This window comes from Falco biarmicus, chromosome Z (genome assembly GCF_023638135.1).
Source record: "Falco biarmicus isolate bFalBia1 chromosome Z, bFalBia1.pri, whole genome shotgun sequence".
Lineage (NCBI taxonomy): Eukaryota > Metazoa > Chordata > Aves > Falconiformes > Falconidae > Falco > Falco biarmicus.
Genome location: NC_079311.1, coordinates 23,435,745 through 24,012,460, shown reverse-complemented (window position 1 = coordinate 24,012,460; position 576,716 = coordinate 23,435,745). Strand labels below are relative to the sequence as shown.

The 576,716-nt window shown below is 40.7% G+C and overlaps 6 protein-coding genes and 1 long non-coding RNA gene across 13 annotated transcripts; 5 read left to right on the top strand and 2 right to left on the bottom strand.

Annotated features, from left to right (window-relative positions):
• Nucleotides 1–8,198: 8,198 nt before the first annotated feature.
• Nucleotides 8,199–111,085, top strand: APC (APC regulator of WNT signaling pathway). 2 transcript variants are annotated; one of them, XM_056323799.1, is made up of 16 exons: nt 8,199–8,588; nt 43,299–43,451; nt 61,817–61,901; nt 62,834–63,035; nt 68,381–68,489; nt 70,117–70,230; nt 75,109–75,192; nt 83,734–83,838; nt 87,487–87,585; nt 90,209–90,587; nt 91,835–91,930; nt 92,786–92,925; nt 94,554–94,631; nt 97,057–97,173; nt 97,787–98,001; nt 98,412–111,085. In XM_056323799.1, exons 2-16 carry the CDS (start codon nt 43,317–43,319, stop codon nt 104,971–104,973), a joined length of 8,520 nt encoding a protein of 2,839 aa, XP_056179774.1. In that variant the 5' UTR covers nt 8,199–8,588; nt 43,299–43,316; the 3' UTR covers nt 104,974–111,085. The 2 variants fall into 2 exon arrangements, with proteins under 2 accessions (XP_056179774.1, XP_056179773.1); XM_056323798.1 differs by having other exon boundaries at nt 87,487–87,609.
• An 8,942-nt stretch (nt 111,086–120,027) lies between these two features.
• Nucleotides 120,028–125,687, top strand: SRP19 (signal recognition particle 19). The gene is made up of 5 exons (XM_056323808.1): nt 120,028–120,168; nt 121,648–121,723; nt 122,704–122,775; nt 123,943–124,054; nt 125,023–125,687. The coding sequence occupies exons 1-5, from the start codon at nt 120,125–120,127 to the stop codon at nt 125,154–125,156; spliced, it is 438 nt and encodes a 145-aa protein (XP_056179783.1). The 5' UTR covers nt 120,028–120,124; the 3' UTR covers nt 125,157–125,687.
• Nucleotides 125,688–134,107: 8,420 nt separating this feature from the next.
• On the bottom strand, nt 134,108–155,117 carry REEP5 (receptor accessory protein 5). Its single transcript, XM_056323807.1, has 5 exons — nt 154,882–155,117; nt 154,557–154,650; nt 142,087–142,225; nt 135,829–135,997; nt 134,108–134,455 (listed from the first exon to the last, which is right to left on the bottom strand). Exons 1-5 carry the CDS (start codon nt 154,997–154,999, stop codon nt 134,406–134,408), a joined length of 570 nt encoding a protein of 189 aa, XP_056179782.1. The 5' UTR covers nt 155,000–155,117; the 3' UTR covers nt 134,108–134,405.
• Nucleotides 155,118–155,256: 139 nt separating this feature from the next.
• On the top strand, nt 155,257–160,740 carry LOC130142261 (uncharacterized). Its single transcript, XR_008819338.1, has 3 exons — nt 155,257–155,796; nt 158,293–158,457; nt 158,948–160,740. It is a non-coding gene; the product is annotated as an uncharacterized LOC130142261 (long non-coding RNA).
• An 8,228-nt stretch (nt 160,741–168,968) lies between these two features.
• On the top strand, nt 168,969–191,096 carry DCP2 (decapping mRNA 2). 4 transcript variants are annotated; one of them, XM_056323803.1, is made up of 12 exons: nt 168,985–169,124; nt 170,034–170,072; nt 176,656–176,807; nt 179,138–179,265; nt 179,690–179,788; nt 183,068–183,220; nt 184,888–185,000; nt 185,107–185,214; nt 186,006–186,129; nt 186,685–186,792; nt 188,482–188,533; nt 189,219–191,096. In XM_056323803.1, the coding sequence occupies exons 1-12, from the start codon at nt 169,072–169,074 to the stop codon at nt 189,383–189,385; spliced, it is 1,296 nt and encodes a 431-aa protein (XP_056179778.1). In that variant the 5' UTR covers nt 168,985–169,071; the 3' UTR covers nt 189,386–191,096. The 4 variants fall into 4 exon arrangements, with proteins under 4 accessions (XP_056179781.1, XP_056179780.1, XP_056179778.1 ...); XM_056323804.1 differs by having other exon boundaries at nt 168,987–169,124; nt 189,222–191,096; XM_056323806.1 differs by lacking the exon at nt 170,034–170,072 and having other exon boundaries at nt 168,969–169,124; nt 189,222–191,096.
• A 7,155-nt stretch (nt 191,097–198,251) lies between these two features.
• MCC (MCC regulator of WNT signaling pathway) lies at nt 198,252–426,340 on the bottom strand. Of its 3 annotated transcripts, XM_056323800.1 has the most exons (19): nt 424,798–426,340; nt 398,968–399,215; nt 381,737–381,948; nt 267,043–267,156; nt 260,005–260,147; nt 252,455–252,591; nt 248,710–248,873; nt 243,414–243,620; nt 233,247–233,393; nt 232,850–232,939; nt 231,986–232,134; nt 230,098–230,238; nt 228,897–228,997; nt 226,107–226,290; nt 218,811–219,045; nt 212,459–212,665; nt 211,385–211,482; nt 200,109–200,231; nt 198,252–199,052 (listed from the first exon to the last, which is right to left on the bottom strand). In XM_056323800.1, the coding sequence occupies exons 1-19, from the start codon at nt 424,932–424,934 to the stop codon at nt 198,872–198,874; spliced, it is 3,018 nt and encodes a 1,005-aa protein (XP_056179775.1). In that variant the 5' UTR covers nt 424,935–426,340; the 3' UTR covers nt 198,252–198,871. The 3 variants fall into 3 exon arrangements, with proteins under 3 accessions (XP_056179775.1, XP_056179776.1, XP_056179777.1); XM_056323801.1 differs by lacking the exon at nt 232,850–232,939; XM_056323802.1 differs by lacking the exons at nt 381,737–381,948; nt 398,968–399,215; nt 424,798–426,340 and adding an exon at nt 364,272–364,893.
• Nucleotides 426,341–435,215: 8,875 nt separating this feature from the next.
• YTHDC2 (YTH N6-methyladenosine RNA binding protein C2) lies at nt 435,216–474,684 on the top strand. The gene is made up of 30 exons (XM_056324485.1): nt 435,216–435,592; nt 436,478–436,568; nt 444,788–444,984; nt 446,906–447,105; nt 447,728–447,894; nt 450,904–451,006; nt 452,230–452,386; nt 454,151–454,258; nt 455,337–455,485; nt 455,881–456,016; nt 456,369–456,495; nt 457,527–457,592; nt 458,913–459,091; nt 459,266–459,362; nt 459,448–459,535; nt 459,660–459,740; nt 460,650–460,732; nt 461,771–461,876; nt 462,016–462,135; nt 462,487–462,759; nt 463,276–463,402; nt 463,917–464,122; nt 464,683–464,878; nt 466,022–466,128; nt 467,418–467,710; nt 468,138–468,312; nt 469,402–469,605; nt 471,418–471,600; nt 472,798–472,901; nt 473,062–474,684. Exons 1-29 carry the CDS (start codon nt 435,394–435,396, stop codon nt 472,876–472,878), a joined length of 4,299 nt encoding a protein of 1,432 aa, XP_056180460.1. The 5' UTR covers nt 435,216–435,393; the 3' UTR covers nt 472,879–472,901; nt 473,062–474,684.
• Nucleotides 474,685–576,716: the final 102,032 nt, after the last annotated feature.

Sequence of the window (576,716 nt, the reverse complement as noted above, 5' to 3'; positions counted from 1 at the left end):
CACCACAGGGGGTAATGTCCCAGTGCAGCCTTGACTCACCCCTGTCCTTATGCAAGCGCTGGATCCCCCGGGCTGGGGCTGCTGCTGGCTGCCCCCTGGCCCACCCTGCTCCTTGCCTGTGGGTGGTGAGATGGGCCCTGGCTGGTGATGCCCCTGCTCCACTGGTTCAGGGGTCTCCTTGGCTCCCACAGAGCACTGACCCCCCCCAATGCCCTGACAACACCAGGTGTTTAAGCTGCCATGTGAACTGTAGTAGGTCAGCATTTCCCTTTCAGAGTTTCAAACAATGCCGTGATGCAATGATCAAATCAATGATAATCAGGTAGACTATGCTTCCTAATACACTCCTCTATGATAAATGTCCCCTGTAAATTACTGACTTCAATAAATGATTCACATAAATGACAGAAGTTTGGATTCTACAGAAAATCAGCTTTCAAGGAAGCATCTTGACTCTCTAACCACTTTTTTTTCCTCAAAATTTGGCACTTGTATCAGTGATGTAGTTATATTCATGAGCTTTTTACTTAGTCAGCCTTCAAAGATTTTTGCAGAATACTGTGTGGATAGAGAGACTGATTATTTGAACTTTACAGAAGCATTGCAAATACTGTTGCTGTCAGTGAACTATGGTCATAGACTTTCAAAAAGAAAGAATATCTAGTGTAGCGATGGTGATGAGTGCAGCCGTTTGATCTCACCGATACTGACACATTAGTTCAAATTGAGTTATATAGAATCATATAATCGTTTAGGTTGGAAAAGACCTTTAAGATCACAGACTCCAACCGTAAACCTAGCACTGTTAAGTCCATCACTAAATCATGTCCCTAAGTGCCACATCTACATCTCTTTTGAACACCTCCAGGGATCCTGACTCAACTGGTTCCCTGGGCAGAGCCTGTTCCAATGCTTGACAACCCTTTCAGTGAATTTTTTTTTGCCTAATACCCAATCTAAACCTCTCCTGGTGCAATTTGAGGCTGTTTCCTCTTGTCATATCACTTGTTACTTGGGAGGAGAGACCGACACCTACCTGAAAGAAGCGAGCAATACGGTCTCCCCTCAGCCTCCTTTTCTCCAGGCTAAACAACCCCAGCTCCCTCAGCTACTCCTCATAAGCTCCAGACCCTTCCCCAGCTCCACTGCCTAGATCTGATAACTCAAGCCCCAGAAGGTTTTTTTTCAGGGAAATGGTAGCAGTATCTCAGCTAAAGATCACATGACTTAAGAACAGACCAATGATAGCGACAATCAGAAATGTCAAAATTTACATTTTTTACTCAAATCATCTGTGCGTTTGTTCTTACACAGCTTGCTAAAAGTGCAGTATTTGCATTAATTTCATGGATTATTGTATCTTATTATGCACTGATATATGAGACAAGATTCACATGTTTTCATTTAAGAATATAAATGCTAGACATTTGAATATAAATTGCTCCCTCTAGACTCCATTTATAATCAGCGGCCAGAAACAAGTAACTCTAGCAGGTAATTTATCTTAAACGTCTCAAGTAAGTTAGGTTAATTGCCATGTGTGGTATCTTCAATGCAGCTTCAGATGCCTGAGATGAATCTTACACAGTGCATCCAAAATCATGCCCTATCCAAACAGCACACTGTATTATCTACCATATTTACTCAAATTTCACAGAAATTAAGGTTTAATATGGGAACAATTCTTATAGCATATACTGGAGCATAAGCACGTTGAAATGGAGTATGAAGACTTTCATATAAAATGTCGTGTTCTGAGAACACTGAAATGTACTGCCCCATTCCTCTCCTACAATTTTTAACTTTTTTCTTCCAAGAAAACTGCAAGTGCAGGTACCAGAAGTGTTAGTTTATTTATTCTACATAACAACCAATTGACAAGAAAAGTATTTCAAGCCCACACTTTTGCATAGGTGCTTCCCTGATAAAGAACTGCCAAAAGTTGTATCTGATCATGAGAAAACTTTGAGGAACAGATATTTTTTTCATTTGGAAGAATCCATGAAAAAATTTTCAGTAACAATGCTAATTCTATTTGGTTTAGGACTTATTTGAAATCCATATGATTCCTGCTGTTTGCAGCCATCAGTTACTCCTATACACGGAAGAACAGAGACAGATTTTAACATGACTATATTTTTTCCAGTTTTGGAAATGGCCACACCAGCAAATTCATACATCTTTATAAGTTCAGTTCTAGTATCTTCACCATGTAAACTGTTTACCATTACTCTGTCCTGTGCTGAAGTGTTAGCATGCAGCTGGCTACCTGTATTTACCCATAATACAATTGTTAATATGCTTATAGCAGCTTGGGGTACCATGTATAATTCTTCTGTTGATCATGGGCAATGCTTCAGATGTAATGATCAGATTCTAATTTCCCCAAAGATTCTATCACTTGTGTCCTAACCTTTGGTAGCTATGGCAGACTTTTAACTAAAACTCTCCTCCAGAACTTCCTTTGCCCTCTGTGAGGTATCAGCTTTTCGACTCTTTTCAAGTCTTTTGAGTAATCCAAGAGGAAATTTCTAATGCTGTCTCCTTGTCTATTGACTCCTCCTATTGCAAAGCAAGAAACCTTTCAAAATCTTCTCGGCTTAATAGACTTTGATAGGCAAAGCACGTGAACTCATTTTGGTCTTTAGGATCTCTCTGTCCTTTCGATGTCTCAAGGGAGGTAACAGTGTTATTTAAACATACAGACATCTGACTTTCACAAAAAAATCCACCCTTCTTATAGAGAGCTCAAGATTTAGGGTGCAAGTTCAGACCTCTTCTGATGTCTGGACTTGAGCATAACTCAAAATGACTCATTCTCTGGACTAAACTCAGAGTAATTTTTCATACATATTCAAGACCCTCATATCTCGTTTTCTTTCCCATTTCAATTTTAGCACAGGAAACTTGGACATATTCCATGCAACTAGCACTTTCCTTTACACTGGCAGGATAAAATTAACTAAAAATTATGTGGCTTTAATAGCTGTCTCTATTTTTAATCCTGTAACTCCTAGATGGGATTCCTTTTCTGGCACTAGTGTCTAGTGGCTTTTTCCTTTGCTTTCCTTTAGAAGTGTGAGCCTTAATGTGAACCAGACAACCCACCAATGATTCATAACATGCTTCATTGCTCCGAGTTCTCTGAGCTAATTAATTGATGTAGTGATCCTTAACTACACCCAAAAAAAAAAAAAAAAAAAAAGCTTTTAGTTCTAACTAAACCTCTAGGATTCTGGGGTTACAGAATACCTAGGTTTAGGAGTTTAGGACTATTTCTCCTGAAAAGCATCTTTTTTCCCCTTTGTTGTACTTTGGAACCCTAGGCATAAAGTGTTGTGGGTTCTTGCTTTCCGATTTTTTTCTGTTGATTGCAACCTACCTCTAGCTACTGTTGTCTAGCACAAGACTAAGTACATTAATAAGCAACATTTTAATATTAAACTATTAATTGCTCAAACAAAACATAAAAAAGGGAAGTCATTCTTATTAAGGGTCATTTGTCTTTGTGACTAGCAATCGTTAAATAGAGAAGGCTAGTCCCTCAATAGTAGACATCTCTAAAACTACTGTCTAAATTGTTCTCTCTATAGTTTTGCTTACTGAAGGTCTTCTGGACTGGCCTGAAAGGTAAATGTTGCCAAAATGGCTCCTAAATAATGCTGTTTAAATCCAAAACACCTGCAAACTGCCAACTGTGAGAAATGCTTACCTCTTCAGAGTGTGGAGAATATGATTCTACTCAGTAACGCAGGTAACATCATTGACAAATAATGTATTTTTCATATATCTACTTAACACTTAGGCCAACAGAAAAGCTTTCCACAGTAAGCTGTAGAAGTCCCCCTTTGAAAGCATTTCTGAAAATGGTCCATCTTACAACAAACATCTGAAGATATGGACCAACAGCTAGAGAACTTTTCTTAGTGGGCAAATCTGCCTTAGAACAGGCTATAACTTCACAGAATGTATCTTCAGTATGATCATCTTGTTCATTTGTCAGACTACTGAATAAGAGCTGATGTAATTTTATATTGCCCCCTAGGTTTTGGGGTCTTTCTGGCACACGATCTTATGTTTACTGATTGAGGGCAGAAATTGCCTTGTGTACATGTGTCAGTGCAATGGAACACCTGTCTGATCATCATCTGAATGTGCTCTGAAAAACTAAACTAAATAGTAATAATCTTCAGATAAATGAATGGCCAGCAGGCTGAAAAGACATAAAAAGCAGATTATTTCAAAGCCTGTTAAGAAATATATTCTGGTCAGCTACTTTTATGCCATCATGATATATCATTCACCCTTATTAGGGAACCTCCCAGCAGGCGCACAGGCAAATCCTGTGTTTCCTTCCAGAATAGGTAGTTGCAGCAGCACAAGGCGCAATGGGAGGGAAAGAAGAGGTCATAGCCTGGGCAAATTCCTACAGATTTCTAATAGCATATGCTTCCTTAGGCCACAATTCAGAGCAGCTACAGCCAGGTCTCTTGAGAATCATAACTAGTTATTGTTTTTCTACCTCTCTTCTATCTCCTTATCCTATAGAAGGCAGATTAGCTCTAGAGTCTGATACAGTGAGTTGCTCTCCCTTTCATGGAGGCAGACAATGTACAAGCCGAAGTTTCTTTCTTTGCTAGCAGTGCAGCAGGTGTTCAGCCACAGGGGCCAGGGAGGAGCTATAGCTGCAAAAAAGCACTGCAGCTGCTGCTTGAAATGCTCTCAGCATACCTCTGAGCTGGCGAGGCTCATACTTCTAGGGCAGATACTCTCCCTACATTTTTCCTGTGGACATACTCCTGATTGCAGCACTTCAGCATGAAAGTGCAGCTCGTAGTCAAAAGCATATGTTCACTTTATTACCTCAAGGAACCAATGGACTGGGAATGGTATATGACTACTGCTGTTTCATTTTCTTCAGGTTGTTTCGATTTGGCTTGTTTATGATTTCTTCAACAGAGATGCTTTAGGAAATACTGAATAAGAAAACATATTTCAAAAAGACACTATCTCATATCCTTCTTCTGTTTTCAGTCTTCTTGAATGAGTTGCACTGTAAGATGAATTAATACTTTCAGCATTAGTTGCTTTTATTGTTACGACTCTTTACCTGACACACAAATGAATCAGAATCACAGAATAGTTGGGGTTGAAAAAGACCTTTAAACAAATCCTCTGCCATGGGCATCTTTTAGTAGATCCAGGTGCTGAAAGGCCCATCCAACCTGATCTTGAACACATCTGAGGTGGGGCATCCTCAGCTTCTCTGGGCAGCCTGTTGCAGGGTCTTACAACCCTCATCATAAAAAATACCTTCCTTATATCCAATCTAAAGCTACTCTCTTTCAGGTTAAAACCATTGCCCTTGTCCTGTCACTACAAGCCTTGGTAAAAGGTCTCTCTACATCTTTACTAGAAGCAAGCACCCTTTCTATACTGGAGGGCTGCAGTAAGGTCTCCCCAGAACCATCTCTTCTCCATGCTGAACAATCCCAAGTCTCTTAGCCTTTTGTCATAGGAGAGGTGCTCCAGCACTTTGCTCATTTTTGTGGTCCTCCTCTGGACTAGCTCTAACAGGTCCACATCTTGTGCTGGGGCCCCAGAGCTGGACCCAGTACTCCAGGTCAGGTCTTACCAGAGCAGAGTAAAGGGGGAGGATGCCCTCCCTCGCCTTGCTGGCCACCCTTCTTTCTATGCAGCCCAGGATATGAGCAGCTTTCTGGGTTGCAAGAACATATCACCAGCTCATGTCCAATTTTTCATCTGCCAGGTTCCCCAAGTCCTCTGCTCTCAAACCATTCGACCCCTGGTCCTTAGTGAGAGTGGGGAATGCCCTGACCCAGGTGCAGGACCTTGCACCCAGCCTTGTTGAACCTCATGAGGTATGCATGGGCCCACTCCTCAACCCTGTCAAGGTCCGTCTGGATGGCACCCCTTCCCTCTAGAGTATCAACTGTACTGGTGTCATCTGCACACTTGCTGAGAGTGCACTCAACCTCACTGTCTATTTCATTGATGAAGGTATTAAACTGTATTAGTCCCAGTATAGATCCTTGAGGGATACCACTCGTTACTTGTTTACACTCTTGACACCAAGCCATTGACTGTTACTCTGTGGACACTGCCATCCAGTCAGTTCCATCTCCGTCAAACAGTCCATCCATCAACCCCAAATCTCTCCAATTTAGAGGTAACAGTGATGTGGGGAACTGTACCAAAGGCCCCACAGAAGTCCAGGAAGATGAGATCTCTAGCTGTCCTTTTGTCCACTGATGCAGTTACTCTACCCTAGAAGGCCACTAGGTTAGTCAGGAGGAAATATATTTGAAGACAAACTCTTACAAATTGGATTCAAGAAATTTTGGAGGTTCCTCTCTTTTTGTGAAGAGGAAGGTTACTGTGTGTACCACAGACATTTAAAATTGTTTTTATTTAGACTGCCACAGAGTTGGACATGATCTAACCCAAATGCCTTAGAATATTAAATTATTATGATGGTCATCTTTCAGCTTTTAGGCATTATGCCAGGGAAACTAAAGGTGATTGAATTTACAAAAATATTACCAGGAACTATTTTCTTTCAAAAAGCCACAATCAGTGTCATACATAACATGACTGTGTAAAAATAAACCATTTGGAACAGCTAATATTAGTTCACTACACCCATTTTCATTATATTGGTTAAACTCGTATCAGCTTGTATTTAGCTATTCATGATTACAGTTTGTAGGATACAATTTTATGGCCCTTGAAATGGAGCAGGGGATTATCAGGACAAAGCAATGACAGAAATCACAACTTAAAATTATATTCAAATTACTAAAATAAGCAGTACAAACAATATCAATACACAAAATGCACATTCAGCTATTTATCAGTATGTACCAGACTCCCTAAATATCTGTTTAACACACAAACACTTGCAGTTTGACAGCAGCTTGTGACAGACTCTAGCATGATTTGTCAGAGCGGAGAGGGCTTGGCAAGACAATTCCTTTGATACTAACAAGGGGGCAGGACTTGTCTAGGCCCAAATGAGGAGAACAGAAAGCTGGAAAACAATGCAGGTCAAATCCAAGCAGAAAATGAAGAGGTCTAAAAAAGAATTTGAAGAAATTTGAAAAAATCCACTTGCAAAGGATTCTCAAACTGGTAGTAAAAAGGTCTTTACATACATTAGAAGAAAGAAGGTAGTTACAAAACTGGTGAGGTTGAATAATGACAAGTCTAAAAGGCAGAAGAGTGACAGATGGCAAAGCTAGCACAGAGAAACTCAAGCTGTCTGCCCTAGATTGCAATTGGGGGTGCTGGGGATTCACAACTCCACATCTGCTTTATACTAGGGAGGAACTATGTCAACTTGAAGTAACTTCATAGGAAATACAAGCCTGAATTGGTAATACAGGGTACAAGCCTGTCACCTGGAAGTGGAGAAAATCACCTGAACCCAGTGACCTTCAGCCAGAACTGACAAGGGACCTTGGCTGTCAAACTGCAGAACTACTGTAGGTTGTTGTGTACAACCCACCCTTACACCTGGGAGCCAGCCCAGGGCAGGCCGGGCCAGCCTGGGGAGGTGGGCCGGGGAGACTGACCTCTCTTGCTTTACCACAAACGGACAGAGGGCATGGACAAGGGTGGCCTCGCCAGGAAGAACAAATCTTCTGTGAAGCGAAGCTGCCTGCCTGCCTGCTGGGCGAAGGCCTCAGTAAACACAGGGAGGAAGAGGATACATCCCAGCTTTCCCTCAGCTTCCACACCTGGCTGCACGGGCGCACACAGGCCTTTCTGCCAGGGCGAGCGGCGTTTCTAGCCCGTCCCTCTGACACCCGACAGCCTGCTACCCTCCGCCGCCCAGCCGGGCCACCCCTCACAAAGGACCTCCGTCGGGCTGCAGCCACCCCAGCGCTGCTTCGGGCTCTCGCCGCCCGGCGACTTTGCGCTGCCTGCACAACACAGCCACCCAGGCCTCCGTGCGAGGAAAAGGCACCGGCGCCGCAGCCGAGGCCTCGGAGGCGGCAGGCGGCTGCTACGGTAGCGGGTGGCCGGTGGGGGCCGCCGCCCCCCGCAGCCCGGCCCGCAGCAGGTGTGCGCCACAGGGAGGGGTGGGGGTGGGGTCCCGCCCGCGCGCATGCGCGCCGCCGCCGCTGCGGCCGGGACTCCTTGGGCTGCGCCTGCGCCCTCGGCTTTCCCCTCAGACAAGATGGCGGCGGAGAGATCAGACCGGGGAGGAGAGTGAGGGGGCTGGCCGCGGAGCTGCGCCGGCGGGGAGAGGGTCCCGGTGCCGCGCCTGAGGGAAGCGGCCGCCGGGCGGGGGCTGGGCCCGCGCAGGAGCTGGGGAGGAGGCCAGGGCTGCCGCGGAGCCCGCCGCGGGGATGAGGAGCTGGGCAGACGGGGCAGGGACCGGCCCTCGCCGGTGAGGAGGGTGAGCAGTTGTCCCTGTATGCGCGCCCGCCGGCTGCCCATTCGCGCCGCCCCGGGGAGGAGGCGCAGCTCTAGGCTCGGCGGGTCCGCGCCGGTGGCGGCAGCGGCAAGAGGCGTCGAGAAGCCGCGGCGGCGCTGCCGGGCGCGGAGGGGAAGGCGGAGAGGTGAGTGCCCGTCGGCCCCTGCGCGGTTCACCGGGCCCGTCGCCTTCACCTTCTCGGGCAGCACCTGCTGGCGGCGGCCGCGGGCGGGGCTGAACCGGGTACCCGTCTGTGTCAGGCGTGTGTGCGCTTCTGCCTGAGGGCGCCCGCCCTGGGCCCCGGCGGCCCGGCCGCCTTGCAGCCCGGCCGCCTTGCAGCACTGCGGGGGCCGCCGCGCCGGGACGGGCCGCGCCCCGTGGGTGCTCCCCCCACGCGAGTGGAGCCTGATCTAGTGGGTGTTACTCAGAGCCAGTAGTGGCTTGCTTCTTTTTTTTTTTTTTTTTGGGGGGGGTGGGTGTTGGGTTTTTTTTTGTTTGCTTTTGGTTTGGTTTTTTTGGGGTAGTATAATGCGATTTGGTTTCATTTAGTCGTTTTGTTCTTCAGAATCTGCTTGGAAGTGTTCAGATGTTCGATAGCTGAAACACCACTGGAGCAGGAAGGCAATAGGGTCAAGGCCCAGCACTAGGTCTTAGGAAAAGCTCAGCAGCTGTCTTCTGTGGAAACATGTTTAAAGTTCTTGACCTGCAAAAATTTTCCTCTGACTCTTAGATGAGTCTTTAAGTTAAAAGACTCTGTATTATCAGGGCTTATTTCTTTTGTTAGTGTCCCCTCTGACCTGTTGCAATGAGGGGTGGATCTGTACAGGCGTCTGTGACTGCAGCCTCAGTTTCTGAAGTTGCTCTAGCCTCAGTGGCCATTCGTAGCTTCAGAAGTGATTGAATGTAAAGTAGTTCAGGTTTCTGTAAATTACAGCTTCATTGTGTAACTGCAAAACAATGGAGAAGTGAAGATATAAGTATACTATATAACTGACTTGTTGCCTCACACCTCCCCTCATAGTAACTACAAACAACATGATGGTAGTGACCTGTAAAACTAGGAAGACAAGCCTTTTGGTAAAGCTGTCATAGAAAGCTTTAAGTTTCTGAAAAATGAAATAAGGTTCTACAGAATCTATTTCATGTACTTGCTTCTACCAACCACTGATTGAAGAAGAGGAGATTTTTCTATGTACCAGTGGGGAAGCATAGATTTGAAAGCTTTGCTTCAGGAGTACTGCTAACATTTTGGTAAGTTATGGTTATGGCAAGAGTTAAGTAAGATCAGGTCACTAATTGAAATGCAGAGAAACTGAACCTTTTTCCTATTCAGGTGCTGTAATTTTATGTTTTTAAAATGGGTTTTAAAAAAATTGTGTGCCGAATGGGTTCATCCAATCTTAAGCACTCAAGAAATACTGGCCTTAAAGTGAATAGCGTGAGATAAGTGTTACCCCTCAGCTTCAACTTCCTTGATACGTTTTTTTTTTCCTTTAGTTATAGTGAAGACTATTCATAGAATAGTTCTGCCCAGTGAGAAAGACCTTGCAAGTACTTGCTGTCCTTGGATGCTTTAGCTTTCAAAACAAAAGAAAATTGTAAACCTCCAAAGTGTGGAAATCTAAATAGGTGATATAGTTGATCAGTATATTTTTATTCCTAAGCAGTGCAGTCAGAAACACTGTTGAGCATAAGAATGTGGTTTACCATGTGTCTCACTTCCATGAAATTAAATCCATGCCTAACTATGTCAAGTTTTGATACCTAGGCACCTGTTGCACAAAATGCTCATCAAGTCACTAACATCACAACTACAGCTTCTTTAGAATGTACAGTGAATACCGTCAATGATGTGCTGTGTCGCTGTATGCAGAGTTTGTAAACCCCCGATGAATACCTGCATCTTGTATTTACAGTACCTTTTGTATGCTTTCAAGAAAAAATTGTGTGTATATATGTATTTTCAGTAAAGACTAATAGATTATTTCTAGAATCTTCTCATATGTAGATAATGTTTAGAGCAAGGAAGTTATATCTGTCCATGATTGTGTTTAAAACTAAATAGCACAGTTAACAATAAACCTCTTTAACTCTGTAGTGATCAAGAAAAAAGATTTTGATTTAGCTAACTGTGTTTTGACTAGACTGAATGTTCTTTATTTGAGTAAAAGCAAAATAGTTTGGATTGGTTTATAGTAGTTAGCTTTTGTTTGCTTCAAGCAGCTCAGTAACAACAAACAGAATTATTCACACAGGTATATGCTTTTGGAAATATTTTATGGTAGCAAGATGTTCTGAAATATTGTGAGTGGCAAGTGAAAGCATAGTGGTGATTTAGGATAGTGTGCATCTTGTTTGCACCTTCAAACTATCCTGTAGAAATTGTTTCATAGCATTCTATAGTAGCAATCCATTAGAAGTGATCTTCTCTCACACCAACTGAAACTCAGTGAGAGACTTTTTTTTTTTTTGGTGCCATATGTATTCTCCTTTGAGTTGCCGCAGTTTAATTGGGAAAGTAGAAAGCAATGCATCTTTTTCTTTTCTTTGTATTGAGTTACTATGTTTTCACAGTATGATTTTTAGTAACTCATAGGACAGTGACAGAATAAGCAGTGATTTAATGGACTGAAATTATGTAGTTTACCAGTTTGCTGAATACAACATGCACTGCTAACTTTTCATGTTTTAGTAAGAGTATCAATATTGTGAGTGTTAAAAGAAAAAAAGTATCAAGATTGTATTACGAGCTTAGCTTTCAGTGATGTCTCCGTTATATGTTTAAAAATGCAGTATGACTGTACTAAATGAATGTATTTAGTATTCTCAGCTGGGAAGTAGTTGTAACTGATCTTTAAATGGATCTTCTAGTTGTTTGCTGTTCAAGTTCATACTACTTTCATCATCCATTTGTTACCAGTATTAGCAGAGCAAAACTGCTTTTACTGTAGTCTTAGCTTTGACTCCTCCAGATTCACATACCCAGCTTCTATTATTTTTTATATTTAGTAGCCTCACACTATTGGGATTTTGATCCTAATTAGCTTGAATTATAAGTATGACTTTGTTAAAACAGTGTTAAGATAACCTGTAATAGTGATTTCAACAGCAAGTTATGTTGTGCTGTTGTAGAGCTTGGATTATTGGGTGACTGCTATTCAGTTCTAGTTGAAAGTTTGCATCTTGTTGCAGTGGTTGCTGCTGGACAATAAAGCTACTAGGCAGCAAGCACTTGCACAAAATGTTGGGGATCTGTATTCAGCAGAGATGGTAGGTTTCACTGAAGGTTATGGGAGGTAGGTAGTTATCAAAAAGGTTAAAAAGAATAATACTTTTTTGGTTTTATTTCCACATGATACTGTAACAGTACCTCTGATATAGCTTGCTGGTCATGGTCACAAGGCTAGTATGTGCTCATTTGAATTGACTACCAAAGATTTGAGTTCCATGAGTATGTTAATATGTCTTTATTAGAGGATGATTGCTTCAATGTTAGTCATGACTAGTGGAAACAAGAAATTTTAAACATACGAACACTTTTTGAGATCAGAGAGAATTAAATTTGCTATTACTTCCATGTGGATTTTCAGAAAGTGAGAAATAAAAGTCAGTAGACCAGAGTATCTTTTGAATTAGTAAATATAGTTGTATTAGAGTACAAGTAGTTGGATTTCTCTGTGGAAATCATAAACTAAGACTTTGAAGATCAGTAGCATTTTGAGGTGCCTTTCATAAGTAGTTATTATTCAGGGTGCATTTTAACCACAAATTGATAGAATATTACTCTTTAATGGAGGAAGAGATCTTACTCATGTAGACTTTATAGTTAAAAAATACTGCAGTATTAAGAGAGGCATCACTATACTATTTCACAAAAGCATAAATTCTTCTTATTTTGAAGAGATTAACTTCTGTAATAGAACTGTGGTGACACAGTAAGGCATCACTTTTCACTCGGGATTTTAATCTATGCATGAAAATTTTGTATTTTTCTAGAAATCAAATAAGAATCTTTCTTATTTCTACAGTTAATGGTAAGAGTGCTGGTTGCTTTAAATAGCTTCTAAAAGGTGCTGAGCTTCACAAGACTGAATTTGGCTGTTAGTAGATGGGCCTTTTTGTAGTAACTGGCATGTGGAAGGAACTGGAAGGAAACTAGGACTTCTCATTGTTGTGTGACAAGAGTGCAAAGAAATCATGAAAGCATAAATTGTGTGACTTGGCTCTCCCTTTATTAGTGGAAAAGGGTTCTCAGGATCACATGAGTGTTTCTCCTCTCAAACCCTTGCTATGGAGATTCCACTTTGCTGCTATTCTTCCATGTAAAGGACTTCAGCTAAGAATCTTTTTAGAACTAAGCAATAATATTTCTTATATAATAGTGTTAAAGATGCCAATTAAAAAAAAATATACAGAAATTTAGTTCTATTACTCAAACATGCCTGCTTTGTCTCATTCTGCTTTCACTTTAAGCTAATTGAGTCATATATTGAGTTTTATGACTTGGTTGTGCTTTGCTGCTTGGAGTAAGGTTTCCACTTCTTTTTACATGCTTTAAAATGAAATTCAGTTGATCAATGGGAAGTGTTTCCATCAAGCCTCCTCTGGCTTCTTTTATTACAGGCTCTACCAGAGTTTGTGTTTGGATTGCAAACTCCCTGTTTAGGTAGTGGGGTGACTTCTGACTCAGGCCTGTCAGCCTGACCTCAGTGCTGGGGAAGGTTATGGAGCAGATCATCCTGAGCACCATCTCTTGCCACATGCAGGACAACCTGGGGATCAGGCCCAACCGACAAGGGTTTATGAAAGGCAGGCCCAGCTTAACTAAGCTGATCTCCTTCTACGTCAACGTGAACTGCTTAGTGGATGAGGGAAAGGCTGTGGATGTTATCTGCCTAGACTTTAGTAAAACCTTTGACACTGTCTCCCACAACATTCTTCTGCAGAAACTGGCCGCTCATCACCTGGATGGGTGCAGTGATTGCTGGGTAGAAAACTGGTTGGATGGCTGAGCCCAGATAGTGGTGGTGAATGGAGTTACATCCAGCTGGTGGCCGGTCAAAAGTGGTGTTCCCCAGGGCTCAGTATTGGGTTCAGTCCTGTTTAATATCTTTATTGATGGTCTGGACAAGGGCATCCAGTGCACCTTCAGTGAGTGTGCAGATGACACCAAGGTGCGGGGGAGTGCTGACCTGCCTGAGGGCAGGAGGCTCTGCAGAGGGACCTGGGCAGGCTGGAGCGATGGGCCCAGGCCAGTTGTGTGAGGTTCAGCAGGGCTCAGTGCCGGGTCCTGCCCTTGGGTCACACCAGCCCCACGCAGCGCTACAGGCTGGGGCAGAGCGGCTGGAAAGGGCCTGGTGGGAAAGGGCCTGGGGGTGCTGGGTGACGGCCGGCTGGGCAGGAGCCAGCAGTGTGCCCAGGGGGCCCAGGCGGCCAGCAGCACCCTGGCCTGTGTCCCCAGCAGTGTGGCCAGCAGGACCAGGGCAGTGACCGTCCCCCTGCCCTGGGCACTGCTGAGGCCGCCCCTCGAACCCTGTGTTCAGGTCTGGGCCCCTCACTGCAAGGGGGACATTGTGGTGCTGGAGCGTGTCCAGAGACGGGCAGCGGGGCTGGGGAAGGGGCTGGGGCACAGGGCTGATGAGGAGCAGCTGAGGGGACTGGGGGTGTTTAGCCTGGAGAAAAGGAGGCTGAGGGGGGACCTTATCACTCTTTATACCTCCCTGTAAGGAGGTTGTAGTGAGGTGGGTTTCAGTGTCTTGTCCCAAGTAACAAGTGACGGGACAAAAGGAAATGTCTTCTACTTGCGCCAGGGAAGGTTTAGATTGGTTATTAGGAAAAACTTTTTTGCTGTAAGGATGGCCAAGCATTGGAACAGGCTACCCAGGGAAGTGGTTGAGTTGACATGCCTGGAAGTGTTTAAAAGGTGTCGTGGTTTAACCCTGGACAGCAACAGAGCCCCACACAGCCGCTTGCTCACTCCTTCTCACCCATTGGGATGGGGAGAAGAATCTGAAAGGAATGTAAAACTTGAGGGTTGAGATAAGAACAATTTAATGGGTAAAGCAAAAGCCACACACACAAGTAAACCAAGGAATTAATTCACTACTTCCCATGGGCAAGCAGGTGTTCGGCCATCCCCAGGAAAGCAGGGCTCCATTTTCTGAGTACGCTTCCCAAGTAACGTGTCACAGTTACTCGGGAAGACAAACGCTATAATGCCAAATGTCGCCCCCTCCCTTCTTCCCCCAGCCTATAGATTCAGTATGACGTACCATGGTATGGAATATCCCTTGGGGTAGTTCAGGTCAGCTGTCCCGGCTGTGTCCCCTCTCAGTGCACCCCCAGCCCTCTGGCTGGCAGGGCTGAAAAGTCCTTGATTTAGTATAAACATCACCCAGCAACAACTAAAAACATCAGTGTCCTACCAACATTGCTCTCACATCAGAGCCAAAACACAGCACTGCATCAGCTACTAAGAAGAAAAGTAACTCTATCCCAGCTGAAACCAGAACAAAAGAGATGTAGATGTGGCACTTAGGGACATGGTTTGGTGTTGGACTTGGCAGTGCTAGGTTTACGGTTGGAGTCCATGATCTTAAAAGTCTTTTCCAACCTAAACTATTCTATGATTCTAATAATATTATTTGAATGCCTGAATGAGTATGTCAAAATAGGACTTATAGATGTCACTGTATGTGCCGAGGTGGATTCCTGATCCTTATTTTGGTTTATCTCCTCATAGGTTTTGTTTGGGGTTTGGGTTTGGTTTTGTAGGGGTTTTTTTGTTATACGGGAGTGCATTTCTTAACTGATTTTTGGCAATATGGAAAGGTAAGTATTAGTGTGAATAAAAATATGGTAGAGACTGTTTTTACGTAAACTATAAATGAGGTTGAAATGTGGGGAAAATGAAAAGTACTGTAATATTTAATGTATCCTTATAGCTTTAGTAGGTATTACCCATCAGATCATCTTTCTAAAATATTTTTTTTTTGGACAAATCCTGTGAAAATCTTTGGTACAGACTTTATATTCTGGAATAGGTAGCAGAACAGATCTGAATCTGTGTTGCTACTTATACTGTTGTCTTACAGAGTTCGTTACCCAGTGTGCAAAGAGCCAATTTCACACATAGAGGTGAGATTTATTGCATGTCAGTGCAGAGATGGGTGCTAGGTTGTAAATCCACAAAGCTTGCACGCCTCTTTATCACACAGTATAACATTTTGTACACTTTGAACAACTTCTTACAATTACCTTTAGCCACACTTACTTCTTACAGGTTATTATGAGCCTTGTCTCCATTTAAAGGTACAGCATTCTTTCTTTACACTGAACATGTTTTGTGGGGAGGGGATTTATTAGCAGGGGGCTTTCTTTGCTGGTTTGGATCTTTTAGTATGCTAATCAGGCAAGTTCACACACCATTCCAGTAATTTTCTGTTTGGTCTTATTAACCATTTGGTTCTCCTGGAGCTTACCTTGTTATGCCCCAGCTTGACTTTTATGGTGTCCATTCCTTCTCCCAAGGCCATGCTTTTGTTAACTATTTGTAACATCCTCTGTTTTTCAAATTCTTTTTTTTTTGTTACAGATACTTACATACTTTGACTAAATTTCATGCTTGATCTAATACTGAGATAGTCGACTACAGTAGGAACAAAGTGTTAATATATTGGAGTTATTACAAGGAGTTTGTCCAACCTAGTAGTTTCATGTAATGTAGCTTTGTGTTGGAATTATTTCCTGGAAATTGAGGGTTGTTAATAAAAACAAATAAATACGGCATGTAGTATGCAGAGAGATTCTTGTTGCTGTGAAGAGTGTTTCTTGTTATATTTTTTTACAATTAATAGTTTTTCGTGACTAGTCTTCATAAAAAATCCATGGCCTTCTCTGCTGGGATAGATTTGATTGTTTTTCTTCTCTACAATTCAGTCTTTATGTTGATGGTTCTCCTGTTTGTTACAGGTAGCTGTTACTGCAGTGTAAGTTCTTACTTACCGTGTCTTGCAGCTGATCTCTGTGTTCAGAAATGATTGATTTGCCAACTTGTGGAGTAATGTTGCTTTTCAGGCCAGTTGTGCTTGGGTTTGGGGAATGTTGGAGAATGTGTTGATCGTAGAAGAGTAGTTGTTATCTACATGTTGTAATTAAGAGAAACAAAGAAGTGTGCTGCAGAGCAAGTTAAAATTGACCTGTGTTTCAGAGCTTTTGTTTGGGGGGAGGGCAGGAGAATGTTACTTCTTGTGGTATAGACTGGAAGATTAAACTTACAAAGTCTGTTAAGAAGCAGTAGTATATGCTATTATAAGAAGACTACATATTGAAATGGCTCTTTTCACATGTGTATGGGGTCTGTCTTAAGGAGTAGGGTAATTTTTTTCATAGCTCGTATGTACAAACTACTTACATGCTAAACATACATTCTAGGAAGTCCTGCTGTGTAGTTAATATTAATGTACCTTTGGATGTGCTTGAAAGCATATGAAGGATATAATGGGAAATAGATTTACCATGTTGATGCCTGCTTAGCAGCATTGGAATTTAGTAGTTCGGATATTAAACTCTTTCAGTTCCTAATTTTTTTTTAGAAGTGTTATTTCAGACATGGTAACAGTACTGTCCTGGAATATAGTAGCTCTAGGAGTTAAGCTTTTCATAAGGCTGTGGTGTAAGAATTTGAGCAGCTATGTTCATGTTCTACAAGTTGCAGTCATGCTACTTCTTATCCCAGTAGATGCTTTAATGGTCAAGACTTCTTCTAATAGTGTGATCTGACAGCAGCTTTTATTTTTATTTGAATGATAATGGAAACGTTGAAACATTCAATTATCATTGATAACTGAAACATCTAAAATGTAAATTTTTAAAAAAATCTGGAGTAAAATAATGCCTAATTTGTTTTATTTTAATAATGCAGTCTATTCCTTGGTGGCTTGAACCATCTGAGAAGAGGATGTTAGTGCAAAACAGTTTTGTTTTTTTAACTGCAGCAGTGTAAGTTGTCACTTCAGTCAGCAACAGTTTACCTCCATTGTTTGTGTATGTATAAAATCCTTTGGAATAGGCTAAGATTCATCAAGCTGATATTCCTTTTGAACACAGGACGTTCCTTTTGAAAATAGAGCAAAATAGCGATTCATAGTTCATAATATTACTAAGTTGTATTTGGTGTGTAGTGTCTGAATAAAAGTAGCATGTTCCTCAGCTGTTCTTTTTGGATGCAGGTCATAGAAGTGCAGTCTTTCTAGATCTAAATTCAGATGTCAGTCTTGCAAAGAACTTCCACTTTGTCTCAGGTTGCTGACATCTTAATATAATACTGCAACTGTTTGTCTTGGTTTGTGCTACTCAGATGAAGTATCCTTTTTTTTTCTGTGGTTGTTTTCAGAACACCATCCTAATATTGGCAGTGTATTGAAAATACTTTTTCTTGTTGCAAAGTCTTTTGGTACTCATATTGGTCTCAATGATTGGTCACATTGGTCTTTACTATTCAGTAAAAAATAAATACAGTTAAATTCTGGAATCCTATAAGCTTGTTCTTAAGACCAGCAATTTAGCGTGCCTTCATTTGTAAACTCTTGCGTCCAATTAGATGTTGACATCTAGTTCCAAAAAAAGCTTTGAAACATTAAACATAACAGACAGAAGTCTGCTTAATGCCGTCTAAGGGCCTATGGAAGTGGGCGACCTTCACACTGTTCTTGCATATTTAGTAAAAACCACCTTTCCTGTAGCTGATTTAGTGCCTGGTTTGAATTTCAGCATCTTGTTGGAGCCAGCTTATTTTGGTGAAAATGCTGGCCATCCTGTCATTTTGCTATTCAGTAAAAGCTTCAAATAGTTAGGTAGGCACTTCATTTTGATGACAGAAGTCAGCTTCTGTTCTGAAAGAGAAGCTTGTATTTTGTCAGTCCTGTGCTAGGGCCCTTCCAGTGCCCATAATGCTTGCCCAAAAGAAGAAGTGTCTCTTTTCACCATGTTTAGGCGTTCACATAGAAAATTCATACTTCTGATGTGCAAAGCATAGGTCATAAAGGGCTAAGTAGCTGTGGTTCTTGTATTACAGTAGAAGGAATACAAGACTGAAGTTCTTCTGAACTCAGAACTGTTTTTGTTTGGGTTTTATTTTTTGGTGGGTTTCGGGGTTTTTTTGTGTTGTTGGGTTTTGTGTTGTTTTGTTTTTTTTATTTAGAATTCAGCTCTGTTTTTAGGGGAAGGCAGGGAAGATTCAGATATTTGAATTAGATGTTCCGTGAAGGAAATACTGTACATGCCTTGAATAATGAGATTTCTGCATTTAAATGGCTGCCTTGTCTCACTGAGATTGATTGCAACTTTTGTGTCTTCTGCTCAGAAGGATCAACACTTGAGATGTCTACTTCTTCTAAGTTGTTTCCCATAGAACTTGTGATCCAAGGGCTCATATAAAGTCTCTTTGATTACTCTGTATTAGTCATTAAAGGCTTGGATGTGAATGAAATTTGGGTAAAATTGGCTGTCAGAAGATCCTATACACCAGAATCTAGAGCAACTGAAATAAAATGCTGATTATGTTAGAATTTACTTATTTAACTTCTGGCATTGCAAGCCTCCTTGTCAGCAATTTTGGAGTAAAAGCTTTGGTGGCAGTAACCTTGACACTATAATTGGCATCTATCACTGCTGAGACGACAGTGTCAGTAGGCAATGATGAGATACATGAGATTCTGAGGTTAGCAGAATCTAATATATGACCATATTCCTTCCACATGTTGGTTTTTAACACAAATTTAAGTTGATTTTTTATATTTATATAAATATATGTAATTCATATAAATAAGTATTGCTATTATAACATAATGTAACAAAACTTTGTTTACAGACTTTATCAATACCAGGGTTAAGCGCAACTCTGAATTATTCCCAATTCACTCTTACATCTATTTCTTCAATCTTTTTTTTGTAACAGTCATCCTCCTCCTCTCCATGTCAGCAGAATGACTATTGGATTTTGTTCCCTGGTGTTCAGAATTGTTCAAATACAGCTCTTCATTGTACAGGACTCTAATATTGGCCTGGTCTAGTGGAGTAGTGACTCAAACTTCTGTGAAGTTCCTGTTCCCACAGGAGCAGGAGAAAAAGCCACAGAATCCTGCAATTTGCTCTAGCATTTTTCTACATTTTGTATTTTGTTATTTCAGTGGAAACTGCAGATCTAAATTAGAAATAAAAGCTGAAAAAGAGCATTAGCTGATGTGTTTTTTCTTTTTTGGTTCCAAGTAGCTTGTTTATAGGTATTGTTATTTATGCTCATGACAGTTTTTAAAATTCTGTGTACTGAATATGACTTGGAGTAGAAATGCCAGCATATAATAATGATACTTAATTCCTGTGTGTAAGTATCTAAATATGTTTCAGAATGAGCTCCAGAAAGGTTTAAGCTCAGGCCTCAGTTTGGAATCAATGAAACAGTTTTAATTTCATACAATATTTTTTTTTTAACTTGGATGTCATTATAATTGCACCCAGGCTACCAGGAAGCACGGAATGTGCCCGAGTACCAGTTCATACAGAAAAGTGATTATTATATTTTTGCTTTAGAATATTCGTGCTAGTTTAATGTGTACACTGTCAATTTATGTCCTTGCATTCACTTAGACTCGCTCCACTGTTCTGTTAATGCATGCCAGTGCAATCAAGTAGCCAGCATATTATGAGACCTCTTGTTAGTTAATATAAGACTAATGGGATGCTTGAATTGGCATGGAATTAGGTCTCTGACAAAAGATTTAGATGGCAGTCCAAGTGATGGCTTGCTAATTAAATGTCTAAATGTCATTGCTAAGACCTTGAGAACTAGACTTGGTTATTAAAGCTTTTTCCAAAAAAATGTTTCAAGTGCTAGAAGCCGAAGAGAATGGATTGAATGGAGAAAGAGAGCTTGTATTCCTCTAAAAACAGTGGGTTTGTGTATTGCTTTATTTGCATGAAAAAGTAGTTGTCTGTGCATGATTGTCTTTATACTGTTCCAAGTCTCTCTTTCTCAGTTTTACTTGTGAGCAAGATGCCCAGGTCCTTTTTTTTCCCGACACTCAAAATAGTGCCTTGAATGATAAAAAAGTACTGAAGAGTCTGTGTGACAGCCTAGTATGCATGCAGCAAGGAAGACCTGAAACTAGCTGTTAAGAACAAAGCCTGGTTGTAATTCACTATTTTATATTTTGGAAGTCTCAGGTATTTTAGAACATTTTAACTTGTTCAGAATATAATGGGAAAACATCTACCTTCAACATAATGACGTTACTGTAGTGAAGTTTTACTTTTGCTCTCTGTATATTCATGCATTTAAAGTAAACTTCTCTGAATATGTAGTGTAGGAATGAACAGATTTGTTACTTGCTCAGTGTTTATTGCTTGAAAATTTTCTGACTTGAGACTTATAAGTGGTGGAGTTCTTTACAAAGTCAAGTAATTGTTGTGTGGGCAGTTTGGCAACTAGTTTGCTGTTAGAAGGAGAATTGTCTATTTATTCAGTTCATGTTCTTTTTAGGTTTATTGCACCATTTGTAAACATGGATGGATAGTGCTTTTCATCATTCTTGCCTCTGTTCTGCATTTCCCAAGTTGTTACGTAATTATATTGCAGGAGTCTCTGGAAGCTCTGGAAGTAATCAGAATTGCTTTGTGTTGGGCAAACCTCAGTTCCATAAAAAGACATGATTCCTGTACTGAAGCAATTACACCGCTCATAGTCTCTGGTGTAGAACATTGCCAGGCATTTGAACTGGGGAATAAGGTTTTCATGAGGTTCACTACTAGCACTTGCCAACATTTAGTCTTTGGGAAAGGAAAGGTAATAAACAGTAAATAAAAAAAAATCAGGAAAGTATCAGCCAGGTGTAGGCTAGAAAGCCCCTGCTCTTGTAGCTCACTTGTTTTCAGTGAAGTCATGCTATACAGTCTTTCATGGAAGTGCTTGGACTTTATGGAATGGCCATGCTGTATCACATGACTGAAGCATATGTGTGTTCTTCTATGTGGTGGGTGAAATCTGGGTACACCAGAACAGTCTCAGTCAAGCCACTCATCCAGTTGGCTTTAGTCATATACATGTTTTATCTCATGATGAGTAAGTGCCATAATGTGAAAAATATGTGAAATTTCCAAGTTAAGACATGTCTGGTCACAAGATAGGGCAAAATATATGGGGAGAGTGGAAAAAGAAGTGAGATTGGGGAGCAATACATAATCTTAAGTAAGAAAATTTCAGTTACTACCAGTTGTGTTTCTGGAGAAGAACTTTTCTGTTATGCGACAGAAGAGGTTTTGCCAATGACATGGGCTCTCTGCTATTGTTTCTTCCTTGTTAGGACAAATAATACTGTGAAGATTTGTGTGTTTTCTCTTGTCACCTGGGGTAATCAGCTTGCAAAATTAACCCCTTCAATATTACAGGAAATGCTTAAAATTATTGGGATGTCAGCTTACCTTGAATTGCAGTCACTAAGTTTGCCTGCAAGACTACTTTATTTGGAATCTTTCTTTCTGCAGCAACAATGTCTTAGGTTTGCCAGAGTTTACTCAGGATCACTCAGTACCTGGCCAAGTTTAAACTTGAATGGTTTGAGTTTTAATGTTAAAACAATCTGGTAAGGGATTTGGTACTTCATTAAATATATAAACAGTTATGAAAGAATAATAGATCGATAAAATGCAAATTCACTCTGAGAAGGAAGATCTGTGTCCAGTATGGTTTTCCTTAAATCTCAGCTAATTAAGGCTGGTGTTCTAGCCGACTTGCCTTAGGGAACTTTGGAAATACATGTTTTCATTTAAATATTGGGGTTATGTGTTAGGAGAAAAAAGGAGAATGTTCTTCTAGTGCACTTAACAGTGGAGTACTTTTCTAAATGTAGTTGTGATTATTTAAAGTTTTGCCTTCCCGTGTCTATAGGGATTGAAAGCATAGATGCACAATGTATCTGTAATCTGTAGCATATTTTTCGTTTCAGTGATAGTTTTTAAAACTGTACCTGACCTGAGTGTTTCAAAAGAGTTGCAATGCTGTACACTTTAATTAATACATTTATATAATTAGGTGTAAATAATACAATTGTATCATTAGGTTCTAAGATTTGATGCATGCAACTTAGGTATTTTGATTGTCTTAAGTTGAGTAGCTGGTGGCCGTGGATCCAAACTGGAGAAGAGAAGCTGGCACTCAAATACACATTCTGTCTAGATAAAGGAATTTAAAAACACTCCTGGCTTCTCAGTTTTTGACAAACTCAAGCACATTTTTCTGTTCTGTTACTTGACTGATACTTTATTTGTTCTGGCAATGACTGTCAGCCCTTTTCTTCAATTAAATTTCCCCAGTACTTCCCAGAAGTAACTTGGGTAGCGGTAAATTTTCAGTAGTAGCTGTCTCAGATGCAGGTTTTTTTACTTTGATTTGCATGTTGATTTCCAGGACAAAGGATGGCTCAAAGGCCAGTTTTGTGTGACTCCAGAAAGTATGGATTATAGAGTACTGTTGCTACAAGTGTAGAGTTTGGTACTGGAAGCAGTTTGCCTAGAGATGCAATCTGGGATATGCATCTCTAGGCAAATGCAAAATAAAATATGCAAAAAATGAAAAAGGAGTATCATTCCTTTTCTACTGAGTGGGTATATCAATTTCAAAAAGTATTCATGCCTCTTGAGTACTGGACCAGGCAGCCTATACTTGATATTTTTTTTGTTCCTTACTGACTATTAAGATTTTTATAAAAACAACCCCCACCCCAATGGAAGCAAAAAGTCTTTTTTTCAACCTCACTAGTGTTGCAGAGATTAAGATTTGAAGATGCCATTCATTGAAAACCCCCAAAGAAAAACATAATTGCTAGCACCCACCCCACCAACACAATAAACCCCCATATTTTGAAATGAGGGTGTGGATTTTTAACTCTCAGTAAACCCACTAAATTGTGCCGAAAGAGGAAGAAAAAAAATTTTTAGTATGCCACCAATGTCTAGAGGCTTGTGTAACAGCAAATTCCCTAAGGGAGTGAGGTCCAGATCATCCAAGGAAGTATTTTTATAGTGAGTAAATAAGCTGAGGAGAGCAAGAACACTTTCAAAACAAAAGCTGACCCAAAAATCTGATGTGGATCATTATTCTTGGTGGTTAATATGGCTGTGAGCAGGAAAATTGTGTGTTGGTCAGGTGTTTGTGGGGTTTGTGCTACCTAGGAGCATAAACTGATTCTACAGGAGTGCTGCTCTCATAGCAGCTTATATCTGCATACACAGATGTCAATTAATAGTGAAGTTCGCATTGGTCCTGAGAACAGAGCTGGACAACTTTGTTTCCTACTCTTAACAAGCGATTGGCTAAATCTTAGTAGTGTGAGACTTGGTTATAATTGTTGCAACACATTGTGAGTGTATGCACGTTGCGAGGAATTAAATTCTTGCAGGATTGAATGAATTGTGAACTCTTATGCATTTCAAGCCCGGAATGGATCCCACCACTGTGCAATATGACCCTTGTATCAGAAGCTGCAGAACACTGTCTATATTTCTTAAAGAGGTATCTTGACTCACCTTGTTGGCTCAATTGCTGAGCTCTAGTGATTCGATTAACCACACTGGTGTTAGGAAATTAAATTCTGATTTGTCTAATTCCCAGCTGATGGATCTCTTTAAACTTTTTACAAACTTGGAAAGTTTCTATGTACAGCAATAAAAACCAGCCTACTTTTTGCTAAACCAGCTAATTTGTACTCCTTAAATCGTACAGCATAAATCTTCCATGACAAACTGAGCTGGTTTTTGTGGTACTTTGAACTCCGTAGTAATTACTGTTATGTACTGAAATGTGGATTTTTTTTGAGATTTTAAAGGAAGATACACATATGCTCAGATTCCTTGTCAACACTTTATCTGGTAAAGGACAGTTTTTCTAGATTGCTTTGATACAGTTGTCGTGTTCTAGCCAAGAGCCTCTGAGGCTCAGGCCTTCATTTAAGTGTTCAAAAGATTATAATTATGGTGAGAGAACACACAGCCATGATTTTGCAAGACCTTTGTGTTTCTAGACTTTGTCACAGCCTTTTTTAATGCTGTGGGCTTTAAGAAACTTGGCTGTGCCTGGAACCTTTTTTTCCTGGACTTGGAGAATGGTGATGGTTGACATAACTTTTTGTATAAGGTCGTTGCTTACAGGATTCCACAAAAATTGACCATCCCTTCTTTTCAATATCTTCAGCAAAAAGAACATGTTGATGGTCATTAGCTAAATGTATTTTTAACTGATTTATTACTACTGAAATGTCAGAAAGCTTACAGGAACTCAGCTCGTGCATTAAGAACATCTGGTTCAAACCAAATAAAGGGAAGACTGAAGACTGTGAAGAAGAAAAGTGTATATTCCACTGCATTGATAGAGCTTCCATTTGCCAGAACGGTATTGAATTCTGGGATGCTCCTGGGTTAACTGTTAAGCTTATATAACCATGTAGCATCCACTTCTTTAGCAGTGACCTGTGTCGACAAGAAGCACAAGTTTCTTGCGTAACAAGAAACTGAATCTGATCATCGATTTGCATGTGCAGTCATCCGTTTGTCATGTACAGATGTGGACACTGCAGCTTCTTATGACTGATGCCAAATATCAAGAAGCAGCAAAATAGGGCTTTGTCTTGTAACTCAGGCCACTGTAAGTATTCTAGGTATGTTCATAGTTTCTTCTGTTGAGTCTGACCATTAATCAGTCTCTGAGCAGCTGATGGATGTGCAACCCTGGGTGAAAACATACATCAGAGCCACAGCTAAGGACAAAGTATTTGTTCTAAATGCTCTGATTACAGAAGATAGCTCTAGTGGACAACGCGCAGATCCAGAGCCTTGTACTCTCCAATAAACACTGGAAACCGTCACATTCTTTGTCTTTCTCTAAATGTGTAATATTTTTCTACTGTATGGCTCATATGAGGAAAAGAGGAGAAATCTATATTAATGAACAGAGTCGTCCAAGAAAAGCTTTTCGTCTGAAAAAAATTCCCCAGAGAATCCCTGAGATATGCTAGACAAGGGCTTTTATATAGAAGTTGTTCAGCACTACAGAGGTTCAGTCTTCAATACTGTTAACATACTACTGAAATGGAATTGAGAGGGGTGTGAAGGTGCTATTTCAGGTTTCCAAAAGTGCTGAATAAGCCTTTAGTTTTCTGGAGGTTTGGAATGAGTGGGTAAGCACATGCAAGAATCAGTGGAGTAAATCATACTTGAAAGTTGAGTCTCTGGTTTCTGGTCAAACTCACTTTCTGTACATTACAAACAAATGATGAGTTTTATAGCTGTCCAAATTTCTGTAAAAGTCCACCCCTCTAGTGGGATGAGTGAAGACAATCCATTTCTATTTTCTGCCTTTTTAGCTTTATCTCCTTTTATATTGTTGCAACAGAGTGTTTTGGATAGGATTGTTTTTTGATTTAAGCCAGAAATCTGTGTGAAAATTAACACACAATGTTAATATTGAGTATGATGAAGATATCTGCAGGTAGCTGTGGAAAGCAAGAGCTGATGCATAGGCATGTATTGAACTTTCCTGTTGCCTTTCACCTGAGGTACTGCACAACATTGCCCTGACTTGCTGCCTCCTGATGTCCAGGTGAGGCGCAGATTAAGTAACAACTCAGTTTGTTGATACTTGAACAGAACTATTTCTGATGAAGACTTTTACTCTAAAGTCCATTAGAAATGAGGCCTAAAAACTGGCATGCTTTGCCATTGTATTAGGAGGAGGTGGAAGAGAAGAGTAAAGTAAAGGAAGACTGAAAATGCAATATGCAGCTGGTTAGAAGGAAAAGGAAAAAAAAGTAGGGCATGGCCGCAGTAAAACTGGTAATTACAGTACACAGATACAGTGAACTACCTAACAAGCCTGGAGAAGTTGCAGTAGAGGAAACAGTGATACAATACCAGAATACTGTGATGCTCTTAACTAGAGGGTGAGGAAACTGTAGGTAATGTGACACAAAAGTTGTCACAGATGGGATTTATTATATAGTTGAGATAAAAGAATGAGTAAATGGATGGTGATGTTTACTGTATTAATGGTTTGCTATGCAAACTCTTTTCATTATTGTACTGGTTTTAGAACGTACGTGACCGATACTACAAATAGGGCCGTGGCTCTGCATTAGATCTCACAGATGTAAGGAAGGTAGCAGTCCTTCTCCTTCAATCTTCATTTCTTTTAAGTTGTAGCAAGAAACCTGCATGTGGATGGAAAAACTCAGTGAGAGGGAGGAGAGCATGAGTGGGAGGTGCCCCAGAGAGCACAGTACTTACAGGCAAAAGTAAGGAACTGGCAAGCAATAGAGAGCATTAGCTAGTAAGAGATTTAAAGAGCAGGTGATAGCTTTCTGTTCCTGTGACTTATTTATGAAATAACTAAACGCATGTATTTTTCTGCTTTTCTCATTTAGCTTGTGTAATACAACATTGCAGGAGTCAGTTGACCCCCGTGAAAGATGGATCTTTCAGTGCTTGTGGAAAAATCTTCTAAAGTTCAGGAACTTGTAGCACAGCCTTCTAAAAACATAAAGTTGGAACATTAGTATGTTAGTATAATAGGGAATCAGAAATAAAATCATTCTTGTAAGATTTTTCTATTCTCAGTACAGAAATTTCCTGTTCATTTTTGTAGAACTTGTCAGAAGAGTTGTGCATGTGTTCTGGATGGTGCATTGGGAACAGTGACAGTTTTCTCTGTCCTTTCTGCATCTGCCTGAGAAAGGTGGTCCTTTAGTTTCTTGATCCTCTAGTAACGGGAGGGGTTTTTTTCTGATGATCTTTCTAATGCTCGTAGTTGGAGGTCACCTGTATAAGGAAATAATATGCAACTTTTCTGGGAGAATCCTGATGGACAAAGTAGGAATACAGCTTTTCATGGTCAAAACACTGATACTAATGCTGATGGGAGCAGCCTATGAGTATTCCCGATGTGTGTATATACAGACTACCGCTGATGCTAGTTGCATGGTAAGGGCAAGACTCAGAGAGAACACAGTCTGTCTGTGGTAGTGAGAGGGGTGAAAGCAACTTCACAATTTCCAAGGAAATGAGAAGCAGAGAACATGTTCATCTTTGTTGATTTTTAAAATACAGTTGAAAGGCAAGAGACAATCTTTGGTTATAGCAGCTGCTAAAGTATTTTATGAAGTCCTGTGTTAAGATGAAATTTCCATCTATGTAAAACAGATGTGAAATGTTTTCAGTTTACTTTCTCAATAAAATCTGCTTATACTACATATCTAAAAGATGCAGCCTGATGTAAGTCAATGTGTAAAACTTTGATTAGTAAGTGAAGTTCTGAAGGCAAGATTTCTTCTGTCACTCAACACTGTTTCGTGTTTGCGAGTAATGCCAACCATAGAGCTTGGCAACAGAGAGAGAATCTAACTCATTATCCAACCCACTTGCCGCCCAGAGTTTCAGAGGTAGGTAGTGCTGTGCTTGTACAATGACTAGGAATGAAATACCAATCACTTTAAATATATTAAATAGTGGAAGGCTGCTAGGGAGAAGGGTACTGCTGCAAAGGGTGAGGTTGTAAAGGCACAGACAACTGCTCCATTTATGAGCCATTTATCTAAAACCAGAAAACCTCTTGCACTTTCTGTTGTGATAGTCTTGATTTTTATGAAGCCAACAGATGTTTTGGGGAGTACTTTGTTTTTAAAAATGCAGATCTTAATCTGCTCAGAGGTTCTGTTTAACACCACTTAGCAGTAGGGGAAAACAGGGTTATGGCAATTTTGTTTGGTCTCAAACTGGATTTTATAAATGCAGTAAGAAGTTGGGAAATATTTAGTGCACAGGTTACATCAAACATTCTATGAAAAGATTGCTAATTCCTATTCTGGAGCTAAATTCCCACTTGGCTGTTTCAGAATGCTGTGCTGGGTAGACTGCAGGAATCTTGTCCAAAATAATAAAGTAGTTGTATTTTAAGTACTGAAACTGAGCTGATATTTTTCAATACTAAATTTTGTGTCCCTGGGATTTGATAGCTTACATGCAGAGATTTCATTCTTATAATAGATTTTTAAATGGGGGTGGGGGGGTGGTTTAAATGTAATATGGACCAGGTATTGCTAGGTCTTTCATTTCAAAGAATGAAAAAGCCACTTGTTCCTTCTGCCAGATAGAAAACAACTAATTCCTTTGTGTGTTTTATTTTTTCCTGAGAGCCTGACCCTTTTTATTCAAATACTGTTTCATTAGCATCAGTTCTTTTAGCAGGATCCAGCACATAGAAAGCAGTTTTGAAAGAAAATAAAGAGTATGTATCATGATGCTGTTAACCTGTTTTAGCACCACTGGAAGACAGAGTATGAGAAAAGTCATCTTATTACTAGTAACATGCTGCTTATTAAACTGAATTTCACTTAATACTGGATTTTGTTTCAGTGGTAAGTGCATGTGCCACACAAAACATAGGCTAACATTTTTATGAAATTATTAACAGTATGGACATTACTCTGAGCAGGGAAGGGAAAGCTTTCTGCCTCCACTCAGCTGTCATCTTGGCAGAATGCATTAGAGAATTTGTGCTGCTGCTTATGCTCTGCTTGTTCTGTGAATAGATATGGGACTTCAGGCTATTGAGCAGTGAATGTAAGATCACTCATCAGTACTGAATTTAAGTTAGGCAGCTTGTGATTACTAGGCTCAGAAAGGACTAACCAGTATCGGGACTAACAAGAATCTTCACAGATTAAGAACTATATAGTTAGTTTTTCAGAGGGGCAGAAAATGCAGTATGATGTATGTAAGCAAATGGAATACATTACGTAGTCTTCAATCTTTGATATTCCCATTTTGGATTCTAGAGAATTAACTGTACTTCTCAAGCTTAGTTTTTCACTTAAAGTATGCAGTGTAGCTTTGAAGTAAATAGGATTTCAGTTTCTCTGGCACTTTCTTGGGCATTGATTCTCTGGTATTGTCTTGAAGTACTCATTCCAGACTGCATTGCACTTGCAGCTTCTGAACATGGTTCAAAGCCATAACAGGACCAACCTGATTGGTCTATAAAGCCACATCTCATACTGCAACAACTTGACAGCTGATAATGTAAGTGTTGAGTTAGGTCTGTACTTACTCGTGTATATGCTTATGCTAATGTAAATAATTTTAGGATGGAGAGAGCTGTGCCGTAACAGCTGGAAGCATTTAGGTTTGCTTTTCTGATAGGAGGAACAGCGTTATATATCAGTGATTTATCAGTAAGATACAGAGCAAGATCTAATGCCTAGCTAGGCTCTAAACTAAAGTTTAAGAGTAATGTGATAATTTGTTACAGCTGAGGGAGTATGACTTTAGTCTTTGTGAAATGAAATTGAGTGGATCAAAAAACAGAGGGATGTCAGCTGCTGCCTGTAATTAATAGAAGCTTTGTAACAAAAAATCATACAGCCTGAAACACCCTGAACACTGGCCCACTCTTGTTGAAAATGGTTTACTGTAACAGCTTAAGTGACAGGACCTGTACAGTTAGCCATACTGATGAAGTCAAAGAGGTTTTTGTGTGCTACTGTGCTGAAGGTAGCAGGTAACATAATGTTGCACATCTCCTTAATCATGAAGGTGTTTGAGAGGTTACCTGGTAAAGATCGTTTTTCCTGGGAGTGGAGTATTGCCTTCTGTGACTGAAGAAAGGAGCCATGAGAAAACAGCTAAAATTAAAGTAGTAGTATTTAAGTATCTGCGGTGTCATTGCTCACATGTGTACACAGGCCTGTAGCGCCTTTAATTTTGTCTGGTCCCAGCCACGAGGTATCACAAGCCTGCTTGTTTCATACAAATCAAAGAAAGGATTGCAGGAAGAAGATTTCCTCAGGCATGTAACAATACATGTTTTTAATGAGCTATCTAACTATATGGCCACTTGTGTAAGCATGTAACTCCCTAATTTATGTGAAGTGCCACAGGGAAGGGCATTAATTTGCTTTAGCTGAGAAACCATTGCACTTTTTCAGATGTCCTGCATCCCACACTATTGTGTTGAGATGGAGTGCACTGCCCATAGATATATTCTTGAATACTACATCTGGAGGATTAAAAAGATAAAATTGTGCTGTTTCTGTGAAGCAGCCTTCTATATTAGAGCTGAATTTTTTTAGACAACATGCCCATAGTACCTATTGTCTATATAACCTTTTCTTAAAGTGAAAATACAGACTTGGAACCGCTGAAATACAGCTTGATTTCTGCTGTCTCTTGTATTCAGTGTGCTTCTGTGGGTTTTTAATTGTTACATCCTTATCCTTGGAGAGAGATTGGTTCTGGAAGGAGATTCTAAAATAGTGTCGTAAATTGACTTGTATATTTATCTGTCTTTTGGATTTTTTTCCAACCCATTACTAAACTGATACTTACTGTCCTAATTTGGTGTAGCTATAAGTTTGTACGTATTTGGTCTGATGTCACTAGTACTTGGTAGTTTCTCAACTTTGTATCTCAAAAGCACATGAGAAGTGCACTGCAGATAAGTCTTGAGACCCTTGAAATGATATGCCTATGGCTGCCACCTTAATAAGCAGTCTCTGTGGCATTTAAAAATAGACAAACTGTATTTGCTGTAGTTCTAATCCGTGCAGAACCTAGTTTAATTTTTTTATATAAAGGAAAACACTTTGCTTTTATAGGAATGCAAGAGAGTGTAGTCGTAGACGGCGTGTAGTCCTTGTGTGCTTTTACTGAGAGGAGAACAAGTGATAATCGTCGCAACGGGAGTGGTGCAGGTGCTTGTGAGCTGACTGACCGCTGCAGCGTGTCAAGCGCGGTGCTCCGGCGCTCCGTTACGGAGCGGCGGGTAGTTCCGCATGGAGAAGGGAGTGGTGGCGGCCCTCTCGGTGGCTCAGCCCGCCCGCAGCTGGCACGTCAGCCTGCGTGCGGTGACAGAAATGGTGCTCGGTGTGGTGCGTCATGTGCGCGCAGGAGGTGGTAACGGGTTTCGAACGGCTAGGGCCTTCGGCGGTGTGCGCTGGCGAGGAGGGCCGCGGCGCGGTCCTGCGGGGAGGACGGCGCCGGAGCTTGCCTTGCCTCCTTCCCAGCGGCTTCCCGGCGCAGGCGTGCCCTCTTCCCGGCTCCCAGCCGCGGGCCCCGCCTGCCGCGGGGGGCTGCGGGAGAGCGCCCGGCCCCTCCCCGCGGGCGGCGGTGGGGCGCGGGGCAGCCCGCCGCAGTGACAGCGCCCCGGCGCTGCTCCCAGGCCGCCCCCGGGCCGCGCCGACCCGAGCCGCAGCTCCCGGCCTGGCCGCGGCGCGGCTCCGCCTGCGGCAGCGGGGCGAGGCGGGGTGCAGCTGCTCCCCGCGGAGGGGGCGGGCGCATCCTCCGGCCCACGCCCCCCATTGGCTGCGCCGCCGCGCCGGGCCGCACGTGACCGGCGAGGCAGTATTGGCCGCGGCGCTGGCGCAGCCGGTGGGCGCGGGCGGGGTCGGCCGGGCCGGGTGCTGGCGGCGGGATGGAGGCGCTGCGGCCGCAGCCATGGGGTGAGTGCGGCGGCGGCTCCCCGGGGCCGCCGCGCCCGGTCGGCAGCGGCGGGGGATGCGGGGCGGCGCCCTGCGCCTGTGACAGGGCAGCGGTGGCGCCGCCGGGAATGGAGAAGAAAGCGGCTTTTGTGGCTAAAAAAAATAAAAAAACGACCAAAAAGGGAAAAAAAAAACCCACGGGCTGCCGGAAAGGGCAGCCGGCGCGGAGGGGAGGAAAACCCCGCGCCCGGGGGGCCGGGCGGCCGGGCGCGGCGAGGAGCCTCTGCGGGCGGGACCGAACCCCAGCCCGCCCCGCCGGCGAGAGGCACAAAGCCGCCGCGTAGCCCCGCGGCGTGGGCTCCAGGGGCGGCGGGCAGCCCCTGCCCGGCGAGCAGAGGCGCTGCCCGCGGCCGGCACCGGCTCGGCTTTGTTAGTGACGGGGGCGGCGGGGGCGCCGCTGCCGCAGCGCGCAGCCCGCGCCGGGAAGGGCGAGCGGCGGAGGACGCGGGCGCGGTGGGCGGTGGGCGGCCGGCGGCGAGCGGGCCTGGCGAGCCGCGCTCGGGGGCAGCGCCGCGCGTCCGCTGCGCCCTGGGGTCCGCTGACTTCTTACAAATTTGTTTAACATCACAAAGAGATGCTTGGGTCCACGACTTAACCTGAATGCTGTGGGAAATCTTAATAAATTATGTATGAAGCAGTGGGTCCTTTCTTTCCCTTTGTCAGATATGCAGCTTTTCTTCTAGTAATTAGGTCATTGCCAGCAGAACGCTCCTTGCTTTTGCAAAAACGTGTAGCGATTTTTGGGAGACACGTATGCTGCCAAATTATTTCATCCTTTTCGTTGTTTGGCTCAAGATTTAAAATTCTTCCTGCTGATTTTTGCGGAGGCCCGTGGCTATGAGCTGTAAGGAACATTTTTCATTTGATAGGATTTTCTTCAAGGGATCAGCGGAACCCAGTTTTGACTTGGTTTGGATAGTCACGCACTGAAAGATGCCTTTTAAAGGCGTAGCAAGAAGCATACAGCTTGTTAGTTCACATAGAAGTCTTTTCAGTAAATTACTGTGCATGCAGGAGTAATACAAGCAATATACATCATTTTCAGTCTTTAAATAGTTCTTGCTTCTGCCGTTTGTTCTATTTAAAGTGCTTCTTCATGTTCTTTCTACTGTCTCTTTACTGTTCAGTTCACTTTTCTGTTACTTCTAATGCAGATAATACATTAATGAATATTTTGTCAGAATTACAGTTCTTTCAAAATAACCTGTAAACATATGTACTGAAAGTAGGCTCCTGGAACCAGACTGTTTTTAAGGACACTCAAAGTAGCTGGTAATTTTTTTTTCCTCCTTCTCAGTTCTGTTAAATACAATGATGCGCAAGAAAGGTTTGTTGAAGACAAGTCTAACTTACTGAGCCTAAATTTCTGCTTTATAGTAAACATCCTCTCCAGTCATTTTCTATATATACCATTATTTTTAGAATCATAGATTTCCTGCCTGTTGGCTAGAGAGGCTTTGGATGATACTAAATTTTAAAACATCAGTTGAGGACTTACTGTTTAGAGTAAATGGCTTCAGGAGAAAAATTGGTGATACTAGATGTTTCTCTGGTAACATTGTGAATGTTCATTACAGCTGCTTAAATATTAGAAGATACGGTGGATGCAGAGGTGCTTCCACCATTTTTCTGCAAGGAAAGAGGGTGACAAAAGCACACTAGTGTTTATGATGATTATTAGGATGATGCTTCCTTCAGTGCCTTTTTAGGTCTTAAAAGAAATAGTCTTAGTATTGTTTTGTGTAACAAGCAGAGTAGTTCCTGTAAGAAACTAGTCACACTCTTAAAAATGGCAGGGTGAATAACAGATCAATTTTAAATATTAAATATGCTTTATTTATGAGTGCAGACTTTCCTAAACATCGTCTCTCAAGTGCTATCTTGTTACTTGCCAAAACATTTATACAAAATAGTTGGTTATGATAAATGTTCTAATACATGTTGTGATAGTGTGCTATTAGTATGAATCATCAGCATGGAATAATACAGCGTAAGTTGGAAATGCGTATGGCTAAAATTGATTCCTTTGGTCTCTAAATTCTCATGTTGGATTTCAGTATGTGTCTTAATTCAGTTGGTAAAATGTTTGTCAATGAAATGTCATTATTTTTTTCATCAATATAATGAAATCTGATCTAAAATAGGCTATACTACTTATGATATGCTGTGATAGTAGGTTATTGTCAGTGAAGACAGCATCTCCACTGATGATTTTCCAATATTTGTGCGGGACCTGTGTGGACAGATGCTGATACATTTCCTGCAAGACAAATGGTCTTCTCTTCCCTACAAGTGCTGAAGGGAACCTTGAAGGTGACCCTGATAGGTCACCCAAAATGGGGAAATATTTCTTTATTATAAAACAGTTGTTGTGGGTTTTGTGTTTTGGTTTTTTTTTTTTTTTATTAAAGCTGATGTATTTAATATTAATGGGTTTGGGTTTCATTTGTGTTTTCAGTTAAAATAGGAAAATGAAGACCTGTCTTAAGCTAACTTCTTAATAGCTTAAACTTTCTGGAATTCAATCCTTAAAAGTTTGAGAAATACGAAAGTAAACAAGAGCGAGCCATATGCAGTGAGGGCATACACAATTAGCCATGAATAGCAAAGTTGATCATCACGAAGAATGAGTGTTCAGGCTTGTGAGTCATCCCTGGTCCAATATAAGTTATGATTCAAATGATGTCTGGACTGCTTTGTGTTCAATATAGTATTTAAATGCAAATTATGTGTTGTATTTTCACGTCGTGTTCTGAATGCAGCATGACTAACCAGCTAAGGAACTTCCCAACCCAGAATCATAAAGGAAGAAGTGGGGCTTTTTTTCTGGCAGTGCTATAAAAGCTCAGCTTGACTGTTAATAGCCTGAAATGTATGCCTTCTTGATTTCAATCTTTTTTTTGTATTAATAGAATGTTTTTTTGATTGTTAGCATTCTTCAGTGACATTGTAAACGTGGGGTCATTTCTGTTTCTCACGTACGTGTGCACTTGATCCCCATTGTACTTGACCTGTAATGAGGAATGCAAGCCAGAAGTTCAGACCATCATCTCTTTCCTTCTCCTCATGGTCTTTTAAGGAATGCAGAAAACATGGATCACTTATTTCATCTGCTAACTCAGGTTTTGGTTAGTAAGAACAGCAGCATATGGGTGGTGAGTACAGGCCAAGTATTGAACTTAAGCAGGTATCCTGAAATGTAACAGTGGATTGAAAACTTGCCAAGTTATGAATTTATGGAAGAACAAAACCAAAAAGCGCTTTCCACTCCCTCCAGCTGAAAGGATTTTAGGAGGTCAGGTATAGCAACATCACAGTGTTCTGTCTGCTGTCCACAGAGATAACCTTCATGCAGAAGTGGATAGAAAAACTAAGAAGAAAATCCTCTCAGTGCAGCTGAGGTTTAGAAAAAATTGTGGTCTCCTTTTAAAGGGACTAACCCTTTTCATGCTTTGTCTTAGGGTAACTGATAATAGTAATGGCTCTTCAGCTGGTGCTTGTTTTTTCTGCAAGGCTGAAAAACCCAGGAGTTCAGAGGGTACCTAATCTAGATAGGATCATTTGGTATAGTTTCTTTTGTGTCATTTGTTTTGAAATTTATTAAAACGAATAGTGTTATGTAACTTGCAGTTCACTTTCTGATATCAAAGCCCTTGTTGCTAAAACAAGCTGATGCAGAGCAGTTTTCTGTAATGGCTGTTTTGTACTCCTTCCTGCATCTCATCACCTGAGCATGCTAATATATAATAAAGGAGAACATGAACAGAAGATAACAAATCTGCTGTTGCATTCACAGGCAAGGGCAACTCTCATTTTGTACCAAGTATTTTCTTAGTTCTGCTTAACCACACACAGAGCCTCATGGCACTTTCAGAAGCCTCATTATGTTTGTGTGCCCACTTAGCCCATATGAGGAAAACCCAAGCGAAATAGCCTTCCTTCTGCCTGCTACTGACTAGAAGCTTTGGGGTTTGTTCTTAAATGCGGGTGGGGATAGGAGGATTAAATATGCTGGCAACAAAAGCAGTTTTAATAAACTATGGGTTTATCACTAGGTGGAAATAACATCATTGTTCCGTGTGATGCTGGACAAGGCAGAAATGCAACCTTTATGCTCTGGAAAGAATTGGCATAGTGGGCTTTCATGATGTGAGGCGATGGAGTATTTTTCAGTGAGCAGTAAAGCGTATTGCACTACACCTGTGAAAGATAAATTATTTTAAATCAGTAAGCCTGGAAAACTTGCCCTAAACTGAAATGGCTAGGAGGGCAGTCCCTGGCCCACTGGTACTTCTTTTCAGTAAGTTCTTAAACAAAGCACTTTACTGGTATTTTGCCAGTGTTGAAAAAGGACAAGCCGAAGGATATTTACATATAAACTGTTTAACCTGAAGATGAGCTTCAAACAAAATAATGGAAAATCTGTTACAGGATTCAGTCAACAGAGAAATTGAGTTAATGTAGATTGGCATGGTTCAAAATAAGGGTGGCCAAAAAACCCCCTCACTCTTCTTGTGAGTGTATTGATACAGGTAACTATGAAAATGATCTGTTTAAGGCTCAAGTTAGTAAGTGGAGCTGGCTTACCTTAGAACAGCTGTGCTGGATTTTTTGCCCTTGTCTGTCAGCCTTGCCCCTCTTTTGGAAATAGCTGTGTAACAGCTGCTGGACTGTTGTGGTTAATGGCCAGCATAGTAAATTAAACCAACACCTATTTCAGATTACCTTGCTAGTCAGGCAGTAATCTGCAGTGGTTTTAGACAGCTGCCGCTTGAGCAGCTGAGACCTCCTTTCTTCCCTGGGTGGGGACCATGTGGAGATGGGTAAGGCAGACAGCTGGGGGCAGGCACTGGTACAGTCCTCCCAGCACAACTACTAACTGCTTCCAAGTCAGAACCCCGAGGCCCAGTGCTGCCAAAAAATCTGTTTTAAAATGTATTTAAGGGAAACTAATTGGAAAAATCTCATGACGTTATGGTTTGTTGAGGGTTTTTTTTGGTGAAGTCAGTGTGTTAGGCCCTTGAAACAGTTGTCCATTAGTCACATGGGGATGAATGACAGAATAGTAGAGAATCGTAAGGACAAGTTACTAGGCTCAGCACTGAAGAGTTGAGTAAAATTTGTGGATGTAGAAAGAAATCAGAGTGGATGCCCCTTCTAGCATTACTGAATTACAATCTAGAGTCATGAACTTTAGATACAGTGGTTACAAGTTGTTATATTAAGAAGATAAACTGTTGTTTGAAAAATCTTCAATTACAGAGCACAGGAGCACATCTCTTTACTGGTGGTGATAGTAGGATGCTGAATTCTTTTTGCGTATTAGTTGAACATCTCATTTACTACTCAACAAAGTTCATAATCCAAAATCAGTTACGTGAACAGGAGCCTTCGTTGACATCAGTGGTTTTTTGGATTGGGCCTTATTGAAGAAAGTAGTTTTGCTTTTTTTTTCACTGATTCTGATGTCTAAAGTAGCCTTAAAACTTACTTGCTAACAAAAAAACCCCCAAACCAAACCCAAAAATCACCCTCAGGCAGTTACTGGTGAGTGACAGAATAATTATTCTGTTGATGATTTCTAAAATTGAAACAAATAGGTTGTATTTATCCAAAAATGTTGCCTACATTTACATACTGGCAGTGTGAGATCTCAGTCTCTACTATCAGAAAAATTCGTGGTAGAGTATTATGTCTTAGATTATTCTTAGCCTCTTTTGTGAAAAGACTTAATTGTTTTACAAAATTTGATTTATAAAGATAGGGTTCTCTGTTAACAATGATAGTTTTTATGGATGAAAAAAATAGTAATGGAAGTCTGAAATATTTTCATAAGGAGATTTAATTAATATATCACAAATTGTTGGGGTTCTTAACTAGGCATGTTGAGTATATCTATTTGTTGGTTCCAAAGAAAAAGGATATGATCAATAAAAATTGCAAATTTTCAGAGAATATTGCATTTTTTTTCCTATCTCTTGGGATTTGAGATTAATAAGAGTGCATCTGAATTCCTGATTTCCAAGCAGTTGTTAACTGGTATAGTTTCCTTAATGTAGAAAAATGCATATCTAAATCTTAGCAGTATGTTTGGGTACTGTTAGGCTTCTCATTAATTTTGATTTTAGTGTGTAGAAGAGTTATATCTAGCTTGAAATTATTCTTTGATGTGTATATTCATGCAAAGTGCTGATTCATTAAAGCATGAAATTACTTGTCATAATTTCACCTTACTTTGATAGGAGATGTAGAAGAAACCTCTTAATGATGAGAAATGTGGGTCAGGGAAGTAGGAGACCTAGATTTTTGGTCTTCTTACAATGAGGGAATTAAGTTTCAAAGTTTCTGTATTCAAAGAGGGTTATTTCTTGGAGTAAATCTAGAGAAAGAGCTGTCTCCACTCTTCCCTTTAACTGTGTTTCTTCATCGTTCAGAGTGCAAAAGGGAATTTGACTGAAGCATAATAGTGAACTTTGCAAAGGTGGGCTGTGTTGCATGCATCGCGCGTTTTCTCTTGGTCTGGGTAGAATATGAAACGGGCATTGGAGGCCAGAGTTCTTCCTTTGCCGTTCCCCTTCTCTCCCCTGCATTGTAGCAGTTTTCTAGGGCAAGGGGGAGAAGGCAATTACTGATACAGCTGATTCTGGGTCCAGTAATCTTGAGTGTGTGTGTGTGTGTGTGTGTGCGTGCAGTGGTACAGCTTCAGGCTAGTGGGCCATGTGTAAATTATTTCTTGCTTTCCTTTGGATTAGTCACTTGTCTTCTGAATGCTGTGATATGTGGCTGTGAACCCTGTCTGGCCAAGAGGGTCCAGAGTTTGACTTTTCCCCCAAGGCAAGTGTTTTGATCACTGAGAAGTGTATTGCAGGAAGTGCGTGCAGCAATACAGTCAATTTTTGTTAATGCCAGCAATTCTGTGTTTAAGAAATTTTAAGTAATTTTTTTGTACTGATAGTTTGGAGCATAAATCCAAGGGTTGGTTTTGGGACCTGAACTCTGATCTTATGTGTCTAGTTTGAGGCTATGGGTAAAAAACTGTTTCCAGAAGAGAAGCAGATTTGAATTTTTAGGGTGTTACCTCAGTATACATGGAACAGTGTAAAGGAGCCTTGTGATTGTGCAAACTAAGCGCCTGAGAGGTGTTGCAGTGCTTAGCGTAAGAAAGGCTAAGGTGCTTTGTGGTCATGTGTTACCTATGTCCGTTTCCCCTATTTTAAAGTTAAGTAATGGTGTCTTCTGTGAAATGCTTTGGCATATCCTTATTTCAGCAGAAAAAAATACCAATATCTTGAAAATACAAAAATAAGTACAGTATTATGTTGACATTTAGGAATATAGAATTGATTTGGTTTCTGATCTGCTAAGTCCAGTTCCTTCCTGTGCAGTGATTTAGGCAAGGATGTTGCTAAATTGACAACTTCTAATGGACATTGCCAGGCTGCATTGATAAATAACCAATTTATACCCATTGGTTCTGTGTCAGCGTTATGTTTTAACATAAATATTTTTTTTCTGCGTTGAGTGTTTCCCCCTCCCTAATAATGAAGTATAGCTGTGTTGTTCCAGCCTTTGTTGTGCCAAGACAGTAAAGGCTTGCTTGTCAAGTCTCTTCTCATGTGAGAGACCCTCTAGTCCCCGATCACTTAATGACTTTCTCTGCACCCACTTAAATTAAATTTGCTTTTCTTACCCGTGTCTTTGTAAAATCACTTGATAACACCAGGGACTGTGTTTGCTTTCTTTGTGCCAGTCCTGTGTTGGCAGTGCCCAGGTGCCCTGCAGGCTGGCTGCCAAGAGGCTAGCGTTGCTTCTCCCCACTGCTTCCAGGTGATGAGATTCCTGCATAAGTGACCTTACCTTGTTATGTTATTTAATTCTGCCCTGTTTCTCCTGCTTCATTTCTCAGTTCATCAGATTACTAGCGTATTACGTGTAGTCCTCTGACCTTGTGAACCCTCTTGAATTTATGGGAGTAAGTTTTGATGCAACTCCTTGTGCCAAGGTCGGTAATGAAACATGTAAAAATACCTGTTGCAGACTGGTTTTGGGGGAACTTGCTAGTAACCTGCCTCCAGCCCAACAATTTGGCTTTCAGCACTGCCCAGCATTGCATTGTCTTTGAACTGCTCCTTACCCATGTACAGTTTTTCTGCTCATGTCTGTTATAACTGTGACTGGTTGTACACACGGCACAGTATTGAATGCCTTGGTGTGGTTAAAGTAGGTGAGATCCATTATTTCTAAAAAGTAGTTAACTATTCTCAAATACATGGTAGTCCTTCCTTTACAGGCAGGAAGAAAGAGAAGTATCTCGGAGGGCCAGGGAGATAGGTATACATCTGCATGCCATGCCCCCAAGAAGTCCCAGATGCCTCAGCCAGTGCAGGGGCAGGCATCACTGGAAGCAGATGCCTAGGTGGCACGTCACTGTTGTGAAAATGACTGCCTTCAGTCCAGCTTTCAGTGTGGATGTACTGTGACTGCAAAGACACTTTGCCCAGACCTTGCCATCCTCCTGAAAGATACCACGTATGCACCCTCCAGGAGGTTCTCTTTAAAATTCTTGCCTTATCCTGAGGTGCTGATGTGAATGTTCTGTAGCAGACGGCAGCTGCCAGGCATTGCTGTGATTCCTGCTGGCGCAGGCGCCTCAGGAGCCAGCAGAGCTGCAGTCGGGCAGCGTGGTTCCTGCCACATGCCAAACTGGAGGAGTGGGTTTCTTTCTGCGGTAGTGTCACTTATTGCTCATTTGGGCATCTATTTAACAAAAAAATAAGGTGTTTTGGATTGCCTGGCTTGTGGTAATCAACTAACTTTTTTTTTTTTTTACTGAAAACCCACAAAGTTTGACATTTGAATAAATCAGGAAATGAATCCTAGTCATAGGCAGAAAGATTGCTGTCTCTTAGTGGTGATGTCCCGCTTCTGTGTTATGAAAATAAAATACACAAAGGAGGCTTAGGAACTTAGATCAGGAGTGGGAGAAGACAAACCAAACCGCCCCTTCAGAAACTCACTCCTTACTCATTTAACATAAGCACATTTAAGCTTATTTTGCATTTAAAATTTCAGAGCTATGCAGTTCCTGGTTTTCTGCTGTAGCTTCTCCCCGTGTTCCGTTTTCTTCATTTTCTTTGTTGTGTGTATATATCTTGTTCATGTGGATAATTGTTCTAAATTCCAGATCTGTAAGTAAAAATTCCTTAGCGTGGACAGGAAAAGGAAAAACTTGGTATTTTATCATTACTTGTCCTTTCACACTAATAATGAATTAAAATAATGGGAGAAAAAAGTATGCTAGCTGGAATCAAAATGCATGTCAAATACATAGTACACAACAACTTCTGTAAATCAGGTAAATACATGTGTGATGTACTTGATTCAAGACCAACATATTCAATCAACATTACAATACAGTACTAATTTATGACAACTAATGTGAAAATGTTTCCATTTCTATCTGTGTTTCCTTGGGCTTGTGCAGAATTGTCCATGCAGTGTAGATTCTGAACAGAACAGTGAACTACAGCTGTTGGTTTTGTTAATAAGAATGGAAATTGATGCTTACTTAATAAAAACATACATGAAATGGAACAGAAGCAGTCTGCCTGAAATTATTTTTTTGTTAATTGTTGTTACAACTCTCTTTGACAGCTCTCCACCTTTTACATGAAACAGCCTGATGGTAAAAGCACAGAATTCACAGAACAGAGTAGGTGTTTCAGACTGCCTTCATTTCTCTAAAAATGAGGTCTTCAGAAAAGCATGACCAGATTTTGAAAAATAAAGTTGTTAGGGTTTTTTTTCTTCAGCCTATTAGTAGTGTCATGGAAATTACAGTTCCCTAAGTGGCAGGCTTCTTTCTTCTCCCATCTTGGAAGATGACAGGTGCTTAGGGCATGAGGACTTGCTTCTTGAAAAGGAAATAAACAAGTCATATCAAATGCTCTATAGATTGTGTTATTGTTTCTGTCTTCATTTAGAAAGATTGAACAGTTTTCAAAATCTGTATTGGGAAACAAAAACCTTTTTTAATCACTTTACCTGTTTTTTAGTAGGCTGGGTAATTCAATTAAGGTTGTCTGGAAGAGGGAAGTTGATTTCGTGGGGAGTTACACGAGCAGTAAAGTCAAAGGCTTAGCGAGAGGATACACAGAAAATGCTAAATAAGAGCTTTTAATTGTTTCATATTTTCCAAAGTACTGCAGCAACAATGAAAAGGCATGTTGTCCCATAAGCTTTTAAATTTTTTCCCCTTTGAGTTATAGGCCATATACTTAGGAAACTCCTGTAACGAGGTTGGAAGGGTAACTTGTACGTAGATGAAGTGCTAGGCTTCCTTTTATTCTCTTGAATGGTGGTGAATAAGGAACTTATTCACAGCTTTAACTGTGAAGAGCTTCAAACACGATTAGCCATATTTTGGTTAACCTATGTTGTTAGATCAACAACTTTAATGGTTTTTTGTTTGGAAAGTGGGAAACAATTTTAATTTATAATTTAAATTGGAGTATTTGTTTCTTTCTTCTTTGTAATGACTGAATAATTGTGATGGTGTCCTAGGTCTGTGTTACCGATTACCCAAAATAATAGTGGGTATCTTGGTATCAAGAATAGCCTTCTATCTTTTTGTTCTGCTGTGCAATGTGATCAATTCTTGTGTTGGAATTTTGTAAGTGTATTTGTTTTAATCTTTATGGCTTGGAGGGTATTTTTACAAAAGTTTCAATTACTACTACATTTGATGCTTTTTTCTGGTAAAATTCCTCAGTATTCACTGTTTGCCTTTCATACAACATATCCTTTAGTGTATGCTATGCCTAGGAATTTTGAACATCTGTGACTATCTTTCATTTCATAAAATAAGTAGGCAGTCAGCATCTTTTACATATGGTTGATGGCGCTTGTTGTCTATCAAAAATGATTAAATGTGGTTATTATCTGTGTAGTTTCTCTGTGTTAGAATTGAAACGCAAATAATAAAGATGTTTTTGTATGATGCTGTTTTCTTTCATGTATTCTGCCTTCCCCTCATACCTAATGCAGTTGTTAATGAACTTCTTTCATTTATTTAATCATGTGTATCCAATGGAAGCCCTCTGAAAAAAGTCTTTGAACTAGCATTAGTGCTAGGTATTAATAGTTTGGTTTAATGGATTTAAATTGAATGTTTAGAAAGTTGAATGGTAAATGGGAGGGAGTTTGTTCTATGGTTAGATAACTTTGTGGGTTTTTTTTCTAAAATGTGTAAATCTAATATTTTCTCTTACTTTTTTAAGGGCTGAGGGTAGCCCAGGATGGCTGCAGCTTCATATGATCAGTTGTTAAAGCAAGTTGAGGCATTAAAGATGGAGAACTCCAATCTTCGGCAAGAACTAGAGGATAACTCAAATCACCTAACAAAACTGGAAACTGAGGCGTCTAATATGAAGGTATTGCAAGCTCTGTGTCTTTGCGCATCAGCATTTCTGTTACTGCCTTTTGCATTGTAGGCTGGTAGTTGCTCTACATGTTTTGTGTGCTTTTAGAGTCCTACAGAAGTCCTTTTCCAGTCTGGGTAAAGAAAACTACCAAAGCTGCTTAGTGAAGGATTATTTTTTTAAAATTTGAAAACAAAAAAAGTTTTGAAATATATCTAGAAACAGCTTCCAGTTTTCACAGCTTCCTCTCTGGTGTGTCAGGGTAGGCACTACAATTCTAGCACAGCTGTACTTACCAGGAGGAAGTCCAGTCTGCTGGCATAGTTTAACAAAGCAAGTATTGTTCAGCTCTTGAAAACATGGGAGACACTGGAGATTTTTAGTGTGTTAAGGTAAGTTTAAAAATTTTGGGGGTTACTGCAATTAAACATCCGAGAAATAAAAGCTCATCTTAAAATAAGACCACAAGTTCTCCAGCCTCTCCCAAAGCCTAGATTCACGCTTAGTAATTTCCATGAGATCTGTCCATCTGGTGTCTGTTGGCTAGGTGCAGGACTCCAGAGCCACCTATCCAAGAGGAATACTAGGCTCAGCTGGAATTTAGATGGATTTTGACCAGTAGGAAGATACATACACAGCTGCATCCATGTGATCCATGACACTAAACGAGGCGGAATTTCACAAGTGTTATAGCTGCATTAATGTAGTGCTCTTCCTAACCTGACAAATCCTGCTGCCTTTTGCTAACAGCCAGCAAAACCAGGCTGCTTTTGGTACCTCAGTTAATACGGCTCAGAATTGGTTGGTATCTCTGCATATACCCCTGTACAGGGCAGGCATGTTCTAAATATTAAACAACATTTGTATGTCCATCTCCTCGCTTCCTCATCTTCATATCACGGACTTACTGTTCCTTTATAACTGATCTTTATTTTTTTAATACGGTAATTTGATGAATGTGGCAATTAAAAATACTTTGAACTTAACTTTCTTTTCCTCCAGCATGTAAATTGTGACCTGTATATTTACTGTAAGAAAATTTTCTTGTGTTCTGAAGCACTGCCCCTAGTTACAACACTTGAAAGAAGCACAATTTTTTCAGATATTTATGATACTTGCACCGCACTCTAAAATGAAAACTGTTCTCCTGCCTGAATTGAAATGAAATTATAGTCCTTTACACCAACTACTCAAAACAGTGGTTGGCATTAGCAGCTGTGGGGAAAAATCAGTGTTTGCTCAGTTATGTATCTGAAAGCTAGTTCTGTCATTTATAGTGTTTTTCTTAATGTTATAACAAAATTGTAACTCCCCTGTCATTGCAGTCAAAAGTAAGAGAGGGAAGAACAGGAGAGTGATCTTCCTCATTGTTTGAAAAAGGAAGAGCGAAAATGTCTTTTTTTTCCCCCCCTTTGTCCTCATACAGTTTGTGGGGTTTTTTTTAAGCTTTTGTGCAGATAATTAAATTTCCACTGACCTAGAGACAGACCAGCTGTATAAGCTGGTCTCTAGGGCATTAATTTGTGATGTGGAACAGCTTTCTGTCCTTACTTCAAGCCTGGCAGACCAACAAATGGAAAGTGGCTCTATCACACTCCACAGAGGACTGCTTATGAACACATGCAGAGTAGATGTTGCATTTTTTTCTCTCCCAAAATGCCATTCTAGATCTAAGGAGTTCATGCTAGAAAACCTCCAACTCAAGTATCAAACTGGATATATTTATTTTCATTGTAGGGGATAGATGGGGAGGAGGTTGTTCAGATTAATTTGATACATAAAATCTTTTTTTCCATGTTCTCTCCATCAATCCTAATCAGCTGTAGTCCTAAGGAGTGCTTGCTTCTGCACCTGAACCAAGAAACAGTTTCTTTTCTGCCTTTGTTTCAGATGTGTTTGAAAAGGGTTGAAAGCTTTGACTTGACTCTTAACCTGAAGGATGGTATGGGAATGGTACTGATTTGGAGTCTGTGAGTGAAGCTTGATGGGGATCACTGCAGGATTCTCTTTAGTCAGAGATAATTTTAGTTTTGCAAGCTTTTGGAGAAAGTATGTGGTGGTTTTTTTCCATTGACAGAAACTGCATGATTTGGATGGTTCCAGTGCCATAATTAGGGATAATTACAAGAAAAGTAATAAGAACTAGAACAGTGGAGGTTGAAAGCCCACTACCATATATACACAGTTAAAACTGCAAATATTTTGGAAAAAATGATCCTTTGGGAGCACATAAGTGTGACAGAGCCTTAGCAGCCCCTCCTACCAAGTAAAATCCCACATGTTAGTGGGGGAAGGGGAGTGGCAGTGGGGAAAACAAGGTGTGGTTCTGTGGCAAACATAACTGTTACTTGCACCATGGGTTTTGATCTGTGGGCTGATGCAGAAGCATCTCCCAGTAATTTTTTTGACTGTTTGCTTGTGTCTTCTCTTTTGCCTTACATTCTTTAATCAGTTGTGAAAGGCAGTATTTTAGAAGGGGATTTTTAAAGACAGTATTGTATCATTAAAGAAATTGATTTTGGCAGTAGTAGTGTTAAAATGTTGTGTACGTGTGCCTCGTCTTTTATAATCGTTCCATTTCAGAAATGTAAGGTAATCGTACTGGAATTAAAAGCTTAACATGGGCTCATCTTGCACATGTATTTATCATAAACTACTACTGACCTATATAAGAGCAGTGTCTGAGTGCTTTGTGTTTAAAGTGAAATTGCATATTTAAGAGTGAAAACTCTCCATTTGCTGACCAGAAAACAACATGATAGGTAAACAAAGATAAATGGGATAATGGGGGTGCCAAAATGATTAGTAAAACAAAGTCCACTTTATTTTTTAATTTGTGTTGTCCTAGGGATTAACTGTTCAAACAAAAGAAATCCCTCATGGCTAACTTGGGAAATTCAGTTGTTACTGTTGGCTTACTGTCAGATGAAATACACAAGTTCAGTATGATAAAATTTTCTCTCTAAAATCAAAAAATATGCTGTTTGGTCAATGAAATAATGATGTTGGCCCATGAAGAAAAATGATTTCAGTATCTAGATGTAGAATGTAACAGTAACTGTATCAAACACACACTATGGGCAAATTTAGAAAAAGTAAACATGGCTTTATTAAATTAAAAACTGGTAAAATTCATGAAGGGACAAAAAGCAATCCAACATCAGCTATACTGCATTGTGCATGTGAATTTAGGAAGCTTTGTCAGACTCTCCTGCCTGGTTCTTGTAAAAGACAAGTATTTTTCTGTTAAGGATGGCTTTTTTTGTTGTTGTCATAGCTAACTCATATCGGCATTTTTCCCCATATAAAATTTTGGGGGAAATAGGTATATGTAACTTAACTTCAAGTCCTCATGTAGCGAAAGAATAATGTCATGCTTGATATCCACACTTGTTCTCTTGAGTTTTTTGGATTTTACAGTGAGTAATGGGTGTTACCTTGTGTGAGAAAGCCATCTTTATATGTGATCCTCTGTGGGCAGAACATTCTCTTTCATCTTTATTTGGACAAAATGTTCTCTCTTTCATCTTTATATAGTATACTTAAAATTACTTTCTATGTATGATTTTCCGGGTTATTTAATATCCTCTGTATTTTGTCCACATGTATCAATAGTAAAATAGGAAGACTCAGAGGAACTTAAGTTTCTTAAATTATTCTGAGTTTTTGTAACCAGCTAAATATACACTGTCAAGAAACAAGGCAATGGTTAAACTCTTGTTCTCAGAAAATCATGAGCTGCTTAATTCATGGAGATGTTTACATTTTTTTTGTTTTGTGGAGGGTGGGGTTTGGGCATATTATATAAAAACCTCATATAAAGGTTTTAGTTTTAATAATCTTCTGTGGGTGTATTTGGTGGTTGGTTTGTTTGTTACAAGGAATTCAGGTTTAAAAGAGGGTCCTGGAGAGCTAGTTCCTGTTGTGGCTGGTGCAAGTCCAAAGGGTGGTATATTTTGATATAGATGGTGTTTGGGTTTCTTCAACAAATTAGACAACAGGGTAATAAATAAATCTTGTGATGGTTTTATGTTGGATTGGAATGGATTTTGACTAAAAAAAGCAAGTACTAAGATATTTTGAGGATTTTGATTTTTAATATGTTTGTAATTTAATGTGGTTGCAAATGAAATGTTAAACCTGTAGAATATAATATCCCAGATATATTGCAGTGTCGTGCACACTTCATGAGGTTGGTTATTACTCAAGTTAGCAGAATAAAAGGTAAAAAGTGTACTAAAGAAGATGCCATAGTGCCTGGTTTTTATCTTGTTTGTCATGCTGGATTTGTGAGAATATGAGAAAGCTTTTATCTTAATTGAATGGAGTGTGATTTTATAATTAAATATGATTAAGTTGCATTTTATCTGCAAATATAACTTCCCATAGTATCTTTTTATGGCTATTGAAAGGGATGAATATACAAATCTTTATGAGGAATAGCAGACTGAAAAGCAAGTTTGCAAACTTAACAGTTACTTGGTTGTTTCATTAGTAAGAGGAAATCTGAAAAATATACTGCTTCCAGCTTGGAGTTTGTTGGGATGTGTATAAAAGTAGAAGATCGGATGTTCCAGGAACTAACTGGCATGCAATGTTTTGATGCTTTGTTACACTTTTTGGGCATGAACTCTTGTCAGCCTTGTATGGCAGTAGCATTTTGTGATCTATAAGCCATAAGAGCAAAACAAAAAAAAAAAAAACCCCATACATAGTAAATAGTGCTGATCCTTTACATCATACCAATGGCTGAATCACATCAGGTTTTTTAGAAGTTTACATGTGTGGCAATGTAAGATTTCAGTTACTGTCAGTACCCTTTATCCTCCTTGCCTAAATTTTAAAGGTTTGCTTTAAAATGGCTGCTGAGGGATTCTGTCTTTTGGAATGTATGACTATTCTTATCAGATGTCTACTTGATTAGGTAAGCAGGTGATCCAAGTTTTCTTTTAACTCACCAAACCCCATTTTATGGTCATATAATCTGCTTAGCCACCATTTCTTGATATTTTACCTTGAAAACCTATCTCATTCTGATCAGCTGCCTCTGATCATCAGTGTTTAATGATCCCGTTGTAAAGCACGGAAGGTGCTGGGAGGTATTTTTGTAACTGGCACAAGAATTTTTAGTTCAGTGTATCACAGTAAGCCATGTGCTTGCAAATTGGAATTTGAAGCCTATGTTGACAGAGACCTCTGATACATACAGCTTAACAATTTTGTTGTGCTATATACGTGTGTAGTATGTATCTATCTGTATATAAGGTTCCTCAAGAAGGTGGTAGATAAATACATTTAATGGATACCCGTGCTTGCAATCCCATCTCCAGAAATCTAACAACAGGTTTTGTTCTAAGGTACCAGAAGTTACACATTTTGCTGGGAATACTTACTGTGTCAAATAACAGGTCTTCCCCATCTCTTTCCAAAGGAAGAGTGTTTTTAGCTTTATCTTGCCTTTCCCATTTTTCCTTTCACCTTCGGAGAAAAGGTTTTTAGTTGGCATCACACACAATGAAATGTTTCACCAAGTCATAATGAAAAAAATAATGAAAAATTATATTGTCTCATCAAAACAAAATATTCCATACAGAGAAGAGAAATGCTTGTGTTAAAATAGATAGATTTGATCTGGAATTACTATTACTGAATAGGCTACACATAGTAAGCAAACTGCAGTATAACTTGAAGTTTATATTTGGATCTTGAATTTAGTATGATAGGCATTTCTTTGTGCATCCTGTCACACATTAAAGTATTAGCATCATTTCCAGAACTGGAAATGTCACTGGAAACCTGGTTTCAGAATTATCTGAGTTATCTGGTGTGTTATTATTTTTGCTAGGAAGTCAAGTCATATATAACATAGTGGATTGTAGTTGCTTCATGAACCAAATCCAATGTTTTGGTATCTCCACAGTAATTGCTCATATGGAGCTTAGGGATTCCCCTGCTATGCAAAGAACATCTTAGTGATGCTATCTCAAATTTAAGAGTCAACAATAAAACTTCTAGAACAAAGGGAAGAAAACAGATACAGTGAAATGTCGGTCACCCAAGTGTTCGAAAGCAACTTGAGTATGACATTGCTGACCTGTCAACTGTAAGGTATAACCTGTGCCACCCTTTCCTCTTCAGCAGTTGGGAAGACTGGGGTATGACCCCTTTTGCTTTAAAGAAAGGGCAAGCTACAGCCTAAGAGGAGGAATCATTTACTGGAGTGATTGTGAGATCTGGATACTTTTAGAACTGTAGTCATGTGAATTATTTCCCTTCTGTCAAAAGTCCTCATCAGTTTGTCAGCTGGTAATTTCTTATTTCTTGTTTATTCATGGACCCTGAAGTTCGTCTATGGTAGGTTCCCTCCTGGCAACAATTCAGCAAGTATGACTTCTTTGTCAAAGCTTCTCTTCTGCATAATCCACACTATCAACCTTGCTGCTGAAGAGAGGTCTTCCGTTAGTTAGATATGCCCTAGGCCCTGAAATTCTTCACCAGTGTGTTTCCACTTGGTTTCTTGGGTATCTTCCTTTCCCTTACGTGTCATCTGTGAAATGTAATGATACGTTGTCAAACTATAGAACTCAAATTGAAGTTCAGTAATCTTTTTTTTTCTCTTCCACCAGACAGACATCTGCACTGCTTACCAAATTTGTGTGTACGTATGTAATTTTCCTGCAAGATGTTTTTCATGTTTATGTCCTTTGTGATTGTCAGACAAAGATAAAGATCTTTATTCCGTGCTTAAAATGGCCTCATCATGCAAGTTATGAAGGTGGCAGACATGATGCCACTTTTTAAGAAGGAAGTTTAGGGAAAACTGCTGATCTACAGACCTGTAAGCTTGAGTTTAACGGCCATGTCAGAAACCACAATAAAGAACAGACTACAAGTAAGCAAGGAGTTAACATTTCTTTCTTAGAGAGAACGGTGGCTGTTCACAGCTGTGAGTTCTCTGAAGGAATCATTGAGTAGGAGGTAAGCAATATAGACACTGATAAGTCTGCCTGGATTTCTAAAATGAGGTTAGTAATGTCCCTCATCAACACAGATAATGTTCTGGAGAACCTAAGTTGATTCAGGAAGGTTCTTCGATTACTATCCAACTTAAAGGTAGAAAATAAAAAGCAGAAGGAATAGTTAGGGGCGTGGGTTTTTATTTTACCACTAGCGTCTTAGTGAGATTTCTGCTGTGACCTGTGTTTTTCTCAACATATTCCTAAGTTAACTGGAAAGAGAAAGAGAAAGTCAATCTGATGTTGGGAATTACTGGGCATACATAGGGAGATGAAAAAAGCTGTAATTATCAGGATGGACACAGGTTGCATGCAGAAGCTGAGTAATATATCCTGTTCTGATGAACCTCCTCGGGAAGCATGTAGTAGAATTAGTGTAGGTGAAGAAAAAAAAAAACAGTGATATGAGAAGCTTCCTTCAGTGGCATGATTGGTTAGAATGGGACTTTTCAGTTGGAAAGGGCAGAGACAGAGAGGGACGGGGTTGGCAGAAGATTGTTGAGCTCTAAAAGATCAGTAAAAAGCATGAGAAAAATAAACAGGGAGTGATTAGTTTCCCTCAGTAACAAATCTAATGGACGTCAAATAACATTATCCGATTAGAAAGTGGAAAACAAAACAAGGCTCTTTTCTCATCATAAGTCTTTCCCATGGGAGCATTTGGATGCCAGAGGAATTGATCAGGAGGTGGTACCATGGGAGACATGGTTTCAGGAAGTCTGCATGTCAAGGCCACCTGGAAGCTTGGGAGAGGGCATGCAAGAGAAATGAACAGTAGATTTTCTTTTGTCCAGGTATCCTCACTGGGTTTCTGCTGTTGAAGTTGTGTTGGTGTGGATAGGTGTTTAATCTGCCTCAGTGTGAGAAATAGTGTTTGCTCTTGATTCTGTTGGGTTTTTCCCCCAGCTGGGTTATGCTCCCTTAAGAAGGAGGAAGAGGACATGGAGGAATTGCCCTCCCTTCTCAACGCTTAAAAGCTCTGGAAGGGAGAGGGGCCTTTTGAGGGCAAGGGGAACACAGAGCGGACATGGACTTGGAGATGGGTGAAGGAGGGAAGGTGACCGCAGCAGCCTGGGAGCCCATGGCTGAAGAAGAAATCCAAAGAGCCCATGGCAGAGTAGGAAATGGAGACCTCTGCCCAGCCGGTGATGGAGCCCTTTCTTGGACCTGGTAGCACTCTGCAGTTCATATCTGCCCTGCAAGGGTACAGTAGGCAGTGGTGGAGTTGTACTGAGACTCAAGAGTAACAACTGAAGTGTCTCCAAGTATCTTTTTTTTTTTCAGTGGCATGGTTAATACTTTTTAAAGGTTAGCTAATTATCCTGGTTGGTCGGTTTCCTTTTTGGTTTGTTCAAAAGCTTTTCAGCTGTCTTTGAGAGCTCAGCAGAGAGTGTTGATGTGGTGGATCTGCTTAGACTCCTCAAAGTTCTGGCCACCTGAAAAGCAGCATGGTCCCCAGTGTTTTAGCTTTATTGTTTCTGGAGAACACTTTAGCAAATAATTTCAGGAAAGCATTTTTGATGAAAATTTGTACCTATGTCAGTTGGGACTAAAATGTGTGGTAGTTTGACTTCAAAAGTTCTTTGGGAGGTAACACTAGAATAACTTTGTCACATTAAGAAGTGATAGGTTTTGGTGGTGGGTTTTTGTTTTAGGAAACTGGAGTTGTTAGATACTCTCTAAAGGTCTGGAGAATTTGAGTAATTGAAGTTGTCGACACAATCCCATAGTTTACTCTACAATTTATGAGGCAGTTGCAAACCATCATGATCATCCTCTGATGTGAATACCATACTGCTATGTGGCTGTGGGCACATAACTTTTTTTACTGTATCCTTCAGTTCTGGCATTTGGGTTTTTTTTGCATTATCCTCGTTCTACCTGTGCATACTTGGATTACAGCTTTTTGGAGAAGAATCTGCTTACCTGGGTACAGATGGTAGTGAAAGAAAATTATTTTGCTTGGTACTACTATTAACAGCGGAATATAAACTTTCCCTCCTTGGCCTGTGTGTCACCAACTGATGAGAACCTTCTAGTGTGCTCTTCGTTTGCTCATTGCCATGCAAGTAGTGTACATCTGAAAGTGGTGCCAATGTTGAATTTGCCCTTGTCCTGGCATTGTTTCCATGCATCTTCCAGCCAACTCTAATGAGTCCACTTCATTTTGTCTGACTGATTTTTCAGCATTCTGGCTGATGTGGCCAAAGTTAAGGGTTTTCTTTTATACTTTGTACTCCTGGCTCTGAGGAGTTATTTGTATGGTACTGTGTGCTCTGCTGACTTAACAGAGCTCGTTTTTCTTTTCTAAACTTCCATTATTTTAAAGGTTGTTTTGATACATGCTCTGTCTGGCACACAGTAGGGGCTTTGTCTTGATTCCTTTGGTAGCTCACGGAATTTTGTTGTGGCCCAGCTTTAGGGGAGCTTTAAGCAGGAACATAAATTACAGCAGACAATAAAGGGAAATGTAGTAGGAATTAGAAGTGTTTTAAAGAACAGCTCAAGGTGCAGTAGCAAATGAGTGAGGAGTTTGGGTGATAAGTTTCCTGCTGTTGAGAAGGAAGCTGTGGGAGGGAATCAATGAATCAAAAGCATAAATTAAAAGAAATTTCTGTGCAATTCTTGTTTATATTAGTTTTCAATGGTGGGGATATTGCAGTGTAACTGAATCCCCTGTTCTTTGCTTATAGCACTAACAAATCTTGTGATTGAAATAAACTACAAAAAAGTAGTAATTACACACTAGAGTTTATTTTTACTCTTTTTTTTTGGTGTTTATTTTTCCAACTAAAGAGGAGAAAAACTTAATGCATTTTATTGGAGTTTGCACATTGAAACATTAAGAAAGTGCCAGCTTAAAGTTAGACAACGCCACCCTGATTTTGTCAGCTAGTTTGTATACCCTATACAATTTTACTTATCCTACAAGAAAACATTCCAAAGTTAGCATGCCTAATGCTCACAGTAAGGATGGACATACATTCCTGTATAAATGAGTGCTATTTTCTAATTTACCGTTGCAAATGAAGTCTGTAAAGACAGATTATCATACATACAATGATCTGTAGAGTGTCGGCTATTTCTCTTGAAGGTTATTTATTGACAGAAATGCAATCTGAAGGGAAAAAAAAGAACTTTTTCCAGAAAATATATTTTATTTAAAATATTATTTTATGATACTAAACCTAAACTAAAACTGCATTTTCTTCTGTCAGCTGGATTTCTTAACCAAACCATGTCTCCTTGAATGAGCTGTGGTCTTAGTATGAGTGAATTGCATACATCATGAAAATTCCACAACTGCAGTCGCTGTCAGAAACACTGTCTGCAGGCAGCTGAGCTAGTAGGAGAGAATTCAATGAGAATTGAGATATAGATCTCACATAGCACTGTCCTGGACAGAGTGCTCAAAATCCAATTACACTCAATACAACCTGCCAAAATATTTTGATTCAATAATAATGTGTATTTTGCTTTCAGTATAACCGAATTATGTGTTGTGTTCTGAAATAACATACATTTATGCTTACTTTTTTGTGCACCATAATGAATCAGCTAGCTGTAGAAATTTTACATTGTACCTATTTAATAAAGGAGAACTTTGAAAATAAGAATAGTAGCATAGGATCTGACATTTTGAAAGTCTCTTCCAAATAGTTGGCTGTATGGGCATTTGCACAGCAGGTATGCATATACATACCCCTGCTCTCAGTGAAAGCCTAATTTAGCTTTATATTCATCCCATTCTGCGAAACAGGTGTGATGGAAACAGAATCTGGTGACACCTTGTTTTGTTCTTTGAGTAGCCATACTAGCTTTCTATTTTTTCCCGAAGTCTTCATATTCACTTTATTTATCTGCCTGTATGAACAGTCTTACTGTACATGATAGTAGCTAGCTAGTCTAGTTAGAGAGTGAAGTGAGCTGTGTGTAGTCTTACAAAGGCTGTTCATCTGGAGAATTAATTCTTTAGGGGCAAGTTGGCAGAGTACTAGCTACTATCTTTTTGCTGCCTAGTAGTCTTTCATTGACATTGGCAGTGCCTATTTTGAGGTTAAATTTGTAAAGATTTTAGTTTCTACTCATGAGTATATTATTTTCCAATATTTTTCAACAAATGCGTTGTTTGGTGAACAAGTAGGAAGAAAAGGCATTGGTTTGTCAGTAACATTCCTTGCCTGTATAAATATTTCTGGAATACATGCTAAATTCTGAGTCTCTGGAACTTGTGCTGTGTGAATTCATCCAGTATTTTCTTTCCAGTATATGCTTGGTTTCCATTAAATTTCAATACATCCCTTTCCAATGTGTAAGTGCCTGAACTTCAGAAATCTCTCACGGGGAAATGGTGATCATGGTTAGCATGATTATTTTTTTTTAAGAATTTAGGTGGAATTGAGCTGGTGATACGTACAGTTACTGCCATTACTTCAGACAGCATTCCTTCTGAGCATAAAATCAGATAATGTTAGTTGATCTGGAAGAGGGCTTGCACTAAGGACTTATTACTGACTTTAGTATGTGGTTACAGCAGACGACACAGCTCCTGAGCATGGGGTGACAATTGAAATTTTATTTATTTATTTATTTATTTATTTTAGAAAATGACATTGAAATTGAAATGAAAATGAACAACATCATTTCACATAACAAATGCTTTCCTCTTAATACAAGGTTAAAAGTGGAGCTGCTCCACTGTTTCACCTCGGTCAGCAGTGCTGTCATTACTGTTACCATTTGGACCTGGTTATAGGGTTCAGCAACCAGAGTGACTGCTTGGCACTTCAGGTCATTAGAAGGGCACCCACCAAGCTTGTTTAAGTAGCAGTGTAATTTGCCAAAATTTGTAGGAGAAAGAGTCTCTTCCATGGCGCTTACGTTGCCCCTGTGACCATTGTACCATGTGTGATAGTGTTAAGGCCCTGTCAAGTTACGAAGGGTCATGTAAGACCTTGAACTTAAGTTTATGATATCTATAAATGCACAGAAAATGGTATTCTGAATGTCTGTTCTCCTGCATTGTTTTGACATTTAATGTTTTTGTTGAATTTAAGTGATGGGTGTGCTCTTAGTGTATGTTAACATTTTTCTGCCCTTTTGAACAAATAATAAGTGAAACAGCATCCAACACTGGGTTGAACTTCAATCTAAACTGAAAGTGATTTTTGCAATTCAAGCTTTCAGTATATTGGGCTAAAAAAATGAGTGCAAATGCTGTCAGAAATATTCTCATTTTAAAATACTGCTGATTTGGTTAGAAATAAGTTATCAGCCATTCAGCATGCAGTATTCCCATCCTGTATGGTGCTAAGATAGATGTTCAGTTACTGTCTGAAATGGTAAACACTTTCTATATTGGTGCAGTTAAACCTGTTTTTATACTCAAATGTTGTAAATATATTGATAATCAAGGTAGTCATAACCTAGAACACCTGAGTTACAGGGTAACTCAGTTTGGGGTTTGTTAACAACACTGAAAGAAACACACAGTGAAGTCTATGTGTGTGTGTATATATATGTAGATGACGGGAATGTCTCTTCAAAGGCCCAATTATAGTTATTAGATATAAAGGAGAAACAGGTATGAGCAGTGTCTTACTAAAAATTGTTTGATAGTACAGCTTTTGTTGGAAATCTCTTTAAACAGTTGTGCTTATTTTTTAAAAATCCAGTAAATTTCAAAACGTTTTGTTGGCTTTCTATGTCAGTTGATACTGGCCTGTGAGTATACCTGGCATACTACTACAAGCAACTTCATCTAGATTTGATGACGATTTTCACACATTTGGGCATTCACTGAATACAAAAAACTTGTAGAAAAGTGAATTCAAGTAATGAAGCTTGTTCTGTTTAAAAGGTGAGGAGGAGGGAAGCAAGTAAGGTTTACAGAAGAGCAAATGTACATGATTTGTCTGAATTGTCATCAGTGCTCCTTTACCTGCCAGAGGAGAGGTGTGTATCTAAACCAGTGTGGTGGGCTGACCCTAGCTGGATGTCAGGTGCCCACCAAAGCTGCTCCATCACCCCCTTCATCAGCTGGACAGACGGGAGAAAATATAACAAAAAGCTCATGGATTGAGATGAGGACAGGGAGATCACTTGGCAATTACTGTCGTGAGCAAAACTGACTCAACTTACCAATCAAATCAGAGTAGGATAATGAGAAATAAAACCAAATCTTAAAACACCTTGCTCAACTTTATTCCCAAATTCTCACCCTCCTCCCTCTGAGCAGCACAGGGGGATGGGCAGTGGGGGCTGTGGGCAGTTCATCACACGCTGTCTCTGCTGCTGCTTCCCTCTCACACTATTCCCCTGCTCCAGCGTGGGGTCCCTCCCACGGGAGACAGTTCTCCACAGACTTCTCTGATGTGGGTCCTTCCCACATGCAATTCTTCACAAACTGTTCCAGTGTGGGTCCCTTCCGTGGGGTGCAGTCCCTCAGGAGCAGACTGTGCTAGTGTGGGTCCCCTGTGGGGTCACAGCCTCCTTGGGGCATCCCACTGCCCCACCGTGTGCCTCCACGTGCTGCAGGTGGGTACCTGCCCCACGGTGTGCCTCCATGGGCTGAGGGGCACAGCCTGCCCCACCGTGGGCTTCACCATGGGCTGGGGGGAATCTCTGCTGCAGCCCCTGGAGCCCCCCCTGCCCCTCCTGCGGCGCTGGCCTGGGGGGCTGCAGGGCTGTTCCGCCCACAGAGTCTCACTCCTCTCTCCCACCTGCAGTTTTGTTGCACTGATTCTTTTCCCCCTTAAAGATGCTATCCCAGAGGCACCACCATTGTTAACTGATGGGCTCAGCCTTGGCCAGCGGCAGGTCCGTCTTGGAGCCGTCTGGTGTTGGCTCCATTGGACATGGGGGAAGATTTAGCAGCTTGTCACAGAAGCCACCCTTGTAGCCCCCTGCTACTAAAACCTTGCCATGCAAACCAAATACAACTGGAATATCTTTTTTAATGTCTCCTCTGGAGATACTCAAAACCTGCAGGGGCATGATTCTGTGCAAGCTGCTTTAGATGACCCTCCTTTAGCACGGGGTTGGACTGGATGATCTCCAGAGGTCCCTTCCAACCCTGACCATTCTGTCATTCTGTGAGATACCATCTTTTTGAAGTATTTCTATGTATAAATATTAATATTTATACTTACATTTATCAAAAAATGCATATACTTTTAAATCTGAACTAACCAGGATTTGAAGTCTGGTATTTTTAGTATTGTTTCTCTGTGATTCTTTATTAGGAGCTTGAGTAAATTCACTGCCCTTAAGCAGTTTTATTTACAATCCTTAGCACTTAGCTGGGTGCGTGTACTGATAGTTAAGGTGCTTTTCTTCTCGGTAGTTTTCCAGTTACTTGCTGATGGGTCTGATCTGTTTTATTTAATTATCCATAAAGTAGTTGTAAGGTCAGCACTATATGGAGTCCAAACAACAACATAAAAATCACATTGTTTCTGTACTTCACAGTCCAGAGGCTGTGAAGACAGAAATCTTTTTAAATGATGATGAGTCATAGGGACAGCTCCATTTCCAGAAGCATTCTTTTGTACTTCTACAGAAGGAAAAGATAAACTAGGTTATGTTTAAGTGACCATTAAAAGTAATTTAACTTACATTCTTTAAAAGAACAGAAAAAAACTTCTGCAGCCTTATAGATACTTACGTTTATTTTTTTAGAAAGTCACTACTGAGTACTGCTATAAACCACTAGTAATATATTTATTAAAACTTGCATAACTAAACAGAATAGTAAATTAACTTTTGTTAAATTGATTCAGGTTTATTTGTGGAGAAGATTTTACCCTGTTTAGCAGACATTACCAAATATAAAATGAAATTATTGTGGAAAAGTACTCCTTTAAAGCACTGTAATAATCCTAGGAGGGGAAATGGGAGAACTGTATGTAAACGGCATTAGTGTTGAGTCCTGCAGTTATAAGTAAATAAATTAAAATATGTCCTATCACAGCAATAGATAACTTGCTGTTTTTTCCTCCACATGGATTGTTGCAGAATAATTCTCTGTTCCTTTATTCAAGTAAAATTGTAAATACACTGATTTGTCATTTTAGCACACTGCCTCATTTTCCCACAGTACCTGGCCCAAAGGCTGCATCTCCCTCTCTAGCCTTTGTCTGCTTTGTCAGCTTGGATTTCAGTGTGCTGTGATTGAGGTTGAAATTGATGTCATAGCCTAATGGCATTGTTACTTAAGCAATGGTACTGTAGAAATGTAGGACAGTATAGAAAAGAATGCTTTACCTACTAACTTAAAAAAATGCATGTGCTCTTGGAAAAAAGGGAATAATTTAAAAACTAAAAGTTACAACCTAAATTAATTAATTGTAGCACAGCACATTCAGAAGAGTGATCCAGTATACTAATGTTTAACTGTTGCAGGTATTAAGAAAAAGCAATCCCTAGCTGCCTGGACACCTCAGTTATGTAATTTGGTAGCACAGGAAAGGTGATATTTCTGCTTAGCTGTTCATACTGGCTTTTGGAGCAGGAAGACTCATTATGTAGGAAAGTATCCTGAACATACGATTTATGAAATAGCAGAACTGCCACGCGGGCAATGAGAAAGAGGCTTCTGAGAAGAGAATTGGAGGAGGGCTTGGATGTTGGGTGTGGTTGGGTTTTTTCCCTGCACCAAGGTGCTTTTCCCAGAGGAAGGGGATTAATTAGTTATTTTTAAATTTATCTGAGTTGACAGGTCTTGCAGAAACCTGCAAAACTCCCAAGACTGCTCCACATACCCACATTGCCCTTTTAGGCTTTTAACCTAAGACTGTTGTCTGCAAATGTGATCTGCCCGTAAGTCAGATAATGTAGGAGTCCTTCTTTGAAAAACGCCAGATTACCTGTTTGTCTGATTCTGCTGACAAGGCAGATGCTATGTCTAGAGATGGCTGGGCCATATAGCTAATGAAGATGCCTTTGAATGTACTGAAAAGCACAGGTGCAGTGGAGATGTCTTTCCAAGAGTAACAATTCTGTCACACCAGACTTGATCCTGAAGGCTATGCCAGCATTAACAGGTGGTGCAGTAAGAGTTGATCTGTACATGAATTATGCGGAGGACCTAGCATGCATAATATGGATGTTACAGGGGATTTTGGTTTTGGGCTAGATGCAGTCTGTGTCCCATGGGGTGGATGCCCGTTAGGAGTCTTGAATGTAACTGGTGGCTTGGGTTTTGATCAGAAAATAATTTGGTTCATGTTTAGAGATCACCCTATGATGTGAACAAAAGTACACATCTGGTAGGGCAGATGGGGGTTTGACATCAGACTGTTCCAATCTAAAATGCAAATGTGGGCACACACCTTGACTCCATCAGTCAGGCAGCATGCAAACTGGGAAACTGGGCCTCAACTCCACCTGCAGAATCATTTCCACAAAACAGTCTAAACATAATTAGTGTGTCTGAACTCCAGAATTATTCTTTCTAGAGTACCAGCATCTAATTACATGATGTGTGGCTGCAGTGACTGTGATGCTACTGGTTGCTCTGGGTTGAGTGCTTGGAGATTATGTCCCCAGAACCCTGTGCTGTTCTTTACTCAAAATCCTTTTGTGGTACAGGGAACAACACTTTGCATGTAGAGAAGCTCAGTAGCGTGCTATTTAAAGAATGTCTTAATGTGGATGCCATGTAGGGTAACAAAGCTGGTGAAGGGTCTGGAGCCCAAGTCTTGTGAGGAGCAGCTGAGGGACCTGGGTGGTTCAGTCTGGAGAAAAGGAGCCTGAGGGGAGACCTTATTGCTCCCTATAAGTGCTTGAAAGAAGGTTGTAGGCTGGTGGTGGTAGGTCCACCTGCCACCATCTCCCAGATAAGAAGTAACGAGAGGGAACAGCTCAAGTTGCACGAGGGGAGGTTTAGACTGGATATTGGGGGAAAATTCTTTACCGAGAGGGTTGTGAAGGATGGGAATAGGCTGCTCAGGGAGATGATGGAATCACCACCCCAGAAGTGTTTAAAAAATACATAGATGCAGTGCTTGGGGACATGGTTTGGTGATGGACATAGCAGTCCTGGATTAACAGTTGGACTTGATGACCTCAAAGGTCTTTTCCAACAAAATGATTCTGTGATGTTGTTTCCTTTGAAAAGAGCAAAATGCGTTTAAAAGGTACTTTCTGTACAAGTTGCAAGAACCATTAAAGTTGACAGTAGGGTATGCTAGGCTCTTAAAAGAGCAAAACAGTGATGTCGAGGTAATTTGAAATTATCTAAAATTCATTACTTTTCAGGTCTGAACAGGAGTACAATTCTGGGTGTAAAATCTGTGTATGAAAAGCATGGAGTACCTTTCATTATCCGGAATTGTTTTCGTTTCCTGACTACTGCTGCTTCTAAAAATAGTTGCTGTGCCACAGCAGGAAAAAATGATATTTTAAATTCCAGTAAGGGCTTTTTGCCTTGTGGCCAGTCTTTTCAATTTATTTTTGCTATTGATGTATCTGCCTTCATGATGTAGAAAAGGCATTCACTAACTTGCATTTAATTTTCTACCTGAATTTAGGCCACTGAGCATCAGGGACCTGGGGACTTACATGCCTCTTTTAGTGTAGTAGTTATTGTTTACTATGAATTTTTTTGTGCATCACATACATGTTCCTTCAGCTGTATAATTTTACCATACATAGTTCCAATACCACATAGCAATATTCTTAGCTTTGAAGCTCCAGCTGTATGGAAGAGTCCTAAATCATTCTTGTAGACATGGTCATGGTGATAGTAGTAATAAGCCAAATAATAGGACACCGTGAAGGAATCTTAAGTCTTTTCCTCATAGGTGTGGTGGTAGTAGCAGTACTAGCAATAAGAATAATGTGATTCTCCTTGCTGTTTTACAGCGGTGTTGAGGCCTCATAGAAAATAAAACCTGGGGTTTACTTCTGCTGTGGTTTTGAGGTTTAAAAAGTGTGGTATTCAAGATACTTTTGTAACTTTTACTATGTATCCAAATTTTGTTTTTGCATGACTAATTTTAGGTACACAGATGGAGAAATGTAACTGATTTCTCTGGGCTTCCATTTCTCCATCTGTAAATTCAAGATAAATGGTATTGACTTTGAGAAGAAATTTTAAATAAGCCAATAGTTTGGACTACAGAGAGGATGAGTTATTCTGGATATACTTTACATTGTGACAGTGCTTGGGGAAATACTGTAGAATGTATTTGATGGCAATTAAAGTTATGACACTTGATCACTGCTCCCATGAAATCTAATTTACATCAGTCTCTTAGTAGCTGTTACATAAATGTGCATTTGAGGCCAGGATAAGATTTATGTACCTTGTGATTTTATTATTGTAAGTATTCCTTAACTAAGCTTCATTTCTTACAGGAGGTGCTGAAACAGCTACAAGGAAGTATTGAAGATGAGGCAATGGGGTCTTCTGGACAAATTGACTTACTGGAACGACTTAAAGGTAAATCTAGAATTATGTTTTGAGGAGGGTTCATTTGTTTCTGAGTCGTTTTTAATTTGGCATAAAATTTTCTAACTCGGCTTCATCTTCTTTCCAATGCTGACTTTGATGGTTAGGCTTAGTCTCTGTGCCTGTTATTTTTGCTAAGCGCTTCAAGACACATTCGCAAAAACAAAGAAGTACCTATGCTGCTTTTATACTTTTGCTGCTGTCACCCTAAGGCTTGATATGAATTGCTTTTGGTATAAGATGCATTTCATTCAGTAAAAATACATTTAAGTTAATGATGGATTAGTTCCACCAATTTTCTAAACTTGTTTACATGCCTTGCCCTCTCCGTGTCATATTACTGGAATTGTATCTGTCATTCTGTACTTCGATGCCCCCTCCCCTAAAGGATGTGCTGGAATGTGCATCATCCCATTATATGGGATGTGCAAAGCAAGCCCAGATCCCTGTAGAACATGGATTATCCCTACTGCTGAACCAGAAATATCATAGGGGATGTCTTATGTTCAGAGGGCCTTGTGGTGAATAGAGTTGTTTTCATTTGTGTGACAATGAAGCATCTGTAGGATCTCTTGAGAAAGAAGGTATTATGAAGTGGGCCGCAAGAACAACTTAGAGGACATTTATGCAAAACTGCCCATTTCCTAAGTCCTCTGGGAAAGAGGCAGGCAGGCTCATGTGGGGATACTGTTCCAACTGTCAAGATGGCAGTTTGGCCATCTGCTCAGCTGACTAGTATTCTCGAAGTATGTGATTAAGACTGGGTTTGTTCACACTGTGTTCTTCTGTGGATTTCCATGCAAAATGTTTCCACCAGAAAGTCACAGATTTGTTCAGGAAATAAGAAATTAAGATAGAAGTTATCTTTTAAATTTGTGCCGCTGAACTTCCAACTCTGAAAATGTTTGCTCTTTATTACCCAGAACTGAACTTGGAAAGTACCAACTTCCCTGGGGTGAAGTTAAGGCCAAAGATGTCTGTGCGTTCATATGGGAGCCGGGAAGGGTCTGTGTCAAGCCGTTCAGGAGAGTGTAGTCCTGTTCCTATGGGATCATTTCCAAGAAGAGGATTTATGAATGGAAGCAGAGAAAGCACTGGTTATTTAGAAGAGCTAGAAAAAGAGAGGTAAATTACTTTGTTTATTCATCCAGCATGGATTGACTTCTAACTTTAACATGAAGGTTTACCGATGGACATAGTATTTAGCTGTCATGTATATGATTCTGATCAATGGTATATTTATCTTGACAAGTAAGGAAAACAGGAATCTATATTTAGACGCACACAATAAAAAATGAAGTATCTTAAACACATCATATTGTTTCTACTGCTTCTTCACATGTGTTTCATTGTTACTCATTGGCTGAAGGTTACCTTATTTTGGTTGGGAGATTGTCAGCATCTGAAAATATTTAGAGAGAAGAGGTGGAGCTTCCCAAACACCTGGATGTTTTCTCACCACTGTTAAGTGCTGAAAAAGTAACAATGTGATGAATCTGACTGAAATCCCAGGTATTTTCAGAAGCCTGTCTATAAGACAGGGTTTCCTAAAGAGTTGGTCATTGACAGCTACTTAATGGATGGGGTGCCAAGCTGGGAGCTGCAAAACCAAATAAACAGAATATAGTATTTTTATGCCTAGTAGCCATTACAAACAAAAAAGTCTACTTGAGGCCTAATACAGAAGTTTGGTGGGTAATAGTGGTTTGTAGGCAGCCCTTCAGAAACCCCTCCTCTAAAGGGCCTTTCCTGGTGTTCACTAAAACTTTCGCAGTCAAGAGCTGAAAGGAGTACACTTTTCCTCCAAGGTACTATGTCTAGGTCCCTTTCTTCTGGTCCTGTCAGGGGAATGAAAGTAACTTCCATACTGAGCCTTTTCTAGCAGCCACTCCTTTTTTTTTTTTTTTTTTTTTTTTATTTCCCTAGTCAGGATCACTAATTGTATTTGTTCTGCTGTATAAAATCTAGAATCCTGAGAGGCTGTATAAGAATATTCAGGAATCTGGGAATCTCTTCCCCCTTGCTCATCCCAGTCTTCAAAAATCTGTCTGTCATTTTCCACTTAACAAAACAGTGTACTTGTTTGTGTTCTTCCCGTGCTGATTTTTACTGCATGTGATACTAAAATCTTCAAGTGTACTTAGGACTTTCAGTTACAATTCAAATGAACTCCATGTCACTTGAACAAGGGGTATTAATTTAGACCAGCTGGAGTTCTTCAAGGTGGTTAGCACATCTGATTTACGATCTGTGATCCTTTTCCACTCTTGTCGATTCTAAGGTCATAGTTCTTTGGACATTTTTCTCAGCAATAAAGACAGCTTAGGCAGTGAGAGCTGGTCTTTGTTCCAAATAATGCTGAAAAAAAGGGATAAGGATATTTTAATTTCAGATGAGTTTAGGCAGCGTTACTGTCACAGCGGATGGGGTACAGATTTATGCTGTGGAGAAGGTGATCTGTAGAGGCATGGCCATATCACTTCTGGCTTAATTACTTTTGAAGTGATAGACAGTCTGAACTGCGCTATTCTTTTTTGTTTCAAGGGACATGTAGGAATGTGTAGGGCATTGATGTGGACCCTGGGTAGCCAAATGCATCAGAACCTGGGGATGTAGGACCATGCATCTGAAATCACTGGAATTTCTGAAAGAAAATCAACCGTTTATTTTCCTGTGCTTGTGTCTGAACTCGTTTGGCATACTTACTGAATTTATGTGTTTCTAAACATACATATAAACACATGTTAATTGCTAATAGAATAATTTTTGCACTTAAACAGACTTTCAGAGAACTCATGGAACTTGACAAGCCTCAAAATATTAAAATGATTTAGAAGAAAATAACATTGTTTGGAAACCTGCAGCAGGAGAATATTTCCACTCAGTATCTTAACACACTGCCACAATATATGCTGCTCATGAGCAACAGTGTTTGATCATGGACTAAATCATATGTGTGTTTGAACGTGGCAATTTCAGAAGATGTTTATTAATAAACTAATTCACTAGGTGTTTATTAATATAAACAAGAAAAACAAAAACAATTGCTAAAATTTTGTTTGTATGGAAAAAATTCTTTAGCTTGGCTAAAAGTGGTCTTCTGAGGAAAGAAAATTAATCAAATGATTCACTTACCAGAATGAAAATGAAATTATCTGCCTGTTTCTCATTTACTTAGCTCTCCTCTAATTTCAAAGTCAAAATAAAAGAGGAAAAAAGTGGGAGGGTGTGTGCTTTTACGTTGCCGGTTCAGAACACACTTTCATTAAATATCTCCTGCTTTCTCTCTGGCTGTCTCCAGGTATTTTTGGTAAGAGACTGTATCAGCCACAAAACTTTCCACACTACGTTATTGCATGTTACTTACTGTGTTGGTTTGCCTTCTGCAGTTTAGTAAATCTAATAACCTCGCCTTTGTAAATTCTGTAATTTACTATTAAAGATGACAATCTTATGGTGAATTTTTAAATTAAAGTGTTTGCATGACTTGTTTATTCCTTCTAGTTTCTGCCACTCTTTTTTTTTTTTTTAATTTTCTTAATGTGATTTTGAGCATTTTTTGCGTCTCATGACTTAGTTCTCCCCTGACTTTTATCTCCCTTTGGCTGACTGAATGACTTAAGTCTTTACGGCATCTATCAGCAGTGTTTCATTTTCAAGATTTTTATCACCCATCAATTGAAGTGAAAGTATTAATTATAATTGCAGTCTACATAGTGCAAGTAGAGTAGCATATAGTTTGTTTCCTACTGATAACAACATTGACATAATCATGCAGAGATTTCCAAAAGAAGAAACGAGTTTTCTGTATTCATTCAACTTTTCTTATATTGAGAGCTCAAAAATGTTAGTCTTTCAAAATATCCACCTTTCAGAAAAGCAGTTCAAATTGGAAACTTTATTAACTCATAAAAATAGCGTAAAGTTCCAAAAGCTTGCTTCATTTGCTTTGCTGCATTCTCGCTGAAATTGATGGTGAATGAGAGAGAACAGAATTTTCTCTGGTAACTGTGAAAGTCCTGATGTAAAAAAAAAAAGGGGGGGGGGGGGGATAAAAAAATGGAATAAATACATAGGGCTTTTCCCTTTTTTTTAAATTTTTTTTTTCCATGATCAGTAATAGCTCTTCCATCTAAAGTGCTCTCCTAACCTCAGGAAATTCCAGAAGGCTGAGAAAGAGCTGTACTTCTGCTTGGTGTAGTAGCTGATAGTAATGTTAAGTGCAGGGAGCAACTTATCAGATACATCTACAGAGACTTGCTGCTTATTTTCAAGGGAATTGAAGTGCAACCTACTGTAGTTGTACTAGCCCTTCAGGCTTTGTGCTGAGAGACTTAAAGACATTGTTAAAACCTGAATTCTCATGGAGCCATGATACCAAACTAGTCATCCCAAATAAAGCATTACTCAGAAGCAAAAATGACACTATTAAATTAAAGGAGTTGCCCTCAGGTCACACATTATGTTGGTTCCTAAGTTCTTTTCTTGCTTCTAGCATCCGTTGTGCATGTCAAAACAGATTGAATGACAGTGTCTCACAAACTGAATACCCTACATTTTATGGGAGGAACTTAATCACGTGTTCACTTAGCTGAAAGTAATCCCTCTGGATTCTTCTACCAGTTCTTTGACATCCAGAGGCAGAATTAGTCAGGCCTTTCACATTTGTAAATCCTCATATGGTAAAAATACTTTTTATAAGGCTTGCATTTATTATGCTCTTGATTTCACAAACTGGACACAACCAGTGCATGGGCATCCAAACTGGTAAAAAGGGAAGCCATGCAGAATGCCTTTGTGTGCAGAGATCAGGTGCCAGTGTTAAGAGGATGGGCAGGTTGGAAAGCCAAAAAAAGATTTTCCTCACAGGCTTTCACTGAGAACTATTAGCTGTCCCTTCAGTCTGTCTAAAGGACTTAAGCAATTCATGCCAGCCCCATCCTTGTGGCTGAAGAATTAAGTTACCTGCAACGGCCTGATAGCTGCTCTTTGCTTCTTTTCACTGATTTCAGTAGCAAACCTGTCTGATGTAAAAGCTGCACAGTAAATGACAATGTGTAGTCTTGACATTCTTAAACAATTCTGTTTCAACGTAACTGCTGAATCAAATATGGAAATTTGTCATTCTGTTCATGTTTTAAAACATTCAGCACTCTTAGATGCATGTAGTTTTTCAGTCTTTTGCAGCTGAAGTGAGGGATCCTGTCAGTTTTAATTTTCTATTTGAACACTGGTCAGGTCACTGGCATTTGGTATGGAATATAAATGTTAAGTCATCAAAAGTAGTTGGGAACATTTTTAAACCAGGAACTAATCCTTGAACAAATCCTTTAAAATACATATTTTAAAATTCTTTCTTCTACATGAAGTTCTGTGGTATGGAAGTTACATTATCTTCCTCTCAAATCACAGCTGGGATGCATTATCAGAGTAGTTGGGAAATTTGTATTTTTGTTGTATGCAGTGTTTTTGTTCCTTAACAACTTTGAGTAATTTTGGTAACGTTCTTGTGTGCTTTATAAAGGTTCATATGGCTTTTGCTGAGGAAGACCACAGCCTGAGTTTAGAGAGAAGGGTGCAGAAGTTAAGGGATAGGAAATAGTACTGGGAAAACTTGTGTGCAACTTTCTGTCTCGAGTTAAGTGTTGATTTTAGCATTTCTGTTAATGAGCAATATTAAAATGTCAGGAGGAAGAAGAGTGCTCACAGAAAGCATTTATAAGAAACTAATAACCTTGTATTTAAAAACAAACAAAAAACTCAACCTGAGTCGTTTCGTTGTGTGCTCCTACTAGCCAGATTTTGCCGGAAAATTTTAATACACATTTTGAAAAGTGTTGTAACCATGAACACTACATAACTATATTCATAAAATTTATTGCTGTATAGACATAGTTCATGAAGGATTGATAAAATAGTATATAAAATTTCTCACAGTATTTTTCTTGGTAGTCTGTGTATATTAATCTTAGCTTTCTCGGGGGTTTGTCTCCATTTAAAGGTACCATGTTGTTTTACACTGCCCATGTTGGGGGGGGGGGGGGGGGGGGAGAAGGGAAGCTTTGTTGGGAGGGGGCTTTTTGCTTGAGGGTGGACCTTTTAGTATGCTAATAGGGACAGTTTACAGGAACTTCCAGTAATCTTCTGTATGGTCTCATTAACCATTTGGTTCAACTTGAGTTTACCTTGTTGTGCCCCAGCCTGACATGTTTATGGTGCCTGTGCCTTCTCCCAAGGCCATGTTTTGTTAACTGTAAGGATTTAACTAACATCCTCAGTTTTTCAAATCCTTTGTTTTTCACTATAGTTACGTTTTTCCTTTTTCTTTTTAAAAGTAAATAATTCTTGTATCAATTCTATGAATCTGTAATTAAAACTTTTTTTATAATGGGTATCAATGCCTATTTCTGTACCTACATACGATAATGAAGTCTTAATAGTGATACAGTTCCCACTTCTGGTTTTAATAGATCTCTTCTGCTTGCGGAGCTTGAGAAGGAAGAGAAAGAAAAGGACTGGTATTATGCCCAGCTTCAGAACCTGACTAAAAGGATTGATAGTCTCCCCCTTACTGAAAATGTAAGTGGCTTCAGTATGTTTGGGTCATGTATCTATTGCAATGGTCTTTGTTTAGATGTTGTCTATATTTTATGAATTTGGTGACATTCTCTACTATAATTTTAATCTAAAACATTTTTTTACTCACTCTGTAAAGCGACTTAGCCTAAATAATGCATTTTTTCATATCTAATTTTACACATTGAAACTCATGCCTGTCAATGTCAGTGATAGAGAGAACTGAAAAATTACAACAAATTAATTACATCTCAGTACACTTCTTTAACTCTGTTGCCCAAAGGTCTTTTTATCCATTTTGTTATTTAGTGATTTATTTTAGTTTTGAGAGCAGTGTTAGGCTAAGAGACAGTGTATACAGGAGCTTTTTAATTCCTAACAGCAAGTAAAGTGATGCTGCGGCCTATGCAGGTATTGTTACTCCAAGCTTTTACCTTGGCATCTCCAAACTATTCATAGTGAAGTCACCATTATCAGCGATAATGAAGATGTCTGATATCCCAGAGAATAACAGCTTTTCCTGTTAGAACTAGCAGTTTGGATATATTTGCAGTGCATTCCTTCACGTTAACAGTGTTGGGAAGACCTGATTGCCCACCTTTACAGTCATACCTGATCAGGAATAACAGCCTTCTGGAAGTGGAAACAGACTATGGAAAAATTTCCGTGACTTGAGTTGAAGCAGCTGGACTTTAGCAAATATAACACTGAGTCATGGCTGAGCTTATCAGAGCACCAGAAGCAAGGGGACAGGGTCCAAAAAGGATCTTGAGGAAGTGCAACCCATTCCCAAAGGCACTGTGAGCTGTATCTGTGTCACTCGTACTGTAGGTTTTAAGATTGTCTCCCTGTTTTCGTAGGTAATGAATTGACTTAGCTCTTCTTACGATTATAATGTCTTACTTAACAGCTACGCTAAATCTCTTTTGTTGTAATTTATGTCCATTACTACTTACTCCATACACAACAAAATCACAGATCCCATTCTTTTTAGTAGCATTTTACATATTTGTCAATGATTGTCTCTTTGTGATTCTCTGAATTGACATCAGTGAAGTCTTATGGCAGGGCTGCTCTTGGAGACTCATTTATTTGCAAACTGATTAATTGTCCAAAACCAGTGAAGTGCTTTGCTCTGGCCTTGAAAAATCTATCGGATGGAATGTCTTCCTTTAAGCTATGCTGTTGTTCCTTAATTGAACACTTGCGCTTTTTTCACAGGATAGTTAAAAGTAGGGTAGACAGCAGTAATGTGAATACTGTGACTATGTACGGTAGTTTGATACTTCGGAGTATTTTTCAAAATACAGATTCAGATGGCACGCTAACAGTTTTGTTGCCATGCTGACATACATTAATAGCCAGATGTTCCTGGCTTGTAATGAATGATGCTGTCTCAGTGTTTATCTGTTACATTTAGTTATTTGACAAAACTTGCAGGTAGGCTGCTGGTTAAACATTATGTGTTCTTGTTTTTAATAATGCAGTCATATTTTAAGGATCTGTTACTACGTTTTGCTTGTCTGTCAAGTTTAGTGTGGAAAGGTAGTTGTTCTGCTTTTGTTCAGGGAAATACATGGTTTACATAAACATTACTTACTAAAATGCCTTCTCTGTACTTCAATTTCAGTTCTCCTTGCAAACAGATATGACCAGAAGGCAGCTGGAGTATGAGGCAAGGCAAATCAGAGCTGCGATGGAAGAACAATTAGGTACTTGTCAGGACATGGAGAAACGAGCACAGGTATAGTTTGTCCTTCATTTTTAGAAGAAATAGAAAAAGTTTTCCTGCATTTTTATTAAATTATTGGTGGTCTTTAAACTCTGTGTAAACACAGTGATATCTTAGAGCATTTAGCCTTTCAAATAAAAAAAAAAAGGAATCAGAATATAGGAAGTAACTGCTCAGTAAGAAGTACCATCCTCTGCCAGTTTAAAAGAAGGCTTGTGAATAGGCGGAAGTGGGCAACTTTAAAAGGAAGTATTTTTTAATTATTTGCTTATAATTTATTACCGTTTTACCTTCAAACAAACATGTATTTGTAAATGCTTTATTTTGCATCTGTCAAGCTAGGTTTTTTCATGCTTTTAAGTTTAGAATAAAATCCAGCTACTATTGTTAAGTTCCTTAACCAGAAACCATAGGTCAAGGAATATCTCTGAAAAAAAGGTATTAAAGTAAAATGTAGTTCATATACATGTCTGGAAGTTGTTTGCTGTCACCAAGAGTTGTTTTGTATTCATGATTACAACATGAACAATTCTGTATGCAAATCACATGCACATTTGGAAGTATAGAATGTAATTGTGTGAAAACTGTAAGTGGAATAATCAGTTGCTTGCTGGTTACAAAAACTATTCCCATGCAGTAGTAGAGTGACAATTTGAATTATTTATTACCGTTTATTTCCAGAGATGTTAAATAACCAGCTTGCTAAGGTAATTTGTTGGTGTGTTTTTTGTTTGGCGTTGTGGTTTGTTGTTTTTTTTTATGGTGAATGTTACAAAAATAAGTCCTTTCAATAAAAATAGTTTCTTTAGGTTGTATTTTTCTTGCTAGGTTTACTCAACACAAAATTTTGCTACGTAACAAATTTTGCTACATAACAAATGCTTCTAATAAATTTTTGTTTGTAATTAGAAAGGCAGCTTTACATTTTAAAGTGAATAATTGAGTAGGACTTTTCACAAAATTCATATGGTCGTAAGTATTAGCAAAACAGTTATCCTGCCGTTGTCAGATATGTACATAAAGGCTGTGTAGGGATTCGTCTAATAGATATACTCCGACAGACCCAAATTTAATCTGCCTGGATAGTAACTGGCTCTGATCTGGAAGCTGCATGGCTGTGTTATCAGTGGTGATGCACTGCAGGAATTAGCTGTGCGGCTTGTGTCAGCCAGTCCTGAGTGAAGGCAGAGCAAAGTCAGGATTGTCTGCAGATGTCTGGTTAGCCCTGTTGCAGAAGAAAGTGTGAGGGCATTGACAGTAGAACTTCTGGGAACGTTGCCTTGCTGCTAACAAGCTTAAGCTGGAGTAAGGTAAATTAAACTAAATAGGTAGGCCAGGCTGTTGGCAAAATTCTAAATGCACTCAGGCAGAGAATAAATGAAACTTTCCAGGTGAACAATTTGACTGTAGTTATGAAAGTAATTAAGTTGTCCCTGAAGTAGCTTCTTTCCTGCTTGTTCTTCTGTAATGTTGTGGGGGAAAAATGCTACCAAGATGATGTTGAAATACTGTGTAGTTTTCTGAATTAATGTTTGTCCATGGGTTTATCACAACCGTTTCACTCTATATAGCTATAATACAGAAATTACAGTGTCTATTGTGATTATATAAAGATTATAAAATAGGAAGTAACTAATTCTGCATGTGGTTCTTGTGAGTTTGACTGGTAATTCCCCTTGATTTCATTTTACCAAGGACAGATGCCAAAAATGTGTAGAACTTCATTGGTGTACAAATACCTGAAAGCAAGTTCTGGATAATTTCACACTGATGTTTCAATGTGCAAACTGAAACATTCATGTTTGGCAAGGATAATGAACTTGCTAACTTTTCAACTTTCTGTTCTGTATTTTGCCTCTACCCTAAGTGATTGTGACACACAATAGAATGCAAAATAGAGGTTGAAGGGAGAGAGTGGTTCAGCTGTTAAAGGCTGGTGTACATGTCTGTCTTAAAGAGTCCCAAAAATTATTCTGTGAGAGAGCTGATAACCTGCTGTTGCCCAGATAACTGATGCAGTAGTCACTCTTGTGGACCTCTGAAATAATGGCCTTCTCTCTTTCAACTGTCATGACTAGGCTTTGTTTCCTTTAACCTCCTCTTTTTGAAGCAAGTTAGATCGCAGCAGCTCACTGTTTATGTTATGTTTTATGAAGATTATACCCAAGCACATGTCCAACAGTTATTCAGAAAGATGCATTGGAAGACTGTTAGCAATTTGTTTTAGCTTAATTATTTACTCTAACTTGTACTTTTCCCTGAAATTTATAATTTCAAATGGTAGTTCTTCCTTGAAAAAACAAGAAAGCATACTTATCCAGGTTTTATTTTGATTCTTCAAATGTTATGGCCTATATAGTTAGTGATAAGGAGAAGCAAACTTCTTATTTATATTCTGTAAAATATAAAATATTTCCAATTCCAAGACTGAAATCATGTTCACATAGTTTTTTTCCTTCATGCCAGAACAAAAAGGATTTCTGTCTTTTTGTTTGTTTCTTTGGTTTTTTGTTTAGAGTTCCTTAAAATCTCACAAGAAATCATCATTCTCATAGGAATTTATTCCAAGATCCTTAAAAATTTGCTAAAACAGCAAACCACTAAAGATAAAAGAAAATTTGGATCCTGTAGTCTTGCACTGATGAAGATTTCAGTACTGGTTAGATTCATAGAGTCATCTTATTTGTATATGTAGACCAACACATTAATAACTTTGTTTATTATGTATCTTTATTTGGGGGGAAAAAACCTAGCCTTTTAAAAACAAAACAGTATTCCTTATTTTTACTTTCTAGAAAGTGACTTTTTCTGTCACTGTGAATATGGGGAATTTTTTTCGTTAGAAGTCTTAGTATAGCAGTGACATACAAATAATTTGTAACTCTGAAAGTTAAGTTGCTTTATCCAACAATTTTATGTTAATAAAGGTAATGAGTAAACATTACAATGAATGGGAATATACTGTAAACAAATAGGAATAAAAAGTGATGTTTCTTTCATAGGTTCTAAAGTTAAAACCATTCCTGGTGCTTGTTTGATTGTATACCTCTGTTTTTGTATGTTTGCTGTTAGGCTGTACCCCTTTGTGGCAAGAAATGCATTCTTTGTTCTGCTTGTACAGTGTTAGGTACAAAATATGCTCCTGGATAATGGAACTCCTCAATTTTGCTGTAATATGAATATTGTATTAGCAGAAGGAAGAATGGTCTGATGTTTAAATCTCTGGACTAAAATTGGAAAGGGTGGATTGAATTCCAGTCCCTTTTGAGGACTCCCATCAGTGATACTGGACAAATCATGCAATATTTATTTTCTTGCATCTGCACAAAAGTAATTTCCAATGTTTAGGTGTGTATGTACAGATACTCACATTCTTTTGATGCCCTTTATGGCGTAAATTTCCAGTTACACAGAAAGATTCAGGGGAAATTGAAGTTGTCCTGAAAGACAATGAGGGACATGTTCTGTCAGTTATGCATCACATCACCAACAGTAATTTCCAGGAATATATTTTTATTGTCTTTCTAATACTTAATAATTTCTTGATCCAGAAGCAAACAGGGGGATGAATTTTCTGTTTGCCTCATGTTAACCAGAAGCTTCTGTGTGCAGCTTTCATATTTTTATTGGCATATTTTCTGATAATTTGTTTTATCAATTCAAACCAAATTTATAGTTTAGTGTTGTAGCTTTGCATCTCTACTAAATGCTGATGTTTATGGTACTTTTCCCATAACTGCTTATGATACATGTTTCAGGAATTCATTCTATTTTGTGATTACGTTTTCCTAAAATTTGTAGGTAACAATGTTTCTATTCCATGTGTACCTTGGCATTAGCACCTTTCCCATTTTCAGATTATAAACGTGTTAAATAAGATTGGTTATAATTATGGTCCTTGCAGCATCCACTAGATGCACAAAGCCTTTTCTTTTTTAGCATAGCATTGTAAATGTTAATCAGGTAAAAGAATCAGGATTTTTCTTTCAACTATATGTCCATTTCATTAAGCTTTTCATCACACACACAAAAAGTATTCAATCAGTTTGGCGTTCTCTTCATATCCTGATATGATTGAGCTGATTATTTTATGCCCACTTCTAAAGTCAAATGATGTCACATTATTAAATTATCAAGCTCATATAGGGATTTTTATATATATATATACACACACACTGCTTCACAGTACAACTTGTATTGAGTATATATATCCTGTAGTGTTTATTTTTAACATTCCCTTTACTAAGCACAGGATGGTTGCAGTGGGAAATGAGTAGCAATATGGCTGTTACAGACTCTGATTCAGAAATCCTAGACAGACCAAAGAAGCAGTATGTAGTTGTCTTCATATTTAGACTGTTAAATTCTTTGAGATTTGTAGGAGCAGAAAATATTCAGAGGCTGTGCATAAGCAAAAATCCCAAATCATTGTAATAACTGAATATAATAGAAGTCATTCAGGTTTTCATCCCTTCAAGATGTTCTGCAAATATAAATCTCTCACAAGTCTCTGTAAGGCAAGTAGATTTGTAACATTTGAGATGAAAGTAAAATAAATTGCTAAACATTGCCCAAAATGCCAGTTTTCTGAAACAGGAGAATTGTGCAAGTCAACTGGAGCGGTTTTTTGTACTTCAGTGTGTACTGTGTGATTACCTATTGTATCCAAATGAGTATCAGGTTTTTTAAAAACCCAGCTACTCACAATGTTTTGAATGTTTGCAATCATGCCTGTGTTTTATTATGAAGAATACTTGAATTGCCACATGAATGAAGTAGGTTTGGATTGTATTCGGCAGTATTTGCAAAGAAATCAGTATATTGTCAATCTATACAGTAAGTAAAAGGAGTTTTTTAACAAAATCAAACATGAAAATGCATTCATTTCAGGTGAGGGTGGCAAGAATTCAACAAATAGAGAAGGACATTCTTCGTATACGACAGCTCCTACAATCACAAGCAGCTGAAGCAGAGGTTAGTGAGCGATTACTTGCCTTCTTTCGATTATGGTATGTAGCTTTCTCTAAAAAAATACCCAAATTATTTGAACAAAGTGGTAGGCAGGATTATTTCCATCAGCTAGTGATGTCACAGCTAACCTAGTCAATATATGTAGGCTGTTACTTGTTATTCCTGAAAGCGGAATACTTGGGTTAATATTCATGCTGCTCTTGAACTTTAATCACTAATGACATACCAGTTAAACTTTTAACTTGAAATTTCAGTAAAAATGCCAAAATGCAATTTATTATAAAGACTGAGTCTTGGTTTTGGCAAATAATTACAACAATCAGTTGTACATGCCTTTCTAAATATGAATCTCTGATAAGCATCTTCATGGTTTCCTTATCTTTTAAGGGAGTTAAGATTTAAAAAAGGATGAATACAGCTTCTATCAGACTTCATTATAGAAGTCTAGCATATTTTTAGTGTTTAAGTACTGGGTTCTATATTAAGAAATGCAAGGTAATGTTTCCTGTAAATTATAAAGTCCATGGTAGTAATTGCCATTAGCAAAACCTGCTCTTACAGTGGAAATTCATACAAGGTCAACTCCATTTCTTGTAGTGGTAAGTTAAATATAAATTGTATGTTGGACCTGAATATGTTATGTTTTTTCCTCATCCAAAATAACTACTGTGAAAGCTCAGAACGGCATTTGGATTACTAAGGGATGTATATTTTTCCATTTTGAAAAATAATGGTTTCATAGTTCCAGGATTTGGAGGGAAACTTGTTTTGTAAGTGAAGCAGACAGTAATATGTATAATTAAATCTGCCTGGTCTTTTGACATATTAGCCAGTCCTGGCATTTATACTCATTGATGAGACCCTCCCTGAGGCTTCTGCTCTCCAGGCTGAATAGTCTGAGCTCTCTCAGCCTTTCCTCACAGGAGGGATGCTCCAGTCCTTTAAGCATCATTGTGGTGCTCAAAGTAAGTCATGCTCCAGTAAGTCCTTATCTTTATTGTACTGGAGAGGCAAAGGGGCAAAGTACTCCAGGTACAGCCTCACCAGCTGGGTAGAGAGGAAGGGTCACCTCCTTCAACCTGCTGGCAACATGCTACCTAATGCAGTCCAGAATACTGTTGGGCTTCTTGCCACAAGGGTCAGTTGCTAGCTTGTTCAGCTTGTCCACAAGGACTTCCAGGTCCTATTCTTTCCAGCTGGGTAGCCCCCAGCATGTACTGGTGCCCAGCGTTGTCCCTCCCTGGCGCAGGACTTGGCACTTCCCCTTGTTGAACTACATGAGATTCTCATCAGCCCATTTCTTCAGCCTGTTCAGGTCCGTCTGAAAGGTGACTGAACCATATGGTGTATTGGCTTCTCCCCTGTTTTTTGTCATTGCAAATTTGGTAAGGGTGCACTGTGTCCCAGTATCCAGGTCAAAAATGAAGATGTTGAACAATACTGGTCCCAATATTGACCACTGCGGTACCTCAGTAGTGACTTGCCGCCAACTTTACTTTGTACTAATGGTCACAACCCTCCAGTGCCCAGCTGTTCCACCAGTTTTCAGTCCACATCGCTGTCCTGTTAGCCAACCCACACATTGTCAGCTTGTCTGTGATAATGCTATGGGAGACAGTGTTTGAGGCTTACTGAAGTTGATGCAGAAAACATGCCTCACCCACCAAGTAGTCATCTCATTGTGGAAGTGTCAAGCCTGACTGCCCCTTTCTAAAACCCTGCTGACTGCTCCCAGTCACCACCTTCTCTTTCACATGTTTGGGAATGCTTGCAGGAGGATTTCCTCCATCACCTTCAGTCACCAGGGATGGAGGTGGTGCTGATTAGCCGGTAGTTCGCTTGCTATTCCTGAAGACAGTGACATTTGCTCTCCTCCAGTGTTACGGAATCTCTCCCTGCTGCCATGACCATTCATTAGTGGCCTTGCAATGGCATCATCCCTGTCTGTCAGCACCCATGTGTGCCACCCATTAAACCATTAGGACTTAACCTATGTCCAGTTTGCTTAAGCTCTCCCTAACCTGGTGACTCCCCACCAAGGGTGAATTGTCTTTGCTCCAGACTTTCCTTCTGGTTTTGGGGACCTGGATTCCTGAAGGGTGTTGTTATTGGTAAAGACTGAGGCAAAGAAGGCACTGAGTACTTTGGCCTTTTCTGTGTCCTTTGTTATCAGGTTCCCTTCCTGATTCAGCAGAAGGCCCACATTTTCCCTAGTGTTCCTTTTGCTATTCATGTACTTATGGAGTCCTTGTTGCTCTTCAGATCCTTGCATGATTTGGCAGCAAGTCTTTGTTCCTCAGTCATCTGACCCCACTTCTGCCTCTTGTACTCTTCCTTTTAACGCCCAAGTTCAGTTAGGAGCTTCTTACTTACCCATACAAACTTCCTACTACCCTAGCTGTGTTTCCTACTTGTTGGGGTGGACCTTTCTTTTGCTTAGAGGAGGTGATTCCTGAATGTTAGCCAGCTGTCCTGCACCCCTTTTCTCTGCAGGGCTGTATCCCCTGGGATTCTTCTAAGCAGGTACCTGAAGAGATTGAAATCAGCTCTTCTGCAGTGCAGGTCTGTGGTCCTGGTTTTTTGCCTTTCTCCCTTCTCTTAGGATCCTGAATCCTACTATCTTGTGGTCACTGTAGCCAAGGCTGCTTCAAACTTTCATGTCCTTGACCAGTTCTTCCTTTTTTTTTAAGTATCAGGTCCAGCACAATACCTCTCCTTCTTCACTGCTCAGTCACCTGTGTCAGGAAGTTGTCATCAGAGCCTCAAGAAATCTCCTAGAATATTTCATCCTATTGTTGCCCCTCCAGCAGATACCAGGGAGGCTGAAATTCTCCACGAGGCCTGTGCATATGAGGCTTCCTCCAGTTGTTCGGAAAGGGTCTCATCCGTTTCATTTTCCTGATCAGGAAGTCTTTTAGCAGACATCTACTACAACAGCACCACTGTTGGTCTGCCTGCTAATCTTTACCCATAAGCTCTTGCCTGACTCCAGACTTCTCCTGACCTCAGGGATGGCTCCACACACTCTAGCTGCTGTCTTTTGTAACGGACAACTCCCTCTTCTCGTCTTAAAATTATGGAGTTATTTAGCTTGGAAAAGACCTTTAAGATCAAGTCCAGCTGTAAACCTAATGCTGCCAAGTCCCAGTAAACCATGTCCTGAAGTGCCACATCTAAATCCCTTTTGAACGCCTCCAGGGATGCTGAGTCAGCCACTTCCCTGGGCAGCCTGTTCCAATGCTTGACCGCCCTTTCAGTGGAGAAATTTTTCCTGATACCTGATTTAAACCTCCTCTGGTACAACCTGAGGCCATTTCATCTTGTTCTGTAGCTTGCTACTTGGGAAAAGACTGACACTCACTGTCTACAACCTCCTTTCAGGTAGCTACAGAGAGCAATAAGGTCTCCCCTTAGCCCTTCCCAGCCTGTCCTTCCTAAAATGTCTGTATTCCTCAATTGCAGCCTTCCAGTCACATGAATTATCCCACCACATCTCCACAATCCCAGAGAGGTCATAGCCCTGTGGCTGCACACACTTTTAACTCCTCCTTGTTCCCCATGCAGCGTGCATCAGTGTAGAGGCATGCCAGAGAGACAGCCAAGCACGCCAATTCCCCAGAACATGCTTGAGAGCTTTCCCCACAAGGCTGTTCTGCTTCCCTTATTCCTTATAGGCCTGTGCTCAAGGGGATTCTACTTCGTCTGAATTGTGTGGATTGCCTTTGTGTTCCTACCAACCAGGGTACTCGTCTTGCCTGCCCTATCCCCAGCTTTCTTACTTGGTTGTTGAGGAATTGCTCTGTATACCATCATTTCTAGTTTAAAACACCCCCTACCTAATTGGCCAGCCTCTCAACAGGTATTTTTGCCTCATTTAGTCAGACAGATCACGTCCCTAGTGTGTTTATCTCTGATGAAAAAAAACCTCTGTATTTTGGATTCATGTAAGCTCAAGGACTCAGAACAGCATTGAGGTGCAGCTACAGAATTAAAGAAGTTTTTGGTTTAGTTCTTCACTTCTTTCATCAATTTATTTGGCTGATGGATACTTGGAAATTCTAATAAATCAAAATTTTGTTGTGGTGTGTCTTACTTGTAAAGTGTCTTAATGGCAGGTTGTATAGTTACATATGTGTTTTAAGACAGAGTTACCAGGGTGCTGGTGGTAAAGGAGGCACTCATTACACACTTACTAATACTTCACAGTGTGTTTTAATAATTTCTAAAGGATGGCCATCTCCTATGGAAGACAGCTGGCTCTAATTCTGAAATTGCCTGCTGGCAAGGAGGGAAGGTAGTAGCAGTGAAAATGCAGAGTCCATATAACTGAAAAATACAAACATGAGGCATTCGTTTTATTTTTATACTGTGCCTGGTATAGTGGTAACCAAATTGAATGTGCTTCTTAAGTTTATAGTAGTAACAACAATAATAAATACCATAGCTTGTCTGCTGAATACAGTTGGTCCCTGTGGTGATGCCATTCACTGTGGAATCCAAGTGCAGTATGTCTTGGGGGACAATATCTGGTCTTACTGTGCACCATAAAAATAGCTTTTGGAAATCAGTGAGCACAGAAAATTTTGGCACATGTTTCTAAGGTTTGGCAAATTACTAAGTCTTGTAAATTATACTGGAAAACGTTGGAAGTAGTGTACCTACAGTGATGGTGCCTTCAAATTTTATGGACTTCTGTTAGTTATTTTGCAAGATTTTTCGTAATGAAGTCTGAAATCTACCATCTACTGTAGAGTTAGACCCCTCCAAAGAGAATTTTTCGCTGTCAGGTACAAACATGACATTACATAAAAGGAAAAAGCAAATTCTTGGCACGTGTTTCACCTAGGAGCTTCAATTTGTTATACTGGTACAGGCCTTTCTTTCATAGTATCTGTCATCTGAAATATGTGAAGTATTTTCAATGGGCAGTGTTGCTGTAGATAAAATGTAAGGGGTTCATTTTGTACAGAGATTATGCTCAGCAAGCTTTAAACTTCAAAGTGTGATGGACAGAACTTTTCTCAAGGATTTGACTCACTAGACTTTTTTTTTTCTCTTTGACTCAACCGCAGCAAAATCGTTTCAACCCTACGGTTTCTTATTTTGGTTGTTGTGTTGTTCTTTGTCTTACCTTCTTTCTTATACCAGTATGTGTTATCTGTAGTTTTCAGTATACAGAAAATAATAGAGTAGTTGACTATTGGGGAAAAAAAACCCCAGTGGTTTATGCATAAAAGAGTTTCCTCATAAATACACAAGGAGCTGCTTTGGCAACTCATGTTGACAAAGTATTAGATACATTTTTTTTTTTTAATTTATTGCCATAGCAATAATTAATACAAATTTTAAAAATAATCATAATTATTGTCATAGCAAAAACAATCAAGGCCTACTATGCTTGCAGATGCCATAAAATAGCTAGAGATTTATCATTTGTCTACTAGTAAATACAGGGAAATCAATAATTAACAAGTGATAATTAGTGTTGACTTCAGAAACACTTAAAGAATAGTGGCAAACAAGGTGGGAGCAGCAGCTCTATCTTCCTGTAATAGACGTGTGGCTTTCCACCATTTCGATGCAAAAGCATCAATTTCTCAATTGTCATACTCCATTGGAGTGACTTTTGTAGTGTGATGCCAGAATACATGAATCATAGGGGGCTCTAAAATAAGCCTCTGCAAAAATCACGCTTTAGAATAGATGATGCTGTTGAACCCAGGGGACCTGTTTGCCATTCTCTAGCTGCTGTACCTTGTGGAGGTTGTAGAGTCTGCTGCTGCTTTTGGGCTTTGGTTCTTTGCTGATGTGGTTGTAATTTATGTATTTTCATCCACATGTCCTATGTTCAGTGTTAGAAGGTAATGTGAAGAGGGGGCATACTTGCAGGGGTTATGTTGTATTTACAACCACTGATCCACAGTCTGACAGATGGACACTAATTTATTTACAGTCATGCTATATCTATACAAAACCACATTTTAATCGCACATACGTGTGTTGATACATGTTGGTTTTATATTTTATATAATATGCATATATAATAAATATTTTTTCATACTTGTTCAACATAAATTAATACATCTATAATAAATATCTATTTATATAAAGAATCATTTTTCAGTAAATACCTGCTGTCTGCCACCTGTGTTATTGTTAACTCCTTTGGGCCAGTCTGCATGAAGGGAAAGCTTCTTGCTTCAAATTACTTGAGTAGCTGAAGTGGTAAAAACTGTTCACTGTGGACTTGCAGATTTGACATTCAAGCCCAGCTGATGACTCCTGTGACAGTAACATGTGTGCCTGTTGTGAGTGCGTACTACGTTTAAAGTTAGATAAGTGCTACTAGTAACTGTTAAAAATTGCCTTACGTTTATAAATTCATTTGGGTGTTATGTTGACTACTTTGTGTATTGGGGTATTTTTGAGAGTGCCTGGGGAGAATGGGAAGCCACTTCATTCATAAACAGCACGTAGCAAACAAAATAATGTGAACGGGAGAAGGACAGAGTGTCGAGAAGAGCAGAAGCTTTTCTTGTCAGGGAATGAAATCTCTGTGTTTGTACTCTAGATGCATCAAAACTAATAGATACACCATCATCACCACCCAAAAAAAACTGCTGCAAACCCAGGAGTGTTCTTGGAAGAGTAGTAGTATTCCCCTTCAGGTGACCAAATGGGTCAGAGCCCAGCTAATGAACAGTTCAGCTTTTTGCCTCTAGGTACCTTGAATACTACTTTCTTCATGGGATTGAAAATTACTGTCACTTAATGACTGGAAAATTCTGTCCTGAGTTGTACTGGAGGCTTGAGATCTAGAATTTGTCAAACTCATGATTACACTGTATTTGAGAGTGAAAGTACCATGAGGCAGGGTTTCAGCATATCGTACATTACACTTTATTCAGCGTGTAGTATGGCACAGCCTGGTCTTAAATGAGTCTGCACGCTTATTTGGGAGCCATGATTTCTTTAGTTCTTGTATAATCGTCAATAACAATACCATTTCATACACAATGGCAGAGATGGCGAGTTATAAAATTGCAAATCACATTTGAAAGCATAGTGACACTGTCTCTCCTAAAATATTTTGTGAGTTTTGCTTTATGGGTTATTCAGTTTCCATAACTGAACATATAATATGAAGAAAAATGTTACCCATTGTTTATTTCAGTTGTCTCACGTTACTACTTTGTCCAATACTGCTGTGTTCTTTGATGTATCTTATTGCTAATTAAACTGTATAATTCCATTCTTTAAGTTTATCCCTGAATTACCGCATCACATGTATTTACTTAGTTACTGGTTTCTGAAATACTGTTCGTTAAATACTTTATGGGTTTGAGACTCCAGTGTCTTTATATGAACAAAATAGTAAGCCAGTGATACTTTACGAGTTTGATCACCCAGTAACTAAAGAAGTTTCATTGTACATACATTGATGAAAAGTATGTTTCTGCTCAAAGTTAAAAGAGAAATTTCCATAAAGCAAGGCGAGGCAGACTATGCTGTCATAAGCTGTACTGCTTAAGAACATTGCAGAGCTGCATAGAAACTGAATTGAATATACCAAGTGTTAAACAAATTAATTGAGAGGGATACAAGAGTGTTGTATGTTAAGGTGGCAGCCTCTGAGTCTGAAAATAAGGTTTGGCATCAGAACTAATACTTTGAGAATAACCGTTGTTCAGAGGTAAGGTGATACTCAACTCCAGCCTTCAAGCCCCTTCCATGGACAGGATTATCTATGTCTTTCTGAAAATCTGAAATATTTAAACACATTAATAGATAATATTGGATACTTCGCACAGTTCATTAGCACTGCTTGCTAATTCTATTTGCTTTATGAAAAAACTGTGTAAAGGCCAGATTTTTGTGTTGATCACACTATCCCTGTCAGCAGCAGGGACACCATTTTTAATTTTCGCATACATGTATAGAAAACTGGGTTTCCTGAAGGAACTGAAAAAAGGAACAGCTAACCAGATCAGTTGAGTTTGTTTTGATGAAATATCAGATGGATTAGTATCAGGTTATATAAATTTTACTGCATCCAAGTGGTTATTCCTGCACTGTTTGTCCTTAAAGTTTAGAAGGACTCTTACAGTAGAGATACTCTTCTGTTCATGCAGAAATTATTCATCTTTGAATGCAAAGCTTAATTGACCTGTGCTAGCTGTAGTCTGCAGTAAATGCACAGATCATGTGACAGTGCAGAGAAGACAGTTGTTTGTTCCAATTCTGTTACATTTCTGATAGCGATGTGAGCACAGCTGGTGGAAAATGGTGTTTCTGTGTGTCACAGCAAATCCTTTGTCTTGCAGGGCTATAATCCTCAGAGGACACGCTTCGCTTTCATCTTGCAGTTTTTCGAAGCTACTCAGCCTCAGCTGTTAATTTTTGAGGCTAAGGGTTATGAAATGCGAAGTATTGTTCAATGGCTTTGTGAGGTTGCGGCATTGATGCATTCACAGTCTAGAAAGCTTTCGATGGTAGAATGTACTTCTTTTCTTTATGTAATTTCATAAACTCTTACATTAACAGAGAACACCTCAAAGCAAGCATGATGCAGGTTCCCATGATACAGAAAGGCAGAATGAAGGTCAAGGAGCAGCAGAAATCAGTGTGGCCACTAGCAGTACCGGTCAGGTAAATTGATGATTTTGTTTGTTGATAGTATAATTAAATATTTTAAATGTACAATGGTTATGTATGAGTATAATATACCTTATGGTGTTTGTGTGCTTGCTCATTTTAAAAAGATACGTTTTTCTTCTTTGCATCTATATGTGAGAAATTTCTTGTATTTATTGGAAGGAAATCTTTAGTAAGATGAAGTATAAATATTTGATAATGCAGGGAGCATTTTTCTTTTGTTTGAATGATTAATGAGCCTAATGCTATGAAGGAGATAACTATAGAAAACATATTTTACTGCAGGTGAATTGTAATACTGGAAATATGGTTTAATTACGGGAAATTGTTCAGTTTTTCACCTTAGAAATTATCAATGAAATACCAGTGATTTTTTTTAAAATATAAGAGAACCAAATGGGAGGTTTGTTATTAATGTTACTTTAATATTTTTTTAGATAAAGCTTTGAAACAGTAGTATCTGAGGTAATCTGGAAGTGAGCTGAAATGCTTCTAAATAATCTTCTGTTGCTGTTGCTTTTATCAATGAAATACATTAGTGGAATATTTTGAGGGGTGCAGTACGCTCTTGCCTTTAAAACAAATATTTATCAAAATCTGACTTCTGTTTTTGGCTAAAAATACTCTGATTTATTAGTGATCATTCCTTTCATGATTTCGAACTATATCAGACATTCTCACCAGTAATTTGGGTTCTTAAAACTTCACACTACAAATTTAATATTTGAATTTATATGCAAAGTATTTTTGCTACTCCAGGGAAGTAGAATTATTTAAATATTTCTGAAAGTGTCTTGTACAAGAAGATTTATTAGAAAGATTTGTGGTTTGGCTAGAATATTTCACTTAAATAAACATTAAGCACAGCCCATAATTCTGCTTTTGAAGTATGTTTGATCACCATTTGAAATTAAATTCTATCAGGTGTATCTGAGCAATTGCTTGAGGCTTTGATTCTAATTCTTATGGCAGCTTTATTGTTTGGGAAGAAAATAGTTCAGTGCTGCTTTGAGGCTGAAAGCATAATGTATTTAAATAATTGATGCACTGTGGCTGCATCATCCATCTTTAGTGTATGAATCAGTTTTTTCTGGACAACGTATTTTCCAGGGAAGGAAGGAAGAAGGGTTTGTCATGTCTTGGCAGACCTATGCAAGTGGGAGATTAATTCATACTTCGTTTGAGGTCATGTGTTGAGGATTTGTGCGGTTTTGACTTTTGCCTCTTAAAAATGTGTACATCACATAGATTGCTTCCTCCTGGAGGTGGATAGAACCAGGGTGCTGAATCTGTGTTAAAACGGACATCTGGGCGTTATTTAGATTCAATGCAAGTCCAGACAGAGGAGGTTTAATGGATTAGGCGTAACATTTATTTCTGATAAACCAGCTCAATATACTTCAAGCAATCACTGTTCACTGGAGTGCATAAAGTTTCAACCAAATCATTCCGTTCTAATTGGTTTTGTAGTCATATAATCAATGTTAATTGAAATACTGCCAATTGAATCCAGGATTTTTCAGGATTATGCACAAAAGGTTATGTCCTCTTGTGCACCATCTTTCAGATGTCTTGTCTTTTCCATTATGCTCACTGTCCTGCTGCTAAAGTAAATTTTTTTCATACCTTTGTTATGCAAGTTTTGCAAAGGAATTCAGTGAGATTGAATATTTTGTTACGAAAATGTGCCACAAAATATGAAAATCACCTGACAGTAAATGGCAAGCATAGTAAAACAATGAGTGAAAGACAGTAAAACATAAAAGGAGAAAACAAGATGAAGTAGACAGGTAGGAGAACATTTTGTAAAAGAGGCTTCTACACAAGAAGGGTCCATGGAACATCTTGTCGTTTCCCATCTTCTCAGATGAATGGCTACACACCTGACACCAACTAGTTTGTTCACACCAGTCTTTGGGAGTCAGTAAGAAAACTTATTTACTCTTCATTTGGGCATCCTGGCATCCTCAAAGTAGCAAGGCCACATCATAGCTCTGAAGGAAATAGTTATCTGAATCAAAGCTGATACAGTTCTGGGGAAACAATAGGAAAATTATGCTATTTCTGTCTACACCATGGTGAATTTAATAGGTAGTGCTCCAAACTTAAGTCTTTTTTACTTTCTTGCGTGCAGTAACGTACTGAACTTAATGGAGAATTCTGGTGTGTTACATTGAACCTGTATTTCTTAAAATGTAGTTTGAGGTCAAGATGATACGAAGGGATTGCTTGGTGCAAAAATCTGGGAATTTGTTCCCATATTCTTAGCACTGCAGATCAAGTGACTGAGAAGACCCAATATAATTTTCATTCTAAGCTTTAACATTTTGAGTCATTAATAGAGAAAATAAGGGCTTTTTTTACATAGGAAATATATATTGGAATAAATTGTGTGAATTTAAATCACTCTTGTTATGCTCTTAGCATAATACTTACTCTGGAACATGCGTGAAATGTTCTGGATTCAAATGAGAGATGAGTATAATAATGTGTGTTTAAGTATTGCAGCATAACTAGAATTCTTTTCTGTCTAGACAAACACTACGTGAAGTTATTCCTATCTTTTACTTAGTCACTTTCAACTTCAAATTTAAAATGTTGAACTGTATGAACAGCAAATACTGAAAGAGGAATAGTCTTCTTTCTTCATGGTGCACCTACAAAAAACATAGGAATTATTTTGAAATTTCTTTCATACAGTTTTTTTCAGTGTTACATTTTTTATGGAAAAAAAAAAAAGATACACATTGATCCAGATAGTTTGAAAATGTTGTTTTGCAAATTAAGCTAATAATTTCATGAACAGGTTTTAGCTTTTGTAGAGGATCAACAAAAGACTGGTGACTACCTCAGCAAAACAGTTTTCTGATACTAAAAGTGTTCGCTACTTAAATGTATAGTGAGTGCAAGGGAGGGATGTAGTAAGGGAAACTGCACAGGTAAGAAGCGGAGAAAAAGAAAACAAGAACAAAGAAAGAAAAAAGGCAAAGAGTGGATGAAAGATCATAAAAGGCAAAATGTAAATACATCAAGTGGATTAAAAGAGTACAAAGAGGCTAATAACTGAGTCTTGCTAGTACAGGTAGGATCTTTCTATTTACAATTAATTTCTAGAAAAATACAGCAAATAGTCTCAGCATTATTTTATAGCTTTTCGTTAAAAATTAAATAGATTGATCCACTCATAATTTGGTTTTGATATGGACAAATCAAGTAGGGAGTTACCCCTTGTCTAGATGAATCTCTTTTTATTTGTTAGATCTTGCATACCTGGTTGTGTTCTGAAGAAGTACAGGCTTACTTCTATGCACTCCGTAATCTGACATAAAAGTTGTGGCTGCTTTTTTTCCCTTCTGCAAAAATTATAATTCGTTGTGCAAACCCCACTTCTCCTCCTTCTCGGTGAAAATAGTAATTATAAAATAATCCTATTGAAAATGCAATACTATTGAGACTTAATTTCAGGAAGAGAGGTTAATAAACCCCAGTCTAACAGTAACCTCTAAGTGGTGTCACAGCAGAGGACCTGACTTAGCAAAAGTTAAGTTGACGGTTCATGACTAAGTGTTGAAACTGAATCAGGCAGTAGTTGTTTTTTCACTCAGACTTTGTTTTATACTGAATTGTTGTTTAAATTTGTAGGGTTCTGCTGCTCGAATGGACCACGAGACAGCCAGTGTTATGAGCTCTAGTAACAACTATTCTGTTCCTCGTAGACTGACAAGTCACCTGGGTACCAAGGTAACCGAAGATTGCAAACCACAGGTCGCTAATGCTACATTTTTACTAATACAATAACCTCATTGTTTCTGCTAATAGTACTACTAATAGCTGAACAATCTATCCACGCATAGTAATTTTATGGAGTTAAAATTACAGAATATTTTTTTCACCTTTTAAAATATATGCAGAGAAATCCTTATTTTTTTAACTTGATCAGTTAAGAGTTGTTACGGTAAGGAAAAAATAATTGCTAGAAATTACAAGAGTATCTAAAAAGCTTGTGGTATTGATTTATAATCCATGATGAAAGCTAACGCTTATAAGAGCAGTTCTTTGAATACTTTTCCAGAGTCTAAATCCATGAAACAGATGCAATTGTTAAGGAATTGAATGGATGACAAAAAAACCCCAAAGTTATGTAAGCCCTTCAAGGTGATGAATACCTGTTCACAAAAGACTGTGCTCAAAGTATGTGCAGCGTGAAAAGAGAGGGGGTAGAAAAGGGGAAATCTGTAACACAAAATCGTGTTTATGAACCATTGAAGTTTATACTGCCTCTGGAATCGGCAGCAGTATAGACTATCGGTGTGCTGAGCACAGTCTTTTGGGAAGCAGATCCTGTTAGCTTGACATAGTATTAATTACTTAAAACAGCGTTACAATGTTGTAGTTTTGTACCTGCACTGTATGCAAGTTCCAAGTGGAGATGACATCAGCTAGTCTGTCTGTCTGCAAGTTTTCATTGCAAACTGTACAATTCCCAAAAGCTGCAAACAGGAGAGCCCTGCAGGTAGGGAAAGGGACTAAGTGTGAAAGGATACAGGCAAAGAAACAGGTTGAACTGAGTGTGCTGTGGGTGGGAAAAGCTGAATATTAATGCCAGAGAAGAAGGAAAAAGTGTTAGAGAATCATAATGGAGGAATGCATTTACAAACTTAGAAAGAGATGTGTCTGTGGGCAGTGTGTGTATACAGAGACACAAAGTTATTTTTTTAGGTTTTCCTATACTATTATTTGCTGCAAACTGAAGGCCAGATTTTGGTGGCTTCTTCAGCTTTATTCTCTGACAAAAACTTTAGCTTCCAAATCCAAATAATACTAGATTAAAGGTGCCACTGGAAATATCTGTCAAGAGGCATGCTTAAAGCAGACTCAATTCACTCTCCTTTAAGAATCCAAGTGGTTTGTTTTAATGCTATTATTTGATTTTCCCCAGTCAAGAAGACAGGATCTCCAAACTGGGATGATAGGCTGTCATAAAATTGGCTTCTTTCCAAGACTATTTCAGTGGATTTTGCATGTGATCATACAATTTCACATGTTAAGATTTCTATTGCTTCAGCAATCCCATACTGTTTAGAGAAGTACATGTTAACAAACCTGCTGCTTAGTCTAGCCATTGCTATCCAGTTTTTTTGTAACTTGGTATTTGTACTCATCTTCAGGTGCATTTGAATTGTCTCTGAAGAAACCAAATAAAATCATTCATTGGTCTGGTAACCAGTGCAAATATCTAGTTCCTACTGGAAAACTTTACCTAACAGTCCAAAAACTCATTCCTTCTTAAAAAAAAAAACCCACACACTGCTACTTTACAATTGCCTTTGATAGTTTCTTTATGTTGTGTTTTGATTTTGAATGTTTCTGTTTATCTTGGCTTTAGGAGTTCGGAGTTTCTAGGTAGTATCTAAAATCATCCTCTACATCCTGTTACTCTACTGAAAGTTCACTAGAACCAAATGCATTTCTTGATGTAAAACCATTACTGAAGAAAACAAGAGTGGGAGAGACAAACCAAAAAGTGCATTGACCACTACATTACATGACGGCCAAGGGAATCCCTCAAAAACTGCTGTTTTTTGATGAGAAATTTGGTTACTCCAAATTAAATGTGTAACGCTGAGTTTGCATGCCCTGATTTAATTTTACAGATGCTCAGTATTCTATTTATGTATTAAATGAGCATTTGTTTGCTTTACTGGTTTTATCCCTGTAAACTTGAAAAAGTGTTAATTTAACTCTTCAGTTTTGCATTTGCAATAAATAATCTTGTCCATATGCAAATTAGTCATTGTAACAAAAAAATGTTAATTTGAAGAAGTTTTAAAGGAAAACTTTGAAATACATAGTTGGCAGGTTTTTTAGCTTAATTTAAACTTAAAAATTCATGTAATCGTCCTTATCCTTTGTCTGAATTATTGTATCTAATACCACACAACAAAGAGTTTTTCACTGAAGAGCATCTTTACATGAAAGTGTGATTCATACAGAACGCAGGTTTTTTAAGACAATTAATTTTAAGTATATTTTTAGATTTCTCAAACTGAAACACTTTCATTAGCATGTTTATTTAATCTTCTTGTACAATGGAAATTTGAATGTCTTTGCTATTGGTCGTAAAGATTAATACAGTTACATACAGCTACCACCCACTTCTTCTGGCCATTTAACGACAAAGTAAGATTTTTTAATTATGAAAGCTGAAGTAGTAGTAGTATGTAGTTATTTCTAAATAGCACAGGGGTTTTGTGCCATTAAATAAGGGGGTTTTGCTCATGTGTACCATTCAGATTTCATTTCAGCTTAATTTTATGTGTATTTTTTAAATGTAACTGTATTTTTAAAATCATTTGACCTGCAGGTGGAAATGGTGTATTCATTGTTATCAATGCTTGGTACTCATGATAAAGATGACATGTCAAGAACATTGCTAGCCATGTCTAGCTCCCAAGACAGCTGCATAGCCATGCGTCAGTCTGGATGTCTTCCTCTCCTCATCCAGCTTTTACATGGCAACGATAAAGACTCTGTCTTGTTAGGAAACTCTCGTGGTAGTAAAGAGGCCCGTGCCAGAGCCAGCGCAGCACTGCATAACATCATTCACTCCCAGCCTGATGACAAACGAGGCAGACGGGAAATCCGTGTGCTCCATCTTCTGGAGCAGATCCGTGCTTACTGTGAAACGTGTTGGGAATGGCAGGAAGCACATGAACAAGGCATGGATGAAGACAAAAACCCAAGTAGGTTCTGCAAGCCATATAAAAATTTTTCAAGGATATATTGAAAATAGTGAATTTGCAGAAAGTGCAACTTTAATCTGACTTGTTAAATGTGAGTTTTCCTATATATATGTGTGTGTATGTGTGTATAGATTTGTTGTTTTTTTTTTAGTTGAGGTAGTGTTAGGAAATCTTACCTATTACAGTTATGATACCCAATTTAGAAACTTGTTATTTAAATCATAGACCTTGGTGTGCTTTCCAGATAATAGTTCTAGTGGTTTATATTTATAATGTGTAAATCAATATTGAATATGTACTCCATCTATTTTACGTTTTAATGAATAATGAAGCATTTAGGTAAATAATGCCAAGTTGTTTTTCATACGGGTGTATTCAGGAGATGGCACATTTCATTTAGGACAGGGACAGAGAGCACAAATTAAATAATCTCCGTCTATTCAATATCATATGAACTGTTACTTATAATGCATGTAAGAAAAATTTCAGTATTAAAATATGAAAGTGACACTGTAAGGGAGTTTTCTCAGGGAACAGTCAGGAAAAGGATATAACCTTCTGCATTGCTTAGCTGCTTTTATGAATTGAGGGTATTTTGTAATACTGTCTGTAGGTGTCTCTTGACAGACGTACCACTGAAATCAGTGGGCTTTGTCATGGGTTTTGGAGTTACTGCAAGAGCCATGTAGCAGGAGCAGTGCTCTGAAGATGATGTACTGATGTACCGATACCATTCGAGCATTAGCCAGAATCTAACTCACAAAAATATGGACTTAAAACCTCTCAGTTAGAGAGTCATAGTATACTGTAGGTTGGAAAAGACCTTTGAGATCATCCAGTACCAAAAAAAAAAAAAGTTTAATTAACCATTCATAAGGACATAATACCCAAAGAAACAGCATCACATTAAGTGACATTATTTAATACCATGAGAATATTTAACCTTACTGATTTGTTTCACTAAGATTATTAATTTTTAAAAGTAATATGATAATTTTTGTACTGGGAGTCATATGTCTTAATGCATACGTTCAGGATTCTCCCTAATTTCTTTTTAGCATCAAATATATTTCTACTACACACATTTGTTAGTAACATTCTTAACTAATTGTCTGTTCATGGATTACTGGGAAAATACAAACTCTGAACAAAACTGATTTGTTTTAAAATTAGATTTGCTTTGGGGTACTTAATAATCTAGGCAAAATCGCCTAGGAAATACTAATTGTTATCTATTTCTGGATCAGTGCCTGCTCCAGTGGATCATCAGATCTGTCCTGCAGTGTGTGTTCTGATGAAACTTTCATTTGATGAAGAACACAGACATGCAATGAATGAACTTGGTAAGGCCAAATGTATTTCTCTTGACTTTCTTCGGAAAGCTTTCTGGAAATGCTCACACTTGCCATGTACCTCACTGGTACATTTTTTTACTGCTTTTTTTACTACTAGTTTAAACAGATCATCAGTTTGTTTGTGTCAGTTTTTGCCCTCTAAGTGATGAATGCAGTTTAAATTAACCAGACCATATTGCAGTAGATAAATTTTGTCAGTTACACTTCCTGGGATGAATTGTGAATTTTGGAAGAGCGTAATTATTATGGAAATATGTGCAATTTTAGAAGTATTGGACTTATAATGGAGAATACTTTCAATGGTGGGAGATTTTTTATTGGTGTCTTGCGTTTGTTTTGTTTGTCCTGAGTTGGTTCCTGTTTAACAGCCTGAATTTTTTAGTTCATGTCAGTAAATTCTGTGCATGGAATTTTCCTTAATTTGCCAATTTCGTAATCAATGAAAATATTTTATTTATTTTCCTCAGAAAATAATTTCAGTGGTAATAATTAAATCAGTAATACTCAGATTTACTAAATAGCCTTTTATGTAGCTGGTATGAGTTAATTGGTAAAACATGATTTTGGCTGGGTGGAATTAAAAGATGAGTGTACTGCTAACTTTCTCGTAATTCCTCCTGTTCCCATTTTGCCCTGAAACCTCAATGTCGTGTTATCATACCTTTCAGCTGTTACTAAGTACAAGATTCAAGATCCAGAGTCAGTATTTAACAGTTTATCTCTCTGAGCATTCTGGTTTTCAGTCGTTTGACATTTGTTGTATACATAAAAATGCACTTTGTTCATTGGTATGTATGATAGAGTACAGGTATTATTTATTTTCTTACTTGTTTGTTTTCAAAGGAGGCTTGCAGGCCATTGCTGAACTGTTACAAGTGGATTGTGAAATGTATGGACTTACAAATGATCACTATAGTGTTACCTTAAGGAGGTATGCTGGAATGGCTCTGACAAACTTGACTTTTGGAGATGTGGCAAACAAGGTAAGAGTAGAATTTTAAACACAGTAATTTCAGTTAATGTTTGAATTGTAATTCTCAAGGTGGATGATGAAAGTCTCCAGGATAAGTTACTGAGTTTTGAGCTCAAGACAGAAGTTCAAAATATCTGTCATTACGTCCTGTTTCTGACAGAGAGCACCAGAAACTGAACTTTGTATGATGCAAGTATAGTATCAACTCTCATACTAAATTAAAAAATGTCACTGAAAGTAAGGATTTTATCTATTGGCTTAATTTTTTATGAGCATTAGATTCGTATAGCACATAATGGCTGTGGAACAAAGATTACAGATAGTGGCTGTTTTTTCCGAGAATGTTGAACTAATACTGCTAATTGAGTCAGATTTTGTAAAGTTGTCAGTTACTTAACAATACTACTACTTTCTGAAATCTTGCAAATTTCCTCTTCCTTCAGGCTGGAGCTTGCTTTTAAATATTTGGAATGTATCTGGCTCATAATGGGCACTACTTCAAATTATTATAAGAGAAAGTAGGTTCTATAATTTCTGACAAGGGCCCTGCTTTCAAAAGATGGAAAGTTTCAATTATTTCTTGCCCCAGAGTTTGCCAAGCTATGGAACTTACAAATAACTTTGTACTGAGAAGACTTTTATCCTTCTGCTCTAGAGGAAGACATTTCAGGAGTGAATGGAAATAACAGGCTTATATGACTTGGGTTTTGTTCCAAGTTTTAGCCCAGAGTAAAGCATAAGTCCTTGCTTCAGATTGAATCATAGAACAGTTTGCCTTGGAAGAGACCTTAAAGATCATCTAGTTCCAGCCCCCCTGCCATGGGCAGGGACCCCTTCTTCCAGACCAGGTTGCTCAAAGCCCCATCCAACCTGGCCTCGAACACTTCCAGGGATGGGGAATCCACAGCTGCTCTGGGCAGCCTGTTGCCCAGAAAATGAATTGCTTCACAAAAGATTTGCTCTTTATATCATGCAATTTGTAACCACTACAGGGCTGCAGTTACTGGGTTTATAACATAAACTAAACTACTCGGAGATGTAAATGTACATGCTGTCCAGCTGATGAGTAGTACAGCTTTAACATGTACTTTGGTTTTGAATAATTCTAAAGTGTGCTTTGTCACAATTTCAACATAAGCCTTACATTTTTTTCAATTGCTGTTGTATTCTGAAAATGTTACTCTTCAGATGTCAGAAATGTTGTTACATTTGTGTCAGTTTTAAATACTCATATTACTTTTCATGCTATGTTTATTTGAAAGAAAAAATAGAATTGTGACACTTGATAGATAGTAGGTAATAACACATTGCCAGCTCAAAGGTGATTTTTCTCTGGTGCGTGGTCAAGAAGGCTGCTAAGGTAGTAAAGTTCCCAATGAAGTCCTAGATCTGTTGTCAAAAGTAGGAAATGTAGCACAATTTTGCTGCTTATGTATTGTCCAGAATAGAAACTGATAGTTACACTTAACTTTTTAGTAGTTGTAAACCAGATATTTATTGTTGGCAACATACATTACTAAGTTTTTATTGAACTTCAGATATGATCAGCTTAAGATATCAAAACATTGTGCAGAAGCAAGCCACCTAACCTGTTGTTAAATAGTATTAATTTTATTTTCTTGCTCTGATTCCTAACAGGCTACATTATGTTCTATGAAAGGCTGCATGAGAGCTCTTGTAGCCCAACTAAAATCTGAAAGTGAAGACTTACAGCAGGTACCGTCCTTTTGAGATTAAGTACCTCTTCGGCTTGGGCATTTCCATCACTTTTCATCCTATGAATTTCACTGCATTGTATTAAAATAATGTATTCCTTTTCTAATATTTACCTGCCTTCTATTCACCTAGTCTTGCAACTGGTTATTTTTATACTTTAATTCTATCACATTCATGAAGTTGAAGTAAGTACAACTTCTTGTAATAATGCTTATCTGAGGGTCATACTCTGTTTTTTCACCAAAGCACGCATAGCACATGGATCTGTTAGTGGAAGTCCAGTTCTAAAGATAGATATGAGTGACCTTAGATTCTCTAATTTAGTTTACTAGTGATGGTGCTAATGGACTGGGATTACCCAGAGAGTTAATACAGTATTGCAGTTCCTCCTACTCCTCCTACAAGTTGCAGCAAGTAAACAATAAGGGAATAATAGTAGATGAAGCTGCATTTTGAAAGAGAATGTGCATTTGATTTGACGAGTCATACATAACTACCCTTGACGTCAGCACCTCCCAAAGAAGTTTTCTAAGTACGAGCAAGATGTTCAGTGTGACACCTGAGTGTCTCTTCCAATGGCTCCTGCTGTGTAAAGAAAACAGCCTGAAAATAGGTGTCTTCAGGAGGTGCTTAGGGTGATCCTGAGAGTTGGGACTGCAGAACTGTTCTTCATTGGTATGGAACTTGTTTAATATTATTAAATATTAAATTACAGTTCATTTTAATGAATATATAGTAAACAAACTGGAACAGCTTTTGGGAAGGAAAACCCTGTTTTCCTTGCAATTTGAGTGAATTACCAGATAAAAGAAGAATTTTAAGTAGAATTTACTTCATCTCTTAAAACACAAAAAAATTTCTCCACTAGAGGAGGAACTAGCTAGTTATGATTTACAAAATAATTAGAATTACAGCAAAGGTTATTGGGTAAACTCTGATTTGGTATTGGGGCAGAAACTAAGTATACTTACTATTAGTGACAAGGAAGTCACGGATGCATGGGCCCTTTGACCCGTGGTTTGTCTCCAGCCACTGGTATGTAGACCGTCATACATATGCATGCACACAAAGAAGTCCCTCACTCAGGAAAAGTTAGAAATGGTTTTTAATAAGAATATGGGACAGACTGCTTATTGGGCAAAGGGCCTGGCCATATAAGCGTATCAGCCAGCTGACTGTTTAGGTGCAACTGTGCCTTTCTGTCCTCTTATCCTTGTTCTTTACCCAATATTGTACCACTCCAAATCACCTGGATCCATCCTTTTTCCTGCTTTTGGAACTTTTGGGTCCTCCCATCCCATACCAAGTCTTCTGCAATTCCAGAATGCTCTTCCCTTGAATACCATAAAATGGCCCACATCCCTAGGTCAGGACTTCTGGACTGACCTGCCTTGGTCCAGAAGGTGCAAAGAGCTCTTCCGTTGACTTCCTTGAATGGGTGTCACACCTGGGCCATGGGGCTGCAGACCTGCGGGCAGAGCCCTGGAAAGAGCCTGGACAGGGTGCCCCCCCCTCAGAGCCCTCAGTTTGGGTTCCTGCCTGCCCCTGGGCCCCTGCGCTCCTCTGGGCATGTCGAGATGGGCCCCTGGTGAGATGATTGCTCCTGGAGCCACCACAGGAGCCGCCAGGGAGGGGTATCACTGGGCTCTTCCGTCTGCCACTGCCTCCCTGTGCTCCCTCGTCCGTGTGAGCAGGGGAGCGTTCATCACATAATCTAACAAGCTTATGCACTTCTGTGACAATGAGAACATCCATAGGTAAACGTTTTCTATCAAATACATTTCACAAGGAATAATACATGCTTACTGCAGCCCATAAATGGATGGTGTTTAGTATGTAAGGGTTGTCTGCTATAGTGACAATTCTACCTCAGTCTAGCTGCTGCCGAGGACAAGGACATAGGCTGAACGGCTACTCGTTTTCTGTAGATAACTATTCTGATTGTAAAAGACACAGTGTATTTTTTAAAGGCTTTAAAAAGCTTCATAAACATTAATCAAAGTAATCATACCATCTGAGAGACAAGCAAAATGTTAACTGTTCTATTTTACAAGCAGAATAGCTGAGAAAAAAATTATATAATTAAGTATCTCCTGAGATTACGTAGGTCTACTGCAGACATCAGAATAGAGCACAAATCTGAATTTTTGGACCAGTTTTTCAACCAGCTTGGAAAACAGGGAACCTGATTTTGAATCTTTCTTTTTAGGTACCCACACACAAAAGCCTTTGATCAAACTTCATACTGAAATGTTAGAACAGTCTAGCAGACAACACAACAAAAAGCAGATTTGAGCAAATTTTAGTTTAGATACTGAACGTGACCACTGTTAATCCATAGCATTCCAGAAATCCAGAAGGAAAGTCTGGTAACCTGCTAAAGTAGCTATATTGAAACACATTATTTTTCTTTTATGTGTTGCAGGTCATTGCAAGTGTGTTGAGGAACTTGTCCTGGCGAGCAGATGTAAACAGTAAAAAGACTCTAAGAGAAGTTGGAAGTGTGAAAGCATTGATGGAATGTGCTTTAGAAGTTAAGAAGGTATCGTGTATAACTGATTGAGATAAATTTTGGAAAGATTGCATTTATTTTACACAAAACACAAATACTGTCCTTTTTTTGATAAAAAGTTGGTGAAATATTTGGGATGGTTTAGGTAGAAGTATTTAAGATATTATTTAAGATATAAAGAAGGTTTGAAGAGTAGAGTTGCTCTGACTTAACATAGCAGCAGACCACAGTGCAGCAGTGACATCTCAATACCACTAGTATTTCTGTAATTTTTTATTTACGAGGGTTGACAGCTTTTGCCTTTCAGTTTTATGAGCTGTGCTGTTGAAACAGCTGTTTTTTAAAATTTTGCAATTTAATAAAGCCTCTTTTGAGTTAGTGAATAGATAACTACAGCCAGCAAGTATTGTGGCACACATTTCTGAAAACTTTGAGGAAAGCAATACCAAATCCATAGCTGAAGGAGAGAATCAAACAGAAGTATTTACATGTGCACTGCTGCCTGCATCAGGCTTACCAGCCCAGAAAGTAGAAACTGGAACATAAAATAACTCCTTGAAGCTAACTTAATTTCTGAGAGCTTGTGATCAATAGTTGAAAACTTCTCTAATTTTCTAAATATGTCATTTTGTTATTTTCCTAGGAATCCACCCTAAAAAGTGTTCTGAGTGCCTTATGGAATTTGTCAGCACATTGTACTGAGAACAAAGCTGATATATGTGCTGTTGATGGTGCTCTTGCATTTCTAGTCAGCACACTGACATACCGGAGCCAAACAAACACTTTAGCGATTATAGAAAGTGGAGGAGGAATACTAAGAAATGTTTCTAGCTTAATTGCTACTAATGAGGACCATAGGTAGGTATATTTTTTCTGAAAATCTTCAGCAGTTCCACATGTGTATTAGACAGTTTCTGAGTCTTAATATGAATGCATGTACTAAGTATGGTAGTTAAGTACGGTTAATTTTTAATGCATTTGATAAGGCAAGTATTTCACTTAAATAACAGGAAAGTGCGAAGAGGTTAAGACCTACTGCTTGTTAATGGTGAACTGTACTAAAAGCTAACTATTCGTATTTGTAATAGGATTTGATTAGCATTCAGATGAAAGCTAGAGGAAATACGAGATAAATTTGCACTGGAGAACTCATGATTTTCCTTCTAAGGGCAAAACTTGCCTCTAGCGTAATAGGTTTTTGTTTTGTTTTGTCTCTTACCCTTCTTAAATGCCACTACTGATGTTTATTTTCAATTACTCAACACCAGGCAAATCTTGCGAGAGAACAGCTGCTTACAAACCTTGTTACAACACTTGAAGTCACACAGTTTGACAATAGTCAGTAATGCATGTGGGACCCTGTGGAATCTTTCTGCACGAAATGCAAAGGATCAGGAGGCGTTGTGGGACATGGGAGCAGTCAGCATGCTGAAAAATCTCATTCACTCAAAACACAAAATGATAGCCATGGGTAGTGCTGCAGCTCTAAGAAACCTCATGGCAAACAGGCCAGCAAAATATAAGGATGCTAACATTATGTCTCCAGGATCAAGCTTACCATCTCTTCATGTCCGAAAACAAAAGGCACTGGAAGCAGAATTAGATGCTCAGCATTTATCAGAGACTTTTGACAACATTGATAATTTAAGCCCAAAAGCATCTCACCGTAATAAGCAGAGACATAAGCAAAATATATACAGTGACTATGTCTTGGATTCCAGTCGGCATGATGATGGTATATGCAGATCAGAGAGTTTTAATGCTGGTAATATGACTGTACTTTCGCCATATCTAAATACTACAGTATTGCCTGGCTCCTCCTCTTCCAGTAGAGGAAACATAGAAAATTCTCGATCTGAGAAAGACAGAAGTCTTGATAGGGATCGAGCGGTAGGTTTAAATACCTATCATCCTACTGCAGAGAATACTGGGAACTCCTCTAAGAGAATAGGAATGCAGATTTCTACCGCTGCAGCTCAGATCGCCAAAGTTATGGAAGAAGTAACAAGCATGCATATTCCACAAGAAGACAGAAGTTCTGGTTCCACTTCAGAAATGCACTGTTTGACAGAAGACAGAAATGCCCCAAGGAGATCAGCCACTGCCCACACTCACTCAAACACATACTTTCCTAAACCTGAGAATTCAAACAGGACATGTCCTATCCCGTACACAAAAATGGAATACAAGAGAGCTTCAAATGATAGTTTAAATAGTGTCAGCAGCAGTGATGGCTATGGTAAAAGAGGCCAAATGAAACCTTCCATTGAATCTTACTCTGAAGATGATGAAAGTAAATTTTGTAGTTATGGTCAATATCCAGCAGACTTGGCACATAAGATTCATAGTGCAAATCATATGGATGACAATGACGGAGAGCTAGACACTCCTATTAATTATAGTCTTAAATACTCAGATGAACAGTTAAATTCTGGAAGGCAAAGTCCCTCTCAGAATGAAAGATGGGCAAGGCCTAAGCACATAATAGATGATGAAATGAAACAAAATGAACAAAGGCAGTCAAGGAGCCAGAATGCAACCTACCCCGTGTACACTGAAAGTGGAGAAGATAAACACATGAAATACCAGTCACCTTTTGGACAGCAAGAGTGTGTTTCTTCCTTCAGATCAAGAGGATCCAGTGGTTCAGATCAGAACAGAGTAGGCTCATCTCTTGGAATGAATCAGAAAGTAAACCAGTCCTTGTGCCAGGTTGATGATTATGATGATGATAAGCCAACCAACTATAGTGAACGTTACTCTGAGGAGGAACAACAGGAAGAAGAAGACAGACCAACTAATTACAGCATAAAGTACAATGAAGAGGAACATCATGTCGATCAGCCTATTGATTATAGTTTAAAATACTCAACAGAAGTTCCTCCTTCTCAGAAGCCATCTTTCACTTTTCCGAAGACTTCTTCAGTGCAACACGCTAAAACTGACCATATTTCCGCAAGCAGTGGGAGCACATCGGCCCCCTCAGCTGGTTCAAAGAGACAGAATCAGCTTCACCCAAATTCTGCCCAGAACAGAGGTGGTCATGCACAAAAGACTGCCTCTTGTAAAACTCCCTCTATTAATCAGGAAACTATACAGACTTACTGTGTGGAAGATACCCCAATATGTTTTTCAAGGTGTAGCTCTTTGTCATCTTTGTCATCAGCTGAAGATGAAATAGGACGTGATCAATCCACACGTGTGGCAGATGCTAATAACACGCTACAGATATCAGAACTAAAGGAGAACAGTGGGTCTCTACCTACAGAAGGTGCAGTAAGTGAAATCACATCAACATCACAACACATCAGAACAAAATCCAGTAGACTTCAGACTTCTAGTTTGTCTCCTTCTGATTCCTCTAGACATAAAGCTGTTGAATTTTCTTCAGGTGCCAAATCTCCCTCAAAGAGTGGTGCACAGACTCCTAAAAGCCCACCAGAACATTATGTGCAGGAAACACCACTCATGTTCAGCAGATGCACTTCTGTAAGTTCCCTGGATAGTTTTGAAAGCCGTTCAATTGCTAGTTCAGTTCAAAGTGAGCCTTGCAGTGGAATAGTAAGTGGTATTATAAGTCCCAGTGACCTTCCAGACAGCCCTGGACAAACAATGCCTCCAAGCAGAAGTAAAACTCCGCCGCCTGCTCAGGGAGTTCAAGTAAAAAGAGATGTAGCTAAAGGTAAAGTACCTAGTGCGGAAAAGAGAGAGCCTGGTCCTAGACAGGCAGCTGTAAATGCAGCTGTCCAAAGAGTTCAGGTACTACCAGATGCTGATACACTGTTACATTTTGCTACAGAAAGCACACCAGATGGGTTTTCTTGTTCTTCCAGCCTGAGTGCTCTCAGTCTTGATGAGCCATTTATACAGAAAGATGCAGAGTTAAGAATAATGCCTCCAGTTCATGAAAATGAACATGGAAATGAAGTGGAACCTGAACAGTCAGATGATACAAAGGATAACAAGAAGAAGAAAGCAGAGAAGCCTGCTGAAGCAGAAAAAGACATTCTGGATGATTCTGATGATGATATTGAAATACTGGAAGCATGTATTATTTCTGCAATGCCAACAAAGTCTTCACGTAAAGCCAAAAAGCCTTCTCAAACACCTGCTCCAAAAATACCTCCTCCTGTAGCCAGAAAGCCTAGCCAGTTGCCAGTTTACAAACTTTTGCCTTCACAAAGCAGATTGCAGTCCCAGAAGCATGTGAGTTTTACACCAGGAGATGATATGCCACGGGTATATTGTGTTGAGGGTACACCAATAAATTTTTCAACAGCTACATCTCTGAGTGATCTCACAATAGAATCTCCCCCAAGTGAGTTGGCCAATGTAGACAGTGTGGGAATGGGAGCAGAGTCCAGGGAATTTGAAAAGCGAGACACCATTCCTACGGAAGGTACAAGTACCAATGACTCTCAGAGAGCAAAAAGCTCAACTGTGACTGCCCCAGGCCTGGATGAAGACAAAACAGAAGAGGGTGATATTCTGGCTGAGTGCATCAACTCAGCTATGCCAAAAGGAAAAAGTCACAAACCTTTCAGAGTGAAGAAGATAATGGATCAAATTCAACAAGCATCTTCATCTCTAAGTAATAAAAACCAACCAGAAGGTGAGAAAAAGAAGCCAACGTCACCAGTAAAGCCTGTTCCCCAAAATAATGAATATAGAACACGTATAAGAAAAGCCACAGAGCCTAAAAGCAATGTTAATAATGACAGAAGCTATCCAGAGAACAGAGATGCAAAGAAACAGAATCTTAAAAATAATTCAAGAGATTTTAATGACAAATTGCCAAATAATGAAGAGCGTGTAAGAGGAAGCTTTGCATTTGATTCCCCTCATCATTACACACCTATTGAGGGAACTCCGTATTGTTTTTCACGGAATGATTCCCTAAGTTCTTTAGATTTTGATGATGATGATGTTGACCTTTCAAGGGAGAAGGCAGAATTAAGAAAAGGAAAAGAAACAAAGGAAACAGAAACCAAAGGCTGCACTAATCCAGAACAGTCTTCAAATCAGCAGCCAAGTAACAGGACACAAGTTTGTCAGAAACACCCAACAGGCAGAAGCCAGCCTAAAACTTTCTCTCAGTCAACTAAAGATATTCCAGACAGAGGAGCAGCTACAGATGAAAAAATGCAGAATTTTGCCATCGAAAACACACCGGTTTGTTTTTCTCGCAATTCATCTCTTAGTTCCCTCAGTGATATTGATCAAGAAAACAATAACAACAAAGAAGGGGAACCTGCAAAACATACTGAGGCTCCAGATCCACAGATGGAATCAAACAGACCACAGACTTCTGGTTATGCACCTAAGTCATTTCATGTTGAAGATACTCCTGTATGTTTCTCCAGAAACAGCTCTCTGAGTTCTCTTAGTATCGATTCAGAAGATGATCTTTTGCAGGAATGCATTAGTTCTGCTATGCCTAAGAAGAAAAAGCCCTCAAGAATAAAGAGTGAAAGTGAAAAAAATAATTCCAGAAATACAGGTGGTATATTGGCAGAAGATTTAACGCTGGATTTGAGGGAGATACAGAGGCCAGATTCAGAACATGGTTTCTCACCTGATTCAGAGAACTTTGATTGGAAAGCTATACAAGAAGGTGCAAATTCTATAGTTAGTAGCTTGCATCAAGCTGCGGCTGCTGCGTCACTGTCTAGGCAAGCTTCATCAGACTCTGATTCTATCCTTTCACTGAAATCTGGTATTTCTCTAGGGTCTCCGTTTCATCTTACCCCAGACCAAGAAGAAAAACCTTTCACTAGTAATAAAGGTCCAAGAATTCTTAAGCCAGGAGAGAAGAGTACACTGGAGTCTAAAAAAGTAGAATCTGAAAGCAGGGGAATCAAAGGAGGGAAGAAAGTGTATAAAAGCATAATTACAGGAAAAACTCGCTCCAATTCTGAAGTTTCAAGCCAGCTGAAGCAGCCACAGCAGACAAGCGTGCCTTCAATTTCACGTGGTAGGACAATGATACATATTCCAGGAGTTCGAAATAGTTCTTCAAGTACTAGTCCTGTTTCCAAAAAGGGTCCCCCACTCAAAAACGCAAACTCCAAGAGTCCCAGTGAAGGCCAAAGTCTGACGAGTTCTCCAAGAGGAGTCAAGTCATCAGTGAAACCTGAGCCAGCTCCTGTAACGAGGCAACCATCAGGGTTGAACCAGAGTGTATCAAGTAAAGGACCTTCTAGATCAGGGTCTAGAGACTCCACTCCATCTAGACCTCAACAGCAGCCGTTAAGTAGGCCTCTGCAATCTCCCGGGCGAAACTCCATTTCCCCAGGAAGAAATGGTATCAGTCCTCCCAACAAACTGTCACAGTTGCCAAGGACATCATCTCCTAGCACAGCTTCGACTAAATCTTCGAGTTCAGCTAGAATGTCATATACATCACCAGGCAGGCAGATGAGCCAGCAAAACCTTACAAAGCAAACTGCCTTACCTAAGAGTACCAGTAGTATTCCACGAAGTGAGTCTGCTTCAAAAGGGTTAAACCAAGCTCTCAGCAGTGGTGGATCAAACAAAAAGACTGAACTATCCAGAATGTCATCCACAAAATCTAGCGGAAGTGAATCTGACAGATCGGAGAGACCTGTTCTTGTTCGTCAGTCAACTTTTATTAAAGAAGCTCCAAGCCCAACTCTGAGACGGAAATTAGAAGAGTCAGCTTCGTTTGAATCTCTGTCTCCTTCCAGGTCAGATTCTCCTACAAGGTCGCAACTACAGACCCCAGTTTTAAGTCCGTCTCTTCCAGATATGTCTTTATCCATTCATTCAGCTGCCCAGACTAGTGGTTGGCGAAAATTGCCCTCTAATCTGAGCCCTTCTGTAGAATATGATGGGAGACCAGCAAAACGTCATGATATAGCTCGTTCTCATTCTGAGAGTCCTTCTAGATTGCTGATCAATAGATCGGGAACATGGAAGCGTGAGCATAGTAAGCACTCCTCATCACTTCCTCGTGTAAGCACTTGGCGAAGAACTGGAAGTTCCTCCTCGATTCTGTCAGCTTCCTCAGAATCCAGTGAAAAGGCAAAAAGTGAAGATGAAAAGCAACACGGAAGTTCTCTTTCTGGACACAAGCAAAGTAAAGAAAGCCAAGCACCAGCAAAAGGCACTTGGAGAAAAATAAAAGAAAACGAAATTCCTCAGATAATGAATGATCCTCAGCATTCTTTCTCTGGTGCCACAAATGGCTCCGATTCCAAAACTCTCATCTATCAGATGGCGCCAGCCGTCTCTAAGACAGAGGATGTGTGGGTGCGGATAGAGGACTGCCCAATTAACAATCCTAGATCTGGAAGGTCCCCAACTGGAAATACTCCCCCTGTTATTGACAGTGTTTCAGAGAAGGGAGGTGTGAATGGTAAAGATTCTAAAGAGACACAAGAAAAACAAACCCCGGGGAATGGAGGTGTTCCTGTTCGTACCATTGGTTTAGAAAACCGTCTGAACTCTTTCTTTCAGATAGAGAGTCCAGACAAGAAAGGCACTGAAACAAAGCCTCTGCAGAATAATGCTGTTCCCACACCAGAAAATAACGAAAGTACTGTAAGCGAGCGTACACCATTCAGTTCCAGTAGCTCAAGCAAACATAGCTCCCCTATCGGTGCTGTTGCAGCAAGAGTGACTCCTTTCAACTACAATCCAAGCCGCAGGAAGAGTAGTGTGGACAGTAGTTCTGCTCGGCCATCACAAATACCAACACCAGTAAATAACAGCATGAAGAAACGCGACTCCAAGTCTGAAAATCCAGACTCCAGTGGAACTCAGAGTCCTAAACGTCATTCTGGTTCTTACCTGGTAACTTCTGTTTAAGTGCAACAAAAAATAAACAAAACTGTATTAAATACAGCAGCTATTTAGAAACTGTTTCAGATGAAACTTAAAGATTGGGGATTGAACTTTTTTGTTTTTATTTGTTGTAAATAGGTTTGATTCTTGTTAGAAGGTCCTTGTTCTGGAAGCCATATTTGATAGTATACTTTGTCTTCACTGGTAATATTTTGGAGGAATACCTGATTGAGTTTGGAATAAAATTGTTAATGCAAGTATATTTGTACAGTATGTTTAACATGTATTTAATTAGCATCCCATCCCATAATCCTTTAAATATTGCTTGTCGTTGAAATCATGGAACATTGCAGATAGAGATGATAGTCATATTGCTTTATCAATCATTTCTAGATTACAAACTGACTAAACTACATCAGGGAAGAATTGCTATTATTTATGCAAAAAAGTATACTCTGTTCTAGTACTTGTGAGTCCATCTAACCCAATAATTAATCATGTGGCTGTGAAATTCACAGTAATATGGTTTCTGCTGAACAAGCTTTCCCAGCCTGCTTTTCTGCATGAATGGAACTGATGGTTCATTTTCTGAAGTAATGATTAACATTTCTGTGGTCACATAATGTGCATAGATAGTTCTGGTGTAACGATTTACACTTTCTTTGTGCTCTGCAAAAAAAAGAAAAAAAAAGCTGTGTAACTGTAAAACCTTGAACAAAATTATTTTACCTGAATTAGATTTTATCTTAAAGTAGGTAGAATTTTTTTGCTATGCTGTAACTTGTTGTATATTCTGGTATTTGAGGTGAGATGGCTGCTCTTTTATTAATGAGACATGGGTGATGTCTCAACAGAGACTAAAGTGAACATTTCAGAATAAATTATTACTATATGTAAATTGTGTGTGTTACTTCTGCATTACATAAAAATACAGTATTTTCTTTTGAGATGTCACCATATAATGTGTTGTATAATGCACTTACACTTAGGGCCTGATCTAGCAGAATCTTGCACCTCCAGTATTTGTTCTTCCTTAGCACTACAAATGGCTGTTACAGGATGCTAACGACAGTTGCAGATCAGGGCCTGCGTCTTCTGTAATATATTTGTAATTGGGACAGTTTCACACATCTCAGGTGCATAACAAGGCTAAAGGCAGGGTATTTCCAGTAGTCAAGGAGTATAATTGTTTTCATGACTGCAAGCCTGAAACAATACTGTGTTTATTAAAATAATATTTGTAAAACGAAAGATTTTTTTTTTCATTGGGAGAAATAATATAGAATGTGAAATAGTGACTATAAGATGAAATTTTAATTCTATTTGAAATGTTAATGCATTTTTTAATTTATTTTTTAAAAATTATTAAGGGGAAAATATCGCAAGAATCCCATGGCAGCAAGACATTTGTTGTCATAGTAGAAAAACAGTTTTATACACAAGCCAGGACATTTGCTGCCTTGAGCCTTTTTTCATGCAAATATGGTTTGTGCTAGAACAATGCTGAAAGGACAGATTTGTGCTTTAAAAATATAAATACAGTCTGAATTTAGATGAGAATTGGTTTAACGTAGAAATGTGAGACAACAGGATATTAACCATTCTGTGCATGATTGAACAAACCATGAAACAGTATGTCAAATTTGTTGCTTATCGACTGGACTATTCTAAAGTTAGCTAAGTAATTGGTATTCAGGATTCAAAATGCTCTGATTTCAGGAAGCCCTGAAATAGATCATTTTACCATTATGGTAGCTTTAACACAGTTGCAAAGTGTATCACACCTGTGGCTTTTGTACTCCATCTGATGGTGAAAAGAAACAATTTTTATCTTGAATTCACTGTAGACATGCACTGTTTACAAACAGAATTGAGATACTGTCAGCAGACAGAAGTCAATTCAGATAAAGTTAAAAGCCAATACCAAAAATACCTGTTTGGCAGAAGTGTCTTTCTTGGTCTTTTTCTTTGCTTCCTGTCAGATTTGCTTAGAGAGACGTGCTGTGTTTCTGTAGCATCTGGTGAATTAAGCAGCACTCCTCATGTTAGATTTTGAAATATTTTGTAGATAGTGTCTTCACAAAACTTTTAATGTGAATGTTAGCATCCTTTTAAAGATTAAATAGAGACAGATTATATGATGTGTTCAAAGTCAGGACTTCCTATTGGAGCAGCATACTGAAGTCCATCTTTTGAGTTTAAAATGCAAACCCGCTTCTGCGGTCGTGTCACACCATATGGATGTGATACTTCTTTTATGCTGGGCTTTTAACTACTAATATGAAGATACACCATATAATCCAAGATAGTTGTTTATCACCAGCTTTACATCTGTTTCCTGTCAATTTAAGAATTTAAATGTAAACTGAATCTCAGTAAAGAAATTCTGATTTCAGTTTTCTAACCAAGGGGATCTGAAGTTGTGAAACAATAAGTAGTTGTATGCGTATCAAACACCAGAATGTCTTTGAAAATTGTAGTGGCTTCTTTAGATAGTTTTGGAGGTAGTTCATGACCATTATAATTGGGAAGTCTCTCAATATCCTCATAAGTAACGTATATTTGTAGCAAAGACAGATGAGAAACTTCCCAACTGTAAGGGTAGTGATACACTAAAATATGCTTCCCATGGAAGTTGTTGCATTTCCATTATAGAAGTTTTAAGAAAAGGTTTATGAAACATCTCACAGGGATAGACTATAGTATATTTCACATTGCCTGTGTGCAGAGATGGACTTAAGTGATCTTTCAAAATCCTTTCCAGATCTACATTTCTCTGATTCTTTATCTAAAATGGTTAGTATCCACTAAAAGCCTTTTAGAATATTTAAGGACATCTGTGATGTTTGATTTTTGTTAGTGATGGGGATACAAAGTTATATTCTAAGCTTAACTATAAAAACAGATTCCAGAAATATAATTTTTTTTTAAAAATGGCTGCAATAAGTATATTTGGTCTTGGATTTTGTTAATGATGCCTAGATCCAGGACAGTCAGATTTGATTTATGCTGCTGAAGATTTACAGTTGTTCTTGTTTTTATTTTTATGAAGTTGCCACAGCAGGTGAAAGGACATTATTTATGTCAAGGCAAAACATAAGCAAGGAGCTAAGGAAACCAAGGCTCATTTTACTGTTCTGGGATGTGCTGCCTTTCTTTCCTCAGATTTTGGTAGAACTTCTGTGACTTGTGCTCAGACTTTTATTTGTCCTTGAATTAGCTTATCATATCCAAAACATATCAAACTTGTAATTAAAATTGAGTTTATACTGAAAATACACTCATAAAGCTCACTTCAGACTGACACATCTTTGTCCTCTTGATGTGAAACGCAGAAATTTGACCTTCTCACAAATTGTAATTAGTTCACTTTTCAAAATGTACATTCATTTAGTTTCTTGCAGTGTGTTCCAGTTAAAGTTATTGCTGAAAGTTCTTCTGACTAAATATTGCAAATGTTAAAGGGGAACTAATCTATTTCTGTTTTTCACGCGCAGTTCTCTGTCGAGAGTATTTTCCCCTGAAACCTTAAAGATATTCTCAGAACTCTGTCAGAGATGACAACTTAAAAATTGAAAGCCTTTGCTAGGATTTCCTGATGAGATTGGAATATTATTTCAAGCAGGATTTGGCTGCAGAATACGAGTATAGTTTCTGCTATGAACTTGAGTAAGGAACAGCATCCTTCAGCATAGACTAGTATGTTTAATGGCTTTGAGAAGTTAGTTGCTGTCTTGGGTAAAGGGGGAGGGAAAGAAAAGGGACAGTTTCAGAGACTTTAAGCCATACTATTCTAGAGACATACTTCCCTGTCTTCCCCAGTAAATGGCATAAGATGCACAGGAGACAGAACACTTTGACCGTGAATTAATGAGGGTTTATTTTGAAAGTATACCGGTAGACCATGAAACAGCAAAACTTCTGTTTGATAATGTGACAGCTGAATTTGACAGTTGCTTTGGAGTACTTCCTAACTGTCTGTCCTCTCATCCCCCTTAACAGAAATTGAGATTACCAAGAAGATAGCTGTGTATTATCTTCTTCATTCTTCTTAAGGATGAAGATCCATATTATTTCTAGAATCGAAGAAACAGCCTGCAGTATTGAAAGTTTTCTTCCTTCCATGCTCATGGCTGTGAATCCTGGCTCTCAACTGACCTTTCAGTGGACTAGTTCACATGTTACCTAGCTAGCAGAACTGGTGGGAGGAATAGGGTTAGTGCTGCATTTAGCATTCTGAATTTGCTCGACAAGTGCCACTGGAGCCAGCAGAAAAGAAAATAAAAGCTAGGGCTGGTAGGTAGAGGTTGGGATAGCTTCCTTTATGTGGGCAGTCAGTGGGTTTGGATCAAGCCATAGAGGCAATATTAAGCCAATATGCCAAGTTTTAAACCTGTTCTTCACCCTTTCTGAGAGAGCAAAGGCAAATTAGAGTTGAGGGATTTTTACTCTTGTTCACTCTGACCTTCTGCCTAATGGCCCCTAGTGCTTTGCATTTAAGTATGTCATGTTGGGGTAAGTCCTTTATCCTGGAAATTCTGACAACTAACCAGAAGTATTGCATCAGTCTATAGTTTGCGCTTGTGGAAAATAAATTTTTCCTAAATGAAAAAAATGCAAAGAACACATTTTCCTACCATATGTAAGATTCTAGGTGACAATTTTAAAATTTCTAATGTTAAATTCAATGCAGTAAACCCTTCCAGTAAAAATTTATTGCAGCTAGTTGTTTCTAGAAGAGGCTTGAAGAGGGAGAGAACATCTCCCTTCCCTAATGAAGACAGTACTACTGGTAGGGATGATCTGGAAAATGTTCAGGTGGACTTCTACAAGCTCTTCTATTCTGTCATTACCAGATGCCTCGCAGACTTGGCTTTTCTCATCTAGCTTTCAATAAATAGTATGAACAGCCATAAGAGTGTCACTAACAATCGTGTAGACTTCCACCTAAACATAACCTCATGCATCTACTGTAATTCCTTGCAAAGTTGCATCTGCCTGTCTGACAGCTTTTTTCTTGATGAGATGTGTGATGGATTAAGCTGCAAATCGGAAGTGAAGTGTCAGTTAATATGAAGCATGGCTTCCTCCACATGCTTAAATCTTCAAGGACCTTCTTAATACCAAATTACCCAAATGTATTCACTCTCTGGTTCCACAGCCATGTCCTTTGCACTTTTACATTTAACCAGAAGAGATGCCCATGCTTCTATTTTCATTTCAAATCACATGTAGAAATATGCTTCCTGCTTCATAGTTTCCTATATGCAGAATAATAGATTGTATCTTTAAATGTGTTTATAGAGAATGTTACGTAGTTAAGGTTGAGTTTTTAGTCAGAATGGTAAGTTAACTGGTTACGTGTTGTGTTTTGTTACTTATTGGAAGTGCAAGGGGATTTGTTGTGGTGCAGAAGAGCTTAAGAGCTCACAACAGTAATTAATGCAGGTGTCAATTTTTGATGCCAATGTTAATATAAAATATGTATTTAATACATAGGTTTTCTGTTGTCAACTTTTCAGTTTACCAGATGTGCTGTTTACTTACTGGGTAATGCTTCCCTAGCATAGTTCTGCAAATTACCTTTCTTAGGAAATTTCCACACAGTTACAGGCTTACATATTTATGAATTTCTGCCACTTCAAGATTTCAGGAAATTATTCTAATTTTGCGGTTTGTGAAAGCATCCTTTGCTTGAGTGGCTGTGGAATTGCAGTTAGGATATCAGGAGGATGCAGAGGGAGCTTCTCACTCAGTAAAACGCACTTCTGTCCAGATCTCGAGCCATATGTACAAACAGTATCTCTAATGCCCTACTTTTTGGTGGGATTTAACATGCATAAAGCTTGTGCTGGTTCTTTGCAGGTAATTAAATTGTCATCCTCTGAGATCAGATGCATTTTCCCACCTGTAAGTGTTGTTTCTCTTGAACAATCTCAGCCCACAGTTCCCTTCAGTTTTGTTGTTTGCTTCTGCCTGAGATGCATTACTGTTTATATCCTAACTCTGTAATTCTTTCTTCAACTATTCTAATGTATTTCGTTTCACAGTATACATATTCTGAATTTAGTCTTGCTATGCATAATTTATTTATTCCTTGCAGTGTTATATAAAATTTCCTCCTGGTTGCACCTTGTCAGAGTGGAATTCTTTTCTTGGCTACTACTAAAAGTTAGACGTCTTGTTTTCTGTATCAGAAATATGATTTGATTTTAAAAGAAAGTTGCTGTTAAGACCCTTGAGCAAGGATTCAGCATATCAGAACAAACACTCTCTAAAAAACATGCAGTTTTGTTTAGTGGTACTTGTGTTTCAGATAAAGTAAGTGGAAAAAAGAAGCTCAGAGACACATGGTTCACCAGTAATACGCTCTGTTCTCTTACATGTTTCATTTTAGAACAAACTGCACAAAACAAAATCTAGTTCCAACACGGTGTAATTCTGTAATCTCTATTACTTACAAGAGGTTCACAAGAAGGTTTACTTCAACTCATAAGCACAGCAAAGGCTTAGTTAATTCCAAAGTCTGCCTTTTCCATAAAGAATGCATTCTTTAGTCCCTGATTAGAGACTAGTAAGTGACCTAGATTGATTCATTCCCAACACACACACACACACACACACAAATGGATTTATATATACTTTGCACTCTTACACTTGCTTTAGACTTCGGTATAGTTAGAAGCATCTAAACTAAAAAAAGGCACTGTTGCTGACTTACTAAGATCCTTTGTTTTCTAATATTTGTAGTGCTCTGTTTCATAGTTCAGAAAATGAGTTCTAATTTCAGGACCGATTAGCTGATACCTTATTTTTGAAGTGTTCAAGAGAAAGATGCATTTAAGTCTTGATTTATATGCAGAAAAAGAAATTCCCTTGCTAGTAACTTAAACTTTTCAGAATAAAGAAAAGGTACTAATACTATCACCTGGAGTGATAGTATTTAATCTGTTTATTTAAACATACTTTAAGTCAGCAGGGATTGTGAAAACAAGGAGATTTTGAGTGATTACATTTAATACAAATGAAGGTAGGTCATGCCTAATTCTCTCCCTACTTCCAACAATCCTCTGACAAAAAGCATATTGTCTGGGCTAAATACAGAAGGGAAAAGGCAGTTTGGGTGCGCTGTTAACACAGTTCAGATTTACTTGTGTATATTACCTAGGTCATTGGCAAGGTCTCTGATGGCACACATTTAGAGTGGGCGTAGCTGTGGAAAAGCAGGATGGTAGATGTAAAAGTTAATCTGTAATGAATGGTGAGAAGACTCCCATTATTGTTATTATTGCCATTGTATGATGAAAGGGAGTTGGCATCTTTTTTTCTCACTATAATTGAGCAGTTGAACAACTGTGATGGGTTATTTGACACTTAAAATGTTTTGGGTCTTGTCATTTAACCCCAGCCAGCAACTAAGCCCCACACAGCTGCTCACTCAATCCACTCCCACAGGATAAGGGAGAGAATCGGAAGGATAAAAATAAGAAAGCTCATGTGTTGAGATAAATACATTTTAATGGGACAGGAAAGAAAATAATGATTACAGAAGAATTAGAATACACAAAGCAAATGATGCGCAATGTCATTGCCCGCCACTCACCAAATGAAGCCCAACTGGTTCCTGAGGAGTGGCCCCTGGCCAGCTTCCCCCCAGTTTATACACTGAGCATGATGTCATATGGTATGGAATATCCCTTTGGCCAGTTAGGGGTCAGCTGTCCTCGCTCTGCTCCCTCCTGGCTTCGTGTGGCCCTCCAACCTTCTCACTGGCAGGGCATGAGAAAGTGAGAAGTCCTTAACTTAGTTGTTAAGCGGTGTTTATACTAAAAACATCAGTGTGTTATTAACATTATGTGCATCCTAAATCCAAAACACAGCACTGTACCAGCTACTAGGAAGAAAATTAACTATCTCTGCTGAAACCAGGACATAAATAATTTGAAATTCTTAGAAATAGAAATCCCCTAGTTTAAGTGCAATCTGTTAATTCAGTGCAAATACTGTGTCACATACAGATGATTGATGGTTCCTTTTGATGTTACAAATTGACTGTACGCAGCTGTGAGTTTACACAGCTGTCAGCTGTTCTACAAGGCTAAAAGAGAATGACTGGGTCTAAAATCGAGGTCTGTACTTAAAAGAGACGTAGTCTTTGCAAAAATGAAGGAATGAGAGAGGAGTAGAAATCCCTGGTTTGCTGTTTCCACTTTGTCAGTTCTCCAGTTGCCAGCTAAACAGGGATTTGGATAGAGTCTTGGCCTGACAGTCTCCCTTATATCTCAGTGAAACACCATGTATTGTCTGCTGTACTTCATAAACTAATTCACACAAATCAAGGCTTGGGTCTAGGTGACATAATCCGGAAGACTTTTAGCTCTGAACTGCACTCAAGTCGGGATGACTGTTCCAAGGCCGCTTTGTGATTGTCAGCTGCTCTTGTGGCTCAGCAGTTAAGACAGATTGAAACAGGTAAGCCTAATGTGGTTTAGGACATCCCAAATCCTTTAAAAAGACATGAACATCTTGGGGACATTCATACCTTTTCTAGGATATACAGGCTATCAAAACTTTTTATAGGCCTCTGCCATTGCAATGAACAAGTCATGCTTCTGCTGACTAACAAAAGTTGTGTAGCTGTTGCCTCTGTAGGATAGGCATGAGGTGGTGCCTTTCCAGAAACACTTTACATAATGACAGGATTTTCGATTGTTAATATTAAAAGAACTGGGGTAATCTATGGATTTAAAATAACCACTTCTTTGGGGAAGATTATGTATACAGTCTTTTAAAGTGGCACATGCCAAGAATGGTATGGTTAATTCTGCATGTTGAAGTTTCATGGTAAGTAAATACCAGTTTTATGAAACTTAATGAAGAACAGCATTGTTTTCTCTCCTACGCTGGTTAAAGTTCTCTGTTGGACAGACCTAGTTCATACCTGTCTGTTACTTCCTTAGGAGTCATATTTAATGAAGTATGTTTCCATTTTGAACAGTTCCTTCTTTTTTTTTCACCAGTCCCTACATTTTACTTTAAAAGAGATTTTTGGAATCCTTGCATATAAATATTCTGGAGAAAATCCTAGTCAGCTTGCCCCCTTCCCTTCAGTCTTTACTGAACCAAGATTTCACCCTGCATCGCCTTTCTTTATTCTGTGTTTTATCTGCACTCCGTTACAGAGCTGTTACGCCAATCTAGTTGAAAATATACCTCCTCCTGAATGACTTCACAAGTCCAATTATTATACAGGCATATAGAGCATGCTTAGATTATGCAGTGTAACATCAGGTTAGAGAAAACTTAACATGTAAGCTGAATAAACTGGCACCTGTAAACAACACTTCCAATAAATCACAGAGGAACTGTGTTGCCTCAAACTATCTACTTTTCCTTGGGCTCCCACTTCTAGTCAAGGCATCTGTACTTAGCCCAGGTGAAATGTACCAGCCTTTATCACAACTGCTTTGAATTTCTGTTCCACATTTGTACGGGCGTCGTGTTGCTAGGTTGTTTTGTTTGGGGGGTTGGGTTTGGGTTTTTTCTCTTTTTCTTGCCAAGACACCCTTAACAGAAAAACAGAACCTGACTGAAGACACCTGACTTCCTGCTGACAGTGTATGGAGTAAGAGAATTCTCTGCTTGATGCTTGTAGTGCAGTGTTCACTCCCTGTCACCTCCTCCATTGCAATTACAGCAAATGGAATAACCTCACCAAGTTATACACAGCTTTCAGAGACCAGTATCCCTGCTACTAACCAAAGGCATTATTTGCAATCTTGAAATTTTGCTGCAGATGTACATGAGTTCTATCCTCACCAGCAATTATACCTTCTCCTTATACTGCTTTAAAGAGTTCAAAAGCTGTCAGGTTTCAGTTGCTTCATCACTCAATTTCTGGGGTCAGGACAGCAAATATTTGGGAAGCGCATGCAGCTACAACGTGCCTGAGCTAGTGTGCTTTGTGACCTACTTCTGTCTCTCCATTCCTCAGGCTAGAAATACACAGAATTCAAGTTTGAAATGTATTTCTTATGGCACAAGAACAAATGCAGTGACTGGATGCCATATATTCAATTAGTCATTCTAGAGTGATGATGGGGATTAAACTGACATGTCTGTACCCAGTGCTTCATTTTAGGCATGCTAGTTTCAAGATACTGTGAATTCTAGCACCGATAAAGGAGATTGGTATGTAATAATAGCATCTGCAGAAAAAGACGACATGCTTGCCTTGTTGTGGTCAATTATGTATGCCATATGATCCAAACTACATCCACAAACTCCATTTCAAATTATTCTGTAATTATTTTTCCATCTGGAAAATATGCAGAAAATAATTCATGTCATTGCCACAAAGACTGATACAGGCTATGTAGCTTTTGTTACATTACAGTAACTAAATAGAGAAGCCATTCATCTAGTATGTTGGTATTAAGAAGCTAAGTGGGTTTTTTTCCCTTTGAATTCACAATGCAATTGTCAAATATAACAACAAGAGAAATACACAAAATCTTTCTCAGTGTCTTGAATTAAGTGGTCTGACTGAGAGCAATCTTAATATGCAGCAATGGTACTGTGCCACTCACAAATTGCAGCTGTGTTCAGTGCCACCTTTAATGTAATACCAGCGCAGCACTTCTCAAGGGGATGTCCAATGGGATCCATTACGCACCAAAAGTTGCTTTACAAAGTAAGTGAGAAACTAAAAACATTGCAGAAATCTAAAGGGAAAAAAACAGTGCAAAGAAGTAAATTTTAATATTTGTTCATTAAATTTTACCCTATTGTTTATTTAATTGTGTATGAAGCTGTGGTAATGACAAATAAGTATTTCATAGCATTTTTCCCTAAAAGCATCAGATTGGTCTTCAATTTAAACCGCTAGAGCCCACTGTCCTTCAGAGGGAGATCTATGTTTCTACCTTTTCAGTGGGTTCAAACCTATGTGTCCCAGAAGGAACGGACTAAGCGTGTTGTTTGACGAAATCAAATGGCAATAAGCTTTAATAGTAACGTGGTTTGGTGATAACCGTGTTTCATGCAAAGGTCAAATCATAAGAATGCCCTGCATACTGCATGCCCACACAGAGACACAATGAGTATAATAAAATCTAGTCTGTCCACAGATCGCATTTTATGTATGGTCACAGAGAATTAAACTGTGTAAATGGTCCTTTGTCGTGGTTTAACCCCAGCCGGTAACCAAGCCCCAGGCAGCAGCTTGCTCACTCCCCCTCACCCAGAGGGATGGGGAAGAGAATCAGAAAGGAATGTAAAACTCGAGGGCTGAGATAAGAAAAATATAATGAATGGGTAAAGCAAAAGCCGTGCACACAAGCAAAGCAAAGCAAGGGATTCATTCACCACTCCCCATGGGCAGGCAGGTGCTCAGCCATCCCCAGGGAAGCTGGGCTCCATCACGTGTAACGGTTACTTGGGAAGACAAACACCAAAATGCCACATGTCCCCCCCTTCCTTCTTCTTCCCCCAGCTTATATACTCGGCATGACGTCATATGGTATGGAATATCCCTTGGGGTAGTTCAGGTCACCTGTCCTGGCTGTGTCCCCTCCCAATTCCCCATGTCCCTCCAGCCCTCTGGCTGGCAGGGCCCAAGGAACTGAAAAGTCCTTGATTTAGTATAAACATCACCCAGCAACAACTAAAAACGTCAGTGTCCTACCAACATTGTTCTCACATCAGAGCCAAAACACAGCACTGCACCAGCTACTAAGAAGAAAACTAACTCTATCCCAGGTGAAACCAGGACATCCTTGAAGCCTTTTTTTGGCTTTAAGACCACCTTCTCCCCAGTCAGAGGGACAAGGTCCACAGGTGTTTGAGAAGCACAACCCCACCACTGTGGGGTGGCTGTCATAAAGGCATGCAGACTAAATACTTGCAGGCCAAGGCTTCAAAGGCTGCTGAGCTGCCCACATCCCTCCTTCCCTCCTCTACAGCCCACCTCTGAATGCAAGTGACATCAGTTGACAGAGCACACTTCTGCCAGTGTGGCTGATGCCAGATTTAAGCACTGGCAATCTGGACAATGGGACAACTCCCAAGGTAATGGCAGCTCTAACAATTTTTAGGTGGTGGGGATCTCAATTGAAAATCATTTAATAGCCATATGAGTGTGTGTATGGAATGGTAATTTAAAAGAAAAACACTGTGCAAAGAAAGAACAGTATAGGATATCCATTACCAAGCTAATGTTCTGAAGATGAGAACATTCTGTTGTTAACCCATAAAAAATGTCTAAATAATTACTTCTTATAGATTACCTCTTACAGAGGTATGCCTAACTCTGCATCAGCCAGCTTGATGGTACTCGGGAGATAACCCTTCAAAACTGTCCTGGTTTCGGCTGGGGTGCAGTTAACTTCCTTCTCGGCAGCGGGTGCAGCTGTGCTGTGGCTGTGCTGTGCGAGCAATGCTGACAGCACACGGGTGGGTTTGGCTGTGCCCGGGTGGTGTCTATCCTCAGTCAGGGACTTCTCAGTGTCTCAGGCCCGGCCAGCGAGAGGGCTGGGGGGGCACGGGGAGCTGGGAGGGGACACAGCCGGGACAGCTGGCCCGAACTACCCAAAGGGATATTCCACACCATGGGGCGTCACACTGAGTATATAAACTGGGGGAAGAAGGAAGGCAGGCACATGTAGCATTATGGCGTTTGTCTTCCCAAGTAACCATTACGTGTGACGAAGCCCAGCTGTCCTGGGGATGGCTGAGCACCTGCCTGCCTAAGGGAAGTGGTGAATGAATTCCTTGTTTTGCCTTGCTTGCACACGTGGCTTTTGCTTTACCTATTAAATCTTATCTCAGCCCTTGAGTTTTACATTCCTTTCTGATTCTCCTCCCCATCCCTCTGGGTGAGGGGGGAGTGAGCGAGTAGCTGCGTGCTCCTTCATTGCTGGCCAGGGTTAAACCATGACAAGAACTCTGTCTTTAGCACTGGACATCTAGTGCATCACATAATTTGACACACCTCATTTACATAACCTTTTTTAACTGAGGAGCCTCTTGAGTCACGTTTGCAAGGTGCTGCCAAATAGCTGACTTGCTACTGGACAGCTGCAGTCACATTTTTGAAAGCTGCTGCTGCTGAGGCCACAGTCGTACTGTTTATATTTTCACTTAGTACAGTGTATTCACTTCTGACATAATGAGACACAACAAAACTGCCCATCATTCAAAAGACTGAAAAAACAAATAACTTGTCAACCAGTGCTAAATGCCACCCTGATTCTTTCTGAAGCTTCTCCATAACTCTTAACTCTTCCAGGTTTTCATAAACTGAACTTGCAGTTCTTCCCTGGGAATACCACTGTGTTGCACTGGGTCTCAGCACCCTCCTCTTCAGTATTTTATCGGGGGCAGCTCAGTGCTTTGGTGAAGCAGAAAATAAACATAAGAACACGGGGTCCTGGTACGTAGCTGCTGCATGAAGTTCTAACTGATAAGTGTAACAGGTGTGCCCTGTGTAATTCACATTGGCAGAATGGTGGAGGCTGCCAAGAACCTCTGGATGTCACCTGGCCCAACCCCCTGCTCAAGCAGTGTCACCTAGACCCAGGTGCCCAGGACCATTCCCAGATGGCTTTTGCATATCTCCAAGGATATAGACTCCGCTGCCTCCCTGGGCAACCTGTGCCAGTGCTCAGTCACCTTCACAGTGAAAAAGTGCTCCCTGATGTTCAGGAGGAACTTCCTGTGTTTCTCTGTGTGCCCGTTGCCTCTGGCCCCAACACTGGGCACCACTGGAAAGAGCCTGGCTCTGTCGTTTTTTTTTTATATTCAGGTATGTATATATATTAATGAGATCTCCCCGAGCCTTCTCCAGGCTGAACAGTCCCAGTCCTCTTAGCCTTTTCCTCATAGGAGAGATTATTCAGACCATCATCTTCATGGCCCTTTGCTGGACTCTATTCAGCATATCCATGTCTGTCTTGTACTGGGGAGCCGAGAATTGGACCCAGCACAGCAGGTGTGGCCTCACCAGTGCTGAATAAAGGGCAAGAATCACCTCTCTTGACCTGCTGGCAACACTACTCATAATGCAGCCCGAGACACCACTGGCCTTCTTTGCTGCAAAAGCATGTTCCTGACTCAGGTTCAAGTTGGTGTCTACCAGGTCCCCCAGGGCCTTTTCTGCAAAGATGCTTTCCAGTTGGGCAGCCCCCAGCACCTACCCGTGCCTGGTGATTTTAGTTCCCAGGACTTCACACTCCCCCTTGTTGAACTGCATGAGGTTCCCATCAGCCCATTTCTCCAGCCTGTCCAGGTCCCTCTGGATGGCAGCATGATGCTCTGGTGTCTCAGCCCCTCCTCCCAGTATGGTGTCATCGGCAAACTCGCTAAGGGTGATTCTGCCCCAGATCATTGATGAAGATGTTAAAACAGCACTGGACCCAAAACTGACCCCTGGGGCACACTGATAGTTACCGGCCTCCAACTAGACCTTTGTGCAACCCTCTGGGCTCATCTTTTGTTATCACTTGTAGTCCGCTCCAGGCACCGAATTCATTCAAGATGCCGTGAAGGTACCATTCAAGGCGCACTGCTGCTGCACTCTGCGACAAGCGTGCGGGCGTGCTCCTCACGTGTGAGCGGCAGAGGTGGCTGCAGCCACCAGGCCCCCCACCGCCTGCCCTCTGCCAAGGCTGCACAGGGCAGGGAGAGGCCCTCCCTCAAGGCCGTAATCCAAGCCCGCCCAGGCGGGCAGCCCGCGCCCCCTGACATGCAGCGAGCTACCGCCGCCACTTCTCAGTACCGCACCATTCTCGCGTCACGTTTCCGGCACTGACCGAGGAGATTTCCCCGTGGGACCCCCGACCGCCCTGCGCTCCCTCCCCGCCCGCCTCACAAGGCCCGCCCGCCTCACAAGGCCCGCCCGCGGCCCGGCCCGAGCCCGCCGCGCCCCACCCCCGCCCCGCCCTGCCCTCGCTCCGCCCTCGCCCCGCCGTCCAGGCGCATGCGCAGCGGAAGCTGCGCGCGCAGCCCGCGGGCGCACACGTTGCGCCTCCTTACAGGGTGATGCGCTTTAGAGACAGCACCACCGGCCAATGGGATTCCCGGACCTGGAGGCGGGGACGGGATTTCCTGGCGAAGAGGAAGAGGGGTGAGGCTGGCGCGGGCCGGCGGCGGTAGCGGTGCCGGGGCTGCCGTTGCTATGGCCGCTGCCGCCACTGCCACGTCTCCAGCTGATAAGGAGAGGTAACGCGTGCCGCGCCCTGCAAGGCGGCGACCTGCCCAGCGGGGCCCGCTACGGGAGCCCGCTGGTACCCTGCCTTGGAGCGGGGCGCGGCCGAGGGCGCGCTGGGGACGCGGCCGGCGGTGAGGGGGCGGGTGTCTGCGTGAGGCGGGTCGGGCCCGCAGCTGTAGCGGCGATCCGCAGCCTGGGCGATGACAGCAGTGTGCCGTGTGAGGTGGCCGCCCGCCGAGCGTGCTGTGGTCGCCGTTCGGGGCTGCTCCCGGACGCTCCGTGTGGCGCTGGGGGGGGGCGGCGACGTTGGGGCCTGCGAGCCTCACGCCGGGCCCTGAGGCGGGGCACCGGCCACCCCAAGAGGCGGCAGTGGGGGCTGATCTGGCATCAGGCCGTGCAGGGAGGTGACTGCCGTGCGTGTGGTGAGGCGGGAGGCTGAGATGTGGCCGTGTCAGATTCGGGAGTGCTTGGGGCCGCGCTGCCCTGTTACTCTTTGAGCGTGTCGTGTAAAGCTGAGGCAGAGGCTGTGGGGGTCGGGGCGGTGTGTTGGTGGTTGTGAACGTCAGGAACGAGACCGAAAAGTTCCTGTGCGGCACTCTTGCCAGCTAAGCAAGCAGTACTGGCTGGCTCATAAAGAGGAGTGTAGATAACCAAGTGAAAAGCCACTTAGCAGGGGAGGAGGAGTAGGAGTTCAGATGGCTGAGGCTCGTTTTAGAGACAGCAAGAAATGCACCCAGGAAAGCAGAAAGGATTAGTGATCCTTGTCAGTCTCGGACTAACTGAACATTAGTCTGCTTCAGATTATTTGCTTGCTTTTTGCTTCTCTATTTCCTTATGCTGTCATAGCTTTTTATTCACATATAGGCATTTCTAGCTAGTTGGGGTTTTTTATTGTCTAACAAGAAGTATAGTTGACATTCCATCACTCTTGTTCCCTGTATGTGCTTGATAGGTTTCTAAGCCTAGCTCTTCAGAGGCTTTATAACTTAGGCAAATCTGGGTTGTTCTGTGTGTGAATAGGCAAGGGAAGGCAAATCTATAGCAAAAAAAAATGCTGTTTCTTGCTTCTATCAAGAACTTAATCAGCCATTAATGTACTACAACCTCATCAAGAAACCTTTAATTCTTTTCAGGGAAATGGATATGTTTTTTTCTAGATTGCAGGGGTTTAAGAAATGGGTCAAAACGCTCGCTTTCAGCCTTTTTTTTTTTTTTTCGCAAGATAAGTAGTGCCATCCTTTGTACACACTGTGCCTCAAAAAGTGGTGTCATGCAAGGAACGTTTCAGCCAAATGGTCATGCAGTGTCCTGGGTAACTCAAAATTGGGTTTTACTAATTGGTCTAGGGAAAATAAGTAGTTGTTCTAAGCTTCTGTGGGAACTTTTGTGTTGTAGCAATGAGATTTATTTTTTGTTTTGCTAGGAAAATACTGCATAAACAATTCAGGAGTTGATACTGCTTACTAAAACTCACTGTTTTTTCTTTGTAGATATATCTGCATTTATCCAGCATATTTGAACAACAAGAAGACAATAGCAGAAGGAAGAAGGATACCTATAGACAAAGTAATTTTGTGGGTGGCAGGGAAATACAATGTTTTGTTTTGCTGTGCAGTAGTGTGTAGAGAGTTGGAAAATAAACCTCAAAGCTGTTACCTTTCCAGTCCCCAGTGGCAAGTAGCTCAATAACTGGAAATTACAGTGTATTTGAAGATAACCTAGTGTCAGCATGTGAATTTGGTAGAAGAGCACTGGGTCTAAGTGTCTTGTCTTTCATGTGGGCAGCACCTTTGGCAAGCAGGTGAAGTAATGGGAGGCTAGTGCTCTCAGCCTCCTACATATAAGTAGTTTGCCAAATCTGAAAGCAATATAGAAAAGAATAGCTAGCTAGTGATTGGGTTTTGATGCCTGACTACATATGCCTGTAGTCTGTGACCTGTCCCCTTTGTGGCAGAGTCAGTGGCTGTTGCTTTTTCTGTCCAGAAATAGTGTTTTATCATTTCATTCCTTTGTAATGTTTTTAACAAGCAGCACTTGGAATATAAAGAGCTTTTCTCACTGCTTAGGGTTGGGATTTTTTTTCTGATAATAGCTAAAAATAAAATCATTCTTGAGCATACAAGTTGCCAGTCAAAGATCTATCTACGGGATGCTGCCCTGTGCCTAGAAAGTTTCTACACTTTTCCACTTCAGTTCTTGCTGTGAGTTTGCTGTTGCTGATTCATAGCATCTAGGGGTTTTTATATAATAAATATTATTTCATTTCAATTACTTTTCCTAAGCAATTCTTTTATTTGCTCCCCATCCTAATTAAATCTGTCTTACCTGCTTCTCTGATGTCTTCTTTCTTCTTTTTTTTGAATGGTTTCTAGGCCACAGGTGTGCTCATAGGTGACTTCTACAGTAGTTTTGTCGTTATTTGAAGTACCTTGTCTTTGTCATCTGCTTTTTCTAGTTTTAGAATATAGGGTGAGAAACTGCTAACTCTTGCTGTGTAGGTAGTTAATAACTGAAAAACAGTTAACTGTGACACATTGTTTCAACAGGCTGTTGAAAATCCCACCTCTACAGAAATCCAAGATGTATGTGCAGCAGTTGGATTCAATGTGCTGTTAGAGGTAATTTAAAAAAACAAACAAACAAAAAAAACCCACCACAAAACCCCCACATAACCTTGGTATGTGTCTCTGTTCTTCTTTTGTTAGGTGTTTTCTTACAGATAGGATAAATCACAATTGACAAGGTTTTATTATCAGCCAAGATGCTTGCTTTGAGTAATAACTGACCGTAATTATGAAGTTAATGTTGGAATACTGTATGCAAAACAGGAATAACCCAGATCTCTTGAGACTGCTACTTTTGAAAGATTACTTTTAACTATCCTTCTGAGGAGACTACCGTAGATGCTTAAAAATGTCAGAATAAAAGCTAAACTTGCAAGCTGCAATTCTGCAAATTAAGCTTTTAAAAAGGCATATTTTTAATGTAAGGTGGTTACCTTTTGGAATGAGTGTCCTCTAGGAATAGGATTCTGATGCTTGAAATCTTCAGAGTCCTTTGGAGTTATGTTTTAGCCAAAGAATGTAAATTTTTTACTGCAGTACCTGCTTGCTTGTGAGGTGGTTTAAGTTGGTTACTTTCTTAGGGAATGAGTTTGGGTTTCCAGAGAGGTAACTTTTCACCGTTTGTTTTCTGAATTAATTAGTAATTTAAAGAACTATTGAATTTTCTAAAAAGAGTTTAGGTCCTCATTTAAGAGTGTGACTGGTATCCAAAAACCAGTAAAAAAAAATCTCTTTGCTTTCCAGAAGTCTAATATATTCCTGTTAGTGCACATCAGCCTGTGAAAATAGGCAGTACCACTAAGAAACCTGTAACATTTTACAGAAAATGAAGGCTATGAGTATCCAGAAGCAGTGAGCCTGGGATTGTGAGCTGTGACTTAGTGTCTGTAGGTGTCCAGAAGTGTTTGTGGGTGTGGAGATGAAACAAAAACCTGTGTCACTGCAGTCCAGACTGGTGGGGAAGCAGAACAGTACCTGTAGTAGGCCACTTGCTTAATTGTTCAGTACTAATAACTGGTTGCAGCAGTGCTGCTGAAAAAGTTACACTGTAGGTTTGGATACTACTGTGGTGCCTAAATGGTGGATGATGCTGTTGGAGGGCTGTGGTTATGGGTTACACCTGCTCAGAATTCCAGGCTGCTACGACTTAATTTAATTGCCAGACAAATTTTGCAGAAAATTATTCTAGTTCTTATTATAATTTTCTCTTTTGTATGACAGAAAAATAAGATGTATCCTAGAGAGTGGAACAGAGATGTGCAGTACAGAGGTAGAGTACGAATCCAGCTCAAACAAGATGATGGCAACCCATGTTTACCTCAGTTTCCAACCCGTGAGTAGAGTACCTGCGTTAGATACTTTATTTGTTGATAAAACATAGACAGTCTTTTTTTATGTTACCAGCTTGTTTAATTAGTTTTTGCTAGTGTAAGTTCTACAACTTTAATTAAATCTCTTTGCCTGTATAACTCAACCAAATCAAGTTGGTGTGTGAGTGAGCACTCAGTGGAGTTTGTAAAAATGCTGTTGTCTTTGATCCTGCTGTTTCTTCAGCAGTTGCACTGGAGGGGGTTGTGTTGTGTGATTGCTATGTTGAACGAAGCCACTATTCTACTGTTTTGTTGACAGATAAAACAGGATTTTGTATTAAAGTGGCTAAATTCCACTTTTTCTTGGGTTACAGACATTGGCTAGGCATCACCATGGATGCCAATTGATATAATGCCAAGTTCATTTGAGTTTTCTGCTGGCCATTTTCATAAATCAACAGTGGAGCAGCTCCCTTTAATTAACAAGAATAGTTCATCTTGAATTACAAGTAATTTGGTCTTAAGTGAAGAGCAAGAAGAATGCTGAATCTGAAGTAGCATAAGAATGCTGTTGGTCAGAAGGAGTTGATTTAAAATCATATTCCTGCTGGAAGTGTCTTCTGTCAGCAGTGCTTTTCAAAAAATGCAGCTTTTGCCTGATCATTCTGTCCCAGGTATTTTAGGCCATTAAGAGTTGAAGAGAAAGAGTAACAGGAAGGATGTAGATACTTTGAACATTGTCAGATTATATTCCAGCCTGCGGTGACATTTCAGTCCTGTACTTCTTTAAAACAAAAAAAAACAATTTAAAAAAATAAAGTTGCAAAAATTTTTCACAAACTTCTAGCTATGTAGGGGAAGGAAGCAGAACTCCTAGGCTTTGTATCTAATTTAAGAGAAATCTGAAGTGAGACTGAAGTTTCTGACTTTGAAAATTATGTAAATGTTCTTAACACAGTACGCATGCATTGATCTCTTCCTATATTTTTAGGTAAATCAGTGATGCTATATGCTGCAGAAACCATTCCCAAACTGAAAACAAGAACCCAAAAGATGGGAGGTAGTGATCAAAGCCTTCAGCAAGGAGAGGGAGGCAAGAAAGGTAAAGGGAAGAAAAAGAAATGAGCTCACATCTGGAATAATTGTTACTTCACATAGTTATACTTGCAACAAATGTGGATGGACACATTACTTGCTGCAACTTTGAAGTGAAAGATACAAGCAAGAAATGAAAGATGAAGCTGAATAGAACTGTCTGCTTTTCTCAGAACTGGAATGCATGTAGCTGCCTCACATCTGTAACAATAAATCTGTCTTCACACACGACCTGCAAGTTTGAAGCTAGCACCCACTTCTAAAAGTGGAAGAACATAAGCAAATGGGGTGGGTGGGAGAATTATTCTTTCCAGAAGAAATATGCAGCTTTTGATAAATAAATAAATATTCTTATGCAGACTAGATATCTGAAAACTGGTTGCCTTAGTAAGCCATCTATCGATGCTAGTGAAGTGATTGTCTTAATTCTGGAGGGTCTTTATCACTAACAGAAAAATGTAAATCAGTGAAGTTATGGCTCTAAACTCTTGCTGATAATCTTTCACCACTGTCAAGTGTACTAATAAAGGTGACATGGTAATTTTTAAAAAAATCATGAAATACTTTTGAAAAAGTGTTAATTTTTCCTCCACAGCCTGTATTAAAGTAGTCAGTGACATATGTTGTAAGGATAATATTGTAAAATTTTAAGACAATTTGAAAAAAGTAGCTCACTTTTGTGTGTTGTATAATATGGGATACTGTATTATCCTATTTTGTGTTGTTGTTTGAGAGCTTAGGAAATTTAGCTTTAATTTTTTTAACTGTTAAATACTATTTCAGGTGTCCGAGGCTTGCAATATCTGATAACAAAATATTCGGGGTTTTTTTCGGGTAGGCCACAAACAGGGACAGAAATTTATTTGGAGAAGATGAGTTAGAACAGCTGCAAGGCTCCTTTGAAGTAATCAAGAAATGTACTGTGCAAGTTTAAATGAGGGATACCTTAGTGTAAGGAGACTGAAAAAGAAGCAGCAGCACCTGTTTTGAGTTTAAAAGCAAAAATCTTGCATGAGTTTGCTAATCCTTACTATATGGAAACAAAGTCAGTTGAATGCTTTCACAAATGACTACTGGAAGCACGTTATCAGGTTATTTTTGATAAACTTTTCATGTGGCAACATTCTCTTTTAGGATCTTGCTTGTTTATCTATTGGGTATGCTATTCTATGGCATCACCTTTTTCCTCACTTTAAAAGACAAAGAGCATTAAAAATGTATCTAGATGTTTAATGACTATTCTAAAGTAATGAAAATGGGTAAAGTTCTTGATGGTATCCCTGCTCAAGTTACTTGTGCTTGTAGTTTGAGTTTTCTTATGTTCATGTATTCCTTGTTCCACTCAGCTGCATCTTTTTCAAGTGGATGGTGAGCTACCAGTGCCCCTTGAAGTTGATGCCGATAGGTACTGATAGTGCAACTGCCTAAAGCCCCTGACCTGTGAACAGTTGTACTTCCTGTCTGTAATACCTTGTGTGTTTCTTGTGTTGCGTTGCTTAACAAAGGAGGATGATGTGCTCTTGTTCTCATTGCAGTTGTACCAAATCCAAAACCTGCTGTGACAAAGTTCCTCTGGCCAGGGCCTGTGCCAGTGTGAGTAGTATTATGCAGGGTCTCTAAAACAGTATGCCTTAGGAGAAGAAATCTGTGTTCGAAGGCTGAAATTGACCATGGTCATACACAAGTGTCTTCAGGTTTTTTTCAGCTGATGTAGGTTTATACAAGCTACCTTTGGAGTATCTGGCCTTGAAGACACTCCTGATTTTTGCTTTCTGAAGTTTTTTTTTTTGTTACACAAAACAACTGGACATGGCCAGAGATTGTTGGTTACCCTGTAGAGTTAGGGAAGCACTACAAACTTTGTTGCAGTATGGTGCAAAAAAACCCAAGTGAGATATGCAAGCAAGAGAGGAAGATACACTTGTGATGCAAAAGGCTCTTACCTGCCCACAGATTGTGGGGCTGAAGTTATTCCTGGCTTTTCCTGAGTGCTGAGTAACTTTTCTGAAGCTTGATTTAAAATGAGAACTCTGAAAACTAACTGGTGCAAAATAACTCTGCTCCATGATGTGAAGGGGAATAACACCAGCCAAGTCATGATCATGTTATGCCTGAATATTGTAAATCAGAGCTTTAGACTATTGACAGCTGAAAAATGTGAAGGTTAAGTGTCATGGGATATCTGTTTACAGTGGCCAGAAATTAAATGTCTTAAGTTGTCTGTGCTATGGTGCGTATGTTGGGAAAGAATCTTGGCAGCATTGCTTAACAAAATTTCCCAATCAAAGAATCCAAACTAGTAAAGCTATTTTAAACTGTAACTATCTTACAAAAAAAAAAACACCTGAGAGAGATTTCTGGAAAGAGTAATACTGTTTCAGTAAGAGCTGAAGTATCTAAAACTGTGATGTAATGAAATGAACAAAACAAGCTCTGCGGATACTTTGGGTAAAGCTGACTTTTTTTTTTTTTTTTTTTTTTTAAAAAGCAAATTATGCACTGCTAGGAGATCAGATGATTATTACCATTAGGGAGCTGAAGTATGATTCTCCCAACTCCTGCCTGCTTATCTCCCCATCTCTAAAGTAATTCATTTGGGTTTGCTTTTTTTTTTAATTATTATTTATGGCTTTAGAGTAAGTATACTACGTAAGAAATACTTGTTCCTAAATGAGGCATCACAAAGTTAGACAGTTCCCCCTTTCCTGCCAGAGTTAAGCTTATAAACCAAGTTTCATTTCTGTAATTCCTGTTTTTCTAATGAACTAGATTCCTTAGAAGTTTAAAAGTGAGTCAAGATAGTAAATCAGGTTCTTCTGCAGATCTTTCCCCTTCTTCAGCACCCTTCTCTCCTCTTCACCCCTTCAGTGCCTGGAATAGGGAAGATGGTGAGAGGCCATTGTGGGACCAGGAGTGGAGACAAGGCCACTGTAAAAATGCAGAAACTCTGCCACTGTTGGTCTCAATGCTATCAATTAAAAAATGGGGGTTTTTTAGGGGAGAAACAGGGTGATAATGGATGTACTTTTATTTCACCTGTCTTGCTTCTATAGTTTTCTGTGATCATTTGCTTAGTGTAGCTGCTAAAAAGACACTACGGTCCATGGTTTCCTGCAGGTGGCAATATTGACCGAGACGTGCATTGCTGAGTGGGAATTCACCCTGCACGAGGCAGGAGGGATACGGATATCGAGGTGGTGTCACTCCAGAAGGTACTAGACTAGCTATATGAAAGTATATACTTGTTATTTTGTTATGCTGTTCTTTAGGTACCCAGACAAAGACCAAACGTTTTAAATAGACGTTCAGAGATCAGAATTCTTGTAACAATCCTTGTGACAATTTCTGAGTCAGCAATGGATGGGGACGTTGATGCTGCCAGTAAGCAGATCTAAAGACATTGGCAATCAACAAAGAAATGAGTAAAAATGGAAATGAGGCACTGTTGTGAGATAGATGTTTTATTCTTTCAGATGTATGGAAGAAGGCATGTAGCTGCTGTAGCAGAAGCACAACCATGTTTATTCAGTTTTGATGTAAAGAAGGTCAGTTTCAAAATGTTATTTTGAAATGTGTTTTAACTTGGAAAGTGACAATAATGTATGTGAGCATATGTAGTTCTCCACCTTCAGCCACGAAGTAAATTTACCAAAGACCAGCTCTGCAGAAAATAAAAAACTTGCCTGTGTGTATATACTGTTCCTTGTGTGCACTTAGCAATTAGAGCCGCTTAGCCAGAACTCCCTTTTGGAGCAGCACATACATCTGGGATGACCTCTCGTGCTGTACTGAGAGCATGAAAGATGGTGTGGCTCCCTTGTTCCTTCTCTGTGGCTGCCGGTGTAGCTGTGTTGGAACAGAATGGACTGAACTAGACTATTGCAGTTGGAAGGGACTTACACCTATCACCTAGTCCACCTGCCTGACCACTTAAGGGCTAATCAAAAGTTAAAGCATGTTATTATTTTCCAAATGTCCCTTAAACACTGACAGCCCTGGGGCACCCACCACCTCTCCAGAAAGCCTGTTTCAGCCTTTAACCGCCCTCTCGGCAAAGAAATGCGCCCTCACATCCAGCCCAAACCTCCCCTGGTGCAGCTTTGAGCCGTTCCCACGTGTCCTGCCACTGGATGCCAGTTATTTAGCGTCTTCCTGTTACAGACTGGCCTTTGTGGGGTTATTTTGCCTCTTAGGATAAAACAACCTTGCTTGCCAAAGGGGGGAGGTGGGGCTTCTTCCCCAGAAGAAAAAAAGACACAATACAAATACACCCTCTTCATCTATTGCTTTGTAACTTTTGAGCCTGTCGAGTCATTTGGGGACATGACAAAAAGAGCAGAGATCTCAACGGCGGTCAGTTCCCGTAAGTCGTGAAGCAAAGTGGTCAGATGAGGAGGTAAGGCTGCGCTAATGCGTCACCCAGTGATGAGCGTTTCCCAGAAGGGACAAGGAGAGGCAAGGGGAGTGAGTGTTCAGCCTCTCTGGCTGGCAGTTTGCTCTGGCCAAACTGCATTTGGTGCGTGAAATATTCCACCACACGCACACGCAGCTGCTGCTGAGGCACAGATCGGATGTGGTAAAACAGTTCCCAAATGAGCCGCCTTTTGCTAAAGGCCCTGAAAAGACGGGAGAACGGGATGCACTGTGGGGGCTGGTGTGAGGGAGATGGGGGAAACGAAGCCGCGGGTCGTACGGGAGCTGGGAGAGAGCAGGGGACGCTCCGCGTAGGAACGGAGTAGCCTGCGCTGCAGTGCTGTTTCTCCCCGAACACTGCGTGTGTCTCCTCTCCTCTGGCAGGGCCGGGGGGGGTGGTGGGGGTGGGTGGGTGTTTTGGGTGTGGGATTTCTGAGCTGTGGTGTTTGTTTTCATTTTCCTCCGGATAGCAGAACGTAGATGTATCTAATTGAAGGCTTTAAGAATTCTCCTCCTGCAAGGATGCAATAACACGAAAGGGTAGGTATATGAAGTGTTATTTGTTTTGTGGAATTCCATAACCTCGGCAAAGGCGTCAACTACCTGGCCTTCCAAAAGATGCAAAATTCAGAGAAGCTCAATTCTTTTTACTTGACGAGTTGATGGGTCCATGTGGGCAACCGAGGATTTTTTGCTCTGCGGTATCTTAATGCTTAATGGACCAGTAGGAAACCTGTTCTTCAGAAAGCCATGCCAACGTGGTCATACGACTGAGGACTCCCTTAGTGGTCCCAGGCTGCTGTTCCTCAGGTGCTGTCGCGTTCCATCGCACTGCAGGTAGAAGTTCTCCGGAAAGGTGAGACTCATGTTCACTGTATTTGCACTGTCACCAGACGTGCAGTTCACAGGAGATAGTGACAGTCTCTCATGACCTACAGGAATTTGTGACATCATTTTTTAAAACTGTTCTCCCCTCTTTCCTTGAGAAAGTTATTGTGGGTTGAGTTTGACACGGGGGGTGGGAGGTGACTAAGGAACAGTCGTACTGGTTTTGTGTTGATTCTCAGACTGTTTAAACAGTTGACAAGACCGAGATGCAAACTCAAGACACTGTCATAAATTTGTCAAATTAAAAGAGGTTGTGAGGGTTTGACCTGACAAGCCTTAGTCACATCTTCCTCTGCTTACAAGAATTTCTGTTCTTTGTTAACTATCTGCCTTTGATTTGAAGAGTTCGGTTTCATTTTCACGTCACTCGTGGTGAAGGTATCATTGTGGGATTTTTAAAATGTTTTTTCTGAGCCTTTTTTCCTTTTTGCTGGATTTGGAAATGCGTAGGATAAAGCAGAAATGGTAGCAGAAAGAACTGCCAAGAGCTGTGCAGCGTTACTTCTTTAGGGCTTTCATGGGACAGTAGAAAATCAGCAGGTGAAGAAAAAATGTGGAAATGCCTGTAGCTTGCCATTTTTCCTCTCTGTGTTTCTAAAGATCGCTAAACCTTGATGCTTCCTTACGTGAGCCAGGCTGCAAAGCCTGGGGAGCTGCGCTGCATAGGCAGCTGCTCGTGCTGCTCGCTGGTGAGAGCAGAGCTGTGTGCCAGGCTCTTCTGTCAGGGCCTGATGCTCTAAACCAGCTCGGCTGTCCCCCGAGATCCAGTCAGGAAGCAGAAGTACTGCCTTTGGAGAGGTTTCTGCTAGTTCCACAGTAATGAAGTTTCAGTAAACCCAGTAAAAACCCTGGAAAGACCTTCTGCCTTCTTAAAGTAGCTGGGTTTTCAGCGTTGAGGTTCTTTCTTTTTCTTAAGAAATACTGAGGCATCATAGCAGCCCTCTAAGAATCTCTTTGTGTCCGTTTTTATTCAGCACATTGGAGTGCCAGCACAGACCTGGGGCAGGCGTTCCTACCAGCATTTGCACACAAACGTTGTGAAGAAGAGCTAGAGAAGAGCACGGATCGGTGGGGCCAGCCCAGCACCTGCAGGAAAGGACAACTTGCTGCAGGAATTCAGCCGTTTCTACTTGCGTCAAGGCAAACAAAAAGATCAAGTCAAGTCCTGTTAACAACAGGTGGCAGCTCTACTGCAAGTAGAAACCTGACCAAGGAGCACTGAATTTAGCTGCTGGTCAAGAAACACCAGGTTGTAAAGGCGAGAAGTTGATTTAAAGCCTAACTCTTAAGTTCTGAGAGAGATGTAGGGGAATGTTGTAACACCTAGAAATGTTTTATCCCCATTAGTAACAGTGCAAGAACTGTTGAGTAGTATGAGAAATGAAAACTAAGGTCTGTCTCTACTGCAGACCTCATTAAGACTTTCAAAACCTGAGATTTATCAGCTGCTTTTAGAGAAGCTACGTAGCATTTTGTACCTAAATCAAATAGACTATTAAGTATATTTATTTATTTGTTATCTCAAGAGGTGAAACTAAATTACACTGGCCACATGACTGCCAAGTACACAGCTGCTGGCTTTTAAAACACAGCACTAAGATTTAGTCTGGCTTACAGGATAGTGCAGTGGGTTTAAGACAGAGGAATTGTCCTGGTTTCAGCTGGGGTGCAGTTAAGTTCCTTCTCGGCAGCGGGTGCAGCTGTGCTGTGGCTGTGCTGTGCGAGCAATGCTGACAGCACACGGGTGGGTTTGGCTGTGCCCGGGTGGTGTCTATCCTCAGTCAGGGACTTCTCAGTGTCTCAGGCCCGGCCAGCGAGAGGGCTGGGGGGGCACGGGGAGCTGGGAGGGGACACAGCCGGGACAGCTGGCCCGGGCTGCCCAAAGGGATATTCCACACCATGGGGTGTCACGCTCAACAGATAAAGCTGGGGGAAGAAGGAGGAAGGGAAGAACGTTTGGCATTATGGCGTTTGTCTTCCCAAGTAACCGTTACACGTGACGGAGCCCGGCTTCCCTGGGGATGGCTGAGCACCTGCCTGCCCACGGGAAGTGGTGAATTAATTCCTTGTTTTGCCTTGCTTGTGTGCACGGCTTTTGCTTTAAACTGTCTCTATCTCAACCCACAAGTTTTCCCACTTTGACTCTTCCAACCCTCTCCCCCATCCCACTGGGGGGGGGGGGGGGGGGGGGGGAGTGAGCGGCAACGTGGGGCTTAGTACCACGGCAGGAAAACAAGACAAGAAATTAGACCACTGAAATGGTGAGTCACTTCAAAGATTTTACTCACATCTACAACTTTGCTGTAAACTTCATCCTCTTCAGCACATCCACTCATAACAAAAACTTGTCATGGAATGATTAGCTGTGGTATTTTACATTTTCCCCTGAGAATGACAAACTGCATGCTGTCTTACAGAAAATAATACACAGCGGGTCCCATGCTTCCCTATCCAAGTTGACAGATGTGTTTTCCAACATGAAGCTTCAAATGCTTTCTCTTAAGACACTTACATCTCTCCTTATAAAACAAAAACAAAGTTAAAACTGACCTGCTGAGTTGCACTGTGTGCTCCATTCTTTGGCAGTTCTTGCACCTGAAAGGTTACAGTGAATGTTTATATACCAACTTAATGCAGAAAGCCAGAAGTCTATTTGAAAACTAAATCTTTTGAATTTAAGTTTGTGGACCAGAAATCACTTTTTACTGCATCAAAAGCTTAAACTTACCTTCTCCATGTTCTGTGAGTTAAGAATTGTCATAGCATTACTGCAAGGTTTAAAGAAAGTCAGGAGATAAGAACAGTGTGATTTCAGTAATTCATGCTGAGTTTGTTGAAAATACTTCGGTATGAAAGACTAAATACAGATTCAGATCTAAAAAAAATTTACTCTTTTCCAGTGAGTGCAAAAAGCCTTTATTCTCTTAACAACTTTTGTTGCATTCTTACGGATTGGTCAGGAATATTTCAAGTAAGAACAACAGCATCTCTATTCAAGAAGTTTCAGTGCTCACGCAGACTTGTTCTTGGTACAGTCAGAGGAGACTGCAGATTTTTATGAGCAGAAAAATCTCACAGAGGCTTAGTGCATTCCATTAATGATATCGTTCAGGGACTGACACACAAGGTGGTTGTATTTCAACAGGACTTCAGGAAGAAGTGTTTGTAATGGTATCACCCCTTAGTGAAAGGTGGTTTGTGCTTTTGAGTGTGATCTTAAAAGGCATTTTATTAACAATTTTAGATAACAACTCTATTTAGCAAGATGAGGCAAGGAGTTACACTTTAGTTGTACTGTGCTAATCTTGTGGAATTTAATGCATTCATTTCTGGCAAATAACTTCACACTAATACAAGCTTTATCACTTGAAGGAAGTTAACTCTCCTACATTTAGTATCTATCCATTTAAGAATACATGCAAATTGTGTTTTATGGTGTTACAGCAAAATGTGCAAGAGTGAATAATCTCTATCATCAGGTGCCCAGAACACGTAGTTTCATCATTTACAACTTTATTGGTGGGGAATACATCCATTATGCCATCTTCCACAATAATTCCCTGTATATTCAAGAATATCTGTTCAGACTAGTATTTTCCTCATACAACAGCTTCATGTTACCAGACGCACCACAGTCAAAGTGTTAAAAAGTAATTACATACACAAAGAGACAACTAAAGTGCAGTGCCTGTGGGATATATATTTTTTATTTGTTACTGCAGAAAGAGATTACTAGAAGATTTCTTCTGCATGAAGATGAACAAAGGTATTTTCATTAAGCTTCAGATGCTGCCCACTGCATTGCTTTAAATAAAAACGCTTACTTTCTATCAGACACAGCAAAGTAGTAAGCAAACTTAGAACACATTCCTTTAATATATCAAAATGTGTCCAAGGCAGTATTATTAATATTATACCACAGTTCCCAGCAACATCAAGCTTCATAAAGGAGGTGATAGGGAAACTTCATCCAGTTAATTAAGTGCTCTTCTTTTCTTCACCCAGTAAGTTCACTGTTGCTTTCTTGGCTGCAGGAAAATAAAAGCTAAATTTAATCTTTGAGGCCTACAGACTAAGTGACTTATTTGGTGTTATTAAGCTGCATAAAAAATAGTATTTCCTTTTAGGTTACAAAAGAAACATCACAAAAGAAAATCACGTCTTTTGTATATACATAGACACAGACATAGTATTAACCTGATCATATAAAGATTTTTATAAAAAAAATAAACCACAAGCAAGAAGCAGCACAGTAAACAGCACAGACTGACTTAAAACTACGGTATCAGTAAAACAGAACTGCTCACAGTGTTTAGGACATACATGTTTACAGCAAGAAACGTACTACCAAGCTGATGAAATAGGGCTGGAATAACATATGTGTGTGTGTCTGTGTGCACACATGTGTACATGCATATGTGTATGCATGAGTTCTTAAAAAAAATAATGTATGTACATGGAAATCTTCACATGTAAAAACAGGAAAAAGAAAGAGTAATTGATGGACTGAGGACAGAAAATCCCAGGTGCAACATGGAAGAACATGGTTTAAGATACCTGTCTAACAATAATGATTCAAGAAGGGTCATGCACCAAAATTTCCAAATGTAGTTAAGAAAGGCAGACTATTTAAATATCAACAGGAAAACTGCTTAAGCTGGTAAGAGGAAATGAGACTGCATGCATTGTTTGGGTCAAAGGAGGCTTACGGTGCTTCGAAATATAAATAAATTTCCTTTCAAATGAAATTTATTTTAGCTACTTGATAAATTTCCATCCATTATTCATAAAACTTTCATCAGACATTTTAGAGTACAACGGTCCACTATAGAATGCAAAGAAATAAAAGCAAAAATTAAGCAATCTACAGGCTGTGATAGGTTTTTATTTGGATAGAATAAATGTTAAATAATTTCTTTGAGTGGGGTCAGAATCCTTTATCTCCAGAGGAAGGAAAAGTACAAAAACTTGTAGATGGGAAAACTTCATTTCACGTGTAGCTCCTTATTGGAGTTAAAGGATTTGCTTTACGACTGTACTACCAGGTATTTGAGACAGTATTTCAGGAGATACAAGAACACACTGAAACAATAACTGTATTTATGGAAGGTATCTTCTGAGTATGTTCATACTGATATCTATGCTGGGAAGACACGCAAACTAATTAGCTGTTTCTTCCACTCATTCTAGTGTAACTGCCCTCCTAGAAAGTAAGATCCACCGCAATTCTCTTTTCCTGGCATTGTCACCTGAACCATTATAATTTATGTAGTCATCATGCTTTCCCCCCCCGCCCCCACCCACCCCCCCTCCCCCGAATGACAAACACTAACTGTAATATTACAGCTGCCCAGGGAAGTTCTTCCTACATGATGTGATTAGTGAATGGTCTTTTCCTCACCTTCTTTAGTGATGGTATCTGCAGTCTCTGCAGCCTTGTCTTTCAGGTCCTGAACAACGCTGTCAAGCTGAGCTTCGTGCTTCAGGAAGAAAGGCCGGATAATTCGATGATAGAGGAACTCTGCCCCATTAGAAGGGCTTGGAGCCATGCACCACAACAGGAAGCCACACTACAAGGAACAAGAACATCTGCATAAGTATGAGAAACGAGTAGGAGAACAAAGTATAGCATGCCTTCCTAACTGCCACAGACCTGAGCATGTTCAGAACTGTACACCATCCCCTTCGTTTTGTAACAGTCACAGCCCAGTAAGCACGCACATCAGTATAGTTACATACAGTGAATCTTTACATGGCAATAATTTAATGGATACTAATAAGATAAAGGAGGAGGGCTGTAGCCATAAAGCTAATCTGGTAACAGGTGTATCAAGACTGCATGTACCTTTGTTTTTTTTATTTTTAAAGGCAGAAGTATAAAACCTGATTAGACAAAACATTAGTCTCTCCATCTACTTCTAAACTATGTGGCACAGGCCTGACTGAAGCCTATCACTTAAATCCAGCCAAAGCATACCCCTGTCCTCTCTGCCTTCCTGCTTTGAAAATGCAGCAGAGGAAAGAATGGGATTGTGTACATCCCAGAGCTAAAGTGACAAGGAAGAAAGACATATCCAAGCTACACATACTGCACAGCAAGGGTAATGCTTTTGGATTGCAGTTTAGGTACAGCTTTTACAGCACAATCTGCTCTCTGGGAGGAGAGGAAAAAGAACAAGAAAAAAAAAGGACACCCCAGTGTGGGGGGTAGTATTTCTGCACCTTACAAAGGGGAGCTTTAAGAAAAACAGCTATTACATGTATTACTAAGATCCGTCTTTACTACTGAAGCACCTTTATTTGGCTTCAGTTCACTGTCATACACAAGACAAATAACTAAGCAAAAGAAGATCAAAACATTTGAAGGACAGCAAGCACCATAACTAAGTTTGCTTCAGCTCTGAAAGTATATATAAAAAGGTTTTACAGGATGAAACTGCAACAAAATTAAGCAAATTCTCAGCAACTGTACAATTCTTTCCAGACACTAATACTACTGTGTTACTCAGTGTCAAAAACCTCTCCAGAAAATAAAAGGCAGAATAGCTTTTCACAGACCGCCTTTTCTTAAAACACAATACAAAACCACCCCAGCCTCAGCCAGTGTGCTTGTTTTGATATTAGACATGATCAAATGTTTGAGGATTTCCACAAATTTTTGGGAGGGAGAAAATACAACAACAAAAACTCAGCTCTTCCTTCTGAAAGAAAAAAACCCCAAACCATCACACAATTAACTAAGTTAGGCACAAAAAATAAAATCATTTAAACTACAATAAAACCATATGCAACCTGCACTTAAATACAGCAGCACTTATGTAAATAGTTTAGATTTCAGAAGTTTTCCAGCTTTCACAGCAGTATCTACAGCAGCTGAAGAGATGTTTCAATGCATGTGCGAGAGTTCCTGAAAGTAATTTAAAAATACATCAGTCTTATTTATGAGGTCTCCAGTACACTCCATAGCACAAAAGCATTTCCCAGAAACTAGCTCAGTCACAATACCCTTTCAGAATTCCACTATACCTAGCCAGACATTTCTTTCTCCTCCACGACCCCCCCTACATTTCTTTCTCCTCCGTGCCCCCACCCCCCCCCGCCTCTTGTGACTTCCCACTGTAAAACTGCAAAGACTGAACCACATCCAAATATTTGTTTTGGTATCACACAGGAAACTCCTAAATAACAATTTGACCATTACAAGGTGATTTAAGTGAAGAGGGGTTATTTTAAAAGAAAGGTTCTGATTCAAGTTTAACAAAAAGGAGGGGGGGAAAAGAATTTTCAATTATGAAAACCACAGTCTTCTTCAGGCAAGCATTCCAAATATTTTGGAATATCTATTCTTTCTCAGAACAGGGATATTGAGGTTTAATGTTCTGTAGGTTCTGTTCTTCACACCTGTGAAATTATGGCTTTGTCTTCACTGCAGTGCACACCACAGTAAAACTGATCCCCCTGATGCATATCAGTTGAAGAAAACGCATAGTGTTCTTGGGAGGAGATTGCTACTCCCTTTTTCTTTAGGGCTACTTTTCATCCCCCTCGCCTCAGAGAAAATCAGTTATGATACACTTGGAGCTAGAGAGGTATCTTGACAGGCTGCCAGTCCTTTCAAAAGGATCACTGATTCCTGGGGATAACAACTGCCTTCTACAGAAAGTTTTGCCAAACTGATTTACCATCCTTTTAGGTCAGTTTTAAGCTTTCTTCTTTAAACTATTTGGTTGTGGTGTCAAAGCAGAATGACAAAAAGGGGTGGCTGCCCAGAAGACACAGCAGTGTTTTTCAAAGTAGACTGTCTACCAGTGAGAATGCCCACTAGGATCATTTCAATGAATTAAAAGAATTCAACATGCAATAAAATTTGGCACCAGTAAGTAGCAACTGACACAGTATCATTAAGCATGGTCAGAGAAAAGGAAGCCAAAAAGTGCTGGAATATCAATTTTCAAAAGCTTCTATTATTTGAAACTTATCATAACAGAAAGAATAAATGATACTATCTTATGTTGTTATCTTTCATTAAAACCTGAGAAGTGTATTGATTTTATTTCCTGTTAAAGAATACCTGGCCAATTACTGATAGTTATTCAACTTGTCCCAATATACAAAGATGTTACTTAGTTCTCCTTTGTTTTAGGAAATCCCTCAGCTCGAAGTCCAGCTTCCTCTGAAACTGAAAAACTCTGAAATTCCCCTTTTCTTGCCAAAGAACAAAATAAGTAATTTTGATTTTTACAGCTTTGTCCCAGTCTAGTCAAGAAAAAAAAATACCTATGTTCAAATACCTATTACTTTTGAAATATACTGAAATGGATGTTTATACACATCTTCTAGAGGACACATAACAAAGTTGCCAATCTCAGTCTTCTCAAAGCTTGAGAATGTCAGACTGCTAACTTGGTTTATTTTACCCTTGCCTCTAGCAAATGGAACCAACTGACTGTTAAAAATGAAAGTGGTTTGTAAAAATGTCCCAAAAGCTCAGAGTGACAAAACTGTTAATGGCAACCCCCCCACACCAACTATATCATTCTTGTGACCCTCCAGACCAGCCAAAGGAGGGAATGCAATTCGTGCAACAGAGTGACTTCCTTAGGCAGACACCTGAGCTCGGTCTAACCCACCTGGATCTGGTGCCAGCAGCTATTCTCGCCCTGGCAGCAGGAAACTGAATACAACTGGGTTTGCCACTACAGCAGAGGAAGTAATTGCAGCTGAGAAACACAGCAAGCACACCCACAGCCAGTTCCAAGCTCCTACAGACAGGAGACTACCAAAACCCAAGACACACCTCACAGGACCACGAATACAAACACACTCCTAGTAGACAACTGCAGTCATTAAATCAAGGTGTTAATTTTAATGTAAGTGAAGTAGCTCTTTAGCTGAAATCAGTAATTGCATGGGGTGCATGGGTGAGAGGAGGGAATCTCGTCTTGAAGCAGAGTCGGACTGCCACGCTTGGCACATTGCTACACTCAAAATGACAACTCCTCCTGCCTTGTCTGACTGAGTGCCTTGGAGCAGCAGTTTGCTTAATGTACCCAGTGTGATGTGTCTGCTAGGAATTCTGTTCAGAAATAGTACCCTAATATTTCAAGACAGGACTGTCAGTAGACTCAGGAGTCTCCTCTCCTTCCCGCTACCAACAATACTCCTAGGATGATAACCTCTGCTATTTTCACTGGCTATTTAATACCCGAATGCCAAAGGAATCTTAAAATAATTAACAGAAGTATTGAACATCAGATTACATAAACATGAAATCATGAGTTGCGTGCATGTCTTGTGCTTCAGGGAAAACAAGAAGATAAATTGAAAATAGACATTATAAAAAAAAAAACAAAAAAAACCACCAGACCCAAGAAATCTCACATTTTCAATTGGATAACAAAAGTATATGCAAATACCGTAATGTATTCAAAGCAATTCTTGAACATGCCTTTCTCCCACATATAAAAACACCTGCTGTGCTGAGAACTTTATGGTGACAGAGCCTAGGCTCTCAACTTGGGGGAATACAGGAGCAGCTATAATCAGTGTCTTAGTCCTGCACATCGAGGTATACATAAATACTGAGCAGCTAAAACTCGAGTCTAGAGCAGAAGCTACAAGCTGCATCAAATAAATGTGATATGTAAATTTAGTACATTTAGAAAATGAAAGCAAGCTTGAAATTCGCATGAATGATGTATCTGCGCTTTTATTTCGTAACATCATAAAAGAGACATGGGAGACATCACAAACTACACTACAAGAGGTTTTAGTCATGGATGGACTAAACTGCCTGCTTCCTCCTTTTTCGCACATGGAGTAACTTCCACCCAGTCAGCAATGCTGATTCTCAGCCCACACCTTCTGTCTGCCTTTGTGTAACAAAGTAAACCTCTCCTATTACCCACCACTGAGAGTAAATACTTGATTTCTATGCTCCCTAAGCAGCTACTGTAGAAAACTGTGTATTTACCATAACTGCCTGTGTTTGCTTTGCTCAAATGAGAAAAGTACCTTTCTGTTGATGCCACAACTACATCTGTGTAGCACTTCCGACACTGTATTATCACAGCCATCTGTGGCTGGTCTTTCATTTGCTAGGTCAACCTGAATTTCAGTTGCACGCTCTTCAGAAAGAATACTGTGCTAGCATGAAGAAATCTTTGCCGCACCTTTTACCTCCAAGAAGTTAAAAAGAAGCTCTGAAAACACACTATGTGAGGAGTTCAGACCTGTGAGTATACATCACTGGGTAAAGTAATAATCCTGCTAAACTATATAGTAAAGTCAGGGATGTGAAATAACTACATAAATGGTGAACAAACTCTTCCAGTGCCATAAGCAATGCTTTTGGATCCTATTCAGATCAGATGGATCTTGCACTTTGATCACTATTTGCTTTGTTCTTAATATATTCAAACACTAAAACTTTCACGCGTGTTACCCATACGAAGCTTCAAAATTTGCAGATTCTTCTTAAAAATTCTGCAAAGCCACTAAACTTAACATGGGAAACATATTTTTGGTTTTGATTAAGGGAAGAAAATAAGGAGAGAGTGGACAATTAACTTCGTGGCACAGGCCAGAATATTTTTAGTTTGAAGCAGTAAATTTAATTATGTGCTTTTTCTTAGGGAGCTAGGGAAATAAGTATCCAAATGATTGCACAGTTGATGGCTGTTAATGATTCAAAAGGAACAATGCAGAAGTGTAACTGAGCTGTCCAACTTAATTTTTGTCTCTAAAATACAGCATTTCCTGCAAAAAGCACTTGGCAACATTAGAGCTTACCTTTAAAATTTTAAATGACCCCACCACAATAGCTAGCAAGCAAATCCTTTGAAGAACTTTGGTGGAGCTAAACCAGGCTAACAAAGCAAAAGAGAAGGAATAAAACAGCCCTCTGAAACAGAAAACGGGTAACAGCTCTTTAAGCTAAACAACTGACACTCCAGCAGGCTAGAATGTTTTCTACCTAACAGCATACACAGTAATTGGCTATCTCCTAGAATAATTTAACACGTTAAAGCTGATTGTCAATATAGTCGCATCTTAGTTGACAAACAACGATTGGAACACATTAAGCAAACCACTGTTGGCAGTCACACCACACTAACAAATGCACATTAGCAACAAACTCCTCCCATAGTTGCCTTTTCCTTTCAGGAAAGTAGGCTTAATTAAAAACAAAGTATATGACTCAAACTGTTCTTATGCTGCAGTTTCCTTCTCTGCTCCCAGTAACACAGATGTTCATACTTCCTTTTGCTGCCTTTGTGATTTTACTCTCTACTTTCGCTAATGCACTTAATGCAAAAATAGCGCCACTCTGTAGGGTTTACCATGTGCTGTCATTTTGCCCAAATTTACCTAACACCAAGACAAAGAACTGTCTTTCCATGGTACAACTACATCATGTCCTTTTTCCTAAAACATGGCAGACCTTTCCCTGCCACCCATCCCAACTTCTCCTCTTGCCTCACAAAACCATCAGCCATAAACAGATCAGTTTCATAGTGCCCCATTAGATGTACCCAGCATTTACAAATAAGGCGTGACCCAGGAATGATTCCAAGGAAATCTGTTGTCATCTTGAAGACATTATATCAGTTATATCAAAGGTCTCATTTTAGGAGAGGGTTCACATGAACTAACATACCTTTAGCATGTAGTAGAAAGGGAACCAGGAGAGAAAGATATCAGAGAAGAATTCCACTATGCTGAAAACACCATACACGACCCAGTAAGTCAGCCACTGTGTGTCATCATCTTTGTTGGGACTTTCAATGGCCTTGATTCTGCAAGGAAAACAAGACAAGTGAGCACAATAGTAGCATCAGTTTCATGTATAATGGTGCAGTTTATATGACTCTGATTTTTTGTTACATGTGAATCCTCATAATTTCATTACTCTACGTGCTCTGCAGAAGACAACTAAGTAGTATCCATCATACAGACAATGTGACCAAGACCTTTGAATGGCAAAGCTTTTCCCTAAATGTCGGACTTCAAAAAGGAAAAGTTACTCAAACTATTTCTAGGTCTGTGATTACAAAAAAAAAAACAACAAAAAAACAACCCCAAACAAAAAACATGAGCATCCTGACCTGGTTCATGAGACAGTTCATGGGACAGGGAAGAAAGGGGATAATCTTTGGCCAGTTCTGGTTCTGGATGCACTGCGGTAATCCTGACCAGAAGACTACAGTACATCGAAGCACTGGTGATCCATGTAACAGTTAACCTGAGTCAGCCCAGGCCTATGCTGTGTGTGCTGTACCAATTCTGTGGGCACAGGATAAACGCAGCAAGCTCACTGAAACAGAGGACCACAGGCAGCTCCCACCAAGTGCCAGTGATTACACCACCTGCAAGGTCCTGCTTGTGTCTAACAGTGAACATCCTTCCCTCTTTGACAGTAGGAACGATGAATAAGAGTTGTTTGAAAGAAAAATCCTAGAATAGCTTCCATTATCAAAATGGGGTAACCCTGTCTACAGATGAGGTCTGCAGTATGCTGTGTGTGGAACAGAGGCCCATTCAGTGCTGCACAAGTTGAAGATCACGGCATCTATGGGGATATAAGATTGCCTATACTGTTATCTGTTTCTTTAGAATGTTAGCTCTAATAAACAGTATTTAAAATGAAACTTCACAGAATCTCAATGCCTTTCTCACTGGGACGATACCAGACCAGCACCTCCTGGTGCAAACAGCATCTAGATAAAATTTTTAAATCTAGTTCAGGATTTTGAAGTGAACCTCAAATATCTTTACTCATAATGTATATGTGCTATATTCCTCTCTGAAAAGGTAAACCGTAAGATTTGCTCAAACTATGAACAAGCACTTGGTCTACAGAAGCAGAGGAGATCCAATACCCCCCACCCCATACAGTGAGGACTATGTATCTGCATTGCCAGCTGCTTTGCACCAGAAATCCATTCCTGCAGGACCTGCAAATTTGATGTAGACTACGGTATTAAGAACAGAGTGGAACAACCTCTAGTGCAATCTTAGGCCTCCTGCATAATGACCAACTGGGTTTTTGTTCTCCAACTACTAGGATAATGCAGTTCAAGTTCATACAGTTCTAAAAATAGAAGTTGAAAGAACGATGCACATGTGCTTCCTTCAGAAGAAGTACTCAAGTGGAGACTCTGAACTTGCTAAGTTTCAGATTAGCCCTTGTAAGAAAGTTTAGAAGGAAATGCTAGCAACTGTAAGCCTGATAATGTGAAGCTTAAGAGTATTAAAAAGCATCTGTCCTCTCTACTCATTGCCATAGGATTAAAATCTGCAAACTCAACTGAATGAATTTAGTTTTAATTCTTTATAAATTATTCTTGTAGTATTAGCTAAACAGTTGCTGAAGCAGGATCTGTGGGATATATCAAAGGTACAAAATTTTCTTTTAGTCCATAAAAAAGATTGAGTTAGGGAGGTTTACAAAATAGCAATCAGATACATGGCTGGCTGTGAGTCCATTTCCTTGTTTGTGAATTGAGAAACCCTTTGGATGCCGTCACTTCCTAGTTCCGTAAAGCAAGGGGGGAGGGGGGGGGGGGGAGGGAATCAATCATGTGATATGCCTTATGTCTTAGCAAAAGCACTTGCAAACCCACCACACACAGACAGAATTGGCACAACTACTGGACTGAATTACTTTGAAATGCAATAGGAGGATCTGATACTTTACGCTTTATTTCCATTAGTTTGTGGCTGGCCTGCAGGGTCCTGCAATGGGAAAAGCAACAGCCCTTGCCATACCCCATCACACGCAGTAAGGTGCTGCTACTGAGGTACTGCACCACCACAACCGGACTGGAAGAACAGGCTTTCCACTGGCGGACAGCAGCAGGCCTGCTCACTGCTGCTCCCTAACACCGCCCCGTTAGGAAACAGTAGTCCAGGCAGTGCTCAAGGGCAGCACCAACCTCAGCTGCTCCTGCCCTCCCACTATACACCGCACCTCTTCTTTGCCCACATCTCCCAGACATTCTGTCAGGGGCCCTACAAAAAAAGCCCCACACAACACAGGAAGTAAGGGAGAGGGCTACTGACTTCTGTGTGGAACCGTACTTTTGGAGGGAAAGAAAATGTACAAGTAGGGAAGTTAGAGCCGTGGACAAACAGAGAAGGGAACCATCTGCAACTTCTCTCAGCATTAAGAAAAACTTGATGTAGGGGTTCATTGTGTGAACGTCTCTGGTTCTGCTGACAACCTCCCCATTAGAGGCACACAGGAGAAAGCTTATTTTACCACAATAAGCATGGTAGCTTGGCATTTCATGCTTTGCAGTGAAACCACTAACTATCTTGCTGTTATCCAGTCACCATCTGAAGCCATCCATGGATTTAAGGAAGCATCGTTTAATTTAACATTATTAAAGTATCTGAGTAGTCACAAAAATCAGCTTTCATTAAAAAGCTTAGAATTTCCAATTTTGTAGCAAAGGGCAGATGGCCTATCACTGTGTTAATGAGGCATGCTCAACTATCTTTCCTCCTGTAAAAACGGATGGCCTTTGAGTTCCTGAATGCCGTGCCATGGACGCGCTCCCTTTGAACGTTCACCATCTGCTCCTGTAGTTCCTTAAGGTGACAGCTAAGGGGGACACATGAAGAACAAGACACTTTCACGGTCAGACAGTACAAGCAGCTGTACTACAAGTAGTCAAAACCCCATCTGATTTAACCAGCTCATGTGCAGCATTAAATCCATGTGGCTTTTTCTTGCACACTGTAGGGACAGCACATTTCCCCTCCTTCTACAATCATCTGATCTAGTCAGCCACCACGGACAAGCTCAGGTGGCAGGCACCTACCATCACACCCATTCAGCTAACAGCCACGTCAGCCCTGAAAGAAGGACACAAACAGCATCTGTTAGCAATGACTTCAGTCCTGGTCCCATTTAGTGGGAGGGAAGAAAGAAAAAAGCAGGATACAGCAGGGCCATCAGTGAATGCAAGTTTTTACTGAAGTCATGGAAAGGCAAGTATTTTATAAATATTCTGCTTCTGAATAAGAAATATGTCCCTCAGCTGAGACTGGCAGTGAAAATCCAGTCTAACATGTCCCTGCTGAATAAAAGGTCAAAAGTTATCGCTACCCTTTGCTACTTACTATTTCAATAGTAACTCACAGAAAATACTCCTTATCCAAGAACTAGTAAGTACAGCAAGTTATGTAGAGTATCTGAATGGACTGGGGTTTTATCCATTTATAACTACACTCTTTCTGACATAAGAATCCCACCCTAATTAGACTTATTCTTTCAAGTTATTCTGTAAGTTATTAGGTATTATCCTGGTGTAATGCTTTGTACAAATTAAACTTCAGAGATATATCACACACATTATTTCAAGCCAAGAACTTTATGTTCTTCATGTTAAGTCATAAACAGTCTGATACACAAAACACAATCTCCATCAATAAGTGAAAAGATACAGATCAAGAGGCGCTGGCAGTACAGCCAACTTTAGGATAGCCTTCTTGTAATGGTTATTTTTATCTTGCAAGAGTGAGTAAGTCAGTGTCATGAGCACGTAACATTAGGATTTCCTAACAAAGGTGCATCCAAAGCCTACAGTTTCAAATTTAGAAAGCGATATTGTCAGGTTTTTCTTAAGTTTTCTCATAGTGATTTGACTAAGTTCCATGTTAGCACAAGTAGTAACTACACATCACAAAGAATTTTATATGGTGCTTACACACGAACTGTACAGGACTTCATAAATAAAATGTCAAACAACTACTTACTGCTGTAGCTCTGCACATCAGAGGTAAGAGCAGTCACTAGGAACAGCTTCAGTAGACTGGATGGTAAATACCACAGCTCAGTTACTTTTAAAACAGATGCCTGTCCAGCAGTGAAAATAGCCTACTGTGGGCTAGAACTGCAACTAGTGCAGACAGATGCGAAGCCAAGTAAAAATCTCATTTTTAGCCAGATCTGTTCCCCAACAACCCTGCTAGCTGGTGATGCCAATGGGGAAGCACAGAGGCTGCCATGCTCTCCAGTAGCCCACGGCTTCTATCAGCTATGTAGCTACAGTGCCAGAGCACCAGCTTTATTTTTACTGTGTGCATCCTAGAATCAGTTAAAACTAAACTCTAGATCGTGGATACTTTACCCTGTTACCTGACAGTAACAGATACTGGTCTAATTTCAGTAAGCTGCTGAACTGAGCTCTTTCATTTAAAGCATCAGACTCATTTCAACAAAAAAAAATCTGCTCTCATCCAAGAAGAGACTGTTACACACTCCTGAATTAGCTCTGGCATAACAAATCATTGTTAGAGTTAATTCACACATACAGTACTTACAGCATGAGCATATTATAAGTACACCACATATGAGTTTGGGATGGGTTGGATTTTTTCAGCTGAGTCCAGATGTGGAAGCCAGAAATAAAGAACGAAATGCCAAATTTTATTGCTCTAGTCGTCCCTCTTAGCCAACTTTTTTTCCCTCCATTTAACTTTAAAATAAAAACCCCACACTGAAATTACCTGTACTTCTACAGCTTATACTTACTGGCCTGCTCCAGCTCTTTACAGCAGGTTGTGGTGATTAAAAAAATAATTTACTTCTGGCAGCTATCCAGACACCCCTATGGGATCAACACTCCACTGCACCACAGACGTCCTGTTTGGTGCCTACCTCTCATCCTCATTTTAGACTTGTCTTGGCAGGCTGCCTCCGTGACATCTTGCATCATTTTGGTGAAGCAAGTACCTCCATGCGTGTATTTGCCTTATCATTTTGTCTTCTAAATTTTCATCCATCAGTTAAAAGCTTCTGCCTTCCATCTTTCTTCCTCCACACTGACTCCAAGAGCAGAGCTGTGCATTTCGCATACTGAAAACATCTTCCTCCCAAATGCACTTACACAACTGCCGCAGCGTAAATCTACCATCTCCCATCTCTCAAAATTTTGTGTATCCAGAAGATGGCAGCAAACAGAGTCATGAAGGATAGCAAGCGGGGTGACCGTCCACGCAAGGAGAGATGCTGTCAGAGGACAACAAACAACATGACAGTAGTACAAAAGGTGCTACCTTTTTTTTTTTTTTCAGAGGGAATGGAGACTGAGGCCACAAAAGGAGCACATATCATTCTGCCCACCAGTGAAGTGAGTCCTACAGACTACATGTTAACTCAGCACAAAGCTGAATTCCTGCAAAAAAGAAGCAATCCTCTAATTTCATTGCTCTCTGCTTATTCTTGGCTCACTCTTCTGGAACAAGTATTTGTAGGGCCACACAGTGAGTCAGTTTCCAGTTCTGACTCAGATTAAAACCAGCTTCCCCCAAACACAGGCACAGGCGGGCTTTCTTTGCTGGGATTAACATGCATCAGTGCCTCAGTCCAGCCTGCCAAACCATTTGGTTACTCCTTGTTCTGCCACACAGGCTGCACGATGCAGGCAGTGCTATGCAGCAGGAGCTCCAGCAAGCTTCAGCTCTCCAGTCACAAAGAAGCCATCCACACAGTCTCTCTGGAAAGGGGAGCTCCTCCACTTCCACCCTTAACACAGGCGAGGAAAGTCACTGTGGCCTTCAGCAGGGCTCACTCGTGTATGCAAGTCTCAAGCTAAGCATCACCAGCTCCACTGCTGGCTGTAGTCGTCCACATTAGCACTCAGACCAGTACTGCTACACGGCCTGCTAGAGTCTAAAAGCCCTGCTTTGGAAACATCTGATCCCAGTTTATATTACCGAAGTCTTTCAGGTTGTCTTTTCTGATGGTATTTACAAGAAAGAGAAGCGGCATGCAGTAAGGGAGCTTCAGGAAAAGCCACATTTTACGCGCCCAGTGCAGACACGCCGCATCCCACCAGAGGCAGCCACTTGCTAAAGATCCACAACACTGTGCTTCTCTACTTGTGACAGCCAATTTTGTTAGAAGGGAAAAAAACATTTCACACACTTTGGTTACCTCTCCACAGGTGTTACTGTTTAGGGTGCAGGCACAGTGACCAAACAGTACAGTTGTGACCAAATGGAGAACTGGAATTCTGCTAAATGCTTACAACAATACAGAAAGAATGAAAGTTAGTTTTGCTGTCAACCTGTGCTGCACTGTGGAGACTATAGTTCAAGTGTAATTTTGTTACAGCTCTACTACTGTTTTTCAGTTCTGTTCACTGTGATATTCCAGAAAGAATTACAGTATGGCTTTAATTTATACAAATGTATAATAAAGCATGAAATCATGGTGCAACATTTCCGCACTTGGCTGTTTGTAAAATGTTGCTGTTCTGAGGTACTCACTATGTAAGGAGTTTCTAAACAAGGAAGAAAATCCTACAGTTTTAATTAATGGATGCAAGTTAAAAATTGACCCAACAGTGTGTGGGGAAGGGATTCAAGTTTTAGGCTGAGGACTAACTTCTGGGTTGAGTCTGGTTTGCAGAGGCTTTTATGAGTACAGTGCTAGTTGCTAAGCTGTGTAGCAACAAAATTCTGTAATTCTTTTTAAAAGATTCAAAGTTTTACCTAGTGTTCACATAACCTCACATGAAAGTTTGCATCTCTTTTCCTAACAGCTGAAGACAGCCTCGTTACCCTCATCCAAAAATTGTGTATCTTGCTCATTGTATGTGTAATGAAAAGTACACTTACTTCCTTTTGGGAGAGTAAGATGTTGCCAGCTCTCCTGTGTCAAATAGTCTCATAGCTGTGAAGACTGATTTTCAAATGTAACTTGAGTACTTCATCACAGCAAAACAAACAGGAAAACAGGAAAAGCAACTAATGATAATCCGTAACTTTTTTAATCTCACTTCCTGACTCCAGCTCACTTTTTCAGCATTTAGGATCAGCAATGCCTCACAAAGTTTTAGAAGCGTTGTGACTAACCAGGAGGAAGGGTAGTTTAAAACTATATTCCAGCAAACCCCACTGATGTAAGTCTAACTATTCCTGTAATATCCGTAGGCCTACAACATCCTAGTTGCTAGAGATCAATACAGTAGCAGAGAGGAGTGAATGCAAGGTGCAGTACTGCAGTGCATCGTGGCCAAGAAGGTCTGGTAAAATGCCTTATTTTATGCCTCCAACACATCTGCAGTCCCTAAAAATAGTACCTACATCAATTATAAACTGGAGATCTTTCAGTGAATTTAAATCAGATTGTGGACCCACCCATGTATGAAATACCTTACCTTTTTAACCTAAAATTAAGATATAGAAGATAAACTCAGATTTTCCTACAATTACCGTAACAGGTTCTCTTGCACTTAACCACTTGCTCTTTCTAGAAAGAAAAGCACATCATTTGCCCAACCAACAGATAAAATGGCTTTTATTGTAAACATGGCACTCTACGATCTAAAAGACAAAAAGCAAGTACATTTGGAGGAAGTGATGTGGCAGAACATATACAAAAGTCATCAAAATACCTTTGAAGACACATGAAAAGAGCATCAGCTTGGAGATGAAACAGCATTTAAGCGCAGATGGATTTGGAAACTTTCCACTTACATGTGTTCTGAGTGTTGTGAATCTGGTTAGATACCCCAGCTCTCTCAAATCACTTTTATAAAGCAGCAGCACAGCATTACTTGTGAACATTAGTGCATCATGCAGCCTTTTCCATGAAGGGAAAGAGAAAACATTCTCCTCAAAACTTGTTAACAGAAAGCAAATTTGCTGTCACAGCTCTCAACAAATACAGGAACAATTTTACATTTTCTAAATAAATGTGACCAAAGAAAAGCACTGTTCCTGTTTTAGAGGTATGGAAGAGGCAAAGGAGACTAGCTAAAGACACCATGACAATAAATAAAATTAAGACTTAAATTGCATGTTTATACTTCCACAATCAATCTAGATTGTTTCCAGTCTGTAGAATGCCATGAGCCGCATTTACATAGTAAAAAAAGCTAAACTGAAGTAACAGCATAAAATTAGCCAAAGAGAGACATACAGGCATGATTGTACTATATTGCTTTTCCCTCTGGAAGGCACCTGTAATAGGTTCAGATGTTATACTGCCCAAAGCTATTTTCATCTTTGCAATTTTTAAACCAAACATGACAGCACTTTTGAAATTTCCAATCCTTTGCACGCATTTCTTAGTCATCAGAGGCTCTCTTCCTGCTTGCACTCTAATCTTTTTTAAGCAGTTAACCACTCCTGGCTATGGTGGAACTACATTTAAACAGGCTAGCTCTGGAAAGTTTAGAGAAGCAGTGAAAATACTGGTAATGTTATTTACATACAGCCAACACTCACTTCTTCCATTTCTTAGTCTGAATTATTGCCTACTGCAGTTAAAGTTTATTAGAAGTACAAGAAGTTCCTTCTGCCATCTGTGGTAAACTTTTCACTGCTTTTCAAACACAAAAGCCTCCAAACAAGTATTTGATTTCAACTTAAAATCAATTATTCTATTTCATCACACAGCATTTAATAAGAATTTTAGCGAATAAGACTAGGGTTTTATGACAAACTTCAATCCAGATTGTCTGACTTACCAGGAAACAGCCAGATAGCATTTACTTGGAAAACTACTGCTTAGTTTTTGCCTACATTGAGAGCCTTGGGTGCACCCTTGCTGGTGACATGGCATAAAAGGCTTGCATTTTTGGGAAGATTTTGTGTCCCTTTCTCACTAAACTCCTCCGTGTATAAAACCACTAAGACTTACACAAAGCAAAATTGAAGGTGAATGTGAACAAGGGAGAAGGGAAACAGCTGTGCCCACCTGAAAATGTAACAGGCATTACCTAGAGAGAAGCCCCCTCCACTCGAGTTGGCTCTGAGCCTTGACTGAGGCCAGCACCACCGTGATGTGAAAGAAGGCAGCCGCAAAACTGCAGCTGTACCACACCAACAGCCAGGCAGCACCACCTGCTAGGTCTAACCCTGTGGCTACAGCCTCCAGCGTTTTTCCAACTGAAATTGACACCTGCTGCACAACACAGGCCGACAATGAATATAGGGAACGATGTAAACAAAAGAAAATAAACCGCACAACTATACAGGGCCTGACAGGCAGATACATGCACATTCATAAACTGTCCTGGTTTCATGTGTGAACAACACAAAATCTGAGCTGAGCATCTTTCTCCAGGTTTGGGTTTTTTCCAGTATATCCCCTTTCAGGCAAGCACAGAGATGAACAGTAACTACCATGACTAAAATAACCCTGAACTAAAATCCAAATAAAACAGATTTGGAACATGCCTAATGGGTCACTCACTGGGTAGCCTGTTTGCCATTTTAAACTACTGTAACAGGAGGCAATTCCCCTTGCAGAATACAAACATCTGTCCCACTCCTTCATGGGTGTCTTTACTGCTAACAGAAGACTGACCCAGCACTTCATTGGTTTTCACTTTAAACAATTCAGTCACTGACAATGCAGAAATGATACACTGATCCACTTCACAACAGAAATAAGATAACTGGGGAACAGTAAGCTGCTTTTTCTCTTTCAGTACCTGAGGCATTTCAGGCCCGTATCCATTGCTGAAACACCTACATAAACACCAAACTAATACCCTGCACAACACGTTCCATTTACAGCTCCTGACCTCTTCCACAAGCCGCAGCTTTTACAGCAAAAGCCATAGAGAGTGTTTGCAGCTGATGGAAATAGCTGAAAACTGTTTTCTACCCAATGCTAAGAAGCAAATCCTGCTGTTAGTTCACATAGCAAGCTCTTCAGCTGTCTTTTCAAAGGGGAGAGACCAAACAGAAGAAAGGCATAACCAATACACCCTGGATGAGTGTTCTTTATCCTTTGGGTCTTTATGCTTCATAAGCATAGGGGACAGCACTCAGCAGCACCCTAACTGCAGTACGGGATCCAGAGCAGCAAAAATGAAAGCAGGCATCATTCCAGTAATTCAGCTTTATCTTCTCACAGCTTAGTCCTGCACTGGGATAGAGATCCTACAATAGATAACAGAGAGTGTCATGGTAGCACCAAGAGAAAAAAAAAAAACCATATGGCAGAAGAAGGGCAATCACCAAAGAGGATTCTTGCAGTTTTCCATGGTCAGGAAACCCACACTTGACTCCAGACTGAAAGCAACCTCAGGAGATAGCACTGACATCCCGGTGTGTTACTGTCACACTGACCTCACAACACTGTCCAGGCTAGCGAGGGTAGTAACTGCTTATCCTGAACTCACACACCTCACTTCCGAGAAAAGGGAAACTGAATGGGACCATGAAAACATGTGCAGTAGAGCATGTCCTCCCGCATCTCCTCTGCGCCCACACTGCTGGGTCTGCAGGCTTGCAGGCAGAGCCACACATGGAAAAATGCTAAGCACCAGCTCTGTAACTTGGGAAGGAAGGGGAGGGGATTGAGCCCACCTGTGTGCTCTCTTCAGGATGCTTCATGAGCTGGAACCTGCCTGCTGGCTGCCACTGGAAGACACTGGCATGCGGCACATCACATGCATTTTCAATTTGATTTGTGCCCCCAAGATTACAATTCGTTATGCTGCAGCATTAAAAGGACAGCTAAAGGGAAAGCATTAACTGAACATGAACTGGAAAAAGCAGAACTCGCATTGTATTCACGTGCATGTTATTCGTCACACTTTTTTGGTTAAGTAAAGTTTGTAGCCAAGGACAATGGCATATGCACTCATTACTAAAAGCACACCAACACCCAAAGAAAAATCAAAACAGCTCACAGTACTAACATCCAGGAACTAAGTTTTCAGATTAAGATACATCTGAAACCACTTCCAAACATGAAAAGGGGTAGAAACTCCACGAAAAGATTGGGGAAAAAAATTATTCCAGATTTGGAAGAATAAAAATAGCAAAAGAAAAACTGATTATTCGTACTCGTTTTGTGACTGTCTTACCTGCACAGTTCTAAAAGCTTTTATTATGAAATTATTCATCATAGTTACATAACGGCAGATTTAAAAAATAATCTCAAAATCAGTTTTAAAACAAATATAAAAATTTAAATAGGATTCTACAAATGAATTACATAAAAGTCAGACACATAAAATTACATAAACATAATTCCTACACAACTATTTTAAGGTTCTAAAGCTCTGTTGGCTGGTATTTTCACTTCCAGATTTTAATTAAAAAAATCCTTTAACTAACCTTTTCACTAAAAATTACCTTATAGAAAATAATACCCAAGCTTCTCCAGAGTTCTTGACCTATCATCTCCTAAATTAGTGCTCACTGGAAACGGCATTTAGAAAAGCATCGCTTAGTTTTAAGCATCACAACCGTAAGTTGTTTCACCAGAGTCTAAAACTAAGTCAATCTCCCACATCCCTGAAAAAACCACGAGAGAAGGAACCCATTTTGTACTGCCCAGGAGCTAATCACAGACTATGTGTTTTTAAAAGTTGCTGACTGTATTTAAAGCAGAGTTACGTAAAACGCAGGCACCGTGTTTCAGCAATATAGCTGTACAGCTGGGACAGGCTCCCGCTTTTATGAACGCACGGAAGGTCTTATTCAGCACATTTGTGAAGTCTGGTGGACGTCTTGTGAACATACTCCACCGTGGTTTCACCTAACAGGAATCCATTTTGGTATAGTAAACAATATCATGCCTATGGAAGACACCAGATACTCTGAAACACAAGACATCTGTGGGGGCTTTCGCTTGGAAAGCGAAGTATTTTTAAGTCTTCTGGAGCCAAGAGGAGCTACCGCGGCGTCCCTTCCACCTTCCCACCAGCGCGGCGGGTTCGCAGGGAAAGCGCCCCTCAAGGCGCCTCCCACCGCCCCGCACGGCGCCCCCTGCGCCCCCCTCCGCCCCGGGGGCCGGTGTCCCCCCGCACGGCAGGTCAGGCTCGCACCGGCCCCGCTTCCACCGGAGGTGACAGAGCTGGGAACCCCGACGCGACACGAACCCGCTGCAGGCACCGGCCCCCCAGCCTGGGAGCCCGCCAGCACCCCCAGCCGCCCTCGGCCACGCCGCCCTGGCCAGGCTGAGGAACCTCGTCCCCCCCCCCGCGCCGCGCTCAGGGGAGGGGGCGGGCGGGAAACGCCTTCAGGGGCGTGGGCCCCTACCGCCACCGTGACAGCGCGGACCCGCGACTCTGCGACAGCGGTCCCTCCCCCGCGGGTACCACACGCGACCGCCGCGGTATGAGGGGCGTTAGTCGCGACACTCACGAGACGTAGGCGGGGTAGCCGAAGCCGATGATGTTGCAGAGCAGGGACGCGCCGTAGCCCACCACCAGGTACACGGCCACCGCCCCGACGACGGCTGCGCGGGGAGAGAGCACAGTCGTTAGCGCGGCGACCGCTCGCCCGGCGCTGGCGGGGGACGTGCCCGCGCCCCCCGGGCGGTCCCCGGCGCCGCCGGGGCAGGACGAGGAGCGGCGGGAAGGGCGCGGCCGCCGCCCCGGGCCGCTCCGCCGCCGCCCTCCAGGCCCCGCCGCGGGGCGCCCCTCGGCCCCCCGCGCCTGAGGGGGACCCGGCGGCGGCGGCAGCTCACCGGTGGCGATGTAGGTGCGGTTGACGCCGGTCTTGCTCTCGATCCGCTCGAGCACGGCGGTCATGCAGTTCTTCTCGTGCAGGAACCGGTCAAACCTCTGCCTCATCGCCGCAGCCATGGTGAGGGCGCCGGCCGTTCAGGCTCCGCAGCCCCGGCCCCGCGGCGGCCGAGCAGGAGGCTCCGCCTCTGGCACCGCCCGCCCGCCACGGCAGCGGCCGGAGGCGGCACCGCGCCCGGCACCGCCACCACCCATGCCTGGCGGGGAGCGGCGAGGCGGGGGCGGGGGCGCGGCGTCGCTGTGCCGCGGAGGCGGCGGCAAGCAGCGGGGAGCCATCTTCCGCCGGCCCTCGGGGCTGCGCCCGCGCCGCGAAATGGAGGCCGGGCGCCGCCTGCGGGCTAGGGCCCCCCCCGCCCCTTGCGTGTGAGGGGCCGCGGACAGCGGAGCTGCGGCGCAGGGGGCGGCAATGAGCCTCCCGCGGCCTCCCGCCGGCCCGCTCCCCGCCGCGGCGCCGCCGCCGTAACCTCGGCCATCCGTGCGAGGGAAGCGCTCCGGGGGTGCAGTGATCCCCTGGGTAATGAAGCTGAGGGCCAACATACAGCCAGCTCCAGTCCCCTAAAACTGCTCAAAAGGCTTTTTTTTTAAAAAAAAAGACAGGTATGTGTAACCACTGCTTTCAGATGTGACAAGCAAAAGGCAGAAAGGGATGCTTAGGAATTGGCATGATGTAGAAGAAAGGTTTTGGCCACATCGTTGTGAAAATTATTTACTTTAAAAAAGAAACAGGAAGAAAACCTGTCTATAGTGAAAAACAAGATTGAAGAACAGAGGGTGTGAGTTAAATCCTTACAGTTCGCAAAACACGCCTGGGGAGAAGGAACTGACACTATAAACATGTCAAGCTGGGGCACAACAAGGTAAGCTCAAGACAACCACATGAGACTAAACAGAAAATTACTGGAACTGTATGTGAACTGTCCATTAGCATACTAAAAGATCCACGCTCCAGCAAAAAGGTCCCCTCCCAACAAAGCTCCCCGCCCCCCCCCCCCCCCCCCCCCCCCCCCTCCGCACAACATGGGCAGTGTAAAACACGGTACCTTTAAATGGAGACAAACCTTCTAAGAACCCATGAGAATTAAGCATGGCTAAACCTCATTGTAAACAATTCTTCAAGGTGTATGAGGTGTATGCAAAGTTTGCTGTCTGTGAAGAGGCTGTGAGCTTTGTAGATTTCCCACCTAGCACCCATCTCTGTGCAGATATGCAGTAAGTATTTCAGCTCTGTGTGTGGATCGGCTCTTGCACACCAGGGTGAAGAACCCACATTTGGTATAACAATTGCATGGCTACCCAAAAGGTGTGTGACTAGACTGAGGACAGCAGCTCCTAGCTGTAACTGTGCCCTAGAATTTATGGTGTGCACAATGTGCTTGCCAACTAAATATAATTTATTGGCTGTGACGTGTCCTGGAAACTGCCTTAGCTGGGGTGACCCTTCCCAGCAACTCCTCTGCATCTGACTCAGCTTTACAACTAGTAACATAGACTTTTTATGCCTCCTTGAAATCTCTGTCACTTGTAAGCATGCCAGAAAACACAAAGCAGTCTTCTAAAGATTTTTTTGTGTGTGTCTTATTTTAACCTATATTAAAAAAAATATTTAAATTGTGCTTTAGAGCTGTCATTGTTTTGGGGGAAGGCATCTTGCAATGAATTTAAAACAAATTTTGTTTAACGGCTGAAATGTCTTCTTTCCTTTCAAGTAGCTATCTTATTAAAGGCAGAGGTGAGGAGAAGAGGGAGAACAATGTCTAGTCCATAACCCCAGTTAAGAAATTTGCCCTGTAGTTGCTTTTTTTTGTGATAAAAAGGTTTCCTCTTGTTTAATGGAATCATAGAATACAGTTAAAAATGAGCTCTGGAGGTTATGTAGTCCAGTCTTCTGCTCAAAGCAGGGTTAATGCCAAAGCTAGACCATGATGCTCTGGGTTTGGACCACTGGGGTCTGAAGATCTTCATAGGTGGAAATTCTGCAGCCCCCTTCGATAGCCCATTGCTATGCATAACTGCAATCACAGATTCCCCCACCCACCCCAAAATAAAAATTTTCCTTGATGTCACATGTGACTGTTTCATCTTGTCCTTTGTCCTGGAGTTCTGGACCTCTGAGGAGGGTCTAGTTCTCTTTAACCTCCAAAAAGATAGCTGAAGGTAGCAATCTGATGTCCCCACTTAGCCTTCACTTCTGAGAAGCACAATCCCAGGTCCCTGAGCTTCCTCCTATGCCATGTGTTTCAGCCCCCTTCCTTTCCTTTTCTTTGTCTGCTGTATCCATCTGATGTGTCTTGACCTTTACAGAGAATGTGAGGGACAGTTGGGACAGGCATGTTACGTTGCATGAAGGGGGTGCTGCTTCTTTTAAAATAGTAATTTAAATCTCTTAAAACAATAATGTCTAGTAATGGTGCCAGGTACCCTTAAAAAAATGGTCCTCAACAAGATGTGTGAGAGATTTAATTCTCAGCTGCATGCAGAACAAAGTTCTATGCCTGAACTTAAAATACAGCAAGGTTAAAAATGTTAGTGACAACTGAAATTCCCTTTTTTTGTCAAGTATGAAGACATTGGTGTATAACAATTCCCCATTCTTATAAGAATACTTTGCTATTCAGATGTGCCTAAGAGTTAAAAGTGACATAAGGTAGGCATCACCAAAGGATGCAGAAATCAGTGTGACTTAATTTGCTTATGGGTATGCAGGCATGGGGAGAAATTACAGGACCTGCCAAGTTCTAAATGAGCAATTCTCAAACTGAAAAGGGATCTGCGACTAGCATTAGGTTTTGCAGGAGTGCAAGAATCTCCATGGAAACTCACTGTGGTATTTTGGGATTTGTTTCCTTCTTGTGCTCTCCCTCCTCACACTTAAGAGGGTCCCTCAAAAAAATTGGGTTTTTTTTCATTACACCTTGAAGACTGAAAGACTGAGGAGGAGAGCAGGTAAGTCACAAAACTGTTACAGAAAAGAGCAAAATAAAAATGCTAAAACCAACTGAATTCCATCAGAGTTTTCATAATAACTGTTTGCATTTTTGTTCTTTTATTCAAAAACATACTTTTAAATGTGGCATTAATATCTCCCCCAGATATTTGATCTGTGCTAGTCAAATGTTTCCGGTATACTACAACATGCGGAGTAAATTCCTTTTAGCAGTAACGTGCATAAATGTTTGTTTATCATGCTTTAATTGTTATGGAGCATGAGAAAAATGTGTTAGAAGACAAACTGGAAAGGCAAATAGAAACAAACAAAGGTAGGGTACTGTAACTAGAAAATAATGCTCTTCCAACACAAATTGGAGAACAGTATTGGTACTGCCCCTTCTGTTACATTCTGGTACTGTTCCCAGAAAAGCCTGAAACTAAGAGCAAGGAAGGAATACTGTAACCTGAAGGAACTAGCCTAGAGGGGATTAGATGACCTGCTCAAGGAGCTTCTGCTGAACATGAGGAAAACCAGAAAAATGCAACGGGACTATCCTGTGGAGGACCAGGAGATGATGCCTTTCCACCCTGTAAGTTTTGAAAGCAATGATGTCCCAAATATCAGAACAAAAGCACATGCAGGAGTAGGCAGTTTGTCAAGGCTACTTTGCCTCTGGCTGTAAATTATCATGAAATAACGGAGCTGACATCAACGGTCACAGGCTACAGGACACACCGGGGCTGGGAGAGGAATTCCACCCTTAGACCACATGCAGACTGGCAGGCTGCATATGCTGCCCACTGGGGGTTGCGTTCTGAAAGGAACTAAAAAGAAAACAGCATGTAGCAGGGTTATTTCCCTTCTATTGTCCTCCGTTTTTAATTTTCCGTTTTGTACCTTTTTGTACCATAATTTTTTGTCTACCATTATCTTCCAGTTAATGGAAATTAGTATCTTTGCTTCTCCACTTTGATGTTCCAAGTTATTTACTCTGATTTTAGGATCAGAATGACCTAGGGACTAATGCTTACCAACTTCTGTATGTCTTCTGCACCATCTGCCTTTTTGTTGTCCCATAGGTGGGTTCATAACCAGTACGTTGTGCCAATTCACACACTGAGTCGAGGTATTTCTATTGTTTGCACCCAGTAGGGAGCTAGGTGGTAAACCACAAATGCCTGGCTCCCCAACTGAGGAGACTGAGGCACGGACTCCCGAATCTGACTAGAAGACCCTTCATGAGTCCATACACATCTCTTTCTGGGGACAAAGCCCGATTCCCCATGACGGATTTCCCACAGCTCACCTCAGCTCCGGAGGGATTTCAGGCCGGCCGGCTCCCGCTCCCTTTCAGCGCTCCATTCAAAGTTCTGTGGGATTCGCTGCAAGTCGCTCAGGCGATTCGAGAGCCCTTCATGTCGGATCCTTAACCGGATCACGTTCGGGTCACCAATTTGCGGCGAATAAAGAGACGGGACGTAGCTTGATGCAAGCAAGATGTTGATGTATTGTACACAATCAGGAGTTTATACATGTTTCAGAAGCTGCGCGTTTTAAACAGATTGGTTCTTTAAGCTAAGCATTGCATACTAGGCAATCCCTGATTGGTGGTTAACTACAAACAAAGGGCACTTTCATCAATTAACAGCAAGGTGTTACCTCTCCTTGGCGCCATCCGTTCCTCATTCCCGGCATGACTCATCCCATTGATTGTTATCTATTCACATTCCTTGTCCTCCCAGGGTTTGTGGCCTACAAGCTCGAGCACATTCCTTTCAGCTAACTGATTGCCACTTTATGGTCCTAATTTCCAGGCCCCCTCCTGCACCCAGCTGTCAAAACTTTATATTATACAGTTCAGCAAAAGAAGACAGCCTTCATTGGTTAAAAGTTACGTAACTCCTTCATTACTTAGTTCTCAGTTTCCTATTGTCAAGCAATTCTATTGCTTCTCGTGTTCCTCTGGCTGATGAAACTTCCAGTCAGCTCATTCACCTTGTGGTGGTACTTTCCTCCTTTAAACAACTTATCAGTGCTTAATGAAGCACTTAGCAGGACATACAAAAATGCTTGTATCTTGAATTAACCATTAACAATTCACTTGCTCTGACTGTCTTGAAGTCAAACCTCAAATAATACATTTGGTTTTGTTAATCAATCCCTTAACAATTTGATACCATTTTCACTCTGAGCTATGGTCCATTTCTATCTTCCATCCCAAGTTAAAGGTTACCCTCTGGCTTTAGCACAGGTGCCCACTTCCTCCAATGATCTCCTTAACTTGGAGTTTGAGTGGATCATCATGCCCAAAGGACGTGTAAATGTGTTACTTGGATCAGCTAGTTAAGCCTGTTTGAGTTCAGTGTTGCCTTAAGTAAACCATGCAGTCATGCCCTATAGCATGCGCTGTGCTTTATTGCATGCTTGCCCTGTATGTGTAACAATATACATGTTATTGCCATTAAATTAATGATTGCCTGCAAAGTCTTAAAGGAGAAAATTATATGAGTAAAGTACTGTAATGTTAGGAAAAGCCTAATGCAAATTTTTCTGTACAAGCTTACCACAGCTCTCTGTACATAAAGTATCCATGTGATCACTGACTTTTCCTACAGGTTTCTTGCCTCCTCTGCAGGGTTCAGAGAACCTCCCCAGGGTTTAGTTACCATAGCATATCCAAAACTTCTACTAAATGCATCTTACATATTATAATTTCTTGTGCATCACTACATGCGCAGCCTTTTCGATGGTCCTTCTCATTTAATTAAAAAAGAATAAAATCACAAACCCTGCCAGATTATTTTCAGAAGATCTTTGTGGTTATCTTCCCATAACAATCAGGGAACTGAGACAAACATATATTTAAGCCTAAAGTTTCATTGATTTTGTGTGGCTGATTTGCTTTACCTAAGGCTTGCTTCGCAGGTCAGCTTCTCCAAGCCAAAACTTTCTCCACTCTTGACTGTTGCTTTTCGTGTATAGTCTAGCTCCTCTTCTGAGACTCCTTTTAGACTGTGCAAATGGCTGACCCATGTTTTTGGTTTCTGCTACTTTCTCTCCTTGTCCCAGTGCAAACAGACAACAAACATTATTTTCCAAATATCTTGTTACCTTTCTGACTGACTGCCAAAGTTGACTGATAAGCAAAGATTAAAAACCTGTTTGACTGCCTTGCTGGATGATTACACAGGTTGCTTGGAGCTGTGAGATGCTGGGGGTACTAGGTGAACTTGATGCTATAGCTGGCCCTCCTACTGTTACTGAAAATCATAACCAGAAAAACTCTCCAAACCAAATGGCAGTTTAGAAAGCCAACACTGGTTTATTGCAGCACTGGGTGCACCAGGGATCTTTCCTCCTGACACGCACATCAGGCTACACATTACATGCCTTAGAGGACTGACATATTCATAGGACATTGCATGTTCATTGTCATTCATGTCATGCACAGGACTGGTTACAAGTTTCCCACTTCTAATGCAAACCAGCGTGCATCTCATCCTCAGATGGCTGCTGAAGCTTTTTACCAACTGCACATACTCCCCAAGCGGGGGTTTGCCCTCCTTCAGGAGGGCTGTTTGAGTTGGAGATTGAGATCTCCCATTACCACAGTTCCCTTTGTCCTGCTTTCAACTAGTTTTCTGTGGGTTGCAATACTTTATCAGCTTGTCTTCTCTTGTGGCCAGAAACTTCTCACTTGGACACTTCTTTCTGCATAATTTAGATGATGATTTTTTATCATTATCTGTTGTTTCCCAAAGTTGAGCCCCTTGATTACAAGTCCCTTCATTGATCAGTATTGAGGATTTGAAAGGGTGGGTCATTTGATGACTTGAGAGGATGGGTCAGCTTGACTTAACTTTGTGCACATAGTAGTTTAACATATAGTTAAAGACTAAATCAGGGGTCAGTAATTCGGGAGTTTAGGCAGCAATTTTCCCCTTTGGAACTTATTTGTATATATTCATATATCAAATAAGTCAATTTCTCTGAACTTATCTTAATTGCAGCAATACAACACTTCACCATACATTGTAATATAATGTATAAGCATACACATATAACAATCATGAGTACAGTAATTACAATTAACTTCCTCATCCATAGGTGTAAATCAGGAAACCAGGACATTAGCCAGTTCCAAACTTCTTGAAGTTCATAAAAGGTGTCATATTTCTGGATCTCATGCAACATTTTAGTATGTTTCCACATCTCTTGTAAATTGGTAGGTATTCTCCCACTTTGATCCATATACATGCAACAACTAGTATTAACAATAGTACAAATTCCACCTAGAGATGCCAGCATCATATTTAATACCATTCTATTTCACATAGCTGTACAAGCTACTTCTGCAACTTCTTCCTGCAAAGCCTTTATGGTATCTGCAGTGCCGCTGGCTATCTCTTCCATTACTACAGATATATTTATCATTGCCTTTTCCAGTTGAGCAACCTCCAACCAAGGAATAAACCACCTAGCAAAAGAATGAAATCCAGTGGGTCTTTCTATATAGGGGTTTTGACCCCACCTATATCTCTGCAGGTAAATTCTTAACCACAGATTATTATCTAATTTCTCAAGTACAGCCATATTGGGAAAAGTCACTCCCAATGTACAAGTACCTGACCTTCTCAGTGGTAAAGCTTTTTTGTGCTACACTGCAATATATCCAGTACCACGCAGTCCCAAATGGGACATTACAGTACTTACTTGTAGTTAATTCTGATGGGTTCATCAGTTGCATTGACCAACCACCGCTCAAAAACCTGAGTTCCATAAATGGGTACAGTAATTGGTTTTATTGGCTATCTGTGTGGTTTTTTGGATCATCATGAAGTGTCTGTTTTGAGTCTATGGGTTTCTCCTGATCCCACCGAATTTGAGAATTTATTATACCACATAATAGGCAAAATTTTATACATCTGCAAAACATGTTTAAACAAGTGTATACAAAGAGATCATGTTAACAAATCTCCCTGTATGTAATCCAATTCTATATAGGGTCTTATTTCAGTCCAAGAACAGTTCATTAAAATCTTGATTTGTAGTTTCAGAGGAGCCACTTCGTCTGATTTTCGCTTTACTTCAGGACTCCTTTTAATCCTGGTGTAATGGATCCGAGAATCAATTCCTTTAAGTTTTACTGCAGTATTAGTTATCAGTAATACAAAATATGGTCCTTTCCACCACTCCTTCAAAGGCTTATCCTTTGAAGTTCGAAGGTACACTCGATCTGCAGGTCAGAAAGGATGCACCAGTATGCCCAAAGATACAGGTGCTCCCTGTTGAATATACTTGTGCAATGAGGAAGGATTATTTCCCAAAGATAATAAATATTCAGTTAACACCCAATCACCAGAAATATGCATTTGGTCTTCCTCTCCTGTTAAATTTACAGCATAAGGTCTTCCATATAATATTTAAATGAGTTCACATTTTCTTAAATTTTGAAGTGATTCTGATTCTCATTAAAGTGACAGGTAAAACATCTATCCATTTGCAATTATTTTATTGACACAATTTACTCAATTGTTTCTTCAAAGATCTATTCATCCTTTCTACTTTCTCACTAGACTGGTGTCTCCAAGGTGTACGTAAATCCCATTTTATTCCAAAAAGGGCAGAAATTGCCTGTATTACTTTGCTATAAAGTGTGGGCCTTTCTGATGAGATCCCACTTGGAACTTCAAATCTTGGTATAGTCTCATCTAATAATTCATTTGTTACCTGTCTAGCTTAGTTGGTTTGGCATGGGAAAGCTTCAGGCCATCCTGAAAAGGTATCTACCAATACAAAAGATATTTATAATTATTGCATTTTGGTAATTCAGAAAAATCAGTCCCTGGCATAGCCCCTTTCTTTACCTCTCCAGGTAGAGGTCTTATTTTACAACATATTAGATTGTTTTACTATTTGATCAGCATAGCTTTGCATGTTTGGCCCTATTATATATCTCCTAACACCTGTGATTATAGCATGTGCCCCCATATGAGTTCGTATGTCTGCTGTAGCAACTTCTGCATTGTGGGAGTTGTTACCAAACACTGTCCAGTAGATGTTACCCACCACCTTCTGAAGTCCTTATACATTTTAGCATCTTAGCTAATGCATTCTCCTTGTCATTGAATTTGGGCACTTCAGTTCTCATTATATTTTGAGGAATCAAGACTCCCATTACTGCTTCATTGGCCACTCTCTTTGCTATTTCATCAGGCTTATGATTCCCTGGTATGACTTCAGTATATCCAGGCTGATGAGCCTTACAATGAATTACAGTCACCTCCTTAGGTTTCTGAATTGCTTCTAATAATTTCAGCATTTATGATCCATGCTTAATGAGTGACGTTTGTGAGGTTAAAAGTCCTCTTTCTTTCTATATTGCCCCATGTGCACGTATCACACCAAAGGCATATTTAGTCAGTATATATACTGGTTTGTTTATCCTGTGACAATTCCAAAGCTCTAGGGAAGGCAATTAATTCAGTTTTTTGTGCTGAAGTATTTGATGACAAGGGTTATGATTCAGTCATATCCTCCAAAGTTACCACTGCGTATCTGGATTGTCATACACTATTCAGCATAAAGGGTCCACTCCAGATTTTCCAGTGGAACACCCTTCAAATCTGGCCTAATCGTCCAGTTCCAATAATACTGCTTGACATTGGATCTAGGCAATAACCAGTGGTGTTCTTGTTGTTCCAGCACTGAAGTCAAGCATGTGGTACAATTTCTCTAATCCAATTTTTGCTTCCATTTTCACAGGATGTTGGTTTTGGTTTGGGGTTTTTTTGTTTGTTTTGGCGGGGGGGGGGTCCCTTAGTAGTTTGGAGTTCTGTTTTAATTTTACTTTTATTGATGCAGTGTTAGCTTTCCCTGGTACTTCAGTAGCCTGTATCAGCAGAAATACAGCGTCCACTATTTCTTAGGAGATTTCTGGTTCACTTTGTTGTTCCCCTTGCAGCAGATATATTTGTGCCTTCCAGGCCCTTTCTTTTGGGATATGCAACTGAATGGAGTTCTCAAAAAAACGGTATTTGGGCCTGTAGTTGAGTAAATCCTGACCTAAGAGTGGTATAGGGCATTCCAGCATATAGAAGGACTCATGTATTAACATTTTCCCTCCAATCTGGCATTCCATTGGTTTTAAAAATGGCCTTAATTCTCTCTTTCCAGTAACCCCAACAACCAGCATATTAAATTTACTGAGAAGCCCCTTATAACTAGTTACTATGGAGTAAGCTGCTCTTGTATCTATCAAGAAATCTATAGTTTAATTCCACAGCTTTATTGGCACCAGGGGATCTGCTGGGGATGCCTCTACGCTTACCCCCAGTCCCCATAAATCTGAATCTTCTGTACCACTCATTAGCAGGTCTGCCTCTGGAACAGATGCAGATGGGGGTATCCAATTAGTTGATTGTTTCTTTGGACATTAATTTTTCCAATGCCCTTTTACCTTGCAAATCTTGCACTGATCTTTCCCCAGAGAGATTCTATTCCTTTTATTTCCTCCTATTCTTCATCCTCTTCCACACCCTCATCCTCTCAGGAAACCTCTTCCCTGAGATAAGGTTTGGGCTTGGGTAAATGTGGCTGCCGAAACTGCAGGGTTTTATTATTTTTTTTTACTTTCTCTTTCTTCCTTTTCTTTTTTCCTCTCCAGTTCCCCTCTGTTATTAAACCTTATAACCAATTTCTATCAGCTGAGATATCGACATTCCAGACATATGATCTAGTTTTTGCAACTTTCTTCATATATCTGGAGCTGACTGCCTCACAAACAAAGTAGTAGAAGTCATTTATTGTTGGGGAGAAGGGTTCGCCGGAGTCAAGAAATCGCTCAATATGAGTTATGCATCTTGCTCCACTTTATTAGTTTCTAACACTACTTGTATAGAACCGATACACATGCATATTCGTAAAGCAAAAATATAATTGGTTCTTAGTCTCTAAGCGCGTGCGGTTCTCACACCCCTAATTATCATGACTAAATAAGCATTCTATCCATGTAGCTAATTGTGTTGCTGTGCTTCAGCCTTGTAGTTCGTTACTCCCTATTTTCCCATACGGGTCCCTATCTTTCTTGGCCCTGCACCTGCTTTGCCAGCAGCTGTAGCTTGTTACAGCCACGGCCTGTTGGCACAACATAATTACTTGGTCTCAGGATTCAAGAATAGCTCAAGGCTGCCTTTCTTGTTAACTTCAGTACAATTCTGATTACAGGCCTATTCTAATACCAGGCCTGGATTGTGCAGATCTTCAGAGATTCTAAGGCCACACTTCTGCAGCCATTCTTCTACAATTTATCATCTTATTCTCTTCCCGAGATTTCTCCATCACCATTCTTTTTCCTTAGGCAAAAATCTCTCCCTGTTATTAACAGCACTATCCTGAAACCATCAGTTGCACACCCTCTTCTTTAGGTAGTCTAAGCGTGCATGGCTTACATCACAAAGATAGTATACTCTTCTTTTTGTCTCTACCAAGGCTGACTCCCTTGATTAGAAATCCCTTCATTCGTCATTTTGACAACTCTAAAGGGTCAGCTCGACCTAAAACTCTGTGCACACATAGTTAAGCATTAAATCAGAGTTCAAGAATTTGGGAGTTTTAGACAACATTTTTGTAAGCCAACAATGATGTGAGCCACCCATCATGTCAAATATCATAGCGGTAAAAGTAGCAGGGCAAAAGTCTGTCAAATACCACTGCGTGGAGTTTACAGAAGAGAAGCACAAATATATGTAAATGTGCTGCTTCTGCTAAGATTGTGCTCTAAAGTCTTCTTATGATGTTGTTCCTTCTGCAGGAAGGGTTGAATGCCCTTCTCTTGTACTTCTAGGGCTATCATGGAGTCTCTTGTTCCTTGTTTCAACTTTGGAAAGGAGGCAAAGGATACACTTCTCACTCTCTGTCCCTAACAGTTAAGAAATGAAGTGTGAATATACAAACTTCTTGTGTCTTCAGGGTAACACCAGGCTGGTGTCTTTGTTAGCTCCCTTGATTCAAATGAGCCTGTAAGCACACTGAGTTAACACTAAAGTACTTAATTTCATAGTACACCTAGAGCCAAAATTTCTCAAGATAGTATTTCTCTTCATTGTATTTCTCTAGGTTTTTTTCTTTGCTACTTATCTTTTCTTCTAAAAAGACTTAAATTTGAACTGGAGAGTTGAATTATCTCCATAGAAAGCCTGGTGGAACACCAGAAGTAAGGCAGCGGAGGGAAACATAAAATGTGACATCCTCCTTGCAGTGCTTTCAAAAGCAAGTTATGCTGTGTAAATCCACTACAAACAATTAAGCCACTCCAGGCTGGTGCAGCTATCATTCCATCCTCCTCCCAATCTCCTGTTCTTTTGCTCTCTCCTCTGTCGATACTGACCTAGCTGGTTTTGCTGGTTCTGGTAGCTGTAACATAGAAAACCGCTCACTGCTTTATACATAAATTGTTCTACCGGTTCTGTCCCCCCTGTAGCTCCCTGTGCTCCGGTGCAGAGGAGGAAGGGAATGCCTCGGTGGCAACCACAGCAGAACTGCCGGGGGAGGGCAGTCTGAGGGACCATAGGCACTTCGGCGAGGAAGGGGTGTGGAGAGGAAACGGCCAGAAATGTGGTAAATCTTCACTTCTGATTGAAATCATAGGTGGAGGTGGTTGGCCTGTGGTGGGTGAGGCAGAGCAATGGGGAGAAAAAGCAGCTGTACCTTCTGCCAGCTGCGGCAATTTTCCATAAGGACAAACCCAGAGGCATTTTCATTTGGCACATTTGCCTCATGTTTGTTGCCATTAAAAATGTTTTCTCAACTTGGGTATTCACAGTGCAGCGTTTAGGCATCTCCAAATGTTAATCTTAATGCCTTCAGCCCAAAGCCTCCATGGTAATGAAAATGAACCATGTTGGAGGCTTCGCATTTCTCTCCAAAGCCTGTGAAGTTCGGAACACCCTGTCCAAAATGAATTTAATGCATGAGAGAGGGAGGTGAGGCCAAGCCTGAGCAGGGGCACCTGGCTGCCTCATGTGTGACCGTGGGGCTTGCTGAGGTGCTGTCCAAACTCCCCAGTTACCAATTCTTGTAGCCTCAAAGAGGGGAAATGACATCTAATGATTGAGGGAATGCTTAGTAAAATCAAACGTATTGGTACAAGTTTGACTTTAAGACAATTGAAACAAGCGAGTTAATTCCAAGATATAAGTGGTTTTCTATAACCCGCAAAGCACTTCATTGAGCACTGATAAATCCTTTATCCAGGAGAGTGACTTCACAAGATAGATGAGCTGACTTCACCATGAGGGATATGCTCAGCAAAACTAGGGGAAGGGTTAATTGTGGCAGCGGGAAGGAGGCCTCCAACTCAAACAGCCCCCCAAACGAGGGCAAAGCCCCGCTTGAGGCGCATGGGGAGCATGTGCAGTCGGTAAAAGGCTTCGCGCTGATCTGCATGGGAAGTGGGAAACTAGTACCAGCCCTGAGCATGACAACGCACACGCCATGTACTATGGATATGCCGGTGCTCTATGGTATATAATGCGTGCCCTCGAGCAGCTTGGTGTGCACGCTGGGAGGAAAGATCCCCGGTGCACCCAGCGCTGCGATACACGAGTGTCGGCTTTCTAAACTGCCATTCGGTTTGGAGAGCCTCCCGGTTACGCCTCCCGGCAGCAGAGGAGCTCGGAGCCGCGTGACGGGCCCCACCCCGCGCCGCCCGGCTGTCCCCTCAACGGTCCCCTCAACGGTCCCCTCAACGGCGGCGGCCGGGGGCAGCGCGGCCGGGGTCGTCCCGCGGTAACGGGCCACCCCCCCGGGACCGTGCCGCGGCGCCCCCCGCCTCACCGCGCCGTGACGTGGCGGGACGCGCTGCCAGGCGCCCAGCCCCGCCCCGCCGTGACGGGCCCTGCACACCCCGCCGCCCCAGCTGGCGGCCACCCCCGCGACGGCGCCGATGACGCCCCAGCCCAGCCGCAGCCCCCGTTGCCTGCCCGCCGCGATCATCTGAGCGCCCCGCCCCCGCGGCAGCTGTCCAGCTGATTGGCTCGCAGCGCCAGGCCGCACCGCCGGGCGGGAGAGGCCCGGAGCGGCTGGCAGGAGGCGATTGGCGGAGGAGGCTGTCGTTCCCCGCCGGGCGAGTACCCAGGAGCCCCGCCCCTGCCGCCGCACCGTACTTCGGGATCCGCCGCGTCGGGATGAGCCGCGTTCTCCCATGGAGACCAAACGGGCTGAGATCCCCAGCAGCGTCTTGGACGATCTGTGCAGGTACCCGCGGGGCGGGGCCGTTCCCGGGCTCTCCTCACGCCCGCCGGCGGCGGCCGGCCGGTGCCTCGCCGTTCCTCCTTGCGGCGCCGGTGACACCCCCGTCGGCTCCGCGGCCCATCCGCTGCGGGGGGCGGGGTGAGCGCCGCAACCCCAACCCGCCACGGCCCCGATGCGAGGGGCGCGATCGCGCCGCTGGGCCGGCGGGGCCCGAGTCGCTCGGGGTGCTGCGGGGGCCGGCGGGCCGCCGAGGGGGAAGCGGGGCGGCCCCGGTAGAGGCGGGGGTGTCGGTAGTCCCGCAGCCGCCCGGAAGGGTAGGGAAGGGGCTCGGTGCCACGCTCCCGCGCCGCGCTGGGCACGCTCCCTCGTGACGCGGTGCCCCGAGGCACGGACACGGCGACGGAAGGGCGCCCGCCGGCTCCGCAGCGGCGCGGCCCGGGGCTGCCCGGCGGTGCGGGGGGCTGGCGCTGGCCGCCGGGCTGCGCCCGTGACGTCGTCGGAAGCGTGAGTCTGCCGCGACGGTCGCCGTTCGGAGGCCTGGTTTAATTTCGAAGTGGCGGGGGGGGGCCTTTGTGCCCCTCACCTCTGCGGGGAGAGGGCGTTCCAGTCAGGAGAGGAACGGCCGAGGGAATACCCTTGGGTCTGGGGCTGGCCTCTCCGCTTGCTGGGCCTCTCCGGGTGGAACGGCTAGCTTTCCTTACCCGGAAAGCTACACACTTAAAATTGTCATAAAACGTGGGTTGTTTTTTCCGGGAAGGGGGGAACGTGCTTTTCCCCTTTGCTATCACACCCCCTGGTCATCTGTGGTGTGGCCCTTTGGACCTCTTAATTGATGTGTCACCCCCAGAATTTGATGCCCTAGCTCAATGTGATACTTGACGTGAAATAACCCTTCTATTTTACCACTGCCAGAGGAACCCCCCCTGAAGTATTTGTGTGCGAGAGGGAAAGGTGAGTAGAGACGAAGGACACTAAACCTGGTGGAGCGACTGTTTTGAAATGAGTGAAAATGCTGTGGAGTGATAACGCTACAGGGAGCTAGAACTGCTCCACACAGCGATGTTTTTTTTTGTGTACCTAATGCAAGAGTCAGAGTTTGCAATATGCAAGCAAATTTTTGATTTTCTGAAGTCTGGCCTCTGAAGCGTGTTTGTATTTCCATTGTGTCTTCTTTGGGCTCCCTGCAGAGAGATGGGACTTGTCTTTTAGATCCCTGCTCACATGTGAAGCTGGGTTTAAGACTTTTTCCAGCAAACGCAGAGGGGAATCACACTGCTTACAAAACTGAAATAGCCTATGAGTGTCACTCCTGTGGGGTGACTGATAAAAGGGCACGTGAGCTGCTGTAACTGCCCCGAACACTGGAATTACTATTTACACTAATTGGCTGAATCAGTTGGAACAGCTGCAAGTGATCTGAGTGCCTACACGGGAGGCTCTTTGAGTAGCCTCTGTGTGGCATTTCCCTGAGCTTCTGTCTAGACAGGAGCCCCTGTGAGGAACCTAAGGAAAGTGGTTCAGCTTAAAGTAAAATCCAAATGCATTTGAATTCACCAGTGCATTATGTTGATGGAATTAGCACCAGCTCAGCGTGGTCCTTCTGTCATAAGGAAATGTATCAAGCAGGTAAAGTGGCAGATACAGTAAGAAGTACTGATGATTGCACACACCTGCATACACAAACTTTTAATAACTAAGAGTTTTCTGGAGAGAATCCAGGCCTTTTGCTTCAGGACAAAGAAAAATATCCCTGTCCAGAGACAGAGCGTGGAAGTCTGACAGATATCCCAGCACTCCCAAGATAGAAATAAAACCAATAGTTCTGTTTTGTGGACATCTAAGCTTAAACTTACCTTTTTGGTTTTCAAATACATCAAAAGAAAACTCTCCAAAAAAATCATTAGAAACCCTCCCAAAACCTCAGACTACTGGGTAACCTTGACTTGAAAGTAGATGTATTTAATTGCTTAGCTAGTGAGGGTAATGTGAGTGGTTGCCATCTCTTAAAAATTCACTAACAGTTATTTAGATTTGCAGCTCACACCACTATGGTACATATAAAAAGATACTAGAGAATTCAGATGGGTCCTGTAACTTTCCAAACCTGTTATACTGAAATTATAATTATTTTAGTACTGAAGTTTTATTTGCTGACAGAATTCAGAAAAAGAAAAAAATACAGGTTGTGCTAGAAAATATTTTGAATCTTATCAGTAGCGGAGTATGAAAAAATTGCTTGGCTCTTTCTACCAAAATTTCCAGTAATAACATTTATAGATTGAAGAATGTGGGAAGCAACAGATATTTTAATGACCTATTTACAGCCAGCCACCTGAAGCAAAGCACCACTGATCTTCCACTCATTTGTTTTCTCCCATGAGCCAAGGCTTGTCAGGCTCTGTCACTCTTCCAGTACACAACAGAATTCTTTCTCTCTTTTCCACGGGAAGGCCAGACTCCTCTGCTCCTTTCTGTTCTTTTGTCCATGTCCAAGCAAGGCAATGTGTCTGAAGCAGGGCTGATCTGTTAGCACTAATGAAAGTCAACAAGGTGAATTAGGAAAAGAGGCAGATGGTAACTACAAGCCCCTGATCTTCCATTCCAAGGCTTTTTGTTTTTTAGTTAAAAGCTGCACAACTAAATTCATACAATTACAAGACAAAACAGCATTCCAAAGGTAGAATGTGACAGCAGCTCAGAGGCATACAGTAAGGTAGTGGAATATGTAACAACTTCATATAGGTTATAGCTAAACTTAAATGTAGATTTTTTTTAATGCATGTTACTAAAAATTCTCTTGTATGTTGGCTTTATTAAATCAAGTACATTGGGTGTAGGGCCGTCAGGCCCTGGGCTTTGTTTGACTTGTGGAGCTCAACATACGAAGTTACCTGCTGTAATAGGTGTGTTTGTAGCTGACTTCAGAGAGTGTAATACTGAAATTATACGTCACTGAAGCCTGTAATAGAGAATCAGTATAAGCTAGCTCTTTTTAAAAAAAAAAAAAAAACCAACAAAAAACCACACCAAAAAACCCAACCAAACACATGACTTTTTCTAACAGTGTAAAATAACAAGTAGGCTTTTATATTCAGCCATAGAGATCTGTGTGAGAATTCAGCATAAGTGGTAATCATGGTGGTGATTATTGTTAAATGCTTTCGTTACAAAGCAGTTCTCCTAAGAATAACAAAAATAGGATTACAACCACTAGTCTAATGCACTTAAGAATTAAATTTTTACTTTCCAGGCTGTCACAGTTTTTCCCTGCTGATAAACTAAGAGACTTCTACACTCAGAATTCATGTTCAGAGGGTAAAATGTTACTTGCTAGCAAGTAGAAACAAGTTGAAAGCTAAAGCTAGGTACATAATGTCTTCAAACATTTGTTGAGTTCCCTAGGCTGTTACAGAATCACACAATGCCAGAATACAATTTATTCTAGTTCTTATCAAACAATACAGTAAGTTATTGTGTGTTTGATTTTCAGCAGTAGGACTACTTTGACCCATTCTGTTAAATAATGTGTCACAAGTATGCACGTCACTTTGTTTTATCATGCTGTCTTGTGCTACTGAGTTGTTCTCTACTGAAGAAGTGGTGATACAGAGTCTTAATGAAGGTTTTGGGGCTTCTTGGTGCTGTCTCCTATAAGCAAGTGCTGTTACTCCATCTTCTGACCTCAGGACTGTGGTGGGTTAACTTTGGGCTGCAGCCAGATGCTTACCCAGCCACTCACTCCCCCTCTGTCCACAGGATAGGGAAGAAAATAGGGTGGAAAGCTTGCCACTGTGGATGAGACAGGAGGGTTGCTTACCAGTTACCATCATGGGCAAACCAGACTCAGCTTGGGGAAAATTAATTTAGTTTGTTGCCAATTAAAATAATTTCGATAGAGAGAAACAAAGACAATTTAAACACCACCTTACCCTACATCTCCATTTTTTCCAGGTTCAACTTCCCTCCTCCTCCCCCATGAGCAGTGCAGGGGGATTGGGAATGGGGGCTGCGGTCTGTCCGTAACGCTTTGATTGTGCTGGTCCCTCCTCCTCATGCTCTGCCCCTGCTCCAGTGTGGGTTCAGTCCTGGGGGCTGAAGTTCTTCAGGAAATACCCATCTGCTCCAGCATGGGATCCTCCACAGGCTGCAGTGTGGACACATGCTCTGCCATGGAGCACATACTCTCCCTCCTTCTTCTCTGACCTTGGTTTTTGTGCTGCTGTTTCACACTCATTTTCTCTGTCTGTCTGGCATTTTTGGTCTTAAGTACACTTTCCTAGAGATGCCACCATTTTGGTGCTGGCTTCAGCTGTGCCCTGGGGTGGGTCCACTGGAACCAGCTCTTCTCAATGGAGGCCAACTTCCTGCTGCTGCCAGCTGCACCTCATGCAATATAAGGTGCCTGTTGTTAGCACTTCATTCACTTTAAGTAACTTAACAGTTAACTTTTGTTAATAAATAGTGTTCTAATTGGTCTTGCTATTGTTATTCTAAGCCTAATGCTGAGGTGGTTTTATTCCTTTTTTTGGTACTGCTGCATATTGTATCTTCATATTTATGTTCAGCTACAGTGCTGAGGCAAGAAAACATCAAGTAGTTATAAAACAAAATAGACTTAATCTTTTTTACCTTTAATCTACAGCAGCTTTGTATGTAAGGGCTGTTTTCGGCAGTAATAGAGCCTTCAAAAAGAAAGGAGCAGTTGGGAGGGGTTGTTGGTAATTGAAAATTGGTAAGTAGGAAAATAATTGTTGAGGTGAATGAGGTTATTTATGTAATGGAGAGTGTTTGCTGCTTTAAGGGTATCTGGTCAAGGACCTTTTTCAATGTGAAAACGGGATAATAAGAAAAGGAGGAAGCCATAAATGAACTGTATAGGGATACAAACCTCAGGGAGGAACAATAATGGAGGTGGTGATGAGAAATGAACCTGGCCACTGATTGGTAAGTGTGTGTGAGGGTGTGGAAATGTTAATTCCAGCAAGTTTATCTGAGTGGATACCTGCTCCTGGGAAACCAAGGGAGAAAAGGGTGAAATTAGAACCAAAAATTTACGTAGACCTTAGAAGACTAAACACAAACAAACCAGCCAGTCACAGGAATTGATGGGGTATGAAGAAGCCACAGGTGACTTCCAGGAAGGTCAGCCTGATCTTTGCAACTGATAAGGCTGTAAACCAGGGAGGAACCCACACACCAAGGTGGGACGGGTGCCGAAGGGAAAAGGGAACAGGGGTATAAAAAGGAGCTGGTGTTGTGTGAAACTGGGCTGGTTAGTATGCTTGCCTGAGTGGGTTGTTTGCCTGGTGGCCATAGTTTGTTGTATCTTCTTGCAGCTTATTAGAGCTTTTCTTAATCTTTTTCTCTGCATACTATCACTCCTTACCCCATGGATGTGTGTGCTGCAAGGATGAATGAAGTGCCACGCTGATGAGAACTCTATGTGTGAGTGGATGGGGTGTCAGCTAGCAGAGTGAGGGTGGATATCTCAGTGCCAGCTACTCACATGGGTGGGGGGTCTCTGCTTCCAGCTTCTGGGGTGAGAGTAGTGAGTGTCATGAAAACCAGCTCCTGTGGGGCCAGTGTGTGAGTGAGGAACGGAGTGCCTGCAGCTGGAGCAGGGCTGTGGGTCACAGCCCATGTATCTGGTGCTAGCTGGTGGGAGGGTCAGTGTCTTACCTTTCCCAAACCTGTTGTGCCTGTGTACTCACTAGCAAACTTCAAGCTGGACCAGCTAGTGAGGTAGGGACCTGTGTGATGGGTATGAAAGCCTGGGATCTGGGTAGGGGTGTTACCGAAATCTTGGCATGAAGAACACCATCTTATGGACACCAGTAGGATTCAGATAAGCAGACACTTCTTTATTGATGGCTGGGTGCGTGAGTGAGTCCTCTCACGATCAACGCACACCAAGCTTCAAAATCATACACCATATATAGAACTTGTTCATACATATTCATTAAGTATATATATATATGCATAAACATAATATTTCCCAAAAATCATCAACATAGTCTCCTCCCGTATCTGATTCTGCACAGTAAAGGTTAGAAAGATCTAGAAATGGGTCTGGGGTACTATTTGGGTAGGTGGTACATGAGTCGGTGGTTGTGATCTCCCCCTGCCAGAATTGCCTTTTACGTAAGGTAACTGTTTCTTGGCAGGTATCTATGGGTATGGGTTGTTCCAGTCGACTCTCCCCAGTTCCCATTGATTCTACATTTTGACATCTCAATGTATTCTAGTCTACACATAAAAACTGTATCCAATCATCTTGAACCTTAAGTCTGTTATCTAAGTTCTAATCTTTCCTACTAGGTGATTCTGACCTATTCTTTCAGCCTTGGTACAGGGCTGTACAAAGGATTTCATAGTAGCTGTCTGTTGTTGTGCAAACACAAACTTCACTAAAAAATTTCTTATAATTCTATATTCCTATTAAAATAACTCTATAAGATCAAATGTGTTTCAATATAATCAAATATGGTTGCTAATTCTAACTAATAACAAATTTGTAACATTATGTACTGTGTGTCCCCCCCTGGGGATACGTTCAAGGCTTTGCTACTGGTTGAACCTGCCAAAGGGAAAGCAGCAGCTGTGTCCTCAGCCTGGGCACAGACCCCAGGGCTGGGCTTCAGCAGCCAGGCAGAAGGCAGTCCTTGGCCAGAGTGGTTGGGAGAGGCAATCACTTCTGACATCCCTTAACAATTTATACTTGCCAAATTTTAAAAGATGTCTTAAGTATTTCTGGTTCTGGCAATGATATTACATGCTTTTGGATTTAGCTGGTGGTACTCCAGAGCTGAATGTAAAAGATGTCTGCCGAATTCTTTAAGTTGAATGGGGTGGATGCCCTTCCATTTCCAAAAAGAAAATTATGTTGTTCTTGATCTTACAAATAAATAAGTAAAGCTTATTCTGCTTAAGTAAAACAACCTGTCACACAGTGCTGCTTGCACTTGCATCTCTGGGACTCTGTGTTTGTGTGCCGGTATCTGAGCTGAAGCGTAAAGTAGACTTGAAAAATAAACCAGTTGCCCACATTCTATTTCACACCGTGAAAATTAGTAGGATTGTATTGAACTTTAAAATCTATGTAAATTAATAGTTTATTGTGGTTTTAAGTGAAAATACATAGCTGTGTTTAACTTGTGTTCAGAAGAAAATGTGTTGACGTCTGTTACCAGAGTTTGCAGATGTTCTTTACTGGACATGCAAAAATTCTTTCATTCTTGTAATATAGCCACTTACATGAGATGTCCTTGCTCTCTTTGTTTTCACAACAGTTAGTTTACTTAGTTTATAGTAATTGACTTTTGTGAAAAACGTCGTGATCCGTTCTTCTTGATTTTAAAAAGTTGTATTTTGCTTTGATGTGAAAACCTTTTGCTGTCCAGACCACAAGGAGGTTTGGGTGCTCTGTGCTAATGTATCAGGAGTTCCACTGTTGCAATGCACTTTTGTTGTTGTTAGATTTATTTACATTAATAGATTTGGCTAATCTTACTCTTTTTTTTTTCTCTCCTGGCAGCCGATTCATTTTGCACATTCCAAGTGAGGAGAGAGACAATGCGATCAGAGTGTGCTTTCAAATTGAACTTGCCCATTGGTTTTACTTGGATTTCTACATGCAAAACACACCAGGATTACCTCAGTGTGGGATAAGAGACTTCGCTAAAGCTGATATCTTTTTTTATTATTGTGATTTTTTTTCTTTCTCAGTGGATAAAGTCCAAACTGAATATTGTTAATGAAATTTAATACTTGTAGCAGGTTCATGTTAGCTATTAAAAGTTAGTGTGTGATTTTGTCTGTTCATTGCTTCCATAATTTTGTGGCATCCACAAAAGAGATGTTTCTCAGACTTCTAAAGAGCTATGGAAACAGGTAATTTCAGATCTTTGAGGATTTTTCCTTGTGGTTGCGCTTTGGAAGACTCAGTGGGTATCATGGTTTAACCCTGGCCAGCAATTAAGTAGCTGCTTGCTCACTCCCCCCACAGTGGGATGGGGGAGAGGATTGGAAGAGTGAAAATGAGAAAACTCATGGGTTGAGGTAAAGACAGTTTAATAGGTAACGCAAAAGCCACGCACACAAGCAAAGCAGAACAAGGAATTCATTCACCACTTCCCACAGGCAGGCAGGTGCTCAGCCATCCCCAGGACAGCAGGGCTCCATCCTGTGTAACGGTTACTTGGGAAGACAAATGCCGTAACACCAAACATCCTTCCCTTCCCTCCTTCTTCCCCCAGCTTATATACTCAGCATGACTACCCACAGTATGGAATATCCCTTTGGCTAGCTCAGGTCAGCTGTCCTGGCTGTGTCCCCTCCCAATTGCCCATGTCCCTCCAGCCCTCTGGCTGGCAGGGCCTGAGACACTGAAAAGTGTCCACACCTTATTCCACACCATTTACATCATGTCATACTTCCCTATACAATCTTATTAACCACCCGACCCCCTCCTTTCCCATCCTTTGATGTAATACACAGGTATCGTTCCCCTAGTCTATGGACCACTGCTGTAAAAAATGTCTATAAAATGTCCATTGAGTTCATTTAGTCCATGACTTTGGGCTCTGTCTGTTGTGGTCACTCAGGACAGGTTTATTCGGCAACAGAGAACTCTGTGCCAGAAACAGTGGATTTCAGAGATGAGGTGTTTATGGTGTTTTGTCTCCTTGATCTTAACAGCGATGTAAATGTTAACATACCTGAAGGTGGTATGTGTTCTGCCGTGGGCAGTGGTGTGTGTTTGTTGGAAGCACTGACCGCTGCTCCTAGAAGCAGTTCTGTTGGTAGGGGAGAGGATGCGTTTTAACTAATTTGAGTGGCTGGCCTCTTGCTTTTTTCATTGCTTACGAGGGCTGCTGGAACACATGCTATCTAGTCCTTGCTGGAGAAAACCTCATGGCTTTAATCCAGCAAGTGTTTTAGTTTTAACTGTTTCCCATGTGTTCTTGATGTGGGATTGGAGTGGTGTTTGTTACTTTCTTGATAACATTGGTGTTTTCACTATCCAAAGTACTTAATGATAGTATTATCTGCGGTTTCACTGTATGTACTTGCCAATTTTGATACAAGATTTGAAACACTACGGCCTTTAACAGTAAACTAAAAATATGTTAATTTTCTGTTGCTTGTTATTATGCAGTTACTTTTTATTTATGTTAGATACGTTTTTATTTGTAACTGCATTTTCAGAGCAACAGAGTTCTTCCGGTAATTGAAGGCAGTGCAGGAAAAACACAGTGTAGTGGATGTTATTTGGTCATTACATCTATCCCTCTCAACCTTACATTTGCCAGAAATATTTGTTCTGCTGCAGTGTTGTATATTTAAGTACTCTGCTTTGGAACATTTTTTGTTGGTAGTATAATTTTATATGTAATATGTAATACTTTTTTTAAGGACTTGTAAATTTGCTTTCAAAGGTTTAATTATAAAGGTGGTTCATGTTTTCTCTGCATGGTGGGTTTTGCTAAAGTTACTAGAATTTTGATTTCTAACTTGATGCCATTAAAAGTAATTTTTTGCATAGTAAATACTTCAGTACAGATTTTGTACTGCAGTCTAACAAATGATTGTGGCAAAAATTTATTTCCATTTCAAGCAGGGGATGAAACTGTATTTTTGTCTGTCTTTCTCACTTCAAAATGAAAATACGTGTTTAAGAATAATACGTATTCAAAATAACTGGTATGTGGATACTTTTCCTTCAAAATTAGGGGAGACTTTCATTCAGACAAGCAGCATTGTGACATCTTTTTTTTTCTTGTCTTTTTTTTTTTTCTAAATAATTGGCTTGTATTAGAATTACCAAATTATTTTATGCTTTCCGACATTTAGAGTTTGGCAATGGATTATTCATTTTATTTTTCCAAGAGAATATATCTTGAAAGCACTTAAGGGAGGAAACATGGTTATTTTAGGTGTTGAGTGGCTATCTTTTATATGTCTATGTGATTTGCACCTGGATATCTAAGTTTATCTTCCTTAACATCCGTCTATACTCTTCAATCACTGCCCTTTTTTACTTCCTCAAGGTGAAGATGTACAAAAGGTTTTAGAACAGTGGAAAGAATATAAAATGGGAGTGCCAACGTATGGTGCGATTATTCTTGATGAGACGCTTGAAAATGTAAGTACAGAAATTGTTGTGAAGGGCTAGAGGGAAGGATGGCATGTGCTGGAAGAAGTAATCTTTTTATTGATTAAATTTTTCATTTGGAGGCAAAAATGCTTCAAATTCACAAAAACCTGACAGTTACTTGACACTGAGTGTGTAGAGAACTATAGTATGAGAGGTAGTAAACACACTTCCACTTGCTTTCCTACTCAGGTTTGGTTGTGGGGGGTTTTTTTGTTTGGTTTTTTTTTTGCATTTTGAGTTCCACAGTCCCAGAAAAAAATTCACTGTTTTATCAAAACACAGCAAATCTAGTGGATTCCTTCTTTCAGGCTAAAATGTCTTTTCTGAGAAGCAGGCAACTGAAGGGAACGCATTTAATAGAAGTTGTTAGAATAGTGGGTATTTGACAGTTGTGTTCCCTTGTATTTTGCAGGTTCTTTTGGTTCAGGGCTATTTAGCCAAGTCTGGATGGGGATTTCCAAAAGGGAAAGTAAATAAAGAGGAGGCTCCTCATGATTGTGCCGCTAGAGAGGTAAGTTATGTTTGATTCTCTTAAATTTAAGCTCAAGAAATGAAATTTTGCTGAAAACTGGATATATGCATTAGATGAAAAGACATTTTACTTGGATATATCATTATTGAGGTCAGGTCAATAGTCTATTCTTGTAGAAGTCTTCCATAGCTTTTAGTGCTTTTTCGAGTTCCAGAGTGATAATCAAGAGTGTGGTTATATAATTTAAAAATCACTGTTTGATGTTTTTAATTGTCTTGCACTAATTTGATAGGCTAATTGAGTACCGTTTTTAAAATTCTCTGTTGAACTATCAGTTTACTTTTAAGTGTTATTTTTGGTGCTTGGGAAATCTTACGTACTTTGTGGCTTTTGGAGTAAAATTTCAAGTGCCACAAGTGCCACCATAACTGTAAACAGGTAGAAGAATGGGAATTTAGCTTATGTACACTGGGCTATGTGAAGAGGCTAAAGAGTTGAGTTGGAGGTTGTAGAAGATTTTGTAAAAATTGTGAAGAACTTTATTTTTCTGTTTTTCACTGGCGCAGGAGCAAGCATCAATGCCTGTGGCAAGTAAAACCTGAGAAATAAAATAATCTGTGGGATTTATTGCTGCTGGAGACCTAGCTATATAGTGAAGCTGCATATTAAAAACAGCCTATAAAAGAATATTACTGGTATGAACTCAAATGTTTATGTAACATAATACATCCAGAATTTTTGAGAGAGAAAATTAGGTGAGGGAGAGTAGTAAGATGCATTAGTTGGACCGAATCAGTATCGGGAAATCATGGATTTATTTTTTTAAAATATACCTGTCGAAGGGGCATGAATGAAAACTTCCATATTTCTGATTCCCTGATGCTGCTTTCCATATCACTCATATATTTAATATGGGCTTGGAAAAGCAACATAAGGTGTTAGATCTTAACATTGCAATAATACACAATGGACACACATGAAATAAACACTTTTGTGTTAGCACTTACTGATCTCTGAGTGGAGAACATTATTTATATATTGCCAAAGAGTGCAACGCCTGAGTTACAGAATGCACTGGGCTGTCATTGCAAAACTCAAGGGCTGGGGAAAGATGGGCAGAGACTTAATAAGGTTAACTTGATTATTCAATGCATGTCTCTTGCCCTGACCCCATAAATAGCTTGTTCAGTCAAGCTTTTGCTAGTCAGGTGCTTTTATGATTTATCTAAAGGACTGAACTGAAAGGAGAGGAGACCATAATAATATACGGAACACAACACTGGAGAGGACAAGCTAGGTGGAACTGCTTCAGGAAAGAATGATGTGAAGTACGTCTTCCTCTTTACTTCAAGTTAGCTAGCGAAAGCATTAAATAGGGAAAAAAAATCTTTTGATGGTGTTTTTAATTTGGAGAATTCATTTAGATTACACTAGTGAACAACACTGTTGCTATGATCTTTTTCCATCAAGGTAGATTGCCATTGTGGATTAACTGGCAAGTTCTTCAAGGCTTACATGTGGCTAGGAATCAGGACGTCTGTAGTATTTTTGCATAAATCTTTTAACTGCTTTTACTGGAGTTCAGCACAGGTCTAAAACTATGAACTGCTTCTGCGTAAAGTCTAATTGAAGAGGTCTTCACTGTGCAGTGCCTACACAGTTCAGCAATATTTCAGAAGTTGGTGAGGGCAAAACCATACTAAATGGATGATTCTCTTGGTAAAAGGAGTTTCTACAATGAAAGATTACTTAGGAAGGGAAAACATTGGTGTTAGTATTAAGTATGGAAGAAAAGTATATCATCTGTTAATTGAGACAGTGTGTAGTGGGGTCTTTTTTGTTTGGTTTTCTCCCCCTAAACTCTGCTGTTACTAACGTAGTTGGAAAGACGGCTTTACTTTTGATGTAAGAGGTGTTCTGTGTGCTAATTTGTAAGACTGACTGGTCACTTACTTGCTTTGTGTTAAACACTTCTGTGTTTTTCATATTCGTGCTTTATTTCCTCTGGATTTTCGAAAATGGAACTTAAACCATTTTTCTGATACCAATATCTGCATTGGTATTTTGCTAACGTATTTTGAGTATTTTTTCCTAGTATTATTTTATATGCAGTTATCTTGTTCTATTTTTTGTATTATATTTACCCACGGGAGAGGGGGGGTGAGAAGAGGTTTTACTGAAGATCCTGTCCATCTTTTTAATTCTAAATCTGGTCTTTAAAAAAATTTAACTCAGGACTTCTACCTTTGGATTATTGGCAGTGGTGCTTAATAGCCCTGGGGTTAATATCCACATATACAAGTGATTGCTCACATGAGTGTTTTATTATCTGGGCAGAAATATTTTGGATAGTGGTATCGATTCTGCATGTTTTCTGAGTACTTGTATTTCTTGTGGAGATTTTAAGGACTAGAAAGATTCTAAAAAATGAGTGTTTACTTAGCAAGCTTAGAGGCATGATCTGATTTAAACTATTAGGTGTGTTTGACATGAATCGTTCTATGCTACAAATCTTGTATGTTTGAAAATGTTATCAAAAGTAAATGTTTTGAAGCAAGGCTTTCAACAACCTGATCTAGTGAAAGATGTGCCTGCCCATGGGAGTGAGTTGGACAAGGTGATCTTTGAAGGACCCTAGCAACCCAAACCATTCTGTGAATCTTTTAAGCCTTCATTGCCAGACCATAAAATATACAAAGGAAAATGGTCTTTTAAAATACCATTGTCTTTCCAGTAATCTCAAGCAGGTATAATACTCCTGTTTTTTCCTTTAGGGTACCTGACAGGGCAGTTTTAAGGTTTTTTTCTATGTGAATGTGTAATTTGAGTTTTGTAGTAAGTTTTGCTACTCTGTTGCTGGGTTTTGTTATGATCATAAAAATGATTATGTATTTTGGGGGTAGAAGGTTCGTGGAGTAGCAGGATTGTTGAAAAAGAAAAACTGAAGTGCAAATAAACCTTGCTAGAACTTGAAGATATCTTTACTCCCCAAATCGTAGGTTTTGCTGTGGGTAATATTTCCATGCATCCAGCAGCATGGAGGAGCAGCTAGAGACTCCCCATCCATATTAACAAATTGATACATGAAGGTGTAATAGAGTTCTTTCAACTTTTATAACAGGTGTGTCTTAGAGAAATGTAAAGCACATAGGATCTTAGATACTTTTTTCTATTATTGAGCATGTATGTATGTGTAAAGGCTTGTTTTTCCCAGCAGTAGCCAGCTCTCATGGAGAGATCTGAAAAATAGTCATTCCTTGCCTTGTGTTGATAGGTAAATCTGAATACACACACTGATTTCATCTATATACTTCTCAGGTATTTGAAGAAACTGGGTTTGACATAAAAGATTGTATCTGCAAAGAAGATTACATTGAGTTGCGAATTAATGATCAGTTAGCACGGCTCTACATCATTCCAGGAGTTCCCAAGAACACAAAATTCAACCCCAAAACTAGAAGGGAAATTCGGGTATGTGTTATCTTGTTTGAAACTATAAGGACCTTGTTGTGGAGCTTGATTTCATTTTAAAGCTAATGGTCTGTAAAATAATGAAACTACCACGCCTGATGAATACCTCAAACACTAGGTGCAAATGGCATCTCTGCACTGTAGGGTCTTGTCAACTTCCTGCAACTCTACTGCAAAGATTGATTACTTAACCAGGTGTCTGTCTCCATTCATCGTGAAAACAATGTCAGAGCATACTGCCAAACTATAGTTCTCTCCTTTTCTCTTAGGTGGTGTATGCGTTAATAGTTTCGTGTTATTCCTAGTTATAGCTGTATATATAACTATATATTCTTCTGAAAATGTAATTATTAATTGGTGTGGTACAAAAGCCTGCGTATCAGAAGGAGAAACTAAGGATTGTGTTCTGTCTTTCATGGCTAGTACCATCCAGATTTAGAGTATAGTGTATTTTAAGGAGGAGGTTGGGCAGGTGACACAAAACGGGAACTGTTTTGGATGGTTTGTGTACCATTAGGTTTTGAAAAGGTATTGTGAAAGGGAGAAGCAAAGACTCAGGTAGTAGACTTGTTGGAAACTTTGTTCCTGATATACTGAAACTTCAAAGATTATGTGCCTGTCTTGTATACGGATTCAGTTTCAAACAGCTGTCCCTGTATTCTCATACAGATGGTGCCGCTGAAGAGGGCATCTGGCTTTCTAAATTGGAAAAGATACTTGTAGTTGACTAGGCAGGATTGTCTCAATTTCTTGCATTAGAGACTCGTTTTTCAAAGTAAGAAGTAAAAGAAGATGAATTTCAAAGTTGTTTTTTTTTTTAAAGTACAGTAAATACCCTCCTCTGTATACCAGTGACCATCTGTGTGGGGTGATGAAGAGTTCTTACAATGGCAGATTTTTGCCTTCCTACTGAAGCACTTGTCTTCATCTGATCTAATACCAACTGGGCGTGCATTTTTGTATTCCCTGTAGAACTATATTGAAACCCTGTTCAGTATGTAACTTCTTTCCATAATGTTTGTCTTGTCTGAACCTGAGGCTCTGGGGCTAGGTTCTGCAATAAAAAATGTTGTGTGTGTTCTTCTGTATACTGTATATTCAGAATTCTTGATTTTGTTCCCCATTCTGCAAGTATACAGGTTTAATAGTTAAAACTATAAATGACAAATCCTGCACTTTACCCATTTTTTTTTTGTCTTTTTTAACAAAACCTGAAACTTTGCAAATAAAATCCCCTTCTTTTCTGATAATTGTTGAACTAGTATCGGTGGTCTAGTCTTGATGGCATTTTAAATAAAAATACAAGAATAGTAGTGACTTTTAAAGTTATTTAAAGTCTCTGCCTTTATTTGGTATTCCATGTGCAGTGGTTTGGTTGGTTTTTGAAACCCTTACTCATAATGTAGTTGCTGGATAATACCTTTCATATTTTAGGCATCGTATCTTGCAATGAGTATGTGTTGTACCATCTGTTACTCTGTAGTTGCAGTCAGAGGAATGACCCCATTGTTAATTAACTTTTTGTGAAAAACCCTGTTGTGGTCCATTAATTAAAGTCTTACATTGTAATTTTTTAATTAAAGGAAATAATTGTGGTTGATACACATTTTAGTATTCCGTAAGGCTACAGTAGTGGGTATTTTGATTTTATTTCTTGTCTTTTCTAGAATATTGAGTGGTTTTCCATCGACAAATTACCGTGCCACAGAAATGACATGACCCCAAAGTCCAAGCTGGGTTTGGCACCAAACAAATTTTTTATGGCAATTCCCTTCATCAGGTATGTTTAAGATGAGGCAAATGCTGGGCCACTGTCTTTCAGAGAACTTCAATTTCTTTAGATTTGATTTAGTAAGTAGATTTTGTTGCACTTCCGTTTGTTGCAGGCCATTGAGGGAGTGGATTGCCCAAAGATATGGAGATTCCTCAGACAGCGACCATGGATTTCCATCTACAGGTAGCACACCCTCTAAGCCCAACTTGGAAAAAGCTAGGTAAGAACCAGGTCAGTTTAACATCTCTGTATCTTTTCTATAAAACATTGGTCATACAAAGCAGCTTGTGCTTTCTGTTTCTCTGAGTATTCGTGTTCCAGTAATAGAAAGGGTTGATTAAAAATAATTTTTAAAAATAAATTTAATAATAAAATTAATAAAAAAATATAATAAATATATCATAGAACTTTGAATAGGATGGTAAGTTAGCTGACATCATGATACACTTTCTTGTTAAATTCTTATGTGTCAGAACTGAGGTAATTTTTTGAGTCCTGTCTGTGGGAATCCAAAACCAGAACCTAAAACAAGCAGGTATCTTATTTTGCTTTAAATTCAATGCTTTTGGCACATCCACAGAGGAAAAACAGGACTTTCTAAAGTAGGGTTGTGAAGTGCTATCAGAAGTAGCTAGCTAGATAAAACCTGCGGGATAGGGGAACAAGTGCTGCTGGCTTTTGATTCAGCTGAGCAAAAAGTAGTAGAGCAAACTTCAAAACCTGTAGTCCCAAAGAGAAGGCTGTGCTCCAGTAAGTAGTCAGGTCACTCCTGACACTAATGACAGGACAAATGCGAACATGAACATAGCTGGCTTTCTATGCAGAACGTAGATTTCCCACTAGCAGACAAAACAAAATTTGGTGGATGCAGTGAGCAGCATTACAGTTTCCACACTAGGTTACTTGAGCTTGCCTTCCAGGCTGTTCTTGAAAAGCAGAAAACTCCTTCATATTTCCCTTCTGCTATCCGTAGGTTTGAAGTTGTGTTATACACTCTTTTTCCTGTACTAGATCCAAACTTCGCTGTAGTCAGCAGATGTTTACAGATGGCTTTTCAGGAGAGCAGTGGGTGAAGCCGAAACAGCCACAGAAGCCATATAGTCATCCTGAGATGTCTGAAGCTTTGAAAATAAAGGTAGGTTGTTTCTTAGGGAAACATAGGAATCTGGGCTATGTAAAATGCATGCCTTTGTTCGTAAGGGTTGCTCTCTGAAATAAAAATACTGAATTTTGTCACTATAGCATGCAAAAATAAAAATATGGGGGGAAAAAAGAAATATCCTGGGGATTCTCAGATTTACCACCTGGGTATCAGGTGGTAGTTGTGTTGTTTCAAGTATAGATAGTAATTTCTACTCCCATTTTGGTGTCCTTCATGTACCATTTTGAAATACTTTGGGTACCTCTAGTATATATGAGTCTGTGTATGGGAACTCACTGAACTGGATTTATTGTGTAATACAGTGTCTGTAATAGTGCAGGAGAGACTAACAGCTGATGACTCTCTGTAACTAAATATACACTCAATTTAATTTCAGTGTGCTTCAGTTAGTCTACAAAAAATACCATTTACATGTTTTGAGGTTATTTAGAGGAAAGTTTTAACTAAGAAGTAGGAAGTGTCAGTGCAATGGTGTTCAATGCTGCCATTTAAACTCTTCTTTTTACTACATTTTGGACTTAATGACAGAGTCAGTGCTTGAGGAGCAACGGCAGAAGGCAGTATCAAGATGCTTCCAGCCAAAAGAAGCGGACAAATGGAGTCCACAGTCAACCAGTTAAGCAAAACCATACCTTGGTAAGAAACGTGCAGTGGCTGTCTCATTAATGGTTCCAGTAATGCTTAAAAAATGTTCAGGCCAATGTCCTGCTGAAAGAGAGTGCATATCTATCAAAAGTATTTAATCAGAGTATTTCGTATGTATGTGTAGAAATATGGTGTTTCTTACCTTAGTATATGTATACATCTATAGACAAGCATACCAAGCTTCAAAATCTGCATTTTGGAGGTAAGTCTTATTTTAGCAGTTGAAAATTTGTCAGCTGTTTCAGTAGACAATTCTTCAGGTTTCCAGGTTCCATGTGTAGTACATGCCTTATTTATTCACGTATGATGTATTATTGTAAGCATGGAGTTTTGTTATGCAAAAATTAGATACAAAGTGGTATGCAGATGCTTATTATTTCCCTTCTTTCTAGCAAAAATGTTGAGGTGCAGGCTTGATTTGAATGCTAGATTCTCATACTTTTTTAATCATACAGTACCACTACAGCAGTTTGTAAATTCCAGTATGACATTCTTTGTTTGTAACATTTTCCTTGCACTAACTAATTTTATTTGTCCCCATAGTTCTGCTGGCTGGGAGAAGACTCACTGATACATATATATATATATATATATATATATTTATTTATTTATTTAAATATATATAATGTCTTTTTGACACACCCTCTCCCCCACCCCTCATTCTTTATGGCTCTTTAATTCTGTTTTGTTGGCTGTTGTGTAGCAGTGAGCCCCAGTTCTCCATGCAGCTCAGCTGGCTTGTCCAGGCTTTAGTTTTTCGTGTGTACTGGCTGTAAGACAGATTTTTCCCATTCTGGCTTGTGGTTATTACCTTCTCTCTGTTTTTCCTGTAAAAGTGCAGAAACCATAAACTTTCATCCTGTAAAATCCTCACTGTAGCAAGAAATAGTTAGGTGGGTTTGGATCTGAGAGCAGAAGAACAAAAAGTCCATTGACTGCCTAGAAATTTGGGTGTATAGAAAAAAACTGTAATGGGAATATGTAGGATCTTGGTGGAAACAACTGGAACTGTTAATACTCCACAGTTATTTTGTAGGCTCTTTACAGACTTTGCTAAATACTTAATTTGCACTTTCATAATTTTCAGTGTTTTTGAAGTTTAAATATTTCATGTCCCAGTGATAATTTGCTAACACAATTTGGAAGCCAGGGAACTCTTAATTCACACAGAGTGCAAAGGGCCATACTTTTCTCTGTATACTTACAGCAGCCTACCTGGGGCCAAAACTTCACCCTTCCCTGGAGAGTTCTAAGTTTGTGTCTATAATGAATGCTAATTTAATTGGCAGTATCAGTGTATTTGGAAATATTTCCCCTTGCTTTTTGGGACAAGCTGATCGAAGAACAGGCTTATGTATGTGCAATTTTGTTTCCACACCATCCTATGCAAGACCTTTCTAGCTTAAAACATTTTGAAAGTACTCAAAAAATTTTTCCCTGAAAGCCTGCATTTCAAAAATGGTTTGACTGTTAAAAGGCGGCATGCTTCTGAAAGACTTGTGAACATGAAGCATGCTTACCACATAAAGTAACATGACAGGATTAATGCAAATACAGTGGGAGGCGAGTCTTAGCAAATGTAACCAGCATGCCTTTTAGCTGATGCTTAAGCTATACCCCTAAGAAATAGAATGCCATTTCTTTATGATGTGTGTAATGTATGGTCATTCTTTTAACCAGAAATGTGAAAAAAGGCTTAATCCAAGAAGACTTCAAGATAACTTTGAAACAGGCAAGTGAAGTCTGAATTTTCATCTGTTGTCATGTGTTACAGACTGAAGGTACCTGCATAATGATGGTCAAGGGTTTTTCCTTGTATGCTAACCTACCAAATGTTACAAAGCCATATTACTGTTTATTTTTTTTATTTGGCTAACTTTCTGTGCTGCTTCATATTGCTAGTGCAGTTCTTCTCCTTAATTGTTCAGGCTGTCAGATTATACCAGGTGGCTGAGTAAAAAGTAACTAAAAGCTGTTTTATGAAAATAGCATTTGAGTGAACACAATGTTGGTAATCGGGTGTTGGTTCAAGGGTTTCTGTCCTGCTAGTAATAAGCTGCAGTTGATACTGGACTGCTCTGGAGAGTGCACATAGTTCTTTACTTACTGCTCAGAAAATAGGGCTGTATTTCTTTCCTCCTTATTAAGAAATTACCTGCAAAACAGCACCTGTTGGTAAAACTGGCTATTCAAAGCATCTTCAGATTGCTGTGACACTGAAGATTTGTTCTAGCGAATAGGTGCCTTGTAAATATGGCAGTTTGAGCTACTACCTTCTTCTGTTTATGTCCAGAATAATTTATAATTTGTCATAAATATTAATTGAATTTGCATTTGAGGTATGGCTTTGTATTGTTATTGATACTCTTACTTATCATCTGTTTAAAATTTAATTTTCTTTTTCTTTCTCTTTTAAGCAGATGCAGCATATGAGATGTGTTGCTCCAGTGAAGACCCACTGCCAGAACATGTAGAGGGGCATTCTGTGGCATGCAATGGCCATTACAAATTTGCTTTCTCATCAAGAGCTTTCTTGAGTTTCAAGTTTGACCATGATGCCATAATGAAAAGTTTTGACCTCTGACAACTAACTTAAGAGGAACAAAAATCAGACTTGCCTGTTGCAATTGAGGGGGTTTCTTATCCAGCCTTACTCTTTCTCAGGAGTTTGTTTTGTTTGTTTTTAAATGCAATGCAGGGACTGACTGGTGGTTTGGAAGGGTTTGTTCTCTTTGCAGTATGGGAGTGGCATAGTCAAGTGTTGCACTTTAAATGCAGTATAGCCTTTGTCTACAAAGTACCTTTCCAGTGTTCAGTTCACTTGTTCCTAGCTGTGCATTAGAGGGCATTCTTTCTTGTTTTTAACTTGTGTGTTTTATAGAATGTCATTGACTTTTTTCTTTTACCTGTTGGAGTATACCAGCTTGCTAAACTTTTAACTGCTCTGATGTAAATTAATGGACTTGTTAGTCATTATTGTGTAGTACATTGCAATATTATAGCAGTGGCAATGAAACGTTCTCAGAGGACTCTGTCCTAGTGATTTTTGAAACCAAGTTGCACATTTCAAACCTAGCCTCAGCCTGTCATCCTTTGTCTTGGTTGCTTGCCCAAAATACCTTCCCTCTTTCACACAGGTAGTTTCTGTTGGCTTGCAATCAGTAATACTTGGAGTCAAATCTATTGCATGTTGACTTCTTGTACCTATTCTGCCTCTGTCTTCAGAAAGGATACACAAAACAGGAAGAACTTAGCCATTCAAAGTGTCTAGCTTCAACTCTTATGCACTGTCACCAGCTGGGTAAGAAGAAGTTGCAAAGTTTTGTGTTATCCCAGTTGCAGCTGCTTTCAAAAAAGAAAAGCTTAAACTTTGTCCGTGAGAGGTTCTGTATGAATGTAAGTAAGCCTCTGTAGATCTCACTGAGGAGGAAGGCAGGTGCATACATAAAAGAGTCATTGTGTGACACTAAATGGCTTAATCAGGCTTGCAATAACTATTCTAAGTGTGTCCAGTATTGTATTTTGTGCTGTTGTCCTCAGATCTTGTGTAGTGTGTAATCTGTAGATATCCAGTAGTACTGAATTGCACTTGCAGTTAGCATTTAAATGATGTAGCCTCAGTCATTTTCAGCTACAATGCTTTCTTAGTAAAAATATCAAAGGGGAGGGGGGAGGGGACGGGACACAAAAACCCAGTAAGAGTTGAGGTGACAAACTTAGATCACCTTCATGATTCAAGTTAAGGGGTTTTGAACATGTGCTTTACAGTTGAGAGAAATGCACTGAAGTAATTAGTTATAACAGCTTGTGGTAGCAAGCATGTTGTCCAAGATTTAAAAATGGACTTTTCTCTAAAATAAAAGTAATTGGTAACTTCATAGGTTGAATGAACTATGCCCTTGTCTCATCACAGTGTATGCTCATGCACTGAGCCTTTATGCAACTCGTGTGTCATCCAAAACCAAAATCCTGGTCTTCCTTCAACCACCCTACTTCATCTACCCTACCTGATGTTACCTAGTGGTTTTCCTTAGAAACAGGAAAAGACAGCTTTAAAAACTTTCTCCTGGTTTATTTATCTTCCTGCTATCAGGTGATTTGGGACTCTAATGCTGTAATAATCTTGGTGATAGAACTCTGGTGATAGGATCAGTCAACAGGAATAACAACAGACTGTAGCATTTCCTTCTGGGGGACAAGAGTCCTGAGGGCCTTGCCTTTCAAGACCAAATCCTGAAATGGCTCAATCTAGCTTTTGTCTCACTTTGTTTTAAAAAAAAAACAAAAACAAACAAACCAACAAAACCCAAAACCAACCCAAAAACACAGAGCACCACCAGCCCACCCCAACCCAAGATATCCAAAGACTGTTCAAAACAGTAAATGAACAGTAAATGGCACAGAACAGTAAATGAGAAGGTGGGATAATGCTGGAGGAGGTTATGTTACTCAGCATCAGGTGAAAACTAATACGTAGTTACTTCTTTAGTGCACGTAGTTGATTTCCCAGCAAAAGTGCCTTTACTCATGGTGAGGCAGAAGTTTGTATTCATACCCTGAGGCTGCTACTGCCTGTGGAGTTAAGAAGACTCTCCTAAGGCATGATTAAGTATCGGGCTGTGGAAATCTTTAATAAGTAAGTTGACTTCTCAGATAAGTTAAGAGTTATATTTCATCTAGTGCTGTGTGAAAAAAGGGAGATGTTGACAAAACAGTGAACTTGGAGCTACTGTCAACTGTTAGGGAAATTGTGTCCCAGGCAGAGGAAGTCTTTAGAACAAAGCAAGTGTGTCCTATGAATAGGAGATGCTGACTGCCCTCTATATTCACTGGGTCATTTTTTTCTTAGTGAAAGATTAGTTTGTTGTAAGAGAAATTGGTTGTTTTGTTAAGCAGCCCAAATTGGGGCTTATATGTATGTCATGATTTTAGTAAATCTAGCCTTAATGTGAGTTGCAAATAAATGTGATAAATATGCAATAACTTCTTTGTATGAGGGTACTGTTTCTTGTAGTAACATTGCTTTCAGCTTTCTCAGTAAGGTTTCTAAGAAAAAGATGTAAGCGTGGTGGCATGTGATCTACCTTATGGCTTCCATCATGCCCTGCACTGTGAATATTTTGAATTGTTTACTATTGTTTATGTTCTTATTTTGCCATCCTTTTATAATTAAGTATATTTCTAAGTTTAAAAGTACAGTTTACATTGTCTTCTAATATAACAGTGAAGAAATAACAAGTGAGACAGAGAATTTGGTTCTGTGAGTTTTTATTTTATAGGAGCTAGACACAGGGGAGTAAGTAACTGCATGTCAGACTCAAGAGCTGATGTCAAGATGCTTGAAAAACAAACACTGCTCAGTTTGAGAATGCTTGCGGGTATGGGGTTATTCAGATTATGAATGGTCATTCAATATTCTTGAAATTAAAGAACTCATGGAATAAAAAGACATTTAACAAAAAAAACTACAAATGTGTGTGTGCTGGGAATCTAGTACTAGTTTGCAGTTTCTAGTAGTACATAAACTCTCTGCTTTAGTGTGAAGTTTTTAGCATCTCTTTCACAGAATGCTCTAAACTTTGAACTTGGACTGAAGAGTGATCTGCCTAATTGAATGATGGATGGTCTGTGCTGAAATGCTGTTAACTTCAACTTCTTGATGTACATGCATGCCTTCAAAAGTTGCTGTGAAGTCTGGAAACAGTGGTAGTGGGAAGAAGAGGGGAAATAGCTTTATTTATTGCACATTCAAAGTATTTTTTTAACACAATATAAATTCTTAAGACCAAACTTGCATAAATAGTTCCTAATAATATGTTGGGCCTAGTCACTGTTCCAGGCTTCTGTGCTGTGCTCTAACCTTCCTGATTTACAGTTGGTGATTTGAGGACAATATGGTGTTTCTCCTTCACTGTTACAAATGTAATAGTTCCTTTTAAAAACAAGGCAGGCTTTAAGTTTAGCTGTAGGAATAGTCTGAGATTTGCTCTCAGTCTACAGTTTCAGACAAGAAATAAATTTTTTCTAACTTCTAGCTACTATAGTAGCATTGCTTTTGTTGATCTGCAGTTTATAGCAGCAGTCTTGCCATCCTGGTGTGAAGAGCAAGAATCTACATTAAGGAATCCAAGCTCTACTACCCTGTGGTGCAAGATGGTGGTGCTGCTCCATGGGTGACTGGCTGTTCAGTTGTTGGGTCAGTGGCTGTTTAATCGTCAGCTACCTGTTTTTTTATAAATTCTGAGCAACAGTGTTCTTTTTCAGCAGTAAAGTCAGGTGCCTTCTCTTTTTAAATCGGGAGGTGATGTGACAGGAACCTAAAATGTGACAGGAAGCTCACAATCATTGCGAACTTGTAGAACAGCCTCTCTTGATTTTAAAATCAGTTTATTTACAGAAAATGTCTTGCACTTAGTGGTGCATTTACATGGTAAATGTAAATGGTGCAAAACTGGTACTTATGCATGTCACCATAATTTCAGATTGTTTTTGTTATTACAGTATTTCAGCTTTTGAAGCAACCAAAATTATTTAAGATATGGTAAATTTCTACAAACTAACTGAAGGTGTTTTTACAGTAAATTAGGCTTGGAATGTCACTACTCTAGCGTAATAGGTTTTTGTTCTTACGCATTTATAGCAGTAGTGTAGTTCAAGAATGAAATTAGGCTAAATGCTAGTATTTGCACTGTTCTTAATTCTGTACATAAGCACTGATAGATGCAGTAGGACTTGTGCTGTGTGTGCATTTCACTGCTTCAAGTAGATTGTCAAGATGACATGTAGCAATTACGTTGGCCATATTCAAGATTATACAAGAGAAATTATTCTGGATTAGTAGTAGTACATTAAAAATAAATGCTTGGGGTTTTGCTTGTCTTTTTCTTGAAAGTATTGGTTAAGCTAGACTTAACCTGTTGTATAGATTCAGCTTTACAGAAACCCTTACCTTTAAATTGTTCTCAGTTCTGGGATACTTTTGGGACAAAGTAAAATTCCTCCTTCAACACTTACAGGAAAAAAGGAAGCTTTTAAGTAATTATCAAAAGTTCACAGGGTACAGAATGTTTAAATTTGAATAGGTAAACTATGAAGTTTACTGAAAAGTGTTGAATATTTTGTCATTATTAAATATTGTTGATCAGAAGAACTAGCTTCTAGTTTCCATTATGGGTTACAGCTCAGTGCCTTTAAGAAAGTGGTTATAGCTCATGCAGCATTAATAGTTTTAAAACAAGGCCTTCGCAGCTTTTTAAGAATAGATCCTGGAAAGTTGGTTCTCTACAACACACTTCCCACTATGAGAAACTGCAAAATTTTTTTAAGCATGTTTGAGCAAAATTACTCAACCAGGGAGATGAACCATTTAAACCTTACTGGTCTGGATACATATTCTTGTTATGCAGGAAAGGTATACAAAACTGCATGATAAAGAGCTCTCAACAAATATTTCTCAAGCCTATACTTAAACCAGGATCTTTTAAGTTTTACTATGTCTGCATGGCACTGCAGTTGATCGAAGCTGTACTCCAGCCCTGAGGAGCAGTTTAGCTGGGCTTGCAAAGCACTCTTCACATTAAAACAGCAAAACAGACTCCACAGAAGAAGGTGGGGTCTTGTTCATTAATTGTTACATAATGCTAGATTGCTGTATGTGTTCCAGGATGCAGGCTGACTCAGGTGTTGCTGCCCGAAGATAACACTTACCTGTGCAGCACTGCATGCCTCACAGAAAATAGCCAGCGTTACTGTATAGCTCATGTGTGAAGGGATATACAGTCTTCCTGTTTGTTTAAAACTCAAGAACTTCACCTGTTTCCCTCAGTGATATATAAGTGGCATATTGGTGCTAATTAAGTAGAAAGTACTTAGAGCTAATAGCGTTAAAACCATGTGAAGTTACAGATTTTATTCTATTTCCATTATGTTATCTTGAAGAAAGTTTGCATTAGTCAACTGTTCAGTTTTAGTAAATAAAATCTGTAATTATCTGTTAACATCTGCTGTACTGATGACTGTGATTTTGTTATTCATTGATTCAGGAACTGAAGCACAGCATTTAAGAGGCTATGACTAAACTGACATTTTCTTCTCTACTGTAATTTTTCTCTAAAATTAAATGACTTTATGCTGAACTTCCTGAAGTACTGAAGTATGAATACAAGCATTGCTGATCAGTGTGGAATGTAAAGCCTGTGCTGCAGGTACAGGTTATTCTTTCACTGTAGAATGTTTAAATGTTGCCTTAAGCCAGTCAGCAGCACTGATTACATACAGTGCCACGAAGAAAGTACTATTTTTTGAAGTCAATTGTAAAGGTGGACAAGGGGCCTACTGAACAGAATGGAAAGAAAAAAAAACCACCACCATCAAACTTTCTTAAAAGGTATTATATGTACTGGAGAAAGGAAGAATGTGAACTTCTATCAGTGCTTACAAAGTATTTACTAAACAGCAACTTTTTTTGTATTTTTTTGTCCATATAACTTGTTATTAAAATAACTGGACATGTGGAAACTTTGTGTACCCTTCTGTTTCTATGAAGTGTTCACTGAAGCTGTACTGGCAAGTACTGATGTTCCTGTGCTCAGGTAAAACCTGTGATCAGGTCTCCAGTGAGTTCTTATCAACTTTCCATGTCCCTATTACGGGAACTTGCCTGATGGTGTCATACATTATTGAGGGTTAGATGGTATTTTGGAGAGTGTCTTTGTGGTACCTTCAAGCAGACCCATTCAACAGTAAGATGATTAGGTATGGTAAAGCAGCCGCCAAGGCAAAGAAACAGCATTAGAAATTTATTCAGAATATAAGAACATTTGTAAAATAAGTATTATAAATGCCTCTGTATAAATAAATGCCGTTTTTACAATTCTATATCAAATAAACACAAAACAGCTATATTACAGCAGCTAGGAAACTAAAAAGCAGCAATACATTTAAAGCTAATTCAGTAAGGGGAAAGTTTCTGAAATTACAATGTATGGCAGAGTGTTAAAGGAGGAGAAGATGCTAATAAAACCAGTAGAACAATACTGACATTAATGCAAACAGTCACATGTGCTTTGCAATAGCTAACAGTACATTCAAGCTGGTGAAGATTTATACATTTAAAATACTTTTTTTCTGGACACACTGTGAAATACAAAGTTTCATGCACTCTGGTGACTTAGAAAATAAAAACCCTCAACACTAATAAGTGAACAATTTAGGTTCTGTTGGCAAGAACTGCCTATTTTTCTTGGTTTGCAATGTATTATTTCTGCAACAAGTGTTAAGTGAGCTAGGTTGCTGTGACTCAAGGTGATTTGCACATGTCTATATGCTGATGTGCTGGTACTTCAAACAGTTGCATAAAAGTTTTTTTGGCAATCTCAGGGTTGGTGCCATTTTAACAGATGCACTGAAACTGCAGCTAATTGTTAACATTGAAGAGTTTTCACAGTAACAGTAAACCTTTCACCACTTCCCTACTGGCCTTCTCCAGTATGGCAACAAATGAAGCAGTAGCTGCTTGCTTAGGCAAAGCAACTGGTGGTCTGGCAAACCAGCTACTGCTGAGACTGTATGGTACCAGTGTTGCTTTTTCTTCTGTAAGCCCTTATGGGAAGAAAAGAGGAGTGGCTTACGTTTACTAATGATTTGTAAGTTGCTCTAAAACACTTCTAGAGCACAGCTGGCAGGGAAGATTTCAGTAAATGTAGAAAAACAACATTCACTTCATGCAGAATCAGCAAATCTTTTAGGCTTGAAAAAGGCACTGAGAGACACTACAGCTTTTATGTCTTTAACTCCAGGTGCAACTTATGCTTTCTAGATTTGTAGCTTTATTTTAAAAACAGGTTTCAATGCAGATGTTTTAAGCTTCATTGTATTATGTTTAACAGCTTCTCTACCTACCAAGAAATAGAAAAAAAACTGAACCTAAGAGGAAATCCAATGCAGCAGTGGTTTCTAGTCACCTTAAGTGAAAGGTATTTCACGTGGAGAGTTTGAGATGACCTCAAGTTACATGGGTGTTTCAGGTGCAAGAAAACAAAACTGTAACTGCGTAATTTTGTATTTCTTCAGAAACAGGTGTGATCAACTACCCCAGAAGCTTACAGCAAAACCCCACATTCCTGTTGGTGAGAAACTTGTTGGCCAAAAAAAAAAAAAGGGAAACACTATAGACAGATACTTGGGAAAACCATAATGATAGTAAGAAATCAGTGTGCCTGCCTGCTCCCTCAACAGACTGGTTTGCAAAAATTTCCATTTGCATTATAAATAAAGAAGGGTGATTATCTTGAGAATGAAGACTGATCAAAACCAGTCCCAGGGCATCGCTACCTACAACTTAATTTTGAAATCAGCACTGTTTTAACTTGCTATCACAATCAATCACGTGTGATGTTGGCTTTGTAGCTGATGTATCAGATGCTAGAGAAGCAGGAATCACTACTGTAAGATAAGAAGAAAACAGCAGCTACGGTAATTAGAGATGTTATGAACACCAACCACTACAGTTTCAGATGTAACCAAAACTTAACAATAATGCCGTATTCTGAACATGAATTCCCACAACCATTTTGACTGCCTGGCCTAACCCAAGAGTAGACAAAAACAGTTCAAGTCCTCTAAAAACACTTCCTTAGCACTAGAAATCTGAGGAATAAATGAGAGAAGTTACCATAATTCTAAATACACTAATAAAACTTGAGATGCAATTTGACATGTAAAGCAAAAAGGATAACAACTGAAACCAGACTTGCTTGAAAACGGAGCCTGAAAAATACAAAGCAGAGGTGTAACACAGTTACAGGCTAACAAAGTGAATGGAATCTAGTATGGCATGTTAAACATGGAAGCTGTTTTACCTACTTGGTCAAAAAGAAGCAAATTCTGAATGAAGCAGGTGCAATGGCAGACTCCTGTATTTTGCTCCCTAGAGAAATCAACCTGATTGCCATGCTTTGTTTAATGTTCATTACCATAATAGGCCAACATTTTCAATTCAGTCAGTTTGATAATACAGTAACATCATGTGACTTAAGAGAATGTTAGCAGTTAACAAAAGAAAATCTAAGAAGCTGTATGAAAACTTCACCATTCACATTTTGTTTGTGGCTGTATATCCATACACCTACACATTTATAGTTTTGTGCCTATGTATTTAATATTAAACAGGTACATTCCTAGTAAGTACCTTTTTTGGTCAAAACAAGTATGAAAAGAAGACATTCTACCTCTTGATCACAGAAAGCTGTTATAAGCACTATACATGTGACAAAAATGGCCCAGCTTCTTAAAGAAAACATTGGCTATAATGTATTAGCAAGAAAAAACAAGTGTTTCACAAATTGCAAACACCATGCAATAAAAATACTAGGACGTTTCCTATAATTTCTTACCCAACATTGGCACAGACTACCTATCTGTCATGGTGAAACTCACAGTCTTTAGTCCTCTTACAAACTGTAAGAAAGAAAGATACCATGTAGTTTTCAGAGATGCAACTAGGGTTTCTTTTTTTTTTTTTTTTCTTTCCTCAAAGCAGAAGGAGTTTTCCTACCTGATCTGCATTGTGAGCGACAGTACTGCAAGTACGGTGCAAAAATCCAGGCCAGCCTATCCCCTTTCCACTCTGCAGCTGCCTATTTAGTCGATTTAACCACAGCAGCCAGTCTTGAGGGTACAAGACAGTTGTGCGCAGAGGGAGCTCAAGGAAGACTCAAATGACCTCCAAACTCCCCAAATTAAAACCTATTAACATGAATTATTTCGCTATGTGACACTGTTGCCCATGGGACATAGATAAAATGGAAGAGAAGCTGTATGAGTATAGACATAATGACACAGACAACATACATAATTATAGCATGATAATTCAGGCACTGCCATTTTACATTATGAAACAGTCCTTAAGGTTAACACTTAAATTATCCCCATGGCACCTCTCCGGGATCCCAGAGAAGGTGCTTAAATGTGTCAGTGTTGACAGTCAGAGCTTTTAGTGTTTGAAGCTACCTAGAAGTCAGCCTCCAAAAGAAATCTGTAATGGCACTAAGCATCTTTGAAAGAGATGCACTTAAAGTGAAGTTTCATTGGTGTGTGGTCTAGAGTTCTCTTCCTCTAGTAAAGCTATTCTTTGCTTGAGCATCCTTACTTGTGTTTCATGTCTCTCCACCATGGCCATCATTTGCGATTCCAGTTTCTTCAGCTTGTTTTGATGCTTTTTCTTTGCTTTTTCATAAGCTGCTACCAAGTTGCTGTTAGAAATACAAGGCAATACAAGGTCAATCAAAAAAGCTTGCTCATAGCAAATGCTCCAAAAATTCACCCCAAAACCCCACCTTCAGGGAACTCCGAAGTTTGGGTGCTAATCAATGATCTTCCTAAAACTTACTAGTGCTTTAAAACACATTAGATCCAAATCCAGATCAATGCTAATCTATCTTTTCTAGGGCAAGTACAGACATTTACCAGTAACCTGGTCAGTGAAAGCATTTTTAAACATGGTTCAAAGAGCCAGCTAGAGGTTGCTGGTGATGACCTCGCAGAACACTTATTTGTGATATAATATTAAACATGTTATGATTTACAAAAACATCGCATGGCCAGAATCTGCTTACAAAATCCAGCAGAGATTTTGCATTTTCCATTTGAAAAAAATGAACAGCTATATTCAGAGGATGGCATCTTGTGCTAACGTGTCAGCTGCTGAGTGTCTTCTGTGCCTTCACCTTGACTCAGTAGGAAAGCTTGAGATGGGTACTGCTCCTCACCAGAAGGGCTTTCAAGTATAATTTACTAATGAAAATTACATTGTGAGTGATAAGCTCCTTGCAGGAAGGGCAGCTGCAGTCCACCATGTTCTCAGTCCATCCAAACACAGTGCTAGTAAAATCTATTGAGTGAGCAATAAAATCTGTGTGATTATCAAAGCCAGTTTATTAATAAAGAGGCTGGAGCCAAAGAAAAAGGAGCAATTTTAAACAAAGTAATGGATTCATGAATCTGGCTAAATGGAGGTTTTTGTTTAATAATAAAGCATTTATTAGCAGCTCAGTTAAGATTAACCTGTTTTCCCGCAATTTGTTCTTATCTATGTAGTTTTAGTGTCCTGCATGAGAGGTTTATACCTTTCCCATCTCTACCTACAACCTTAAAGAGTCAACATGTGTGAACACAAAGATCCAGAAACTGCTCATTAAGGTAGGGGGAAGATTACAGTGCATTACCAGAACAAAGCAGAAAAGAGAAAACCCAAAACAAAATAAAACCCCAAAACTAATGGTGCATCCATCTACCGGTAGATCCTGTACCTGTTTGCCCTTTTAAGGTCATTAACAAATTCTGCAGACTGCTGATGTCTGATTTCACTGCTCTTCGTGAGTCTCTCCAAAGCACTCACTAACTCTTGCACTCTAGCTTTCAGTTTCTTCTCCCTAAATCAGGAGAAAAGGAGGGAGAAAACTATTTTCCAAACAGGAACAGTACTTCAGCTTGAAAATGCATGAATGGTTGTCTTGTACTGGGTTGACAGGCTGAAAATATTTTCCTTACTACTACTTGGATAATACAGGAGGTAGTTCTAACATTAACCTTCTCTACAGATTGGTATTTATAACATTCACCATTTTAGGTTACAGGATCAGAGATGCAGCAGACAAAAGAGAGAACAAACCTCTCTGGTGGATCATGGTCTTGTATGTATGTATCAAATCACATTAAGAAATAATTACAAAGATACATTAAAAAAATATTAAGAATACCACACACACGCCACCTACTGTGTGAGATAGCAAAGAAAAACAGATAAAATTTTAATTAAAAATAGCATACCATGATTGCTATTAAAGATCATTGACTAAACAAACTTCTTTTTACTTAGAAATTAATATAGAATCATAGAATAGTTTGGGTTTCAGGGGACCTTTAGGCCCATCTTAGTCCAACCCCCTGCAATGAGCAGGGACATCTTCAACTGGATCAGGTTGCTCAGAGCCCTGTCCAACCTGACCTTGAATGTCTCCAGGGATGGGGCATCTACCACCTCTCTGGGAAACCTGTTCCAGTGTTTCACCACCCTCAGAGCAAGTCCATTGATTGCAGTTACTGCCTCAGATCTACCCGAGTAATTTATACTACAGTCCATATTACAGTAGGTTGCTAGGTTTTTTTAGGAGCCAGCAAATCCAGTCCATGTGGCAGTAGCAAACAGAAAACGTTAAGGAGAGAGGAGTACAGACAGAAAAGGGCAGGCACAAGAAATACAGAATAAGAGAGCGCACAGGCATTTTCTTCTATGATGTACTTTTTTTCTTTTTTTCCAAATAAGCCACAGTAGTAAGGTTTAAAATGTTGATAAAGTTACCAATCTGACCAGTTAAGAAACAAAGACTAACTACATGAAGCATGCCCCATGAAAGTAAGGTACCTTATAATTTGTGTTAGAAATATCTCCATGAGGGAAACAAAAAGCAAATAAGGCAGAAGTTCTGGGGATGGGTAAACATCACAGCTTGGGGTTTAAGCTGGCTTTAAAAAGCATTTCCCACGGCAGGTGAGCATGTGGCGGGTGCTTCTTCGTGGGGAGCTCCCTGCTGCATAGCCCACAGCCCGCTCCTATATGGATATATGACCATCCCACCTCTTGTGCAAGGGTTCCGATGTGGAGACCTGGGAGCCTGTCTCTGTGACCCATCCTCTAAGCACAGACAGCCCAGAGAGAAAAAAATCAGATTTGAAAAAAAAGTGTGGGTAAGAGTGACACGGAGCTGGACTAAACTGGGACAAAGTTAGATCTTGCAGTCTCAAATCTTCGGCACTCTGCCTGTATGGAGGCGTTTGACTGTGTTTTGCTGCCTAGAACTGCTTTGCAGTGATTCCCTTTCCCTCCTGTTTCTGTTGCAGTGCTTCTAGGTGAGTAAATTGGATTTCACTTCAATAACGTGACTACAGGTAGCTCCCACATAAGCTCACCGAGACTGAGCCCCACGGGAATGAATACCCTAAAATTTGTGAAGGCTTCCCCAGCTCTGCACAGACCACACTGGATGCTCCTCAAAACCCATCTCACCAGCCTGCAGTTCCGAGGCTGGTCTGGCAATGGCAGCATTTTATAACCAGAGACGAGGACAGCACATGTGGCACGTTCCACTGTGCTCGGCTTCAGCAACAGAAGGGCTTTCACAAAGTCAGCCGGGGAAATATTCCAAGTTAGCAGTTTATCCCAACACGCTGCAGATGCTGGTTTACTGGCCAAATTAAAAAGGATATAAGAGGGGCCTTGTTGATGAAGAACCGTAAGTATTCTTTAAGTGTCCTTTCATTAAAGTAACACGGTCTCAGTTTTCAAATTGTGCAATCTTTTTCCCTAGCAGCTAAAAGCTCACTGCCATCCACCCCAAATATAATATTATTTTTTTTTTTAATATTCTATCTTAGCAGTCAGAAAGACTCAGCACAGTCTACGGTCAAAATCTGTGTTCTGCAAAGAAAATGGGAACAAAAAACATTCCAGGTTTTACTCGCAATAGAAGATAAGTAAGAACAGATCAGACCTGGCAAAGGCAAGACCCATTCTCTAACATGTGCGTGGCACTATGACATGACAGAAAAGAGTACGGCAAATTTAGTGCTTGTCTGCTCCAAAGGAAGGAGGCTCTGGGGAAAGCTCAGCAGCACTGTGACCTAACATGAACAGCAAGTCCAATGGAATAAACTTTCACAGTATTTGGATGGGGAGAGAAAACCAAAAAATCACATGAGGTTGTTTTAACATGACTTGCAAGAAAAGGTATAGCTGTGAAAACACTGCCTACAGTTCCATGGGAGAGAACCCTGCAGGGCCACAGTTCATTGCAGATGAGGTCCTTAACACAGCTGCTGTAACAAAAGCTGTGTGGAAAAGAAACACTGTGGAAAGACTTGGAGGAACTTGTTGTGCATGGTAAAATCTGGTTGCTGCAGTGACCATTACCTGATAAAACTGTTACATCACCTTTTGTCTGTTTTTACACTCTCACTTTTCAATGAGTCATGTTCAGTCCAAACTCAGCTAAACATCAAGAGGTATTTCTTTACATTTGGCCTACAACATCCTTGTCTTGCTGCTTGCTGAAGCTACAGATCCAGCAGAGTGGTAAGCATCCTGGTCTCCAGGCCAATTAAACAACTTTCAGATGCCATCTATCTATCTATCTATCTAACTAACTAAATATGCAGCTGTGCATAATCCTTCAAAACTATAGAAGCCTCAGATTTATATTTATACCAGTAAAACACAGATATTACCTGAGCTGACATGGTCCACACAGTTCTTTCAGTTTTTCTTGATGCCTTGAAGTCAGTGAAAACAGCACCAGCTACTGCCTACTCCCATCTTAATCTCAGGGAAAGCAATGGACAGTTTGATTGCATGTGCTGAAATGTCCCAAAATCTTACAAAAACACCACACAAGGATCTACTTCCACACTTGCAGTTCCCAACTTAAATCATGCCTATCTAAATATCTTTACATTGAGGCATTTCACAGATCAAGTAACACCTGTGTAGACACACACTGCAGCAACAGTAAAGGCACAGTAAATACCTTGCTTTAGTCTGGGAAACAGGGATGCATATACACTTGGTTAATGACTATTACATGCAAAAAACTTGTAAGGTTTTCCCTGGAGTGTTGCACCTTCTATTTTAGTAGGAGATGAGAGACCTCAGAGCTGTACCTTACTGGCTGACCAGCAAATGCTCTATCCCTTCGTAAAAATAGCATGCCTCATAATGCCAGCTCTTCCCACTTCTCTCCATTTCTGTCACTAATTACCTAATTTTGGACAGAAAGAATTGTCCTTATCTGTGTCTCTCCAAAACCAATTGCTTAGTTGGGCAGTGATAATGAATCCTGAGGTGCTATTTATATTCCTCTAATGCATTACAAGGTTAGCTGTCTTTACAGGATTTCTAGCACCACTTCACTTTCCTGATTGCTGTTATAAATCAGCAGGATATAAAGAATCAGCTAGTACAGGCTTAATATAACAGAATATTTTAAAACAATAGTCATAGTCATATGCAGCATTTTTCCAGGATGAGAATGTGTCAAAGCTGTGAAGCAGGGATGGAACTGCATTTGACATTTGTGACAACCACATGAACATCCTCTCGACAGAGACTGCTGTTTGGCTGTGGCACAGCCTTCTGCTGCCAGTCATTCTTCTAGAGTCTGAAGACCAAACTCGCACAGAAGCTTACATGCCAAACTCACACTGTTGTCATGCCCCAGGGCTGTAATACAGACCAGTATGGATCCTGAGAAAGCCTTGATGTGTGTATTTTGATAGGAAGAGGGAAGAAGCAGGAATTACTTTTAGGAGAACACAATTTTTGTGAGCCCACAAGTCACAAGTCAGTTGGACTGCACAAGTCAGCACAGCTTTTGCTCCCAGCAGTTCCTCTTCCAACCGGCTACTGCCGCTGGAGCTACGGGAAATGCAGCCACAGCACCTTATGCGTGCAGGCAAAATGAGCATGTATTCCTGGAAGCGGGAACAAGCTCACGATCCGAGGGCATGGCTTGCTTCCAACACAAGGGCCCTCTGCCGGGGCACTTCAGAAGTCAGCTGGTGAAATCCTTGACTGCTCCCTTTCCAAGGAAAAGCTCGGTCTAAGTGTATTTGGAATCCTTCCAGCCTGCTCCAACATCTGCTAAAAGCACTTTGCAGTGGGACACCTAATAAGCTGGTAACAAAGACTTTTGATTTGTATTTTCACAACCAGAACACTCAGTGTGCAGTTGCTGAGCAGTTTTCAAGGGCTTTTTGTTTCAGTTACAGGCTGGTTTGAATAGGAAGGCAAGTGGACAGGGACTAACGTTTTCTCTAGTTTCAAGGCTACCACCGCAGAGAGCAGGGAATTCTGCCAGAGCCATAAAGGAAACTATATAACATTGGGCACATTTCTGCAAGCTTCTGTCAATTTGGCCTCCACCCAATGACACCATGTTTGGCCCAGAATAATTTAAGCAAGGTCTTGTGCACCTTGGATTTTCCCCTCCTGTCTGGGCTTTTCCAGACATGTTCAGGTTTCATATGCCAGAAGTCTTCCCAGGCAGGTTTTCCTGCCCTTGGTTATTTCATTGAGAATTCCCCAGTGCTGCACACAGGAAGCTGCTCTTCCCTGGCACATAGAAAGTTGGTTTTTCCGCCCCTGGCTGGGCGTGTATACAGCTAACTCCCCATCTTGTGAAAGCACAAGGTATCGCCCCTCTGTCCGGGGTCAGGAGCACCCACAGCCCTTGCCAAATCTGGAGCAAAAGAGGAGTAATGAGCTTTTTCCACATTGTGGGGTAAGAAAGCTTCCCACAGCCAGACAGAAGAGCCGGGGGCCCTTGCAGCCCGATTATGCTATGTCTTGCCATCCTGAGAAACATCCTTCTAACCACCTGGTAGCTGGGTAGACCCCTTCAGGCTCTGGCTCTCCTCTCACAGTGGTACCATCAGCTTCAGCTCAGCATCTGCCCCTGAGCTTCACATACACAAAGCCCTGAGGCAGCAGTGGGGCAGCCAGCCCAGGGGGACAGAGACCCCAGGTTTCCTGGGCATAGGTACACATGCAGGCTGGCCAGCCTCCCAGCATGTGGGGTTTGGGGAGGGGAGGGGAGGGAGAAGAAGCACCCCCTGCATGGCTCCCGCTTGGAAGGGCAGACACACACCTTCCATCCCACGCTTGCCTCCTAGTCCCTTTCCTAATATCCTCCTGTTGTTTTAAGGCTGACATGTTCCCATCACTCCCCTCTCCACCTTTTCCAGTTCCAGATGAACAGGGTGATGCATGATTGTTTTTTCTAGGCATTTGACTACTCTTCTCTCAGGAGATAACAGCTGGACATTTAAAAGGAATGTGGGTGGATAAATTCTCTTTTCATCAGCAGTTTAAACTAACTTCTTACACCAGACTGGCATGCAGAATCCTCAAGCCAATTCACATCCATGCATGCCTCACTGGTCTGGCTTGGTCTGCTAAGGGAAACAACAAATATATATTAGAATTTTTTGAAGAGGCAACAAAACAGCACTATGCCAATGCCACAAGACCTCCCCAGGCATCAGTGGGCTTGAGAACACCCATGCTGCCTGCTACCCATGCAAAGGCAGCCTTTTCTGATCACAGAGAAGACAGAGGGTGCTTTAAAAAATGCTCTGCTGGTGCAAGATACTGTATCGCTTTTTTGCTGACTGTCAGATGCTTGGAGCAGATCTCAAAAACCAGAGGGTACCACAGGCATGTGCTACTCTGCCAACAGCAGGGAGACAGGCCAGGTGTGGTCCTGGAAACAACAGGCTGGCAGCAAAAAGGGAGAACAGACCTGGAGGGAGGCACCAGCCTGTCTGCCACACTCACTGCTGAAACCTCCCACCCAGCTTTGCCAGCCCAGCCTGGAAGCTCTTCAGACCCAGAGCTACTTGGAGCTCCCTGTGATGATTATATCCAAGTGCACAGCAGGTCAGTGGTTCAGATAACCATGCAGTGGGGTAAGGAGGACTACTTATTCCGTATCAGAAACACAGAAAAAGAAAAAGGATGGTAATCTGTGATGCATGTAGAAAAAAACAGCTACCCGAGGCACTTCTGAGGAATCTGTCCCTTACATCACCATGAGTCATTTCTCTTCTTGCTAGAAGGTTTCTCTCAGTGGGCCTCTCCGGGGGCAGGGAGGGGGGGGAATTTCCAGAGACAGGACATGCCTCCTGAACCCCCTCAGGCAGCCAGGGGAAACCACAGCAGGAGACCGCACAGTCATAAAAAAGACAGACTTCCCTGAAATTCACAATGATTGCAATCCATCCTAGTCTCTGCCTTTCAAATGGATGTAATAATGAGGGAACAGAAATAAGCAAAGGTAATTGACAAAAATTGACAATAGCACTGGAAAAGCTCATCACTAGCTCCTGAATACTAACCCCTGCCTCCTTCCCCCCCCCCCCCCCCCCCCCCCCCACTTTTAACCACTGTTCATCCTGTACTTTGGCCAAACAGAAAGAGGATTTTACTGATTCAATTCTTAAGAGTAATTTTAAATCTGAATTATTTCAATATGATGTGTTTTAGGGGTTTTCTCTTTCCATTTCCAAGACTTGGCTTTACTGATGATCAAGACAGGCCTGAATTTCAGAGATGCTTCTACTGACTCCTGGACCCTGTCATCATGAAACAGTGTGGACCGTGAAAACATGCCAAACTAAGATGTTGACACATGAAGTTTGTGGAAATTTAAAATAAAGAAAGGTGGCTTGATTTATCTCTGGCTGACACTGTGTCAGGGAACAGTCATGGCCCTGCCTCTGCACAGCCTTCTGTTGGAGCGGTTGCTCTCACAGAACGTGAAGTTTGGCACACCACAGGGCTGCGGTCCCTGGGCAGGCGTAAGGACCTAAGACTGCAAGGAACATTACTGCATCTCAACAGACACACGGAAGCTATTGCAATAGGATGAATTTTCTATGTCATACTAGGAACACCTGCAGTTTCCACTTCCAGAGAGGCAGGATCATAGCCCCATGCGAAATGTACTTTTTGTTAAGAGAAGAACAACTGTACCAGTCCTACTAGTTACCATCCTTTTTGCTCTCCATGGTGACTTCCCAATTAGTAGCACCACTTACTAGGCTATCTCTCAGTTTAAAGAGTCATCGGGCAGGGTAAATATATAGCTTCTTTGTTGTGCTGCCAGATGGAAAGTCACCCTCTCGTGAGGGAGATACTGAAACATGTCTAGACTGACATGATTCATGTAACCCATTCACAGCCATCATAATTTTGTGCCAACTGGTGACCTGGCTGAGGTCTCAACAGTCAGTCTTGTCACAAGGTATTTTGTCTGCCATGGCCCTTATCTAGCATTATCGGATCCTTCCTGCCCGAATATTTAATGCTTATAAAGGATTCTCTAAATACATACACAAAATATAACCCTACTCAGAGAGAAGAGCTATCAGCAACTGGAAATAGGATGAGAGTCTGCCAGAGAACCTCAACAATCAATGTGTTTCTAATAAGGCACGGGGAGAGGAGAAGTTTCAGTCTTTGCCAGCTTGCCCATTTTTCACAGAACGAAAGAACTTAGCATAAAAAAAGAAAAACATTATTATCAACCTGCTAAAACAAGAGCATTTCCTATCTGGGATTCTTACTGCTTCCTTGCTGCTGTGCTGTCTTTAATGCATTTATCACCTACTATATACCTACTAAGTTATAAAGTTGTAAGAGTCATCTACAGTGCTCCCTCCCCCTGCCACAGCAGAGCGGAACACACCAGCAAGGAAGATGTCAATTTAGGGTCTCCCTCAGAGACTTTGTAATGTGCCTGATTTTGGGGTATTCAACCAGATCCTGTCTCATAAAACTGGCCACTGGCACAATCACTAAGGTGTCATGCCAGGCCATGAGCTGCTATGAATACCTTTTTGACCTTTGAAGAATAAAGTTATTTCCCACCAACAACCTCATTTATGGATGTGTCAAACTCAAGAGGCTTCAAGTCCATTGAAATGTTCCATCCTTCCATCAAGAAAGGAGAGAGGGGAAAACAAAATTGCTAAAGACTGGCAGAGAGTACTTATGCTTGGCTGGAACAGGATGTGTTTCTAAATTAGTGGCCTTAGCCTCCAATACCAAAAATTTGGTAACCTCGACGTAATTTTTACCACATGGAATCTGCAGATAATTTACATTTCTACTAATTAGCATAGTAGCCATGGAAAACAAAAGCAATTTCTGTGGAAAGCCCACAAGATGGGTTTTAATGCTGAACACTGCTACAGGAAATCCCAAGTCCTACTAGAACAAATATGTTATGAAACAATACATTTTGCTCCTGCCTTGAATATCTGCTGATGGCCGCTACCACTGACAACTCAGGGAACTTCACAACATGCTGCTGGATTCCCGATTTATAAGAAAATCCACATCCACAGAGAGAAGACAGGCTACCTATGTGGATGAGCCTGTTGTATTGCAAAGCCATCTGCAGACTACGAACAAATAAAATGCTTCCAGACCACACCAAAATCCAAACCGTAACTGCATCCTGCGGTTTTATTTGGATTTCCCCCTACTTCAATTAACTCAGAACCACCTGACAGTTCTGTAGCAACAGAAGGACAGAATGGGAAAGCAGCAGAGGGGGGAGCTGCCGGGGCTTTCATGTCTGTGAAGACAGGATGGGGAGGGGGACATCAAGCAGGGCTGCTGATTGATATCACACTCTCTGACAAACAGAAAGACTCATAAGCGAATGTTATTTTGCCCCTACCCTTGCAGCTGCTGTTCCCTTCACCAGTGTCTACTACCTGGAGTAGTAGTAACAGACAGGTCCAACTGCTGGACGTGTGCACTAATCGCAAGCAGCACTGAAATATTCCTGAATGTCGGCATTTATATATTGCCTCCAGACCACAGATTCAGTGTGCGATATTCACTTGTTTCACAACTCTCTCCCGCCCCAGCAAACACAGTTACTGGGCAAAATATTTTTTATTTTGAATTCTGGTCCTACTTCTTTGGTGGGTGAGGAGGGTGCTAGGGGGGACCCACCCAGCATCTCCTGGTTCACACACAGTGCCAGCACTTGTTTTCCCAAACAAGCAGGAAGAGCATGGAGCAATCAGCATGTGCTAAGTGCAAAGAGTTAAATCCACTTTGTCCCTAAAGATATTACAGTCACTTCAGACTATTCTGTACTGTTGTAGCACTGGCAGAAAGAAAAAGGCACTTTGAATATTTTTAATTCGTGGACCCATGATGCTACAAATTACATTGTGATATCTGAGGCTCCATTCATCCAGTACGGCAGTTAGGAACTGCTGGTATTTTTTAGCACAGCTGTGGCTAAACAGGTTGCAGCGAGCTTTCTCCATGTGCTAGACAGACCTTCTACCAACTTTCAGCAAGAAGACTTCAGGATAAGGAGATTAAGCGTTCAGTCTGATTTGGCTGTCTCACTGATTAGGGAGAAAAACACCCTGTCCACACAGCTGTGAGAACCATGCTTGAGCCCCACTGGCAGTAGCAATCACATTTAATACAGTCACATTTCCATTACACAGAGAGTCTTCGCTCCAAAATTTATGTACAGTTTAATCTGATTATTTTTCTTCCCCATTTCTGCCTGACAAACTGTACTTGCTAGGTCCCTGGCTGGAAATCCATGCTAATCAACTTAAGGCCTAGTAGATAAGGCAAAGTTTTTTTCCTCTGTGTTGTCAGCAAACCACATTTCACAACTATACTCAAGTCTCTCCCAGCTAGGGTCACTGGCTTCATCTCAAAATCCAAGAGCAGATAACAAGAACATGAAAAAGGAGCAGCTTGAGTGAAGACAGAAAATGCCAGTGGAGCTGCTCACACCAGGACTGGAGTTGGGGGAGGAGGGGGGTGGGTGTACGGGAGAGGTCAATGGCTCTATGCAATGTTTATGCAAATTGCTTTGTTGAGGAGTTTTATCTGCCCCCCCCACCCCGACAGTTTTGATTATTATAACCATAGAATTTTGTTTCCTGCATCAAGCAAACTAAATACTCAGCAACTGCCAGACTATTAAGCAAATGGTATGAGATGTATTGATCCTGCAGTAGTAACGATCTTACATTTTTACATAATGCCTTTCAGGCTTAAGTGTCCCTCAGCAGACTACAAGTTGCACCTATGAAAAAAGCACTTCAGAAATGAAACACCACAGTTGCCTGAGAGGACATTCCAGCATTAAAGAGGATGCAAACACCAGAAAAGCAAAATACACTCTGCCCAGCCAAAAATCTTAGTAGCATTTTGGACACATTCTAAATACAATAACCAGATTAGATATTAGATAGTCTTAGGTGGAGCAAGTTCTGAAACAACTATTGAAACAAGGAATACCTTTGTCGTGAAGCTTATCACACAGCTGGTGCTGCAAAATCTGCTGCACAAACAAGTATCTAGTCAATGTATAACTGTACTGAAAGCTTTGGCTTAAAACCTGGCTGTTGATAAAAGCAGTTTGTCAAGGCATCAATTTTCTCTCTCGTTGGAAAGCTAATGCTTCACACAACAATGTCATTTGTAATTGAACTGTGGCTCTACTTACATACTCAGGAGGCAAATGCAGCATACGAGTCACCAAAATCACTGCAATTCCCACTCCGGTAACTCCTCCCCAAGTTCTAAGCTGTGACCAACCTTTTTAACCTCAGATGACACTTCAAATCCTGTCTTCACTGAAGGTTTTCTGCGTGCCCTCAAGCAAATCATGTCGCTGCTTTGTGTATCTCATTCTTGCCTGCATATAGACATTCCTGACATTTTGAGGGTTTCTTAGGGATACAATTAATCTGAATTTTAGAGAACCTCAAGGACAATGGAGCTGAGCACATGTGAGGATTTTAATCAGCTGAAGAACAACAGCAAAAGATGGGGAAGGTTAGAAGAACTTTGTCCCTTTTCCTTTCCAGAGGAAAAATCTGTGATTTTAAATCTTAAAATCACTTGAGGGTAAGAGCAAAGGCTCAGAACAAACCTTTGCCCAGGACCTGCAGAACTCTGGCGAAGGAAGCTGCTTACCGCCTAAGTGCGTTTGTCAGTTCAGCAGTCAGTTCACTCTCGTTGTACGGTCTCAGCTCAGCTAGTGTTAACGGTGTTGCGGTGCCATCACTGCATTCCTGAGAAACGAGGAAAGGCCATCTAATTTGAAGTTACTTACAGTCTTAAAGGGAAAACTGAAAACCTCTGGGTTCACAGCTACTTTTAAAACGGAGGTGAAATAAACATCACAATGTTACAACAACATGGCAGTGTATCAACATAGCAAGAAATGGACTAAACCCATTAACACTTCACAAATCCTTCTAAATGTTTCCTAAACCACCATAGGTCACCCATTTGCAGAATTCTGCCACAGTATGCATATCTGCAGGTGCCTTACATTACTTTTGACACCACACTTGAAACAAAGACGCACTGGATCAAACAATTCATATGATGCTTTGCCAGAAACAAATAAGACAGTTGCAGACTAGCTCAGCTCTGGGTTTTGTTTTCAAACACATAACTGAGGTTTTCTGGGGATGCAGCAGTAAAATAACAGGATTAAAGCTTTTCTAGGTATCGCTATTTCTTCATGCAAACCACTAATGCAAATGCAAATATCTGTTTATTTTGCATTATACTAAGGTGGGAAAAGTCTTCATTCTCAAATCACTACAAACTGACTTGGAAAAAGAGACTCATTACAATGTTCTAACAGCTTCATAGAAACGAGCCCTATTTTTTCATATCTTGTGTTTGGAGTAGGGGGGGATGGTGTTTTGCTTAGACTCTTCCACTGTTTCTAGTGGCCAGAGGCAAGACACAACACATGCAACCACAGCAGCTTGTATGCTTGTCAAGAATGGCTTTGTGGTATGCCGCCACCCCCACCCCACCCCAGATGACCACCTCATTTTAGCCCAGGCTTAACAGTAATTCTGCGAAGTCCTCCTAAGTCACAGCACAGCAAGAAACACCTAACAACTGGAGAAGAGAGGAGAGACATACATACAGACAAGAGGAGAATAATTAACTTGCTAAAGGCTGCTGTAGGGAAGGGCACAATAAATTTTGTTTATGTGAGTTTTGGAAACTTGTTTGACTCCTGACCTTGCCCAGTTTGTCTTTGCTTCCACTGCTGGTTGAGCTGAGGGACCTCATTCTCTGCTCTTTTTGCTCTTCCACTTCAGACTTCAAGTGCTCGATATGGACGAGGTAGGCCTGCTCCTGGGCCTCTCGAGTACTCAGTTTCAATTCCAGTGCCTTCTTCTCCTTCTCCAGCAGGTATAGCTGTGCCTTGAGCTCTGCCATCTCCTCCTGTTGAAGAAACATTATCAGCATGCTGCTTCATGGGTTTACACACCTAAAGGAAGGCAAGGTTAAACAAGGTTTTCATCTATTCCTATTACTTGAGTGTTCTTTCCATGGAGAACACTATCAGCATTCAGAAGGCTTTTTATAATCACACAGAATAACTTGCCAAAAGACCAGTATCTCTTGAGACTGAGTAAGATGAGCTGCGCTATCTGTTAATCAGCCTCAGAAATCAGCTCAGAGGCCACACAGCAGCTGATGTGGTCCTGAATCTGTAGTATCAGGGATCTGAGAGGGTTGCCAGGGCTGCTGAAACTTCTTTGGTTCTACCTTGCCCTAAAACAAGGTTAGAGACCACTGCCCTAAAACAGGAATGTCTGATTTTCTTGCCAAACAGTTCCCTAAATGCCAGATTCCAGTTTCTTATTGATACGTAAGAATTACAGTTGGTTTATCTCATTACAGTGGAATAGGTTTGAGGGACGACGAGGACAGCAAACACTACCACATATTCCCGCCTCGTAATACCAGCCTCTGTGGTAGAATGAGTTAGTAAAAAAGGCCGACCGGGTACGGCACCATCAGATGTCCATTTTAAATCTTCCACGAGGGCCAGAATCCCAAACTATAGACAACTGGAGGTTGACGAAATTGCACTCACTTATATACTTCCATAAATATGATCCACAGAAGACGGGCACTAGTACTTTGTGGAAAGAAGGTAAATTCTGAGACGTAGCTCTTGCATGCAATTCTTCTGCAACTCTTAACAGTTATGACAGGGTTGTCAACTATTATAACACAACAACAGCTATTTGGGGACAGACCTCTGCTTTAACAGCGGCTCGGAGAGTGGCTGGACAGAAGCGTACAAACAAGGCATGAGTGCAGTGACCCCCCCCCTTCAGCACTTGCTCCCAGCCTCCCATGAAAAGCAGCTGATGGGTGTCCTGAACCAGAAGGCTCTTCTGTGTTTAACACTTCAGAAGAGTTTCTTCCATTAAATGTCTAGTTATTTTCTGGAATGAGGAGAGACAGTATCCACAAAAAACTGAAAGAAATTGTCCTAAAACATAATTTTATGTTAAAAAACCAACATTAAACAAACTAGAGACCACTAAAACAAATAAAAACCCAACCCAGAATCACGTTCTCACTGTTGAGCGTGCTGTGCCCTAAGTCACATCAAGGGTGAACACTGAGTTTATGCAGCTATTTTCTGTATTACAGTCCAGTTCTAGACTAGTTCACTAGTTACACATCACACAGATGTGCAAATATCTCTGAAAGATAGAGGCTTCTTGTTGTGTGGCCAGCTGAGGAACAAATCACTATTTTTAAATTATTTTTTAAAAAAACCGAATATATTCTAGTCACAAAAATATCAGAGGTATCTTACTTTATCCTTCAAAAACAATGCTCTTTGTATTACATCTTTTATTAACAAAGATTAACAAACACAAATCTTGGCACATATTTAGGCTAACTTTCTGTAGCAGATAATACACATTCCTACCAAAAATTTGCTGTCTGGATTAAGTGTAAGCAGTGCACACAGGTGCAGCACAGTTACAAACAGCATAAAGTAATCACAGGTAATCATTGGCTTATTCAGAATCACCAACCATGCAAAAATAAAATCCGTATCCTAAAACCCTTCAGGCTTGGAAAGGTTTGTATAAGCTTTAAAGCCATTTATTTATTCATCTACTTGTATGTGAAATGAAGGTTAGAAACATAATCCGTTTCATTCAGTGCGGTTTACAGAAATTCAGTTGTTAGGCAAACTTACCATTAATTTCCTTTGTCAACAGTAAAAATGTAAATAATACTGATAAATAATGATGGGCAAATTTAGTTATAGGAGTTGAACTGGATTGTCTGGTATTCTTAAATGTATGCATTTAGCTTCTTAAGCCTCTATTTCTAAAGCCATTAATCTACTTAGCCTGCTTAGTGAAGGCTAAGCAGTAATTTGAGCAGAGTATTTTGGCACTTATGTAAATAAAGATACTCTCCACAGAGGACTATCTGTGTGGGAGGGTCATGACAAGATCTTCCCAGGCTGGAAGCTGAAGTTAGGCAAAATCAGGGACAGTCTGGATGCAAAAGGACAGTTATTTCCTAAAATAAAAAGGTGAATTTAACCACTGCAACAATGAACCTGTGGATCTTTCCTATCACTTACTAGTTTTAACTTGAAGACTGAATGTTTGCTTGTACTACATATCCTAGCTCAAAATAAATTTGAGGATCAACAGTTAACTCCTTTGTTTATGAAGGCAGTAAGCTTGTATCATCATATATGAATTCACAAGTGTGCATCCTGTCCCAGAAGACTTAACTTGGACTCTGAAAGCACCCCTCGTACGTTAGTTTTCTCATGTCAAGACAATGTGACTTTGAAGTACAGAAGCAAAGACAAAGGAGGGGAAAAGTGGAAGAACCATCAGCCGTTGTCTTACAGAGACGCCCAGGGAAGGAACAGGAAGAAATGTAAAGGTTAAAGTTAAAAATTAAAACTAAGTTGAGGATTCTGGTAGGGAGACACACAATCTGTGAGGCAGGGTGGCAAGAGCAACAGTTCATGTGGGAAAACCTAAGTAGCTTGGGTTTACTTATATAGTTAATTAGTCTTTACATATGCAGTTGTTTTTTTCCATGAAAATATTCTTTCTGAAGATAGTGTCTAAATTTTGTTTCAGTGACAACATAACCTTTGTGTATTTACTATCCCTGTTATTTCCTAATTACAGGATGCTGGTGAAAGATTTTGCAGTTTAACATACCCGCTTCTTCAGAATGTGGGCCTAAAGCCCAAGTGTCATTTACAAAATGAAACCCTAAAGGAGGAGGTAGCAAATGGTCACTCTTTCAGTTGATTGCAGTTGACTTACAGAACCCATGCAAATTCACAAGCTTCAAGCACCAAATGTAGCCTATTGAATGAATTCAACATAAAGCATAAATTCCATATTGAGAAGTATTTTATATTACTATGCACACAATATTACAAGTGTATGATTTGCAGTAATTCTGAATTTGGGTGAAAACTTGAATGAAAATTAAACGCTCTTGACTCAATATAATCAGAAACACCACAGCATCCTCAGAATTAAAAGTTGCGTTGGATGTGGTCATGTCAGAAGGATAAAACAGCAAGGACTCATGTGGCAAAAAGTTCTAAGTCATGAAAAGGGACTCCAGGAGGATCACAGCAGACAGCCTTCAGAACTAAAACAAATATCAGAGCAGATAAATGCCATGCTCTAATGTATTCTACTTAAACGTATTCTACTGTACACATCTATAAGAGCATGAAATGCTGTAAACAAAGGTGGACATCAGGATTCTTCACATTTTCTGCTAAGAGACTGTAGTCTCAAGGCACTGTATGAGCAGTATTATCACCACCTGTATACAAGAGAGGAAAAAATATCAGTGTAGAAAGCTGAGAGTTCTTATCTAGATCAAGTCCTTTGAAATGCAGAAAGGCTGTAAACCAAGAATTATTTACACCCATCAGAAGTAATCTCCTTGCTAACTGGGGCATGACAACAACTGACCTCAAAGCAAGACCACTGAATGATGACAAATTGCAGATGAGACTATATTTGGAAACATGGTTAATTATTGCTTGAAGCAAAGAATTGGATTTTAGAGAAATACTGGCAGACCACTATGTCTTACACTCTGGATCAGTGAAAAAAATAAACAGGGCAACAGAGAAACCATCCCTAAACCATCTTTTTAGGGATCATTTTCATCAATAATGAAGAACTTATGGTGTAAAAGCATTTTCAGAACATTATCAGCATAAAACACAGGTGCAAGAAGCAATATGACAGATTTGCTAATCAGTTTTTACAAGGATTCATAAATGAAAGGTGCAAAAGATGCAGCAAAGATTCCAACACAGATGCAAGCACAGGAAGAGAGCAGCAGGTCATGAAGTCCAGCAATGCAGGAAATCCTTGAATAGCTCAATCAAGCTGTATCATCCTTACTAAGAATGTGGAAGGGAGGGAACGAATTCAGAGCTGCTACATGATGGAAGTCCTCTGCAGCATGGGTCAGTCCATCTGCTTCGGGTTAAGTAAAATACTGTAAGGAAATTTAAAATTCTCCAGTTGTCTCAGAAGAAGGCAGATGCATATGCTATCCTGTATGAGGTACACGCAAACAATTCACTCAGAAAGCCAGGACACCCATGAGTCCTGTCCTCAGGTTCAGCTCTGTTATAGTTTGCTGAACATATGAGCAAGGTGTAATGCAGACCTGAACAACAACCATGGATGCTAATAAGGTAGCACATTTTCTTGGGACCAAAGCACGCAGAATGTAGCTGTGCCTTTTGTAATGCTTGATGCATTGAAGAACAGCAGGAATTTTCAATTTCTGTAGCAGGAGAACACTTACCAACAAATCCATTGCAAGCTTTGACAAACAAGTTTTCAACATGTCCCTTTCAGAAGCCTAGGGAATTCTTGCAGCCGTGAATTCCAGCAAAGTACAACAAATTATAATTAAGAGTCCTGTCAGTTTCCCTCTACCAGAAAGGACTGAAGGTGACTCCAGCCACCAGTGCAAAATGTGTGTCCATTCCAGTATGCACTGCACACAAACCAACCAAGAACAGCCTGGGACAATTCTGCAGCGAAAACCCGATGTGCTAGGTCCAGCCAAAAGTTATTAGTGGACACTGCATGTCAAAACCAAGTTCGATGATCAAATAGTGAACAAAAGGATTACTAGCACTCAAAACTGTGCCAGATAGCACTACTAGCACTCAAAACATGCAACTGTTGGTGTTCCTGCCAGGTCATGGAAAGCAAGGGCACTAATCACAAGGGATAGCTCTGCAGTTTGCTTTTACGATCGATTCAAAGACACCAGTAAGAATGGTGTACAAGAGATTTCAGGGGTGGTCTGGATGCAAAAGAGAAGAAGGAAGTGTGATATCTGAAATATACATCTAATTATTTACAAATGTCCTCCAGTACATCTTGCATGCTTTAGTTATGGGGAATATATTGCTGTCGGCCATAACATACTCAAACAATTACAATAACTTTAAATTTTCTGACTAGTAGCACACAATCTTTTTTCCTTGAACTGCAAATATTGAATGCATTAATATAAAATTGTATTTGCCATCATGAAAAGGCAGCACCACTAAGAACATAATTAGCATTACTAAGCTACCAGTTAGCCACCAGTAAAAATCTATAGGTTTAGAAGCTTACGAACCATTAGGATTTGCTGCCCCACACGGTAGTGTCATCTGACATATCGGTCAGTGGCTGACTAAAATATGACTGGCTAATATGCAGAAATTAAACTTATTTAAACTGAACCCAAACCAGACAATATCTAAATGCAGACATATGCTTGTATTGCCTTTAATATGGTCTTATGTTCACCTCTCTCAAAGTCAATACAGAGGCCAGATTGATATTAAGCTCCATTTCTCATCAATAAAGGTCAGTTTTTATAGATTCCATCCTTAGAACCAGACATATAAACCAGGCCTGAGGGATCAGAGTTTTCTTTGAAATCCTCTGTTACTGCAAGTGATTACACACCGCGTTCTTTGCTCAGGCTCTGAACCGAGCAACAAATTGCAACACAGTGCCTCGAACAGCTCTGGACTTGTGACCGACTGTTGGAGAGCATTCAGGGTGATAGCTTCTGACAGACGATTCCTCCTCCCATGGGAATATTAAAAGGAGGAGAATTTATTCTGCTTCAGCTCACAAATATTCAAGATGCACATTTGCAAGCTTGTAAGTAAAGTAATGAACTGTCTCTTGGGAAGTGCTGTATCATGCTTTTGGTCACCCTCAAGCAACTCAGCTGCCATATCTCAGAGAGAGCATCTGGTTTGTCAAGGAGAGCATTCCAAGTTTAGAGCCACGGATGAAGTCCTTGCCTAATTCAAAACACACATAGCTCGTCACTGTTAGTGTACTGCCTTCTGTCACTTTCTGACTACTGGATTTTTAGCCCTGATTATTTGTTTCAACGAAGTTGCCCTTTATTACCCAGTGATCTCCACCAAAGCTTCCCATGTGTGTGACTGGTCATATTTTGTAGCACAGGAGCACGGTCAGCAGTGCAGTCAGCCTGTTGAATATAAATAAAATACCTTCATTGCCATAAGTTCCTGCATCAAGACTGCATTTTCCAGGTCTAGCCTCTGGCTGTCTCCACGAGGTTTAACGTCATAACTAAGGGGATCAATGTGGATGCTTTCCAGCTCCAGCATTGTCAGCTTCACCGCTGCCCTGTCATTTTTCAACTGCTGGATGTAATCCTTCAGCCGCTGCTCATCCTCCTTTGTAAATTCTGTATCACAACTGCTTGCAGTTGAGCTGGTAGTACTGGAAAAAGAAAGAACGGTGTTAAACAAACATTTGGAACAAAAGCTATACTTGTACATCAAACACTCTCCCAATACTTCATCAACACATCTGAGTGTTACTTAAAAGTTCATAGAAAGGACACCTATAGCGTGGACTGGATGTTGCAATGTTCAGAAGATGCAGAGGGGTGTGAAAAATTCAGAAAAGAAATTCTCTAAGCTGCATGAGAAAATTGAATCATGTGACAACTTCTCTGCAAAGCCAGATATTTAGTGGCATGTAACTAAATTACTTTTTCTGGAATGGTGTCCTCTGAAACAAGTCTTGTTTTTTTTAATTAAAAAAAAAAAAAAAGCGCACTTAAGCTTTCTTAGCAATACCCTAGCATTGCAAGCTTCTCACTGCTACTCAGACACTGAGTTTTCATCTTCTTTGGGAAGAAGCATCTGCTAAGAAGAAAGAATCAGCTCAGACCTCATTTATGTCTACTGATGGCAATACCAGTTACCAACTCAGATTATTTTTTAATGGATACTTGTAGGAATCAACCTGAGCAAAATTCCACTGGCAGATGCCAGAAAGTAGCACCTTTAAATTCATGTTAAGGTGTATTCCTCAGTATACCGACATTCCTTCAGGGCTGCTAAGGTTTAAAACCAACCCATAAATTAGCAGGATTTTTAATAAAAAATAATCATCAGACTTGACAGAACTTCTCCTATCTACAGGCATCAAACAAATGACTGCCCATTAGCCTACCCTGCAAATGTTTACACAGAGGTCGCAGAAAGGGAGAACTAATGTCTTAGAGCAGTAGTGGCCCAGTGCTGCCTACCCACTTACACACATGCCAGTGCTGCAGGGGGCTGAGACTGATACAGCTGTAGCATTCCAGGGCTGAATATAGTTGCAATAACACTAAAAGGAAAATAAAATGCCGTGTTGTTTCTATAACCCCACTCAAAGCTGCCTGCTGTCTCCTGAGGTCTTGTAATCAGCTGCTGCGTGAGGGATAAGTCATCCATTAACTGTGCTTGTCTGGAACGCTAGATGATCTCAGTTATCAGCAGGGGAATAAATCACTTTCTGTATCAAATTGCACTGCTGTTCAACATTTTTGTAGGAAGGAAAAAAGCCCCACCCGCTACTTGCTGTGAGAATCAGAATGATGTCCTAAAATATATTATGCATGTGAAAAAGGGGAAGCCCATCACGATAGGCTTGATTCTTCTTTTTTTGGTTTTACTTCAGCTAAAGCTACACTAATTTTTAAGTGCCTCAAATAGTCACCAGTCTTCCCACAAATTCCAAGCACAGCCTTGGAGGAGACTGAGAACTGCAGATCTACAAAGATTTCCAATAGCCCTTCCTCTCATGAAATAGTGTATTACAGTTCTTTACTACATTCTCGGTCAATATCCCATTGTTCTTTCCTTCTCTTAGGAGTAATAGGTGCCATATTTACCACAAGTATAAACTGGTTTTTGCTTTTGTTTTCATGTTTCCATCTCCAGTGAAGCTAAAAACACCCAATACCTACGCTACATAGAAACCCTTTCAGGTTGAAACAAATTTTTGTTAATACTTAGTTCTTCATTAGAGATCACAAAACATTTCAAAAATCTTGCTTTACTGAGTCTAAAAGTACATCTCCGAAGTAGATATTGACATAAAAATCATGGGGATAGACGATGTGGCAAATACTTCACTCTGCACTGAAGTCATGCTGCAAGTTTCCTCAGCACCCAAAGACAGCAACGGCACAGCTTTTCTGGATTAAATGTAAAACAGCTGTTGTTGGAGGAAGGACAGCTTTTAAAGCCTACACAGGCTTCAAATCCTGGGACACAAAGAGCTCATCTCAGTTTTCACTTGCAAAGGAAAGAAAACCTAGCTCTCCTGCTGGGATTGAAACCTGAGCAAAAATGCTGAAAATCTATTGTTATGTTGTGCTGGGCCTCGTACTCACTGGATATTCACAGATATTGGCCCTTAAAGATCCATGGCTATGCACATATATTTTAGGGGAAAGCAGTCCAGACCGAGGAAGGCAGTCTGGGTCGTTGCCAGTGATAATCAGGCTGCTTTTACTTCAGCCCTGGCTGCCTGCCTGCCTGCCTGTCTGCAGCTGAGTTGGCTCCTCTGGTGAATTGCTAGCAAGCTGCTCTTCTGTGGGTTTTGGTTTTTTTTTTTTGGTTTTTTTTTTTTTTTTTTTTTTTTTTTTTTTTAAGGTGAGGGGCTTCATCAAGGAAGCTGTATCAGTCAACAGAAAGGGGCAAGAACCTTCCCTCTCCCCCCACATTTAGCAGCAAGCCCTGCTCCAGAAGAATGGAGGCAGTATGTGTTGCAGAAATCTGGGGTACAAAGCCCACTTCAGACTGTTGTAAGAATGAGGCTGCATGACGAGGGATGAAAACAACACTGCAGTGTTTCTGAACTCCCACAGCACAGCTCTGCCAGGGTGTGTTCTCCCAAAAGCCCACCATACAGCTCTCCACAGCCATAATGCTGGTCCGCTGCTGCTATATTTTAGGGCCCACAGCTGGTAAGCATATGATCCTCAATTTCAGATACTGCTCTCCCTTCTAACAGCAATCAGGACAAAGGAAAACAGACTGACAGAATGCATATGTAGTGTAACTCATCCATCTATCCAAAACCCACATGAAGGTGCAAAAGATGTACAGGTTCTCATTTCACAAGCATGTGGGTAAGGACAGAGAAAGGATCACAATTTCATCACACCTGGAGGCAATACAACATCAATCTGCTCCTTCTCACTGCTGTTGTATTCAAAACAAGCAAAGAGAAATGTTCTTCCCATCACTTCATCCCTCAAGACTTTTACAATGATGTCATGCCTGGATGATGTCAAATTAATTTTCCTGTACAGCCTGTGGAAAATACGTAGGTTGCTATAGTATAATGTGCAGTTTTATTTGCTGGCATGCATGCGTGTGTTCACATGCACATGTGTGTGCATAAAATGCAGTGGATGGACACAAATGAGGCTTACAATAGCACCTCTGCATGAGTAACTTCTGTACACTACAAAATTTTGTCCATAAAACCTGTAGAAGCTCCAGTTCATCTGTTAAAAATGAAGTCAATAAATAAATCTGCAATTCAGCAATGGTGAGGATAATACAAGGGTTGATAGAACGAAAATAACTGTCAGAACTGAATCCACAAAACTTGCTTGAACGCCTGCAAGCAACCTTATACTTTAAAGAAAGCATTTGATACACAGTATACATGGGCCAACCATCTACTAGGTGAACGCTGTGCCTTGAGGTCTGTAACACCACAATGCCAAAATACAGTAACTTCCTGAGAAACTGAAAAATACTCCAACCAGCCAAAAGACAAACAACCATGTATTTCACTAATATCAGAACATCTGGAGAAACTACGCTGCTTCCTTCTGAGACTAGTTCAGTCCATCAATGAAGTGTTACATAGATAACATTACGACAGGTATTGGGATATTTCTAAATAACTTAACTTGCACACTTCAGCCAAGATAATCTTGTCTGTCAGCTACTTATCTGAAATCTGAGGCGATTCTGATGAGTGATACTTGATGCAGTTCAGACATTTTGTGACACTGCATAATACTGAAAAGAATTCCCTTTGTATGTAAAAGACCAGATCCAGATACAAGGTTGGGCTTACTAGCACTGCAGGGAATAAAGTCCACCATTTTCAGTCAGTTACAAGTGCACTGCTTCTCTTTTTTTTTTTTCTCTCCTTCTTTTTAAGGCGCATTCAGTCAAGTCTTATTGACAATATATGCTCTAGTTAGCTTCTGTCAATTAGAATAATTATGACTTCCAACTACAGTGCAGACCTTTTTCTACTTTCAAAAAAATGAATTGACATTATTGTCCTGCTGCCAGCCAAATGAGTTGAGATGCCTGCTATTATTTTTATTCACTTCACCAGTAGCAACCTCTGTGATGCTCTTCCATTGCATTTCATTTTTCATTTCAGTTGCTCCCTTTTACAGTATTTAACCACTTGTCACTAGTGGCTCACCAAGCGTTTATTCTCAGTAATGTGTTCAGTGATTTGACATTCAGAATCTCATTTGAAATGCCAAAGCTAAAGATGGGTCAACAATTCCATTAAAGTCCCTATTCGACAGGATTTTGAACAGCAGGAAAAACTACTCATTTGTCACAAGTCTCAGCAAAGGAGTTTTCATCATCCTACTACCTCTTTACTCAGTCGGTTTCAAAGGGAAAAGGTAGGAATAGATACCTGCAACTAAACCTGCAACACTAGAACAGCTACGGCAAAAGATCGGTCTTGCAGATTCAGAGTCAGTTTGAATCACATAATGTAAAAATGTTTTCATTTCAGTGCAGAGGTCCCCAAGTGGTGGTTCACACAGCACTCACTAGTGATGTGGGCTTGTTTTACTCCCCAGTTTTATAGAGTGCCAAGTTCTTTAAGACAAATAAAAAAACATTAAGCCTGCAGGAACAGCTAGAAAGCTGCTGTCTGCTTTCCTATCTCTGCTTGGACTGCTATTGTAGTGCAAAAGGAGAGGAAATGGAAACCATCAACATCAAGTAGTCACAGAGGGCTGGAGGCCTGTGGCAATGGGACATCTGTCTAGAGCAGTGAGGAGCCAAGTGACAAGTGAGCACACATGAATGGGGTGAGAAAGCTGGCAACAAAAAGCAGGAGCAGGGTCCTGGAGAGAAACAAAAAGGATCCTGAATGATAGGGCTAGGAGAGTTATAGACAAAATCTTCAATTTTTTAAATCCGAGGTAGAACGTTTACTGACATAAATATAGAAAAGCGTGTGCTTTTGAACCAACACAGATTTTCAATCTATGGGCTGGCACAGTGTCATGTGCCTGTAAGGTGAAGAGGGGATGCCTTGATTTTGAGACAGGGTCCACAGAAAGGAGAAATTTGAAAATACCCCTATGACACATCACTTGAACACAACAGAAGGAAAGAAGAGAAGATTTATATTTCATGGAGAAGCTAAATTTTGAGAAATATTTTCATTGATACCTACGTTTAGACAAAGGCACTGGGCATGGGGGAGGGACAACAATATATAACGGATGATCACATCAGGATGCCCATATGACAAGTTCCTGACTTGCTGTGTACTCTTTGAGTGAGTGAGAGAAGCTTTTCTCTCTCATGTCCCACATACATCAAAGCATTATTCAATACAATATCTTGCTCCGTGCAAGACAGAAAAGTCCTACAATGATAATGACTCAAGCGAAAACATCTCTTTTGCATACAGAAGCACTTAAATTTGCATTTCTACACTTCATGACAGTTCATACTAATGAAATTTGAATATTCTGCCAAAACTTTATCTACTCAGCCAACACCTTACGTGCACACATACACACATTGCCAGCTGACCACCCCGGCAAACAATGAGCATGATGGATAATTCTCCTCCCCAAACACACACACCTCCCTCCCTTATCCTCTCCCTCAAAAAAACAAAAATGATGCTCAACAAAGCAAGGACTATAGAGGCTTTATTCCTACGAAACACTTTCGATGAAAGGCCAGGAGAAAACACACTAGCACAGGAACACCTCCCTGCCCCAGTCAATTTCCCCCCTGTCAATACTGGAAAATATCAAGTTGTTTTCAAAGAAAAGAAAAAACAAAAAAAACAGGTGCCTTGACTGCATGCCAGATATCTCACAAGGATGAAAAACACTGAGGTAGTCATGAACAACCAAAAATGACAGTTTCAAATAACAGAATGGAAAACAAGCTGAGTCTACTAGGTACAGGTGTTGTTACGTGTGGCCACTTACAACATGTTAAAATGCAGGTGTAGATATGCTATAAGCGCATACAGTCTGAGGCAAGTCAAGTATCTGAAACAGTTTTGTATAGCTTCTTTCCAAGGCCTGTAAATAATTCTGGTACAATGAGTGCTCAATGTGTTACTAGCGCAGATGCTGCCACATTAATTCTATATAAAGATACAGCTTTCTTGGACTGGAAGCACACCATAAAACTTCTTTGAATAAATCGTTAAAATTTGCCTCACATTTGGACCCTGTTCCCTCAAGTTACCTTTTTGCTCACTTTTTAGCGATTCCATGCTAGTCATATGGCAGGAGATAAGATCTTTTGGAGGAGGCATCAGCAAGAAGAGGAAATGATACAGTACTAAAATAAACTTCTAAAGTGTCAAAAAATGACAGCATTTGAATAAAGAACTGGCTCAAAACTGGAATTAAAATGAAGTTTTAGAGTGAATCTGAGAAACCAAAATAATTTCTAAAGAGAAAAATGTTCATCTATATTTATCCAGGAAGGTTGCCAAATTTGTATCCATACACAAGTGCACATATTCACTGCACAGAGCACAATTAACTGCAGCCAGGCAACAACTCAAAAGGAAGCTGCTAGCAGATGTATTTGAACTGGAACACTTGTGCAATAACAGCTTATTTCAGTTTCATTATTTTAGAAGTCTTCAGAAAAACTGCAATATCCACCCTTCCCTGGAATAACCCATTCTGTCTGTCATGATGTTCATTTGCTACTCCACATATGAAAGAACAGCATGGGAAGGAAGAATTTGGAGGAGGGCAAACAGGAATGAGAAGGGAGAGGAAATGGTTTAAAACAAAATGGTTGGATTTGCAACAATTAGAAAACAATTCTTGAGCACTCCAAAACACCAATGGAAGTATACTTCGGATCTCTAGTTCTCCGTATGTCTGTACTGTCTGCATACAATAGATATGAATAAGGAGTACATTATCTGAGTTCCGTTAAACCAGCAAGACAGTCACTGAAGTAAAAAAAAATAATAATGATCTTTCCCTTTATGAGGGAGATCAAAGTTCAGAGTCACCCATTTGCAACAAATTTATACAAAACCCTTCTTGGCTGGAGTTGCTTCAAGTCTAAAGACAATTAGACCACTGAGGCATGGTAACTTATAAATCAAAGCAAAGAAGCCAGTGCACTGAGGTGAGGGAGGTAGTTCAGCAAATACAACACAATATAACTTTTGGTCTGGAATCAAACACTTGGGGATCAGGACAGCAGATGAGTTGCAGTTACCTTGTGTGGCTGTTGGATGACAGGCTTTCCCAGGGCTGCACGCTACAGCCAGTGATTGCATAGGCTCCCCCGCAGCTCCCATCTAGTTTCATCAGTAAAGCTTTTGCTGCATTCTCAGCTGTCTTCCTGCAGTCGTGAGCTCTCTTAAGCATCTGGGTGATGTTTTCATCACCTGTCTGGTCCCCTAGTTTTCAAGCAAATAATCTGTTTCAGAGCTTTGAGGAGGGTAATAGAAATTAAGGCAAGGGTAGAGATGCTCCTGCGTGTTCTCAGTTTATACTGAGACGATGACAATAAATTACCAATCTGTAATGTGCAAGCAACTTCACTTCTATGTGAGCATCAGTGGTAACCGGACTACTGGTCTGAATGTATGACCCTCCGAGCCACAAGCTCCAGGTACTTATTGCTCCGGGTACATGTCTTAAGTGAGTTTTATCTTAGCTAGCTTCCCTGTTTTTAAGGGTGTGTATTGTGCATTATGATTAGGTTAGGATACTCAAATTAATAACAGACTGGAAAAGCCTCAGCCTAAATTACAACTCTTATTCCAATCAGTCCAGTGCTGTTTCACAGTGTGGTCATTTATAGTGCTTTTTCTCACAAGCATCTTTATCTCAAGCATAATGGTTTACCAGAACACCTTCTTAGAGGTTACCTTTCCAGCTGGAAGAATTGCTTTATGGCTTAGAAGTAGCCTTTCAGAGTTTATAGTCATGCATAGTAAACCAAAAGAAAACAAAAAAAGAAAACTAGCACCGGTGTTCATGAATTTGGTATAATTTCTAGTGGTTATGTAGCATCTTATGCAGCTCGTAAGCCATCCCTTCAGCAGAGGCAGGACACAAACCACCACTGTCACTACTCTTACAGACCTAACTCCTGCTGGAGTCAAGTCATTAAAGTAAGACACATTAGTGAGTACGCTGGAAGTGTGAGTAAAGCTACAATATATTTATACTTCACCAAATATGATGCAAAGATGTCAGAGAGTATAAAAAAAATCCCATTTTGCTCTATGTCAGGTTTTCATTTCATCCTTATTTGAGTCAAAGACCAATTACCCATACTTCACACTTGCTAAGTGATGTGCGTGCACTAGAAATAACATTAATGTGGGAGAAAGGAAGGGAGAATGTCCTGTTAAGAGCAGCTGGATATGCTCAGCAGCAAGTGATGCAGAAGCAACTCCCATGAATTTTCCACTCACAGATGTTGATATTAAACTTGACTGGTCTTTAAACCAAAGATCTGCTGTTTCATCTAGGTGTTTTAATCAGATTTCATGGTGAAGTAAAGGTACGTAAACCAAACACAACTTCCTCCAAGCTGTGTTATGTAACGAGAAATTGGCTCTACCTCTATCACAGGGCGGTAATTGGTAATACCATAATTAAGAGCTGTAGACAGACACCTATATAAAAACGAAACTACACTCTCTTTCATAATATGCATGTGAGATGAAACCCTGCTCAATCCCAAAGTATTTCTCCCCTCTAAGATTTCTTTCTGCCACCTATGTGAACAAAAAAATCCAAGACCAAATTCACTTTTTCTAGCCACTAACCTCTGCCAGCAGGAAAGCTCCCTAGCACACTGTAGAAAGGAATGACCAGAGTCTGTGGCTGAAAATCTCAGAGATCCACTCTCATGTTTACAGTGTATGGTGCATACTGCACAGGCTAAAACAGGTACACAAGCACCTGCTTCTGGCACTGGGAGAGATACAAAATAAGAGGCAAGGTTAAGCAGCACAGTGACTGAGGGCTGACTGCATCTAGTCGTCTGAAACAAGAGGCTGACCATGTCAGTCCTGTGGCTCTAAAGCCAGATGCCCACTTTGTCTCTAAAAGCTTTCCATTTACATTTCAGTGGTCCCTGAGAAGCTATTGCTACCATACTGTCTCAACCAGGTAGTTACTATGCCTCAGCACGGCATGAAAAGTTATTCTGAAGGTTTCCCCTCCTTCTACTTGAACATTACTATGGCTACCTTCTATCAATAGAAGAAATGGGACTATAAAACCTAGATTAATGTTCATTGAGTAAACACCTCTTTCTGTCAGAAAAGCAGAGCCAGCAGCAATGTCAGGCTCCAAACGCTTACAAACTGTACCTATGATAGCACTATATGCACGATATGATATCGTAGGTAACAGCTCATTCCCTTGCTGCTTAGCAAGCAGCATATTAATAAATACCACTTAGCCAGATTAACTACCCATAAAATAAGAACAATCCAGAACACATAGGCTAGTATCTTCAACACCACAGTAAAACATTAAATAGAGTATTTAAAAATTTCAGAGCAAAGAGCCCCCTTTTTTTTTTGCTTTGTGGTAACCACTCAATGCTACCTTTGTATTGTCTTAATCCCAGTTTTTAATAGACGATACTCAACTTCTAGGGGATTCAAACAAAACGTTTACTTGCAGTTGCAAAAACTCTATGGCCCTAAGCCACATATGCTCATCAGTATTGTCTAATAATTCCACTCCGTACAGTTGCACGCCTGTAGCTGCCGCACTCCCATCAGAATAGGCAACCTCATGTGATAGGGTATTTAGGTTAATTTAAATTGCTGGTGAATTTAATGATTTAATTCCAGTCTCTCTTTTTCTTTTCCCCTATTTTTTTGGTGTGTAAAATGATTTAATTAGCTAAAAACAAGAAAAGGCTGGAGAGCATTCTTAAGTGATGGGTCATGACGTGATTCACCATTACAAGTAACTGTAATGCTAAATGACATGCAAGAAAAAAAATACATAAAGTGATTCATTGACATCTTACCAACAGAACCAACACCTGCAGCTCTGAACTGCCCAAGAATGAGACTTTGCTCACTTTCTGCCAATGCCAACAGCAGCTCATATGCTTCTATGCACTGTTCGCTGAAAAAGAAAAGAAACCACAGAAAATAAAAATCGCACAAAACTCTGCAATTTAGAGGGGAAGAATACCTACAACAGCAACAATAAACCAGATGTAGCTGATGAACTGCATGATTGCCTACTACTTGTCTAGCAGCAGGGATACTGAACGATGTAACACACCTAGCTTTTGTCACAAGCATTCAATAGTGTCTCCAATACAAATGGTGGTTGACACGATCCCTTCGAGAAACCTTTTTCAGGCCTTCTTAGTACACAAAATACAGTATACTATACTCTATAACTGTACTATACAAAGTATAGTAAGGAGGAAAGACAAGAAAAATACTTATTGCCTTGTCCTGCATGTCAGATTTTCCTCTCTACAACACAACAGCTTCTAACTACAGTTGTGAGTCACTCAGTCATTCCTGTTGCATTCTGATGTTTTTGAAAATACATACATTAATATACCTATTTGCAATTTACATTTCCTTGTAATTTGCTCAAGGCTGATAGTAACAGAATACATTTTTTAAAAGACACACAATTTGTCTTAAGACCAGAACTGCCTGTTCCAAATTAGTTGCACTTGGAGTTAAATAACATCACTTTATTACATATAGTTTAAAGCAAATTTAGATACTTGTAACTAAACACCAAGCAATTAATCCACAATTCCAACTGATGTAATATAAAGTAACTCTGAATTATGTGCAGTACAATACTATTTTTCGGTCCACTGGTCTTGTGAAAGATGCCAGCATAATACAGAGAATCTGTATGTTAAGACTGGATACAGCACAGACAGTTAGAGCCTACACACAACACCTAATTGAAATATTATTATGGTATTTGAAAATTAAGAGATAAATCTGTATACTTCTATTAGATCAATTTCACTACTGCTGGTGAACTAGGGTTGAAATACACTTGCATCAATAACTTCAGTTCTGTAGTTCGTCAATTAGTTTAACCAAAGGGATGTTTTTTTCAGTGAGAAAACAAAAAGAAACAGTATTACTATATGGCACACCAACAATTTCATTCGCAAAGACTTCTAGCAAGCCTCCCCTCCTCCCTCTCTTTCTGGCTGAGACACCCTCTGCATAGGTACATACCTGTACTGCAGTGCGAGCCTGAGGGCTGTGGCATTGGACTCGTATTTCCCAACAAGCATACTCATCCTCTCGGCATTGCTCTTGCACTCTTCCAGTGTTATTGTCAACAAGTCATTCTGGGATTTCAAGTGCTCAATACGGCTGTAGAAAAGGAAGTAATGTGCAACCTTCAAGCTTAGCTTGCAAACACTGTCCTGAAAACTCTAGAACAATCATAATTTAAAACAACAAATACCATTTGGTCTACACAATGCTTTTAATGAAGATGCCAAAAATCTATCAGTCTTGTGTCCCATATAAAGAGCCAAGAGGATAGTAATTTCTCTTAGGACCGCCTCTTCTCCTTCTCCTCTCCTTCCCATAAAATGGCATTGTTATGCTGTCAAAAGCAGCAAGCAGAAAGCTCTACTCTTATTAGCCACCAGATTGTGTAGGACCATTGAGTATTAACTTTTTGCTTAATAGTAATGTATAAATGTAAAATAAAATAAAATACAGTACATAAAATGTATCTGCCTCCATTCCTCACTTCATCCTTCAACATTTGCTTCTTGTTTTAAGTGGCATATTCATTAGTGCAATGTGTGTGTGTGTGTGTAGGGATCACACAGCTGCACAAATGACCCCTTTCTTTGGAACATCCAGAAAAACCACTTCACTTGAACTAGTATTTTGGTTATGATTAGAGAGGTAATCTCCAAAATACAAATGAAGTTTCAATGAGACAATGAAATCTTCCAAAGTTCTAGCAACAGTCAAACAGAAGCTCATATAAAAACTTAAATGTAATGTTCTTCTCAGTGAGGTTAACTGAATCTGAAAACGGGGCTTCAGAATATCAGCATTACTGTTTATTTTCACTGCTAATTGCACTACACATCAATGTACAATGCCTAATCATGAAAGTTGAACATACACTGAAAACAAACAGGCAAATGATTTCAGAATTTGAGTAGGTAGGATAATGGAGAAATCAGTGCCATTCAGAACTCTAAAATAACTGACAAACACAAAAAGAAGGGTTAGTATACATCTATTCGATGATCAGAACGAACACAGCCCTGTATTTCCTAGATGCTAGATCTTCTCACGTGCTTAACCTCCTGTATCTTCTTTGACACCTCCTATAAAGACACATGTAGTCAAAGCATAATTGTGCAGTGCATGGGAAAAAAAGAAAAAAAAAGATGAAGAAAAGGATCACATTTTGCAGCACTACAAAAACATGAGCTACAAATAAAAGAGATATTGTACTAATCAGACTAAATTTGAGATAGCTGTGGGGAAGAGAGAACCTGGAAGGAAACATGCTGAGACATGATTCTCATGTTCCTGATCCACAGTTTTGATTCTATGTGCCAAAGACAACATGGTTTTGATAAAGCTTTATTGAAGGATAACACCAGCAGCATTCTGACTGCAACCAGAAAGCTGCAATCTTTCTTTTGCAGACAGACGTCTATTTGCTGGTACATATGCCACATCATCACACATCAGTACCTTTTTTGATACAATTAATGCTACAATTCTGTTTTTCCAGGACAAAACAAAGCAAGATAATTCCAAAATGATAGGGAGAAAGTTACGGGAAGTCTTATTTCTAGCAGTGATACCTCTCATGAAAAAAAGACGCCATGTCTGCTTGGTCAGCCATAGAGAAGGATACTCTACAGTGCAAACCATCACAGGTGAAGGTGCCATGCTGATCTCATAATACATGACCAAACTGTCATACTAATGGTAAGAATCCTTAGTATACAATCCCATCTTCTCATCAGCAACTATACTCCATGTTTATCTGCAGCTGCCACAGCTGAGCTGGGAATGAACTAAGAAATGTTCAAAAAGGAGAAACAAGTTTAATAAAGCTAATAGCAGAAAACCTTACCTATTTAATCTCTCTGTCTCCACTTCAAACTCTCGGATTTTACTTTCAGAGATAGCAGATCCATGTGAATAAAGAGTCTGGAAGATTTCCTGGATGTTTGAGCAGTCTTGGAGGGAATGTGCCAAATGTTCAGCCACAGTACTAGACACCTGCACAGGGCAGTTAATAGATCATTGTGAACAGACAACCACTGGATTCCTCCCACAGGCGGTCTGCACCGAGAGCTTCACTTGCTTGCATGCACTCACTTCAAGGCATTCATCAATCAGTTTTTACTGTGAATTTTACATTGCATAGAACATTTACAAGCTTCCACTTTAAGAAGCTATTTTGATTAAAAATTCTACTAACCAAATGGTAAAGCCCACTATTTCATCATATATTTAAAAGCCTAATATGCAAATTCTTAGTTTTCTTGAAAGCTTAGCAAAAGGTCAGTGGTAAGTGAAACGCAAACTCCTCAGTGAAACAAATATTCACACACAGTACCAACAGTGTTACAAATTTACATTGGCATTACAAAGCAACCTGTTGTCTGTTGACTGGAAGTTGTGAAATGCAACTGAAGAGTCTTCTCTTGAAGAGCAGGATCTTGGAAGAACTGACTCCAAATTTATCCTCTTGAAGTCACTCAGAGAATGACTTCTAGCCACCAGTTATGATAAAATGAGATCTTAATATTATGAGAAAATGAGATCTTAATACAGGTTTAAATATGTTCTGTCGCCACATTTTTCTCAAAAGAACTTTTGAAATTTTTCAGTTCATTCATACATTCATTTAGTAAGAAAACAATGCTGCTTTTAATGGAATATGAGTCATCTTCAGACAGCATCATGCATGCACATAATTATTAGTCCTTACCCCTATGCTGCTGATTTCTGATCCTAAGACAGGTCTATCAGATGATGAAGACTCTGATCTTGTCTTTGACAACTTCACCCTTTCAGCAATCTGTAAGTCAGAATGCTGAACAGGTTACACAGGAACCCACACTCCATAAAGGTTACACAAAATGCACTTGTTCGCTAGCTCCACTTGCAAACTTGAACTACTGTAAAAGTGATACGTGAGAGAATTACAGTCATTAGCGCATAATTCCCTTCTGCAGCTCAAGTTCACGAGCCTGCTTAGGACTCCAGAAAACTCTGGGGAGTCTAGGTATCTCCCAGTTAATCACATGCTTGCACAGCAGCTGTGCAAAATGAAGCCTGCTTTTCCCAGAAAATGGCAAGTGTTACTGCAACACAAAAGAGCTCACCTTGGCTATGGGAATATCATTGCTACTGCTGCTTGTGCTCAGCTCTCCCGTGCTGGGGTTAATGGGTCGATTGGCAGAAGTGAGACGACTTGGGCTTGCGGGGCCTGTTGCCTGCACACTTTGCAAACGTGTTTGCAGTTCCCGAACCTACAATAAAACATAACATTCTGGTTTTTCCACTTTCATGGTTTAAATAGTTTGGAGATTTTCTCATTGTCTGGCAAACCCTAATTGCTTCTGGCTTGAGCACAGAAGTTGTATTTTGTCCTGTGGTGGCCACGAAGTTTTCACATAGGGAGAAGATGAAGGGAGGTTGTTTTAAAATTCCATTGTCGTCAGTTTTTTAAACTATTTGCAATGTGCAAATATGTAAATGTAATACTGTAGAGTAATTATTGAAAGTTTCAGCTTGTTTTATGTAACCCTTTCAGTGCAGCTCCACTATATGTATAGAAGTTACTCTCTCTGAGATGGAGCTAAGCCTCTAGACAAGATTATGATCCTAACAAATCACACGAAGAACCTGTTGTTAATGGAAAGCTCTAGTGTTGAAAAAACTTTACATAAATGTATCACAGGATGGCTTTCTCATATTTAAAGGTCAAAGAAATTCAAAGAATAAACACGCTTTCAAATGTACAGTTAATTAAAGCTATCATATAGCGTGTATGTACAGACAAGAAAATACCAGCAAAGTACCCAAACAACAGTTTGCAGAAGCTCTCTGCAGACATACACCACAAACACTGCATGATTTTCATAACACATAACTTGTAGAACTGACACTGAATGGTTTTCAGGACTAAAATGTTTAAAAAACCAATAGCCTGCAGAAGCCAAACTAGACCTAAGCTGAAGATTATAGTGCTTACTTTGGAATAATACTTAGCAAAGAAAAAATGGTCTGCTTAACACAACAACTATGCCACAAGGTAAAGTGACAGAGCTCATTTCTCCCACAGAACCTCAGAGTGTGAGATGAGAGGAGAGGGAAGAAATCATCTGAAAAGGAAATTTCCCCAAATATAAAGTGTTTACTTTAATACGCAAGTTTCTATGCTGATTTTGTTGGAACAGTCCATCTGCAAAACAAACTGGTGCAATTTTACTAGTGAAATAGAAGTTCAGTCGATTTGATACACACCTGTAGCATGGAATGCAACTGTGATTCCTATTCTCTAAAATAAGGTAGGATTTTATACTAAATATAATACATTTACACAAAGAACTGATTAAGCAAGCTGAAATGCCTTAATCAAAAAAATATCAAAATTAAAGCTGCATTAAAGCCTAGCTTTCTTTCACTATAGGGTCACCAGCGCTTTAGCAACCTCTGCTTGAAGAAGCAGCAGCATGTCCTCTGCGCAAACATATACAGATCTCTTCAATCTACTGCACTGAGGAAACAGTTCAAGCTGTAACCGCCTCCAGTCACCAGAGCAGTATAATTTATGCCTGCTATGATCCCCTACACTCTGATTCTACTTCCCTGAAGAATGCCCCTGTCTCTCCCTCAGCTGTATGCAAACTGAAGGCCAGGTTGCCTGAGTTGCTGTCAAAATAACAGAATTTTTAGGTATGTGCAAATTACAAAAAAAGAAAGAAAACCCTGTGTGTTTTATGTAACGGAGCAGAACAATTGTGTGTTACTAATAGAAAGCTGTTAAGTGGCAATAAGAAGAGCACATAAAGGCTAACTACGCTCATAACTTCCCTGTTGCATCGTGGGGGCATGCTACACCTTAAACAAAATGAACCCAAACTCCTCCATTGGTCTCTCTGTTAAAAAAAAAAAAAAAAAAAAAAAAGTACACAAAACTTCAAATCAAATCTCCATTGTTTAAAGTAAGTTGCTAAAAAATGGACATGGGTACTTGCCTCAGAATTAGACATCTTAACTCTAATTACATCATGAAGGTAACTGAGCAGAGTGCATAAAGTGCACATTCATAGCATGTGTCTTCTACATATTTGCATCTGAGGCCTCCTTTGTTCAAATAGACATATATAATTTCAACATGGGTACAGCTGCACTAATGCAAACCTTAAGGACAGAAGTGCTCTACTGATACAAACCAATCACTTGAGCTTGTTGATATGCATAAAATGAAATAAACCATGTATGCATGTTTCTGCTTGCAGATGTGGAATGCCAGTGCAGACAGAATTAATACTGTGGCATTTACATCGAAAAAAAGAGCAACCCCAAAACTTCATTAAATCAAAATCACATTTATTACTGTTTCTTTTAACCCAAGCTGTTCCAAACTAAACGCCCCAAGTGCTTAAGCTGCAGCATTGTTTAAAAGCAAACAAACAGCCAAACCACTAGGGATGTATTTTTCATAAAAACAAATCCCTGCCTCAACGCCTGTCTTAAAAACTGCTAAAATATTCACCTATGCCCAGAAGCTAGTCCTGGCAGATTTCAGTCCAAAAGCAAGTAACATTCTAAATTTAAGGGCAAGCAGGAAACAGAGTGTTAAAGTTGCTTAAAATGCTAAGCATTCATTTACTCCAAAGTTTAAAACCACTTTATGTAAGGACAATATTATATAAAACTTTAATGCAGACAGGTTTCCTTTAGTCTGTGTTTTATTACTGAGCAGCCACCATTGGCCATAATTACAAAGCCAATAATTCTTAAGGATTTGTAAAACAACATTAGCAACAGAAAGAAAAATGAACACGGCTAAGACTGCAGCTAGGCAAAGCTTTGCTCAGGAAAGCATTTATAAAAGAAAACTCAGAGCACAGCACAGTTATAAATCTGTTGAAGTCATTACTTTAATACTGTATCATAGGAGCAACCACAACTTAAAAGAAACTGCCTGCTTATTCATGCTTCTTGATGTGTTTACTGATTCAGGCCTTCATTTCTGAAATTACATGCTGAATTAATTGCTATAAATAACTGCTCTAACTTTAGCAATGCTGAGTACTGGATGGTAATTCTGAGCAGGATAACAGGGCAAGTTTGTCTGACCTGTAAAATCACCAATCTCACAAGTCACACATTCACCAGGTCAGAATCTCATGTCTGGGTCGCCCACCCACCAGACTGCCCAGGGACAGTTTAGGTAACTATTTCTGGTCACCAAAACCTCCACCGTAAATAGAGCAGTATGCACCATCTCCTCAGAAAGTACTTTTCCACACTAGTAGTAATTCTAAGGAAAAATAAAGGAAGACCAAAGAACAAGAATAAAGAAAAAAAAAGTTCACAAGAGCAAGTTTCTTCTCTGAATTGGTGAAGGCATGGATGATGAATAGACTAGCTCAAAAAGTATGATTAAAAATTGTCTGACCACACCAGCTCAATACTTCTACCAGCTTTAAGAGTCATTACTAATGTAATATAAATTATTTTGAAGGTTACATTTATTACTAGAATGAAAGCAACTGCAGTACTGCACATGAGACAAAATAAACAATTTGAGAAGGGAGAGAAAGGAAGGGCAGATCTTATAGCAAATAGATGACAACATTGGCAGAATCCAATGAGGGAAGAGAAGGAATGAAACAAAACCAAAAAAGTTCCACTGAAAGACAAGGAAGTATGGATTTGTGAGCTGGGGAAGAAATTAAAGAAAGATTTCTTTAGCCCTTGCAACATACTCTTTTAAAGATGGAAATATCCAGCATGCAAAAATTGCCATAAAATCCTAAACCTCTAAACTGAGATGGAAAGTGGCCGAGAGGCAGATTTAATTATATGATCAGAAAAAAAAAGGAGGAGGCGAGAACAGAGGAAAAAAGAAGAAATCCAGGGAAACATCTATGAAATCCACAACTGCAAAAAGGAAAGACCAAAGATCTTCTGAACAGCTGGAAGAAGTCCAAAGAATTATGGAAGTATAGAAGTGCAGAAACCTTGACAAGAGCAGGAGCAGGGACATTAAGTGAGACACAAAGCAACAGAGCCATTAGAATTCAGACCAATAGATAGCCTAGGTACCAAGGTTAGTCAGGTGCAGGCATACATTCTCAAGTTATTAATATAAACTGAAATAACTGAAAATATTATCTATTAATATTTGATATTTAGCAATATGAACCAATTGTTTAGCTGCATTTCTAACTTTTATCTTAGAATGCCAAAATTGAAGTAGGAAATAGGGAAAAATAAAGCATAATTTCTCACGTGTACTTTAAGATCTAAGCAAAGAGAGCAAGGGCAGAAGAGAAAAAGGGGCTGGCACACTACAGTAATGTTTGACATATGAAGAGTTCATAAGTGATTAATAGACATCATAGACATGTTTGCAGAAATGCATGTTGGGTTACAGAAAATACTTTGGTGGAATATACTCATTATCTGTAATCACGAATCTAAGAAGTATGTTCTTACTCTTTTCACACATGCATACTCACAGCTAGCTACGTGGTTTGTTAACATATCCTAAATAAAACCACACAGCTGCAAACTGCCTGTTTTTTTCCACTGATTTCCACATTCAATGGATACTTGCTGCTTTTGTTCCTAAACCAGTTTCAAATAAGGGGCATGCCTTTGATTCTTTTCTTTCTACCCTACTTGTCACCTGTTTCATCATGCAGTATCTTCAAGCACTTCAAATAATAACATTTTTTTACCCCAGCATTTCAATACTGCTTCAGTTTTTTCCCCTGTTATACAGAGGAGGAAGATGGAGTACAACAAACCACAGGAAGCTGAATCTACCTCTTATACGTCCCAATTTATTCATGCATAGTGCAAATCTGTGGAGGGGAAGATGGAAAACGAAATACCGGTGTGACAATTCAGGCTGCTCCGAGTGGCAAGGGCCCTTCCCAGACTAAAGCACCCCTAACCTTTCAGTCAGGCTTAGCGGAGATTATTTTCAGCCAGATAATTTTCAGTCCTCTTTAAACTGTGAGTACCAGACCTAACAAGGTCTAATTTCCTACAGGTTGTCTGTTGTGGTTGACCGAGTATGGTAACGTTGTCTCTGCTGGTATTTATAAGGGCCATCTCCACAATGAATTCTCTGGAGCTGAATGAGCTTGGACCTGCACTCATCAGTTCAAAGGAGGCACTTACAGAACATCTCTCCTCTGCAAAGATGTTTACTTTCAAGAAATAAGTAAGAACTGAATTGTCACTAGAAGCGCTACTTCTCTGGCAGACCTGAAAATCAATCTGCAAAACAATTATTTTGAGAAAGAGAACAACACGCAGACACAAGCAGCTATGGGAAAACCAGTGTGCTACTCGGGTTTATATATACAGCTTTTTTAAGTAGCAGGAAAGGCTACAGTGCACTGGGTGATACAAATATGTTACCAAGCAACCCCTCCTCTGCTTTTGACACATTTCGGACAAAAGTCCCTCAACGCAGTGCTCCATGAGGAATGATACGGGCTCTGCACCTCTATAAAGGATGCAAAGCAATAAAAACCAAGGATGTGGCAGGACATGACATGGGAGGTGAAGGGTGGATTCCCTAAAAGCTCTGAGCACAACTGTGTTCTGATCCAGGCTAGCACATGGCAGAAACACACACAAGCAAGGGCAGTAAGCCTATCTCAGGTACCTTTTTCTCATTTAGTTTCAGTGCAATCACTGAGCATTTGCATACAAGCCTGGAAACAGCAGCACAGCTCTAGTTCATTAACAGCTAAGCAGAGATACTGCTGCACAAGCAAATACCGTGCAACTGCAGGAGGTGGAGACTGGAAAGGGCTTTTGGCTGCTACCTCAAGTTCCTGGTGCACACGAGAGACAAGGAGACATAACAGTTCCAGGATCACTTCAAACTGTGCAAGCTGATAATAATCTCTAAAGGCCCAGAACGTATCAGTGTTCCCAAGCAATCTGAATGATACCTACTGATCCCAACATGAATGATGGCAAAACAAGGACAGTCAAGCAGCTCCTGCCAGCTTTGTGTCATCTGAGAACAGCTGGGCTCAGGAATGCCTGTGAGGCCAAGGACCGGACTCCTGCTGTGGTCTGGGTAGCTTTCAACTCCTTGCAAAAACAAGGTCTTTTGGGAGAGCCCTGATGCTAAAACAAAGCTTCTTGGACTGGGGGCAACCAGGCAGCTGGAGGGATCATGCATTAAAATGCACTCCTCTGCAGATTATGTTTTCATGAAGGTCTTAAGTCGAAGATAGCTAAAATACTAAAGCTGTTCTTGTTCTGGTCAGTTTGGTGAATTCAGCCAAGTTTGGAGCAGATACAGAATAATCCTCACAAGTAAAAGCATTTGATTAACCGAAGATGTTGACATATGGTTTGTGCAGGGAACAGACATAAGAGACTTACAGAGCTGGAACCACCTTTCCACTTAAGACTTAGTTCTTCAGAACAGCTTCAGGGAAGCCTGAACACTGTGTCCACACCCAGTGCTTCTTATGTCAATGGGCTGGCTGGGGCTGTGCTGAGGCATTACTCCTCTGGCAACTTTCATAGGCAGTAATTAAAAAAACCCACAACACTTACTTTGGAGCCATAATGGAGTTTACATGCTCTATCAGTGCTGCTCATCTGACTCCCCCGGTACAAGAGATTTTGTGTAAGAACACAAATATTACTCCTTCTGCTACTGTTTAAGCCTGTTACTACATACAGCAGTTGTAAATAGTGCTGACCTGATTACAACCTTATTCTCATGTATCAATAATATTAATCCCATGAACTCATACAGGGATTCAAGATTATGGTCAGCTGTGTGTAAGCAGTTTCTATGGCATTGACTGGTTCAAACTTAAGGAGATTCTATTTTTAATATGGCAATATCATACAGAGGTAAAATAAACCTCTGCATTATGAAATTAGCTGCTACACTGCAGGCACCCTACAGAAATAAGCAATTACCTCATTTACTAATGACCCACCAGAAACAAAGTCCCTATGTATGTTGTTTCTTAGCTACTGTTCTAGAAAGCTGCTCAATCTGTTAACTGAGCGCAGTAAATACCTAATGAAATTAAATCTCCAACAAGCCTGAGAAAAATGTATTGAAAGCACTCTGCTTGATTACAGGCACTGGTCTAAAGTAACAGACCCATTGATCTGGTCAACTTCAAGCTTGTTCACTTCACCCAATTTAATTTGAGAAGAACAATAACTAAATTTTAGTTGGATCTACTTTCCCACTCTCCAGGGAAATAACCTGAAGTGATTTTGAGTTCAGGTGGCATACAGAAAATTTAATAGGTCAAAGAAAACATTTATTATGTTGCAACTATGGACACAAAGTTACATTAAAAATGCAAAAACCTGTTTCCAGTGCAACAATTACATAGTGCTGCTGACAGGGTCATATACCAAGAACAAACTTCTCTGGTGGGGGCAACAGACCAGTTGTTCTGCAAGTTCAGTATGATACTAAAAACATGTTTCAATAAAGTCTGCTACAGGTGCGAACAAATGAAACAACTGAAACAAAAAACCCTGTCAGCTGTGCCTGAATATAGAGGCTGCTTGATTTTGTTATGCCCTGTGCCAATCCAACCTTAACCCTTTGTCTACCAGGCAAGACATCTATCCAATCTGTCGAAGAAAAATCCCCTTAATTAAAGAAGAATGAATATTTAAACTGCCTTGCTGTATATGAAAGGCAGCTCACAATCTCTCCAGAGCAATTCATCATTCACCCTCTCCAGGGTCAGTGGCCTGAACACAATTCGGGTCGGTAACTTCCCACTGCTGCTATTATCCAACAATTGCTCTAGCCACTTATATGAAACAAGTTGATGACCTCAATTCTGTCTCCACCAGAGATGCTTCCGTAACAGAGAGACATCAGTAACACATGCCGTGTCCCTGCTAACAGTTCCAATAGACAGACCAGCAACTACTGGATCAGCATGATTAATACTACCCTTTTAGTCCTGGGCCCTGCCTATACTAAGGAAACTGAAAAATTCAATAATACAGCCAGTACTTGTGTGGCTCCACAAATGCTTGGTTAACTAGGGACTCCAATACAGACCGACCAAGTCAAGCGGTGTCTGCATACACAGAACTAAACAGGATTTTCCTTATTATCCTGTCCAACCCTCTGTTACTGCCGGCATCCAGACAAAACATCACGGTTTTGTGCAGAGATACTAAGGCTAGCTCTAGAATTAACACAGCTGTATTAACTGGGCCAGTTAAGTATGCTTTTTTGCTTTCCTTCGGATACAATCCTAATGAAACAATCCTGGTTCTAATAGGTATACCTGTGTAGTCGTACACTTCATTATACAAATTTTAATATTTTAAAACTCCATTTTCAAAATACTTAAGTCAGTAGCCTTACTCCTTACTGCTTCTTCAGAAACACAACCCCCTTGTCTGTTAGACACCTCTGATTTCTGGCCTAATACAGCCATGACTGGTTTATATTACTCTGTTCTTGATCCAGTTTTGTCCCTAAGTTTGAACAGCTATTAGCTCCCATTCTTACTTGCTTTCTCCAGCACACGTTAAGAGAAACTGAACTCAGATTTTGCTTTGCCAAGTTGAACAGGACAATCTCATTAAGTCACTTCTCCAAGTAAGCTGCCCATTTCTCTGACGATCTTCTACATCTTTTTTTGCCGATTTAAACTGAAACTTTTCAAAGGTAAGAAATAAGAACTACATATGACATTCCAGATCAGATCTCACCACTCTTTAGAAAGACTTTCCAATCTCTACTAGAAATAACTTACCTGCTACGTTATAGGACTGAATTTGCCACCATGCATCAACAGTTCAGCCATGCTGGTCCCTAAGGGTACAATCACCAATTCTTTCCCCTTTTCAGTTTTTTAACTGAGGAGCCCCTGGCTGTCAGCATAAATTCTTGCTACCAATCTTTTATGCACCTTAACTTGCATTCCGTACTTCTCAAAACCTACTTTTTTTTCCTATTAATTTTATCCTCAAGGCCATCTGGTTTTTTTGTCTCGTTTGATATCCCAACATTGATGTGGATCATCTGTAGCGTCATTATCTGCATCTGTGTAAGCAAATTTCACAGGCGCACGCTTCTATTCTCTGCTCGCTTGCCCACCCCCCACAATCCTGCAATAATTTACCAGCTACATAAATGCTCCTTCTGTAGCTCAAAGGGTAGTACTGCCACTGTTTAAAAAGAAGTGTCACTATAAAAACAGTCCAAAAACTTCAAGACTGAAAATGACTTACACTCATGATATATAAACCCCCCTAAATTCTACAAAGGAAAAGCTGAAGTGGTCTTGTTTTATATGATAACAGATTAGTATCCTTCCTTCATCACTCATACCTGTTTTTAGTGTTAAGAAAGGCTAGGCAGTTTCTCAAAGGTAATTTGTGGCTCAGTAGCTGAAGACTGGAAGTTTCACACAATGCAGCTTCATGATAAAATGTACAGTCACTACATAACAATGTTGTTTTAGAAACACAGTATTTGCATAACAGGTTGATCTGCTGCCAGTAAGCAAAGAGCAACACTTCCAATAATTTTGCCGAGATACAGTGGTCTAACTTGTCACTCAAATTCAACATGAACTTGAAACTACCTGTTTTTAAAACAAATTTATTTCCTATCCAGCCAAAACTCTGCAGCTTTAACAGGGACAAAGTCAACTCATTTTAAAAGTAACAGAGATTGAGGTCACATTCTCTTGGATCTTTCATCTTTTTTTTTAACAAAATTCCAGGTTTTTTTTACTTTAGACTCCATAGAAAGCACAAGGCCTTTGCCTGACCTTGCAGCATCATAAAACATGGACAGGGAAGCAGGACATGGCTGTGACTACCCATTGTTCAGTTCTGAGAATTATTACCCACTGACAGGAGTCCTGCTCTTTTTCTTTCTCCTAATCACAAATTGAATTCCCACCAAAAAACAAAGAAATATTTGTTGTTCACAGGGAAAAAAATGCCTCACAGCAAAATTCGCTACATCAACATCTGCTTTCTCTATTGACAAGTTACACATGCTTCCTTGGAGATTAGTATCAGGTTTTCTGTTAACACATGATTTCTGACATCAGGTTGTTGCACACCTTGGCGGTTCATCACCCACTGTTTTTCAATTATGTTCAGTTTTGTCCTAGTTCTGCAATTTGTATAGCTCAGCTTTAAAAAAAAAAAAGCTCTACAGTCAGTACAGGAAGTGAGATTAAAGAGAATCGTGTTCTGCTGACAAAATTACACAGGCTAGGAGGAACAAGAAGCCACCATCTATGTAGCAGCCTTACCCTTCTACGCAGTCTGTCCCTTTCTTCACGAATAGCATTCATGGTGGCCTTGGTCCTGTTGAGCTCCTCCTCTTTGCTACACAGCATGGCTGTGAGGCTCTCATTTTCTTCCCGCAAGCCAGCTAGCTCCTTTTCCCATCGAGATCTCTCCTCAGACAGACTCGGATAAAGGTCACGTCCCAGTACACCCTCAATCTCTTCAACGGTCTGCAAAAATACAGTCGTCAAAAAACCAGAAAGCAGCAGAGAAAGATGACTGAACAACACTAATTAATGGTAGACAGGACAGAAGTCTGTAACAGGCAACTGTATATACTTACATGTATACACTCAGCCCTGCAACACCATCAGTTTGCTTCTTTTGTTTGTTAAGTTATATCAAACAAAATTATTGCTCATTTTGACAGTTTGGCCATTTTATTAAAATATTTCATATTAACCAACACCAAAGTAGATGGACATTTTATATGCAAATAAAACCTACGTTACCTGTGACTGATAGCAAACCCAGTAGTTTCATCTCAGATCACTTTAAAACAGATTAATGGCTCCTTGCCATGGGCAAGCAAGGATGAGCACTGTGCTTATTCTCTCCCTGAATGAGTAACAGGCAGAAAGTAGCAGCCTGTGAATGTGCATGGCATGGGGCCTTTCTTCGTTCTAGTCCAGCTCCACAAAAGGGCAAGGAAAAGAGTGGGACAGTAAAAAAAGGAGGACTCCTCTTTCCCACATCTCTGAGCATGTTCTTTCCAAGAAAGAAAATTGGCCTTGGCTAGGCTCACCTTATACCAGATGATGTTACAGCCCTTCCAGTGCCTAAGAAAGGCTGGGTTTCCCAGGACCATATCACGCCATTCAGCATGTCCTCCCCCATCCCCTTGTTCAGAACTATGGCTTGGAGGCACCATTCAGCATCTTCCACTGGGTGAAACTAAACTACAAAACCACACCACCAGCAAGGGAATACTGCCATACCTAAACTTACCATCAGACTGGTCATTCAACATGTTAAAACACAGTGTAACACTCTACGTGTTGGGTAACCACATGCAGTTCTGATTCTATTACACAGCATATGCCACTTGTGTTAAATTTTTTCACTTATGGAAGACCTTTGCAACAAGCAAAACCCCTCCAAATGTTGTTTATAAGCTTCTGAATCTCTCTGAAAGCAGTCTGCATTAAAATGGTAGGAAGAAACATGGAAAATAAATTAGTATATGATATAACTAGCAACCTAGAAAGTTTCATTTCATTGGATAATGCAAGAACAAACTACTGCTAAAGCCTATACTTTTAAGTTTAATATGGAAGATAAATAACTCATGTACCAAGGTTAAAAATAGTCTATTTGGTTGTTTTATTCAGAAGGACTTAATTTCTATATAGAACAAAAATTACTAACTGAAGTTTATGTCCTTAATCGGGGAGGGTCTAAAAGAACCAACTACAGTACAGCTGAAAATGAAGAACCAGTTTGAAAATACAACTCCACTTTCTTCCTGCAAGAAATCTTCCCAGTGTTGTCAGCACTGTCTGACACTGAGGTATCAGTGAAATTGTATTATTTGTCCATTAAAAACAAAAGTTGGTTATTTACTGTTACCAACTCAATCTTAAAAAATAAATCTTGGCTACAGAAAGACTCCTTAGTGAGGAGGAAAAGACCCTCATACAAGAGGAAAAAACCCTAGTTTTAACTAGTTCAAGATGCCTCCATGGAAGAAACAGGGACAAAACATTTGCAATCAGGTTGATGTCATACTTTTAAATCTTATTTCATGTCTCCCCCAAATAAAACTGCAATTATGTTTAGAGTCGTAAGTATAAAACTCTGTAATTCCATTGACAGAGTATCTACAGTATAGTTCTGCTTACATATTTAGTAAGGAAGCTTAAACTGCTTTTCTAAAAGAGCAATGCCTTGCAACATCTCTGTAAGATCAAAGAAGCCACAGCTCTCCCTTACATTAGTTCATGTGGACCTGTAGGTCTCAAACTATGAGAAGTTAGGTTATTTCAACACAACATGAGGATGAATTCAAGCTCTAAATAAGCATAGGGTGGTTCATCTTACAATGCGAACAAAAGCTCTGTAATGGCAGGGAGTACTGACTCTTGATGATGCCAGCTTTATTTTAAACAGTGCTTCTTTGTTGCGGTCTTCTCCTCTCCTTTCTTCCCCCAAACCCCTTCTTCTCTCTCATGCACTCCCCTGTTGTTTCCTCAGCTCTCTAATGCCAAGTTCTGCTACTGCCTCCTTCCTCCCCATGCTCCTAGTGCTGCTATTTTTCCAACATCCCCCACCCCCCCCGGTCCCCTTCTTTCCCAAGCCTCTTCTCCTCAAAGCACCACTGGGGATGATAAGCCTGGAGCAACACTGAAAGAGGAAGGACTGCCATGAGGAAGCAGCAGCAGTGGCTCAGCACCACGGAGGTATCTTCAGAGAGGCTTCTTCTGTTTCTCCAGACTCCATTGCTACTATCTGTCCACTCAAATACAAAGTTCAGGCAGTAACAGCATCAGCACAGGTCTGACAGTTGTACTAAGGGCTTCCCTACAGTCCCTGACATAAAGCGACCTTTCTGCTTACTTCTATCCTTCACTTTGACGTGTTCAATATCCTTTTGCTGACTAAACTATTACAAAAATTCTCTGGTTTGATGACCAACATGCTACCATCCTCCACAGTAAATAAAGCATAGATATTGTACATGGATGTGTGTATGTAACTACCAGGCAGTTTATTTTTCTTCAAAGGAGCGTATTACAGAGCAGTTTTGTCTGGCAGGCTGCTGCACAGCAGGTAAATTCAGGTATAATTTCACAGATTATAGGATCGCATTACAATGTAATGTTCTGAGCACAGGGCAGGATGTCATATCATAGTAATTCCAGTCGTGTCTCTGATACCGCCAGCAGCAATCTGCCTTAGTTTACTTACAAGAGGTGTTGTGTTACAGACATGATAACCGATGAAATCAGCAAGTATCAGGTTTAAAAGAAGCAAAGAGTACTTTTTCACAAGGCATAACTCAGTGGTAGAATTTACTCCTACCAGAATGTATGGAGGCCAAAAATCTAAACAGCTTAAAAAACACATTAAACATAAACATGGAATAAAATTCTATTAAACACAGAGACATCATCTCTGGCTCAGGAAGTTCCTAAACCCACCTTGCTGGAAGCATCGTTGAAGGCAGGAGAAAAAGGACATACTATGCATGTCCTTTTTGATGCAGTCTTTCCATAGGCATCTGCCACTAGACAGACTTTTGGTGCAACCCAGTGCAGCTGTTTTCATGTTCTAAATGGTTCATGTTTGGAAATTTTTTTTATTTTTTATTGGTAGACATTTAGTGGTAGATACCCGTTGCTGATAGTTACTCTTCAAAATACATGAAGTATTAACAAGCCTACTCTGTGGAAATTTTCTTAAACAAAGGACAGTTTTGTAGCCAGTTTATCAGACAATCTGATAAATCTCATTTTAAGGTCTTTTCATTCTTTGTGGGACAGAAACAATTGAGCTAGCTAGGGGTCACATGATTTATATAAAAGAAGTAAAACAACCAAAAATTATCTGCAACAGCTTTAAAAGAAACCAGTGAAATTTAACCATCAAAACAGAAGGATTCAAAACATTTAACTGTGTTAGTCCACTGGTGAAGAAAAAAAGTCAACAGTCAAAGCAAAAGACAGTCAGCATACTTCAGGTTTCTGTTCATGATTCCACCTGTTATAAAAATCTCTGTTCTCTGGGGAAGCGAGAAAGAAGAAATGACCTGCAGCTGTGGGTGGAATTGTGGAGAGGGGCTCTACATGTAGGTTTTGCTATATTAAACACATTGGTGACACACTTGCCTGGCATATAATCAGAGCATGTCAGAGAGGTTCCTGTCTTCCTGAGAGGTTAATAACCTTCACAAGCTGTCACTTGTCAAACATAAACAATCCCAGGCTCTACAGCACAGGCAGTGGGGAAATGCTTTCCCCAAAATGGCTATGCCTGTTGAGATTACATGAAAATAAAAGGCCTGCATCTTGGACCAGGAAAAAGCTGCTGACAGTTATCATTACAAAAGTTTGACTGCAAGTGATTTGAATCAACAGTAAACAATGGGGTCAAAACAAAAAAGCTTGAGCATTAAACTTATGACAGCTATATTGACATTTTGTTGAAAGTACCCCCCACAGAAATTCTCATCTCATTTCACTTCAGAGACCTTTGCGGGCTTTTCACAGACTTATCTACCTGATTTCCAGGATCCACGATCTCTCTCGGTGAATACTGACTTCTGAGAGCACTTAATCCTAAAACTCTAGATAATTCTGGGTAACATTCAAAGTATCAATCCTAACCCTCTGAGACACTTATTAAGACCATTCCCAACAGACACAGAAGTCAGTCTCTCTCTCAGATATACCCACATTCCTTGAAATACTGCCTAACATTAATTTCTTTATAGGTCATTACATTCCTCATGTACTACCAGGGACAAAGGGGACCTTTCCCAGTAGTATGGCAAAGGGCCATCTAAGCCATCTAGAATGGTCACAGATCCACTCCAGCGGCAAACTGTCAATATATTTGTTCTTATATAAATGAGTCACCGATACCTTTATCTGACACAAAAAAAATTTGTTCAGCTCTGTCCCTGCATATAGTAAGATACTCTACACCTCCCTTGCTTTCAGGTTCTGAATTGAAATCCCTTCACTACCCATGCTAGCAGTTGTCCCTCTTCTTGTCCTGCTACATGCACAATAAAACCAAGGCATGCAAGTATCAGCTCAATTATTGTTACTGTGTCTGGCTTGTCTTATTAGAATTAATATATCACACATGCTTTGTGTTAAATACTAGCTTAATATTTTAAGACAACCAAGTCACAATTTACACACAGTTTATGGCATTTTACCTTCACATTTCAGTAGGAGTTATATATAGTGTTTCAGTTACCAGTATATGACTAGCTGTGTGACCTTGGGCAAGTAACATGTTTGCTGGATAACCTTCAGAAAGTAAATAAACTGCAGAGTGTCCCCACTTCTGTTATCTCTGAAACGAGCATAAGACAAATACATTTCTGATTTGAAATCAAATAGCTCCTCCCGTGCCTTGGAGAATTCAATGAAAAACAGGTGTACTGCTTAACCAACACACACTGTGAGATGGACTTGATTTCTGTAAAGTACTTTGACACCTTTGGAAGTAAAGTGCTACTGCTGCAGAACGTGATCAGGTGTCTCAGGCAATGCACATGCTGGATTTGGAGCCAAATGTTACCATTACCTTAATGGCTAAATCACAGTGTTCGCTGGCGGTAGTGAGTTGTTCAATGTGTCTGTCCACTTCGGCTACTGATAAACTGCAGCTGCTTTTCTTCCTCCCACAGACAACATTTTCCAGACCTGTCAGCACTCTCTGCAGTTCTGAATTCAAGTCACTACAGTTATCTACAAGAAAGCAAAACAAAACAAAACAATTATCACAACAACTAGCATCTCGGTGAAAAAACATACTCTCACCCAGGAAGCACCTGCTGCTGGACGGCTCAGGGCTTACTGTTCAGGGAATGTCTTTGCCACCTCTCACTTTTTCCTCACCAACTGACAGGCTTAAATACCACAACCACACCAACATCAAGCTCTACCTCCCACCTGATAAGTAACGCTCTCCCTACTTACGTGAAGTGTTCATTCTTCCTTCAAAAATCTCTCTTTTCTGAAGGACAACGTTTTAAGACACCACATGCTCACATACTATGCCACTTCTGTTTTGTCATTCTATTTGCCAGTCAGGGCCTATTATCCTGATTTTATTACCCTCAAAGATTTTTCTCTGTATATTAAACTTTTTTTCTGCTTGGTACATTCATACATCCACTGACATTATGACTTGATGTTTTTCAGAAGAATTTTTGTGATTGTACTTAACCATAATCAGCAGCAGATACAGAAGTGCTACTTCAATTATAAAATGCGGCGGAGAATAATTTCCTTTTCTGTCTTTAGGCAAAGCTCTTCTAGCGCCTTGGACACTGTGACAGCATCCTCTATTTCGGCAAAATGGGTCTCAATACCTGCCCAGCTCACTTCATAAATTATTTTCATTTTTCCTAGGTTCAATCTGGAGACCTAGGTTCCTAAGGCAGACACGTGGTAGAATTCACCTGGTGCTGTCTCTCAGTTTAGTGCGCTAGTTTAGTATTCCTGACTAACTAGTTAAGGGTTTGCATTAACTGCCAACTGTACAGCACACAAGTGGAGCACTATGAGACAGCAGTGCACCAGCAGTTTCTATACCTTACTAAAAACAGTGGCAGGCACTCTTGCTGGAGGGTGTTCTTTCTACACTACTGCTGCAAGCATTTCGCCATGGTCAGAATTCCTTAATAGCCTCATAGCTGTGGTTCTTACAGGGGACTAAAGTCTGAAATTCAACAGACATGAGACATCAGATTATTGTAGACTACCTTGAAATGCCTCTGTGCAAGAGAAGCCTAAAAGCAGCTGGATGAAAGGATGAGATGATCAGAAAGTACAAAATGGTAAACTTGTTAGCCCAAATCTAACTCCACAGCCTAATTTACATAAACACGAACCTACTGCTGACCAAAAAGAAGAGTTTAGAATGATCTCACATGTATCGTATGAAAAATGTGAATGGGCCATACATACATAACTTTGCTCTCGGAAGTCATACTCACTAGTTCCTGACTAGCAGCCACGCATCTGTTGTGATAATACCGAAATTTCCTTTACAGCACTCGTTTAGGAGCAGCATGCTTTTAAGCCGGATGCTTAATTGTAAAAAGGTCTATTTAGTTCACTTGAATTTATTTGCTTCCTTAACATCCTCTGTAACAGACATTTTCTCCATTTAAACAACCTTCACAAGACCTTGCATGCTGAGTTTTGTTCCTACAATAATATTTTTGCCCAGAAAAATAAGAGTTTACAATAATGAGAAGCCCATTTCCCACAGAAAACCAGTACAACCTAATCACAAGCTCTGCAAGACACACTGGAGAGTACTCATCATTTTAGTTCTTGGTGTTTTATTGCCTGTAACAATAGAGTAGCATATCCACATGCATTAGTGTATCATGACGTATTTTACTGTTTGTAGTAAGTTCCTGATGTTCATTCCATTAGGGCAGTAAGCAAGGTCATGCACATGATTATATATCCTATATCTAGAAGGATAAAACAATATGTATGTATTTGTGTATATATGTGTCACACAAAGATTTCTTTTCCAGGAATATAGAAACAAAACCCAAAAAGGACAGAGGCTATGTGTAGAAGGAAAACATGGAAAAAAAGCAAGAATCCCTAGAGTTAACATGCTTATTTTGCCCGTTGCTATACTTCATTTTATTGCCGTATTTCCCACTGTTAGCAGAAACTTCAGCGGGTAACTTGCTGTTAATGTACACAAACCCTGCTTTAGCTCCACCTCATGAAGAAAATAAATCAAAGCCCTATCCCTCCCCTCCCCTTCTCCCCAAATGCTGAAAAGTAAATTGGTTTGAAATTTTTTGTCAAAAGAATGTTAAAAAAAGAGGAAAGAACATTAAGGGAAAAAAAGTCCTTATGTTAGGATCTGTTTGAGTAGGAACTTAATAGTAAGCATTAACTTTTGAAAGTAAAAACATTAAAGTTTTAAGAATATAAAAACTTTTACTAAAATCTCTTGACTTCATTATATACTTTGTTAAGCACACTCCAAACTTCGTACGTCAGACACTTTGCAATTACATTATTAATACTCTTCTATCAAAGTTTCTAGAAATTAAAGACACTGAAATACAAATGTGCTGTAGCAGGTCTTGCATTTATAAACAAATACAGCTCCAGAGCTGGTGTATTCATTTCAATTTAAGAAATCATAGAGAAAATCTTTTTTATATGGTTGCTTACAATATCAACATGTTTTCTACATTATTAAACTCCATTTAAGGGCACTGAACACTATGTCCACAAGTCAGCCTGGTCTCGGGTCCATTCCTCTAAAGGCACTGTACTAGAAAAAACAGCAAAAAGTTCTCAATAGAAAGAGCACTGCCCAAAAAAGTGGAAACTGTCTTAGTACAGTTTCTTATGTATGGAAGTAAATATTGCATGTTGCAATGTAACCATAAAAACCTAATATACAGTTACTAGCTTCATATTCAAGGATTACAAATTCTGCAACAGGGCTTAAAACTGCTATTTAAATGGTTTCCTAGAACACTGCTTGCGTACAGTATCACCCACAGAAGCTCCTAGGCACCTAGCTAGTTTACCTAGGGAAGAAAATGAAAACCAACTAGTTGGTTTAAATATAAATTAAGAGAAACAGTGTTGCGATGAGAATTCTGGAAATCAGTCACAGTGAGGATTACACCAGACTTTTGCCAGTCTGCAGCTATGGTGCTCAGCAATTGTGCTCAAATGCTTAAAACATTATCATACCGAAGGCCTAAAACATGCCTGCCCTCTTAGTTTTTAATGAGAAAAGAATAGTTACAGACAGTATGGAGATGCTCCCTCCTTGCACTATATTTGAACGGCTTGTGTCAGATTTATCCTTGTCTAAACCAATTTCAATAAGCTATCCAATTCCATACTTTAGAAAGGCTCTCAAATTTCAAATAGTGTAGACAACCTTTATAATTAGGCTGTAAAAGAACTAGATAGACAGTTCCATTCCCATCCTTTTTCCTCCGACATCTATTCTGTTTGTAATTCTTCTCTAGACTACTCTGTAGGCACATGTAAGGCATGTGAATAGCCTCCCCGCCTGCTTCTTCCCCAAAATTCATAAGCTCTCCTGAGCAATCCCTCCATTTTGGACTCCATAGCTATTCTACATCAAGGCACAGAGGTTACTTTGCATCTAAGTTCATACTGGCGGAGAAGTTCAGCATTTGTTGTGATTAATACAGCCTAGATTCATTTATTTCCTCAGCAATCATATGGATTTGATTTTCAAAGGCTATAATGCATTTCTGGTGCAAGAAGGCATCATGTCTATAAGAAGAATAACTCACCCATGTCTGCAGTAACCATGGTAGACTGATTCTCTGGTACCGAAACAGAATTCTGGTCCATGCTGCGTGAGTCTTCATTAACCTCATGCTGGCTTTGGCTGAGCTCTGACCGTAGCTCCGAATACTCATCTTCCTCCCTGGGAGACAGAGCAAAGGCAGAAATAAAATCCCGAGGAGATACATATCTCCATGACACTTATTTCAGACCTGTAAGCCTAGTCACAGGACACAATCCACACAAGTGTAAGTGTTTTTGTCCAGCCAGTAGAGAAGGGTTTATTGCCTTTACCACAAAGCAGCTGTGCTATACCCAGAACACCCACTTGCAGCAGCCAGTGCCTGGTTTCCATTTCTTTATTCCCAAGTTCATCACTACTCCAGACCACTGTACAAGGAAACAACAGGTGGAACTGAGTGCAAGCAAGGGTGTGCGCAAGAAGGACATACAGCGCTCTGCAGTAACTCCCCAACTGATAATTCCTCATCAGCACAAGTGGCTTTTGATCCCAAAGTGGATTAGCAACAATCGATTTTGGTCTCTCTCAGTTCAAGGATGGCATCGGCTGGTGTGCAAAAGCAAGCACGCACATGCATGCGCCTGCATATATGTATCAAAACGCTCCTGGGGACAGGTAGGGTTTTCTTTTTCTCTTACCAAAAGGAAGAGAACAGTAAAGTGAGTATAGCACTGAACTAATGGAGTTAGTGGAAAATAAAAAGCTTTAATTACCTAGGTTTTAACTTATTTGTCAAGCTGGTTCTACTAAAATAATTTTAGACACAAAATACTTTAGCTAAAGCTAATGAGCTTAAAAAATCAGAGCTTTTCCCTCCTGTCTCCGTACTATGAGTTCAAAGCACTGGGGAAGAAGATAAGTAAATGAGTAACAGCTTTGCTTGAGAACATTTGTAAATATTTTTTCTTTTGATCAACTTGTTGATTCAACTCAGGGTTGGGTTTTTTTTTTCAGTTCATGACTGTTTTGACATTAAATTACATATTTTAAACATGAGAAGAACACCAGCTTATCCAGGTGCAGAGCCTCTCTGATAAGTAAGCAAACAGCCATCATTTTGTTACACGCTCAATTAAATGCAGGGAATCCTTCTGCTGCAGATTCAGCAGAAAAGTGTGAGAATGGAACTGTCTGGATTTGGAAACAATAAGAAACAGCAAAGAGCTATCTGGGGATCTGCATCCGGGAGGGGCATTTGTACTGTTAAGTCTGCTGCATGTTACATGGTGATGAGCGTTTCTTGCAGAAATATTACAGGATTTAGCTTGGAGGTGTGTCTGGATTTGCCAGGCAAAATAGCAGAGAAGATGGCCCATACATACACAGAACAAGGACAGAAGGAAAGTCTGCTCTCAAAGTTGCAGAGGTGACAATTTATAAATCAGGCCAACTCAAAAAAGGAATTTCAGCTTGCTTGCCAAGCACTGTTTCCCAAGGTACTGAAATGTAATTTCTACAGGAACTAGTACGCTCTTCTACCCCTTACATTTGCTTCAGTGCAAAGGAAGTCTGACTTTATCAGAAGCACTTTGGGACAAACAATGCAGGTCAGCTGGTTAAAACTGAAACTTAGATCAAAGAAAGGGCTTTGAGGTATCAGGCAATACAGGTTTAAGAAAGTGTGAGAACTAAATAATGAATAGGATGAATTAAAACAGTGTAATGAAGACACATAAGCGTGAGTTAATGTTCCATGAACTCTATTATTAGCCACAGCACAAGCCAGTTGTAATTAGCTTTAGACAAAAACAATTACCAAGCACTCAAACAGTTGCATTTTTTTGAACTGAAGGTAATTCATTTTTTCATTTATGCAGCAATTAGTCCTACATTTTTAAAACCTGAATTACCTCTACAAATGGACAAGAGGCTGTACTGATCATAAAACAATGCCACACACAATAATAATTTCTCACCGCTCTTCTTTTGGTTCTTGCTGCATAGATTTTCTGTTTAAAATTCCAACACAGCTTCATCTAACTGTAGCACAACTGTTGCTTTTTCCTTTTAAACACTCTCACTATCCTGGGGCAGTTGAAAAGTATGTCATGTGGCAGGACTCACACCCTTCCAATGGCTCAAGCCAGAGGTCAGCTTCTGAATGAATGAATGCTTCTAAGATCTGACCAGACAGATCAGAAATCCATTTCTGGTAAAGTGACGGCAAGGTCAATCAGCCTTTCTACCACCAGCCTCACAGGGGCAGACCAAGGGATAAAACACAAGGGGCAGTTCAAGGGGAGTGATGCATCACAAACATAAACTCTGCCTTCAAAACTGAAGTTGGCAGTAACAGAAGGTACTGTACGTGACTCCCCTTCCCCTAACGCAGAAGAGTCCTCCGTGGCACTGGAAATGCAAGGCGCTCAACAGATAACAGCAGCCACTGAATGCCTGCCACACCACCCAGAAGGTGGAGGCACTACAACTTCCTTGTTGCTGCCATCGTCCAGGGCCTGGCTGGAAAAAAGTAGGTATTTGTTGTCCTATGGGCTCTAACGGTTCCTAGTTGCTGGAATGTCAAGGCAAGTTGAAAACAATTAGGATCAGATCAAGCTGGTCTAAACACAGAGCAACCTGGGACCAATGCTGGAGCAAAACTGTGCATTTTACAGGTCCGTCTGCACTTACTGCTTTCCTCATGTTCAGGTGCAACCAAGGGTCTTGACCGCTGCACAGACACTGAGAAAAACCTGATCAAATAGTGAGAAAACGGCACATTTTCAACACCCTTCCATACCACTAATAAGTTCTGCCAGGACAATGGCAAGGTGCACGTTCTCTTCATGGCTGCAAACAGTGCATAGCTGCACACTTCAGGTGCCAGCAGTTTTTCAACAACCATTTTACTCAAACAAGTATTTTTAAGGCATTCTAAGACCCTCAGATAGAAAACACTAGAGGTGTACGTGCATGGCAGCCCAGAGATTGACTGCTCCCTGTGCATCCCACTTGAGGTCCCTCCCAACTAACTCACTCATGAACAAATAGCGACACGCTGGAGATGACGCATCACTGAAGGCAGGTGGGGCTGGGCATTCTGTGCTGAAGCCACCACCATCACACCCACAATGCCATTTGAATTGAGCTGAAGTAGCTTCCACCAAGCACATATTTAAAAGCTAGAATCAGAGATCCAGGTCATTGTGTAAACACGACTACAAGTGTTACCTGTGATGCTGTAGTCTATTCTCTCTTCTTCTTCCTCATTAACTCCAACACAACCTATTTTCTGAATATATTTCAGATTAAAAGCTGTAAATCTGAACAAATGGTTTTATAGAAATGGGTTACAAGCTTCTTGACAACTGTTTCAAATAATCCTTAGCAGGCACCTATATTCAACAGAGTATATTTCTGTTTGGTATTGTTAAAGTTCCTTAATATTTTTAAGAGTTGCAGAGATGTACCCAAACAGACACTAGTTTAGAAATAATTTGTTCTCTTCCTTTTTCCTTTTGCTTAACCTCAATCTGACATCTGAGAGACTGTCACTCATAGACCAATGTTGTTTCTACACAACCAAGTTACAGATGATTTTGCCAGCCAAAGACATGATCAAGAAAAAACAGCTGAGTTTGACTGAATCTAAGGCAATACTAAAAACATTTGAAGTCAGAAATATTCACTTTTAATGTAGACAATTCCCTTTTAGCACACTACCATGTAATTTGTAAATCCTTTCTGTCCTTCAGAGTTATCAGGTGTATCCTTTATGTCCAAGCATTCACAATATGACTCTACAATTGGGAAAATCCATTTGATTGGCTTTTCCATCTTCTTAGTTGTACACACTTTTGAGAGAAAATGGGGAGTAGGCATCCACCTTGTCAAAGGACAGAGAACCTTTGCAATGCAAAAAACTTGTGTTCTACAAATTGAAACAGCAGAAGTAGGAGTAACACTGCCACTGGCATCTATTTGACATGTTAAAGATAACGCCACTTAGTGAAAGCTGTTCAGTCTAAAAGAAGCTGACAAAATGTGCTCTGCATGGGTCATCACAGGCTCTTCTGCCCAACAGTCTTCCAGGGTTCGATGAAAGCCTGTTTCTTGAGTTTTACAATAAACTTAAAACATAAGCCATCTCCTGCCACTCTCACCCAAATAATGTAGATGCGAACAGTGAGACACTGTCACACAATTATAATTTTTCAAGAAAAACCCCAAGATTTATGTCTCCAGACTGCTCAAATGAAAAAAAGCATCCTCATCCTAGTGGACCACTTCTTTAGTGTCTTTTTGCTCCCAAATTGCTACCTTCTTAATTGGTAGTGGGTAAATTCTGCACCATCACACATTAAGTACCAGGCAAGCAGGAGGCTCATGTACTTGCACAGCATGAGTACAGGCAACTGTCTTTTTAGCCTTAATATCAAGTCAGTTACAGCTGTATTTCAGCTTTTTTTTGGTGAGGTCAGGCTTCCAAACCAGCTGGGCTGTACAGAGCAGCACCAGGGAGATGAGACAATTGCAGATGAATGTTGGCTTGCTCCCGCAACAATGGTGACCTCATTTTCCTTAGGGAATGCTGGAAGAATGTAGCGCAAGAGCAGCAGCTAACTTCATGTGGCCACACACATGGAACTTGTTGTACTCAAGAAATGGCTAGCAAACCTAGAACAATCCTGGAAACTTCTAAAAACACTCCTGTAAGATTACTGTTACTAAGATCAGCATATCAGATATACCTGGGAGGAGGCACAGGCATTGACATGTGTCTTCAGCTCTCTTCTAGAGCTGGCATTACTAAACCACATGAGCAAAAGCCATTACACAAGCTGTGTAAAACCTCTGACACTGCAAAAAGAAAAAGAAACCAAACCAAAAAACCCCACCAAAACCCAGAGAGAAAAATCCTTGGAATGGGGAACATTAAACTAGCTTACATAGCTTGCTGACACTCCTCAGACTGCTGCAATGACCTTATTCAGATTTAAACACTCTTTCTGCTTACTTTCTGCCCTACTTTCTGAGGGTACTACTCACATTCAAACAAAGAGCTACAAATTTAAAGATAATACAGCTTAAGGATAGTCAAATAATCTCCAAGAAACTCTGGCTTCTTCTAATTGTTTCCATAACATTTTTAGGTTTTGTAAGGAACCATGAAGAGTGTCATAAAAGCAGCAGTATATCAAGCTACATGTTATTTTTACAGCGTAAGAACGACACATGGAAAGACCAAACAATCCCTGTGTCAGCACTGAGTAAACATTTATCTGTTATGCAATTAATGTATACTCAAGAAAACTGTTTCCAGAAAGACAGCCTAAATTTTGTGACAGCACAAGTAAAGCCTGCACTCAGTATTACTCGCAGCTACCCAAGGGTCAAATCAAAATTAAAATCCCTCCTTTCTTCTGGTTCAGAGGAAACCATGAATGCTGAGGCCGAGCAGGGCCGTGCTCCCAGAACTCTTCCTCCCAGGACACTTTTGTTCCAGCTCCCCCGCTCCCGGTCCCCATGGCCAAGGGTGGAGCACTGTGAGTCACACCTGTCCCAGCAAGGACAGCAATCACACCACCCTTGCTCTGTGGGGTGGAACACTTCTGACTAACGCAACCAGATCGCAGAGCAGATTTGCAGAAAGCCACAGCAGGAAGTATCAGTTTTCGTTTCTTTCAGTTGTCTTTATAAAACCTTATGGAATCCCTCCAGTTCTTCCTCTGCTGGCTGTTTTTCGAGGGAATATTACTCCTCTGTTCCCCAGACACCAAATTATTGGCCTGCCAAAGAAAACAAGCTATCCCAATCATTAAAGGAAATTAAAAAAAAAAATCCACTAACTTAGTAAACATTTTTATTCCTACTAATAAAACCAGAACAAATAAAAACAGAGGAGGCATCCTAGCTCTCTGAGGAAAACAAGCTCTCATGCAATAGGACCAAAGAGGTGGGGCATGACAGCGATGCCCTGTTGCAGCAGTATTGCTCTGATGCCTCCAAACACCTGCACCCCACCAAACGGGCAGCAAAACTGCACTCTGCGCGAGAAGCAGCATGTGCTTCCCATCAAGTTTGTTTCTTACACCTCACTTTTCTGCATATGCTACAGCTGGCTTGTTTATGGACATGGTTGAACATTGACAGTATCCACCCAATTCCAGTATTTTGTAATTGAACACCACTTGTCACTTAGCTTGCCACAGGGACTCCAAACAAACAATTTTAATGGATTCTATGTAATATTTTTCTTAAGTGTCGGAGGACTTCTGCAATTCAAGAAAAAGGTACGAATGCAGCTCTCATGCTTCTCAGATATTGCTCTTCAACCAGTCTTTTCAATTGGTAGAGCTTTACCAGAGAGATGAGCGGGATGGGCAGCCAGTATCACACTGCAAAGAAAGGTGACTCGAAACAAGACAAATGGGAATTCTGTCTGCAGACGTGTCAAGCATGAATCAACAAGGGAGTCACGGGGATTTTTTTCATAGTATTTCCAGTTTTAGAAGATACTTACCTGAAAAATCTCACCATGACCACTGCTAGTTATGATCATCTCAGTTGGCAAAATTAATCTTCTTGAATATATTAACATAATGTGATTCTATCGCTGCTTTTATAGTGTTACATACACACAATGATACTTCCTCTTATTTATGGTACACCAAACCTTTTTATTTTTGCAAAGAAATATTTGCATGAGAGGTTAAGTGTGTAGTAACAACGTGGCCTTGTGCTAGTAGAAACATTTACAAGGAAGAATAAATGAAGCAGTTATCAAAAAACTTGCAGCTAATGGGCAAGGAAAACTGAAAATTTGTGACATGGGTAGAGCACCATGTCAGCATTACCTAAAAAGTATCATATCTAATCTGATGTTCTCAGAAAATCCATAGATTCTAGCAGTTTAGCTGCATCCTCACAAGCTAAACTAAGTTTCTTCCTCGTTCTAGTCCAGCTTTCTCTAGGTTGAGAATAATGGGCAAAAGCAAGTGAACAAATGTGTTTTCCTGTAGTCAAATGTTAAGTTTATTTTAACACAGTAACGAGTAATGACCTAGTGTAATACCCCAAGCTTTGCTGCTCCAAGGACAGGCAACAATGTAGTACGTACCATTGTGTTCTGTCACAAACACCAGTACAAGCAGAGGCAAAACCTAGTGAAATCCATTTGAGCCATGCTTCTCACCACAAGTGATTTCGCTTAGGTGATCTATAGGATGCCACAAAATAAAGCTAAAAGCAGAGGTGCAGGCTGGGTGGCTACATCTTCCTTTATCCACCATTACTATCACTTACCTGGTATCCTGGCACGTATGTCACGCTAAAGGAATATTTAGATGGCACAGTGTAGCTCTTTGCAGTGCTCATTAGGCTTTGCAAAGTATGATTTTGCCAGAGAGAATATAGCACTTTTGAGCCTGGGGATGATACTCTGCAGAACACATACCTTAATTATGGGCAGCTACTCAGTACCAGTCATAACAAGCCTAACCACCTTAAAGACAGCACCTACTTAGAGTGTAATTCACATCATCTTTTGCACCATTCTTGGACCGGCCCAGAATTTCCAGGAAGTTGTTGTACCTTATTGTTGTTCCCTGTAGTCGATCAATCTTCTTATTTAATTCAGCAATAATACTGTGCAGCTCCGTGATTCGTTCCTCGTAGCGTAGTGTTGTTCGCTCCTGTACATCTTCGTGCTCTCTCATCAGGTGGGACTGTTCACACTAAAGCAGAGAAGCAAGGAACAGAAATGGTCTTATGAATAACTGCACAGAGATACAAGGAGATACTGAGATACAAGGAGAAAGTGTACACCATTAATGGTCTTCTTGCTCATCAAACCAACACTGCCTTAGCAAGAGAAAAGGACAGATGCAAAATACTGACAGGTACACAAGATTTTAAGTATAATGCAGTGTACTTGTATTAATTTTTTTCCTAAAGGGCAGAAACTACCCTTCCTGCTTGAACAAAAAACACCATTTGCAACTCAAAATAGCTATAAATAACTGATCTTTGAATCCACGATGCATCATAAACCTTCAGAGATCTACCCAACGTGGTCTGAATTCGAACAAGTCCTAAGGCAGAAACCACATTATTACAAAGAAAAGTAACCACACTTCAAGTTTATGATTTCTTCCCTAGTATGAGTATTTGTTTTCATTAGGCTTTAAAGATAACGTAGCATATTTTTTATTATTTTATTCCTCTATAATGAAATGCTTATTATTTGAACAATCAAAAGGCTACATGGCTGCTTGTTTTTCACATGTATTACAAAATCCTCCTTTTTCTTTCCCATAGAATTTTAAATCCAGCCTCTCTAGCTCATTCCTCATGCCAGCAAACACTACACTTCAGTTACAGCAAACAATTACAATCTACTGCAATTACAATCCAACAGTACATGCTGATTGAAATTACTCCTGGTAGTGGCTGGAAAGAGCAAGACTTCTAACATTTTGCTTCTGACCCCCTGTAGGAAACAGGCAAGCCTCCTTGCAACCACAGAATGGTATGTACTATGCTGTCAGTAAAAGAAAATTCACAAGCCAACTGACAGTATAAAACCCACACTCATTAACTGAAGATGTGCAATGTAAGATCCTAGTAGCATTTCTAAAGGCTACAATTTATAGTAATGTATAATGTTCTCCAACATTCCTGCATCAAAACTTATTTTTTCAAATCCAGTTATACAGAGATAAATCCCTCAACTCTTTGTATCAAAAATATGAAAATTATACACAAACTAGCAAGTGTGACAGAACTTTCATACTTTTGGCCACTCATATTCACAGGTTAAGAACATAATTTACATAAAAGGCTACCTGAGAACTAAAATCTACATTAAGCTTCAATAAAATTTTTCTTTAAAATTTTAAATAAAACTTATTTCAGTATTTTAAAGTTCCAGGAATATTCACACTGAAAAGTAGCCCAGACAGTACAGCACCCTTCCACAGACTACAACAAAATAGTTCCTTACTCCAGCTGGAGTCAAAAGCACTTTCACCTATGCCAAGACAGATTGTATCTTCACACTGAAGAGGAGAGCAAAGGGTCACATTTTAGGAGACTGATAATGTTCACATGGCTTTAGAGGCTTCATGTGTGCAACTGACATGATTATACATGTATATTATAATGACTCTTTATTGTAGGATCATTACACAACTTCTCATGTTTTCATATCTTAACTGGCTGAAGAACTGCCACGGTTTTCAAAGTGCAGAAATAACACAGAGAAAATGTTTAACAAAAGCTTTAGAACAGATTTAAGTGCAATAAAGAGTTGCTTATTCTGCCTTTCTAAACCTAAATTTCCTCTGACACACATTGATACCCATGAACGCTACCTAAGCATTATCCCTATCTATCAATTATATGCACTGCTTTTTCCTTTCAGACGAAGAGGATGTTTCAGATGGAGTGTGTAATAATTATTTTCAGACAATAAATAAAAACCCTATCACAAGAACTCTTGACTTTCTAAGCCATGCACTGAAAAGCAGAATTTGTTTATCTTGACTGAAAATATATGGACTCTAGCTAATGGACCTCAGCTACATTACCAGACTTGCTTTCTATTTTCCCCAGCCATTTCTCAGTCACCATTTTTCAGGATAACCATCATTTAGTGACAGACATACTTTGTGCACAACCAGCAGTCTGGCAATATAAGACAACAGCTTAACATTTGATTTTTTTAAAAGGGTTCTTGGATTACCTTGAGCAAAAGTAACTGCAAAAGGCAGAAAGGAAACCTCTGTGCCAGACAGGACATGATGCTAAGAAGGACTGCTGTACCTTGGAGGTGGGTACAGTTACATCTCATAAGTTCTGGTCATGGATGATCCATGACAAGTTTCAACTGAAAAAGGCAAAAGCATCCAAACAGTGGAAACATAGTTCGGTATGAATCTCAAAATGCAGCAATGGAAAATTCTCCTGGTTACACAGGATTGCTCCTTATTATGGCACATTCATCTCAAAGCTTAAAAGGGAAAAGAAACAAATACATGTTCTGGTACCCATTGCTAAAGGTTTGGGGGTTTTTTTCTGGGAGACTGAACCTGTTCATCATCCTCTAGAGTTTCTGTGTCCTTTGAGTCTCAGAACAATAATCTGCCATCAGTTCCTGTTTCTTCCCAAGGTGTACACATTCAGCTCTTGCAATTTATTTGCATGGCAGTCACACAAACTTTTTAAGATAAATACCTCTTTCCCTCATCCTTCTTCCAGCTTCATACTTAAGTTCTGATCAAAATCATTATCTAATGATAATTATTATCTAATGATAATTATCTAATGAGCTCTAATTCTCTGAGAAAGCGAACTGGGATAATCCACTGAGAGACTGCAAAAGATGAGCAACTGCTGAAGTCAGGAGAGAAGTTTCCAGCACAGTTCTCTGTGTAAGTGACCCTTGGCTGGTTTCTGATACAAACTAAAAAGGTTATTTCAATTACAGTATAAATTAACAATGCCTGGAAACACTTTTGTCTGACCTCTGGATGCTAGGAAACCACCACGGGAGCAAGAATAATATGAGGGAGAAGGAGGATGAGAAAATATTTTAACCCAAGAAGAATAGTCTCGCAACACATGATTCTACTGCCTATCAATGTACAAAAATTCCTAGTGCAAGAAACACTGCCAGTGCAACCTCTGTGTTCAATTTGCCATGTTCAGTCAGAGGACAACAAAAGAACCACCACCAGCAGTGCTTGGTAAGAGATCCCTCGCTGCCTCAGGCCCTGCAGAGAGGAACACGGCTGTGGCATTGCTCACCCAGAATACAAGTCATCACCTGAATGAGCCACAAGGACAAACCTGTCTAACAGGCTCACAGGAGCTAAAAAGCCTTTGCTCAACTAATACAGTATTTTAATTTAAGATGAGTGGCAGATTTTAAAGTGGCAATCCATTCAACTAATTTTAAGTATAAACACAAGTCCATCGTGCCAAATCCTCTATCACAGAAACACACACAGTCAGAATGAATTTGGTGGTATATTCTATATATACTTGATGTGGAAGAAGTATATAAATACACAGGACTAATCCATGTGAGAGAAAGAAGTCACACAGCAGAATGAGTAATTCCTATGTTCATCAGAACACCATGCATTTCTGTTTCAAGTTACTTTGTTAAATGAGAAACTGAAACCTTCCTTTGAAGTTCACACCTTCTTAGACAGCTACAGACTGTTAGTTTTATTTTTAAACTGAAATTCTGCTGCTCCTCCCCACATTGTGAATAACCAAGAGGATGGTAAAGAATTATTACTGCAGTAATGGGACTTACTGCTGTGTGATACAGGGCACAGAATGATGCAGCACAATCTATGACCCTGAGTCCAGAGCTATTATAAAACTAAAATAACAAGAACTAAGCACAAAGAATGAGAGAGCAGGACTAGCTTGTGAGAGGAAACTATAAGAAAGATGTAGTAATAAGTGAATTACCTATTCTTGTTGTATTTGCTGAAACGCTCAGCATGTTATTAAATTCCATGTTCTATCATAAGACTGAAGAACTCAATGTCACAGGATGCAGGAAATGCCAAGAATGTAGATAGATTAGAAAGAAGATTAGATAAATCCAAGGAGGATAGAACCATAGAGGAATATTAAATGTGTTGCAGCCGCCTGCTCATGCACGTTGGCTGAAAGGTGGGGGCGTATGAAGGAGGACAACTCTCTATATGCATTTCTTATGCTCTCCTTTCAGACATCCACTATTTATCACTATCTAAGCCAGGATAATGTGCCAGACAGAGCTAGTAGAAAGCACTACTTTTCTTCTCATAACCACAGAAAGATTTTTGGAAGACGACATTAGTTGTGGCTGACCAGTACTTTACAGCAAATTTCATTCAAGAGATCACTCTCTTGCCAATCTGTACACAGACAAAAACACAGCGACAAGGAGGAGATCTGCTGTTTTAGTGAAATAATAGAAGGGTGTAGGCAAATGCTCTAGCAGGTCTCCACAGACTGCAGTTTTGGAAATGAGCATGCTACAGCAACCAGTAATCAATTACGTCATTTTACAAGATTTTAAGCACAGACTATCCAACTATTTTTCTTCACCATTTGTCATCTATTACTTGAATTGTGGTTCCCCAAATCACCTCAGCTCTGCAAATCACTAATCCTTTCTTCCAAAGTGTCTCACATGACTGATGAAATGATGGGAAAGGTACTACCAAAAATGTGTTTTAAGAGCTGTTTGTTCCAGGGAGCATTTACCACGCCAGCTGAAATGAAACATGTGCTGCCTTTTTTAGTCCAGATGCAGAATAGAGATTTAATACTGACCCACTAGCATCTGAATATGTTTATGCAGAACCTCAAACATCTCTTATTTAATTTATGCCTTCTGAACCTCTGATTTGCATTAGTAAGGAAGAAACGCATTAGACAGAGGTTGTAGAGGAAAAAATGATATGACACATGATACCATTTTGGATGAATCTCTCTGGAGTGGGAGGAAAAGTTCAAAAAATTATGTTAAGTGGAGCATCTACTCAGAAGTGATGCAGTTAGAAAAAGAAGAATCAGTAAAGTGGTTTCACCAGATTCTGTCTCTGTACTCAAACATAGCCAATATATTGAATATATGAGCTGTGCTTGTTTAATGGCGTAATCCTTAAAAAAGATTGTATTTTATTTACTACATGCCCTAAGACATTTCTATCCACTTGAGGGCTTTTTAAAAAAAAAAAACAACAACCTGAGAAGAGCGAAAACATTAAAACTTTATAGAAATTGTTCATTAAAAAGTAATTTATTTTTTGTTATCTGAAAGCTAGCTAGCACGCTAGCTTTCAATTATTCTGCGCTATTTACAGTTCAGGTAGCAGCTGCCACCACACTTGTGTTTGCAAGTACACAGCCGAAAATCAGGTAAAACTCCTCAGGTTTACAAATGAGCACTATATACACATGCGTAATTGGTAACCCATCAAAGAAAACACCAAACAGTCTCGTGCCAACAGAGCACATGCTAAATGGGATTAAGGCCTGATCCTTAGTCCCAGTCACCATCCATGGGGACACATTACTATATGGGAGAACCGACAAGGCAGTCTTCATTAAAAATACATATATAATCTCTCAGTTAAACAAAGATCTGGAATTAAAAACAAAACACTAACAAAACCCCTGTGGTTAGGACTAGATGCTGCAGAGTTGTACGTTACAAAAAAGTCAGTGTAGCCATGCAGAATGGTGTGGATCATTTGGATACAGTGGATCCATCAGACTGCTTAATGATTGTCCAATGCAGCCTCATATCAAATTGCACGTCAGAAAGAGGACTCCATCTCTCTGACTGCAGTCGAAATTAGAAAAGGGTCTCAGGTTTACAGCTGATGAGCAATGTTAACTACCAGCATGGCTCTGGCTCACGTATCAAGAGAAATAAAAATATTAAATTGTTTTTTATTTCTGGACATTGCATTGATGGTTTGCAATAAGAGTATCACAAGTCTGAAAACCTTAAAGGTAGCTGAAAAAACATCAGAGAATATGAGCAAGAGCCAAAATATTGTTGGAAGACTGACATAAGAGCCTTAAAATCTAGATTGCTTTAACATTTCTACATTTGGCTTGTGTTTAAGTAACACACAGATACAAGCCCTTATCAAAATGCTGAATACCGAATACTCTAAATTTGCAAAAATCACAGAATGGCTGAGATTGACATAGACCTCTGGAAGTCAATCATCCAATCCCCTGTCCAACTCAACAAAGAACACCTACAGCAGGTTGCCCAAGACCTGATCCAGGTGGGTTGAGTACTTCCAGGGTTGGAGATTCTACAGGCTCTCCAGGCAACAAATAAGATGCTATACTTTACAGGACAAAATGCTTTGACTGTCTCTATGCAAGTATAAAAGAGTATATATTTGGAATTAGTTTTGAAATGTAAAGTACTTGTAAAACAGGTTTGTCAGAATGACAGTATCTGAAAACAAAGGTTTTGTTTAGAGAAGAGAGAAATATTAAGAACAACAGTTTTCCCTGTTTGCATTTGCCTCTCTACATCTATCTTTATCTGAAAAGATACTTTTTTAAGAACTGTGAAAGCATTAGAGTTCAGACCTTATTCTTATTTAATCCCTTGGCTTTCCACCGACTGTGTTTTCCACAACAGATACACGAAGTGGCTTACTAAAGCCAGGCTGGGATCACAAATCATTTCTCACATACCACCAAAGCACTGCCAATTTGCAACAGCTTTTGATCAGCATAAATCCGTGATGTGCTTGAATCTGGCCCAGGAGTGGAAGGCTCTGCAATCAGTTACCTAATCTATGGAGTATGCTGCAATTTTTATATTCTAAAATATTTCAAAGCAGTCACTGTTTATATTGGCTTCAAAACAAAACCAATCTAATTCTTTCTTGGTATTTTTCAGAAGAATGTAATCAGCATACAAAACTTGAAACCCACGGCAGCTATGTTTCTTGCAGTCTTCAAATTCTTTCCACTTGTGACACTGTTCAGAGATTTTACCCTCTCCCCACATATCCTATTTCTCTCTGAAGAACAAGGAGCACACAAAACCAAGGACCATCTTTAGAATCTTGAACTATTGCTCACCTGTGCTTTCGCCAATTTCTTTTCCAACAGGTCACGCTCCCTTTCTGTTTGTTGTAGACGTTTATTAAGCTCCACTATGTCTCCCTTTAATGAAGCCAGGGCTGCTAAATGAAGCTAGAAGGCAAAAGGAAAAAAAAATAATTAGCCCATTCAGAAGCCATGTGGCAGCAGTATTTGAAAGAAGATACAGTATTACACAGCACCTACAGTGTCTGTGGATTTGGGTAGTAAGCAATAGGAACCTTAGTGTAACAAAAGTCTAAAAGAAATCCACATGCAGCTAAACACGTTTTAAATGGAAATGTCCCCTCCAGGCAGCCTACACATCCCTTCATCAGAAAACACATTATAAGGCTAAATACAGTGAAGTATAATTCAGCTGGAAATGTGTAGGTTAGTTCTAATGTTAGTTTAATAGGAAATAGCTTGAGTCTTGTGTTATAAAACCTTATATTAAATGTTGACTCAGATTTGTATCGTAAAAGAAGGTGTATCATGTTTTGATGCCTTCAGACATGCAGACGTTATCAGTTTGGTGAAGGGAATAACTCCACACATAGGATTCAGTTTTATTTCGCAACTAAAGCTTACTCCACTTTGGGCTACTGCTCTGCAGTTGTTTTTCTCCTTGGTCCCACGTCAGTGAGTTTCAGTGATTCTAATCTACTGAAGCCACACATGAAGAACCTGAACTGTTTTTCTTTCTGCACCAGATCCTTTTGAGGACAGACATGTTCTACCTTTAAGTGATAGCATGTGGAAATATAGAGCACACTAGGGTAACTAAAGTAATCTATATTATATTAAGTACACAACTTAGAAATTAAGAACAATTCTTAAAAGAACCCTATACTTGTAACTCATCCACACTCTCTTCCTGTCCTTAAATATCTCATTCCTCATTACACCAAAGGCACCAGCTAGAATTCAACACTCTGTACTGACAACTACAACCGAAAAGTCCAGGAGGAAAACTAGCCACTAATACTGAAGTCTTTCTTTGTAGTAGTAAAGAAACAACTCCACGTTATACTGGGTGACTTGACAAAAGCTTCACACCGGACCAAGCAACGCAGCAAACATCGTTCTGCAGCCAAGACTCAGACTGAAACACGCACCCCATTTCTAGTCCTCCAGCCAGCTTCAATCCTTCAAGCTGACATTTTATTGGGAGAGTCACTTTTATTTTTCATCTTTCACTTCCAGTCAATCTGCTAATGTGTTCTGCTTTTGGTAGCAGTTTTACCTTTACAATACCAGAAGCCAACAAAACCATAAGTGTGTTCACATACTGATGTGTGAAAGTACCTGTTCAACAGCAGAGCGACCAGATGATTTGGCAACAGCTCCTTCACTTAAAAGTATTCCATTGTTATAGAAAAGGCCACCCATGGCTTCATAACAGAAAACATAATTTTATAAAGATTTTTAAATGTGAATTGTGCAGTTTCAAGTGCAGTGTAACCAGTTGCGCTAGAAGATCCAGACATCCTCGTTTGTGAGTTCAATTGAAAGCATTTTTATTATGTTGGCTACAGAAATGTCTTACACAGGTGCAGTTACTAATTTCAGTACAAATATACACATACACAATTTGATGTTGCAGTAGGTTTAAGGTTCTTGATGCAGCCTCATTTTTCAAGTGAAAACACAGTAATTCAGGCCTGCCATGGACATATGCTACGTAGCTTCTTTGAAGTACGTATGCTGAAACCTCTTAATAAACTCAAAACCGCCCTGAATAAATATCCTTGGCCTTCAGCAGAAGGCCTTCCTTCCTACCACAGGAAACTATGCACTAGTTTTACAGTGTGGAGAAACAAGAACAAGTCTAATTGAACCAATCTGTTCATAATTGACTTCCAATTTTCAGTAAAGCTAGTGAATTTATAAGCCTCTCTTTCATCTTATTCCCTTTACAGAGCAGAAGTGTTGCAATGAAGCTCACCGCTTTGTTCATCAGATCTTGCATCCTTCACCACGGCTTTCATATAATACACGAAAAAATGGCTACAATTCTCTAAACTGAATAAACCAAAGCTACATAGTCAAGTAAGTATCATCCCTTTTTGTACACTGTAATTACATGAACACCAGTAATGGTTTGAATTAAATACCAGACCATTAATGTCCATACACTTGGTGCTGTAATATAAATGAACACCACTGATCTAAAAATCCCAATGAAAAACAACTTTGCCTCTGAGCAGTGGAACTAATGATGTGGACTTCTTATGGATTTGTCTTTGTCCTCTTCCCACAGTGCAGTCAGCTCAGCTCTTCTTCACACCTCCTAGCACACCCCAAACTGGCTAAGAGACAGCATGAGTTGTGTCTATAGTTTTATAGCAATGCTGCTTCCTGGCCTGGCAGCTCCGGCCACACAAGGGTATCCAACACATGAATTACAACAGCCTCCCTGTTAAACATAGGACCCCTCTTCCCCAAGCAACCAAGGATATCTTTACTAATTACAAGAAAATTTTGCTTCATCTTTTACTATCCAGAGTTATCCTTTCCTTTCACTAACTGGAGCGGTCCAGTTTCCAAGTACTACTACTAATAACAATAATTAAAAAAAAAACCCACCCCCCAAAAAAAACCCCAGAGTTACTGAAAGGGCAGACTAGACAACAGGATATTATCATAGAAGAGGGCTGCTTGGGATACTCCTTGGTTTCATGTATATCCCCAGTGCACACAGTAGTAAGTCATACGCAAGTGGTGCCTCCAGCTACTACTACAATATGTAATAAGGTTACACAGCTAGCGTAGCTGTGTATTCTTGGCAGAGCCAAGCTCTCCTCCCCAGTTCCTCATAAAAGGTGTACAAAGTATTGCTGCATCTTCCCTTAGGTGTGAGCATTCCCACAGTGCTTCCCAGTGTTGTTTTATAGCACACAGCAGGGTGGGAACTAGAACACAGATCTTTGGATGTTGCTGTAACACAAACAAGGAAACATCTGAGCAAAGAGCTACAGAAGTCACTCTGGGAAAAAAAGCTCACGTTTAGAATTCAAATTCAATCATCCAAACTATACTGGAGTTGGAAAGATTCCATTTAAAAATCTTAATTGGAAGGCAGTAGGTCAGTCACAACTGTAACTCTGCAGCATTCAATCACTATGGAATACGACAACTGTGAGAGAGAGAAGCATGCAGCTAGCCATATGGCATACCCCTTTTTTTTCCTCTCCTCAGCAAACAGTGATACACACGGCAGAGTTACTATCACTAACATCCATAACAGACATTTACAGTTCAAGGTGGGCTGCCTCTTAATGACACAAAATTATGAAACAGATAAAAACCTCATTAGTTTGTAAAAATTAACACAGACACCACAAAGCTCCATTTGTACAACATACTGGTCTGCACCTTTAAGCAACAGCTCCCACAAAGAACTACTCCATACAAAGAAAACAGTTAATTGATAAAGTCCGTATTGTTCATAAACTTTATACTGATCTGACACAGCTACTATTGAATTCCATCAGGAAAATAACCCTGTGATGCTGATGCACCCAAACTGTCCAACAGGATAGGCAAGGTCAAGACATGCAAGAGCAATGACTGAAAAGGGATTAGGCAACCAAACAACTTGCCTCTCTACCATCATCCAAGCAAATAAGAATACTTTCAGAAAAGAAATTGGATTCATAATATTAATAAAAAAATGCATCACCTATCTTAACTTAGAAGCTACAATTTATATGAATTTTCTGCAATGACAATAGCAGGTTGTTTACTGAAGCATATATACACCACATTTTATACCCAATACTATCCTGCCAGGTTTTTATATGGTAAATATATTATAACAATTATTATTTATTATATTATTAATATTATAAAATAACAAACCATGCATGGCATGCTATCTTTAAAATACAAAACACTGTACAGCTAAGTTTTGAAAAATAGAATAATAAAAAAAGAATAAGCACGAGCTTAGGAAAAGCAACCACTTGACCAATCTTCCAGCCTCCTTTATGACTACAGTCTCTTCACCATTATGCCTGCTTTTACAAACATCTCATACAACGCTCTAGACATGATTTAATGATGTATATTTTGCACTGTGCTTTAAACACTGCTTTTGGTGCTGGGCTTTGTGAAATATTCTATGCAGGTACAATTAAAACCAGTATTTGCTGTTGGTCAGGTTTTTTAAGAATTTTGTGGGGAAAATAATACAAGAAGTGGATGGAATAGTAGTAATAACTGAATCCAAGGAAGCAGGGGACTGCTGACATGGTAGGAAGTACATATTGCTGCAAGTGTTCCAAGACCATTAACCAAACAAGAGAAAGATACAAAGGGCAATGAAGGAGGCTGCTGAAAAAAATGATAAAGTTAAAGCACTGCAAAACAGTACAATTATTCTTATACTCATCATTTTCCCCTGCCATTGTGAACTGTGATCCTCACCACTAAGTTCAGCCCACATTTTTCCTTCCCTCAGCCTGGAACTAGACTAATTAAACCATATTGCTAAATCCAGTTGTACCCACTGCATATGGTTGTTATTTTCAAGAGAGAAGTCACAAAAAGGACCTAAGCACATCCCTCTCTGCAAAATTAAAGAACTGATCTTAACCTTTCCTCTTGTTTCCTGCCTTCCTTGGCTACAGTACAGCCACACATCAGCTTGGGAACAGATGTTCAGAAACATAACCTCTGACATAACAGGGAAGCCATAAAAGCATCAAGATCATGGTAAGGAGACACCAACCCATATAGCAATACAAAGCAGGCAAACACAAGAAGACCAATTTATTCGTTCTATGTGTGTCCTCTGTGACTGACTGGATGCCTACCATGTAAGAAGGCTCTGAGGAGATGTGCCAGAACGAGATGCCCACAAAGCTCTGGAATAATGCAGGCTGGGACTGATCACAGCTGTTGCAAAGCAGCTGACTTGATCTCAACACCAAGGGGTCCTAGGTGTGGTCTTCGTTTTAGATGAACAGCTATCAACAGCTGAGCACATCAGCTGGCAAAGGTTTCTCCCTATGTTCATTAAAAGAGTGTGAATGTTGCTGAGTTTGCCAGGCCAACAAGCAGGAGGTGTATATGCGGCTCAGCACAACATCGCATATAAACCCCAGAAAGCTAGCAAAAGAATTTCAAAGAGAGCAACGGGCTTGGACTGGCTTCAACGCACATACGTCTTCCTGGCGAGTCGGGGGGTGCCCAGTGTTGTTACAGTAAGCGTATTACAGAGAGTGGTAAAGAATCACATCGGTATCATGACCGAACCATGTAACTTACATTTGTGTTGGGTTTTCAGTATGTTTTGTATCACCCAGCTAAATCAGAAATCCTGGGTAACATCAACTGTCTTCAAATAAGTAAATCTGATGTTAAACATGACACCCTCTCCATGCACAGAGCATCTAAAAGAACCTTGTCAGAGAGTACTGGTCTCCAACATCCTCTCCTCTATTTTGTTCCCCACTTGTATTTTGCATGGTTTAGTGCAAACAGCCCACAACATGGACATTTTCTGTGTATTGCTACTACTTATTTTAATGACAGGCAGTATACACAAAAACACCTGAATCAAATATTCACAACACTGCCTCATCTCTGAAAACTTCCTCAGTTTTCCTGTTATGAAATGACACTGAACACTACAGTGGATGTGAAAACCCAAGCTGCTTTGTAAGACGAGAGATGGAAGGTGTAGAGGATAGCATGGAAAATACAGTCGGAATCCCAGATAAAACTGCAGAAAGGGCAAAACAATAACAAATGCCTACAACACATTGTATTTTCTCACACCCTTCCTCTTCAAGAAAAAGAGGGAAACATCACTAAAACCTACAGTTCCTGTCAGGGAAATGAAAAGGTTGGTAATGTAAGTTCATAATGAAAAACACATTTTAAGACAGAACAATGAAACCTTGCCTGGATTTTGACTTCAGCAATCTTAGGGCTGTGATTGTGCTGTGCATTGTGAACTTTCATTAATGGCAGCAGAGCACAATGACAGTGTTAGCCCAGGAAAAGCTTAGATAACGCTGGCACTCATACTTAAGACATGTAATAAATGTACAAGAGAAAAACTTACACAGAATAAAAAAGATGAAAGATATTATAGCACAGGTACACACAACAAGGAAACAAAAATTTTCTAAACACTGGAAAATCTAGGCAAAGCTTAAAAAAATTTCTAAGAGAGAAGTTAAAGATACAAAACTTGTGTTACAGACATTTGCTGTACACACAAAGTCAAAGGTGTTGTCAAATGCACATTTTATCAGGACCACAGAGTAGCACTACTTGCCAATAATACACTTAAAGTGATTGTTACAGGAATGTGTACTCTAAAACATTTTTCTTCTCAGTCCTACACAATTTTCAGGCCACCTTTTCCTGGTGGCATGAAAGCTGCTTTTTTAGGGTCCAAGAGATGAAATAAATATAATCAAAGTCCATTTCTGTGAATGTACTGTCAAGTACATGGAAAACTTAAAAGAACCACCATCTCCCAGAAGCTGCGACAGGACAGCTCAGTATTCCCCAGACTATTTCAGTTGTACGATCTCTAAAGCATAGCCCTGAAACACCACAGCCAACAGCTCTTTAAGTAATTACCTAAGGTAAAGACAAAATGACTAAAAAAGCAGTATTACTGAATTGTTGGATGTGCCTACGAAGATGCCCTGACACTATGTTTGAAACAACTTTTATATGCTAACAAAAAGCCTACAAAAAACACATTTTGTGACTATGCTGCTGAAGCAATTATTGTCATACTAGACATTAGACAGTTACTTCATAAGCTTGTGCAATACTAAACAAACAATGTGCCAACACAAGCCAGGATGGAGCCATCCAAGTTCTAGAAAAACAAAGACCAAGTGTTTGTAAGACATACTTTGTTTTAATTTGAAAAATCTGTGGAAGATGTGTTCAATCTGTTTGCATTATTTGTAAACAATTCCAATTGAGGATTGGTGCGGGGTTTTTTATGGAAATTAACATTTGCAGGCATATGTGAATATTTCAAACCATTTCTTAAATACAGAAAAAACCTCCCACCTTAATCACAGTAAAAAGTGTTCAATAAAGAAAATATGCTACAGGATTGTTCAAAAAATGTTCCTGGAACAGGTAATCTAATGATATTCCAGTGAGTAGCATCAGTTTTACAACACATTAAAAAAAAAAAAGAAAGAAGAATATAATCATGGAAAAGATTTTCCTTTGAAAAATGAATCTGACAATTCACACTTGATGAATGGAGCATGGTGCTAATTTGTACTTCTGAGTGTGCCTGAAGGCTAGACTAATGGTTCTACTTCTATTACAACAGATGTTTATACCTTCATGTAAAAGAAAATTTTAGGTGACCTGAGAAGGAAAGCCTGAGAATGAGACTTAGAAGTAACCAAATGAGATAACCATCTGAATCTGGAGATGGTAAAGTTGCAAAGTTGACCCTTTGGGGATTCTTAAGAACCCTAACTGTCCCATTGTAGGGCAGCCCACATGTCCACACCTTTAGCCACTTCCCTGGCTTTTGCACTATCTATGAATGCTCAGCCTTGCTTCTGCTCTCCAAAAGAGGAACCTGTTGCCAGCTCCACTCTCAGTAAGGGAGTGAAGTAACAGTAATGCAGGGGATGGATAATGGGGTGGTGGGGACACCACGCTTAGTACAAACCTGTCTTCATTTCAACTCAGTCTCAACACACTGTCTGCAACCACAGCCTTTCATTAAGTAAAAAAAAAAATAAAATTATATTAATACACCAGTATGAGCAAGGGAGGGCTTCAGATGTCCCACTTGAGTTAACTTTTTAGCATTCCTACCCTCCTTACAAATACTCTCAATATAATTCAAGTCAAATTATCTCTTTGCTTTTATCACTGAATTGACTGAAAGAAGAAACAGCCCTAATTTTTTTTCTATCTCCCCTTCTGCCCAGCAAAACTGGAGAAAATTAACTGAGAAGAGGAAAAAAAACCCAGTAAGGTTCATTGCAGGTCCTTATCCCTTGTGAATCTCAGGATGCCAAAGGCCTTTTCTCTATTCCTTTCCCATTTGCAAGGACAACTGCTGAGGTGATAGGCACACCATTCTCCCCTCAGGAAAGAAAGGAGCGGAAAACTAATCGCCAAAATGCAATCCTCACTCAATCCTCACTCAATCCTCTGCATTTAGCATTAAGGTGACCACTTTCTAGCACTGGACAAAACAACATCACAGCCAAGGTGTAAGCTCACACACATCATCTTGGATCATCAACAGCCCCACCACATTTATATCACCTTAACTTCAGTCTCTTCTGACTGACAACAATCCAGATCTTTTGAAACAGAGCTCGCCATTCAAGAGCCACTAAAAATTAGGTACTACTTATTATGCTAATTTAATAATAATTTTAAAAAGCATTCCATGGTTCTTGTGTTCTTTTCAAAACTTCTGGACCAGTAAATTATTTCTGATTTCCAAAGGTAAAACTACGGACTTGCAACAAAGCTATACTTTCAGTGATACAAGGATCTTTGTCTCCAGTATGACCCACATCATCTGCTGATCTGAGAAACAAAATTTGTATTGCAGGTCACATCACTGATCCATGACGTACGGTTTTCCACCATAAGCCAAAATCTGATGCTTCAGCAAGGGGAGGTGGGGGAAGACACCACCAAACCCATCAGCAGAAGCCCCTAGAATGTACTTGTCCAACTGTCTGAAATCCATAGAAAGCAAACATCTTTCCAGCTTTTCCTGGTCAGCTCACGCCCTGTAGTGCTTTACTAGAACATCCATTATGTCGCTTCCAAAGTTACAGCTCTAAAACAATTTTTAAAAGCAGCTAAACAACTTTAGAGCCCTGAGTCCCTGGATGAGCATGTGCTTGCTTAACAAAATACGTTCAGCTCAGTTCTTAATTACTTCGTCATTCCAAAGTTAGCTGCATCTCTGAGACCTCTATATTCCCCTCCCTGTTTCTTTAACGTCAGGCCACCAGCCACCCCCTCTGCATCAGACTTCTGATGGCTGCTTCTCCCAGACACCCCCGCCCCCCCCCCCCCCCCCCCGAAACTGCACCCACCAGTTAAGTGTTCTCCAGGATGTGTAGTACAGGCAGAGGAACGAGCTGAGGTCTCCAGTGACCTCCTGGCTTACAAGAAAGTAGTGTTTCTAAAACCTTTTTTAGAAAGGCAACATACTATAAACAACACTCAAGTTGTGTATGGCTTACCTACCTGGTATCACCTTTACACTCCTGGCTGTACGTCTCGGACCTGTCTGTGCTACATTCCCAGGTCAGTGTCTCACTATTGCAGGTCAATTCCTAGCACAAGTGACTGTTCCCTAGTCAGACTTGCCAATTCAGGCAGATCTCAGTTCTTTTGCTTAACAATCCTTACCAGCCAACCAGTGCAAAACTGGCTATGCAATTTCCCCAAGGGGAGTTAACTTCTTAAAACTTATTAGACATCAAAACTTATTATAAATACCTAGGCAGGGAAATTACTTGTGCTACTGTAACTTCAGTTCCTGCAGGAAGCTTCCACAACTTCCCTCTAGCTACATGCCATAAACCTTGGTAAACCTTGTAAGAGCATTTCACTCATAAGCAACATCCAGCGTATTTTTGCATTTCTAGATGTCAAGTCCTGCATCTTTCACTGCCTCCTTCTTATTACCTGGTCAATACACCAGGGAAAATTTGACTGATTTTACTGAAAGCTTTGCAAATGGATGGCAAACTGCAGGAGACTGCATTATTCCTTGTTGAGTTCTCCCACTGCACTGGATGGTATTACCAAAACTATAATTATAACAAATTGGATAGGAAACAATCACTATTGCAAAATACAGCCCTGATAAAGCTCCATGATGAATCACCTTTAAAAATGACTACCTTACAAAGAAAAGGTTAAAAAAGAGAGTTACTACAACATTGTTGGAGTTTGGTTGCATCAGAAAAAGCTAAAAAAGCATCTGCTTAGCTGGGTTTTAGCACATCAGTAAACTAGTATCTGGTTGTTGGGTATTTTTATTATTTTATTTAGATAAACAATCAACCTCCATTCTTGATGAAAGCATGTAAGTAAAGAAAAAATCTCAAGCACAATTTTTATGTTCTATCCTAACAAAATCCCTTCCTTCTAAAAGCAGTCCATAGGTCTATCCACGTAAGTTCTTTCTCTCTATGCTGAAGTTCATTTGAAATAAAGCTTATTGCAGAATTCCACTTAAAACCCCTTCCTTTTTCTTGAAAAGCAGGAAAAAAAAATTGCACTAGTGAAAACCAGGTCTTTTTCTGAGAGACCAAAGCAGTGAGTTCGAGACTGAGAAACCAAAAATGCCCTCCACAACCATGACGTCCTCCAAGTGATACCAGTTATATGTATGCTCACATCTGGTGCTAACCACCAGAAAAACCTCATGCAAGATTTCTGCATGATGCCTCAAACTCCTTCCTGATGTCAACCACCTTTCAAAAGTACCAGACAGCGCAGAGATGTACCATTCATGAACAAGGCTTTTTGAAAGAAATTCAATTGCATGAATGTATTTTTCTTTTCGAGTCACTATATGGCTCATATTTTAAGCAAGGGAATCTCCAGTGCACAAACATCTGAAAAGATCAAAATAAATATTGACAAATGTTTATTATCAGTTGCATTAGTACAGACAAGTCGGCACAGCTGGCACACTTCAATCTGCTTACTGAACAGGAATTTATGTAAATAGGCTTTTTCAGTATTTCTGTAACACCTGGATCTACTATCCCATTCAGGGGAATTATTTTCTTTTGTTGTGCACTGGACTAATAATCCAACATAGTATCTTTGCCATCAGCATCAGGCATAGCACATTGTTCAAGTGGTTTTGTACTTTTTCAGCCATTTTTTTAGCAGGCTTCTCCAAATACAAAAGCAAGTAGCTGTAAAATTTGCAGAGAATCAAGTGCCTGTAGCATGACAAAACCATACGAGAACATTTGAGTCAACTGGTGATGGCAATTTGTAAAGATAGCATCAAAAATAATTGAAAGGTACAAGTAGCCAGTGATTACAAACCTGAAACTAATCAATCTAAGTGTCATTCACGAATGTAATGGTTAGAATTTCAGTGCAGTTCACAATTGTCTGCACAACTCATGAGTGGGAAAAGATGTCTGGTAAATGCCAGCACAAGATTAAATCTGTTTCTCATAACCTCTCCTCCCACACTGAGTTCATTTTTGTTCTTTTGTATCAAAACTGCAGATGCAAAGACTTGACAGATGAGCTTCAATTCTTCTTCAAGTGAGGATGCCTCTATTTTCTTTTTCAATTGACATTAAAAAAAATGCCTTGTTTGTCAGGAAAAAAGTGTATAACAAAACAGCTAAATGTAAGAAAATTCTGCAAATAGAAAAGGCATTTTCTAACCAGACTACTATGTATTTTGGTAATGACTACCCATTTTATATGACCTTTTCACTGCAATTTCTTTGAAAAAGAATGCAAGTTAAGATTTAAATGTTTTACAGTGTCTATTGGACAATTAGTCTTCTCTGGTATATACACATGCTCAAAATTTAATTGCACTTAATGAAATTACAGATGCTTATAATTAGCAAAGTTGAACACTTCAGTCAAAGACTAAAAATAGCAATTGCTCTAACATTTTGAGATTAATTTACACAGTATTTCCACCATTACATGCCTGTGTCTACCAAGTCGAAGGCAGGTTCACTCCTTATCTTGGACTCTGAATGCCAAATCTGACCCCGTATTTCACCCATGCAATCCTATTAAATAAACAGGAGTTGCATAGATATTTATGAGTCCAGAGCACAGTTCCATGGAAAGTGCACATCCCATGAGACTGTCGTTCTCTCCTTGAGTGTAGTTTTTTTTGCTTTAAATCATCAAATAATAACACAAAAAACATTACTAATTCTCTAAGGAAGTCAGGACAGCACAGGAAGTAACTTCTAAAGCATTTAACAAAATACATTTTTTATTTTTATATCATACAAATGCATGCCCACATATGCACATACATAAAAGAAAATCAGGGGTCATGACAAGGCAAAATTTATAATTTAAAGGCATTGTACGAGTCACACATGCCATTTAACACTTCAAAATGTCTCCATCATTCTTATGACCACTTTCACTTTACATACACAAAAAAAAAAAGAGTCTCTGTGAACATGGCTCATAAAGAGCTTTCAAGCAGTAACTAGCACAGCTATAAATTTGCATAAGGTTCAGGAAATAAATCTTGTGCTCTCTGCTGCCCACAGAGGAACATTAGTCTTAAGAGGTACACAATACAGTTATTGTGTTTATCTTATCTGTTTAAATTAGGGTAAATATTTTACTCATGTTAATTGTCCTGACAGAAAAGGATCAACGCTGCATTAATCCATTTAACACCTGGCTTATTTTTCACCCCTGCACATTACATAGGATCCAAACGCTTGCTGCTACCAAAGCTAAAGCTATTCTGTGTTAATTCTTCATAGAGCACATTTCTCACTCATATAGCATTCTTGTTTGTATCTTTATATAGCATATGGTTTATTACCCACATAATTTGGCAGAGTGAAAGTGGAAGTTACTTTTTTCATATTCCACTGCTTCACCATTTGGGTAACATGACACTTAACAATTCAAGTGAAGAGTTACATTGCTGTCTTTTTTTATTTACATTCTCAAAAATAGTTACCGTGGGCTCCAAAATCTTGACATATTAAAAAGTATTATCTTAACATGATTTTAATAATGAAACAGTAAGCCACTCCAAACCAACTGAAGAAACATCAGTGAAAAAATATAGGACCATATTACTCCCCATCTTAAAGTGAGTTTTCTCATTCAAAGAGCATACTTAAGGAGTGCTGTATTAGGCCACACCACAGGCTGGAAGTCCAGCATCCTGCCTCCGAGAGTGGTGGATCACAGAATCTGAAGACAAAGTGTAAGAACTGGGTGCTGCAGTGCTTCCCTGGTGGTGTTCTGCACCTCAAGGGTAACTTTTGTCCCTTCTGATCTTCTTTGCATCACTTATTAATTTATAATGCTCTCTTTAAACATATACCCTCTTTCCTCCCTCATCATCTGAGGTGGACATGCCCTAATCTATTTAACAGAAGGTGTTCTTTCACTTTTGATCTTCCCTTTTGTCTTTCTTTGGAGCACTCTAGTTTTACAGTTCTGGTGCTCGACACATTACAGCCCTGTGGGACAGTGCTTGGCTGCGGAGCTGACAAGGCTAACCACTTTTTGCTATCAGCAACCAAAATCTATGCATCTATTACATCACTGGCCTCTGCTACATTAACATTTGGGTCAATCTAGCCTGTCTTCTCAAGTATACCTCTGGGGTATGTTCCATGGTTCTTTGTGCTGAGAAGTTTGACATGGTTTCCTCCCCCTCCTCAGTTAACTGATCAACTGCAGGAAAAAATGTTCGTCTTTAGGAGAAAGGGGTGGGAAAGGCATTCACAGTTTTACCTCTGTGAAGTGGGTAGGCTCTGGCTTAAGCTAAAGCATTTCTGGGGCTTTAACAACTACCCTTAGCAACAGAAGCAGGCACCAATTCAAAAAGCAGACCCAGGCATCTGCTGAAAGTTTTGTGCATGAATGCTAGTAACAGCTACTGGTATGTAAGCAATAGACAAGACATGTCTATGCACATGACAGGTGTAGGAAGAGAAAGAAGCCAACTTTCAGGTGACAACACCATGGTATGTACCAAAAATGACAATTAACAGAATTATTCATATCCTACAGAGCTGTGGATAATTTCACTTTTGTGTTGCTGACATCAATGAACCAGACTCCTATCCTCATTCATATTTTGACAAATGCCATCAGAAATATGCAGTTCTGGTGAATCACTGTCACGTATATCCAGCATCTGTCCTAAGCAACATGCCCCCCCGCCCCCCTTTTCTAACAGAGCCAGCTAGCTCAGCTAAGCATGCCATTAACACAGCTGTGCTGTTTCAATATCTAAGCTGCACCTACACTATAGCATGTTGACTTAACTGCAAGCCTTAATGTTCACACAGCGAGGTGAAGGGCATGCCAGTGGCTGCCCCCCCCCCTCCAGTCTGCAATTCCAGCCTGAACTCTCCCTTCCTTCCCTCCTGCCTATTAAGATTCTCCTCTGTCAGGGACACAGGCCTAGGATACATTTCTAAGTCCTTTCTTTGCTGTATTGTTTATTATCTTGCCTACATACCATTCTTCTCTTGTTCCCTCTCTTCACCCAAGCTGCCAGGCTCACCACAGCATCGCCCTGTGCAGCCCAGAGCCTGCAGTACAGCAGCTGTTTCCAATCAGCCCTGTGGTCCCTCTGAGGATAGAATTAGCCCCTCATTAACCCTCTCCCTCCTGCTGTTATGCACCGATGCAGCTATTTATTTAATTGCAGGGAGCAATTAATATTGCCTCTGTCTGCAGGCACCATTTTTGCCTATTTCAGCTGCAATACTGAGTATGCGGCAGAAGCAGCACTCTCAGCTGCCACAATACCTAAGCCCCAGAGAGCATAAAATCTCAAAGCCTCTTGCTAGAAAATCTGTTGATAAACAGATGTTTTAAAAAAAGACTTTGTGACAAGGATCAGATTTACAACAGCAAGGGCCAAATCTAAAATGTGTTATTCCTGGAAAAGAGCAGAACACTAAAAAGTAACCTGTCTTCTTTTTTTTTTTTTTTTAACCTGCTCAAAATTGTGGAGCACTTCATGATTTAACTTAGCTGAAATGCACCTAACTGCTAAATCATGTGCCAAAGTATTTTAGAATATATGCTGAAAAAAAAACCACCCCACTTTTAAAACCTTGCTGAGACAAATCAGCTTTTTTAAAAAAGGTCATAGTTGTAGGAAACAAACATTAATTAAGCTGTCACTAATTCTTTGCAAGGATATTCTTACTCTGCAATAAGAAAGTACTCGTCCCTCCTCCTCCCAATCCCCTTCTTTCTCAGTCCACTTCAAGTAACATAAAAGCATTTTGTCTGATTGAAGAACCTACACAAGAAGGTACTGCTGGCTGCAGTATACACAGTATACACAGCTGCGCCTCAGGTGTCTCAGCCAGTTCTTGGAAGTTGAATTTGCCATTAGATGGACCCACAGTGAACTTCACACAAAACTATTATTAAAAGATAGGCAAGCTTGAAAAAAGTTGCACAGCTCTCGCAGAAGCACACGTGGCAAAGCTGCAAGTGACTATGTGGGCACAAGCAGCAAAAGTGACTATCCAGTGCCTGCAAACTGAACCCTGACCAGCCAAACATCCCTCCTCCCACTCTCCCTGCGCTCCTGGGAGCCATCACAGGATAGCATTCTGTGCTTGGAACAAGGCCTGCTGCCCTACAAACAGGCTTTCACCATCACTGGTTCTTCTACTCTTCCTCTAATCCCATCAGAGGCCATACTGTTTCCATGTTGGAGGAAATCTCACTGCAGAACCTGAGACCCACCAAGCAAACTCATGGCATCACACAACTGATTCTGAAACATAAGCTTATTTTTCTTATACGCAATTATCACTCAGTTTCCCTAAGTGAACTTGACTGTATTTCGGACTCTTTCTTCTAGCCATGCAGATGCTGGAATTTCTGAGGGGGTTAAGACTGGGGAACAAACCTGAAACAAGCCAACACTTTCCTCCTGAAGGAAGAATTCTTACCTTGTGATCTCGGCGTAATGCTCCAGACACAGTTCAGTTTCAGTCACTGGATGTATCTCAAAGCACTCTTGCAGTCTCAACAACTGGAACGGGGAAAGAGCTACAGATGCTATTGTGAATCTGCATCACACAATGGCGTACCTTCCTGCCAGTTTATTTGCTCTAACATCACTGCTAGGCAATCTAATCAGCACAAGTCCAAATGTCCACTATAACAAAGGGGAAAAAATAAAATTGGATGTGACCCAGCAAATGGGGGAAAGTAATCAATTGTCTTGTTCTAAGGTTCCAGAACCAGACAGTGTATTTGTAAATCTGTGCCACTCTAAGTAAAAACCTAACGATATACATGATATATTGCTAGTGTAAGGAGGTGTCCACCTGTCAGGACACACTTTGAAAGAGCTATTTCTAAGGCCTGGACTGAAACAGAAAGTTTATAAAAAACATATTCCACTAAACTTCGATCGCGGAGATAAACCTCAGTCCTGTTCTGCTCCCACTTCAAAGAAATTGTAATCACAAAAGTGTAATTACATGTACAGTGTGGGTTAGCTGTCAAGGTTATCTATATTTCAGTGCAATTTTTCATGTTCCTAACATACCATGTACCTACATCCAGTCAAATTTAAGTGCAGGTATTTCCTGAAGGAAGGGAGGTGAGGGGCACGAAGGGAAGAAACATTTCCTCAGATTGTTTCCACCAACTACATGAGATTCTTGAATTTATCTTCTCAAATAACTCCCGCAGAGTATTTCTGTAAATGTAATTTGTAGTGCTCCTTAATCCTGTTACTAAGATTTCCTATTTGTCCAATCTCAATAGCACAGAACCAGAAAAATTTATAATCTTCTTCTCTCAGCTCTGATCACGCACAGTTCACATACCCTCAAAACCTCCACTGAAGCTCCATTTATATATATGCATTATATATGTAAGTGAAACAGTCAGTTCCCTGCACTAGCAGAACAGTACACAGTCTCCTCAAGGTGCTGTGGGTCAAAATTGGATTCACATTAACCTGGTAAAAACTTTTTGCTAAGGTCAGTTCCACCACCTGGCAAAAGCACGAAATTAAGTCTACAAACCTGCAACATGTGGGATACCACAGCAGCCGTAATCTCCCCAGTCTTTCCCCTCTTCCACATTTGGGTAAGAACAAGTGCCAGTTTGGGCTGCTGTTAGAGCAGGAATGCTTATGTGTTGCGACTAGCAAAGCTTTTTCTAAGCTGCAGTGGTCCAAACTCTTCAGTGTTGACAGAAGGTTCCTAACACCTATTTTATGGCCCTCCTTGCAGGTAGAAGCAGCTGGCTATATGATCCAGTGCTGCCCACCAGCCATACTCTGGAGCCGTCAATTCTCTTCTCTTCCTTTTTGTATGAGGATGCAGCAACAGCAGCTCACAGCTTCCTCATCAGGCTGTGCACAAGCACCTAGGGAGACATTCAGTTGTAGCACTTACATATGCTTCCCCTGCAGTCACCCCCCCCTTTCCCCAAAGGTTGCGATGACAGACTGTGTGGACTTGGTCTGTAAATGGTGCTGTGAATTAGACCACCCTGCTCTGAATTAATATACTTGAGTTTCCTGAGATTTAAGTTAGCTGCTTTTCTTGAGTAAGGAGATTAAGGGCTTTTCGTTTCTAATTAATAGCAAATGTTCCATTACATTACAAAATCAGAAAATAAGACAGAGATCTGGAAAAGAGTTTGAGGACAGTATAAACCAGATGGCTCTAGGCAAGAACATGACATTTAAACATAAACATCTTTCTGCACAACTCATGCACATTTTTGCAGTGTTACCAACTTGACGGTTCTAGTGTTATCCCACATCCCAGAACTATATACTGCAGGAGATACAAATACAGCACAATCAGCCAAGGGAAAATTAGGTTTTGTTTTACATCCTCAGCTATCTCACAATCAATGGACAGATTTTGTCCGCCAAGAAAAATTATGGGAACTGTGAGAATCAACCACTCTATCTGCTCAACCCACTCCTCAGCCACAAGCAGAATGTACGTACACAGATAGAAATGTCCCGGCGCTCTGAAATCCCAGCAGGCCTTACACATTGTAGCTCAATTTCCATCGGAGCTCATTTTAGGTTTCTAGTCCTTACACGTGGGATAGAGTTGTTTCTCCCACCAGTCTGAATCATCCACTCTGAAACTATTACATCCTCCTTCACACTCCCCACAGACCATGGGAAGACTGGAGACTCTTCTATGCCCAGTGTGACAGAATTACACTACGATCTTTCAAACAATTAAAAAAAATTATTACATGGGCAGAGATTTAAGAAAAGTCCTCAATTGCTCTTCAATTAAGTCTCTCAGCAGGTAAAAACAAAATAGCATTGTGGCATGTAACTGATGCAGTTTACATGTTACACTCAAAAAAACCATACCAACAAACCAAACTCCACCACCCCAATCTCCCCAAAACAACAACAAAACCGCTCAGATTAACTTCATATTCTTGGAGTCCAAGTAATTTAGTCTGATCTTCCCAACAACACTGACAATAACATTACAACCAGAAACTCCTGTATCGCATTTAAAGACAGAGTTGTGAGGTTCATTATGGTCAACTCTTCTGAATTAAAGCCTGCAAACACCACATGCTACTGGCTAAGGATCCTTAGGATTTCCTAAGATGAGCCAGAAAGTAAAATGAATAATACTTCAAAACATTGGAGTGAGAAGTACCATATAAACACTTCACAGGAGTGGGTAATGGTATTTCTCTCCATAGACAAGAATAAATGAGATTGCTTTTCTTTTGCAAACATCAGACAGGGAATGGCAGACCTGGCACTGGAAGCCAGGTGTTTCATTTCCCAGACGAGTGCTCTAATCATTCAACCATCTTGGCCCCCAATGAATTTTATGAATATATTTTGGCAGGCACAACATAGTGTTAACACTGCTTACTATGCTAGTCTACTGTGCATGAATTATACACTACAGTACTGGTATAAAAATGGCCAGTTCTTAGAAACCAAGAAAACTCTAAAGTCAATACCCTTTTTTTAAAAAATGAAATGTGAGGTGACATTGCCAGTTTTTTTGTGACAAATAATGTTTTTTTCAGATTAGGACAATGGGAATGTAAAGGCTTGTTTAAAAATAGTAATTGAGAAGAGACATTTCATTCACATGAAACCACAAATGCACCAGTGATTTTATCTGTCTGAAGCAAAAACATGGAGGGAATGAAAGAAAAGCTTTATTGTTGTAGTACAATGAATATGGAAATGAGGTTTTTTTCCACTGTAGACATTAAAATTCGGCAACACTTTTTCGAAAATTGTGTAGTAGATACTAAAGTCAAGATATTTCAATCTATCCTTGCTGAACAGAGAAAATTAAAAAGCTTGTGCAGCTCCCTCGTACCAGCAACAAACAAAAAGGACCTTATAGATCATCATCCTGTGCCTTAAAGTATTTTAATGCAGCAGCTATAACGCAGAGGGGACAGTAAACTAAAAGGAACAGAGATATACGCAAGCTACAGTGAGGACCAGTGTCCAGAACAAACTATGAAAAGGAGCTGTACATTATTTATAGTTAGGAAAGCAGGACCTCAAATGGGGACTGAAATAATAGATACAGCTTATGTTAGTTCCAACTTGACCACGTTTCATGGAAGCCTTGTGGTCATTTCAGAATCCCCTGCTTTCTTTTACGAATTAATCATAGTAATGTGCTCTGCTCTCAGACACTATGGAAATACAGGAACAGCTGACAAAGACAGTTCATACCCTCATTTTAAAAGATGACCAAGTCAGTTCCTTACAAAGCACGTATCAGCAGATAAAAATACCATCTGTTAGTGTACCTAAAAGGCATGTTTGAAAATACAACCTGCATTTCAAAAGACCTATGAAACTAGAGGTAACCACAGAATCACAGAATCATGGAATGGTTTGGATTGGAAGGGACCTTAAATATCATCCAGTTCTCAACCCCCTGCCATGGGCAGGGACACCTTTCACCAGACCAGGCTGTTCAGAGTCCCACCCAGCCTGACCTTGAACATCTCCAGGGATGGGGCATCCAGGCTTTTCTGGGCAACCTGTTCCAGCGCCTCACGACTCTGACCGTAAAGAATGTCCTCCTAATATCTAATCTAAATCTACCCTCTCGTAGTTTAAAATCATTACGCTTTGTATCCACCACTACAGGTTCTACTGGCAGGCTGGTGTAAGTTCTCCCTGGAGCCTTCTCTTCTCCAGGCTAAACAACCCCAAACTCTTCCAGCCTGTCCTCACAGGAGAGGTACTGCAGCCCTCTGACCATCTCTGTGGCCCTCCTTTGACCTCTTTCCAACAGGCCCGTGCCTTATGTTGGGGGTCCCAAAGCTGGATGCAGTACTCCAGGTGGGGTCTTACGACAGCAGAACAGAGTGGGAGAATCACCTGTGACCTGCTGGCCATGCTTCTTCTGATGCAGCCCAGGATCTGGTTGGCTTTCTGGGCTGCAAGTATACATTCCTGGGTCACGCTGAGCTTCTTGTCACCCACACACCCCAAATCTTTGTCCTCAGGGCTCCTCCCAATCCACTATCCACCCAGCCTGTATTTGTGCTTGGGATTGCCCTGGCCCAGGTGCAGGACCTTGCACCTGGCCTTGCTGAACTTCATGAGGTTCACACGTGCCCATGTCTCAAGCCTGTCAGGGTCCCTCTGGACAGCATCCCTACCTTCCAGTGTGTTGACCACACCACACGGCTTGGTGTCATTGGCAAACTTGCTGAGGTTGCACTCAATCCCACTGTCCATGTCGCCGACAAAGATGTTAAACAGCGCCAGTTCCAGTAGTGATCCCAGAGGAACGTCACTTGACACTGGCCTCCACTTGGACATTGAACCATTCGCCACAACTCTTTGACTGCAACCATCCAGCCAATTCCTTACCCACTGAGTGGTCCATCCATCACATCCATGTGTCTCCAGTTTAGACACGAGGATGCTGTGCAGGACAGTGTCAAAAGCTTTGCACAAGTCCAGGTAGATGACAGAAGAAGTCCCTCTTCCCCCATCTGTCAACCCTCATTGGAACCTCATTGTAGAAGGCCACCAGATTTGTCAGGCACAATTTGCCCTCAGTTAAGCCATGTTGGCTGTCACCTATCACCGCCTTATTTTCCATGTGCCTTAGCACAGTTTCCAGGAGGATCTGCTGCATGATCCTACCGGGCACAGAGGGGAGACTGACCGTCCTATAATTCCCCAGGTCTTCCTTTTTCCCTTTCCTAAAAATCGGGGGGTTTTCCCCTTTTCCAGTCGATGAGAACTTCACTGGACTATCATGATTTCTCAAATACAACAGATAGTGGCTTAGCCACTTCATCCACTACCTCCCTCCACACCCGTGGATGCATCTCATCAGGTCAGTGATGTACTTACTGTTATTCAAACAGGGAAACAAACCTGAGACATGAACAGTCTAGAGGATCAGCAGTGGTACAAGGCTGATGAATAGTACAGAACTGTAAAATCATTCACATTGGATGGTAGGTCTCTAGCCCAGCCTCCTGCTCACAGCAGAGTCAAGGTTGCTCAGGACTTTTTGCACAGTTGGGTCTTGAAAACCTTCATGGATGGAGACTGCACAGCCCCTCTGAGTAACCAGTTCTCTTGCTTGACTCTCCTCACAGGGAAGTTTTTATCCCATATATTGTGAACTCTCACCTCAATTTATTTGTCTCTGCATGCTCCCACTGTGCACCTCAGCAAAAGCCTGACTCCTCCATGGTAACGACCTTGCAGATACAGGGGGCTTATGTTACATCAGCCTGAAGCCATCCTTTCTTCAGACTGAACAAGCCCAGATCACTCAACCTTTCCTCTCACAGCAAGTGCTCCAGCCCCTGATCATTTTGGTAGCCCTCCACTGGAGTTGCTTACATTTATGGTACTGGCAGGCCCCAAACTGGATGCATAGCCATAATGGGCATAGAAAATAATGGATCTAGAGCACAAGGCACGATGGATTTAAAAACACAGTGGCTTGTATTTGTTAGCTAAACAGCTTCACCAATAATGCCCAGCTGCTAAGAGGCAGAAAAAAAAAAATTGGAAGTAATAATGAAAAACTATTCCCAAACACCCTTATAGAAATGCAATAAGGCTACAGCAGGAAGCACCTTCACTTCCGTTCTGCCACCGCGATCTTTGTCAAAAAACAAAACAAAAATCACCAGTCACACACACAAACAAAAAAGCCCTAGATGTTGCAACCACAGAATACATTCCATTTAATTTAAAACTTCAAGTGTCTCAGGAATACTTATTTTCAAATTAACTTACACCTGGACATAAAAAAAGCCACAAAACAGTAAACAAACAAGGTTTCAGCTGTGCAGAGGTATTAGCTGGTGAGTCACATCTCATCTAACTTCAATACCTGTAAGAGGGGACTAAACATGAGCTAATGACATCTGCAAATGACAGTAAATGGGGGGGGGGGGGGGGGGGGGGGAGAGCTGGTGGTGGTGGTGGGAACATTAGTGAAGACTGAGAAACAATACAGAACACCTACAAAGATGGTTTGGAAATTAAAGTGAATTTGGAAGAAGGCCAGGTAATACAAGATGAGGGGATATCACACTAAGAGCGAGTTAATGTGTAGGAGGGCCCTGAGGGAGGCATAGAAGGAAAGTGAAGCAGCAGGAGTAAGAACTGTGTCTTTCTATGAAAGAGGTCTTGTTAGGGAGTTACGAAGATGACAGCTCTTGTCTGTGCAGCGAAGGTAGGAAGCCATCTGGAATAATCCATGCAGTCCTGAGAAACTGAATACCAAGCAGAGACTGAGGTACTGAGGGAAATTCAGTGAAAGAAATAACAATGAGAAGCATAAAGCCACTGACTTGATTGCCCTGTGTGTTCATCTACATACTCGACTTCCATCTCCATCACAACAGACCTGTATGTCTGTGAGGCATGTGAAACTGAGATGCATCATCTGGGTAAATGGCAATAAGCAGGAGCAACTAATTCCAGCACATGAACTCAACAACAAAATGCATTTTTATCCACAAGAATTTAGATATGGAAGAATAAGAAAAGGATGTACATAATGATTTCCTGCAATTTGAACAATCTCCCAAGAGTAATTTTTGAGTTTCCATTACTTAAAACATGTAGAAGAGTTGGAAAAGGTTCTAAAACACTACATAGTACATGACATACATGTACACAAGGTACACTGAGCACTAGAGAGAAATCTTGCACTAACTGGAATAGCCGAGCAAGTAATGAGGCCTTTGCCACAGCTAGTCTTATATGATGCCTTTAAAAATGGTGCTTGCATTTAGTCTTCTTCATCTCTTGTCTTCAGAATATAGAATTTTATGTGAAAACAAAAAAAAGGAAAAAAGCCCAAGAAAAAACCAAAAGTATAGAATTATTCTTTCCTTAAAAGCCTTTAAAAATGTATCTTACATTTAGAACAAAGAAAATTTACCAGCACAACTAGATTTATACCAACAGATCGTTATTACTGTACTACCACCTCTTGTGCATAAGCTATTAGCTTCTCTTAAAATGTATCTCTGGCAAGAATAAAAAGAATCATCCCTGAATTCTTTAAAAGAGTCATACTTGTCATAAATGAGCAGCACTGTGGGAAAGGATGTAAATCCATTAAGTGGATAACCTAGTATAGTTTTGACTGGCATTCCTCTAATCTTGCTTTTGGTTGGTGTTATTTCTGACTCGCACAGAAGACACCCTCAGAACACCTGCCCTTCTGATTCTCTTCCCCATCCTGCTGGGGGGCACTGAGCAAGCAACTGGCCAGGGGCTTGGCTGCCAGAGGTGGTCACCCACCACAGTGCCCCATAGCAAGCACTAAGTGACCCAGCATGTCCCCAGGTGAGAGAATCCTCATCACTTGACCCTCTCCTTTCTTTCAAATACACTCCAAAGACTGATTTTGTTTCAGTACACACTTACAACAATGACGACAAAGAGGACAGATGAGTAAGTCAAAGCAGTAACTAAGTCTAGCAATGGTTTTTGTAAATATACCTGAAGTTAAGAACTGAAAAGATGCTCTAATCCACCCTGTTGAAACAAACTTTCCAAAGTTACGTAACTCAGCCCAACAGAGAGAAAACATACTCTGACAGAGGAGACTTGAACAATCGCCTAAAAATAGCTTTTACAAAATGAGGGAGTTCACTTACAGATGAGTGATTCTGGCTCTGCTACTTTGATGTTGGCTGTAATCCAAGTCAGCAAGAAAGAGATTTGCCTTTGCAGGTCTAAGGCTCAACTGATTTCAGAGAGAAGCAACCTGAAGAATCATCAAATACCAGTCTGTTCCTTACTCTGTAACGGCCAGAACACGGTGTGAATTACAGGTATAGCCCATGGGGGGTCACACACACTGTAGCTTTTCAGAGCTTATCTGAAATGAGTTTTACCACATCCAGAAGGTTCCTTCTATTGGAGTGAAAACTGACAAAAGGCCATGCCCATAAAACTTCTTCCAGTTTTTTTTACAATTAAACCTCTGGGTTTTATGGAAGCTCTAACTGAATTAAAAACTGGACAAAAGTGACAGCAAAGCTGATTGTCAAATCATAGAGAAAGCCAAGCAAACTGTGCTTAAAAAGCAAGCCTAGGAGATCCTATGACCATGAACCTTTGTTCTTATTCAAGAGCACAGAATTACCCTCCAACAGTGGAACAAGCCCCAGAAAAAAGATCTAGGGGGCAAACGCTGTCTCCATTGTCAGGGAATGGTATCTCTTTCTCCTTCTCAAAGGCTTCTCCAGAAAGAACAAGACTCTCTCAGCTGGGATAGTTCAAGGAAACACCTGTTTTCTCGGTCCTCGTGACCATCCTTCATGAGTCACTTGGAAACTCAATGGGTCACAATTTAAGCTGAGACCCTAGTTACCACCGTCTTTTCAGTGTGTACCTGCACCTTCATACTCCCCACAGGTCTATGCTGCTGCCTCCTTCCTGCAGTGTGCCTAGAGTCAGCCACACACCGCACTGCATACTTGTGCCTTCTGTCCACATCACTAGTAAAGAACATGCCAGTAATCTCTCTCTTTGCCTGATCTTTCCCCTTGCAGTGGGAAAGCTAGCACCATCCTTTTGGCAACACTCATCAGCAAGACAGAAGGGCTTGCTTCACAGTCAAGATTCTTCCTGAAGCTTGTAATTTCTTCCTCTGCAGTGCCTTTCTGTACCATTAAAGGCCTGCTTTGTGCTTTGGTCATCTTGACTGTTCCCATAATTCCCCCAGGATACTTAAAACAGCATGGGAAAACGCTATTGTCTTCATATCCTTGCCTGTACCACCTCTCAAAACACCTTCACTGTCTCCGTGGTGAATTTTTTTGACCCTGTTTCACCAGTGTTTTATTCTGATGTTTATAGAGTTTTGCAGGGAAAGTCTCACTTTTGCCTGTTTTTTGAATTACTGAAGCCATCCCCTAGAGAACGAATAAAAACTGCCAGATCAGCAGAACTATGACAGATTTCTGACAATTTAAATCTGAAAATTAACAGTGTAAAAATATGTACAGTATACCTAAATTCTGAAAAGCAGACTGCTGACCCTCATGAGCAATGAACAAGTCTGCTGCCGGGTGTGATCTCTCACTCTTGGCATCTAGACGCCTGCTGATGCTTCCCAAAGCATCCTGTCCATAGGGCACTGAAATTCACCCCCTCTGAGTGACAGACTGTGTGAACAACTGAGTTGGGGGTCTTAATGAAAGACAGTCAGAGAGTATGTGAGCAAGCAAGAGTGTCAAGCCATGCACGCCTGCCTCTCCAGGCATGGACCAGTGTCCCAGTGACAGCTGTAAAGCATATGATGAGTTCAAAAAAGGAAGGGGAAGAATGCACAAGAGGGAGACCTGTGGACATGGCTGAACATTTACACTGCACATACTAGCTCTCATTGTTCACTTTGCTATAGTGCTACACAAAGACAAAGGGATGGGAATGGAGGTCTCTAACAATAACAATAATGTGTGTATTTTGACTGGGAAGAGAGGGGATTTACCATACTGGATCAGAAAAGCAACCTATCTCAAGTGCTGTCTTTAGTATCGATTAAAATTCTGCATTTCAGAGGAAACAAGGACAATGAAATTTACACAGTTAAAATATTCTGCATGGAAGATTAGAATTATTCCTTATTGTATTTGGGCTGAGGTAATCTGTACCACGTCATCCTCTAATACTGAGCAGGATTAGACAATGTACTGGTAAAAATAAAAACACTCAAGTCCTGTCTATGCAACAGCTTCCCTTGTGATAGCAATGAAGGAAGTGAATAATGCATTTGAACTTCTGTCACCGCTGGAGCAAGGTGGAGAACGGACTTAGTAATAGAGTGGTAAATGGTGAAATGTGACTTCTCTTAAGTCCAGAGTGGCAAAAGGTACTGTGTATCCATCATACCTCCCATTCATACTCAAAAGTTCGGAAAGGCCTTCCTTTAACAGGTAAAAAAAAAAAAAACAGCAGAAAGAAAAGCGGTGGCTTCTTCTTTAGGTGTGAACTTTTGGTGTGTACTGATTCATACTGGATGGTACAAGTACTAATATAAACCAGCGCAAGCACCTCCAAAAGGAAGCAGAAAAACAGAAAACAAACAAACAAGGTCAGGCACTTTGAAAGGCCTGCACCAACAAAACAGTAAATGAGAAATAAAATAAAGCAAGATTTGTCTGCAAAGTTACTTAAGACAATGCCAAAGAAACATACAGGGAAAGGGCAGGGTGCTGTACACCTTTTTCTTATCACAATTGTTAAAACCCCTTCAAACTTGAGAACCAGCTGGAAAAACAGTATTTTTTTAAAAAAGCACAGATATCTTTGGAAAAGAAAAGATTATTTGGATTTCCCAAGAGCATGTTTCGGAACACAGCTCCCTCCCAACTTCCTCAACAACAGGAAAGTAGCTAAACCACAGGGAAGTAAACGGAGAAGAGGATCCTGTACTATATAAAACGCTTCTGCCTTATCTCAGCCTCCCAAAGCACATAACAACTATTTAGCAAAGCAGAGGCAGTGTTTGCAGCATTCTTCAGAAGTGCTGGTCACCTCAAAGCGAAAACCAAGGTTTAGAAGCAATCATGGACGTAGCACAGGCACGTTCGTTACTCCTAACAGACAGATGGAAGGAAAGGGTGAAACAGACTGCCCTTTTCTGCCTTTATCGTGGACTCTGTGGCAAGTTTTCCAGTTTGAGCAAACTATGCACAGTCCCTCCCCTTCCCACAAGCTCTGTGGCTGTCACAGCTGCACTAAGTTAGAGAGGGTCCTAGGAGTCTTCACCATTGCTCTTTATGCCCTTTCACATAAGATGGAGATAAAGCAAATGCACTGCAGGCTGCTGGGGCATACCTGTACTAGCATGCAGAAGAGCTGGCTGGTGAAGTTTGGTTTGGTTTCTATTAAAGGAATGTAACGTATGCAAAGATGTGGATGTCGGTTAAGGCAGTAACAATAGCTGTTATACAATGATTGAGATTAAAGTGGAAATGCTTATTGAAAAAAAATTACGTGCTTTTCTGCTTTTCATCAGAAAACTTTATTACCATTATCTGTTGCAACAGACTATTTTGTGTAGGCCCTGCCACATACAAAACACCTATGTAGTCTGGTCCAAATGAGTTTAGGCTTTAGATAAGAATGCACAGAAATTAAATTTCCCTCAAATACAGTGTATTCAGATGTGTGGTCTAGATGCTAATGATTATTGTAATTATGTATTATCTCATAGTTTTTATTTGTCTTTAGCTCTTCTGTACTGCCAGGTAGGTTCACATCAAAACACCATTTACTATCAACCTGTATCTGGCATTATAATGAAGGTACTGATGTGAATTAAAAGGACTGATAACTGAAAATAGGTCCATTCTTGCAGATGACCTCTGCCATGTTTCCAGTCAGCAATGCAACATAATTCCCATCAAAATATAATGGTATAAATTCTTCATATTCTGGTAAAATTTAGTAAAAAGCCATTTTAAAATGTTGTCAACACTACATTCACTGCAATCACTACTTTAACACAAGTGCAGACAGAATCTGTTAAACAATTACTTTTTTAAAAAAGGACATTTTTAGTTCAGGAGTTCAAGACGCTGTATTTATTTCCACTACATAACCACTGCAAAAATTTTCTGAACACTTTATATAAAATAAGCTTGTTAATTGTTTTCCTTGTATTACCTGTGGGGATGGAGGTGATTAAAAGCTATGGAGAAGCTTTCAGATCAAAGGAAAGAACAGATTTGCAATGACATGAGGTTTTGTTTGGTTTATTTTTTAAGAGTACAAAGTCTCCCTGTAACTCTTTAGATTCTAGATACTCTTTAGATTCTAGATACTTACTTCCTCATTAGTAAAAATTATTCCTAGTTTTTAAAGTTTCAATGGTAAGCTCAATCATGTAATTCATCTCACCTGTATGTCCAATATGTGATCCCCTTCTGTTCTTTCACTGGAGCTCCCATTCCCAGTATCTCCCATGTCTGAAATCCTTACATCCAGGCCACTGACCTACCACGGAGCACCACCAGCACTTCCCCTCCACACCTCCACCTCTGAAATACAGCACAGCAGCCCCAGCGCACAGCTGAGACAGCGGGTTTATGAGACTGCTCCCAATCCTGCCTGTGACACTCGGTGTTCATATAAACGTAAAGGTATTTACAGTGAAGAGAAAAAAACCCCACAGACCCCAACAACCAGCCGAATCACGTTTTAAGCTGCTGCTCCTCCCAGTTACGATCACGCAGAGGTTACACACGCAGGATGGGAGCGCTAACTATGCACAGCCCAACGCTCTTACGTTAAAACTTAGATTAAAAAGCAAAGTGGTGTTTTGTTTGCACGGGATGGCACCTGTCTGAGGTCCCCCTAGGTACTTGCCCCGTTATAAACCAGGGGGAAAGCTTTAGTTGCAGCAAACGGGGAGGACACAAAACCCGCAGCCTGTCACCAACCACCTGCTTTCCTGCTGCCTTACCTGGGTCTCTCATCTCCGCACTGCCAACACCCACGGCCGGTGCCACGGGCCGCCCGAGCACGCCGCCCCGTGCAGAGAAACAAGCCGCCCGCCCGTGGCAGCCCTCCGGGTTCCTCTCCGCTAACTTGTCCCTCCCTGCCCCCACCTCCTTCCCCGCCTCGCCCTTCCGCCCTCCCCCCAGCCTGGCCCGGCGCCCCGGGGCCACAAAGGAAAAGCTGCCGGTCGGGAGTCGCGCCGCCGCGGTGTGACTGTAGCGGCGCTGGGGCCAACGAAGTGGTGGGAGTAACGGGGGGGCGGGGGTCGCAGCGCGGCGGGAATAGAGTGCCCTAATGTCCTGTCTCCCTGCCCGCGGGGCTGCAGCGGGACACAAGGACGGCTCCATCTTGCCCTTGGAAGAAAAAGAAATCAATAAATTCACCTAGAACATACCGTGTGGGTTGGTTTGGTTTTTGTTTGTTTGTTTGTTTGTGGTTTTTTTTGTTTGGGTTTTTTTTGTTGTTGTTGTTGGTTGTTTGTTTGTTTTGTTGGTTGGTTGGTTGGTGTGGTTTTTAACCCCGAGGTGTGTTTCTGGCTGCGGGTTTTCCGCTGCCCCCTGCGCGAAGGGGAGGCGAGCGGCGGGCGGCCCGCTGCCCTGCTGAGCTCGCTCCCCCTACAAGCCCCCGCAGACCAAACCCGACGCGCAGCCAGGAGCTGTTCCAGCAGCCGTATGCTTCCCCTGGAAAGCCCGTCTTGCTTACGAGCGTGTGCACGTCGTGTGTGTATACACGCGTGGGGCAGAGGAAGGGGCGAGAGCTGAATGCCCTGGGTGCGGGGAGCGGCCGGTCCAGCAACTAGTCCTTCAGGTACACTCTGAGTAAGTGCCATGCTTCCCAAACAGCAGTAAAGCTGTCTTCAAACAGGAGGAAAGCCTCCTCCCACTCTACCCCTTCCTTCTTCACCTACGAACCCCGGGCTGTCCTGTATCCCCTGCAGGGACCAGCACGAAACCCCAACGCATCACTCACCGAGGACCTCCAAGCAGCCAAGTCCCATACTGGAGAGGCACTTGGCATAATGCTGCATTTTTTTGCCATTCTTTTTTCTCAGTACCTTCCACACAGCCCTCCGTATTCTGCAGACACTTATTTGTGCTTCATTTACAATTTGTACAGAATGTCACAGTATACAGCAGAATACTGATTATTTGTGAGAATTTCGGTTTTCCTGTTTCTTTACAAAAGCTCCTTATGCACATGAACAGGAAACCTTGTGGTAATCAGCCTCCTCCCTTTTGTTAAAAACACTGATGCTGACTGCCTGGGAAGCAAAAACAAATCCATCCTGAGTTCAAAGGCATTTCTGCATTCCAGTTGTTTCTCTGACAATGCTATGTTACAGAGCAGCCAATTTTTTTTTTTTTTTTTTTTGCAATAGCAATGCAGCAAACTGCCCTTTAAAACAACCCTCATACACAATAAACAAAGCTTCTCCTATCTGCTTCTGAAGAACAATGCCCTTACCTTAATAAACTGCTTTCTTGTCCATTAGCAGTGAACAGAGCACCTAACATCTAAGAAACTCTGCAATTTTTTAATCAGTGCAGCTTAATGAAGCATTAGCTTCTTTCACACCCTCAGTCTCTGCAGCACAGGAAATATCTCAGGTTCAGCCTCCTCGGAGTTGATCCCCCTGCTTTCAATCGGTATGTGATGAACATGTGACAGCAGGACTCCATCGAGACTCCTATCAGTAAGAGCTTTCAGGATGACCCAAACCACGGATTACTTTACATCTTAATGGTACTTTATGACCTTATCTAGAGGCTGGAGGGTGTTTCCTTTGCATATCACATTTCCAGATTAGCAAAGGACTTATTTGCTGATGCTCACATTTGTAGTGAATTTCCAAGTAACAAACCTTCAATCCTAAACATGCATATATAACAACAGAGGACAAAACACTCTACAGTTCAACATGTTAGAAGTCACAGGCTGGAAACAAGAGGAGAAAGGGAAACTATTATTTTAATCTGAACACATGCACATTCATCTGTTTTTGCAGTGCTAAATATCACTTTGGCAAAACAGTCCTACATTATTTAATAAGGCAAATTACAACACATGATTTTTCCATTCAAGGGGCATCCAGAACTTACTATAGGAAGTGTAAAAGCACACAGGAAGATAATCTCCTTTTCTGTGAAGTATTTGAGTTCTTAAACCTAAATCTACAGTTGTCATCATCATCAATGAAAAAATAAGAAACCATTAATACATACACAAGGAGAACCTAAAGCTTAGCAGAATACCAATAAAATGAACATAATCATCATCAATATTCAATGTCACTATGCTAAACTCCACTACAAATGAAGTTCTGGGTTGCATATCCTAAAAACAGAAACAACTTCAGTATGTCACAATGTAGACTGTCATATTACTATCCACACATAGAGCTACAGAATCAAAGAATCGTTTAGGTTGGAAAAGACTTTTAAGATCATTGAGGCCAATCATTAACCCAGGACTGCCAAGTGCCACATTTACATGTTTTTTCAATACCTTCAGGGATGCTGACTCAACCACTTCTCTGGGTAGCCTGTTCCAATGCTTGACAACGCTTCCAGTGAAGACAATTTTCCTAATATCCAACCTAACCTCCCCTGGTGCAGCTGGAGGACATTTCCTCTTGTCCTGTCACTTGTTTCTTGGGACAAGACACTGAAACCCACCTCACTACAACCTTCTTTCAGGTAGTTGCAGAGAGCAATAAGGTCCCCCCTCAGCCTCCTCTTCTCCAGGCTAAACACCCCCAGTCCCCTCAGCCGCTCCTCATCAGCCCTGTGCCCCAGCCCCTTCCCCAGCCCCGCTGCCCGTCTCTGGACACGCTCCAGCACCTCTTTGTTCCTCCTGCAGAGACGGGCCCAAACCTGAACACAGGGTTCGAGGGGCGGCCTCACCAGTGCCCAGTGCAGGGGGACGGTCACTGCCCTGGTCCTGCTGGCCACACTGCTGGGGACACAGGCCAGGGTGCTGCTGGCCGCCTGGGCCCCCTGGGCACACTGCTGGCTCCTGCCCAGCCGGCCGTCACCCAGCACCCCCAGGCCCTTTCCCACCAGGCCCTTTCCAGCCGCTCTGCCCCAGCCTGTAGCGCTGCGTGGGGCTGGTGTGACCCAAGGGCAGGACCCGGCACTGAGCCCTGCTGAACCTCATACAACTGGCCTGGGCCCATCGCTCCAGCCTGCCCAGGTCCCTCTGCAGAGCCTCCTGCCCTCAGGCAGGTCAGCACTCCCACCCAACTTGGTGTCATCTGCACACTCACTGAGGGTGCACCGGATGCCCTTGTCCAAACCATCAATAAAGATATTAAACAGGACTGAAGCCAATACTGAGCCCTGGGGAACACCACTTGTGACCGGCCACCAGCTGGATGTAACTCCATTCACCACCACTATCTGGGCTCAGCCATCCAGCCAGCTTTGTACCCAGCAACGTAAATCCTTGCCATGAGCAGCCAGTTTCTCCAGGAGAATGCTGTGGGAGACGGTGTGAAAGGCTTTACTAAGGTCCAGGTAGACAACACCCACAGCCTTTCCCTCATCCACTAGGCAGGTCATCTTGTCATAGAAGGAGATCAGGTTAGTGATCCTTTATATTTGAAAAGCTATGTGTTATTCATCAATGCTGCTTGCAAGCCTTTGTCTAGAAAGGCCACTAACTAGGCGTCAGAATAGTATTTTTTTCTCTTTCCCTATGGTTTAGTACAAAACCATTACTAAGTCCTTTCTTACGGAATGAAGCCACTTCGAGTCAATAATGTGCAAGAGAATGCCCACGTCTTGCACAAATTGCCATTAAACCCCCTGCACTAATTGGTACTATGTTGCTGGATGATAAATTTCATCACAAGCTTGGTTTCAATATGAACAGCAAATTCCAGTTTTGAGCTATTTTACTGAAAATTGAATTCCCTAAAAATACACAATTGCACAAATGGAGTTAAATGCTAGAATTCATGAATACTTTTGTATAGATACATGTTCCTGTTATAAGCAGTAATTTGGAAATGTAATTGAATACCATAAAAGAATATTAAATTTTGTTCATTACTTCAAGGTTAGCAAAATATTTAAACAGAAGTTATTTATTTGACAGAACTTCCATAAATAACGGCTGTTAGCTGTCTTAAGTGACATCAAGCTTCCTTGGACAGACTGTTCTCAGAGATCCTAATCTCGCCCACCAGGTGAATGGCACTAGTAGTCATTTTAGGTCTCTCTCTCTAAGTCATTGTCTCTGTATACATTCTACAACAGTCCTGCCTTGTAAGCCTTTACCATTGCATGATTTAAAAGAAGCCAACCATCCCATGTTATGGACATAGTCCTGCTGTTCTACTAGGCCAGTATTAAGCACTGGTATCTGCAGTCTATTCTTCATAATTTCTCTATAATTGCTCTGTTCCAAAGGTGTTTCAGGCTGTGCCCCTACCCCAAGTGCCATATCACCACTGAGCTGTGCATTTGTGATGCATGCCAGATTGTGCTTTCTACTCCCTTTTCATAACTGATACCAGCATGCCTCTGTAACCCTGAGGAGCTCTTCTGGGTTCATCATCAAACTGTGTTATTTTAAAAGGCGGTTTAGATGATGTGCAACTTCTCAGGGTTTATTTGCTTTAGACACTTGCAAAAGCTTCCTTCTGTGGTTTGTTCCCCCTGCCCCCTTTTGTGCTATAAATAAATAACAAACCAACTGAAATCAGCTGAAAGTCAAGTTGCTGAAACTGCTTCCTAGTAACTAAGGTGAAAAAGTCTCTCTGATACTCTCATTTAAATGTATGCTCAAAGACACAAGGTTCTGACCAGCATGTTGACATAATCAAAGCACTTTAAACTCTTGGAAAAATCACAACAGAGGTAGCTGCTTTTGACAATGGTTTATGCCACCATGAACAACCAATTCTCGTAGTATCACAAGGAACTTCTGAAGGAAAGTTTATATTTATGAAAAAAACTTCATATTTATAGTACAACGAAATGGCCAAAGCCAATAAGCATGCAAGCGTGTGGGTTATGGCAGACCAGCCTCTGAAGCACTCACATTTGGGAATTATTTGACATGGGACATCCTGTCAACCAGTAATGATAACGCTAAAGTTGTAAGTAGCTATAACCACCTCTCCATTACCCAAAATATATCTGTTTACAGCTAACAAATAACAAAAATAGTAATGCCAAAGTAATCTTTGGGCACCTTGCACAAACGGTAAGGTCAAAACCAGCCTCTGTAGCAAGTCTTCTGTTTTACTTTCAGCCTTTAAACCTTCTTCCTGTTCTTCTAACAGCAAACTGGATTTTAAAAATATTTTTAAAACCATTTATTTTTAAATCTGTATTTTTGTTTCAGAGCAACTAAATTAATATCCAGCCAAACTACCCCAAATATCCAGCCAAAACCTGCAAGGGGTGTCAGAGAAAAAGACAATAAAAGCAACAGCTCTGTACACAAATTTCCTTGGACAGTTTGTAACATATTCCTCAGATAACAGTCAGAAAGATACATTGTTGGACCAAAAGCCTGTGTTATGCCCAGTGCTCCTGAATTACATTAGAACAGTTAGCAGCTTCATCTGACCTATTTATGTTCCCTCTTTTAATGGCCATAGCTGATACCAGAGAAGAGCTATGCAGACCATCTGTTAGAAAGACATTTAAAAAATGTTTGGAACATATCGACGATAACAGTGAATACAGTATTTATTCATTTTTCCATTGAAAAGAAATCTTTGCAGTAATTTGTTAATGAGTTTTGTTGAGTAAAATTTCTATACCATCTCAAATGCAGTATTTCTTTGACTGAGGAAAACACTAAACAGATTCATCATCCTATCCCTATTTGCAAAGAAAGGAGGGAAATCTACAGTTACCAGCAAACTAATTAATATTACATGACAATCACTCTATCCATAGCAACTCTACCATTTGAACTGCTCCAAATAAAACTAAGTATTCTAACAAGCAGATAAATTGGGGCAGGGCAGTAAGTGCATAAAGTGGTGTTGACTGACACCTTATTAAAATGGGAGCAGTGCTCTGACGTGCATCCCAGTCTTGTCCTTCTTTGAAAATCATGTCTTCCCTTCCCTTGTTCAAAAAACGATGTGCCTTGCAAAACAATTATTTCTGGGAAGCAATGAATTCAGGGAGAGGAGAGCTTTATATCTCACAAACAGAGCAGACAGCACTGCAGTAACACTAACCAGTTCAATATGAACAATAAATTTCAATCTGCTGAACTAAAAATTGTCATGTTTATGTAAGCTGAAAAAAACCCACCACCAAACTTAATTCAACAGTTTCTTCTCCTGTATTTTTATACATGTACATTTATGTAGCAGCTTTTACATATTTCATGCATACAAACTCTGTCTGAAAAATAGCCTTTTACCTCTATTTCAGTAATTCTCATGCAAACTGGGTTAAACTTTTGCTACTCAGGCCTTCAGATTTGTTCTAAAATTTCATGCACAAGTAAATTCATGCCTGTAACCAGCACTTGTGAAAATAAAGGGAGATGAAGATTTAGCAGTATAGGGCTGCTTACACATACCTGAGCTGCAAAAAGGCATTATTTTCAAGAATACCAAATACATCTGATTGAACCAATCTTTTGGCCAAATCCTGACCTGTATTCTGAAATCCCAGTGATGGAAACAGACTAAATGTTCATTTGAATGCAGTAAATATCACACAAAAAGGCTTTCAAGCAACAGCATTTAGTCCAAGCTGACCGATCTACTTTGTCCTTAATTCTGTATTAAGAACATAATAATATACAATAACAACATGTTATATGTTACAATATACATAATATATAATAACAGATACAATACATAATAATAACATAATTCTGCATAACACACAATTCTGCATTATGTGCTTTTATTATTTCTGTTTCTAAACCTAAGTACTGCCTCAGTTTAAAACAGGTTCTACCGATTTAGCTTAAGTTAGTCAAGAATACCTGAATTTATAATTCAGAATTCCCTAACTTTCAATTACCTTCTCTCCCCTTGAATTAACTCCATGTCACACAAGTATAATTTTAAAAATTCTATTTTGCTTACCACATTTACCTATGGGAAAGCTCTTCATGCCCTGGAAAACAGGCAGCTCTATTACAGTGTGAGCCACATACGGATGCAAGCCGCTTTGGGTGTGTCGGTCATGAGCAAGTATGGACAGTGATTGCGTGGAACAACTGGTTGCATTAAGAGTCACAGAATTTAAAACCAGAAGAAACAGTGATGATCTAATCTGACCTCCTGCATAACACAGGTTGTATAACCCCGCCTAGCAATTACCTGCCTCTGTGACAACTTTGACAACAGGAACTCACCAACACTGGTTTTGCCAGACCCATTTTGAAACATTCACCTACAATGATAATTTGATACATGCTGCATCAGGTAGATTCTGCACCTCCCAAACGCACATCCCATGAGATGGAGGGATGTCCTCTTCTGGATCCAGCGATTACTGCCCCATGTTACCACCCTACGGTTGTGCTGACAGAGGAGTCCCTCACTGACTTGCACAAAGCAGCTGAATGAGCTCACCCTCCAGCAGAGCAAATGTCTGCCTAGTGCCTCACGGAGTGCACGCACTGGATGCAACACTCAGGCTTTAGCACCAACAGTTGCAACTGTCAAGCCAGCAGCTCTCAGTCAGCAGATAAAGCCAAAAGCGCTGTTTTAGCTCAAGGATTTGCAGACTGCCATAGGATGAACACCTGGGGATGAGACAAAGCAGTTCTCTTGCATGACTTCAGTGAGCTGCCACAAGACTTGTGTGAGCAAGGTAACCCACAGCTGTAATGCCTACATGAAACAACCCAAGCAAAAATTCAACTTCTAATTGTTTTTTGTATTACCAAATACATTATTCATATATACTAACGGATACCTACCCTTTCAATAAAACATTTTAGTAAGATTTACATTACAGGTCTGTTTTGTAAGTAGAAAGACATTTTTGTGTCACAGAGACAAAACCAGACTGACAAGATAAAATTATTTCAGGTTTTCATATTCTTCATTAAATTAAGCTTTGTACATACCTAATCTCTTACACGATTATTTTAACCAATTTGTTTGATAGCCTGAGCTGATACACAGAGAGAAATATATTTAAAATTGAGTTTTAAACTCTTTCTCTCCTTAGAACACAGGATTTTCCAATGAATTAATTTAATTGCTGTACAAATCTACAAGCTTACTTTTTAATTATGTTTTTAAAATTCTATACATTCCTTATACCCATGGGCATTCGAATATTGAGAAAACTCTCCCAGAAAAACATTTGCCTTCTGACTGCAACGTGCACATGTTCTCTACTCAGGATTCACTCCTTCAGTATTTATCATGAGTCAAAACAAAAGAAGATAACCACAGTGGTCTACCTCAGAAATCTATCTTCAAGTTAACGATCTCTGCTACCCTTTCAAGTGCAGTAGTAATCGGCACATCCAGCATTAGACAGAAATCTTTCGCATACTGTACGTATCTTCCCAGTCATTTCACACAATAAAAAGTGTTTGGAAGAGCTGCAGCACTACAAATTGCTTGGCATGTGGAGGCGAAACAGCTGAGGTGCAATTAGACTTAGAAAACCTACAGTGCTGTAACTGCACCATTCGGTTCTGTGCACCTTCTCCTTCTGCCTCCTCAGGTAAGAACAGCATAACCATACAGTTAAACAAAAGGGAGTTTTCCGATTTTTTTTCCCCTGTTGCTAGAGGAACTAATAAGTTAGCTACTGTATTCAGTTCTGCTTCATCTCTCACTAACAAAACCACCGGTCAAGTTCTAAAAGCATAAGTATTTCCGCAAAATATGGGCCAAACCCACCATCTGCCTTCAACATTCCAGGTTTTCTTTTTGAGTTCCACATATGGCCTAGATGTTTAATACTGATAAAAAAGTGCAAATCCAAAATCTTTAATAAAATACAAGGACTCTTCTACTTTACTGATGTGTAGGTATGTTTTTTTGGCAGCTTCTAACCTGACCCATCATACTGAGGGACACCGTATTCCAGGTCTCTGTATTCTGGAGACAGACTCAGTCCACTGTAACTTTTTGAAGAACATTTTCAGCATTTATCACAGACACGGTCAGCTCATAAGTGTATAACAATTACAAGTGTATAAACTAAAAGCAACTGCTGTGTCTGTTCTTTTCAAATACAGTAATCCTTTAGGGAGAACACTGTCAGCATAAAACATTTTATGCAGGAATACTATTTTCAGGCTTTTAATTTTGTATAAGAATATAGAGACAGAGAGCACGAGAGCATGTAATCTTTAGGCAAACAAAGATGTGGTTTTATGGACCAACAGGCAATATGGTTTGAGGGAGAAGTTTCCAGCAGAATGCTCTGATCACAGGTCACTGATTTAGTTGTGAAAAGTTGTCCAAGTATTCTTTCAGCTTCTCATTTTTTAATGTACAACTATTGTAGTTGTACAGAGTCCATAGTTCCATGATATCACACTGTTTTCCACATTTCAGATGGGGAAATACTTTAAATAGATGGACGGCTGAAAAAGCAAGGTTTTATGGATGTCAGTATCACCACTTTTTCCACCAAAATATGAGGTTTTTGGTGTACAGAAAACTTGGCATTTAACAATGCTTGCACTGAAGTCTTTAAACACTGGATAAACCAGGTAAGGTGGATTATAGCAGATGATTGCAGGAGTGTAGCTCAGCTGTTGTGATAACAACCTGATCTCTTCTCCATGAGGAATTTATAATGAAATACAAAAACATTTCTTCTTGTAACAAAAACTGCAGCTGTATCCTTTCCGAACTGTGAAAGGAGGGCAGGAGGCATGGCCAATGATGCTGACTCACATTGCCAGGAAGAGTTAGATGGTGCAGCTGAAGCAGTTCTTCCTCCTAGCCAGCCTCTCTGATTACCTCCAGAACACATAACTCTTCCTGAGCCATTGCAGCTCACAGCCATTGATACTGAGTATGAATCATTCCTGTTTTCTGGGTGCATCACCATACAACAATGCAAATGATGTGGCTGAGAAGCCCAACTGATGTCCAGCTGAGCCAGACCTCTTACAAACAGCAGCCTCAGAAAAGTGGTAACAGCAGCTGGACAGTCTCAACCATAAAAACTCACTCTGCCTGACAGCATGACTGTGAGCTCAAAAATAACCTCTTTTTAAAACGGTTTTGACTTTCGCCCAAGAGGTTCACATAGTCCATCTGCAGATATATATTCATTATATGCATATATATTAAGAACAGATCACATGGTCTACTCAAAAGTGAGATAATAAAACAGTAATTAAGTAAATTTTAGGCTTGCATTTTTCAGTATCAGGTGTGATTCTTACACTCCTCATTTACTACAGTCACTGAAAAATGTGATCCTCATAGCTTCTGTACCTTTTTCAGATCAGTTAGACTCCTGGTTGTATAAACATCACAGAGGTAACAGATTCTAGTTTAAATTCAAGCCTAAATCAAAGCCATTAATTTGTCATCCATAACTTTTATTGCAAAAATATTTTCCCATTAGAAATAGCCCCATTTTAGAGCTAATTTCTCACTGGTGTCACAAAATTATTGCCTTTTACACTGTTGCATGAGTACAGCTATCTTTACTGAGAGATCTCCTCATCAGTCTTCCTCTTACAGTGTCCCAAAACTTTTCCCAGAATTATTTCAGTACTTCCATCCATGTAAAACAGATTTATCTGCACATACACTGAACTTAACACGTAGACGTGCCCTGGCTCCTAAACAGTTTTCCTCCAATCAGCAGTCATGTTAACCTTGCTTCAGCATATTTTAATAAACCAGTTTTTGCAGAATCATGTCTCTCTCCTGTCACTATCCTTCATCTGAACAACTTTACATCTTGCATTTGGAAAGTAAATGATTTTTCTAAAACCCCTATTGCTCTTTTCTTTCATTGCTAGGCAGTTCTCAGTTACAACATTCCTAGCAATGTCTGGTAAAATCTTTGTTAATGGTAAAAGCAGCTCCTCTGATTAATATGCTTCCAAAGTAATATTTCATCATAATATCAGCCCTTTAAAAACGTATCACAGAATGACTGAATGGTTGAGGATGAAGGAGACCCCCGAATGTCATCTGGTCCAACGACCTACTCAAGCTGGGTCACCTGGAACTGTTTGCCAGGACTGTGTCCAGACAGCTTTTGGAATCTCCAAGGATGGAGACTCCACAGCCTCTCTGGGCAACCAGTGCCAGTGCTCGGTCACCCTGTGGTGGGCTGACCCTGGCTGGATGCCAGATGCCCACCAAGCCATGCTATCACTCCCCCTCATCAGCTCGACAGGGGGAGAAAAATATGATGAAAGGCTGTTGGGTCAAGATAAGGACGGGGAGATGACTCAACAATTACCATCACAGGCAAAACAGATGTGGCTTGGGGAAATTAATTTATTACTGATCAAAAGTCTGAGTAGGATAATAAGAAACAAAAATAAATCTAAAAACCACCCTCCTCCCACTTCCTGGGCTCACCTTCACTCCTGGTTTCTTTACCTCCTTCCCCCGAGCGGTGCAGAGGGATGGGGAATGGGGGTTGTGGTCAGTTCATTATGTACTGTCTCTGCTGCTCCCTCCTCCTCATGCTTTTCCCCTGCTCCAACACGGGGTGCCTCTCACAGGATACAGTCCTTCACAACCTTCTCCAACATGGGTCCTTCCCACAGGCTGCAGTTCTTCACACACTGCCCCAGCGTGGGTCCCTTCTGTGGGGTGCAGTCCTTCAGGAATGCACTGTTGCCGTGTGGTCCCCCGCAGGGTCACAGGCCCTGCCAGCAAACCTGCTCCAGCCTGGGCTCCTCTCTCCATGGGGCCACAGGCCCTGCAGGAACCTACACCAGAGAGATCACAGCCTCCTTTGGGCATCCCCCTGCTCCAGCATGGGGTCCTCCATGGGCTGCAGGTGGGTATCTGCTCCACCATGGGCCTCCACGTGCTGCAGGTGGGTACCTGCCCCACGGTGTGCCTCCATGGGCTGAGGGGCACAGCCTGCCCCACCGTGGGCTTCACCACGGGCTGGGGGGAATCTCTGCTGTGGCCCCTGGAGCCCCCCCTGCCCCTCCTGCGGCGCTGGCCTGGGGGGCTGCAGGGCTGTTCCGCTCATATATTACCACTCCTCTCTCACAGCTGCTGTTGTGTGCAGTTTTCCCCCCGTCTTAAATACTGTATCCCAGAGGCTCTACCACCGTTGCTGACAGGCTTGGTCTTGGCTGGCAGTGGGTCCATCTTGGAGCCAGCTGGTGTTGGCTCCATTGGACATGGGGGAAGCTTCTGGCACCTTCTCACAGAAGCCACCCCTGTAACACACTGGGCCACTGTCAAAACCTTGGCACACAAACGCAATACACACCCTCACTGGGAAGACGTCTTTCCTGATATTCGGGAGGAACCTCCAGTGTTTCAGTGTGTGCCAAAGCTGTTAGGAAGAATGCTGAGGTGATGTGGTATGATCTCCAGTGAACTAGACATGCGATATTGCAAAGCTGTATCTGAGCAGTATCATGGCTTACTAAAATTCAAGGAATTAACATTAAAAACTCAAATGCTAATTACTGGTTTTGGTTATAAGTTTTTGGCCACCATCATATATTACAGCTGATGCAGTAAAAATGTTCTTTTTTTTCTGTTTTACTGAAAATGACCATGAAGCACTTGCAAGTCCAACCCATAACTCCTTTTAGTTCCTGTTTCTGTAGAGTCAGAACATAGATACGCTCTTATTCCCCAGGAAGGTGGAACCAAACACATTATTAAACAAGAAAATATCTACTGAGTTGTGGTTTAACCCAGTAGGCAGCAAAGCACCACACAAGTGCTCACTCTTGGGACAGGGTAAGAGGAAAGGAAGAGTACAAGCAAGAAAATTTATAGGCGGAAGATAAAAATTGTTTAATTAGTGAAGAAGTGGAAGAAGAGAGGAAAAAAGAACCTAACCAAGTGATGCAAAGGCATTTGCTCACCACCTCCCACAGGCAGACTAACGCCCAGCCAGTTCCTTAGTAAAAGATGGCTAAGCCACTCAAATCCCCTTCTCTTCCTTCTTATTGTTGAGCACGATGTTATATGACATGAAATACCTCTTTGGTTAGTTCATGTCACCTGCCTGGTTGTGTCCTCCCCTAATCTCCCGCGCACCCCCCCGTAGTCTTGGGGTGGGCCAAGTGAGAAACAGAAAAATCCTTGATCCTGTGCAAGCACTGTTCAGCAACAGCTGAAACACTAGTTTGTTTTCTGAACTGTTTTGGTGAAAAATCTAAAACATAGCACCCTATGTGCTGCTATGAAGAAAATTAACTCCATCCCAGCCAGGCCCAGTACAAGAATGAAAAATTAATGTGGACAAATTACATGCTAAAAGAAGAAAAAATGCCTGTAACTGTAAAATAAGATTAAGGAGGAAGTGTAAGTAAATGTTTCAAAAATGTTTCTGGGAAAAGGATTGAGCAAACACAAAACCCAATGCGCTAATCTAGGTAAGGCTATTAAATGATAACTAACTCAGGTATGCAAAGAAATTAGTGAGCTAAAAATAAAACAAAGATGGAAGGCAAGGACAATCCAAGGCTGCTGACTGTTAAGGAAATCCTGACTGTTAAGGAAAAGAAAATCAAGGAGTTACTCTTTATTGTTTCATAATACAAAAAATAAAGTTGTGACACTGGAAACAATCAGTGCCAGCTTCAATACAAACAGAAAGGTACCTTCACACAGTATGGCACCAGGCTCTGACACCACTGCCTAGACACATTGTTCATATTATCAGTTTACATGGATTCAAAGAACTAACATTTCCAGTAATGCAAGAAAAATCCCTCAAAACCCATTAAGCAGAATGGCCTACCCCAAAAAACGTTCTAGCTCAGAAAGTCCCCTGCCAAACATGGTTGGCAGGGCACAGCAGTACCACACTGACCTACTTTTGCACAAGCATCTATTCTCAGCAACCACCTGAAACTGAACTGTGGGGTAGTTGGACTTCTGGTCTGATGTCATATGGGCTTAACTCTTCCATACAGCTTAAGAAATTATCTTCTCATTTATCAATTTAAATTTACCGTTCCCAAAAGCTTGTTTTCCTTATTAAAGATTTTCCATTTCAACATGGAGCGATCTGGTCCCACTCCCACAGGTTTGTTTCCAGACTCTCACAGTGTGTGCAGCCAACTGATTCAGCCCAAAGAGGACATGGTGCCTCGCAGGCAGAAGAGCGTAAGCCTCTAGAAGCACAGCAACCACTAGTGAAACAGAAACTCTCCTCTCAGGACAGGGAAGCGCCAACCCTGCTCCTGCTTTGTGCCCAGAGCATTCCACCTCCTCACCCATGCCAAATCATTTGGCTCATACGCCAGCTTGTTTGGCTGCTGCTTGAGCGGGCAAGAACATTCTCTTACCTCATTTCCCCTCAAATTCAGTGCTGCTTGTTTTCACTGACATCAACAAACTGCAGGGGGATATTGACTGGAAAGGAAAAGAATCTGGAAGAGCACAAAGTATTAAGAGGAAAAGGAAAGGAACACAGATGGAAAAAAGTCCTTTAGGAAATTGAAGCTGAGGAATGCAAGTGCAAATCCAACACAGTACAGCAGAAGAAGCAGGTGATGAGATCAGTGATCCATCAGCGAGGGAAGCACTTTAAACATATGCACTGAGGTTTTACCAGGGTATCTTGGGGGTTTAGGTTGCTTAACATAGCACGTGAGTTTAGTAGTAAACACTAAGGAAATGGGAAGAGTAATTTTAAAAGGAATATTTTCCTTGGGAGAATGGAATACAGAGTGGTTAACAGACCCTGCAAAACACGGAGAACAAGATTAGGATTTCTGAGGAACATAAAATCCTTGAAGCTGGGATCACATCATCGTACAGAATTCATACATCCAATCAGCCAAGAAAGCATCTTGTGAAGGAAAGGCAGGCAGCTTGGTTCTAAATAACCTTCTTTTGAGAGAGTACAAAAAACAGTGTGGGGGCAAAAAGAGGGGAGATGAGCAGCAGAGGTATTTCCATCCAGCTGCAGACTCAGCTACCACTTTGATGATACTATCAGATGAAACCACCCAGCAAACATTACATGAGAGAGAGGTTTGTGCCTATGAAAAGAAAATGTTCACTGACATGCTAAGAATGGTACTGTTTCTTTCCACTGTCAAAGACACAGGGCTGCAAGGGAGAATCTAATCTAAAGAGGTAAATCACAAATGCTGCACTGGGCTTTCTTCGGAGCAGCTCAGCAGCACAAACATAGGTATGAAGACTACTGAGCAAGAGTGGAATGCCCTTCTCTCCTGGCTATTGAAGGAGGCCCCAAGGACTCCTGCTATCAGGAACATTTTGTTGTTCTCCATTTATATCATGCCCTGATGAGATTAGTACTGTTAGAAGTACTTCTGGAAGAAAGGATTGCATCTGAAACCTGAGACTTGATTAGCATGGACAGTTAAGCTGTTAACAGCACTGTGAATCTCTACCCGAAGCCTGTGAACTGAAAGCTAAATCTCTACTCTTAAACATAGCTAGAGAAAGTACGTCAAACATACAAACAAAACCAAAAACATACCAAAAAAACCCAAACAAACAAAAGCAAAATTTTCTTCATGTGTGTATACTGCATCAATAACAGTTTAAATATCACATGAACTCTGTGTCATTAAAAGAGTTTTCACCCTGTGACAGCAGCAATGATCCACTACCACTAAACAACGGCTTTCAAGTGAGAACAGAAGCAGAAGGATCCTTTCATCAATGGCTGGCAGCATGAGACACCAGAAGTGTGACTATCTTTGTTTCCATTTATTTACTTACCCATTTCTGTCTGCATCTCTCTTCCCAAAATAAAGCAATGGACAATGTCTCAATATCACCCAAATAAGACAATATGCTACCAACTTTTATTCAGAAACATTCAAAATATGGGGAGGGATTGAACCAGACATGCTGGCAGAAACCTCCGTTGGCAGTGATGGTTTTCAAGCAGAAACAGAACGAAGTCTGTTTCAAAAGAAGGAAATACTCATCCATAACAACAGTCTGTAAAGCTCAAGGGGAAAAAAAAGCTAGCGCATTTTTCTGATGTTCTCTTACGATAACTCAAGATCACAGACACACTTTCATAAGCCTTAATATAACTAAGAATTCAAAGGCATTTTGTGTATGAAACACCATCACCTGTTGTCACCTGACACTGAGGAGACAGGTCCTTGCAGGGATCTTTGGCAGAATGATGATGGCACTAAATTGTAACAGAGTATTATTATTAGTATAGCACAGAATTTATTATTAGAATAGCACAGGATTTCTATAAGCAGAATCAATATAGTACAATTTGTAAGTAGCATAATACAGAATTTATAATACAACTTAACTTACAGTTTCTCACCACCCAAATCCTAACTTAATTTATGATTTCTAATCACCTGGGCCCTCTGCAGGTCTGGTTTGCTGTATCAGTACAACAATCATAATCTGGACTCAGAAATCATATACAAGAATACAAGTCACTCAGTCCGTGGAGGAAGCAGAGGACGGTGGAGGTGTCCCTGGCTGCCAGAGGGACCCGGGTCTCGCTGTCCAGCAGCAGCTCAGCTCCAGGTTCCCGCTTAGAACTCATAACTGCTTCATTTTATAGACAGTGTTCTGGGTGGTTACGCCTCCTGGTCTGTGATGGGGCCATCACCACCACTGGCTTGGCCCGGTGCCTGGGGCCTTCAAGGCTGTTAGGGAAGGGGTAACATCTCTGGTGCCCAGGAGCCTTGAGGGAGGGGAAAAAGAAATCTGTTTGGTTTTTCTGCTTTGTTCACAGGACATTCAGGGCCTGATAATGAGGGAAAGCAAACGAGTATGTGGCCCCTTGGTCAGAAAGAATACCTGCTTGCCTTATAAAATGGCATTAGTTACACCAACCACACTACCAGGGGTCAGGAACAGGGGGTGCTGGTCAGACCTGTGCACTGAGATGTCAGCAGACAAATGATGCTACATTTGAGCATTTGAGCACATTTCTGAATAGAATTCAAGTGTAACCAAGCGTCATGATCTTTCCCTTAACAAAGCCAAAGAAATCACTTTGAAGTTTCCTGGAGTATTCAGGAGCCCAGCACTCCCTGTGAATACTAAACAGAGGGCAATACCCATCAGAGCAACCCTGCAACAGCAGAGAACAGTCCTGACTCCCACAAAGTCATGATGAAACTGTATGCTGCCAAAGCACTGATGTGCACCCAGGCGCAGCACAGGCCCTCTGGACCTGTTCACTGGATTGAACCAAGCTCAGAAGAGGTTTTCAGTGCATATACCTAGATTTCCTGACCACTTCCCAGCATCAAAAATTGGACTGACACAAGAGCAATTCACACAGTTTGCTTCTAGCTACCGTTCTTCCTACAGACATCTAAATGTGCGCTGCGAGGAAAATGAGATTAACTGTTCTGCTGGGGGATGCAACAGTCCCCAGGAGCCTATGATACCAGCCTCTCATCAACAGTGAGATGCACAGCTGTTCAGCAACAGGGATGTCTGCATTTCACTCATGCAAAAGGAAAGGATGATTCACATGCAGATCACAAAATATGATGACCAATACAAGTACAATTTTGAATATCAATGAATAAACCACTATAAAATAAAAATAAAATAAAATTTATACCAATATTCCATCACTAAACATTGTGTGCAAATGGCAGCTATATGAATTTGGCTAAACTCAGGAGAGAGGGGTTTTTTTGTTGTTTTTTTAAATAACTAGGTTTATTACTAAGGTCATTTTCAGTGACTGAAGCTATGCACACTACCATATGCATGTATAAAACAACTACATGAAGAGGAACAAATCAGTAAATGTGCAAGCTTTGTGAAATCTACCCATGTATTTGCATTTTGCAACTACCAGGGAAATCATCTGATGACAAAACATCACAAGAAGGTGTAGAAAGAATAGCAGAAGCATTCTTTTGAATGCTGAGCAATCCTCCATCATTGTGTCAGGTATGCTTTAAACCTTTCAAACGTGTAGCAAGCCCTCCTTCAACCAGGCTCACCTTAGCCTTACACATCAGCCATTCCAAATAATGCACATTTTGAATACAAAATACCTAACCATTCCAAAACCAAGCCAGCATGCAAATCACCAGTAAACTGAAATACGCAACACAGTATTACTCCTTAATTTTATTCAGGTACTTTCAAAGTTTAAAGTGTCAGGAGGAGAAGGATATTACACAAGTGGAAATAGAGAAGACATACTGTCACTGATTTTCCACAGTAAACATTTCGAAAGAAAAAAGACCTTTCCTAATAGCAAGTATTAACTATCAGATTTCTGCTTAAATGTTGCTTGGGGTTTTTTGTTCCAAAACCCAGCTTGTTGTCCCAGCTCCCAATCTCCATTTAAAATAAAACTATGAAGACAGGAGGACTTGGCAGTGTATCTGACAAACTTTTAACATTACTTAAATTTTCATCTGTGAGAGCATCTATTCTCTTTGCAGTTTAAGGAGAAGGTCTATTTGTTACATTGGCAGTGTTCAGACAGCAACCATCTAAAGCAGGCATTTCTTCAGCCTTTAGATTTGTACATGAGTGAGTAAGCACGCATGCACATACACATATACAACAGGTAATGCACAATAATGCACAGCCAGCAGTTCTTGTATTACGGCAGGATCAAGAGCCTAAAATGTTTCCGTAATCCAGTGCAACACTCCTGCATTATTAAACTTCAACCTCAGTGTTAGTTGAACCCACGATTAATTACTGTTTTTGATTAATTCTCCTTTCCTTTATGCAAAGTTTTTCGACATATGAATGGAATCAAAGAAAGAGTAAAAGTAGAAAACCAATCTATAAACACAACAGTACCACTGTCATCACACTCCACAAGTAAGTGGCTCTACAACTGTGCATGTGTTTGAACAGTATCATGAGGTAAGTGTTCTGTTTGATGTAGTCTCTAATTTTAAGACAAAATGTTTAGTCAAAATAGTCTTTAAGACAAAAAAAAGTCCCAGCTGAAACTGGAGGCAATTGTGGGTACTAATGATGTTGCAACAAAAAGCCTAAGGTTGACCAAAAGAGGTTTCAGAGCCCAAAGAAGAATGGTAAAAAAATTCAGGAGCACAAGTAGTGTTTTCCTCGATCCTCCCTGTAATAGGGAGAGACTTCAGAAGAAATAGGAGAGTCCAAGATATCAGTATCTGGCTCAGGACTGGTGCCTCTGCCAAAACTTTGTGGTTTTAAACCATGGAAGAGCCTCTGAGGCAGAAGGCGTGCTGGGGCTTGACAGGATCATCCTGTCCAGATGGGGAAAACACATCTTTGGACATAAGCTGGCAGGACTGATCGAGAGGGCTTTAAACTAGAATTGATGGGGGAAGGGGTACCATCAGGATTGCCAAAGGTAAGCCAAGGATTGGCATGGCATCGCCTGAGGGTGGCAATGCTAGCAGGAACATTTACACTGCTCCCGGGAGCACGGAGGGCTCAGGAGCATTGTACACCAGTGCACACAGTATGAGAAACAAACAACTGGAAGCATTAATTAGTTCCTAGAACTAAAATATCAGTGGTTGTAATGAGACTTGGTGGAATGAGTCCCACGACTGAAATGCTGGGATGGTGGGCTGGCTACAGGCTGTTCAGGAGGGACAGGCAGGGTGGAGATGTCACACTGTATATAAGGGAGAGGTTTGATTGTACAGCCCTTACAGTTAGCGGTGATGTGGCTGAGAGCCGCTGGGTGAGGATTAGGGGGATGAAAACCAAAGGAGTAGTGGGTGTCTACTACTGATCACCCAGCCAGGATGTAAGCACTGATGAGTTATTCTATAGGCAATTAGGAGAAAATTCTGCACTGGTAGCCCTTGTACATATGGGAGATTTCAACTTTCCAGACATCAACTGGGATTATCACACTGCTGTGACAAGCAGGTCTTGGAAATGTTTGAAGTTTGTGGGAGATAACTTCTTGTCACAAATACTCATTGAGTCAACTAGGAAAGATGCCATCATGTGGGATGTAATGGCAGGTGGCTGTCTTGGCCACAGTGATCATGAAATGGTTGAGTTTAAAATTTTCAGTGTAATGAGTAAAAAGGACAGAAAATTGCTATGCTGGACTTCAACAGAGCAAACTTTAAGCTATTCAGGGAGCTACTTAGCAGAATACCCTGGCAATCTGCATCTGCTTTTGAGGGCTTAGGAGTCTATAAGCACTGGTCAGGTTTTAAGAACCATCTTTTAGAAGCACAGGAGCAGGCAATTTCACTGTGTCATAAGCCAAGCGAGTGGGACCAACTCCTCATGGAGCTCAAGGGGAAACCCAAATTGTACCATCTCTGGAAGCAAGGTCAGGGTTCACAGGAAGATTACAGAGCTGTGATTCATATATGCAGGGAGAAGACACGGAAGGCCAAAGCTCAATTAGAGTTGAAACTGGACAGTGTTCTGTCAGAGAAGAAAGGCTTTTTAAAGTATGTTAATACCAAGAGGAGGTCTGAAGAAAACATCAGACCAATACTTGTTGAAGACAGTCAGCCAACTAATATAAATGAATGAAAAGCAGAGGCATTCAATGCTTTTTTTGCTCCAGTTAATATGGATACCTTGGGCTGCCTGGTCCTCTGAGTTAGAGGACCATGAGTATGGGAACAGTGACTTTCCATTCATGGACACTGAAATTGTAAAGGACCAACTGTATTCAGCAGAATGTTCCTAAGTCCATGCGGCCTGCATGGGATTCATCGCAGGGCACTGAAGGGGCTAGTGGATCTTATGGCAGCATCCCTCTTGATCATCTACCAAAGGTCTTGGTGTTCAGGGAGGCCCTTGCTGACTGGAAGCTAGCCAGTGTTATTCCAGGTTATAAGAAAGACAAGGGGGATGACCCAGGAAAATACAGACCATTTAGTCCAACCTCAGTTCCAGGAAAAACTATGGAGATCATACTGGGTACTATTGAAAGGCATTTAAAAGACAATTCAATCATCACACACAGTCAACAAGGGTTCACAAAGGGAAGTCCTGTTTAAGTAATTTTATATCCTTCTACAATAAAGTCACCCACCTAGTGGATGAAGGGAATGCGGTGAATGTAGTTTTTCTGGATTTGAGTAAGGCTCCTGATGCTGTTCCTCACAGCATCCTTCTGGACAAGTTGTCCAGCTGTGGGATAAGCAGGTTCATGGTGCGCTGGGCAGAGCTCAAAGGGTTGCAGTAAATGGAGCTACATCTGGCTGGTGAGTGCTCATGAGCAGTGTTCCTCTGGGCTCAGTTCTAGGGCCAGTTCTGTTCCATATATTCATCAAGGATCTGGATGCAGGAGTTGAACGCACCATTAGTGAGTTTGCTGATGATACCAAACTGGGAGGTGCTGTTACTACCACAGTTTTGGAAGATGAGAGCAACTGACCTCTGCTAGGATGTAGCTTGGGTGCCAGTGACAGCAGTGATTTGTACAGTGTGAATCACTCACTCCTGCACTGTTTGTTTGGTTGGAGGGTGATCAACAATCTTCCTGGCACACTGCGAATGGCAATTGATCGGGGCAGCAGAAAACAAGCAGCATCAGATAGCAACTTTTATTTTTATTGTCTGTTTGAAAGGGAAAGGAGACTATTTCCCTTTTTGCTACAGAACGTGATATTATTTTGATTTCACTGAGATGGAGAGAGCACAAAGGGACCCAGCAGAGTGTACACAGACATACTGCTGGCGTTATTTCTCTTTTATTATTTTTATTATCTTTTGTTTATTTTTAAGAAGACTCATCTGAGGGTCCCATTTAGAAGCATACTTTATCTCTCCTTGTGATACAGATTAGCAATATTGTCCTATTATGATTAAGTGTACTCAAGATCACGGCCTAAAGAGTATGGCCTGCATAGCCTGGTTTGGTTCTGATCTGCAGAATCCTACTCAATTCTAAATAATTTGTGAATCAATCTTCTCACAAAACCCAAAATTGAAAAAGAACAATGGTAACAGAAACAAGATCTATAAAAGGTACATAAATATTATGACAACAGCATGATTCTCAGAAAAACATAAAACCTGGTTTTAATCCAAAGGTGTATTTTTCCCTTCATAAACCATGCTTCCCTTGGAGATAGCTGATGTTGGTTTTATTACCAGCCTTATATATTACCCCTTATATTTTACCCACAACTTCTAAGGCAAATAGACTTCAGTTCACAAAAAGCTACTCTAGCCAGCAACCTCCTAAAATCCCCAATCCAGAAAAGGCATCAGCTTCGCAACTTGCAAAGGCCAGGGAAGCCAGTCACCTTCTACTTCCTGGGAGAGAATGCCTTTGTTGGGTCTTCTTCCCATGGAAAATTTTTAGCATTCAACCTGGCTGTGCTCTGAGAGACTGCGGGGAACTGACAATGAAGTAGGTTGACTTTTTCCGGTTGCCTATGCCATTTGTGTGCAGTGGCACAAGCACACAGAACTAAATGCCACAGGGTTCCAGTATATGCCTGTGTTATGAGAGAAGAAATCTGGCTTTGCTGCAGTAGCTAAGAGTAAATAAACCAATTAAGAGCAACCAGGAGTTACAAAATCAAAAGGTTTATTGTTTACTCTGTGTAAATTTGTATTAGATGCATCCATCTGATGTATTCAGGATATGAAAGTGTCCATCAGTATAGTACTTGCTCTTTAAAATTAAATTTGGAATGAACTTCATTCTAACTTTATTCTAAGTTAACTAATTTAACTTCTAACCCAACTTCCAAGAGATGTTTTCTATTCATATATGAGGTTTCTGAAATATCTTTATTTTCAAGGGAAAAAAGAGTGAAGGGAAAATCACTGGATTTACCTTGTCAAAACAAACAAAATATTGTCCCCTGAAGCAAGACACTGAGATTTTCCTTTTTTTTTTTTTCCCTTCTTAAAGTAATACTGATTAAACCCAGTAAGTTCTGTACATCCAAAAGGGAAAGATAGTAAAAGATGACTTTCTCTCACACAAAGCATCAGGAAAACACCACCACACACTTACCTCCTATATCTTTCCAGTGGGTCATAAAGGGCATAGTTTGGGGAGTGAGTGGGTGTATCAGTCTACACATTTTTTCACCAAGCAGATCCACTCATTATGGGGAGGTTCTGTTGTACAGCAGGTCCAGAGAAATTCAATAGTTGTGCAGATTCTCTTGACTGTGACAATTCTGCAGCACTGCTGTCCAAGATGAGATTTTCATTATCTTACAAACACAGGAAATATCCTGGATTGCTATAGTGTCTTCCAGGTCATGCTAATATTTGCTTATATCCTGTCTCGTTTTCTGTAAGAAGCAAAAAACTGTCTGACCTGCCCATGTTTAATGCTCAAACTATGTGATGCAACCAAGACCGGCGCTATTTTTCTAGTCCTGAGAGACGAAAAGTCTTCATGCCTCCATATTCTAGTGCAAGATTTCTAAATGTTTCTCTGTAAGCACTACAGAATTCAATTAATCAGCTAAAATCTCCTCTTGAAATTCCACATTCAACCACATTGCATGCTATATCTGGTTACAGTTTGTTAACTACTGGCATGGGAGAAATGAGAGCTTCGTTTACAGGATATGACCTTTTACCTGTTACATTCCTTCTGTGCAGCCAAGTCCATTACAACACATCATTTAACCACTTTTGCTACTTCCTTGTTAGTCTGATTTCCAGAAGGAAATCCTGCTCAAATTCAGGCAAATTTTCTTGACAGTCATGAAACTTTAAACAGCGTAGTACAGCCTATCCTTGCCAACTTGTCAGTAACTCTGAAAGGAATGGCTTGAGAGGTTGTGATTTAGACATGGAGTTTAACCAGTAATCAGGAAGGTTTTAGTGTATGTTCTGATCTAAATTTGCTTTGACATGATTTAACCTGGTCAGCATACCTTAAAATGTCCAAGCTACATCTGACTACACTACGTCAACTCTATTTGCACTAACATCTGGCCTCTTCTATTATGAACAACTCATTAATTGGCTCTATGTTTTGCAAAGCTTGTTCAAATTTGAAATTTAAAGAGGAGAACTCTTCATTCATTTTAAGTGGCTTAATAAGCTGTAGTTGTCTTGATATTATATTTTCACTGGTAACACCAGGAACCACGTCATTTTCAGCCTCTTTCATTCTTCAGAAAACAAAAAAAACCCCTCCCCTTCTTCTGCCACATAAATCACACAGGAAAAACTATGATGCCCTGTAAAACTGACAACATTTAAAAAGGGATCCATGCATGAAAAACCATAGCCACGCTTCGTCATTCTGCGATATTCTCCTTCACATCAACAAACACTGTATCCAATTCTTCAATTGCTCTGGCAAACTCCAGGTGACTACTGTAGCTTCAAAATTAGTCCCTAATCTGACATAAAGTTAACATGGCTAGAACTGCAATAGTGAAAAAGCATTCAGTCATCCAATTTCAAATGACACTCAGATTACTTTCTTTTCAGTGAGGTTCAACTTCAGTATTTTTCCCTGTAATTTAAAAAACCAGGGATTTTGATTTGATTATGAATCCGACCTCTGCCATCAGCGGACTTTTAAAATTGAGTTGTTCCCTATGTGTACATGAATACCTCTGTGATGTACTCAAAACCACCAGAAAATAAAGTCTCAGAAAAGCTGGCATTACTCACTTATTTGGGCAAAACCTTTACCAAATTAAACCTGAAATGACAGAAATTCAGTTGACCCAACCTAGTTTATTCTGTAAAAGGTATTTCACATAGTGATTTCTGAAAATAATTTCTGGACACGGCATCTTCCAATCAAAGGTAAAAATAGTACCTGGAAAATAGGTACTCTACCACGAACAATCTAGAGTGGTCACCGAAAAGCAAGAAAGTTATAAGAGTAGTTCTAGTAAAAGCAGTTTTCTGCTACTCTGGAAATTCCCCAGACCAGAAGATTCCCTCCCCATTTGAATAAAACATTCTTTATTATTTAATAACAATAGTCAACTACACAACATTTACAACTTACACAGTGCTTGACACTGGGACTTGCTTATTTCTACAGTCATATTTCTATTAGTGGGTAAACTAAAATAAGAGGTAAGCAAGCCATTTCAAAGCTAGTTAACCAAGGCAGCATACCATAACAGCCAAGTAATGCTACATGATGAAAAACTGAGAATTTAAAACGAAATTGAAAGTTTTGCTGAAACAATCTGTGAAGAAAAACATTCATTACAGCAGGTCACAAAGAAAACCTTACAACACATCTCTGGACTCTACACAAAACTGATCCCTCCATGCACCACTAATGCATTCCCTGCACAAAAGAATTCAGTTCCTGTGCATTTCACAGAAGGTATCACAAAAAGAGGCAAATATGACAGGGAAAAATTACAGAAGGAATATAGACCATAGGAAAGGAGGAAAGAGGTTTTATGCAAAAAGATCCACATAATCAAAAATTTAAAAAATCCCTTCCAAAAGAAGTAACAGCAACAACAAAAGCCTCCTAACCCATTTCACCCCCACTTAAATACATATCGGTAACTTGGATATAACTCAGGCACTCACTGAGGACCATTATTAACTTTGATCTTCCTGGCACTCTTTATTTTTTCAGAATTACTTTGAACTATTCTTGAACCATACTTTATCCATAACAAAGTTTTAATTTATCTTTAAGTATGCCTTTGTTTCTTAGAAATCATTATAAACACCCAGTCCACATGCATAAAAGAAAGCTGCTTCTTAAAGGCTATTTTTTGTTTTAATCTTTGGTTCCTAGTGGCACAAGTAATTCCTCTTTTGTAGAAGTATTCCCAGAAATATTTCCCATTATCTATAAACATTTATCAGATCTTTGACTCCAGACAAGTGTCTTGAAAATATACTTCACAGTACTTTGTAACAAAGCCATGTATTTCTGACAGTTAAGTTTATTATTTAGTGCCAACACGGGACATTTCTCTGGAAGCTTTATGTAGCCCATTAAAGGTTTTTTCATTCTTTCTACTTTTCTCAGTTTTTCATTATATTTTGTGACTTCCTATTTCAGACAGCGAAAGTAGACATTAAATAAAACTTTGATGCCACATACACACATAAATACTTATCACAGTGGGAATTAAAAAACAGGCTTATCTTCCAGCCTATGCCATTAAGAATAATGTAGGAACCCACACTCAATTTCTCCTACATAACAGTGTACTTTATGTATATGAACTGATCATCGAAAATAAAACCATTAACTGACAGAAGCCAACAGCAAAGTATGTTCAGTGCTAACACAGAAGCTATGTGACAATGGATAAGTATCTATGTACCTCAATATAACCATGTTTTTTCTCTTAGTAGAGAAATAGAGGTGTATTCACTTCCCTCCAATTTACCATTCACAGCTGCTTGCTGCATTGTAGCAGTGCCTTAAAATGGATGTATCTTAATGGAGAAGGTATCACACAAAGATTATGGTATCTTTTGTTCCTCTTTGATTAAACTTTCGTTATCATTATTAACGATCTCTGTCAGCCTCCATTTCAGTGATACACTCAAGGGCAGGTTTGCCATTGAGAGGGACATAAACAGGCTGGAGAAGTGGGCCAGCAGCAACATCATTAAATTCAACAAGCACAAATGCAACGTCTGGCAGATGAGATGAACTGAACCCTGCAATGGGGTATGCTGTGAACTGACTGACTGCTGAAAAGGGGCTGGGGGTCCTGGCGGAGAGGTGGCTGAACAGGAGCCAGCAGTGCATGATGGCAGCTATGAAGGCTAACAGCATCCTGGACTGAACCAACAAGAATGCAGAAGGGAGATTAAGCTAGGTGAATACTCCCACTTAGTCTGCACTCTTTAGACCACATCTGGAAGCGTGTGTTTGGGTTCGGGCCCCACACTACAAATATTAATGAGCTTGAATAAACCTAGCCAAGGGCCAACAAGATTGGCAGGGGGCTGGAGCACCTGAGGAAAGGCTGTAAGAACTCATCTTGTTCAGATCCGACATGGCACAGCTTTGGGGAACCTCAGGCATCCTGCCACTACCTATACAGAGGTTATCAAGAAGATATAGCCATGGCCTCTACTGAGGTGCATGGCAGGAGGACAAGAGAGGCTAGAAACAAGTTAAAAGAGAGGAGGTTCCAGCTGGATGTATGCAACAACCTTTTCCCTGTCAGGACTGCCAGGCAGCAGAAGGGGTTGCCAAGAGATGCTGTTAGAGGAAATCTTAGAGGTTTCCAGACCTAACTGACTAAAGCCTTGAGCTGCCTGGTCTGAATTCAGTGTTGACTCTGCTGCAAGGAATAAGTCAGTTTACAGGTAACCTGAGGTCCCTCCCAGCTTGAATAATTCTGATACACAACTTCTGCTCCGTGAAACAGAACCTAGCAGAAATCACTCAGAGACAAGTCATCAGCTATCACAGGCTTAGTATTAAAACACCATTAAAAATTAGCCTGTATCTGTAACTACTTGTCTCTTCATTGTTCAAGCAAGTATTCAAAACCTTGAGTGGCACTGAAGAGTCAAAAAGGAGAGCTATTTACTTTGTCTTCTCTCTTGTTTGAAAGTATGGGGTAAGCAGAAGCCCGTTCCAGCCTCACCTCAGACTGGAGTCACAACAGCCTATGAGCCCTTGTGGAAGCCATGGTTGAGAACATGGCAGTTCCAAATCAGAACATGGCCTGAACGCCAGGCCAGGAATCTAATATTCCCAATTATCTGTAATCCGGCTCCCATACAGATGCATTGTTGAATCCTTGGTTCAGATACTTGCTTCAGCTGTACAGATTGCAACAGTGTTATACAAGTCTCAGAGAAACCACTTCAGTAAATGAAGTCCCCAAAAGCTCCCTTTGTGTGAAGTTTCTCTGCACACTGCAGATCTGACCCACTAGCAGTGGTGGCCAATGCTCCATCTTCACCTAATTCCAGAAGAGCATCTGTCACTGACTCTGAAGCTGCTCAACAGAAACATTATCTTCTGCAAAACACAAATTATTTATCATTGTGAACAGCTGAACTGAACATGAGAAATGCTTTCAGGTAGTTCTATTTGCATAAGTAGATTTTATTAAACATTCTCCAACATGTATGGACTGCCAGAATAAGCTTTATTTACTGCTCCCACTGTGTACTATTTGTAAAACAATTAAAAATAATTTTTGCTAAGATTTTTTATCTTACAGAAAGGTCCAGCTTCTACTCAAGAAAGCCAGACAAAAGGAGAAGAAAGAGCAGAATCCTTACCAGAGTGAAATAGCTTTAGGTCCCTGGATTACTGGAAAGGAACATAAACTGATTTTAAGGTCTATATATATGACTGCATTAGGGTTATTTTACTGAAGACTATGATGTCAAAATAGGAGATCAGAGGCTGTATAAAATAATCTAGATTCAGACCTGTCATTGAGACGAAGCAACAACTATATTACACATACAAATACGGCCACATTTGAGCACCACATAATTTGGGAAAACCATTTCCCTCACTGACCTCTCCTTTTTCATGAAGTATACTGATTTAGGAAAGCTAAATAAAAGATGTAGATGTAAGCAAGAAAAAAACTGGCACGTGCCTCATTTGTCCTATGGGGGATAAAGAAAAACCTGAAAATTTCTTGGACTGTTAAACAGAACGGAAATCTTATTGCAGTTGCCCTGCATCCTATACCAATACCTGAATTTCATTCAGCAGTAATGGCAGCAAAATCATATGAACTAGGAAAATAAGAGTTTCTTTTATTATTTCCTGTTCTTCTAGTTGACTGCCATCAGCACTAAACTAATTTTGGCTAGATTAATATCAGAAATCAAGAAATAAAAATTCTGCTCAAATCACCACTTGGAATTATCATAAGCCAAGGCAATATAATGTGTGTGCGCACCCTGAGCAGTGAGATAAAAAAAAATAAAAATCCGCATATATATGATAGCATATTCTATTATCCATCCAGGATTTTGCATTTTAACAATGATACAAAAATAAAGAAGAAATATAGTAAGTTATGTTCCTCAAAAAAAGACAGTTTGCCCACAGGTAGTAGTAGCTGTATATATTCTCTTAGTCCAGAAAACTTGCCTCAGAATGACAACTTTTTAAGTTTCAGTGTTAGAATTCTCTACCAGCTTTCTTTTGTCTGTTTGGGTTTTTTTCCTTTGTTTTTTAAAAGCAGTATTAAGCACAATAACAATTAGAATTAAACTCTCATATACCTGTTGATAATTTTCAGTAATGATGATGGAAGGTCCAGCTTCCTCTAACAGGTCAGAATTGGGACTAGAGAGCAAAATAAATAAATAGGCTTACTTTTGAAACATGGAATTAGCATCTATGAAGATAAACAAGCATGGGTTTATGAAAGGCAGGTGGTCCTGCTTGACAAGCCTTATCTCCTATGACAAGATGACCTGACTAGTGGATGAGGGAAAGGCTGTGGGTGTTGTCTACCTGGACCTTAGTAAAGCCTTTCACACCATCTCCCACAACATTCTCCTGGAGGAACTGGCTGCTCATGGCAAGGATTTACCTTGCTGGGTAAAAAGCTGGCTGGATGGCTGAGCCCAGATAGTGGTGGTGAATGGAGTTACATCCAGCTGGTGGCCGGTCACAAGTGGTGTTCCCCAGGGCTCAGTATTGGCTTCAGTCCTGTTTAATATCTTTATTGATGGTCTGGACAAGGGCATCCAGTGCACCCTCAGTGAGTGTGCAGATGACACCAAGGTGGGTGGGAGTGCTGACCTGCCTGAGGGCAGGAGGCTCTGCAGAGGGACCTGGGCAGGCTGGAGCGATGGGCCCAGGCCAGTTGTATGAGGTTCAGCAGGGCTCAGTGCCGGGTCCTGCCCTTGGGTCACACCAGCCCCACGCAGCGCTGCAGGCTGGGGCAGAGCGGCTGGAAAGGGCCTGGTGGGAAAGGGCCTGGGGGTGCTGGGTGACGGCCGGCTGGGCAGGAGCCAGCAGTGTGCCCAGGGGGCCCAGGCGGCCAGCAGCACCCTGGCTGGTGTCCCCGGCAGTGTGGCCAGCAGGACCAGGGCAGTGACCGTCCCCCTGCACTGGGCACTGCTGAGGCCGCCCCTCGAACCCTGTGTTCAGGTCTGGGCCCCTCTCTGCAAGGGGGACATCGAGGTGCTGGAGCCCAAGTCTTCTAAGGAGTGTCTGAGGGAACTGGGGCTGTTTAGCCTGGAGAAAAGGAGCCTGAGGGGGGACCTTAGCACTTTCTGTAACTCCCTGAAGGGAGGCTGTACCAAGGTGGGTTTCAGTGTCTTGTCCAAAGTAACAATTGACAGGACAAGAGGAAATGTCCTCCAGCTGCACCAGGGTGGGTTAGGTTGGATATTGGGAAAATTATCTTCACTGGTTGTCAAGCATTGGAACAGGCTGCCCAGAGAAGTGGTTGAGTCAGCACCCCTGGAGGTATTGAAAAAACATGTAAATGTGGCACTGAGGGACATGGTTTAGTGGTGGAGTTGGCAGTGCTAGGTTAATGGTTGGCCTCAATGATCTTAAAGGTCTTTTCCAACCTACAAAATTCTATGATTCTACAAATTTTCTCCTTCAAACAATGTAAACATGTCAAAAATAGTTTTCAGACTGGTCTCAAGAAAATAATGAAGAAAATGTACTGTGATTCACAAAGTTAATGCATCAGTTATCATCTATTTTTCTACCCTTTAAATAAACAACTCTTCAAACCAGCACTAACCAGTAATAAATTAAAGGATTTGCACTTTCACCTAATTGGAAGATTACATAAATGCTGATGACAGTGCAACCTACCAATCAACTCTGCTGCCCTGATCTTTAGTCTGAAAGTCCCATAGGGTCAGGATGAGATTATGGGGTGTAACTGGTATGGTGAGGTGGGAAGATTCCTAAATGCTATGTTTCTGATGAGAACTGCTTGCTTACATAATTCTCCATGACACATTTTTGACATCTTTTCTCTTGTGTCTGCATTGGTGGCTACGCAAGGATATTTGTTGAAAGGACCAGAAATATTACAGAATCACAGAAAGGTCAGGGTTAGAAGGGACCACCTGGAGATCACCTAGTCCAACCTCTTTGCTAAAGCAGGTTCACCTACAGCAGGCTGCACAGAATCATGTCCAGGAAGGTTCTGAATATCTCCAGAGAAGGACACTACACAGCCTCTCTGGGCAGCCTGTTCCAGGGCTCTGTTGCCCTCAAAGTAATGAAGTTTTTCCTCATATTCAGAAGGAACTTCCTGTGTTACAGGTTGTGCCCGTTGCCCCTTGTCCTGTCGCCGGGCACCACTGAAAAGAGCCTGGCCCCATCCTCCTGACACCCACCATTAAGGTATTTGTAGACGTTGATGAGATTCCCTCTCAGTCTTCTTCAGGCCAAATAGGCCCAGCTCTCTTGGCCTTTCCTCATCAGGGAGATGCTCCAGACACCTCATCATCTTCATAACCCTCTGCTGGGCCCTCTCCAGTAGTTCCCTGTCCCTCTTGAACTGGGGACCCCAGAAATGGGCACAGCACTCCAGATGCGGCCCCACCAGGGCAGAGCAGAGGGGGAGGATCACCTCCCTCGGCCTGCTGGCCACGCTTCTCCTGATGCCCCCCAGGATCCCACCGGCCTTCGTGGCCACCAGGGCACACTGCTGGCCCACGGGCACCTTGCTGCCCACCAGCGCTCCCAGGTCCTTCTCCGCAGAGCTGCCTTCCAGCAGGTCACCCCAGCCTGTGCTGGTGCCTGGGGCTGTCCCTCCCCAGGGGCAGGACCCTGCACTTGCCTTTGTTGAGCTCCATGAGGTCCCTCTGCCCCAGCTCTCCTGACCAGGTCTCCCTGAATGGCAGCGCAGCCTCTGGTGCATCAGCCGCTCCTCCCGGTTCTGCACCATCAGCAACGTGCTGAGGGGACACCCTGCCCCTTCACCCAGGTCACTGGTGAACAAGCTGAACAGGACTGGGCCCAGCACTGACCCCTGGGGAGCACCGTGAGCCACAGGCCTCCAGCCAGGCTCTGCAGCGCTGATCACAACCCTCTGAGCTCTGCCACCAGCCAGTTCTCGGTCCACCCCCCATCCACTCACCTGACCCACACTGCCTGAGCTCACCTGTGAGGGAGTTACGGGAGACAGTGTCAAAAGCCTTGCAGAAGTCCAGGTAGACAACATCCACTGCTCTCCCTTCATCTACTCGGCCAGTTACTCGCTCACAGAAGACATGATGGTCAGAAGACTGGTCAGGCATGATTTTTCCTTGGTGAATCCATGTTAACTATTCCCAATAACCTTCTTTTCCTCCCCATGTGTTGACATGACCTCCAGGATGAGCTGTTCCATCACCTTCCCAGGGATGGAGGTGAGACTGACTGGCCTGTAGTTTCCCAGTCAGTCCTTCTTGCCCTTTGTGAAGACTGGAGTGACACTGGTTTTCCTCCAGCCCTCAGGCACCTCTTCGGTCCTCCATGACCTTTCAAAGATGATGGAGAGTGGCTTAGCAATAACATTTACTATCTCCCTCAGTACTTGGGGGTACATCCCATTGGGGCCCATGGATTTGTGGCCATCAAGTGTGCCTAAATGATCTCTAATTTGATCCTCCTTGACCAAGAGAAAGTTTTCCTTTTTCCAGACTCTTTGCAGCCTTATGTTGGAAGCCATCACCAATGGGCCAGACACAACAGAGAAGAAACTGATGAATTAGTAACAAGCCAAGTGCTGACACACAGCTGCAAACATGTGTGCTAACAGAGATTTTAGTTCACCATTAAAAAACGCCCAAAAAACGTAGATGTAAGAATGCTGGAGTAAAACAAAGAATACTTAGAAAAAGTTTAAATAAAGGGGTTCCTGACAATAAAATTCAGAAAAGTTGTATAATGACCTCCCAAGGGAAACGCTAAAGACTCGTGACTTGGGAAGTGTACACCCAGAACGGGTAACAAAATATACATTAAGAAGCACTCTTACACTGACAGAGATGTGGAACAGATGATTTTATGGATCTTTCCATCTGTAATTTGTACAGTTTTCCAGTTGACATAATTTCCAAGGTCATCAAGAAACCATAAAGAAAAAATAAAGAAATTATCTGCATCTTCTATAAAAAAGCAAAAGCAAAAATACCAGCTATACTAAATTGCAAAGAAGAACATTTGAAGCCACTTAACTTAGCTGTATGACAAAAATACCCAAAGGGATAATTAAAAAAAAAAGAATCAAGATTAATTCCTGCTGCATTTAGTGGCTTGTCCTTTTCTATGTTTTTTTCCCAGTTCTGCATCATCAGCAAGAATTAGCTTGCTGTCTGCAATAGGCTTTTTAGTTTCCTGAGAGTGGGTTTGACTTATCAGGTTGGACTTGAGTTGAGGAGCTTGCCACATATATATATTTAATTTCAGCTAAATGTTAATAGGATTGTATTTAACATCCAACATTGATACAAATAAACATTTCCCACCCTGTAATAAAGGTGACATAGGTCAGAATACTGCCCTTACGTGTGCTTTTGCACTACTGTTGTACATATGAACTCTTCTGCAAAAGAAGCCCTCTAGACCAAACAAAAGATCTACAATGTAAGTGGAAATGATACAGAGAGAATCAGCAGACACAAGGAAACAGTAATACAGTATTAACAAGCAGAACGAACAGTGACACAAGCACATTACTAACCTATTCAAGGCTCGTCTAGCCAGGAAAGCTACACAGGATGAGGGAAATGTTTAAAAAACCATAGTTACTGAGTATAACTTACTGTGTACTTGGTCTTATTTTGTATTCAGCCAAAAAGCTGGGGTTGTTTTTCCTTTTTTGGCTCAGTTCAAATTGGTTCCACAGCAGTACACCTCAAACCAGAAAAGGGCATGTTTCTACTCAGAGGAGAGTCTCACTTAGGGAATTCTACCAGTATAATTACAGCTGTTTAAATACAGCAGTGCACTGGCTAACAGCACAACTGCAGAACAGCCCTGTGTAGACAAGCCCTTACTGTTTTCTCACATGTAGTATGGCAATAACTCTACTTCCTTTCATCACAAGGGTGTTAATTAATTACAGCACTCTAGATAACAGAGCATGCATCTTTTTGCACACTCACATTACATCTCACCAACTGTTTTTTTTTCAGATGGGATGTTTTCTTAAGCTTTTTTCCAAAAATTACTGGCTTTAGCAGTCTCACAGTATGGTATCTCTTCCTTTAGCTAAGGGCAACGTGTCTTGCATGGAAATATTTTTGATGATGCTGTTCACCTAAGTCTTCTGGAAGGATCATTAAAAAAAGTAACTTGGCACTAACCAGAACTGAAATTGCTGCTGTGGCTGCTGCCGCCACTGGAACATTCCCAGCTTCAGACATGCCAGGCACACTGAAGACAGGCTGGCACACAATGAGTAACCAGTAACTAGCTAATGCACCACACACAGAGGAGACTATGGAAAACCAAGACTGCTGTGTTTATTCTTTAAATGACACAGAAAGCAAAGCTCTAAGGTGAAAATGCTTGACACAGACTTAAAAAAAAAATACATTTAAAGGATTCTTCAATGCCAGCCAAAGGTGTACTTTGTTACGTTACCTCTTTGGTCACCATCTGAAAGACGATACTGAGGGAATCTACAGAAATCTTTTTAAAATTATGAAGAAATTCAAACATTTGGTTATGTCTACCACTACTGCTTCTGGAAGAAGATAAAAACTTGGGCCAGTATAAGGATGGCCACCTCAGGTGTCAAACAGTATCATTTTGAACCATCTAATGGCTCAAAAGTTAAAATATCTTTTATGTGAACATACAAACAAAACCAAAACAGATCTGGGAGGACTGAGGAATGTCTGAAAAAATACAGAGGACCATTGTAAACATCTCTCCTAGTAAGTGCTGGGATAGGCTGCTTTTTAAAGAAATAAATAAAGAAAAGGAGAGAAGTTGACTTGATTTACTGTTTTTCGTTACTTTATTAGACACATACATTAAAAGTGTACTTAGCGTTCTAACTTCAGGTATTTCAGGCCACCAAATTAGCACCCTGGCTATTTTAGTAGCTATATATTGCTACGTGGAGAAAAGTAGAGCACATACCTCCCAATACCTCTCCTGTTTGTTTATATATGGAGGCTAATATTGGACTGTATTGGTACCTCCCTTTAATGCCACAAGGAAACTTAACCACATTTTTCTGAACTGAAAAGATATGAGTAAAGAAAGCTCACTTGAAACAGGGTTAGAGCCTTACACAGATTTTGAGAGACAACCTTGGAACCTGCCTCCAGAAATACAAATCAGAGTTTTCCAAGGAGTCTATTTCAGAGTACAAACTGATTTCCCTGGGATTTAGGTATTTAGCTTCCACAGACTCTTTCAAAAAAACTCAGCTGTAATGGAATACCACATTTATTTCAAATTACAATAGGGACTACTACAGCATCCAGAGATTCCTGTCTGGAAGGCCCCTGCTAGTGCTTCTTGGCATATGAAGTACATTTTACAGATGAGGTACAAGTACTTCCAAGAAATCCACAATTAATTTCATGGTCTAAATACCTGAAAGTCACAGTAGCAAGCCAGCTCACTGATGTGAGCTTTGGGACTTTGCTTAGCAGGGGGCTGGGAGGTGAGCTGTAACAGGAGGTGTGGAGGTGTGTCATTTTGTAACTGAAATCCATAAGGGTAAGGTAGGAGAACTACACATGACAAGTAAGAAAACCTGACACATGGTATACTTCTTACCCAAGATCAAGTAATAGAGGAAGATTTATAGGAATAGTCAATGTAACTATATAGTCTGTAGGTAAAGCACTACAGTTTTGTCAGCGTAGGTCCTTATGTAAGCGTACTTCTAATGGGAATGCCTCTTCCCCGTTTTTGCTACACTTCTGTTTTGACAGTATATTCTCATTCACAATTGTGTTGGACCCCTGGCTATGGACTAAATAGATTCAAGTCTAAGAGCATAGATTGGTTCTTAGTTGAATCTAAGTAATCTCCTACTCTTTCGCTGCTTCATCAGCAGAAGACTCAGGGACATTATGAAGCATAAGACCATGACAGTGTATTCATGTACACTGTAGTCTCAAGATTTTTCTCTCCTACTTCCAACTGCAGATTTCTTTTTCCTTAGAAGTGCTATACCTCTTACTGCTGCTCTTGATGCACTGCAAATCGCAGTCACAGGCAACACACAAGCAACCTCACTACCTACAATTACAGGTTAGTATCACATTGGTCTGTTTTGGTTGAAGGTCATACATACTTGACTGCATGAACAGTTGCTTGAACTGGCAAAGTACTTGAAAGTTCAGCTCTATGAACTGTACACAACCTTGAACTAAATGCTAGATATAAAGGATGAAATTTCCCTTCCATCTGTCCTGTCCTTCCTTTTCTCCCCTTGTTTTTGATTACACTGTATCTGATGATATGCTTCCCTGAGCAACAAATTAAAAAACCGAGAATGACAGACATCCATAAGCTTTCTTATAAGCTTCATGTGACCACAGATCAAGTTAATGGTGTTTTTTCTTGTACTCACTTTGCATATTCAGTGGCATTTTACTAACAGGAAAAAACAAATAATAACAACAAAAAAATGAACAACCCCACCACCACCTCAAAATCCCAAAACCAGAGAACACCCTACACCTAAATGGAGACAGTAATTTTAACTTCATTCTACACTACTGCTTTTAACCTGTTCTCCTCCCTTGCTTTTTAAAATTAAGTTTTGGTTTTTTAAATAATCACACCTGGATGCTTGCACTTAAATATAAGAGGTAAGTATCTCCAGAAAAATACCAACTGTAAAAAAACATTATGTCCATGAAAAAAGGAGGGAATGCAGAAGCAGACATTAAGCAATTTGACTAAAACTATTTGCAGAATCAATGGCAGTTCTCTGGTGAGAATGGGGCAATGGCATATCACTGGCAGCAGTGTTTCACTTCAGAATAGCAAAAATCAGAAGAGTAGGAACAATTTTATAATTGACATGTCATTGCTCAGCTTCACTATTTGCAAAACAGGGAATTCCTCAGGGTTTATCCAAGAAGGAAATATATATTCATAATTGCAAAAATAGATTTTATGATGAATAAAATATACAGTATTATTTTTACTTAGATAAATTAAATCAATTCTAAGCCTAAACAAGTCTTTTTAGCCATATAAATGTGCAACAAACTCCCTTCCAAGCCAGAAAATAATTCCTAATATTTGTTTTAAAATTAAAATGCTAAATGGATAAATGAGTTGACAGCACTATTTTTATCATGTGGCTCTGTTGCACTTTTGGTTTCCTTATAATGTTATAAACTCAAGACACAGGAAAATTAAGAAGCAGTCCCTATGTGCAATCCCAGATTATCAACTCAGGGCAGCAACTGTTAAGCATGCACTTTTTTAATGATCCTTTAAGTGAAATTTGTATTTCAGTAATTAGGACAACTGGGAATTGATATTCAGGAGTAAACAAGTACATGTACATAGGAGTCTCGATAATAAACCGAGATGGTGAAAAGTTAATTTAAGGAAGAAATGACCCAGAGAAGTGCCCAAAACTAGGTGACCTCAGGACTTTTTTTTATTGGAAGGATACTGAACATGTACAAGGAGCATAGTATTTAACTCCTGAGGATATTTCTAACGTGATTGGAAGCCTTTAGAACATCTCATGAACTTCATGATGAGTTTCTGGCAAAACACATAAGGGAAAAACAGTCCCTGCAAATCCTCCCCCCCCCGCCCCCCCCCCCCTTTTTTTTTTTGCCAAAGAGCAAGCCACAGAATAATGTTAATAGACCAGTCAGAAGATGCTCTGAAATTAATGTATCAATGGAATAAGCTACTCGACCCTTCTGCTACCTTCAGAAAGTGAAAATAGTAACACTATTCTGAAAAGAATTAAGCTATTCATGCCATTAAGTTCTAACCCTCAGGAATCTATCTGCTATAGACAGGGATTAGTTTAGTGCAATAAGCCACCCCGCTTCTGACTGGCAGATGTTATAACCACATCAGAGTAGTCTGAAGTAGGTCCGTTGGAGTCTAGAAGAACTTATTTTCAGAAATGCTGCATATTTGCAAAGGGAATGTCTGGACTGTAAAAAGTAAGTACATAAAAGCTACAGACTTAACTTTTTCTACTGGAATAGAATGTAAATAACTGAAGCTATTGCTGTTTTTACAAAAAAACCCCAAACAACATGATTTATTAAATGTTAGTATAATAAAGTTATGCCATGTAGGAAACGGCTTACTTAAAGCAGATGGTTTTACGTTTTAGAAATTATTTCTCTACAATAATTTTGCAAGTTCTATTATCTATGTTTTATTTAATAAAGTGAGCTAAATAATGGATTTCCTTTTTGTCTATTTAAATAGATCTGAGAAATTTCTGGTGACAAGGGTAAAACGGCACAAGAAAAGATCCGTAAGTTAACACAGAGGCAAAAAATCCACCTGGTTGAGACACTCCAGAGATTAGTTTGAGGACTTCCATCTGGAACAGAGCTTGCTTGCATCAAAGTACTAAGTACTTTGTGTCAGCACTTAACTCTGCAGAGAAAGATCTGAAGAGGGTTTTACTCTCCAGAGTAAGACCACAAACCCCATCAGCCATACGTACTACCTGGTCTGTAATCTCGTTCACAGACTCTTTCTGCCTGGTATTGCAGAAGTATCCTTATGGTGCAAGGGTTGTGGTATGGAGGGTGTCACAAAGTAGTAAAAGCACTGGGAATACTTTACTGCTTTTTCTTCTGCTACCGACAGAGGCTGGCTGGAAAAACACTAATTTAAGTGAACAAGAAAGGTTTCTATTCTTATTTTTGGCGACTATGATAAAAAAATAGATGCCAGGTGATATGAGATGAATTCTGAAGCAAGTGACAAAATATTATGTGCAAAATGTAGCCAATAGTTTTGGGATGTTAAGTTAAAGTAGCCATGCTGGTACCTATGGTATCAGTTCATAGTTTCTCTAATAGCTCTTACTTTAAGCACATTCAGTTTGTGTTTGCAAGGCATTTTGCGTAACCCTCCCTAAGGTGTCTGCTTCATTCTGATTTAAAGAAGTTTTCTGTCCTCATAGTAAGGTGCTGGGCATACCAATATGCACAAAAAGAAGGGCAAAAAGCACCTACACCTTCGCTACTTTAAGTCTGTTTGTAATCAGTCTCCTCAAACATATTATCAAGCTTCCTTCACATACTTGTCTAGGTGCTGGAAGGTACTGTAAACATAAAACTTCAAAGAGCAAGAGAGACCTGTGTTTGGCACAGAATAAGCTTTCACAAAATATCCAATCTCCATGAAAATATTTCCAGAGAATCTGGCACAATTTACATGTGAGGGAAAAAGGGGAAGAAATAAAAAAAAGAAGGGAAAAATATTTTCTTGAAACTGAATTCTTGAAACTGATGGATGCTGCTTTGAGGGGGTTCTTCCAGTGGTATCAATGTATTTTTCTGCACTGTCAAGTACAGTTAGAGCATAACCTTGCATTCCTTACTCAGGTAGAGGAAACAAATGGCAATTCCGCATCAGATCTATACTTTGGGAGTTTTGATAGCACACATACCTTAACCAACAGCAAAAAGAAAGCATGTTTCTAGCTATCCTAACTGAGCTGAAAAAACTTAAAATATAGACGCAGTTAAACTGGCAAGAAGAATAACTATTCTGGACACACAGTACGAGTAACGCATCCACTCTGAAGTCAGCAAACCCACTGACACACACAAGATCCAAAAGGATGCAAGCCTACCAGGACTGAACCTTTCATAGCAAGAGTAACAGCTAGAAGACTTACACCTGAGAGCACTTCACTTGTGTCAGTAACCACAGCATCCCTGCACGTGTGCACATGAACAGAGTGTGCAAGTCCCTCAGTATGATATTTGCACAGTTCTGAGCCACACACATTTGAAGAGAGACATTAGAGTGAACTTGGTTTCACAGCACTTAGACAAGATGTTTGTGGAAGCCATTTGCAAAGCTATCACTCTCCAGCTGTCCCTTCTGGCCTAGGTTGCCATTCTTAGAGGAGAGTCAGCAGAAAACACTGCCAGAACCTCAGGGACTTCCTTACAAACCATGGTGTCTTACATGATCTCATGTTTATCTGTGCTCAAACACCATTGATAGCTTTTACACTACAGTGGTATTAAGATACACTAATTTCAGTACAGTAGGCAGGTGGACTGACCAAAACATCAAGCATTTTGCTAAGCTTTAACTTCAGCAACTGCCACAATACCACATCCTTAAAGTCTCAGATTAGTCTAGCAGTGAAATAAATAGGATGCATAAATATGAAAATTTCACTTCATCTATCACAACCTTTAATGCATTAAAATAAATTTATAGCATTTTGTCTTACCAAGACTTCAAAAATCTCAGACAATAGAGCATTTTATTTGTGTGTGTTATAAAAATCTGTGTAACAGTTTACAGAGCCTCAAAGCAACACTCAAACTGTGACCAACAAAAAGAACTGAATGGTATTTTTCCCCTGAATTTAGGGAAAGGGTTTAGTTGCCATATCTCTATCATCCTTAAACACCACTACACCACTGACTATTGGAAAACCATTGTTAAAAGAGCTGGTCAAGTAGGTACTTAGAAGAGGAAAGAAACGGACATTTATCAAGATCCAAGTTCATAGCAAGCAATACCAACATAATATACTGCTACTAGAAATGTTGCAAGATCCAATCATTGATAGAAGATTTAAACAATACAACAAAGTACTGTTTCATGTCTCACCTGAAAGTATTTACAAATATACTTACAGACACAGAAACCAATATAAACATTCAAAATACATTTCTTGAAAAAATCCAAAGATTGTTTCTGGGATTTTTTTCAAAGATACATTTAAAAGTGTTTTCAGGGACTGAGTAAAATACCAGATGTATTTCTAAAGATCACTTTTGTTTAACGAATTTTTCATGGCATCAATATCAGCTGCTATAGTGATATTCAAAAAATGCAACTGAAAGTTTGTTCCATCCTGCAGGGAAAGTTTGCTCCCAATTTCCTTGCAGTTAGTGGTGGGATACTGCTTTTCCCAGAACACGAGTCAGCATCTGAATTTATGCATAAATGGCCACACTTTTCAAATACAAAAGAATATAGCAGTGTGGCAAGAGCTCACAGCACCTGAGCTCTTTCTGCAGAGCACAGCTAGGACTTCGAGGACATCAGTGGGAACAACTGGTGAGTCTATACGTTCATGTATCCATGGCATATATAGCTAACAGGCACTACAGGAAAACAATGAGTGGAACACAGATATTGAAGGACACACGCTGTTCTTGAAGGAGGAAAGAAAGCAAAGGAGAGCATAAGCATGAGTTGTAAACAATCTGCCAGGCTACAAGGGAAAGCATGGATGAAATAGAACCTGAGGATCACTTCAGAAAGAACAAGAGCCCAAGATTCAGTTGTGAATTTGTGGTAGACCAGCCAGGCTGCATTTAAGCAAGAACAAAAATAATTCTATTACCTATAGGGTGTCATGGGAAACTAACTTCTCAGACACCAATGGCAGAACAAGCATTCCCAGCAGTGGTGAGCCTAAATGCTTCTGGATGTCCTACTTGGATTCTTCACTGGTCACTGAAGGGAGGGCAATACTTTAAAGAAGAGGGATTTCACATAAAAGGAGGTGGGCTTCAGACTGACCAGAGTTAAAGCGGAGGCATCTGTTGGAACAGCAGCTTCCAACAAAGGGGGTGCAGGCAGCTGGCAAATGGCAGCCTCTCGGACTGCTGCAGCAAGATGTGCGGGAGCTTGCCTGTCAGGTCCTTACGACTGTACACTTGAAACTGAAGTTTCAGCTAGCTAGTGAATGTAGTTTGTAGTATGTTAATCTAGAATCTGAACACTGAGAAGGTTCAGAAGTTCCTTAAAGTAAAAAAAAAAAAAAAAAAAAAAAAATTACTAAGGGCACAAAACCAGATCTATCAAGATTAGTTATTACTTGGGGAAAATTGTTAACTATGTGTTTTGCATTTTGCATACTTTATAAAGCTTGTTATTCACTAATGGATTTTCTTATTGTCTGCTGAAAAGAAAAACACCTTGAAAAAAGCTAAAAGCAGAGTGGCCATGAAATCACGATGATGGCAAGGGAACTGGTATAGTCTCTGAGGCTCCTCTGAACTGAGAAAATAAAATAAAAAAATGACTGTTTCAGGTCGACAGCATCCCTTTAAACGAAGTATTTATTACTGCACTTACTCAAAGCACACAAGACAAAGCTCCAGCAATAATAATAAAAAAAAAAGTTTACTTTGAATATATACCATAAACCCAAACTCCCCTGATGATTAATTGCATTGCATAATTGTGGCTCTTAAAAGATACAGTCAATAAGAGCAAAAAGACATGATTTGTGCAAATTATGATTCCTCATGACTTGCACAGACCTCTGACCCCTGAAAGCCATGCTGATTATACCAGGACAGTTTTTATGAAATGAGCTTGACATTCTTGTTTTACTTCAGCCATGGTTTTCATCTCTATCAAGACCAATCACTGCCTGTTAAAGAATAATTTATTCCTGTGTTAAGCCCCTTTGTTATTCTTTAGGAGATGTGCCACCAAGGGAGACTAGCTCTCTTAAATCTTTGCTTTATCAAGACAGTGAACTTGCAGTAGTCAAGAAAGCATGATATAACCATGAGGCACAGATAAAACCTGGAAAAATTCAATGCAAAATAAATTCTTAATTAATTACAGACTAAACATATAACAAACTTGTCAAGAGAACCAAGCGCCAAGGAGAGACATTAGATCATGTGCCCTGAAGACTCTCTTCCTAAGAACCTCAGCCAAAGCTACATGAGTACACTATTATAAAATATAATTTACATCAGAGAGAAACATGGAAACACTGAGTTTATGAAAGAGCTAGCTCTTAAAACAGAAAATCTAAGATCTACTAAAATCTACTATGAGACTGGAATGAAAACTGTACTGCCATAAAAACATGATGCATAAATGGGTGCATTAATATGAGTACATTTATTTCCCCCAACCTTTATTGTTAGCTACATATCAGAGCAGAGGTAACGCCTTGGTCTAATGACTGCCATCTCTCTTGCTTCGCTGACAGCAATGCCCGGTTCAGAAGATGCCAGACAGAACATTAGTTTGGAACACTGCGCAGCCTGGAGTTTCAACAACAGCCAACTCTCCACCCCGATTCATAGCAGAAAAGGTTTTCCAAATACCAGAGCCCTTTGGACAGCTGCCCAAGTAATTGCTTTTAGATTATTATTACTATGCAGTAAACCATTGTATTCATTTAATAAGTAAAATGATCAGTCTACAAAAAGGACCAAAACTCATCAGGATGAGAACTGGTAGAAAGCAAAGAGAGGCCTTTTTTAAAAAAAATAATCTTACCTACTTTCATGCTGACTGTAGAACTTTAGACATGCCTCTCAGACATGTTCTGTAGCATGCTCAGTGTAACAAAGACCAGTATTTTGATATAAAGAGACAGACCTTGAGACTGTCAGGTTTTAATTTTTATCTATAATTCAAGTAAACCTTTGGGGAAACAACATCCTTTTCTCTGGAACACTGCCAGAGAAATCATGGCTCAAAGGAATAGGAAAACATGAAGAAAAACATGGGAAAACACATATTTAATATCACACTGTTAACAAAGGAAAACGTATCAGTACGACAGCAACAGAAAAAGTGCATGGCACTGCTCACAAAGTCTGGATTTCTCATATAATCAAGACTGGAGGCACGGGGAAAGGGGTGAGGGAGAAACATTTTAGAGAGGCTGATAAAGCCCTAAATTAAAATATTCCAAGAGCCCCAAAAGATAGTACAACAGTCCATTTAGACTACAACAAGGTGGGGACAAAGCTAGAATATTACTGACCTACCGTTTATGAGAAACAAATGGCCGCACTCTGGAGGTTCAAATCAATTGCGCAAAGAAGGAAAAAATGAAATCCAGATACTTACAGAGCAGAATGTGTTACCCTCACCTCCCCAAACATGATTCTGCACATAATTTAGCTAAAAAAAGAGAAAAAAAAGAAAAAAAAAAAGAATATCCAAACAATGACTGATTCTTTCCATCAGCAACTATTTTTCCCACAGAAGACCTTCTTCTAACTTAAATAAGAACCAGCTGTCCTTTCTTCCAATACAAGTGATGTTTTAAAGTGGTAAGTAATATATAGTAGATACATAATATTTTATGCTTTCAAAACAATGTATGGACACTGAATAATGCTCAGAATAACCCTGTAAAGGTAGACAAATAGAAACAAATAACGGTAATCTCTTTTCTGATTAAATTAAGCATGAGAAGGGAGGGATCACCAAGTTTCCCCTTGCCCTGGGACAAATACACTACTTGCACTTACTGCTCTTTTAAAATAATTAGCCATTTGGAATCTCTGCTCTTTCTAATGGCTTTCCGTTCCACCTCAACTGAAATTCATGCCAAAAACCTTACACATTAAAAAAGGTCCAAATAATCCTGCTGTAATTCTTGAAAGCTACAACTTTACTTGTTGTGAAACCAGAAACAACTGTTGACTAGATTACAGCTTTTGAATGCTCAAGGTTATTAAATTCCCATGTGTTTTTGCTCATGTCCTGCAGTTACCCCAGCGTAAAGCTCTGTAATAGAGCATATACATTGTAATTTGGGACCCAAAAGGAAAGGACTTTATCTTTTACTTATGTTCAGCTTCAATATACTCATTTGCCTTTTCCTAAAGGAATTTTAAATACATTTTTTTCTCTGTGTATGGAATCCACCCATTGCTAATCAGTTTACAAGGTTTAATTAAGTGGAAAATGGTACCTTATTTATTTATTTATTTATCTTCACCAAATTACAAACAACATTTATTTTCTGAACAGTTAAAAAAACCCTGTACAATGTTTCCCAACACTTGTAAAAACTTTTCAACAGAATCTCATGATACTAGTCCATGTTCTCATTCAACCACAGAACACTTGGAAAATGCTGGTCCAAAATCTGGACTGAGCTTTTAAATTCACACTGCTTTTTTGAATTTAATTTTAAATTAAATTCACACTGCTAACTTCAGCTTTCATACAAAAAATCACTAAGAACATGTATAGGCCTACCTCAGCAAACATTGATTATTTGCAAGTTTAGTTATATCCTCAAATGTTAGTTTGTTTTAATGTTTTACTGTGTTAACATGTGAGCCCCAATATGTAAAAAAACCCAAACAACCACCACCGTCTTTAATTACTGCTTCTCTTTGAAGCTTGCCTTCTGCATCTCGCTATATCCTCCAGTATTCTGTGAAAAAATAGCAAAACAATTTCAAATTATTTGTAGGAAGAGCTCCTTCTGCTCTGATTTTCATCACTTCCATACTTAGTTCTTACAGCAGTGCAGCACTGGAAGCTGAGTACTGAGCTTGAGCATCTCTATGCCCCTCCCTATCTGTACTTCAAAAATCTCTGAAACCTACTGCTTTGACTGTGGTACCACAATTACTAAAATTGTATCTCGACACCACCCAGACGCCTAGTAGAACAAATTCCATCTGCACTGGGCAAGGACCCATGTCTGTACTTCCAATAAATAATCCAGAAGGAATGATAATGGCATTTATACTGCTTTGTACCTTTATAGTGACTACTGGAGGAGCACTGACAACAGATAATAAGCATAAAACTAAGGTAGCTGAGGCATTACCTGATCTGGTGTGAAGAGTGCTGGCAAAAAATGTGCATGTCAAAATATTGTTTTGAACAGCTCCAAACAATGAGTACAATTTTTTTCTTCTGTTTCCTTCCTCTCCTTCTTTCTCTCCCTCCTTCTCCTCTTCTCTCCCTTCCACACGCTGCAGGGCTCCTGAAGTTGAATTTACCGTATCGCTGAACTGCAGTCTAGGACCCAACTGAATGTTCACTGGAATAATAAAATCCGGCTATTGCCTATTAAGGTTCCTAATTGCAATGACAGCTTTATAAATGCATGGTATTTATCAGCAAACCAGAAGGCATTGTGAGCCCTATTGTTTGCGTGGCTCTGATCATTTACTTTGTAGGTTATATTAGTACGACACAGAGCTTAAAAAATGCTAGTATTGGCACTGCCTTATTTGGTAAAAAAAACCCAGGTTCTGATATACAAGAAATAACTTCCCTTTCAAATGTAACAACATGAATCCAGGAAAAGCTTAAGAATTCAAATAAAACTAAGAAATAAAGGAGGAAAGATAAAATTGTTCCAAAGAAAAATTATTATAAATCTTCATCTAGTCATCTAACATAAAAACATGTAATCTTTATTAGGCTACTTCTATAATCAATATTTTTTGCCAGCGACTATTGATCAAGCAACACCATCAATTAATTACTTTTTTCATGTCACCCAATCTTAGATAGAAATATTCTATCGACTAAAACCAAACAGAACCCTTTCAGCAGTACTATAGAAAATGTAGCTTTCAGATGCCTTAGGACTGCACATTATTTTTTTTAAAAGCACTTCGACAGAAACAGAGTCACCAAAAAAAGTGAACACAAGGATATTACTTTTATGTTTGGCAAATTATAAATTGATATGTTTTAATTAAAATTTGAACATACTGCCAGGCTTGCAAGAAGTATGTCTTGGAACATGACCTGCTGTACTCTGTCCTCTGTATTCTCTTTTTATGACATCGCTCATTTTATTTCAGCCCAATGAGAACCAATGTTTTTATGTGGCTTATAAAAATTTTCACTAAATGAGGAAGATTTTGATTTATATTGACAAATTACATTATTATATTGCAATGACTTCATAATCATAATCAATACGCTTGGTGCATAACCATAAATTGTGTACCACTTATCAGATTTGCTAATTAGGAGGTTGCAAGGTCTTTATCTTTCTGCATATAAAATTTTATGCATGAAAAGCAGCAGCAATGAAAGCAAAACACCTGGGTTAGTACCACTAACAAGTGTAGCAATGCTAAAATGTCCATGACTTCACTCTGGCCACAAAGGTCTCGGTTTATGTAGATTTTCATAATTCCTATTAAAAAGTTAAAGATAAGTTAGTAGACCACCAGACTGAACAGAACTAAGCTAAATTTCAAAGCCATTTATTCTCTTACAAGGAAACAAGAGTAGTTGGTAGAATAACATCAAAACTTCTAAGTTTTGTTTTCCTGTCTGCTTAAAATATTTTGTTTTCCCTTTTAAGTTGTCATAAGAAGCAACAGTAGTGAGGGCTCAGGAGCTAGTACACACGTGACTTTTGCAAATAGCTACTGGGAATCTACTTCAAAATGACCAGAACTAACTACATTCCGACAGCTCTCGAATCCTACAGCAGGAAAATTTATTGAGGAGGAGGATATTTCAGGGGATTGCAGGAGGGCTCACAGGGAAAAGGTAAAGTTATGCAATCTATTATCACTTGTGGTTAGCAAAGTAGTAATCCAACATAAAATCTGAAGAAAAAGCTATTTGCAAAATAGTAATCTGACACACTAGAATTTCAGCAAAACTCAACCTGGCCATCAGCACTTCTGAGTTCTCCAGGAAAACCACTCCTCACAATGTCAAAATATGACAAGGAAGCTTGACTGAATTTTCAGAGTACTCTGCAGCAAAAAAAGCAACTCCTAAGGCAAATCACTTAACCATAAGTTCTCCAGAAATGTACCTTCTGTTGTTAGGATTTTAAGTACTGTGTAATCCCTAGGAACTCTAAGTCAGAACCAGGAATGGTTTTGAGTTAAAGCACAGCACTGCATTATGACTGGACCAACGTCACCTGGGATCATCACGCCCATGTCTGTGCTAGCCTTGGCACTATTGCTCATTGGATTTAGTTACTACACTGGTTTAATTGTGACTGTTCATTTGCTAAAAAGTAATGCTAATTAATCACAGGGCAGAAACATGGCCTTGGACCAAGAGAACTGGCCCCTTTCCCCAAGCAGTTGCAGGCCCATACAGCCAACCCAGCAAGAGGCAGGATTTCTTCCTTTACTGAGGGCTACCAGTGAGAACTCTGGAGGACCATGTGCAATTCTGGAGTGTAACATAAATAAAAAGACAGAGGCAGAGAGGAGGGAGACGGGCACATGTCAAAAAGGGATCAAGGGCAGTGACAACAAATAAGCAGCTGCAAAGGGGGTGAAAGAAAGGGGTAACGAAAGCTGAGAATACATATGGCATTTAGTAAAGCTCTAAGAAAGACAGAATAGAATGAGTTGTGGGCACAGAAAACTCAGAAGCAGAAAAGCCTACCCACAGGCAAACTATAAAATCCAATAAACATCTGCTGATTGAGCATCCAGGCTCTAAATACAACTATTACAGGTAGGAATATTATGTAGACTGCCAACAGTTTTGCTCACAATTTATCTTTAAATATGTAAATGGAAGACACCATAGTCTAAAAATCCCATGTTTCACCGTCACCTTTTTTTAATCTCTCAAAATTACTAAATCATGTCTTTTCAAGCAATGCCATCAAATCTGCTTACAAGCTGCAACACTGTCATTCTTAAAAAGTAAAACTGTCCCAACACAGCTCACCATTAAAATCCTCTTAGAACCTTTTCTATAAAATGTTTTTTAAAGTGTAATTTCATAACCATGCCCCAAAAAGACACATTCCTCTCTGCAAGATCAAATCAAGCAACTGGAATTGAGTTACCAGTTTGACTAACAAGACTTCTGATAAAGCACGTAATATAAAGTAATTAACACATTGAAATGTAGGTTCTCATGCACTACAATGACAGAATTGCATCAACAATGGTGTACAGCTGATTTCAGCTCCTCAAATGAAATGCACTATAAAGTACAAAGCATCACTGTCATTGCAATGGTGCTGTATATTGCCAGCCTTTCAAGTTTAACACAGAGAGCTTACTCTATCAGTTCTGATTTTCTGTACACAAGACAGGGGTTTACACTTCGGCCTAAATAATACCTACTAAATCTTGGCAACTTGGTCCTTTAACCTTTTCAGCATAAGTCAGATAATTTAAGGTTACCAACTGTTCACAATTCCCATTCAGTCAAGTAAAAAGTGTAGCTTTAGACATAGACAAACTGGATGGGGGGGAAAAGTTGTCTAGAAAATACTGAAAAACAGAACTACAACTGGACTGTAAATTACTTCATCGACTCCAAAAGACCACATAAATTCATCAATTTAACTTCTCAGTAACTCAATGGCAAATGTGGGTTTGATCATGTTGTTTTCAGTTGTAGAAGAAAGGAAGTGGATATCCACAGGTGGTACGAAATAGCTAATAAACTCCTTTCAAAAATAGTTCTAGAATTCCTGAGTGTCCTTTTATGTCTTTATCTAAATTCTTATATGTAGGAAATATACATATTTGTAAAAATTGTAAGTATTATACATTATTGTAACTTTCCACATATATAGCGTGTTTTACCATTGATACTGTGTTGTTCTGCAGCAACTTAATATTGCTTGTTTGTGTGTTTGCAATTTTTTTCACACTAAAAGTCATTAAGCTCTCGTGATGACACATCAAAAACGAAGAGACCACATGAATATAAGAGCATAGATTGAGTTTAAACAATCAAGAGGTCGGGGAAGAAAATCTCTGTTAGATTTATAACACGAACACTCAGTTGTCAGAATGATGACTTGAAACCCCTTTGAAGTCACAAATCAGCAATAATAGCAAATGTTCACAAATGAGAAACTGAACTTCTTATGATAAGTTTGAGGTTCATTTCCTCTAGCCATCTTTCCACTTCTTCCTCCCTCTTTCCCAATGGATGCTCCTGTTCTCTGCTCTTCCGACGCTGTAGATTACTTCCATCCTGATTGTGCTAAGAAACAAATGGAGTGATACAACACTGGTATTAAGAGACAGTCCCTTCCATGGGAAAGGAAAAGAGGATTACTAATTTTCAGCTTTGTTTCAAACCATTAGGAGCTGTGCTTGTAAACTGTGAATTAACCAGAGTATGTATGGATTATGACTACTGTAGAATTTCCTGCTTCTCAGAAATGGTGCCCGATTAGTCACTGGTAGTAACACATAGATATGCCAGATAGGACTGTCAACTCCAGGGAACTTGGTATTAGGCAGTACTAAACAACCAAGACACCTATACCCGCATCAGGAGTTATTCAGATTCTTCTTAGATTATATGTACTGTGAATATGTTTTTGAAATGGAAGTTTAATTTCGAAGCTGATTTAGGTGAACTGAGCTGGATTCTGGGTTAACAGTGAACTCATTATCACTACGAATTCCCACATTACTGCATTTCAAAAACAAAATTAAATTTAAACTTTCTTACTGTGATTTTTCATACTGCTTTTCCAGATCATTATGAAGACAGCAATACACGTGACAGAATATTCATAATGACAACATCTGGTAAGAACTAAAACTGCAAAATTCTTCCTTTCTTCTCTTGGAAGGAAAACTTCTTATGTGAAAAGCCACTATAACTTAGTCTATAAGTAAGCGGCAAGGGCACAAAGAGGAACAGTGAAAGGTTTTCGTCTCTTCTTTTTTAGCAGTATAGGTCATCCTTTGTAGTAGTTTGCTGTTTATTTTTTGCTGTTTCTTACAGCAAAACCATGCAAAATCTACTAGATTCTAATAATGTAATTCTGCAGAATGAAATGAAACATTTAAATAAGTTATGTATATTTCCTGTAAGGAATTAACTCATCATAAGATACCACTCTCCCTTGCCACTCCAACACAGCAAAGTTTTTGACAGAATTAACTTACTAAATGTTCTTGCAAGTGAGTATTTTGTTTATTCACAAAAAGTTCCCTAGAGTGGGTTTTTTTTTTTTGTTTGTTTGTTTTTTCCTTTTGATTTCCAATATACATGATACTCCTATTATCTTCAAAGGCACAATAGTTCATGCACTTACAGAAATATTATTTGACCACTCTGCTGACCACAAGATGGTGGAGTTCAGGATCCTGAGAGGAGAGACGAGGGCAAAAATCAAGATCATAACCCTAGATTTCAGGAGAGTTTACTTTGCCTTCCTTGAACATCTCCTTAGAAAAGCCCCATCGGGCAAGGTCCTGGAGAGAAAGAGGCCCAAAAATGCTGGTTAATATTCCAGGGTCACCTCCTCCAAGTTCAAGAGAAATCCATCCCAGTGAGTGACCTCATAGTTAGGCTAAAATGCCAGAAGGACTGCATGAATGAACAAGTAGCTTCTGGCAAAAGTCAAACACAAAAAGGAAGTATGCAGAAGGTAGAAGCAGGGCAGGTACTATGGCAGGAATATAGAGACATGGTGTGAGCATGTAGGGATGAGGTTAAGAAAACCAAAGCCCAAATGGAATTGAACCTGGCCATGGATGTCGCGGACACACTGCTGAATGAGGCAGGGGACGTGGTGACACAGGACATGGAAAAGGCTGAGGTACTGGATGCCTTCTTCACCTCAGTCTTCACTAGCATGACCTGCCTTCAGGAATCCTAGGCCCCAGACACCAGGGGGGAATGCTGGAGCAAGATGTACCCTTGGTGGAAGACAACCAGCTCAGGGAAGACTTAAGGAAACTGGACACATGGAAGAGTATATCCTGATGGGATGCACTCACAAGTGCTGAGGGAGCTGGCAAATGTCATTGTGAGGCCACTTTTGATAATCTTTGATCGATCACCGTGACTTGGAGAAGTGCCTAAACACTGAAGGAAAGCAAATGTCACTCCTATCTTCAAGAAGGGCAAGATGAAGCAGCTGGGGGACTACAGGCTGGTCAGCCTCACCTCAATCCCTGGCAGAGTGATGGAGCAGCTAATCCTTGAAATAATTTCCAGGCACATTAAGGAAAAAAAAAATAATCATCAGGAGTTAGCAGCATGGCTTCACCAAGGACAAGACACGCTTGACCAACACAATTAGCTTCTACAGTGGCACGCTAAATGAGAGGACAGCAGTGGATATTGTCTGCCTGGACTTCAGGAACGCTGCTGGCAGCATCTCTCGTGAGATCTGCCTAGATGATGTGTGGGTTGGATGAGCAAACAGTGAAGTAGACGGAAACCTAACTGAATGGCCAGGCCTACAGAGTGGTAACCAGTAGAACAAAGTCTGGCTGGAGGGCAGTAACTAGCTGTGTAGCTCAGGGGTCATTATTGGGTCCAATACTATTTCATATCTTCACTAATGAGCTGGATGCTGGGGCAGAAGGCACCCCCAGAAAGTTTGCTGATGACACCAAACTGGGAAGAGAGGCTGATACACCAGCAGATCATGCTGCCATCCAGAGGGACCTGTACAGGCTGGAGAAACGGGTCAACAGGAACCTCATGAAGTTTAGCCAGGGGAAGTGCAAACTCCTGCACCTGGGGAGGGAGGAACAACCCCAGACACTAGTATGTGCTGGGGGCTGCCCAACTGGAAAGCAGCTCAGCAGAAAAGGACCTGGGAGTCCTAGTGGACACCAAGTTGAACATGAGCCAGCAACATACTCTTGCAGCAAAGGAGGTCCATGGTATTCTGGGTGGCATTAGACAAAGTATTGCCAGCAGGTCGAGAGAGTTGATCCTTCTGTTCTACTCAACACTGGCGAAGCCACAGCTGGAGTGGTGGGCTCCCCAGTACAAGACAGATTTGGACATACTGGAGACAGTCCCACAAAGGGCCACCAAGATGATGAAGGGACTGGAGCAACTCTCACATGTGGAAAGGCTGAGAGAGCTGCGACTGTTCAGCCTGCAGAAGAGAAGGCTCAGGGGTATCTCATCAATGTATATAAATACCTGCAAGGAGGGTACAAAGAGGACACAGCCAGGCTCTTCTGAGTGGTGCCCAGTGACAGGACCAGAGGCAATGGGCACACACTGAAATACAGGAGGCTTCCTCTGAACATCAGGAAACACTTCTTCACTGTGAAGCGTGACCAAGCACTGGAACAGGTTGCCCGGAGAGGTGGTGGAGCCTCCATCCTTAGAGATATTCAATAGCCATATGGGCATAGTTCTGTGCAACTGGCTCTAGGTGACCCCACTTGAGCAGGGGGATAGAGTAGAAGACCCTGTCAGCCTGAACTATTCTGTGATTCTGTAACGGAAACTGAAATCTCATTATTTAAGAATATGATCATGTAACATTCTGAATGAGATATGACACTTACCATACGCCATTGGCATCAATTATGAGGTTTAAAACTGTTTAAATAAGATATATAAAGAGATTCATCATAACAGACAACACAGAAATAGAGGAAGTTATAGAAATTCTCACAGGAAAGGAGAAAAACTACCTTCAAGAAAAAGAATCAGGATATTTATTTCCATTTTAGAAGGGGTAGGTATTGAAATTCAACCACATGGAGTTTCACAAAGAAAGATAATTACAGGTGTTCACAGGTATTCAGCCCTGCAGAATGCAAGACAGAACCTGTAGATTTTAAAAAGCATGAAAAAAAAAAAAGTTCTGCGTTTTGCAGAGATCTCTCACAGAGTAACATAATTAATACAGATCTCCATGGCATCATGGCTTGACTGTTATGAATCAATACACTTTTTTCCACTTTGCACCACAGGGAAGATATCCATCAACAGAGGAGGAGAAATAAAGAGATTCTGTCTATTCTTAAAAGTAGCTTCTCCTAAGACAGAAGTAAAGCATCATTGGAAATATTGTAGCAATTTTTTTCCTTCACATATACCAGTCACCTCAATATTGCTGTCATACTGGTACTATTCACAGCAGTTAACACATCATGCTACAGGTAGAGATATATTTTCTCTTGAAGATTTAATGTATTTACCGATTTCATTGAAAGAAACTGCATGCTTATTTAGCATGGGCCAGACCTTCCACCACATCAGTTATACCTGGCAGAACACTGAATTCTGGTATACCAAGCATCATGAAAGAATCATTTATTCCTACAGGAATCAGATTACCATACCCAAAAAGAAAGAAACAGCTGATGAACAGGCAGACCACTATGAGTTTAAATGAAAAGAATCAAGTTCATCTGCACACCAGTTTAAATAAAAAGAACCACCTAAGTCAGTAAATCAGACAACAGCAGCATCAGTAACTTGCAAAAGTTATGCCGTACTGTGCTATGCAAGCAAAAGTGAAAAAGAGATGAAGGGGCAGAAAAATGCACTTATCTCATGCAGATTTAGCAACAGCAAAGGACAGTCCTCAAGTACCCCCATTCCTGAGTTGGTACCTGGTATTTTCTACAGATGACAATAACCACTCTGGTTTCTGTACGTGGGCTGTAAAACCTATCTCAAGCACACTAGCCTGGGCAGTCCAAGAACGGATGGTACAGCTGATGTGCCACTTGAAGAATGGTAGGATCAACCCCAACAACTGCTAACAACAAGCTAGATTCTACTACTTAATACCTGCCTACAGTTTAAGAGTAAGCAACCTGTGCAATTTAGATAGGATGCAAAGTGCAAAAGATTATCAAACTAGATGTTTTCAGCCCTCTGAAAGATAACTCTGAGTAACAAACGAGACCAGTTTGGGGTAGGGTTATCTCAACCTCTTGTAGATGAAGGTCAGGTAACGTAATGCCTTTGCAAGTAAATGGTACACTTTGGCTTACGGTTGGCAAAGGATAGACTGCAAGATAGGCACCTGTCCTGTTTTGTGGGAGCACCAGCTTCACCCAAACCTCTGTACACATGGTTCGGAACGGTACTGGGTCACCAATGAAACAATTTTGGACTTAGCACATAGCACAGTCACGATTCTGCAGTTCTCTGTCATCACAATCACATATCATAGTTCTGTGTTGACAATTATAATTCCATCACTGCAACTAAATAATTTAGTTTTTTGAAAATGTTTCAAAACAGTGCTCTGGCAGATCAGAAGCCAGAGGTGCTGTTATGATTCTAGCAAACACTGAGATATCCTCACATTTTAAAATATACAAGTGACTATTTTTAAAACAGTTTCTTATTTCAGTTTTAAGCAGATGGCCATTTTCAATAAGCCTGATGCAAATTTCTAATTGGTGATATATTACATTCTAGTGGCGTCCTGGTAATCTGCAATAAAATCCAGCAACCACTTGCTGAAGCATTTCCAAAATTGTACAAAGGTTAGTGATGGTAACCTAGAAAAACTAGCATGGAGTCAATACTACTACAGCCAGTTTTTTAAAAGAGAAGCATGATTACGGTTCAAAAGCCAACAGCTGAAACTTAGAAGTGCTGGATTTACAATGTTAATACAAACATAATTCAAAGCCTTTGCACTACTATATTAAAATGGATACTACAACTGCACCATGTTTTTCCTCTGCACAGATGGGAAGCTTGCATGTATTTCCTATACCCGCTTATATTCAGGTCTAGTCTCTCTGGGCTTCTCTTCCATTCTCCTTTATCCCCAAATCATTATTCCATGGCTCACAGCTAGGCCTCACCCATACCCTTCTCAGCTGTCCTCCCTCCATGAAATCACAGATCCCTATTCTCATCTCCCAGCACAGACACCTTGTAACACACCCAGCTTCTTGCCCAAGGAGTCCTCCCAGTGACCCTTGCTACCCTGTCCCTCTACGCCACCTCCTCACTTCAACTCCTGGGTTCTCCTTCCAGCCTCCGTTGTACTGGTCAGCCAGAATCTACTCTCCTTTGTGCCTTTTCCCGATTTCCAAGTCCAGTTTCAGTCCTTTACAACTTTTAATCAGGAAGTATGATCTTCAGAAATTGACATGGCTGGACTGGATGGGTAAGAGTAGGAATTGCCTGGAGCCAGAAAAAGCAGGTATCTTCACACCTTGTCACAGTGACTGTAGGCTAACCCAAAACCCGAGGGAAGAATTGCAGAAGATATCCACTAAACTCCGAGATAAAGCAAGCTCAGTGGAAATTTTCACTGAGGAAGCTTTTGTTGCAGTGATCTAGACAAATCTTGTACCGAGCACTTGGAAACATCCTTGCCTCCTTCCCTGAATACCTTCACAAGATCAATTAAAAAAACCCAAAAAAACCCAATCACAGAAATGCTAATACCCTGGCAAATTCCAGCTTCTATTGCAAACCTATGTGGCAGCAGAAAGAATCATCAGATGTTCTTGCATTTGTAACATGAGGAAGGAATTTTCACTAGCTTCATTTGTGGAAACAAATGTTAACATTTCATCTAATAATCTTCTCCAGAAATTCAGCTTATGAAAGACCAATTTCAATGGTCAAAGTATTGCAAGGGTGGAATGCAACCAGAGTTTACATTAGGAGACATCATTAATAGATGTCAGTATCAGTTCCACATAAAAATATTAACTCTGTCATTGTATTACAAATTTTAAAAAAGCTTTATCATAAAGGCAAGGCCAACCAAAATTTTGGAATGTAATGACTATATTCATTTAACATGCAAAGAGAAACCTAGTATTTTAACAGGGGTAAACTATGTCTTTCCATCTTACTTTGTCCAATGTTCTATACTTTAATTAAAAAAAAAAAATTGCTTGTTATTATGGTAGCAGCCACTAATAATTAACTGTTCTTCACATCACCTCATTTAGCTGAAAACAGTGTAAGAACACAAGCACAATGACACACTCAAAGCAAGAAGCTCTTAAGATAGTAAGTAATGACAGTAATTCTTCATTCATTGAACAGTGATCACGTTTTTATTTGCATTTAGAAATATTTAAAGCAGAGACAGCTGAATATTGCAGAAACAAACATCTGAACAAAGTTAAGCCATGTTTAAAAACACAAATTTAAACACCACAAGCCCTTCTGCTTCAAATTTAGGTTCACTTCCTAAACCTAAATATTTACATGCATATTGTTTTAAAAAAAATTCTTTATAATACAGGCTTGTACTGAGAGAAGTAGCTTTTTCAATGTGCATATCAAGGCAGCAGTTCAACAGCACAGAACAACACTCCAAATGGAATTTCAGACCATGAAATGGAGAAGTGGACTGTGGATGAGTTAATGCCACTGTGGAAACTGTTACCCGTTACCATGACTGCTTTCAGCTCATGTAACAGTAATGTCAGATTCTGAATTCTACCATAACTCTTTGCTGACATCTGACTTTTTACTATCAGTATGTTGGATCTTCAGGTGACTCAAACTGTTATTAATATGCACATACAAGTAATGACTAGCAGTCTCACCATACTAACAATAAGAAACAATCCTTATCAAAATCAAGGCAGGCAAGACACAGAGAAGCAGGTGGTTTTACTCAAGAGTCAACATAAGGAGACACCACCTAAGTCCCAAATAGCTCTGGTGCCATCACTGTTCTACAACTAAGGACCCTCTTCAACCAAGAGGCTGATTTAATGTCTTACCTGGGGGGGGGGGGGGGGAAGTCATCACAAATAGCAATACCGAAAAACTGAGGGAAAGTAAAACCAATTCATATTCCCTCTAGAATTTTAGATACCAACTACATGCTTTCATAAGCTTTCACTTGTGAAAAAACCCCAATACTCTCCAAGCAACTTTACAATCCAGGACAGAAATTTTTACATAGGCAGGGTATATCTAAACATACTGAAAAAATACTTCTTTATGTATTTCTTTCAATTTGGCAGGACTGAAAAGACTTCTGTCAATATTTTATTTCAATGAGAAATCTTCATGTATAATTACAACAACAGAACTGGAATATGTAAGACAACTTCCAGAGTCTTAATGAATATTTCTATTCATTAGAGATGGTAGAAATCTAAATATTCAGAAAATACAAATAATTCATGCAGAATGTTAATTTCTATGGCAAATCCTGACATGGGACTGACTAATACAGACTGCCATCACTGTCAAAAGACTATCTTTACCAGCACCAGATCCCCACACCAAACCTCCATCCTTCCATCACCAAGAATCTTTGAATTCAGAGATCATCACATTTCCCCACTGAGTATATACATTGCACGGTACATTGCACAAATTACACTACATGTAACAGAAAAGCTCAAATGGGCTTTTCCATACTACTTAGGAAGCAGACATTCCCAGCACAAGTAAAATCTGCAACTAGAAACACCATACAATGTCATAAAGACAAAAAAAACTTAAACATGAGGAAAACCAAAAGCAACAGAAACGCATTTTCTTTTCAATTAGATATCAAACTACTCAGAGTTCCAGAACAAGAACACCTCACTACACCCCACCATAGCTGTCCAAACCCACTACAAAGCCATCCATGTACCCCCTTTTCATACATATAAAGAGCATAGACACTTCTGCCTTTGTAAACATTAACTCTGCAATCTATGGATTCTTCTTTCAGAAACTTTTGTCTATGTGCTCCTTTATGGACTAAAAACCCATAGATTGCAGAGAAACACATGAAAATACCTTCTGAAAGGAGAATCTTGCAATTTTTCTCATACAGAGCCATGTCCTGCTATGTCCAAGCTTGATCAAAGACAAAAATATATTCTACTTTTCCAACACAGGTTGGAAGGAGAGGAGGGAAAGGGTGATGATATTTATCTCCAAAAATCTCCCAGGAATGAACTCTGGCTTTTTTATCTAGTATTTCATTAATAAAAACATCAAGTCTCTAAAAGCATTTAGAGGATCCAATACATTGTTAATGTTACTTTCACAGCATACATTTGTCTTAACTGATTTTTCAGCCCATAAGCATTTTTCAAATGTGATTTTGTAGGAGCAAGGAATATTAAAATCTCAGGCAGATAAGTTACATAATATTTGTCTTTTTTTCATTAGGAGGCTGCAGAAGAGCATTATCTGTGCTGACAGTGTCTGGGCATTTTGACTAATCTTTTTACAGTGCTTCAATTTAATAACGTCCAAGCCTGGAACACACTCTGTGCCCGATAAGCAGCTCACGCAAATCCAGAAAACAATTTTTCTTTTAAGTCACTATGTTTTTTACACAGGAAATACCAGGCTTTGGTCACACTGTAAATTACATACGTTGATCACGCCAGAGCTCCCTCAGCTTGACAATGGATTCACATCCATGTTCTAACCCATGTTCCTAAAATGAGCAGTACAGCTCACCGATAACATACCAGCAAACCTGTCTCTTAAACAACTGTAGATGTCCAAACGGCCCCAGAAAAGCTGACTTTGCCCCTTCAAAGTATGTTTTCACTGATAAGTAATCAGTAGTAGATTTATGAAAAAGAGCAGAAGCGTATCCAGTCTAAAAGTTGCATTCAGACTTCATGGTCACTGTCCAGGAGCACCGTCCACTACAGTTTCCCCACTGAAATCTTTTCTTTACATTAGGATACATATATCAGTGTGACCAAGACATGTAGTAACTCTTTAAATTGTGTAATTATATTTCACATTCAACATCTCAGCACCCCTCAGGACAACAGTATGGGAAAATGTCGGGTTTGCAAGGTTGACTAGTACTTCATGAACCCTATTTGAACCAGGAAAGACGAGAGAGTTTACCCTAAGATTTGTAAACTCTACCCCAGCACCTCTGCAGCAATAAAACTGAGAACACTCTTGTGAGGCTCCAGGTGTTGCTTCTACTACCAGATCAAATTTTTATCCAGATCTCCACTAAAATCCATTTAAGAAAGTTTCTCCTTAAGATCCTTTGATCTAAGCCTAATGGTTGCTGTGCCCACTTTTCTTAGAATTTAGCAGTTCACAAACACTGTTCACCTTTCTGGTTTGTCTACTATTACTAAAGAAATCAGTTTTGCAACTTTTTCGAAGTTAATTCAAAAACACGCCATGTTTAATATTTGATAACCACATTCCACTCGGTTCTACTGTAAGGCTGCAGTATTTTAAATGATTAACAATAAAGATCTATCACACTTCTCAAAACAGCTTCTGACCAGGAAAAAAACATATACCTTCTCTGGCGGCAAGATGCAGTACACTCTTCTAAGTTACAAGTTGCATATGCCTTTCACCCTGAGAGCCACGGCCATGCCCAGTAGCAGAACTGCAGTAGGAAATGGTATTGACCTGCTCACGAGAAGTCCTGGAAGCATACTGGCATGCTTGTTGTACAGCCAGAGACCATTCAGGAATCAGATGCAATATTAGGGTGACATTTGTCTGGTACGACCCTCTGATTAGCCATTACAGGTGTGCCAACTGGGTAATGATGAAGTCCAAACTACAAGATCTGAGGGCAATGAAAAGAGACGTATGGGCCTTGGGGCAGCTGGCTGAGGGATCAGGAGCACAAGTAGGGTTTTCTTCTATCCTGCCAGATGCAGGGAATGGTGGAGCGTGTAATTGGAAGATCACACAGATCAATAGCTGGCTCTGGGCCTGGTGTCACCAGCTAAATTTAAAGTTTTTTGATCATGGCTCAATTTACATGTCACCAGGTGACTGATGGGGTTTCACCTGTCTCAAAGGAGAAAAAGGATCCCAGGTCAGAAGCTCACAGGGCTAATGGAGACAGCTTTAAACTAAGGGTGAAGGGAATGAAACCAAGCTCCTTAGAGATGAGCCCTGGGGCCAGCGTGCCAGGGTTGGAGGCAAGATTGAGATGGACAGTACAGCTGAAGTGCCTCTATGCCAATGCCCAAAGCATGAGCAACAAACAGGAGGAGCTGGAAGCCACCATGCAGCAGGGAGACTGACATAGTCACCATCACAGAAACATGGTGAGATGACCTGCATGACTGGAGTGCTGTGATGGATGGCTACAAACTCTTCAGAAGGGATAGGCAAGGATGAGAGGCAGTGGGGTATCTCTGTATGTCAGGGAGTGTTCCGACTGCCTAGAGCCGAATGATGGTGACAAGGTGAGTGTTTCTGGGTAAGAACCAGAGGGAGGGCCAACAGGGCAGATATCCTGGTGGGTCTGTTACAGACCACCCAACCAGCATGAAGAGGCAGATGAAACATCTACAAGCAGCTGGGATAAGTCTCAAGGTCACTAGCCTTGTTCTCATGGGGGACTTCAGCCAGCTGGAAATACAACACAGCGGAGAGAAAACAGTCCAGGAGGTCTCTGGAGTGTGTGGAAGATACCTACCTGACACAGCACAGCTGGTCAGTGAGCCATCGAGGGGAGATGCCCCACTGGGCCTGGTGTTTACAAACGGGGAAAGACTGGTGGGTGATGTGCTGGTTGGAGGACATCTTGGGCACAGCGATCATGAGATGATAAGATGTTTCAATTCTCAGAGAAATAAGGAAGGGGGGTCAGAAGAAACACTGCCTTGGACTTCTGGAGGGCCGACTTTGGCCTGTTTAGGAGCCTGGTTGACAGAGCCCCTTGGCAGACAGCCCTGAAGGGCCAAGGGTCCAGGAAAGCTGGACACTGCTCAAGAAGGCAGTCTTAAAGTGCAGGAGCAGGCCGTCCCCATGCGCCAAAAGATGAGCCAGTGGGGGAGAAGACTGGCCTGGCTGAACAGAGAGCTTTGGCTGGAACTTAGGGAGAAAAGGAGAGTTTCCCACCTTTGGAAGAAGGGGCAGGCAGCTCTGGGGGACTATAAGGGTGTCACAGGGTTACGCAGGGTGAAGATCAGAGAGGCTAAAGCCCAGCTAGAACTCAGCCTGGCCGCTGTCATAAAAGACAACAAAAAATGTTTTTACAAATACACTAGAAACAAAAGGAGGGCCAAGGAGAGTCTTCATGCTTTATTGGATGCGGTGGGGAACATTGCCACAAAAGATAAGGAGAAAGCTGAGATATTTAATGCCTTCTTTGCCTCGGTCTTTAATAGTCAGACCAGTAATCTTCAGGGTACTTGGCCCCCTGATCTGGAAGACAGGGATTAGGGGGAGCAGAATGAAGTCCCCACGGTCCAGGAGGAAACAGTTAGTGACCTGCTGCTCCACTTAGATGTGCACAAGTCTATGGGGCAGGATGGGAACCACCCAAGTTACTGAAGGAGCTGGCAGAGGAGCTCACCAAGACATTCTCCATCATTTACCAACAGTCCTGGCTAACCAGGGAGGTCCCAGAAGACTGGAGGTTAGCCAGTGTGATGCCCATCTACATGAAAGGTGGCAAGTAGGATCCAGGAAACTACAGGCCTGCCAGCCTGACCTCAGTGCCAAGGAAAATTATGAAACAGATCGTCGTAAGCACCATCACGCAGCATGTGCGGGACAACCAGGGGATCAGGCCCAGCCAGCAGGGGGTTATGACAGGCAGGTCCTGCTTAACTGATCTCCTTCTATGACAAGATGACCTGCCTAGTGGATGTTGTCTACCTGGACCTTAGTAAATCCTTTGATACCATCTCCCACAGCATTCTTCTGCAGAAACTGGCTGCTCATGGCCTGGATGGGTGTACTTTACACTGAGTGAAAACTGGCTGGACAGCTGAGCCCAAAGAGTGGCAGCAAATGGAGTTACATCCAGCTGGTGGCTGGTCACAAGTGGTGTTCCCCAGGGCTCAGTATTGGCTTCAGTCCTGTTTAATATCTTTATTGACGGTCTGGACAAGGGCATCCAGTGCACCCTCAGTGAGTGTGCAGATGACACCAAGTTGGGTGGGAGTGCTGACCTGCCTGAGGGCAGGAGGCTCTGCAGAGGGACCTGGGCAGGCTGGAGCGATGGGCCCAGGCCAGTTGTGTGAGGTTCAGCAGGGCTCAGTGCCGGGTCCTGCCCTTGGGTCACACCAGCCCCACGCAGCGCTACAGGCTGGGGCAGAGCGGCTGGAAAGGGCCTGGTGGGAAAGGGCCTGGGGGTGCTGGGTGACGGCCGGCTGGGCAGGAGCCAGCAGTGTGCCCAGGGGGCCCAGGCGGCCAGCAGCACCCTGGCCTGTGTCCCCAGCAGTGTGGCCAGCAGGACCAGGGCAGTGACCGTCCCCCTGCACTGGGCACTGCTGAGGCCGCCCCTCGAACCCTGTGTTCAGGTCTGGGCCCCTCACTGCAAGGGGGACATTGAGGGGCTGGAGCGTGTCCAGAGACGGGCAGCGGGGCTGGGGAAGGGACTGGGGCACAGGTCTGATGAGGAGTGGCTGAGGGGACTGGGGGTGTTTAGTCTGGAGAGGAGCAGCCTTGGGGGATACCTTGTTATTTTCTACAGCTATCTGAAGGGAGGTTGTAGGCAGGCAGAATAGGTCTCTTCTAGATAACAAGTGACAGGACATGAGGAAATGTCCTCTAGTTGCACCAGGAAAGGTTTGGACTGGATATTAGGAAAAAAGTTTTCACTGAATGTCTGGGTGGTGAAGCACTGGAACAGGCTGCCCAGGGAGGTGGTGGAATCACCATCCCTGGAGGTATTAAAAGAGTGCATAGATGTAGGTCTTAGTGACAAGGTTTAGTGACGGGCTTGGCCGTCCCAGGTTAATGGTTGGACTTGATGACCTCAAAGGTCTTTTAAATCCTAAATGATTCTATGATTTACTTGCTGACTGTCTTAATGCAAACCCAGGAAGACAAAACAAGTGTCTGATATTTAATCCTAATGCAAAACCTGTTCCCTGTTCCATCAGTGGTATTTCCTCACAGGTATGTGCAGTGTGAGTGTGAGCTGATGCTTGTTCGAAAAGAACAAGATCACACATAGGAAAGTACCTCAGGGTGGGGATTGCCACTGTTGAACTTTTCCCTTGCCAGAGGAGCTTGGCCCAGTATCCTATTTTTCTGCTGATTACCCACCTTGCCCTGCAGATTTACTCAGTGGCTTCGTGTACACAACTTAAAGCCATGTAGCCCTTCTTTTTTCCTGTAATTATTCTTCCACATAATTGTTTTCCTCAATGTGTCATTTCTAAGTATAGCAGTAGTGAGACACAAATCTTAAAAGAAATGCAATATTATCCTACTGTGAAATTATTTTTAAATTTCACAATTTAACCCCTTCACATTTGGCTCTCTCTTTACTTGCTCACATCTGGTATTACATATAAGATTTTGGTGCAACACTTCTAACTGAACTCACAATTCTGCTTCCTACACAAATACAAACTTTGAATCCTACCTTCTCTTCCCCCAAATTTTAAATACCCCATTGTTAAAATCAACAAATTACTCATTTTTCCAAGACAAATAGCCCCATCTGCTTATTTCAGTCAATGCAAAGGGTTAAAATATATGTAGATACATCTAATGCTGCAAGCCACAACATTCGCATCCTAAACACTTGACTTCCAGCACAAAGGAAGAACCAGGCGGTATAAGGTATGCACCTAAGGCAGCATTGTATCTTCCAGTTTTGCTGTGTAGAAAAGAACATATCCTTTTTAGAAGTTCTACACCATCAATTTATACAGCAAGTGCTAAAAGAACAAAATAAACAATCACATTATACAAATCATCTGCATCTAAAGTGCTGAATGTATTGGAACACTATAATACCAGCCCTGATTCCACCACAAAATCTCTTAGGCACAGTTTTACCATCAGCAAATTCACAAGGCTCACTTTAATGAAAATTATATCTGAGAACATAATTTAGCTCTTAATCCAAAGATATAATTTAGCCCTTAAGTATACAACTGAGAAAAACATCATAAACCTCAGTACTTCTATTTCCTTCATGTTCCTACAGTACTAATTTAAACTGTCTCAGAATTAGGCATGGGCATTAACTGCTGACCACATTCAACCCAGTAAGCGTACTAGGTCAGACCACAGATCTCCCTACCTAAGCACACCATCTCAACAATAGGTGGCCAGGGGAGTGTATAAGAAGCTATTATGTAGTCATACCTTCCCAGAATGCTGAGGCTTAAAGCTAGGTAGTGTCTTTGAATTTAGAAGAAGAAAAAAATATAGATGAGACAATCCAGCTCCTTCTAGATAAACACCTCTTTCTGCAAAAAACCCTGAATGAATATTTACAAAGCATGTAAATTCCAATTTAAAGTTTCATTTTTAACTAAGTAAAAAACAGTCTGTAACTGCAGTTTCTGTGCACTGAACTGTTTACCTGTACATGTTTTCAGTAAAGCCAGTTTTAAAGCCATGATGTTGGCTTTAAAAAATATGCCTTGTGATTCAATTAAAGTTTTACAGTATTGTATGACTAAAACTCAAAGGGATCCAAAGGGCACTTACCTAATTTGGGTGTCATGTATTGCATACAAATTACATCCTTCCTTGACCAAGACTTAAAAAGCAAAGTCTAAAAATCACGTTAAGCCGTAACATTTACAGGTGAAAGCTCATTTCACAATGGTTGAACAGAGCTTGGTTGGACACTGTTACTTATTTACACAGGTACCAAAGGCTGTTGTACATTCTTGTGCAGTTCAGCAACAGTCATCTGCAAATTCCATATATTTTAATTTGCCTGTCATATATTAAAAAAAAAACCCAAATCTAACATTACCACCAAGAAAACCCTGCTGTGTAAGAACAATGCTTCTTATATCTCCCCATGCAGTTACAACACACTGGATCTACCATGCGAAGAGCACATTGGCTAATCCTTCTTCGAAAAGAAGAGCAAGTTGAAGGGAGAGAGCACCAGAAGAAATAGGGCAGTATGTATTGATACATGTATCATCAATAAACAACACCTTGAACTCTGGAGCCAGGGAACCACAGAGCTTGATTTTTGTAGAAGTCTGACTGACCTATGACACAAATCTGTTTTCTTTTTCTGCCTTCTGCATGACCTTTGGATGGGGGTAGGAGGAGTAAATAAAGCCTATTAAGATCTCTGTTTACCTGGACAAAAGTTTAGGAAGAGCAAATATCAATCACACATAAGTTTCTGCAATCACACCATGTCTTGAAAAAAGAGATGCCTTAATTTTTGCCTGTTTCCCAAAGAGAGTTGTAAATCTCAAGTAGAAAGTTTCAACACAAATGGAACGCGTTGCAGTAATTTCATTTTCTATTTTGTCTAATGTATCCATTCAAGAATGCATTTATTGTATCTTCAGGGCTTTGTAGTTTTCATGTTTCTTTTAAATAACAGTGGTTTCATGCCTGGAGCTCCATGTACTGAGATAAAGAGATCAAGGCACCTACACCAAAACCCACTGTGCATCATGATGAAATCACAAAATCACAGAATGGGTTGGGTTGGAAGGGACCTCAAAGATCATCCCGTTCCAGCCCCCCTGCCATGGGCAGGGACACCTTCTACCAGACCAGGTTGCTCAAAGCCCCATCCAACCTGGCCTTCAACACTTCCAGGGATGGGGCATCCACAACTGCTTTGGGAAACCTGTTCCAGTGCCTCAACACTCTCATAATGAAGAGTTTCTTCCTTATATGTAAACTAAATCTACCCTTTTTTAAGCCATTACCCCTTGTCCCATCACTACATACCCCTGTAAAAAGTCTGTTATATTTGCCACTCAGGCATATACACTGGTAGCATCCCACTGTAATGTGAAAAATCGAGCTGACTGTAGAGATAGAGGTGCAGGTGAAAACACACTAAGACAGCAGTCATTTAATCAAATTCCTTTTGTAGCCAGTTCCAAATTTTTCCATTGTTTAAATGAACACCATTTGATCAAAAATAAACATGGCATACAGAAGATGCAGCCAGAAAGGAAGGAAAAACGGGAGAGCAAGACAAAGAGGTGAGAAACAGATAGATAAACCATAGGCACAGCCTCTACCCAGGGCTCTCTATCTTCAGTCACAGCAAGCAAAACGGTGCTGGACACCAATAGGAAAAGGCTAATATGAGCATACAAATTACAGGGAGTTAGTTGAGTAATTAACAGTAAGCGGTGAGTAACTAACTGCATCTCAGAGTACTTGCATATCTGCTCCCCTATGGCAAGTGGAATATGATGCTCCTGTAAGGCCCCCATGTTTCATTCAGAACAGACTGTTTCATCCAAAAGCATCACTGAAGCTCACCTGGCCCTCTGAGTGGCTCAGGCTAAAGCACGTTCACACAAGCAGCTCAGATGACAACAACGAAGACCAGCAGCAAAAAAATGATGATTAGTAGCTGGGGAAAGCTGGGAGTGTAAGATCTTCCCTGGTGTGCCTGTAGCCGGAATGGGGCCTATTTCTAACTCACTTGTAGTGCCAGAGTACAAATGTGAATTCAGCATTAAAATAAGTTTGTTGGAAAAATCAAACAAAAACCCCTGCAAAAATGTTGCACAGTGCATAGTCACAGACTTCTTTTAATATTTCCCATTTTAAAATATCAGAAGGAAAAGGTATTTCTTACAACAAAATTCTTGCTTTGTGGATGTGTGAAGTAAACTTCAACAAACTTCAAGGTAGCGGTGCTACCAGTCAGTACTGCCTGCTCCAAACAGCAACACAAGTATCAGATCCCTGCAACACTCCATAGCTCACGTGATCCTGCACAGTCTCAAAAATTAAATGTTGAGGGAATAGAAAGCAGTGATCAGTGGGCCATCAATACAACCGCTGCCAGCAACACTGTAGTGGACTCCTAGCAAAAGTAACCTGGGCTTTTAGCTGAGTTTATGAACTTCACTTTTGCTGCATTGCCATTACACAGTTCATAAGCAATCATTTGAAAAAGTAACAGAGCTAATGAAATTGAAGTCTTTTGTACTTGAAGAAGGACACATACGAAATTTCTTTCACAAGAACAGCTCAGTCACAAACCTACTGTTCCTTTTGCAAGGCAGCGTACTGCACTTGCTGAGGTCTCACACATATACTCAGCTTCTCCCTACACTGTTGTCCCCCTCCCTAGCCAACCGATTTATTTTCTATTCTCTTTACTCGGTACAATTAACTCCAGAAATTAAGACTTTCATTCTGTCAATCATGTCCTATCCAATATTCCTAAAAACTCAAACACATAAAGTAAACAAAGGGTATGTTACAGTAAAAGGTGTATCAAAGAAATGGGCAAAAGGGAAAGAGAAGCATTTCAGTTAAACTGGGACAATAGACTGCAGATTCAATTTTCTACAAAATGACCTTAATCAAATGCTTGGAATTTCATAGCATAACTAAATTAGTAGCTCTCAGTAAAGCCATAAGGATGATATGTCTAAGACATTTCAGTAACTGACAAAATACGTCACTTCTAAAATATTTATTAAGCATTTGCATAACATCTGATACAGCTTTAATTTCAGATTTATTAAAAACACCCACACAATTCATGTTATAAAAAAAACAGGCATACCCATAACTATAAGAAATAACAGCTTACTATGGTTTCCAATTGAAAAGCAGAAAGTTTCCCATGGCTTGTTTTCTTTTAGGCAAGGAAGGAAAGTAACCTAATTCATCTAACCTAAAGAAACAACATCACCTGGGTGAATTACAAGCAAACACAACTTCTGCCAATGTTGTTGTCTTACCAATAAATATTTGCCATCTTCCACTCACCCCACTTTCCTCCTAAATTAGTCACCATCTGCTTAATCTCCACTGAGATCTCCATATTTCACCTACTGCAAAGATGAATGTTGGGTATAAACATAGCTCTTGGGAGGCAAGGCAATCTCCGCTGCAGGATAACAGGAAAAATGTCTCTACATGGTTTACAATCGTTTGCTTTTCACCACTTATTCGGAGTAAAGCAGCAAAAAAGTTCAGGTCATTTCCTGACTGGCACAGCAAGTTATAGCAAGATACACATCCTATTAATTTTTAATTGCATTGCTTGTGGACTGAAAGCCCAAAAGGGGAGCGTTTCTTTTTAAAGCATAAAGAAGGGCACTGAAACTGCTTACCTCACTCAGCTCTGCAGGGGAGTCATTTCCATATTTCATAGCAACTCCAGAATTCATGATTAGACTTCTCAGGGCTTGATGATTTCTGCAGATTTTAATGCTTCAAAGCTTTGTTCAACTGATTCAATACTTTCTTCTCCAAATTTTTTCTGTGTTACACATTTTGCTCTAGACAGCCATTTTTATTCCACATTGATAGTTGAAATTAATGATGCAAGATCTTCTAAAAGAGCCAAACTGGTTTTGACTTCACAGACAATCCATTGCTGGGAGAGACTTGTTAATACTGTGAAGTGCTCAGAGAATGCAGGGAAGGAACTGCTTGCCAGGATCCCAGGGCTGTCTTAGTCCATCTGCAAGGCGTGCTTCATCTCTGCTGTCTGTTTTATGCTGCTCTTTTCCACAACTCTGTTTAAGGGCATCTCCCAATGCCGCCGAATGTACTCAGAAAAATTTGATAAGCTTCATGCAAATTCACAGAGAAATTAAAAGGAGAGGGCAGCTACAATCTTCAGTGTTCAGGGAGGCAGAAGGAAAAAGAGAAGAAAGCTCCCCTTCGCGAGACAAACCAATGCTGCACTTCACGCTAAAGTTTCCCCTGCCAGTGAGCCTGGAGTTTAAGTGGTTTATGATCAAACACAGCTGTCTTGCTGCTGGCTAAAGGGTGCATGGAAGGGGCGGTACTAAAAGGAGAGTGCAAGTGGGAGGGAGTAAGCTACAGCGAGTACATTTTGGAATTACAGGCATCTTTCCAGCTTTCTGCATACTAATTACTATACACAAAACTATAAAGTTAAGTAACAGGAAATGCCACCTGGATAACAACAAATTGGATTCCTATTTCCCTATTCCCATGTGCAATTAAGTACAGAGAGATGGGGGGCTTTAGGGGTGGGTGTTGCAATGATTTCAAAGGTCACAGTAAACCCAAAAGTACCATGAGAAAGCTGCAGATTTTATGTAACACACTGACATTTTACAAAGACTTTGGGGAGATGCTACTGGAAGAAGGGAAGAGAAAAACATTTCCTTTCAACATGCAGCTAATAATCTAGAAAAATCCTTAACAAGCTTTGTGGACACGCTGCACCCATTGCAGGAACCGACAGCCTCACTTCCCCTTTCCTCTATCCTCTAAAACATAGTGACAGCCCCACACACTTCATGATGCTGGATTTTGATGTACTTTTGGAGTTAGAAGTAGGAAATACCATACTCTGCAGCTGAAAGTTACCTGATCATGTTAATACAATATATTATTACATTACCAAATGAGTTCAGGAAAAAAATAAACATGAGAAAGAGGAATAAATGCTATACAAGCTGTGGCATAATTCTTGCACCCTGGCAAAAACATTTACATGGAAACAATGCTCTCCAAGAGCAACATTTGAAAAATCACCTTGTGGTATTTTTTCCCCCTCTGTTAATCACAGATTAATATCAGTATGCAGAGACAGGGATAATTCATCCAAATGGCAATACCGAAAGTGCATCAAGAAAAGAACCAAGATAAACATGTAAGTATCATTCTATGATACTAAAAAACAGCAGCACTTTCTGGGTCACTGCCCTTCCTCCATGCCCATCATCAGAACCGCAACTCTTCTCTGGCTAAGGGGAATGCCGCAGTCTCTTTACGAGACTTTTTACTTTCATCCTCCAGGTTTATTTTCCAGCCTTTCCTTTTTCTTTTCTGTATTTTTCCTGTTCTCCTGTTTGCTTTCTAGCAGTCTGGTTTTCTGGGGTTTCCCTTCCTCTTTTCATGCCCACCTTACACTGCCTCCATTCTTCATTATTTTCCTCCTTGAGAGCACTCTCCCTGTCTCACCTTTACATTCAGCCCTGTCTCTACGTTTAGTGCTTCTCTGTATATTCCTCCTTACTCATCTGCTTTGTTCCCGTCATGTTTCCATTTATCGCCCTTCAGATACCGGCAACGGGCTGCACTGCTCTCTGCTGGCGGGTGGCTGTTGTCTCAGCCACAGCAGAGCACCGTGCCACACTGGGCCACCTGTACTTTCCCCCTCCAGTGGGTAGGGAGGGATGTCAGGGAGGTGCAGAGTCCTCCAGGCTACAGACTGCAGTACGGAACAGCACATCGGCAGCAGTTCTGTACGCTTGATTTCCTGTGCGTTAAAATGGGATTAACAGTGGTTTATACACAGAAGAAAGGTACAGTATAATGACTTCCCTCATTTCTCATACATGAGAAAAAAACCCAACCTCAGTTCAAAAATTGCTGCAGCTGACACAGTATGTTTAAAAATGTTTTATCTTTCCCAAGTTATGCCTTCAGAAATGGGAGGGTGGAAAAGTTTTTGTATTTTTCATCACTACCCCTATCCACTTTTATAATTGGCTCTGATCCGATCTTTGTCCAATTCTGTCACATGTCTCACAGGTTCACTAACAGGGAATGAGTCTCAGAATTGCTTAAGAATAAAGTTCTAATTTTTTTCTTTTCTAAAGGAAAGGCTGTATTAATTATGGCTTCAACATACTGCATATCCCGTATTATATCTCTATACTGCTAAATACTTCCCAGCTGACTATAAACAGGCATTCAGACATTAAGTTTTTATTTGCTTTCCTCATTCACCATTGTTGTCCATTCCTGGCAGACTAACAATCAGGCAGATCAGAGGACATACAGATGCATCCAAGCATAATGGTGCAGGACAGTTGAGGATCTAAACTAGATCCAGTCCATACTGTACCCCATAAAAAAATGCTGCATGGGATTTTTTTCTGCCTCTTTCTTGCTCCATACAGTAACATGGTGGAAAAAGACAGAGATACTGACCAAAAATTAACAGCAGAATTCACAGTTTCAGATGTGCACAAAAACATGGGAGATACATGAAGGTACTTTCAGAATAAAGATTATTTAAAACTTAAATTTAAAATTTTAAAAATAATTGTAACTCATGCAAATTAATGAAACAGTTAAACCAAACTGATGAAAAATTATTTTACTTTAACCCCACTGACTTCCATTGCAATCTCTGCATGCCTGCACCGAGTGGTATGGAATTACACATTTCTTAGTTGGAAAGCATCAACTGTCACTTTTAACTAACCTGTGAGTACTGGTACTGCTTGTTTCAAAGTCTTTATAAACCTTGCAGGCATTTCTTTATTGTGGAGGGCTAGCTAAGACTAAATGTAATCATTCTTCTAAAATAGTTACTATTATATCACATTTTTTTAAATACTTAGCAGCATCAAGAACATATTCTGAATAGCTGAAGATGTAGAATTTGTTCGTTTGTGAAATGTCGTATTATCTAGCATTACTCTGAGTCCATTTACTAACTGAATGAAAACATTACATCACAAAATTAAATTTCCAGATAGACCTGACCAATTGTCTCCAGGCAGTTTCACTGTTTTAAAATACATGTAAGCGATCTGATACAGTAGCAGGGTACTATGAACTCTGTTGAAGCTGGAGTGTATTTTCCTATTGGCTTGTGCCAAAGGCAGCCTTCAAAGAAAACAAAGGAAAATCCCAAGTATGCCAATTTTGTGTTGCCAGGAAAAGAAAAAAGCACCCTGTCACCTAATGAGAGAGAGGTGCCTGTTGGACTCAGTCCCTCTCTGGCAGCTGACTGTTCATTCTCTTTTCTCCCAGACTAAGTTCCTTGCCGAGGATAGTGATGCTCCCTTGCCCTCAAACTTGTGCCTGTCTTCTTTTTTAGCCTCTATAGTCAGGGAGGGGGTCAGCATGGGAATGGGAAGAACTATCTCTTAACCTACATATACATAGATTTCTTAGCCCAAGAGGACACGGGTGTCAGTGCATGCTTCAGTATGTACTATGACACAAACAAGAACAGGGAAACAAGAAGCTGGATGAACCTGACTGTCACCAAGGCTTTCAGAAACAACATCCACTAAATGCTTTCTGTCAAGACAGAGACACTGGCCTGGGCTCCCACTCAGTCTCAGCACATTCTGATCAATTACTACTTTCTGTATCTCTAAAGCACTCGTGATGCATACAGCTTATAGCTAAGTACATTTGCACTGCCCAGATTCTTCCCAAGATGATTTCAGAATTATCCAGTAACAGCCATTACTGTGGCCAGTTTGCTGACCGTTGATCTAATAATCCTATGGCCACTCAATTCCATTTGTTTACTCTTACTAAACTGTAGTAAAAGAATCATTGACATGTACCCAAGATTCACTGAGGAGTCTACCATTTGATTGTATCTGAATAATCTTTCAGGAAGATTGACTGTATCTCTGGGTGTAAAAGGATTGTTTTGGGACAAGATACAACTCTCTTGCCCTTCTCCCCTTTACTTTTGAAACCGCCACAGAATATGGGAAAAATAGCACTGTAGCTATTTTACAAGGCTTCTCCCTTATGTCTTGGTAATTACAAAACTCTGTTTCTTAACTGTTATTGGAACAGGTGTGGCAATTGCCACACATGAATGTTCCTGCCTTGTATTGACAGATGCAGAGTGGAAATGACAGCATAAAAGCAATTATCTATTAAATATGTATGTATCACGTATTCTTCAGCACAGTGTGTAGCACTTTCTGAGAAGCAGTTTCACTCTGCATACAACATACACAATTAAGCTGATCACAATTCCAGGATGTATGAAATAGGCCTTCTTGGTTGGTTCTGTTTAGTTAGCTCTGTAATGGAAATGCAGCTAATTGATGTCCACTGAGCATTTAGTTCATATTTGTTTATTTCAGTATCATTTCTACAGTTAGAGCAGCACCCTGCACAACCCTATACACAAATAAATTACACCTTCAAACACTGCAAATCTGCTACACACTGTTTAAGGGCAACATGGTTTTGTTCTAACTGTGGCACACTGGTGTAGTGCCAAAGTCTAAATTTCCATGGACAAAACAGTAGAACTCAGAAGGTTAGCATGAAAGCTAAATTTGGAAGCAGAAATTCAAAACAGTAGTTGGATAATGTTTCCAGAAAATTCTTTATTCAATAGCTCTAATGCATTACAATTTAAAAGGGAGAGGCTGAAAGGGATGGTTAGGTTCTTCTTGATGCGGACTGTTCTAATTAATGCTAGTGAAGGTTATACACCTAGGTTTGAAAGGAAAAAATCCAACTCATTTGAAACAATTGCAAGTAACCTTATACTGAAGAATGAAGCACTCTATGAAGAAAACACAAGCAAACTTACCTTCTTTCCTTCAGTCACACCATCTTGATTAGTCTAAACCAGATAACATGTCTACAATAATATAATTTCCAAATAGCACTTCAATCAGCTACTCTCACCTGTTCACACTTCCTGAAATACTTAATCCACTTAAAAAGTCATGTCCTTGACCCAACCAGTCTCCTTGGGGAGTTCACATTTGATCCCTTTTTCCATCTTCCAGTATTTCATGCCATGAAGCTACTCACCAATCTGTCAAACAGCTCCTTTCATTTTCTGTCATTTAACCCAAAGCCATCACATTCATCCTGATTCCCTCTGACCCCCCCGAGCCTTAGCATCAGGTCAGGACAGGAAAAGGACCAGGAAGTCAATGTGTGCCTGTTATTCATGTCAGAGACTTGTCTGTCAGGACAACAGGGAGAGACAGTATCAATTTCTATGCTTCTTTCATGTTGCAGCCACCTAATTATCATGACTGTTCATTTGCTCCTTGCCTAAAAACACAAACCAGACCACTGTAGGCTACAATTCATGCCATCATACTTCCGGTTAGCTTCCCTTCATTGCCCAGCATTCCCGCAGTTCAGTAATGCATTCCTCCAGTTATTAGACACAAGGTAAATCCACTCATTTCACCGCCAGTCCCTACAATCTTGGAAGCCATTCTGATTCAGTGCATATATGCACTAAAATATGACCACTCTTAGTAAAATGCCTGTAGAATAATCCTACCTTTAATATACCTACCTTTTACTTTATCAGAACCTGTATTCCCTCATGTTTATCCCTCATGATTATGAACTGAATTTCTTTCCAAAATTCTCACTTGCACAAGAAACATTTGTCAGGACTCCCCTGATAAGTCTCTCCTATTTTTCCTGATCCCCAACAGTGAGATTTCCTTATTTACATTCTCTCTTAATTCCTAAACTTTCCTGGTTTTGTATCTTATACTTCACACATGTTTATTTCCAGTTCCAGTCCCCACTCTACAGCCATAATCTCATCTCTGCAAACATTCATCAACCCAATTCCCCAGCTTCCTGCTTCAATTTTACTCCTGAACTCTTCCAAGACAACTATGTGTGGTCATTCTGTAATTATTCTCCTTAATTATAATGTTTCTCTCCACTCTGACTTCCATTACCACTGGCACATGGAACACACAACTCCCCCACTTGGATCAGTGACCGTGTAAGTGCCCACAGTGACACAAAGAAGGTGGAGGGATCCTGGCACCTGGCACACTTCACCCTCCACCTAGCCAAGCATCCCATTTCACCATCTATGGTCAAGATCTCTTACGAACATTTAACAGATGAACTGACAGATACCTTCTAAGTACATGTACATACGTACAAACACATATCTGTGTATATGCAGTGTGTGTGACTTATATATACTATCCATACTTACACAAAAAACTATACACATATAGATACACTCATATTATATACATGTATGTACACACACCTATCTTCATAAATGTACTTATATAGGTATGTATGTATAAGCATTTGAAAGTTTGTATTCACTGAAATGTTCCATTTGAAAGATTTTCAGTCAGATGAATTCTGGCAAATGCAAGGAGAGTGTCTGACAGATCCCTGCTTGAAGCTCTACATGGCTTTTTGGCTGGCATGAGCATTTAAATAACAAGAACATCAAATTCACTGACCACTTATGGGGTTTGGGGAGCTTTATTTTGGCAGAAATTATAAGAAAAATTACTTCAAAAAATGGTGTGAACTGAAAAGATATATATAAAACCTCTGGTGAATCAAACCCCCTAGTTTTCAACCAGACCTATTTTACTATCAATAAATTTAAGATTATTTTAATTGAATTCCTACAGCCCTCATCTGAAGTTTATTTTACTTGCTGTCTCCTTTGGCTGCACAGTTTAGTGGCTGTTCATGAATATCAGCAAGTTAGTCTACAGATTTCCTCAACTCCCTAACCAGTTACTATCCACTAAGTATGAGTATTTCTTTATTTTCTTAAGGTCTGTGAGTTTTATTTTTCTTCTCTCCCTGGATAGTTAAACATAAAATCCAAGCTCTCAATTCTAACACGCTGTCTGGTTTGTTTTCTTGCCCTTCTAACTGCTTTGACATGCACCTTTTAAATCTCCTCAGTGACCTTTTTCCTATACATCTTTCTACATTTAAGCTTCTCATCATAACCTGCAATGAAGACTGCCCTACCTCTGCTTCACCCATTTCTACTTCAGACTTCATATCTGTCAATTTCATTTCACATTGGGAAGGACAGCAAACAACACTGCTTCAGCATTAATGCACCCACAAGTCTATGGGGCAGGATGGGATCCACCCAAGGGTGCTGAGGGATCTGGTGGAGGAGCTCACCAAACCACTCTCCATCATTTACCAACAGTCCTGGCTAACCAGGGAGGTCCCAGAAGACTGGAGGTTAGCCAGTGTGATGCCCATCTACATGAAAGGTGGCAAGTAGGATCCAGGAAACTACAGGCCTGCCAGCCTGACCTCAGTGCCAAGGAAAATTATGAAACAGATCGTCGTAGGCACCATCACGCAGCATGTGCGGGACAACCAGGGGATCAGGCCCAGCCAGCAGGGGGTTATGACAGGCAGGTCCTGCTTAACTGATCTCCTTCTATGACAAGATGACCTGCCTAGTGGATGAGGGAAAGGCTGTGGGTGTTGTCTACCTGGACCTTAGTAAAGCCTTTCACACCATCTCCCACAACATTCTCCTGGAGGAACTGGCTGCTCATGGCAAGGATTTACCTTGCTGGGTACAAAGCTGGCTGGATGGCCGAGCCCAGAGAGTGGTGGTGAATGGAGTTACATCCTGCTGGTGGCCGGTCACAAGTGGTGTTCCCCAGGGCTCAGTATTGGCTTCAGTCCTGTTTAATATCTTTATTGACGGTCTGGACAAGGGCATCCAGTGCACCCTCAGTGAGTGTGCAGATGACACCAAGTTGGGTGGGAGTGCTGACCTGCCTGAGGGCAGGAGGCTCTGCAGAGGGACCTGGGCAGGCTGGAGCGATGGGCCCAGGCCAGTTGTGTGAGGTTCAGCAGGGCTCAGTGCCGGGTCCTGCCCTTGGGTCACACCAGCCCCACGCAGCGCTACAGGCTGGGGCAGAGCGGCTGGAAAGGGCCTGGTGGGAAAGGGCCTGGGGGTGCTGGGTGACGGCCGGCTGGGCAGGAGCCAGCAGTGTGCCCAGGGGGCCCAGGCGGCCAGCAGCACCCTGGCCTGTGTCCCCAGCAGTGTGGCCAGCAGGACCAGGGCAGTGACCGTCCCCCTGCACTGGGCACTGCTGAGGCCGCCCCTCGAACCCTGTGTTCAGGTCTGGGCCCCTCACTGCAAGGGGGACATCGAGGGGCTGCAGCGTGTCCAGAGACGGGCAGCGGGGCTGGGGAAGGGGCTGGGGCACAGGGCTGATGAGGAGCGGCTGAGGGGACTGGGGGTGTTTAGTCTGGAGGAGACTCAGGCGGGACCTTACTGCTCTCTGCAGCTCCCTGACAGGAGGCTGTGGGCAAGTGGGGGTCGGTCTCTTCTCCCAGATAACAAGCGACAGGACAAGAAGAAATGGCCTCAAGTTATGCCGAGGGAGATTTAGACTGGATATAAGGAAAAATTTCTTCTTCACTGAACAGGTGGTGAAGCACTGGAACAGGCTGCCCAGGGAGGTGGTGGAATCATGGTTTAGTGATGGACTTGGCAGTCCTGGGTTAATGACTGGACTTGATGATCTTAAAGGTCTTTTCCAACCTAAATGATTTTATGTTTCTATGATATCTCTGACTTTCTTGTATGGTCTCTTTGGTTCTACAATTCAAGACCTGTTTACACTTTTCTGAAATCACTTTCACTTTCTTCAGGTTCATGAAACATGAGCTAAAATGTTCTTTTCTTTCAGGCTTCATCTGGATAGCCTCTTACTTCATTAAGTTCAGAAACGAGTTGCTAAATATTTCTACTGTTTACTCTCAGATAAGGGTCTATCAACCAACTAAACCAAAGCAAATAAACAAAGTAATCTCTAAAAAAAAAAAAGTCTCAATTTTTCTGTCCTTACAATTTAGAATCCTGGCAGAAGCCATTTCATCATTATGAAGAAACCCCTGACATCACCACAGGTGCTACAGAAAAAAAACCATTTCCCTCCTTTTTCATAATGCATACCAGACAATCAATATTCATGTAAAAATTAGATTCGGCCAATAATACACACTTATAATCTCTTCAAAAATTCATAGGGTAGAAAGATAAAAAGTCTTTTTCTCCAGTTACTTGCCTAAAATTATACATTCAAGATGGTAAAGTAATACAAAACTCAGTATAAGATATTAGAGATGGCTATTTAGCTTAAAGGCACAAACCTTGCTTGGGGTCCTTATTTCATTATGAACTTTTCACAGAACAGACACTGCCCTTTCTGAAACTCCAAGTGTACTTTGATTGCTTCCTACTGTGATAAAAAGTGGAGTTTACCAATATACTGGCAACATAGCTATTATGATAATCTGTCTCCCACCTGAGAAATGATAATGTGGTTTTCTAGCCCAAAATGAAGCAATCACACTGAAACAGTTCTTCACAAAAAGCAGAAATAGTAAGTGCAAGAGAGCACCTGTGCAGAAGTACTCACCTCCCATTTTCTCTGCACTGGCACCAAAAATAGTTCCAAAACAGCTATGCTGACAACCATATATTCATTTAAAAAAAAAACAACCAACCAACCCAGAACATAGAAAGAAGCAGAGAGGTTGAACAGTGGCAGCATCCTGCACCGCCTCAGGTCAGTGTCCCAGACCTGACAGTGACAAAGAACCTGCTCCAGGGAGCAGGAGCATCTTGATGAATTCAACCGTGGCACTGACAGACTTCTATGGAAACCCTGCCTTGTCTCACTTCATTGGCAGGGTAATGAATGGCTGATTACTCCATTACAAGTGAACTAGCACTGAACTGCAAAATCACTTTTTTTAGAGTCCATTTTCAACTGAGCACTGTGGTTAAGGTTTGCACTTTAATTTCTAAATTCCTATATATCATGTAACCAAGACAAAAGGGTTTCGTATGTGTGTAGAAGGGGAGGGGGAATAAGTCTTCTCATATTTTTAATAAATGAGGATTCGCAGAAGCTCAGCATTGCCAACTGTAACTACATCAGGTCAACCGTTCACACTCAAGAGAGCAGGCAGAAAAGCTGGTAAGGCAGAAGACCCTGTGACAAGAGCTACAGGGTAATCTTTCTGGCACACAGAATCCAGGAGGTTAATGTTGCTTCAACAGACTAATCCTGGGCCTCAGGCTCAGCCTATCCACTGCCAAGCAAGGTAATAATATTAATACTATATTCTGTATAGCTATGTGCTATGGTGCTGACCCAACGTACCAGGTGAATTGCTCTTCATTTCAGACAACTTGGGAAAAAAGTAAGTTTGGAAAAGTAAAAAGATCTGAACACCTGCACTGGAGCTTGAGCTCCTTTAACTACAGCAAACAAAACAGGATGCATAAAGACAGTTCCTAAGCGGCGACAGAGGGGAAGATACAAAGTCCTTGCAACTAAGTTAAATTAGAAGTTTTGAAACTTTATCTGTAGACCTTCAAAACATCTACTCACACACACTTGTTAAGACGCCTCTTTTCTATAGCACCTGATTGCCACATGCCAGTTCCCATCATCCAATTACAGCTGCAGAGCTGGGTCAAAAAACATCATTCTGTGCAGCTCACCTTTGCTATACGCTTGTAAGAGGTATTGTTCAACTGTCACATAAAAGATCCAATTAAAAGCCTAAGTCAAAAGAATATATTAAAAGGCTGCCTGGACAAATGTGCCCTGCGCTGACACCGATCACGTTGTGATAGTCTGCAGATGGAAACAGTAACAGAATTAAAAAATAATAATAAAAAAATAATAAAAAAAGAACCTGAGCATATATGCTTCTGAATGGAATTCTCAAGAAACTTTGTAATTTGCCTTTTGCTCCCCTCTATGTCTGTTACAATCTAGCAAGTTCAAATGACAGAAAAACTACATTTCATATAAAACAGATGAGTCCTGGCAGACCTAATCCATAACGTCCATTTTAACCTGGGAAAATTAATAACAGAGCACTATTAAGAGGGCTATGGAAGCCAGGACTGTATAAACACAATGAATAACGCTATTACACCTGATGCCTGCTTCAGACAAACAAACTCCATTACAATACTGGCTGGAAATCAAAGACAAACAGCAAACAGCTTCCCACATTCCTAAACATAAAAAATGTCTGTCAGACAAAACTGCTTTTATGTCTGCTTTCTGACAAGCTAAGCCTACTGAATCTATATTCCAATAACCAGTTCTTGCTTTAATGGAATTCTTGGATTCTATTTTTAGCCTGGCAGAATGGAAATTATGCCTAGTTTGGAAGCAAAGGTACAAAAGGCAAGGTTATCTTGGGCACAAATCTTTTTATAAAGAGTAGGCTGTACTGTCCACACCACCATAATCTTCTTCAGCTTCAGGCCCTCCTACCTACTAGGGTTCCAGCTGAAGGAACCGTTAGGCTACATTTTTACTGCAATAGCTTTTATTGGCATAAAAAATAAATTGTAATGCAAGTTGCATGTAGGACATAGAAAACAAATGGTTGCAAGGTGGGGAGAGGAAGAAACTCTGCTCCCACAGTTTACTGTACATATTGGTTCCCGAATATAGAACAGATTCCCCAACAAAATAACTTAAGAAAAATCAATCTGTACTCAAGTAACTGAATTCCGACATATCCCACAAAGGATATAGACATCACTGCCTCCCACCCAAAAAGTTGTGCCTTGAGAGCATGACATACCCGATGCTTTGCGGCCAAGTTTCACTGTCTATAAGGGAAGAAGTGGGAAACCTGAAGGAGCCCAGCTTCCCAAACCACGGAACAAACAGTTTAAAAACAGAGAAGATTTGGAAATAGGGGTGAGAAGAAAAAGGGGCAGACTTTGCTAGAAAAGAACATACCAATACAACTGAGTCTTAAAACCAAAGCCATAAAAACTTTAGAAATTAAATGAGTCACTTTACAGTTGGTTCTCATTAACAAGGACACCAAACAGTCTACAAACCAACCATGGAATTACCTTTCACAATACAGTTCTGTCTTCAGATTTCCTTTATATTTTCCCTTAAAATTTCATTTCCCAAAAGAAATACCTCTGCAATTTCAATAAAATTCAAATTTAATTTACAGCTGATGGCTATAAATGAAACAATAGAGAAAGTGGTTCATATTTAGGGTGGCTGTAAGACTATACCTTGACTGCCACAAATCTCTACAAAGCCCTTTCTTTCTGCATGCCCTACAAAAGTATTTTTGCTTTCTTTGGCAACCAGACAATCCTTGCTGGTTTTAAGGAGTCTGTTTTAAAACCTACGTTTACTAGCTTAGTTAAAATGAGCCAAAAATGTAGCTTTAAAAAATTATAGTACACATATGAAGTTTACAGCTTTTAGGGAGCGTAAGTGCTATGGGGTTTTTCAACAGTACAGTTTTTACCCTCTAAACACGCTAACATTACGGTGACTTGTGCCAAATAAAAACCTACATATGTAAGATGGACAAGCAGACATCTGTCATCAGTGGATAATCTGACCACATCAGTCTTTGTAAGAAAAGATTGTTAGTTACATAGGCACATCCCCTGCTAGTCACACAGCAAAAGACACTAGAAGTATCAGCTGGCTGTTTTACAGCAAAACTGGGAGGTAAGGTAGTAAGTAACAGAATAATTGATGTATTGTCAATTGGCCTGTAGTGCTCGAGAAAGAGCTGGAGGAGATTAAATTCAACATTTTGAATTTCATCACAGAATGTCATTTGTGAATATACGCCAAATGCCAAGCACCTCTGTAACATTCTCTTGCTAAAATACTAAGTACATTTTATAACATCAAGGCATTGTAAGAAATCATTAGAAGCTCAGTAACATGACAGCAGTACAGAATTTACATGCGGATCACTTTATTCACATTTACATGCATCTCAGAGCACACAAATGGTTATTGTGACTCAGGATGAAAAAGCCCATTAATGCTGTTTCAAGCAGTTATCCAGAACCAGCTGCACTACAGTCTGACATAAACGTAAACACAGTAATGATACTAAGTGTGCTCTTTTCTAACAAAAAGCTATTCATATAAATAGGCCACAGCAAGTTATGTTTGCCTGATTATGGATTCCCATCTAGGTGAGAAAGGAAAAGCCACTTGTCCCTGAGAAATGTAGTACTGACTTTTGGAATATTATCACTCAGTACAAACTACGTCAACTAAAAAGAATAGCTTTCTCAAAACAGTAGTTCCATCTGTCATAACTTGCAGCTAAACGCTCTTAAGGAGGAAAAATTAGCAATGCAAACATTCACCAAGTCTGACTAACAAAGAGGTGTAACAGTAAGAATTATTTTCAGAGAACATGACACTTCCTAGGACAAAGACATTAAGTTCTTATCTGCTAGTGATCACGCTGAGAAACTAATGCTAATACAACTACATATTGCTTTGCTATGAATATTTCCATATTTCTTTATAAACTTTTGGGTTGTGTACCCAACAGAGATGATATCTACATTTGGCACAGAGAGTCCACAGTCAGAACTAAATTAGGTTTAGTCACCTTAATTCTACAGGAATACAGGAAGCACAGGCTGTCACACAGATGCAGGACCAGAACAGTCCATTCCCAAACTCAACAAGTCTTTAGTACCTGCAAATGAGGTACACACACATGCAAATCAGACAGGAATTGCTGAGGAAGGTACAGAGTCATTACAAGATGCATTAAGAATCTTGCTGCATTAGCTTTCTCTTTATTTCTTGGTGGAGACATTCCAAAACCAGCTCCCTTTCAGATGAGAAGTGCAATTTGGCAGGTGGAGCAATCTGCACCAATGCTCTCCTACCTAGACATCCATCTTGCGTTGACAGCTGTGCACAAGATAAAGCATCCTGGCAACTCTGTAAATCTGCCCTTCTCTCTGACTTAGTGACAACCATATCTGTGGTACTTGCACAGCTGCTTTGAGGAGGAAATAGCAACACAGACTTCTAAAAGCAAGTGGTCACAAAGAAATGCTACCACATTCTGTTCTCCAAAATATAGCTGTATTCTTCCCCTCTGCAAGGCAACCATACCCTCATCAAATCTTTTTAAATGTTTTCAACCAAAATTGCTCTGGTGAGGAAGGTGCAAGCAAAAAGCTACCAATATAGCTGGAGTATCTTTGGGAGGAAACCCCAGAGATTAAAGGATCCTGGATCACACCAGTCCAGGTACTGGATAGTTAAAAAAAGTCCCATATCTCAATATACTTGTAGTCATATTTTAAAAATGTAAGATCTTTGTGCAGAGACTTTTTCAGCAAACTAGTTATTTACAGCTAAAAGAACAGAGGTATGAGATCATATCATCATGGCAAATGAAAGAATCCCAATTAGTTTTACTTGTCCAAATGTAGCTACTTGTGACAACAACTACATTCATCTTAAAACAACAAGAATTAAGGCAACAGGAACTAACAGTAAGCACACAGACATGTATTAGCATTTATATGCACACATCCTACTAAAAAAATTTTTTTTTCAAGTTAATCTAGTCTATTTTAATCATGTGTAAGGAGAATATGAAAAGGGAATTAAACATATCCAGATCTTACCACTTCAGCTTATTAAATTCACTGGAATTCTAATGTGAAATATGCCTATCACACTGAGATGCTGCCCTGTGTGATGTTTTCTGAGAACACCAACACTTCAGCTCCTACAACAGAGTGCCATCCCTCCTGATAGCACTGCAGGGAACACAAGATCACATAGCTTCCTGGGAAGTGAACAGATATGAGACCACGCAAATCAGCTGTTTCACCACATTTATATGACTACTCACATTAGTGATCCTTGTTCATCTTTGAAGATTAAAGTACAAATAAAAAACGACTCCCAAACATGCACACGCACAAAGAAATCCTTTGAAATGCTTGAATTCTTTTCCATCCATGAAGAATATTTAAATTACTTACATCCCAATGCAATACAAACCAAGCTCAGAAATAATCACATTTGGAACACATACAAGGATTCCTATCAGAGATACTTGTTGTAGTATTTAACCTACTGGCATGAACAGGTACATCATCTGTAAGTGGTGACAGCTCACATTAAAGGTTAATGTTAATCATAAATAGTGTTACCAAGGCGAAAAGCTATAAAAAGAAATCCGTTCTTAATACTTAGGTGTAAAAATGTGAATCTGAAAAACATGGAAAGAATTACACACCCTATAAAGACTACAGAATAAATTTATCCAGGTAAAACAAAAGCTGAAACTGAACATGTGTTAATAAACTAGAACATAGCAAAATGATGTGAAATGAACAGGTAAAAACATATGGAATCAGTATGAATGGTTACATTTCAAACAGCAATTATTTTAAAATTGCATTGCTCCTGTGAAGGAAGAGGAATAACGCTTCAAAGCAGGTATTATATTTTCATAAAGCTCCGTAGAGCTACAAATAATGGGCAGGATTTCAAAAAGGCATTAAAAAAATTGACTTTACAAAAACTAAGCAAAGTGATAGCGAACTGATGTTCATTTAGTTTTTGCAAAAGGCCAACTCAAATCTTAGGGTCAGCATAGAAACCCTCTGTATTGACTGAGGAGTATAATCTGTGCTGTAGAAGTACACAATCATCACAGGGATGTCTTTAGCCTGACTGCACAGTTTAAAATCAAAAGAAGGCTGTCAGAAATACAAACAGGAAATAAAATAACAAGAATTGACGTACCAATAGGGAAAAGCACTTTGAGGTACTGAGAGAAAAACAGTCACATGACTACAACCAGAAAGCACCGATCTGGTTTATGTTCACCATACAATAGTTACTTTGTTAGACCTCTGAGCCTAAAGTCCAAACATCTACAAAGAAATGTAAAAAACATTGCTTTCAAGGGGTCCATACAGCCTGTGTAGATGCATTTGGGAGAAGCTGCCAGAACTGTTCATCCAGCAGCAGGATGACACAGAAAGGCTCTGCTCGGCTTTTTAAAATGGATTCTAAAGAAGATAAACCTCTCTGGTTACACTTTAGCAGCATTTAGAGTTCCAGAGAGAAATGTCCATGTAAGAGTCTGTTTTTAAATCTTTGTCCTGCTATTACATAGAAATGCAATCAACTCCTGAAGGGAAGAAATGCAGTTATTAAACCTCCATCAGTTTTTTTTTTTTTTTGAGGTAATCCTGGTTGCAGTACAATGGAGTCTGGTCAGCTCCTTATGTACAACTGGAAGAGTTCCCTGGACTGAACCTATCAAAATGTGAAAGCTGAGATCTGCCATTTCTGAGAATGAATGCGAGGGAGCGGCTTGGCTTGTCATTGTGGCAAATGCAGTTAGGTAAAACAATCTGAGAAAGAGACAGAGAAGGAAGTACCCATATTAAGTCATAGCTCTAAGGCAGCTATGTTATCTCTTTAAAGAGTCTAAATTTAGACTGCAGTAAGCATGCCCCTCAGTTTTAAAAACTGTGTAAAGGGAATAAACATAAACAGTTACCGTTCTGTCATTTTCTCCCATTCCTTTCTCTCTACAATTTAAGCCAAAACAAAAATTTACATATGACCCATGACATCAATGCTCAGCAGGAGTTATATGGAGGTGTTATTGTATTCATCTACATATAAATGAGAGACTGCTAAATCTGCTATGGTTTGAAAGAACATAGAACATTTAAAAGCAGAAATATAACAGATGCTTGTTAAAACAAAGATCAGGCATTTTTTGTAAGAGTAAGCATAGAAGGAATTTAGAGATGTGAATAAAAAGAACCCCCAAATATCTGGGGATTTTTATTTCTTATGAGCCTTCAGCATTTTCAAAGATTTCTACATGTCAATGCAATGCAGTAGCTTTCACGCTCTGCATTCTGTAATAACACTGCACCCTGTGTCTTTGTATTGCAACTGTAAAACATGTTACGAAAGCCCATCATTTCTGAATCATCATCAGCCAGGAGCATAGACAGAGGACATATTAGTACATATCCACCTTCAAACCTGAGTGAACTCCAAATCCAAAAAGGTGTCCTCACAGTTTCTATCCAGAAACAGATGTGTGCAAGCCACTCTTTTTGCACAGCTATATTGCTCTAAAGCAGCTCTACTTAAACTTCTGTTAAGTGCATTCTACATCCTTTAATATAATCAAATGTGAAACCGCTCCTACCTTTCCAAAATGGTATTTTTTAAGCAAGTCAAAATGCACTTACAGTGTTGGCAAGTTCTAAGTAGCTTCCTCCAACTGAGTTGCTAAAATTTGAGGTCTGAGCCAGAAGTCTTTGCAGAGCAGCCTGTTGAGTCACATTGCTTCTACCATACTCCAACACCTTTTGTAGTGTAAAATGACTCTGGAGGTCTGGACTCTGAAGGTCTCTTGCTCCTGAATCATACTCCCAGCTTTCTCTGGCTCCTGATAAGGCACCTAAAATGCAGAAATAAAAAAAAAATTCTAGTATGGACTGTGTATAAAGAACACACAACCATGGAATATCCCAAGTTGGAAGAGACCCATAAGGATCATAAAGTCTAACTCCTTGCTCCTTGCACGATTGCCTACAATTAAACCCTATGATTTAAAGCATCTTCCAGACACTCCTTGAACTCTGACTGGCTTGGTGCTGTGACCACTTCCCTGGGCAGCCTGTTCCAGCAACGAACCACCCTCTCAGTGAAGAACCTTTTCCTAATGTCCAGTCTGAACTTCCCCTGACAGCTTCCTTCCACTTCCCCATGTCCCGTTGCTGGTCACCAGAGAGAGGAGATCAGTGCCTCCCCTCTGCTGTCCCCGTGAGGAGGATGGTAGGCTGCAATGAGGTTGCCCCTCAGCTTTCCCTTCTCCAAGCTGAACATCCAAGTGGCCTTTGTTGCTCCTTGTAAGTCTGGCCCTTGAGGCCTTTCACCACCTTGGTCGCCCTTCTCTGGACACAGTCCCATAGCTGATGTCCTTCTTATACTGAGGCACCCAGAACTGACACAGTACTTGAGGTGGGGCCCCACTAGTGCAGTGTAGAGCGGGACAACCACCTCCTCAACCAGCTAGCTATTCTGGCTTGATGCACCTCAGGACATGGCTTGACCTTTTGGCTGCCAGGCCATACTATTGACCCATAAATAAGCCTGCTTCTCCTTCCAGAAAGAAAAAAAGTGAACAGCTCCACCACTGTTTTTCCCCATCTTGCACATACAGACCATGCCAGGAAAAAAAGCAGTAGTAACATTTTCAATGGACACATCATTTACTAAATTACAAGATCCATGTCCTGGTTTCAGCTGGGATACGAGTTAATTTTCCTCAGATTTGTTGTGAGAACAATGCTGACAGCACACCAATGCTTTTTGATTGCTGCTATAAAATGTTTATACTAAGCCAAGGGCTTTTCAGTTTCTTGGCCACTGCCAGTGAGAGGGCTGGGGGGGCACGGGGAGCTGGGAGGGGACACAGCCGGGACAGCTGGCCTGGGCTGCCCAAAGGGATATTCCACACCATGTGGCGTCACGCTGAGTATATAAACTGGGGGAAGAAGGAGGGAAGGGGTGGGACATGCGACATTATGGTGTTTGTCTTCTCAAGTAACCATTACGTGTGATGGAGCCCGGCTTCCCTGGGGATGGCTGAGCACCTGCCTGCCCATGGGAAGTGGTGAATGAATTCCTTGCTCTGCTTTCCTTGTGTGCGTGGCTTTTGCTTTACCTGTTAAACTGTCTTTATCTCAATCTCCAGTTTTCTCACTTTCACTCTTCTGATCCTCTCCCCCATCCCACTGTGGGGGGAGTGAATGAGTGGCTGCATGGGGCTTAGTCATCATCTGACAAACCAGAATGAAAATGAAAGCATCTGCATACATTATTTAGTATAGAGTAAAAAGTGTAATTTACAATAGCTGAGGAACAGCGAATGAGTGTCTGTTACTATATCAGATTGAAAAGCAGCACTGATAGAAGAACTAAAGAGGAAAGCCATTATTCACCTCTTTTTGTTTACTGAATACCAACACAATAAGTGAATCTTTCAGCTGTATAGACCATCACTTCTTATGTTAGCACTGCCTTTATTATTATCTCAGGGCTGCTTGTTTCAGTTCAAGTTTCAGAGACAAATCAATCATAATGTGTTTCATTACAAATCAATCCAAGAATATGATCATGTAGCTAGTGAGAAACAATGAATGTTTCACAGAAAGTTTCCTGAACCTTCACAAACCCTACATGAAGCTGCAGCGTTGCTGTTTCTCCATGTACTATCTTTCCAATTCCCCACAGCCAGAGACAGGCTTAAACCCCTAACACAAATCTAACAAAATTTTCTTGGTTTATCAGTAACTGTTTCATCCATGGGTGTTCTGCTTCCCATACAACTGTCCCACTCTTTCAAAATCCTGTTATGCTGTAGGGTCAATTTCCTATGGCAAAACATTCCACAGTAGACACTGGATTATTTAATAACCCTGGGCACCACTGTAAAATTTAAGATGTGGCATAATCAAGATTAAAAACAATTAAGTGAATTGTCCGAGCATACACTCTAAGTTAATAGAAAAGTCAGAATAGAATTAAGAGCTACAGACTAATGCAAAACTCTAAATCCACCATGCAATCATCAAACCATAAGTAATTGTCTGTAATGCCATCCTATTAGTTTGAAAGCTTTTCCTTTTTATGAGCTAGTTGCCTCTCTCAAATATTCATTAGCATTCTAAGTGAGTGTTTACTAATCAGTGGTTATTACTTATTCAATACAATGCCAGGGAGAAGCAATAAACTACATAATAAAGTACCAGGAGAGTGCCTCCCCCTTGCCAAGTAAGTTGAAGATGCAAAAGTGCAGAGAAAACCTGCCAGAAGGGAAGCAAGACAGCAACTAATATTTAGCTTTAGGTCAACTCCCTAACACCCTGTAAAGCAGTTACACATGACAAAACAATTTAGGTGGCTTCCCTGCCTTACTGTAATGCGTATCTGCTAGTCTCTAAATATGTAAGTAGAAAATAAAACAAAAAATATTTACATTTTATACTAATATCATTACCATGACTGATTACCACAGGTACAAGTAACAGTTAAGGATCCATTCAATTACTTTTACACCAAGAGCATGCACCACCGTGCTTATCTATCTACGTGCTGCAAGCTCTCCAACAAGCTGAACAAAGATGCTGCCACCAGCAATATTTTACACCGTGTGGCACGAACTACGACAGCGTTAGGTACCTCTGCCCTCTTGTGGCTACAGCATTACCGTAGAGCAAAAAAATCAGCAGCCCACAGCTGCAGCTGCAGCAATGTCTCAGGAGCTTTAGGAAGACAGGGCATCAGTTCTGCCAACTCCCAGGCTTGACAAGAACATGGGAAACAACTCTGCACAAGTATAGCCACAGAACTAAGAGAGCTGTTATACACTATAGACACTCCTCTTTTTACAGAGCTAAATAAGGCACAACAGAGTACGTGCACTAAATTTCTATTACTCAAACAACATTGTTCTGCAAAAAGACCTTTCACATTCATTCAATTAACAACAGTAGCTGTGTTGAAGACCCAAGTGGCCTTCATAGATTGCACCACCTGCTAACAGACTGGAAGCACTTACAACACACAGCTGGCTCAGAAGTCACCTGTCAGTCACAAAGACATCCAGGAAAAACTGGTTTTTTATGGCTGTATTGTGACTGTATAGTTAACCTTAAAATAAAAGAATAAAGTTTTCTTACAAGCTCAGCTGTGTTTTCCTGTTCCAAAACATACATACTAAAAATGCAAGGACATATGACTGTTACAACAGAAAGCATATCCATTATTTTATTTTGGGCTTAACCCTAATCTCTAAATTTGCCCACTATTCTCCCAAAAGATTCCAAAACTCTGGCTGTTAAGATGCTGACCTCCTGGATCATGCACCTTTCAAGTCTCAGCTCTGCAGGGAAAGTATAGAGTTGTCACAACTGAGATTTCAGTCATAACTGAAAATTCAGTCAGGAATTAACTCGTTTGCTGCTGTAATTAACATAAAAGTGTTGCTCTTACAATAGTAATCAGAAAGAAAGAATCATTAGGTATGATGGCACACCAAAAGCTGAGAGCCAACCTGATAACTAGGAATCTATAGGTCCTAAATCTGTGTTTAAGAATTAGTCTTTACAGAACTACATACATTCCACAGTAGTTTTCCCTGTTGCTTTACACTTAAAATCATATGAAATTTCTGTATTACATGAAACAAAATTATTCTCATGAAAATTCCCAGGTAATAAGCATGCCAGAAAATTAATGTTGTTACAACTACCAAGCGGGGTGGGTGTGTGTGTAATTAGTTACACAATATAGACAAGTAATACAAGAGCATATAATTGTTTTCAAAGCAACATTTCAATTCCTGAATAAGAGAGTTAAATCAATCCTTTTTGGTCTGAATGGATACATCAGACTTTACTAAAACTGCAGGATAAAAGCTTCTGATTATACACAAGCTTCCACACATGTATTTCTTTAATCGCCTTCCTAGTACTACTAGCACTTGCCTGTCTTGACCTGTAATTAATTCCGGGTAAAATTCATGTTATAGCAAATATTAAGTACCTAATGGGAACTGTTTGTTTCTAGCGTTTTGTAGGGTAGATGAGTAGAGCATCTTAGTGTTATGTAGATCCACCAGCAGCAGGACAGCCTAAATCTTGCCTGTAACATTTATTTAAACCTTTTGTCTTCTGCGGGTTTTCCTGTTCATTTAGTTAGTCCTAGATCTTACTTATTTCCTTACAATTATTTAAACTTTGATACATTTTACATTTAAGTAAAACAAAGGACAGTTTAATTTGGTAACACATACACATACAAGATTCCATAACCACAGATAAAATGTCACTTGATGAATTGTAACAAAGCTGTTTAAAGTAACTTTATAAATAATTTCCTTGACAAGTATCACTATGATAGGATACCTTGCCCAGGCGCACTGAGACTTCTTGCTAGTTTAACTTTCCTTTATCACCTACAAAGCTCTCAGTAACAGCACAGAGCTCTGTGTTCTGGTACTGGTGTCATCCCATTATGGTGACCTGAAAGAAAAGAGCATTTCATCTTCTCTACTAACAGTTAACCTTCTGCCTAGAAGGCTTGTACTCTGCAACATGGAAGCAGGTACCCACTGTAACTACAAGCCTACCCATACAGCCAGGCTTTTTGCTTTGGTAAAGGTCAACTTCACCAGGCTATGCTGATGGACCAAGCATTATGTGACTTCATCTTTGCTATCAAAGTAGGAAAGATGGCAGGGCACTAAAGATGTATTAGTTGCTGAAAGGATTTGGGATATGAGGAAAAGTGAGGCACTAAAAGATTAGCCCTGCGTCAGCTTCTCAAATGAGTCTGGCATACGAATGACAAACATGAAGACAGTTGACAATGTAAGACACTATGAGCACAACCAACCTCTAGGTCACATATCTACACCTCACCCAACAAGGAAAGTCTTAACAGCAGAGATCCAAAGTCTGATCACAGTTTTCCATGAGGAATCAGTGACATTTTGTTACTTAAACTTATTTGGGGAACTCTGACATTTAACACTATAATTTATGTACACCGGCCACAGCTTGCAGCTTCTAGGAGAAACTTAATTCTAGAATATGATTTTACAGCTGAGTGGGCAGAGTTAAGTTCTCTCAGTCAAATATTAGCCTCTAGTCTCAAAACCTATTTCAATCAGCCATAATCTTGTAATCAGAAGTTGCATACTTATTGTAGCACATTTTCTTCATGCCTTACTACATGTATACAACAATTCCTGGAGATACAGCCCATCTGCTTCTACCATCTTCACACACCAGATCAATCAATAGGCATAAAAAGGTTATAAACCCAGGCAGTTGGTGACTTTGCAGTGTTCTAAGGTGAGCCAGACATCTCCTCTCATTTCCACTTCCATTTTGTTCAGCTTTCAAGGTTCAGATTCTGACTGACTGAAGACAGAACCCTTCTCTAATCCAAAAGCATTATCTTACCAGAAGAACAGCTATTTTTCAACATTTTGTTTGCTAACCTTTCATTCAGCAGTTAATATGTGACAACCTATCAAAAGAGTGGGAACTTTGAATACCTATTCTATTACTCAATAAAGGCAACAGGGAGATTTGTGAAAAGCACTAGTTATTTCCAAGCTCCATACTAACATCACTAGTAATAGTTGTGGAGGTAAGAGAACCATTGAATGAAGGTGAAAATGTACAAAATTAACAAAATTTGCTCTTAGTGGTCAGCTGAATAAGATGTCAAAGAGTAGGTCTAGCTATAAGAAAAAAAAAAAGGGCGGGGGGGGGGGGGGCGGGGCGGGGGCAGAAAACCCAGAGGAATGGAAGGTAAGTCTCTAGGCATTCAAACATCCAGCTCCCAGAAGCTCATGCAAAAACTACAAGGGCCAAATGCACTTTAAAGAAAATTCAGAAGTGTGAAGACAGTTCTGATTGCTCAAGAACGTATGAAGTACAGTAAGACAAAACAGAAGCTATGCTCCAGAGAGGAATCAACTTTATACTAAGCTAACCTGACTAGAGAAGTGAAAATTATAAAGCCGTATTTGGAGCTTATTGAAAGTATTTCCGTCGTTTTATACATAATATCATGTGACTCTGTAACACCATTGTTCTCCACAGCACAAAACAAAAAACAAGTGCTTTCCCTCACATCCTGCTGTCTGTGATACTTCTCAAGAGTTATAGGAAACTAATGAGGAAGTGGGGATAGCTTTTTTGTTCAGTTACCAGAAGGTAAACTGTTTATATCTGGAATGGAACCTACTGAAAACCACAAGATAACCACATAAGGCACTATGCAAGTCAGGGAACCTCTCGAATACAGGAATCAAAGACCAAAGGCTCCAGCTTCACTGTCCATGGTTGTCACCACCTGGTACATGCCCCAAACCTGTCAGCTAGAGTAACTCTTTCCCATTTAACAGGAAACACACTTTTAAACCTATTTATTCTTTTGCATTAGATGACAAAACAATATGAATGACAGCAAGGCAATAGAGTGATTATAATAACTGATCGTCTGATGCACAGGTGGGTGAGAATGTTTATTTAAAAATATAGAAAGCTCTCTGTTAAACATCCACTGGAATTTCCGGAAGAATTCAGAATAAAAGAGTTTGTTGATTTTTGTTTGTTGGTTGGGGTTTTTTTTACAAAAGAGCAGTCTGCAGAGGCATAAGTTTTAAGTGCATTCTCAACTCAGCATTCAGTCCTAGAGAAAGTTCTCATTAGCACTTCTTTCAGCTCTTCTCTAGTGACCTAGAAGGAAGTATTTTGCTATGGGAGAAGCAGTTAAGGGAAATGAGGAATCTTTAAGACAAGGGTTTCTGGAATCACACTATCTAGGTCACGTTCCTCCCTCCATTCTCTGGTTTGATGAACACTGCATAGAAGACATTATGTTAGGCTATGCTATTTCAGTCATTTTCTCATTAGGATTGGAAATGAGGATAAGAAACTCTAAGGCAAGGAAGCCACAGCTACACCCCACACTGACTAAGGCAGGCAATTTACTCCATGAGAGAAATACTCTATTTCATGAAATCAGATCTAAGAAGAAAATTGAATTGCATGAATAAATTTTGCTCTAAAAAAGAAAAATTGGATTTCTCAGAAAAAGACATCTGACACCTTTGATAATTTTTGTTTAGATTTAGTGTTTTCTAAACTCCTCAAAGAACAAAAAGCTCCATAACACTTCAATATTATGCCAAGACAAGCAAGTACACTTTGAAAGAATATGAGCAGCATTTTACATTGGAATTACTAGGAACATAAAATACAATGCACACACCTGACAGCATTACAGAGATCATAAAAGCACTCATCAGCATCACACAAATGACCTAATAGGGATAATGGTTTTGGCATGAAAATATGACAAAGAACAAATGGAAAGAGAAGTCAAGAATTGACTGAAAGAGTAAAATTACTGGCCTTTGAGAACACACAAAGTGAATACTTGTAATAGACAAGATTTCTCTTGTAGACATCAGTAAAATAAATGTTCTCTGGTTACATTTCTCAGTGCCCACTGAAGGCTCATGTACAGTTTTAGGTGCATATGACAACGGTAGCATGTATACCAAGTACAGTCAGCTGATGCTTCGTCTCCCCTGTGCCCCTGAACTACAGTTAAAACATTTTCATTTTCTACGTGTATGTTTATTCAAATCATCACAAAACCTCAACTGTATTTCCGGTTCACTGAAGTATACTCAATATTCAGATATTCAGAATTCAGGAGATCTGGAATTTTGTGCTCCCAGACTCACTATAGGGTATAACTATAGATTAAATCTGGGAAACAGGTAAATGCACTTTTAAAGAAATTAGAACAGTTTGAAACTTAATGAGCACTCCCAATTACTGAAGTAATGCTAACATCTCTTTTTTTAGGCTTTTAGGTTTTGATTTTTTACACTCCATAACATATTTTTCTAAGTAGATTTTTACCAAGTATAAAAACTTCCTGAAATCTTAAGACAAATAAACGAAATGCCTATGTGAAAATTAGGACAGATGAAAGGAGCTTGCCAAGATCAAACCCATAAAGTAGACAATCCAAGTTTGTATCAGGTAACTCATTCTTTATAAAGTTTTGAGAAAGTAAAAAATGTAGTGATGCTTCCAGTGGCAGACAGTTTCTCTCAATACAATTTCCCAGTCATGCAACACAGCTTTGTGTTAAACCAGTAGCCCAAGCCATGCATATTAACAAATGTGTGTGGAATTTCAGTCACGTAAGCTTCTTCAATTTATTTCAATTACTGTAGAAATGTATATCTGCAAACTATCATGGTTTCATTACTTGTCAGTAGACTGGCATTGGCCATATATGAAATGATGAAACAGAAAAAAATCACACTATCCACGACACCTTCATAGACTTCTCCTTGAATCTGAAATGATTTAAGATAATCATTGAGACATGACAACCATTTCCTCTACTCAGACACAAGCAACAGATGATGAGGATGACTTATCAACAGCCCAGAAACCAATATATTCTAGAACTCGGTGTTGTTTAATTACCATACTCCATTTTGCCAGAACATTGATGGCTAAGAACTGCACCATACTCAGGAATTCAACCCAATATTTCATTCGAAGTTTACAGTAAGGGAGACAATAATCCTTTTTTTCCTGGAAATTGATAATCTCTAGTAAAGAGGGGTGTATACAGTAATAGGAAAAAGGGCACAAAACCTGAAATCATGCAGAGGCTAGGTAAAGTTGCAACATACCATCCAGGTACAGTATTTGTACTGTATGCATTGCATTTTTTGGGGGGAAAAAACCAAACCACACCCCCACATGGCAATTTTCTCTGTATGTGAACAATCAGCTTCTCCCCAGGTTATTTTCCACTCAAGACAATCTCAGTTTGGATCTGACTTCAATTCATAGGTACCAAAGCAAACAAACAAAACATCCTGAGATTGTTGTCTGTCACTGTCATTTTGCTGCCTGCTGTTTTATGAACCGTAGTATGTCAGATCTACACTGGTGATACTAGAAGTGAGTAGGCGAAGAGCATGCCATCACGTAAGTCAGGAGAGAGTAAGCAGAAATGTGCTGAGAGGCAACCCTTGTTTTGCAAAAGCTAGAGCAGGATGTATCACACTGCCCATCCCTGAGCCAAATGAAGCATGGCCTCTATGAAAATCCCAGCTGCACCCTTTTGGTTTCTCAAGATTATCACAGTTCGTGTAGAAAGCATAAACTGGGACAAAAGTGATGCTGTAATCCAGTTCCATATGGTAAACCACAGCTCCATGTCTTCTCATTGAAGTTGACCAAGAAGCATGGAAAACAGCAATGTCACTCTGGAATAAGCCAACTTGTGGTGCTCTGCAGAGCTGTGTGGTGCTGAGGTGGCCAAGGTCTGGGCCAGCCATTCTGTTGGCTCTTGGTGGCAGCAGCTATCAAGAAGGGCAGCTTCCTGCCTTTCCTTGTAGGTATGCTATGCTCTGCCCACTAGCCTGTCTGTCTTCCCCCTTCCCTCCCATTTTCAAAGCTACTTGGCAATTTGAAAGACATATGCTAGTCAAAGTCTCAAATATACTAAATTCCCGTAAGCTTTATGGAAGCACAGAGATGACAGATTCTGTTAGTTCTCCTGATGAGAAAAATAATGACATGTGATGCAATGCTCAACTGTGATTACTCACACAAAAGTGAAAACAAAAAGTAAAAGGGGGGGGGGGGCAAAGAGAGAGAGAGAGAGAACCAACCCACACACATGGAAGGAGGAGGTTAGGAAATTGAGGCAAAACAAAAAGTGCTTCCTCCTCATACCACAAAAAGAGTACGCTGTGCTACTCTTGGCTGCAGGACATGGTGAATGCTGAAGACCAGCGTGGGTTCAGAGACTCAGCTCTGTAAGACAGTATTACAGAGGGAGATAGGCAAGCAATGCATGTGTGAACAAGTGCAACTATCAGTAGTTCAAAGTCCCTGAACTGAATAGAGAAGCATCATTAAATGTTCACCCAATTCCTATTATCTTCTCTAACGATTTGCTTTTCACCACTCTAAGAGACAGGATACTGTTTCAGAATAACCTCTGGTCTAATGCAAATTAGCTGTTCTTATATTTTACAAATATTCAAATAATAAGAAAGCTTCAACCAAATGTTGCCCTATTAGACACCAGAGAACCCATTCTGCAGGAATGCCTTCCATCCTTTGTAGATTCACTAGTGTTTAACATATACTACACATTGCAGTTTTAATAAGATTAGTTAGCTGTCAATTAGAAATCCCTTGGAAATCTAGGTTCATTTGTTTGGCTGCTCATAGATCTTAGCACTCCAAGTCTCTAAAAAAAATATTAAAATAATAACTACCTATATTCTGCTGCTTCGCACAAATATACTGGTATTAAAAGAATATTTAAAAGTAATAAACTGAACCATTTACAGTTAATGGAAGGTCATATGTAGTTAAATTTAGCACAGCAGATATTCACAGCTTTTACCAGTCAAACAAATATAAGGTGAAACTTCGTGCTTCTAGTTCTCAAGAAAATCTGCAGCACATCCGATTCCATATGAGCTCTATAGTTTTTAATTAAATATAGCATAAATAAATTTAATCACTGCATCAGTTTCTTGGAAGCAATTTATTTGTGGTAAAATCAAACACTGAATTAATGCAAAGGAAAAATAGTGATTTTTCAGCCCCAACTGGCCTGCCTCTCATGTTTACCCACAAGCTTAATTTGAGGCTGAATTTCTACCATTCCTTTGATCAATTCTCACGCTTGATCCACAATGCAAATAAATTATCATATCAAATTTTCAAGAGATGTATTTTTACTAAAGAGAACGGGGGACTTGGCTATGAATTAATTACTAACTACTAACCTACAGCTCACTCCCCCGCTACCCCAAAGGACAGGGAGGAGAACTGGGAAGGAATGTAAAACTCAAGAGTTGAGATAAGAATAATTAAATAATTGAAACAAAACCAATAATAAAAATTATAACAATTATAATGAAAAGGAGGGAGAAGTGGAGATGAATGAAATCCAGTGGGAAGGGAGAAAAGAAGCAATGCACAGTACAACTGCTCACCACCTGCTGATGGATGCCCAGCCACTCCCTGAGCAGTGATTCCCAGGCCCTGGCCAACCCCCCCAGTTTATATACTCAGCGTGACGCCCCATGGTGTGGAATATCCCTTTGGGCAGCCTGGGCCAGCTGTCCCGGCTGTGTCCCCTCCCAGCTCCCCGTGCCCCCCCAGCCCTCTCGCTGGCCGGGCCCGAGACTCTGAGAAGTCCCTGACTGAGGATAGACACCACCCGGGCGCAGCCAAACCCACCCGTGTGCTGTCAGCATTGCTCGCACAGCACAGCCACAGCACAGCTGCACCCGCTGCCGAGAAGGAAGTTAACTGCACCCCAGCTGGAACCAGCACACAAGCCAAAGATTGCTTATGGACTCTAGTATTCATAACTACTTATCTATAATATGAAATAAGATCAATAAGTACATGCAGCTTTCAGCAGGACAGGAAATCATTCACCTGTCTAAACAAAGAATTTACTAATAAACAGTACCATTTTTTGTTCCCCCTCAAAAACAACAGGTAGGAGAAATTGTCATTTTTTCCCCATGATAAAGAATAGTCTGTTTGCCAACTACCTGTAAAAAGCTAGACAAATCTATACAACATCTAAATAATTCTAATTCTAGCTTTTATATGAGACATATAAAACTATATAACACTGAAAAACCTGACAGAAGCCACAAATGTTCAGGCAGCTTCCTGCTTTACACCATTGGAGGTGTAGTTCTGCTGTACTACAGGCTCTCATTCGCCCAGCAATCCACTTCCATTACTCGCTAGATGATTCACACAGATTTATGGTACCCATCATGGTTTTCAGTCTCCATAACTGGAAATAAAACCCACAGATTTGACCAGTACCTGACCTTCTTCCCGTATTTCCTACTGAAATAATATATTAAAGGTCAGGTAGCATACAGTCACTGCATGACTTCAGCAACATTTTCAAAAGTAATTTTATTAATTTTTATTGTATTTTAAACAATGTCTAAAGAACATTAACAGAGTTCACGTTCCACTTCACTCATAGAAAAAACTGTGGTTATTGCCTGCAAATTACTGTTAAAGCTCCCATTGACATGAATGGTGTAGGGTAAGAACTACAATATATAATAGGTTTGAGTTGCTGATATCCAAGCAGCAAAAAGTATCATTATAGTAACTTAAAAAATGTCCTTTTTCATGCATTTGAACAAAAGATTAAACTTAAATCTATGCATCCATTTGATTGTCTAAATGGTAGGTGTGGATGCAAGTCTGGCTTACCGAGCACACGTATGACTGAGTATTAATATACCTGAGTCCTGTACTTGACTAAAACAGTCAACCAGTTTCCTTCTGTCTATATCTCACCTAGAAATACAGTAGAAACATTTGTTGGGCAAAATTACTAGAATAACCTTATTAGTGATAAAAAATGATGGGTGAGCTGAAGTTCAATAGTCATTTAGTTGTAATTTTTTCTTAGGACATTTTTTCCCAGTTATTTCCTTTATAATGAAATGCAAAAATTATAGGTAGCTGTCATGGTTTAATCCCAGCTGGCAACTAAGTACCATGCAGCTGTTCACTCACTCCTCCCACACACAGTGGGATGGGGAAGAGAATTGGGAAAAAGATAAAAGTCGTGGGCTGACATAAGAACAATTTAATAATTGAAATAAAATATAGTAATAATAACAATAACAGTAACAAAAGAGAGAGAGAGGGAGAGTGGAATAAAACTCAGAAGAAAAACAAAACAAAACAAAAAACAAGAGATGCACAATACAATTGCTAGCCCCCAAGCAGCAATTGGTGGCCCACAGCCAACACCCCTCAGTTTATATACAGAGCATGATGTTCTATCGTATCCCCTTGGCTAGTTCAGGCAGCTGTCCTGGCTCTGCTCCCTCCCAGCTTCTTGTGCCCCTGCTCACTGGCAGAGCACGGGAAACTGAAAAGTTTTGTCTTAGGCTAAGCACTACTTAGCAACAACTAACACATCAGTGTGTTATCAACATTATTCTCATACTAAATCCAAAACTAAATCCACAGCGCTGTACCAGCTACTCTGGTACTAACTCTACCCTAGCCAAAATCAGGACAGTAGCAAAGACAATCTTTTCTTTAGATATATGCAAACATTTTTGTACCCTTTGTTAAGAAATCATGAACAGCTACAAGAAAATCCTGCACAAAATGCTGTGTCACTGGTAATCTGTACAATTACATACAAACTTGCAGTGTGAAAAGTCAGGGCAGAGGCTGGATTCCTTTGCTTCAGATCACCTGGACCCCTGCTACTCAGTGACAATCAAATGAGTTTTGAAATTTTGTAAATTTATGCATCCCACATGGATACATGGTAACAGCTTTCAAGGATTATCAGCTGACACATTATGTAGAAATTGGTCTTGAAAAAAGCCCTGTACACTATCTTTGAAAATAATGTTTATTAAAAAGTGTTCTTTATAAAATAAAAAAGATACACAAAAAGAAAAGAACACCCACCAAGTTTACATGTTGTATGTTTGAATTTGCACATGATGATGTCTCCTGTTTTAAACAATGTTTAGAAAGCAATAGCAGTCAGTCAGTGTAACACAATCAACTCTTTGATCACTAATACATATGTGAGCCCTCAAAGACATGAAAGGCATGGAACCATATGCAGATCATAATTCAAGCTTGACTGCAACTGCAGCTCACATGTTGATACTCTGTGCAGCGTTTATATCACAGAAATACATTACAGTGGTGTTTCCTTGCCTCTTTAAAAAAAGATCGGTAGAACACCTTGAACGATACTGCCACAACGGTTTTCTTTTACAACCAAATAAAAACCAATTGCTTTCTAAACGCTTATTATTATTATACCCTTTCATTATGGGCATTTTTGTTTACATGGGGAAGCATCTCATTATGTCCTCTAATTATTAAAAAGTCTTACAGAATCTGCAAAGAGTCAAGGCAGGACAAGTACAAAACCCATAAATTCCCTATAGGTTTAAAAACAAAATACTGTAAAATAGGCTTCACCAGTACAGAGCAAAATACAACAAATATAGCAAAGGTGTTCTGGACTTAAACTAACTTTTGAAAAAAAAAATATTAGAAGAAATATGAGTTCACTCACGAACTTTAAAAATGCATTAAATTACTCTCATAAAATGGAAAAAGAGTTAAAAAGAGTAGGGATTGAATTGTATATGTTAAAAAAATTGCATATTCATCTATGGTTATTTTTTGGAAGCACTTAATAAGATTTCTTTGTGGGACACATTTTGAGACTGCAATGCAGACCTTCCTCTGATAAAGCATAGGATGTATCTTTCACCCCTGATTTAATAAAATACACCATAATTATTAGGCTGGTTTGTTTAAGGAAGAAGATTTTATAATCCAACCTGCCAGAAATCCAGTCAGCTAACTGAAACTTTGTACAGCAGTCTGAGGGCAGAAGTATATTTCTGTTTTGCAGGAAAATACAATAGTGGTAGCATTGAGAAAACAGCCAACAGAGCCAGAAGATAATTATATCACCTAAGGAACACACACCATCCTTAATCCAATTAAAAAACAGATTAAGCATGATCTTGGTTTTTAACTATTGTCTGATAGAGCTCCTAAAAGAGATTCATGGGCTAGAAATGCAATGAGCCCAAGGATTATGAAGATTCAGTACAGACAATGATGGGCATAGAAACTGTGGAGTTATTCATCTTGCAATTCAAGAATATATATGGAAGAAGCATAAGCAGAGGCAATATTAACAACAAAATAAGACTATGAAGCAGTAAAAGAAATGAAATGGAGAATAAATAGAGCTACAAAACAGATTTGCGATACTGAGAAGCCAAAATGAAAAGCGAATGAGCATCAGATGATAAGATGGTGAGGGAAAAGTACAGTCAATCTAAAAAGCAAGAGGGTAAGAAATTCACCAAGGATATAAAGCAGACAAGAAAAGTCTGAGTGCCTGAGATGACCAGCCAAAAATATGTGCAGAATTACTAGAAGACAGAAATACATGCTAAACCCATCCGGTCCTGTCCCCCAAATAAATAAACACAAACACAAAAACAAAGCCCAAAACTAACAGATACCCAGTTTTCACATGCCCAGTTTTACATTCTAGGAGACTGAACACTGAAAAAATAAGACAGGTGTGACTGGCCAGGAAACCCCTACCATGGAAGAAGGCTCAGAGGAGATGGGCCAGGGCAATGTGTCTATGGAGCTCAGGGAATAATGCAGGGTTTTACTGATCACAGCTGTTGCAAAAAAGCTGATTTGATCTCAACACCCAAGTGGACCTGAGGGTGGTCTTTTGCTTTAGATAAACAGCTATCAACAGCTGAGTGAATCAACTGGTGGGTTATTTCTCCCCGAGTTCATTAAAAGTGTGTGAATGTCTCCCTGAGTCAGTCAGGCCAACGTGGGGGAGGTGTATACATGACTCAGCCCAACATAAAGACTATAAAAACGTAAAAAACTAACAAAAGAATTTATGAGAGCAATGGGTTTGAGCTGGCTTCAACCCACCTATGTCTTCCCGGTGAGATGGGGGACGCCCAGTGTTGTGATGGTGAGCATGTTAACAGACACTGGGAATCACATTGGTATCATGATTGAACCATGCACTGCAATTGCTATATTCTGCTGTCTGTAACGTATTTGTACTGTGTTTGCAGTATGTTTTGTATCACCCTGCTAAATCAGAAATCCCATGTAACATAAACTCTCTTCAAATAAGTAAATCTAATGGTAAGCATGGCACCCTCCACATATTCAATATCTAAAAGAACCTGGTCAGAGAGAACTGGTCTCTGACAACAGGCCATTTACATGAGGAGCCACAACACAGACAAGCAAACTCTCTAGGAAGACGTATGAAGTATATCCAACTGTAAAAAATACTCCCAACTTAATTCATGACATATGCAAAGAAAGACTATTGGGATGACTAATGGTGTATCTCTTGTTAGAAAAGTATTTAAAAAAAATCTAGGTGTATTATCTAGCCTAAACAAAAGGTCAAGGTGACACAGCTCTAACTAAATACAATCAGAGGTTGATAGCTGCCTTCTGATGGATGTAGGTCAGTTCCAGATCATGGGCCAGCACTCCTGTTTAGCTAGCTTGCAGCTGCTGTAGGGAGCTAGAGCACTGACAACACCCACAGCTTTTTACACAGTACCTTGCATTTTTGGAATTTTGACCACAGAAGCTGTGTCCTCTGGTCTCTTGCAGCTGTTACAGGGTGAAAGGAGGCATTTTGTAGGTGTTAACATTTCTGGTTTAATGCTGATTGACCCTAGTGCTATCAAGGACTAGACTCAATGACACAGACAATCCCTTCCTACATCCAATGTTCCAGATGGCATAGCAAGGTTTTTTCCTTTTTTCATCACCCCGGGTAGAGGGCAAAAGGCAAGGGTAATTTTTGTATTCTCTAAATCACAAGACACTTCCAGCACTCAGATCTCCGACTAAGTGGAATGATTTTTAAAGCATCCAAGAAACATCCACATTCCTACAGTTCTCTCCTCATGTTTAGTATTTCTACCTACCTACCTGTCTGGGGTTTACAGACAAAGAGTTCACTGGATCCTCAGTTACCACCCAAGCTCTGCAGCTCTAGTGCTTTCAAGAAAGGTCGTTGTCTTGTGCAACTATGTTTTTTAGAAGAGGCTGTTCTGCACACATTCTGGTCTACGTACCAATGACCAGACTCCACCCATTACAACAGCACTCTAATCAGAGGAAATCTTGATGCCAGTAAAATTGGTAACAAAACCTGTGGAGTTTATCTTTTGTTAAATTACACCAACAGGACATTTAAAAGTCATACCTACCTAAACTGTTATTGCTGCTAGTTGGCCAGGAAGCTATCCTATCCCTTAACTTTTTCTTTTTACAAGAGTCATCCGATTTCACAGAAAGCTCCACTTCTTCCTTCCTGATTTCTCGTACCAGTTCCATGCGGCACTGACTAAAATCCTGGAAGGAAATTTTTCCATTTTCATCTGCTCCCAGCTGGTGCATGATCTCTGCGACAGACTCCTCCATATTCAGCTGGCGGCACATCATCAGCAAGTCATTCCTAAGGATATTTTTAGATGGAAAATAGGGGCAGGGGAAGGATAGAAGTGGAAGAAAGATTGGAGAAGTGGGAAAAGAGAAGAAAAAAAAACAATTTTAGAAGAAAAGGAATACTAATTCTGTCTGATCTGGAAATGCATTAATGCACACATTTAAAACCAATAAGCCAACTACTGTTTTTGTTAATCCAACAAAAGCACTATGAGACTGGCAAGAAATTACAACACAGAAAAATGATGGAAAAGAAGGGAACATTTCTCTTAAAGTGCTAACCTCTATTTTCATGGTGTTATTAACACTTCTGCTAGCAGCAATAGACACAAGGGAGAGCTGAATCCTGCTGTTGATTTTCACAGTATCTTCTGAAAAGGTGACATAATAGGAATTTAAATAATTACCTTCTGACTAGATCAAGGGCTACCTACATTTCTATTTTACTCAGGACAGGCCAAGGAAATTTCTTTTGCCACAACAGTGGTAAGCTAAGGAGGAAAAACATAACAAGGACAAAGAAAACAGCAGAAAAGAGAAATGCTATTTTGATTAATTGGCTTCAAGCCTGTCTCCAAACATTCTGACTACAAAACCCTCTGAAGAAGCTTGCTTGGTCCAATTGCCCTTAGGAAAAATGTGTGCATATAACCATAAACATACTATCCAGGAAAAAAAAAAAAACACAACCACAAACCAGCAACACTATGACCACTGCCATTTTCTATTTTACGTGAAGACAAGAACCTCAAGAACATACCTTAGGCTTAATTTGGGGTATAACATTAGTTTCAGGAGAAAATATTCTGAGGGGTTTGTTCCCCACCACTCTAACTTCTTTAAGTTATCAAAACTTTTTTTTATTAAAACTCTTTAAGTTATTAGAAGATTAAGTATTTTGAAAGAATTCTCAACAGTAGCAGCTGATACAAAAAAATAAATAAATCATTAACCAGAAGTTGATAAAGACAGGTTGAATAACCATTATCAAGTTCAGTCAGGGAACAACAGGAAAGAAGGTATTGGTTGTTAACTGGATACGAATGTAAGCGGACTATTAGACAAACACCTGATATTCGCCAACAGTGGCAGATGCGCAACCCAGTGAAATTCCTGTCACTTGTTTCATCAGAGACTAAATCAACCTCCCAGAAAAGGGAGGGGTTTTTTTTTGAGGATATTGTCATACTTTTTTCAAAATGTAAATCATTAAAAGACCCACTGCTGTTCTCAGGCAAACACAACTCTGCAACTGTAAACCCAAACCAAATAATCTTCCTGAGCATACAGAGAAAGCGCCTCTGCTCCCTTCCAGATGCTCATAGTCTTCATAAACAGCAGGAGACAAAGTTGATAGACTCAGGCCTGCCTCATTCTGCTGCTACTCAGAGAAACTCAACCACCAAAGAAAATGGAGAGCCAAAAGACCTTCTTTCATCTTATTCCTCTTCCACCTACGCTATCTCACTTTAGAGAGGAAGAGGCACAGGGAGAGAGGAGGAAATAAAATCTTGAAACAACTTCTCCGGCCACTGAAGGATGACAGATACATACTTGTCAAATGGCAACTAACATAATCTAAATAAAATGTGGGTAACCCAATTCAGTCAGATCCGAAGCAACAGCTATTCCACATTATCAAGATCTTTTTGTTGCCCCATTCTCTCTGATTTCAAAGTTAAAAAAAATCACCACTGCCTTGCTACTCTCACATTTACTATTTCTTTCCTGACATCCTTTCCTTAAATACTTTTCGAGTTGGATTGCATGATAGTACCACATTGATTCACACCACAGATAGCATGAATAAGTCATGGCTTCTTTTAAGTGTTGATTATTTTTATGTACAAAACCTTTCTGTAAGAGGAAGGTAAAGAAAATGTGTAATGATATTACTATTATGTGAATCATTAGTATTATTATTTCATTACTAATATCTGAACATCATTCAGGTTTCTATGAAAACATAGTATGGTGAAATATCCAAAGTTCTTGGATGAAGAGTTTTCACTAAGGTAATTTATTATCAGTCCAGGCCCATCTGTTCTACAGAAATTGTCCACTGGGTGGAGCTTTATGCCTGTTCCATGCAGGCATCCAGAGCTGCCCAACAGAATTCCTGGCAGAGATGTTTACAGTAAAACGGGAGTGTAATAATAATAAATCATGATGATGATGATAATAATAATAAAAACATTATGAAAATGTACTTTATAAAAAAATATTAAAATCTCCACTTATGACAAGAAATAACTTTATTACAAGAGAATTAAATTACATTACATAGGTCAAAAGTAAGAGATTGATACTTTAATTTTAATTAGTTAAAACTTTGGTCAGAGTTTTGCTTTTAGCTTTGAATATGATCAATGAATAAATAAGTAAATAAATAATCTTAGCATGGCTCAGTTCCCAGTTTTTAAAAAATTAAAAAACAACACAGACCAATCTCACAAGGGCGATCCAAAGAAAACTAAGAATGACAAAGCATTCCAATTTTTACAAGGGCAATGACAGACACAATTAAGAAACGCCTAGATGTGTTCTCTTATAACAGATCAGATACAGCATCGCAGACTGAGGCACTCCCCAGAGGACAGCTAATTTTGAAATAAGTATTAGGAGAAGCAGTGCACAGTGACTGCAAGGGGCTTCCAAGACAAGGGTCTGTTGCCCTAGCCTCAGAAGAGCCACACTGGGGCAGGAGGAGACTGCGGCACTGGCAGCAGGCTTACACAGCCCTCTAGGTAACAACCGTACCCTTCATCTCAACACAGCCCACCAAGGACATCTCCAAGGGGATCCTGACAGCTGAACTTTATCTCCTGTTAGGCAAATACAAACTGAGTATCATTTGTAGCATCTACAGCTTGAGGACATTGCCTGAAGCAATTTACAGAAGCGTAAGAAAGAAAAGATGTAACGAATTACAAAAAAACAATAAATTAGAGACTACTCTGTAGTCTCTTGCTGTAACCAAGGATTACAAACACTACTGAAACCAGATTTCACTTACTTGGAGTGCATCATGCAATCTGAAACAACAAGCATTTTCCTAATCTCCATCTACAAACATTATCAAAAGGATTTTTATTTTTAAGTAAAGAAGAAGATTTCTGTTCCAAATTCTACAAACATTTTTCATGTAGAATTGCAGGAGTTTCTGTGTAAATATCTACAGGTTGTAATTGGAACTTCTAGTCACTTTAAAAGAAAATTGTCTCAAAAGCATTCTGAAATGTAATAAAGATAAAATATTCGGGAACATAGAATTCTACAACCAGTGATTATGACACCAGAGTGTTCGGTTCCACTGCAGGTATGTCCCTGCTGATTAATAACAAAAGCAAAGAACTTTTTTTTTAAAGAAAATAACTTCATAAAATAATCCAGCCACCTACTCTGATTCAACTTTTAAAATCAAGGTAACTATAGAAGTATTTCCTAAGACATCAGTTCAACACAGAGGAAAGCTTATCTTTGGCAGACAGATGTACATAATTCCAGTACATCTGCTTTTAAACCCAAATGTTCTCTATTCTTTGGGTATTGCGACATCTTCCTACTAACTACTACAAAATCTGGGTCTTCTGTTTTGGTGACAAACACACAGAAGACAGTTGGGAACAGGAAGTCTCTATGTTGGAGAACCCACTCCACACATGTAAACATATCTCAAATGAATTCTCACCTGTATATCAAAGGTAGGAATTTTTCAAAGCCCAAAGAGTTGGGCATTTAAAAGTATTTCCAGAGCATTCGAGTAGCAACTAACACGTAACATGAACACCTGCCATTCTGTTACAGAACTGTTTTATTGAACACTGTTTTATGACACATCAGTCTTGCTTACCTTAAGTGATAAGCACTGGAAAAAAACCCCAAAAAACTAGAAGACACAGAATAGATAGAGTTTTGAAAAAAACTGACAGGATTAGAGTAGATACGAGTTAGAGGAGTACTTAGGTTTATGAACACTGCAATTTGTAATATTTTAAAATATTTAGAACATTTTTAGCCTTGGTAATACTAATTTCCATTTCTGTGGTCCATTTTCTCTTCAGTAACTCTCCTGGGTTTTGCCCAAGGTACCTAACTGGAAATCAGAATCTAGACAGTCAGCTTTGTTACTTCAATTGTGGTTAAAGTGTAGCTCTTCAGACAACAAGGGAACCAACACATAAACTACAAACAAAATGTAAACTGTAATAGTTCCCATAAAAAAAAAAACAACCAACATGGACTTTCCAATTCCATAGTATCACTTTCTATTAACAGTCTCAATGGACCATATGCCAAACGTAAAAAACTCAACACAAACATACATACTAACTGACATCAGTGCAAGAATACAGCCCCTACAAAATTTTTCATCCCACAAATCAGAAACATATTTTGGATTCAGCAAGCTTGCTACATAATACTAAAACCTTTCTCCAAAATAAATCATCTGGAGTATTTTTAGACAAAGGAGCCCAACACTAGGAGAAAAGAACCCCTACTTAAGTAGAATCTTCTAATTTAACCTTGAATTAATTCAATTTTCATTGGAAAAACATACTCAAAAAAAAAAAAAGGTACCATTGAACAAATTTTATGGACATGTTAACTATCAGATCAATGGTACCTAAGTTTTGAAAACCACCAGAAAGCAAGCTAAGAAACCTATAAAACTGAATTCCTGCCATCACAAGAAACTTCTTTTAACAGAAAAACATCAGGTTATTCTGTCACAATCTGTTCTAATTATTTAATCATCACCTACTGCACCAATCCTTCAAGAATTGTTACACATTCCATCTTCTTAACTAACACAGTTTAAAAACACAGGATTTCTCTAACATTAAGAAATGACCCTAACTTCATATAAATTTGAAACATTCAAATCTTCTCCCTCAAGAGAACTTAAATACAAAAATACAGTCATACATACTGCATGCTATAATAATATTGGGCAGTTAAACATATATATTAAGCGTACATGTGCATATCCTAAAAACTACAACATAAAAGCATTCAGGGGTTGGCAGGGGTTGGGGTTTTTTGTTTGTTTGGTTGGTTTTTTTTTAATTGTGGGGTTTTTTGTTTGTGGTTTTTTTTGTGGAAAATCAAACTTAAAAGGAATGAAACTTTTGTTAGATGCCCAAACAGGATCAGTAACATAGTCTTTTTTTTTTTTTTTTTCCTAGAACAGCATATATCCTGTTGTACTGACTTTTACCTTGCTCCAATTATTGCTTTGGTAAGCTTGAGGAACTACCTAGGAAAGCATACATGAAAGCATACATGCACACTGCACAATACCTGCAAGGGATTCACTCTGAGACTGAACAGAACCAGTGGCATAATTTTCCTGTTCTTTTCCCATCTTATATTCTAGCAAATTTATAAAGGATAGCTAGTAAAGATGGTTCTACAGCCACTATGTAACACCAAAAGCAACCATATATTTTTGAATTTAATTTTTCAGCTACTAAAAAGGTGGGGTCATTTTGCCAGGAAACATTTAATCTTCACTTATGCAACTTGCAGTCTAGGTCAAATACCTTTGAAGAAGAAAAGTCAAAATTAAAGATGCACCCAGGTTCCCTAGAGGGAAGTAGGGTCAAACAAACTGTAAAAAAACCCTGTTCCACGCAGTTGCGTTGAGTCACCTCTAGACCAACACTGTAGATAAAGAGTGACCTATTTGAAACATTAATTTAAAAAGGACTAACCTGGAGATGCCTATCTAATGGAGCATTCTGTAGCATCCCAGGAAACAAAGCAAAGTTGCAAATACAAAATACATACTGGACTCACTGGAGCTAGATCACTTTTATCCTTCCTCCCTAGTGTAGTCACCAAGCTCCAGCTGCCAGACAATTACTCGACCGCTGTGTTTCTGGGCCCCATGCAGCTCTGCTCACCCATCTGCTCTGACTCTCACAGTAAGCCAAGCCCCTGACTGCTTAAATCACAGAATTACACCAGTTCCCTAGCTTTGACTTTTCTATGAGCCACGCAGGCAAACAATCCTGGCAACGATCTCGGAATTGTCTTTTTCCGCAAACAACTCACATTCACTATTCATACTAAAAGAGTACTTTCCTAAAATACCTTATTTTGCTTTCTTGTTAAGAAGCTGTGGGCCCGTGCAAAAGAAAAAGAGAAACTTGGTCTGAATGAGGGCTGCCATGTCACAGAAGATGCTAACAGAACTCCCTCCCTCCAGCTGAGCATTCTCCAGACTTCTGTGTCTGGGTTTCAACTACACGGCCGCTGCAGGTTTCAGTTGGTGTCACTGCCTTCATGCAGCTTCAAGACAAAGCAAGTAAGACCAAGATTTCCACATAACTTAAGCACAACCACCCCTGGGAATCTCACCATGTGGGATTTGATCTAGGGACGACAGCCTAAACTCACAAGATACACGCTGTAGAAGAATTCTGAAGCTGCTCTCAGCTGAGACAGCCCATAGCAGCGGGATGCAACCAAACCAAAACCATACTTTTTGCCTCTATTTCTTCACCAGTCTTTGATTTAGACCTAGGTCAAATAAAATCCTGCAAGAAGTACCTCACTTCTTTCTGCCAATCCAAGATTTCCTGCAAATCACCAGTATTTTCTGCCCTGCCAGTCTACTTCCCTCCAGATAAGAAGTAGCTTTCTACTCTGAAAATCCATCCTTCTGGTCCTCTTTCCTGCCTACCATGGCAGGCTTCCAGAAGTGGTCTGTCTCCAGCTTCCTTTGCTCTGTTTTCTACTTCTTCATACGAACAAGCAAAAATCTGGGATACAGTAGGTCAGCTTGCTGCTGTCAAAAATGACAATCCCACTCTCCCACCTGTCTCCCCACATTGCCCTCCACTAGGGCTGTCTCAGCAGGCACTTAAGCAGCACAAAACTGATCAATAATAAAGGCAACAGGTTTTGTTTACTTAGCTCTGCACACCAGTTCACTATAAAGGAAGATAAGCCAGCACCAGGCCAGTGACAGCACCATTCCTTTCAGAGGCAAACTACCCTCTGGTTTACCTCTGCTCATGTTTGTCACTTTCTACAACTCACTGTCCTACGACGACAGGCACTCACCGCTTCACCTTGGTGACACAAGACCTATGGCAACTCTCGTACATGTGGAGACCTTCAAATGACAGAGAAATACTATTGCATTGACCAGCAGCCTAACCTCACATGAATTCATCCATAAGCAAACCTTATACAAAAAGCTGTCCTCCAGCTCACTTGGTTTTTTAGCCACCAATGAAAAAACCTTCAGGTAAAAGCTTATCATCTCATTCTTAGAACTTGAAGTAAGTACAACAGCTGATATACTGTAGCATCACACAAAGACTACAAGGACCAATACTTCATGTAAAGACTCGGGAGGAAAGTTGAGAAAAAGGCCAACAACAACTGCAAAACAAAGTACAGGTAGGTTTCCACTGAACTTAATCTTCAGTCAGAACTTCCAGAAGGCTCAAAGTGTAGAGGATAACCTCTATCAGAATTTTATATGGGAAAAGAAATTACTAGATAACATGCCTTAAGCATCACATGAAGTAGGTTGTACAAAATGCTTTTCTCAGTATGTACCAACAGGGGTAACTCACTACGATTCCAAACCCATCTGATACACCCAGAATGCATTACCAATAGAGAATATATATTACAGAAGCCCTCTAATACAGTGTAATACAACACTATGATCTTTGGCAACCAAAGCATCTCAGGGTAAGCACCCAAATATACAGATCACTTTTGAAGGTTACCAGACTAGAAGACTATGTCTACTGCTCAGTCTGTAAAACATGATTAAAATAACCTACATGTGGTGCTGGAGGGAGAATTTATGTAGTTTTGCATTCCACCTAAGGCCTGATAGACATTTTGTCTTTACAGTCAAAAACTGAACTGAAAAACAGTTCAGGAAAGTTCACTAACAGATAGAGCAATCTGGCAGACTAGGAAAGGAGAAAAATCATAGAATCATATAATGGTTTGGGATGGAAGGGACCTCAAAGATCATTAGTTCTAACACCTCTGCCATGGGCAGGGACATCTCCCACTAGCCCAGGTTGCCACATCCAGCCTGGACGTAAACACTTCCAGGGATGGGGCGTCCACAACTGCTTCGGGAAACCTGTTCCAGTGCCTCAACACTCATAGTGAAGAATTGCTTCCCTACATCTAATCTAAATCTACCCTCTTTCAGTTTAAAGCCATTACCCCTTATCCTGTCGCTACATACCCTTGTAAATAGTCCCTCTCCAGCTAACTTCCAGAAATAGAAATGGCCACACGAAACTTCTGATCCTTTAATCCGTTTAAACTTAGAAACATAAAATTTCATTACCTTTATCACAACCTCAACCGTTACCAATTTCCACAGACAATTTCACACACAAGTACTTTAATAGGCATTGTTTGATTCTCTGATTCCCTTAATCGTTACAAATTTTGATGGTTTAATGACACAAGGAGCTATTACTGTCTCAGGTGTAGATCATCCTGATAGAATCACTCAGCATTTCCACGTTATGTTTTAAAGGAAGAGGTAAAGCAAGACCAAAGTTACAGCTTTTGAATTAATCACAGAATCATAGAATCACTTAGGCTAGAAAAGACCTCTGAGATCACCAGATCCAACCATTAATCCAGGACTGCCAAGTCCATCACTAAACCATGTCCCTAAATGCAACAACTATAAATTTTTTAAACACCTCCAGAGATGTTGATTCCACTACCCTCCTGGGCAGCCTGTTCCCATGCTTCACTACCCTTCAGAAGAAGAAATTTTTCCTAATACCCAATCTAAACCTCCCCTGGTGCAACTGGAGGCCATTTCCTCTTGTCCTGTCACTTGTTATCTGGGAGAAGAGACCGACCCCCACCTGCCTACAGCCTCCTGTCAGGGAGCTGCAGAGAGCAGTAAGGTCCCGCCTGAGCATCCTCCGGGCTAAACACCCCCAGTTCCCTCAGCCGCTCCTCATCAGCCCTGTGCCCCAGCCCCTTCCCCAGCCCCGCTGCCCGTCTCTGGACACGCTCCAGCCCCTCGATGTCCCCCTTGCAGTGAGGGGCCCAGACCTGAACACAGGGTTCGAGGGGCGGCCTCAGCAGTGCCCAGGGCAGGGGGACGGTCACTGCCCTGGTCCTGCTGGCCACACTGCTGGGGACACAGGCCAGGGTGCTGCTGGCCGCCTGGGCCCCCTGGGCACACTGCTGGCTCATGTTCAGCTGGCCACCAACTCAGGCCATCCTTCCAATTTCAATGTGATACATTATATTATTTGTAAAACAAATTATTGATATGTAATGATCTTTAAGTATGGCTTGAAACAAAACCCAACCCCAATTCCCTCACTCACTCTGTTTCCCTGGCTTGCCTACAGGTGTCAGAAAACAACATCAAAGCCTTAATAAAGAGAAGACAGCATCTACTGTTTCACTTCCACCACTAACTGTTCTTACTAGAGTTGAGAAAGATCAAATGGGTTTAACACAACTTTTTCTTAACAAGTCCATATTCAGCCAGTTATAGGCTGTCTCAAACTGATTTAAATCTCATCGTAATTTTAAAGAAAAGAAGTATATTTTATCTTTCCCCATTTTCTGTTACTTCTGTCCTTTGGAAGATCTCAGGGAAAAACCTGCAAAATAGTTCTGAGGATGACTTTAAGAATCTTAGATTCAGACTTTCAAGTACAACTAACTGAAACAAATCCAAGGACTCTGTAACTTCTTTCTTCCCCCTTCCTTCCAAGTTATTTGTTAGCAGTCCTCTTCACAGGAACCATCTCATTATATTTCACGTTTTCAGTGTCAGAAATTAAAAAAAGAGAAAACACCCCGTATGTCTCCTCATCAGCCATCAACAGCTCGCTGGCTCCCTCTCTTGGCTACCTTTTCCCTGATTTTCCTGTTAACTTTTTCGATACTCGGAGATAATTTTTGTCACATTTGAAACTCCTTGCTAGTTTCATTTTCTGCCTTGCATGTTCCAATCACTGTTCTATCAGTCCACAATTAACTTGCAAGCTGACTCAGTTCCATTACACTGAGCAGCAGCAGGAAAAAGACAGGGTTAACAGTCAACCAGCCACAAAATTCTTCATGCTTTATTCATAATCCAACCAGCTAAGCTTTTACTTCACAGTTCTGTCCTGGCCTGGCTACCTCTCACAGTATTACTCCAGGCACGTAGCCCACACCACGACCCCTTCTTCCAGGAAAGCAGGGGTAAGGTTCCTTTGACAGTCAATATTTTCCACTCTGGGGTGTGGGTGTCTCCCTCCCACTTCATACTAGGTATGTGCAAGACTGCCAGTCTGCTGCGGGAAGTTCCAGAATGGAAATGTGTGTTTTATAGATGGCAAAAAAATGTACATTCTACTGAACAGAAATAACTCAGATAGTACACTCTGAACATCTATGTCAAACTGTTAATATAAAATGCATCTTGTGACCTGTGAGAACAGTGTGTCCATTTTTCGCTAAAGCTGTCACCTCTGGAGACAGAACTGTTGCAGGCAAACAAAGGTCCATTTATCAATAGAGAAGCAGAACATGTCAATACAATCTCTGCCATTCTGTGATTTCCTTTGTGCTGTGTACTAGTCTCAAATTTTACTAAAACACAGTATCAATCCAACCTACAGACTCAACCACACAATAGGAACTACCAGGAGCACGGTTTTTGTTCAGAGGTAGCCTGGCCTTTGTTACTGTTGTGGTCTGAGGGAGCGTGATATAGCCAACCTGCCGGGGCTCCCCATAGTTACATTTTACACATCATCCTCCAAACCAAAGACGCTTTAACTGCTTCGCTTGCTTAATTGCAGCGCATGTTTCACATCCATGGATAACGTGTGCAATAATGTCCATGGTCAAGTCCACCCCTCAATCCCATGCCCATCTGTTGCATCTCTTCCTTGATGGCCTGAAGTGTCATGGGCCCACCGAGCTAGAAATAATTCACCTTTATGTTGCCAGTCCAAATCTACCTGAGCCACTTGAGTCGTGGATGCCTGATCTACCTGCTGGTCGTTTAGATGTTCTTCAGTGGCCCAACTCTTTGGTATGTGAGCAGCTGCATGATTTACTTTTACAACCAAGTTCTCCACCCAGGCAGCGGTATCTTGCCACAATGTGGCAGCCCAGATGGGTTTACCTCTGCGCTGCCAACTGCTCTGCTTCCATTGCCGCCACCACCCCCACAGGGCATTTGCCACCATCCATGAGTCAGTACAGAGGTAAAGCGTTGGCCACCTTTCTCATTCAGCGATGTCTAAAGCCAGCTGGATAGCTTTCACCTCTGCAAACTGATTTGACACACCTTCTCCTTCCGCAGGTTCTGTGACTTGTCATAGGGTCTCCATACGGCCACCTTCCACCTCTGATGATTTCCTACAATATGGCGGGTCCCATCAGCAGACAAGGCATATTGCTTCTCATGTTCCGGCAGTTTATTATACCGTGGGGCTTCTTCAGCACGTGTCGCCTCTTCTTCTGGTGACATCCTGAAATCTTTACCTTCTGGCAGGCATAATCACTTCCCAGATTCCTGGATGACTGGGATTTCCTGTTTGAGCTCGTTGTGTAATTGGCATGATCCACTTACTCCATGTAGCATCAGTTGTGTGATGTGTAGAAGAAACCCTCCCCTGAAACATCCAGCCCAGCACCAGCAAGCCGGGAGCCAGGAGGAGCTGTGCTTCAGTACCAGTGACTTCCAAAGCAGCTCAGAACCCCTTCATAAGCTTCCAGGAACTGTTTTTCAGTTGGAGCAGAGCGGGCCTCGGATCCCTGTATCCCCGACTCCGAAAGCCCCGGGGTTGACCTCGAGTCTGCCCTGGTGCTTTGTGCCAGAGGCTCCAGTAGGGCCGTTCTCCCCGGCTGCGGTGTAGAGCACATCCTTTACATCTTTCCCAATCCAAACTGGCCCAAGAGCTACTGCTTGAACTATCTCCCATTTAATTAGTTCAAAGGCTTGTTGTTGCTCAGGGCCCCATTTCAAATCATTCTTCTTCAGTGTCACATGATAAGGAGGGCTTACAATCAGACTGTGCGTTCTCCAAAAGTCCATAAACCTAAGAAAGTTTGTGTTTCTTTCTTGGTTGGTGGAGACACAGCTTCTATTTGTTTATCGCATCTACTGGGATCTGACACTATCCATCGTGTCATTTTATTCCCAAAAACTGGATCTCCTGTGTGGGTGCCTTGACCGTGTTTTATGGCAAAACCAGCTTTCAGAAGGACGTGGATTATTTTCTCCCTTTTCTCAAAACTTCTGTTGCTGCATTGCCCCATATGATGATGTCATCAATGTACAGCAGGTGTTCTGGAGCCTCACCCTTCTTCAGTGCAGCCTGAAGCAGTCCATGGCAGGCAGATGGTAGGTTGTGTTTCCACCCCTGGGACAGTCGACTCCAGATACCCTCTCCTGAAGTAATCTATGCCAAGGATGCATGGATCCTCTGGGCCAGTCACAATAGAATGATTTTGCTACTCATTCACAGTCAAGCTTATTTCAGTCTCCAATACAGTTACCTGTTGAGATCCTTGTCACGCCAGAAACACTAACAGGTTATGCCCCCTCATAGGCTGATTTTATTAAGAGTACACTGTGCAACAGTATCTACTAGAGCTTTATGTTCCTGTGGATCTGATGTGCCAGGCCGTTGGATCCACGCAGACCAGTAAATCCAGTTGTCCCTGTCCTCCCCCTGGCTGGAGACAGTGCCCTCCTAATGTCGCTCATAGGATTCTCCACCAGGGCAGCCAGTGGTACGAAGCAGATGTAGTGTGGAGCAGTTCTGCTTACTTACATCTTATCAGAATGGATTAGAATACCATTTCGTAGGATTGAGAGTAAAGCTGGGAAAACTATCCTCTGGAAACTGAAGCATCAGCCTTCCTAGAAGACTCCCTATTTGTGATCATTTTTCCTTGTAATTCACACCCCTGTGCCTCCAGGATTGAGGTAGGTTTTCCATCCCACCTCCTCATGTCCCCTCTATGGTCCTGCAGGTAAAACCACAGGGTACCCTGTGGTGTGTATCTTCTATACTCTCCCTCCCAAACTGAAGGGTGTCTACGGTTGATAGCTGAGATGTGGGTCTGTCTAGGTGGAGAGTGGGATATATCCTCATCAAGTGGCTGGACCAGCCTCTCCACAGCTGAGATAATGGAGGCAGAGACACTATCTTCATAGTCCTGGAGACAGTGAACCACTTCATTCACCACTGGTGGCGCATTGTCTCTCCATCCCAATACTGCCTGAGTTGGCACATGATGATGGTGCACTCCATACAAACTTCTGCCACATGGGTTGTGGGCATATGACTTTGTCAGGATCTATAGGTGACTGTGCATCATCCTGGTCATAACAAGTCATCTCTTTCATGGCTAATACCCTGAGTTACCGGACACCTTTCTCTATTGCAGTCCACCTGCTTGGGCGACACGTAACATCCTCCTAGAAGGGATGGATACCTTTCCTTAACACTTGACAGGAGTCACCTCCAGAAGCTGAGGACTCACATTCCTTTTCCAATTGCCTTGTCAATGGCCCCTTCTTTAGAAAGTCATCCCAGGTGCTCGTTTTCCCTACCCTCTAGTTCTGAACTATTAGCCCCATTATCCCAGTATTGAAGCCACCAGGTGACATGCTCACCTGGCTGATGGGCATAGTTTTTCCACATATCCTGCAGTTTATCTAGTGACAGGGATCAAGAGGTTACTTTTTGTTCAGCTTCTTCATTCTGATCCTGTGATGGCCCTGCTTCATCCTCCTTTAATAAAAAAGCTGGTTTCCATTTCCATTTCTTCTGTATAGAGGCAACTGATACTGACATGGGTTGGTCTTTTGCATGGTGTGCCACAGGGGCTGGACTAGCCGCAGGGGCTGGAACAGTTGCTGTTTCTGTCAAGGGGGCTAGAGTAGTTATAGTTAGTCACTTAATTCTCAACCAGGTCCTGGAGGTGAAAACCACATTCAGTATTCCTAGAAATAGGGTCAGGGTGTCCTGGTTCCAGCTGGGGTGCAGTTAAGTTCCTTCTCGGCAGCGGGTGCAGCTGTGCTGTGGCTGTGCTGTGCGAGCAATGCTGACAGCACACGGGTGGGTTTGGCTGTGCCCGGGTGGTGTCTATCCTCAGTCAGGGACTTCTCAGTGTCTCAGGCCCGGCCAGCGAGAGGGCTGGGGGGGCACGGGGAGCTGGGAGGGGACACAGCCGGGACAGCTGGCCCGGGCTGCCCAAAGGGATATTCCACACCATAGGACATCACGCTCAACAGATAAAGCTGGGGGAAGAAGGAGGAAGGGAAGAACGTTTGGCATTATGGCGTTTGTCTTCCCAAGTAACCGATACGTGTGATGGAGCCCGGCTTCCCTGGGGATGGCTGAGCACCTGCCTGCCTAAGGGAAGTGGTGAATGAATTCCCTGTTCTGTTTTGCTTGTGTGCACGGCTTTTGCTTTACCTATTAAATTGTCTTTATCTCAGCCCTTGAGTTTTACATTCCTTTCTGATTCTCCTCCCCATCCCTCTGGGTGAGGAGGAGTGAGCAAGCGGCTGCCTGGGGCTTGGTTACTGGCCGGGGTTAAACCACGACACAGGGCCTGTGCTATCATGCTTCCAACGGACCAAAGATATTCAGAATTTCCAAAAATCCTAAATGCTTCTGTAATTAGCCGTGTGGAGAAGGGGAAGGTGCAGGACCCCACTCATTGGCTGACAGTCCAGGAAAACAAAGCCAAAGGTGCAGATATTGGCATTCCTGGCCAGGGACCATGCAGCACACAGGGGTAACACCACCACCAAGTACACAGATCAGGTTAGTTTTATAACCAGCCAGTCTATCATATCATAAGCCAGTACTATATAGTACAACATTTTGATAACTTTAGCGCAGGTCCCAAGGAGAACAAACGGCACAACAGGGAACACAAACTGCAAGTAAAGTAAATAACACAGCTCTGAGACCATGGGTAGCAACTTTAAGAGAGAGAAACCAGTATTGTGGCCAATTATTATTAAGCCAATACAATTAATACTGACAACAATTTCATTCTAACACACTCTAGTTAGACCTGTCATTATCTCAGCCCTTCGTGTCCCATGTTGGGTACAAAAAGGGACTGTCATGGTTTAACACCAGCTGCTAACTACATACCGTGCAGCTGCTCACTCACTCCCCCTGCCCCCGACCCAGAGGGACGGGGAGGAGAATTGGAAAGGAATGTAAAACTTGAGGGTTGAGGTAAGAACAATTTAATAATTTAAATAAAATAAACCAAACCCAGTAATAATAGTAACATATAATGAAAAGGAGGGAGAAGTGGAGAGGAATGAAATCCAGTCGGAATGGACAAAACAAGTGATGCACGGTACAATTGCTCACCACCAGCTCACCAATGCCCAACCAGTCCCTGAGGAGCAATGCCCAGGCCCTGGCCAACTCCCCCCAGTTTATACACTGAGCATGACATCCCATGGTATGGGATGCCTCTTTGGCTACTTCAGGTCAGCTGTCCCGGCTGTGTCCCCACCCAGCTTCTTGTGCCTGTACAGCCCTCTCACTGGCAAGGCCTAAACACTGAAAAGCTCTTCACTTAGTATAAATATCACCTAGCAATAACTAAAAGCATCAGTGTGTTATCAGCACTGTTCTCACAGCAAGTCCAAAACACAGCACTGCACCAGCTACTAAGAAGAAAATTAACTCTATCGCAGATAAAACCAGGACAGTTACCTAACTTACCCTTAAAAATGACATAAGGGATTTCATTGAGTAACTGCTAATACTATATAAATACTGTTTTGTTCTATTAAATGTAAGAAAACACTGTTGCAGAAAAACTCTCAGAAGAAAGGAGACATTAAATGTGCTGATTATGATTATGTTAATTAACATACAAGGTCACGCATACAAACAGTCACTATGCTAGGATGAATTCCAGGTATGTGCTGTTTATTCTAAAAGATGTATGTGAACATTCACAGAAAAAATACGGTGGATTTGAAAGGCCCTGTATCCACATCTTAACTTTTTCCCCAAATGCCATTTGAAGCCTATCCTTTGGACGACACATAATTAGGCACAACACTAGTCTTGTTGATCTCTTTCATTCACCAGCTGAGATACCAAGGGTCTAAATAAAACCTCTGCTGTAGTTTTATACCTCCTAAAACAACACCATTTTTATGGTCATGAATTAACTTCTAGAGACATTTCTCAGTTCAGAGCATCTGGGGTGAATTGTGTTCAAAAATCAAGCAGATATAACCAGAAGGGACCACAACTAAACCCCAAGCTTGAGTTACTTGCTCCATCTTGTGCCAACACTAAAAGTCACAGTCATGTAACAAACCAGAACCATGAGCCGACTGTGCTACAAAGAATTTTTTCTTATTGAGCTGCTTTTCAACCAAGGCAGCTCTTTGGTTGAACAAATTCTAGCATAGAGTGAAACTTGAGGACTGCACACGGTGGAACAATTCATTCAGCTGTATAGGCTGACTTCAAAAAAACATGAAACCTCCACTTAGCTTTTCCAGTTCATTTCATAAGCAGTGCAGGCACCTAGCTTAGGGCTGTATATTTGCCAGAAAAGCCAGGTGCCTGAGCATCTTGTGAGGCTCCTTGCTCCCCATCAAAACGTGCATGACCTGTTGCTTGAACCAATTTCAGACACTAACTACTCTAACCCAGCAAACTAAGGCAAAGAAGGGTTTTTTAATTGTTTTAGAATCCATTCACAATGGCCAGCAAAATGCATGCATGTGGCATCCTCAAACCAGACAAATAATGGGAGACAAAGAGTTAACCACTCACTGCCAAAATTCTTCTTTCATCCAAGTGCCTCCCAAAACAGTCAACCCATCCATTAATTTCAAACTATGGGTTTGAAAGAAAAGCTGTTCCTTAGAAATGTGAGCTAACCAATGTGGTCAAGGAGGATGCTAACTCCTTTGTCTGCCATAAGCAGAAGAACATGCAATCCCACATCAATGAGACAACTTCAAACATTTACTGTAATCCCAGTCATACTGCTAGAACAGCCACCAGTGATTTCTATGTTACAGACCTGGGCTATGGATTTGTTAGAAAGGCCAGGTACCAAAGCATCTTGTGAGGTCCCCTGCTCCCCATTACCCTTGGGAGGAGAATAATATAGTATATTAGTGATGTTATCATCTTCCAGAATTGCCACCAAGAAATCCAGAAGAACACAAGGCAAAAAAATCCGACTTAACAACTACTTTTTTTTCCCCTCCAGGGCCACAGAAGGGAAATTACTGACTTTAAAGAGAAGTTCAATTCTCTGTCAGTAATAACCCAAATAATATGCCATTAGCAACCTCATTAAAAATTAATAACGATAAGAAACAACTCAGGACTTACAAGGCAACTGGTTGGTAACTTTCAAATGGTTCAAAACGATTGACAATTGTATTCTCAAGTGACTCACTGCTCAGTTTTTCCACATTACAATCTACCTGGACATCAAGCTCCCAAGAAAAAGAACACAATTAACACCATGTAACAACAAGCCCGAGATATATACTTAAGTCACTTTTCCCAGATTACTAATGCCAATGAGGAAAGAAAAATGCAATAACCTGTGTAAAATACACCAACTAACTTTATTAACTTAAAGATACTGATAGCTCTAAGATGTTATATTATAAACCTTCACGTGACTTCACGTTTACCTAAGAACTGGAGCGTTAACATTCAAAACCATGAAAAGTTCAGAAAATTCAAGTTTGAGTATACTCCTCCGACTTGTATTAGCTGTAACAAATACAGACTTTGAAATACATAAGCCTTTATTGAATATTGATTCTTGATATGTTTTCTAGACACAATATTTAACAAACAATACTTTTTTCTTCATCCTCGAATAATGCAGGTATCTGGCTTTTCATCTGTATCTGTCCATCTTCCTTCCCCCAGAACCTGCTTCTTTTTTTCATTATGAATCTCTGAGAGGACCTGTGGAGGACAAAGTTAGACTGAAACCCCAGAAGATTCTGTATAACTGTGGAACCACTGACTAAGGCAAGTCCCAAGAGAAACCGAGAAAACAGACTACAATCATGTAAAACACAGCACAGTGCTTCTACTCACTATCTTATTTGGCATACAGTAAGTATTGTGCTCTATCTATATAAAAGCACTCTTTCAGTTACATGGATCACAGACCCTGTGACAGCTTCCTAATGGAGATGGATGAAAGATAAAATTAAGGAACAGAACCTGGGAGCTAAAACTGTTTTCAAGACACACTAAAAAACTAGTGCAAGGACAAAGCCAGTTTTATCAAGGTTCAGGCATTTTGTTGCTGGAATTCCTAGAACAGAGTTGAGTGAAGATTTCAGGTGGTTAAATAAAGCACAGAGTGAATAGTCCGGGTCTCAAGTGAGAATAAAATCTTGTACTGGGGTCTAACAACATTTCCAGTGCTCCATGGGAAGAACAGTGCAGCAATATGAAGAGCCAGACTGAACACAGGAACTAAGCAAAGCCTTGTCCCCATCTTGGTGACATTCTGACATTCTGCAGACTGCTTCTAAACGATGTTCCCTTGTCAGACAGCTGGATTAAGGCCAGATTTAGGACTGTACAGTACTGGGACCAAACTGCTTTTGAAATTTGAAGCCCCAGTACCTGCAAAAGTTGCAGAATAATACTACTTCTCTCGTAAGCCTTCAAAGGCAGTTTCTTATTTCCACCAGATCTGTTACAGAACTGATTTTTTTTAAACCCTTTGCTTGTAGGATATGTGGCTTTATCATTCCCTAGTCTGCTGATATCTGAGCACTCACAGCAGCTTCTGCTTACAACTACTTTGTTCCTGATGCTGCTTCCAACTAGCACAGAATAGCCTGCAGGGACTAGAAAGCATCTGCATGCAGAATATTAACTCAGACTCAAATTAAGTTTTCAGAGATGGTGAGTGAATGTATTTGCATAAGCTCATAAACGATCATCTTATGGGTAAAACCCACGTTTTACCACTATGGCGCTACAGAACTGCATGTACAGCACATAAAACTTTATGTCTGCAACAGCAAAAGAGGATGATAAAATCTTTTACAAACCTGCCTGTGTACGTTTGTACAGTTACAGAGTTTAGTATCATTTTAGAAGCAATTACCAAGTTAAAACAGTCTCCAGGAGATTACTAGCATATATGTGAACCAAACGATAAAAAAGCTCCTTGTTCAGATCTTTTTTGCAAAGTCTATATATTGGGCTTATTTCAGAACAGGAGCAATTTTAACATTACACTCTTAAGTCCGCATTACTATACACATACAGGTGTCTCTGCTCAGCTTTCCTCCAGTTGTCCCAAGACTATCTACGAAAGGAAAACAATTCAACTACAGCAGAGCATAACCAGAAGTCAAAGAAAAAATAGTGACAGGAAGAGCCTGCTCATGTTTTTTTTCCTTGTATGTTTTCTTGAGGCTACTACTGTCACAAACTGCTTTGGTAAGTATAGTCTTTGAGAAAAAAAGGCCTTTTTCTCATGTCAACAGAGTTTTTTGTACTCTGCTTGACAACTCCTGCCAACCCTGGGAAATTATTAATTGCTAAATACAGAGATAGCAGAAAGGAGAAGATTGAGAACCTCATGGCCACGCAGTAGGTATATTCTTTACATGGTTGAAGACCCTGACGTAACACAGTCAGCTGCTCCCTTGTGAACAAGGAATGTTTCACCTCAACATTAACACAGAGCACCTCTGCACACTGAAAGCAGCAAGTGATAGGCTGGCAACAACACAAGGCCAAACAGCAAACAGTTACCCTATTGATGAATTTGGAACTTGGTATCTATCCATTCAGTTCTCACTAAATATCCATGTTAAATACTACACGCTTGCTTCACTTACCTGTTTTATTTACAGGACCTTTCACAAGTTCATCACAATTTACCCCACTCCAGTAGCTTCTTTGCATCGGTCCCCACACCCCGTAACAATGAACAGTGCAGTTCTGAGCTCATAGTTTGCTCATCTTCTATGACATTCAGATCACTACCTCCAATTTATGTATGAATTTTAAAACATATGATGCTTGGACAAAATCTCTGACAATGCTTTGTACGAACCTGATTTGTGGTTTCATATGGAGCTACAGTCTAAAGTATACTGTATACCCTACATACAGCTGCAAGAAGGAAAGTTGGATTAGTCATAGGCAACATCTATATCCACTCCAAAGACTTTGTAGTCATTACCTATTGTTAAAGGAGAAAGTAAAAAAGGAATAGCAAAAGATTGTTTTAGGGGAAAATTAACTGTTATACTACATTTCAAAAACAAAAATCACAGACACTTTTGTAATTTCATAGTTCTGTTTCATATACATTCTCTCCTGAAGACCCATCAAGTCAAACTCAACAGGACTAATTCTGTGCTGCTATACTACAATCAGTTAAAAGTCTGGCCCACATTCAGGCAACAAAGAATAAAATATCTCATGTTTTACATAAGGTTCATATGTTTTAAATAACTAAAGGATTATTTTTATTCCAAAACTCTCCAGTTATAAGGCCACTCTCTACCCATTTATTTAAGAAGATTCCAAGGCAATCAGTTTGGCCACTTAACATTTCTCAGGGATACTTATTTTACTTATAGAAAACTGCAAGAAAAAAAATCAAAAATCCCATAAACGGATCTAGTTCAACCAAGTTCATAAATTAATTTACATGAACTATTTTGCTACCTGGCTTACAGCAGTAATATTTTCACAGTTTCTTCCACAGCTATAAAACCCAGCTTATGATACACCAAAAATTGTTAGCTGGATGTCAGCCTGAATTACTAACTTGCTATGACGCGGCATATGTATTTCAAGTCTTATATACTCCAAATAACAACAGCACAACAGCCAACTTGGCTGGTCACAGACAACCCACATTGATTTTGTTCCTTCCATTCAATTGGTCCCTTTGTGCTTCAACAGGTGTCTCTTTAAATGGTGAGCTCAGAAGTTCAAGCACATTAGCAAAAGCAACCACCTAAAAAAAAAGTTCAGTGGTAATGGCTGTGGTGTGTAGTAACAGAGAGCCTAGAAGCATAAATTCCTTCCTTTAAAAACACACTTAATTGATACATACTTTTCTTGAAAATATTTTTTTTTCTTTTCTAATAGCATGTGGCCACTAGATGCAGAAACACTTGCCAAGATGTACTCAGCAAGAAAGCTGAGAATGCCCCACTACTGCAGCCCATTGAAAAGGGAACTATCAGCAAAGGTTTTAAGTTCCCAGAGCTACATACCACTCAAATCACTCAGATAACAGATCAAATCCAACAAGTTCCTTTCAACTGACTCTGTGAAGGGCTAGCGAAGTATACAGTCTTTCACCATGTCCTTTTGATGGGCTGTATAAGCTCGATACAAAATCAGTAGGTTTATGGGTTTTAAACACCTTACTCTACTTTTACCAGAAATTTTCTGTAATTGACCTCAGCGTAAAAAAAAAACATCTGGGTACACAGAAGAAAATACCTTCAAACAGACTCTACAAACAGAATTTTATTCCATTACTGTTAATATAACAATTCTTTCTCAGAATTAAAGAGTAGCTTTCTCAGAATTAAACAGTAGCTTCATCTCTTTACTTCAAAACCCTAGAAATTACTTAACAATGCTTAAAATTTAAAATCAGAAAACTAGCACATTTGTAACTTAATAATGAAATTAATTTTTTTCTTCACCCATTAAATCCACAGCTCATAGCTTCCTTTTTTTAAGCAGAAGTATTTCCTGAAGATTCAACCTTATTTAGACCTTGCAGTGTCAGAACAGAATAATCTGGAAACCCATTTAGTGACTTCTGCAGTAAAGATGAAATCCATTATGTGCTAAATGGAACATCGGTACAATCCACATATAATAAAGCTACAAGGCAATTAAGTTTCTAAAGAAGACATTAATCTTGCCGGCCACCTGTAAAAACCCAGCATGTTCTCACTTTCCTTGCTGACATCAACCAAAGCCACATATACTGACATTAAAAAAAAAAGAAGGTAGCAGGTGTCCTCCCCCAATGCATCAACCATCTGAAGCTGAATATATTTTTAACTGTAACATCAGATTCTGAAGTTTTTCAAAGCAAACAGAATAAAAAGCAAAAAAACCCTGTAATTAGTGTTTTTTCAGTTAACAGCTTTTTGTTAACAACACAATCCAGCTACAGCTGTGAAAACACAGTTCTGTTGTAAACAGTGTTTAAGGCCTTTTGCTCTCAGCAAGGCTGACCCCGCTCATCTCAAGCGACCAGCATCCAGCCTTCATCATGGACTGCTTTGCGTTTTTTGTTGTTGAACGGTTACCTCTCGTTGTAGTATCAGAAGAATGCCAAGCACTTGCAAGATGTTAAAATCACTGAATAACTAGTATTAATCCCAAAAGAACAGAAAGCCATTTCAGTATAAACCAACAAGTTAAAACTCTTGTGTTTTCTTAGGACATTTGTCTAGCTAGATGTTGCAAAATTTCAATATGCACACATCAAACACAATGCTCAGAGACACAGGCTGAGCACTTCATACCCCATCATTCAGCTTCTTCTGGATTAAAACACACACTTAGTTATGCTTTATCATTTTGATATCATCCTAACTATTTAGAGCCAGAAAACTAACCAGGACCTCAGGCGAGAGCCTGAAAATTAATAAGTATCTCAGGTCATGTTCCTCCCCTCCATCTGTGCCTTCCCTGCTGTTACTTGAAGAGGTTTACTGTTTGATACAGAACAAAGCATTTCCACAGCAGAGGTACAATGTTACTTCATTAGGAATGCCAATGGCTCTTTTCCCCATGCAATATGAACTAAATAAACATGTATAGAAAATGCCTGCCTTTGCTGCAAGAATAAAGACCTTCTCTTCCGTAACAGCTCAGGAGCTGGAAAGAATCAACAAACTGCTGCCTGTGCTACAAAAACTACTGACATCCCTGCAAGCAGAAGAGAAGGGATACTCACTTGGAAAGATATGACAACTTATGCTGAGTAACAGTTGCAAAACTGCAAATTTCCACCACACTGCACTGAAAGTAAGTTCTGAAAAAACAGTTCAAACTATTAAAAGGCTATAGATCAGTTCTAGTGCACAATGAAGCAGCTGGTTTTACAGCGCTGGCTTCTCTGGTTTTAGCTCTTTATATAGATGCCCAGCCATCTATTGCAAGGTTTAACCTGCTCTAAAAGGCACAGTAACACGCAGAAGTCAGCCCACCATCTCCACTGGCGCTACAGGGAAGGAAACAAAGAAATTGTTGCCCCCAAGGATAAGCAAAGGAAAGTTCAAGGAAGCAGGGCAAGAGGGAACAGGAAAACTAAGCAACTTGCCTGTATGAAAAAAAGAAAAAGCAGAAGCAAGACAATCAGTAAGCACAGAATGGCAAGATTAAGTTCAGCATAAAAGCAGGTGTAACTTTGTCTTTATTTTAATCCATTACATTAAAAAATATGGAATTACCTAAACGCTAAGTCTGTAAACCACAGAAAAACTCTAGTTGCTATACTTTTAACAGGGATGCTGTGTGTCCATGGCTGTCTGTAAGACTATGGTGGCAGATACCACCAATACATCCAAAAACCACTGAACCAGTCTGCTCCTGCACAAGCCATCACCATAAAATGGATCATGAGGGAAACTGAGACACTACACAAAGGAAGGATCACATTCCATTTACAAGACTGATTACCCAGGCTAGCTAACAACGTTGAGAAAACCGACTCCCTCTCATGTCAAAGATCATTTGTTAAACATTAATTCACTACTTCCTTATAAATATGGAAATTTAAGGGAAGACAGTAATTTATAACACTATGTTCTCTGATCAGGATCATACCAGTTATGCCTTGAAGGCACAGGTCCCTTCTGAAGCAAGGCATCAGCATCCTTCAACAATGGACACACCACCACCTGAAGGACTTTCAGTCACTGTCCTCTGGGCTTTATTTCTACTTACGGCTGAAATCCAATGTCCCTCCTCAGACATGCCCTGGAGTTTTCAACAGTGTAGCTCAAGCAAAGTTCAGAAACGCCCATTATGAAATACACACATGAAAAATTGGCAACAAAACTGAGGCAACGTAGAAAAGTCATCAGAAATGAAGGGCTTGTGTCATGGTAGAATCTCTCAGCTGTCCATGTGCTATAAAGCACTAGAACATTAACATTCCCTCAGTAATGTCTTTGAATTATAAACATACAGAAGTTTATTGAGTGTACGTTGCAGAAAAGCATCACAGCACAGACCAGCAAGCACGAACTGAGGAGGCAGCACATGCTTTAAAGTGAACATCCTAAGTTTTCAGACATCAAAATAATTTCCATGAAGACAGTAAGCAAATGGAGAGAGAAGCAATCTTGGCACACTGGTTGGAAAGCATACATTTTCAAAGTTTACATTTCAGAACCACAACTGTCAAAATAATCATTAGGCCAGGGAGAAAAAGAGTGTTGGGGGAGCTGTTTAGATAAGAAATATCATGACCCTTACATTTTATTTTTAAAGTGACTGCCAGCTGTTACAGATTTTCAACAACTTTCTGGCTCCAAAGAGATGACAGTGGGGATTGACGTTTACTTAACCTTTCTGCAGGGTCATATTCTTAGGTTTCAGGTTATATAAGACAGAAATTCCCTCACTCTTGACTCAGCTCTCTAGAGGCGATCACTAACTGCACAGGTTTCATTTTGAAAATACAAGTTCCCAGCATCTCTGGCAAATCTCGCCTTTAGCAGCTCAGTGGTTTTTAAGTTACGGTGTGAGAGCAGAGGACTAGCTCCAGAAGCACCCTTCAAACAAAATCCAGTCCTGACCAAAACACACTGCCGGTGCTTCCAGATACATGCACATTTCATCACTGCTCGCTCCAGGTAACCGCAAATGTACAAGCCCGCCGCTTCCCCCCACCCCCACCCCCGAAACCCATCAGCCAGGGTCACAACCCCCAAACCAACCGGGGACTAGCAGCAGAGTCTAAACGGGACTGTGCAACAAGGATATTGATAAAACCGTATTAAAAAAAGTAGAATCAGACGAACTGGGAGATCAGCACGATTTTTCTCTTAGATTACCTGTGACCAGGTTTGTTTAGGTGCCACCCCCCCCAGCGCCTCATGTGGTCACACCCAGGCGGGTCAGAGGCGTCACCTTCCCGACCCGTTGGGGTGGAGGCACTCCCGTTCACCCCCGCCCCGCTCCCGCAAAGCTGCCTGCGGCGGCCAGAGCCCGGCTCGCAAAGCCCCGGCCCGGGGAGCGGGGGGTCCCGGGGAGCGGGGTGGGGGGGGGGGGGGCGGGGAGCGGGGGCGCCCTGGGCTGGCCGGCCGCCGCGCCCCGTGAGGGACCGGCCGCGGCAGGAGCGGGCGGCAGCGGGCAGTGGAGGCGGGCGGCCCCCCGGCACAAGGCGGCGGCGCGGAGGGTCCGGCCTGTGGCGGCTGCGCTCTGCGAACTACGCCAACTCGCCCAGAAGTTGAGACGCCGCTTCACGGGCGGCCGGGGAGCTGGGGGGAAAGGACGGCAGAGCTCCGTACCACGGCGCAAGGAGCCACCTCCCCCTGTCGCTACCTGCTGATGAAGCCATCCCCATCGCCGTCGCAGGTCTGGAAGAGGCGCCTCATCCTCTCCTCCTCGCCCGTGCTCGAGGTATCGCTGCTGCTACTCCCGGCGCTGCTCGCCTCCGCTACGGCGGCTGCCGCCATCATGCGCCCAGCTCCGGAGGAGGAGGAGGAGGAGGCGAGGCTGCCTCAGGCGCCCGGGATTCCCGGTCCCGCCGCGCCTGCAAAGTGCGAGCGGCAGCACAATGCCGGGGCGGGGGCGGGAAGCCCCGCCGCGCGCGGCCCCGTCGAGCCCAGGCGCGGCCCCGCGGGGGCCGGAGCGCCCTGGCCCGGAGCGCTGCAGGCCCGGGCCGGCCGGGGGCCGCGCTGCCACCGCCGGGCGCCCGGGCTCGGGGCGGGGGGAGGAGGCGGCAGAGGCTCCCGCTCCCTCCCTGCGCACGCCATCACCCTGCGCCCCCCTCGGCCCATCTCCCCGCCGGCTCTCCCGCTGCCGGGAAGCACAGCGGCGCCGGAGCGAGCGGCCCGGCCGGGTGGGCGCTGGCTACCCCCCGGTCACGGTGCGCACCCCGCCAGCGGCCGCCGAGTGCTGGGCAAAGCCTCGCTCGGTCTGGCGGCCCGGGGGTCACCTGCTGCCCCTTCCGCGGTGCTGCGGCCGGTTGGACCCGGGCTGTCCGGTGGAAACCAAGCTGGGGCAAACTTCAACAAACCCAGTGTTTTCTGTAGCTTTCTGCTTACGCTTAGGCGGTTTGACGGGGTGCTGGGCCGGTGACAGCGTTCTGGGGCACAGCACCAGCTCCTCTTGACACATCCAGTTCCTTTCCACTGATCAAACTTTACCTGAAAACTACATCATTGGTTTTTCTGCGCCAACAATTCATCACCAGATAGTGCTCTGATTTTGTTCATGGCTTATACTTCTCCCTGGCTTCTTTGTCTCCTTGGCATTTGGAGTAAAGGTGTTTCCTTTGCAGTCTACATGTTGCCAGATGAAAAAACGTTTTCATCTTGCATGTATAGAACAGCTTCATTTCCTTTAGTATTTTTGGCACCCTTTTCAACACCTACTTAAGTTTTAATCAGTCCTTTTTTTCTTACTCATGTGAAAAGAACTGATACACCAATGGCAGCAATGGCAGTATCTTTTATGTCTGCTGGAAATAACGTATTTTGAAACAGCCTAGAACAGCTTTTTCCTGTTTCACAGTAGCATGTTTCTTACTCCCATCATCCTGAGATTAATTAGGTCAGCTAAGTTTCTTCCTAACCTACTTCTGTTTATGAAAAAAATACCTTGTTATTAAGGGCATGCATTTCTCTCATAGTATCAGATATTATCCTTCTCCTATGACTTCAGTCTTTGAAGACACCTGGTACTTCCCACATAACAACTTGGTCTTCCTTGTTGTTGACAGTGGCTCATGGATATGTAAAGTCAGCAAAGTTATCACACTTCTCTTGTTGCACAGTCCCTTTCAAGTATAATAACTGATGGGAATAGTTCTGTTAATATGTATTGTATCTTGATGAAGTAAGTCATTACAAAGTAGCCTCTGTAGTGTTTTTTTTTTATTAACTAAAACTACTTGCAGGTACAAGCATGCATACACTCATATTCTGTCAGTCTCTGCAGTTTTCCAAATCGGGTTGCTCACACTGGTTCTTGCTGGATGACCAGAGCACTGGGGTATGGAGCCAATGCACTTCCATACCCTTTCAAGACAATGACAGCAGAGAATAATGCAAAGTACCCTTTCAGACTGTAGTGTGTAAGCTTGGAAGATTTACATCATGTCCCATCTTTTGACCTACAAAGATCTTACTCTTAGTCTTAGCACGTGCTGCTTCTCAGTCCTGTATAGGATGTTGCTTGTGTGTGAGACTTAAGTTTACTGCAGCTGTTTGTTTACATTGAGTGTTGGATGAGCTGGGCAGCCACAAGACCATTTTCTTCAGCCAGATGCCATAGACACCCATACACAAGAACTCTTGCACACATTCTGCAAATATATCACATGTTTCTTCTCATTAAGTATATTCTTAACACACAGAGCCCTAGAACAGCATTTCCTGACAAAGCCACCAATACCAATGGAGCAAGATTGGATCCAAAATACAGCAATGAGAACCAAGAACGACCTCCCTCCACCCTGATGCTATCTACCAAGGCCACCAAGCTCTTAACCTTTTTTTCTTTTTTTAAACTAATAACCCACACCTTCTGTAATCTAGCTAAATATCCCAGTTGGCACTTTTTATCTTTTGTTCTTATCTGCATGTTCCATGCAGTTGCTTTCTTTGCAGATCAGGAATTCATCCAGTCCTTACATTCTCTCTGCTCCTTGCTAATGACCTTTCTGAGTGTTTTTTTTTTAATTATTATTATATATTGAGTATCTCCTGCTAGCTTTTCCCCTTCTGTGGGATCAGTTGCAGTTAATTTTTGCATCTTCAAGGTTATGTCCCAAGAAAACCTAGTGCAGTAGTTTCTGACTATTCCTAATGAGAAATCACTCACAGTAGCTCCTCCTAGCTGATAGGAATGGCTGATACCCTAGCTGTGGTATGGCATGCAAGACAGTAAAACCAGCTGAGCTTGCTGGCTTGTATTGTGATCCACATCTAACTTTTAAAAAGATGTATCACACTGGTTGGGAAGCAGCACTCTTAAGCTGTAGTTCCCAATATTCTGGTACCCGCAACCAAAAATTTGAGTTTCAGATGGCAAAAAAACATGTTTAAAACCGAGAACATGCGGTGCAGTAGAAGGTACAACCCTTCCTGAAGTACATTTTCGCTGTCCCTCTTAGGAAGGGTGTGTGATGCCCAGAAAGTTACAAAAGGAGAACGAGGAAGGAGACCTCCATACTGCTGCAGATGGTAGCTCTTGGAAAATAGGCTTGATATTACTCAAAAGAAGAGTGTTTGTGGTTTTCCTTTTCGAAACTGGGATCTCAGATGTCAATCTGGTTTTTGTTTCTTTTTTCATCTAAGTTAAATGAATCTATAATTTTTCAGTATTAGATTATTTTCTATAATCAACTTTCACAATAACCTGATTTCCAAATGCAAACAGGCAGTCATTGTGAAAATTAATAACAATGCTGTAGTAGCAGCTGCATTTATTCTCCAATATTTATACACACCAAATCTGAGATCTCTGAAAGATAAGCATGAGACACCTAATTTCCACAGCTGCTAGACTGCTGAGACTTCCCACCAGATTAACAGGAGTTTTAAGCTCACGTGATCTCTGAAAGTCAAGACTATCTCAAGTTAGGTGTTGAACAATAGAAAATGAAAACCATTGTGCGCCTCTCAAAATTTAACTACAGATGGTTTTGCAGAATAAAACTGCTAAAGTGACTCTATGTAGAAAGCTGCCAAATAACCAAAAGTAATTGCCCAAAAGAGAGAAAAATTCCCTGCTACACAGCTTTCAGCTGTAGCACTCTAATATTAACCTCCTTCAAAACCAACACACAAAACAACCAGCAACTTAGGATTTCAAGCATTAAGTTTTAATTTAGTAATATTCCATTAAACAAGGTAGCCAGGGTATGCAACACAGAACTTTCACAGCATCAGGAGTCCAATTCCCCAGAATACCACCCCTTCTCATTGCCAAATATTGCATCCAACCATTTTCCAGCTGTGACAAATACACCTTCTAGAGTTCCCTGTTTCTCGGAGAGGTTCTGTGGTAACAGATATTTCCCTGTAAACTGACACACTGTCATCCCACACTGAGAGGAAAGCCAGGTTCTTTTAGGGGTCAGTTAAAGCTTTATTTTCTTAACAGGATATTATTAGTACAGCACAGAATTTGTGATTAGAGTGACACGGGATTTCTACAAGCAGAATCAATATAATACAATCTGTAAGTAAACATAATATGGAATTTATAATACATCTTAACAGTTTATCATCATGCAGATCCTAACTTTACTTAGGACTTCTAATCACCTGGACCCTCTGTAGATCAGGTCAGATCTTAATACCTGGTTTGCTGTATCAGTATAACAATTATAATCTAGACTCAAAAGTCATGTAAAAGAATACATGTCAGTCTGTGGAGGAAGCAGAGGACGGTGGAGGTGTCCCTGGCTGCCAGAGGGACCCGGGTCTCGCTGTCCAGCAGCAGCTCAGCTCCAGGTTCCCGCTTAGGACTCATAACTGCTTGATTTTATAGACAGTGTTCTGGGTGGTTACGCCTCCTGGTCTGTGATGGGGCCATCACCACCACTGGCTTGGCCCGGTGTCTGGGGCCTTCAAGGCTGTTAGGGAAGGGGTAACATCTCTGGTGCCCAGGGACCTTGAGGCTGGTGGAGAGAGGGAAGAAGAAATCTGTTTGGTTTTTCTGCTTTGTTCACAGGACTTTCAGGGCCTGATAACGAGGGAAAGCAAACGAATACGTGACCCCCTTGGTCAGAAAGAATACCTGCTTGCCTTATAAAATGGCATTAGTTACACCAACCACACTACCAGGGGTCAGGAACAGGGGGTGCTGGTCACATAGCCCTGTAAAGACTGTGCAGTCTGGCAGGCTGTTTCGCTGATTTAAACCAATTTGCTACTCTTTCCTTTTTTTTAGCTGTATTTGGTAGTTAGGCCCTGGACCATACTTCAGTGGTAGGACAGCAATGTTCTGCCCTTGCCTCAGCCAATAAATAGAAATGTGGCAAGAACAAGTAGCTTCTTTTTCTTTTTTCTAAATACATGCCAGCACCTCCAGCCACATTTATAAACACAGCACATTTTAAGAGTTACTAATTACCCATTATTCAGACACCGATAGAGTGATGACAGAAAAATGAGACTATAGCAGGAACAGCTGGGAGGTAGTGCCAAGTCTGGCACGCTTGGATCTGATTTCTCAGAAACCTCAATATACCTGAATTCTTTGTATTTGATGCACACTTGTGTCTGCCAAATGAAGAAATGACTGTATTCCAAGAGAATCGTACATATCAGGCATTAGGAGAATGTTACAAATATTACAGAAAAACAGTCTGGTTTCAACCCAGTTAATAAAGTGCAACCATTTAATGTCCCAAGAGGTTTTTGTTTGTTTTGTTTTGTTGGGTTTTGGTTTTTTTGGCTTTGTGGAAACATCACTTTCTGTGGAAGTTTTGCATATGTATTTTGCAGGCATATGATTTGTCAAAACGAAACAAGGATGTGCTGCCATCAGTCATGTATTTGAAAACTGCTTGGCTGACTGATCTGTCCTACATCTCAAGCTGTTTTTCCCAGACGTGATCCTTGACGCCTCTGGAGCCCAACACATCTTTGCATGCCAGCTGAGGTACAGCTGGGAGCAATGACGGCTGCTCCCTAGGGGCTGGGGGAGCCAGGGGCGGCGGAGACTGCCCAGGGAGGCATGGCAGCACCTGGCAGCCAGGGCTGGACCCCTGCCCGAGCCAGTGAGCAGGGCAGGTCAGCAGCCCACAGCTCGGGCACCTCCCTCGGGACAGCCAGGGCCAGGCTGGGCCCTGGGCACATGGGTGGGCCTGGCTTGGCCACCAGGCACTTGGGTACCATATGACTTTGCACAGGTACTCCACACTAGTAAGATTCAGATGATATGCCCATGTCTGTACACTTTAGATAACTCTGTGTCTAGCCTATGTAATCTGTGCCCAACCTGTATAATAGCTAAGTAAAAATTATTTCCTGTGTAAACAGGGTTTTAATTAGGCAAGTGAAATTAATATAAATATTTTGTTTTCTATCACATAACTTACAAATGCATATTTTGGATGTTACTGTAATGTAGATCAGAGGGGTGTCCTGGTTCCAGCTGGGGTGCAGTTAACTTCCTTCTCGGCAGCGGGTGCAGCTGTGCTGTGGCTGTGCTGTGCGAGCAATGCTGACAGCACACGGGTGGGTTTGGCTGTGCCCGGGTGGTGTCTATCCTCAGTCAGGGACTTCTCAGTGTCTCAGGCCCGGCCAGCGAGAGGGCTGGGGGGATACGGGGAGCTGGGAGGGGACACAGCCGGGACACCTGGCCCGAACTACCCAAAGGGATATTCCACACCATGGGACGTCATGCTGAGTCTATATAAGCTGGGGGAAGCAGGAAGAGGGGGGATGTTTGTGTTACGCCCAAGTAACCGTTACGTGTGATGGAGCCCGGCTTCCCTGGGGATGGCTGAGCACCTGCCTGCCCATGGGAAGCGGTGAATGAATTCCTTGCTCTGCTTTCCTTGTGTGCGTGGCTTTTGCTTTACCTATTAAACTGTCTTTATCTCAACGCACGAGTTTTCTAACTTCTGCTCTTCCGATCCCCTTCCTTATCCCACTGTGGGGGGAGTGGGCAAGTGGCTGTGGGGTGCCTGGTCGCCAGCCAGGGTTAAACCACGACAGTGGGTTAGTTAGCTGTTTAAATTGCCCCAACTGCTTAGGTATTCAGACTGAAGATTTTGACGCACAGAAGGATTGAAAGCAATGCCTGGTGGTATCAAATGATTGATTATCCTTCATTTCAGTAGGGTTCAGATAAAGACTGTCTTTGTTGATTGGTCTCCACTGTAACAAAATTTAAAGTAAATGACAAATAATGTGAATGTAAAGAAATATTATTTAAAATGTCTTCATATACAGCAAAGTGCATTGCTTCCAACAGAGATGTGGTTTAGCTTGGATGTTGCCATATGATATTGCCCTGTCTCTGAGGCCTCCTACCACTCTCGTTCTGAAGCCCTTCATGAAGGCATGTTTTGGCAGTGAATGAGGGCAGAGAAAAAATTAGTGTCACTTGTAAAGGAGTGGCAATGAATAAAAGAATTGGTTCCATTCATCCCTAACAGAGGTGCATAGTTGGTTGAATTTTGATTAGAACTTATTCTGGACTTGATGCATTTTTTAAGTCTTTCCTATGTAATAAGGACTGTGAGCTCACGCTGCAGCCTTTCTGTTCAGAAGAACAGGATTTGGATTTCTATCTTCTACTCTGCAAAGTTTTCATTAAACTTTGAGAAATTTAGCATTTGAGACTTTTACGCCTTCCTTAATGTTTGGTTTAAACTCTGCAAAAGGTTTAAACATTATTTAAGGAAGGACTGAGAGCAGACAGATAGAAGCACATGTGAATATTTATCTACACATACACTGATACACCATTGATTAAACTGATCAATAGACTTTTTCCCTTATGCTTCAAAAAGAAATAAAAATTGAAGTAAATAAGGGCAGTAGAAGAGACAGATGAACAAGAAATCGTGTATCAATACATGATACAAGAGGTAATGTAAATAGTGAGGAGGCAGTTATCCATATAGAGCCCACATCAGCGGCAGAAGTTCTGGGGAATTATCAGTGTCTACACTTGTGTGCAGTAAAGCAACAGATGACCATTTTCACCACAGGTAATTTATTAAACAAATATCTCCCATTATAATTTCATAGCACTCATAGTTCCCTAAATATCTGTAAGTATGTAACTCATGTTATGGGAACATCAATAACTGTAACAGCCAATAGTACAAATTTACTATAATGCCTAGAATAAAAGCATATCAGAATGTCTTTTTTGTAATCAAGGAACTGAAAAAAAATATAAATCTTGTATACTTTCACTGATTTGATCTTGCAGAATAATATTAGCTTATCAGTGATTCATGCTTCGTATTTCAGGAGATAACAAGTCTTACAACACTAAAATCTTACAAAATCACAAAAAGACTATTTTGTAGTCAAATCTGACACAATGCACACATATTAGTACATGTACATAATGACACAATTAGTACATATAGGATAATTTTGTTTCATAAACTTACTTTACATTCTTTTTCTCTCAGTAGTGTCATCTTTTGCAGAATTTTATGGTATTCACAAGAAAAAAAGTATTCTGCAATGTAAAAAGAGGCCAGCAAAAACTGCTACATACTAAAAGTGCCTCTGAAGAGGGTGAAATAAGAATGCATAATTGTATTTGAACATGCAAATGTACTTCACCGTAAGACTGCTGCTTCTTAATGATTCTCATAAAAAAACATATATGGACATTTGGATATACGATGATAGAAGGAAACAGTTCTTTCTCCATGAGCTATTTGTTTTGTGTAAGCCTTAGCCAGAGGCTTCAAGGTAGAAGGTATTTCTGAGGCCAACCATGAAAAGGATTTTAAAAAGTCTTACAAGTTTTTAATTCTAAGAAGAAAATCTGCAGCTAGTAACTTTTATTGAAAGAAAATGTATAAAGGATATTTATAAACCACTATGTCTAAGATCTTGGATAGAAACAAAGACAAAAACTGTTTTGTATGTTAAGTTTTTCAGAATGATCTGTTTTATGTTCCTTTTGTGCTTCTACATTTAATATGGACCTGAACTGGAGCTAGAATGCTAGACTGGGTGAAGATCTGGCTGAATGCAGAAGAGCGCTTCCTTTGCTTGAGGGTCTGTCTGTAAAAGTCTTTTCTGAAGAGCCTGCTAGAAGATATAATTAATGGGAAGCTGGACCTGTGTCATACCACCATGGGGCATTCCCTGTCCCATGCTAGTATGGGCGTGTTTGGATCCCATGTGCTCCAGAGAATATTCATGTTGCTTCCCGGGGCTGTCGCCTGCACACAGGCCAGCAGGAGCAGGAGGGCAACTTCAAAGGCGGTCCAGAATCACCCTTAGTGTTTTTGGAAGTAAATTCAACAAAACAGGCTATCACTTTGCACAGAGACCCAAGCCACGAGCTTAAGGCACAATTCTGTCTTCGTTCTTTTGTCATACACGCAGTGCAGATTGCCATCGTTAGTTACCAGGGCATGGGACACCTTGCAGCATGCAGTATATGGGTGACAACTCCTTATCAGGAATATCTTCCTTCAATGTAACTGTAGCGTGGAACTACTCTGTGTTCAGTAAATTTTGTCACCTAAATGCTGAATCCTCTGTTTTGTATCAGCTCTTTGGGAAGAATGGTTTATTGGCTGTTTTTTTTAGGTATATTTATAGTGAAAATCTATAGCAAGCAGATAGTTTAATTCATGCTCTGTATGCCAGCACTCTGCTCATCTTTACAATGTGTTAAATTCAAATGCTCACTGAGTCAGGCTTCCTTTCATTTCATTAGAATTTTATGAATTTCTGTGTTAAACTCCTGGAGATGGATTAACCTTTAGTGTAATGCTACCAACAGACTTACATTAGCTGTGAATTCAGGCTGCGACTTTATTTTCCAGCAGGAGTATATAAAAACGATTCTCTCTTTCTCCATGTGTATATACCCTCAGTGTGTGCTTTGATTCATGTCTTTTTATTTGAGCAACTACACTTACTAGCATCGGAGAGTCAACACAGCAATGAAAGAAGCAAACTATGTGTTAAGGAATTTGTTATGCAGGATGCACTTAGGCTTCATCATGCTCCAAACTGTATAGATGAGATCTAACATAATGGCCGGTTATTATCTCTGGGAGCTATTGTGTACACAAGATTGAAAATTGAGATGATAATAGAGTCTGAGGAATGATTTTTGTGGAATCACATGCTTTTTTGTAGGAAGGCAAGATGATGCTGTCACAGGAATTGGTAACATCTGGGTTCATTATTAAAGATTTCTGATCATTCTCAGATGAATTATGATCTCTCATTTGTTACTAAGGAAGATAAGATGAATTCTTATCTTGTTCAGTTAAAAGAGTTTAATTTTTCATCATAAATGTGATATGCTTTAACACAACAGTGAATGTTATGGAAAAAGCATTAAGTACTTCAGTTGAAGATGTACAGGAAGGTACCTTGATTAAAACCTTGAGAAAATTTTAAAAGTAACCTTACAATAGTGAAAAACATCCCACAGAACAATGTTCTTCCATTTTATATTGCAATTTCATATCTAGCTGACATTGATTTTGAGCATACACCACTACACCGTTCATCATACTTCAGACACGAGCAGAGGGCGCTTTTGCCACCTCCCAGTCGAGCGAGGAAGGCCGGCTTCACCCTTCCCCTTCCACGTCCACTGAAGACTGTGACAACACGTCACACCTCCCACCCCACCGACTTGTGGCACGTGCCCCGAGGGCGTTCGTGACTGGGAACAGCCCTGCGGCGCCCCGGGCCGGGAGCTCGGCGCCTGCCCCACGGGGACCCGCACCTCTGAGTCCGAGGAGGGCCCACGCCGCAGCCCCCCCCGGGGCCTTGACAGCCGCTGCTGCAGGCCGGCGCTGAGGAGCGGCGGCAGGCGGCAGGCGGCTACCAGCAGACGGCTAACGGCCGCGGGCGGCGCGGGGCGCGGCGGCGCGGGGCGGGGGCGCACTGCCCCCTCCCGCCGCCGAGCGGCCACTGGGGACGCGCCACCGCTGCCTCGCCCCGCCCCTGCCACCTCCACCGGTTCCCGCCGCGGCCCCAGCGCCCTGGGGGCGGAGCCTCCGCCGAGAGGGCGCCGGCGCAGCTCCTCTCGCCCCGCCCCGCCCCGCCTACTGGCGTCACGACGCTGCGCTGGCCTGGCCCCGTAGTGCCGCTGTCCCGTCGAGCCAGCAGCGCTGGGTTTCCCCCCGGGTTCCCTCGCTACCGGCGCTCGCCGCGTCGCCGTTCCACCTGCAGTCCCTGGTCTGCCTTCCGGGCGTCACCCTGGGCTGTCGGCTGAGGTCGTGGAGCCATGTCGCGGCCTAGTAGCGTCTCCCTGCGGCAGCCCGTCGGGCGCTCGGGGGGCTCTGGTACCCCCGCCGCGGCCGCCTTCGCCGGCCCTGTGGCGGGCCGCGGCCGCGGGAAGGGGCTAAAGGATATTTGCGTCGACGAGGAGGTGGAGATCGCAGTGAACCTTGCCCTGGACCGGTTCCGGTACGGGGAAGAGAAAGGTGTGTAGCGGCAGCCCGGCCGCGGGGGTGGCGGAGGGGCGCCCCGCCGGGCAGGTGCGCCTGGGCGGGCCGGCGGCGGGGCGGGCGCTGGGCCGCGGGGGGCCGGGGCGGCTGTGAGCGCCTGGCCTCGACAGGGGAGGGGAGGCGAGGCGTGGAGTGCGGGTGACAGACGTGTAGGCCCGGAGGCGCTTAATCGGTTCAGTGGTAGAAGCCATTCCTGAGCTCCTTTCGGCCTGAATGAGATGCTTGCTTGCCAGCTGCTGGAGAGGGCCCAGCGGAGGGCTACGAAGGTGATGAGGGGACTGGAGCATCTCCCTGATGAGGAGAGGCTGAGGGAGCTGGGGCTGTTTGGCCTGGAGCAGAGCAGACTGAGAGGGGATCTTACCAGTGCACACAAACACCTTAAGGGTGGGTGTCAGGAGGATGGGGCTGGGCTCTTCAGTAGTGCCAAGGAACAGAACAAGGGGCAACAGGCACAAACTGCAACACAAGAAGTTCCTTCTGAATGTGAAGAAAAACTTGTTTACTTTGAGGGTGACAGAGCCCTGGAACAGGCTGCCCAGAGAGGTTGTGAAATCCCCTTCCCTGGAGATTCTTGGAACCCACCTGGATGTGATTCTGTGCAACCTGCCTTAGGAGAACCTTCTTTAGCAGGGGGTTAGACTAGATGATCTCCAGAGGTCCCTTCCAACCCTGACCATTCTGTGATTCTGTGAACCCTGAATTGTGTACAGGTGTGAAAATACAGCACTGCCGTTAGTCCCCATTGTTCACAGGAAAGGGTATAAGTTTAAGGATTGAAAAACTTGTAACATTGAGATAATATGTCAAGAATACTGCGTGTTTTGCATTGTTATGTTTGGTTTTTTTCTATTATCTTTCTAGAAATGGAATTTCCTTCTTCTTTTACAAGTACTGAAAGAGCATTTGTTCACCGGCTCTGTCAGTCCCTCGGACTGATATCTAAAAGTAAAGGGTAAGACGGAGTCTGATTTTCATTTATTATTTTCTAGTTTTGGTGCAAATGTATGAAACTTCATGACTAGCATTAAAACTATCTGTGTTTCTAGCATATCCTGCAGTGTTGCAGGGAATAGTACTAGAGAAAAAAATGTAAAAAGTAAGATTAAAATGTATATTTGCGCTTTGCTTTATGTCTCCTTAAAAAAACTTGTGACATGCTTAGTGTGAGATAGCTTGCCCTTATACTGTTTTGTGGATTTCATGCGTGCATAAAAAAACCCTTTTCATCAAGATCTGTTCTGTTTTTCATACACTGTTGTGTGCCCAAGGGTTTTGCACAGAAGCTTATACCTTGACAGATAAGGTATAACCTAGAGTAGCACGTCCAAAAGAGTGCTTCTGTTGAGAAGTGCAGAAGAGGGTTCATGTGCAGGTATGACGATGTTTTCTGTTACCCTGCTCTTATCTTTGGTAGAGAAAGTCTGTGTTCATTGAGCTGCTGAGCTTTCATGAAAGCTGAGAATCTGGTTCCCTTGGGAATTGTCGTGGTTTAACCTGGGCTGGCAACCAGGCACCACACAGCCACTTGCCCACTGCCCCCACAGTGGGCTGGTGGAGGAGGTCATAAGAGTAGAAGTAAGAAAACTCGTGAGTTGATATGAAGACGGTTTATAGGTAAAGCAAAAGCTGTGCATGCAAGGAAAGCAGAGCAAGGAATTTATTCACCACTTCCCACGGGCAGGCAGGTGTCCAGCCATCCCCAGGAAAGCCGGGCTCCATCACGCGTAACGGTTACTTGGGAAGATAAACACCACAACACCGAACATCCCCCCCCTCTTCCATCTTCCCCCAATTTATATAGACTCACCATGGTGTCATATGTATGGAATATCCCTTTGGGTAGTTTGTGTCAGCTGTCCCGGCTCTGTACCCTCCCAGCTTATTGTGGGCCCCTCCCCCCCAACCCTCTCACTGGCAAGGCTTGAGAAACTGAAGAGTACTCAGCTTAGTATAAACATTACTTAGCAATAACCAAACCCATCAGTGTCTTATCAACATTGTTCTCACAGCAAATCCAAAGCACAGCACTGCACCAGCTAGTAAGAAGAAAACTGACTCTATCCAGGCTGAAACTGGGACAGGGTGCAGGTGGCAAAGAAACAGGAGAGGGGAAATTCCAGGAAAAATCCAGAAAGATGGAGTGTAATGTATAACCTCTGTGTGGGTAGACAGTTGTAAAACCATAGCAGCATTTGCTGTACTTCATTTTTGGTGGGACTTCATGGTTCTTGCAAAACTATTGTAAAATGCTAGTTCCCTGATCTGTACTTAATTAGGCTGAAGAGATGACACAAAGCTGAACATGTCGCTTTGTGTTGTGGCTTAAACCCCCCTGAGAGGCAGCTGCTCACTCACTCCCTGCCTGCCCAGATGGATGGGGAGGCAAATCTGGAGGCAATGTAAAACTGAAGAGTTGAGATAAGAACAATTTAATAATTGAAATAAAATCAAACAAAACCAAAATAATAATAACAACAACAGTTATAACGAAAAGGAGGGAGAAGGGGAGATGAATGAAATCCTCTCACAGTGGGAGGAGAGGAAAGAAAAGAACGATGCACAGTACAATTGCTCCCCACCTGCTGACCGATGCTCAGACAGTCCCCAAGCAGCAGTTGGCAGGCCCCAGCCAACCTCTCCCAGTTTATATACCGGGCATGATGTTCCATGGTATGGAATACCTTTTTGGCTACTTCAGGTCAGCTGTCCTGGCTGTATTGCCTCCCAGTTTCTTGTGCCCCTCCAGCCTTCTTGCTGTTGAGGCCTGAGAAACTGAAAAGTCCATGACTTAGTATAAATATCACATAGGAACAACTGAAAACATCAGTGTGCTGTCAGCATTGCTCTCACACCAAATCCAAAGCATAGCACTGCAGCAGCTACTAAGAAGAAAATTAACTCTATCACAGATGAAACCAGGACAGTATTCACCCCTTACTTCATACTATTTACGTCATGATACATCTTCCAGTATATCACCACCTTTCCTGTCTTTTAACAGAAATACACAGATTGAATTTCCTTTGTCTATGGACCATCTCTCTAAAGTCCATTGAATTAATTTAGTCCATGATGCTGGGCTCCATCTGTTGTAACAGTCTTTCAAGGCAGGGAAGATGGTATGAGGTGTTGGATTGTTTCAATTTGAAGCCAGTTCTGGTTCTATTATGGCTGCACTGATCTGGTTTCACCAAAGTCATTCTTTGTTGGTGTGGCTATTGAAAAGGAGTCAGGTTCAGCTCTTCAAATCCAAAGTGGTAAAGATGGGCACCACAAGGCAGCCAGTGTACTAGTCGGCATATAGAAGTGACAATATATAATATTAAGTAACAATTAACATCACACAATTCATTCATTGGCTGTTTTCACCTGAAATCAAGTCCCCTTGAGGCACATATTAAACTTCCTTAACCTTCCACATCACCCACCAGGTATTCCCAGGTCCTTGGGCAAAAGCAATCCCATAATGGGTTTGCCTTTGCCAGAGGCAGGAATGACCCAGACTGTTTTCCCAAGCATATTTTTTAAGGTGTACTACAGGCACTCTGTCCCCTTCTACAGTATGTACAGGCTCTGATTGAGCAGGGCCAGCTCCACTGGCAGATCATCTGGTGTTGACTAACCAGATGGCTTTTCTAAATGTGTTTTGCAGTGTCTGCTTCCAGTGTAGTCTTCAACAGTACGTTACATTGTTCAGTTTTCCCAGAGGCTGCTGTTTGATAGGGAATGGGATACACCCACTCAGTGCCACGCTTTTGGGCCCAAGTGTCTATGGGATTGTTTTAGATATGAGTTCTGTTGTCTGTATCAATTCTTTCTGGGGTGCCATGTTGCCACAAGACTTCTCTTTCAAGGCCTAGGATAGTTTTTTGGACTGTGGCTTGAGGAACAGTTTCCAGCCATTCGGAGGTTGCTTCCACAATTGTAAGGACATGGTGCTTCCCTTGGCAGGTCTGAGGGAGCGTGATATAGCCAACCTGCTGGGGCTCCCCATAGTTACATTTTACACATCATCCTCCAAACCAAAGACGCTTTAACTGCTTCGCTTGCTTAATTGCAGCGCATGTTTCACATCCGTGGATAACGTGTGCAATAATGTCCATGGTCAAGTCCACCCCTCAATCCCATGCCCATCTGTTGCATCTCTTCCTTGATGGCCTGAAGTGTCATGGGCCCACCGAGCTAGAAATAATTCACCTTTATGTTGCCAGTCCAAATCTACCTGAGCCACTTGAGTCGTGGATGCCTGATCTACCTGCTGGTCGTTTAGATGTTCTTCAGTGGCCCAACTCTTTGGTATGTGAGCAGCTGCATGATTTACTTTTACAACCAAGTTCTCCACCCAGGCAGCGGTATCTTGCCACAATGTGGCAGCCCAGATGGGTTTACCTCTGCGCTGCCAACTGCTCTGCTTCCATTGCCGCCACCACCCCCACAGGGCATTTGCCACCATCCATGAGTCAGTACAGAGGTAAAGCGTTGGCCACCTTTCTCATTCAGCGATGTCTAAAGCCAGCTGGATAGCTTTCACCTCTGCAAACTGATTTGACACCCCTTCTCCTTCCGCAGGTTCTGTGACTTGTCATAGGGTCTCCATACGGCCACCTTCCACCTCTGATGATTTCCTACAATATGGCGGGTCCCATCAGCAGACAAGGCATATTGCTTCTCATGTTCCGGCAGTTTATTATACCGTGGGGCTTCTTCAGCACGTGTCGCCTCTTCTTGGGGTGACATCCTGAAATCTTTACCTTCTGGCAGGCATAATCACTTCCCAGATTCCTGGATGACTGGGATTTCCTGTTTGAGCTCGTTGTGTAATTGGCATGATCCACTTACTCCATGTAGCATCAGTTGTGTGATGTGTAGAGGAAACCCTCCCTTGAAACATCCAGCCCAGCACCAGCAAGCCGGGAGCCAGGAGGAGCTGTGCTTCAGTACCAGTGACTTCCAAAGCAGCTCAGAACCCCTTCATAAGCTTCCAGGAACTGTTTTTCAGTTGGAGCAGAGCGGGCCTCGGATCCCTGTATCCCCGACTCCGAAAGCCCCGGGGTTGACCTCGAGTCTGCCCTGGTGCTTTGTGCCAGAGGCTCCAGTAGGGCCGTTCTCCCCGGCTGCGGTGTAGAGCACATCCTTTACATCTTTCCCAATCCAAACTGGCCCAAGAGCTGCTTGAACTATCTCCCATTTAATTAGTTCAAAGGCTTGTTGTTGCTCAGGGCCCCATTTCAAATCATTCTTCTTCAGTGTCACATGATAAGGAGGGCTTACAATCAGACTGTGCGTTCTCCAAAAGTCCATAAACCTAAGAAAGTTTGTGTTTCTTTCTTGGTTGGTGGAGACACAGCTTCTATTTGTTTATTGCATCTACTGGGATCTGACACTATCCATCGTGTCATTTTATTCCCAAAAACTGGATCTCCTGTGTGGGTGCCTTGACCTTGTTTTATGGCAAAACCAGCTTTCAGAAGGACTTGGATTATTTTCTCCCTTTTCTCAAAACTTCTGTTGCTGCATTGCCCCATATGATGATGTCATCAATGTACAGCAGGTGTTCTGGAGCCTCACCCTTCTTCAGTGCAGCCTGGAGCAATCCATGGCGGATGGTAGGTTGTGTTTCCACCAGGAAACCAGAACACTTGATATCAGATCTTATTCGAGTGTAGTGCTATTTAAGTGCAGTTCTGCTTACAATGTGATGGCAGTCTCCAGAGTGGTATAGCTGATTTTTGCCGTAGATGCCTGGGGCAATAAATTTGGCTGACCTTGAGTATTTTTGCATGCTATTTGGGGAACGTGAAGTGTTAGAAACCCATGCAGGAACATGCTTGGGTTGAATGGTACCCATGCTTAACAGTAACTGGTAAACCCTCCTTGAATCCTTGTTGATTCTTTGTAGAATTTTGTTAAGTGTCTCTGAGTGGCTTCCTAGTAAATTCTGTGGTATTTTTCTTGGTTGTTTTCATAGAATATCTCGAGTTGGAAGGGACCCATCAGGATCATCAAGTCTAACTCCCTGCTCCTTGCAGGATTGCAGGCAGGATTGCCTACAACTAAACCCTATGATTTAAAGCATCTTCCAGACACTCCTTGAACTCTGACTGGCTTGGTGCTGTGACCACTTCCCTCTCAGTGAAGAACCTTTTCCTAATGTCCAGTCTGAACTTCCCCTGACAGCTTCCTTCCACTTCCCCATGTCCCGTTGCTGGTCACCAGAGAGAGGAGATCAGCGCCTCCCCTCTGCTGTCCCCGTGAGGAGGATGGTAGGCTGCAATGAGGTTGCCCCTCAGCTTTCCCTTCTCCAAGCTGAACATCCAAGTGGCCTTTGTTGCTCCTCCTAAGTCTGGCCCTTGAGGCCTTTCACCACCTTGGTCGCCCTTCTCTGGACACAGTCCCATAGCTGATGTCCTTCTTATACTGAGGCACCCAGAACTGACACAGTACTTGAGGTGGGGCCCCACTAGTGCAGTGTAGAGTGGGACAACCGCTCCCTGTTTTTGTTTTGTGGGTTTGTTGTTTGTGGTTTTTTTTTTAATGTGTAGTATTCAGGGTGACTTGAAGGTTGAACAGTAGTTGAACTGAAATTTCAACAGCTGAGGAAAAGCAAATACTTACCTGGGAAGGCAGATACTGTATTTTTTTCTTTTGGACTATAGTAATACATTGCACACTTAGGAAACGTAGTTTTCCTTTTGAAAAAAACTTAAGTGTTCTACTCATGCTTAGTCTCCCCAGATTTCCTCAGTATTTATGCTTGCAATAACTTTTGAGTTGGTCAGACTCGAAAAGCTTGATCATGATTGGCTTTCATCGCTGAATTTCTACATAGAGTACAATTTGGTTGTTAATATTCATTACTGTATCTGTACTTGTTGCACAGAGGGGATAAAGAAGGGAAGCTGTTGCGTGGGAACCATAGGACAATATTTTGTTTCCTTATTTTTTTCCCTTGAGTTAAGCAAGCATATGTTAAATACTTACAGAAAACTGACTATAAACTCTTCATAGCTAGTATATTTTTCTGTAGACTGTTAGCAGTGTACTATGTTGCATCTGGCTGGGATGGAGTGTTCCCCATAGCAGCCTTTGTAGTGTGATGTTTTGTATTTGTAGTCAGAACAGTTTTGATGGCACACCAGTGTTTTTGACTACTGCTGAGCAGTGCTGGCAGAGCCTCAGGGCTCTCTCCAGCTACCCCCTATTCCTCCAGTGAGGAGGAGGGTTGCCAGCAGGTTGAGGGAGCTGATCCTTCCCTTACTCAGCACTGGTGAGGATACACCTGGAGTACTGTGTACAGTGCTGGGATCACCATTAGGAGAGAGATGCGGACATACTAGAGAGAGTTCAGTGGAGACCCAACAGGATCATGAAGGGACTGGAGCATCTGTACTAGGAGGAAAGGCTGAGAGAGCTGGGACTGTTCAGCCTGGAGAAGACTCAAGGGGATCTAATCAATGTACATATATATATATATATATATATATATATATATATGAAAGGAGGGTGCAAGTTGATGTAGCCAGGCTCTTGTGAGTGGTGCCCAGTGACAGGACAAAAGGCAGTGGCACAAAATGAATCTGTTCTTTCTCAACATCAGGAAACACTTTTTCACTGTGAGGGTGACTGAGAACTGGCACAGGGAGATGGTAGAGTCTCCACCCTTAGAGATACTCAGAAGCCATCTAGACATGGTCCTGGGTACCTGGCTTTAGGTGGTCCTGCTTGAGGAGGGGGTTGGAGCGGATGACCTCCAGAGATCCCTGCCAACCTCAGTGATTCTGTGATTCTGTGCTTCTAAGATGCTGAGATACATACTGAAGACTGGGAGCATAGTCATGGGAAGCATTGCAGTTTGTTTTTCTAATTCTGCTAATCTTTCCCTGGACACGGACATTCAAGTACTGTTCCAGCTTCAGTATTTTTGCTACTCTGAAATGTCTTGCATTGACCAGGAGCTGAACCTGAACTGAGAACTCAGAAAGCAGTTGGCCAACTGCCAGATGCCCAGCCAGCTTGGTCTGTCAATCCCCCTCCTCAACAGGATGTGGGGAGAAAATAGCATGGTGTCTCTCCCACAGGCTGAAGTTCCTTCAGGATAAGCCTGCTCTACTGAGGCCTCTTCCATGGGCTTCAGAGGAATCTCTTCTCCAGCACCTGGAGCACCTCCCTGTCTCTGTCGTCATTGACCATAGTGTCTGCAGGGCAGTTTCTCCCAAATTTTGCTCACTGCTTTCTCTCACAGTTGCTGTGCAGCATTTTTTCCCTTTCTTAAATGTTACCGCAGAGTTACCACCATTGTGCCTGAGGGGCTCAGCTGTGCCCTGTGGTGGGTCTGTTGGAGCCTCCTCACAGAGGCCACCCCTGCCAGGACCTGGGTACCTGCACCCCATACACACACATCACTAAACCATCCCAGCTAGGGATATGGAGCACCAGACTCTTGGTGTGACTTTCTGTTCTTCTCCTAGAAGCCATTTTCAGAGTGTTGGTAGATCATTGTAGCCCAGGCACCAGATAGTTCAGTTTCAAACATACCTACAACAGTTCGTTGCATTTCAGTGTCAGAGCAGTCTGAGAACAATTGCATTCTTATGATAAAGTGTTTTTTCGCTCTCATTCTACATTGTAAATATTTGGTAATGGACTTTGTGGGAATCTAATTTGTTTTACTGGATTTTGTTAAGGCTTAGAATATCACTAGAAGGCTGCTTGTTTGTCTGTCTATTTGTTGATTTTTAACCTCTAAATCTCTTAAATTGGTCTAGAAATGAGTTTTGTGTAATACCTCTCAGTATTAATAGAGGATTGATGGAGCTGTCTGTCTTTTGGGAAGCAAATGCAGTGATAGACGTTTAACAGAAAGGTAACAGAACAGTGTTATATTACAGAGCCCTAATTGTGAGGTTATGCTGGGCATAGTCATCTGCCAGTGCAAATGTCTGTGCTGCACTACCTTGTGTGAATTGAGGGTGGTTTTGATGGTGGATATTGTGAATGATTCTGTCATTTTGGTGTGCGTTATGCCACACAGGACATTATTTGGAAGTTTCTAGTTATTATATTTGAAAATAATCTTAACAGCCATCTTGAAAGAATTATGGCCAAAGATCATTATTTAAAGATAAGTAGATTACTTATTCCTAAAATAGTTTTTTTGTTCTCCCCTCCCAGAAAAGGAGCAAATCGATATCTGACTGTAAGGAAGAAGGATGGATCAGAACGAACACATGCAGTAATGACTTGTTTCTTGGCTCCCAAAACAAAACATAGCATTTGGAGTTTAATTCAGAGATTTCCAGTCACAAATAAAGAACGAACAGAACTTCTGCCAAAAACAGAGCGAGGAAATGCATTTGCTGTTGAATCTGGTATGTTCAGTGTGTCTTCTGATACGGACTTGTGAATCAACACTGTTTAAAAAAAAACAAAACTACCCACAACCCAATCACAACCCCCCCCCCTTTCTTTTCTGTCTCCTCTCCTGTCCCAAACTGACACCTCCCCCTCAAACCCATTAATTTTCTTGACTTTAAATTGTGCATATAGGTTCTTTTAAAACTGATGTCCTGAGGAACTTAGGCAGTCAGGTTACCCATGTTCCAGTGTCTCCCTTGTGCCAAATTACTTTTGAATCTTTGAGCCAAGTCCAAACAAATATATTTAGAAGTACGTTTCCGAAGTGTGAGTTCCTACAAGTTCCATGAGGTGAGGTTGAAGAGAGAAGTGTTACCATGACTGCCATATAAGAACACCCTTATGAGAAAATGAGAGACTGGCTGTTCTCCTTATAGAATTCTTGATAAAATGAGAAGGGTTTTTTTTGTTTCATCATCTTCTAAAATAGATTTGGTTCATAAGAGACTGCTATCTAGACTTCTTGATTTCTGGAATATGAAAGAGTTCACTGGAAGACAAACTTCTGATATATTGTGAATTTTTTAAAGCAATGCTTTTAATAAGGTTATTGCTTTAACAGTTATGAGTGTAAGAGCTATGTTTCTGTGCACAAAGCTGGGTATAGTGCATAGAAAACATACCAGTATGCTGTGTTTCATTGGATATTTCTGATTTATGAGTTCATTCTTCAAGTGCTTCCTTTGCTAGTTTTCTTTTTCAGTTGTTTAATAGGATTGTTTAATGAACAGGGGGAAACTGTAATATAAATACTGAAAAGCAATTCCTTAGAAATCTAAAGCATAAACCAGGGGTCCTCACACTTTTTAACCAGGGGCCGGCGTGGATGCAGTGGCAGGCAGTCATCTGCGGCTGCTTGGTTTCCCCCCCCAACCCCCGGCGGGGGGGGCGGGGGGTTCTGTAAATACCGGGGGCCGGATTTAGGACCCTGGGGGACCATATCCAGCCTGCGGGCTCTAGTTTGAGGACCCCTGGCGTAAACTAATGAATAGTGTAAAATTTGTCTTTACTTCCCCAGAATTGTTTTTGGCTTTATTAATCTGTTAGCCTGTGTCTGTCTTTGTAAGACAGTGCTTGTAATGTAATATATTAATCTGATAATCACATTAAACATGTATAATTAAGTTTACAACAAGCTTTTCATTCTTCTGGAAGATAATTATTAAGGAATTCTAGAACAGCAGTTACAATACTGAATTTGAAGTAGTTTCCTCTGAAGACATGCAGGTTCTTTGGCTGCTTGTGCATTACTTTCTAATACATCACACACTGCTGCCATGGGTCCAGGGGTCTAGATAGAGCATGGTTCAATTTGTATGATTTAAGACAAATCTTATGAACTGGAGCATTAGGTTATGTAAGACTGCTGAAAGGTGGTGGTAAAAGACCAGGGAGGATGTGAAAGAAGCCATTTGTATCACAGTAGTTAACTTTTTCTCAGAAGATAGGCTTGTCAGTTTGGAGTAACTTGAGGGTTTAACTGTATAGTGAGGCAAACCGTGGAGGTGTGAAAGTTTAAACATGATACTAAGGTCAAGAAAATACACGAGGCTGCTTTACTTGTTTTAGTTTCTATTTCTCATCTTGCTCTTCATGACCTTTTTTTGACTTGAGCAATGCACTTAGGGTAGTCTGTTTTTGTTCAAAATACCTAAGAATGTAATAACGCCTTTGAACAAATACTTATTTCAAGCACTGTAACAGGATGGGGTAGGTTACCATGAATATCTCTTTTAAATGTGTGATGGGTTTGTCACTTGATCTATAAGGATGCATATAAAGTCAGGAATGTTCACTTTTATGTACAATTTTTAGCAATGTTTTAGTGACCACCTTTTGTATCTGTCCAAGTAAATTGTTAACTTCTCTTCACAGAAAATAGAGAAGTGAGCAAGACAAGCGGGCGACTTAACAACGGTATCCCTCAGGTTCCAGTGAAAAGAGGGGAATCAGAGTTTGATTCCTTAAGGCAATCACTACCAGTTTTTGAAAAACAGGAAGAAATTGTCAAAATAATAAAGGAAAATAAAGTTGTTTTGGTTGTAGGAGAGACTGGATCAGGAAAAACTACTCAAGTATGTTTCTTTAATGAAATAAAAAAGATAATAGTATTTATACAAAACTGATGTCGATTTTGTAATATTTCCATAATAACACATTTCTTTATGCTAGTTTTAAGGCTTTTGTTTTCCTGTATAGTCAAAAGTCTTGTGTTCTAATTGACTTTCTTGCTTTTGAAATACTAAGCCAGCAGATACTTACTAAAAGCATAAAGTTCTGCACAATTTTCTGATAGCAGTTTTTCTTTAAAATAATATAAAATATTGAAGGGAAAGTAGTTACGATTTTGTATAGTCCTTTGCCTTCTAAAGCTAGTTCTGTTCTTAGTATCTAAAGTAGACTATTACTGAGTTAAAATGATAGATTACCTACAGGTATTTTTTTTATAGATTTTGCTCAAGCAGGGGAGAGAAGCTTCAACTTTCTTTTCCTTTTTTAAAAAAAACAGATTAAATTTTAAATCAGAAATTTATTTTTGCTGCATTTCTGCCTGTTCAAGTATGTTTGCAATGATAATCCTATTATGAATTGTTTTGCAACCTGTGTAATATTAAGACACACTTAAATTGTTTCACCGTGATAAAAAATCTATGACTTTATCAAAATAAAAATTAAATTTTAACTACTTCTTTACAGATCCCTCAGTTCATTCTGGATGATTGTTACAAAAATGGAACTCCCTGCCGTATATTTTGCACTCAGCCAAGACGTTTGGCAGCTATTGCTGTGGCTGAAAGAGTGGCAGCAGAAAGAAGAGAAAAGATTGGCCAGACAGTTGGTTATCAGATCCGATTAGAAAGCAGGTACTAACGATATTTCTTAAAGTCAATTGGTCTTGTGTTGGTATCTTCAGTCTTGTGTACTTTTAAACTACAGTGTGTTTGGGGTACAGCACAGTAAAAGCTCAGTATGTGATGTATAGGTAGGATATGTTGTTTCAGGTAATGGAATATTTAAGAGTGAAAAGGACAGTTTCCCTCCTGTATTTTGCAGTTTCATGTAGTAAGTTGTCTTACATACGTGAATTGCAGGTACTGTCTCTTGATTTCTTCTTGAGGGTGTGTGTGTGTGGTGTGGAATTCGTTGTCTTATTTTCAGATCAAGTCTACACTTTCTTTTTTTCCCCTCCCTGTTTTAACGTGTAAATCTAGAAGTTCTGCAAGTTTTGAGGATAGGTAGGAAGACCAGCATGCTGTAACAAATGCTATATCATGATTGTTGATAAGGGACAGAGAAGTTAAAAAAGCAAAACTTGAAAGTAAAGTATGTTGAATATTATACTCTGTTTCAACTTTTATGTTTAATAGTTGAAGTGGTACAGAAGTAGAGATTTTGGGGTCACCTGAGGTCTTTGTTCCTAAACCAGAACAGGAGTGAATTAAAGTCTGAAGATTGTGTGCAATTTCTAGATTCTTTGAACTTTGTAGACAGTGGTATTTCCAGGAATGGTCAACAGACGGGATATGGGTGAAGATGGCAAAGGGTATACCTGATTATGTTGCTTATGTGGATGAACATACCACATAGCTAATGAGAATGAATGCACTTGAACAACAAAGCCAAATGAAAGAATTTGAATATGTGTACAGAAGCTCACAAGACTATTAAGATACTAAAAGAGCTAGTAAAGATGAATTACAAATAAGGTGGGTGATTAATGTGTGGAAGTATTAAGCTGGCTGAAGAAGAGCAAAATATAGGGCAGATCAAAATGGAGGGATTACTGGAAGCAGTGCAGAAAATCCTGCTTAAGAAGAATCAGTAGATTCACTCAAGAGAAAGACCAAAAGGCAGAGATGGCAGTATTTCCAACTCGGCAAAAAAGGTTGTGGGGTGAAGGTGTTTAAAGTAACACAGGAGTCTTAATTTTTTGTTTTATTAACTATTAGACAGCAATGATGATTTCTAAAAGGCTGCTGAAGAAGAGAGATGAGTAAAATAAAGCATTTCCATCTTGTATGTGTTCCTTGAATTTAATATGTAGGAGGATTTTTGGATGGAGGAATGAATTCCAAACTTGGAAGGAAATGTGCGTATGTATGATAACTAGTGAGCTCATGTCTTCCAGAAAAGAACTGCAGAATATAGTACAAAGGAACTTTACCACGCTTAAGGTGGCAGTGCTGGAGATAGTAGTGGCAATTGCTGTTTTTCCTTGTGTAGCTAATTATGCCACAACTACTATAATAGTAACTTTTAAAGACTTTGTGGTTACTGAAAACTTAAAGCATTTGAAAAAGGTGAGACAATTACTTTGGCTGTATACTGTGTTGGGTTTGTATGGTGAGGTTTTGGTAGCAGGGGGGCTACAGGGGTGGCTTCTGTGAGAAGCTTCTAAAATCTTCTGCTGTGTCTGATGGAGCCAATGCCAGCCAGCTCCAAGATGGACCCACCGCTGGCCAAGGTTGAGCCCATCCGTGATGGTGGTAGCACCTCTGGGATAGCATATTAAGAAGGGGCAAAAAACCCCTGCGCAACAATGACTGTAGCCAGAGAGAGGAGTGAGGCTCTGTGGGCGGAACAGCCCTGCAGCCCCCCAGGCCAGCGCCGCAGGAGGGGCAGGGGGGCTCCAGGGGCTGCAGCAGAGATTCCCCCCAGCCCGTGGTGAAGCCCACGGTGGGGCAGGCTGTGCCCCTCAGCCCATGGAGGCACACCGTGGGGCAGGTACCCACCTGCAGCCTGTGGAGGCCCATGGTGGAGCAGATACCACCTGCAGCCTGTGGAGGATCCCACACCAGAGCAGGTGGATGCCCAAAGGAGGCTGTGAGCCCATGGGAAGCCCGTGCTGGAACAGGACTCCTGGCAGGAGTTGTGGCCCTGTGGAGAGAGGAGCCCAGGCTGGAGCAGGTTTGCTTGGCAGGACCCGTGACCCTGTGGGGGACCCACACTGGAGCTGCCTGTTCCTGAAGGGCCATGGAAGGGACCCACGCTGGAATAGTGAGTGAAGAACTGCAGGCTGTGGGAAGGACCTATGTTCATGGAAGCCTGTCTCCCTTGGTGGGGACCCCATGCTGGAGCCGGGGAAGAGCATGAGAAGTCCCGCTCCTGAGGAGGAAGGAGCGGCAGAAACAACATGTGATGGACTGTCTGCAATCTTCGTTCCCTGTCCCCCTGTACTGCTGCAGGGGAGGAGATAGACAATTCAAGAGTAAAATTAAGCCCAGATGGAAGAGAGGGATGGAGGTGTTTTGAGACTTGGTTTTATTTCTCATTATCCTACTCTGATTTGATTGGTAGTAAATTAAACTAAGTTCCCCAAGTCTGTTCTGTCCATGACAGTAATGGGTGAGTGAACTTTCCCTGTCCTTATCGTCACCCACAAGCCTTTTGTTATATTTTCTCTCCCCTGTCCAACTGAGGAGGGGGATGATAAAGCGACTCAGTGGGCACCTGACGTCCAGCCACCATCAACCTACCACATACAGGCAAATGCTAAGACTGTATTGAAGCATGTACTGAAGATTTGTTTTTCCAAAGGCACACACACTGAATTTTCCAGTAAATTAAACAATGTGGAGAGGTTCTCAAGGTTCTGTTTCACTTGCTTATTTATTTATAGAAATTTGAATCTCACTTTGTTAATTAATCCATTGTCTGAAATTTTGGACCATAAGCACTAAGATTGCTTAGAAACTCTCTGGGATTTGGCATAGTTTAAAAACAAGTAGTATGCATGAATTCTTTGGTGAGAGAACTGTAATTCCACTTCTGGTGAGTAGCTGTTTAGTCCTTAAATTTTCAGTTAACAGTGGAAAGTTAGCAGCATTTAAATGGTGCAAAAAACTGAATTACCTTGGTGAACTGTTTAATAGGGTTTCTCCAAAGACGCTGTTAACATTTTGCACGAATGGCATACTACTTCGCACGCTAATGGCAGGAGACAGCACTCTATCAACTGTGACACATGTTATTGTGGTAAGAATCCTGTTGTATTTCATGTGAGATGGAATAGCGTACATTACTTGTTAATTGGAAGATGAGATCTTAATTTTGTTTATTAATTTTCTGAGCATTTAAGGTCCTTCTGTTTGGCTAGCATTTGAATTAACATTAAAGACTTACTGAGTATTTATTGTAGTTTGTATGTTTTTGGTTTTGTTTTTTTTCTTGTAAAAGTATCTTATTTTAGGCTCATGCCAATAATTAATTTTGGAATCATGATGCATTTATGGAGGACAGAGCTGTAAATTTTCCCAGACCTCCTCTGTCAGAAAGCCTTAGGGAGGCTTATGTAGATAGGACTTAATGTGAGTGTCAGAATTCCTGGTATCATTACTTCTTTTAGCAATACCAGCTTTGCAGTCTGTTTGCCAAAATATTTTCAAGATAATGAGTAGTCTAATTTTCAGCAAATTATTTAAGTGTGTTCATTTATGATTATGTGAATATTCTTATGGTAGAGTTTGATAAGTCAGTAGAACTGGAATGTTTACCACAAGATAAATTTCTCCACTGCTGAAGACAGAGAGATTAATTATTATTTTAGGTGCCTACGTGTTTGTAAAAATGGAAAAAAGTGTGAGAATGATTTGCACATTCTTGACTTCAGCCTAAAAATGTATTTGGATCCCTGCTTTATAAGTTCGTAATATAAAACAAAACAGAAGAACACACTAACAAAGGTGATTAATTAATCATATGCCTTAATTGATTATAAGCTTTGTGCACAACTTAATGGATCTAAGCAATCTAACTTTTTTTCTGATTACATGGTATTGTACATATCTTTAAGTGTTGGTCAGTTGTGAAGTGAGAATTTATTAAAATAAGATTTGTAGGATTTGCGGTTTGTGTCATTATCTTGAAAATGAGATTCAAATATAAGAACTGGAGAAGTTTCAGAAGTTCACTTTTAACCTCTGAAATCAAGGTATATGTAGCTTGTGCATTACCAGTGCGGTCCACTTGGATAACTTTGTAAAACTTTTTGAAGTATTTTTTTACTTTTGGATAGTTTGTAGGGTTTTTTTTAAACCCTTACTTAAACTAGACTTACAATTATAATGTACCTGTAATATACTAGCAAATTATATATTTTAGTGTTTAAAAAAGTATATAATTGTGAAAAGTTATGAGCTTAGATCTGTGATATTTGTCTGTTGTTCTCCACCCCCCCCCCTTTTCTTTTTTTGCTATAGGATGAAGTGCATGAGAGGGATAGGTTCAGTGACTTCTTGTTAATAAAACTAAGAGATGTGTTGCAAAACCAGACTAATTTAAGACTAATTATTTCTAGTGCTGCTCTAGATGCAGATCTCTTTATTAGATATTTTGGAAGTTGCCCCGTAATACACAGTAAGTGTTTATGTAAACTCCTAAATCTGACTATACCTGCCCTAGGACTTACAGATCTTGTTAAACTGTAGGAAACCATTCTGAGTATGAAGAAACAGGATAAATACACTGAGAGTTACAACAGTGTTTGTTCTTTGTTAATTTTTGTCGTTTCCTAACTATTTGCACCGTGTTCAGAGTGAAGTGTTTTTGTCACAGGGAGTTCTGTAAGTGCAGGGATGTCCTGGCCCCTGCCATGTTCAATTCAAGAAGCAGGAAAAGGTTCGTAAAGTGCTGATCTCCATGGGGATACTGACCCTAGGATCTACAAGAGTGTGATATGTATTAATTCATTTCAGTAGATTCTAGTTCTTCAGGTGTCACAGAGGTTGCTACTGGTTACTATATGAAACACAGATAATTGCACCTCATTATTTCAGGAATACAGTCTTAGGCAAATTGGGTTTTCGTGTTTAAATCACATGATTCTTTATTTTAAATGAAATTATTAGCTGGTCATCTCAGTAACCATTGAGAAAAGAAATGACAGTTTATGTTCAGACTCAGTAGTTGCAGTTAGATTACATTCAAATGGAAATAAAAGTTATGATTATTGCTGTTTTAATTTCATTTGACTGATCTTTAGTAGAGGTAAAACATAGGTGTGTGGGAGATGCTTTTTTTTTTTTCAGGTCACCCTCCTGGCTGCTTGCAAGTTTTCTGCATGGGTGACCTCCTCTGGTACCTTGTAGTCCTCTTCCTTTTTCAGCGATGATATCTAAGTATAAGGTGTTTTGAAACAAAGCTTTTAAGAGAAACGCTTTCTTTTCAAAATGATCAGGTAGACTGTCTGCATGTCAACATTTTTTTTTTTTTTTTAATAAAACTGAGCAGTCCTGGGGCATGAGTAGATCACTTTCGCTATAGTCTTTCCTACAAATCATTGTTTTATTTCAGTGAATGTTCCTGAAAAAAGAGGTTTTTTGCAGATAGAAGTGTTGCAGTTTATTCTTTCTGAAGAAGAGAGAAGTCCTAGGTGATTTAAACTCGGCTATGGCAAATGTCAGCTAAGGGCCCAGAAATTAAAATCTAGAGATTTTAATCCCTCCTGTGGAAAAGGATCCTTTAATGTCCATAAATAAGGTCTAGAATAGTGTTATATTGAAAAGCAAACCAGGGTAAATTACTAAGAGATAAATTAGCCTTTAGAATGCTTCATTTATCAGGAAGCATTCAGTAAAGAAAGGCAAATTTGGCTGAAGTGGTTAAGGAATTTGAGAGAAGTCCATCTTCTCATACACTTCTCATGAGAACATGTAGTTGAGTACAAAGGTGGCAATCTTTTTGTGGGATCTACTACTAAAGCTATATTAGTTGCTGTTAGGTTTTGTAATTCAGGTGACAATCTTACACAGTGAATTCTTTTTTGTAACCCTAAACAAAAATGGCTATTTTCTGTTTCCCATTTTGATAAAATTGTAATCAATAAATGTCAATCTTACGAGCATCTCTTGCTATATCACTTAATACAATTGAAGAGGTTAATGAGAAGCAAGGTACCCAGCTGGCATTTCCCTTTTGGAATGTTGTGGCCCGGTAATTTTAAAGAAAATAAACTCCAGTGAAGATACTCTTCCAAGACTTTTCAAGGAAAGTAATAATTCCTTAAATCAGGCCCTAGTATGTTTTAATTAACTTTCTGTCTATAAAGGTGCTTTTTAAAAATTAAGATTATAAATGAAGCTAGGGAATAGCTAATATTTTATGAATTATTTATACTTTCAGTACAAGGAAGACCTTTTGAAGTTAAAGAGATGTTTTTGGAGGATATTTTAAGAAGCACTGGGTATACAAGCAAAGAGATGGTGAAGTACAAAAAACAGAAGCAGCAAGGTTAGTGGACTTCTTAGTTGTTAGGGTTGGCAATGACCGTCATTGATTGATTGAACAACTAAATAGGATGGTTCTCTGTTGAAATTCCCAAGTCAGAGTATTAACCAGACATGGTTAGATGACAGCAGCTATCTTTAAGCTCTCGATGCTTACATTCTTGAGGTAGATTATGTAACTTAAAAAAAATATTTTCACTTTCTTTCAATCATTGCATTCTTTTTGCTTTCAATTGATAAATGTTACGTTCCACAGAACTGGGGCCTTTGCCCACATAAAAACTGTAGAAGCAGAAGATATTATATACTGACTTCTGGGTGGAAATTAAATTGCAGCCATTAAAGAAGGCAAAATTTTGTTCATCTTGCACAGAAGTGATTCCTATTAGTAACATTTTTTGCTGTGCTCTTCAAACAAGGATATATTTAATACATACAGCTCAAAAGCATAAACACACTTGAACTTAATGTAGTTGTTTTTCAATTGATTAAGTAGATATATTATTTGAGAAGGTTTCCTGACAACTGAAAGTAATGATCCTAGTGTGTACTTAAAAAAAAAAAAAGGGTGTGAGAGGGGCAAAACCAAAGCTGTAACATACAATCCTAACTCTATCTTGGTGCTCAGTTCTGATCACTGTGGAAAGAAGAGTTCAGTTAAGCCTCTGGTGTCTTCTACTGTTTATTCTACCTGTACACATAAGTTAGTTGTTACATGCAGGAGCTATAGCACTTTTCTTCGGTATTTCACTTCTGGAGGAAGACCTAGACTGGGAAATGTACAGAAAACACTTACTTAGGAAGCTTATTTGAATGCTGTAGGTTGGAATACCGGAGACTTACGGGGTTAAGCACACAAATGGTGTTTTTTACCTTGTTCATAGAGCAGGCATTTGCTGTGTTGCACTCTGGGTGCCCTTAATCATGGAATTTATATTGGGTGGTAACAGCATTCCAGACTAAATAGAAGAGATTGAATAGATAAAACTTTGGGACTTGATACAGCTATTTTTTGTAACTGAAAATGTTGAATAATTAAGACAACTGTAAAAATTTTTTTGGAAATACTTTATGCATTCTAGAAGAAAAACAGCAAAGTGCTCTTACTGAGTGGTGTTCTGCTCAAGAAAATAACAGCAAAATGGAATCTCGGAGACAAAGATCTGTCCCAAGTGCAACTAAAGACTGTAATCTGTTGGCTGATGGTAGTGACACAGTATTTAATCAACTGGTAAGTTTTTCCTTTTGTTGGAAGGGATGTTTAAATCTGTGTTACATTGTTACTACCCATTTAAAAACTGTTTCTGAAGATATTACCGCTATAGTTTCTAGAAGCATTTTAACGTATATTAAAACATGATTATTTTTTTTATTAGCATGAACTACCTTAGCTAAAGTGTGTTTTTCAGTTGCGATGGTTGTACATAACTTGTTTAGCTGAAATGGCTAGACTTGTCATTTAAAGTAATTGCATATGACACAGTAAGTGCTTTAACTGGTACCTGAATGCTGTATTTCTGCTTGTTACTTGGAAAACTAACCGTTCAAATTCTTTGTGTCTAATATATGGGAATAAAGACAACCCTTGGAAGAGATTAATCTTTCAGTGCTGTGTTTTCTCTTCAGACTGAAAAAGATGCGAATTGCCTTGACCCGTGGCTAATAAAAGAAATGGATTCTTGTCTCTCTGACATCTGGTTGCATAAAGATATTGATTCCTTTGCTCAGGTGTTCCATCTCATTTTAGCTGAAAATGTCAGCGGTAAGCTTTTATCTTACTGCCTCAGAAAAAAACAACCACAAAATGACTTGAATTTCTGTGGCTACTTTATCTCCAGTTTTAGATATTATCTTTGAATTCTGATGCCTATTGAAAAAATGAATAGGGTTAGCAGAATTAATGGGTTTTGTAGTTACTGCTTGCTCTACTTGTTCTGAAGTATTGACAGTTAATTGTGTTTCAATAATAGTATTAAATTCACATGAACTGAGTGGTGGGATGACGTGAGGAAACAAATTCACTCAGGGCTGGATTTTGGAAGTCATATACTACATTTATATGAAAAAAATAATTATTTTTGTAGTGGGTTTGCTGATGTTTTTGTACTTCTTAGTTGATTATAGGCACAGTGAAACAAGTGCTACTCCACTGATGATTGCTTCAGGGAGAGGCTTTCTGAGTCAAGTGGAACAACTGATCAGCATGGGAGCAAGTATCCACTGCAAATCATCCAATGGCTGGTAAAACAAAACAGATAAGCTGAAGGATGGATTTATTTGCCAATACACAAATGAGAAATTTCTGTAACATGTAAACCGATTTGCTAACCTACCAGACTGCCATAAAGCACTAATAGGTTTTGACAGTCCAAGCAATTTATAACTTCCGTTTCTTACATTGTTTTCTCTAAATTCTAAATCGAATTCTTAAACAGTGTTGAATATAGGACATACACTCTTAGTTTCAATAAGTCTGATTTAACACAATGATTAGAAGAAGAATTGGAATCTTTCATGCTGCGTTGATTGAATTAGACCCAAAATGTTTGGTGATTCTTATTTTGAGTAACCTATATATATATTGGATTTAAAAATGGTGTATTAGACATGCAAATATCTTTGCTGTGTTAATACCTGTAAATATGTTGTGTCGTGAAAAAATATTCGTGAATCTGTAAAAACTCAGATTTTTGTGGCCATGAATTGTGTATTCATGTGGACAGGACTATTATAAATGATTGTAATATGGAAAAAAAAAAATAGTATTCCAGGGGTCTGATATTTGGCACTACCACTTGAAAAACTTTGGAAGGAATGCAGTTTAAAAGGAGAACAGTGTGAACTGCATTGTGAGGAGGGCAACTTCTGTAAGATGTCAAAACCCCCAACATTTTCACAGATTTTGGAGAAAAACGTCTTGGGTGTGATTTCTGATTTAAAGGAGCTAGTAAATCATGCTTATCTTTGCACATCGGTGTGCGGTTTGTGGAGGAATGGCACATTCTTCCTCCTCATTTCCTTCTGCATGTTACTTCTGTGTAAAACTGGGATTCTTTCTTGGTAAAGAATTGCAGTTACCTAAAAATCATATAGCTGTTACACCTGTTTAAGCACTTTAAAAAGGGAAGTTACAGTTTCAGCCATAACAGCACTGATTAAACAGTGCCAAAATCGATAGAAATGTGCAGTCAGCTGTCTCCTCTTATAATGTATTATTCATATGTATCTTTTGAAGTGAGAAATTAATAAGGATTTTTATGCAACTGTTTCAGGATGGCTTTGGACTGGGCTAAGCGCTTTGGACAGACAGAGGTTATTGACCTGTTGGAGTCCTACAGGTAGGCTATAACAACACTGCAGAAACAGTTGTTTAACATGGTGAAGGGAAAACTATGTTTTGTCATTTTTTAATCAGAACAGTTTTTAGCTTTTTATGCTTTAAAATCTGGCCTAAATAGCAAGTTTTATTTGAGAATAAGAATATTTTGAAAACCTAGTCATTTTAAAAAAAGTTGGTATTCAGTATCATAGTGATTACACAACTCCTAGCATAAATATAGTTCTGGTCATGCAGGACTTCTTTTATATTATTAGTATTTCTCCTCTTGATATGGGCATTTCTATCATGATTATAAATCTAGGCAGGATGTGATTATAGTAACTTAAATAGATATGCAGAGGAGACGATGATTTTATACCATGTACCATTTTAATTTCAGATGCTTATTTTAGAAATAAATCTGTTTTGTATTTTTATCTGTATATTGTTGATACATGGTAGCCATATTAAAGAAACTTTATATGAGCAACTGTTGTGGTTTAACCCCAGCTGGCAACTAAATACCGCGCAGCTGCTTGCTCACCCACCCACATACCCACTCCAACCCCTGCCTGCCCCTGGTGGGAAGGGGAGGAGAATCAGAAAAAGGTAAAACTCATGGGTTGAGATAAGAACAGTTTAATAATCGAAATAAAGTAAAACATAATAATGACAATAACAATAGTAGTGAAAAGGGGAGAGGGGGAGAGAGAGAGGAATAAAACCCAAGAAAAAAGCCCAAGTGATGCACAATACAATTGCTCACCACTTCTTGACGGATGCCCAGCCAGTCCCCTAACAGTGATACCCTCTTCCATGCCAGAGAAGAAAATTAACTCTATCCTGGGCAAAACCAGGACAGTAACATGTATACTATGCCATTCAACTTGTTTTTTGACTAACTTAAATTATCATAGTTTACTTACAGTTTTGTAGAGATATACATTATTGTAATTTCTCTTAGAGTAGTTTCTGTTAGTGTAGTACCTGCTTAACTCTTATGGTAGGGAAGTTTTTGGAAATTATTTCTTAAATATTTTTCCTTTAATGGATAAACAAACCGTGTCTTTATACTTCCAGTTCTGCAACATTTGCTTATGGTTGTGTTTCAATAAAGTATAATCAAAGTAGAGTTAATGCTAATATTTGAAGTTGCATACGTTGCTGGACGAACACTTAAATCAGTGGACAGTAGTAGTATTGTGGAGGTGCTGTTGTGCTACACTTTAAAATTCGAGACGAGTAGTCTCATTAGTCTTGGTCTGAATTTGAACTGATGGCTGAATGCAGACCTGAAGCAAACAGCACTGACTCTGGCCTGTGTATTTGTATATTTTAGTGCTTCAGTGGAATTTGGAAATATGGATGAAAGTTCCCTGGTCCAAACAAGTGGTAATGACCTTAGTGCAGAGGACAGAGAACTGTTGAAAGCTTATCATCACAGTTTTGACAATGAAAAAGTGGATCTGGACCTGATTATGCACTTACTTTATAACATCTGTCATAGTTGTGATGTGGGTAGGTATATACACACACTCCCAATAAATTGCTGTGGATCAAGCTTCTGATGGATTGTGCTCTTTTTGCAGTAATACTAAATAGGTAAAATCTTCCAAGCGGTAGCATACACAGTACTGACATGTATTTGAAGTGATTTTTCTGTTTAAATCTGCAAACCAACTTCTTTTTTAGGAGCTATTTTAATATTCCTTCCTGGATATGATGAGATAGTTAGCCTGAAGGACCGTATTCTTTTTGACGACAAGAGATTTGCTGATAATGCTCACAGGTAAAACCTATAATTTTTATGGTTGTCTTGAGTTTTTATTGTTTCTTTTAAAGATCCTTAAAATGTGCTCTTTGTCTTGCATTAGATACCAAGTTTTCATGCTTCATTCAAATATGCAGACTTTGGATCAGAAGAAGGTGCTTAAAAGTCCACCTGCTGGCGTCCGCAAAATAGCAAGTATCAGAGGACTTCATCAGATGTTATATTGATCTATTTTGTCTTTGCTTTTACAGTTACTATAGTTTGGTTTTGTGGTTTTGTTTCTGTTTTTTGTTTGTTTGTTTTTTCAAATTGCAGATTCTTTCTACTAATATTGCAGAAACCAGCATAACAGTCAATGATGTTGTATACGTTATTGACTCAGGCAAGATGAAAGAGGTATGATTGGCTTAAACTTTCTTTGGGAAGTAAACTTCCTAGTGTTGTTTTAAAATACATAATACAAACATTTTTAAGAACAATTTTTTTGTAGTGGGCTGAGAGCTAGTGCATGACAAACAACAAAACTCACTGAGAAGTTTTGACATCCGTTTGTTTTATGACAAATACTGTAAATAGCTAGCTGTTTAAAAACCCTGTAAAAGTTATTGCAGGCTGATATATTGATATATCTATTTTTTAAAAATGAAGTTATTATTTCTGTTGATTTTTAAAACAAGCTCATCTGTTTAGACCACCATGTTCCTGAGAGAGCACTGGGAGTTTCCTTTATCCTACTATTATATCTATCCCAAGTCTAATCTATTAAGTTTTTAAGCATTGTTTTTGATGTGTTGAATGCCCGTTCCCTAATTACTTTTCAAGGAAAGTGCGATAACATAATGAGGCAGTTTAAGACCTACTGTATGGCTTGGAAAACAAAATTGGATTTCATAGGAGATAATTTCTGAATTTCTCATGGTAATACGATTTTTTTGTCATTTTATATCAAATGTAGGAAAATAAGGACATAATTTCCAAGTGAGACAAAGAGGAAAACTTTATTAAATATAATAGCATATTTTTGCTTGGTTTGTGATACTACAAAACACACTCCATAACTTTTATTGACTTACAATTACTTCTTGACTAGAAAACTTTAATTAAGAAAACGCACAAAGATACGGCAAAGAAGGTAGCATAAATTCACTTGAAACTAAGTACTTCAGAATATAACTTTGTGCCAGAAGCTGCTGTTGCTTAGTTATTTTTTTTTTAGAGAACTTATGTTGATGATCTAAATCATCAGTAGCTTTTATTTCATGTACCCTATTCAATCTTTTTATGTTCCTTGCTTTGCTTTTGTAGAAGTCTTTTGATGCACTGAGTTCTGTTACAATGCTAAAAATGGTGTGGATTTCAAAAGCCAGTGCTATCCAGAGAAGGGGCAGGTAATGAATGCTTCATACTGAATTTTATTTCGCAAATATCCACTATCCTGTACGTTAAGGATTAAGTACACAATGTAATAGCAGCCACACTGAGTAATGTTACTAGTCTAGTCCAGTGTTGTGTTGGACAGTGGCCAATACTAATTCTTTGCAGAAGAATAAGGGTCAGCATGTATTTCCTTGGAGTCATTTCCCAACTTGTAGTAAAGTGACACTCAGGATTTTCCCAAAGCTTACATTAGGTCTAGGTTGTTTTCTCCCCATGAACTTGTTCTCCTTCTTCTTTCTCCCATGTAGCATCAGCAGCCACAGTGTCCAATAAAGTGTTTCACAACTTAATCTGTGGGCAAAGGGCTGCCTATTGCTAGTTTTTAATTGATGCCCCTTCATAGCTATCATAGAAGAGACATTGAGCAGTGATTCCTTATTCACCTTCTCCAAATTATTCATGACTTAGCAGGCCTTTATCATATTATTCCCAACACTGGGTGAGGGCTAAAAGGTTATGTAGCCACAAATGCCTGTGTTTGGTGATATGATACTGGCTTTAACCTGCCAGTTTGAGTGTTGGTGTGAGCATTTGCTGTCTCTGTCCCCTCACTCACAGGCTGTTTGGTCTTCATTCTGCCTTTTACTTATAGAGCAGCTTTCAACTGTTTGGGGGATGTGAAGAGGAAGAGAAACAAAGTTTATGACTTATGTTCCTTATGGCAAAGGCCAGTTGAGATTTGGATTGATCTTAGGTTAGCAAAACCCACACATCACTTTATTTTTAGACAGGCCTTATTTTTGTTTCTCCAGATCTTTCAGTATTGGGATAAAATTATAATAACAAATTTCTGTACTATCAAAAGCAATCCATGTACTGGAAAACTCTGACCTTATGTATGAGACCTACACTTAATGACAAAATTATCTTTTTCTTAGACATGCTTTGTATTTCTGTTGTAAGTTTGTGTGTGTGTGTTGGTTTGTTTATTTAGTTATTTTTAGAAAGGTATTCTGATTTTCAACAACTTACCGTATTTTGTGTTCAAGGGCTGGACGCTGTAAGCCTGGAGTCTGTTTTCGTCTCTTCAGCAGGCTTCGATTTCAGAATATGTTGGAATATCAGACTCCAGAACTTCTAAGAATGCCACTTCAGGTGCATGTTCAGTTAGAAATTATAACTTTAAAAAAAAAGTATTATCATCAAAACATAGTCTTTACTCAAAAAAAAGCTTTTGTTTTTGTTTTTTATTTTTTCCTCCTGTCTTAATCTTTTTTTGCTTTTAAAATTGCAGGAGCTTTGTTTACACACAAAACTTCTGGCTCCAGTTAATTGTCCAATTGTTGACTTTCTTATGAAAGCTCCTGATCCTCCACCAGCTTTAATTGTGAGAAACGCTGTGCAAATGCTTAAGGTCAGCAGAGGAATAGAATTAGATGGGAATTGTATTTGTTTTTACATTTGTGGTGTGGCAACATATGGAGTTTTATTTGTACTGAGACTGTTTATTTACTTAAGGATGCTTTGACTTTTTGTGTCTTGTCTATTTTCATTTTGTGTGTGTGTATGTATTTTTCCATGTTAAGGGAAGAAAGTGCTTAAAAATCTCGTCTCAAACTGTTAAGAGTTCAACTTGCTTTTTGAGTGTTTAGGACCAAGTGTAGTTAATGTCCAATATTCACATCCTTTTTGCTTTTACTGTAAATTATTTCTGTCCGCTTCCCTGCCCTCCTGCCTCTTTTTTTTTTTTTTTTTTTTAAAATAGACGATAGATGCCATGGACCCTTGGGAAGATCTTACTGAACTTGGTTATCATCTCACTGATCTACCAGTGGAGCCACACCTTGGTAAAATGGTGTTGTGTGCTGTTGTTTTGAAGTGCCTGGATCCTATTCTTACTATTGCTTGCAGTCTTGCATATCGAGACCCTTTTGTCCTACCTACACTGGCCTCTCAAAAGCGTGCAGCCATGCTGTGTAGAAAACGTTTTGCTGCAGGAACATTTAGTGACCATATGGCGCTTCTCAGGGCTTTCCAGGTACTATTTCATCTTCAAAAAGAGTACTAATCACAATAGATCACATGCCAAACTAAATGATGGACCAATCAAGTTAGTTGTAGAATGATAGATAAAGTTTCTCCTTTAAGGACATAATTTTTGTCTACTAGTTTCCTGTATATTGGACTCATAAATCTGTGAGGGAACACTTTTGGTCGTATTTTTTGTTCATATTTGCAAACCTGGTTAAATTCTGAATGTTCTTTATAAAGGTGCCACTTTATATCCTGCTACACCGATAACTTAAAATCATGATCTTTGTAATAACTTAATATAATGATCTTATAATAACATAGTGATCACTGTGCTGATTTAGGGAATGGGTAAAGAGAATCTAGTACGTAACCAGGAAAAAAATAATCTAGTTTGATACATTTCTTTCAGAATGGTTTCTGCTTTTGTTCTGTTGATGTAAATGCCATTTTTAAAAAAAATGCATTTCTTTATATTAGCTAATCAAATTAATAGGCAAATGTAAACCAATGTTCTTTACAGGCGTGGCAGAAGGCGCGCAGTGGTGGCTGGGAGAAAGCCTTCTGTGAAAAGAACTTTCTGTCTGAAGCCACGATGGAAATCATCATAGGAATGAGAACACAGTTGCTTGGCCAGCTTAGAGCCTCAGGTAGATTTCTTGGAAAAGATTTTACATAGTTTTGGAATCAAGTGTATACCTAGTATAAGTGTATACAAATTGTAACAAGAATAGTGTTCACTGGTGTCATTTTCATGCCTTGATTTGACATCGACCGGTACACATTTATGCTGGGCATGGTGCAGATGCTGGAGTGAGGAAGGTTGGCTGGGCAACAGCTGATCTAACTGAAAGTGCCCTGATTGTTCCTGGTGCCACACTGGCTTTCCGTGTGAGATATGTTTCCTTGGGTTTTTGCATTCTAATAAATTATTTCCTTAGGAAATGTCTTTGTGTTGTAATTCTATTCTATGTTAGCATAAACCCCCTTATGAGGAAGGATTTCAGTGTAATGGTTTCTTCTTTGTGCTGTTAAGGTTGGCAGTGGTGAAAAGTGAAAGAAATTTGTACTTTATTTCACTTTTTTTTTCTCCCAAATTCTTTTTGATAAGCAAAAAAGTAGATCTTAAATACAAGCAAGTATTTTGTCCTCTTCTTTCTTCAGGTTTTGTTAGAACCAGAGGAGGAGCCGATATTAGAGATGTTAATACTAACTCTGAAAACTGGGCTGTAATTAAAGCTGCCTTAGTGGCTGGGATGTATCCCAATCTAGTGCATGTAGACAGAGAAAGCCTGGTTTTGACTGGACCAAAGGAGAAGAAAGTGCGATTTCATCCTACCTCTGTTCTTAGTCAACCTCAGTATAAAAAGGTAAAATCACTTTGACTTTATAGTTCACAAAAAAGAGCACTGTACTCTTATCACATGTTTAGAAATGTCTCTTCATAGTAGCCAGTACTTTGAAAGCAGCATGTGCATTAAACACTACATTTTTAGAAATTCTTTTTCCTAGCAGTTGATAAAATAAAGAACTGGAGTTATTTATTTTTCCAATATTTTTTCATCAAAACTTACTTCAGTTAGGCCTTCTAGATGGAATAAGACACAATGGTAAAAAAAAAACCTAGTTAGGAAACTCTTTTAAAGATGTAACTATCCCTGCTTATAATAGCAGGAGGAAGTTCTGCTCTGAAACTGTTTTTTTTTTTTTTGATCATTTTTTAAAGCAAAGTATTTTTGTTTCAAGATGGTAGGATAATTTGTGAGTCTGGTTGAATTCTCTCTTGCTTTTTTTTTTTATTTGGTATCTTAAGTTTATGTGTGTATAAAAATTTATTTATTTCTACATATATAAAATAGGAAATACATTAAAATTTATTTTAATTACAAATAGAGGGTAAAATATCCTAGTCTTATTTGCTCCTACGCAGATTCCTCCAGAAAACGGGCAAGCTGCAGCCATTCGGGCACTCCCTACAGACTGGCTTATATATGATGAAATGACGAGAGCTCACAGGATAGCTAATATCAGATGCTGTTCAGTTGTAACACCTGTCACTGTGTCACTCTTCTGTGGACCAGCTAGATTACCAAGTAATGCTTTGCAGGAACTTTCATCCTTTCGAGGTATAAAGGGGTTTGGATTTGTAATGTTTCCATTGGTATATACTAGTATGGCATATGGAAGTCTTATTTGTCAAGAATATATGTAATAATTATATTGCCTAATTCTTAAAATGACAAAGCTACAGTTCATGTGGTTATTTAAGAATAGTTTATAAGCTCTGTAATAAATGTCTCAGTTCTGCAAATCCTTTTAGATTTCGTATCCATAAATTACAGTTGCACAGTTCTGGAGTCTCACAAATTACAGTACAGTTTGTTACGAAATAAAAAATGCAAACAAAATGTCCGATGACAGTATTAATGCTGAAAAGTGTAGTATATATGTTTTATTCTACAGACTAGTTCAAGTGATACTTTGAACCAGATTTTTCAAATTGAATAATAATTAGAAACTGTCAGTGTGGCAAATAGTCATTTCCAGCTGAAACATGTGTTTTAAGGATTATTTTCTCCTGATAACTTTTAATAACAATTATTTGTAATATTTACTATAAGTAAATGGGAATATATAGAAATGTCCATATTTATTTTTTTTTAATTTAAATGGAGTGCTGTAGGAAGAGAAGCAAAAATATTCTGTCCTGCTGCCAGTTCTCTAGAGGTATTAGATGGAATCAAAGTAAGAGTCCAAGTTATTTTTGAAGTTTTTCTGTCTTGCTCTTAAACTGTTGCCCTTAGATTAGTGTTTATGCAGATTGAATTGCACCTGAAAAAAAAAAAGGATCCTACAAAATAGCCATATGTATTTATAATTAATTTCTTTCTTAATATGTCTTTAAATCTGCTGGTTTACTAGGAAATAAAGAATAGAGCAATGTATAGTTTTGCAAACAGCTCCAGGCAAAAGTTTGAACATGGCTTGTTGATATTGATGAAGGTACATGAGTGAGTCAGATCACATCAATACAGGTGCTTACATAGCAGAGACCTCAGCAGATCTGGATTTTGGAGTTTTGCTCAGTGAAGCAAAGACTTATCAGGGAGGTGTATTTACAGAAAATAGTGGTTTTACAAACATTTACATTTTAAAATAAAATCTAGAAGGAAAATGGTTTTATTGCTGGTAGTACAGTAGTGTTCAGGTTTTTGGATGTAGGTGGAAATAATACAGAAATGTTAATACACCTTTTATATTTAATTCAGGGGACAGTGTATCTAATGATAACAGTGATAGTGAGATAGAGGACAAAACTGCTGATTTGGCGCTACTGAAGGTAGATGAATGGCTGCATCTCAAACTGGACCCTGAAGTAAGTAATGTATCACTTCAATGTTTCTTTCTTGTAGAAGCATGTTTATGTCATATTTTATTAAGAAGAGTTCTGAAACGTTTGGGTAACCAAGACTTTTCTGTAAAAATGGCTGTCACAGTCTGATTGAGTCTCTCAAATTTACAGGACAATGTACTCTGTCATTTAATCTTTATTTCATGAGCTGATTAGAAATACAGCAAAAATCCAGGGGCTCGATCCCTTTTGCCCAGACTAAGTCTGTCGCATGAATTCACTTATTCACCATTCAAGTTGTAAGCTTTCATAACTTAAAACCTGTAACTCTCAATTCATACACCTATGAGCAAAAAGAAAAAAAAACCCTGGCTGCATAATGGCCCCTCTTTCTGGCCACGTGTCCTGCCTATGTGGTGCTCTTGCTTTGACCTACTGGCACTCCTCCCAGTACACATTGAGCCTTAGCATGGACTGAGTTAACCAAAACCTGAGCAGCAGCTGACTGAACAGTCACAATGGCATATTGTGTATTTCCTTCTATGAGAGGGTGACTAAATTTGGATCAAAATGGAACACTTGGAGTTGTTGAAAGAAAGTTCTATCAGATTTTAGAGAACAACAAAAAAACACTTTTTGAAGGCAGAAGTATTCAGGTCATTGAGAAGCTCTGGCTGTGGTAAGAGGTAGTGTACTTTATGAATTAGGGAACACTTGGACTTACCAGATCTAATAATAATACTGTCTCTTCTAGAGCTGTTCAAAAGTATGATTATTTTAGAAATGGAAGCATTTCTGATAACATGGGGATTAACTATAGTCTTATAAATTCAGTCATCTCATTGAGCAGAAGTCTGTGTAAGGAAAATACGTTACTTACAGCTCTTTTCCCTCTGGTATGAATTAAGAGTGCATGAATACAGACAGTATTGATTGAGATGAGGGCACATGAATTGACAGGAATGGCATAGAGCATTAAAATATTTTTGTTTTCTCTTTTAAAGGTAACATTTTAAAGTGAAAAATAAAAAGTTTTTTGTGGGTTTACAATCTGATTTTAAGTTCGGTGCAAAGCTAAATGAAATAAAACATTCTAAAAGTGATCTTGCACCTGAGGGAAGAAAAGATTAACTTAACAGCTTTAGTTTAGATGTGGGATTTTCTTCCTTTCCCCAGCACTTTAATCTTGCCTTTCAGTTTGGACCATGTTCATTTTAGAATGCCAAAGGCTGCCTGATAGGAAAGAGGTAGAGTACCCTTACCTGTCTGATCTAATTTTTGTTAGTCTTTAACAGAATTGAAATTTGTTACAGGCTGCTTGTTTGCTGTTCCAACTCAGACAGAAGTGGCATAACTTATTTCTGCGTCGTATGCGAGCTCCTTCTAAACCATGGTCTCAAGTTGATGAAACAACTGTAAGAGCAATTATAGCTGTTTTAAGTACTGAAGAACAGTCTGCAGGTTTGCAGCAGCCTTCAGGTATTGGTCAGAGACCAAGGCCTATGACTTCTGAAGAACTTCCTTTAGCGTCTACGAGGGGGTCAACCAACAGTAGAAAAAGCTCAGCAGACACTGTATTCTCTGATGACTCCTCTAACCCTGAAAAGTAAGCTTTTGAGATCTTCTAGAGACTGTAGGTTGTAACTTACTTAGCTATAAAAAGCATTGCTTGGATTTCTGCTAGTAATAACAAGGAAGAAACAACAGAAATACAGTTGAAGGAATTGATACCGTCCTGTGCTGTGTTATAGTTCTGATTTCATTGAGAAGTATTTTATATGTGTGCCTGTTGTTTGAGAGAGCAGTCAGGAATACTGTCCATGAGTTGTCACCTCTGGGAAGAAGTAGCAGAAAAGGTTTAACTGCAGCATTCAAAACCAATGCATAATCGGTACCTTTTTAGTTAATATTGAATATGTTTTGGAATCAGTGTAATACATATAGTCATGCTATAGGCTGATATGTAGATACAAATTATTCTATGACCACTTACGAAAATCCTGGTGTGTCCTGTATCTACCTTTACTTTTTAGAGTTTTAATGAAATCTATGCCTCCTGCACCTCACCAGCTAAAGAAGTACAAAGAAAAAACCTCTTTGCGCTCCAAACGAACTTCAGATGACAGATCAGATCAATCATCAGCAAAGTCTACAGATAGCAGTAGCTATCCTAGCCCCTCTGCTAGTCCTTCTCCAGTATCTGTAAAGGTAGAGTCCTCCTGAACAAGTTACCCAATTCTTCAAAATTAATAGAATTTCAGAAATAAATTTGCTGATACCTTTCAGCAGCTATCAGGTATTATACTGATACATTAGGAAGCTAACTTAGAATTTCATTTTTAACAGCTGCATAATAGTTTTTCTTTCTGGAACTTAAAAGCTAGACTAAATATCCTTGTTACACTAGTAATACAGTAAAAATACTATTCTTTGCAGACTGCTGAGCTAAAGATATCCAAAGTTGAAAAAAATCAGATTAAATTGATATAATAACCACTGAAGGGGATTTAATTTCTTTTCCTAAATCAGTGTACAGTACATGTACTTCTGAATTCTTTGAAGTCTGCCTTCCTCTGCTTCTGTAAATGGCATACATTGGTATTGATTCTTTGTAAGTTTTGTGCTATCTGCCTTATGACTGCTTGCTTTCTTTACGACAGTTATTTTAACAAAGCATGCATTTTTAATGAGGTTATTGGCAGAGTTTTTCCTGTGTACTTGAAACAGTAAACTGCAGTACTTTTAAACAGATCATTGAGAGGAAACCCCATTGTTCCTGTAGCCACAGACGTGTTGGAGGATTTAGTGATTCCTCTTAGTCTTTCAGTTTTTAAATTCAGCCAATGTAAAAGGAAGAAAAATTGTTTCCTGAAGGTGGAAATGTGGGTAGTATGCTTCAGGCTACAGTCTGATGTATATTATAGTATTTTTTATTATTATAATATATTAATATATATAATAATTCTAATGATTAATTTTGTGTCATTTGAAGGTGTGTCAGACTTCAAAGAATTGTAATTAATCACTAGACTGTTTAGGTCTGTTCTGCTACACTTGTTTGCTGCCCCTTGTGAATTAATTATTATTCTGGAAAGTGCTTAAATATAATAGATGTGAAATAATTTTTAAGACCAGTTCAGGCAGTACTGGCTGATAGATTCTGTGTTTCTTGTAGAGTCTGGGGGAGGAGGGTGGGAGCACAGTCAAGGGATTTCTGTCTTAACAAGGGATTTCTAAAACTTCAGAACTAAAGTATGGTTTATTTTATTGTAGCTTAATTTAATTTAATTTTTCCAGGGTTCCAAACCTCCTTCACCAAGACCAAATATGTCAGTTCGGTACTTTATCATGAAAAGTAGCAACTTGCAAAACATTGATATTTCTCAACAGAAGGGTATATGGTCTACTATGCCAAATAATGAACATAAACTAAATAGAGCCTTTTGGGAGAGCAGCATGGTTTACTTAATATTTTCTGTTCAAGGGTCTGGACACTTTCAGGTGAGCACTTAATACTAAATATTAGCTTTGGCTGATGACTTAGGACTATGTATAGTATGAATATTTTTGCTTATGACTTCTGATCTTCTAATAAGTAAAGTAGTAAGCAAGTGTCTCTGGTTGCTGAGGAAAGAGTACTTCATTCTCTGAAATATGCCCTTTTAGCTAACTGAATTTGTCACTCAAAGGCCAAGGCTGAATTGCCTCCAAACGTCTTGAGTCAGAATAATGTTTTTCCCCTTCATTAATCCTTTAAAACAACAACAAAACAAACAAACAAATCCCAACAAAGCAGAACGTTGCTACTCTTTTCTCTGCATGCCAAAATAAATATTGTAATTGAACTAACAGTTACTATCAAGTTGCAGCTTTCTAAAGCCAGGAAACCCACAGTTGTCTTTATTACAAATTTTAGTAAAATCTGTTTTGACTGAGATGTAGTTTCTAAAACTTAGGAAGCTGGAAGGTCATGGCTATGATTCTTCTGGAGCTCTGCCTGAACTTCAAGTTTCACATGGTGTTTGTCAACGTGTTGACAAATGTGTAGCCAATTTGAAGTTAAAGACTTGACCTGGTAGTGCGAAGTTGCAGGTTAGCTGTGTTGTAGAGCAGGCTAAACTCAGTTGTTCCAGGTAATGAATGTTCACCTTACTTTTTTATATATGAACTATTAATAAAAGTCACCTAAACTTGAAATCTAATGAACTAGCCAAAATACAGCTGTCTTGGTGATACCACTGAAGGAGATATATGAAGGTGAGATATACATACAATGATTTGACAAATGCAAATGTAGTGTTGGAAAGTAACTTTGAGCATGCCAGTTTGTACTGAAAATGGGCTGTTGTGTTGGCGATCTTAGATGAGGAAGCTGGGAGGGGAAGAAGTGCTGAAGTCAGGAGTGTAGGTGGTTGTGGTTGCCTTCCCCTTCCGGTTTTCACAATGCACTGGACGTTCATGGAAGTGTGAGATTAACATTCCTATTAATATCCTCTTGTACCAAGTGTCTCTTTACTTTCCACTTCTATTTCTTTTCTGTTCCTTTTAGTAATCTCCATTTCAGTCTGGGCTGAGCTATCTAGGACTGCATGTCTTACAACAGTAGTGTGTGCTGGTAACTTTCATAGTGCGCTGCTTCTCTTGGACTCCTGAGTCATAACTGGCATAAATTTGGGTGTGTGGTTGGTTTGTTGTTTGTTGTTTTGTTTTGTTTGGTAGTGTGGGCAAGTAGGGGTGTCCTTTAAGTTAGAAGCAATCTTAGATTTGGTTCTTTCTGAATACTTTTGGAAACTCCTTCCTGTGGCATTGAAGAAGGAAATAAAAGCAACTTTGACTTATTTCTTTGAAGAACAGCTATACTCTTAATTCTATGTGAAAATTTGTTAACATACAGGGACATGGGAAGGAGGGATTGGATTTCTGCAAAAAATACTGACAACTAACAAGGAGTAGCTAATGGATTGTTATGTAGTAGAACATTGATCTTGAGGCCTTACACCTCAAATGTTTTTACCACACCTTTTCAACCTCTGTTATAAAGCTTAAAAAGACATTAATGGTAATTGGACAGATTGAGAGACGTTCTCTGTGGTCAAACACTAGAAGATATATTTGAAGTGGAAAACCAGATTACATTTTTTAACTTTCTAGATATAAACATTTTAAAAGATCCAGCTTTATAGGGGAGTATGTGGGGATCACTTTGAAACTAATATGAAAGTTTCATATGAAGTCCAGTGATTTATTTAATTCCAGCATAAGCAGATACACTCTAATTACGTCTTTCCTTTCATATTGTGGTTTTTGTTCCAGGGCTTTGCTAGAATGGCTTCAGAGATAGGGTGTGAGAAAAGTCAAGACTGGGGATCTGCTGGTTTTGGAGGTGTATTTAAGGTGGAGTGGATCCGAAAAGAAAGCATTGCTTTTCAGTTTGCACACCATTTGCTCAACCCTTGGAATGACAATAAGAAAGTGCAAGTAAGCAGGGATGGCCAGGTAATGTTATCTGCTAAAGCCTTCTTTACTTGGTAGAACTGTGTATTGTTTCTTAGCTTTCTTAGTCTTGATATTTATCTCAACTGCCCTCATGTATCTGTTACTCTGAATCACAGTTCATTGATGCATTGTACATTCTGCTAATGCATTACTGTTGAAGTAATGGAAACTGTAAGAGAGTGGTTTCTTTCTTAAGAATCATTTTAAAAAACATATTAAAGCTGCATGCTTCCAAAAATAAAAGCTTTTTGGAATTTATAATTTTGGTTCTGGAGATTTGAACCCTGTTTGGTTCCTGTTTGTTCCCTGAGATAGTCTGTCACACCCAAGTAACTGTTCATAATTATAGCTTTGAGTTTCCTGTAAAGCATGAAGAGAATCTTGAGATTTGACATAAAGCTTTAGGACAGTTCTCAAATCCATTAAAGCCAAATATAGCTACAAAAAGCTGAAAGAGAATTGGCACAAGAGTTTTCTGTGGCAGTTTCTGTGTTCTCCCCAGTCCCCTCCCAAAATATTGCCTTGATAACAAGATTCTAGAACTAAACTTCATATCACCTTCTCACTACTTTCCCCAAACCTCTCCAGTTTTAACAGTGAGGAAAGGAACATAGTGTAAGAACAGGGAAAGGAAAGTAGCACATGATGGAGCTAACAGTGCTTCTGTTATAAGTGGCTCTTAAGACCTAAACAGTCTTAATGATCTGAAAACCAACTGATTTATAAACATTAATATCCGTGATTCCACAAAGAGCCGCTGTATTACTTGTGACCCGCCTTTCCACATTCTCCACCACACTTGATGAAATTAAACTTAAAAGATGTGGAGAATAATGATCTTTTGTTAATAAGTGACCTGTGGAAGGTACAAAGTATATGGTGCATGTGTTCTTATATATGGTGATGGTGTGTTCACTGGGAACTCTTAAGTACTGACGTCTTACTGTAAATGAAAAAAACCCAACAAACAACCTGTAGACCAGGGTTGCTTATAAAAGCTTTTATCTCCTCTTGAGCCCTAGTAAAAAAACTATGTGTATGTGTCAACAGCAAAAGGAATGAGCTCTTTTCGAAAGACTGAAAGCAATCACCAGTAACTTCATCTAACACTTCTGTTATACACAGTTTCTGTATGTTCTGTAGCATACAGTATAGTAGCAGTGCAAATAACTTCTTTTATTTCCTGCTTATTTCTAGGAGCTGGAGCCACAAGTTGGAGAGCAGTTGCTACAGCTTTGGGACCGTACTCCTTTGGCAGGAAAAAGCTCAACTGATTGAGCATGTCCAGTAATGTGGTAGAGGTAGTTATTTCATGCATTACTTGCTGATTTCATGATAAAGGAAAAATTATCTATATACAATGTATCATTACAGTACTGTTTTTCCTTTGTAGTTTGTGGAAGAACAGGTACACTTAATACTAAATGCTCTCTTCCTTTTGATTTTTTTCTTTTTTTTTAGCTGTGGTTGTTGAAATATCGGCTATAACCACTAGAACCAGCAGCATGCCTACAATACAAAGATGAAGAAGAAGGCGGCGCAACAAGCTCCTGCAGTTGTTAGTCATGCTGTGCAGCTAGCAGTGGAAAAATAAGGGGGGATATGTTAGTTTCAGTATTCCTTTGTCTTAACAAATATCATAATGTTATTCACTAGCTTTTTTTTGACTGAATTATTTTTTTACAGTAGTTGCAGTTGATATTTGAAAACACAGTCAAGTTCCAAACTGAAACAACGGACCACATAATTTAGTTTTGGGTTTAAAATAGCACAGCAGACAGTTTAAATATACAGTTTACACTGAAAGCTTTCTCAACACTGTAAAATGTATGAGTGAAACCAGTGTAATATTAATTAATCATTCTTGCAGTTTGTGTAAAATAAATAAATTGAGAATAGATGTCTCCAAAGATATTGGAAGGTTCCATAAGTATCCATGTTGAACTTCTGTATGCATGGTGCGAGAGAGAAGGACATATTCATACAAACAACGGGGCAGCTGGAGAATGTTAAGTTTTAATTTAAATAGGTAAGTGAAAGGAGCATGAGAATTTTGAGAATGGGTTGGTCCAGCAGCGTTTCCAGTTTCAGTTTTCACCTTTAGAAGGTACACACTTCGTCAAGCTGTAACAGTCTTTCAGAGGCCTACTGCCAAATGGTACTTTTAATAGCTCACTAATTTGGTTTTATTTCTTTCAAAAAAAAAAAGAAAAAAAGGAAAAATTGCCAGTATGAATTTCATCTTCGGTGTAGTCTTCATGCTTGCTTTCTGTACCTCTTTCAATTTCTTCTTCTGTGCTACTGTTGGTTTGTTTTATTGGACTTTTCCTTAGTTGTCAGCATACTGTACTATGAGGCTGGTATAAATTCAGTCTGCTCACTGTAAGCACTATGGTTTTGGTCATTCTTTGATTAAACAGAGGTTTTTCTGCTTCTGAGCCTGTACTTAGATTTTTCATGTCTGCTAAGAATATTCACACAGTTCAGAGTGCCCTGTGTATTCCTTCTTGCATTCTGTGTAGCGACTTCCATGCACAAACAGTCAGTTTTGCCTTTGCAAGACTAAATGGGTCCTTGTAAGACTGGTATTGACTAATAAGGTATTTCTGGACACAGTGCATACCACAGAGCTGTGAGGCTCATATTGCCTTATGTGATACTCCCAGGCCTGTGGCCACAAAGGAGTGGGGGGTGGTATTGCCTCGTGCAGGGCTCCTGGGCCCCGCGCACACCGAGGGCAGAGCTGGCACAGAGCGGGAGCAGTGGTGGGGTGTAATGTTTGGTGAACAAGCCCACACAGTGCTTCTGCAGCTTGCTGATAAGAAGAGCGGTCCAGCCAAGGAATTCACATTCCCCAAGGTCATAGTCTGGTCTGGGTCACTTGCCTGGAGAAGAGCCAGCCCTGCTGCCTGCCTGACAGCCATGGTCATGTAGGTCTTCACATGCCTGAATGTTAGGTCTCACCCAGTCTTGGTGAATTACTTGACTTGCTTTTGTTATGAACTAGATAGTTGTACCAGATAATTGTACTGCTGATAAATATATTTTCCTGTACTGTTACTTAAACTGTTTTTTATCCCTGAAGTTGTTGGTCTGGAGTCTGTTACCATCTCATGAACCTGTAACATGGCAGAGCTGCCTTAAGTCCTTACACTGTTGTCAGAAGTTGGATATGGTGCACTGCATCATCTCTGACCTGCAGTGGCTGCCTTAGTTGATTATTTTGGGATCTTGCCCCTGCACATGGATGTCAGATTCTGCTTTGACTGCAGAAAGTCAGAAAGACAGAAACATGAAGAGAGATTTACCCTGCTTACATCTCTTCGCTCTTTGCTTAGAGATACTGAGCAGTGTTTGGAAGCAGCCCAAGCCCAAGTTGACTACCTACAAAAAGAACCAGCCCACACCCAGCAGGACACTGGGGCAGCAATAGAGGAGAATGCTAGCTCCTGCCTATGTTAGAAGCCATCAGGCTAGTGTGGAGAAACGACAGCAACGCACGGTCCCCCTGTAGCAATATTGAAAAACTTGACCATCATCTGGAAGCTGCGGAAGAGGGAATGTATAGAGACCCAGAAGACAGGGAGCATACTTGAACTGATTCAGATTCAGACAATGTTGTGCCCAAATCCTGCCTCCCTGAAGACTTAGTAATCCGACCTGTTGTTAAAACAGAGTATGATGCTACTGGAGGTATGACAAGTGCCTCCACATGCTCTTTCATGAGCACAGACCTAGCCAAACTAAGCACATGCTATCAGAAGTCTGGGGATTATTTAACTTGGCTTGCAGATACGTTATGTGACTATCTGAGTTTTGGACTAGAAAGCCTGGAGGCTCACTTTGGGGTCTGGGGTCCAACTACAGGTTCCAGCAGGAAGTGTAGATGTAGCCGTGTCTTTGGGTTAATACCTAGGTTGTAGTGATCGACAGCTTCACTGTGCTAGCAGGCTACTTTGTATAAACAGTGCATGCCACAGTAACGGCTATGCCTGCCCTTGAAGAGGAACTAAAAGACTGGTAAGAGGGGAACATCCTGCTCCAGAAGGCCCCAGAGGCTAGATGATTGCCAAAGAAACATGAAGTCAGCAAAACTGCAGTAACCAGGGGAAAGGTAAAGGTCGCAGGGGGAGATTGCAACCACCAACTCAATTTTAGAGCAGGAACTGTCACCGTCTTGACACCTGCAAGGAGCATGTGTGCTAATCTGCATGGCAAGGGAGGGTGATTTGAATATAAGTAACCAGTCAGCATGGGCTTAGGTGGGTTTTGCTAATCACGTAACAAGATGAATACACTGTAGTTCTTCAGTGTGGTGTGCTAGTTTCATGGAATCGCCAACTACCGCCCGTCTCTCTGCAGACACAAAATCCCTATCTTGGCTCAGTGTGTAAAACTGACTTACTGTGCACCAGGTGTGGGACCCTGCTTGGGAGAAAACATAGTCGCTGTCTTCCAAGCAGCACTAGCATATATTGTGAAGTACCTGAGATGACTTGAGGTCCCCTGGCTATTCCCTGGGCCAGTCCCACAGATTTGGAATTGGGCATCACTAGGCTGTTTATCAATCATGCTCTAGAAGTAGCCCCTGTGGCAGAGGAAGACCTATGTGGACATTGTGACATGTGGCCCACTGGTGGCCACTAACCAAAAACGGTCCTGGTTTGCTCAGAGCCCATTTAAAGTCAATAGGCACGGGCCTTACAGGCACATCACCCAGATCCACGTGGCCCAGCTCTTACAAAAGGTATTTTCTGCTGTGCCCATCCATACTTTGTGTCCAGGTAGTTAAAAAAGCCCCTAAGCACATGCAAAAGAAGAGGTGTGTGCAGGAACTAATTATGCATTGAGATGCTTTTAAGTACACTTGAAACTACTTTCCTCTTCCATGATTTGTCAGTTTTCATGGTGACCAGATTTCATACAATTGGTTTCATTTTAGTAGATACTTTAGCAAGTATTTTAAAACAAGGTTCACATGATTTTGCTTGTTGCGCATGTCTTTGTTTTAATGATTTTAGTACTGACAAAACTAGGATAAATCCGTGTGGCCCATGTGGACAGTTAGTTAATGTGATATTTTTAGTTCTTTTAGATCTTTGAAGTTCTAATAAGCTGAAAATTTGTTGTTCAGTTGTACTCTGTCTTCTTCTTTTGTTCGTATCTTCTGCTTTTTCTCCTTTTGCATATAACTTCATGGACATGCATTCCAATCACTGAATTCAGAAAAGACAGTATCAGAGATAAGTAGTGTCTAGTGCACAGATCTAGGGGACTTCTCTTGAAGCTGCTGAAGCATTGAAAGTTCATCTGTAAGGACATAACGGTGCTGGGTTTTATATGATTATTCTTCAAAAAAAGAATCTTATCTCTGATCTCTTTAATTGTGCACTGAGTGCCACAGTGTATAAGTGCTTCCTAGTGACTTCTGAGGCCACCTTTACCAGACAGTCAACCAGTAATTGCTTCTGTCCACGCTTTGAACTTCTGTCATTCAGCAACAATAACAGATAGTCTGTAAAACTGAAGGCTTTTTCCGCAAACAGCAATAGTGCAGCTTGTCTATGCCACAGTCTGCAAGGAGCATCATATCGTGTAGTTTGTATCTATAGTAGATTTAAGCATTGTCATAATTGACCTACATTACTAGAAGAGGTTATTGTGAATGAACACTGAAAATGTGATGCATAGTAATCTTGTTTTGTTCTGCAAAATCATTTGCAGAAATATTTTCTTTCTAAATAAAAATATACGTGCTGTCATCCCTTTTTCAGTGTGCTGTCATTCCCTTTTTCATTTGAAATGAACAACTGTTTCTTGGTAATACCATAGTAATACACATTTCTGACTTGTAACTTTCAATAAATCAGTATAAATTATTTTTGAGTGAGTCTGTCTGAATGTCTACAATAAAATACTCCACTCTTGAAAGTCAGAGGAAAGTGACCTCATTTTCTTAGGTAAACTACTTTTATTTTCTGCATTGCAATCCATACAAATTTTGCTAGGTTTCGTCTGTGGAAATAATGGTATTTTTATGGCCAGGCATTAATTTAGTTAAATCCATGTAAAATGTCTATCCAGTTACTTCACTGTGCAGCGGTGAATTTTCTGATGCTTCTATCCGCAGAATCCTCTGCTCTGGTTTCGTGTTAGGTCTGTAAAACCACCACTTTGAATGTTTTGAAAAGCAGTCTTTTGAGCCAGTGAGCACGTTCCGGTTTCCTGACCCTCTGTATTGACATTCAGTTTTTTCACTCTGTTCTTTGTATCACCCTGGTCACCAAAGAGAGCGTTGTCTTGGCAGCCGTGCATGTGATGATACCAGCAATATCATCAGTCTGTGGGAGAGCTCCAGCACTGAGGCTCCGTACTGGGATTCTTAGACAGCCAGCCTGCCTGGTAATAACTGAACGTGACTATACCTGAAGTGAAAACTAAAGCATCATGAAGGGCAAGGATGTGAATCTATGTGAAAAATACCAGGGTAGCAACAGCATGGCATTTGTGGGATCCTTGTATTTGTGATGGGAAATAGGACAAATGGCCCATCACCATCTTCTGTGGAACAGTAGAAATCACAGCTTGGAGGCTGTCAGGCGGGAGTTGATTTGCTCTGCTTTAGAGTAAATGAAGGTCTTGCAATCTAGCCAGTTGTCAGTGAACACCAAGGTGAAGAGGAAGGGAACAGAAATAGAATTAAGGACTGTTGTGGTTTAACCCCAGCCTGCAGGCCCCACACAGCTGCTTGGATTGTGGGCTGAATTAAAGACAGTTTAATAGGTAAAGCAAAAGCTGCACACGCAAGCAAAGCAGAGCAAGGAATCCATTCACCACTTCCCACGGGCAGGCAGGTGCTCAGCCATCCCCAGGGAAGCCGGGCTCCGTCACGCATAACAGTTACTTGGGAAGACAAACTCCACCACCCTGAACGTCCCCCCCCCCCCCTTCCTTCTTCTTCCCCCAGTTTATATACTCACCGTGACGCCCCATGGTGTGGAATATCCCTTTGGGTAGTTCGGGCCAGCTGTCCCGGCTGTGTCCCCTCCCAGCTCCCCGTGCCCCCCCAGCCCTCTCGCTGGCCGGGCCCGAGACTCTGAGAAGTCCCTGACTCAATAATCACTACTTAGCAACAAGTAACACATCAGTGTCTTAACATTGTTCTCGCAGAAAATCCAAAACACAGCACTGTAACAGCTACTGAGAAGGAAATAAACTACCCCAGCCAAACCCAGGACACAGCCACATGTTTGCAAAGGTTGTTCACCCGTGAGCAAAGCGTACGGGAGCAGTGCTGACTCAGGGCAGCTCCAGCCACGTTCCTCAAGACAGCAGGTGACAGCTATGCTAGTGGCTCGTGTGAGAAAATGCTGAGGTGTGCTGCCTCCTCCGGAACCTACTTCTGAAAATAAGTTAAAGGTGGCAAGCTGATTTGCCACAATGAGAATTTACTTCCTTTCTCTAGAAACTAAAGGAAGTTTGTTAAATATTTTGCAGCCTAAAATAGCTTATTTGTTGCAACTATCACTTTCAACATTTGCTTCCCCCACACCCTCCTCCCCTCCCTGAACTGATATAATTTCTGCTCCATCATCACAACATCTACAAAGACATCTCCTCCAGTGCTTGCAGGTAAAATTTCTACAGTGGAATTCTTTGCAGCTTTCATTTTAAATGCTTGGCTGTTGTCAAAATGAAATCGTATCTCACACCTGACAGGCCATTTTCTCTGGGTTGTGGTTGCATCCATTCACAGTTACCCCTAGGTGCTTTGTCTTTAAAGTGTATTAGAGTGGTTTCTACAACTACTCAATTATTATTTTTTCTTTTTTTCTTTTTTTTTTTCTTTTTCCGAGGAGCTAAAGGGATTTCTCCAGAGCAGCCACTTTCTGAATGTATTCAGTCACAACTTTTACTGTCTGAAGAATATTAGCGGTTGCTCTGCGTCTTTCTACTCACACTTAGCTGCACTGTTACCACGGATTATGCTATGTTGCTTTCAGCCGTCATTGCTGCTATCTTTGTTGCACCTTCTAACAGGTACCACAGTGCAGAAAGTAGGTGATGCTGCTCTGGATTAAAAGCTTTATTTGTTGTTATGATTCTTTTGGCAGATGTTGAAAGGAAGTTGCCTAAAATAAAAGTATAAACCTGGGTTTAAGACAAATAAGTTCTCAGGAAAGCAGACTGAGGGAATAACTTGCATCACTTTAGAGAATATAAAGTTAGAGTCCTGAAAAAACTAAAAAGCATGGCACATAATTGAATATGGCAATTCATAAAGGAGGCTGTATTTTATTTGTGTCAACCCCAGAAGGAGTTTTAAAGTTAATTCCATACCATGTGGGTGTGAAATTACTATTTTTTGCCTTGTGTTGTATAATGCACAGCTCTGAGATTCACAGCCTGATCTTGTAACTTTGCCTATGTGAATGGGTGTTTTACATTTGGTACTGTTGATGTATGAGCAAAGGTTGTAGCCTGAGGCTCTTAAATAATGCACCACTTTGTACCTCCCTCTAGGGAATATCTGGTGAAGCCCAGCAGCAGTCAAACAAGATTAAGGAACAAAACACAATTGTCAAAATTGCTTTTAAGTGAGGATGTTCTGGACACTGACAGAAACTGAAAGTGAAATTGTGTGACCATGTGAAATAGATTTAATATCTTCTGCTCTTGTAAAACATCTGAAGAATCTTTTTAAAACGAAGCTGTGCAGAAAAGGGTACCGACTCCCTGTGGGCTGACAAGCTTGCTGTGACTTTCAGCTTATAGTGTGTCCTATCAAAATGAGAGCACAAACCTTCCTTTTTTGATTGCTTTCATGCCTCTGTTCAGATTAAGGAACTTTTTCTGTACTCATGCTTTATAATACTAATACTCTGTATTAGTTTTAGTGCAGTTAGTAATGAAGAAATCTGTCTTGCAACTTGACAAGGGTAGCATTTCACAGGCTGCTGCTTTCAGCAGCTTAGCCACTGCTAGGTTTTAACATGCCCTAAAACCATATTAAATGAGGCGTCACCACTGTAAGACAATTACAGTGCTCTATTCACAGCTTTTATATGAAAGAGGCATCTAGCTTTTATTCTAAGATAGGCTTAGGGACTAGATAAGTACTAATCTAGGAGGGAGAGAAAAGAGAAAAGAAGGGCCACAGGGCACCTTAAAACAGGCTGTGAAGCTTCCAAGAGACTCATGAACTGAAGCTCTGCCTTATTTTCCTGGTTACCTACACAGACTGAATTGAACAGATTAAAATAAAGTACATGTGGCATGCATTCCATGTGTGAATTTCTCTGGCGCTTCTGTCTTCAGAGTCACAGTGCAAATAAATTACAAAGGATGGTAGCCCAGCTTGACGTTAGAGGACTGCAGTAGCCGTATTTGTCTTGCTCTTTAGTCTGACATTGACGTATAGCTGAGCTACTTTGTTCTGCTTTCATTCCTCTTTAGAGCATTGAAGCTGGATGAGGTCAGAAAGTAATTACAAAGCATGCCATGGTGCATTTACCCAAGGGAGGGTAACTTCCCCAGATGCAGTCTGCTGTTTTGTTTCCCACTACTCAAGTTCAAAACTAGCAGAAAACATGCTTTTCTCAGAAATGAGACTTAAAATTTTCATTTAAAAGTCAGTAGTATTTTGATTGAAACCAAAGATCACAGGCACCCTGTTTTAACACTCCTAGAAAAGAAAATGTTGCTGGAAATGGGACCAAGGGAGCTTTTAAATTGCCAGCCACAGAATCAGTAAGTAGTGGAGCTGATACACACTGAATTTTGTTTTAATCAATGGCACTCCACTCAGTAATGAACGAAACCAACAACAGATGCTGTCAGGCTTTGGTAAATGGGGACAAAAGGGTTATAGGCAGTATCTGTGGGCTGAAAGGTCACACCAGTCTATGTAATATAGAAGAATGGAAGGGTAAACAAAGTAGCTCTGTTACACACATGTGAACATCAATACCACTTTTTTTTTAATGTGAGAAGTTTCTTGAACTCTGAACATGTCAAAGCTGTTGAATTGTTTGTAATACCAGTGATAAGACACCAGATGAGTAGGGGTGACACTGGAAGAAGCATTCATTCACCCTGTAGGAACAGAAGCACTGGTGTCACAAAAAATAGGACTCTGAAGATCCTTCAGAGCGAAGCTAGGTGGTGCAGTTGGCTAGCATATAAGCTCTTATTTGCTAGGGACTGTTTAAAACAAAACCTAGGTTTATTATCAGGTGCAAATGAAATGGCCTCTCCCCAGGAACAAGGACAAGCAGTGAATTATGGTAAGGAATTTGTATATTAGTCTTTTGCTTTATATCTGACATGCTTATCCATGAGTTTTCACTTCTCTGAAAAGGAAAAGAGGTACTAGGCTGCACAGAGATATTAGAAGATATGCCTTAAAAATTGTTTTTAAGTACTTTTCATGTTTTCCTCCTGTGCAAAGCAGACAGTATGAAGCCAGGGAAATAAGGCTATGTTAGTTATTAAAGGCTTTAAATCATAGTATTCTTGTGTAAACATTACTTCTCTGCAACGCTACTTACCTGCAAGAAATGGTAGTGTTGAGGGTGTTTATCCAAAGTAAAACCATCAGGTCAGGGTTCAGGATCAAGCTCCTAGGCCTGGTGTGGCTTCTTTCCATGATCTTGTATAACTTGTCAAAGTGCTTAACTTGCTTATAACTCCTCAGCCTTTTAGTGTTTACCTGCATTGCTTGTCAGGAGTTTTCTAGAGAACGGTTGTGGAGTGCCTCTTACTGAAATGCTGTGTATAAAAATAGTTTAAGTTTTGTTCTTTAGCTCTTAATCCCTCAGCACGCGGAAAATGCAACTCCTTGCCCAGCAGAAGTACAGACATCAGTAGGCCACTCTGTAACACCGAGCTCTGCCCCTTGCTCTTTCTGATGTCGTAGGTTGCCAGCCACAGATTTTTTCTATGGTTATTTTGTTTTACTCTGCTGGAGCCGTAAACTGAAGAGCCATTTCTTAAGAGAGCAGGAGCAGGTGATTCCAAAGTGTCAGAAGTCAAGCAAAGGGGCAGAGGGATGGCTGAGCTGAGCCGGGATCATCTCCTAGGTCTCAGGCAGAATAGGAAAGTGTATGGATGTTGGAAGCAAGGCCAAGCAACGTGGAAGGACTACCGAGATGCTGTTTGCTGCTGCAGGGGGAAAATTCATTTTGCCAAAGCTTGTTTAGAGTTGAGGCTGGCCAGCACTGTGAAGGACAGCAAAAAGGGCTTTTTAAGATATGTTAACAGCAAAAGGAGGATCAAAGATAACCTTGGTCTGTTGCTTGATGATGTTGGTCACCTCACAAATAGGGTCATAGACAAAGTGGAGGTGTTTAATGCCTTCTTCGCCTCTGCCTTTAACACCGATGATGTGCCCTGGGACCCCCGGAGCCCCGTGCTGGAAGACCATGACTGAGGGAATGACAGACTCCCAGCCAACCCTGAACGTGGTTGGGGCTTGCTGCTGCAGCTGTGTGTGTGTAAATCTATGTGCCCCAATAGGATCCATGCCAGGGTCCTGGAAGAGCTGGCCAATGCTATTGTGGGACCTCTCTCCTTTATTTTTCAATGGCCTTGAGAGTCTGGAGAGGTCTCAGTTGCCTGGAAGCTGGCAAGTGTTGTCCCAGTTTTACAGAAGGGTAAGAAGGATGACCCTGGCAATTACAAGCCCGTCAGTCTCACTGCGGTGCCTGGTGAATTATTCTGGGAGACACTGAAAGTCACTTGAGAGACAATGTGATCACTGGTCATAGCCAGCATGCGTACATGCGCAAAAAGTCATGCTTAACTAACTTAATTCCCTTTGATGACAAGATCATCCACATAGTTGACCAAGGAAAGAGAGAAGATATGGAGCTTTTTTTTTTATTTTAGCAAAGCTTTTGATACTGTCTCTTGCAGTATCCTTTCCGACAAAATATCCAGCTTACAGTTGGACAAGTCTGTATGATGGGTGAGCAGTGGGCTGGTGGGTTGGGTTCAAAGGGATATAAGTGGGGTGACATCAGGCTGGTGGTCAGTCACTAGTGGGGTTCTCCAGGGCTCCATTTCAGGGCCAGCGCTCTAATGTTTTTATAAACGAACTGGATGTAGGAATCAAATGTACATTAAGTAAGTTTGCCAATGATAATGAACTAATAGGAGCTGAGGACTCTTTTGAGGGTAAAGAAGCCTTCCAGTGAGATCTGGGTAGACTAGAGAGCTGGGCAATCACCAACTGTATGAAGTTTAAGATGAGCAAGTGCCAGATTCTCCACCAGCGATGGGGTAATCCTGGTTATACATACGAAGTGGTGAATGGGAGGCTGGAGAGCAGCCCCATGGAAAAAGACCTGGGGGTCTGGGTTGACGGCAAGTTGAATATGAGTCTACAGCGAGCCCTGGCAGCCAACAAGGGCCAACTGTGTCTTGGGGTGCATCAAGCACAGCATAGCCAGGTGGTCAAAAGAGGTGGTTGTCCCACACTGCAGTGCACTGGTGTGCCCCACCTCGAGCACTGTGTGCAGTTTTGGGTGTCTCAATGTATTAGAAGGACATAAAATTATTAGAGCATGTCCAGAGGAGGGCAGCTAAAATGGTGAAAGGTCTCAGGGGCAAGACTTAGGAGGAGCAACAAAGGCCACTTGGATGTTCAGCTTGGAGAAGGGAAAGCTGAGGGGCAACCTCATTGCAGCCTACCATCCTCCTCACGGGGACAGCAGAGGGGAGGCGCTGATCTCCTCTCTCTGGTGACCAGCAACGGGACATGGGGAAGTGGAATGAAGCTGTCAGCGGAAGTTCAGACTGGACATTAGGAAAAGGTTCTTCACTGAGAGGGCGGTTCGTCGCTGGAACAGGCTGCCCAGGGAAGTGGTCTGGACAATGCTCCTAGTCATATGGTTTAGTTTTCAGCAATCCTGAAAGGAGCAGGGAGCTGGACTATGATGATCTTATGGGTCCCTTCCAACCTGAGATATTCCATGGCTCTATGATTTTCTTTCTTCTCTTTTTTTCTGCTACTCCTGTAAAGGAGCTTGTAACAGATTTTCAAGAGGAGGTAAGATAAGTTCTGCGTGCATTGGGAAGGTATCTGCATTTCTGCTCTCAGTGACAGCTATAAACAAGCAGAGGAGAGACAAGAAAGTTTAACAATCTTGTGCTTGCTTGAGATTTGCAATAGTATGCACTACTACTATTTGCATTAATGTTGAAACAAGAACAACAAAAAAGTGAAGTGCACAACTCTAAAGGCTCCAGACCGGTGCCGCTGAATGTTTCTTTTTGGGCCTAAACTCTGACACAGCATCATTAGAAAATTATGTTAGACCTGAAACAGGCTACTGCGGGACCTGGTGCAGTTACTACAAAGGGTACCCAAGATATGAATGGCTCACTGGATCAGAAAGAAGGAGAGGAAAAAGATATCTAAAGATTTAAAAGAAAAGGAAACTTTGAGGATTGAGGGAAAAAAAAAAAAGTTTTAAAAACATGTATTTGTGTTTTAATCTTGAGTCCAGAACTGAATTCTGATTTGCACCAAGTAGTGCTGTTTAAAATCCATCCTTGCCTCCTTTATTTTTTTTCCTTGGGATAGATTTATTACTACTTTAACACTCAATTTGTATAAAAATGATGAAGGTGGCCTACAAGAACCCTATACCTGGACAACAATAAAATTCTTGGCATGTTACCACTTCTCTCTGGCAATCAAAGTGCAATCCTTTCAGAAACAGGCCTTCCTGAGGACGAGCTGTGCCCTGCAGGTTCTGCTGGAATCCACTGTCTGGTTGAGGCAGCAGACAGTTTCTAGCTGTACTGCAACCGTTCTTTCTCAAAATCAGCCACAGGAAAACTGTCTCTCTCTGTGGGAATATCTCCTGTCAGTTTTCTTTAACAGTTTTACGTGACTGAGTTGTTGACAACGCTGGAAGTAAAAACTGGAGAGTGTCTAACCGGCATAAGAAATGAAATGAAGACACACTCACACACAGATCAAGAAGGGGAAAAGAATCCATTTACTTAGTAGAAAACTCCAGCATAGCAGGCTAAAAAAAAATATGTAGGTTTAATTGGTTGTTTACAAAATCTCTGTAGGAAAAATAAAAATGAATTAGCCAAGTTAGGTACCTGACCTGCTATTCTGGCCCCAAATTTTGCAGGAAGTACTAAGTATATGTTATATTTATATTTATTTATATATAAATAAATATATATATGAAGTATATATTATTAGTTTCTAGCATAAGCGAGAGTGCAAAAAGACTTTGTGATTTTCGAAAATATAGAGGAAACCAACTTAACCCATTTTGTGATGCTTACCATACGAAATATTTCTGAACTTTGTGCACAAGTGAAGACATATGGGTTTTCCACTGCCAAAGTCTTGCAAGGACTGCTCATGACCTCTTCATTATTTTGACTCACACTTGAACTATGTTCAATGCGAGCCACAGAGGACACCTGAAGGTGTGCAATTTATGGAATTATTGGAAGCTTTGTTTTCCAGTTCTAGAATGTTCCTATGAATTCTGAAAGCTAGAAGTGTTCAGCCTTTCTCTATTTCCAGTCTTTGGGTGTGGAAGTGTTTGCAAAGTAGACAGTTTCTAGTGTTCAAGCCTTTCTCTTCAGGTGAAGAAAACAGCTACTACACAATGAAGGGAAACGACAAGCAAACATCTCCATTGAGGACTCCTGATTTGACCTCTTCTCCTGCTGCTTCTGAAGACTCAGAAGCCTTGACCTCCATCACCCATTTTGCCACTTCACTGGAAATGCAATCACTTTTGGCTTTTGATGAATATTCAAAATGATACCATCTGTCACCCTGTCATCTCTGAGGGCAGAAGCGGTTTGACTCTCCAAAGATTTCCTCTTCTTTTTTTTTCAAAGAAAAGTTGAATAATGATCCCTATCATCAGGGAAAACCACAAAGTGACATATGCAGAACAGTAATTAAGAAAAACCATACCAGGTATTGAACTGGGGAGGCACTGGAGCTGTTTCTGTCTGGCATTTCAGAAGACTTCCTATTCCCTGAAGTTGGATGGGAAAGAAACGGAAGCCCATGATATGGAGAGTGGGTTTTGGCATTTATTTTGAAAAGGGCTGTGCTGTTACTATTGTTTCTGCTAATATGTGATTTGCCTCCATCACTTCTTTACCTTGGGTAACTTGCGATTTTGTCTGGATCTGACTGCAGGAATATGGTGAGGAGGATCTTCCCCCTGAAGTGGGGAAGGAGGGTTGTAACTCTTCCCTATGATTTTCTGAAGTGCAACAGGCCTAATATCGAATTCAGAGGAAGGAATTGGTAACCTTCTTAAAAACATTCACTTTATATACCGTAAGCCAGAAGACTAAGCTTATGTTGGACAGGTAGTTTGGTTGTGAAAAATTAAGGTGCTCGTTGTGTTCCCTCTGACTGCAACCCTTTCCCTCCGTGTGATCAAAGTGGTCATTCCTGTTCATTAACATGGCATTTTGAGGGAGCCTGCTTACCAGGACTCTATGCCCTAAGAAATAAATGTCTTTCTTTGTAAGAGCGGAAGTTGGAATCTGTCTTTTTCTTCCCAGGTCTGAAACTAGCTGATGTATTGAAAGGAGAAATAAAATTTGTACTAAGCTTTCAGCCTCTGAGTGTTCCCATTGCACCATGTACTCTGTGCCTGGCATAAAGTGCAGGTTTTGTGAACTGGTGTCTTTCTCTAACCTCCAGCCTTTTTTTTTTTTTTTTTTTTTTTTTTTTTTTTTCCTTTTTGCTCTTTTGTGCTGTCAAAGTGGAAGCATTGTGTAATGTAACAATAGAGAAAAGCTTTTGTATTGATCTGGCCTGAGATGGCTCTGCAGTGAATTGTTCTGTACTGTCCTGGAGTGTTCTCTCAGTGGTCTGTGGGGCAACTAGGATGTACCTATTTACTGTTTAAGGGAATCACAAAAGTTTGGATTTGGTTTGCATTTACCAATGGAGAAAAGATGCTGAGTAGCAGAGGTAGAACAAAATAGAATCTCTGAATTCAGAGGCACTACCAGTAGGTTCCCCATCACCTCATCACCTGCACCTGTTTTAAGGTCAGGTGAAGACAAGTATGGATGGCACGGAGCTAAGCTCCAACTCTGTGCTGAAGAGGTAGCAAGTTTCATAGTGCTTTCTGCTTTGCTGTGTTCATTAAAATAGATGCCTCTGTCTTTTCTTCACTTACACATAGTCCGTGAATCCTGCTGCAGCTGGGCCTCTTTCATGCTCTGCAGGGGAATGCTGTTTGGATCGCATTTGGATAGCAAATACAGGCAGGGGTGGATCTGGCTGAGGCACTGCTTCTGGAGGAGCCTAAATCAGGGGGATAAATGAGCTGTTTAACCTGGCTCCTTTGGTAGTGATCCTAGACCCAACTGAAGTGTAACATGGGAAGAAGCCTATTGTGGCAGGAAAAACAAACAGACCTTCCTAGAGAAGTGTGATGACAGTGTAGTGAGTATCTGGTTGAAGTTCCTCAGACTTGTGCCAGGAGAAGAAAAGGTTGCATGTACCAAGATACAGCTGGGGAGTGATGTCTAGGAGTTAATCCAGTTAGGTCCTGGTTGTTGTTTGCCAGGATTAATTTGTGTTTTCCACATATTTTGTAATATAATATATAAATTATATAGTTATAAATCTTGTGCATTGCTTTTTCCATTTGCAAAGAAGTAATTTTTTTTCCTCATTGACAGAAGCTTCTAGCTTCTGTTTTGTTTGTTCTGCTGTGACAGGTTATCACATACTCTTAACCATAATCCAAAGACTTCAAAAGCCAATTTACAATATCTGATTGTGTACGTATTAAGCAAGGTGAGTTGGCGGAAATTTTGAGGCTAGTGAAAAAAATGTTAAGGTAGGGAAAGCAGAGGAAGTCGTACATCACTACCTCTACCTGACCTTCTTCCTTTCTCTGGATCTGAGCTGAGGCTCAAACTCCTGGTTCTTCACAGAGCTGCTTTCTCTCTGCTGTTTCCTGTAGGAGGCTGCCAGTTTCATTTGCTTAGGATGCTTCCAGACTTCACACAATCTTTAAAGACAGAAACAGCCATTAAATTATGCAGTTTGATCTCCTGTACAACATAGACCATTAAATCTGACCTAGCACAGAATATGTGTATAAACCGACCTTGTACCTGAAGGCTTAGCATGCTGTTAGAGATAGTTGTTGGGTTTCCTCTAGACTCCAATACAAGGCGTTTTTCCATAAAGACTGTGTTTTGGAAGCTGGAGTCAATTTGCAGATTTTTTTGGTTCAAGGCAAAAGAAGACACAGAAAAAGAAGCCCCTTCCCGCTGCCCCTTCAGCCGGTGGTGTGCAGCTGGCAGCACTGTGGGAGGCAGGTCTACATCTGTAAAAGTTGGTCCAAAGAGAACGATATTGTCTCAGCATTGCCAAGAGAGACCTGGAGGTGGAATGTGGTCCTCATGGACACCAAGACACAAAGACCCTGGGAAAGAGAACTGCCTGGTACGAGGAGTACTATGCCGTTCCCTGCTACCTGGGGAAAGGAACAACTATGATAAGGCTGCATAACTGCTGTCCAGAAGATGGATCACAACCACAGATGCAGCAAGGAACCAGAAAACTTGAACTTCAGGTGAACTTTCTTCATAATAATATCATTATAACACAAAACCACACCTCCTGGTCTGAAGCCACCCGCCTCTAAGGCAAACCACGCCTCGGGCACTCACTCCTCTTTGGATGTGCTGGTAACCTTGCTGGAGAAGGTGGAGACTGGCAACAATCTATGGGCCAGAGGAGGAGTGAGGTGTGTTGCTTAGCATGAAAGATGGGTCCTTAGCAACTGAACTTTGGAGATCTTCCCCACCAAGGATCACGAGGATTGGAAGGACTGGCGGGATGCTGCCTGGACCTGGGACCATAGGGACGCCTTGGACCCATGGTGGTAGCTGTAATCCTCTTTCCTTTTCTTTTTACTTTACCTTTCCTTCCCTTCCTGTCACTCTATCACATGCCACTTTAAGGGCAAACAATAAAGTTGTGCTGTTTGATCAAAGCATAACCCCTTGGCGTGGTCGCCTTGATTTTTTGTGCTTCAAGATCATAGTAAACGAAACATCATGAGTGCACTGAGTGGACTGTGACAGCATCTCCGCAGGCACACTGATGGCTCAGACAGCTCTGAACCAGGCATGCGGGGGAAAAAGGGGACCAGGTTACTACAGGGTGTTTCTCGTGGCAGACAGTCAATTCCTTGCCTCCAGTCACTTCACTCTTCTCCTGACTGATTGTTCACACATATTTAAGGACGCTCATAAAGGGCTTGCTACTGAACTTTCTAACTATGTATGAAACGCCCGTATCATTATTGAGAAGAAAATAGCTACATTTATGTTAAGGGTTTATTCTGAAAGCAAAATGCTAATGTCTAAGAATAATTTTAGCAGTTTAAATATGCGCCTCTTAAATATACAAAATTGAGTTACTGGTCTGAGTTAAATTCATGGTGAAAAGTTTGTACGCTTGCAAACAGCAAGAAAAAAGAGATTAATTTGAATTAATTCCATCTTTAAAAGTTAAGAGAGATAAGGATAAAGCTAGATATTGTAACATAGATTTGACCTCATTTTAACTGACATCTATAGCTAAAGAATTGTTGGTTCAATGGGCCTGTACTCAGGTCTTTGTTTGTAACTTTCTTCATAAAGCATCTAAGTGGCATTTTTATTTCTTACCCTGTTTCGTTTCTTGTTAACTTCTGCTGACATTATTTTTAATCAGAGTGATACATGTGCAATTACCCCAAAAGGATTCCCCCTGGCAGCTGTACGAAAAATCATTGACAAAGCTTTGGAACAGGGCCAGGAACTGAACTTTATTAGCAGGAAATGCATACATTTGATCCTTTCAATGTACTTCTAAGCAATGAAATGATCGGGGAGAAAATGCATTAGCAAGCATTTTAAAAGGCAAAGCACTCCACCAATATGCTGGAGTGAACCCCCTTAAAGAAGCCATTTCTGTCGAGGTCGTTATTCCCAGGTTAAACTGATTGTGAGGTAATTTAATTGTCTGGCTACTCTTTTGCTTTTGGCAGAGACTTCTGAGGCTGCTCAGCCAAAGTTACAACTGTTTCAGCATCTGATCAAGCTGAAAACTCCAGGTACGTCCACCTTGATGAAACACTGTTTGGAACAACATTGTTTGACTGGTTTTAAATGGGTCTTTCTTCTGCTTACATTCAGCACAAGGTAATAATGATATTTAATTTTATGGGTCTATGTTCACATCTTCAAAAACCTGGTTTGTTTGTTTGGTTTTTTTTTTTCCCTCAATACTTGGAAAAGGTAAAATATGTATTGAGTTAGTTTTTATTTTCTATTTCTGTCTTGTAAAATTACTCTGAATGTGAACACAATGTAACTGTTGTGGTCTCACAGTGACACTTCAATAATAGTTGCAATAATATGTGATTTATCTGGGAGAACCTTACCTACAAGTAAGATCTCTACTTTGATTCTTAGGTATCTCAGAGCCAAACAAAATCTGAGAAAGAAAATATTGGACTACATGCAGTGGTGGTAAACATGGGCTTGAATTCCATGGTATGTACAGCTTAGTTTTAAAAAATGACAAGGAATCAAGGCACTGTTGTCTCCAGTGAACAGGTGTCACTGCTGGGAAGGTTTTCCTGAAATTGTTTGCATTTCCTGCTTCTTAACATTTTACATTTTAATTTACTTCTAATTATATCTGATATTGCTGAACTAAACTGATCTAAGATAGTGTGAGCTAAAAGCCTGGCTTTTCTTATCTAAAATGACAAATATTGTTATTTAATTGTTAACCATTTAACCAACCTGTATAAATCTTCTTGCATTTCTTAGAATTCCTGTCTTCTTTTCAGCTTGCTTAGGAAATTTGTCCAATGTAAATAACAAAAAGGATTATTCTCCACTCTGTTTTTTTTCTTCCTATCAGCCTTCTCTTTTCAATGTCTGCTAATCAGGTTTCTGGTAGCTCCCTTAAGCATTCCGTCACTAGGTGGTGATGTTCTGTCAAGGAAAGCTTAAAAAGTAGGAAATACAGATTCATGAATAAAGGATGAAAAAGGACACAGAATACAGAGATTACAATTCTTTAATTATTGTAGCACTTTCTGGACATTGTCAAAAGAAACTGCAAGTTTGGAAAAAAACCCTTGCTGGTCAATTTAATTCAATCTGATGAATGATTTGTTATGGACCTTAATTTAACGGGGGGGTGAGGAGAAAGTGTATGTGACTAATTTACCTCTTCCATCATCAGGCAGTTAGCACTATTGCTGTGAAGACCTTGGGAAGGTTGGTGGCATCTGACATGGCATTTTCAAAGCTAGTGTTTAAAAATGTGCTTGGAGCCAGTTTACAGAAGGGGGTAAAGAAACTGCTGAGCTTGATGTGTGGTTATGCTAAGTTTCTGTTTTGATAAATACATTTACTCTCTTATGCTTCTGTGATCCATAAGGAGGTACTGAAGTGTTCTTCAAAACTAGGTCCTCTCCCTTAAATAACAGGATAGTTGTTGTTTATATCACAGGGAATAGTGTGCAGGGGACTTGGACTTCCAGAAGAACCAGCTCTTCATAATTTTCAATCAGTTGTTAAAACCCCTTCAATTTTATCACAATTACTGCATTTCCAGTTGTCTCCCAAAATTTTGATCAGAAACCCCAGCCTTAACAAGTATTACAAAAGACTTGGTCTTTGCTTATTTATTAAAAAGAAGCTGAAAACACATGCTCAATTCTTTTTTTCTTTGGCAGTTGCTGCTTGCAGCTTGTTACGAAACTTTCAAGGGAATGCAGAGCACCTGTGTGCTAAAATAACCAAATTTAGTCCTGTCTGCCCCTTGACATGTGCTTCTCCATAGCCTGCTTCTCCTTTTTCAGCAAACAAAATTCTCCGTAGGCTACTTACCATTTCTACCTACATCTGCAAAGTAATTTTTCTTTCAATCTTCTTATTACAGATTAAGAGGGAGCAGAAGAACATTGGAAGCAATGAAATAATGTAAGAAGCTTCTGGATAGTCATCCTTGATCTTGTGGGTTATCAGAATTTTAATCTATGAGCACCAGGTTTTGGCCTAGACAGACTGGGGGAAAGAAACATTATCCCAAGTCCACAGCAACCTGTCCAGAACTTCCTACATAGAAACACAGGATCATAGAATGGTTTAGGTTTGGAAGAGACCTCAAAGATCATCGAGCTCAAATCCCCTGCCATGGGCAGGGACAACTTCCACTAGATCAGGTAGCTGAAAGCCCCATCCAATCTGGCCTTCAACACTTCCAGGGATGGGGCACCCACAGCTTCTCTGGGCAACCTGTTCCAGTGTTTCGCCACCATCGTAGTAAAGAATTTTTTCCTAATAACTAATCTAAATCTACTCTCTTTTTAGTTTAAAACCATTCCCTCTTGTCCTATTGCTACAGGCCCTTGTAAAAACTCTGTTCCCATCTTCCTCATAAACCCCTTTAGGTACTGAAAGCTGCTATAAGGTCTCCCCAGAGCCATCTCTTCCCCAGAGCTATCTCTTCTCCAGGCTGAACAACCACGACTCTCTCAAGCCTGTCTTCACAGCAGAGATACTGCAGCTCTCTGGTCATCTTTGTGGTCCTCCTCTGAACTTTCTCCACCAGGTCCAAGTCCTTCTTATGTTGGGGGCCTCAGAGCTGAACACAGTAGTCCAGGTGGGGTCTCATGAGAGTGCAGTACAAGGGGGAGAATCATCTCCCTTGACCTGCTGGCCATGCTTCTTCTGATGCAGCCCAGGATCTGGTTGGCTTTCTGGGCTGCAAGTATACATTCCTGGGTCATGCTGAGCTTCTTGTCACCCACACACCCCAAATCTTTGTCCTCAGGGCTCCTCCCAATCCACTATCCACCCAGCCTGTATTTGTGCTTGGGATTGCCCTGGCCCAGGTGCAGGACCTTGCACCTGGCCTTGCTGAACTTCATGAGGTTCACACGTGCCCATGTCTCAAGCCTGTCAGGGTCCCTCTGGACAGCATCCCTACCTTCCAGTGTGTTGACCACACCACACGGCTTGGTGTCATTGGCAAACTTGCTGAGGTTGCACTCAATCCCACTGTCCATGTCGCCGACAAAGATGTTAAACAGCGCCAGTTCCAGTAGTGATCCCAGAGGAACGTCACTTGTCACTGGCCTCCACTTGGACATTGAACCGTTCGCCACAACTCTTTGACTGCAACCATCCAGCCAATTCCTTACCCACTGAGTGGTCCATCCATCACATCCATGTGTCTCCAGTTTAGACACGAGGATGCTGTGCAGGACAGTGTCAAAAGCTTTGCACAAGTCCAGGTAGATGACATCAGTCCCTCTTCCCTCATCTGTCAACCCTCATTGGAACCTCATTGTAGAAGGCCACCAGATTTGTCAGGCACAATTTGCCCTCAGTTAAGCCATGTTGGCTGTCACCTATCACCTCCTTATTTTCCATGTGCCTTAGCACAGTTTCCAGGAGGATCTGCTGCATGATCCTACCGGGCACAGAGGGGAGACTGACCATCCTGTAATTCCCCAGATCTTTCTTTTTCCCTTTATAAAAATGGGTGTTATTTGTCCCCTTTTCCAGTCCATGGAAACTTCACCGGACTGCTACAACTTCTCAAATATGATGGATAATGGCTTAGCCACTTCATCCACCAGTACCATCAGCACTCGTGGATGCTTCACACCAGGTCCCATGGACTTGTGCACCTTCAGGTTCCTTCGATATTCTCAAACCTGAGAACATGTCTTAAACATATCTTTTGGGAATTGTGCATGTGCCAAATTGTACCACCAAAATTTTCCACCCAGAACATGTTCCTGAGAATTGCACTCTAAAATTAATTTCTGGGGTCTCATTAAATAACTCTCTACACCCTCACTTCTGCCCCCAAAAAATGCTTCCTAAGAAAGCATTATTAAGGGCAGGAAACAACAAATGCTTAAGGATTTACACAGACAGGCGACTACCCACCTGCCTTACAAATAGTAGAATCAATTTCTTAAATGTAAACAATAGAGAAAGGAGAGGGAAAGGCATTGGAACAAGTTGGTGCAAAGAGCTTTTTCAAATCTAATGATGTCTGTCAGTGCTGTGGGGTAAAAAATAAAACCATCAGCGTTTTTATACCAGCAGAGCAAATACCCAGTGCAAATGCAACTCATTTCGACAAACAAGTCAATATAGGTTATTTCATTTGTGGCAGTAGTAATAAGCTGTGTCAGCGCAAGCAGTCTTGCTGCGTAAGCTGCATCTGTCCTGTAAGGGTTTGTTAACCTTCTCTGCTGTAGACCAGGCCTTTTAAGTAGCTTCTTGCTTACTTACCAGCAACAGTCAAGAAATTAAGAGCGATAATGACTTAAAATCTTAATCTGATGAACTTTTAAATTCTGCTTTTCTCCCTTTTTGCATGACATGGCTACTTCAGCATCACCATGCCAGCATTGCTGTAGGTACTGATGATGCCCCCTGATATGGAGATGGTTTCTAGGTAAAAATTAAACCACACCATGTTAGTTTGCTTTTTCACACCAGGGAAGTGCACCCTGTGAGTAACTCTGCAGCTCTTACTGCCCCAGATGAAGGCTTTTGTCTCTCGCTTATGCCATGTCAAATCAGGCTGCAAAGGGAAGGTTTTTCTGGAGTCAGATATTACTGACTGTATCTGGAAGACAAGAGGGCTGTAAGAAAGGCAAAAACGTTCCATCACTATAATACTGAAATAAACTGCTGGAGAACTGGCCGGGCACTGTGGAATCAGACTACGGCACTCCTATAAAGATGCCCCCATTCATTACACTTGTTTCTAATTCCATGCTCTCATTTTAAAGCCAAGTACAGAGTTGTATCGAAAAGGAGAGGAGTAAGCTTGTCTCTTAGCTTTTTCACTTCCAGTGGATGAGGCCCTAGTGTTGCTGGTGAGAGGAGCATTTAGCAGGAGCCTGTGGCTATCCAGCTAATATTTTTTTTTTTTATTTAACCAGAAATCATATTAATAAGAAAGTGAAACAGCATTTTCTAGCACATCTGCCTTGCAAGTAAACATTTAAATCCACAGGCTGTTGGCATTAAGTCCTTTCAAAAATTCTAATAACCTTTGAATTGTCCTCATTCATAAGGAAAAACTGTTCTATATTCTGAAAAAAATAGGCTTTCAGCTATGCTTTCTGTATTGAAACGTAGGCTTTGGTTGAGAGAACATGATTCATATTTATATATGAAAATTGAGCTGCCTTTGTAAGTGGCTGAATTATGTAATAACCATTTAGTTTTACAGCTTTTTAATGCTGCCACTTAGTAACCCTGCAGATTCCACAACTGAAATGAATGCAGATCAGCAGTAATTAAGGGTAATATTTTAGGTTCATTTTGTTTACTGTTGATAGAAAGCTCATTTTTAATGTATTTAATTATGGCATGCTTTTTTCCTTTATTGTGAAGCATTAGGAATGCACCCCCTCTCCCTCAATTTAAGATTTGAGGTTCCTGCTCATACCTTTGGTAAAGCAGCTCTGCTTCTCTCATACGCTAGCAGGGTAGGCACCAATAATACCAATATTGCTTGGGTTTTATGGCAAAGTAATAGAACGCTGAAGCCTGTTAACTGTGTTGGTGATGTATGCAGAATGGCATCCAAGCTCTCAAAATTTAACATCCTATTTTAGAGGGAAAGGAGAATTTGGCCATTCAGTTAACTTCAGGGCTGGAAATGGCCATTAACAGCACTCTAATGCCAGGGTTGTGCACAGGTAACTGCTTTTGGTTTGGTCTCTTCAGGCTATACTGAGTAAAACTACTGCTGAAAAATCAGTCATAAAGCTCTTTTTCTGCTGCTGCTGGAATGATGGGATTATCATAACAGTTATTTTATTTACTTTTTCTAATTTGGAAGTCTTTCATTCATAAAAACCCTGGGAGATGTCTTTGCAGCTAAGCTGTTTTGGTGGTGCCAATCACAGTGAAGCCGCTGTGGTAGCCTGTGGCTGTGGGGTTGTCCCAGGCCACCTGCTTGCAGGAGGCAAACCTCTGCTTACAGCAGAGCTCTCTGCCCACAGCAGGGTGGTGAAACCAGCAGCAAGTACTTTAACTTGGCAAAAATCACAAATAAAATGAGAGGATAGCATAGTCTCTTTGCTTACTGGGAACAGAAACTTTGTAATACAGCTCACAGCTGCTGAGTTTTGGATTTGAGGAGGGCTTTCTCTTTGGGTCCAGGGTGGAAACACCCATTAATTTCATGCCGTTTTGTATAATTTCTGCCAGATGGTGGTACCTCTCCATCTTTTGATACTGGCCAGCTTTGAACTGGTGATACAAAGGTAAAGGGTTCTGCACATCAAAAACTGTCTGCTGCTGCACCCATGAGCCACTTGCTTGGTCCTTCCTTGGACTTCTCAATCATCTGTTCTGTTTTGCACATCTAATCAAGGTTATTAATAGAGGGATTTTAAGGATTATGGCCATCTGTATATACAGGAAAACTATTTGAAGAAGATTTAAGATTACTCAACTGTAATGAGATAATGTTTTGTAAGTGTTTTTAATAAGCTAACAAAACATTTCACAAGGGGAGAGTGATCATGGGCTGCATCTCAGTATTTTTTCCCTCATTTTCTTGAGGACAAAGAGTTTTGATTTCCTCAGCTGTGAGTCTAATTTAGTCTAAGCACTGTATTACCCAGCAGCCAGTAGGTAACAGTGAAGCGAGGTGCCAGTGGAGGGCTTTAATCCAGGAGAGCTATGGCCTGCCTGCATGGTGACAAGTACCGTTGGAGGAAAACATAAAGAAACTGGAGTAAGAGTTGGAGGCTTTTCCTAAAAGTTCCCAAATGTCTTCTCGCCACTAACTTATTTTGTGTGTATTGTTATAAAATTGAAAAATGACAGTGGTGTGCTGCCCTCCATAGCCATGTCATGTAAGGGAGCCTTTATCAGGTCACGTGGAGCTTTTGCTTCCTGACAGTGGCAGGGTATTGGTGCTGGTGAGGCTTCTTTCATCACAGAAGTACTCATGTGAAGGTGATGTTTTGCAATTAGAAGTGGTGCCTGTGATACTGAAGTGATTTAACTCGCACCGACCATATACCCTCTCTTTTCCATTTAGCATTTTACCTCTGCGGGGAGCTGGCCGGCTGACCTGTCACAGGCTAAGCAGTAGGTGAAGGAGTTCTTGCAGGATGCTTTTCCATCCAGAAGCATTGTTCTGCAATAAAAACTGGTCAGGGTCTGGATTTGTTAGCTGTCTTGTGAAGTGGATTAAATGTTTCAGAGTAAGTTTTATGAATTAGCAGTGCTGGGTAATCTCCCCCTCCCCCCGGCTCTTCTAGATGCGAGTTAACAGATTCTTTGTCTTCTGCTTCAATGTACTTGCAAAACATTAATTATCTGTGTGTGTTCTGATGTTTACTTACAGCCAACAAAAATAAACAATTAGACTAAATCACCTTTTGTAATTGTTTAACTACTGTTACTAGGTTTTACTTTGGAAGTGTCGAAAGCTCTGTCTCACTCAGTTGTAAACTATTACTGGTGCATGTTCTGCTTTACCTGCTCTGTGTCAGTTGTTACCATTACCAAAGCTGGGTCACGTTTCCTTTCTGTCCAGTGTTTTAGCCTCGTGACTTAACTGTAAAATTTGGAATCAAGCTGCAGTAAAAATATGGAAGTGTAATTGAACATGTCCAGGTGGTGCTTGCCTGTTTAGTCTTCAAAGTACAGGGTCAGCTTTTGACCTTTTCATTTTATTGGCATCAGTTCCACACACACACACACACACCCCGCCCCCCCCCCCCCCCCCCCCCCCCCAATATTAGTGATCTGCAGGTTCCTGACCACGTGTTTCCCTGTAATTCCAATCTAAATTACATTAGGGATGAATCCAGAAAGTGGTGTGCCCATGATGACAGGCTGTAGTGGTTTTCCCATACGAGGAGACAATAAAGAAAAAGCAAGGATTTGTTTCCTTCTGTGTGCATGTGCTGAGATGCAGGTTGGTTTTTCATTGTTGTCTCAAGGGAGCATTCAGGGAGAAAAAGGCAACACAATTTTCCTTCTCTTTGTAGCTGAAGAACTGGAGTGGCTAGTGCAGCAGGATGGGGCGTGAAAGGTGGTTCCTGAAATATGCTCATGGTCTCTCAGTGACTACATGGATGTTGGGTTACTAGCTCATCCCCTTTTCGCACCCTGGCAGGACTGACTCAAATGGCAGTTTTTCATGCAGACGAGTAGACAGAAAAGGGCAGGGAAACTGAACTGATCTGGAGGGGAAGATGAAGGGGAGATGTGGTTGCTGCAGGAACTCACAAGATAAATTTTACTGGAACTTGTTTGGCAGCGAGGAGGGAAAGCTGATGGCTGGCAGTATTCTCGCTACCTGAAAAGCCTTTGGGTTTAGTGATTGGAGGCTTTGGTTTGTTTCTTCAGCACAGGTAGGCACCTCTGTGACATGTAAATACTCTCCCAAAACATAAGCTTTCAGCTCCGTCGGGTCTTGCAGTCCTCTGTTATAACACCAGGCAAAGCCGGCAGGTGAGAACACAGCCCCCAGCATCTTCCTGTGCCCTTCATCTTGGAGAATTTAAAAACAAAGCAACCTACGTGGAGAGAAGAGGCTGATGGTATCTCAGTGTTGCTTTCCCTGATGCCTAGCTCTTCAAGGCAGTTTCCAATTCAAAGTGATTATTTATGTGTGAGTCTGCAGTGTGGTTGGCATTTCTTCTTGTGAAACCTCAGGAGATGGGTTCATACTAAATGTGAGTGACACAACTGAGTTACGAAAGATGCCAGGAAACATTTTTTTTTTTTTTAATGCTAGATACATTTTGTGTAGGGAGACTGAATTTTTAATATATAGGATAATAAGTTCCTTTCATGCTTAAATGCACTGCTTTACAACCAGCATTTGCAGGCAGGTAGCTAAAAAATATTCTTAGGAATCAAAATAATCATATAGCATTCATATGTTCAGTGAATGAACTTCTTGTTGGGGTGATTCCCTCTGCCTCCTCCTGCTTCTTTCAGTCTGCAACAGATGAGGCTTTTCAAGGTTTTATAGTGCAGTAAGCAGTGTCACTGAGAAACAGACAATTGATAAGAGGTTGCCTGGGAAACCCCGTGCCTGTAGATTTTCATTTTGCTGCATTATGCACTTCTAGGTGCAATTATTTACAATTAAAAAAAAAAAAAAGTCTCCTGTGGAATCAGTGAAGTGACGGGGAAATGACATTATATTATCTGGAAAAGCTAATCCTGGTTTCTCATTAGATTTTTGATCACCTCTAACAGCTTGGGGGTGTGTGTGTGGGGGGGAGTGGAATTTTTTTTTTTTTTTTTTTTTTTTTAATACTTGCAGCAATGGAAATTCTGCTTGAGAAGGCAATATGGAAATACGCTGGTGAGTGCTTTAAATGCAGCTCACGTATGATGTAGTCTGCCTGCCAGTGGAAAAACCCCACCAGTTCTCGAGAAAGCCCTGCTCTGATCAGTCTGAGTAGATTATTCTTTCAGCTTTAATAATTCAAACTCCCTGTCTGCCTTACAGGGAGATTTCCTCTTGCCTGGAAGACACATGATGCTGACTGGGGAGATCCCCAGTCTGCTGCTTGTATTTTTAATGATAGGTTTGCTCTTGACACTATCTTCTCAAGGAAAAAAAAATATTTTTATGCTTTTCTTTTTAAAAAGAAAATCCACGTGGGATCTAAAAGATTTATGTGGACATCCACTCTCCAGTCACTTGGGATTTTTTTCCCCAAGTAAGAGAAAAAATTTAGATCTGACTATTTAACTTGTGCTAACAGTGAAAGATTAACCAAAATCATGATTCGCTTGTTTCACCTGAGTTGGTACCCTGAGCTTCCTTATATATATTGTGTGCCTAAAGTATTTTCTTGATATAGGATTTTATGCTAGAGTGTCTAGAATGAAAGAAATGAAAACCCAGTTCCATGTTCTGGGTTTTTTTTGTGTGCAAATTTGCAAATCTGTGCCATTTGCAAATTTTTGTGTGTATCTGCATAGTGGTGGTGGGAATATTTTGCTGAGCTTAATGCTGCAGGGTTTCAGCTCTTACACCCAAAGTATGAATGATCAAACCCCAGCAAGCCCTTCAGTTTATCAGCAGCTTCTGTCCTTGTGCCAGGGTGGGGGTCCCAGGTGGCTGCCTGATCTGAAACCAGCTGAGATGGGGAAGGTCAGTTGATGTGTCCATGAGAAGAGGGAGTCTTAGTCACAGCCACAACATCCTTCCTCCTGGATTAGAATTAAGTCTGTGACACAAATAGGATAGAAGTAGGAAAAAAGGTGGTGGTGGAGAAGGCTTCCATTCAGTCTAACTGACTTTGGAAGGTCAGTGCACTGCTGGGACAGCAATAGAGGGAAAGAAGTTTCCCTTTCAGGACCTGAGCATGGTTTTGGTGTGCTGCCTCCAGTTGCAGTCCATGCATGCTTTGTGGGAGCAGTTGCCACCTGGCCACAGGAGGGGTGTGTCTGTGTGCTGTGGGGCTGAATCCATGCACAGCCCCTCTGTGTTAACTGTGGGGCTTGAACGTGTGGGGCAGGAGGCAACAATGCACTCTGTGCTAAATACACCGAATTTATTTGCCCCCCTCACTCGTGGAGCAGCAGGAGAGCAATCCAGCCCACAAGTCTCTGGTGGTGGGGCAGGCAGATGTGGTAAGCCGTTCGAGCAGCAGCTCGTTTCTGCAGATTCCCACGCTTCTACATTCTGCTCTGCAACTGCAATGCTCTCTCATGCCAGTCAGGGCTGTGATACAGCATTCTCCTGACAGCACACCCTTGAAAATTTTCCATCTGAGGTGAGGACAGAAGTCAAGTGAATTCAGAGCAATGGATTGCTTTTCTTGGTTGCTTTTCACATATGCAACAGGAGGGGTACTCAGACCTCCAAGTGACCACGGGCCACTGCAGTGGTTGAAAGGTGCTGCAACGCAGTGTAATGGGGAGGCCACTCCAGAAATGAGGACAGTTATCTTGGTCCTCTTTGCAGAGATGACCTACAAACGGACTCAAACAGTACACTGGTAGGTGCAGTGAGTCAAAAGGAGAACAGGGAGTATTTCTTTCTCATCCACTTCTCTTTTTCTGTGAAACCTGATTTCTGCTCCTGAGACTCAAGCCCTCTCTTTCCTTGCTGTCTAAAGGTGATGAGTATCAACCCCCAACTTTTCTCATATAAAAGTTAATTTTATATTAGGTGAGTGGTAAAAGCAAGACATTTATGTTTTAAACAGCTAATAGCAGGGAGTCTATATACTTACAGCTGACTGTCAAATTAACTTCTGTTGCTATGCACAAATTTAGACTCAAGGTTATGCAGCTCCAAGTGCTTCACTGAAAGAAGTGACACTTCAAGTTTATTGAAATCCTTGTTTGCACACAGACATTATTTTAATTTATTCATTTTTTACATGCATTTTATGCACTTTATGTATATTTTGTTTCTTCTTGGCAATGATGTAATGCAAAGATTTGGTTTCCATATAAATATATTACATATTCTGGGGAAATGCAAATTGCTAGAACATTGCTTAAGCACAGAAATTCATTTAGTAAGACGGATTTATTGGGGAACTACTTCAAGTTCACATAATATATATACCCCGCAGCTCGATATTGCTTTCTGCCCTCTCAGCTTTACAAATATTAAGCAGATTAGCTTGACCATGCAGTGAGCTGTGCCTGCAATTTCCTCTTTTATAGAGAGGTTAAATGAAACACAACAAAATAGTTGTGCTGACTGTGGTCATAGAGCAAATCCGTGACTGGACAAGAAAGAAATCTCTTAATTCCCATGCCTGTGCTCTACTTCAGTAATGACACTCTTTTGTTAGGTGTCACACCTGTCATTCTATATGCTGTTTTTTATGAAAGAGACAGAAGCTATAGGACACTTTTTAATAAGAAGCCTTTTCTAATTATCCTTTGCCATTTATATGGCATATACATGTTTATATACATAAACATTTATATGTTTAGCCTGAATCCAGTTCTTCCAGTCTCTATGAGAGACTGAAAATGTGAATCATAGTAATTCAAAATCTCTTCGATGACGATTTCACCACTGCCTGTGATGCTGTTGTCCCCAACCAGCCATTACAATTGGTGATCACGATGCAGAGGTGAGTTCAACCGTTCAGTGCTATGCACCACAAGAGGTCACCTTAAAATCTGTTCTACGGCTCAGGCAACATCACTTGAGGAATGAGGGAGAAGAAACGCATGGCAGCCCCTTGCAACAGCAAAATTCCCTTTTCCTGGGTAGGGGGGAGAGTCAGTATAGTTAACCGTATGTGTGTATATATACCCATACATAAGTTTTCAAATCGAATTTACAGTTGAACATGTATACTGCTTAGCATATTACTAGTTAAAATGTAATTAGATAATGACACTCTGGTTTTATCTAAATTTTGGAGTTTACAGCTTTCTCGTACTAAGATGTGTCTGTGTGTTTAGGTTTCATTTTATTTAGTACTTGTGTGGTGTGATTCCTTGAGTGGAATGTCACCTTCACTTTCATATCTCTTGTCAGAATTGAGTGACAATACACTGCTATGGTTAAAAAATGTTAACCAAGCACCCAAATGGTAGAAAAAAGTAGGAGACTTTAAAATACTGAGCTTTAAAAGACACATAAAAGAGTAGGAGTTGAGACATATGGGGACACAAAAAATAGGATAAAAGCATTGGGATGTTACTTCTTCAGTGCTCAGTAGTTTTTCCTCAGTGTAAGAGCTGAACCACATCCACTGTTCCTGAGATAGACAGTGGCTTAGACATTTCAGCAGGTCACGCTATTTTACCCTACATTAATAGTCTGTATTGGATTCAGGGCCCGGCAACCCAGGTTCTCCTTGCCTATGGAAGAATCCAGTGCCAATATATACATACACTACGATAGCCCAGCTCAGGGTAACTTGGACATATGTTTATGTGTCTGAAATGGAGATGAAGGTCTTGGCTGCTGCTGTTGAAGTTAGACCAGAAATTTAAGTGAAGTCTTTAACAGATCCAAAAATAAGTCATTGGGATACCAGGAAACCAGCTTCACCTATCTAGTGGGGATTACTATCTAGTAATCCTCTCTGCCTGTGAACAGTATGCAAATATATTTTGTGCTAAGATTTGGGGTTGAAGACTGATGGAAATAATTTACATCTAATAAAAACAGATGGCAAACATTTGTACAAGTTGACTACTGCCACCTTCTACCTCTTATGTATATACCCCCTTATTTTGTTTCCCTTCCATCACTCTGAAGCACAGTTTGACATTAGTGAAAACAAGCAAACAGTTGCCCAAAGTCTAATGGAGGTGTCTTTCTCTTATCATAGGTCCCACCATCCTGGGCAACCTCCCACTCCAAGCAGCTGGTGTCAAAGCTTCCTCAAGGTGCAGCTTATCAAAGGCTGGTCCTGCCACTTCATCTCCCTTACATCTCTGCTTTTGCATGCCTCTGTGGTAGGTGTTCTTATCAGGGCTTTCACACTGCTGTTGTGAAGACCCCTCTCCTTCTGCAGTCCACTCTTCCCCTGTTGAGATTACTTTCCATCTCTTGTCCTGGCCTCCATCTTTACCTGTTTATGTTCTTCATGTTCAAACAGTCCTCCCTTTCATCCACAGCCCTCAGCAGTGGGACCAGGGATTCATCCCTTCTCCCAGGAAGCTAAGTGAATTTTCTCAAGAGGGCTATTTGGTCTAAGGCCCTTAAATGACAAGCTAGTCCACAGCAATAAACTTTGTGAAACCTGGAAGATTAATGATCCAGCAGCTTTTCCTGTTAGCTGACTGTGAAGCCAGTCAAGCCTCAGTACTCTTTAGCTACTCTCTCTTTTGAAAAGAATTATAGCAGTGTGCCAGCTCAGCTACAGCTAAGATGGTAGATGCTGTCTGTTTAAAAGGTTAGCTACTATAAGATCTTGAAAATCCACATGGTAATTCAGACTGTCTTGAAATTTCCTGTTTCTCTGGGCACACAGTGTAAGGCAGCAGCTGAGATCTGGGCACTCTGAAGCTTGCAGCCTGCCCATAACACAAGCTCTGCAACCTCCCAGCTCCTCTTGCTTTGTGTGCATGATGGAGCCTAAAACTGCTGTTTAGCTTCGCCTCAAGTGGATCTGAGTTACTGGAGATTCACCTGGTGTCCTCGGGCAGAAGCAGCACAGTGTTAAATGTAATTAAGAATGAAATTTGTAACACCAAAACAGGATAGGAAAAACAGTGGGCAGGGAGACTAGCGTGCAGCAAAATGAAGTCCACGTAAGTGCTTCTTGGCAGCATCTTGCTGCAGACCTGAGCATCTCTAGGCAACCTACCATAATCACAAAATCTCAGCTGCATTTGTGTTTTGTGAATTTAAACCTTACATTGACAACTTTCTGTTAATGTGCATAGTGAACTGTCCCAACTGGGACCAGTGCTTCTGGGTTGACAGTAATACTCTAACATACTCTACAAACCACAGGCTCTCCCTGTTTACATGTTAGAAGGAAATGGGCAGTGTCAGTAACTTCACACTTGAATAGTGCAGATAGTTGTTGTGGCCCCTGCTTTTCTTATTGCATATGGCACAAATATCTCAGAATCAATGAGTCATTCAGGTTGGAAAGGACCTTTGAGATCCTCAAGTTCAATCATTAACCCAGGATTGACAAGTCCATCACTAAACCATGTCACTAAGCACCACATATACAAATTTTTTAAATGCCTTAAGAGATGGTCATTCCACCACCTCCCTGGGCAGCCTGCTCCAATGCTTCACTGCCCTTTCAGTGAAATTTTTTTCCTAATATCCAAATTAAACCTCCCCTGGTGTAACTTGAAGCCATTTCCTCTTGTTCTGTTGCTAGTTCTCTGCAAGAAAAAAGCCACCCCCACCTGCCTGCAACATCCTTTCAGGGAGTTGTAGAGAGCAATAAGGTCCCCCCTTGAGTATCCTTTTATCCAGATGAAGCAACTGCAGTTCCCTCAGCCACTTCTCAGAAGGCTTGTTCTTTAGACCCATTACCAACTTTGTTGCACACCTTTGGACACGCTCCAGCACCTCAACGTCCCTCTTGTAGTGAGGGGCCCAGACCTGAACACAGGGTTCGAGGGGCGGCCTCAGCAGTGCCCAGGGCAGGGGGACGGTCACTGCCCTGGTCCTGCTGGCCACACTGCTGGGGACACAGGCCAGGGTGCTGCTGGCCGCCTGGGCCCCCTGGGCACACTGCTGGCTCCTGCCCAGCCGGCCGTCACCCAGCACCCCCAGGCCCTTTCCCACCAGGCCCTTTCCAGCCGCTCTGCCCCAGCCTGTAGCGCTGCGTGGGGCTGGTGTGACCCAAGGGCAGGACCCGGCACTGAGCCCTGCTGAACCTCATACAGTTGGTCTCAGCCCATCAGTCCACCTGCCCGGATCCTCCCTGCCCTCAAGCAGATCAATACACCCACCCAATTTGCTGACTGCACGTTCACTGAAGGTGCACTTGATACCCTTGTCCAGACCATCAATAGAGATATTAAACAGGCCTGGCCCCAATACTGACCCCTGGAGAATACCACTTGTGACTGGCCACCAGTGGGATGTAACTCCCATTTCTCAGAGCTCTGCGACTCAGTGAAGAAGAAATTACGCCAAGTATGGTTATGTACAGGTCTTCCAACTAGTTCCATCCCACTTTCCACTGCTGTTCCTAGGAGTTTTTCTTTTAATGTGACAAACAGGTGGGAGGGAGCAGGTGTGGCTGGGTGAAATTCTCTTTCATGTCTTTCTCTTGTTTAAGTAGGCCAGCTGGCGTCTTTATTATTTCTTTCATCAGTGAAGGAACCTCCTGTGTCATGATAGTGACAAATAAAAGGAAGACATCTTTTCTCCATTACTATCATTCTCATAAGAGTAGATAAAAGAAATAGTATTCATTTTAATGCATTCCTTAATCTAAGCAGGGACATCAAAGAGACTGTATCTGTTACTGATATAAAAATCAGGTAATAGTATTAATTGGTTATATCTCACCCTGCAACTGCTGCAACATCATACTGAAGTTGGGAAAGGACTGTAAAATAGTAAGTATTTGCCCCAAATACAAAGCACCAGTCAGTCTGGATATCACAGCTTTTTCTGTTGTGATCATAACCATAGGTTTTTTTTTCCTCTTTCACCTCATGTGAACTGCAATAGTAGCAAAACCAAAGAAACAGCTGAATTGTTGAAGGAAAGCCACCGACTCCAGTCATCCAGAGGAAGAGACCACACGATTGATAATATTCTTGTGCTGATGGAGGCAATGCAAGCACGTTTGCCATGAAGAACAAAAACCTGAATAAGAGGTGGTGCATCCTCCGTGTTGTCTGAACAGCTTGCTGCCAGGGAAATTATACAAGAACAACAGGCCACATGAAGAAAAAATAATTTGGGGCTTGGGGACAGCTGTTACTGTCATTTTAGTTGGTAATACATATCTTGGCTTATTAGTGGTATTTAGGTTTAAAAAAGGAAAAAGATACTTTCCTGGAGCCCTGCACAGAGAATTGACCTCTGGAACCTCAACTAAGTTATGAGATCTGTAAAAAAAAAACTAAAAATGTCTTTTTCTTTCCTTTCAAGTACTGCTGTACTTTGGGGTTTGAGTTATGTTAATGTTCAGGTAATGGCCAGCTTTCATATAAACAGTTCATATCATATTGACATGTGATCAGATGTTATGATATTTGATTCCTAGAGTGTGTAGAAGACACCTTTCTGACACAGCTGGTCAGTGAGCCAACCAGCAGCGTTGCCCCACTGGGTCCGCTGTTTGCAAACAGGGAAGGACTGGTGGGTGATGTGGTAGTTGGAGGACGTTTTGGGCACAGTGATCATGAGATGATAGAGTTTTTGATTCTCAGAGAAGTAAGGAGGGAAGTCAGCAGAAACACTGCCTTGGACTTCTGGAGGGCTGACTTTGGCCTGTTTAGGAGCCTGGTTGACAGAGCCCCTTGGCAGACAGTCCTGAAGGGCCAAAGGTCCAGGAAGGCTGGACACTGCTCAAGAAGGCAGTCTTAAGGTGCAGGAGCAGGCCGTCCCCATGCGCCAAAAGATGAGCCGGTGGGGCAGAAGACTGGCCTGGCTGAACAGAGAGCTTTGGCTGGAACTCAGGGGGAAAAGGAGAGTTTCCCACTTTTGGAAGAAGGGGCAGGCAGCTCTGGGGGACTATAAGGATGCCATGAGGTTATGCAGGGTGAAGATCAGAGAGGCAAAAGCCCATCTAGGACTCGGGTTTGGCCACTGCCATAACAGACAACAAAAAATGTTTTTACAAATACATTAGAAACGAAAGGAAGGCCAAGGAGAATCTTCATGCTTTATTGGATGCAGTGGGGAACACTGTCACAAAGGATGCTGCTTAATGCTTTCTTTGCTTCAGTCTTTAATAGAAGACCAGCTTCCCTCTGGGTACTCGGCCCCCTGATCTGGAAGACAGGGATGAGGAGGAGCAGAATGAAGTCTCCATGGTACAGGAGGAAACTGTCACCAGCTTCGCCACTTAGATGTGCACAAATCTGTGGGGCCAGATGGGATCCACCTAAGGGTGCTGAGGGAGCTGGTGGAGGCACTTGCAAAGATGCTCTCCATCATTTATCAACAGTTCTGGCTAAGGGGGGAGGTCTCAGAAGACTGGACTTCAGCCAGTGTGATGTCCATCTACATGAAGGGCAGGAAGGAGGATCCAGGAAACTACAGATGTGTCAGCCTGACCTCAGTGCTGGGGAAGGTGATGGAGCAGATCATCCTGCATGTGCATCCAGCATGTGCAGGACAACCAGGGGATCAGGCCCAGCCAGCAGGGGGTTATGACAGGCAGGTCCTGCTTGACAAACCTGATCTCCTTCTATGACAAGATGACCTGCCTAGTGGATGAGGGAAAGGCTGTGGGTGTTGTCTACCTGGACCTTAGTAAAGCCTTTCACACCATCACCCACAGCATTCTCCTGGAGAAACTGGCTGCTCATGGCTTGGATGGGTGTACTATACACTGGGTAAAAAGCTGGCTGGACAACTGAACCCAAAGGGTGGCAGTAAATGGAGTTACATCCTGCTGGTGGCCGGTCACAAGTGGTCCCCAGGGCTTGGTATTGGGGCCAGGCCTGTTTAATATCTTTATCTATGGTCTGGATGAGGGGAACAAGTGCACCCTCAGTGAGCGTGCAGTCAGCAAATTGGGTGGGGAGCATTGATCTGCTTGAGGGCAGGGAGGATCCGGGCAGGCTGGACCGATGGGCTGAGGCCAACTGTATGAGGTTCAGCAGGGCTCAGTGCCGGGTCCTGCCCTTGGGTCACACCAGCCCCACGCAGCGCTACAGGCTGGGGCAGAGCGGCTGGAAAGGGCCTGGTGGGAAAGGGCCTGGGGGTGCTGGGTGACGGCCGGCTGGGCAGGAGCCAGCAGTGTGCCCAGGGGGCCCAGGCGGCCAGCAGCACCCTGGCCTGTGTCCCCAGCAGTGTGGCCAGCAGGACCAGGGCAGTGACCGTCCCCCTGCACTGGGCACTGCTGAGGCCGCCCCTCGAACCCTGTGTTCAGGTCTGGGCCCCTCACTGCAAGGGGGATGCAGAGTAGTGAAAATGGAACCACCACATGAGAAGTCACAGCAGCCTTACAGATTCACCAGCTGTGTTCAGGACTGATGATGCACCGATTGAATACAGAAGGAGAAAAAGGAGGAGGAAAAATGAGGAGGAGAAGGAAGAGGAAGATGAAGAGAAAAAGAAGGAACAGGAGGATCAGGAGAAGGAACAGGAAGAAAAAGAAGAGGAAGAGCAGAAGGAAAGGAAGAAACAGGAGGAAGAACTTGCAAGAAAAACGAAGAAGCGGAGGAAAAGAAAGAGAAGGTAAAGGAAGAGGAGGAAGAGGAGAAAGAGGAGAAGGAAGAAACAGGAGGAGGAGAAGGATCAGAAGAAGGAGGAACAAGATGAGGAGGAACTGGAGAAGCAGCAGGAGGAGGAAAAAGAGAAGGAGCAGAAACAGGATGAAAAACAGGGTAAGAGACATAAGAAGGAGAAGGAGAAAGGAAGAACAGTATGAAAAAGCAGAACAGATAAAGGAGGAGAGGTTAAAGAGGAGGAGTAGAAGGAGGAAAAGGAGGAAGGAAAGAAGAAACAGGAGAAGTAGGATAAAGAAGACAATGGTACAGGAAGAGGAGGACCAGGAAGAGGAAGAGTAGTAGGAGGTGGAACAGGAAAAAGACAAAGAGCAGGAGCACCAGCCACATTTGTTGTCTTTGGGGAACCACAAAATCCAAGTCTACTGGTGAAGCTGTTACTCACAGGGGTTGGTCCATGTGGCAGCCATTGCTCCTTTCTGGAACAGAGGGGAAAGCTCTGGTTGACAAAGGATGTCAGGACATGCTTCAGAGAGAGAGAAACAGTGCAAATACTGTCACTGAATAGTAAAGAGATAATTCTAGCTGAATTAAGTGGTTAAAAACCCCCAACAAATGAAACATACAGGACACCTCCCATCAAAACTGTACTGGTAGTACTTTTAACTGCTGCAAAATTGCAGGCTGAATGACCTGACTCACTGTCACAGGACTCCAATTCACAGCAATTACAATGGTCTTTTTTGAAAGCACATACCAGCTTCTCTGAAGAGGATCTGTTGCTAACCTGTGGCATGTATTAGCTGCAGAGCCCTCTGACTCCCAAGCCCATCCTTTCCCACACTGTATGCGGGAGTTGCCAGCTTTCAGCTGCTACTTTAGTGGCTGTCTTTGCCATGTTCCTTTTCTGTCTCATTACTTACCATATCAGACATGCCGGTCTTCTTGTCATTCTAGACTGCATTCTACTTCTCAGCAGGAGGACTAAGGACTACACTGCTATTGTCATGCTTACCTTTGTTAGGCTATAATAATGAAATAACTAGTAAACAGTAAGTATACCCACAGCCCCAGTCTGTCTAGTCTATAAAGGTGTAACAGCTCAACCTGCAGCTTTGAAGGTATAGACCAGCTTATACTTACATACTGTGTCTGCCTGCTCTATGATCTGTCCAGAAAGTCACATCATAATTACTTCAGAACAAGGATGGGAGAAGGGGGAAGGAAAAAAATCAGCCGGGGGAAGGAAAACTGTACACATGTGATTAAAAAAAAAAGAGCACAGTTACCCCACCGAAGACATACTCAGCCTACCTCACTTTTGCTGGCATGATTGAAAGCCCTCAGGATGGGTTCACAAGCACAAGGCAAGGGCCTAGGCATTGCCCTTTGGTGACACAGGGCACACAGGGACATGTCTACTCATTTGACTTTCTCATTTCCCTGCACTGAAGTCCTCCCAGACTAACCAGGAACAGCCCCCATGGAGAGCGCATGGAGAGGCCTCTATCCTCCTGTTTGGTGGAAGGAGGATGCCCCGGGCCAGGCCAGGCCAGGCCAGGCCTGACCTGGGTGTCTCTCTGGCCTCTCCGCCTGGGATAAGGGACCAGGGACAGACCACAGCCTCCTGCCAGGTGCTGGCCTGGCAGACACGCGTGTTTCTGGCCACACAGCTCCTTCTGCCCACAAATCGGGCAGCAATGCCAGTAAGTGCAGAGCCCCGGGGGCGAGGTGCAGGCAGCAGGGACAGAGGCCACGGGCTGCCCGGTGTGGCTCCTTCCGCCCAGCTCAGCAACAGCAGCACCATTGGCCAAGGCTGAGCCAATCAGCGAAGCTGGTGGCAGGGCATGACACCGGGCCCAGGGCGGGGCAAGAGGCAGCGCAGGCCAAGTGTGGTGCGGCAGGTGTGAGGGAGGGGTGGCCGTGGCGGAGGAGCGGGGCTGCGGGCACCCGAGCAGGAACCTGCCAGCTCAGAGGGGCCTCAGGGCGGGCCTGGAGACCTCTTGGCCTGCAGGGCCCCAACACAGCCCAGCTCACCAGCCCCGGAGCCAAGGACTCAGCCCGGGGAATAGTAGGTGAAATGAGAGTCAGGGTAGTGTGTGGCACATTAGGGACACCACTGGTAAAATCGGCTACAAATCCTTTGACCTTTTCTCCAGAAATCTGTGCTCTTGGGTACTCACTGGGAAACGCAGACTTTTGCAGCCTGAGCGTCCTGCCTGCTGGTCAGCTTTGTAACCAGGGCTAGCTGAAAGCTTAAGCAGCAGGACACAGCTGTTTGTCGGCAAGCTTTCTTTGCATACCATACGAGCTGGATGATGATAACAATGCTATTTCTAGCCTTGCCTGGGATCCAAAGCCCCAGGCTCTTGGGAAATGGGCATACAGAATGTGGATGGTTTTACCAAAACTTGGGAGTTCCAGTCAACCAGTCAGGGATTTCTTCTGCCTGGTTCTCGCAGTGACATGTTTTAAAGCAAATGAGCAAGATGTTTTTCTAAGGCAACTTGACCAAGGAACTGTCTGCGTGGGTTATATCAGTCCTCAGCCAGAACACAGAACCCTTCGTATGAGGAATGGGACTATTCCAGGGTGAAGTGAGCAGCTGAGATTCTAAGCCTGTGTTGGTTTTTTGTTTGGTGTTTTTTTGTTTTTTTTTTTTTTTTTTTTAAACAAAATACAATTAAATTGTACTGTTAGAGCTGTCTGCGTTGATTCCAGATTCAGTGGTCTTCTGTAGTCTTAACGTTTTGATGGTTTTGCGAAGCTTTGAAAATTGGAAAGCCTATCTTCCTTAAAAACACCCCCCAACACACACCCCAAGGCCCCCCAGCTCAAGGGGAAGGAAAAAAATTGAGGCATACAGCGTATTATTCAACTTGTATCAATATTTGTTAGCAGAGTTGTATGCAGCTGTATTGGGTCTGGCAGAGATGGAGTTAACTTCCTCACAGCAATCCATATGGAGCTCTGCTTTGTGTTTGTAGCTGAGTGGTGTTGATAATGTACCAGTCTTTGGGCTATTGCTGATAAGTGCTCACACAGCCTAAACTGTCTCCACAGCCTCTCTCCCACCAAAAGCCAGTGGGCTGTGGGTGGGCAAGAGGTTGGAAGTGGACATAAGGAAGTTGTGACAGATGACCCAAACTTTGGGGTTTTTCTTTTTTTTTTTCTTTCTTTCTTTCCTATTTGTTTCCCTGTGTGGCCTTTGTTTCCTGTCACTAAACTGCCTTTATCTGAGCCCATGAGTTTTTAATCTTGTTTTCTCTCTTGTCCTATGTAGGAGGGGAAGTGAGAGAGCAGCTTCACAAGCACCACTGGGATTGGTGGACTCCAAAAGTGGCTGCAGGTGCCTGGAGCTTGATGAGTATCACCTGGAAGAGGAAAGGGAAAGCAGGTGACCATGGGGACTCCTTAGTCTTGGTCCCTATTTTCCTCCTCTTCTGCCACTTCCTCCACTACATCCTTCTCCTATTTCTCCTCTTCCACCTCATATTATTGCCCCTGTTCCTCCTTCTTCTCTTACCCCTCCGGCTTCTTTTCTTCCTGATTGTCCTGCCTCTGTTCTTACTTCTCTTTCCCCTCCTGCTCCTTCTCCTGGTCTCCTACTCCTCTTTTTCCTCCTCACTTCTCTTCTATTTCTGGTGTTACTCACCCTCCTGCTGATCCAGCTCAGCTTCCTTTCTTTCTTACTGCCTCCTCATTCTCCTGTCTTCAGTTTCTCCTAGTCTTCCTCACCTCTTTCTCTTAATATTCTTATTCCTCCTATTCATAATTTTTGTTTTTCTCCACTCCTCCTCCTCCTTTTACTGCTCCCCGTTTCCCCCTTTCTTCCCCTGTTTCTCATGGTCCTCCTCCTAGTTCTTCTCCTTCTCATTGAATTGTTCCTTCTGTTTCTCCTGTTCCTCCTTCTCCTCCTACTGTTCTTTCTTTCTTCTTATTCCTCTACTTCATCTTTTTTCTTCTGTTCATCCTTGTCAGCTGTCCTGTTCCTCTGTTCCTCCTTCTCTTGCTGTTACTGTTTTTATTTCCTATTCCTTCTCCTCCTCTTGTTCTTTCTAGTTTTCTTGTTCCTCCTCTTGTTCTCCTATTTCTCTCCTTACTTTTTGTCCTCTTTATTCTTCTCCAGTTCTTTGTCTTCTCTCACAAGTTCTTCCTAGTCTTCCTTCTTTTTATCATCTTGTTTTGTTCATTCTGCTCCACTTGTTTCTTGCTGTTACTCCTGTTCCTCTACTTCTATGTTCTCCCCCCCCTCCTCCTCCTCCTCCTCTTCCTGTGGCTTCTGTTGTTTCTCACTTGCATCCTGCTTGCTCCTCTTTATGGTTCTTACTTTCCTTCTGCTCTCCCTGTTCTGCCTCCTGTTACTCCTTGCCATCCTCTGCCCACTCCCCCCTCCCCCATTCTTTTCCCTCCTCTTCTTGCTGCTGCTTCTCCTCTTCACCCTGTTCACTCTCCCCATCCTCTCTTCCTTTGCCAGCTCCTCTCCCTGTTCCTTCTTATGGTCTTCCTCTTCCTCCTTCTCATCCTCTTCCTGTCTTCTTCTTAGCTCTTTGTCCTATTCCTCCTTTCTTTCCTATTTCTGTTCCTCCTGTTTCTTCCTCCTGTCATATCCTTCTCCTTGTCCTGTTCCAGCTGCTTCTCCTCCTCCTCTTCTTCCTGTCCATCCCCCGTCTTTCAGCCTCATTCTCCTGTTTTTGTCCTCCTGTTCCTCTGTTTCCCGGTGTTCCTCCTCTTCCTACTTCTCTCCTTAATACTGTTTGTTCTCTTAATCCCTTATCTGTTTTTAATTTTCCTCCTTCTCCTCTTCCACTTGCTCCTCCTGTTTCTCCTCTTCATCTTCCCCCTGTTCCTCCTCTTCTTTCATTCTTTTCCTCTTGGCTTCCTCCTCCTATTCCTGACTTTCCACCTGGTCCTCCTCCTCTTCATTCATCCTCATTCTTCTTATCCACACCCTCTGCTTCCTACTGTTCATCCCCTTTCTCCTCCTTTCCCTGTTGATCATCTTCCTGATCCTCTTTATCCTATTTCTTCTTTCCTTCCTCTTCCTCCTCCTCTTGTTCCTCCCATTTTTCCTATTCCTTGTCCTCCTCTTTCTCTTCTTCCTCTTACTCCTTGTCTTCCTGCTTTTCTCATCTTGTTACTTATCCTTCTTTCATTTGTCATCCACTTCTGTCTCATTTTCCTCCTGTTTCTCTTAACTTCCTGTTAAAGCAGGCTTTATTTTCTAGATTTCTTCATTACACTTTTATATAAATTACCACTAACAAGACAAGTCTACTTTTGATTAGTAAAGCAACTGTATCAGTTGTACTTTCAACCGCTGCAGAGCTGCAGGCTAGTGGCCTCACTGTCACTGTTGCAGGACTCCATGGCAATTACAGGGGCCTTTTTTCCTTTATACCCCCACCTCCTTCTTCACAGGTTTAACTTCACAGGTTTAACTTCACTCCTGACTTCGATCTCCTCTCAAAGCAAGTGGTGCAGGGCAATGGGGAATTTGGGTTGTGGTCAGTCCCTAACAGTTCTTGTCTGCTACTCCTTCCTCCTCACCCTTTTCCTTGCTCCAGTGTGTGGTGCCTCCCAGGGGGTACAGTCCTTCATGAACTGCTCCATCATGGGTGTTCTGCATGGGCTGCAGTTCTTCAAGAACTGCTCCCGCATGGATCCTTTCCATTGGGTACATTCTTTAAGGAACAGACTGCTCCGCTGTGGGTCCCCCAGGGCCACAGGTCCTGATGAGTGATGCTCCTGCATGGGCTTTCCAAAGACTGCATCTGTTTTCCAGTAGATTATCTGAGAAAGTCTTACTTGAGAGTCTTCACTGTTCAGGTGTTTAAAAACAGGTTGGAAACCCCCCTGTTAGGAGTGTGAATATACTTGACCCTGTCTTGGGACAAAAAGTGGACTAGATAATCTCTTGGCATCCCTTTTTGGATCTGTTTTTCAGAATTACACCTTGAACCCTAGAATGCAACCACTGATGAAGAAATTCTGTTCCACTGGTGTATTTCCTCTAAAAAAATGTAATTGAGGATGTATAAAACTGTAGACCTTCTATTGTGGTCTGATGTTATTCAGTCAGCTTGGCAATAATTGAAGTCTTAACTCGTTACTGTGTTTCATGCTGCTATAAACTCTCTAATAGTTCAAGGTCATTGCCTTAAGGCTGCACAAAGGGAAGGTAAGCCTGAGTTCAGCCTTGAGCTGACTCACACAAGTAGCCCATGAGTAGAAGGAGACTGGAGCCTTGTTTCTGCTCAGGGCAGAAGGAAGAACCCTACCACTTCCTTAACGTACCCCTATGTAGCAGATACAGTGCTCTTGGGGTGGAGAATGAAAAGCATGTGAGTAAAGGACAGAAAAAGCAGAAGCCCACCATACAAAACTCATCCAGCCACCTACCTTCATTAGAACCACTGCCAGCAGGCAAGCATGTAAAGTATTGGTAATTGGAGATGCCTTACTGAGAGGCACTGATGCACCCATTTCCCGTCCGGACAGTTTCTGTAGAGAAGCTGGTTGCCTACCAGGAGCTCACCTTCATGATGTCACTGAGAGGCTGCCAAGCCTGGTGAACCCTACAGATTACCATCCACTTCTACTGTTCTGCATAGGTTCCAGTGAGTCAGTGTTAGGGAGGTACTATGATCTTCCATCCTTCACTTCAGAAAAAGTTATTTGCAAACATCTCCATTAGTTGGAGATCTTACCAGTGAAGAGAGCAGGGGAAATGTGGGACTCCTTGTACTGAAACACTTCTTTGTGGCACCCTTGCTTTTCTGCTCAGAAATGGCTAACACAGGAAGGAAAGCACAGAAGATGTGATTCTGAGAATATGTTTTACAATTGTGAAGTGTTGGTCTGCCTGGTAAAGTGTTCTAGAGATGCAGTGTCGCAAGGTGCAAGAAGTTCTTTGAGCCAGCAACACCCATGTCTTCCCTTAAGCCATCCTATCTGCAATGGTGGCTTGTGTGAGTGTGACAGTGCCGAAGTAAGTCTGCATCACTTGTGTTGATACGGTCTACAAGGCCAGAAAAGACTGAAGATTCAAGGGTGGGAAACTACCTTGCTGTGGTTTTGTCCTTCAGTTGGTTAGAGAGGCCTGACTAGCATACCAAAGACATTTCACACACAAGCTGATTTTAATCCTAGATCTGATACATAAAGACAGGCCAAAACCCGTGTCCTGCAGGTGCCTGTCCCTGCCAGCCCTTACTTCTCCCAGACCTGAGTGGTAATTTTTTTTAGTTATATGTGGGAGGGTGACCTCTCAGCTAACCTGCTTTCTGCTCTGACAGCATGCAGTCTTGCTGTTTCCTGGTCAAACAGAAAAATGGGCCAGCGTTCTATTAGTAACACAACACTGTCTCTGCTCAGTGCATACAAATAATAGACTGGAAACTACATAATTCTGCAATCAGTACTTAAGTTTCCAAGTCTTAGCCAGATGCTCTTCATTCCCTTTTGCTGTTGCCTACTGCTCCTTGTGCAACTGCTGCTTTGTGAGCACTAACCTCCTGCAGCTCAGAGGGGATGGGTGTGCGTGTCCTGAGAACAAGCATTGTGTTTTGCTGGTTTTAAATACAACTGACAGGTTGAAACACATTAGTCCTACTAGTATAATTAGAATGAGGAACTGCCTTGTCTGATGCACGCATCCGTAATCAAACCCTTCCTTTGCTCATCTCTTCTCCCGTTTGTGTTCACTTGTCTTCAGAAATCACCGAGTCCCTTGCAACTGCTTTTGAAACTATGCAGTCTGTAGGCACTTGTTCTTCAAAGCCTTTAATACTAACTTTAGAGCGCTAACTCATAAAGGCATATGTAGTTGAAAGGAAGTTCCTTTTTTTTGAGTATTCACACACATCAATGCATTCTCCTATGGAAAATATGTAAATGTTTTTCTGTGAGGCAGATAGATTCATCTTCACTGTAATGTTGTACAACTTTCATCCAGAGAATTTCCTTCCTATAACTTCTATGTCACTTTTCTATAGCATCTTCCATTCAGGTATCTTAGAGAAGTTCACAGATAGCAATAATATCCCAGCACTGCTGAAAGATGAAAAAGATTGAGTCTTAAGTTACAGGTGTTTAATGTAAGGTACAAGAGAAATAATTTACCATGTATTTACCAACAAACAGTCACTATATGGCAGGACTTAGTTCATACCCAGGAGGGGCAAGAACCTCCTACTGTCCTCCATCCATCCAAATGTCCAGGGCCAACTTTCTGTATCTGCATAATCAGTTTGACAATACAAGTTAAAAATTAAAATCTCTGGCTGTGCTGTGTATTTTTCAGTTTCTGCAGGATAAAGAAGCAACCAAAATGTGTCATAGCTTGGAGTCTTGAAACATACAGCATTGCTAAGCTTTAAATACAGGGCTGGACTCTGCAGCAGAAGAAAGGCTTTGATGTGAAAGGATATTGGCAATAGATACTGTTTAAATAAAACTATTTGGCTAGTGCTGAGAAGTAGCATAAAGAATCCTCCTGGTCACCTCACCTTCTCTATGGACAGGTTGCAGGATGAGAAGCATGAAAGTAAATGCTGAAACTTTGGGAAAGGGCCTTGCAAAATAATCTGTAATGAACGATCCACTGAACTATGTTAAAGCCACCTATGATTAGTTTCAGAGTCAGCTTTGGCTGCTGTAGCTTGCAATTGGTTATTAAAAGAATATTTCTCTTGCACTCCCCCAAATAATTGCGTAAAGTGTTTTTGGTTTTGGATATGTCATTTCATCCCTATTGTGAAATCCAACAACCAGAGATAACTTTGCAGACAGCAGAGAAAAGGAGAGCAAGCCAAGTTCCTGCTGGACTGAACAGCAGCTTGAGAAAACTAAGATCCAGGTTTCTCTCTGGCTCCTTGCTAGTAGCAAGGACTGGAGCAAGAAAGAAACCCCAGGTCCCCTTCTTCTTTGTGCTGATGCATGCCAGTCACTAGTGTGAGTGGACTGATTGCTCAGCCCTATTGCCTTGCAGCCAGATTTTGTTCAAAGTTGTCCAAAATTTTGTCTAAAATGTCTAATTTTGACTGCCAAAGTGGTCTGTGGCCCATTCAGGTGACTGAAGTCTGAAACCCACCACTTTTATGGAAGATTGGTCAAAGGTAAGACCTGGTTGAACTGCTGCAGGCAAAAATAGTGCTCACCAGGAGTGACAGCTATTGGCTCCTAAACCTCCTGAAATATTTTCTATAGTCTTTCTCCCTCCTGTTACATCTCTTGGCTTGTTTTGCATTGTTAAAACCCTTCTTGCTTTACACAGTGACTACCATTTTAACTTTAAGTTATAGTTGGGTTAAAAAGCTCTTCGAGTCACATACAGACTCAAACATTTGCATAAGGTCTCACTGGGAAATTTTTAAAGTTTAGTAAACTTCAAAACTGAATGTGAACCTCAACAGCAGCTTCTGACTGAAAGACGTGAATGATAAATCTCTAATGTGCTTTGTGTTGATGTGAGATCCTCTGAGAAATCATGGCACAGAATGGGAACACTTTAGAACTTGTTTACTCTTGTACATGTTTACCTTCATACTCATAGGGGTGGAAGTTGTTTCTGTGATTCACCGGGGAAATTATCTTCAAAATCAATCAAAGGTGGAAATATTTGACAGAAACTGGAGTGAATTCCGCTCTGATGCTAATGTACAGAACTGAGAAAAAAACCCAATGCAGATAGATGATACCTGTTGCATCGTGAACTTATTTGACAAGTATATATGAAATTAAAATGCCCTGAAAATGTGAATTCAGCAGGGAACAAGAAAATTAAGTTTATGTTTAAATTTGTGTTGAAGTTTCGTGGTAAGGTTAACAAATCCATTTTAAATTTTCTTGGGGGAGAGAGAAAGAGGCTGCCCCTCCACCAGCAGCAAGGTTAAAAAGGAAACCTGTGCCATGTAAGTATGGCAGAACGCAGAACACAACTATAACGAGTATATGATCCTTCTTACTTTCTCAAAATTTGATGAAGTACATTTGCTGCACTTTATAAGCCAAAAGTTTTGGTGACATAAACTGGGATGCTTCTGGATAATGGGAAGTTTTTACAGATGTCAGTCACAGCGGAATGTTGTTAGCCCTCGTTCTGAATATTGTTGTTCAAAAGCGTTTTCATCAATGGGGACAAGATTGGAATTACATGATGCTTCTGTCCTGTTCATGTAGTAACTGTATGGGCTGGATTCCTGTATTTATGCAGGAAATCTCTGAGCTTAGCATCCCAGTGGTCTGCTTTTGCTCTTATCAGGATAGGGACTTTTTGAAACCTTAGAACAAGTGGTATAAAAGCTGTATCAGGATAAGCATGAGATTTCTGCATGACTCAGCAATGGTGATGCTCAACAAATAACTCTCAAATTGCAGTTAATAAACTTGATAATATATCATTGGAATAAGTGATAAAGAAAACACACACAGATACAATCTTTTGCAGATGCCATATATATTCTAACTATTTAATGTGGTAACTGCTTTCTTGGAATTTATTATTTCTTTGATCTAATGGAAAACTTCTAGTACAGTTGAGTTTCCAGGTGGTTTTTTTTTTTCCTACATGCTATTATTGACATTCCTTGTAATTTCTTAGAATCTAAAATACATTTTTGATGCAAAAACAGACCAGTGAATGCAAATATTTTGCCCAGTTTCCAGGGAGACTTGCTTTCCCTGATCAGTACCAGTAGTATTAGACTTTTGAACTTGAGAAGTTTATTTTTAGATAACCTCACAAAATACAAAGATAACTTGTAACAATATTTGCTATTGTATTCTAGTAGTCTTTGTTTTCTGAAATTATAAAGGCACCCAGCTAGGTTTTACGTATTGAAATGCACAATTTAAGTGTGAGCATACTTGTGAGGATGTGTGGTCGCACTGATATGAATGATTTTGTTCTTGCAGCTTATAGAGAGACTGGGATGGGTTTCTGAAATGTGCTAACCTGGAGTGAGTCAGCTGATGGAAGTCAGGCTGTGCAGGGAGCCTCTCAAAGGGCACAGTTCTAGCTCATATATGACTTCAGTAACCAAGGCGATTTTTTTTTATGGTAATATAATCTTCATTTAGGCAACACTGGTTTATTTCTTTTAATTTCTTTTAAGTATTGAAAGTTATAGATTTTTTTTAACCATTTCTGATTTCAGTGTAGATGGCATCCACTTGCAATATCTTCATTCTCTCAACACTAAACTGTTTTTTTTTCCCCCTGACATTTTTCAGTACTCTTGAGTACCTACGTTGCCCTTCTACAGTTTGTCCAAGATGCCAGGAAAGAATCTTAAAAAAAGTTAGTAATTTGAGCAACAATAAGTATGGGCATACGTTGTTCATAATAGTATTGTCATTTTGTTCCTGGCATTGCAGGGATACATGGCATGTGTGTAATGACTGGCTGTTTCCCATCTCCTTTTCTCCATGCACATATATCTGTTTTTTTCTGTTCCTCCCTATTTTTCATCTTTTTTAGAGAAAGCAGAATTTTATTCTGACTTAGCCTACTGTACAGTCTGGGACTATAAAAGCCTATTGCTGTAGTTAATCAGAAATCATCTATTGAATTAAGTGGGACCAGGACTGGGCTCTAATAGAATTTTCTGCAGTGGTGCAAAGAGCACAGCCCAGACAGCAGCCAAAAGATTTCATTATCATGAGAAGTGCTGCTACAGTAGAAACAGATAAAAGTCCTTAATGACTATGCAACAAGTACAAACCTCAGAGGTGAGGTGTTGGTAATATGTTGTGCTAATAAGAGCAATACATTGACCAGGAGAGCTGGAAAATGTAGCAATGTAGCAGCTATCAGACTGCTACAAGCCTTTCACCTATGTTTTTCTTCTCTAATGTGTTAGAATGTAAGAAATACTATTAAAATACTATTAAGCTACAATGTACACTTTTTTTTTTTTTTTTTTTTTCCGTTTGAAAGATGGGTGATCTGAGAAACGGTGATACAGCTAATATAACTCAATTTGGCCTACCAGAACTAAGCCTGATGGTGCTTTTTGCAGCATGTTGGTAACACATATGCAAATAAGACTGTTATCTCCATTTGGGAATGGAGGGGCAAGAGAATAATAATAGTAGTAATGACAGTAATGTAGAATCTTATGAAATAAGCCTGGCACATAATTTCCTTTGGGGACACACTTCTCTCCTCTTAGCTTCACATAACTCCTTTGAATATAAACTGCATGACTTGATCACTTTTTCTTTTGCCATGTAACTGAAGGAACTGTGAACAGCATTTGAAATCTCTACATTTGAAAAGGAATGCAAATATAATAGCATACTTTTTGCAAAAAATGATCCAATATTTAATTTCATTACAATACGTGTTGAATTGTAGTTTGTTTCCACATGAAAAAGTAGCTTGCAGAAGAGCATGCTCAGAGACAGAGAGTGCTTCTGAGGTGATGTTTCATGGGTATTGTGTTACTAATTAATTTTTTTAAAGAATCCTAGAATACACTGAGTTGAAAAGGACCCATGAGGAACATTGAGTCAAACTCCTGATGCCACACAGTGCAAATATATCTAAGAGTGCTGTCCAACCACTTCAAGAACACTGACAGGCTTAGGGCCACAACCATTTCCAGGGCCTGACCACCCTTTCAGCAAGGAAGATTTTCCCAATATCTGATCTAAACTTCCCTGATGCAGCTTTAAGCCATTCCCTCAGGTCCTGTCACTGGACATGAGAGAGAAGGAATTTGTATCTCATTCTTTGCTTCCTTTCATGATATCGGTATAGATAACAGCAAGGTAACCCCTCAGTCTGCTCTTCTTTAAGCTGAACAAACCTAGCATTCTCAGCTGCTCCTCATAAGTCATGTCCTCTAGTCCTTTCACCATCTTCATTGCCCTCCTTTAGACACATTCTAATATTTTTATATCTTTCTTGTAAGGATATAAGCCCAAACCTGCACACAGTACTCAAGGTGCAGCTGCACCAGTGCTGAGTAAATTGGGACAACCACTTCTTTTGACTGGCCAGATATACTGGCACCCCAGGGTATGGTTGGCCCTTTTGGCTGCCAGGGCACATTGTTGACTCACATCAACATCAACTATCAACCAAAACTCACAGATCCCTTTCTGCAGGGCTGCACTCCAGCGTTTTGTCCCCCAGTCTTCAGGACATTCAGGACTACACTCTCCCAGGTGCAGAATCTGGCATTTGTTCTTGTCAAATTTCATATGGCTGGTGATTGCCCAGCACTGGGGGGACGTTATTGCTCTCTACAACCACCCAAAAAGAGGCTGTAGGCACGTGGGTGTTGGTCTCTTCTCACAGGTAACAAGTGAAAGGTAACAAGAGTAAATGGCCTCAAGTTGCACCAAGGGAGGTTGAGATTGGATATTGGGAAAATTTCTTCACTGGGTGAAGCATTGGAAGAGGCTGCCCAGGGAGGTGGTGGAACCACCATCCCTGGAAGTGTTCAAAGAATGTGTAGACATGGCACTTAGAGACATGGTTGAGTGATGGACTTGGCAGTCCTGGGTTAAGGGTTGGACTTGATGATCTCCAAGGTGATTTCCAACCTAAATGATTCTATGATTAGTAAGAATAATGCTAGTGTTCTGGTAAAAACATTCAGGCCAGGTCTGCTAACCTGACAGCTGGATCCCTTGACACAACTGGCTCAGGGACCCTGATTTTCACCTGTGTCATGGTTGAACCCATCTGGCAACTGAGTACCACACAGCTGCCTGCTTGCTGCCCCAGCCCTACCCCTAGTAGGACGGGGAGGAGAATCAGGAAAAAGGTAAAAGTTGTGGGTTGAGATAAGAACAATTTAATAACTGAAATAAAATGTAATATAATAATAAAAACAGCAACAATAACAGCAAGAACAACAATAGTAATGAAAATGAAGGAGAGAGAGAGGAATGAAACCCAGAAGGAAAAAAACTCAAGTGATGCACAATACAGTTGCTCACCACCTGCTGAGTCCCCAAGCAGCAATCGGCAGGCCCTGGCCGACTCCACCTCATTTTATATACTGACCATTACATTCTATTGTATAGAGTGTTCCTTCGGGTAGTTTGGAACAGCTCTCCTGGCTGTGTCCCCTCCCAATTTCCTGTGCCCCTCCAGCCCTCTGGCTGGCAGGGGCTGAGGAACTGAAAAGTCCTTGGCTTAGTGTAAACGTTACATAGCAACAACAAAAACCATCAGTGTCCAATCAACCCTGTTCTCACACAAAATCTAAAACACTGCATTATACCAGATACTGAAAAGAAAATTAATTCTATCCCAGCTGAAACCAGGACAACCTGTCAGAGGAATGGTAGCACTCCCATTTCATATGACTGACAAATAGTAGTTCATATTCGCGTGTGTTTACAAATTAGTGATCTCCGCAGCTAGCATCCAGTTTCGGGATTAGATTCCATTCAATCAGGAAATCCAGAAGGAGCTGAGGGAGGAATGTTTTTTTCCCTTTCAGCAGGCCAGCAAATCCTGTAAGTGTTCTGTTGCTTCAGGTGAACTCTGCAGTACTGGAGAGTAAGATCAGCAAACACAGCTGCTGTGGATCAAACTAGCAGTTTCCCTAGCCTTACCCCCCAGAAACACAAAAGTTTGCTTGAGTAGAGGAATCACAGAATAACAAAATGATTGCCCATGACTATGTCTAGACATTTTTTTAGTATCTCCAAGGGTGGAGACTCCACCACCTCCCTGGGCAACCTGCACCAATGCTCAGTCACCCTCACAGTGAAAAAGTGTTTCCTGATGTTCAGGGGGAACCTCCAGTGTCTCCCTGTGTGCCCATTGTCTCTGGTCCCGTCATTGGGCACCACTCAAGAGCCTGGCTCTGTCCTCTTTGCACCATCCATTCAGGTATGTATATACATTGATGAGATGCCCCCTGAGTCTTCTCCAGGCTGAACAGTCCCAGCTCTCTCAGCCTTTCCTCCTAGAAAAGATGCTTCAGTCCCTTCATTATGCTGGTAACCTTTTGTGGGACTCTGTCCAGTATGTCCATGTCTGTCTTGTATTGATGATACCAGCACTGGACACAGTACTCCAGGTGTAGCCCCACCAGTGCTGAGTAGAGGAAACAGATCACCTCCCCTGACCTGCTGGCAATACTACTCCTAATGCAGCACATGGGACCATTGACCTTTGCTACAAGAACACATTGCTGGCTCATGTTCAGCTTGGTGTTCACCGGGACCCCAGGGACTTTTCTGCTGAGCTGCCTTCCAGTTGGGCAGCCCCCAGCATGTACTGGTGCCGGGGGCTGTTCCTCCCCAGGTGCTGGACTTTGCACTTCTGCCTGTTGAGTTTCCTGAGGCTCCTGTCGGCCCATTTCTCATGCCTATCCACGTCCCTCTGGATGGCACCACAGTCGTCTAGTGTATCAGCCCCTCCTCTCAGTTTGGTATCATCAGAAAATTTGCTGGGGGCGCAATGTGCCCTAGAATCCACATCACTAATGAAGATATTAAGCAGCACTGGACCCAATATTGACCCGTGGGCTACACTAGCCTCCAACTAGACTTTGTTCCACTAATAACCACGCTCTGGGTCTGTCTGTTCAGCCAATTTTCAACCTACTTCACTGCCTGCTTATTCAGCACATACTTATCAGCTTCTCTGCAAGGACCTTACTGGAGAAGTTGTTCCCTGCAACATTCCCTGCTCTCCCCTCATCTACCAAGCCAATCATTTCATCATAGAAGTTTCTTAAGTTGATCAAGCATGACTTCCCCTTGGTGAATCCATGCTGACTACTCCTGATAGATTTCTTGTCCTTCATGCCCCTGAAAGAAGTTTCCAGGATTAGGTCCATCACCTTCCTGTTACCGAAATCTCAGAATGAAAAACTTATTGACACCAATGAGATGTAGATAAGCAGACACTTCTTTATTAATGGCCGGGTGCATGAGCGAGTCCTCTCACGATCAACGCACACCAGGTCCCAAAATCAGATTCCATATATAAAACTTATTCATACATATTCATTAAATATTCATGCGTAATCATGGTATTTCCCATAAATCATTAACATATTCTCCTCCTATATCTGATTCTGCGCAGTAAAGCTTAGAAAGGTCTAGAAATGGGTCTGGGGTACGATTTGGGTAGGTGGTACATGAGTCGGTGGTCGCGATCTCCCCCTGCCAGAATTACCTTTTACTAAAGTTCACGGTTTCTTGGCAGGTAACTACAAGCTGTTCCAGTCGACTCTCCCCAGTTTCCATTAATCTCATATTCTGACATTTCAATACACTTCTACATACAGAAGACTGGTCAGATACAAAGAAACCTTTCAAACCCTAAAGTTATTACCTAAGTTTTAACAATGGTTCCAGCCCCTTCTTCCAGCCTTGGTACGGGATGTACAGAAGATCTCATAGCAGCTTTTACTGTGCAACTATAAGTTTCATTAAAAATATTTCTTATCCTTCTATTTTTCAATTTTATAAAATGATTTTATAAAATCAATTAATCAATCAAATAAAGTCAATCAATCTTAACTTATTAACAAATCAATAACATTCCCAGGCTTTATACATGTGAAGTGAAGCGTGTTAATCAAACCTGGCTCTAGCACTGTGTCTCTGCCTGCCACAAGCACCTGCTATGTTTAAGCTCTTCCTTCCCTCCTCCCTTCCTTCCTTCCTTCCTTCCTTCCTTCCTCCCTTCCTCCCTCCCTCCCTCCCTCCCTCCCTCCCTCCTTCCTTCCTTCCCTCCCTCCTTCCTTCCCTCCTTCCTTCCCTCCTTCCTTCCTTCCTTCGACGCACCTGGCCAACACTCAGTGTCTCTGGAGCAAGGGGTGGTACAAGATAGGGATGAAACATGCTCACTCTGAATAGTTCTTTCATACCTGCCCAAAATGGAATTGTAATTTTGGGGTCAGTGAATAACATAATGATAAAACAGAAGCCCCCCCACAGCTGCTCACAGTCTTTGCCTTGTACTAATCACACTGTAAAAAGTACTGTTTACCTTATGCTGTATCCTTATCTGTAATTAGAATATGAAAAGCTGTATAATAATTAATTTGTTTTTTCTATTCATATCCCCTTAGGGCTCCTGCAAAAATACTGGCTTGCATTATTGCAGAGCCTGGCCTGTCTAAAAACAGCAAGGCCAAAGCCAGGACACCTGCTCTTGTCAAGGGAAGACAGTCAAGGTAACAGTCCAAAGTCTTTGCCAATTGTGAAGTCAATTACAATGCTCTTCCCATTGCCACAGCAGTCATGAGAAGCAGCTTTCCTCTCTTATGAAAGCTGTTATTATGCTGGCAATAGTTTCCCCTCTTGTTTCTTTGTCTGGCCATTATTTTCAGCAAAGCAAGTTTTTCCTATTATTTTCAGACAATTATTCCTAAAGTCTTGTTAATTACAACACGCAGTAACATCTCCTCACTTGGTGGCACTGTTTTCTGTATCAGGTGTTGGCTGAATATAGAAGTGCAGCCTGAGATCTGTATGATGACTGATTAACCTGGGACACAGACAGCACGCTAGCTCTTCAACACAAGGTTCGTTAAGCGACAAAAAGCAATAGGGACTTTAAAGCTTTGCTGCTGAAAAAGTCCCTGCTGTGTTGCCTGCTTCTTATCTTTTGCAAGGAGCACCACAAAAACCTTCCAGATTTTCTGCTTATCGATACACTGATCACATTTTTCATCATAAATAAATATGTAAAATATATTCAGCACCAAAGATTTTTTATTTAATTCAACCCATAATTTGTAAAGTGTATGAAACAGATTGTGTGACTGGCAATATTAGTAATATTTGAGTAAGAAAAATTATATCCAATTACTCATCCGTACTATATTCTTTATTTTTCTCAAAAGCCCAGAGGTTACAGATTTCTTTGCACTCCTTGCTTACAGGAATAATAAGTGATGTTTTGTGAGCTGCTTTGGGAAGCTGTTAATAATGCTTTTATCTTGCACACAGCATACCTACAGAACAAATGTATTAAAGATTATGATGTTACATGGTGGATCTGAAGCCTGACTTATGCAGATAAGTGATCCAGCATAAGAATGCATTTTTGTCTCCATTTCTGCAGATGGAAGAACACAGATTTATAAATGAAAAAACCTGCTCGTATAATTTTAGCTTTAAATGCATCTTCTTGAAGCTGGTTTTTTGGAAACTTTTTCCATTAACATTTGGTAGAAATCCAGTAGCTATTGTGTAGAAGTTCTGCTCTGCTTGTTGTTTGATTTAAGCATATGAACATATTGACAAGAATGGATTGCTTCCTAAAAATGAACTATGTACCTCACTCAGGCTGTTTGCTGTATTTCATGAAGCCTAAGTTTTCATAGCCCATTCTAGGATTTCCCAACCCATTCTGTATGTATTTGATATTCCTTAAAAGCAAACAGAACATTCTTAATGTTTCCAAAAAACAAGCAGTGAGACTCTCTTGGACCTGCTAGAGAACAAGCAGAGAGGTTTAGAATTGTTTTTGTGTCCATAAATTACTCTCTGCTGAACAGTAAATCCCACAGAATTCAATAGTATTTTATTGCAAAGTTATCTACCACAAAGCAGGATCTACTTTAGTAATTCTGCAGATTTTCTAAAACAAATTTATAAAGAATCCTTTTGATTTTATCCTGATTATAATTTCATAAAAAGTAAAAAAGATAAAGCTTTCAGTATGAAAGGCTGAGTTGGTTCATTCAGTCTGGAAATGAAATTTTCCAGGAGCTCCCTGTGTCATTTGTACATCATGTTGGTACTCCATTGCCTCTGGTGGGCTGTGTCGTCCATTCTTCTGTTACAAAGAGCCCAACTGTCCGTGATTGTGCAGACCCTTGCCTTCTTCCTTGTTTTCCCATTCCCCCTCTCCCTTCCCCACACTGTTGAGGAGAGGTGGACCCTCTGTGACTGCCCTCCACAGCCATAGCAGCTCTAAGAGAAGCAACATACCGGCTTTTGGGACTGGAGTCAAGTAGTAAAGGTTTATTGAATGTTGAGGCTGCGATGGCAGAGCAAATGTGGTGACTGAACACACTGATTTCCTATAGGACTGGCACAATCTGCTGGGTTTGTGTGTGTCAGACAGATATCGGTCAAGTGGCATTCACTGCCACTCCCCCAGACTCCCATCCATGCAAGCACTCCCTAGAGTGGTTTAAAGTTTGTAGATTCTGATTTGTTTGTTTTTTTCAGTAAGGATGGGAGATTAATGAAAGCCTTGGTAGGATAGCTGTTACTGTTGGAGATGCCTGCATTAAGAATATCTTTGGGATAGTATGCGCTCTGCAGTGATGTCCTGGAGGTGCCCGATCTGTGCAGCAGTAGTCATAATGGTGGCCAGAGAGCTAAAGCAACTTATACTTTCAGGATGCTGTGTGCAGAAAATTTTAATTGACTACATCAGTGAACGAGGGAAAAGCTATGGATATAATCTACCTGAACTTCTGTAAGGTCTTTGATATGGTCCTTCACAACATTCTTACCTCTAAGTTGCAGAGATACAGGTTTGATGGAGGAGAAATTGGCTGATGGCTGCATTCAGAGAGTTACAGGCAAGGCTCAATGTCCAAATGGAAAACGGTAGTGAATGTGTCCTTCAGGGATCCATACTAGGATCAATACTACCTAACATCTTCATCAGTGATGTAAGACAGTGGGATTTAGTGCACCCTCAGCCAAAGCACCCTTACCTTTGCAGGTGACATGTAGCTGGGTATAGTCACTTCACTAGAGGAAAGGGATTCCATGTGTGTTGGTTTTGTCTGGGATAGTTTTTTCATAGTAGCTAGCATGGGGCTGTGTTTTCAATTTGTGCTGGAAACAGGGTTGATAACACAGGGATGTGTTAGTTACTGTTGGGCAGTGCTTACACAGAGCCAGGGTTTTTTCTGCTCTTCACCCCACCTCACCAGCGAGAGGGCTGTGGGTACACAAGAAATTGGGAGGAGACACAGCCGGGACAGCTGACCCCAACTGACCTGAGGGATATTCCATACCATATGGCATGCTCAGCAGATAAAACTGTGGGAAGAAGAAGGAAGGAGGGGACTTTGGGAGTTATGGCGTTTGTCTTCCCAAGTAACTGTTATGCACAATGGACCCCGGCTTCCCTGGGGATGGCTGAGCACCTGCCTGCCCATGGGAACTGGTGAATGAATTCCTTGTTCTGCTTTGCTTGTGTGTGTGGCTTTTTCTTTACTTATTAAACTGCCTTCGTCTCAGCGCATGAGTTTTCTCACGGTTATTTTTCCAGTCCTCTCCCCTGTCCCACCATGGAGGGGGAGTGAGTGAACAGCCGCACGGGGCTTAGTTCCGGCCAGGGTTAAACCACAACACCAGACAGAGAGGTCTTGATAGACTTGAGGAGTGGGCCTGTGTGAACTTCATGAGGTTCAACAAGGCCAAGTGCAAGGTCCTGCACATTGGTTGGAGCAACCTCTGGTGTCGTTAGAGACTGGAGGATGAACAGGTTGAGAGCAGCCCTGCAGAAAAGGACTTGTGGGTCCTGGAGGCTGAAAAACTGGACATGGACAGGGAATGTGCTTGCAGACCAGAAAGCAAGTCATATCCTGGGCTGTGTACAAAGAAGGGTGGCCAGCAGGTCAAGGGAGGGGATTCTGCCCCTCTACTCTGCTCTGGTGAGACCCCACCTGGAGTGCTGTGTCCAGCTCTGGAGTCCTCAGCACAACAAAGACATGGACCTGTTGGAGCAGGTCCAGAGGAGGGCCATGAAAATGATCAGTGGGATGGAACACCTCTCCTGTGGGGAAAGGCTGAGAGAGTTGACGTTGTTTAGCCTGGAGAAGAGAAGGTTCTGGGGAGACTTTATTACGGCCTTTCAATACTTACAGGGGGCTTATCAGAAAGATGGAGAGAGACATTTTACCAGGCCTTGTAGAGACTGGACAAGGGGAAACACTTTTAAATTGCAAGAGGGTAGGTTTAGTTTGGATGTGAGGAAGAAATCTTTTATGATGAGTGTGGTGAGACACTGGAACAGGTTCCTTAGAGCAGCTGTGGATGCCCCACCCCTGGAAACTTTCAAGGTCAGGTTGGACAGAGCTTTTGAGCAGTCTGATCTAGTGAAAGCTGTCCCTGCTTGTTGCAGGGGAGTTGGTCTAGATGATCTTTCAAGGTCCTTTCCAACCCAAACTATCCTGTGATTTGATGTTTCTGTATTCAATATATATGCCATTTAGGAGTGTGGTAAGGAAGAAGAACAGGACCTAGGGTAAGCCTGTCTGTAAAATATTAGACTACTGGTGTATGGAGGACTCTTCATCTCTGTAACTAGCGAGTCTATAATTGAGAACCTTCTGCCTCCCAGTGTAAATGTAGGGTAGTGCCTTGCAAGCTAATGGTGTTACTCTGAATTTACATCATTGCACAGAGAGCAGGATTCAACTCCTTTTACTTAATCATCCCAATAAGAATGGTTTATATTATAAATTCTATCACAGTTTGCACAGAGACAAATGATCAGCGATGGATGCCTTTGGATATTAGATGAGGAATGGATATTTATCATACCAAAATCTGGACATTTTTATATTAAATATATGGCAGTAAAGCATTGCACAGTTTATAATCCTAATTAAATTGTTGTATTTTTAGTATGGAAACCTTGAAAACTACAATCCATGGTGATCTATGATGAATGATGTAGTCATTTTTGTACTGTAGAGTCCATGTCTTGTCTTGCTGTGCAGTACTAATTTAAGGAAGATTCACCCCAGATGGTCTAAGATTCTACTTCTTTCTACTGCAGAAATACAGTACCAATAAGACAGTTTTGCCAAGTACTTTAATCTTTTCCTTGTAAGTAATACAGTGACAGTATTTGTTGTGCGTGATTGTGGGTGAAGTTTTTCTGTCTTTCAGGTGGAAGAAAAATAAATTTTCTAGATAAAGAATACTTATGAAGTATTTTCTCTCAAATATTTGACCCTATCTGTCTATCAGTGAAAAAAATTTTGCACTTGGAAATCAACAAAGGCAATGAGCCATTATTGTTACATGAAACCACGTGTCAGACCAAAAGAAAGGCTTGAATCACCTATATAGGATACAGGGAAGCACAAGACTTCTGATGAGTACTCAGCCACTACTGGAAAGGCCTAAACACATTACTGCATCTTCCTATGATATGAAAGCTCCCCAGGCATCTGCTACTCTGTGATACACCTTTTGCCAGGACATTTGTCTGAGCACTTTGGTGCCTAGCTCTAACATAAGCCCTAAGAAGTCCAGATACGGGATGGGGAAGTCCTTAGATTTTCTGAGCCTTACTATCTTGTGCTCGTGCTTAGAATATGACTCACACACACAGGCATGCTGAAGTCACCATGGCCATACCTGCTTTCTTTAAAAACTGCACATGAAATTGACCCCATTGTAGAGGAAAGAAAAAAATATTTTTTTTTTAAATATACAATTTCATTGACTTTAGGACCAGTATGAAAAAGTACAGGAACTGGAAACCTGGTCAGATGAGTAAGTGTGAGACAGAAGTACAGCATAAGCTTAAGAAAAAACAAACTACAAAACAACCACAAAACTACCAAGGAAGAACTGAAAACCAATTACCATTATTTTCAGTTCCCAGGGAGAAAATCTGTAGAAAATGACCAAAGAAAATATTTGAGTCTGGAGGAAACCAAGGAAAACAGTCAACAGGAGTTTGCTAAGAATGAACAAAAATGCTTTTTAGTAGGTAAGAAGCAGTAGGTGTCATATTGGTAACAATATAGTGGTGCCGTCCTCTGATACCTTTAAAAAGTCTGTAGGCATAGTCCAGATCAAACTTTTTAATTTCTGTGCTCCTGTGTTTGTGAAGCTATCCTTTGGCTGTTACTGTAGCATTCACTGTCAAAGTGGAGAGAGACCAAGTGCAGGGACACAGTGCAGGCACTAAACTGGAGTTCAGTGCTGTTCAATATCCTCTGTGAACTGGATGGTGAGCTGGAACATAAGAGCTGTGCTTGAATTCCTGCCAGTGCCATCTCCTACAACAGTAGCCACTGAGTGGATGCCCAGGGAGAATAACAACAGGGCAAATGTACTTTGTACTTTTCCCAGGTACTCTCCCAAACCTCCTACTTTTTTTTTTTTTTTTTTAATCTGAGGGGCACTTTGTGAATCTGATGTGGTTTGTTGTGTATCTGGAAGATTTTAAAGGGTCTCTCTTTAAAGTACCTACTCACTTTTCCATGGAACCCAATACATTTTGCATGACAGTGTACATTGGTAAGGACTTCCAGAATGCTACTACCTCTGGCAGCAAAGTGACCTCTTTTTGTTTGTTTTGAGTCTGGTTCCTCCTAGCTTCACTTGACGGTGTTACACTCTGCACTGGAAGAATAGCAAATAGGTACTTTTAAGGAAGCAGTTACATACTTTTGATCCTCCTTAGAAGCAGATGGAGGTGAAATAATCATTCAGTTTCTATTGAATCCATGTTTATTTACCTAGTTCTAGAGGTGGGCAAAAGAGGCATTCTACATAATGGTATCCTTGCAGCAGACTGAGCTACTCCATGGATTGTCTCCTGGAATTATGAGAGCATGAGCATTCACTCACCCCTTTCTAAGATGTGGGATTGTTACAAGGTTTAAGGCCATACTATGGTCTTGTTAACGGTAACTTGTGCATCAGCTTGTGGATTGCTGACAAGGCAACCACCTTGAGGGGGAGAAAGCACGTTATGTTTTAGTTCAGTGTTTTTGATCACAAATGGCATTAAAGCAAAGAGGATACTTAAATTCCCTGTGAAAAAAATTCTACACAGCCAGGGAAATCCTTTTCAGGGATCTATCAGGTTCATTGCCTGACTTGTTTTAATTTCCTGGAAGGTGGTAGATAACTGTGCAGTTTGTTGTCAGCAATGGGAAGCTTTAATTATCAGTAAACTAAGAGAGTATATGTTAAAAAATGGGCTAATTGGGTAAAACAGCCTGAGAAAGGCAATTGTGCATAAAATCTGTAAATAAAATTAAATGCAATTTAATAAAACAAGAAGCAATAGTACCGATCACAGCATTTAATACATGACCTGTTACAATGAAAATACATGAAGTGGTGGTTTGTGAGTTGTTGGGGGGTTTTTTTGTTTGTTTGTTTGTTTTTTTTTTTAGAGAATGTAATTTAAATATTCATGTAAAATATTTACTGACATTCTCATGGCTACTGGTACTAGTCTTTACATCCATTAACTTAGATACTTATGGGGACTAAAATACCAAAAGAATCGTCCATACAAGACTTCTGAATCCTAGGAGATATGAAGCTTTCAACAGCAATTTGTCTTGCAGGTTTCTTAATACAAGAGACAAATAATTCTACGGTATGAACACTAAAGAGTTCAGAAGGACTGACTGTTGCCCATTGCAAGCAGCTTTTGGTAGACACTGTGCATTCCTGAGAATTATTTTTCCTCTAATTATTTAGAGTCAGAGCACATTTGGTGTGGGAAACAACATGGACTTTAGACTCCGTAAGAAGGTCAACTGTCTGACTCCTGGGAGTCCAAATGACTTACTTATATGGCAGTTTGTACTGCATTTGGAACTCATGTTGTATCAAACCTAAATTCTATTTACTCAGTGACAGCCTAGGCATGTTGAGGGTCTTGGTGTGTATCAGTGAAACCAAAAGTACTGTAAAAGGATTATTTGAATTCTGCTTACTGTAATTTTCATACAGGACCTTAAACGTGTTACTTCATCAGTATGTCAGTCCCCATCATGTTCTTGTAGACAGGGAAATCCTTTGATTAGCAGCAGAAGCTTCCATTACACTAAAGAGATGTTCGGAAGCAGATGAAGAGATGCAGCTGGAGAACTTGCCTAGCAAACAGGGCTTGTGCCTGTCCCTTCCTGTTTGGCAGGTCAGCAGGTCAGGAGCCATTTAAGATGACTTAATGTCACAGTCCAATAAAATAAGCCCCAGAGTTTAACCTTGTCTATCTCATATTTCTTCTTGAAACTATGACAAGTTGAGGAAATTCCTTTGTATTTGATATCTACGTGTTCTAAAGCCTTTTCAGAGACCCATCAGCATCTGTTTAAAGGTAAGCAGTAATGGCTCTGCTGCCCTGCATTTCCCCTGATGGTCACTTTTCTGATGATTTCACTACAGAGAGCTAGTCAAATACAATAAATCCATGCTGTCTCTTTCTGTTATGTATCTCTTGACATCAGATAGGGTAACAATATCTTCTAATTGTTACTTTGCAATTCACATTATCTTACTGTCCTATAAATGGTTATGTGATCAGTCATGTGTCATTTGCTTAATACAATTTGGGGGACTTTGGTAGTGAAGAACATCACTTGCTTGGAGAAAGAAGGGAGGTCACTAAACATGTCTTCATATGTCTTGGAACGGCTAGTTTTGCAAAAAGATCCACACACTGGAGAATTTTTCACTGGGTGTTCCTTCAGATTTATCTGTATTACGAGGTCACCATAATCCTCCAATAGGTATGTAACCTGCCTGGCTGTTAGTGATGCAGATGGAAGCAAGTTATACTTAACATGACACTATGTCATGTTAGTCACATGTTTTAGTGTTGTCTCTAGAAAAAAGAGCAAAGCAAATAAGCTCATTTTCAGCTTCGATATTGTACTGTTTTTTTGACACCAGACTTTGCGACTGATTAAAATCAAATGACTGAATTTAACACTACTGTGAATTTGTTGCAGTGACAGTTGAACACCTTAGCATGAATGATAGGAGAGGACAGCCCCGTAGTCCTTCACTTACAATTGTTTCTGCAGTCCTGAATATTTAGGGAATGAAGATTAAATTATCTCAGAATAACATTAAGTCTTTAAAAAATTATTTGAGACAGCATTTTCAGGGCTTTCTACATAATCATGGCATAAACTCTCTATGTGTATTGCAGTCTGCTTAAGCAATTGAAGAGTTTAATTTTTATCCTTATTAATGAATAAATTAGTACAGAATGGAGTACAACTGAGTGGCTGCCATGATCTCCATGGGAATTTCAACTTGAGGTCAAGAAGAGAGACCACACCGAGGAAACTCCCGTGCATATAACTCCTAACCAGTATTATAACTGATTAGAGCTAAATTTCTTTTCTGAGTCAAGAGCTAATCCCTTAATTAGTCTGTTCTCTGGAAATTATGTGTGAAATACTCCTTCCTAATCTTCTAACAGAAATCTCTTAGAACCAATAAAGGCAGTTAGACATCAGGGAAGTCAGTGTTTATACAGCTAGGGGTGGTAGCTCTTAGACCAATCAATGTAGCTAGGAAAAAAAGGTAATATTTTAGGCACAGAATCCCTAGAAACACACCCACATGCATACAGAAATAAAAGATACAGAATATATCCATATGTACATACATAAAAAAACCCATACAGAAACAGCTATCTGCAAAGCTAGCTGTAGGTTGAGACCTTGAGTTTAGCTTGTATTAAAAAACTAGATAATTGGAAGAGAAAGATGTCTTGTAGAAGTGACATATGGGAGGTGTTAGCACATGGACAGCCAAGGAGCTCATTTAGCAACTAAGACAGAGAGATGGGTGAGTAACACTTGCATCTTGTCACAAAAATTAAGCATATGTGGTGTCTGAGGAAGATTATGATGACTGATAAAACCAATGCTTGACTGTTATGATGATCCATGAAACTGATTTTGAATCTGTGATTTTTAGTGTGTAGTCAGTTTACTAACTTTAGAAATAGAAGTAGAGTAATTCCAGTTGGAAGGGACCTACAATGATCATCTAGTCCAACTGCCTGACCACTTCAGGGCTGACCAAAAGCTAAATAAATAAAGGGCATTATCCAAACAATGACAGGCTTGGGACATTGACCACCTTGCTAGGAAGCCTGTTCCAGCATTTGGCCACTCTTGGTAAAGAGATTCTTCCTCATGTCCAGTCTGAACCTCCCCTGGCGCAGCTTTGAGCCCTTCCCAGGTGACCTGTCACTGGTCCCCGGGGGAAGAGCTCGGCACCTCCCTCTCCCCTTCCCCTCCCCAGGCAGCTGCAGAGAGCAACAGGGTGGCCCCTCGGCCTCCTGGTCTCCAAACCAGACCAACCCAAAGCCCTCAGCCGCTCCTCACAGGACATGCCTTCCAGCCCTCCCCCCAGCAACGTTTCCCCTCTCTGGGCACATTCAAGGACCCTCACGTCCTTCTTACATGGTGGGGCCCAGCCCTGCACACAGTGCTCCAGGTGAGGCCGCAGCAGCGCCGGACACAGCGGGACAATCCCCTCTCCTGCCCGGCTGGCCGTGCTGTGCTGGGGGCACCCCAGGGTGCGGGCTGCCCTCCTGGCTGCCAGGGCTCACTGCTGACCCACGCTGAGCCTGCTGCCCACCAGCACCGCCAGCGCCCTCCCTGCAGGGATGCTCTCCAGGCACCCCTCTCCCGGTTTACACTTGTGCCGGTGTTGCTCCATCCCAGGTGGTCTGGCGTTTGTTCTTGTTAGATTTCATGGCACTGATGATTGCCCAATACTCCAATCTATCTAGTTCCCTCTGCAAGGCCTCTAGTCCCTTGAGAGAAAGCCAACAGCACCTCCCAGCGTGGCATCATCAGGAAGCTTGCTAATGGTGTGTTCAGCTCCTGCATCCAAATCCATGATGAATATAATGAACAGATCTGGGCCTAGAATTGAGCCCTGAAGAACACCGCTTGTAGCTGTTCACCAGCCAGATGTAGCTCCATTCACAACTCTTTGAGCTCTGCTCTTCAGCCAGCTCTTCACCCAGTGCAATGGGAGCCTGCTCATCCCAGCTTGACAACTTGTCCAGAAGAATGCTGTGAGGAACAGCATCAGAAGCCTTACTCAAATCCAGAAAAACTAGCCTTCTCTTCATCCGCTAGTTAGATTAAGATTCCAAGGTCTGTCTTCTGAGGATATTTGTAAGCGCAGACTAAGACATCAGAATGTCTCCCCATTTGCCACTGTCCTTCTCTGTTCTTTTTAGTCTATGCAAAGTGATTTTAGTGCTTATTGTCTGCTCTGTTTCACTCAACTTGTTTCTGCCAGGGTGCAGAGAGAGCCAGCTGCTCTGTAAGAGAAGGTGGGCTGGGAGCTGAGCATGGTTACAAGTCAGATGGGAACAAGGTTCTCACTGAAAAGGAGATGGGATGTAGAGCAGCAGGTCCAGGCCAGGATCAGTGCCAGAGGCATTTATCAGAGTCAAACACAGCCCAGTGTATATTATATTCTGCATGTGGACTCATGGATTTTGATGTTTCTGTTTTGGATAGGCATGTACTGTTGCTGAGTGAATGCACTGGCAAACTTTGGTAAATTGCTTGTTCTTGGCCTTTGTTGCTTTTAGTGTCTGTAGATAAAGGCTATCACTACCATTATGGGACAGTATGGCAAACCATGGTATGACTCTTAAATGAGGGGAATCAGTAAGAACTTTCTGAGGACAAGTGATGTTTTGAGAGATAATATTGTTTCAAACAGTATTCTCCATCAGACCATGAGTAGATATCAGTTAACCAATAAATCTCAACAGCTTAAACCACTCACTCTCACCTGTCAGAAAGGCTGTCGAATGAGGGTTTTCTGATAGGTCTTGGGAAAAACTTGCCTTCAGGCAGTTACTGTTCCTGTTGGGGTTTCTTTTCTCAACTTTCTGTCATTCAAGGCAAGCAGCATTGCCTTGCAGCACTGTCTACCCTACCTGGGGCAACGTGCAGTGGGCACGCCCAAGACACAGGGTTGTAAGCCATCTCTGTGGCATATGGAAAGCTTGCTTAGTAAAAGCAATGTTTCCCTGCGAGGTGTGAACAGTGTCTTTCTGAAAGTGAAGGGCAATTCCATGCTCACCTCATGACAACGTTTTTCCTCTAAAGCTGGAGGATACCACAAACTTACAAATTCATTTCTTACTTTATAGCCCTTCTGCTTGGTTGTAAGGAAAAGCCCAATAATAAAATGCTTCAGTAATCACACAGACGATTCTATTTTATGGATGGTTGAACTGAAAAATAAAAAGTCATTATCTGTGAAATATCCCGATAGAATTCTTGATGGCAGGGTCAAATGCATTATTTTAAGTAATGTTTAAAAGAGATTATAGTTTCAAAGGTGTGTTTGTTTTTGGTTTTTTTTTTATAATTTTCATAATTTCCAAATATACTTTTCAGTGGTAGCATCATGGGAAGGTTAATGTGCAGTTTTCATGTTTAACAGGCAATGGACATGTGTGTGGAGCATGTAGATTGCAAGAGAACACATGAAGGTTTTATCTTCTATGCAGGAGAAGCATAGAAAGCTGAACCTTGAATAAGGCAGATCTGGAGATAACAGTTTCTGAAATGCTGGGTTTTAAAAGTAGACCTATGTAATGTTTGAAAGGATGCTCTTGTTTGGCTTTGAAAAGTGCATGTAAATCTGGCATTTTTGCTTAAAAGGTTACTTTCTTGAAGCTATTCAGTAATTTTTTTGTGATTTTAGAAACGTTTTTTTGTTGTTGCTACTTTATTCTTGTTAGCAATAGAAATACAGAGAGAGTTGAGTATTGTATCTCTTCCCATGTATTGCAATGAGCAGGGACACCTTCTGCTAGGTTAGGTTGCTCAGAGCCCCATCCAGCCTGACCTTGAATGTTTCCAGGAACTGGGTATATACCATCTCTCTGGGCAACATGTTCCAGTGTTTTGCCATGCTCTAAATTTGTCTAAATATACTCTCTTTCAGGTCAAAACAATTACCCCTTCTCCTGTTGCAACAAGTCGTAATAAAAAGTCTGTCCTTATTTTTCTTAGAAAACCCTATAAGTACTGAAAGGATGCAGTAAGGTTTCCCTGGAGCCTTCTCTTCTCCAGGCTAAACAACGTCAACTCTCTCAGCCTTTCCCCACAGGAGAGGTGTTCCATCCCACTGATCATTTTCATGGCCCTCCTCTGGACCTGCTCCAACAGGTCCATGTCTTTGTTGTGCTGAGGACTCCAGAGCTGGACACAGCACTCCAGGTGGGGTCTCACCAGAGCAGAGTAGAGGGGCAGAATCCCCTCCCTTGACCTGCTGGCCACCCTTCTTTGTACACAGCCCAGGATATGACTTGCTTTCTGGTCTGCAAGCACATTCCCTGTCCATGTCCAGTTTTTCAGCTTCCAGGATCCTCAAGTCCTCTGCAGGGCTGCTCCCAATACGTACATCCCTGAGACTGTATTGATTCTGGGCATTGCCCCAACCAATGTGCAGGACCTTGCACTTGGCCTTGTTGAACCTTTTGAGATTCACATGGGCCCACTCCTTGAGCTTGTCCAGGTACTTCTAGATGACATCTCCTTCCTCAGGTATGTCAACTGCACCACAGAGGTTTTGGCTGCAAATTTGCTGAAGCTGCATTTGAACCCACTGTCTATGTTGCTGATGATGATATGCCTCCTTCCTCTGCAAAAGGACATCCCTTCTGGCCATTCCATGCCACCTCAGGCAACTAGGTTGTTTTCTTGTATACCCCATTTTTTGGCCTTAGATAGGAAATCTTTTAGTTAGAGCAGCTAGTCCATGCATATTGCTAAATTAATATTAATTTAATAGCAGCTAAATCTCTTCAATTTTGCTTTCAGTTTATGGCATTCTTTAAATTTAAGTCAGTAAGTTTAAATCAATTTTGTCAAAATTTATTACAACTATGTGTCTTCTATTTAACTGATAACCTGCTGTATTCCCTCAATAATTTGATATTTAAGCTTAAGAAAATTATTTTCTTTTTGCAGTTTCTCCCGTTTGCTCTGTGACATTATTTGTAAAAGAAGGAATGACTCTGCGTGTGTCATCTGGAATGCTTCTGCACTTATTAATTCTACTTATTCTGCTCCTATCCTTATGAATAATTGGTCTCTTTTTACACACAGATAGAATCTAATACATGCTATTGTGAGCAGATGCCAAGAGCTCAGTTCCACACTCCTTTGCTCTTGGAATTTCAGTGAGGTCACTGGAGATATTTGTGATTTATACTGTCATAACTGAGAAGAAAAGCAAATTTTGAAGTCTGGAAGGGTGTTACCTTTAACATATTATTTGAGAAAAATGGTACCTATGTGTTGGGAGTTCAAATCTGGCAAAATTAAGGCTTTTTTTTTGTTTTTTGTTTAAAAACAGTGCCCTGTTTGAGGCTTTTGTTTATTTTTGCTAAGTAGGCTTATTCTAATTTAAAGTGGTATGAACTTTAGGGGCAGAGTTTTTAAAACATCTGGTGCTTAAAGTTACAGGCAGATACTTAACCAGCCTTTGAAAACTGCTTTGGAGTTTCTCTTCCATCAAAATCAAGGATGCTGGTATACAACTTTGGAGTTTTTTTGCTTTTTCCTGGGAACTATCTTCATCTTTAAGAACCTGAGCATTTTTGAAATGGTCCATTACGATACCTTTGCAATACTTTGATAGTGTTCTAATGTCATAGGATGAAATGTATCACAATCTCAGATTTCATGTTCTGGAAAAAGATTTGACATTTCTCATCTTTTAAATATTCTCACATCCAGACAATACTGTTTTTCTGGAAGTTTAGGAATATACTTTTGGTAAGTTTAGTAACCATCTCTTGTTCTTGTCTGTCCAGTGTCAATGGGATGAATGATTAATTTTATATGAGGTGGAAGATGACACCATAGGTAATTTTTAAGGAGAACATGGTTAGTGAGTTTGTGGTAGGAATGTGGAAAGACTGTATTGGAAATTGACTGCAATACTCAATTTGAAACCCTTCTCTTTACCATGTTAGCTCTTTGGTTCAGGGACAGTAATTTTTCCTTTGTCTTTGTGTGCTATAGCTTGTGTGGCATTGCATGCAATGGTACAAAAAAAATAAATTGCAATAATAGTCTGTAAAATTACAGATGGTGTTTGCCAGCCTTCCTTTGTGATTGGACTAAAAAAGCTGCAATGTCCACACTGGCTGGAGTGTGTACCTTTGACTTCAGGAGGTACTGAGATCTTGTGCAAAAGTACTATAAACATATTTTTAAAAGAGAGATAAGCAAATAATGTAAGCCCTGCATTATGTTTTTCTGGAATGTAGCAAGGTCAAAACATCACATAAATCTAATAATTTTTGACTGACAATGCTTTCTTACTTATAATTTATAAACACACATTTAGCTACTGATATTTTCTCAATGTAATTTCAAGCTTTGCTACCACTATATTGAATTTCAGACAGTAACAGGGCCAAAGGGGTAAATGTGAAGATTTCAAAAAAATTGTTTGGTACATTACAAACTTTCCATGAAACAGGCAAGCCTCTTCTTCAGTGTCAAATGTGTTGTGACCTACATGAGTGCAAATGGAATGCAAAGATGACTAAAATACTGCTATTGGAGAATTTTGTATAAGCTTGGCCATGAGGTGAATCACTTGCAAGGTGCTGGGTACCAGGAATCAGTATCAGGGCTGGTGCTCCTGTCAGGTTCAGTTTCTGTACATAGACGTCAGTAGAAAGATCTTTTCCTGACAGCATTGTAATGACTCTGTAGCTCTGCTAGTACTGTTATGCTAAGATGTATCCTAACCAAGCAAAGAAGAAAAATTAAACTGTCAGAGAGAGAAAGAGAGAAAATTCTTTAAGATTCGAAGGAGGTTTTGAGCTCTTGTTCCACATCATCCTAATGAAGTCTGAATAAGACCAACTGAAATCAAGCACTGGATCTACAGGTACAAAGCAACTTAGTGATGCCTCCAAATTCATCTAAGAAATTCACAAGGGCCTTTTAGGCTTACGGACATATTCCTTAATACAAAATTCTTTGTGTCTGCAGGGACTATACCCTGGAGAAATCTGGAGAAAGGCTCCAGGAGAGAAGAGGTCACAGCTGGCTGACTGTGAATGTGAGCACTGTCACTTCCCGAAGGAAGTGCAGAAAAAATGCATTGGGAGAAATGTTCTCTAATAGAACCATGGCCCGACAGCCTAAGTCTGTCAGTATGTGACAGCAACAGGGGTGAGGGGGCATACTGTTGCTGTGGCGAAACACAGGGAGAAAAGCAATTTATGACATGTGAAAAATAGTGAAAATGAAAACTGCAGACAGTGTGTAATGGAGATCAGCAAATATGGTGAGATAAGAGAAGCTGGAGTGCAAAATGACCAAAGCCTGAGTGACCTGGTCAGCTTGGATGCTTCTTGGCAGCTTTGCTTCTTTGCTCTTTCCAGGAACTTGATTTTTGGTTGCCTTTTTGTTTGTTTGTTTGTTTTTTTCTTACCTGTCTCCTCTGCAGCTATACTTTTGAGATCTGCTTCCTTCCAGTCCTGGACAGTGAAATGCATGCTGTCTTTGACATATTCAGGCCAGGGATGAGGTCTCCATTGGTGGGTATTTATGATATTTATGTTGGAGATACCTCCACTAGCTGAGCCTTTGGTGGTGTGAAAGGTCTGTTAATATCTGCCAGGAAATATCTTTTTGAGGGAGATATTTATATTACAGTGCTACCCTTGCAGTGTTGAGGGAACAAACATATTCACAGTTTAACCATTACATCTCCAAAGCCATGCAGTGGCTCTAGTAATTTGTTTTGTATTACAAGGATTGGTAGCATACCTGTGGACAGCACTGCGAAGAGGGGATGGCCCCTGAGCTTTCAGTGAGTGCACATCAGGGTAAGCATCATGAATCCTCCCTCAGCACACAAATGAGCAAACACAGCTGGTTCCAGTCCCAGGTCTTCACTTGCTGTAGTCTCAGTCAGTTCCTGGAGAAAAGGAGAAGCGTGGCAGTCACATGAATACAAACTGGCATAAATTTAAGTGTTAAACCTCTCTCCCAGCTCTGAGGTCCTGTGCCAACTTTTCTCAAATTTTCTGAGTCTTGCTTCCACATGAGGGATGTCCCATCCAAAAGCTGCTGACCTCAGCAGCTGGAAGAGGTGGAAGCTCCCACCAACTTCCACTCTGCTCAGACCTGGGGGGATACTGCCTTCCACACAGTGTTTATACCCCTCATCATTCACTTTTCACTTTAAATGCTTTTCTTGTTATTTTATTGAGAAATATTAATGTAGTGTAATTTAATGTTATTGCTACTTTTCCTACTGACTCCCCAGCTGCCCTCAAATTCTCAGATTTCTTAAGTAAAAATCCTGTTCTCTGAGGGAAGCTTGAAGAAGGCTTAGGTTTAAAGTAAATAGAGGCTTCAGAAGTAAATAAGGCTTTCAAGATCCAGCCTTATATTTACCATCATTTTACCAACTTTTTTTTGACATATTTTTCTATCAATTTGGTCTAAGAGTGAGATGTGGCTCTTAGAAGCTTCCAGTAGTGATTTCCAGTCTACAGTCTAAAACTCAAATAACTAACTCCTGTAAAACATGGAAATTAGTACATATCTTCCCAAACTTTATTCCACATTGAAGTCATTTTGAAAGAAAATGGTGCATAGCTAAAGCTCACATGTGAAACTTTCATAGTTGGCTTTAAGGTAACTGACAGCACATCACAGTTTTGACTTGGACCATTTCTTCCCATTAATAGACCTTCAAGATAAAAATACGTACAGCATGTGAGTTTCAGCTTAGCGCACAGCTGTATTTGACAGAGTCTTTTCAAACTTTGTATCTTCTACCTGTGGAAGGGAAATCCATACACTGATTGTGTGAGTTTAATTTGAAAACCAATTACTTCTAAAATCGGTTCTGCTGCTGCCTTTTACTGTGGATTGTGCTAGAGGTTTAGTTTGAAATAGAAAGGTACAGCATATGCCAGGCACATATTTCACAATCAGCTTTCTCTATATATGTTCTCACACAGCCTTACCACTTTCTAATTCTTCAGCTCAGAAAGTGCAAATTATGTTATTGAAATCCCGTCTCTTTTGAAATATCCCCAGTTGAGCAATTTTCACCAAAATCCAAAAAGAGTTTCTGAAGGAACCTGCCTTAAATACGCAGCAGATTTTTCTTCTTTTCCCAGCCCTGTGAAAATCTATCTTGTAGCTTTACTTCTGAGCTGAAGAGGCAGGTGCCATGGCTTTGGGACAGTCAGCCAAGCCAAGCTTTCCTGGCTTTTTGTTTAGGTGAGGCTTTGAAGCCTCAAGAGCTGAATCCCTGCCACCACTTGGGTGCTGGGGTTCCTGCTGGGTTGCAGTAGCTGTGAGAGCTATTGTTGATGCTGGATCCAGGACATCTGAGCCAGGGAAACCTGACATGCCACCCTGAAGACCCAGATACAGTTTCCAAGGAAATTCGCATGACTATTGATCAGAACAGCAGCGGGGTCAAGGTGTTCCTGAAAGGAGATAGCTTCTTATTTCAGCATTTCCCAAGCAATTTTTATGTTTGTTGAAATGCTGAAAATTTCCTCTTGTCTGGAAATTCAGATTTTTTAGAAAGATATATTCTGCATCTACAGTTAAGTATGCTGCTAAATGTTCCTATCTCTTCACAATCCTGGACTCACAGAGCTGAAAAGGATGTTGGGAGGACTTTCCTCTGTGTGATGCATTTTCAAAGACAGAAAAGGAAACTGGCCTCTTTACATTTTTCTCTGAATGTCACTTACTTAATCCTTCACAGCAATATATTTGCAATATCTAAGGAAATTAAAAAGGATTAAGTGCTTTACATCAGTATTGATCAAGTGTATTTTCACAATAAACCCCTTCCACATAAATTGTGTTTTCTAAAATGTTTTTGATGTATTTATTTACTATTTCTGCATTGTTATGGGCTGTTGTGGGTTTGCTTTTGCTTAGCATCAGAAGTGTTAATTGAAAGTAATTTTGGAAGTCAGAGAGTGTATTCATTGCTCTGAGACAAGGACAAGTAAACTAAGATCATCTGACCTCAAGATATTTAGGAAACAATTTCTCAGAAATGGAACAGTCTCTCTGAGGAACGTCTCTTGCTGGAGGTTTTTAATAATTAGGTCTTTATAATTAGGAAGCTTTCTCAAATATCTATCTTAAGTCTGAAAATAAGTGTTTTTCTGAGTCACATCATGCATTGGACATGGGGAACTTTTGATCGTTATTCTCTTCTCTGCAGCCTTCTGTGTATTTGCAGACTGCTTTGATGATTAGTCTCCATATTTTTTGTAGACTAATTAAGCCCATTTCTTTCAGCTTTTTTTCTTGTCTGCTGTTTTTCCTGCTTCTTATAATTTTTGTTGCTCTCCTCTGAATGGTCTCTAAATAATCTTTCTCTAAGTGTGTGTTGAAAACAGGACAAAATACTCCAGCTAATGCCTTGCCACCACTAAATTAAGCAGAATATCAGCTGTCTTGTCTTGCATACAATATTGCAAAATGAGATTTGCCTTTTTTATCATACTGTTACCTTGTTCACTCATCTTCAGTTTGTGGTACATTCTAGATCCCTTCCTTGATTTTGCGTGTAGATGCTTAATTATTTCTCCATGTATTTGCTACTTTCCACCTTACTCTGCAATTTAATCTTACTGATTTCAGATAATTTCTCCAGTTTATCAAGATCATTTTGAATTTATTCCTTTTCTGCACAGTTCTTGTAACACCTTAAGCTGTGAGTTGTTCATAGATTTGTCTGTAGCATGCACCCTTCTATGTACAGCTGATGTTTCTACACAGTAATTGCACTCAAGACAGCTTTTTGCGGGGTCATGTTTGAAGCATCCTCCCTGTTTGACAGTGAACCACTGGTCAGTTGCTCCGAGTTCACTTTTCACCTCTGATCACCCTTTTCAGTAAATTTACCTTGACCACATTTCCCTTCTCAGTTTGGCTGATAATATCATGTAAGTCTATGTTAAAGCCTATCTAAGGTTAAGGTGTGTCATACGTAAACCTACTTGTGAAGATAAAACGATGATGGAGTGTAAGTTTGACAGAGTTTGTTTTGAATAAAGTAAGGCTTGAATACTGTTCAGCAGTATTCTGACTTAAGGAGTACCAGGTGCCCTTGTACTTGCTCAGTGCTGACAGCTTGCAGGAAGGAAGGCCATGCCTGAGCAGGCAGGAGGTCCTGGCTCCATGACTTGGACGGGGCAGCCTCCATGTGCACTTGAGGTGGTACTTCTAAGCCTGCAGTATGCACCACCAGCTTTGAGTATGCCCTTAGCAGACCCATTAGATTAAGCTTTTCGATCCTTTTCAGGTTGCAGTCAAGCAGTCAAGAGGTGTGCTGGCTTGTGCATAATGAATTTAAGCTTTGTAGCATAAGGCTTGTTTCTCCTAGTGTAGCCAATCTTTTGGAAGTAGGACCACTGCTTTAGAGAATCCTATGACATCTACCAAGGGTGAGGTTAGTCCACAATTTACTTGTAACGCCTCTTCTTTAAATCTTATCTTCAGCCATTTAGTAGTGTTAATCACTTTGATCTGGATTCTGAAATAATAAAAGATAATTACACTTTAAAAAAATTCTTTTTTTATTTTACATGTCAGAGAAGTTTTTCTGACTGCTTATTAACTTTTAAATGCAAAGGTTTTGCTGTTGGGGAAAAAAAGCACCTTTTAGAGACTTCTGTTGTGACATTTTTCTTGATTCACTCCCATTTATAAGTGACAACAGTTCTTAATCAGAATTGCCAACAGAGGGAAGCACAGTGTTGGATATCACATAGCGAAAAGTAATGACTTGGTAGGTTAGTCACTTTCAAAATATGAATTAGTGTTTCTCCCTGAAATAAACTAGCTAACATTTATATTTGTATTATTTTATAGTATTTATTATTTTATAATGTTCTTTGTAAAGCTGAGAATCAGGTTAGGTTTTCTCTGAGGAATTAGTGGTAAGTGCCTTAAAGCTGACTTTGTAGGCTGTAACTTCCACCTGTTCATCTACCTGCTAGAGGGAAAAAGATGAAAGTTAGATGCCTAGGGTCTCTATGGGGTAAAAGAAGTGAGTTGGGTAGCTAAGAGTAGGATATAACACCCTGTTACCTCTAAGAAGAATCCTTCATTTTGTGTCTTACTTACAGAAAATCAGAAAAAGATTCTTTCTCTGCTGAAATCCTCTGCATAGCTGCAGACCATTTTCAGCTCTATTTCCATTTTTTTTCTGAATTTCAGCAAACCAATTCATTACATATTTTGATCCTGTCTTCCATATGTATTCAAATCTCTAATCACCTTTTTTTTGGACTCCTCCGGCTTCTCAGCTGAGCCACATTACTGTTAAAGTGTTGTGTTCCCAATGAACACGTGACTGGATGCTGAGCAGCAAACGGTGTCAATATGATGCAGTATGACTCTGGGTTTTCTGCAAAGCTTCTTCTGGTAAATGGTGCAAGACATGGCCCTGTTTGCTCCAGCCGAGTGCTATTACTGTTTAGCCCACTCAGATGCTATGGGGAATGTTTGTGTAAGACTTGTCATATATTTCTAGAAGCCCTAGAACATTAAGTAGCCTCTTCTGCTGGTGTCTAACATTGAGTGATTTTAACTATTCAAGGAAATAAAAGAAGTATCTGATATGAAAGCAAGGGCTAACACCCTGCAAAAATGCTATTGGATATTTACAAAGTTTATTAGGAAATACGGAAATAAAAAGAAGAGAAAATTATTAAATCCATTTTGATTTCCACATATTAAATAGATTTTCTCTAGAAGTGAAAGGAGTTTTCAATTGCTTCTAGAGATTAAAAGGTAGGCTATATCATATGGTCATTGACTTTGAATTACATTCAGGTTTTGGAAAATAGAAAACACTGCCCTGTACCCATAGCTCTGTAGCTGCAGACTATTTGTTCCAGTTTTCTACTGTAAATTATGAGGAGACAGGTTTGAGCCCAGGTGAATCTTCAAGCTCTGTGTTTTTTTTAAATTTGCTCTCAATACAGAAACAGAAAGATTACTTCCCCCCCCCCGCCCAACCTCTACCAAAGAACTGATCCAGTGGATGCTTAGATGCCACTGTGCTGTGCCTAGCAATGAAGTGATGCAAGGCTGAGCCAATGTGCCTTTAGTGAATATAGCCCAGGGTCCCCAGTGTTCTGAATGGCCCCACGCTCCAGGGCAGTACATGTGATATAGGCAGAAACTTGAAAGAATATGTCTTCTGATGTTGCACCCAAAATCTTAGGAAATGTGAAAAAGTTCCTAGGACTTTGTAAAAAAGTAACATAAACCACAGTGAGTTCCTCATGAATATAGTGGAAGTGGATCTCCTTCCTCTCTTTATTTTAAATTATCCTGTATAGTTGCATAGTTCAAGGACCATGGTAAAAGCATCTAATTCCAAAGGGAAGCAAGGGGCACATACTTCAAGAGCATGCAGTTGCTGTTGAAGAGTCCTCTGGTTCCCTGGTACAGTTTTGCTAAATTCTTTAAGATTTTCTCAGAATGAGATAAAACTTACTATGGCAGCAGGCTAATGCATTTATAGCAATTTTGGGATCTTTCAGTCTATTTTGCAGGAAGAATTAATCTTTACATGTGAAAACAATATCCTTTTATTTTTCTAATGAACTGCTCTCCAGTTCACTAGTTCTGCTAGTTGATAAAGGAAGCCTCTTGCAGAAATTTCCCATATACCTCAGCCTGGGCAGATGATGAACTGCTCAGCCAGGATTCTGAGGTGATTGAAAAGCACAGTGTGTTGAGCCTGAACAAATATGTCCTGCCTTTCAAGCAGGGCTCATTGCTGTACCAGCTGTAGTCATGTAGCTTTTGGATGGTTTGGGCAGAATAGCTCAAAGTGTGGGAGGGTAGAGTTTCACAGATTATACGATGTAAATTATACCCTCACTGGATCCAATTTGGGAAGAAAAACCCCTTCTTGTTGGCTCTGGTTTGCTATAATTGAATAACAGTTGCTGTTCTATTTTACATTACACACCCAACTGCATGCAAAATCAGTGTGTTGCTATAGAAATGAATATGAAAGCTGAAGTCTCAACATATCCATATGTGATGGTTACTTGCAAATTTCAATTAAAAATAGTCAGGGAAAGCAAAAACCTTCTCCTTCACAATACTTGTACACAGCAGATGGGGAAGGCAGTCTTGCTTTGGAAGAAGAGAACTATCAAAACCACAAATATATGTGGCATGAGCAATCACAGACTCGAAAGCACGAGGCTCTGAAAATAGCTACAGCACATATGGTTTATGGGTGCACCAGGAGCATTACCAAGCGCATCCCAGCAGATGCTGTTGTGGCTCCATGGGAGCACTTTTCCAGCCCCTTTGTGGCCAGGAAGGCCTGGGGTGTGTGTCACTGCAGAGGCACATGTGGCTGCTCTTCTCCTCCCTCATGCCTTCATCTGTCTGTCTGCTGGGAACAGAGGGATCCTTTCGGCATTAGGCCCTACTTTTTTTCCACCCTCTGCCCTCTCTTACTGTATCATAGCCATCCACCACAGAGATGTCCCCCTGACAGCCCAGCCCCCTTGTCAGCCATGAAGGCTGCCTAACTGCAGGGTGGCCACAGAAACCCAGCCAGGAGAGCCCTCCTGGCCCTAAGCTTTTTTTCCTTCTTCCTCCTCCTTTTCCCGTCATCTAGAGTAGTGAGAATGGTGAAAGTCTGCAGATGTACTAGGGTGGCATGGTGCTTGCACTGGGCACACTCCTGTGCTGTTACCCAGTGTGCATAGGCTAATTGCACTACTTTGTTCACACCTGCAAATCCTCCTTACCCTGACAGCTTTGCAGATTGCAAATTTTTCTGCTAGAACCCTTTTCTCATGTTTCTGTGGAATGTGCTGTGCCATAGGCCATTTCTGAACTTCTGAAGTTCTGCTTGTCCCTCAGGAGGGGGTTGTCTGTGTGGCATTTATTTGCCCTACAGGACTCCTAGATGCAGAAGTCCTGATGGGGAGGTGCCTGGGTGAGGTGTATTTTCTCAATTTACTTTTAACCCTCTGTGCACCAGCATTACTATTGCATGTTGCTTGCAGAAAACCTGAGTGCCCCCTGATTACAGGCAAAGAATTCCTTTGTGGAAACTTCTGGTAGCACAATTAATTTACAAGTGTTTTAGTGGTGATAAAACCCTGGTATGAAAATTTTGTCTCATAATTGCTTTTTTGTCATATGGCAAATATGCTGAGCCATAGATGTTTTATACCCCAAAAAACCCCACAAAACAAAACCACCCCCCCACACACACAAAGAGAAAAAAAAAAAAAAGAAAACAAGCAGAAGAAGTGCTGCAGTGCTGCAAACTGCTTTTTACTTCCTTTCAAGGGCAAACTGTTCTTACTGCTTCAAATTTCACTGTGACTGTGACTTTTTGGAAATGTATATTTATGGCTGTTGTTCTTCAAAGACTGCATAGAATGTAAGGTTTGTTTTTAAGGTATGGTGTTTAAGTCATACCTAGGTGAACTAATGAGAGAGGTAAATGCTTTAACTAGTTTTTGTCTGATATGCCAGATGTTTCGAACCTAGAGCTAATAGGCAGTCTAATGCTGGCTTTGCCACTAGCTTTGGGTTACTTAGCTAAATTATTTATTCTGATCTATGCCTATTTTATGTTCCTTTAAATTAGGATAATGATACAGAGCTGCTGTAAAGATAAATTATTTGCATATCAACAAGGTAATACTTCAGTAATGTGTCAAGATCTTATTCAAAACTGAAACGAACACTAAGGACTCAGTATTTTTTTCGTCTGTGATCTACTCCAAGCTGGGCTGAGTGGCTGTGGCTGGAACGTGCAACTTTTCTGTGCTTTGTTCCAGCCAGCAGCTGGCATTTGATTGACAGATAATGTGTCATTTTTAAACTTGCTGTCTTCCAGAAACTTCCCTATGCCCTCCTGCTCCCTACCACCCCTACATCTAGACATCTAGGTGCTTTCACTTGCTGCAGTGGCGCTTGCTCCCTTTCATTCAAAGTGTAGGTTGTTTATCCAGTAATGTTCTACTTATACACATCTGTTTTGATTAAAAAAACATTTTCAAGTTACAATCCCACAGAGGAATTTGAAATATTTGTGTAAGACTGTGGGCTTTGACCTTTAACATCCAAATGCCCTTTGCTTTTCATACACTTGCTTTGTATTCTGTTGTGAAATAGCTTTACTTCTGGTATCCAAGGGCAAAATGAAAATTTCTTCTAGCACGTAGGCTTCTTATTAAACATTTCACAGGACCCTCTTTTCCCAAAAAGACTGATCCCACAAGAAAAAAATATAATTGAATCTGTTAAATTTTAGTGGTAAAATATGAATGTCTGTAGGGCAGTTTAGTCATAGATTTTTGTTATAACTGACTGAATGACACTGCTGTTGAATGTGATGCTTTGCACCCTGTAACATATCTTGTGCTTTCTGGAAAGGATCTCACCTATGCTAGTGATTTTGAGTTTTGAGACCAGTTAGGGAGACTTAGTGTTATTGACTGATGAACTTGAAAGGTGACATCAGTCAGGACTTCTAGAAATGTCTGCTTTGCCCACGTGACAAGGGACCGTGAAGATTTCCTGCGTAAAACACTCTAATTTCTCCCCCATAGATTTATTAGTTTTGTTTATCTTTGTTTTGATTAATAATTTCTCAGTGCAATGAAAAACTGAATTTTCAGCTTGGTGGCTTTCTCCTTCTGATTCTCTTTTTTATTCTATTTATTGATTTACTGCTAATTGGCAGTGATAATTCTCAGTGACATATTGATCTCTTTCGTGGTAGATCCAGTATGACAGAAACAGTCCCAGGTAGCTTTTCTCTATGCCTTATTATGCTAAAAGTGCCCTTATGGCTGCAGAACATGGGATCTGGAAGATGCTGGTGGGTGGGTGTTGTATTTGTGTAAAGCAAACTGCAGGGAATGGAAAGTGGGCATTTCAGGTCAGAAGTATGCAGTGTGAGAGCAGCAGTGGGTGGGGGATGTGCCTTTTCGGGTTCCTCAACACTGTGAGATTGTCATGTCAATGAAAAATCCCAGTTCTTGCTCATCACACCCATCCATGCCTACTGCAAGCTGATGAGAGAGCATTGCTGCAATACCGCTTCTGGGAAACTGGCTGAAGGCTTATAACTATGTTAAACTAAAAGCAGTGACAGTTTGCACTTCCCTCAATGAAAATTTCAGGGGCTGGATGCATCTAGGAGAGGACACATCAAGAGGGCTCCCTTGGCAAAGGGTTCCATGTTGTCAGTGCTGCTGATTGAAATTGGAGATGTGGCAGCTGTGATGGCCACCATCTTCATCAATGTATGGTGGAGTGAACTGGAAAATACTCAAAGCTAAAACAGTCTGCTCTTGCTTGAGCAAACAACATGATGACCGGGCTGTAACAGATTCCTGTTCTCTGAGCTGCAGGCAAGGAAAGGATCTGTGAAATACATTCACCTGGATTAAAAGCATCATCCGCTCAAGGATAACATAACATCAGCATCCTCAGCCTCTCTCTGTCTGAATCCTGATCAAACTCTTATTTATGCATTGGTCTGATGATTCTTGGAGGACATCACAAACAGCAGATACAGATTCAAAGAGGCAACTGGGTCCTTGTGCACTAGTGGCGGCTTTCCACTGCACAACAGGTTCTCTTTCCTAGCTCAAGAGGAATTTGCTAGCTTTCCCTGTATTCCTTCTCATGCTGAAGGCTCTGCTCTGAACTCTGGAAATCCAAAAGAGCTTGGTTTCCCCAGACTTTCACTACAGTCACGAGGGAGAGAAAGGCCCATCCTAGGAATCAGTTTACAGTGCATTTTGTTTTCACATGAAATTTCCTGAAAATTAGCTTTTTCAAACTGTTCCTTATGAGGAGGAAGGTTAAGGATATTCATCTTTCCTTTCTAGTCTAGGACGGCAATGAGTTTGTTTTCTATTTATGTATGTTTACAGATTTGAAAATATCTAGAAATTGTGGTTGGACCCAAAATTTTCACAGAAGTTGACTTAAGAGTTCAAAGCAAAATGAAGATCTGGACTTGCTTGAAGTTTAGGGATACGTAAGGATTTTTTCAGGCCTGAAGTTTCACCCCTAATTGCAGTTCATTTGGAACTTCACTTAAGATAAAGAAGGAAGGGATGTGTTTAACTACAAAATATTTTTGTCATTGGAGTTTAAAAGCAAGCAAAGACTGAAGATTCATTGGAGAATCCACTGGGAGGAGAGCCAAGAAGAAGCCATGTGTTTTATTTTAAAATCTTACATTTATTTGTTTTGTATATGGTAGATTTCTTCCCAAAAAGAGCATGACAACAAGTTAAATCAGCACCAGAAGGACTGCATTTTTTCTGCAGTGTGATGGAATAAGAAACTCATGAAGGAGAAATAACTGAGTAAATTATGAGTAAGAGATTGTAGGAGAAAGAACTTGTTCCCAGTTTGTTTTGTCAAGCTTTTATAACCGTGGCACCATGCATAAAATGCTTCTAGGATATTTATTTTTAAATGGTCTTGCATGCTGAGTTCATAACATAGATGTCGTGAGGTTAGGTTTAATTCCTGCCCTAAGCAGCTCTCAGAAAACTGGGGCCTATGTATAATAGAGGACAACCTAAATGAAATGAATTAATTATTTATAAAAAAAAATTATTAGTGTGAGAATAATGTAATATGTACTAAAAGCTGTTGTCATGAAACAGTCATGGTGTCTGCAAGACTGATGATCTCAGGATGATGGAGAACAATTTATAACAGGTTGGAAGAGGACAAAAAAAGTCTGGAAATTCTAACTTCTGGAAGCTGGAAGTTAAATTTAGAAATAAGACATTTTATTGCATATGGAGTTGTGTTTCTGATAAAAAGTAAAATCTGTACAACATTCTGTCTTCTGCTTCACATACCACAGTTACAGAGGTATAATGTGGACTTCTTGTAACCATGATAATAATAATAAAATACAAATTTTAGGAAATTTGAAATTTGGATACTATCTTATCCAAATGTCACTATACAGACCTGTTTCTGGTAATTAGGAAACTCAAATTCAAACCTCTCCACTATAACAAAAAAACTTCTGTGTGGTTCATTTCCATACAGAGTGAGAACCTCAGATTTTTCTAAAGGAAGTTTTCAAAACAGAGGCCAGAATTCAGCTATGAATAGATTAGCACCTTAAAGATTAGGAAGTGCCCAGTGGTGTCAGCTGTAACAATTTTCTGTCCTTCAGCACTGGAACTTCATTCAGACTAAACTTCTTATGCTTCATGTGTATATGATTTCCTGGATTTATATATATTTAACTTCTGCCTCCAGACTCAGTAAGGTACAACAGGGAGAGTTTGAATCCTTAATTTGGGGGTAAGACATGTCAGAAGAATGACATTGTATATATATTTTCATCAAAAGCAAGAGCAGACATTAATTTATCTGGACTTGGAAGCATGAAATGTTCTTCAAGGTTAATTGTTTAGCCTATTAAAACTAACTTGCTTCCTGGTTTGTAAAGCAGCAATCCATTAATGTGCTAAACAGTCTCACACAGTCTGTTGTAAAGAGTAGCTACTGAGAAGAAAAAACCCAGCAGTATGCTATATGAAGGTCTCTTGAACTACTTTTTTCCTAGTTTGTCTTCTAGTTTGTATTTTATATATGAACTTCAGGTCTTATGTCTCTTTTTTCCACCCTTCCATTATATTTCCTTTTATTTCATTTTAGAAGTGGAGAGAAAGCTACTAAATTTGGAGATTGTACTGAACTAGCTTTAGCTACAGTTAAGATGGTCAGTTGCCTACGGCTGTAGATTGCCTGGATCAGGCATGGTCTTGAGGTTTGCTTAATTTGTGCTGGAAGAGGAGAGGAAGGACATAGTGTGCTGCCATAACAGTTGATGTCTGCTGCTGCTTTTGTCCTCCAGATATCAAGGAATATGTTGGTGAATATCTGCATGACACAAGACACCACAACTCCTCTTTCTGTCCCATTGCTTGCAGCAGAAACTGCTAGTGTTTAACTCAGTGTCTGATCCCGGGATTCCTGACCTGGTCTCTTTCCTGTCCATGGCAGGAGGACCCCAACTTTAGCCCAAGCTCTCTGCATCTCAGTGATACAGCATCAGACTGGGGATGCAGACATTGTGTAGTGTTTGTCCAGGGAATGAGAATGTGGTTGAATGTGTGAAAGTGGAGCTTCTGAAGAAAGGCTGCAGAGGTACGAGGTAGGTCCTTTTTCCTCATGCCCTTATGCTTTTCTTGGCCCTCAATACTGTTAGGTCTGGCTCTGCTGGTCCAAGAGTAAAAACAGTATCGAGCTTAAGCTTACTGTAACATTGCAGAGACTCAAGACATTGAAAGGGAAAAAGATTGCATTAATCTTCATGAAAATACTGTTTATGTAGAAAAAATTGACTTGCAGTGTGGGAAGCTGACTCTTAAATTCACCACCTTTGCTTTCTCAGTTAATGACAGAGAAAGCTCACAGTTATGGGATTTGATTCTTTGTGTAACACCATGAACAGCATTTAATATGAATTGACATTGCTTGTGCTTCTGAAATAATGAAGACGGTCTTTTACTATTCTACTTAAAACAAGTATATATATGATCTTTTAGATCCATCTATATTTAAAGGGTAAGACCTTTACTCCTTCCCTTTCCTTTTACTTTAACTACAGTGTCAGAAGATAGAAAAATTCACTGCAATATTTTGAATCCTTATTTCAAGCTATGTCACGTTGCAGGCTATTTACTGGGTTTTAAAATTTGGGTCTATCTTTAGATTTTTAAAATTGCTTCATTTTATTTATCATATTTTAAATCTAGTTGTAGTGTTTGAAGCAGAGCTCCTTCATTATTAGAATTTAGTTCAATAACCTGAAATATATTCTAAAGTTTTTGCAGTAAAAGTGATATCATATTGTTCAAGTTTAATTCAAAATTAACAGAGCGTATGGGAGTCTATTACATTTTAAAATTAAAGTCACATTCTACCAGTTGTCTTGTGAAGAAAGGTCATTTTTTTTTCTTCCAGTTAATGTTTTTCTATTCTGTGTAGCACTTCTGTTGCTAAAGTTTTATCCTCTGTCCACTTTACATAGCTCCACTAAGTGTCCTTTTTAAAATAAAGTAATTGCATCACTGAAATCAACAGGATGGTAGGAGTGTAAAGTGTCAGCTCAATAATTAACTAAAAGCTACTAACAGTATTAAACTTGACAGATCTCAAACAAACAAAAAGGGTTTCCAGAATTAGTCAAAAGCACTTCTCCTGAGGAACTCCATACTAAGAAGAGAGGACAGGATATTTTGCAAAGCAGAGAAAGAAACCACAGAAAATTGTTGCCTTCCAGAAATTAAAAAAAAAAAAAAAGAAGAAAAAAAGACAATCTCCTCAAAAAAAGAGATAACATTCTGATGATGGCAGGAAGTGTTGCTTTAGGTTCAGCTTCTCTGAGACCTCATCAAGTAGTATTCCAGAGGTTCTGGAAGATTACACAGGATGGGACTAAAAGGGAAAAACAGCCAGATGATCTTGAAAATTTGGCCTGGCCACCTGGAAAAACCAACAGAGAAAGAAGAAGGAAGACCTAGAAACCACTGTAGACAAATAGTGTTTTTTGTTGTCTTTTTGCAGCAAGAAATCTTGTTTTGCAGGAATATGAGGACCTTTGTGACATACAAAGGGCTGCTTGTGTGCTCTGGTAACCTCCACCACAGCAGCAAGGAATTCAGTCCCTACTTGATTCGAGTGGGCTTTCAATGAACCCTGAAAGTCAATGGGAGTAACTGGCATTTGAGGTATCATAATATTTAAAACCATTTGAAGCAGAGCTCCTTTATTATTAGAATTTAGTTCAATAACCTGAAATATATTCTATTCTTCCTGGAAGGCAACAATTTTCTGTGGTTTCTTTCTCTGCTTTGCAAAATATCCTGTCCTCTCTTCTTAGTATGGAGTTCCTCAGGAGAAGTGCCTTTGACTAATTCTGGAAACCCTTTTTGTTTGTTTGAGATCTGTCAATGTATTTATATAAGATGTATTTATATAAGAAATATAAAGAAAAAGATCTGTATAATGAAAAAGTTGTAAAGCTAGTGATGCTGCTTTTTGAGGAAATATGGTTGATTTTACTGAAAGGTGGTTGTTTGGCTCTTACTGACAGGATATTTAAAAGCATTAGTTAAACTATGTTGCATTAGGATACATAAACAAAAAAAGAGGGCATTGCTGCCTGTATCAAAGATACTATTACATGTAATTAAGAATTAAGTTTGCATGGGTAGCTCTTATATATCATCAGATTCAACTGACAACAGCAAATCACTTCTAGCACATCTATTTATAATATATAGGAAGAATGATTGTCATCATGTTTGATTTCAACATGGATGAAAATCTCAGATAACCAGAAACTTCTTCAGAGTTCCTAAAAATGACAAGGTGGTCTTATTTCCTTAAAACCGTTCCAGCCAAATTGTAGGTCAGATATAGGCCACTGTTAGATGCAGATGGCAAAATTACAGGGTTTTTTGTTGTTGGTGTTGGTTTTTTTCTTTTTTTTTTTCAATGGGGCAACCAGACGCAGTGGGTATTTCCAATTTTTGTTTGGAATGAAAGAACTGGGTGTTTCCTTCCTAGCTGGTGATCTTGAGTAAAATGGAACTTTTGTCATCTGTAACAAAGGAAAGATGAGAAGATGCATCTGCTAAAGACAGAAGTATGAAATCATGGGATTAATTTAGGGTGGAACAGATCTCAGGAAGTTGTGTAGTCCAGCCTCCTTCTTAAAGTGGGACATATCTCAAAGCTGGATCAGGTTGCTCAGGGTCTGGCTCAGTTGAGGTTTGGGAATCTCCAAGGCTATGATGACAAGTTCTTTCAGCCTTGCTGAGAAAGGCTTGACAAGCCCCAAGACTGGAACCTGAGTTAGGAATCAGGTTCAACCTCCAGATAAGACATACTGAGGAAAGAAGCATCTGACAGTGTATGAAGGGCTCATTGCAGCTTTGAGGCTTCTCAATCAGAGATGCTTTTAATCAGCCTCTGTAATCAAAGATGCTCTGATTTGTGCAAATGGGGCTGAGGAGGAAAACAGCAGATTGAAGAACTTGTTGATCCATGGCCTTTTTGTATCTCATACTCTTAAAACCATGAATCCCACAGTCATTCCCTTAGAGGATTGTGAAGAGAGCAGGATTACATCTGTTGCTCCTGACGCTGACAGCTTTTTATTAGGTTGATAATCAAATCTTGTGTTTCAGCATAGTATGTAGAAGTCGCTTTTAACTCCTCCATACACAACTAGTAAAATATAGTGTAGTGAAGGTAGTAATGGTTACAAATAGGAAAGCAAACACTTTCCTGGAGGCTGGACACCATTTGAGGAGAATGACTGTTCTGCAGTTCTGAGGGGAACCATCTTTCTGAGATGCTGGAGGGATGTATCTTGCTACCAAGTTACCAGACTGAGTGAAAGGAAGATTTGGTTGGAAAAGAGACATATCTTACAATTGTGGGGACAGACAGAGGAGCAGGGATGGGTAGAAAAGGCTTTCCTTTGCACCATTTGTTCAGGGAGTGGGTATGTGATAGTGTGTGGTTTTGGTAATGTGCCTCGGACTGCATATAGCTGGACAAGCCCTGACGCAGAGCTGTGCCTGCAAGATACAGTTCAGTCTGATCTGTGCTGAAACTCTTTTTGCTGGCAAGATTATGTTACTGAATATCTTCTCTTCCTTCTAGCTAAAAGGAAAATCTCTAGCTATAAGGAAAATCTTCTCTTCCTTCTAGCTATAAGGGAAAATAAGAGCTCGCTTAAGTGTGGGGCTGTGAGTTGGCAGGGAAAGTTTGCTCTGAATTTATTCAGGATGGCAGGATGAGAAAGCACTGAAAAGTAAGTGATATGTAAACAGGAGGTCATTTACACCTCTTGTGTATTTAAAGATGCTTGTATGTTTTTTTGCTCACAGTTGTTTCAGAGTGCTGCCTGCCTTAGAGTACATTGTCCATCCCCACAGATGCCTGCTGGAGATTAAAGTTACATTTAAAGTCAGGGAAAATTATTTGGTGAAGACTGGAAGTGCTTATCTGGAATTTATTGTATTATATTTTGTCACTGTACATTTAAAGGGCTCAAGAAGCTTGGATCAATTCACTTTTACAAGGTGTTAGTTAATACATGGGTATCTTTGAGTCCCAAATGGGCTTAGTTAGGCACTAGTTAATTCTTTGAAATGTGTACTACAGAGGGTTTGTTTGTCCCATATTAACCAATGCAATGAACTGTAGAGCATCTTTATATAATGTCAAACCTTCTACCTTTACTTCTAAAGGCAAGTGCTCTTTTATTTTTCCCTTTTTCTCTCACACAGAGAATAAATATTCCCCACAGCATCAGGAACATTCATGGAGAGAAAACCTGCTTTTTAGACATCTGTCCAAATTTGGACTCTTCTGTGGGGTTTCTTGTCTTTATTTCTGATTTTAATGTCGGGTGAACTTAGCTTTTTGTGTAGCAATTTTAAAACACCTGTTACATACTAAAAAAAAAAAAAAAAAGAGTTTCTGTGTCAGCTACCTCTGTTTGTCCAGCATATTCAGAACTGCACCAACAGTGCAAAACTAAGGTAGAGATAGAGTGGTTCAGTCTAGCACAGTGGTCTGTAATTGCCATGCTCAGTCAATGAGGACAACACAGGTGTAATTACATAGTAGAGTGCAGGCTGTTATCAGTATTCAGCACAAGGTAGGATCAAAGGGCTCAGAGAAAAACATGTTGACAGGAAATGAAATTTACTTTTTATCTTTCCTTATCTGTACCTTAGTGTTGGCATTTGGCCCTGTCTTTCCTCAAGGTGAGGGCAACCTGCATTTGTTAGATTTGTTGTAATCAAAAATGTGAACTGGAAAGGCACTGTAAGATCTGATAGGAAGGTTGGGCATGACAAACATGGACTTAGATGAAGTAGTCTGACTTTGTATCAAAAATGTTAATTCTTTTATACGAGCCTTGAGGAGTGCGTGGGCATCTACTGTGCGTGAAATGAATCTCATTGAGAAACATGATCCTACTGACCAGACTGCTATGGTATAATTAGTTGTTTCTTGCCAGTTGGTTCTAAATTTTTGTTTCTTACTCACTCTGCTATGGTATAATTAGTTGTTTCTTGCCAGTTGGTTCTAAATTTTTGTTTCTTACTCACTAAAAGAATATTTTTGATGTTGCAAAATCAGGTGCTCAATACACGTTTTACTGCTTCTCCATTTTTCCCATGCTTTTGTGTTAAGAGGGAATATCTGTCTATAGGCTAGTCTGTCCTGTTCTCCTTTCTTTCCTCAGCCCTCTACCAGGTGAACCAGATCAATGTTGCATGCTTTATGAGCAGCTATTCAGTATTTTTCTCTCTGTTTCTTTTTTTTTTTTCCCCAGGGTGTATGCTTTAATTAATTATTGAGTAATATTAAAATGCCAGTTTGATGATAGATGATGCATTTCTTTGTAGTACTTAAGTGCATCTCAAGCATCAGTAAATCTTCTTGAAATTCCTGAAAGCTGAGGGGAAATTATCACCCATGTTTTATAAAACTGAGGCACAGAGGCAGTTGAGAGTTTGTGGTCTTCAGTAACTGAAGGTTTTTAGAGTACTTGGGATTATGTATCACTTACTGTATATAAACTGCAATTAAATACTGCCTTCAGTTGCAGGCTGGAGTACTTGGGTCTTCTTTAGATCAAACCTCAAAGAAAGACACCTCTAGAAAATGCAAAGTTTACAAGAAGTGTTCAACTAGGCAATAAATAGCTTGTGTAATTGCAACTACCCTGTAGAAACTCCATGTCAGAGCAGGGAGAAGTTTTACAGTCTTGAAGTCACCTAACATTCTAATCTGATTTTCTAGTTAGAATCTCATTTTGTAATTTTACATGCAATTTTCAAGGACACTGTATAGTTGTTTTTGTGTTTCTCTTGCTGAGATGATCAGTCTGGTTCACAGAATCATGGAAAAATGTAGGTAGGAGACTGCTGGAAATCGTGTAGCCTAACCTGTTCAGAGCCAGGTCAACATCAAGCAGTCTAGGTTTTTTGGGGCATCGTTCAGTTGAGTTTGGAAAATCTTCAAGGATGAAGACCCCAGAACTTCTCTTGGACCACCTGTTCCAGTGCCTAACAACTGTTACAGAGAAGAATTTTTCCTTATTTCCATCTAGAGCATCCTTTCATCCAATTTGTGGCCATCTCCTGGTTTTCTTTCAGTGTCTCTGAGAACAGTCTGACTTGCCTGTAGGTAGCAGGAGAGACTGCTTAGATCCTCAGTCAGATTCCTGCCCTCACGGATGATGTGCCCCAAACCCGGACTTACAGTAGTGACCTTCTGCTGGACTCTTAAAAGTTTTTTGCTATTTCTCTTGTGCTGAGGGCCCCTTAACTGGGCACAGAACTCTAGATCTGGCATCTTGTATGCCACAGAGAAGGGACTAACATCTTTGCTGGCTACACTCTTGTCAATGCAGTGCAGTATGCAGTGGATTTTCACTGCTGCAAGGACATGTTGCTGGTGCATATTTAACTTCTTGTTTGCCAGGCCCCTCAAGGTTTTTCTCTGCAAAGCTTCTTCCCATCTGTGCTCAGTCTGTAGTGAAGCATGGAGCTCTTCTATCCCAGATGAAGGGCTTTTTATTTATCCTTGTTGAACATTGTGGGATTCCTGTCAGCTCATTTCTCCAACTTGAAGTCTGTTAATAGCAACCCTGTGCTTCAACTTAGTAACCATTGTGTCCCATGTTGAGTCATGCAGGCCCTTGGGGTTCGCCGCCTCCCATTGTCCATACTTTAAGTGGAATTGGCCCCAGTATTAATTCCTCACAAAACGCTTCTTGTAGCTGTTAGACCTTACATTAGAGTAACACTAAACTAGATTAACTGGTAAAGAGTAGGCTTTGAATCCTTCGCCACTGCCCTTTGACCCCAGCATTGAGCCAGTCTTTTGTTTAGTTATGTTACAATCCTCCTATCCTCATTATTTTTTAAGGAATGATGGGAGTCCATGCCCAAAGCTCAGGATGCTATTTATATCCACTGCTCTCCCTTTGTCAACAGACCAAGTCTTCTCATCGCAGAAGGCAGTCAGGATGGTCAAGCATGATTTGCATATGGTGAATATAGGCTGGCTATTCCCTGTCACTTTTGTGCCTTTCTTTTGTGTCCTCCTGGAAATGGCTTCATAATCCAACTAGGGAAGGGAATGCTTTCTGTTCTTCTGAGGGACTAACTTTAGGCTGATTGGCCAGTAGTTCCCCAGATCTCCCTTCTTCCCTTTTTCTGAAAATGGGTGTAATATTTGACTTTCTGCAGTCACTGGCAACCTCTCACAACTGCCATAACCTTTCAGGGGTGATAGACTGGCCTTGTAGTGACATCTGCGAGGTCTTGCCTCTCACAGCTTTCTGTGCAATGTCCAGTGAGTCTAAGGGAGAAAATGCATTATAGACAGGAATCTCTATAGCACAAAAGTGGTTCTTTCACACAAGTACTGAATCAGGGAGAGATTTATTGCAAAAATAAAATACAACATGCAACTATTGTATTGTGTCTTTCCAATTTGTCAGAATATCTGGGGGAGAGAAGGGTCGAGACAGCACAGATAAAGTGAAAATACAGATTATATAACAATTCTGTAAATTAAGCTGTAAAAGCATACCTAGTATGTTTGTAAGTTTAGAAAACTCATGAACTGTAGCCTGGAGACAGCAAGGACAGCTGGAAAGAGCAAGGGGAAGTGGGGGTGATCTGAGAACTGTGTGCTCCACACATATCCCTGATGCTGACACTGTGCCACAGACCGGTCGGTGGGCTTAAGGGAGGGATACCTGCCTACATCACTGAGTCACCGAATTGCTGAGAGTGTCTAACCAATAATGCATGTGGGCCGAGTGGACCAGAAAATTCCACTTTACCAATTTTGCTAGTTTCTGTGGAATTACACCTGAATGTCTAAAGCACCATCTGTGAAGAGCTGGATTTCTCTTGACACGTTACCAACTAAAAAAGCTTTCTTAAAGCTAAGCGCTCTGATAGCCTTGCACTAGTCAGTAACCTACTCTTCACTCTTCACCAGGACTGTGAATACCTACATGATTGGGCTGTTCCAGGTTTAAAAAGCAGTAAATGTATGACATGGTTCTTAAAATGCAAGTTTGCTCTGACTTAAAAGTGTCAAACTTGCTTCTGGATACATGGAGGCTAAATGTATCTTCCCCACCCCCCAACCCCTCCGCCCCCACAAATGCTTGTTTTCCAAATGCACAGTTTGCTCGTTCCCTATTCTTTCTCCCAATCTTTCAAATCAGTAGCATCTCCTTTATGTAGAGCTCTGTGCTGGTTTATGCTGGGATAGAGTTAATTTTCTTCACAGTAGCTACTATGGGGATATAGTTTGGATTTATGCTGGAAATCAGGGATGTTTTTGTTATTGCTGAGCAGTGCCTACACAGAGTCAAGGCCTTTTCTTCTCATGCCACCCCACCAGCAAGTGGGCTGGTGGGTGCACAAAGGGACTGGGAGGGGGACACAGCTGGGACAGCTGATCCCAATTGACTAGAGGGATATTCCATACCATATGGCATCATGCTCAGCAGGTAAAGCTGCGGGAAGAATAAGGAAAGTAGGCATATTTTGTGTTATGGCGTTTGTCTTCCCAAGTAACGGTTACACCTGATGGAGCCCGGCTTCCCTGGGGATGGCTGAGCACCTGCCTGCCCATGGGAAGTGGTGAATGAATTTCTTGTTCTGCTTTGCTTGCATACGTGTTTTTTGCTTTACCTATTAAACTGTCTTTATCTCAGCCCAAGAGTTTTCTCACTGTTACTCTTCTGATCCTTTCCCTGATCCCATTGTGGCAGGGGAGTGAGTAAGCAGCTGTGCGGGGCTTAGTTGCCAGCTGGGGTTAAACCATGGCAAGCTTCAACAGCTCAGTGTGCTCCAGATACGTACTTTGAACACGTCCTCTCTGTCCGTAGTTTCTTAGCCTATGCTGGTTTTATAATCAGTTTAGCTGAATTTTAGAACTATGGCAAGCCTTCCAAATGGATCTCTGCTATGTGGGCTTCTTCCTCTTTTATTTTGTGAATGCTCTAAGATTCATTAAAGCCTCATTTCTGAAAATGCTGTTGCTTCATTGGAGCATAGTACAAACAGAGCAGTAGGATCCAAAAGAATGATGAGAGAAGCAGAATGATAGTACCATTCAGAATTTGGCTCCAGTTTTGAACATCCAGAATCAAGAAGTCTACCAATAATACATGGCATTTATCTGGGGCATTGCAGAAATCAGTCCTCCCAGGATTGTTAAGAGGATAGCCATGTAATAAGATCTTTATTTTTAGACATGAAGAACCTTATAAAATATCCGTGTAGGGTGAAAGGCAGAGCTGCCCTTACCATACTTCTGGAATCAGTAGACCAGTCATATTAGCCCAAAGCTGTGCCTAAGTTATTAAACCCTAAATCACAGCCAAGGAAATTTACATGGGTGCAGCACCGTGCTTTCCTAGCTGGTCTGCTTTCAGGACCCAAAAAGCTGATACGTCTGCCTACAGCAGTACCAACTAAGGTCAGGCATGCTTGGGAATCATGAGTTATCCCAGTGGAAATCAGTGAGACGTGCTCAGGCTGAGCACAAATTTTCTGATCCCTGGACTTTGGCTTCTAACCCAGACCAAACTGCCCTCTTGAGGAAAGACATGTTCATTCCAACAATTCAAAATTGTTTTGAAAGCTTTTTCTGTTACACTGCCCACGTTTTAAAAAGAAAAAGGTATTTTTTCTTTTTGCTACTTTTTCAATCCTTTGTAAAGTGAACATTTAACCAGCCATCAGAACTAATCCGGTCTTTTGTGAACTGCTTGTGTAACTGCTGAATGCAATCTACACTCTTTTACAAGGAAGGGATGAGAGCTAGTCCCATGAGGAAATGTAGGTGAATGCACTCCTGAAGCCGTACAATAAGTTGTACAGACTTCAGTCAGCAGAGCTCAATGTGTGTATAGATTTGCCTGAGTTTTCTCAGGCATGGAATCTTTATCTCTTCCTTTACTCTTTTCAGTGCTTTGCTTTTCCTTAATGAAGGCTTGCTTTGTTTGTTAAACACGAGGTGATCCACTGTCATTTGGGTCAAGTAAAGGTTAATATCTCACTATGTCTTAGAACTTGGGATCAACTATTACTGTATTTTTTTAATTTAATTTTATTTTTTAAACTGTGAAAACATTACTTCCATATTCAAACTTCCAAAAAAGATTTCCAAAACAATGAACAGCAAGTGAGTGCCTAGCCAACTGAAAGTGTTCTCCTAGAGTCCATCTTTAACAATTAAACACTTCCCTTTTTCTCTGTTTTTTTCACTTGGAAACTAATGAATCATGTCTAAGTATGTGACTTCTGTGAGGTAGAATTAAAGCAAATACTGAGGCAGGAATGAAACTGTTGGCCTGGAGTTGAAAAAATGTGGCACAAGTATATTTTTGTGTTACACTGTGATTGGCTCTAATCTCATCTAATGTAAATAGGAAATTGTTTCACTAACTTAGAAGTATTAATGTGCTTAAAAGTTTTCAGAAGTGTTGATCAGGCTCTGTGTCTTTATCCTATACGGAGCGCCTGTTACATTAGAGTTAATGTATTTGAATGTTTAAAAGTTTTTGTGAATGTCACTTCACCATAATATGAGGAGCCTCTCTTTTGTAAGATGTGTTTCTGCACGCAAGGAAGCTCAGTTGTGACTGCTGTGATTTGGCAGTTTGTGCATCTCCCTCTGTACACTGATGCCTGGGATGAGGGTACAAGGCATTGGAGACCATCTCAGCATTTATCTGTTCAGAAATGCCTCACATTATGTTGCAAATGTGCACTTCCATCTTATTAACTATTTACACTTGGGTTACTCAATTATTTAGGACAATAAACATTTTAGTATGTAAATACTAAGTATGTTTTTATGTAGTAGCTGTTAATTCGGTAATGCAGAAATGTGTACAGTTGTGTTTTGTTTTCCACCTGTGTTGCTGAGTTGTGTATTCCTTTTTGCATAAGAGACATGTAATCTAGCAGAGATTCTGGACCTGGTTGTGGCTAGTAAGAGAGTTTGTTTTATTTCAGACATGAAGAGTACACTGAATACTAACACACAAGTGAAGTCCCTGTACTGCAAACACTACACTCACAGAACTCCTGCTGAAGTTAAAGCAATTTTGAATTCAAGTGGTTGGTTTGAGGGCTGCTATTTAATCATTCTCTAACTTCTTGAAGTCAAGAAATGTAAGTACTTGTCCTGATTTTGAAACTTACATTCTGTTGCAGGTGGACTGATGCTGCAAAATGTAGTGCTTTTGGAACAGCCTCACATTTAAAGGTGTTGCACTTTAGATCATAACTTAATCTGTAATTAAGTCAGGCCTGTTTGCAAAACCAACTGGAATTATAATGCTGCCTCATAATTTTTTAGGGTTTGTTGGTGGGAAGCTTTGACTCTAATACATAGCTATAAAAGAGAAAAGCGGAAACTGAATGAAAAATTTAAGGCAAGGCACTGAGTAAAGCACTTTATTTTTGTGTACTAAACAGCATATAACAAAGTGAGGAAGCTTGTACTAAAAGATGTAACATGGAAGTGCTAAATGAAGAGTGCGCTGAGTGTTAAATTATATCGCAGATTAAATGATTCATTTACCATATATTTACCATATAGGTACAATAATGGCAAGTCTGTTAATTTTTAAGGCCCACAGCTGGAGTTCTTGGCAAAGTATTACTGTGGGGGTGGGATGTGGGGGTGTAGAAGTCTGAATGGGGTTGGAATACTTCTAACTGCAAGCCTCAAAAGAAAAAGAAAATTAAGGACTCCTTACATGTAGGTCTCTCTCAGTAGTTTTTCTTGATCCCAATATCAAATAGCAGCAAATGCTCAAGGTCTCGTGTACACTACAACAGTGAGGTACCACTGTTGATGTAGCAAGCGGGACCTGGTTGTTCTTTTATCTACATAGCTGTCACTTGACATGGCTTCTAATCATGGAGTAAAGTCCTCACTCTCAGGTGGGGAAGAAAAGATGTGGTAATAGTCTTAGTTAAGGTAAGTTTAGCTTCTGTGACAAGTTTTAAGGTTATTTATACTGTAAATTTTTCAGATTGCAAATGGTATATAAATTATTTGTCCATCTTTTAAGAACTCTTAATTTAATTAATTTACAATTATGCCAGTTGACAGCTTTTTCCCTCCAGTGGGCTGACTAAATTCCCTTACATTGCAGATTTTGTAAGACTGATTGTTAGGGAGCTGTTCTAGTTGTTTAAAGCAACTGCTTTCTCCTTCACCCACCCCATAGTGTGCCCTGCGTAAGGCTACCTCATAAGCAGGTAGAATCTGACTGCTTAAAATGAGCTGTTTGGAGAATGCTGCTATGACACAAAAGCTGAAGTAGCATCGGCATCCGATACAACTGTCTTCCTGTAAGGACTTTGTCAGCTAGGGCATGTGCAATGGGCTTTTCCTTGTGAACTTTTTTTTTAGTCAATCCATGTTTGCCTCAAAGGTGAAAGCTGGCCAGACAGGTCTGTGCTGAGCATGTGTTACAGGTCTTCCCACAGGGGGTCTGTCTGCCTTAGTTCCTTGGGCAATCAGAGAAGTCGCTCTGATTTCATTAACTGTCTTGACCTTAGTAAGAAATAGGAATGAGTCACTAGGCTGAAGCAGGTGATGCTGGTGACCTTATAACTGCTCTGAACGTGATTTGGGCATTTTGCTTTGAATCAGGTTTAGCCTGTGTCCCTTGATCATCTGTCACCATTTTATCTGTGGTTTGAGGTTCTCCAGACGAAACTTACGTCATTTTTGATTGACTGCCTGCTGTCCCCTTAAGTGGGCTGCTTTAATGAATGACACACTGTCCTGTCTTACATAGGTGATCCATGCCATAGCCCTTGCTACTATTATCCCTATAAAACCTTGCACGTGGAAGCAAGGACAGTAACATTTACAGTATTCATGTGCCTTCCTGCATTACAGGTTATGCTGTGCCTGCATTGTTGACACTGCAAAGGAGCCCATGTCCCATTTTGCCATCTTCACCACATCACACCTGGAAGTGTCAGTGGCTGGCTGACAGACAGGCAGACAGCAGACAGGCGCTGCCTTACAGACCAGATTCCCTGAATCCTGTGCCCTGGGAGGGCCTGCCATTCTCTGAGCAACCGCTGTGAGAAAGCAGATAAGCTCACTTTTCCATTGTACCAAAATAACAAGGAGCAACGCCTTCAACATTCGCATGCTCAGCCCTCTGCCAATGATTTGTGTTTCCTGAGCAATGCTTTTATAGGGTGTCATCTGTTTCTTCATGGAAGCAGTGGAGGGGCACAATGAACACCTAGGAACATGTCAAATTGAGTAGAAGAAAAGTGTTTACCTGTGAATGCCATTTACCATTGTGGTAAGTGTAATGGAAAAGGGATTGATTTCCAGTTTTCCTCTGAGTCATCCTCCCCCTTTTCTCCAACAGCCATAGGTATCTTTGTAGCTGGTGACTTCCCTTCTTCACCTGGTGCCTCCTTGGTCACACTCGTCCACCATCACTTTTGTGCAGACAAGGTTTTTCTGATCATGTCATCCTGTGTCTTTTACATATTTGACCCTTCCTGGTTGTCGGTGTGCACCTGATGCCTCCGCAGAAAACCTTGTAGGCCTGTACCTGAGTGCTTTCCTGGGGGAAATGCAGCACTCAGTGACTGGCACTGCTTAGGAGAAATGTGAAGTGCCAGATACCTTCAAGCACTTAATAAGTTATTGGAGAATGCTCGGTGTGCACACTGAGTGGAAATTCTGGTCTTGCTTTCTCTGAGAAGAAGGCACTTTGTATGCACCCAGCCTGCTTTGTGGTCTGCCTAGTACCTGGAGACAGTGGGGGACTTGCTCTGAAACTGCACCCCAAGCCAGAACACATGTGCAGGTGCAGCTGTAGTGCTTCTGGCTCTGATGCTGGGCCAGAGGTGGGTGGTGGGAGAGGCAGGCGGGGTGGTTTACCTGCCAAAGTCATGTAATGAATAAGTTGCATCATGTCTGAATTGCTGTTAGGGAATTAATTATCAATAGTTTAGATTCAGATTTAATTGCAGGTTGGTCAAATAGCATTTCTAGTTCCTTCTTTGTGGTATAGTAATGTGTGTGTTCTGCAGCATAAAAAAACAGGTGATTTTTCTTTCTGCACAGTGTAGCAGAATGATTAGGAAAGGAGCCAGCACTCTCTTTGATGTTACTAAGAAGAAGAAACGAAGACAATTTTACAAGCTTATATGTTCAGAGTTAAACCACTTTTGTTTTGAGACCCATAGGAAACAAAATATATTTTTTTTCCTAGAATTGTGTGCTGTAATACAGACTAGCATTTTTCTTTCCAGTGGATGTGTTTTTAGGGTCCTGTTGACCCTGTGGGTGCAGAAGCAAAGTAGCTAACTAAGCATCTTGATGTGGGTCCAAAACTGAGTTTGCATCTCCCTTGCACCAAAAGCTGCCTTCACTTAACCCAACTGTTAAGGAATACTGGGCTGCCCAGGCTGGGTTCTTAAAGAAACAAGGTAGCCTGTTTACTGCAGTTCTTCCTAGTGATTAGGGGAGCACCAAGGAATAGAGGGCTGGGGGCTGATGAGCTACGTGTTAATTTGGTGTGCTGTTAAAAGTTAGAGTACTTGCTTTTCATACGTAAAAAAAAGTACAGTTCTATGGTAGTATTAAATTGTGTTTTTTATGCTCTGTGCAGAGAGGTATAAGCAGGCATGTCCATAAACCCTTGTTGTTCAGAGTCTCTGAGATTCTATAAAACTTGACAAGTAAAAAGTAGTGTAAATTTTATAGTCTAGTAGTAAACCTGTTTTAAAATTAACTGGAGTCATATTGTCATGTGGTGAAACTAGACTTCTTACTTTCCATCAGAATTGACACAGAAACACATTAGAAATTATTTTTTTTTTTGTATAGCTGTGATTTTAAATTTGTGGCAACTGATGCATTTATTGCCCAGAAGGCCCTCTGATACTGCCTGTGATTACAGGAAACTAAACACTGTGACTGGGGTCGACAGGGAAAGCAAACTATGCTATTATATGATCAGTGCAGTTGGCCTTGGACCAGCTCAGTTAGCTTTAAGATAGTGTATCAACAGCTAAAGTATCAGTAGATGGCAGTCAAGAATATGCAATCTATCACTCGGATTTTGTAAAACCTGATGAACAAGTTCATTGTGAAGACTTCCACCTGTGTGGCACTTTAGATAATGCTAATGGTATGGATTCTGATAGCAGACAAGGTAAGTAAAGCCTGATATAGGGAAAGTATGTTGGGCTAATTGACTCCCACTCTAATAGACAGAGAAATAGTAAGAACATGGATTAAATTGTAACCAAGTGTGAACTCCTGGGGAAAGGGGAAATTAGATGACATTTTGAATCTCCTTCCACTTTTATTTTGGTAAGTCAATTATTGTGAAATATGTATATGAAGTTGTAAGACTTTCTTATACAAAGAGTTTATAGTTACCCAGGTTGGTGTTAATATGGAGACAACTTAAGCATGTAGCCAGCAAGGTGAGGGAAACTGTCCTTTATTTCTGGTTAGACTTCATATACCTATGAAGAAGAAGTATATTAGAAAAAAAATGTAATTTTATACACAGGGACACTGTAAGAATGGAGTTAAATTGAAGTTTTCAGATATAAAGGTTTGCTGTAGAGAGGAGGGGAGTAATCTGTTCTTGACTGTGACAAGTAAAACAAAAAATACTGATCTTAGGAGGGCATGAGTAGGAAAAAAGCTAATGAGCTTAGATGTTATAAAAAAAAAAGGTTAGTCATTAGGAAACACTTTCTGGCAGTATAGAAAATGGAGCACTACAGAAGATTGTTGTGGGGGCTGATATTACTATCATTATCAGGAGTCTTTTTAAGAACTGCTTGAAAAAGATTTCTCTGAAATGGACACAGATAGATGATCCTGTCTTAATGCATGGTTAGGAGGAGAACCTGTGTCCTTCTCAGCCTTCTTTTTCTCTGTGATTCTGCCACTGTGGTTTTGCTGTTGTGAGGCATAGTGGGTGACTGTGTAAACTTAGGGAAGTCACTGGAGCATCACAAGTCTGAGGGTATTTCCTGTTGCTCCAACAAAAAGAGACTGCATGCATCTTCCCCGTTGTCTTTAAAGAAACTTTAATCATAGTTGCAAAATGTTAATGAATCTAAATGTAAGCCAACCCATCAACTTTTTTTCTGCTCACATTTACTTATAATGCTTGATGAGAAATGTATTTTTGAATTGGATTTATAAATATCCATGTACCCTGAGTAAGATTGAGTATACATTATAGTAGTAATCTGAGCATTTTCTTGTCTCTAAAACTAAGTTAACTGAAGAGTGATATACACATGCATCTTGGTGACTGTTCTGTTGTTTTCAGCAATATTACAAATTCTTTAACTGGAAAACTATATGAGAAAAGATATCCTGTGAGAATGCTAAAGAGCTGCCCGAGGCTGTAATGCAGTATTTTACATCATGCTTTCTGTGCCCCTGAGTAACTGCAGAATGATCTCCAAGTTAATTAGTTAAAAAACTACTTAACTTACATTTTTGCAGATGTGTATCAAGGTTGTATGCAAGTTTTATGAGTATGCATAAGCAAGTATGTTTGCAAAATCAGACATTAGCCAAAATGACTAGACTAGTCCTGGTAACTGGAGCTTTCAGCATATTTCAGAAATTTGGGATACAGGTCTTTCATGTAGGATGGGATGTTCATTTCCCTGATGAGGCCAGTGAGGTGTGCTTCTACTGAGGAGTTATAAACTGTAAATGCTGTGGTGGATTTGAGAGGTGTAGACTGTAAGGTATCATTAAGATATGTTTGGGAGTGGTGTTGACCTGTGTGACAATTATGTATGTCATGTGTTGCTTTGGTCTAAGGCATCAAGGTAGTTCTGACTGGAATTCAGCAACAATGTGAAGGTGAAATAGGGGTCAGTTTCCCTGTTCTGAAAGATTTCATTTCCAGAAAAATGCACAGCCATGCTGTATACACGCTTCTATGGAAGAGTTCTTCATTTCCCATTTCAGACTCTGCCCATCCGGTAATGTACTGATTGTGTTTGTCAGGATCACATTTACGAACGGTTCTGCTTAGGGTTATTTATTGTGGTATTTCTTTTCTCTGTGAATACAATTCCCAAAAGTGGGGAGACAATCTTGCCTAAATAATAAAAATATTTGTTTGTATTATGATAGGGGTTTTTTTTTGTTTGGGTTTTTTTTTTTTTTTTTTTTTTTTGTAAGCAAATGCACTGCACTATAATGACAGATAGAAGGATGAGGTTTTTGGGGCGCTCCCTGTGAAAGCACTTGCAGAAAATCACTGAGTTTGCTTGCCTTAAGTGAATCAGGCCACTTTTGCTCTCATTGTGCAATGTATGCAAAGCAGAAATAACTGTCTTTCTTCTGATCAATAACTCTTGCTCTATGACCTGCATGGAACTAGTGCTGATCGGTCTTAGTGCTGCGTTTAATTCACAAGGGGCAGGGGGGGGGGGAACTGATTAAAGAAAAGATAATTAGTTCTGGTCTACAGTGTTACAGAGGTCAAAGCAAAAGTGCTTAATTTAGGATTAAAGGATTTGAACTGTGTGGTACACTGTAGGAGAGTCCCAAGTATTTCTCTGGGGAAAGTATCAGAAATATTGGTAGTAATTTGTCAAGTACCACATTACAGTGACAGTATGGATATAAAACGCAGGCAAAAGCCACAAACTGGAAATATTTAGATTTAGGACTAGGTGAGCTCTAAAGGTCACGTCCCACAAACTTCTCCATGTTTCCTATGTATAGTGGTTACTCGCAGTGAGCAGTTTTGAAAAAAAAATTGGGTGAGTGTTAGGAGAAAGGCAGCTTAGGGTTTGAGCTGGAGTGAGGCTGCAAGGGGTCTGCCAAAGGAGCAAGTGGGCTGCAAAAGCAGTTGTTCCTGAGAACTTTTCTAGCCTGGACATGGCTAGAGACCTTGTGCTAAGGCTTAGCTCACATCTAGAGACAGGGGCATGATTCACAGTAGGCCTTGGTTAGTGTTAGGAGAGAGAAAAAGCCTAGAGCTCCAGCTGTGGTCAGGCTCTGAAGGGTCTGCCAAAGTAAAAATTCTTAACTACAAATTCATTAAAACCAACCAAAATAAAAAGGGCTAGTGAAGGAAACTGTCATTTTAGCTATCATGTCTCAGTTGTGCTGAAAAATGTTGTGTATTGCTGTCATTGTAAGGATACACATTTTTGCAGACAGGTTTTTTTGGCTATGTAGGAAAACCCACCAAGTGTTGACACTGATTAGTTTTCTCTGTTGTTTTATTTTTTTTATTCCGGGCACCAGCTTGTCTTTCTAGGAACTTTTGAAAGCACAGTAGGACACCAAGATCTTGATGGCTACCTGTAACAGCCTTGGACTATAAGTAAAGTTAACAACTAATTTTGTTTCAGCTGATGTCTTAAGCTTGGTAGGTAATAAATGTTGAGGGTTTTTTGTTTCTTTTTAAAGAGTTTTTGTTTAATTGCACTGTATTTTGGAACTTGTGTTATAATTTTAATATCTAGTATTGAAGTCCAATATTTACTGTAGTATTTACTACTACAGCCGTAGTAACTTAATGCATACAACCGTTGTAGTCTGTTTACATCATTTAAATCAAATAAGAGACATTCAGTTCAATTTTTCTTTTCCAGCTAGCTCAGCCCAGTCACTTGTTTGCTCAAAGTTAAGAAACTGAAGGAGCAACGAGAGAGAATGCAAGGGCTCAGCTGTCATCTGCCACACTGCATATTTCTACAGTGTAGCAGTTTCTACCTGACCTACTTGTCTACTTGTCTAACTTGGCTTTATGCTCACTGGAGAGGAAAAGGTGTATTTCACGGGCCTGACTCATCTAATGGTAAGGCAAAGGTCTAACAGGGTTGGAAAACTTGACCAGAAGACCATGGTACCATGAGGAGGTGGTGATGCACGTAACAGTTAACCTGGGTAGGTGCACTGCACTGCACATACAGCCTGGCCTTTGGGGCTGTGCTGGCCGCACAAATTCCCTAGTTTCAAGATGAATGCAGCCAGCTCACTGAAATGGAGGAGCCTGCAGGCAGCTCCCACTGGGTACCAACAATCACTCCACCTCTGGGGCCTTCCCTGTATCTAACAGTGCAGCAAGAAGTTCTTGTGTGAACATCGTTCCTGCTTGACAATAGGAGTGATGAATAGAGTTGATTCCTGGTAAGAAAATCCTGTAATAGCTTGAATGACCCAAGTCATCTCTTTTATGGACAGGGTCTGCAAAGTGTGTTGTGTGTGGATTGGTTAGTGATGCTGCGCACTCAGTGTTCTCAGCATCTAAAGGGAAGTAAGATTATTATCTCTGCCATTCTGTCTTTCTTTATAGTGTCAGCTCTAATAAATGGCATTTTAAGTGAAGCTTTACAGAAGCTGAATGACTTTCTTAATGGAATTGTAATAGACCCGCACCTCCTGGTACAAAAGGCAGGGGTCAGGCAAACCTTGTTTTGAGAGCAGCTAGTTCTCTCCGCTGTGCTTTGAAAAGGCTCTAGAACAATAGCTCAGAAGTAGAAACCTGGGCTACAGGTCTCAGAAATTAGGCTGGGTTCCTACTCAGCAACAAAAGAGTCCATTCAATGTATACAGATGCTCAGTAATTAACTTATTGAATTAAAAATATATTTTGGTAAAGTATTTTCTCTTTTCTAATTTTAACACATCAAAAAACACTTAATGAAACATCTAAAATATGGTTTATCTATTCTTACTGAGTCCTGATTTAAATCAAAATAGGGCTTGACAGGAATGTGCAAGAAGAAAATCTAGATAGGAAGATTTTAAAAAAATTAAGTCTTAGGGTTTTTTGATTTTTAAGATAAAGTCTTTACAACAAAGATAGCGAATTTATGAACAGTATTTCTCAGTGCAGATCAGATGTGCTAGCTAAAATGGCAGATTGCTTTACTATTCCCAAGTATTGGTGAATTTGTAGTTAAGGCTATGCTTAGGTACCATTTTCCAGACTGCTGATTGCCATTAATCATTGTATTAAGGACCCATAAAACCATAGGTTGGAAGGGACTTCTAAGAAGTCACCAATCCTACCTTCTGCTCCAAGCAGGACTATTGCCAGCACTACATGAAATCAGCGATGGCTTTGCTTTGCTGACTCTTGCATTGCCTTGTATTGATCTTGTCATAGCTGTTTGTTCATTGCTATTGATGAGTTCATTATTTTTTATTTCTTTCAACTTTGAAATTACATTGTAGCAATGAGGAACAAGAAAAAGACAAAACCCTATGGGACTGGCTGGTAAAGCAGTGATAATCACTCCATAGCTAATTTATACTGATATTTCTGCAACTGCTGTTCATGATGTGTGTAAGAGTATGCAGACTGGGTAACACCTTGTTAGAGTGGAGGAAAGGATCAGGCTTTTATAGTAGACTGTACATAAAGACAAACTAATATCATGCAGTTGTGAGAAGAAAAATGCTGATTTGGGTAGTACTAACAAAAGCGATACTTAAAAACTGGAGGAGAATTCCTGGGCTTGGTGTTTGTGAAGCCTCAGCTAAAGTTGTGTGACTTTTGGCACCACTCTTGAAAAGGACATAGAGATTACAGAATGCCCAGGAGAACAGTCAAGAATTGTTATTATCAAAAAATGATAATTTTATGCAACAAGATGCACAAGAAACAGTTTAAACTAGAGAAGAGAAAACTAAGAGGGAAGAGAAAATGTTTCAAGTATGCAGCAGGTTGCTACTAAAAATAATAGCAATCAACTGAGTATCAGTTGAGAGCTGGGCAGGAAAACACTGGTTGGTTTGCTCTGATGGCTTTTGAAGCTGGATATCAGTTCTAGATGCATTTACATTATGACATTGTCGAATTATCATCACAAGAAGCTTTTAAGAGTGGATTAGGTAAAATCTGCCTGCCTCATGAGATCAGGGTTAAAATAAGGAGGTTGTTTCCTTGTAATCCAAGCCAGTTTACTTTTCTGTGATTTCTCTGAATATGGAGGAAGGAATGATTTGAATACCAAGCCAACACATGAGCTATATGGGAGCTTCCTCTTCACAGGTCTTTAAGTTTAGTGTGAGATTTGGCACATCAGGTGGGAGTATGGGAAATTAGTTAATCTAGTGTGACTAAACAGAACCTCATGGCCCTTTCAAATTGTCATAGCACTCTGAGGCTGGAAAAGGTTCAGTGAGCTGTACTTGGCTAAATTTTCTGGCAAAATGCTTGTCCACCTATTAGTGCCAGCTGGGAACAAAACCAGCAGTACCAGCCTGGACTGGGGTGCCCTCCTCCCATCACTTTTACATAATTTAAGGATCCATCTTTTGGAGCAGCTCATCTGATCTGCTTGG

Excerpts from the sequence above, each read along its gene's own strand:
- APC (XM_056323798.1), top strand. The coding sequence starts at position 43,317 with ATGGCTGCAGCTTCATATGATCAGTTGTTAAAGCAAGTTGAGGCATTA. Across the intron at positions 63,036-68,380 it reads GAAGAGCTAGAAAAAGAGAG|ATCTCTTCTGCTTGCGGAGC; the intron begins GTAAATTACTTT and ends TGGTTTTAATAG. Across the intron at positions 98,002-98,411 it reads GCTACTAATGAGGACCATAG|GCAAATCTTGCGAGAGAACA; the intron begins GTAGGTATATTT and ends ACTCAACACCAG.
- SRP19 (XM_056323808.1), top strand. The coding sequence starts at position 120,125 with ATGGCCGCTGCCGCCACTGCCACGTCTCCAGCTGATAAGGAGAG. Across the intron at positions 121,724-122,703 it reads GAAGGATACCTATAGACAAA|GCTGTTGAAAATCCCACCTC; the intron begins GTAATTTTGTGG and ends TTGTTTCAACAG. Across the intron at positions 124,055-125,022 it reads TTTACCTCAGTTTCCAACCC|GTAAATCAGTGATGCTATAT; the intron begins GTGAGTAGAGTA and ends CTATATTTTTAG.
- REEP5 (XM_056323807.1), bottom strand. The coding sequence starts at position 154,999 with ATGGCTGCGGCGATGAGGCAGAGGTTTGACCGGTTCCTGCACGAGAAG. Across the intron at positions 154,651-154,881 it reads CCGCACCTACATCGCCACCG|CCGTCGTCGGGGCGGTGGCC; the intron begins GTGAGCTGCCGC and ends CTCCCCGCGCAG. Across the intron at positions 135,998-142,086 it reads CTTTCTACTACATGCTAAAG|TGTGGCTTCCTGTTGTGGTG; the intron begins GTATGTTAGTTC and ends TGTTCCTTGTAG.
- DCP2 (XM_056323803.1), top strand. The coding sequence starts at position 169,072 with ATGGAGACCAAACGGGCTGAGATCCCCAGCAGCGTCTTGGACGATCTG. Across the intron at positions 185,215-186,005 it reads CCCAACTTGGAAAAAGCTAG|ATCCAAACTTCGCTGTAGTC; the intron begins GTAAGAACCAGG and ends TTCCTGTACTAG. Across the intron at positions 186,793-188,481 it reads TTAAGCAAAACCATACCTTG|AAATGTGAAAAAAGGCTTAA; the intron begins GTAAGAAACGTG and ends TCTTTTAACCAG.
- MCC (XM_056323800.1), bottom strand. The coding sequence starts at position 424,934 with ATGATGGCGGCAGCCGCCGTAGCGGAGGCGAGCAGCGCCGGGAGTAGC. Across the intron at positions 243,621-248,709 it reads ACTGTGATTTAGCCATTAAG|ACCGTTGAAGAGATTGAGGG; the intron begins GTAATGGTAACA and ends GTATTTTTGCAG. Across the intron at positions 230,239-231,985 it reads GAGACAGAGAGATTAAATAG|CCGTATTGAGCACTTGAAAT; the intron begins GTAAGGTTTTCT and ends CCTTTTCTACAG.
- YTHDC2 (XM_056324485.1), top strand. The coding sequence starts at position 435,394 with ATGTCGCGGCCTAGTAGCGTCTCCCTGCGGCAGCCCGTCGGGCGCTCG. Across the intron at positions 455,486-455,880 it reads ACACAGTATTTAATCAACTG|ACTGAAAAAGATGCGAATTG; the intron begins GTAAGTTTTTCC and ends TTTTCTCTTCAG. Across the intron at positions 464,879-466,021 it reads GGAACTTTCATCCTTTCGAG|GGGACAGTGTATCTAATGAT; the intron begins GTATAAAGGGGT and ends TATTTAATTCAG.